A 564,767-nucleotide genomic window follows, 5' to 3' on the forward strand; every position below is an offset into this window, starting at 1 on the left:
ATTCACTTAGCTCATTTCCTTGTGTCATTACATTACCCTGGTGATGAATGTGCTTCAGTTCTGTGATCCCACACTGAACATATTTTTAAACGTTTTTTCACACTTCCTTCTGTTGATCTCATCACATAGCGAAGGTAATAGATATAAGGCAGTTTCATTTCCATATGCTCTCTGGGACACTCTGGACAGATAATTACAACGCTTATATGCTTTATTTTACCACACAACACCAGCACGTTTTCTGGTTTTCAGGTAACAGAGGTGAGAGGTCCTCAGAGAAGCGTCAAGTGAGATGTTTGCTTTTTCTTTGAGTTTTCCACCTCCTATTCTCTTTTAGGGGAAGGATGACGCTTTGGGCACCAGGGCTTCCTTTGCCCCCCCCTTACTCCACTAACCTGACCTTTCCTTGATGAACAACTTCTGAGCCTCAGTTCTTATGATGGTAATTATTGCAAATAGAGGATCTCAGGTGATAGCTGGAGTATTGCAGTGAGTTTCAAGGATCAGGGCTATCTCAGGGATTGGAAAAGGCTGGGTCTGTGCTGCTGAGGGCATTTGCTGCAGCAAGGCATAGCTGCTGGATTTCATTCAGTTTACAATGGAAAACTTCACATTTTGAAGGGGTTGGGGGGTGGTTGAGGCCACACACTGCTTGGTTTTTAAAAGACTCCAGAATGATTTTGTAAAGTTGTTGTAGTTAACTGGAAATGGGAATTGCAAAATTGAGTTACGTGCTTGGAGAAAGCACGATCTCATGTGGGAGGGATGTGATTTCTCGTATCTCAGAAGTGGTGCTGGAGGCAGACAGGTTGTCCTCAGGCTGAAGAAGGGACTGATGTTTATTTCAAAATGTGATTATTTGAGTAAGCTGATTAAATGTAGAATGTCTGAAAGAGCAGTTGGCAAAATATTGGGAGAATTGGGTGCTGGTAGCAGAAGCTGAAAGGAAAAGGGCAATCCACATCCCAGGGTCTGAGCAGTGCATCCCAATCAGGCAGCTCTCTGTGCTTTGTTGGTGTCTGGCTCTTCAGATCCTTGTTACTGAAGCTAAGTTGGCCTTACATTTAACTGCTTTTGAAACCAAACAAAAAAGCCACCTCTGTTTTAGAGAAACATGTTTAACCAGGCAAGAAAAAACCCCCAGCCATCATTCTGTTAAAACTTGCAGCTTGTCAAACCTGATTACCCTTTAAAAGTTCGGGTTAATGGCGCTGCCTTCGGTCATGCCAAAGAGGAGTTTCACTGCAGACTTTATTGGAAAGGATTGGGGAAAGTGGCAGATCGATGGGACTTGTGTCAGCCGCTGTTTCTGCTGAAGGCAATTAGAATAATCAAACGCCAAATGGTTTTCCGTGCGCGTCGGATGCCAAGTGCTGGCAGCTTAAAGATGGCGATGCCCTTAAATGGGTGCGAGGCTCCTGATCCCTCTTTCTGCCTGCAGTTGAGGTGCAGAGAGCAATAATGCTAAGCTGGATAAAAGGCATTTTGTGTTGAAAGTGACTTTCGGGATGAGAGTCCAAGCATGGAAACCTGCATCAGCTTTGTTAGGGAAGGTCGAGGCAGTGCTGCTGGAAGTGCTCAGGCCCTTCAGAATGGCAGGAGCAGTGCGTATCGCTTTTCTGAGAAGTCAGCGAAATCTCAGGTTTCTGATCCAAATCTTGGGCTGCGTCGCTGTGCATGTGGCGGAGGTGGGGTGTCATCTCATGGAGAGGGGTGAGAAAGCTCCGTGAAGCTTATTGCTTACGAACAGATAGGAGAACTTTTGGTATTGTCCTTTTTATCTCTCATACTGGTAAAGAAATGACGGGATCTATTTCAGTCCTCCAAACAATGTGAATTAATTAGCGGCAACTTGGCTTTCGCTCGTCCCTTTTCTGCCAGTGCATTTGTGCTAATAGGAAATGGATGCCTCTTGTTATTCCTGCCCCGTTTCTTGGTGTGATGAGCCGAGTCCTAAAAATCTTACCGCGAGGCTGACCCTTGTGTCTGCATTTCCCTGCTGGATGCGTCCTTTAAATTTGTAGCAGGAGTAACAGCACACCTGCGCTTTCTTCCCGCACGTCTGGAGGATCCGTGATGGCAGCTCGCCTTGGGAGCCAGCACGTCTGACGAGTGCCATGTCTCTGTGCTTCTGATTAGAAGTGAGAGGTAGCATCTGCTGCTCCTGCCCGACCCGGCGCTGCCGCAGCACACAGAGCGGCCGCAGGAGAAAGCAGGGCTTGCTGCCTCGGGCAGCTGCCTGTTGTGGCCAGCACTGCTGTGCTAATGCTTCTAATTCTGCCAGGGTAATGGTGTGCAAGTAATCGGGGAGAAAAACCCACCCCATGGATTAAATCTGCTGATTTTTATTTTATTTTATTGCTGGGTCACCCCTCCACCCCCCTTCCCCGTTTCATAATGAACTCGCCGTGCCTCCCGGCCAGAAAATCGAACTAATGTTGTTTACTTGTCTTTTTAAATACTTGTTATTGGATTTCGCCGACCTCTTTCTCTGATGGAGAGCTCTCTTGGCCTCGTGCCAGCTGAATGATTGGTCGTAATCTGGAAGCGTTGGGTTCAATTGGTTTATGTAAATGCTCAGGTCCTCCTCACCTGACTGCTGCGTGCCACAGGTGAAGCTGCCGGGTCCGCCGATGTGGTTGGGTGGGTGAGTATTGCAAAATGAGTTCCTCGAGTGGGAGAGATGTATGGCTGAAGTTATTTGGGTGAAAGTTTAACATGCTGAATACAAATCTAGGTGACTTAAGTGAGGAAAGTAAGTGGCCTCGCTTCCGTAAGATCTTGTAAGGCGTTTTTGCATTGAGGTCCGGTGGTACTGGGGAAAAAGCTGTGCAAAAAGGATGGCTTCTCTTTCTGGACCCATGTTTAACTCTCATAACTGAGGTTCTGGTATCAGAGGAAATTGTTTTTGTTTCTAGGTGGTGATGGAACACCGCTTACATCTGGTTAGCATGGAGTGCCTGTGGTTCCCGTCTCAGTTGTCCTTCTTGTAAATAAAAGGTGGCCATGCAGCCAGCTGTTACCTGAGCCAGGCTTTTCCTGGCTTGAGTGCCATCAGCATCGCGTTTCAGTTTCTTCAGATAACACACAGTTGACCTTGGTTGCATCCGGTCCCCTTCCAAGGGCACGGTGGCACTTTGCTGTGTTTGCTCAAGGCTTTGCTCATGGCTCAAGAATCCAACTTGGAGAAGATGCGCTGCGTTTTTTGCTTGGCTTTGTGGGCTCGCTTTTGGGGGCCAGGTAACAAGTTTGATGAGTAATTTAGAAATTTATGGATGCTATCTAGTTGCTGCCTGATTTAGAAGTCCTAATAAATCAGAAAGGTAAGCTCAGCAAACTTGAAGGCATGTTTTTATAAGCAGCTGTTAACTTAACAAATCTGCAATAGTCTTTTACTTACTGGTATAAGCAAATACGTATGTGACAGCCAGAGGTAGCAGTCAGTGGGTGATTTTGAAACGTTCAAAACCAAAATGTCCTCGGGGGAGCTTTGTATCCATTGCAAATTTCAAAGAGAAGCGAGATCTGCAAGGTGGAAGAGAGCTTTGTCCTGTGTTTGGCACCCCCAGAGCAGCTAACGGTACGGGATAAGCGCGATTATCCCCCGGCTGCAATTAGGACAAATGCCGCCGCCGAAGCGGCTTTGGGAGCCTCTGGGTGGTAAATGCATGAGCAGATGTCCAAGAAACCCTTCTGCAGAGCTCGCTGTGCACAGCTCCTTGTCCCCGTGGTGTTTCTGCCCAGGATGTGGGGTTATCTTCGACATTCAGATACTCTTCTCTTGCAATCTCATCTAATTTCTGAAGCCATCTGAGAATGCTTGACCTTTCGTGGTGCAGGCTGCGTGAGCCGTGTGCTCTGTTTTCCATTTGCTTTAATGCCCTTTTTAAGGATAGATCAGGTCAGGATTTCACGTTTCTGGCCGAGGATGAATCTGTTCTGTTATTGGATGGAGTGAGCTGGGGTGGAAAAGCATGTCTTCTGCTGTGGTTTTTAATGTTGCTCTATTCTAATGAAAAAAATATGCCTTCCAATGGAAAGAAGTAGTTGCTACCCTCCCACCTCCTTTGTGCCCTCTTATTCTGGATGAAAAATAGCCTTCTGAAGACCGGGACGACACGTGGAAGCTTACAACAGTCAGGCTGGGAGGAGAAAGCGAATCGTTTGTGCCGGTTTCAATTGAATACACTCAGTTCAATTTGTGCCTACTGAAGCATGGAAATCAGTCCATTGCCAACTTGTGATTGTTGCCATTTTTTGGTTTCTCTGGAGATCAAGCAACAGTTCTGCAGCTTCCGCGTGAGAGAGGGTTTGTTCAGTTGCTATTATTTTTCAGAGAACGTGGTGAGACTGGGGTCGTTACCTTGATCAGCTTTATTCTTACCTCACTGGATTTAGTGATTTTTCCAGAGCCCAGAATGTACTTCTGAGTTTTATTTATTCGATAGCTGCATTCCACTGCTGGCATCACTTCTGCTGAGCCCCAGCTTGGCCGTTTAAGGCAGACGCCGATCTCCAAGTGCAGAGATGGGCTTACGAGCTGAGCCAGGCGCTGTTTGTGGCTGTTGCCCAGAAGGAGGAGGTCCGGATGCTTTTTCTTCTTAACGTTTCTCAGTGATGTATCATTAGCAAAAGGTGTGTGAATGCCAATAAACCTCCCAGTCTGGAACAAGCCAGAGGGCTTGCATCCTAAAATACGCATTTTACGATGGCTGTGTTACAACCTTTGCTGTAGATACTTGATCATTTGTGGCTTTTTTCTTTGAGAAGGTGATTTCTATCGTGTTGCTTCACTGATGGATGCATCAGCTCCCCGGTACCAGTCCTGCTGAATTCCTGCAGCCTATCTTTTCCATCTCAGAAAGCAGTAACTTGATAACCTCGAGGAGAGGCTGAGCTGCAGCTCGATCAGGCCTCGGAGTTCCCACTGCAAGCTCCCCTCCTCGCTTGGCCGCGGGTTTGCCTTGCGGAGCTCGCAGTGTTTTGTTTGGATGCTGTGGCTGATCTCTGACAGGCCATCCGTAGCACTTCGCCTCTCAAAACAAACACCACGCACATGTAGGAATTTTTCCTTTTCCTGCTCATTTTTTTAGAATAAAGTCTTTCTCTGTGATGTTCTGATGCTTTGGTTTTAACCAAACAAATAAGCAGTGAGCCTTAGTGCTTCCTATCTTGCTGAGAGTAACAACCTAGCTAATTAAAACTCTTAATTAAGTGAGCCTTTTCTGTGGGCTCGCGGGTGGTTGGCCACATCAGGATTGTGCAGTCTCTGTGCAGATCTCCCGCTGGCCAGATGTGGATAGATGCAGGGTTGTTTTGGAGACGAGGAGAGCAGTGTGGTCAGCACTTGTTCCTGCCCGTGATCTGCAGCAGCAGCTGTGTGCAGGCTGCTCGGTGACATCCCTAGGTGTGTTGTTGATCACAAGGCTCATTTCTGTTTTCTTGTTCCCTATCAGCTTTTGCCATCTCTTAGCTTGCTGTGCCTCAGCACCAAGGAGTTCATCTGCTGTCTGCTGGCATCGCCCGGAGTGCGCACGCTTGGAGGAGCCTGTCTTCTCATGCATCAGTCTGTCACATCCACTTCTCAACAGGCAGCTGTATTTTCACTCTGTGTGTAGACAGGCAGCAGAGGTGGAAACTTTCTCAGTGCGACCATCACCTGTGTGCCTCTGTTTATTAAAGGTAGCACTAATTCCTCGGAATAGCTCCACCTCTGCAACAGGCAGATGCTATGCATTATTAAATACTTGGCTATCTCTCCCCTTTTATTCTTTCTTTAGATATTAATGTTCTCAAAGAACTCCAAAGCTTGTGTTCTGAGGTGTCTGACAATAACTATTTTTAGTGAGGCTGTCATCTATGATTCAAGGTGTTTTCAGTGCTTGTGTTGGGAGAAGGCTTTGTTTGTAGTTTTGTGTCCCAGTGCGTTCACAATGCTCATCTCCACGTTTCAAAGCCCCTCTTGTGTTATGGCACTTCAGTGACAGTTTAATTCTGAGATTGAATACATTGTTTTGTGGTTAGCTGAAATGCACCAATCTATCTGTGCCCTAGCTTGTAAATTATAACCATATGTGGGATGAGTATTTTTTTTTTTCTGAATACGGCCTTCAGAGATCTGGGGTTTTTCTTGCACTAGTTGCTGGAAGTCTGCTTTAAAATATGATTCACCCTGCTTGTTTGTTTTGAGGTAGCTGAGCAGACCTGGCAGTTTAATATTCCTTCTCCTGGTGGCATGTTTCTGAATGCTTTACAATAGGCAGTGCTTCTAAAACTTCTGCGTTTTGGTGGTGGTGAGGAAGGAGGAGGACTTGAAGGACCTCGTTCGACGTCCCACTCTTTAAAGTGTGCTCTGCTTTGTTTGGTCAACGATCATGGTAACGTTAAGAAGTAGCAAGTGATTTTCCTCTTGGTTCTTACGCTGCAGCTGCTGGCTGCCATGCACTGAGCTGCTGGGCTCCAAATGGGACGGATGTGTTGGGACAACGCGCGGTGCTGTCTCTCGCGTAATGCAAACTTTCAGTCCAGCCAGGAGCAGCTGGTTGTCTTCTGGCCAGGCTGCGGTTACTGCTGCTGAGGGCTGACTTTCATTTGCTGCAGAAGAGATTATTGTCTTTTGGGAAATGATTTCATCGGCAGATTGCAGACGGGAAGGTGGAACGAGCAGAAGTGGCAAACAGGAAGGCAGAGCGCAGGCGCTCAGCTGGGGGCTGCCTGCATTCGTAGTGCTATGGAAATGCACTGGAGGATCTGGAAAGAACCTGGATGGATGGTGTCCAAGCCTTGTTGATTTGTATTTCGGAAGTGAAAGTTAGAGCAGAAGAAACTGCTGCTTGGAAATGACATTTGCAAGAGTGCTTGGAGAGGAGGGAAAGTAAATGCGGCGGCAGCCTCTGGGATTTGCTGATGGCTTAAGCTGAAGGTCTTTGGTGCCTCTGAGCGCCCACGGCTCAAATCAGAGACAGATGGAGCAGGAAAGGGTTGTGGGTTTTTTTTTTTTTAAGCTCTAGATGTTTAAACTTCCATTTATTGAAAGGTATGTTTTACCTAAGATGTTTAAAAAAAAAGCAAGTGGCTTAAACTCCATGAGAGTTGCACTTTATCTTTGGTTCTAATCTTGGAGTAGGCATTAGCAAGATGTTTTCTATCAGTAGGAGAGTTGGAAATGTCTCCTTTACAGAAGAGCAAGCTCTTTTTTGAGGAGTCTCTGGGATCAGATGGGTAGTAATTTTTGTGCAGCGTAGTAAAATAAGGTTGATAGATAAAAGTTTTCTGTGAAGAAGCTGTAAAACCATCCCTTTTTCACCGCTGGTTGCCGTCCTTCACGCTCTGCAACATAAGGGGTGAGACCATCAGTCATGAAGTTACAGCTTCTCCAGCCCTACTGCACTTCAGCTTGGCCCTGCGCTCAGGTTGTGTTACCTTCTGCCAGATGACATCAACGTCCTTAAGATCTGTTGGGGAAAAAAACAAACATCCCAAGCCTCAAGTTATCACGATGATGCTGTTCAAGAATGGTAAATTACTTCTTGAAACTAGCATACAGCAATCTGTAGGTTCTTTTCCCCCTACTATTTGATTCAGTTACCTTGTGAAATGTTCTAATGCAGCGTTGCAGTGACATTTAGCTACTACTGTAATGCATTTGTATGAGATTTATAGCTCCTGGACAGGCATGCCTCATCTTTGCCCAGCTCTTAGTTCGGGTATTTGTTCTGGGTGAAGTGTGCAGCCTCCTCTGCTGAAGCTGTGGTTGAATCCCTCAGCCAGTTTCTCCTGACACTGGTGCCTGCAGGGCTGGTGAGGAGATGCAGGTTTCATCATTTCCCAGGCTTTTTTTTTTCTTGGGTTCTTCTAGGATAGAAGCATCTTGTACTCAATGCCTTTGTAATCCCTGAGCTGTGCAAAAGGTATTCTCTGGGACTGTTTTGGGGCTGGTGAGCATCCTCAGCATGATGCTTGGCAGTGTCTCTGTGCTCCAGCACTTCTTATCCTTCATTTTTAGCAGGTTCCATAAGACTTTTAGTGTAAATGCTGTTTTCTTCACGTTCACAATCTGAACACTGTGGCTGCTAACAAAAATATGTGTAATACAGGCACGCTTCCTGAGATGACAGAATGATAGAATCCTTGGAGTTGAAAGGGACCCTTAAAGGTCATCCAGCCCAACTCCCTTGCAAGGAACAGGGATGTCTGCATGTTGATTGGGTGCTCAGAGCCCTGCCTGGCGTGGCCTTCAGTGTCCCCAGGGATGGGGGAAGGAATAGGAACGTGCTGTGTTTGAGTTCATAGTTCTTCAGCAAATAATTCTGGGATCTATGATGGCTGTGTTAAAGGGGAGCATCGGCACACTTCTTTTGATTTTATCCTTTATTTTTTCTTGGCTGCACTTTCCAGCCCTTGTGGTCCTTTGGGTTTTTGGCTTCTGAAGACCCAAACCCACTCTGTCTTTTCATCTGTGGTCACTCTGATTTAAAGTTAGAAGATGAACTGTAGCATTACACGGATAACCTTCTATTTCTCAGACTTCTGACTTTCATAAGCTAGGGAGCACTGCAGAAGAAAGGACCCAGGGAGCAGCTGGAGAGCAGGGTGCCCAGTGCCAGAACAGAGCTTTTAGTGGTGATGCTCACATGCTAAGTACTCAGCATCGGTGTCCTTGCTCGCTCTGATGTGATTTCATAGATGAAGTAGAGGGAGGGGCCATGGTGAGTATCAGCCGGGAAATGCTAACTGCTGGGTGTGTGCCATGAGAAAGCAGGCTATTTTAGTGCGTGGAGTTTCAGGAGAACTGTAGCATTTCCAGGAACCAGGCTGCAGTGACTGAGTTTGGGATCCGAAGAAAGAGGAACATCCGTGGCCGTCGGTGACTTGCTTTGTTTGCACCACACTTCTCGCCTCCCAGCATCATGCAGAAAGCCTGTGACGGAAGTAGAGATGGAAATCACTTCTCCCATTCAGTTTCCTCCATCACAAGACCTCAGCATGCCTTCCTGCGGGCCCTTTTTGCTCCGTGTTAGAGAGCCTTCATCTATGCCTACTGCAGCTTCTCCAGCGAGCGAGGCAGGAACCCTGCAGACAAGAGCTTCATTCACAGCGTGGCTGTGATTAATTCCTTGAACACTGATTCATTCTCTGCACAGAAGGTGCTTTGACCTTAAGGGGAAGAGTAAGCGATTGTGATATTATTCATGCCTTAAGTCAGCTCCCTGTTCGTAGGAACCATTTTCAACGGCCTCTAGGAACTGTTTTGCAACAGTTTTTCCTGTGATTTTTTTTTTTTTCCTTTCCATTTTGTCTTAGAAAAAAGGTCTGCTACAGCCCAGCAGATTTCCACGCAGTACATCAGCAAGAGGATGGTTAAGGGGTGGCAGTGTCCTGGCTCTGCTTGGAGCTGCTAGGAGAAAGGCTGTTGAGTGGCATTCATAGCTCTTGGACCACATGGGAATAGCAAAACCTCAAAATGTTGGGTAATTCTGGGATTTGAAATCATCTGCTGAGGTATTCTGTGTATCCACAGGCCTCTTAAATAGGAAGAATTGTAAGATTCAAGCATGGCAAACAGGGTGCACCTCAGGAAGAGAAGAAAGACCTGCATTGCACAGCAGGGCAAGTGCTGCTGTCGTGGAGAAGCTTCCATGCGGCAAGCTGAAGTGTGGGTCTCTGTTTAGGACAGAGGTGAATAATCAAGTTGCTGAAAGAAGTGATGAACAAAAAAATAAAAATAAGGGAAAACAAGGCTGAGATGACATCTCTCAATTTTCAAGTCAGTGGAAAAGCTGGCGAGCTTAGGGACAGCTTATGAAGGGTTCTCATCCTATGTCAGGTTGCACTCAGTAAGGGCAACCACGAGTCTTTGGGAACCGTTGACATGGTTTTAGCTGTGTATCCACAGCTGCTTCTTTCATATTCTGGGCATCTTACTGAGGGGCTCTGTGTACTCCTGACCCCCAAGGCGTGGTGGTGGGGCTGACCTCTGCTTGCAGAGATACTTTCACTGCCTTCCCCTCCTCCCTTACCAGGGATGGTGCTTAGTGCTGGCTGAGCATGATTTCTTCTCTTGTTATGACAATATCAGCCACAGAAACAGCTTGTGATGTTTATGAGTCTGCCCTGGGTTGCAGGGATCGAGGGGTTATTTACAGAATTGTTTGGGTTTGCTGTGGGGTGGGGAGTGAAGGGTCAGCACTTTTGTTTGGTGTCTCTGGCGTTGTGTTGCGTTGGTTCTTGCTTGACATCTGTCAGTCCAGGTATGCTCCTCTGGAATTTGTACATGAGGGCTTTTCTATGTATACAGAGAATCCTGGAGTGCTGATTTCTTTGCTGTCCATGTTTGTTCTTCCTTCTGAACTCCATTTGAGCTGCGATTGCAAGCCAGCACTGAAACACTCAGAAATCTCACTTTTCCCAATTGCAAACCCCAAAAGAATTAAGCTAATTCTTTTGGATGAAGCTCTCTTATGGAAACCCTGCCGCAATTCTACTGCAAGGCAGTCCCCTGTACTCCTGCTGTCCTCCCCCACCAATACCCAGGTACAGACGTGGTACTTTCAGGTGGCAATGCCCATGTACCTACAACCTGAGGTTCTTTGGGCTGTTCCGAGGTAGATGATTAAGTTACAATATTCATTTTTCTATCATGAGAAGAGGAAAACCTTCCTCTTCTCATGATAGAAGAGGATAAGCAAAGAACAGAAAGGCTGTTAAAAGAGGAGGATTAGCATTGTACTGATGTCTGAATGAACTGGTTTGTGGAACTGCACACTAGATGACTGAAACATTGCATGTTTTTATAGATCTTTTTGTTCATAAATTAAGGAAACTACCCTTGTCTTTCTCTTCCCTGTGCAAGGAGACATTTGGCATCATGGCGGGCTTTTCTGCCTTTCCTGGATGCCATAGTTTTGATGGCATCAGCTGTGACAGATGTGCCAGTCCGGTACCAGCTCACTGTTGAGGGTTGCTCTGTCTGCCTTCTGTTGCTGCCAAAGAGAAATTCAGAGAGTTCATATGCCAGTGAATTCAGATTAAGCAGTGCAGCACGTTTCAGTGTTCAGTCTCAGATTAAGTTATCTGCTTGAGGAGTTTCTGCTGCACACGGTGTGCATCCTGGTGCAGGGATGCGACTCGAGCAGCCGAGGCTTTGCAGTTGTCTGAGGATTAGGAAAGGGAAGCAAGTTTCTCTATTTTTGTAGTTACTCCTCGCTGTTACTGTAAATGAACTTTGCTTCCAGAACTGCCCCTCTAGCAGCCTCAGCTCTGACACTGCTCTCTTTTCTTTCCAGTCCTCCAGTATTTGGCAAGCCCTGGCCATCATTTCAAGCTTTAGCTGTCTCGGATTATTTATAGCGGGTACTGATGCTTCCAGTGGACAGCTTATTTTGGCTTGTTGCCACGTGCTGCTTACATTGTCCCTGAAAAGGAAAATACTGAGATATGTCTTTCTGAGCAGAAAAGCAGGAAATAGCACAACTGAAAGCCTGCACTTGTGCTCTTTGTGGTGATACATAATCACAGAGGCTCCAGACTCCTTTCTCCCTACTTTTTTGGACTTTCCCAAAGGTAACGCAGCCATTCTCACTCATGTGATGTTGCTTAGAGTATAAAACTTGCTTCAGAATGCACTCCCTAATACAAAAGCACTCCCAATATACTACTGCATATATATTTTCTTTAAGAAAGCATGTTTGCTACCAGCGTTTAACTGCCTGAAACTTTAACCACGTTGTGATTGCCTGCAGTGTAGATGTACACCACCACTTACATCTCAGCGTATACTCGAGGCCAAGCTGACCATCATAAGACGTGTTTTCTTTCAGCCAGCTGGTCAGCACGTTATCGTTGTGACTTTTACGTGGGATCCTCTGCTCCTAAATATCTGTAAATATGAATCTGCTTTGTAATGCAGGAGGGTACGAGGCTTAGTTTGCAGCCTCGCACTTGGGAGATAATGCTTTGTATGTTGTAAAACTCACTGCCCATGTGAGCTGTGTCAGATGCTGAGCAGAGCCAGGCTCCTGTCCATCGGTGGCCGCAGGCAATTACCTTCATTAACATTTCTGTGACCCGGCGTAATGCCCCAAGACGTGTTTAATGTCATTAAGAGTAAATCACGTAGGGAGCCTTGTGGGGATTTATGGGGCTCAAATTAACACCTCTCCACTTTCTCACCTCGCCAAATTTCGTTGTGCCGGATGGAAGCGCAGGGCGTTGGGTGCTGCGGGAGGCTGGTGCTTGGCTCTGCCTTCTGGCAGGCTCAGAGCTGTTTGGGTGCAGGTGATTTTTGCTGTGCTGCTGGGGCCATGGGGATTCAGCTCCTATGGGGAAGAAAAAAAAAATCCTGGGCAGAGGGGCAGGCTGCTTTACCGAGCTTGTGAGTGTGCAGGGCAAGGAGGAGGCAGCGTGGAAGGAGGTTTTGCTCAGTGATAGACTTAAAGCATTGTTTGCAGCTCTCACGTGAATCAGCAGCCTTTGATAGGCTCAGATAACTTGAATAAAAATAGCTGACCGTCTGGTGTTAAGCTTTGAAGGAAAGTCTCGATGAGGAATTACTGAGCTTAAGTGTTTTTTCCTCCTTAAAGAGAAGCTGATACCGGAGGCTCAGAGCTGGACAAAGAAAGCCCAACGCAGCGCAGAGCTGACATCATCCCTGCTGCATCTGTGCCTATCCTAAACCTATAGGAGAGCAGCTGGAGTGCTTCCCAGTGCATAATATATGTCCTGCTACCAAGCAGTGCGCTGTGTAGCCATGCCTGATGTATTTCACTGTGACATATTAATTTCTCTGCTTCGCATAGCGTGTGGCTAGGGATAATATACTTCATGAAATATGGGAGTGAGAAACAATGCAATGGTAGAACGTAGAATAATGCTTTTCATTTGGGGATATTGGAAATGTGTGCGAGGAATTAAATATCCCAGTCTCCAGCGGTGTGGTTCTGAGTACTGATGGTAGTGTTGGGACACAAGGACAGGGGGAGTGTTTGAAAGGAGTACCAATGCCCAGTTCCAAATACCTGGAGCTCAGGAGCATCCCAGACCCAGTGTGGGTTCTGACACTTCTTTTAACCACACTGAGCATCTTCTTGATGCTCAATGAAAAGCTCAGCATGAGCCTGGACATCATGCAAACCTTCATCTATATGAAATTTCACCTCTCTTCTGTCTCGATAGTGGAATTACATGAAGATCTTTGAGGGGAATTTTGAGCTCGTTGTGACTTGCTGGGGCGCTGAGGATCTCTGGCTCTGGAATGGCATTTATTTGGGGCTGACGGTGGGGTGTCTCGTCTTCTTGGGGATGAAGTCCGAGAAGTTTCCTATATTTGATGTTTCAGCGCCAGAGGTTTGAGTTTTGTGGGTTGTAGGCAGTATGAGAGAAATAAAAATGCATGAGCGAGTGCGCTGTGATGTGTCATACCTGCTGTAAGTGTGGACACGTTGGGAGAAGGTGGACTTGGGGGATGCAGAAGTGCCACTGTTAGAGCCCTGATGGGTTGGGAGAAAAAGGTTATATCCACTGCTGTGGGGTTATGGCTCTGGGGCAGGGAAGAGGCTCCCAGGAGAGATGAGTGGTCGTTTTGTCTTAATGCAAAGCAGCTGAGATTTGAGAGTGTCAGGCACCCTAACAGTACGCAGTAATTTGGTGATTTGTATCACAGGCTGGATTTCAGAGCAGCGGTAGGGGTGGGTAAAAGAAACCAGTGCGAGATCCTCCTTCTGTTAGTGCTGCAGCAAAGCTTATCAGCAGTTTCGATTCTTGAACTGGTGAAGGAATTAAATCTATTTCCAGTGTGAGACAACTTGAACCTCATGAGAGCTGAGTCACGGGCGGTTTTTGAACTTGTGACTAGGCAAATAAATCGTTGTTTCAAGAGTCATTTTAACTGCTTGTCAGAAGGGCCTTTGAATTGACAGGGAAAGTGTTTTCTGCTTGGCTGGGACGTGCCCTTAAGGTGGCTCACTAAAGCTGCTTAAGCTGGCATTTTAAATTTAACGTAGGATGGGTTCTCTTAGAGGCTCTAGAAAATCCATAGTTTATGTGCAAAGGGAAGTCAGTGTTGGGAGAACCAAAGTTTTCCAAGGTCATGTTTGGATGATGCTTGCCTTAGGTTTGCATGAAACTTGTAAACGTAGAAATAGAGGCACTAGCTAACTCTCATATGAGCTATTTGGTAGTGAAATTTGATGAAACTGAAGCACCTTTTGGCGTGAGCACTGTGTCACTGCTGGTTCAGCGTGCTGTCTGGTGTGTTGTTCCCAAAGGAATGCTTTTTGTGTTGATTTTATTCTTAGTAAAAATGAGAATGCATGGAATACCAGGGGGGCTGCTTGCATCTTTGATGCCTCAGGGCCAGGGAAAAACTTGCAAAAGGTTGAGGTGATGTGGGTGGCTCTGTCTGAGTAGTGGTGAGCCTGAATCATAGAATCACAGAATGGCCTGGGTTGAAAAGGAGCACAGTGTTCATCCAGTTCCAACCCCCCACTGTGTGCAGGTCGCCAACCAGCAGCCCAGGCTGCCCAGAGCCACATCCAGCCTGGCCTTGAATGCCTGCAGGGATGGGGCATCACAGCCTCCTTGGGCAGCCTGTTTCAGTGCCTCACCACCCTCTGGGGGGAAAAACTTCCTCCTAACATCCAACCTAAACCTCCCCTGTGTCAGCTTAAGACTGTTCCCTCTTGTCCTATCACTCTCCACCCTTGTAAGCAGTTGTTCCCCTTCCTATTTATATGCCTGAAGTGGGCAGCATTTGAGCTTAACCTCTTTCTTTTTCTCCGTTTTCGGTGTTGATAGCATGATGACCTGACAACGTCCAGGCCCGTCCCAACTATGCAGTGCAGGTACTGATGGGAAAGGATCCAATATGAGTGTGAATGATGTTGGAGGCAGACGACGCTTTGAAGACAGCGAGTACACCTTGCACATCTACCCCGGGAGCATCGCCGAAGGGACCATCTATTGCCCCATCACCGCCCGGAAAACCTCCACTGCTGCCGAGGTGATCGATTCGCTCATCAATAAACTCCAGCTCGAGAAAACAAAATGCTACGTCCTCGCGGAAGTGAAGGAGTTCGGTGGGGAGGAATGGATCCTCAACCCCACCGACTGCCCGGTCCAGCGCATGATGCTGTGGCCTCGCATGGCTCTCGAGAACCGGACGAGCGGCGAGGATTACCGCTTCCTCCTGCGGGAGAAGAACCTCGATGGTTCCATCCACTATGGCAGCCTGCAGTCCTGGCTGCGGGTGACGGAGGAGCGCCGCAGGATGGTGGAGCGGGGCTTCCTGCCCCAGCCACAGCAGAAGGACTACGATGACTTGTGCGGCCTGCCTGACTTGAACGAGAAAACGCTCCTGGAGAACCTCCGGAACCGCTTTAAGCAAGAGAAAATCTACACCTACGTAGGCAGCATCCTCATAGTTATCAACCCGTTCAAGTTTCTACCTATTTATAACCCCAAGTATGTAAAAATGTACGATAACCATCAGCTGGGCAAGCTGGAGCCCCACATTTACGCCGTGGCAGATGTGGCCTACCACGCCATGCTTCAGCGCAGGAAGAACCAGTGCATCGTGATTTCAGGGGAGAGCGGCTCGGGGAAGACGCAGAGCACAAATTTTCTGATTCATCACCTCACTGCCCTCAGCCAGAAAGGATTTGCTAGCGGAGTCGAGCAGATTATTCTTGGAGCTGGACCAGTGCTTGAGGTAAGATGGAAATGATAGCAGTGTGGAAAGTTTCTCATGGTGTAAAAAACCCAAGTAGTTGCGGTTTTATTACGAGGCTGCCTGGTAAACGCTGATAATAAAGTGAGTTACAACAGGATGAGCAGTAACGGGAGGTTGCTTTTCAGCCTGGAGAATACTACATGATTCAGGAAAGGGAAAAGAATCACAGCAAATGGCTTCGGCAAGTTCATTAGTGCGTTTGTTTTCGCCTTTCATACCCTTTCATGAATTTCCAGTAGCCTTTATTTTGTACGTTGCAGACTGAATTTGTGGCATTGTAGCATGTAGGTATTTTTTTTTTCTATGTGCTTCACTGAGCTGGGGGATAGTTCAAGAGGAATTTTAATAGCCAACAGTTTATTTTCTGGTCATCAGTACCTAGCTTATCTTGTATGTTATTTTCTGAGGTCTTTTCTGGTAAGGAAATGAAGTAGAACGAACCGCAACGTTACCTTTACAGATATGGTAGTCTAAAGGTGGGATACAGTAGTTCATTCTTTGATTTGCTTTGAGCCTGTTGTGTAATTCGTTGAAATAGTTTTCGTTAGAGTTGTCATTTTTTGTTATTTCTGAGTGAACTCTCATCTGTTTGTTTGGGAGTATCCTAATTCCTGGCTGGTGCCTCGGAATATGTTGGCCATACTTCCTGCAGCACTGCAAGTGTTCTGGCAGCTGCAGGCAGTGATAGCAGCTCTCCCTGTCTGCATACCACTGGTGAGCCCGAGGACGTGGGCTCCGGGCACTGTGGGTTTGGGGAATCCTGGCTGCTGCTCCTTTTGCTTTTGGGGCAGAACTCTGCATTCCTTCGTTCTGGCAGCTGCGCTTCTCTTGTTGCACTTCAGCTGCTTTCAGGTCGCTCCGAGGTTGGGTTAATCCAGAATTTCTTCTGGTCTGCCAGTTCTATTCAACGCAGTCACAAATCAAGTAGCCTTACAGATAAGATGTGCATACCTCTGTTTTTCCTTCACTTCCTAGAACTGCCTTAAAAAGAGATCTGCAGAGAGGATTGGCTCTGAGGGCTTGTTACCTTGAGAACAGTTTGCAGGTTGACCTCTTGATTCCTAGTGTTTGTGGTGGCTGCTGAACATCTGTATCATTTTTCCTCTTTCTTCATTCTTTTCCCTTCCTTTAGAACCCTTCTTGGATCCTCTTTTTCTTCTGTTTATCGAAAACAAAATTGCATTTATCTCAGGCTTGCCTTTTAAGAGGCAAGTGCACAGCGATGGACCTGTTGGTGCTTCAACTCTGGATTTTAAGACCAGAGCACAGCAAATAAGAGGAGCTCATTCCAATTTAGTACCCTGCCTGCTTGCAAAACACTTGCAAGAGCACAGCCTGTTCCTGGGAATCGCTCTGCAGCCACGCTCGCAGGGAGGGAGCGGAAGCGTAGCGAGCGCAAGGTTTGCTGCAGCTTTGCTATTTTCCTGCTTTACCTTTTGGAATAGCCCAAGGCTATTGTTTTGGAGCTCTTTTCTTGCAGAAGTCATTACAAGATTCCGGTGAGCTCTGTCCAAGCTGTGCTTTCCAAGGCAAGCTGTTACTGTCATCTGAATGCTGTGGTGTTGTCCAGGAGCTGGGTGTAGGGGTGCCTCCTTCTGATGCACATCTGACATAAGCCTGAAGTCTCTTCCCTTTTCCTAATAGATTCAGTGGGCAGACTTGCTTTGGAGCAGTGCTTTTCAGAGTGGCTGTGCAGGGCTGTTTCACTCTGCTGGCTGACCTCAGTCAAATCCCATCACTTGTGCCTAGTTCTGGCATCTGTGAAATGATGTAATTCTCTGTTCATTTCATGATAAATGATATTACCTAAATACCACTTGTTTTTTTTTAATAAAGACAAGGTTTGAATTGGTTTGAATAGGTGATTTTCTTTGCATTTTTCTGAATTGTTTCCCATTTCCTTATGTAGCCTGTTTACCTATGGAAGATGGCATTTTCAGCAGGGTAGCAGTAGAGCTGGATTGCCAGAGAGCAGAACTCCTGCCGTAGTTAGTTCCAACACTGAGCTTCTCAGATTCAGATGTTCTACATAGATATCAGAGGAACAACTGCCCGTGTAGTTCTGTTTCCAGTACACTTCATGCCATGCCTTAGGTGAAAATTTCATTGTGCTCAGCTTGATGCTCCATCAGGGATGTGGAGTGCATAGCTTCACTGCTTAATTACCATATGGATTGTTGCTTTTCATTTAGATGCCAGCCCTGATGTTATTTAAGAAGGCATCGATGAAGTGTGCCAGGCGTTTTGCACGTGTGGTTTGTGTGTATGTCCTTCATTGAAACACTCCAACAGTTGGACATTTTTTTTAGAGAGAGAAATAGGCAACATATAGAAGAGGAAATGTTTTCGCTTTCATTCTCATTCCAAAGGAGGTTTGCTCTCCAAAAGTGTTGTTATTGCAGGACTTCCAGTTACTGGTATGTCTCTCCTGTAGTGACTCCAGGGCTCCTGTGAAATAGTTGAACTCTGTGGAATAAGCACCATCTGCCAGTGACTCTCCTCTCTTTATACTGCACTGCAAATTGCAGATGTTTTGTGTGTGTTCAGTGGTCCTTTACTGGTGGCCACCAGTTTTGTAGCAGTTACCTCCAACTTACACATCTGTTCGTATCACAGAATCACAGAATGGCCTGGGTTGAGAAGGACCAAATAATCATCCAGTTCCAACCCCCTGCTGTGTGCAGGTCACCAACCAGCAGCCCAGACTGCCCAGAGCCACATCCAGCCTGGCCCTGAATGCCTGCACGGATGGGGCATCCACAGCCTCATGTTCAAACCACTTTGTGTTCTGTCCCCAGTCAGATGCAGGGATGGGTTTCTGGTTTTTCTGTGCAGTGTTCCTGGTCCTCATACATTCAGCTTCCTGAGCATTCAACCCCTCTTGGTGGCATCATTCACTGCCTTAGTTCACTATACCCAAATATGCACAGCTTCCAGTCCAGGTGCAATGGTCAGAAAGGTCAGAACTGCCTGGCCAGAACCATTTAAGCCTGGCATAAGGAGCTGCATGTGAAGCATTCCTTCAGCACCCACCAATTCTGAGTGCTTGGGGAACAAGTTGCTCTGGCTTCCCAGCTCTGAACCAGCAAACTGAGCTCCAAAGGTCATGCTTCTATCCAAAGGAAGATTTTTAATGGTGCATTATCTCAGCAGTGGGAAAGTTGGTGGGGAGAAGTTACGGGACCCACTTGGATTCCCAGGTGCTTGAGGTGGAATATTTAGCTACGGCTCAATCATATAAAAGCATGAGCTTGTCCTGGATTAGCTCTCTCTCTGTTCCATCCAAATAAGAGATGAAAATACCAACCTGAAGACGGGATGGGATGTGAGGTACGAAGGTGAAGTTAACGTTTCAGGTAAGCGCTGATAGTTCAGGTGCTTATTACACCTGATGAGGGATGGACATTTTTCTTGTAAAGGAGCCCTTATGACCTTCTGTGCTGGGGAAAAACCAGGAAACCTGGGTCTCCCATCTTCCTTTTTGAACTCCTAACGTAAGGAACGTGGTGCACGCTGTGACCCACCATGCTATGTTTTTTTAGGCAGGTCTTGGTTGTGTATTGAGGCATCCGTGGGTCTTTAAACTTTTGGGGGTATATCTGTGCAAACTGATGCAAAATAGCTTTGTAAACAATGCATGTGTGTTTTTACAAAGCATTTAATGGACAAATGCAAGCTTAGACTCTTTGTGAGATGGCAGTAAATCGGCTCTCAGCGTGAAGGTAACAGTGCTAGAAATCCCAGAAAAGCTAACAGTGTTTGAAATCTCGTGTACGGAGTAATGCAGGAGCATTCTCTCACTAGCTCTCATTTTGCTCTGACTAGTATCAGTTTTCGGGACTTGTTTATGACAATTGTTTAAATACTGTTTTCTCTTTAATTAAAGGAACTAAAAGCCTCAAGATGAGCTTGATATTTTATTGATATTTTCATGGTTTTACACCTTTCAGCAGAGGAGAGTTCCTGTGTTGCCCCCAGCCACCGGGACCACCAGGTGCTCTCCTCCACCCACAGAGGGGCCAGCCGTGTGTCAGCACTGCTGGAAAGGAGTGATGCAACTCAATCTATTAAATCAATACATCATTTTCTTAACTTTCAGCATAAACAGAGAAGCAGCAGGTTTCCACACATGCCTGGGAGGTAATGGATGTGCCCAGGTCTTTAGGAGTTGGCACTGGGTTGTTAGGTAACCCGTAGCGATCCCAGCATCTTGAGGTCTCGTTTGTCACGAGAAGTACTGCGTTGCAAGCTGCAAAAGCCAGACACGTTTTCTAAGCAGCTGTTTGTATGCATCTTCTGAATGTCCCAGCAGGGATTTCTCAATTGTTTAAAAATAATAACAAAAAAATGTTTCAGCCATAGGCCAGTGAACATTGCTGGCTGTGCATAGGAGCTGTTGCTGTCATTCATCCCTGATAGCCAGTGGCAAAAAAAGAGAGGAAGAATGATGGCTTGAGTTGCTTTTGTAAAAGAGCATTCAGTTTTTTGTAGAGGTGCAGGGCTGTGTGCCTTCCCAGTAGGTGTGGATTTGTGTTGGAATCTTAGGAACAGCACTGCAGTCATCTCTTTAATTGAAATTTGATTTTATTTTAAACTTCTGGAGCCGTGTTATTACACCACCAGTCCCAGGTGTGCGTGGAAGCTACAGCTTCACTCTTGCAGCCTGGAAGTCTAACAGCCTTCCTTTTTTGTTCTCGTTGAATTGTTGGAGGCATATGTAAGCAGCAATTAAAAGCTATTTAATTCGAGTGTATGAAGCTTGGCTTCAGCTAGAAGCAAGCAGCTCCCCTCCTTGCCTGAGCTGGGAGCTGCCGGCAGCAGCTGGCCACAGCTAGGTGCAACACTGCTCCCCTGCCAGAGCTGCAGGCTGTGCTTCCAAACGTGTCCAGAGCTGAACAAAGAGCTATTGAGCGGAGAAAAACATCCATTAACTCCAAGAGCTGGGCACGGCCGGACCTGCAGTGCTGGATGTGGAGGAGCTGCTGTCACCACGAGCCACCAATGCAAAGCTGGGTGAGGAGCATCCTGAGCTGCTCCTCCAGTGCTTTGTAGAGCAGCATCAGTGCTCTGTCAGCAGCATCTTTTCTGTCAGAATAGAAGAAATGAGATCATCTAGTGTAGTACCCCAGGTCCAGTTTTCAGTGTGCTGTTTTTAAGTTACGAGGTTGTACCACATGCCCTGCAGTTTTCCTATCTTAAAAATGGCTCTGTACGAATGGGAGAGGCAGTGTTGTCTCGTTGCTCACTTCTTACTGTTTTTAACCCAGCATGCGCCCAGCTACTATTGCTCCTGTGTGCTGTGAGTCAGGCAGTGGGTTCTTCACGTTCTCCTCTTCCCATGCACGGAGCAGCTTGAGGGGGCCTGGCACAGATCACCCTGATGGTGTCTAAGATGAGAAGAATTTGTGCGGCCTCCAGCAGCAGCAGCACAAAGGAGGCACACAGCGGTGCCCCTGCACCGAATGCTTCCCACCAGTGCTTCCCAAATGTGGTATTTTGCAGTTTATGCCTCTGTATCAGTGTGACGTTCATCTGCTTCAGCAGTTTTGAATCACTCAGTGTTTTTTCTGTACAGTCTGTGGAATATCCAGATCGACTGCATCGATGATGGAATTCGACTTTTTTTTTTCCCTGCATTATTTGTCATTTTTAAGTCATCAAATATTTCATTACCCCCCCAAATCTGAAAGTCCATTCTATTACATTTCACTGACAGAGATGGTTATTTCTGACCTGAAATGATGGCAGGAAAAGGGACTCGTTATTCAAGCAGGCTTATGAGAAACCCCTTTTTCTCCACTTTTAAGAATGGGCAACGATTTTGTTTCCCCAGTGTGGCTGACAAGCAGAGCTCTGCCTCTGCTGGAAGAAGTGCTGTTTGTTGACCCCTATCTCATCTTTCCCTTCCTCCTGTGCTTCTTACCCCCTTGCCACGTATATTGGGGTAATTGCTTTGTTTTTACCATTCATTCTCAGTCTTCGTCTTCCATGTTTATCTTCATTTTTCTTTCATTCTTTCAGCGTTTCACCTTTTTCCTCCAGTGCCATAAGTAACGCTGAGTGTCCCCAGCAGGGACTGTGCTTGTGCTTGTGTGCAACCACAGTGAATCCAGACAGCTTTCAAGATCAGAACTCTTACTCACTGCCACCCTCTGCGTTACTTTGCAGTGATGTTTTGGGGTGTGATGGGCACGCTGTAGGAAGGGAGGCACGCTGCTTGCTTTTGGCTTACAGCTGCATGGCTCCCAGCTAAGCTGAGCCAGAAGGGGGTCCTACTTTCAGGTTTTCAGCAATTTCATAAAAAGAAGAGTGAGTTTCAATTTCCAAGAGTCCAAACCCTAATGACAACCATGGGTAAAGGAAGAATAGAGAAAGAGATTTGCAGTATCGCTCAAGAATTGAAATTATATTCAAAAGTGAGCATCATACAAACCAAAGCAGGATGGATTGCAGTTACAGCGAGCCATTATTATGAAGAAAGGAAGAGGGAACTGGGCTTGTTTAGCTTGGAGAAGAGAAGGCTCCAGGGAGACCTCATTGTGGCCTTCCAGTGCTTGAAGGGAGCAAATAAACAGGAGGGGGAACAGCTGTGTGTGAGGGTGGATGGTGATGGGACAAGGGGGAATGGTTTTAAAGTGAGACAGGGGAGGTTTAGGTTGGATATGAGGAGGAAGTTTTTCAGCCAGAGGGTGATGAGGCACTGGAACAGGCTGCCCAAGGAGGCTGTGATGCCCCATCCCTGCAGGCATTCAGGGCCAGGCTGGATGTGGCTCTGGGCAGCCTGGGCTGCTGGTTGGTGACCTGCACACAGCAGGGGGCTGGGACTGGATGATTATTTGGTCCTTTTCAACCCAGGCCATTCTGTGATTCTGTGATTATTTAAAGTGCATCAGTTGGCTTCATTACAAAGGGTACCAGGAAGCCAAATAATCCACAAGCACTAGTAAATGAAATAGGAATTTGGGTAATTGTAATCAATTCTTTTTTTTTTTTTTTTTTTTTTTTTTTAAGTAATATTGAATGTACTTAGTTTAAAATCAGTGATTTCTGGTCAAGATAAAAACAAGAAAACCTGATTATTTTTTGCCAGTGTTTTCTAGATCCGTAGTATGTTTGGTGGAAGGGAGCAGGAACAGAGAAATGGGATTCCTGTGCAGCACTTGTGTTAGGGATCACAGAGCTGCAGGTGGCCACAGAGTAGGCAGGTGTACTTAGTTTGTATAACCTTGGGGAAGACTTGTGTGAGTGATGTCGAATGAGAAGGAAAGCAGGTGAATGAAAATGCTCATGTGTGAGATGAGGGCAAAACGTTGGAGCCTCCATCTGCCTCATAGTCGAGGGCTGGCTTAGAAATGTTTCTGGGAATGTTTGAGGAAGGGGTGATGCTGTGTGCTGGGTGGGATAGTGAGGGCAGGGCTGTGGTCCAGCCTCTCGCTTCCAAAATAATTGAATTTAACAGTGACTCTTGCAATGTCAGTGGTGCCACGGTGTGTCCTGTAAAGCTTCACCAAAATTGAAGAAAAAGATAAAATGTTGGTGGCATCTTTTTGGTTATTATGTTTTTTTGGCAATGCTGATTCACAGCTGTTCAGCAGCACCACTGCATCCCTCTGGTTCCCTCTGCTCAAGGATGAGATTGAACTGATTTTACTTGAATACAAAATTAGTTTCTCTTTGAAAGAATTACTGCTTCCTTCATACTTAAGAGTTAGGAAATGCAGGCTGGCAGGGGCAGATACAGGGGCAGGTAGAAGGGGTAATGCTGTGTCCCTGCTTGCTGAACAGTGGGGGTCATCTGTGGGTTTTCTTCCTAAAGCTTTCAAATTTCACTGTGAAACTGCTGATTTATGTGTTGCATTTATATATTTTAGTGGAAGCGATCTTGGCGCCCCAGAAAACCATTCTGAAGAGCAGAAATTGTTGTTTCCAGATATAGATGAAAATGAGAAAAAGCATCTGTTGCATCCCAGTGGCAGGTAGTTAGTGACAGGTAGCAGATATAACAAGGCATTTCCTCCACCTCTGGATAAGCCTCGTTTCATTGAAAGGCTTGTGCTTACTGAGTGCTGCATCCCAGGGCCTCTGCTTCTCTCTGCCCTTTGCACGCGCTGCAAGCTTTGCATTCCCAGTTCCCAGTCTGTACAAAACCTCCTCTGGACTGCAAATGCTCCTCACCCTGCAGATCAGAAGGGCTCTGAAATGAGCACAATGAGGCTTCTTAGAAGGCATTGTTCAAGGCAGAGATAGGAATCAGCTGCTGGTAGGTGGAGTGGGCTGTCTGGTGAAGCTAGGGAAGATTTGCCTGCCTCCCTAGAGCAGGAAATTAGATGTCCCTCTGTGCGAGGCTCGTATCCACTCCTTAATTGAAAATAAACTTTGTGAAATAGCATTTTGCAGTTTAGTTTAAGGCTCTGAAAAAGTGGGGGTGTGTTCTGGAGAGTAGTGTCCTTAGTAGTGAAGTAGGTTGTTTGCAGAGCCACAGAATAGCACTGCTGGTGTCTGAGCCCAGCTGTGCTGCAGCAGCAGTGTGCATGAGAGCGAGCCCTGCAGTCGCTGCTGCCGGCAGGGAGCGATGGCCATGTGATGCATGGCGTGGGTATTTACCTCCTGCCGATTGATCCAACTTCGTATTTCACTGGCATGTCTTTTCGTTCTCACTGCACTTTATTTCCTCATTGCCTCAGCTCCAGCTCCAGCGATGCTAACAGAGGAATGTAGCTGAATTATCTGCCTGAACTCTGCATTTGTGGGCCAGAGTTTTCTTGGTATTTGGAGGCCTTTGGGATGGAGGTAAACTTGCCAGCAGTTCATAAATTTTAGCCAGGCTTTTTACCTTAGTCAGGAAATTCATGTTTGAACTTTATTAAGGGGCTTAAGCTGGGATTCGCAGTGATCTAATCCCAGCGTGCTGCCAAATGCAACGTGCAGCTTTTGCATTTGGTTGCTCTTTTTGTTTGAGCAGCGGTGCCTCGGCTCCCTCCCGTCTCCATCCTGTCCTTCCCAGAGCTCTCAGTCAGCGATGGATCAGCCCCACAAAACACAATGCACCGATGTGCAGCAAAGCCGGCCTTCCAGGGAAAAGTAAAACACAGAAATGTTTCTCCTCCCTCTGCATCTGAGCTCCAGGGTGTTGATATTTCACATGTATCAAGGGATTGGGCTGCTGAACACGACTCTGCTTTGGAGGTGTCATGCAGGAGGCCAAAGCGATTAATCAAGTAAAACCCAGCGTAGTTTGCTGGGTTGCGGTTTGGCATCCTCCTCCTGAAAAGCATGATGTGAACTTAACTCTCAGGCTTCAGAGGAATGCATACAATAGCAAAAAAAACCCCTTTACTCATGTTATGAAAAAGCTCGTCCGTCTGTGTCAGATACCAGAAATATTTTGGAGAGTCATTAGCAATGAAATTTTGTCTGCTATTGCAACTCTTGCGTCTGTTAATGGGAAGGTGAGGTGTTGCTGCTTGCTTGCCTTGGTCCTGGTGAATGCCTGAGTGTGTTTGTGGGTTCATGGCTTACGATGGGGAGTGGAACTGGACATCAACAGCAGCTTAATGTTGGGAGAATTTTAAGTGTTACATCTGTTTGGAAGAAATCCATCCCTGGAGGCATTCGAGGCCAGGCTGGACGTGGCTCTGGGCAGCCTGGTCTGCTGGTTGGCGATCCTGCACATAGCAGGGGGTTGGAACCAGATGATCATTGTGGTCTTTTTCAACCCAGGCCATTCTGTGATTCTGTAAAGTAAGTGAATGGCCCACAATGAGAGCTCCATGTTTGCTTGGCAGCTGCAATTGCTGTTGTGGTTCTGAGTGTTGCTGGCTGTGTTATGTGTTGCCTGTATGCAAACAGGGTCTGATGATTGATTTCTGTGCAGCTAATCTAGCATGACAAGGCTCATTTCCCCATTGGCTTTTCTTTTTCTGCAAATTGAAGAAGCTGGGCCTGTGCTCTGAATTGCAGCTTCTATAACGGCTATCATAGAGTTGATTAAAGTTCAAGAGCTCTACTGCCAGAAGCATTGGATGAGAAGACCCTGAGCAAAGACATTGACAAAGCTTGCAGAAGAGTTAGAAAACAGTGCTTTTCTTGAGAATTATGCCTGAAAATCATGGAATCATGGAAGGCCAGGGTTGAAAAGGATCACAATGACCATCTGGTTCCAACCCCCTGCTGTGTGCAGGTCACCAACCAGCAGCCCAGGCTGCCCAGAGCCACATCCAGCCTGGCCTTGAATGCCTGCAGGGATGGGGCATCCACAGCCTCCTTGGGCAGCCTGTTCCAGTGTGACAGCAAAAATCCAGTGAGGTCAGGTCACCTACCATTTTGCCCTTGTGTATAGCAGAAACTTTGCAAATCACTCTTCATTTCGTCTCACTCCTGGCTTTTTACATCATACAGCTCCATTCCTGATGCAAATGGTGTGGATAAAACTAATATTCCCAGGAGTGTGCTTGGGGTGATACTTCCCAAATCGCCTCGTGTGCATAGACTCCTTTTTTCATGTTGGAAGTACGGCAAGTGGGCATCCAAGAGCCAGTAAGCCTGCATTAATACTGGGCTTGGTCTGCTTCAGAAGGGATTACAGACCATAATATTGGCATTAATCTGAGCGAGGCTTTTGAAAGTGCTTATGCAGCACAAAGGAACTTTGCTGGAACCGTTCAAGTCGCGTGCTGCTTTCTCCTTTCCTCAGCTACGGAGGAGAAAATTGAGGTTTCCAGAATTACATCACGATTACGATATTTGTAATAATAGAGATGCAATATAAATAGCCTTATGGCTTGAGTGAAATACGGGGGTAATGAATGGGTGGGCCCTGCTCGTTGCTGCCTTGGTTTTTCCTTCTGGCTCGTGCAGCCGCTCCCTCTGTGGGACATCTGGTTTTCATCTGGTACAGGAAAGCTAAATAATTTCAATGAAGCTGAGGGAAAACATATTGATTTTTTTGGGGGGGGAAGGGTTCCTATTGATGTTTGCCTGTTTTTCAAGCGGGGCTATTAATTAAACTTATCAGGCTGTGTTATTGACAGGGCGGACGCGTACTTGGATGGGTGAGCGTGTGTGCTGACGGAGCGCACGATTCCAGCACAAGGAGGTCACAGCTCTGGGGTTTTCTGATATTGGCACACGCGAGGGTGTGAATGGAGTAATAACCAGAGCTGGGATTGTGCTGAGCTTTGGGAAACCACCAGTGGTCAGTCCAGCCGAGCGCTCACACGCAGTCACCGTGCCGTGTGGCACAGCGGCGTTATTGCGCTGGCAGCGTCCACTCTTCTCAAAGAACGACCCACTCAATGCTGAGATAACATACATCAGCGTCTGCTTAATCTCCACAGCATTAGCAGACCCCTCTGACAAAGTTTTCCAATTGCGCTTTATTGATCACTGGGCTTTTAAAGGGCCCTGAGAGCTGTGCTGTGTGCAAATGGAGTCTCTGTGCTGCCCTTGTGCACTCTAGGAATCTGTAGTCTTTTTTTTCCCCCCTATTTAGGCTGCAAATCTCTTGTAGATCGATGGGATCAGCTGTTTCTGCCCTTGCTGTTTCTTGTTGCTGGGCAAGCTTCATTAAGATAGATTCACGAATAAGCAGAATCGCTTGTATTCAAATATAAACAAACTATTTCAAGTTTTGTGCATTAATTCTGTCTGTCTGTAGGAAAATGGCACATGGTTAGCTGAGATGGCTGTTGAGAGAACAGCTGGCTGTTTGTGCTCCGGCAGCGTGTGAAGCTTTCGGAGAAATGAGGCTGCCCTGACTGTCAGCTCTGAAGGCAGAAGGGGTCCATGGGAGCTGTGCTGAAGTCTGCAGGAGTCATCAGTCTGCATTTGGACTTCAGTGGATGTAATTTTTAAATTGCTTTGTGGTAACGATGTTGAAGGATCTTAAGCAGTAATTTTTCCTGAGAGTTTAATTAAGTCGGTAGCTTTCAATTGGAAATTCAAGTAGTAAAATAGGCTTTAATTTAGAACTAAGTTGTGTACACTGGGAGAAAACACTGCATTTCTACTCTAAGATTTGCTTTGACTTCATGTAGAGTTAGCCAGCTCCACACGTCGTTCTGCTCATGTGCTACCAAAAGCAGTGCTTCTGCAGGAAGGGGCTTGTGGTCGGCTGGGTGCTGGCAACCACTGGTGCTTTATTCACAATTAAATGTTTGCTTCTTGGGTTTGCTTTTGTTCCTTTCGGCTGAATTGAGCAGTGGCCCAATCCCTTTCTGTTTTGGGATGGGTTGGGAGGTTGTGGGGAGTTTGCACTTGGCTGGGTTGGTAGAGATGTCAGTGTCTGCTTCTGCCTCTTAGAGGAGATGATGTTGATGCATTTGTTTTTTGGTGCTCCCCAACCCACTTAAGTATGCAGTAGCTTATAAATGCACTTATAAATGTGATCTCCTATATAGAGAGCTTCTTTTTACTTTTGGCAGGGGTTCCCTAGTGCACTGAGGAAACACACAGCGTGGGGTTTTGTTTGTGTGGGTTCTCCTACCTGGCCGTCACGTCTCAAGCAAAGGGCTTTCTGAGCAGAGATGGCTGTGTTTGGTGGTTTGGAAATGACAGAGGCAAATAGAATGGGGAAAAGATTAAAATAAAAAAAAAGAGGAAGCAAAGCAATGACTCTGAAACACGGCATGTTACTGCATCTCTCACGTTGGAGAAGAATATTGGGGTGTATTTGGTGTCGTCATGTGCTTGGCAGTGTTACTGCTGAGAGCTCTTGGTTCCCCGCTGGCACTCCTCATCTTGTGGTGGCATGGTGTGACCATTTTAGGCTTCAGAGCATTGGATTTGATGCTTCTTCATTTTCTGTAGTGTGTTTACGTGTGCTTTGCTTTCAGGCCCATTTGGGATTTCAGTCCCATGCAGAACATGTCTCCAGGTGCCGGGCGCAGCAGTGCTGGGATTCTCTTACGGTGATGCTATTGCTCAGCACTTATCTTCACACAGCAGTTTGAGCTACATGCAGCCCTCCAGCATTCATTCTGTCCTTTTCCCCCTTTTTGGTCCCATTTGTGGGAATTTTTCCATGCCTTGTTTCAATTTCCACCTTGGTTTTAATTATTACGGCGACGTCAGTCTAGACAGCTGATGAATTGTCAGTAGATCCTGCGTGCATGGATGGCATTCAAAGGGTCAGACGGGGAAGAAACAGCAGAAAAGGGACTGGCAGAGTAAAAGCCTTGTGGATCTGATGCCAGGGGCCGAACAACCAAAGCATTCCTGAAGCTGAAACCAGGCCAGCACGAGGTAGGACAGTCGTGCTGTGTTCTGCCCGGTGGGCATAAACAAGAGGAGGAAGGCTGAGCCGTGCCCGCTTAACTGAAAGAAAGGTTTCTTTCTGTGCTTTTCCTTTCTGTCATTTTTTAGCTTCCTTTGCCATTCCTCTTCCTCTCCAACTGCAGGCAGAACTGTGCCGAGGAGAAACCCTGTTTTTGCACGAGTTTAATTGTTTAATGTAGTATTTTGCTTGCTGATTAAAATCAATAAAGAAATGCTTTTAATACACTGTCTTCAAAGACAAAAGATGCAAGCCAAGCCCCCATTAGCTCCCACTAATGGTGTCTTTGTTTTGTAAAGCTGAAGCAGCGTTCCCATGGAGTGCCATCCTCTCCTTTCCTTGCAAATGCCGGTTTGTAGTTCATTTTTCACCAAGTAAGCATAATTAACTGCGGCCCACTCTTTATTTCGATGTGGTATGTACGTGCTATGTAGCTGCCCACTTCCAAATAACAGAGGAAAATGTGGTGTTATGCAGGGTGTAAATTGCACGATTGGAGCTCTGCACAGGGAGTGCTGAGTTTTGCCATTCCTGTGCTGTGCTGGCCGAGGTCCTTTTCTCCAGTTGGGTTCCACAGGTGTTTCTCTTGCTACACAGAGGAAAAAATACTTTGCGTGTGCACAGGAGCTTTGAGGTTTGCTGCAGGCTGGCAGAATGCACACATACCCAACAGCCTACTCAGTTTTCCTGCTATTCTAATGGCAGGCAATGGTATTTTTACCTATTGGCCTCACCTCTATCTTACCTCATCTCAGCTACTGCAGCAGTGATATCAGGCTGTGATTTCCCTCACTTTCCATAGGCTTTGCTACAGAAGAATTGCTGCAGAGCTTCAGCACATGGTAGTGGTTCTTCAGGGCCTGAACAAAGAAAGGCGTCGCTGTGTGTTGGGCGTGCAGAGCTTGCAGGTTCCTGCAGGGTGAGCGAGTTGTGTGGGCTGGAGGTTTGTGAATCACACAGATGGAGACCTTCAGGTGTCTTTTGGATGGGAAGCAAGCTGGGTTTGTCAGGCAGCGTGATGGCAGTTAAACAAAGTGGATTACACAAACTCTGCAAGCAGCATCGGCCTGCTGGAAGCCACAGCTCAGCAAGGACGGAGAGGATTTGGTGAATGCATCCCCAAGTGAAGTCTCTGTAATGGCATTGCTTATTTGCACAGAATTGTTTGGTAGACAAGATCTGCCGGGACTGTTGGTCACTGATAAAGACAAGCAGCATCCCCATGAATTTCCCAGTGCATCTTCCTCTTTTCTTGTGCTGTCAGGCAGTGCTGCAGCAGAGTTCAACTGCATGGCTCCCGGTGCAGCAAGCAGTGGCATCACTCACCCTGAGCGAGTCGTGGTCTGGCTGTCCCTAACACAGCTGGTTTTTCTGAGGATCTCGTGTTCCCCAATATGAGTAAAAGCCATTCTGTATGAAGACTTGAGATTGCAAACATACGTGCTATTAACTGCCTTTGGAGACTTCATTTACACTGCAGATTTTAGGCATCCTTGAGGACACGGTGTCTCCTCCCAGCTCCCTGCAGATGGGGATTGTTTAATTTGTGCAGTAATAGGAGCTTGGGAGCATCTTCCTTTACTGCACAATTTAGGAAATGTTTCCAACCCAAAAGGAGGGTCAGGGGCTCACAAATCCGGTTCTAAATCACGAGACCACGCTGCTTTACCTTTGGTTGGCTCCTGTAACTGTAGGCTTGGAGTCTGGAGTGTTGGAAGTGGTGTTCAAACACTCAGCTTTTAGCAAAGGCTAGCTAAGAAAACAGTGGGTGACAGAAAAATATCAGCACTATTTTTGCATTTGTTGCATGCCACAAAGCTGGAGTGCAGAATCTCACCACGTTTCCTTTAGGTTGATTCATTCAGGGCTCTCTTTTTTTCAGCTGATTATTTTTTTTTTAAACTCAAAAATACTGGCACTGTGTTGGAAGCACTGTGCAGTGAGAGCTGCTGCTCCATTTTGAGGCACTGTGGACTGCAGCCTGTCCTGCAGCACGCCCCGGGGCAGCGGCTGCTCCGCACTGCGCCGTGCCTGATCCTGCCTGTGCAGATCATGAGTGCTGTGGGGTCACACGTACCCCACGCTCACCAACTTGTCCTTCTTATAGAAAATATCTCCATCACAGCCTCAAAAATGCTCCAGCTGGAAAATGGAAAATAGGATTTTGCTGTACTTAACACATAAAAATATGTTTTTAAGTAGTTGCGTGCTCTGGTCAGACAAACAAGCTGTCCAGCTTTGGTCAATAAAAACATATTGATCTCTGAGCTTCCCTCTTGCTGCCTGCCAGCAGCCAGCGCCAGCCTTGGTTTTCCAGCTGCTTATCAAATAAATACTCCTGCTGCAGATGAGCCAATTATAATTCTCTGCGACACGTTAGAGAAAAGGTCTTCGTCCATTGTGGGTGCTGCAGGAGGAGAAAAGGTGCTTTTGCTGCTGGCTGGGTGTTGGGAGCTGCCTCCAACCCACAGGATGTTGGAAGCACAGCCCCCCCAGCTGCTGCCGTGTGAGCAAGCCGTCCTCCTGGGCATGGTGCACCAAATTCATGGCACAAACACTCTTGAAATATTGGCATCTCCTTGAGGAGTTGCAGCTTATTTCTGTAGCCCATCAGAAGATCAGGGAAGAGGTGAAGTCTTGCACCTCCGTGCTCCACCTCATCTTTCCTCACGCAGTAGGATTTTATGTGGCACAGTGTGATTTTTTTTTTTTTGACCGTGCCAACTCAACAGAAGAGCTCTGACAGTTTTCTGTTGTATTATGTGTACTGTTTTGGTCTGAGCTAGCAGAGAGTAGCCGGGATCCAGAAGGAAGGATAACACGCGCAGAAGCCAGGCTGCGTTTCAGATTACAGTGGTATGTTTTTGTTGCTGCTAACGTGTTTGTGTTTTTATTCATTACACATATTTCTCCTGGGAAAATCACGAAAATATGTGTGTAAAATATACATCGTGACCCCGTGGCTCTGCTAAGAGCTTCCAGATGGGAGGCTCGACACTGGGGATGCTTTCTCAGTTTGTGGCACCGATTTTGGTGACAAACTGCAGGAAAACTTTTTGTCAGGGATGGAGCAGGGGAGTGCTTCAGTTTGCAGTGCTGTCACGGCTGTCCAAGCATGCAGTGTGAAGCTGAAACTGGCTTCTAAATGTTTATGTCCCTCGTGGAATCGTTACAAAAAACAAAAACATAGGGGAAAATGTGGAGAGGCCGCCCTGGGGCTGGCGGGTGGCCATGGGGCGCGTGCATGGCCACGGCCACTCCTGACGGTAGGGGCTGCGGATGGGGAGAAGTGGATGGGGCTCTGGCTTGCATGAAAGTAATTGTGAGGTTCAGGACTTGTGAGTGTTTCCATTCTTGTGTAACTCCACCAGCAATAGTGGCTTCGGCACCGCATGTGTCATCCTGCCCTCAGCCCAGGGAAGCGAGCGCTGCGTTACGTGCAGCGAGGCCTCATTGGCCTGCATAAAAGAAACCAGCTGCCATCCTGACACACACTGCTGCTGCCTCTTGTCACTGTAGAGAAGCTTCAGATGTAGAGTCAGCTGTTTGTGGTGCTTAAGCTTGGTTTGTGAAGAAGATTTTGCAAAGTGGGGAAATCACGGTGTGGCTGATGGTGCCATCCGTAACACAGGCTGCTGGACAGTCACTTTAAGTTCATACTAAGTGTTTGTGTTTTCTGGCTTGCTGCTTTGTTTATTCTGCTATTCCTATTTATTATTATGGTTGGACTTGGTGGTCTGAGAGGTCTTTCCAATCTGAATGATTCAGTGATTCTAATTGGGATACTCACATTGCATGGAGAGAGGGGAAAGTCTCCTCTGAACAACGTGACTCGTATTTGCTGTGTTTGTTTTCTACTTCCATCCACGTTACAAAGTCCTGTGAAGCTCACATTGAAGTCATTTTGTTGCATCGTAGTGGTAGTTTCTTGGTCCTTTTCCCAAGTGCATACCTGGAAAAGAAAGAGTATGCTGCCAAAGTTGGAGCATTTGCCAGTAATGATGCCACTAATGGCATTAAATCCAATTTCTCATGTAGCCCCTGCATCAGCAGAACTTGAAATCTCCCCTCAAACTGTGCATTGAAATGACTCCTGTTTAGAACATCTTGCTGTGCTCAGTGGTTTTCTTGAAAGCTCCTTCACACACACTGGAACTTCTTTTATTCAATTACACTGATGCCAAAACGTTCTCCAAGAGAGTGCTTTCATTACATTTTAAGTAATCTTCCTTTATTTTAATTCAGGAACGTGGATTCCAGGACCATACGTATCAGTGGCCATATCCCAGCAGCCCTGTCTCCTCACAGGGCCCTCGGAGCCCAAAACTGAGTACAGATCTGGTGCCTTTAAGTTCACAGGCTCCTGTGCTGAGGAAGGAACCGGCCCCCTCCTCGTGGTACAGAGCTGCATTTCCATGCTGGATCCGATGGCTGGCACTGAGCAGATGGCTTCTGCAGGGCTGGCAGGGAGTTGTGCTCTTCGTTTCTTCTTCCTGCAGCAGTCTGCTTGCGTGGCAAGGAGGGAAGATGTATTTTCTCATTATAGACGAAGCTGCTGCAGCACCTCTGGGGTTTGAAGCAGAGGTGCAGCAGATCTGAGCTGGTGGCTCTGCTCCGTGCTGCAGGTCTGTTCTTTGCAAAAGCTGCCCAGGCATCGCAGCACATGCACTATAAATATCTGGTGGTTTGTGCTGTTACTGTAAAAAGCATAAATGGTTTCATTAGTCCTCATGAAACATCGAGCCACCGTGCGAAGAATTAGAGTGAGGTGTCAGTGCCTGACCTGGTGTTTCACTGCTGCAAACCAGACGTGTGGAGCTGTTGTTGGCCATGCAGAACGGCACCTTGCAAGGTGGACGTATCATAAATGCAGATCCTATTGTACGTTGCAGAAATGCAAATTGTGGCTCATACTTGTCGGTGCTTTTTTAAGCACCCTGCCCTACTGCATGCAGGTTATGGAAGATGAATTTGGGGAGGTTTGGCGGGGGTGGAGGGTCTGTGCTCTGCAGCCAGGTATGGTCAGGAGGAGATAGAGCCTCACATGGCAAGGTTAGTGAGAAGGAATTTAGGGAAGCTCTAACTCCTGACCTCCAGGTGCATTTTAGGTGATGAAATGATCACGTTCTGGTCATGATTCAGTGCATTTTTTAAAAAAGGTAGGTTCCTGACAGGTTGAATGCTGTGAAATTAGTTGCAGGTGGAACAAAACCCAGCAAAATTCATCTCTGACATCCACCTCGTGTTTCAAGATGCAGTCTAGGAGTTCTTAACTGCATGGACCAGCTTAAAAAGCCCACGATGCTCTGTGTGGAGATCACAGAAAGACCTGAACATTACCAGCAGGATGAAATGTGAAGGTGCTGTTGTTTTCCTATGGGCTGTACTTTCCTGCCTGGAAGAAAAACATGTTTGGCTTTAAAAAGGGAACTTTCTGCTATTAATCATTTTCTGTGGCGATGTGCTTGTTTTGTTGTGCTCAATAGCCGTTGTCACAGGTCAGCAAGCTCAATATTAATCATTATTTTTAATTGTAGGCGGAGTCTTTGTCCTGTCAGGATTTTTAATTAGGTTTTATGGATGCAAATTCAGGACCTCTTTGGAGTGTGTGTCCCTAGTGTTACGCTGGTTGTGTCCTGTCCTTCCTTCTGGCCCTGGCCTTTGTTGCGGCTTTCTGATGGCAAATAGACTTGTGCAAGTTCATCTTTTTGTTCCTCTTTATTTGTGAATTCCTGTCCCAGTCTCTCAGGAGTTGCTGCATTGCATGAGTTCCCAGCAGCCCACAGAACACGGCAATCTTTGGCTGCTGAGACATTTCTCCTCCTTGGCCTGAATGCAGGTGACTTCAACCTCTGGGCTTGCTGCCAGCCCCAGGGTGGCATTTTCCTAGATGCAAGGATTAGAAAATGAATTTATTTGAGGGAAGTCGTGGAGATGATCCTCACAGCAGTTGTAATAGCCATTCCAGATTGCGCTGATATTGAATCCAGAATGAAGAGACCAAAGTGCTGGCCTCATCAGGAGAGGAGGAAGGCGAGCTCTTCAGCCGCAAGCACACTCGCTTTTGTTTTTCCTGCCTCCTGGGCCCCACAAATGAGCATGAAGCGAGCATTCCTGCAGGCGATGGAGCAGATGATGGCTGAACTGAAGGTGTTGAGATTCAGTCGAAGGAAGCTGCACAGTTTTGGGAACACGGCTCATTTCTGAGCACTGTTGCTGTTGGTATCACCTGGCAAATTCAGTTGCGGTGCAAACGCTCGGCTCCCACGATAGGCATCTCTTTGTGCAGAAGTGCTGTAGGAGGCTCCAGGTCCGGGTCTGCCTGTGCCGAGCCGTTGGATGGGCAGGCGGGTGCTCCGCTCGCACACAGGAGCGCATTGAGCTCGTTTCCTTCCAAGCCTTGAGCCCCAGCCAGTACAAGCTTTGGTCTCCCCAAGAATTTCAGGAATGCTGTTACTGAGTTTTTCCGCTCGGCGCTGGAATCAACGGCTTCGAGAAGTGGAGTGATGCGAACAGAGCGTAATTTCAGCGCAGCAGTTGTAACTCATTCTGTGGTTTCCTAAGCTGAAGTAGAATATTCTGCCCTGCCGTTGCAGATATGTAGATTAGACATGCATAAATCGAATTAATAGCACTTTTTTTTTAATATAGCCTGATAGTTCTGTTAAAGGAACGTGGCGAGCCAAACAAAAATGCATGAGGTTGTGTCAAATTAAACACCAGACATGCCTTCACGTACTTCTGGCCCTTCGCCGGCATGCCTGCGCCATAGAGAAAGCAGCTTTCACAAGGCAGAGAGCTTTCTCATTTATGTGAGCAATAAAGAAAACGACTGAAAGAGTGATATTACAGGCTGTGAGTTCTGTGGGCGTTCGTACTGCAGCGTGTAGCGTGGTCTGACACATGGATGGACAAGAAGTCACAGAGCTCGTTCCTCATAATGGGGATAATGGGGAGATAAACAAGGAGGACTGGTGCAGTTCCCCACACCACATTCAAAATGTTTCACCCTGCACAAAGAGAAACAGGTGAAACCTTCCTGCTGGGATGCAAGGGGTCAGGGAATGTGTTGATGTCCAACATGACTTTAGAAGGGTTTTGTGGTTCGGCTGCTCGTGCAGCACCTCAGGAAGGAGGCAGGCGCTCGCTGGGCTGCTTGGGTGAAACAGCTAGAAGGGGACAGGTGGTTCTTCTGGTAATGCTGAAATAGTACTATCATGTGAAAATGCTTGTTTGGGGAAAGTGAATGCCTGGGATTTAAGCACCGGGCTGTGGTTTTGTTCACAAAGAGCTGGGCACAGGGAGGGCTTCAGGGTGACGGTGAGGATGCTGGGGAAAAGCTCCTGTGCGCACAGGTGATTTTTGGGGAAAAGGCAGAAAACTTAAGTGTGTGTAACCTGCAAAGCTTGGAAGCCCACGTATGGGAAGGCTTATTAGTTTCCTGTGTGGAATCAGCCTCTCTGCAAGCCTGAGCATCAGCTGCTCGTTTGGCAGGTTTCTGCCGTTGCAGAACTTGTTTTAGTCAACTGGTGGAAATTCATATGCAACAGCTTGAGCCAAAACAAATCCGTGCCTTCAAAGAAGGGGGAAATTCCATCGTTTGTTAGCAAGCCTTCGGTTTGGGATGTAACACCGCGTGTGATGAGGGATGCTTGAGACCTGGCTGCTCCATGGGCCCACGCTGTGCTGCATCCCACTGGTGGGAAGGCTGGGTGCTCATCTGGCTGCTGGGAACGGGAGCATTGCGTGGATGCAGGGCTGATGGCATCAAGTGCCTTTCAGAAGGATTTCCTCTCACTTGGCCTATTTTTGGGGGTTTTAGTTGCAAAGTAAAACCTGCAAAGGTCATTTGAGAAGTCGGGGATTATAGATGTAAAGCCCTTTTAATCTTTTCCAATAAATAGCTGAGTGGGAAATAAATCTGTTGGGAGCTCTGGGCTGAACCCTAATATTGAGCCTTAGCACAAAATGTATTTGTAATTGTGATTCAACGTACAGACACAGCTCCTAGAAATTACCCTGTGTATAATTGCCTTAAGTACGTTTGGCTTAGAAGTAAAGGGGAGCAATTACCAAAACAGGTGTAATAAATGAAGCATTAATTGTACCTGGCAGCTGGGATGTTTCAGTCACCATGAGCCAGACTACTGAAGTGATTTAGGCACAGTTGCAAACACCAGTTTTCAATTAAGCTGCTTTGAGATGCAGCTCTTAAAGGTTCCCAGTGGTGATTGTGCTCAGGGATGGCTCTCTGCATTAGATGCCTCGGTAAGGTGGAGTTTTAATGAAAGCTTTGTGTCGTAAAGCATTAAAGCATTTAGATTTGGGAAAGCATCAGCGACAAATTGAACCGATGGTGTCTGAAACACTGAAGATCCTGTGGGTTATGTCTGCACGATGCGTGACGTTGTCTAAAACCTGGGTAGCCTTCAAAGTGTTTTTCCCCTAATTCCATATGTAATTAAAAAGCAGCTAGCTCATTAGAAGTTAGTCTTGTTGGAGCAGTATACTTTTATATCCATTTAAATAATAAAGTGTAGCCTTAACGCAGAATGTAAGAACGTCAAATATTAAATTTCTTGTGTAGCTGACGCTTCACTTTTCAACAGTGTTTGTCTAACCTTTCTGAATCCTAAACTGAAAGTGAACGTGGTCCCCAGAAGCTCATCCTGTTATTCTGTAGCTCGTTCAACTCCCTGTGTTTTTTATTAATTTCTTACTGTATTACAGCAGTAGCAAAACCCTGGAGGTGCGTTGGTAGTGATGTGCACGTCCATAAGGAAAAGTGGCAGCTTTTCAGATGCAGTGATGCTGTCTCATTCTCTTCACAGGCTTTTGGAAATGCAAAGACAGCGCATAACAACAACTCGAGTCGTTTTGGCAAGTTTATCCAAGTGAACTACCAGGAGACGGGCACTGTGCGAGGGTGAGTGGCAGTGGGATCCACAGCCTGCCTTTTTTCTGTATGTAAATGTTATGCAAAGGTTGGTTTATCTGCGCTGCACATCAAAGCATGGATACACCTGAGAATGGATTTAAGCCAGTTCAGTTCTCATTAATCATAACGTCAACTTTATAATTAAGCCAAAATGTAGTTTTTTCCTCTTAAGAGAGCAAGCAAGGGCAATGTTTTAGGGCCGTGAGGATGGGTCACGGGGCCAGAGTTTGTGATGGGCACAGAGGCCTGCAGGCTGGCTTTGCTCAGACTCAGAAATAGAAAGCCAAAGGGGATTTAATTTTGCAGATGCCTGGTAGCTGTTACAGAGAAGATGGAGCCAGATGATTTAGCACTGCTGTCTGATTCCTCATACGCTTCCATCCATACCCTGAAGTGTCTCTTGAAGCCAGCCCTTGACCACTTAGGGCACCCTGTGCCCCAGGCTGCTGTTAGGAGGTGCTTGTCTCCGCTGTGCTGCCACAGGGTCTGTTTCCAGCCTCACTGCCTGCTTCCACAGCTCCCGGTGAGCTCCTCCTGGTGATGGCCACAGCTGGGTGAAGGCTTCTGGGGGACACATCTGGACCTGGATTTCTCTTGGGATTCTTCAGATGACATCATGCCATAGCCCAGTGTCTCACACCAGCCCGAAGGGAGCAGGGCTACCTTAACCCTGCTTTTTGGCTGGGTAATTAGCTCAGCTGGAAAAGCGGAGAGTAGAGTGGCATTCCAGGGGCTTATAATTTCTGCAGCTAGCTAAGAGATCTCTTGCTGGGACTTTGTTAATTTAGAGAGTTGCTTTTACATTTTTCCTTCCCTATTTTCCACCAGAACAGTATTGCACAAATGGGTGCCATTAATTTTTCAAATGAGCCTGGGTACTCTGTGTTCTTTGCAGTCAGGCAGCTGTTTTTTCATCCAACTTTTATCTGCTGCTCTTTTTTTTTTTTTCCCCTTCTATTATTAATTCTGGTGAATAGTTCTCTTAAAAGGATAAGCTTCTCTTCTTTTTTCATACCTACTTAAACACAGGGTGATAGAATCCAGCAGATGCCCTAACAACCTGTTACCTTGACGTGCTGGCCAGCTCTGTGATAGTGCCTTTTATGGTTTATTGGCACTTACCTGCAAATAACGTTGCATTTGTGTGCAGTGGTTCTGAAAATGAGAGAAATTTTTCTTTAACAAACTCATTTCTTTGGTCTTCGTTACGTGATGGGACGAGAGTGTGCACGGCCCCAACCACAGTGAGAAGACATTACAAAAATAACTCAGCTGTTCCCTGCATACCAGAGTGAGGTTTTATTCTCCATTGTCTTACAAGGAAGATCACAAGTTCTGCGATTTTTCTTCTTAATTTTTATTTTTACATTTAGCGTAGCTTTTAAGCACACTTTTTTTTTTTTTTTTTTTTTTTTTTTTTAAGCCCATTCAAATCGGTTACGTCCCCATTTTGTGCATATGATTTTCTTGGTTAATGTGAAGTATAATTTGCAGGCTCGGATCAGAATTTTGCTCCGTTTGTGGGCTGAAAATAGCAGTTGGGTATTTGGTTACCGACTGTATGCAGATAATGACCCAAACTCAAAGCGAATTTCAGCTTAAGAGGTGTAATAGCCAAGAGATTTAGGAGCAGCCAACCCCACCCCACGAAATGAAGGCTTTGAAGATATGTTGGAAATCAGTGGAGTATGAGCAAAGGCTTCATTTAAGTGCATTCCCATAAGGCTTTATGAATTTATTATGTCCTGTTCAGAGATAAGTGAGCAGTGGAGGAAGGGCTTTGCAACACGTTGAGTCCTCCTAAGATGATCAAAAGCTTCCACATCTTACGTGCTCCTTAAAATTGCAGAAGAGCCAGATGGGAGAGATTTTAATTAAAAGCAACAGTGCACTGCCATAATGTTAAATTTGTGCAGCAGCACGGGGCTGCGTCGCAGGTACTGTGAGGATGGTGGGTATTTTGCATGGTGGGATTTGTATGTGAAATCCATGCTCAAGGTTTTGATGATATTAGTTGGTATACCAGGGACAGGTTCTGTAGCATGATTAAGTGAGTACTTTGCATGAGGTACTCTCAACATTTCTTTACTGTTAAGACTGTGGGTAATAATAAGGTAGTTTCTACATAATTGACACCAGTAAATAGAAAGAGAACATTTGGGGGTGTTTACTTTTTTATATTTCAATTTGTTTTCCTTTTCACTGTCCTATTAGAACAGGGAACATACTTGTATTCATTTATCACCTTCTCACTAAGCAAAGAACATCCTGCTAGAGCAGCATTCTCCTTACATCTACCCTGCTCTAAGTAGTGGGTTGGGCCAGATGACCTCCAGAGGACCTTTCCAACCTAAATTATTGCATGCAACTGAGTTTTTTGAGTCTATAATAAGAGCAGAAATCACAGGGGAAGGGATTATGTGTCAAGCGTGGTCGACTAGATCTAGGTTGTCCTGCAGCTGTGTGCCAAGCTGCTGCCCAGTGCTGTGCCGGGACCCAGGCCGTGCTGGTGCCTCGCTCACTGCCCCGTCTCTTCATTGAGTCTTCAGGGAGCTTCGTGCCTTGGCTTGGGAAGTTGGTAAAACAGGAACTTAAGGTTAGACAGAGAGGAATATCCATAGCTGTCCTCAGCTTCCTCACAGGGAATAAATAAAAGAACTTCCTGGTGCACATCTCGTGCCGGGATAATGGTGCTTGCTGCAGCCCACCTGCCTTTCTTTACTCCTCCTGTGCAGCAGGGGAGTCTTGAGGTGTGTGGATGTGCCGGTTCCTGCAGCCTCTCCTAAGCACTGCCCCAAAAGTCAGCCCAAAACCCCGCAGGCACGGCCAGGTTGGTTATTTTTTGGTGAAGGTAGAGGAGAATCGCTGAGAATTGCCCCAGGAGAATTGCTCCTGGATAATGCCTGGCTCTGTCTGCCATCTGAGGGTTATGCTGGGCACCGTGCTGTCCCATCACATCCAGAGCTCCTTGGGGGTGCAGCTCGCACGTGGCTGCTGTCGGTGCCACATCACTGTGGGTCGGTGGCTGGAAAAGCCCAGCCTCTGCCTCTGTGTGTCAAGTTACATCATCAACATTGGCAATTATAGCTCTAGCTTCCACGTCCCTATCATTACTGGTTAGCACTGAATGGAGAGAGAAAAAAAAAAAAAAAAAAAACAAAAAAAAAAAACAACAGCAACAAACATGTCAAAGCTTGTTTTAGCTAGTGAAGTTATTAATATATATATGAAATTAACTCGTCAGGGAGGCTGTTAGGATAAAATGTCAACGCCAGTAAGAAACTTCTGCAGTTCTCTGGGTTTTGACCATATCCACAAGTTAATAACCCAAAGCTTTTGTAGCAAAGTGGCTGCTGGAGAAGAGGGGGTGATAATTTGGGCATGGAATCCATGGCTAAATCTTAGCTTGCAAACTTGTGCACCCAGATGCGTTTCTGGTTGAAGGAGGGTTTGTGCACAAATCTCAGTCTGCAAGCAATTTTATTTTGCTGGGTTTGAATTAAATAGGTATCAGAGATTCTTAGTTTCTGTCAAAATTCCCCCCTGCACTCCCTGCCCATAGGCTAACTCATCTGAGATCATGTTTTTCATATCCAAGTTAGTTTTGGCTTTGTATCAAACCAAAAAACCTCAAAAGCCAAACATAATATTGGGCTTGTTCTGCCTAGGAAGAAATTTATATAACTAAGTGAAACAAGGCTGAAGCTTTTTTGGTGTAGTAAAACTGCAAAGTCCCAGTAAAGCTGTGTTCATTTAAGTTGAATATTGGGTCAATGAATAATGCTTTTATTTCTTCTTCCAGAGCTTATGTTGAAAAGTATCTGCTGGAAAAGTCCAGGCTCGTCTACCAGGAGCACAACGAACGGTAGGTGCCTGTGTTTCACTGGGTTCTGCCTCCCGGATGTGCTGATAGTGCAGCACAGATGGCTCCAGTCCCTGCCTGGGCTGGCAGGGGGATGGGGATTTTCGTGCTTCTGACTGCGTGCTTCACAGATAAAGCCTGTATTTACGTTGTGTGCCATGTTGGCTTGGAGGGGAAAACAGAAACTCTGACAGCTTTGCTTGGATGCGCTGCACCAGCAAGCAAGCATGCAGGGTGCTCTGCTGATGGGCTGCGAGGCTCCACCTGTGGGATGTTCTGCATTTCAATGTTGTGTGGACTTAAAGGGTAGAAGCAGTCCTCGTATCACAGAATCACAGAATGATTGAGGCTGGAAGGGACTCCTGGGGGCCGTATGATCCGACCCCTGCTCGAGCAGGGACTCCTCAAGTGTTGCCCAGGTCTGTGCCCAGATGGATTTTAACATCTCCATGATTGGAGATTCCACACCCAAAAAAGGAGTCCTGATCACATCAAATGTTTAACTTTTGCCTGTAACAAATCAAAATCATACAAACCCACAACAAGACCTGCATTGAATCTTCACCAAACTCTCCTGGTTTGGTCATCTGTGGGAACTTGATACTCCTTTATGACCAGGAGATGGAGGAGGCTGCACCTGGGTTAGTTGGTAGCACACTGGGTGATGGGGAAGGTGCATCAGAAGCTGCAGGCTCCAAAACAAAATGTTCCTCATTGCACTTCTTACTGTTACTACTTTTATTATTTTTTTATTATATAGAATTTTATGTATTTCATTCATAATTTTGTACTGAAGTCTCTCTAACTTCAGATTTTATTTCTTAAGACACTGCCTGGCTATAGAAGCCTGTTTTTGCCATCTTGCTGCCTGTTTAGGGAGGAATGTAGTGCCCAGGGAAAAGAGAAGTCATTATTTTATTAACAGTCCTTGACTTACATTTTCCACTGTCTATATGATTAATGCCATACCATTTGTATTCTTACACAGCTTGTCAACTACTTAGTATCTAATTTGGGAAAGAATATGGTATTTTAATTCTATTTTACAGCTCTTGAAAACATCAGAAGGGCTTTTAGAAAAAGCTAAGATTATACAGACGACAAATTTAAGCAAACTGTTGCTTCCTAATATTAGTTGTTATTTCCTCTAAAATGGTAACTATTCTGAGTGCAACAAATTGGCTGCTTCTAACTTTCCATCACCTGTTGTATTTCAATTTCTGGCACTTTTGCGTTTCTCTTTTGGGAATAGATGCTGTGTGAGAAGTTTTCTCTAATGTTGATGGAGCGTTCCCAAAGTTAGATGGCACAGACTGCCTCAGTCTTGGCAAATACACTGTTAGGTGCTGTGATAATTAAGCTTGGTTCCTCTTGAAATCAACCACAGTTCTGGTTTTAGAAATACTGCTATGCTGTTAGTATGAAACCCATGTCATGGTTGTTTTGAAGCAAAACAGATGAGTATTGCATGGAATAGTTTTGTTATTCAAGTATTTGGAATATTTGAGCAGAAGTAAAAAATTGAAGGTTTTCCATGGAGTTGCAGAACCATAGAATGGCTTCTGTTGGAAGGGGCCTTAAAGCCCTTCCAGCTCCAACCCTCCTGCTGTGGGCTGGTTGGTTGCCCTCAGCAGATCAGGCTGCCCAGGGCCCCATCCAGCCTGCTGGTGAGAGCCTCCAGGGATGGGGCACCCACAGCCCTGCGCAACCTGAGTAAGGAATTTACACCTAATAGCTGACCTAGATCTCCCCTCTATTAGTTTAAAACAGTTCCCCCTTGTCTTATCACTACCAGACCATGTAAAGTCAGTGTTCCTCCAGCTTATAAGCTCCCCTCAAGTCCTGGAAGGCCTCACTGAGGTCTCCTCGCAGCCTTCTCTTGCCCAGGCTGAACACCCCCAGCTCCTCAGCCGTCTCCATAGCAGAGGTGCTGCAGCCCTGGCAGCATCTCCGTGCCTCCTCTGCCCCGCTCCAGCAGCTCCGCACCCTTCCTGCGCTGGGGGCCCCAGGCCTGGGCGCAGCACCGCAGCTGGGGCCTCACGAGGGCAGAGCAGAGGGGACGGTCCCCTCCCTGCCGCTGCCACCCCTCTGTTGGTGCGGCCCAGGATGCCGGTGGCTTTCCGGCCCCCAATGGACGCTGCTGCCTCGTCTGTGGCTTTCATCCACCAGAGCCCCCGAGTCCTTCTCCGCAGCGCTGCTCTCGTGAGACCTTCTCACAGCTGGGATTGTGAAGAACCCCTCACCAAGTTCAGTTCCATCTGCGCTCTGGCTTTCCCTGATCACAGCAGCATCCCTGTACTCTTTCCAGACCAGCCATCCCTGCTTGCACTGCCTGTATATTTCCTTCCTGTCCCTCAGCCTGACCGGCAGGTCCTTGTTCAGCCATGTTGGTAATGATCTTCTCTGTGAGCACCAGGTCTGGTATCACTTCTCTGGTCGGTCTGTCTAATGCCTGAACCAGGAGTTTATTGTCGATGGACTCCAGAAGTCCCCTGGAGCAGCTCACTGTGTTGCCTTCCCAGCAGATCCCCAGGTGGCTGAAAGTCCCCATCAGGATGAGAGCCTGCGACTGTGACTATTGCTGCAGCTGAAGCAGGGAAGCCTTGTCAGCAGGCTCCTCTTGTTCTGACAGTCTGTGTAGACTCTGAACACCAGATGTTCTTTATTGATCTGGTCCATAATTTCAACCCGTAAGCTCTCAAACTGATGATGGCCATTTTCAGAGGCAGCTCATTGCTGTCCATCCACTTTTTAACATTGAGAGCAGCTCCCCTGCCCCTCCTCCCCTTCCTATCTCTTCTGCAAAGCTTGCAGCTCTCTATCGTAGTATTCCAGTTGCACGATTTGTCTCACCATGTTTCCTTGATAGCACTTAGGTCATAGTTTCCTAATTGCAGCATGGCTTTCATCTTCTCCTGCTTGTTTCCCATGCATGCATTGGTATGGAGGCACTTCAGCTGGGCTATCAGCTGCATTATCCTGGAGGGGCTGTTTTTCTATTCTGTCACACAGAACTGCAGCTGCCAATGTATTACTTATTTTAGTGGCAATGAATTATTTTTAAAAAGTAAACAATCCTGCACTGCAAATGAGCTTTCTAATTAGTATATAGGCCTTGCATGTGTTTCTGAAGGAAAACACAACGATGTCAGCCAGGAGTTCCTGAAATCCCTTCCTGGAGGTGTGCATCCATGGATAAAGAGGATCTAGCTTTCCGTTACTTGGTTTAAGCTCTTGCATCACTGCAAAGTGCTCTCAGGCCATATCTATACCACTCTCAGTATTAAGCACTCTAGTTGTTGCACAAGGCCCTAATTTTTATTTATGTGATGAATCTACAAAAAACTTCGTAAATCAGGGCGTCTTCATCTCCTGCATCAGTGTGAGATCAGACCGATACAGAACAGTGACAGACCGAGCTGTCTCTCACTCAGAAGGCTTTGGTGACACAGGACTCAGTGACTCTTTTCCAGATTCGTGTCCTTTTTAGCTTCATATTTTGTTGTTTCATCCCCTGGAATTCTAACTGCATTCAAAGTTGCCCTAATAGCTAAAAACCATGGGACCATGGAAAGAGAACAAACCCAGAAGTGGACGTGATAAACCCTGTTCATGTGCTGAAAGTGTACGTGCAGGTTTGAGCTGGGAAGCTGGAATGTGAAGCTACGAGACTTCTATGTGTTTCTCTACTCAATGCTGCAGTCTGTTTTCAAGTTTAACATCCTTTTCTTTGTCACCAGGAACTACCATGTATTTTATTACCTCCTGGCAGGAGCGAGCGAGGAAGAGAGATCAGCATTTCATCTTAAGCAGCCTGAGGAGTACCATTACCTCAACCAGGTGGGATTACTCTACTGGTGGCACTGGCAACATCTTGCCTTTTCCACCACTGATAAGCATCAGCGTGTGCAGTGATAAATGTGGGTCATTTCAGTGCTCTATAGGCAGCAGTCCGTCACTGTAAATTAGTCTGCATTGGCAACCTGAACACTTCTTAGTATGAAAAAAAATCAGTGTTGCCCATTTTCTGTCCCCTAAGTGGAGTTATGTTGGATAGACAACAGAAGCCACAAGCCAAACAAGGGAGAAACAGTAGTGATCTACCTTTGTATGAATGTTGAGGCATTAACGTGTGGCTGCTGAGAAGAAGAAAAGAAAAATGTGTGATGCCATTCAGGATGTAGTCCTAATTGTGTCTCTTTATGGCTGGCTGTCAGCACGAGCCTTTACATTTAACAATAAAAAAGTTTAATGTAAATGAAAACACGGAAACCACTGAAAATGTGGGGATTCAGAACGTGTGAGATACCATCAGTGCCAATTCAGTTCATACTTCAGGAGATCTAATTTGCTCCATGCTTAAGATGCAGCTGTGTGTTGATACTTGTAAACAGAGAATTTACAGGTTTTTGCTCAAAAAAATAAAATCAGTGGAGTAGGATGAGATGGAGCATAGTTCTATGTTGATTTTAACTGCAATTGCAATTTTCTTGGCCTGAAATGCCAAAAGCCATAAAGAGAAATTTAACATGCGAGTTGGAGAGCAGCTCACATGCACTGTGCAGCACAAACAGCCTTTGGTCTTTGTAGAAATATAATTTAACTCTGTAATATTCTGTAAATCACGTGGGGCTCTTTAAAGATGTTTAAAGTGGGCTTTCAAAGCCAAAATATGGCGTGCTATTAATGACTGCCACCCACTTGGAGCAGGACTGGGAAATTGGCACAAGTGAGGAGCATGCTAGGAACTTCAGCTCTGTTTAGCTTCTGCTCTTTTGGTGCCTCCTGCATCCGTGAGCAGCACAGAGGTTGCAGAACGTGCTGTGCTCCCTCCCACCATCTGTGCTGCAGTTCTGCAGCTCCAGAGCGCCAGCATGATTTGAATGGAATGTTTTGTCAAGCACAGATTTTGTTGGGCAATCTGATAGTTCTCTGTTAGCCTCAAACATTGCCTTTAATTACAGTCTTTCCTTTTACTTAATAGTATCTTAGCGCTTCGGGTCATTGATATTTAAATTAAATAATGAAACTATGCTGCTGTAGGCAAGTAGGCCACAGAAGGATGCAGAGGTTCATCTAGTGGGTGATGGAAGCAGACTCTGGGCTCACCTGACCACAGTGTATGGAGAGCAATGACATCTCAGCGTTCTGATTATAATCATTTCTCTGCGCTTAGTGTTTGTGGTAGGCCAGTGAGTGCTGACAGCTATGGAATAGTGGCTCCTTGAGGTGATTGCCTGGCTTCCTAACAGTGCAGCAACAGCCGTGTCCTGTAGGCAAAGGACAAAAGGGAAAATGAGGAGGAAGAAGAAGAAAGTCGTAGTGGAGGAATGGGGAAAGAAACTGTGAGCATAGAAGGGGAAAGCACTAAATTGAGGCTTGAGCATTCACAGTAACTTCTTCAGTGCATCCCAGAGAAATCTCAGCCTTTTAAAATGGAAAGAGAACAAACCCAGAAGTGAATATAAATATCTAACTAGAATTAAACACTAAAATTTAAAAGCTATGCAATACTGAGCCAGGCCCCATCACTGACCCACTGGGTCCTTGAGTTATTTTGTTTCTCCCAGGTTCCTCAATTCACATTGTTATGCAAAATAAAAGTGTATTTTGCATTGCAGATGAGGAATAATCTATTCAGGTACTTCAACAAAATGCTCTGTTGATTGTAAGTGCAGGGAGAAGGTTGGGAAAAAAAAAACAGTTTCTTTCTAAAAGCTAATTTTCTTAAAATATCTGCTAGGCATTTTTAGAACATCCCCCTCCCATCAGTGACTGGAGTCATCGAGCAACTCGCTGAATGATTTCTGTGCTGTACATTCATATTTATCCATGCTGAAGTTAGTAATTTGCAGGATCAGATCCTTGTTTTAATGGAATCCACATCCCCAGTGCCACCTCTGTGTTCCTTGCAGGAGCTCTGAGTCCTGAGCCTGGATGAGTCCTCTCAAGTCTTCACTGTCTGACTGGAAAATGACAGGAACTCAGGAGAAGCTGGTGCTTTTTAGTGAAACAATCACACTTTTGCAGCATGTGTGTGTGTGTCCAGAGCAAAAGTTGAGAGCAGAAACAGAAATCAGTGCAACTCTGCATAAATAGCTCTTTGGCTGTAGGTAAAGCAAAGGTTTTTCCAACCAATTCGCTTCAATTCATTTAGCTCAGAGCTTGGGAAACCTCCACTTGAAAACACTACAGAGAAATCAGAGCATCACAGATGTGAAATAGTTATAAATCTAACTTCCTGTTGATAAAATAGATCAGGAATGACTATGCAGAATAATAGTTCTTTTATCTGGGAGGTCAGTATCACCTCCCTTTCTGAAGAGCTGGTGGTGGGAGTCGTGTTGGGTCTGAATGCTACTTACCTGGGTCTGCCTTGCTTTCAGATGACAAAGAAACCCCTCAGACAGAGCTGGGATGAGTATTGCTATGACTCTGAGCCGGTCAGTACGAGTGCCTGCGTCCTCGGGGCTGTGCAGGGCTGCTCCTCTTGCTGCCTTTTTGGCGAGGCACGCTGGGACATGGGCAGAGATGAATGTTAAGCTGTTGCTGATCCTCTCCCCTGCCCTGCATTGGTGTTGCTTGTGTGTTAGCTGGTGGCAATACAGATACCCTTTCTGTTATCCTTTTTTGCTTATTTCTGTCTGGAAAGCTTCAGCAGTTTGGTTTGGATATGGTCATCTAGTTTTTTGCAAATAGTAGCTCCTTGATATACAATACAGATTGTTTTGTGTGAATTGGCTGCTGCGGAGTGATTTGTGAGGCAGCAGCTTTGTGGAAATTGAAATGGCTGCCTGATAAAACTGCAAATCAGGATCTGGAAGCACTAAGAGCTGGCTCGTTTCACATCAGCTCGCTGTGGTTGTAGCAGTGTATCTGCCGTCCAACTTCCAGGAAAAAAGAAGACAAAACCAAACCTGCCCCATCAGCCATCTGTGAGACAATCAGATCCTCCTATTGCTCAGAATGCAAACAGTTCCTCCTCTGAAAATAGTTCTGCTGTCCTTTCCAAATGGAGCTATCCAAGAAAGAGATCGTGCTGCTTCGCCCCTTCCCCAGCTCCTTTGCAAGCAAGACAGGGGCTGTGGCTTTGGTCAGTGGTGTGCTTCGTGTTGGTGTGGCTTGCAGATGTGTCCCTGTGATGGTCTGTGTTGGTTTGTCTTGCACCACAAAGCATGTTTCCAGCCAGCTGCATGTTGTCCCAGCTAATTCTGCCATGCATGTAATGGTTGCTGCACCCAGCTAAGAGATTTGGAGGATGAGGTGATGTGGAAAGGAGCTGTTGTTCTCTGTGGCCATATAGGCATCGTGTTAACAAGGTTTCAGCTGCAAACCCATGTTACAAGAGGAGAAGAAGGAGGGAGTTTAGCCTCCCAGAGTTCAGAAGCCTCAGATATTGTACTGGCATCCTCATGAGGTCCTGTGAGAACATAGGGCTGCTTCCCTGTGTGCCTCACGATACCAAAACGAGTTGCAAAGACTTGAATTGCTTTAGGAGTGGGTTAGGAAGATCAACTGGAGAAATGCCAGGAAAACCAAACCCTGCTTCGTTTCCTTATTTTGAGTGGGAAAACCATATGTCCTTACAATTGGGCTGGCTGTATTTTTACTCTGCTCAGGGTTGTTTTCCGTGCTGCTCATGGTAGATCACATCCTGGCTTTCGGGATGATTTACTCTTAAGCATCCTCTGGCCCTTTTCCTCCGTGAGATGACAACAGAGGCTTTGGGCTGCACCTTACGCACACTTCCAGCTTATAATGAAACCCCATTATAACTTCTTTGAGCTTTTCCCAGAAATCCATGGATTGCTGAAGTTGGCCAGTAGTAAGCAGGGGACTCATTGCTCTAAAATCAGTGGAACTTTTTGAAATATATATGTATATACACTCCTTAAAATACATATTATTTATACATAAATGCTTTAAAAATACATATGTATGTATGCATATAAAATCCATTAGGAAACAATACCTAGCACAGAACTGAAACACTATGGAGCGCATCTGCTTTTAAGTAGATAATTTGCAAAAAGCTTTTCCATGTGGACTAATGACTTTGACGATTGTTATGTAAATTGTTCATTAAATGGCTTTGGCACGGATTGCAGTATTTGTGAGTCAGCTGTGGTATTTCGCTGTTGCCTTGTGAATTATTTTGGGTGAACAATGCCACCAAACGAAATGGGTTCCTGGAATGTGGATGGCCAGTAAAAGTGGCATTTGTCGTCCCTTCAAAAAGTTCTTCAAAAAGCTTGTTTGTAGAATTTGTGGATGCGTTTTTTGGTTCTGCAGGACTCCAGGTCCTGCCTTAGTGGGTGTGAAAACTCCTGAAATTACCCACAGCATATTTGTGATGGCTGGGGATGCCAGTCAGCCCACATTTGGGTTGTGCTACTATTTAATAGTAGCTAATAGTGCAGTGGACTAGCTTGTAGAAAGTCTCCATTTAAGTGTTAGTAAATATTTTGAGGTTTAAGACAGCATTTATATCGTAGGACAGGCAACAACATAATTCTGAATTGGAGGCTGGGGATTTTTTAAGGAAAAAGTATAAAATCTGAGCTATGAATAATCCGTAGGGGCCCCAAAGTCAGTCAAAGCATGCACGAGGTCCTTGGCTTTAGTAGTTTATTTACTCGTTTAAGGAGGATTAGTTTAACTCTGCGCCCTAAGTATTGGGAAGAGTCTGGCTAACTAAATCATTCAGCTGTGACACGTTAACTGCTGGGAGATAGAGGTAGGAGTGGGTTCAAATTCCCTGTAAAAACATACTGATATTTGGAATAAAGCTCACGAAAACGATGTGAAACTTTCCCTTTCTTATGCAGCATTTCATTCACTGATGACATAGAATTACATTTTATTTTGAAGTATTTTAGAACAGAATTCTTCCTATTTACTTCAAGGAGCTCCTAACCAGGCCAGGGCCAGGACTTAATGTGGAATGAACTGCCTGGAAACGAGCACACTGTTGCTACTTCACGGCCTTTCTGCATGCTTGTTCTCCACAATTCTGGCCAAATAGTTATCATATTTAAAACTGCACTTTGGTTTGCTTGTAGGCAGACTGTTGAAAAGCTGGTTTTCCTAGGCAGCTTCAGTTTGTGCACTCTTTCCAGTGTTGACGAAGAAAAAGTCTGCCTTGCCTCTAGAGCTAATCGTGGATTGTTATTGCATTGCTTGTGCACTTCTTGCTCTGTCTGCTGTGGTGCTGTGCATTCCCTCTTGCTCTGGAGCAGGGTTCAGAGCAGTATCCAAGGGGCTGGGTGTCAGGGTCAATTAACCACTGTTATTCTGCATCCGCATTAGCGAGGCCTCCTACGTATCTCGTTTCCCAGTGCCAGATTGGAAATGTTCTAGTTGCCGATAAAAGCGTGGAGATCCTGGGATGATATTTATGAAGTGCTGACTTGGCCATCTGGACCTGTTCTGGCCTCAGTTGCAGGACTTAATTTTTCCCTTTGAACCCAGCAGGATTGCTTTTCCGTTGAAGGGGAGGACTTGAAGCACGACTTTGAGCGCCTACAGCTAGCCATGGAGATGGTGGGCTTCCTTCCCAAGACTCGCAGACAGTGAGTTTATTTTCTGTGTTAACAGATTGTATTACTGAATTGTATTAATACCAAGTACGTTGTACATTTATAATAGTAATATAAAACATAAAAATGATCCCTGTAATCAGTGAGACAAGCTAACGTAAATGAATAACTTTTTGGTGTTGTGAGAAGGGTTGATGACACACTGACTGCTCGTACAATAAGGGAATAATCACGATGGCAAGATATAAGCAAAATGTGCCCTTCGTTACTGTTATCAAGCTGTCTGTGCATATTGGCAAAAAGCTGGCATCTGGATGTGAACTATTCAGAATAGTCATACTGTGCGTGTAATGAATCCAGATCCTAGTTTAATCAGAAAGCCAGGCATCAAATCTAATCCTTCTCCACGCAGTTGCCAGTTTTTAGACTCGCTTCCAGCAGCCCTTCATTCAGTGCAAATGCTGGTTGAAAACTTGGGCTTCTCGGTTGGATCGCAGCGCTGCCTTTTGCCAATGGCGAGGAATTGTGTGCTTTACATCCTGCACTAAACCACAGAGTAATTCCTGCACTGACTGGCTCCATTGTTCCAGAGGTTTGAGTAGGTCTGAACGAACTTGACAAATATGTTGCTAAGATTAGAAACAGGCTCAGAAAAAATATGTATTGATAAGCGATCTTCGGGGGAGCATTGTTTTTGACATCATAAGCATTGCTGAAGGGCAAATCAGTAGCTGGAACGCAGTGAGAAAGCTGGTGCTTTTCTGAGTAAAATTGTTCAGACAACAATTTAATGAACCAGGTTCCTTTTTCTGAGATTCAGGAGGTTTATGTAGGAACAGGGAATTTTTGCTTTGTGCTAATGGCACTTGAAACCCTACTCATCGCCTAGAGGAGATGACATTTAAGCTACATCTACGATTACCTCCTGCTCTTTTAAGCATGAATTTTCTTTCTTCTTAACAAGTTTCTGTGCCAGCCAGCAGTTAGGAATCCTTTACAGTGAGGCATCATTTTGCTTTCTGCTCCAGTAAGAACTTGTTTCACCTACCTGAGAATCTTCTTCATAAGCTCATACTTTATCCCAAGCATTAACAAATGGTGAAATCAATGCTGCTTTCTCTCTGTGCTTTCCACACATATAGATAAACTCAAGTGTGCACACTTTTACCGTCACTCTGTATACATCAGCATACACCCTTCTTTTTCCCATCTGTCTGTTTCACGTCAAGAGCACGCTGACATTGTCCTGACAGCATCATGGTGCATCGCTGCTCCCTGAACTGATGCCACTGCATGCACTCGAGACAGATGCTGCAGCAGTGAGGAGGGCAGCACAGAACTAAATTGCTTCCCATGTTCTGCCCTGGGCGACTCATTACACAGCAGGAATCGAGTTGCAGTGACAGGTTTTCTAAAGCCTGTGTGCAGCGCAGGGTTGCTTACAGTGAGGTAATTCAGTTGGCAGAGGAAAGCAGTGGGTAAGTGTCTGAGCAGAGTAGGATATCCGTGTAAATTCAGGATTTTGATTTACTGCATGATAACTGTTATTTTTCCCCCCAGAGGGTGGTGAGGCACTGGAACAGGCTTCCCAATGAGGCTGTGATGCCCCATCCCTGCAGGCATTCAAGGCCAGGCTGGATGTGGCTCTGGGCAGCCTGGGCTGCTGGTTGGCGACCTGCACACAGTGGGGGGTTGGAACTGGATGAGCATTGTGTCCTTTTCAACCCAGACCATACTATAACGCTATGATAATGTAGGACAGGCTCAGAGGGGTGATGCTGCATTGTCCAGACAGGCTGGTGGTGTGGTGAGGAATCAAATGCAATTTCAATGATTGTTAGGTCCCCAGAAGGACAAGTAAAGTACATAGCTGAAGGCAGCTGTGATTTATCCTGAACTTCATTTTTTTTCTTGTTATATGGCCTGCCGTTTTGTAACCATGGGTTTGGTTATGTTGAACTTCAGGCTGGGAATCAGGTGACCTGAGTTATTTTTTCGAGTCCAAGAAAACCAGAATGGAATTCTTTTCAAAAAGGCTGAATCACTGCAAGTTTGGTACTTGACTAAATAAAAAAACAAAAAACAAAAAACAACAAAGCCAATTAAGTGAGTGCTTGCTTTAAGCCTAATTTTTGAGAAAGTGTTGGCCTAAGGGAGAAGACTAGAAGATTAGAGGAATAAGTCGAATAGAAAGGTAGCACTTGGATGTCTAGAGGTCGAGGGGGCTGTGGAAAGGGTGGGATATGAAGTTGTGTAAGGCATGTACTGAGAACAGTGTTTGAATGAGTTTTTATCACCTGTCAGAGTTCATGGTGATGGGATCCCGCTCAATACCTGACAAAGATTTGCAGCCAGGTTTCACACTGAGCGTGTTGTTTGCTTTCTCAGTGGATTTAAGGAAAAACAGACAAAACCAACAAAGTGAAAATGAGATCTGTCTCTCTCCTTTAGAATTTTCTCTCTCCTGTCTGCAATACTACATCTGGGTAACATCCGATACAAGAAGAAGACCTATCGGGATGACTCCATCGATATCTGTAACCCCGAAATACTGCCCATCGTGTCGGACCTGCTGGAGGTAAGCCTCTGCTTTCAGTCACTTAGCTTTGACAGCTAATGAGCTTTATTTGTATTTCTAGTTTCACTGAAGGGCAGATTGTCTTACATTAATGTAGCCTGTTCGTGTTTTCCACTAAGGAGTTAGGAAGACTTTTTTTATGAGGCCTTAATGTAAAGTTTTTTCTAGCTGGCCATCAGTTCCTGTATAATTGACTGAAAATAGCATTTCTGAGATTACAACTAGAAAGATTGCAAGCAAGTTCTGGATGGGTCTAAAACCTGCCGTTCCTCATGGTGTTTTCTTCAATTGCTCAGCAATTCAAGAGCTCCCTCACCAGAATTCTCCAATGCTGAAATTGGTTGCAGTAATTGTATAAGAAACTACTGAAGGAACTGTAAGTCCATCAGCCCACTCTGCTGCTCCAGGTAGTGGCAGTAGGGGGTTCTGAATGAAGTCACTGTGTTTTGTTGCCTGATGTCCCTCTGCCAGCATCTGCAGAGGTGGTGGTGGATATGCTGCAGGTGCATTTCACTCTGTCTCTTTGGTGCTCAGTTACGGACTTGCATTTATCTAGTTCTGGTTTGAACCTGTTGATGCCATCTGCTGTTTTACTGTGTAAGAGCCTGTACAGAGGGTGCTTTGTCCTCCCTGGATGACCGCTGTACCAGTGTCACCTGGGACAGGTGTCTGTGAGTTGGCACATCTCACCTGACCGATTCCCATCGCATCCAATCTTGCTGAAACAGAGGAGTGTGCTCCATGAGCCCAGCTGCCTTAGATTTCCTACATCCCTCTGAAAAGTCTCTGGATAGTGTAGAAGGTTCACTTCTCCTATTTTCCTGCCAGAAGGTAATTTGTTGTCCTTCTGTGCACACGTGGTGCTCTCCCATTCCTTCCCTCGGGCAGCTGTTGTGCTGTCTTACTCCTTGAATTCAGGGGTTGGCGCACAGATTTTCATAGCACTTCATCAATGCTCTGAATGTAGGGAGAGGAAAGCTTCTGTAAAATATGGGTATAAGCAGCTGGATGCTCTTTGCGTCTTGGACTTGCAGACTGCAGAAATAAACAGAAGGAAAATGTGAGTTTGGATAGAATGTCATTGATCTGACCCTGTTAAAAATGGCTGCGTTGGTCGCAGCAGGAATGCCAGGTCATTTAAGAAGTAATCACTTTTTGAGAAAGCTTTGAATAAGAGAGTGACTTGAAGATCTGAAAAAGTTCCAGGCTTTGGGTCGTTGCCCTAGCTTTCTTCTGCAAACAAATTCTTCTGCAACATCTGTGTGCTGGAAGGTATTGGGGTGTTATTTGCACAGGCACGTGTGAAATCAAGCATCAGTTGAGCCAGATGGACCCGACGGTGGCTTTGTGCCATGCACTGGGACAGCACCAGCATGGGTACCATGTTCACTTGTAGGTATGTAGAATTTATAGAGGAAAAAGAACAAATAAATGAATGCATATTTTAACTTCTTGAAAGAACGCTTAGAAGCTGGTGTAACTGAGCAAAACAGAACTGCTGTTGCTTTCAGTAAGTCCTTTGTGAGCTGACTGATCAAACACAGCACCAAAACTTCTTCATCAGGCACCAGCGTTGCAGATGTCAGGCAGGATTTGTAGGAGGTGCTGCTGTGTTTTTTTGTAAGTGGTGCTGCTAGTTCTTAAACCTGCATCTCTTTGGTTCTTTCCCTGTGGAAGTGCAGATGTTGCCCACAAGTGTAAACTTTCTGATGGACCCACGCCCCAGTCAGCTGAAACAGAGCAAGTACATTTTCAGGAGAAGCTTGGTCTCTGTGTCTGAAATGTTCGACCTCTGCAGACTTGAATTGCTCTTTTGCCATGTTGATTCAGTTCTGACCAAGGGGAGAACTGAAGGGTTCAGACAGATGCATCTTTGTTGCGGGGCAGCCATTGCACTTACCTACTGAGCACTTTCCAGATTGAGTGGAATCTTGTTATCCAGAGACCAAAAATCTCAGTTGAAGCAATTTGATATTTTGCATTTTGTCTCACTTGGATAATTATTTTTTTACTCTTTTTTTGTGTGTGTGTGTGATCACTGTAAATACACAGTTACTCTTCTCATGCCAGTGTTGCTGAAAAGATTTAAAAATTTGCTAATTCCTTCTCTACATCTTGGCATTACTTACCAAGGCTGAAAAAATCATCTCAATGAAACTAGGACTGGCTGACAAATACTTGAATTTCTTTCCATGCAGCCATTGGCTGCTCAGCAGGGCAGTGTGGAGTGTAGAAGAGGATGCAGCTATCCTTCCTGTGATCTGATACTTACAGGCAAGAAATCTGGGGCTGTGGTGGTTTGTTTTTGTTTTGTTTTTTTTTTCTTTGAAGTCTTGCTGGATTTGTTCATTCAGGGATTTGACTCGGAAAAGAGAAGGAAAAAATCCTCTTGGGTTTGGAAGAAGGGCAGCTGAATGGGGTGCATCTGAGAGCTGCCGAGAAGAAGGGATCCAGGGACCCAGAAGTGCAGCACCAAGGGAGTGGTTGCCTTCCTGGGGAAAGGAACAGCCAGCCTGGCTGACGTGAAGAAACTGAGCAAAATTAGGCACGTTTTCCCCCTCCAAAGGGGACGTCTGGCCCAAAGTATCACGAGCTTGCTGCTTTTCATTGCGAAGTGGAGCCTTTGAGCCTCTGAGGACAAATCTGGGGGAGTTTCAGTAGTCAGTGCAAGAGCACCGAGTACCTTTTTCTTCCACTGAGATACTTAGCCATCGTTTGCATGGAGAGATTTGTCTCCCTGTGAAATGAAGCTGACGCGCGGATTTCTGAAGAAATCAGGGAGGAGATGATGACCTGAGATGGATTTTATTTTTCTTCAATGCTGAACAGCCCCTTCTAATACTCTTTGAGTTTATTAAAACATCCAGACTGGCGTTTGTTGAAAAAGCAAACTGCAGTGTAGGATTTTGGCCAGCCTCTGTGGATCATTGTTTCATTTACAGTAAGACCTCGATTCCTTTTCTCAGGCACAGACGTAGCGTGTGGATTATGTGAGGCTTTTGGCAGGTTTTTCTCGGCCTTTGTTTAAACTCTGCTGAAATATCAGCGCTGAGGCGTGATGTCAGTGCTGCCTGATGGATCGAGCAGACCTGGAAGGCTCCACAGGCAGCGAAATTATGGCAGGCAGAGGGAGAGATCCTCCTCAGAAACCAAGGATTGTGTAAAAACCCTCCTGGGGAAAAACCTGGAAGCGCTCCTTTGTGGGTTTATTGGTATCCATCTCTTCTCTGCGGTCCAAACCGGAAAGTCCTCCCGCCCCTCCACGTGGCCGTGGGACTGCAGGGTTTTGTGTGTGGATGTGGAGCTCATCCCTGAGCCTGTTTCAGCTCGAGGAGCTGTTTGTTCAGAGCTCGAAGCTGAGCTGAAGCTTTGCAGGTCAGCAGGGATCGTGCCTTTATTAAATGCAGTGGTACGTTTGTGACTTCCTAAGCATGATTAACAGAAATGATCTCCTAGAAATTATCTGCTGCCAGCTCACCATAAAGGAGACTATTTTTTCCCTTAGAAGAGCAAGAATACTTGTGTGTGTGTTTACTAGTGACGGAAATTATTTCCATGGCAAGCATCCAGTAGGGAAGGCAAGTTTTGTCTTTAGTTTTACATCCAGTTGTTGGGCTTAGATAACCAGCCTCAGTGCAGACAGTGGTAAATAAAAGTTATTTACCAAAGTAAGTTTTGCCATGTCTCTTTTGCACTGACCACGTTGGCTCTCGCAGCCAGCTTCCACAGGAAACTGCTAAAGCTTATTTTCTACCAAAAAATGATCTGTGTCAGCTCAGAAAAATCCCTCAGACAGCGTGCTCCTTGTGTGATGAGCATCTCAGCAAGCACTAGCTGGGGTGAAAAGGAGCTCCAGCCTTCCTTTCTGCATTTACTCTCAGTCAGGTAACTTAGTTTGCTTCAAAGAAAGCTAGAATCAAAAGTTCCGCTCTTGCTCAAGAAGGAAGCCCATCCTGTCAGTGACTAAATTTAATTTCTCTGACTCCACACCAAGCAGCTTTTCAATAAGCTCTAAACATCACAATTCAGTTCTCAAAGACAGAAGCAGCTAGTCTCCTGTGGACATGGCGAGCCCTCCATGCTGTGACCTTCAGTTAAAACTTGAATAGCTCAGCTGTGCTCATCGTCAAGCGTTGGCTTTCAGCAGTGGTGCAGCAAGCAAACCATGCTCTGCTGGGCGTTAGCTGTGGGCAGGTCTGCAGGATTTGTCTTCTGGAGCTGAACGGCCCATCCTTGCCAAGAGTGTTTTTGTATGGGAGACCCCTGCAGGTGTGTGCACAGCAGGCATGGGGCGGAGGAAGCGCATGTGCAGATCTTGTCCAGCAAGAGAGCATGGGGAAGAGAAAGCTGTGGAGAGCAGGCAGGTGGGCAGGGGGAAGGTACGGGTAGCTGTGCAAACCATTCAAAACTGTTTGCTGACAAATGCAGGACTCAGAAGTGTTTAGGCTGTTTAGTCTGGGCACCAAGAGTTTTGCATCGGCCTGTTTTGATTCCTAACCACCTGAATACACTTTTGCCTACTGCTTTTTTCTTTAGTTTAAAAACCACCAGCCTGCAGGCTCAGGGTTTGCAGCAGTCCTGCCTCGCTCCTACTTCAGCCCATTTGGACAGGGCAAAACTCACTTTTGTTCCAGGCTTTGCAATTGAGGGGTGTCAGCTGATGTCCTGCACTTGTGAGCTGCTGAAAAAATTGTCCACATGTGGCTTTTGGCTGCTTGAGCCAGCAAATGACCCCACTGCGTTTGCTGGGAGCATGAAGAGGGATTATTTTTTCCCCCCACACACGATTTGGAAAAGCAGGCTGGAAGCTCAAGAGTATTACTGAAGACAAGTGAGGTTCTCGAGGTGCTGATGTTTGATTTCTTACGATATGGGAGCTGTTGGTAGATGAGGGCTGCATACAGGTGAGATGGTGTTCGTTGCTGCTCACGCTAGGGTGAGATGTTCTTGTTGCTGGGAGTTGCAGGAAAGGCCAGCTGTGTAAAAATGCATTGGAGTGTATGGGGGAAACTCCCATGGCAGCAATTCTGGTGGAAGGAAATGAAAAGTTTTGTTCAGAGTTGTGTCGTTATTGCAGTGTTTTTTGAGATTTGGCTCAACTGGCTTATTTGCATTGCTTTCAGTTATAAATATTGGGTTAAACAAAGAAGTCAAAGTACATAAACTTCTAAACTTCCCATCATCCATCTAAAATCATAAACGGATGTACTAGAGACTAAGAGAGTAAAATATGGCCTAGAATGATTTCAGAAGCATGGATTTGGTGCTCCTAGCCTGCAGCAGAGATGCTTTGAACAGGGACGGGTGCTGTAGCTGTTGGGTTATTGCGAGCAGCTTGTGTGCCCTGTGCTGTGTCTGCAAGTCAAAGCCCTAAATCCTGCCTCAAAGATCTTCACCAAGGCAAAGAACTCCTTGTTTGACATTGAAATGTCGCAAAGAGGAGTAAATGTCTCCAAGTGTTTAGGTCTTACTCATGTATGAGCATAACATCTTCTATTTTGGTAGAGAGGGAACGCTTTGGGATTTCTCCAAAGAAGATGAAAATAACAGGGACTGGAATCTTGCTGGACGGAGGCTTTCTCCTGATGGTTGGAGGCAGGGACTCTTTAATTTGCTAGCCCTGCTCACCTATTTGCCCTCTTTGTGTTTATGCAACAGCTGATCTCTGCAAAGGGCTGATGAGCAAATGGTTGTCACCTGGTTGGGGGCTGATTTCTTCAGGGAGTTCAGTATCAGGTGTGAATATCAGAGCAAATATCTGGTGCTTTTCTTGTCAGGTTTCAATTCTCCTCCTAAGCTCCCCCCTTCTCTCAAATCGGAGTGGAAAAAAAGCACACACAAAAGCAACAAACCCAACCCCACCCAGATACCTCTCTTAAACCACTGACACCATTTTGCTTGTTTGTAGAGTAATTTGTATGATAACACCAGAAAGTTGAGAGGTTGTTTTTTTTTGCTAACAGAGGTGAAAAAAGTGTGAGAGGGAGGAGCTAGAGTGGGAACAAAGGCGAGCAATGGGAACTTGCTGGAACTGAGATGGCTGAATGCAGAAAATCAGGTTCTCTTGAATGCTCTGTTGTTTTGTGATGCTGGATGTAGGGGCTGAATTGTCTTCTCCGAATATCTAGCTCATTGTTATGCACTGAGCATTAACTTTGTAAGGGCTGGCAAAGCAAAGTGGATTTTTAAAAAAAATTAGTCTTGGAATAATTGTTAATATCAATGCTTTTTTTGTTTTAGGTGAAAGAAGAAATGCTGTTTGAGGCCTTGGTTACCAGAAAGACAGTGACAGTAGGAGAAAAGCTGATCTTACCCTACAAACTGGCAGAGGTCTGTATGCTGTGTTTAGTTCTAAGAGAAACTCTTGGCTTGGCTTTCGGTGTTCTGAAATGAGACTGAAATGCACACTTAACCCTGGTGGAGTTGCTTTTAGCTTTCATTTATTTGCGTGAAACTAAACAAATGTAGGAGAAACTGATGTGCGTGAAGCTGGAAAACGGTTGGCTTTACCTTCTGCTCTTGAAAAGCAGGTTTGCATGTTACTCTGTGATGGTGTTTGAATATTTTAATGGCTTAACAGTTGTTAAATGTTGTGCAGAGTGCAACCATGCATCACTGAACGCATGTGATGCACGTTAAGTAGCAGTCTCCACACATGCCTACGCTGTAGCACTGATTCATCCCACAACAGAGTGGTGATCTAAGAGCTCCAGGAAGTTTTTGGCGTGGTTCTGAAGTGCCCCTGTTAGTCATGGTTCCTGTATGGGAGGAGCTGGAGGTCTTCTGTAGAAAACTCCTGTTTCAGTTCCTGGGCCCTTGCAGGATGCTTCGGAGACTGCATGGCTCTGTCAGCATCTCAGCTTGTCCTGAGTGCTTTCCGTGTTGCTGCTGGCCTTGGGGATGGCACTGCATGAACTGCAAATTCTTTATTATGGTCTGTCTGAGGTTACAATGTCAGCAAACATGTGTTTTCCCCTGAACATGTGGTTTCCAGGAATTCTGAATTACATTCTGTGGTTGTTAAATAGAAATACCTCTGTTTTCTTCTCAAATGTTCCCAAGTATGTAAATGCTGCTCTGCTGCAAAACATATTTTGGATGTTTCTGGGTCTCCTGTTGTATTCCTCCATTTAAGAGCACAGAGCATGCTTGATGAGAATGCACAGCATCTTGAGCAACGTCCCCCAGAGCAGTCAGCTGTGTTGCAAATAGAAACAAAGTGCTGTCATTAGAATGGACTGTAGATATTTTTTTCTTTTCTTTCTTCCCAGCATAAAATGCACATTTTCCATTTTTGAGTTTGTGTGCTCAAGTTCAGTAACTGAAATAAAACTTTCATCTTCAAAGTCTTTGAACGAGACTTGAATCTCTCCCAGCAAAGGGCAGTGTGCTTCAGTCACACCTTTGTGATGAGTGTGCAGTGGAGGTGATGTCTGCACTTTTTTCTGATGTTTTATGCACAGACTGAGGAAATTGCTAGAATAGTTTAAAGCATTTCTATTCCTTCCCTTTTGCTGGAGCTTTTTTCCCACCAGCAGTGCTGATGGAGCAAACTCTTTCAACCACTTCACTGCCAAACTTGGCAAGTTGGATTAAACAGTTCCTTCTAATATGTTAAACTGTCTAAAGTCTGATCGATGTGCTCTGTTGCTACCAGAGATAGCTGAGTGTGAACTGCTGAAAAGCTTTCCAGAATGTTCTTGGTGATGTTGCTGCTTGTAGATCTCAGATGTGTTCGCTGGTAAAGGTTTGTCACTAATATCTGGTAAAAGAAATGAAGAATCAGGGTGTGGTGAGGGGAAGCCAGAGGAGCATCAGACTGCAGTGGCTCACTGTGTGATCATGCACTCTGATGTAAGCTCCATGACCTAATCATTCTGTAAGGAGCTGCAAATTGAGTCAGGAAAAGTGGGCATTTTCTATCTGCTGTTCTTACAGTGTTAGAATCATAGAATCACAGAATGGCCTGGGTTGAAAAGGACCACAGTGCTCATCCAGTTTCAACCCCCTGCTGTGTGCAGGGTCACCAGCCATCAGCCCAGGCTGCCCAGAGCCACATCCAGCCTGGCCTTGAATGTGACTGCTGGATTTTATTTGACAGGGATTCATGGAGGGAATCAGGGGGTTGGTTATTTTTAGGTGTTTTACAAATTGGATCCAAGGAATTGGAGGTTTTAAGGGTTTGCAGACACGACTGCCCCACCACAACTCATAGCTGCCCTTCCCGATAAGGGAATGATGTGTATGGCAGCTACTTGATTTTCCAGATGCTAAAATGCTCGATGCCTTTTTCAGGTTGTTGATAGACCGAAAGTTTCAGTGGAATTTGTCTGGAAAAGGCCATGCTCCAGTGGCTCTCTTAAGAGGATTGTAAAAACTTTAGTTTGGCGTAGATTTGCTCTTTTACACCATCAAGAAGAGCAGCTTGCATCTACCAAGTGCCTTTGCAAGGCTTTGAGCAATTTTATGCACGCAGCCTGCACCCAGATGTCTGGGCAGCGCGTCAGTTACTAAAAGAAGTGCAAAAATTGAGCAAAAACTAGGCTGAAAAAGGGGCTCTCAGGCCTACAAGCTCATTTCTTAAACGTTTTGTCTAAACCGTGAGTGGGAATAGTGAAGTTTGGGGGTCTGCAGGTAGCATTGTGGATTGTCAGTGGTGAGATTGCTTGGCAGAGCAAGAGAGCCTGCACTGTGGACACGGCACCTGAGAGACTTCATGTTCTTGACGGGCTTCTGGTTATTGGAGAGGAGTTGCAAGGAGGAGCTGTAATCTGATATAAGCACTTTTCAGACACAGCCTCGAGATCTTAAGTTTTGAATGGGTTCCTTTCTCAAAATGAGCTTTGATGAGGTTCCCACTTGCATCCCTTCCAGGTGCAGGAATTGCTTCTCTTGGAGCTCTGCACGGGGGCTGTTTTCTGTCCTCTTTCATCAAACAACATTGGAATATATATGGGTGGGAACTCAGCATGGGAGATAGCTCAGGTGAAATGGCAAATGCTCTCTGTGTGTTCACAGCCTGGCTGCTGCAAGGTCCATAATCTTGTGGTCCTGCCACAGCAATTTCTGCCCTTCCTTTCTTTAGAAGTTTGGAAGTATCAGAGCTGAGATTGGACTTCGTTGCACCAAGTGAAGGCTTTTCTCTTCAGTTTTCCTGAGCTGTAGCCCTACAAGTACACAGAGAGGATGCCTGTGTTGGATTTGCAGCAATACTGCATTCCTCTCCATCTGCATGCTTGTTGGCTGCGCTGTTATTGTACGCTGATTAGAAACATTGTTGTGTGGTTTGGGGCTTTTTTGGGAACTGTGGTTTGAGCACTTGGCAGTTCCTTGTTTGAAACGTTCTCCTTCATAATTGTTCTAAATTTAAGTCAGGCTCTTCTTGTGTATCTGTTCATCTCTGCAATGGTTGAAGTCAGAGGAGATACTTTATTCTGGCATCTCTTGGTGCTTGGGTGAAACGTATTGCAAAATGTCCTTGAGCAGCACTAGTGATGACAACTCATCCCTGCAGCCTGAAGCTCGTGGTGTTGAGGATGACAGCTGCAACTGCTTGTGTTTATTCACATTGTCCTTCTGTATTACAACACTTCTTGCTGGCTTCGTTCCGCTTTCCAGTTTGGGCAGAAATGCTGGCTTTGTCAAACTCTGCTTCTTTCGGTACGGTGGGTGGCTTTGGGTGGTCTCAATCAGGTTAACATACAGCTGTTGAGCTCCAGTAGGAAGGTAAGACTCAGCCAAACAGCAGGAGCACTGCCTCCTGCGTCCCAGCAGCTGCTGATGCTGTCACCTTCTGCTGATCAAGTTCTTCCCAACGCACAGAGGTTGCATTTGATGTGTTTTACTTATTTCACCCACGCAGACAGAAGATATGAGGTAGCAGCGTGGGCTCTTGCAGGGCTGCAGTCAGGAGCAGACACTCGTGAGCAGAGTTCCCAGCTCAAGGTGCAGCTTGTTGCTTCATTTGTAATCACTGCCTGTCCTCAGGGTATTACAATGAAAAATCGACACTGCTTTGTAGTTGCAATTCTTTTTTTGATGGCAATCGTGGGCTCGATTGCACGCCCTGTGTGAGAGTTGCCTGTACACACTGAGTCTGCTTTTCAGATGGCTGCTGAAATTCAAATGAGCGAGGACACCGCAGCCATAAATAATGCTTGTATTTACCTCTGGCAGCTGCCTCTTATCTTCAGACCCACACTGGCTTGTCTGCCATGGAGTTGCCTCCTGGAACCGCTCATTTTTCCCTTTATAGCAGCTGGATGGTATTTTAATGCAGTGTTTGAAACGGCTGCGTAATTTGGTGTAGCGCTAAGGTTCAGAGGCTTTGTGCTGCAGATCAACTCGGGGAAAGCTGCGCAGACATGAAAGGCTGCAGTTCTGTTCAGAGGTCAAGATTCATTGCCCAGAGCAGCCGTGAGTGTCTTTGTGAGGAGCACGGCTGTGTATTAAGGTAACCAGCAGCAGTTAATGGATTTCCAGAGAAATCACGATGTGTCTGCGTGGTGTGAGTGCTGTCTGATAACAGGGAGCCAGCCAGTTCCACTTCAGTGAGCAAACAGCGTGCAGCAATGAGGATCCTTTGGAAGGAGAAGATTTGGCCTCAGGAACAGGAGAGCAGTCGGTGATTTCTCAGCTGATTGGAGTATTTTGCTTCGTGTCTGCCTTGCACGTGGGCATTCCTGCAGCCAGTGTTCTCCTGCCTAGCTTGGTGAACTGTGACAGGCACATAAACGAGATAAAGAAAAATGGGGTTTTAATGGTAGAAGAATCTTCTGAGTGTTCCTGCACTCCTCAGCTCCACCTTTTATTGTTATATGCATTTGTGCAGTCTTCCCTGAGAGGTCAGAAAGCATTTGTAGGCTTCATTTCAGGTACCCAAACAAAACCAACCACCAGACCTATTGAGTGCTGAGCAGCTTGGGTAGTATGTGGTAGGAAACATGTGGCAGGAGCAGAGCACTTTAATCAAAGCTTTGTGGACAACTCAGGGGCTGTTAACTACAAACAAAATCTTTGTTTTTCCTTAGATATGTAATCTGAGCATCATCTTAAGCTTAATCTGGACAAGGCACTGCCTTTCTGGGCCACATCTGTCTCCCTGCTTCTGTCTAAATAATGCAGAGAATTCAGATTTTTTCCATTGCTGCTTACTGCAGGGCCCTCCCTGAGCATTACTGTACACCCTAAGATAACCATTTACCTCTCTGAAGTCCATCTCAACTGATGCTTCTCTCTCCAATTGACCTTTGCATTGCTCAGCTTGTTCCCCTGCACATGGCAGCAGAGCTGAGCCCTGGGTCAAGCACATCACCCATCCACACCTGGTTTCTGTCCTGTTTGTTCTGCTTATCCAGCTGCTGTCTGTCACCTGCTTTGTTTTTCACCAGGGCCTCTGTGTTTTTCCCTGTTCTCCATCAGATGCAGAAAGAAACTCATTATCCAAGTAAAACATCTGTTAGCAAATCCTCTTTCACATCCTTCCAGAAAGCAGATTTTTCTTTTCCATGATGCATTCCATTCATTTGGTTCCATTGGCATTACTTAAGCCAATGACTTTGCAGAAAGGCTCGTTTTAGCAGACCTCTCTAATTTTCAGCTGTTTGCAACCCAGAGGTTTTATCCCTCAGGATGAGTTAATGAATGAATTCACACTTTCTGAAGAAGTCTGATGTGTAGACAGCCAAGAGAAGGAAAATGAAAGATGTGAGAGAATTTCTTGGGCAGCGAGTAACCTGATTGTGCCACTCCTTCAAGTCTGGAAAGCTGTTAGGAGCTGCTTGTTTGATGGGTGTCACAGTGAATGCTGTGTAGGGAACTCAGTGTGTATCCATAGGGGAAAATCACTATCTTAAAAGCCAGGGGAGGGCTGGAGTGCTGTGGCCAGAGCAGCCCTGCAGGCACAAGGAGGGCGTGCTGCTTCCTCTCCTCTCCTTGTTATCACTCCTTTATATGTTTATAGCAAAACCTGGGGTGCAAATATTTTTCAGTCCTACTGCATGACCATAAGTCATTTTAAGTCAATGAGTCAAATTCTGCTAATGCTCTGTAACAAGGAGTTACTTTGAACTTTTTATTTCAAAGCTCCTATAAGACATAAAGTGCTGTCATCTCTTTGCTTCAATGGCTGCGTGCCTGCGATTTAGCCAGTGGCTCTTACATGCAGGCAGTTACTTGGCCATGAGAGCATGCTGCAAGCATCCTATGATGGCATGCTGGATGCCTGCATTGCAGTTATCAGTCTGTGCTGTGCATTTTATTCTGTGTAAATAAATGCAGATGTAGGTCCATGTGAAATCAGTTGATGGTGGCTTAGAAAAATTGCTTAAGGTTTGCTAACAGAAATGGTCTCTTGAAAGCCTGCTACCCAGAGAAAGAAGCGGGGTGCTGAGCACTGAAGCTGCGTTCTCTGGTACCAAAGGGGCCATGGGGTGCGTGTGCCTTTTCTTAGCCTGGTTGCTTCAGTAAAAGTCCAGCAAAATGTTTATTTCGGACTGTTTGTGAGCTGAGCCGGGGAGAACAGTTCATTTTCAGCGAGGTAACAGTTAATTGGCAGTGACACAAGATAGCAAAGCCTTAACGAGAGGAAAAAAATATTTCATCGCAGCAAAGAGCTGAGAGATGTTTCACTGGCTCATGTACTTGTGGTGGTACTGTCTGATGCCTTTTTCAGATCATTATAAAGAGAAAAGGAATGGAGTTTCAGGGCCAAGTTTACAAATGGCACGGCATTATCTAAGATAATAAAAGAAATAAAGTTTAAAAAAAACACACAAGGGAAAAGATTATAGTTGCAGCTGATGGTGAGCACCTTGCAGACTGAAAATAATAGGGGAAAAGTGGGTAGGAGACAAAATAATAGTGTGCAGAAATTGGGATGTGCGCTCTCAGTCTTGAAGTATTAGGACACTCAATAGAGTAGAAAGATGTAAAACTGCTGGAAGCACCTACTTATGCCAGAGCCCATTAGATATGAGACTCATTGTCACCACAGGTCATTAACGTTAAGGGCTTAGCAGGATTCCTTTGAAGACTTCCTACACTGATGAGCGTATTCAGAATTGCAGAAAAGTATTACTTGAATAAGCCAGAAATCCCACAAAGCTTCTAAGAGACCTGCAAGCGTCTCTGCTTCAGGATACGAAGGTGACCTGACGATGCAGAGCTTCAGAAGAAATCTTCTCATGGGACTAAATTTCTTATTTTTCCTCCAGAATACCAGGAGCAGCAGTGCTTGGGGGCAGGACGTGCACTTGGATGAGGCTCTTTTTCTGGGATTGCTGGGCTTCACCCTGAGTTGCAGCATCCTTTGCTAGGAAGACGGAGCCCGTAAACGTTGGGTCTTTGTTTTCAATCTGCCTGGGTTCTTTTACTGTGTGCCCTGAAGGTGTGTGTGGCAGAGGTTGCAGCAGGGGAGCCGGTGTCTGCAGGAATTACCCAAAGCTGTGCAACTTCATGGTAACGATGCACATCTGATCATCAGGGGAACCCAGAGGTCATGCACAAAGGCTGTTACCTTCGCTCTTCACTGCCCTTGCATCTTGTGTCAGCAATGTTTGGGGAAAAAGAAGAATCTCAGCTTTCAAAAATTCTGAGCAGTCATCAAAATAAGGGTTTTTAGGAAGGGAAATGGCGATTTTTCTATGCCTGCTATCAGTTTCTTCACTCCAGGTTCACTTTCTCTCATCAGATCCATTCCAGGCTCTTTGAAAGATTGTTTTAACTACATCTGGTTAATGAAAACTGCAATTTCAGAATCTTTAGTAAATTCAGTCTAAAGTCATGTGAAGAGCTTTGTCAGAATGGGAACAACCCATTTGCAAGTCAGCTTTTCTCATGCAGTATGTAATTTGTTACTGTTGGTTGGAGTACGGGATTTTCCATATAATCTCAAACTGAGTAAATCTAAATTGACTTTTGACAGCTAATGACTGTCCATCAACACTTGATGGGAGGTGCAGAAGCTCTGTGGGGTGAGACTGTGCTGCACGATCCTAGGCTCCGTGGTGGAGCAGTTTGAGGAGTGATGAGGAATCCTTTCCCATTGAGGAGGCTTGCCAAAAAAAAGCTTGCAGTGAGACAACATAGACTGGCAAAACAAGTTTTTCTACAAGTGTTTTTGCTTGGGAAGGGCAGGATTTGGCTGTTAACAGCTCAAGTGCTATTTTTGGCCAGGTGCTGTGCTTTGCAGTAGGAATGCAGGTACTTTGTGCCCGTGAACTTGGGAGCAAATTTCCCTAAATGTAGCCTGGGGATTCGAGCTGGGGTCAGGTCACACACCCTGCTCTTGTGTCACTGAGCAACCTCCTGATTTATTTATGTACAGTGCCATTGTGAAAACACGGACAAAGGGCCTGGACAAAGGGCCTGGTAGTCTGAATGGGATCTCAGCTGTTTGTTTCAATAGGCTCAGGGTGAACGCAGGTGGAGGGAAACTCTTGTTTTCTTTTCCCTTCAAATTTGGCTGCCTGCAGCTTTCCATGAGAGCCCCTTCAGCAGGACATCTCTTCTTGCATCCTTTCCTCCATGGGAAGAAGTAGAAGAACACACTTGTTTTCTGGAAGTTTTATTTCAGAAAGAGGGAATCTTTTTGTACTTTTTTTAATAGGTTGCAGATCCCATTTTCTAACTGTACCACACAGATCTGAAGGCTTTGGCTGAAATCTTTCTGGGAAGATGACTTTACAACCACACGGCTCCAGAGCGCAGAAATTGAGGAAAACACTGAAGCATCATTGCTGATTTAGTTTGGTTCTAAGTGTATGCTGGGTGCTTTTTCTGAAGAGCGTGGCCACAGCACATTACAGATACTCAGTCCAGTGTGACAGTATTAAAGGTGGGGGCTTGCAAAACAGCTCTAAAAATAAAGAGCAGCAGTTGGTGATGGGAATGATGGGTCCTCCATCTGTCCTCATCCGAGCCCTGCCTACCACCTGCTGGGATTCACTTCACACCCACAGGAGCTGTTGTTCTTGTTTCAGATTTTCCACTTCATTTTCCCTGTGCAGTGTTGGGGATGAGTGAGGAGGGGAGGGCTGGAGAGCAGTTCTGCCGTGTGTGCTGTTCCTTGGAGTTGTGCTAGCACAGGAATGGCAGTGTCAGTGGGAACATACCTGAGAATAGGGGGCGGTGCAGGGTTGAACAGGTTAACACACGATGAGTACGAAGTCCTTGTGGTAGTGCAGGGCTTTGGAGGGCTTTTGGGGATGTGTTATTTGCAGGCATATTCATGGAAATGAAACGCAAAGGTGAACCCTTATAGGAAAGTTTGGAGCACTTCTGAGCAAGCTTTTCCTTCTTTGTACTTCATACTCCCTCTCTTTTTCCTCTCATCTGTCTAAAGACCTTTCTCGTGCTTAATCAATGCAAACAAAAATCATAAAAAATCTCTTCCAAAGTCAAGGCAGCACGATGCATTAACAATGTGAGGTCTCCTAGGAGAAGCAAGCTGGAGGATGACAGGATTTTAATATGATGCGAAGATAAAATATGGGTATGGAAAATTACATCATAGTTGCTCAGCCCCTGTATGATATAATACTCCTTGATGCCAAGATAGGGATTAAGCTAGAGTCTGATATCCTGCAAGAGTACTTTCCTCTGGGTGCTAAGCCTCTGTTTATAAAAAAAAAAAAAAAAAAAAAAAAAAAGCTAAGCCTGCCTGTCTCAGCCCATGTCCTGTGGCCCAGGGGGAGCACAAAAGCTGCTTAATCTACCTCTCACCGTGGGATGCAGCAGTGAATGTAAACCAGGCACGAAATGCTTTAGGTAATACATAGAAAGCGAGCGAAGCAGCAGGGATCCGTAATTCTGTGTGCACACATGTATGGCCCAGGACCTGCTCAGTAGGCTCAGCCCCATGTCGGAGAAGAGTTAGTCACCAAAACCTGCATTCAGGCAAAAGGAGAAACTTAGACCTTGTCTAATTCCAGCAGCTCAGTGCTTTTGCATCTGTTTTACAAATCCAGAAGAGCGATGGCGTGCTGTCCGTGTTTCACTGAACTGCAGAGGGCATCTGATGTGCAGCCAGGTTTGAGTGCAGTGCTGCTGCCCTCCACCACCAGCCTTACAGCTACACTGCTCGCCCTGCCTTCTCTGCTGCTGCAGTTCAGAATGGGAGCAGCAGACCCAGTAAGCGTGCCTCAGCAGCTCTCTGCCTGTATGAGTACCAAAATAAGCCCAATCCATCCTGTAAGTGTTTAATTTCCAGCACTCGCAGAGCAGTGGCAGCATCAGAGATGAAAAGGTAATTCTGGTATTATTACTGTTCTCATGCAGCACTGACACGCTCTGTGCATACACACAGTGGTCTTGTTAGAGCTGCGGCCTTTGAGCCTCGTTTAAGTGAAACTAAGCTTAATGCCTGCCTTATGTGCTCTTGTAATTCACAACAGCTGCAGATACTGTAATCACTAAGGTGCCTACGTGGGCTGGATGGTCAGAGCTATAGGGAAGGAATGCGTGGCTTCTGCTCCTGTTCGTTGGGCTCCTTTAGGAGATGTAAAGCAGGTGTACTGTGAAAGCTTGAATCGCTCTTGTTTCTGTTGCTTCTGATCTCAGTCATGTCCATATCCATTGGTTAAACGTTGCTAATATTAAAATACATACATAAGTTCTTTAAGAGCAGGAACTGATCTGTTCCATCATTTGCTCAAACACGCAGCGTAACTCCGAATAGGTACTTCCACTCAAAGATAGATAAATATACTTCTGTCCTGTTCTTTTCCCACTTCTTCAAAGTGATTGACTTCTGCTATCTGTGAGATAATGAAAAGATCTCACATCCCACAACCTGCCCTTAGGGATGCCCCATCCCTGGAGGTGTTCAAGGCCAGGTTGGATGGGGCCCTAGGCAGCCTGGTCTGGTATTGGATATGGAGATTGGCAACTCTGCAAGCAGCAGGGGAGTTGGAGCTGATGATCCTTGAGGTCCTTTCCAACCCAAGCCATTCTGTGATTATATATAGTGCTTAAATCCACTGCAGCTATTGAAGGAAGCATCAGCAGAAAGCATTAGTTAAGACCAAGAGTGAAATTCAGTAGGTATTAAAATGTGTTTTATTTTCCTCTCAGGCATTTTGGAATAAAGCATTGACGTGAGAATAAGTACGAGTGTAATTATGAAGCTGAATTTCACCTTGGAGATTAAATGGGGGAAAATGGGAATGGCTGATAAGGATTTTGAAACAAACATTGGATTGTAACATCAAACCAAATCGTGTGTGTGATCAGCAGATCACGGGGGTTTTTTGTGTGCTATCCCAGGTTCCTGGGGCTTACTGCTAGCTCCCTACGAGCAGAACTAGGATTGATTCTTCGGGTAATGCACAGCAAATGTATTCCATGTATCAAAAGAAAAACAGACAAAACCCCATAGAACCACTATAAATAGGTATGCAGATTGGATTTTTAAGGGATTTCCTGGAGGGGAAGAATCCTGGAGTTGCTTTTTCTTTTTTTTTTTATTTTCCTGAATATTTCATTGGAAGCACCTTTCATCCTTGTATAGAAATTATAGGAAGTCTATCAAAGGCCCTAAGGAAGAACGGGATATTTCCTCTCTTCCTGCATTCATATCTTATTTCCTGAAGAGAACAGTAATCTCCATTTCTGTTGTACACAAGCAGAAGATGTCAAGCGTTCTACAGGGAGTGGATTTACTGAGCGCATTATCTCATGTCTTGATCACCTTCTGCATAAACTCCTACAGATGTCACGTCCGTTGCAAAGAGATGCTTCTTGTCCTCTTGGAACTGCTCTGGTTGGTTTTGTATTTGATAACGTTGGTCTGAAAGGGGAGCAAGCGCTGCTTGTTTTCTTCCTAGAGGGCAGGAAACACACACACACGTGTGCTTGTAACTCCATGAGCTCCGGAAGATTTACCGCTTTACTGGGAGGGCAGAGTTCATCAGTAGTGTTGAGAGCGTCCGTATTCCAACCAGTTGGATTTTGGAGATTGTTATTGGGAAGATCACAGCAAGCTTTACTGCTACAGACTTTTTGGTAATTTTGGTGGTAATTTGATAGGTGGTAATTTTGCATTTGTAGAACCTGTGGGCTGACTGTGGTCAGTGCGAGTAAGTAACACGCACAAGGAAATGCAAAAAACCAGGAGGAACCTTGACACACCACGCTCAGTTCTGAAGCATCTCCTCTTACAGACCCAGTGAGTTTTCCAGATTTTTGCTGAGAAACGGCTTTTAAACATCCTGTTTTCAAGTACTGGTGGCTTTTAGCAATTCTGCAGTGGGCGCATTGACCTTGCACCCGTCTGCGTTGTCCCCGATGAAAAATTGGGAGAGGATGTAATAACATGAAGTTGACCCAGAATTGCTGATTTATGAACGTCGTGTTGACCAACAACATGTTTGTGGATGTTACATTGGTTTGCTTAATGCTGGAGAAGTGGGACAAGGGTTGCCCACTGTTAAACTCTATGGGGTTTTATTCCTCACCAGATCTTTCATTGAATTTGGTGCTTACACTTGCTTTCCAGTTCTGCTTTTTGATTTCACTTCTGAGAATCTGAGCCTGCACTCAGTAACTGGGGTCAAAAAACACAGCATTTGTACATTAGTGACCCAAAAGCTGCACTGATAGTTTGCTGCTGACTGTGATTTTTTTCTGCACAAAATGCTCTCTGGGTTTCTCTGCAGGAGCACGCAATGCTTCCTGTGCTTGCTAGGAAGCAGTGATGGAGTAAATCAGACTACATCCCTGTAAAGCAAACTCGGAGGCTGTTGAGATCTAATATATATATAATTTCATATAATCTGGCCTTAAGATCTGTCTGCACCCAAGTTTCCATCACCCAGTGATCTTAAGCAACAGCAGAAGCGATGAGCTTTGCTTTGTTTCTGTTGCCGTCTCCTAATTTTTGGAGTCTCCATGTCGAGTGATGCACAGCCCAGAAGTGGTTATTTATTTTGTGCAGGCTTTTTTAAGCAAAAACGTTGGTGGAAGTGTTTATACTGATTACAAGAGGCCTTTATGCTGTGTTTTTGTTTGGGTCAAAGTGTTTCAAGTTGGACGTTGAAGGCCAGTTGCTGTTAGGGATACGGGCTGTGGTTTGTTTGGTTTGGACAGGTCGGTGAGGAGAGGATTTTGAGTTTGTCTCTCTCTCTGTATCTCAGTGGAGTTGGTGGGGTCTGCGATCCAGAAAACGCTCAGCTTGGCACAGGGAGCATCTGATGAAAAACATATTGCTAGAATTGCAATCATGCTCGCTCACACATTAGCAAACCTTGGTGTGCCGTGACCAAGGGCTCTGTCAGCACGAGGGCGTCTCAGCCGTGTGTCCCAAAGCCATCAGTGCCTGCAGGGCAGCTGAAGACCCCAAAGCAAGGCATGGCTTAGAGATCTGAGAACTTTTCCTCTTCTCACTGGGCTCTGTCAACAGCATGACAGTGAGTGATGGTTGGTAAGGTTGCCTTGGGTTCACTGGGCAAAAACATGCCCAGCTCTATAAATAAATAACGAGTGGAGTGAGCTCAGCTCCGGCGTGATGGGCCGCTTTGCTGGCAGTCTGTGCTGGGTTCCAGGTGTACTTTGGAGTATCAGATTTCCCTTTAGATTGCACGTAGAGATGTATCCGAAGTGCCGGTGCTGCCCCCACAGCTTGTGCCTTCCTTGAGTACTGCACTGGGCTCAAAGAGATGAGCTGCAGAATTGAGCTCCAGAACCAGGGCCAGCTGGTAATTTTTTTTTTAAACAAAAGTTGTGGTGGGATGAGCAAAGAGCTGCTGTTTTAACCAAGGTTTTAGGAGGCCAAAAGGATGCTTTACACTAGGTTTAAACTGCCTCTGAACTGCTGCAGTGTCTGACCATGCAGCAAGGTGAAAGAACCCATTCTGGCATTTATTAACAGCCTGAATTCTTCTTGTACAGCTCTGCCCATCCCGCCCGCAGTGCAGGCTTTGGCAGCTCCGAGCAGAAGAGGGTATGCTGAAACACCAGCTCTTATGTCCATCATCACAAATACCCTTTTCTGGCTTTTGCTCTGAGTCATTGCAGCTGAGCAGGGCAGTAGGAATGCGAGCGCCTGGCACCGGAGCGATGGTGCTGGAGGTGGCAGATATGGCATCTTGTACACGTCAGGAGGCTTTGTCATCTTAAGAATTAACCTGAATGTCTCCCAGCGTGTTTTGCAGAGGCTTTTAATTTGAGCAAATCTGGTTTTCTGAGATTATATCTTTCTCCATCTCCAAACATAGGCTGGCGCTCCCGAGACTTGAAGTCTGCTCCAAAACACTTCAAAGAGTGATTGCAGTTCTTCAGCCTGTTGCCCCTTGTTCATTTTGGCAGAAGATGCTTCCAAAAGTGCATCTGTTTTTAAGTCAGCGTGAATCTAATGGCCATCATGAAAAGTCATGGGCCAGTTGCTTTGGCAGTGCAATGTTAGGGACAAACCCAAATATTGTAGCACATGTTGGCCAGCCCTAGCAAGTGTCATCTCTGACATCTAAGCATCGGTGCCTCTAATCAGATATTCTTCTTGTTAGTCCTAAATGCAGGAAACTTATTGATTAAAACCTTGCCTGAAGTTTATTTCCTGCATCACTGTGTTCAAATGCGTTTGATCTGTTTTGGTTTTGAATCAGTAAGCGATATTTCCGTGTGTGTGCAAGATGTTGTGCTTGCTTTGATCCCACAGAGATTTTTTTTGGCATCGCATGAGCTATTTTTGTTTGGCTTTGTGTGAGAATTTTATGAGTGCCACAGCGTCGGGGATCTGCCAGAACGGTCACATAAGGAGACGTGCAGGAGATGAGAAGCTGGAGATGACAGCAGCTGCTTGAAAATACTGAGCTGGAGCTTTGAGGTAGACCATTCCCTGGAGGAACCTTGTGAGAGCACTTACCTTGCTGAATGCAAAGACCAAAGAAAGTGGCGGAGCAGCCTGCAGAGCTTCCGTGTGTCACTGCATAGCTGAGAGTTTGCTGCAAGCCTTTGCTTTTTAGGGAGTTTAACAATCTAAGTAAAATCACAAGGTAGTGATTCCAGGGGAATTAGATTATAAGTGAGAAGGAAAAGAAAGGCTGCCTGGACACAGAACGCACGTCATACATGCCATGTGTTTCAAAGGGCATCTCCAGTTAGCATAGGCATGAGCTAAGAGCTGTGTTTTGCCTTCAGCAGGCCGTGTGTGTTCGTCTCTTCTTCTAATAAAGTACAAAATGCTGCAGCTGCGATGCTTCCACATCATGAGCGTGCTGCCACCACTTACTTCTGAGCACCTGTGCTTGGGAGGGAAGCAAATTCCACTGCTGAGTCTATCAGGAAAATGTTAATCTGTGTGGTGACTGTGCAAGATGAGGGCCTCAAATGAAGGAGAGAAAAGCTGGAAGAGTTGTTTCCCAAGTGTGCTCACCCTGCCGTTCCAGGGAGGGGGGGATGGCGTGCCCTTGAAGTTGCAGTAGCTTCTTAAATTTGAGAAGAAGCAATATCCCCTTGCTATGCAGTTTGGTATGTACTTATGATGCTGGAGGACTTTATCTGTAAGGTATCATCGTGCAGGATCTGAAGAATGAAGGAAGGAAGCATGAATACTCTATTGAAGTGGGGAAAAAAGTAAAAAGCTGGAGTTCTATACAGCAGATAATGTCTGTGTAAGTGTCTTGTAATGATTCTCATGCAGGGTGTGAAGGTCTGCTCTCTGCTTTGCGGTGAGCCCAAAGGGTGGCACAGCTGCAAGAGAAGAAATGGACTTATAAGGAGTCAGCACGTTTGCAAATGAGATCCATGTGTACAAGCACATCCTTTGCCTCTCATGCTTTGTGAAATTGCTTTTGCCAGCTCTTTAGCTACAGCCGTAGTGTCTTAAAATAACTATTGGAAATGGGAGATCAGGGCAATTTGTTGTGCAGGGTTTCCTGGGTCTGGAGCAGAACAGGGAGAGCAGCTCTCCTGGGGATCGCTGTCGTAGAAGGGGGCAAAAACCTCAAAGTATTGTAAGATCTGTAAGCATATGGAGGGAACAGTACCGTTCTTCATTGGCTTCATATAGAAATGGCTCTTGGTTTTAACTGCATGCATGCAGTCGCGTTCAGAGATGTTGTCCCAAAATATTCAGGGGGAAGGAGGGAGCTTTTGGTGAGAGATAAATGATGCTCCATGACTTCACTCTTGCTGCAGGTTGGGGCCATGGGACCACGCAGCTCATGTATGTTGGTGGGAACGTTGGTGAGGAGGTTTTGACTGTGGTGTATACAAAGTCACTGGTGTGTGTCCAAGGCTTTGTTGAAATAGTTCTGTATGAGCACACAGTTGCTGCCTTGTTTTTTCTTATAAAACCAACCCAAGTGTAACTTGATGGTTGCTGCTGATACTGTAAGCTTTTTGGGTTATCAGTGTGTGCAGAAGCAACTCAAGGCAAGAAACCAAAGAGCCATGTGCAGAGATAGCCCTGAAGTATAAATCGTTCCTTTCTGATCCGGTGTGTAGCTCCCTGTGCAAAGCTGATGCATTGTGGATACACACAGCAAAAAATCTCAGATGTACTGCTTGCCTCAGCACATGCTTGCCCATCAACTTGCTGGTTGCCACGCAGTATCCATCCTCCTCTTGCCTTCCCCCTGGAAGGAGAAGTAAACTCCACAGCGATCTCGGTGAAGTTAAATCCATGTAAATTTTTTCCTTTTGCTTTTGGTCATGGGATTTATTGCTTGATCTCATGCGTCATCCACTTGAGTGCATCACAGTGAGTCAAGCCAAAGTCCAGGGGCACAGCTCGTGGCCTGGCCTGGCAGAGCAGCGTGGTGACTGCTGGGAGCCCCTGGTGGCTGGGGGATGTAAAGTAGAACAGCAGGCAGAGGCTTTAGCAAGGGCAAAATACGACCATTGGACGTGGCTGCTTAAGAGGTGAAGCACGTTTCAGTGCAGAGCATGAATCATTTCCAATTCCTTTTTCTTTTTTCCTTTCAGGCTGTGACTGTGCGGAACTCCATGGCTAAATCATTGTACAGCGCCCTCTTTGACTGGATAGTTTTCAGAATTAACCACGCGCTCCTGAACTCAAAGGATATGGAGGAAAGCACCAAGGTAATGCCTTGCCAGCTATTTTGGCTGCACACTTCTGATTTAAAATGGGTAACTATGGGATAAAACATTACCTACATTGCTCGGCATAAAGTTAACGTCTCCTCGTGGAACATTGCTGTTAATATTTCAGACCAAGTACTTTGTTATTTTAAGTGGTGTTTGCTGAGCCAGGAAAGTGAAGCACCTCCAGTAACGTATCCTCCAAGTGGCTGGGGAAAAGGTTTGCTTCAGTCACAAATCCTGGGCCCACACCCCTCCAGGAGCAGTGCCAAATCCTTCTTCCTCCTCATGTAAGACCGTAGGGCAGCGCGTATTTGAGGGAAAAGCTGGAAATCCCACTGTATGGAAATGTTTTGATGAGGTCGTTCAGTGAAGTTACTCTGAAAAAGTGAGAAACGTGTTGTGGTAGGAGATATGGGGATAACAGGGCTCAGAGGAGCAGGGTTGGAAAAGCACTGCGACGGGAAGAGTGAAGTCAGCGCGGTGCCTCGCCGGCTTCCCAAAGAACTGATGGCAGGGATTGCAGGACGCTTCCTGCGATAGCAGGGGCTGCACACGGTGATCCAGGACATCCTTTCTGAGCCCTTGTCCCAGAACCTGTGCTGTGCTCAGGGCAGGGCTGACCCCTGGCTGCTCTCCATGCATACGTGTACGAACGTGGCCACGCATGCACGTGCCTGCAGCTCGCCAGCTACGCCGGGCTTGGAAATACTGGGTGCAGGCCAGCAGCGTTTTATTTTCTTATCATTTCTTTTCTGGATCGTGCAACCAGAGTGAAGCTGCCAAGAGGCTGATTGCATTGCTAAGCATTGCATTTGAATTACACTGGGGGACTGAGGGAAGTCGCAGTGGTTTGTAGCATAGCTGCTCCTATAGTTAACTGCACAGAAATGCTTGTGGTGATTAGAGGAGCGTGATTATAGGCTATAAATAAAGGCATTTTGTAAAGCTTGTTCTAAATAGGTGGTTGGTGACACTACTGACAAGATGAGTTTGGTGACATACGGTGTGCCTCCTGCCTGCACACACTGTGTACTATTTTACAGAACACGTTACCTGATTTTTGGTATGTCATCAAAGTTTTGTCTGAGCTGTCAGGGAAAAAGCCACTTGTGTTCTTGGTGAGACACAAACAGTGGACTTCTTTTCACAAGGAGATGCATCTCAAACGCTGCTTATTTTTTTAATAACCCACAATAGATGTTTTATTTATTTGTTTTTAAATAGTGTGTGCTCCGTAACATTTACAGACTAAATCAGTCTAGGACACTGCCACTTGCTTGAGCTCTGTGTGGCAGCAGGGCACAACTGTAGATACCTGTGAGCTTGATCTCAACCTCAGGTAGGACTCAGGCTGAAAAACTGCATTAGGATGTAGCACTTCTTACTCCCATATGTGTTCCTGGGGTTTGGCTGCAGTATATGAGATCTCCAGCCCATGGAAAGAGCTGTCAGTGCAGGCAAGATGTCAGTGCTCACATGTCAGCATTGCTTTGGATATGTACAGGTATGTGCCTGTATCCCAAAAATACACATTTAATCTCTGGTTTTGGAAGAAAAATGTAATCTTGCACTTTTCCCTGAAAGGCTGCTGCCTCCTGAGTTGGCAGTGGGTGATGTACCCTTCATGCTGCAGCAAGTGCACTGGCTTTATCCCAGCCCATGCTTGTCACCAGTGTTAATTTGACTTTTAAGATAAACTGTCAAATAATCCTGCAGCTTGTGAAGGTTTGGAAGGTTGTCAGGTGATGGGTTTTTGGCAGAGATCTGTCTTTTGTGGCACTTAGTCTTGTGCAGAGGTAAAATAACTGAGAGCGCAAGTTGAGAGCAGACCTGTGCCTAAAGTTGGTGTCAAAAGTGAAGGTGCAAATTGTGATTGTCAGCATAAATTCTGATTTCAGTCCTATAAAAACACCTGATTTGAGCTTGCATGGGCTTTGCAGGGGCTTGCTTAACATTCTGCCTGGTTCTGTAGCTCAGGGCTTTGACAATGAAGGACGGAGGTTGGAGGAGGCAAATATTCCAAATGCACACCTGTAAATCGGGTATGCACCTGAGATCCTGCTTTATTCTGCTCTGTGTGCTGTAAAAACCATCTCTGCATCCAGCAAAGCCTTCTTGCTGTGCAAATGGTGTTGCAGAGCTACTTGGGCAGGACTTGGCCAAAACCTGGTAGATGTGGGCCTTCCTTGGGGCGAGCTGCGTTTGCTGCAGGGTTTGATTGGTGTGATTTAAGCCAGGCTGAATTCTGATGGACTGCTTTGTTGATAAGCTGGAAGAAGACACAGGTCCTAACAGTGTCTATGGCCTCAGGAGAACTTGGGGCAATGGGAACAGAGAGATTTTTCATATCCAAATACGTGTGTTTATTTGATAACAGCAGTGAGGAGAAGATCAAAAGACAAAGCTAGGTAAAGCAAACAACTCCTTGGTTGCCATTCTTCCACTGTTTTTCAAGCTAGTATTTGGAAGATGTAAATCAGACCTTTGATATCCGTGCATAGTTAATGTACAGTGAATTATTTTGGGAAAGCACAGTGGGACTTGGCTTATCTCGCTCACTGACAGGATTCACAGCACGTTGTTTCTGAGCTGAGTTTGGGATAGTGATTTGATAGGAGTTGTTTCATGCTTCCAGCAGTGCTGCTGTGTGTGGGTTTTGCTGTGAGTTGCTGCTGGTGTGTTCTCCATTTCTCATGGTCGTCTCTGTTGAGCTTTTGGTTTCTGTTCTGATAACGGCTCTTCTTGTGATACCGTACAACTGTCTGAAATCTGACCTTTATTAATGAGGTCGGAGATGTTTCCTCCTCGTGAGAACTCGATTACTAAACCTCAGAGAGTCCTTTATTTAATTTCCCCTCCTTATATTAGGTTAGGGATTGTTAGAAGTCCGTCTTGCTGCTTAAAATGATGATGCAGTGCAGATGATGTTTGAAGGAAAGAAATTTCTTTCAAGGGTGTTTTTAAGCTTTTCCCACGTGGTTTTTGTGAAGCATCTTCCTTTTCTGCTGAATAACCCTGTTGTAACAGAGGTGTTCTTAAGTGTTTGTCGTGGTCAGTGTGAATTCACGGCCTCTAAATAATTTAATTCATCAACTAAGATTATTCTTGGCTATCTGACCTGAAAGAGAGGAAGAACTGCTGAACACTTCACTGGGCTTCGTGCACATCTGTTCGTCATTTTCATGTCCCAGATTCAGAATCTGTAGCAAATTCCCACCTCCCACTTTGTGTCAGACGTCACCATGGACGTTGTGGTGATATAGATTGGAATAATCCTTTAAGATTTATTGGTGATGATGTTCTTTATATTCACAGCATTGGCTTGGTTTGGAATATCATTTCGTTTTTTTTTTCCCCCCCAGAATCTGAAACAAACCCTTTTGCGATTGCCAAAGTGTGCCTCAGTGGTGGGATGACATCACCAACATGCGTTGGGGTGCTATAAGTCAGCTCTGACAGCCCATGTTTATGGGCACTGTGGGAGTTGCAGAGCAGGCAAGCTTTGAGACCCTCATTTGCTGAGTGCCCTGAAGACCCCTGCGTGACATTTAACTCCCTGATTCATGGCTGTGGCATTTTAGGAAAGTGTGAGGCTGCTTTTTCCCTCAAATACTCTCTGATTCCTAACCTGAGGCTCAACAAACTTCAACATCTTCGTTGATGTATGTTTTTAAATAGAAAGAATGGATTGCTAAAGGGCTGGGGCACCTCTTCTATGAAGAAAGGTTGAGGGAGCCGGGCTTGTTTAGCTTGCAAAAGAGAAGGCTCTGGGGAAACCTCATTGTGGCCTTCTGGTATTTGAAGGGAGTGTATAAACAGGAGGGGGAACTGCTCTTTGTGAGGGTGTATAGTGATAGGACAAGGGGAATGGTTTTAAACTGACACGGGGGAGGTTTAGGTTGGATATGAGGAGGAAGTTTTTCACACAGGGTGGTGAGGCACTGGAACAGGTTGCCCAAGGAGGCTGTGATGCCCCATCCCTGCAGGCATTCAGGGCCAGGCTGGATGTGGCTCTGGGCAGCCTGGGCTGCTGGTTGGTGACCTGCACACAGCAGGGGGTTGGAACAGGATGAGCACTGTGCTCCTTTGCAACCATTCTGTGATTCTAAAGATGCTGCACTAATAACTTGCGTGATCCTGCAGCAAGCTGACACTTGCTGGCTTGTCACTGCTGCACACTTGTCTTTAAATATTGGTTTGGGTATAGGAGCAACATTAAGACGTAAGCTGTACACAGGTTCATTAAATGTAGTTCATCCTACATCTTGTCGTTGTTTCCAGGTGGCATTCATTCAAAGCCTGAATTAAAAACCGAAGCGTTGAAGATTTCTAAGCATTGGTATTTGATTACTTTCAGTACATACTGTGCTGTAAACTTCATCCTATAGCCGGCCGGATTGCATGCAGCTTAACAGAATAATTTCACTTACACATAACTCAACAGACGTATTTTTTTTCCTGGTAGAAGGCTTGAGCTGCTTTATGATGGCAAAGCCAGTAGGACCCTTTTATGAGAGGTACAGTGAGATTTTTTGAAGGCCAGCAGGTCGGGAGGCAGAGAAACAGCCGTAAAAATCTGAGTTTCTTTTCTTAAGAGTCTGATGGACTCCAACACGTTGACCTCTTTCTCTCCCTCGTTCAGTGCATCCAAAAGCACATTGCAAGATTTTGCTTTCTGGAGGCGGAGTTGGGCACAATGGAAGTGAGATGAGAAGGGGGAACTGCTGAGAAATGACCCGTGCAGAATTATCCCTGCTCGTCTCACAGAACTGCAGTGATGTTGTTAGGTGCTGAGTTTTTGGAGTTCTGTGCCTCTTGCCTCTGAGCCTGCTTTTTGTGATCCATTAAAATGTATTTCAGTAGTGGTTTTGGCACAGTAACTGCTAGCATTGGAAATGGGGAAGTTGGTTGTACTCAGCTGTGTCGTGTTCTGTTGTGGCAGTCTGTGTGCTTAGTTTGAAGCATTCACCCCTGGAAGGAAGGGGCTTTGCAATGCCAGCATGGTGCTTCTGATTAGGGTTAGGTCACTCTCTGGTGTTTCTGTTACCATCTTCATACGTCCCATAGATAAAGTGAGTGAGCCGATAGTTTTAATGAAGGTATTAAAAATAAAAGCATGAAACCAATGGTTTTTACTTCTCAGTCTGGGATTTAATGAACGGCTTTGTGAACAGATCATTGGGATGCCCAGGGAGATTGCTCTGCCAGGCTCTGTCCTTGCTCCAGGAGCTTCCAGTTCCACCTCCCGTCCAACAGCTGTTGTTCAGGGCTTGCCAGGTGATGCAAACTGCTGGGAAGCTGCCCAAGGGCTCTCAGCTGTCATCCTTATAGCAGGTACAGCCATCTGGTGCCGGAATAGAGAGGAAAACCCAAACATCAGGCAAGAGGAGGAGAAAGTGGCCAGTGACCTTTTGGAAAAACAGGCTCGCAGCACTTGGTGTGCCTCTCACTGTGCTTTTTGGGTTGTACTTCTGCTTGTATGACTGCCAGCGTTGCCAGAATCCCTCTCATACAAAGATTGCAGCAGCAGCAGCTCTTTCAGATTTGGATAGCCCTCTGCCTATGGGCCAAGCACAGAAGGAAGGCTTTACTGCCATGATAATGTGAAAATGTTCCAGTTGCAGCACAGACAACACTATGGTAATCTGGTTTGTGCTTCTGGTAGCAGAGTTGTGATAGCCTTAAGAAGGTGGTTTGATAAAATCCTTGTTAGACCAGTGCAATTAAAACCCGGTGCCCAGCAGCTCACTATGTTCCTATGGATGGAGCAGAGGGGTATTTCCCCTCCTTGCCTGAGCTTTGGGTCATCTGGCTAGCTCTGATGCTGTTACCTCGTGTGCTGTTTGGTGTAGTTGGGATGTATGAACAGAGCTCTTCACCTAAGTGGGATGTTGGTGAGATGTGGAAGCCTGAGCTGGTGGAGGGCCCTGTGCGCGCATCCTGGCCAGAGACTTGCTAGATGGACATGGGCTGAGCTTTATTTGTAGCTGATGATTAATTACTTGTTTGACAGAGCAGGCCTGGTTGTTGCAGCAGGAATTGTACCTATGTCAGGTCCTTTTTACCCTGTTGGATGCTGGGAGACACCATCCCACCACGAGCGTGGTCTGGGCCACACTTCTCACTATGGGATGTTTTTTCTGTCCATATTTAGGTTCTGATACTCTTCAACTGCTGACCTGCTGTATTTTCCTTCCCTGCGATGCTTTGTTTCTGTTCAACCTCCTGCCATGCAGGTGTTGCACTGGGAGGCTTACAGCTGGACTGAGTTTGCTTTGCTTGTATCTGCTTTCTACAAGTGTTTCAGTGTTTTGTTTTTGTGATGCTAGCTTCTTTTCCAGCCCTACCCTTGTTTTTCCCCCAGACTGCTATATTAGGCCCAATGGAATAACTTGGAGCTGGGTTCAGATTTCTTCGAAGATGGCAATTTCTCTATAAATAATAAAAATAGCCAAAATACTCTGAGAGGACTTTTATTTAGAAAAAGGCCATCTGTCCAGACGTCTGAAGTTACATTTCATCCCTCTGAAGTAGGTGAAGCCTTCCAGATGGCATAATATTAACAGTCCCAGTAAAAATGAAATCCCAATATTAAGTGTATTTAATTCTGTTTGTTTGCTTTTGATTGTACTCAGCATAGAAATAATCCACTGGCTTTTTATTTTTATGCTAATCTGCATTCTCACTTTTCTTGCAGACTTTATCCATCGGAGTACTCGATATTTTTGGGTTTGAGGACTATGAAAACAACAGTTTTGAACAGTTCTGCATTAACTTTGCCAATGAACGCTTACAGCACTACTTCAACCAACACATCTTTAAGCTGGAACAGGTGGGCCTGTAAATATTTGCTATCGTACGATGAGTGTGCTCATGGATTTGTGGGACTGATGGACCCAGAGTTCTTCAAATGTCCCCTTAATTCCTTTGTGCTAAAAAATGTACCTGGAATTATTCATATTTACTTTCTATTTGTCATTGCTACTTACTGCTGTTACTGCTGCCAATAAGATAAAATGCAGACTTGCTGTTCTGAAATAACTCTTGCTTTCCAAGCCCCTTGTTGAATTGGAGATACAGATATCCTCAGGCATCACCAAGACCTTAACTGTTGTCCCCTTAACATATGCTCTGAGGATTCATCAGCGTCCAATTTCTGTCTTGCATTTCTCTGGACTCACTGCTATGTGGTTCAATACCATGTATGTTATTTTTCTGATTCTCTTGAAAGTGGAACACATTCTGGAAGGTTCAGCTTGGTCCTTGTGACTTGTGATAGCAGAGACATGTTAGGAGGGTTGAACTTTAAGCTTTGTTTTAGGTTTGTTAAGACTGGGTGTTGCCTTCCGGCCTCCAATTGATGTGCTGTAAGAGAGATGGCACAAGTACAGGCTATAATTTAACAGGTAACGTGCTACAGAATGGCATGGTTTCTTCACAGAGTGGGAGGAGGCTTTGCCAAACATCATTTATTGTGTAATAACAAGCAGGACACATCAACTGCTGAAGTACGTGCCTTGTTGTGAATGCACGGTGTGCAATTGGGCTGCATTAAAGGCTGTCTGTTTCCCATGGTTCCCCATCTATGACAGGGACTGACAGTGAATGCCTATGAAAGAATTAAAAATATCTATATATAAGTATGTAAAGGTAAATTTAAATATGCTCTGGACCTTCAAAATGCCTTTTTTTTTTTCTATGCCAGTCTGCATGCCCTGATTCTGTGAAATCCTTCTTTGGGTGAGGTCGATGGAATCCTCCTTATCGTTAGTTTCCGTCGGGCTGGTATTTGATGAGCTGCACTCTGCAGCCTGAGTCCAGCTGAGATCAGAACATTAAACTGGCCCTGCCCAGAAACTCTGATAGCTTTGGTTTGGGCCTCTCTGTTATCTATCAGTACTTACTAGCTAACTGTTAGTAAGTACTGCGAGAGATCGGAAAAGGGGTGGGCACAAAGGATGGGCAAAAATAAGCAGTGTAGCCCTGATGGAACATTTGCAGGGTGTTTGCTGCACTTTGACCCTCCTCTCTTTGCTGTCCACATCAAGGAGATGGTGCTGAGCTGCTGAATGCTTTATTTCTGTTTTGTAACTGGTTCTTTGTATTCTGATGCACCCTTCAATAGATGCTGTAAGAAATTAGTGGGGAAAAACAAGGCTGTATTTCTGGGAAATAGGGTGGTTTTGCAGTTATCCGCAACAAAAGGACAAACTGGAAGACTACTGTCGAACCAGTATAGCTCTTTTTTTCCTCTAAAGGTAGCTGATAGACTTTGTAGAGGGGTTTTTGGGGGGGCGTGGGGGAAGATGGCACCTGGGTGAGATGTCATCATCCCAAAGGGAATTCTGTGCTGGGCTGAGGCTTCTTGGCAGGTCGGTGCTCCTGCTTGGGTCTGAAATGTTCCATCAGAGCTCCTGATGGAGGCAGTTTGATGAAAGGAATGTGCTGTAATTCTCCATGGGCCAGCTTATAACCAATGACCTAATTAGGTTGCTGCTATAAACCTGTCAAGTGCATGAAGTCATTCGCATCTATGTTTTCTGTATGGATAAGAAGAGCAGTTTTGGAGGCATCTGATTCCAAAGTGCTCAATTCCAATTCTTAATGCTTGAACACATCATCAAGGCAGAAAATATTTGTTTGCAGTCTCAGCCAGTGGGAATACACTCTTCTCTTCATATTTTGTTTTCTGCAAGTGTAAGTAAATACCCTACAAGTACTAACTCTTGATTGACTTGCACAGTCTAATCATTTTCTCTTGTTCTCCTTATCTGCTGCAAGTAGGAGAATGATTTGATTTGATGAGAAGACAGCTGGTGATGCACATGCAGATTTTGGACATTAAGAATGTCCTTCATTCCTAGTTGGCCCAATCTGCTTTTTAATAATCGTTGCCAGTCTGCAGATGGACACTGGGTAGTACATGTTGTGTTTCAGGGCAGCAAAATAGTTGCATTACTTTGAGTGGCAAATACCTGAGCTTGTTTTGGTGTCTTCCTGTGCTGAGAAACAAATGGGGTTGTTGGTGATGTGCTGATGTTCTCTGCTTCCAGAGATGGACTTCTCAGATTCTCAGGAAGGCAGCAGACAGCATCGCTGAGCTATTTGGAAATTTCTGCTAGAAGGAAGGACAAATTCAAGTTGGCACCAAGGATTTTCTATGAGTCGTAGTAGAATTTGTGTGCAGGAATGGCATTTAGCACTGATGTAATTGTTGCTATGACATACTGCTTATGTTATGGAAACCAGAGACCCTACCACAGAGTGGTCTAGCACAGGCACAGGATTGTTTTAACCGTATTTTCTTTGTCTTCCATGACTCCTAGTGATTTCTAATGCACTTCACAAAAAAACCTTTCTATCTAAAGACAATGCTATTTCCAGCTGTTTGCAAACAGCCACGGTCTGTCTGCCTGCAGCCTGGTGCCTCCCAAAAACACAGCTGCTCTGCTGCTGTGTGCTGAGGCAGATGCAAAGATCTCTGCAGCACACAGCTCCTTATTCTCAAGACGACCTTGTGAGTGAGGATAACACATCTCTGCATACTGTTTGTAGTAAAACAGGAGGAGAAGGCAAAAAAAAAAAAGGTACGTGTTGGAGTTGTATCTTGAATGAAGACAGTTATTAATGTTCCTTTCCTACATTTTTTTTTTTAATAAACCACCCATTCTGGATAGCTGAGGAAGGCTCAGTGATGATCTGTGGTGCATGGGAATGTGCTTCAGCAGATGAAGGAAGATGCAAGAGAGACCAACACTAACTGGGTGAAGCCCAGCCTCATAAATCCTGGTATATTTGTGTAGGCAAACGCTTGTGTTCAGAAGGATAATGATTCACAGGTGTAAAGGTTGTCATTGCAGCATTGAGCCAGAGTGGTTTTCTGCTTCCCATGTGTCCCACGAGAGGGGGTCAGCTGGGACGCGGGGCTGTAGCCCTGCTGCTGGTGGCTCTGGGGCTGCTCCTGCAGGCCTTACCACTCCTGCTCTATGTGGCAGGAGGATGAATTCTGCTTTCCCAAGGTCCTTGCACAGTGAAGGTATGATTAGCTCTTCCACAAAGCGTGGTCTCATCCCTCCAGCTGACATGACCCCAGTGTAAGGCAAGGTGTGCGCATATCCCCTGGTGTTGGAGCAGCTCTCCTCTGCTATTCAGATTTCTGGCAGTTGTCCTGATGGATGGGCAGCCTCCTGATTCTCGTTGTTTTGGCTCACCCCCACCCTCCTCTTCCTGTTTTCAGCCAATACTTTGCAAAGTTTGACAGGTCCTATAGCCTGCCATCCCGCAGGCATTGCCGCTTCAGGTTCTGCCTCGTTTTCTACATTGCAGCAGCCAAATTTCAATTTTGAGGACATCCTTTTATTGTTTTAAAAATTGATGGGGAACTGAGGTTGAAATAAAAGAAAAAAGAGGCTTGGAGCGCAGTCAACTGGCTTGTGCTCAGGTGTTGAGCAAAGTCTGTTTTCTGGCATGGTCCCTGGTGAGTTTCATGTCCCAGCCAACTCACATAGGAAAACTTAATTTCATAAAGATAACACATCCTGCAAAATGTTTGCTCAGTCATCCAGAGCTCTGCAAGTATTTCTAGAGGTAGATAGGTTTTTACACACTGGAACAGGCTGCCCAAGGAGGCTGTGGATGCCCCATCCCTGCAGGCATTCAAGGCCAGGCTGGATGTGGCTCTGGGCAGCCTGGGCTGCTGGTTGGTGACCTGCACACAGCAGGGGGTTTGGAACGGGATGAGCATTACAGACCATTTCAATCCAGGCCATTCTGAACTCCTCGTGGAAAGTCCTGGCTGAATCGTGGATGCTGTAGCAGTTTGTTCATTGCAGTGGGAGTGAATTAAAAAAACAGAAACCAACAAAGCACCACCAAAAAACCAAGGATCCATGAATTTGATGCAGGATGTGGTGACACAGTTAATTTGCCCTGTGAAATGACTGTAGCCATGCTTAGCACCTGCAGTATTTTAAAGCATCTTGGACACTCGGGATTTCTGTGCACTGCTTCAAATCCCAGCAGTGTCACATAGGGAAAACAGAGCAGAAGCACCTAATAAAAAAGGGACTTTCTGATACAGCATGGAGCTCTCATTGTCTCCCCTGCAGTGTTTCCTCACTCCTTGTGGGCACAAACGTGGCCTCCACGTATTCCATCCTTACCATGGCTGGAGATGAGCGGTGACCACGAGCGATGCGTCGGGTGCTGGGAGCTCGCGTCAGATTTCTGTTTTCCTTGGAAAAGGGTTGGCTGCAAAATGCTGTGCTCAGCTCTATTCCCCGTGACATGCGGAGGAATAACAGGCTGCAGAAGTTACTGATTTATGATTTGGAAACGTGCCATCGTACATAACTCATACGTGGGGAGAAGAAAGAATACTTTGAGTTGCTTAAGCGTTATCTTCAGAAGAAAATGGGGCTGTGCTCACCATCAGCCCCTGGAATGTTTGCTGTGCACGATCTCCTTGGGATGAGAGAAGAGCTTTGGGGTAATGGCAGCGTGAAAACAGATGGAAAAACAAATTTTAATTGTATTAAATCTGCGTGGCAGCACTCTAGGTAGGCAAATTGGAAAACGTTCTCAGAAAATGATCTGGAAAGCTATTCTGCTGTGATGTATAGACTCGAGGACTTGTTGTGTTATTTCTGTGCTAGATTTAGCTGTCCATAGGAAGCAGTTTGGATTAGTGTTTTTTGATTCCTTGAGTCTTTCTTAAAGCCCAGTGGGGAAGCACGGTGTATGTAAGTCCACTGATGATTGAGTCTTTGTGAACACAGCACCACAATTTGCACTAATATACTGATACTGCATACATTAGGTAACAGACAAAAATGCAAATTAAAAAACAGAGATGAAGATGAAATAAGCAGTATTTTGTAATAGTTATTTTTGAATGGTACAGACATGTTTAATTTCTGTGCCCCAGTGAATTGCCCCGTGCACCCTGCTGTGCTGAGTGCTGATATTGATGCTTGGGACCAACTGTTTGAATATAGATAACAGAGAAGGACAAGAGGAAATGGTTTTAAGTTGAGGGGGGAAAGATTTCAGTTGGATGTCAGGGGGAAGATCTAGGAGAGCAGTGAGGAGCTGGAACAGCTGCCCAGAGAGGCTGTGGATGCCCCGTCCATCCCTGGAGGTGTGCAAGGCCAGGTTGGATGGGGCCCTGGGCAGGTATTAGATATGGAGGTTGGTGGCCCTGCCTGCAAAAGGGGGGCTGGAGCTTCGTGATCCCTGTGGTCCCTGCCAACCCAAGTCATTCTATGATTCTGTGATTTGAGTCCCAGTCTTTGACCAGAGCTGTGGTTGTAGGGAAATTTTTGCACATTCCCAAACCTTCGGGCTACAGCAGGCAAGGGTTTAATGAAATACTAGCAAGTGTTTGTGAACGGCGGTTTGTCTGAAAGCAGTGCTGGTGGGTTTCCCTGAGTCTGGTGTGAGCAAGATGAGGAACAAGGCATCACTGGAAGCAGAAAGCCCCTAAAATATTTCAGCTCATCTGAAATGCTGCGTGGTTGAGGCAGGAGTGGCTGGCCCAGAACGTGTGAGATTCCTGCCCGGACAGCTGGCTTGGCATCATAGCAGGGTTTTTTGGGGGCAATATGGGATGAGCCCTCGCAAGGAGAGCTGTGAACCTGCTGAGGGTATGGATGGGTGGGAGGAGAAACAAAGCGCGTGCATTTATTGACACAAGGGTAAAGCAGGATTGAGCCAAGGTTTCCTTTATGTTGTCCAAGCCTGGTACGTGTAGTAAAAAACATTGAGACATAATTCCTTTCCCCTTTGATTTCAGTAGCAATTACCTGCAGGTTGCAGGTCATCCTTAGGCTTGTGTGTCACTGGCTGTAGGGCCAGAGTTGGGCAAAAGGACTGGAGGAGTAAGCGGGGCCATGGCTGGGTGTGTTGTGCTAGATGAATGTCACAAACATGATTTTCCATCTTTTGAGATCAGAACCCACCAAACCCCACCGCTGCCACTGAAGCGTAGGGAGCTCATTTGGGATGGGGATCTGCAGAGCCCATGAGCACAGAGCCGTGCCTTTGGATCATGCACTAAATAACAGCAATCCTGGGGGCATCGACCTGTGCGTGTTGGCCACTGTCAGTACTGCTGGCTGGAAAATGAGGCGTCATCCAGCGAGAGCTGCATGCAGTGCCTTGCAATTATTTCTCCATGATTTTCTAATTGTGATTTAATGACGACTCAATGTTCATCTCACGTGTCTCGAACCAAAATAGGAATTCACTATTTTGTTTTTTTATAGATAGTGTATTTATATGGCATGTGGATGCATATTTATACATGCTGGCTGTGGGCGCTTTTTAAGAAAAAGCTGTGTGTGTAAATTCCTTTTTTACTTAGCTTGGGAACAAACAGAAAGTATTTGGCAAGCTCCTAAATGGAGCATGGGCACGGTTGGCTTTGGCACCCGTCTGGAGGGGTGTCAGGAACTTGAGGCATCTCTGTCATCCACAGCCTGTGGACACAGGTCTCACTCATTCAGGAACTCTTGGAATGAGGTTCTCCCATCTGGAAGGTTGGCAGCATTGGGGTCCCTTCAATGAGCACGTTGTATTTGGGCAGTTCTGCTTTGCTTGCTCGGAAGATGGATTCAGGAGCTGTAGATTCCTTGGCTTGCCCTTCACTAGGACAGCTTCTGACTCTTCTGATTTGCTCCGTTATCTGCAGAGAAATAACTAGTTTTAAATGCCTGCAAAAACTGCAGGGCTGATCAGGAGCAACAGCATTTAGAACCATAATCCATTTCCCCTTTGAAGTGCAGCCTGCTGGTATTAGTGACAGTAAATAAGACTTTTCATGGATCCTTACTTGCTTAGAGGAGAGAAAAACCTTTTAGCTGCAAAGATCAAAGTTTCCTTTAAAAAGCGTGGCATTGCCAGGGATCAGAGGGGAGTTTCTTTTGCCGTGGTTTCTTTTTCCTCAATAGCTTTTGCTGTGGCTGGTCCTTCCAAGTCCTTTCTCCTTGGACACGGCCACAAAAGCAGCAGCACAAATCCATGGAGAAATTCCAGACCAACATATCCAGAAAGCTCCAAAGAGGAGCTCTTACAGAGCCTTGGAGAAGCTTCAGCCTGCTCAGCGGATCACGTGATGATGACCTCTTTTAATGTTGCTGTTAGAGAACCAACGTTATGTTCTCTCCCAGACAGTTTTCCATATAGAATGAAAAATAAGGATTCTGTTCTGGTTTTTCAGCTGTGCTCTTTCAGCTTATTAGTATGTTTTATCCCTCTGAATCTGCGTGTCTGGTGGTCTGCTATTAGGACAGCAATCAAGAGGAACAGTTCATACACTTGGGTTTGCTGGCTGTAGGCTTATATTTGCAAAAGCTTGTATTTCTTTGGGCGTTGAATCCACTTGTGATGTTTTGTAAGTAAGCTGGGGCCGTCGGCAAGGAGCACAGTGAGGTGTGGAAGCGGTTTGATTCCTGCATTCTCACTTTGTACGCGCTGTCTCAAAGCTCAGCAGATGGTGTTGGAGCCGAGTGGGGAGGAATTTCACACCCTTCTGTTCAACTGTGAATTTCTGGGAAAAATGTGTTTGTGGAGATCCCGAAGCGATGGGTGGCACGGGAGTGGGTCATGGGATGCTGCTCACGAGCAGTTGGTGATGATGGCACTGAGAGTTCCTACATGGAGCTGCTCTGGAAGAAGGTGGTTTCCCACTTAATTCTGTGAATAGCCGTGTGGGAGTAAGGCTTACGTGTGCCTCAGTAAGGAAGGTCATCGGATCAGCTCTGCCAGATGCACTCTGGCCACTTATCTGGCTCCATCTGGTCAGGTTTTCCTCTGCTTTTGGGGTTTATCCCAGCATTACAAGTGTTCTCATGCTTTTGGGAAGCACAGTGTGCTGTGTGCACAATCCCATGCAAATATCTGATCACTCTGCTTTACATTTCCTTGTTAGTCCATTCTGATTTTACAGTTGGACTCACTGCATGCTGGACCGTTTCCCCCTGCATTTCACCCCTCTTTTCTCCTTCAGCCTTGCCCACGTAAAGGAAGGAGAGAACGTCCTGCCTGATGGTTACGTGCTGCAGGGAGATGAAGCCTGAGGTCTGAGGACCTTTCACACATTTCCCTGCTTTCTAAACCTGCTTTGATTGCTTTTATATCTGGCTATCAGGAAGGGCTTTGGGTCACAAAGCTCTGCAAGCTCGAGTGATACTCTCACAGTGAACATGGGCTGTCTGATGGAACAAAACCATCTCGCCAGCAACAAGGCTGCCCACCTTCTCTGTGGGCTTTAAATGTTAATTTTGGGGCTGCTCCCCAGCTTCCACTGCAGCCTGTTGCTATTGCAGTACTGTATGAGATGATCGCCTCCTGGGCACTGAAGTGCTGAGATATTTTGTGGCTTGCAGGCTGGGCAATGGATGCCTACCAAGCCCCAGGTCATGCCAGTTGTTTGACTTTTGGTATCCAGCAATAGGGCAACAAAGTCCATACATCGGGGGAAAAAACCTCAGTCTTTGTGTTCAGCCCTTATTTTTTGCTGCCCTTTGATTATTCCCTGTATTTCATCCTCTAAGACAGATGGGAAACTTCTGTTTATTATGTTTTCTCCATGCTGCTCTCTGTTTTGCACTTACATCACGTCTCTCATGTTCTCCTCCAACATACACGGTCTCATGCTGTCTTTGTGTTCTCCAGGCTCCAGACCACTCCCTCTGGCCATCTCTTCATTCTGCCATGTGGTTTTGGGGAGCAGTGCCCCTGGGAGTGCAGTACTTTAGATGGCTGTGAGCATTGCAATTTTCTCCCTTTTTGATTCTACTTTTTAGCATCTGCTGCCCCTTGCTGCTGCCCATAGCTGCATGTGGAGCAATTCAGAGTAGCTGAAAGACTGAGATTATAAATGTGTGTTTTTTCCCCTCAGAGTAAATGAATTTAGTTCCAGTGCTGGATGCAAAAGTGAAAATCCTAAGCATCATCTTCTTTCACTCTCATCCTGGAAGTAACACCAGAGAGAGAGGATTAATGCAGACATTAATGAAAATATTTATTTTTCCTTTTCTCCCCGCTCGTCTGTTGGATGATTCTACTCAGGATTAATATTAAGTTGTTCGCTTTTAGCTTGCATGCAGTGAAGGCTTAGTGCTGTGTTTCTGTGTATTTATTTCACATGCAGGGAGTGCAGAACGAGAGAAGCACAGGCACAGAGGAAGGCGCAGTCACATGAGTGAAGGCAGCGGATTCTGTGCTCGGTGTTTCCTGCACCTCACCTCCCTGCTCCGAGCACATGTGGATGTGCAGAAATACATTCCAGTGCCTCCAAAATGAATCACAGAATGGCCTGGGTTGCAAAGGACCAAATAATCATCCGGTTCCAACCCACTGCTGTGTGCAGGTCACCAACCAGCAGCCCAGGCTGCCCAGAGCCACATCCAGCCTGGCCTTGAATGCCTGCAGGGATGGGGCATCCACAGCCTCCTTGGGCAACCTGTGCCAGTGCCTCACCACCCTCTGGGGGAAAAACTTCCTCCTAACATCCACCCTAAACCTCCCCTGTGTCAGTTTAAAACCATTTCCCCTTGTCCTACCACCATCCACCCTTGCAAACAGCCATTCCCCCTCCTTTCATGTATTGGAAGGCCACAATGAGGTCTCCCCAGAGCCTTCTCTTTTGCAAGCTAAATAATCCCAGTTCCCTCAACCTTTCTTCATAGGAGAGGTGCTCCAAGCTTCTGTCAGGGCTGGATGCTGTCAGCTTGTGGGTACTTTCTGTCAGTCAGTATATGCGGAGTTTTAATCTCGCTGTGGATTAGAGAGCGTTTGGTTTAGCATCAAAATAAAGTCTTGATAACAGAGCTGATCTGCCCTTCTGTAGGCATAACAGTGCTTCTTACTCTGCACATCAGCTATAAAACCCCAGCTCTCTATGGTTCTGAGCAGCAGGCTTCCCTCAAGCCCTTATCCCAGCTGGGAATATTCTGCTGTTCAGCACACGTGTTCCAGTACCAGCTCTTACTCTGCATCCCTCTATGGGACGAGCAGTCCTTCCAGTGTCTGCAGCCTGTGGTCAGTAGTAGACAGGCATTTTTCTTTTAATAGTGCTCAGCTGTCTGCTTACTACAGTTGCTCTAATTTTCACATAACAATATTGGAAATACTTCCACATTCTGCTAATTTGGTACCACAGATTTTACAAGCTAATGTTCCTCAAATAACGTCATGTGAATTTCAGTAGAGAATGCTCACATTCCAGGTATGTGCTTTGCAGCGCCTGGACCCCCATTTTCCTTCTATGTTTGAACATCACAAATAGTTTTGAGGCATGGCATTCAGATCAGTCTGAGCATTTTAAGCTCTCAAAAACGCCTTGCAAGCAAGAAGAGCTCAAGGAGCCAGCTCTTTGCTTAGCCACATCTTTCTGAATATTGAATGCAGTTATGAAGCGCATACATAAATACTTTTTTCCTTAGTGAGAGGTGAGTTGAAGCCAATGACCCCCTTCTCCCCCAGGCTTTGTCTAATGCAATTGCTGACCAGGCTGTTAGCAAGCAACTGATGGTGCTATGGCAACAAAACTCTGCTCTGTCACTTCAGGCTGTGTCAGTTGGGAGGTTATTGTGCTCATGCCAGCAGAACAAGTGTCTTTGTTGGTATGCAGTGTGTGTCCCTATGGATGCCACATCACTGTGCCAGTATGATCACGACAGCTGAGATGCAAGGTTGGAAGGTATTTGTCTACCTATGGATGCTCTAGAGGAGAGCAGTCGGTAATTTCTCACCTGATAGAGTTAAATATTGAGCTGCTAGACTCTGAAAAACCTGACTCTGTGTGCTTTTGGCTCATTTCTCAGTTCTTTTTGCCGAGTTTTATGTCTGGGAGCCAAAACCCTGTGCTCCTCTCCAGCAAACTTGCATTGTTCCTTCCAGCAGAGCGGGTCTCAGTGAGCTGGGGCTGCAGAGAGTGAGGCTGTGCATTTAAGAGAGGGTGACAAAAAATAGGAATCTGTGGGCTTCGCTGCACCAGCACGTTCTGCAAATACTGGAAATTTGTGGTTTGATTCCTGGTAACACCAACACAGTCAGGGATCCGTGTTTTAAGTGCGAGTCCCACAGAGTTGGTGTTGCGAGGGCATTTTACCTGCAGAACCGATACGGTCAGCGCTGGCAAAAGAGCTGAAACCTGTTCTTTCATCCAGGATCTGAAAGACAACAAACCCTTTGCAGTGTGTGTGGTTTGTCAGGCTGCAAACACTTCTGGAAATGCCAAGATTCACCTTTTAGTGGCGTATCTTCCAGGACCAAGTACTGTGATGGATGATCTGTCACTCCCACTTGCTGGATTAGGTTGGAGAGTTGCAGATGTTGTGATCCCCAGGGGTCTGAGCATACCCCATGTGTTGTCCACTTGCTTCTAATAGCACAAAAATTGGGGAATTTCCGCTCTGAAGTTAACCTCTCCCCAGCCATTGGCAGGCAGGACTCTGATCCCACCATCAGGAAAGGTTTGGTGTATGCATTGCAGACAGCAGGGATCTTCCCCTGAAGCTGCTCCTTTTATTTGCAGGGGTTGCATGGTGTTCTGCAAGCCAGCTAAGATCTGGTAGATCACAAAGTCACAGTTAGTCCTCTCGGACTGTGACTCTTTCTAAAGACAACCAAACCAAGAACTGGAAACATGCTGGGAAAAAATGGACTAAGGGAAACTTCTTTCCATTTGTGCTTTGGAACAAGTGCTCTGGTGTTTGCTGTGTACGTGTCTGTCCCGAAATGAGAGCTTGCATCCGAGCTGTTATGGAAAAGGTTATTACTTGAGGAGTGTAATCCCAATTCATATTTGGCCATCGCAGCCAGAAGTTGAATTGGGGATGGAAGAGAGGGAGCGACGGATGGACGGATGGGGGGAATAAATCCACAGCTTGAGAGGGATGGGGAAAAAACTAGCCAAGGAGAACTCTTTTTTTAGCCAAAATCCTGGGACTGAGGAAACAGGCCAGGAGGGACGTGGTGTTTGGCCTCGGATCGCACACGTGCTGTGAGCTGAAGAGGAACCTGAATAAGTGAGTCCTAGTGTGTTAATCATTAACTAGTTTTCCCCGTCTAGTAATAGCAATAAGCAACTTGGAAGTGCCAATAAACTGGTAAACCAATTGAAACTGAATTATTTTCTGAGGTCTGTTTAGGAAAACCAGCTAGCGTTACTAGTTTCTTTGTACCAAATTTGTATTATCAGAACTTTTTAGGAAGGCTTTGACAGCGACATCAAGTGTGCAGCTGCTGATCCTCCCATGCAGGACAATGAGTGTCAGCTTCAGTGGCTTTCAGGAGAACTGGCAGCCTGGTCTGGTGGCTGGCAGCCCTGCACACAGCAGGGGGGTTGAAATGATCATTGTGGTCCTTTGCAGCCCAGGCTATTCTGATTCTGTGACTGGACTGGAACATGTGGAGCAGAGAGGTGGTATGTTCCCAGGGTCGGTGTAGGGAGGCTTAAAGCTCTAGGTGATTTCTGGGGGGTAAAAAGTATGTAGAGCTCCAGAGCAAGAGAAAGAATAATAATGGCTAATAGGGGTGTTTTTGCTGTTGGGTTGTGTAATTAAAGCCAGCAGCTGCAGCAGTAACTGGTGAAAACCCACAGTTGCTCAGCTGGGTGTCTGTCTGCAATATTCAGCGGCCTGGCTTTGTGCTCAATACCAAAATCAGGGTTGTATGGCTTAGGTCTTCAGGCTCAAGAAACTAAAGGGCTTTTGGGCGCTGAGGAGCACGCTGAGGGCTTGTTTGTGCTCGGTTGATCCCAGCAAGGTTTATTGCTGTCTTAGTGCTCAGTGCTGCGGTAAGGACCGGTCCCAAGCAGGACTAATGGCCCCTGCATGCCATTAAGCAGCTGTCAGGAGCAGGCTGCTGATGGATGATGCTGCCTCCTATTACCAGCGCATGCATCACCGGCTCTCCACTGAATCGCTCAGGAAGAGCTCGTGCTTGCTCAAGCAATAGGCATTCTTCTACAGTTGGCAGGGTTTCCATCTAGAAACTTTTCTTCCTGGTTTGCTCTAAAAATGCAACAAATCTTTGTCAAGTACGTCTGTTTTTTCAGCATCCTGGTTGTGCTGCAGAGATCCAAGATGCAAAAGCAAATAGAAAATGAATAATGCAGAGCTGTTCCTTATTATCAGGAATTTGTTCCAGCGGGATGCGTGCTGTTCTGAGCACTGAGGGCTTTGTGCTCCACACTTCACCACGAGTGCTAAGGGAAGCTGTTCTGGTTGCTGTGTCAACACAGAATGGATAGAAGGGCTTAGTGGGCTGACAGCCTTCCAGAAGAGTATCTTTACTGTCAAACTGGTTGCTCAAAATTGGGAATGATTTGTGGGAGCGCATCATCTCCTGGGTTTTTGCTTTCCAAACAAAATAGCAGTTTCCTTTTTCAGCTCTGCCATGTTTAGAGTTGTTGCACACTCACACACCTACACACACAGCGGGTGCTCTTGGAGTGATGCTGTGTGAAGCCCCAGGTGTTGAATTTGGCATCCAGCTTGGGGTGAATGCTTAGAGAATTTTGGTTCCTGAGACGTTTTGGAGAAGTTTTTATTAATGGTAATGGGAAATCCACCTCCACCTGCATGTGTTGGTGCAACGTTTGTGAAAAGAACGGATTTTGGTGGGCGAGGTGTGTATGTGTGTCTGAAATTAGTGCTGTGGAGCACTTTCTACTTAAAGAAAACTGCAAAAGCTCACTCTTTTGAAGTTCAGGTAAGTAATAATAGAAAGGCGAGTCTCGCTCCAGAGCATCATTATATGACATATAATATTGAAAACCACTGATCGTGTTGATATATCTTGTATTTTTTTAACAAAAATTTCATCATGGGTTGTCCCAAAGGTCTCTAGTTCTTTGAAATAATACATGAAGGGTTCATGCTAATATATTGGATAGCTAGAAGAGCATTCTTATTTTTTAAAGGTTTGCACTCAGCAGTAAAAGCAGAAAGAACAGTAAAACCGAATTGGGTTGGCCTATGTGTGTATCATTGCTGCAGCTGAGGAGGTCTGTCTTAATTTTTTTTTCTCCAACTCTCAAAGTGTTTTACAATAGAAAAGTAAAATCACAGCTTGGAATGGTGCTGCTTCTTCCAGCATCTGGAGTAACACTTCCAATATCGCTCTTCTGAGAGTGAGTCACAAGTTGTTACGTAAAAGCATATGATAAAGATTAGGATTTTTATGAGCAGAACAGCTCTACTTTCTTCCAGATGCACTAAAATAATTTCTCCAGAAGACTTTTCTAGATAACGCAGTTGCAGATGCGCCTCAGAGGAGATGGCCCTTTCCAGAAGAGTGAGGATCGCAGCTGTCTGGTGGAAAACAAACGGCTTGCTTTGGGTACAGCAGGATGAATGTGGGGACAGATCCCCATTCCTACTCTGCTGACACCTACTCTGGTGATGTGTGCCCCTGGGGACTGCCAGCACTTACAGCACGACCATAGATGCTGTTGGGCACAGAAGTGAGCACAGGAGGTCCAGCGAGGAACGGGGAGTTTTACTGCTTTTTCTGTGTAATTGAATGAGTGTGTTGCACCACTGTTTTCTTTTAATAGCTTTACGTGTGCTTAAACTGTGTGTTTCTTGAAGGCCCAGTCTGCAGCATAGCTAACTTACTGCCTAGGAGAAAGCAGGCAAAATTAGCATTGTTTTTTTTTACTGCACATTAATAAAATGTGGGGTGCATTTGATGATTCGTTCCCAAAGTGCTACCACTGCTGTCCATGAAGCAGTTTTCAAGGTTGCTATGCCTGAAGTTGTCAAATGCCACATGGTTCTACGTAACACAAGTCATACAGATGTCCCTGTCTTCTTTTCTTCTGCATCAGAAACGTTTGTTGGCACCGTGGTGGAAGAGCTGCTTGGTTTGATAAATGATGCATCCGTTTCTTTGGAACCCTTTGGCCTTTTGATTTCCTTTTGCTTACAGCCAGTATCGTTGTAACCTCTAATTGTGCTTTTTCTTGTAGGAGGAATACAGAGCAGAAGGGATTAGCTGGCACAACATCGACTACATTGACAACTCTGGCTGCATAAATCTCATCAGCAAGAAGCCAACCGGCCTGCTCCATCTGCTGGATGAGGAGAGCAAGTAAGTGAGAGCCATGAGGGGTGCTGAGCCTGCCCTCTGAGCTGGGGCTGTGAGCAGGAAAAGATAAGTGCTTTGCCTCTGTGGGTAAATGGGGAACATCTGGAAGTGCTATTTCAGCTAATGGTGTTTGATCTGTGCTTAGGAAGCGTTCGTCCCCAAATCTTAGCTCTTCCTGTAATTTTTCTGAGTGATTTTTCCTAGAAAGATGCTCATAGCTCTCGAGGCTGACTGGTTTTGTTTCCAAGGTGGTAATGAAAGCACTTGGAGAATCAGCAAGCTAAGCAAAAAGCCCTGACCAAACAATACCTATGGTTCTATTTCAGTAATTTCCTCTGTTAGAGGGAAGGGCAGTAGTTCCATTTGCTTTGCTTCTGTCTGTGTCTCGGGCTAATAACATGAAGATGCTTGAAATTAAACAGGCAGTGCAGTTGCTGTTATCCAGCCATAAGGTGGCTTAGTCAATTTACTCCTAAAATTAATCCCAGGAGAACCAGGGACACTTGCACACAAGGGCTGCCTTCTGTCGGGTTTAATGGCCTCAGATGCAGCTGAGATTTGCATGCTCAGGTATTTGCTGTGAGATGTCCCCCCCATGTTGTGGGTTTCCTTGAGGTTTGAGGGTGAAGAACTGGCTTGTTGCTACCAACAGACAGGGTTAATGTACTCTGACTTCTTTCCTTCCTCTTTCCTAGGCCAGGATCAGTTGGGGAACTGCTGTAATTTAAGTTAACGTTTGTAGGTAAGCTAGCTCAGGATTTCCTAGGTGCACAAATACCACCGTAGATGTAAGACTGAGTGTTCAAAGCCTCAAAACCAGTCCCAAAAACTCTGAGTTTCACATAAATGCCCCTAATTTGAATGATTGACACGCACTGGGCATACAGTGCAGTGTTCTTAATGAATATATGCCTTCTATAACTGGTTTCAAATCACTATTGAATCAGCAAAGAGTTCGTCAGGCAGCACGTGTATCTTGTTTTTGTTTGTTGACAGCATACAGAAGTGCACTTGGTGGTATATGCAGTCATTGAAGTGGAAGCTCAGAATACTTCTATTTTACTGTTTTTGATCAAGCAAGAGGTGAAGTTTTTATACTCCATTTCCGTTCTTTCCAACCAGTTTTCCTCAAGCCACCAACCAGACCCTGCTGGACAAGTTCAAGCGTCAACACGAAGGGAACTCCTACATTGAATTTCCAGCAGTGATGGAGCCAGCTTTCATCATCAAACACTACGCAGGCAAAGTCAAGTATGGAGTGAAGGTCTGTCACCCAGCTGCTCCCCAGCAGTTGCTTTCGCTTAAAGCATCTTGTTAGGCTTTGCAGAGATGTTTTGAAGAGGGCTTGGCTGGAGAAAAGAAGCGAGCTTGGAGAGGGAAGTGCTTGGTGAAAAGCTCGGCTACAGCATGCGAGGAGAAGGTGGCGGTGGGGATGATCTTCCTGTTCTCTGCCCTGTCGCTACTCTTGGTATTTGGGGAAGAATTGAAGACGTGCACTGAGGCTCCTGCTGCACCCCAAACTTTAATTTGATATTTCTGGGGTTGGTTCATTGAGAAAACCGACTGTCTTTTATTGATCCATCATTAGAGTGTACAGGCTACATGAGCACAGGTCTCAGCATTTCACTGGTGCAGGTCCTCTGAAATCCCATGTGAGAGATTTCTACATTTACCCCACTTGCACACGTAAGTTATTAGCAGAAGGATTTTTGTGAAGATGAGCTTTTGCATCAGACTATACTGGTGCTTACAGGTCCGCAGATCTGTAATGCAATGATTACACATGAGAAACTTAAATGCCTTCTCTTTCATGCTTCAGAGAGCAGTGCATTTGTTTTCTGGAGGTAAAGAGGTGTCTAATATGAGAGGAGAAGTAAGGTAGAAGCATGACTTGAGTTGCTCTGCAGCGCATCTCGTGGAGATTCCTTATTTTGCTCCTTTCTCCCCAGGATTTCCGTGAGAAGAACACAGACCACATGCGCCCAGACATTGTGGCTCTCCTGCGAAGCAGCAAAAATGCCTTCATCTGTGGGATGATCGGCATCGACCCGGTGGCAGTGTTCCGCTGGGCCGTGCTCCGGGCGTTTTTCAGGGCAATGGTTGCTTTTAGGGAGGCTGGGAAACGATACGTTGAGAAGAAAACTGGTAAGTGGGCCGGTTTCCTAACTCTGCTTTTTGCTTTTCACAGGCAGCATGAGTTTGTTTTGTTACTACGGTATTTTAAATAGCCAGCCTGGTTCATTAGGAGCTAATGGTCTGTTAAAAAGCTGAGTAACAGAAATGTATAGATAGCTGATACCCCAAAGTTATGCTGGTGGGTATGTTTGCAGTAGGATGTTAATGCTCTAAGACCTTCATTTTACCCTTGCTTCACTTCTTCCTGCGTGCCTGCGTAGGAAGTCCTGAATGATTCAAACAGAAATACAAAAATCAGGCAGTAAATTCTTTTTAGCTAGGGTTTCTTTAGCAGTTAGGGTTACATCTGCAAAAAAATGGGGATTAATTCCTCCTTAGAGTTTTTCAAGCTGTTCACCCTTCAAGCTGAAAGAGAGCATGCCCCTGGTCTAGCAAAATTCATTGCTTCACAGTCATGCAGAACCACTGAGCTGTCCTCATGCGGAACACAGGGGCATTAAATTAAATGAGAGTAATGGTGCATCATCATGCTGTGGCAGGCAATACTTGGCTGTGCTTTTAGAACGTTTCTCTGCATTAAAGCAATTTTGGGAAGACGGGTACAAACTATTACTATTAATTTCCGGGCACAAGAGGGCTTGAAATTCATGATGAAATCAGAGCATCAGCAGGGAAAACGTCAGCTGAGTTAAATTAAGCACGGAGCTGCCCCATTTGTTTTCAGTTGGAAACGTGGTGAGGTGTGCATCAGGGGAGCCAGGGGACAAGGCACATTGATAGGGAAGCCATGCAAGCAGAAAGAATAATTGTCTTGTTGGGGGAGAATAATACCAGCCTTTGGTCAGATCCCAGGAAATGCAGGAGACAAAACCAGCTTTCAGCTGTTGAGGCCCTGAGCTGCTCCACAGGGGCTGAGAGAAAGGGCATCGCTGAGGAACCTGTGTCTGCCTGGCACATCAAGGCAGCACTTAGACCTCAGTGCTTTGCAGTGCCAAGTGGAGGATGGGGGGATGTTCCACGTGTGCAGCCTCCCTGCATGAAGGAGCTTTCCTGAAATGTGACTCTTTGGCACTGGGAGAAACGTCACCCCAAATACCTGACCTTGGAAAATCTCAATTTGCGTTTTCCTAGCGTTGCCTCTTCACCTTTCATAAATCCCACAAAGCTGAGCTACAGCAAGCTGTTCAAGGGAAGGACAAAGAAGTTAAGGCTCTGAAAGTAAGAGCTCCTGCCCTGCTGGTTTCAAGCCCTGCTTTGCTTCCTTTGCCTCTTGGGAGCAGTCGTGACTGCTGTGCTCATCTCTGCCTTCCCTTGTGCTGTGCCTTGCTTATATCTATGCATAGACATAAAACAGTCAGGAGGTTTTCAGGCAGTTTTGGAAGACTCAGTTCTTGTACCACTTTCTGTGGCAAAGCCAACCAGTATTCAGCATAGGCTGAGACAGACTTTTCTGGCACTCAGTATACAATACAATACAATATACCACTGTATACATATACAGTGCCCACTTTTTTCTTCAAAACTTTTTTTTTTTTTTTTCCCTAAGGAAAGAGAAAAAAACAAAAACCAGGAACCCTCAAAATACAGGATAGCTAAAGATTGTCCTAAACCTCCCAACATTCCCCAGTGAGTTTATATGCTGAATTTCTGCCTACCTGCATTTTCATAGTGTTACTGAATAATTACTGAACTGGGAGAGTCTTGAGAATTGACCATTATGAAGGCAGAACTAAGGGAGCAGTTTACCTAAAGTTAATTCCTGTAATGAGGTAAACCTTTTCTGCTGGAGAGCATTCCTGGCTTCCCCTCCAAGTGAGAGCTGTGCAGTGACATTGCACAGAACCCAGCAGAAGACACGGTGCAAAATCCCATGTCTTGCAAAATATCCCAAAGCAAAGGGTTATGGAGGAGGTGCAGCAAAGCAGGAGGCTCAGATGGTCTCAAGAACATCCAGTATTGACCCTCCTGCTGCACAAAATAAAAGCCACAGCTTTGCACAGTGCATCATATGGCAGAAGGCATTTGTGAATTATTGAAGAGCCACTTGGCACTAAAATCACCTGGTAATTGTTCTGGAAAGCGCAGACAACTGAAGGCAGCATATGTTTTAGGTTTATTTTGCTTTTTTACCAAACTTTGCTGGCTTTAATTAGCATCATTTGAATGCCTCAGTGCATGTGGATGAGGAGCTTTTGATGACATTACAGTGGGTTAGCAGAGAAAAACCTCACACAAAGAAGAGCCGTGTGCATTCACACGCGTGCTGCATGTGTCATAATTTAACGTGATTTTTAAGAAGGCCTGCTGCCCAGCTCTCTGTCTGCTGCTGCTGCTGCACCCTGGCAGTGGCTGTAACCAGTGAGCAGTGACAAGTCTGAGGCATGATGCTTTTTTCAAGCCTCTTTTTATTCTTTTGTCTTCACCCCAAACTGATCTGAACTGCTTCTACCTGGCTGCAGGCCTGGCTGAGTCCCACTTGCAATGTCCAGCGGGAATTTCATGAGAAAACCTGCAGCCTGTGCATATAAGCAGCTTTGCAAAACGTGCTCTGCTTTCTTTGTCTGCCAGCCTTGCAGTTATCTTCTCTGTGCCAGCAGTGCCACGCAGTGCTGTGAGCTCCACGCTCTGCTTTAGAAGTGCTGCAGTGGTGTCACCCTTTCCTCCTGCAGTGTTTTGGGGGTCTTCCTTTTTCTCCTGGTGTTCTCATAGCACAGCTTTTAGCGACTGTTGTTCCCTTTAACTTGGAGGCCCACGGCAGCAAAGCAGCACAGCTGCAAACTTGTGCCCAAGAGATGCTCCCATGGTGCTGCTCACCCTCCTCAAATGGGGCACTAATTAGCTGAAGGGTGGACTCTTTCAGTAATTTGGTTTAATTGTTGCTATTATTGAATGTATCAGGGAGAATTAAGATAGTTTGGAAGAACTACACGTTAGAACTAGATTTGGTTTAAATGAACTTTGAGGAAAGGAACATTATCAAGATTTTAAGAAAAAAATTTGGCTGATTGACGCTTCTTGCAGTCTGCTGTATCAGTGGTGTGAATGTATTATGCAAGAAAACCAGAGTATTTTGCTAGGGAAGACTTAGAAGGGTTGGTGCTGGTCTTACAAATCAGGCTGTTGGGACTCTGAGCTTTCCCATCTGCTTTTTGCTGGATGTGAAGCAAAGTCCTTGCTCTGAGATAGGCTTGGTGTGGCTCTGTGTTCCCATTCAGCCAGCAAGGGCTGCTCCCAGATTAAATGGCACGTACCCCTATCTCACAAACATGGGCAGAGCTGAACCCTGCTGGGTTCTGCTGAGTTCTTCCCAAAGCCAGGCACCAAGTTAAATTAATAAAAACTGCAAAGAAGTAATTATTGGCCAAATAAGAGTAGCTGCCAGCAATGATCCCGGAGGTGCCACTGAGCAGCGTGAAGTGGTGCTGATGGGGAGTGATGACCCTTGACAGCGTTCCTCTATAAAGTTCAGTCCCTTCTGACGATGTGACGTGTTGGTACAAATGCTTCTGTATGTGCTGACACAAGGTAACCCCTCAGTGACCCCACCACACAGGAGTGTGACATCTCAGGCTTCCCATTGCCTCGATCCGTTCATCCACAGAGGGGTGCTGCCTGCTTGCAGAGTGCCACCTGTGTCACCTCTCCTCCTCCCCGTGGTTGGAGCTGGACCACAACATCCTCCCAGGGATGGCTTCTTCCACCTCGACCCATTCCCAGTTCTGATCCTTGCTTACGAACGATCCCATCCCAGTCCAATCTCAGTCCTCTGCCCTCAAGGAAGACTAAATCCTTGTCGATACGAGTGACTTCTGCTTCTGTTAAGTGGTTGCTGCCTGAGCAAGGTGCAGCACTGGGATGAGCTGGGAGTTTGAGGTGGCCATGCCTCCAGGTGCCTCTCCAGGAAACTGCAGCCTACAGCTGGCAGAGGCACGGAAGGAGTTTTGAATGAACGATAACACAAGATTTGTGTAATCATTTACTGTATGTCCAAATAATCTTGAGGCAATTATGGCATTTCTGTGCCCTGGCCAATATGGCAGTGCAGCTGGGATACCAGCCAGCCCCACCATCCCGCTGCCGTGTCCACTGCCTGCTTGTGGGGTGGCTGAGGTCCCGCTGTGTCCCTGCTGCTTGTGGGCAGAACTGCTACGATGTAGGCAAGCTCTGAGCTGAGCAGCAGAGCTCTGACATCCTTCAGGCAGCTGGCAGCCTTGTTCTTCACTCTTTCCTGGTTTCTGCTTATGTAATCTTTCTCTTCTCTCCATTTTTTTTGTTTTGTTTTTATTTTACTTCCCAAGGGCATGATGATGCAGTGCCATGTGCGGTTTTGAAAAGTGTGGATAGTTTTAGCTTTCTCCATCACCCAGTTCACCAGAGGAGCTTAGAGATCCTGCAGAGATGCAAGGAGGAGAAGTACAGTAAGGCTCCAATCCCGCCCTTCTCTCTGATGCCGCACTCACACGGGGGAAATGGAGATCAGGTGCATTCGGCATAGGAAGGGTGGAATCACCCAGCAGCCCTCCGGGCCGTCCTGCTGGCTGCCAAAAGGTGTTTGGATCCCATCTGAAATCAATAGGAGAGCGAAAACAAAGGCAGATCCGCGTCTCTTGAGACGTTGGGTGGTTCTGCTGAGTCTTCCCCTAAGACTTGCATGGTCTCCATGGGCTATACTCACAAAGCATTTGGCAATATTTTAACAGAGCAAGCAGGCAAAGATGCACTTGGTCTCCGTTTCTTCCCCCTCACTCCTTTGTCACGTGATAAACTAGTTCTGCATGACAACACGGATATCCTGCCCGTGCTACTAATTCCCAGGGCTGTGCTGTGTGGTGGGAGGAGAAGGGAGGCTGCAGGGAGCGTGCAAGGCTGCCAGCAGTGCTGTATGCAGCGTCACCCAAGGGGTCACTGCCAGCTGCACGCCCTGCAGCGGTCGGTCACAGCCTTAGGAATGGCCTCACTGCTTTCAGGGAGTGATGCAGAGCCTGCAGGTGAACCTTCAGAAGGGTCTGCATACGCTTATACATTTCATGCTCGCAGCTTGAGATGTGTCATTCCACACCATTGTTCTCTTCCTTCATTTTGCATAACAAAGCTTACAGAAATAGAGCATGACTCTATGCAGCCAAGGGCACATTTGCTGCCCCAGCTGCTAACGCTGCCCTCATGCAACTTAGGCAGAAGTGCAAAATGCTGGGATTTGTTTCTGCAGAAACGGGCATGGTAAGTACAGCACTTGGATGGTAACTCCACAAATACGCATTTCCTGCTAGGAACCTCAGATCAGATTTCTGCTTCCTGCAGCGTAGCACTGGGGGAGCAGAGGAAGTGCTTTAATTCTTATTTTAGACTTCTGTCTACCTACATTATTTTTGCTGCAGCTTCCCACTGTTACTTTTATTACTGCAAGGAAACACAATGCAGTGACACAAACACTGAAGTGTTAAGTGACCTTAGTGAAGACAATTCAGGTTGCAGGTAAAGATGTGTAGGTTAACTCAGCAATGTGGGAAGTTTGGGGGGTTCTAATTTGCAGTTTGCTTAGGAATGAGGACAGAATTCGTAGAGCTGCTTTGAAACACAGCCTTAATTTAGTGTCAGGCAGGGAGGTTCCATGTATAAGGCTGCTGAGCTCAATGCTTTGAAGCCTGGCTTATTATGGCCTGATCTCTTCCCATGGGGCATGCTTCCGTAAGCTGTTCTCCAGGTTTCATGAGGCAGCTTAAGCTAGGATTGAAGCACATACAACATTTTGATGTTGAATTGAGCACATCTGTGGGCAGGTGATCGGCCTGGGGTTGGTGTTCCTCTGTGGTGTTCCAAAGTGTGGAGGTGAACATCTCAGCTCAACCCCATGCCTGTGCTGGCTGATGTTCATGGGCAAAGCGGGCACTGTCTGAAGTTCTTTGCTGTGGAAACATGTGGTAAGCGTAATCATTCTTTGTGAAACCACAGCTGAAGAAGAGGAAATAGATTTGGGAGATGGGAATAAAATCATTTCCGAAATATAAAATTCATCAGCCTGCAGCTGAGCTGGGTGCAGGGAACAAGTGGCTTCTTCTTGCACCGCTGTGTTTTGGCATTCAGTGTATGAGTGCGTGCAGTTTCTTAATCCATGCTTCTTATACAAAATTCTCTAGGCTGTCCACAAAGTGGTTAAATCTGGAACTTTTTGCCATTTGTGCATAAAAAGCCCTCTCTGTTCCATAGAAAAGGGGCTACATCACTATGGCACCTTTTATTTGGCTTTGGCATGTATGAATGTCTCCTTTTAAGAGCCAAGTGATGGTATGATGCAGTCTTCTTGGTATTCCTGAAGCAGTCCTCCTTAACTCAGCTTCTGTCCTTGTGCACTGTAACTTATGTTCATCAAAAAGTCACTCAGGATGTGAAAGTGGCAGAGTTGCAGTGCAGTTGTAATGCAGCTGTTATTTGGGAGCCTGAAATAGACGTTTCCTTTTCCTGATCGAAGCAAGGTGAGGTTGCAGTGATTTTGAACAATCTTGTCTTCACAGTTTCACTCTGACCTGTTCCATTGGATGGGGCTTTGGGAGGCAAGGATAGAAGGAAAATCTGAGCAATACCCATGAAAGTCCATTGTTCATCATCGCCTGTTTACACGGGTGGATGGTGATAGGCCAAGGGGTTTTAAACTGAGACAGAGGAGGTTTAGGTTGGATCTTAGGAGGAAGTTTTTCCCCCAGAGGGTGGTGAGGCACTGGAACAGGTTGCCCAAGGAGGCTGTGAATGCCCCATCCCTGCAGGCATTCAAAACAGGCTGGATGTGGCTCTGGGCAGCCTGGGCTGCTGGTTGGTGACCTGCACACAGCAGGGGGTTGGAGCTGGATGAGCACTGTGCTCCTTTTCAACCCAGGCCATTCCATGATTCTATGACTGGAACTGGTCATTAAACACTCTAGAGTGCTGTAAGTTAGAGAAATTTTTTGCATGTGTACATGCAAGCATCCAAGCATGGGTAAAAATAAATAAATAAATAAAGAAAAAATAAAGAAAGAGGGAGGAGAATGTTTCTCTGATGAGAAATGCAACCCCAAAAATGACTTTGATGGCAACAATGGAGATTTTAAAGAGAGTTTTAAACTCTAGGCATAGCTAAGCACTAAAATGGATTATCTGGCTCTCTACTAGAACATCATCGGAAGTAGAGATTGCAAAACCTCCTGAGCAGGAATTGTTTCATCTTGAGCAAAAATGACAAACATGTGCAGGGAATCTACTATTGCTTCTTCCTATTCAGTTACAAGCTATCTCTTAGGCTTCTTCCTTTTCATTTTTTTTTTCCAGTTTTATTCTGCTACAGAAATGTCAGAGTGAGGGGGCATACAGTTCCCATGTTTAAGTCAGCACTGCGATGTTTCCTGTCTCACAGCAGACATGTCAACACATTTTAAAATTGCATGACTGTTTTCTTGTCAAATTGAGACTTGCTGGGTCTAAGTAGCTGTATTTTAGAGGCTTGAAAGCTATTTTGTTTCCTACAAAAATTGCCTTCTGTCTTCTTAAATGCTTGGTTACAAAACATTTCCACTTTGGGGATGACTTCCTTGGCTATCTATTATTCATGGTCCTCTAGATCTGCACATCTCGAAGGATGCAGCTTCAGTAACAGCTCCCTGTGCAGTGCACGTCCACATCCCTTAGTCTGCAAGAAGGGAGGAAGCATGGAAGGCATAAGTTCCCCTGTCTCCAAGCACCTTGTTCAGACCCAGGTGCTGTGCGTGCCCCATGAGGTGCAGCGCATACCTTCTGGTTAGGAATATTTTGGACATGCAGGAAGCAATCCCCAGCGTCACAGCAGTTCTTCCCTTGTAGCTTTTGCTTACAAGCTGGGACACCGTGTCCCTAACACAGCGTGAGAGCGTGGGAGGGAAAGCAACACGCTGAGCAAACAGTGTTACTCACAGGGCTATGACTCGAGGGCAGAGAGGCACGACGTCGACGACGATGGGTACGTTGGCATCCTTGGCACCCTTGTTTGTATGGGCAGCATGTGCCGTGACATGTACATCCTCCTCCTCACCATAGTCAACACTAAGCTATGGCTCTGCTAATTGCCTGCTGGTGAGAAGCCAGGTAGAAACTCCCCTCTCCATGTGCTGCTGTAGGTATTACTCGGAAAAGCCCGCGGACGCCGCTCTCGGATCTCCAGGGAGTCAATACCATCAACGAGAGGAGCCAGCGGTAAGTGTCCTGCTTCCACATTGTCATGGCAAGGAAGTGTTGGATGGGAGAGTGCTATCTGCTGCTGTTAATGACTGCGTTAATGGTTTTCCCAGTGTGCTTCTTAATTTTGTCTTCTCTTAGTTCTTTCGCTGCCGGTGATGATATCTAAATATCTTAACTTACAGTAGGCACAGAAAGCAGCTTTACTCAGCCCCAAGGCAGTGGTTGTAGGTGGTGCGATGTGCAAAGTGGTCAGAAGCATGCAAAAAAAAAAAAAAAAGAAGAATGAATGTGCCAATATCATGGGGAAAAAAACCCAGACATTTTTCTGAGGCAAAAGTAGAGATGATGTGTTTGTGTGCAAGCAGTGTGATTGATGGCTGCGGGTGCTGCTGGCTGTTCAGGACCAGGGAAGGTCTGAAATTGCAACTGAGCAACTGTTTGCTGCTTGTCAGGGGAAAATCAGGGGACGTCTGGTGACTAGAATGTCTCTTAGAGCACAGGAGATCTTAGTTCCAAAGTAATGTTACAGCGTGTGAACTTTGAAGGAGATTCAACTCATGTGGTTATAGATACAGTTCTATTTTTTATCCCTTCTTGAGGGTTGTGGGCATTCAAGCACCTAATTCAATTTTGCTGGTAGAGAGTCGGTTCTGTGCTTTCTGGCACAGATCTGTGCCTCTTTGGCCAAAGTTTTTCCAGATCTGCATCAGAATTAAGCTTCTGGTGAAGCAAAGTGTCTTCATTTCAGTGGGGACTGTGGGTGCAGATACTCACCTTTTGTCCAGCTACTCTTGTACTGCCCTTCTGCAGATGCCAGAAATTCTGATTATTCAGATAGCATCTCTTGGGAGGTATGGTGCTTCCCTGCTTCCCTCTGAGCATACATATTTGGACACTGGGAAATACATGATCAGTGTACCTTCAGCTCCCAAAGTTATTGCTTGGAGCTGCAGATATCCAGCTGCAATTTCATGGCTGCTCTGATTTCCATGAGAAGCCCAGAACAAGTCGAGGGGATGCTCACCGAACACCGTGATGCCTGCATCTCACTGTTGGGTTTTTTGTGCATGTGATGCAAAATATTCTCTAAGTACATTATTAAATCTCTGATTTAGTGGCCTTAAGTCAAATGTGCAAGATTGAAATTAGATTAAAAAAAAAATAAAAGGAGCAATATGTAGGGGAACAAAAAGCCACAGATGTCATCTGTGCCCCTTCCTTTCCGAAAGAGGCAGACAAGGTTGGTGCCTCCAGAAGTGACTCTTCCTCACTTCTCTGGTTGCGCAGGTTTCCCTAAAAGTGATGTAACATGAAACTTTGTCCCTGCGAAGATCTTGCTGGGTAGATAAGAGGTGTTGTGCAGTTTCTCCAACTGCCATCTCTCAGCAGTCCAAAGGAGGATGCTTATTGAAAGAAAGCCTTCAGATGGGGTGGTGGTGCTTGGAGAACATCAGTGAAGTGAGATGGCATTTTTCTGGTTGCATAGCTCCGACTTTGGGGCATGCCAGTAGGGCAGGTTGGGCTGCCAGTATTTTCATAGCCCAAAACATTTTAATTATCTGGAGTCGTTGATAGTACGTCTTGTAAAGGCAAGGAAACTCCTACTGTCTCACAGAACACAGAAGATGAATGTGTTTATTCCTTTCTGTCAAGGTTCAGCCTGTGGTCAGCTGTATTTATTTGGCTTAAAACAAATCAGGACATCACACAAATTCCCATAAACAGCCAGCATCAAGGGTAGCGTCTGCTGTGTCTTCTTCATCCTCAGCAGTTGTATCCTAAAAATACTCAGGACAGACCTCTATTTCTGCTGCACCTCTGCTGTAACTGGCACAAATGTGGTTTTGAGAGTGCTCTCCCTGTGTTTGTCTTGGTGTGGTGGCTCAGTAGCATCTCTAATCTTGGCATCATTGAGCAGTGCAACCTTGGGCATCACTGGGGACTGGTCCCCACGTGTCCTCTGTGCCCCTGCCTTCTGAAAGCCCAAACCACAGTGTGAGCTCTCATGTCTTTAAATTCCAGAAGGCACTTTTGGAGTAGGCGTGTGATTTTTAATACCTTTCACTGTGAATAATTTTGATCTGAAGAGTCATTAATCATGCTTTCTAAATGTAGGTTTTGCTTTTAAGTTGTGCTTGTCAAAAAAAAAAAAAAAAAAAAAAAGAAGAGGGATCTGCAGAGATAAGGATAACACCTATAGGAAAGAGGTTTGCTGTAACAGCCCTGTGGTTGAATTGTCCCTCAGTTCAGAAGTGTCGAGCCAACAGATAGGCTGGTGAGTGATTTACAGAGCTAAATGAAACGGAGGAATTCTCTTTTCAAGCCATCTCATCATCATGTGGTGGCTGATAAGTCTGTGTTGTACAACTCCCAGGATAGCCCGGGGCTCTCTTCAAAAAGCAAATTTCAGGCATGACATCATGCAGGAAGGCATGGGGAGGGCCCAGCGAGCTTCTGATCTCAGAAGAAAGTGATCGTGTGGTTCCCACATGCTGGGATGGCAGCTGGAGGAAACCAGACTTCAGCAGAGCGTCGGGAAGCCAGCACGCCTCGGAACTGCCTTCAGCAGCCACCGAGTAATGAAAGCCATGCCACTGCTAACCAGAACCGCTTGGGCTGTCTGCTTTCATGCAGCAGAAACTGTTTTATGTTCCTTGATGTTGGCGCAGCGTGCAGGGAAGCAGGTGTTGATCAGTCTGTCTTGAAGCAGTTGGTTTTGCATGGTGAGATGATTGACTTCCAAGTACCACAACAGCTGTGTCCATCACTGTGTGCACATATCCATCCTCGAGTGTCTGTAATAAACAGAGGTGGTTGGTCTTTTTAAACCTGCACGAGAACGTATAGGGTTTTCTCTTCTTTAGTCTCATTCAGAGCCCGTATCACCACTTTCTTATTCAATTCTGAGTTACAGTCAGCTGAATTAGTGATGGGCTGTGGGTCCTGAGGGTGGCCATTGAGGGTTAGTGGAAGTGGTTCAGACAGGGTTTTATTTCCCCTGCAAGCAGGAGGCTTTGGGATCTTAGCTGTGAAGGTGGCCTGCAGACATCACTGAAATTCAAGCTTCTCTGTGGCCTTCCTTGGATCAAATGGGCTGCTTAAAAAAAGAGAGATCCGGAGGCACTCATCAAGGGTTTGCTTTGCTGTATTCATCCTTTCTTTTAATAGCAGTACGCGTCAAAATACAGATTTAATGGAACTAGGAATGAATTTTAAAAGCATTGCAGCAAGGCAGTGAGGAGACTTGAATCTTTATGCAGTTTTACTCCGAAGATTTGTCTATGAGCTTTGAACTGCTTGCATTAACAACTCTTTTTGCTTAGCATTTTCTTTCCATTGTGGCACTTGATCTTTCACTTCTTCCAAAGCATAAACCACTGTGTTCTTTGGCATCTTCAAGGCCAGAAGACTGATGCTGCCATACTGGTGCCCTCCATGAGCCGGGTCTCTTCCTACCCTTTTCCCATCTTTCTGAAATATCTCTGAGGTTTTGCAGACCCCACATCTCTCCTTAGACCAGTTCACAGTATTATTTTGTAAGACAGTTTCTGCAAGGGTGGCTGAACCATACAGAAGTATTGCATGACCCCAGGCACTGGGAGGAGGCTCCTCCAGCCCTGGAGGGGATCTTGCCTTGATGTGAAGCTTTGTGGAAGCTTTTCCTTCCTGTAAGGGAGGACTTTGGTTCCTCTCTTCGTCCTCCTGTAAGCCAGGGCTGTAGGGGAGCCGCATTCCTGGGTACCAGCACAGCTGTGCTCCGTGGCAGAAGGGAACAAACTGGGGAAGTGATTCTGATCTTCCACCTTAGAAGATGTCAGTGGTTATTAAGTAAATCGTCTCAACGCTTTATTCTGTCGTAGAACCATCTTTTGTGTCTATTCCATATGTCCTTAAGTGTGTCTGACTGCCCTGTTTGGGTTTCAGGGATGCCTTTGCTGTTGGCTGGAATGGCCGGATGGGGATGCGGCACAGCAGGCTCGCCAGCCCCAGCTCCTTCCTGGACAAGGATGGGATATTTGTGAACACAACTAACAGCAAGCTGCTGGAAAGGGCCCACGGCATCCTCATGTCAGTACAAAAGGAGGGGATTTTGGCTTCATTCCTGGCATATAATGAGCAATATGGGTAATAAGAGGAATGTAAATAGCCAAAACAAGCAAAAAAAAGATCAGTTTCAAGTGGGCTTGGACACAATTGGGTCAAAACGACCCCGGTATGTTTTATATACCTGAGTTATTCATCCCTTATCATTCATTTGTAATGACAGACACAGTAAAGTGGTACGGGGAAGTGAGAGAAGGAATGAGTCTCCTGGTCAAACCAGTCTAAAGAGATGACAGTGATGTTATGCAGTAACATTTTTTAACATGATATCAAAGTTTCCATTACAAATTAGATGTGGAAATGATGCGGGTGAATCACATTGCAGCCTGATGTGGAGTTTCAGAGAGCATCACCCAGGTGGTGTGAGAAAGCAGGATGGTCCCTGCGCTGCCCAAATTAGCCCTTCATTTCTGATGTAAGAATGCACTGTGATTGAGTACCTCCCTCTCAGCTGAATCTGTACAAGTCGGCAGCATGCAGAGGGAGCCTCATTTCAGGTCAGGTTGTAGGAAGGAGTTGCTAAAGGGAATTTTGCAGGGCTTGGTTCATAACCTCCAGTGTTTTTGGACCTTACTGTTTGTGCTGTGTTGCAGTAAAGAAAAAAGAATGATGTTTCTTAATGGCAGAACTGTTCTGTTGTAGTGTAACAGACAAACTATTCTGCAGTTACACAGGTGGGTTAATCTGAGCCATTTGTTGTCTCCCCAGGCGAAATAAGAACTGCAAAGCCAAACCCAGTCTCCCGAAGGTGAGAAGCAGCGTTTTGACCTTGCTGGTCCCACGTTAAGGCTGTGGGTGCAGTGCTGAAATGCTGATGTGTGTGTAAGAAAGATGGCTGGGGTTGTTCTGGGGCTGCTGTCATCTCTGCTCTGTTTGGGGCTCGTTAGTGTCTGTAAAACCAAGGATTTCAGCCCTGGTTTGTGCTGGGGGAGGTCTGTGTGAGCACTCGCATCCTCCTTTTCAGACCTGCTTGGACCCTTTCTTTCCTCCTCCTGGGGAGGGGAGTGTGTACGTGCTAGGGAAATATGATAACTGAATCTCTAAAAAGAGCAAGTAGTTATGCAGAATGGCTGTCACCTCATAAGCAAAGCAATTTTCATGATGCCTGCACAGTTTGGTCTTAAAAACAATCTTAACAATTGATCATTTCTGCCATACCTACAGCATGGCTGTGTTCTGTGTGTGTCCTGCAGTCCCTGTATCTTCCAATGGCAGTAAATTAACTCTTCATTAATAGTGGATGTGCTGTGTGTGACGAAGTGAGCATTTCGTAGCAGTTAGAAGGAAGGAGGTTTTCAGTAGGTTTTGTGGACTGATGCCTCTTTTGGCCTTGTCAGTGCTGGCTCAACTGAAAGAAATTCTACACTGGATTTTGCACTGTCAGTGTGCCAGTCCTCCCTGGGACTTTCCCATACTCCCCATCCTTATTCAAAGAGGAGATTCCCGTCTTTGGAGGTGTTCAAGGCCAGGTTGGATGGGTCCTGGGCAGCCTGGTTTAGCATTAAACGTGGAGGTTGGTGGCCCTGCATGTGGCAGGGGGGTTGGAGATTCATGGTCCTTGAGGTCCCTTCCAACCCTGGCCATTCTGTGATTCTGAGGTCCTGCTGGCAAGCACGTGGTTTCCATCTACAGTTTCCTGTTCACAGGAATGAAGCCCCTGGACTTGCTAATTATGGCTGATGGCTCGTTTTCTATATGCACATGATGAATTATTTGCAGCAGTCACAATTCAAGTTTGTTGTTAAAATGCCATGGAAATAATAGACAAATGGTCGACTTTCCAGCGATATTTATGTTTGTCTGCAACCCCACTTTAGTGTGTCAGAGAGACAAACTTCCCATGGTCAAAGAAGCCTTTGGCAAGAACTAGGAGGCCAAGCAGGTCATATGTTTCAAGCCATTCCCTGATGTTTTCCATGGAAATGAAATAGGGTGGTTACTGTAAGGAAGCTCTGCAGGGCATGTAAATGATTATAGCGTGGCACTAAGTTCCAGTTACGTTTATAGAGAATGAAATCTGTCTTCCACAGCACATGCTGGATGTGAAGTCCCTCAAGCACCTGACCAACCTGACACTTCACGACCACATTACAAAATCCCTTCTCCATCTCCACAAGAAGAAGAAACCACCCAGCATCAGCGCCCAGTTCCAGGTAACGCAGCACTCTGTTTGCCTTGGTACAGATTGGTGATAAGCCTGTACTGAATGGAAAGTAAATATGTTCCAGCTTCACCACTGTTTGTTCAGGATGTGAGCTCAGCTCAAGATGATGCTCCAAGACAGCAGAGGGGGGGACGTGAGGGTGAGCTGCAGGACAGAGAGACAGAGATCGTCACTTGCTGCAGAAAGGGGTGGGAAGAAAGGCAGTTATGTCAGGGTAAAACCAGTGGGCAAGGCATCAGGGAGAGCCTTGTGCTGGGGGGGGTTGGTGCTGGTCTCTTTTGTGCTGTGATTTTTCGCAGTGAGGCACCTCATCAAACATTTACGTAGTGTGCAGCTGTGTGTGTGTGCATGGCCTGTTTTCTGGCTCCTTGCTTTCAAGGCAATCACATCATCTTGTTTTCTCTGCTGAATCCAGAAATCTAGTCAAATTCTGCTATAGGATTTTAAAGTGTTTTTTTTGCTTAGGTTCAACATTTACAATTCAGTCTGTTTTCAAGTCAGGTGGAATGTGAATTTTAATAGGTGCAGAAAGGTCAAAACATTGCTGCATTATCTCAAGGCATGCAGGGGAACTCAGAGGAGGATCAATACAGCATCTGTTATGATGGCAGCACTGTGTGCCAGCCAAGCTTCCCTGGGAATAGCCACAGCTAAAGTAATGCTCAGATGTGTGCATCAGGGCTTGGGAATCGGTGCCAGTCACATGCACTGCCATGCGGTAGTATTAGGATGCAGCATTTCACTTAACAAAAATGCTTTTCTGGGGAAGTTTGACTTGGTTTTTACTTTTGATTTTTGAGATGTTGGTTATTTTTAGAGAGACTTCGTGCGTGGATGTGATCAAGTAATTTTATGTATATACATGTGTACACACACATATAGAACACCGTATATATAAAATGAAGAATGCGTGTGTATGTATATATTTAAAGCTCAGTCTGGATTAATTGTACACTGATTAAAATAAATGTCTGCAGAGTATAATTCATAAGTAATTTATACATCTGGGGGGGCTGAACTGAGGATGTTTTCCTGACACCCATCTGTCCTTTAGACGTAATGTGGAGGAGTGCAGAGCTGAGGTTCCTGTACAAGTCCCAGCAGCAGAGCTTGGGGTGCTGTGAAGATCCCCCCCATGCAGCAAAGCAGAGCCTTCACACTGCTCCTGTGCTTTCTGACACTGCAGCACTGACCTGGCAGCATCAGAGCAGTGCATACAGCTCATCCTCTTTTATTTAAATGAATGAAAGCATATTGCAGTGTGCTGGCTCCTGGTGCTCCTGCTTGCTCCTCTTCTAGAAGAATGCTGGGCACTCCAGCCCTGATTTCATTTAGCACTCATAAGGGTGAAGAGTTTTCTCCAGGGAAAAACACTTGGTGCTGGCTGCAAGATGGCTTTTTATCAAGAGCAAGCTAATAAAATTGCAGAGCGTGGAACTGGGTCAGCGACAGGAAATACAAATGTTTCCCATCACGGGGTTTGTGCATTGCTGTGTTTTTCAGATAAATGCTGCCTTGTGGCCGATGCCTGCACAGGGAGCTCGCAGCTGCTGCATCTCGTATTGATTTTAGCTGTGCTTGAAGTTCTGCTGCAAAATAGCTCTGAGTCATGGCTGCCCGGATTAGGGGATGCTGCAAGAGCGGCGATGGCTCTTGCTTCAAAACTCAGGGCAGATTTATTACCAGCTCCCCTCCCAGCCGGCTCTCCGTGCTGGGATGTTGGGTCGCAACCAGCAGGGCTGGCCCTGGGGAAGAGGCGTATGAGCTGGAGGTGGGCAGCAGAGCGGGGCAGGCAGTTAATCCAGGGGCCTTGCAGTGCTCGGGGCAGGCCAGATGGCAGTGGGAGGCACGTGGAAGGTGGACCATCTGCTGTGGAGAGCAGAGATCTGAGCTCAAAATCCCCCCTGTCCCTTTGCCTTCCTGTGCTGCGTGATTGACTGTGCCCACCAGCTGGGCTCTGCCCCATCAGAGCCCCCCACGGCTGCTCCGTGTGCAGCTGCACCACACGTGGGTGCCTCGTCAGCCCCTCTTCCCCAGGTCCTGCGTGTAGGCAGACATTGATTAACATAAAAGGCTTCCCCTAAGGATGGCTTCAAAAGGATCGGGAGGTGTTCTGCGAGCCAATCTTCAGATGAACTACATCATTCTAACATTATGCACTTGTGCACACAGGTTTATGAGCATGCATATCCATAAATCCATAGCTGTATGCAGTATATGTGCAACAGAATATCTTTTAAGTAACGGAGTTCTGGCGCTATTAAAATCAGGTCATTGCCACGAGTAATCGGCTCTGGAGCACGTTATTAATACCATGTCAGTCATGTGCTCTGCAATCAGAGACATCCAAAGCACTTAGAGGGCACATAAAAGAAATAGATACAGTGCAGAGTGCAGCACAGGCATCAGTTCAGCCGCAGTGACTCAGGGACAGTGACTAGGCTCTGCTCTAAAGCAGTCAGCGTGTTATTTCCCAGAGCTTGTGCTTTGCTGCAGTGTTTGCAGGTTGGAGGCACTCATCAGGCATCCCATAGAGTGGTTGGATGTGGCAGTGATTCCAACACCGGGTCACTTCTGTAATCTACACTTGTAATAGTAGCACAGAAATGAAGGGAAATGGAAAAGCAGTGAAAATTCTGTGTCAGAAATGTGGCAGAGCCTTGATTCTCAGTGACCACTATTGTGCCTTTCAGCAGACAGGTATGACCAGAGATAGGCCATCTTTGGGACGACCTTCGTCCATTGCGGTTGGACTTGATGGTCTTTAGGCCTTTTCCAGTCTGAGCAATTCTGTGATTCAGAACAGCCTGTGAAATGTTCAGGCTTTAAAAATCTGTAAATTCAATGATTTGACATAATGGGAGTTCACTCAGCAAGACAGACAGGCAAACTGTGCAAAGCAGTTATTGGAGAAAGCTGTCAGGTCTTCCTTTTGCATCATCGAGAATTCCCTTCTGTGCCGGTAACGGTGATCTCAGACTTAGAAAGCGGAATGATTTCTGACAGATGAAAATGTTTGTGTTTCAGACACATTGGCAGTTGGGTGCACAGGGAGCAGGTCGTTGGCTCCCGCTCCGTGCCTGTGCGTGGCTCATTGGGGTGCAGCAGGGGGGGCTTTGGGATCTGCTGGTTGATTTGGGAAGGCTGAAGCAGGGGTCTTGAGGAGCAGCGGGAGTGTTGTTGTGGTTTCTGCAGAGGCCTTGAACAAACAGACTTGCTTGTCTCCGTAGCCATTTAGTTGGGTGTGAAGATGGAAGCAGCCAAGTTGTATCAGTGTGAGATGCTCATTTCGGGGAGGTTTCCCATCTGCCTGGTTTACTCACCATTTGTTCAAAGTTTTGTTTTGTGGCCTCAGTGCATGTTTTCTCCTTGTTCTTCATGCTGTTTCCCAACTGGAGATGTATTCTCCCTTGCAGGCATCACTCAACAAGCTGATGGAGACTCTTGGCCAGGCAGAACCTTATTTTGTCAAGTGCATTCGATCCAATGCCGAGAAGGTAAACCCTGTCCTGTGAGATCAATGCTGCTAATGGTGTGATTGCAAAACCCATGTTCTCTCGTGCAGAACTCGTTCTTTATCTCTCTCTCAGTCAGCCTGCTGGAAACCTTTAGAGTGTCGAGGTTTTGGAAACAGATCCTCCTAGAGCACAGCCACAAGGTGGGGAAGGAAGTAGTGAAGTGGACTAGAATTGGGTTTTAGTTCCTGATTTTCTGCTTAAAATCATCTTGGAAATACTTTGTAAATATGTAATTTTTAATTTTTTTTTAAATAGAAACCCAAAGCCAAGTTGGGGTTATAAGACATTTGTACCTTCTTCCAGAGTAAGCCACGTTAATCAGACTGATTCAGTGATAAAGGCAAATTCAAGAAATACGATGTAAGGATTGGTTTGTCTGCTGGGCTAGAGATCTTCAGTTTAAAAAGAAGGTTATAGGAATATTTTTTTCATATATTAATCCTTCGCAGTCTTACCCAGATGGTTAAGAATACAAAGTGGGGCATCATTGCTCCATCTCACCCTGCTCAGTGGCTGTGCTGTTGATGGGGCTTTCTTAGTCAGCTCAGAGGATCCAAAAACCCCTTCTGTGTAGCTTTCTGTCTAGTTAGATGTATGAAACTCTCCATCTGACGGCTCTGTAGGAGCAAACAGGATTCAACCCTGCTGCCATGAGCATGGTTTCTGGGGCCCCACGTTGCCCCTCGTCATCGTTGCCAGTGTGCATGTCCTGCTGATGTGCTACACGTGCTGAGCCCGTTGACCCACCCACGTGCTTAGAAGTCTCCTCAGGTGCTCGGAGCTCAAGGAAATAGTTGCTCATGGTTGGCCTCCTTTTCCCTTCCAGCTGCCCCTGAGGTTCAGCGACAGCCTGGTGCTCCGGCAGCTGCGGTACACAGGCATGCTGGAGACTGTTCGCATCCGCCAGTCGGGATACAGCTGCAAATACTCTTTCCAGGTTAGCTCAAGTATTTTCAGTCTTTCAGCACTTTCCTCATCGTTATTGCAGTTGTCTGAATGTTGCTAGCTTGCAAGTGCAGTTGTGTTTTTACTAAACAACGAATAGATGACATGTAATGATGACATCAGGAAGGGAGTACTGGTGGGCGGTTTTGCTAAGCTGAACCAGACCAAAGACTACAAGTCCCTCTGCAGTCATCATTATGGTTTTGGAAAAAAAAAAAAAAAAAAAGCTTTATTTTTTCACAATACACACAGTGTATTTTCATAACACATGCAAAATCACTTCTACAAATCTATATCCCTTCATAGTGATAAAGGGAAGTTCAGACTGATGATGGCTGGTCCCTGTTGGAGCTTTAACAGACCGAGTCAACAAGGTGTGAGAGATACAGTTTGGGTTCCCTGTTAAAAGCATTATAAATATATTTTGGAGATTCCTCCATGGTGTGACCCACCAAAGTAACAAAGATCCTTCTCCTGTGTCTAACACCATAGGGCACTGAGCAGCTTTTGTTTCCTCAGGAGCGGCATTTTCCCCATTCTTTCAGCAGTGGCTGCATCCCATCATAAGGCTGACTGGAATGCTTTAAGTCCAACTTGTTGTATTTTCTGCTTTTCCATACTTTTGCCAGCTTTAGTGCACGTGTCAGTTCTTTCATGATTTGCTGTTGCTAGTTTGTTTCCTGCTGGCAGCTGCTTTTGGCCAGATGTCATGTCCTGTGCAGCAGCTGTTCAGAAAGGAGGACTGCTCAGGGTCTTTTTGCCATGAGGATGAATCCTGGCATTACTTGGGAGGATCATTCCTGATACCTCTGCTCTGAGTCCTCACAGCAGCAACCCTTGGAGCAGTCTCTTGCCCGTGATGCTTTGCAGATTCTGGTTGCTCCCTTTTGTAGTGGCCATTTCTGAGGATCTGCAGCATTTTTACTCGAAGTGAGCTTGCACATTGTGCAGAATCCCTCCTCCCACGCTGGGAGATGTTTGAATGTCCCTGGGCCACTGCTTTGATGTGCTTCCTGTGCAGTTTTAAACCACAAATGATGGAGGAAACTCATTACTTTGCAGTCCGTAACATTCCATCTGTCCTTCTGCACCCGGACAGGTCCCTTTTGTGTGGCCAGCGGGGGAAAACCCAGTTACTTACGCAGATGACACAGCAGTACCCACTTAACCCAGTCTTAGTGTTTGTTTTTTTGCCTTCTCAGGACTTTGTGAACCATTTCCACGTCCTTCTGCCACAAGGAATCAGCCCATCTAAGCACAATGTCCATGATTTCTTCAGGAAAATAAAACTCAATCCAGACAATTACCAAGTTGGAAGAACCATGGTAAATGTTTATCTGCTTAAGATAAAGATATGCCAGCATTTGTGCGTAGTTATCTTAGCACCTTTGTATATGTTTATAACTAATGAAAGTTAGTTCATCTGTTCATCAGAAGCTAGTGGTTTAAAGGACGCTTTTAATGTTGTTAATACAAAATAGAGAGGAACGTTGGTGTCTTCTTTTGACCAGGTCACGGGGATCAGGTTATAGGAAGGTAGCCTTCAAAACCCACGTGTGTGCAGGCAGCTCGCTGTCTCCCTAGAAGGAAGGCAAAGGCTCTGTGATTCATGCCTGGTGCTTTTATTCCCCAGGTTTTTGTGAAGGAGCGCGAGCGGCAGCTTCTGCAGGACCTGCTCCATCAGGAGGTGCTGCGCAGGATCATGCTGCTGCAGCGCTGGTTCCGCAGTATGCTCTGCAGAAGGCAGTTCCTGAACATGAGGCAGGCAGCAGTGATCATACAGGTAGGTGGCAATGCCTGGCTTCGTCACAAGTACTTCCATGACTCCTATGGATACAGCTCTGGCTGCAGCTGGAGCATCTGATGCATAAAATCAGTTCCCGTCTCCTAGGAAAGAACTTGCGATCAGAAGAGCAGTAGTTTGGGTGTGGGAGAGATGGAAAAATGGCATAAAGGCAGGTGCTATCCAGTTCCTAAACCATTCCCATTTCAAGAAGCTGTTTTTGCTCTGCTCGCTATGTTTGCAGAGATTCTGGCGTAGCTACCAGAGCCGAAAGCAAGGCAAGCCATCACCAGACCCGCTCATGCTCAGCAAAGCTGCACTTGTGCTCCAAACCCACTGGCGAGGCTTCGTGGAGAGGAGGAGGTTTCTGCAGATGCAGTTTGCGGCCCACCTCATCCAGAGCTGCTGGAGGGAGCACCTGAAGCGGAGGCACGAGGCGGCTGCCAGCATCCAGGCAGCCTGGCGGGGGCACCGCGCTCAGCAGCGGTACAGAGCCAGCAGGCGTGGGGTGCTGTGTTTGCAAGCAGCATGCAGAGGATATTTAGCACGACAAAGGTAATGTTGGTCTTTGAATAAATCAGTAAAGAAAGAAATGCTTTCTGATAGCTCCCAGTAGGGGAAGAGTGAATTCTGGCACCGCTGAGACCAAAGCGACGTACACACGGTGGTGTCCCTTCATGGCATTGCTGGTGCTGCTCCGCTCTTCCCTGATCCTTCCTTTGTCTGCACTTTCTAACAGGAGTTCAGTTAGCTGCCTGCCTTACTCCTAGACTAAGCAGAGCCTATTTCAGGTTAGAGCACGTAGGCAGTGGAAAGCTGAGGACATAAATACTTGGAAGGGTTTTTTTCTTGGCAACAGCACCGCTCTAAGTAGCCTATTTTTAACTCAGATTGGCTGGCCGATCTGCTTGCTGCACCATCTCACAGTGGATCAGTCAGCAAGTCAGGAGCAGGGGCAGCGGTTACTCACGCCAGGTGCTACAAGGAGAAAAGCATTCACAACCATGCCTCAGCTCGCTGGCCGCAGGGCAGGTCTTGATTTGTGCTTGGGGGGCACTGCCTACAAGGTGTGGAGTGACTGACAGAGAGCTGGGAGCTGGAAATAGCTCTTAGCATGGAGGATGAGTGCCTGTTTGCTGTGCCAGAGGCATCCCAGACAGGATGAGGGAGATGACAAAGATAAGCTGATGCAATGTGTTACGATTTTCTGGCTTATAAGCAAGCTACACCAGGGATGAAGGCTGGAGCTGCTGTCATCAGCACAGGAGAAGCTCACAGGTGCATGCATCGGTGCAAATCCTGAGTAGGTGAGATGGCAAAAGAGAAGACTGGAAATGCAGTCTGTGCACAGAACATGAACATGCATCAGATTGTACCTGCCTTGCAAGGAGAGTTACTTGAGATGCCGACAGTGGTGAGATGAAGGGAATGTCTGTGGTGACAAGATGCCACCAGTGCAGTGGGCACAGCGTTACAATGTGCTGCTTTTCTGCTTTCTTGCAGGTTTAGAGCCTTGAAAGAGCAGAGGTTAAAAGAGATGCAGCTGGAGAATGGCCTGTCTATTAGAGAAGAGGATGGACTGGAGGAAGATGGGGCTTTGGAAATTAAGGGCTCTGACCCATCCAAGTGGGAGGATGGCTCATTTGAAGAAAGAGTGAGAGCTATAGAGGAGCACAAGGCGCTGATGGAGAATAATCGGGTGAATCACTTGGACCTCCTGGACACTTCTGCAACCTCGTCGTACAAGAGGCACGAGAGAGCCAGCAGCCAGAGCGGGATGGACACCGAAGAGGAAGTCATTGTACGAGAGAGACCCAAGTCACTGGAGGATCTGAATCAGAAGAAAGTCGTTCGTGCAAAAAGAGAAAGCCGGAGAATGCGTGAGCTGGAACAGGCGAAATTCAGCTTGGAGCTGCTTAAGGTCCGGTCCACTGGTGGGCTGTCACCCTCAGAAGAGCGGCAGTGGTCTACCGAGCTGGTATCTGAGGCGCTTCATTCCCCTCAGGGAACCCCAGAGAGCGAGAGCTCTCAAGGGAGCTTGGAGATGTTAAGCTGCGAAGATACCCCGAGTAAACCCGTTCCCCTGGTTTTAGATGTTCAGCTGCTTCCCACTGAGAGCCGGGACTCTTTGCCTAGCAGTCCTCAGCCTCACCTGCAGGACAAGTCTTTCTGCGCAGCGGATGTGAACAGCAATTTATCCATTTGCAGAAGGATGCTTTCGGACTCTGAGCTGCCCGATAACCGTGCTGCAAAGGAGCACGTGGTCTGTGACCCCCAGAATATCTGCAAGATGCATCCAAGAGAAACTTTCCTTTCTAGTAATCTACCTACTTTCTACGTTCCACCACAGGACAACATGAAGGTAAAGCAGTCACAGGTGGAGAATAACTTGAAGAACAAGGCGGTGGAAAGAGAGGAGAAAACAGCTATGTTCTCTGAGATGAGGAAGGACTCTGAGCAAGAGCAGGGCAAAGTTTTGGGAGGGGAGGAAGGGGAGAAGTCTTCTGCCAAGAGAGAGGAACGTGGGACGGCCGCTGCAACGCAGACCCACTCTCCAGACTCTGTCATCAAGAGACTGGAGAAGCTCAACGTGGAGAAGGAAGAGCGACAAAAGCAGCTCCAGTTGCAGAATGAGAGAGAGATGATGGAGCAGATCCGGCAGCAGAAGGAAATTTTAGAGAGGCAGCGCAAAGCTTTCGAGCAGCTGGAGAAGCAAGGCAAGGTGGAGGCTTTACAGCGGGCCGAACTGAGCAGAATGAAGGACCCTACTCTGAAACCATCCAAGAAACCCGACAGCCGGCCTCAGTCTGTCCTCATCCTGCACACCCAGAACAGAGCGGAGCACGGCGTGGCCCCGGGCGGAGCTCCAGCCTCATCAGTGGACATCAAAGGTCTCACCGTCGGGAGCAGGGGCGGCTCTCCGGCCCACGCTGCCCCCAAGGACAGACCGGTCAGCATGTTCATGGAGCGAAGGGAAGGCCCTGCGCTGGAATCACGGGGCAACCCCCGGCTGGCTGCAGACCCCAGGGACGCCCCGGGCAGCCCTTTCTCTAGGAATGAGCGCCTCCGGCAGCCCCGGGTGCCCAGCCAGCCTGGCGAGGAGATGCGGGCAGGCGCCATGTTCTTCACACCCAGAGACAATCCCTTCGGGCTCCAGTGAGTACAAAGATGGTGTGCTTGCTTTGGAGGCTTTAGAGTCATAGAATCATAGAATGGCCTGGGTTGAAAAGGCCCACAAAGCTCATCCAGTTCCAACCCCCTGCTGTGTGCAGGGTGGCCAGCCACCAGACCAGGCTGCCCAGAACCACATCCAGCCTGGATCTTCCCCACATACTCCCTTCAGTTTTATTTCCTAGTTGGCTAATGCACCAAGCAAGCAACAGGAAATGGAAAATTACATTTTAAAATGCCTACTTTTTGTCTGCCTGAAATTTAAACATCTTTATGCTGTGACAAAGCAATGGCATTTCAAAATACAGAATTGGGAAGATACCATCTGTAACCACTGAGCAGGGTACAGAGCAGCTTGGCGTGTAGAAATTCACACCTTCTTGTTCTTCAGCATTAAGTCAAACCCTAAAGAATTCTGAAAATCTGTGACCTCCAACTGCGATTTTGCTTGGGCTGTGTCCGTCTGCGTTGCTGAGAGCTGTGCTGGCACGGGGGGAAGGCTTTTAGGAAAGAATGAAACGTCTCTGTTTTGTTGCCTTTCAGCAGGGAAGCAAGCCATCAATGCCTCCCCAAGGGTGAGCTGGCTCGGAAGCCATTTAAGATGCCTGGGTCTGGCCGAGGAGAGGTGAGCTGCTGCTTTCTTATTTTCTCTTATGGTTGAAAAAGGGGAAGAAAACTCCCAAACCCTTATTTTGCCAATTTTCCCTCAAATGTAAAGCACAGAGACTGCTGTACTTGGGGGTGGGGATGTCACACAAAGGCAACTTTCACACTTTCTCTTGGCAAAAAGCCCCCATAGCGTTAAGTGTAGCAGCTCTGAATTGCTCTGGATGACAAGGATCTCGCAGTCCTGATGGCAAACACTGTAGCACGCAGTCTTGTCTTGTTTGGTTTATTGTCCATTTAAGTAACATCCATTATTGTCCCAGTTCCTCTGTGCTGTCTTGGCTTTTGTTTTTGCTGGTCGTTTTTGCACTACGTGTAGTAACGTGTGTCCTCCGTGGAGTGCAGTGTTCCTCAGACCGTACTTGAGCTGCGCTGCGTTGCCAGGCTTCAGTAGAATCTCCTTTTTTATTTTTACATTTTCATTTTACAAACTTTTATTTCTGTTGTTATGTTTTATCATTTGGTCAAGCAGGTTCCCAGACCGACCCATAAAAAGAAAGCCCGCATGGCGCGGACGCGCTCCGATTTCTTGACTAGAGGTACTTTTGCTGATGGGGAGGGGGATACGGAGGAAGATGATTACGATGGCAATTTTGAGTTCCTCCTCTCCTCTGACCTACCTCCTCACCCTGAGGCAGGGCCTGCGGCCCGGCTCGGCCAGGCCTGTTACAGTGACTCCGAAATGGTAATTTTACAACTTGCTGGGGAATAGGAGAAAAGAGGGAGCGAGATCTGCGGGAGCGTTTCTTTGCTAACCTTGGCTGCACGGATCCTACGCTGCTTCTTCTCCCACTCACACGGACGTTGTAGATGGGTAAACTCAGAGAACACAGCAGAAACGCATACGAAACAGAAGGGGATATTATTTCATTCTCTCTCCACCATGGTGATGTTTGCTGGCTTGGTTGGAGAGCGGCTTTACCTTTTGTTTGTTCATTGCTTCGCCAGGATTCCCTCCATTACGAAGTGCCTGGGATCCCACTGGCTCTAGCAAAGCGTATGCATAGAAAAAGAGCAAGGCAAACATTGGCCAGAAAAGCAAGAGACAATGAGGAAAAAAATATAAACCTTGCACTTTTGATTTGGTATCCTTAGTTGGGTTATCGAGGGTTGTCCAGTCCTCAATTATTGGGCAAATGTCAGCCGAGAGTATCTTAGAGAAAGTAAAAACCTGTGAATTGGGCAATAAAAACACAGCGTGTTTAAAAACACCTTAGTGACTCTGTCCAGGAGGGGTGGCAGTGACTGAGAGGTTTGGGGGGTGCAAGAGGACAGCCCCTTGCTACTCTGCCCACTTTTCCTGTGGCTTGAGGTGCCTGTGCTGCCCACGTAGACGTTGGATGAGCACAAGGCAGTGACCATCTCATGTGTAAGTGCTCACATGGCTTCACTCGTATGCTCCAACTCCAGGGATGGATGTGGGATAGAGCATAAAAACAAAACTACAAGCAGGATTGGCTTTTCATTTTGTGCCCATTTTGTGGTGTTGCCACAGCAAATATCTCGTGTGATCTTAAAATCTGCCTTTGTCAGGAAAGCTAAGGAGGGCTTTTTTGACTTCTCTGTTAGCAGCTTTTATTATACACGTTTTTTTTCCCCAGGATAATTTCCTAACCAGGAAGGGTGAAAAATTCAAATTGTCCTGATAAAATCTTGTCTTTTGAGGCAGGAATACCTCTAGTGCTGTCAGGCAGGAACGTGATGGAAAGGCACAACTCTTCAAACCGAACTCACTCAGCTGCCCCTTAGTCCATCTCCCTGCTTTTGTAACAGGAAAGGGAGAATTTTACATAGGACTTGTGTCAGAACCAGTTTTTTCCCCCTCATTTGGTGAGAAGTCAGCTGAAGTAAGCATGCCCCTGCAGATGCAGTGCCTCCATCCTGCCCCCTTGCTTTCACTCAAACTGTGGATTTGAAGACACGATGAGAAAGGGAGGGTGAGAAGATACTAACTTGAAAGAATCAAAGATCCTTTAAATGGGGAGAAAATAGGAACAAGAAGCCAAACTGGGAGGTGCAGGTCTGAAACCATCTGAGGAGCCCAGGAAAGCTATGTTGCCTGAAGGCTGTCCCAGATGCTCAATGCGTGCTGATGTGCTTTTGTCCAAGGGAGTCTTGGTAAGGTGAAGGCAACAGAATTCTCCAAGGTGAAGTTAAATGCCAGCATTTCCCTCTGGATTTCCTTCTGCCACAGTCTTGTTGGCTGCTCAGATGGCAGTGGACCAGGTCCTTGGAAATGCTGGAAGCAGCAGCTCAAAGCATGGCGAGGGTCTGGGTCAAGTGTCCTGCTGTGTTCCTGGAGGCTACCCTGTTACAAAGCTTTGTTTTTTAGCTGTAGAAGTCTTTCCCACTGGCAGTCTCTGCTGAGCAAGGTACTTGGAAAACTCCATCCCTGGGAGGGAGCTGGCTCACGTAGAGGTGCTGCTGGGACTCTGCTTACCTGGGTTAACAGCTCTCACTGCATGCAAGTAGCAGTAGTGCCAGCTGTGTCTCATCTCTCCTCCTGTATCTCTTTTCTCTGTGCTCTGTCCCTGGCTCTAACTGTGGGTCAGACAGCAGTTCTACATTGCGGGGTTGAGTTCTGCTTTCTAGCAAACCCTACTCGTAAAGCTGTGTGTGCAGTGTATCCTGTGTCTGTGTGTCCTGGCCCCACGTACGGTGTTTCCGTCTGTATTCTGTATTGCAGGTTTGGCACCAGCTCTTTGGCTTCTCTGTGTCAGGATCACCACACCATTAAGGGAGAGCTCTTGAAAGCAGCAAAATTTAGGGACTGCTTATTTGTATTTATAAGTAGAGCCCAGCTGGGTGTTGCAGATGATGAAGCAGCCTAAAATAGAGCAGAGTGGTGCACCTTGGGTTCAAGCAGGGGATATGCATGTGGCCATATCTATTGTGCCTTGTGATACTCACATGAAGGCGCGTCCAGCCGTCTCCATATGCAGTCTAGTTGTTGTTCTGGTAAATGGCTTATTCATACAGATCCTGCCCCTGGCTGCAGCTTTCCCAAAGGCCTCTTTTGATGTGCTGCTTGGTGTCTGAGCACGTGTAACCTTGCACAGCTGAGCACAGGGTGACTCTGCACTAGCACTCTACTGGCACTGTGTTACCCCTTGTTTTTTTGGGGCAGTGGTGGCTCACCAGGCACTGATGCTCCAGGCCTAAATCCAAGGGCAGCGAAGACCATGAGCATCATCAGCCAGGGCCACAGCCCGAGGTGCACCAGTATATTAGGTGGCTGCTTAAGGTACTGCTGACTGCAGGGAGCCCAAGTGCCTTTTAGATTGAAGCAGTGATGTATTTTGCTCCAACTTCCATCCTAAAGCCACAAATTGACAAACAGCAGCCTGATACCCACTGATCCTGAAGAGCCAGCTGTGACAGAAGAGCTCTTGTCCCAAGATTTAGGAAGCCCTTCAGTGCAGCATGCAGCACTGCTGCCTGCTGGGACAAATCATCTCATTTGCAAAATGGCAAGCAAAATAGAGGTTGTGCTTTTGGAGGAAAAAATGGGGTTCCCTCTTCCTCCACAGGATGATTGCAGACTCCTGGCTTCATGCTTTGTGGTGCACCCAGGGTGAGGAATGTTTCCCAGGCAAGGATCTGGCCCTTCTGCTGGAGGAGTCCCTCAGACAAAAGGATCAGTGTCAAAAATGCCTTCAGTCCTCTCTCAGAGCCTTGCAGTGCTAGCTGAGGAAACACTTAGCTGAAACAGACCAAAAATAGAGGCAGAGCAGGGAGATACATGGTGGTACTGGTGAGATTACAGGTAGGGACCATCTCCCTATGAAAGCTTTGCAGGGAAGCATGCGGTCCCAGAGGTGCCTAGGTGTGACAAAAGAAAGGCCACAAAGTCACTGTGAGCCTTAGCAGTGAGGCTGTGTGCCTCTTCCACCCGTGCCCTCATAGGCACCGATGCCAGGGAGCATTTCTTCCCCACACGGTTTTGTTCCATGCTGGTAAAGGTGAGGATCATTTCCAGGCCCCATCTATTAGCATCCAGCAGGCAGTGATGACCCTGCTGTGTTTTGCTTCATAGAAAGACCTTTTAGCAGAATTTAACAGAGAACTTTCTCTCTGTCCTGACGTGTCTAATCCATTCCGTGGATTGTGAGGTCTTTTTTTGCCTTATATCTCTACACCACTACATGGGATCATCACTGAGATGGTATCACTCACAAGAGGAACAAGAATGGCAGTTTTGCCTTGTGTGCTGCCATCTCCTGGCTGGCAAGGAGGTTAGTGCAGGGTGAGGAATGAACTGGAGATTGGTGAGGCCCACGTATTGCAGAATTTTATATGAGTGTTTTTAATAGGAAAAAAAAAGGGGGGGGAATGCTTAAAAACACAATGCATCCAGCTGGGAATCCAGGTTAAGGGAAAGCTAAAGAAGATACCTCCAAGTCACGTCACAGCCTGATTCCCTGCTTCCCAGAAGTCCCCCCTCCAGTCACAGCTGCCATGGAAAATAAGTGCAAAAGTTGCTGTTTTTATAAACGTGGTCAGAATGTTTCTGGGCCACACTGCCTTTTAGGTGGCTTCCTCCTCTGTGCTGGGCAAACCAAAGGGAGATCTCAGGAATGCTTCCCAAGACAAATGGTGTGGCTCACATAACAGTGGGGAAAGCCTTGTGAGCACATGAAAAGAGAGATAGGAAAGTAACATCTCTGTTTGTTCTGCCTCTTGGGACACGATTTTTGGATAGCAACTGCAGGTCATTAAGCATCTCAGCTCAGGCCTCTCCCAGGGAGAGGAGGAAATGCACCATCTCTTGCCCTGTCTCTTCCCAGGCACAAGACAATAGAAATAGTGCAAAATCACTGTACAGTGTGAAATAATAATTTGTAATTTATTGTTTGTGGAATTCCGTTAATTATTGCAAATTCACTTTGCCCTTAGGAAATTATCCCATGACTCTTGAAGTGGTGATGAAAGCAGGGATCTTTCATATCAAAGCTGTTTAATGTTTCTAAAGGATCCATCTTAATGTGTCCTTGGCACAAAGTCTTTGGATTCCTATTTTTGTTCCCTTCTGCAAAGTCTTGTATGGGAGCTGAAGGCAGGCTCTGCTGGGAGGGATCCATGCGGGAGGTTTGGGAGCACCACAAATCAGCTTGGGTTGGCTAACGATCGTGCTAATGGGCTCTAATTGAATGCAGAGCTGCCCAGCTCTGTGCTGGTGACAAACCTGTGGCCTGGGGCACACTGGCTTTCTGCATTTGTTACTAAAGAGAAGGTAGACCTCAAAGCAGGAATGAAGAACTGTACTGCTTTAGAAATCCTTATATACTTCAGTAGTTGCAGTTGTAGCTAGGACTATAGCAGATAAAAATAAAGGTGTGTTTTTCAGTCATTACAGATAAAATCTTCAACTTTTGCTTTAAGAAAAAGCATTATCTGGCATTCCGAGAGCGGTGTCATTTCCTAATAGTTCACCCTTGGATCATTACAGACAGTTCAGCGGTTCTCCTCGGGGGATGGCCAACCAAAGCTTCACAAAACCATGTCTCAGGGGGAGATTGGGAAGCTGGCAGCCACACAGAAGCCCCTTGCCCCTGATGGGAGGTAAGGAACATGGGACAAGCCTGTCCCGGGCCCTTCTGCATCCCTGAACCCTGCTGGTCCTCAGCTCAGTGGTTTTGATTCAACCAGCCGTAATCACCGATTGCATGTTTTGTACATGACCATGAGCTTGCAATCGTGCAGATTTGCCAAGGGGCTATCATATAAATTTAACTCCTAAAGGGACGTGAAGGTCTGGGAGGCGTTGGGTAATTTTGAGCCGAAGGACACTTCCCTAGTTAAGGCAGTTCCTCTTCCCGCAAATTGTTTGCAGGTCTCAACGAGCCAAGATGAGATTTTGGGTGAAGGGAAAGCAGGGGGAGAAGAAGACCCCCCGGGAGAAGCTTGCCACGCAGTCTGAACTGCTGGAGCTGTATGCTGAGCAGGAGGTGCCCAGCAGAGAGGTGGCTGCTGGCCTGCAGCTTGGCGAAGGTGAGTGGTGGGTGAGCAGGCAGCAGTGTGTTGTAGTGGCACAGATACTGCTTTTGCTGTCATAGCAGAGGTGAAAGCTGTAGCTGTTGGGAGTCTGGATTTACGTAGCCATTAAGGTAACCCAGTTCATGGTGATGTGGGTAAAGACGTAGAAGGGAAGGATGTGGAGCTCTTGGAGCGGGTCCAGAGGAGGACCACTAAGATGATCAGAAGGCTGGAGTACCTCTCCTATGAGGAAACGTTGAGGGAACTGGGATTGTTCAGCTTGGAGAAGAGAAGGCTCCGAGGAGACCTCATTGTGGCCTTCCAGTGCTTGAAGGGAGCAAATAAACAGGAGGGGGAACGGCTGTTTGTGAGGGTGGATGGTGTTAGGACAAGGGGAATGGTTTTAAACTGACACAGGGGAGGTTTAGGTTGGATATGAGGAGGAATTTTTTCAGCCAGAGGGTGGTGATGGAACAGGCTGCCCAAGGAGGCTGTGATGCCCCATCCCTGCAGGCATTCAGGGCCAGGCTGGATGTGGCTCTGGGCAGCCTGGGCTGCTGGTTGGCGACCTGCACACAGCAGGGGGTTGGAACTGGATGAGCACTGTGCTCCTTTTCAACCCAGGCCATCCTGTGATTCTATGATAAATATGTTTGTCTGTAGGCCTGAAGTATCTGTAAATTGGAGTTTCAGACATGATTGTGTGATCTGTGTGAGGCTGCTGTAGGGAAATGAATTGGGAAATGGCACAGATGGGAGGGACATGCTGCTTTGCTTCTGTTGACTTCAGGAGTTACATCAACCCTGTGGCAGGAAAGGTAGAAACTGGGATCCAGAACAGATCTGGAGGGATTCGGAAAGCACTCAAAAGAGATACTGTGCAATACGATCCAAAGCAGATGTTATTTCTTTCACAATTTCTGTGTAGCTTTAGAAGTAGGAATTGTCTCTTCAGTCTGGGAGGCAGAGGACAAGGGCAGAGGACAAACCTCTCTCCCCAAGCCCCAAAGCCAGCTGTGTGCCGTCACCAGCAGCTCCATCTCCTGCCCTGGAGCTAATCCTCTCGGCAGCCGTCTGGACAGTGACAGATGTTTTCCCTCTTGACAGAGGAAGTAACCAATGGAGAAGTGACATTTAATCTTCCTACAAGCACCACACAGTACTTTTCTCCTCCTGTCTCCTTATTTTGGTGACAGAACTGTTTTCCCTTTGTGTTACCTTGGCTGTCGGTACAGCTCTGGGAAACGATGCATCATTTTTCACTTACTGAGAGTTCATCAGCTGCCACAGGTTTTTATTACTGCCTGAAACAAGCCCTGCTTCTCTTTCAGGTCCTACATAAAACACAGGAAGAAGCATTTTTATTGATTCATGCTTCATCTCACCTAATTCAGGAGATGCAGAAAAACAAAACGCACTGCAGAACTCCAGTGGAGTCAAATACCAAACAAATACTGCCGCAGCATTGCCGGCCAGGCAGAGAGCATGTCAGCTAACCTGTGCTTTTTTCTGTCTCTCCTTTTCTAATTATTACCCCTAGAGTTGGGTCCTCACCATCTGACGCCGCCGCGGAGCCCTGAGCTGTCAGGAATCTACCGAAAGGAATTTAAGGAGAACAAAGAGCCTTCTCCCAAAGTGAAACGCAAACGTAGCGTCAAAATCAGCAGCGTGGCTCTGGAGCCTGTGCAGTGGCAGAACGACTCGCTGCAGATCATAACCAGCGCGAGCGACCTGAAGAGCATGGATGAGTTTCTCCTGAAAAAGGTAACGCCTGCCGTTGGTGCTCCAGTTAAATCATCAGAGAGCTCTGAGAGCAGGCGGCGGCGGCAGAGCGATGTTATCGTGGAAGCAGCAGTAGCAATGCTAATAATCCATCTAGGGGAAAGCTTTAGTTGCATTCCCAAAGCTGCTAAGAGTGCACAGCATGTGCCAGGGCCAGCCTGGGACAAAGGGCAGGCACACTGTGCACATATGGCATGGTCATCTCACATGAGCACAGCAGCTCTGGCGCTTCCACTGCTTTGAGCTGCCCCTAACGGCATCAGAAATGGGAGACTCGGGAGGGCAAGAGTTGAAGGCTCCAGGGAAGCACTCGTGTTTCCACATTCTGAGTTTGTGTGCAGGAGAAACTGCCTTGCAGCCGCATGTTGTCATCATCTGCTGGTGGTGGGGCAGCTGCTCGTTAGCGGCGCTCCGTCTTACGTAGTGCCACAGCAAAAGTCACGTTGGTGCATAACGCCCTTTGGTTTCCCAGATGAATGAGCTGGATAATGAGGACAGCAAGAAGGACACTCTGGTGGATGTTGTGTTCAAGAAAGCACTGAAGGAATTCCGGCAAAACATCTTCAGCTTTTACTCCTCAGCGTTAGCGGTGAGTGAGCGGGCAGCACGTGGCAGCATCTCCAGGAGATGCTTTGAGTTCTGCTGGTAGGGATGTCACCAGGCCTTCGATTCCTGATCTGCTTGTCCTAAAGGGAAGATGCTCTTCATTTATGTTCAGTCCCACGAAGCTGTAAATTTGGAATTGCCCTTCCTCCTTAACTCAGCGTACTTCAGGTGAAGATTTCAGGTCCACTGGAAAGTAGAATGGGTTTCAGCTGAATGGGAAATGACAATAAGTCAGTAAACAGCTCTCTGCCACCCAAGTGGTCTGGAAACCTGTGTGTTAAAGTTGTGAGTTGTGAACATCTGAGAAATGCAGTGAGTTAAAAGCCATTTGGACTGAAATAATTGCCTGGAGCAGAGAAGGCAGCTTAATATGAATAAAAATTTCTTTTTTTTCCCCTTCTGTTTCTGTAACAGATGGATGATGGGAAAAGCATCCGCTATAAGGACCTGTATGCCTTATTTGAGCAGATTCTTGAGAAGACCATGAGGCTTGAACAGAGGGACTGGAGCGAGTCTCCAGTTAAAGTCTGGGTCAATACATTCAAAGTCTTCCTGGATGAATATATGATAGAGTACAAACCCCTGGACTACACTGCAGTGAAGGTACTCAGCATTTTCTGGAGCTATCTTTCTGCAGAGTCACACTCAGACACCTGGTCTGTTGTCTTCTCTTGTGTTGTGAGCTGAGGTGGGCCATGTAAGCAGGCACACAAGGCTTGATTCACTGGTGTTGTTTTATTGGGCTCAGCAAACCCAGGTTCTTATCTGGGATGAACTAGGCCTTCTCCACTGCCAGCATGTGGACCTTGTCTCCAGGGCCAATCCTCAGCTATCTATGGGTGGGAAGGCAGCTCAGATCTTTGAGAGATGAGTAAAGACAATGTGCTGTTTTCTCTTGGGCTTTCCTAGGCTCTTTGAGCACCAGTGACCACATGCATCACTCTTGGTCTGGCTTTGGGAGCAGGGTATGTGGGTAGTGACCTCAGGGGCTGAGTTCAGGCAGTCAGTGTTCCTCCACAAACCTGACCTCCTCGCTTTCTCCTCCCTTTTGTCTGCAAGGACCATCCCGGGGTCTTGGAAGATGGTGTTTCTTGCGCATCAAGGAGAGCAGATGTCCCATCTTTGATCTGCTCTGAGTCCTCAGGCTCTCCGCATAGGATTTCTTCCAGGGCTCTGGCTGCAGTGCTGTGCCCTTGGGTGTCTTACTTGGGATCGAATGCTTTAGGTCACAGGTGCTGGACATGGAGCCAGAGTAGCAGCTCATCCCAGCTCTGAGATGAAGATGGTGACAGTTGGCTAGGGGATTTCTGAAAGTAGGGTGGTCCCTTGCAGGAGTGCTCCTTGGAGTGCAGGGCAGGACGGGGCTGGAAAGAGGTGGAAAAAGTCACGTGTAAGAGCTGTGCATGCTTTCCTTGTGGGGATCATCCATTAACATGCTCAAATCTCTTTTAATACCAGGTGCCAAAAACGGAACGAAAAAAGAGAAGGAAAAAAGAAGCGGATGTGGTGAGTTGAGCACCCTGGGCCTGTGTGTAAGAACCAGTCCTTGTGGCCAGAGCTGCATCTGATAAGATTGCTGCTAATGATATGTGCTGTGGTGAGATCCCAGTGTCTCATCTAGTGAGCGTGCACCCTCGAAAAGGTGCTAGGGAGATGGACAAGGTGAATTTGGTTTGCCTGTGAACGGCTGTAGGTTAAAACAGCAGGCTGTAAAGCAGCACTGCTCTTCAGATCAAGGACTGCTGTAGGTTGTTCTATGAGAACACGTCCCGCGTTAGTCAAGACCAGATGTGTATCTGACAGAGCTCTTGTCTTGAAGGATGTAATGGCACTGGGAAAGACGTAAAGGAAAAAGGGCCATAGAAGCATAGAAGAGCTCCTCAAAATGGAGAGCTTGACGAGTTGAATGCAGCTGGTTTCTAAACTGCTTGATGAAGATTTGTTTCCATACAGGCTGGATTTCTGAGCTGCTGCAGGGTTATTGGTCCAAAAAGAAAAGAGAAATAGCACAGTGGTTCTATGTAGGAGCCCATGCTGGAGAGCTGCCCCCATTGGGTTCCCCATTCTGAAGTCTCCAGTCTTTTTCTCACTACCAAGTCAAATCTTTCTCGTCGCAGGTCGAAGAGCACAATGGGCACATTTTCAAAGCAACTCAGTACAGCATCCCCACCTACTGTGAATATTGTTCCTCCTTGATCTGGATAATGGACAGAGCTTCTGTTTGTAAATGTAAGTGTGCTCTATTTGACTTTTTTATTTGCTTACATTGCTTAATTATCTTAATTAAAATATAATTAAGATTATATTAATATGCTTATATTACAGTCACGGGGTTTGGGGCTCTGAAAGGGTTTTTCAATTGTTTTGGACAACCCCACTGTCAAATGTTTGGGGTTTTTCACATTAGAATAGGTTATGAGACAAACCTTAAGGATTTCTGAAGTCACCCGGTGAGTTCATCCTGCCATTCCTTCCAGAATATACAGTGGTGTTGTGCTTGGGAGCTTTATTTAACAAGTCATAATTCATGATTTGAAACCATTCAAACCACCTGTAAGTACTTTAAGAAGGGATGGTAAGGTTCTGTGACAGGTATGGCACACATGCCCTACAACTGCACTCTGTGGGATGAATGCCTGAGAGTCTTGTGGCCATCATTGGGCTTGGAGAATTTGACCTGCAGGCACTTGGACTTTGGGGTAAATCAGGAGAGTGGAGATGAAGAAACAGGCAAGGTTGAGATCTTATTTTGTTGGTTTTTTTTCCATTGATTCTTCAATTAGGTTAGAAATAGCCACCCTGTGGTGCTTCAGGCTGGTATCCAGTGCAGGAAGAATACAAATTAGGTGCTATTTCCAGTCTCTGAGTATATCCATGTCTGATAGCTCAGAGTGACTCATGGATTGTTTTCTGAGTTGATCTGTCAGGTTTTTTTAATGCTTCAGGGACTTAAATATAGAGCCTTTAAAATGAAAGGCTTAATTTTTTTTTTATCATTGGAGTGAATCTAATACAGAATTGACCCCTAAAAATGCAAATTTGCCTTGCCTTTGACCTCCCAGCCCTAAGAAGAATTACTTAATTCACATTTCTGCAGAGGTCTGAAGTTTTGGATTATTGAGTGCAATTTTTTCTTTGCTGCAGTATGTAAATACGCTTGTCACAAGAAGTGCTGTCTCAAAACCACGACCAAGTGCTCCAAAAAGGTAAGCTCCTCTCATTCCTTTTTTCTCATTGAATACCTTTCTACTTGTGATCCCAGTCTCGTACAGCCCCTTTTTTTAATGAACACTTATGGGCACGGAACTGAGCACTGAGCTGGCAGTAACCCTTTGCTGAGCTGAAGGTTGGACTGGGGCTCCCTGGAGGTCACTCCATTCACTGCTTCTGTGGCTGCACATATTTCACTAGTAATACAGTGATGCATCAATATATATCTGCCCAGTCATGCAGCACCTCCTCCAGTGATGTTCCCTGGCTTGTAGCCATGCTGAACGATAGAAATCTGCCTCATTTTATAGTTTTCAAGGACTTCAAAATGTGGCTGCTATCAATAAATAACATTTTTTAATAGTCAGTGTTATTTGAAAGAGAACTTGCAAAACCCAGTGTCTGTCACAGTGGTACTTCGGTTTTGACTTCCGTGGCTTTATGTTTGTTTTCAGAAGGTCAGGATGCTTCCAGTGGCGTTCTTGCAGCCCACAGCCAGAAGCAGGACCCACTGCAGCACCTCCAGCCTTGGTTTCTCGAGGCTGATGCCTTTGTTCCCAGTACAAAAGGCAAAAATACAGGTTGTTCTTCACCCCGCTGCTTTGATAGGGCTCAGTCCCCAAAAAGCTGCAGCCCTACAGCTGAGCTGTGGCACGAGGACGGGGATAGCAAGAGGTGAAGGGTGGGCGGATGATGCTGAAGCACTTGCTGTGCTCATTAGAGGTGAATTAAATACTGCTGGTCGTGTTGGAGGATATGATTGACAGTGAATGAATGCAGTGGGTCACACCAGTGAACAATGAGTCATCAGGCTTTTTTTCTTTGTTGTTGCTTTGGATAGTTTATTTCGTGCTGCTTATGCCCCCAAAAAATGATAATGCAGCCAGGATAATAATGTGTGCAAAGCTTTATGAGCCCTCAGGAGGCTTTGCAGGTGTACAGCCTCCACAAAGTGTAATTACATTTTCCCCAAGAAATAATCTGAATATGTATACATGTATTTAAATGTGTTTGCTTTGATATGGCGTTTCTTCTGCACTTTCTGGCAGTCCATCTTTGCAAATTGGGAATGCAAATTGGGTTCTATGAGGTTCTGCTCTACAGATCTGGGAAGCTTCATGAAATCACTGATTTTTTTCAAAGAATATGGCAGTGTCTTCCATACTTGCAGACCTTTTGCACCTGTGACGTGAGATCTGAGCAACAGAGCCTCCTCTTTACAGGGAGACCTTCAGGCTTTGATAGATGCTACTGTTCTATGGGGCAGAAGAAGAAGCTGCTCCTTGTGCCAGTGCTTCAGTGACACTCACCAGGAATGCAGCAAACAGGAAGAGTTGAGGCTGTTAACATTTCGCAGGACAATAGGAGAACTGCCTGCAGTGGGTTCATTAGTTAAATGTCACAAAGGAGGTACTGATGTGTTCATCTCAGTTGATCTTTTAGTCCTTTTTTGTTCCTTTATTGAAAAACAAAACTTAAAAATAAAACAGCTCTCAGTGGTTGCTCAAAGATGCTTAGAGTCTTCTCATGCTATGTTGTTTCTCTGCATCAGTTTTTATGAGCTGACAATGAAATGATAGGGTCTCCACTTGGATGGTTCCAGGTCTTCCTGTAGGAAGGCTCTGGCTTGCCTGTGCTTGGTGGATCCCTGTTTTTGGGGTTGCTTTCAGCAGCGAGCTGTGCATTATTGGTGGAAGGATGGCGTGAGTAGGGAAAGAAAAGATGTAGGAGTTGTAAGAGGAGCTGTGACCTGTTTCAGAGCCTGCACTGCATTGTGTGCTGTCTTGATTCCCTGTGCTGGGACTGGGCACTTGTGTCCAGATGCTGTTAGGTCTTTGGCCAGGAGCGCCATAACCATGGTTGTTGAACAAAGAAAACCCCGTGGTTATGACTTTGGGTCCTGGCACATCGCTTTCTGCAGTTCGTTTCAGCCCTTTCCCATTTTTCTCTTCCCCATCAGTACGATCCTGAGCTCTCGTCCCGGCAGTTCGGAGTGGAGCTCGCCCGGCTGACCAGCGAGGAGCGAGCTGTGCCGCTGCTGGTGGAGAAGCTGATCAACTACATAGAAATGCACGGGCTGTACACAGAGGGCATCTACAGAAAATCAGGGTCCACCAACAAGATCAAGGAGCTGCGGCAAGGGCTCGATACAGGTAAAAGGGGAAACAAAGCACAGGAAGAAAAATCTCTGCAACAGCAAGAGTTGGTGTAAGCAAGCGCTGCTTCTGCATTTCCAACCAAATGCCCATTCCAAAATCTGGTTTTGCTTACAGCTTAATATTGATCGTTATTTCTTCTATTTATGCCTTCTTCTCAACGCTCTGCTGGACCTCACCGAGCAGACATAGATAATGTGAATTTAGATGACTACAACATCCACGTCATTGCCAGCGTCTTCAAGCAGTGGCTCCGAGATCTGCCCAACCCTCTCATGACTTTCGAGCTGTACGAGGAGTTTCTGCGGGCGATGGGTAAGCGATGGTCCTTTCCCACTGCTACAGGGTGGGTTGAGATTGGATATAAGGAAGAAAGTTTAAAATCTGAGAGTGGTGAGGCCTAGGAGCAGGTTGCCTAGAGAAGCTGTGGATGCCCCATCATTGGAGGTGTTCACAGCCAGGCTGAATGGGACTCTGTGCAGCTTGGTCTATGAAAGTGTCTGTGTCCATGGCAGGGGAGTTGAAATTGGATGCTCTTTATGATCCTTTCCAAACCAAACCATTTTGTGATTTCAGTTCCCAGGCTGAGGGAAATGAGAGCTACTTGAAGTACCTAATTCTGTATTTACATTTGGGGCCCAAATCATCTTACTTTGCCCAGTCTTATTTGCCCAGAGTCTGACGTTCTGCTGTGAGTTTGTTTACACAAAGCCACAGGCAGGTCAGCATTGTGCTCGGTAGCGTGACTTTTCATTGCTGTGCAGCACATTTAAGCCCAACCTGTTCGCCAGCTACGTCTTTTTAAGTAGTGCAAATAGGCACGAAGAATGCGTCGTTTTAAACAGTGAACAGAGGTGGAATGCAGCAGTGCCCCTAACAAGGCTGGTGTGTTCTCTGCAGGCCTGCAGGAGAGGAGGGAGACGGTGCGAGGAGTTTACTCGGTCATTGACCAGCTCTCACGCACCCATCTCAGCACCTTGGAGCGCCTCATCTTCCACCTGGTCAGGTACACAGGGCAGGCAGGGCAGCTGTGGGTCATTGTCGGCAGTGGCAGAGGTGAAGGAGCTGCCTTCACCCCTGGATTCTGTAGTAATCTTTTTTTTCCTTCAGGATTGCTCTCCAAGAAGAGACCAACCGAATGTCAGCTAACGCCTTGGCCATCGTCTTTGCTCCCTGTATCCTCCGCTGCCCCGACACGACGGACCCCCTGCAGAGCGTTCAGGACATCAGTAAAACAACCACGTAAGAAAAGCTTTAGTGTGGAAATGATAAAACCTCTACAGCTGTGCCTGTTAACTGCATCTCAGTGAAGTATTTCGTGTTCTCTCAGTAGTCAGTGGGGTTAAGAAAGGGAGGATCCGCCAAAGCAGACCAGGGGTTTAAAACAAGTTCTCTGCATCCTTAATGACCAGCAGATCGTAGCAGAAACAAGTGGAGCTTGTGCTGATGTGTTAATCCCATTCATGACAGCCAGATCTTTGTTCTGTTGTTGGAGACCCATTTGTTAGGACCCATATAGCACTGCCCATTTGTGTGTGATAATCATGTGGAATGTTTCTGTGCTTGCTGCAGTTTGGGTTAAGCTTGGCCGTAACTTCATAGAATCATTAAGGTTGGGAAAGATCTAAAGAGATCATCTAGTCCAACTTTTAACCCATCCCCACCATGCCCACTAACCATGTGTCTCAGATCTGCTGTTTTCTGTAACAGCACCTCCAGGGATGGTGACTCTGCCACCTCCATGGGCAGCCTCCACCAACACATTACCACTGTTTCTGAGAATAAATTTTTCCTAATCATTTCCACACTGCTGGCTGATTTTCAGCTGGCTGTCAACTTATACCCAGAAGTGCTTTTCCTCTGCACAGCTTCCAGCCTTGCTGCCCCAAGCCTGTAGCAATGCTTGGGTTGTTATGGTCAAACACAGGACCCAACCCCTGGTCTTGTAGCTCATCCCGTTGGCCTCAGCCCATCGATGCAGCCTGTCCAGATCCCTCTGTAGGGCCTGCCTGCCCCCAGACAGATCATCACTTCCTCCCAACTTGATGTCATCGGTGAATTTATTGAGGGTGATTCAATCCCCTCACCCAGATTACTGATAAAAATATCAAACGGCCAGCTGCAATACTGACCTATGGAAACTTTTTTCCATGGAAACAAATAGGAGAGATTACTTTTGGAACTGTGTATTCTGTCGCTCTTCTTAGGGAATTTCCTTGGTCTTTTTCTTCGCATCCTTGCATGCTGAAGCTCTCAAGCAGAGCAGATCTTTACACCAGGCGGAGACAGCTGTAATAAAAACCTTTCTGATTCCAGTTTTGTCTTTTCTTTGCCTCCCAGCTGTGTAGAACTCATTGTCATCGAGCAGATGAACAAATACAAGGCTCGCCTCAAGGACATCAACAGCCTGGAGTTTGCTGAGAACAAAGCCAAGAGCCGCCTGTCCTTGATCCGCAGGTCAATGGTGAGATGCTGCACCAGCCCCTGCTGCTCACAGACTCGTGTCCCTTTCCTTTTACAAGGGAATTTGCACCAAGGCAGATATCAGGTGTTCCCGTGGTGCATCCATCATAGCCACAGAGAACATCTGTCTTGCTGCAGAGAAAGTCAGACTGCTTTCTGGCTCTGACACAGTCACCTCTCTTCTCTCCTGTCCTCTCCTTTCACTTGAAGCAATCCTGCCTTACCTCTCCTTGCTTATTCCAGGCTCCCCACCCCCTTGCACCTCCCAAACCATCCCACCCCAGGCAGCACATCTCCCAGCCCCATGGCAGCTCGCCATGATTTCAGGGAATTAGGCAAAAACAAAAACCCAGCAAAGGCGATGGGAAAGAAGCCTGAGAGAGGGCTCGATGGAAATGCAGTCACTCGAGCTCAGAGGCTCCTGTTTACATTTCAGGCTTTATCTTGCACATTCGAGCAATTTGTGTTGAATCCAGGCTCTGCTTACCTTGCTGTCACCCCATGCACAAACGCAAGGGAGACCTGGACTGAAGCAGCCCACAACCACTGGCTCTGTCCTCCTTGTGCTGCTGATGAGCTCAGTAACATCACCTGAATCCAAACTGAGCTCCCTGAGGCTCCCCAACCATCTCATTGAGCTTCCATGCTTTGGGGTGAGCGATGGCTTGCTCTGGCTCCTGCTCGCCCCAGCGCACCGGTGGGCTGCTGATGCTACATGTGGCTTTTTGGCTGTGGGATCAGGAGATGCCTGATCCAGACCCATGCTGTGGGGCTGAGCTGCCTGCAGCGGCCCTCAGGGCAGGTCTGACCCAACTCTGGGGGTCATTTTGCCAAGCTTGGGGCTCGGCCATGTGCTGGCACTGATACCGCAGAGAGCCGCCTCGCTCGTCCTGGTTTAAAACAAGACAGAAGCGAAGAAAAAACAGTTCTTTTGGAGGGACGATGGCATGTGCACTCTAACCTTCTGCTTTCCTTTTCATGTCCTCTCTAATCCAGAAACCCGTACTAATTGCAGTTAGATTTATGAGCATAACCCGCAGTTCAATCCCGGTATGTATTCACTGCACGGCGCTCTGTGCCAGCCGCGTCCCTCCGTTCTGTGTGACCGCCGCTCATTCCAGCCCCGTGCCACCGGCCATCGTCTGTGACATTGCCCGTCTTGTCCCCCTGCAGGTGGCTCTCTGGGACCCCCAGGAGCAGCAGCAGCCAAACTGTGCCGGGCTTGTGCCTTTGCCCCTGCATGCAGCTCTGTGAGAAGTGGCTTTCACCATCACTTCTGCATTTTCTTTTTCCGTTCTGTGCCCTCCTCACTTTTGCTTTCCTTGATTCATTGCTCCCATCCACGATTCCTGCTGGGGTTGCGTTTAGGCACTGTGAAGCCGTTGCTTTGACTGCGGTGGGTGAATCCCGTAGTGATCATATGGCATCTACTGAAGGGCTCTGGGCAGCCTGGCTGCTGTACCCTGATGGACAGGGCAGCTCAGGATGGATGTGGGCACCCAGCAGCCCTGCAGCAGCACAATGCCCAGTGAGACCAAACATAGGACCATGAAAGCTCCTTCTTTTAGAGCAAACCCTGCTCTTACCATCAGAAAGTGTTGTCGCCCTGCTCGTTCCAGCCAGCATTGGACACGCAAGCACTGTGAGCAAACCCACATCTGACCCACCGGGGAATTTTCCGCTTGCAGCAGCTGGGAGAGGAGAGGGCTTTGCTGAAAGCCCACGTGGATGTCGTCACTGCAGCATCCGCTTGCTGAGCGCCCCATAGGCAGGGAGAGCAGTACACGAGGCACAGGGGATCTTTGGGAGCTCAGGGCTTTTTGCTAATAGGATTCAGGTGGCTGTGCCTCGGCTCAGCAGCCTCGTGATGCCATCAGAAGAACGTTGCTGCGTTGCGCGGAAGCTCCTTTGTGAAAGATCTCCCAGGTGCGACAGCAGGAGATGAAAGGGTAAAATGGAGCAAATCTCACGTCTCAGTGCTGAGCAGCAGCGTTTGTCCGGGCTGGAGGATTTAACAAGCCTTGCAGGAGGAAGCAGTGCTCAGTGTTGCCTCCCACTTGGGCCGTGTCCCATTGATGCCAGCATAGGTTTGCTTTGCCATTTGAGGAAAGATCCCTGCTTGCATTCCTGATAGCTTTTTGCTTTCAAAGTGAAAAAGGGAGGCTTTTCTCCCGTGTTCTGGGTATGTGGGTTATGAGGAAGACCAAGAGGTACCTCAGCTACAGTGTTGAAGTAGCCCCGTGGGAAGAAAAGCTGTTTGTGAGCTGATGAATGAGGCAAAGTGCAGCAGGAAGGGGATTCAGTTTCACCAAGAAACACAATGATTGTTTGAAAGAAGAGGGCAGCCTGTAGGTGGAGCAAAGGCAAGTGCTGGGTTTTCCGTGTTGCACTTTGTGTTGATCCACTCGTCTTTCACTCTCTGACCAGTTCAGGATCCTGACTTCAGGAGATGAGTTGTGTTCCGTTACAGCAACAGTTAGAATAAAAGCTTTTTAATGGCCATGGCGTGCCCACAAAACACACTACTCCTCAGCATCCTTTGTGTCCAAAAATCAGTATTTCTCTTCCACCCTGTGGAAGGTAAAGCAGAGGCCATTTGCACTCACAATATTTCTCCATCTATGATACTCCCATCTAAGACCTTTTTCATAATCAGAAGTTTTAATACTACTAAACGTGCAGGACTCTTCTATTTGACCATTAGCTATTTTTTTGCTGTCCCCCAGCTATTCCTCACCTGTTTTTTTTGCAGCGCTTTCCCCCACCTGCTTAGCAGACCCTCCTCCTCTCAAACCTGCCGTTGTGTCGCATCATCCCATTGCATCCCTTTGTGCCAGGGAGGAGGAGTCCCCCAAAAATGGGCTGTGCAAAATAATCCTTGCTTGACTCTGATGTTTCTCTTCAGGGCAAAGGCCGCGTGCGGCGCGGCACCTTCCCCAGCCCTACATCCCCTGTGGCCGTGCGCCTGCCCTCGGTGTCTGACGTCCCCGAGGAGACCGTGAGCAGCGAGGAGGCCATGGAGCTGGATGTGACAGAGCAGCAGCAAGCAGCCATGCAGCAGGAGGAGAGGGTGCTGACCGAGCAGATCGAAAGCCTGCAGAAGGAGAAGTGAGTTTGCCCTTGAATTCAAGCTTGGCTCACTTCCACACCTTGCATCTAGAAGTTCAACTTGGGGATGGCGTGATGGCAGTTGGTTCTGGGATGGATGTGCTGCTCGTGGGTTGAACTGGAGGACTCTGTGCATCCCTCTTGCTTTCCTCCCCTCTTTTTGGGTCCTGTTGGGTCACAGAGTTGGGTTTTGCAGGGAGGAGCTGACATTCGAGATGCTGACGCTGGAGCCTCGTGCCTCTGATGATGAAACACTCGAGTCAGAAGCCTCCATCGGCACTGCTGACAGCTCAGAAAACCTGAACTTTGACTCCGAAGGAGCCATCTCTGATCGGTCAGGTGAGTCAGTAGAACCTGCAATCAGGCAGCTTTCAATGCAGTTGTTCCACAGCAAAGCTCTGCGTAGAGCAATGTAGTTGGATTAATGAGATTGGTGTTAATTAATGATTAAAACACCCAGGGTCTGTAGATCATGCTGCCTCTTGAATGGCTGAGGAGGTGTGCGCTTCTCTGGGCACGGCGTCCCAGGTGCTCAGGTTGTTGTTCCCACTGCCAGGACACGGGATGTCTTTGCGAGCGATGCGGCGGAGGTGGGATCATCTCACCTGTGTCGGGTCGGGTTCTCTCCCTGCTTTATATGTCCCTGCTGAGACGGGGAGCCCAGATGCTTCCGAGGACCGCATTACTGACCTGCTGCCTCCCTGTCCTGCAGAGCGAAGTGTAGCACTTAGCTCCCTGCGCCCCAACAAGGCGGAGGGGCCGGGCCGGCTGCGGCGGCACCCCAGGACGCGGCCAGACGTGGCGGACACGCCGAATCCATCCCTCGTCTCCTCCTCCTCATCCTCCTCTTCCTCCCAGTCGTCCACCTCCTGCCTGCCCCACCTGCCTCGCAAGCGCTTCCAGATGTACTCCAAGTCGCCCTTCTACCGAGCGGGGGCCCTGGGCGAGCCCCCCGAGCCCCACTGCGACGAGCGGCCGCAGTTCACCACGCGCGGGACCTTCAACCCCGAGAAGGGGAAGCAGAAACTGAAGAGCGTGAAGAACTCCCCCCCGAAAACCAAAGAGGCGCCAGAAGGGGGGCTGGGCCGCAAAAGGAACCCCGATGCTGACCGCAGCGCCGGCCAGCAGCTTGTCCTGCTGGGGAGCAACGAGTTCATGGTGTGAGACGCCAGGGTGATGACGTCCCCATTGCCATCATCGTCACTGTCATCCCCCGACCGCTCGGGCTCCAAAATGAGCGCTCCATGCGGAAGCTGCTGGGGACGGGTTCGGCGGTGGCCTCAATGGTGTGGGGTTGGGACGGCCGGCACGGGGACAGAGGGACAGACAGAGGGACGTCGGGGAAGGAGCCGCCGTGCCGGGTCCTCTGTGCTGGAGGAGGAGGAGGAGGCAGTGGGAAGCAGAACGCCGGAACGCACCGTGGTGTGCATGAGCTGCAGGGCGCGTGGAACGGTGAGAAGGAGATCTGCCAACAGGACTCAGCTCTGGTTGTTCTTTCCTATTTCCAATGTGCCCTCCTCTCGTGGTAGTTTTTTTTTATTTTATTTTTATTTCTTTTTCAGACCATCAGTATTAAAATAATAATAATCAAGGACTTACTTGAAGCTCTGTTTATATTCTGGTTTACTGGAGTTTATTGTAAATACTTTTTTTTATTGGTTGTGTTTTGTTGTTGTTTTTTTTTTTTAAATATTTTGCCCCAAAAAGGACTTTGTGCCAGGGCGAGGGGTCAGTGGGCAGCACGGGTCCCGGCCATCACTGCGTCTTCCACCACTGCTCCATCGGGCTGTAATTAGCAGGGCTCAGAAGCACTGCCTGCAGTAGCACTGATGAGTGGCGCTCGCTAATGATGGGGGCTGCTGGCTCCTGCTGCAGCCGGGGGGCTGCCTGTCTGTAGGATGGGAGAGACTGGGAGCCTGGGGGCGCTGATGGGATCCATAGGTGCTGCGTCTGCCCCTTTCTGCTTGGCGTTCTGGGCAGGCTGGGCTCCACGCCTTTCCCTGAACACCTCCAGAAAGATGGAGAGCACCAATAACTTGAGTCTTCCTGCATGTTTTCTGTTGGTTTTACTGGGACTGGGGACACGGTGATGCAGCCCCCCGCTCCCAGCCCCCAGTGCCTGTGATTTCAAGGGGTGTTTTATTTATTTGCCTTTTTATTATTTTAATCTTTGTTCTTGGTGGTTGTTTTTGTTTTCCCTTTGGATTTAAGCCACGCGGTGATGTGGGGAGCGCATCATCCCCACGCAGCCCCCCGCGTTGGGACGAGCCACTTCTCCCCCTCGCTTAGTGGAAAGGCCTTGTTATTTAAAGAAATCCCACCAAAACAATCCTTCGAAGCTCAGTCTATAGGACGAGGTCTCCTCCAATAGAGCACCGTCCCATCCCACACCCACCTCCCCCCGGCACCACGAGAGTAGCAGGGCCGGCGCATCCAGCTGACGCATCACCTTCCTCTATGTATGTAATAATATATATATATATAAAATTTTGTATATATCCCTCTCACTGGCAGGATCTAAACTAGCAATGAGCGATGAGCCCCCAGAAATTGGGGTGGTTTTAGCAGGTCCCCACCCAGCACAAAGCCGGCACCCTGCTGCTCCCCGTGCCCACACGCGGCCGTTCTGGGGCACAGTGTTGGTTTTGGATGACGATCCGCTCCTCGTACCAAGTGAATGTACTTACTACTGGAAAGGACGTGGGCTGCGTGTTGTTAATTATTATTTTTAATGGAAATTTTTTTAAAGTAATTTATAAGAATGCCGAGTGTAAGTTAAAAAGGAAAAAAACAAACAAACAAAAAAAAAAAAAACAAAACCAAACCCACGGAAGTATGTATTGTAAGAGGATATATTATCCTGTGTCACCTCTATGAATTTTACCTGTTTAAAAAAAAAAAAATTTAAAAAGTTAAAAAAAAAAAAAAGTGTAATTATATAAAGGAGAATGATTTATCTCTGCCCAGCGCCACGGGCAGCCGTCGAGCTGTCGCGTCGCGTCTGTGCGTTCTCATTAATTTGTTAATTAATGTTGCTCCCTTCCTTCCTGCAACGAGGCCGTTGTTCTGTATAAAGTGCAATTCTGTGTAATATTTCTCCGGCGTGTTCCGTGTGGCTGTACGAAGCGGCCGAGTGAAGCCCTTGCTTATTAAAGAGCTGTAAGAGGAGCGCTGGGTGATGTCTTTGGGGGCACGTGGGGGGTTGCGCCTTGGGGACGCGCCACCAAGGGGGATAATATCACCTCTGGGTTTTGGGTCTGCAGGTGGCTGTTGCTTCTTGGCTCTCTTTTTGGAGCTGGAGATCTGATTTTCAGCTGGCTATTCTGGCCCCATGTCCCCAGTGTCCCCAGTGCCAGAATGTGAGAGAAGGGCAAGAGGAGGCTGTCTGCAAAAGCCCTCTTTATTTGGAGTACAAAACGGGGCTGGCTGCAAGCCCCCAGGGATGGGATGACACAGCTGTGTCCCCTCATGTCCCCCACCAGTGCCACCCCCAGGCTGGTGTCATGTCCCTGGGTTGGGGTGCTGCTGACACCATGTCCAGGCAGTGCTCAGGGTTGGGTTGGGGACAGCAGCACCCATCGAGGTGCCCATCTCGTGAGGTCCTCCTGGTGCCACCCTGGAGATGCCGCCCTGGAGATGTCCCCCTGCCACCCAGGCTCCTGCACCACTTGGGAGAACCCCAAGGACTTGGCTGCTGGCCTGGGGACATCCACACCCTGAGGAGAGCCGGGGGTGACAGAGTGCCAGCACAGAGGGACAAACAGCTGGGGGTATCCCAGAAGACACCGAGCAGCAGCCAGGTGACAACAGGGAGGGTCAGTTCTTGAACATGTCGCAGAGCAGCTTCTCCATGGGGGTGTTGCCGATGGTACGGCGGAAGAAGAGCAGCTCGACGCGCTCAGAGGAGAGGAAGCGCAGCGCCGGCAGGAGCAGCAGCAGCTTCCCAAACCTGGAGGATGGAGCGGTGTCACAGAGCCCGCTGTCAACGGCACCTCTGGGGTTGGGGCTGGCTGTACCTGACAGGCTGCCCAGGGTAGTGGGAGCGGTTGTGCTGGCCCAGCATCACCTGCGACTGGTCCTGCAGGTTCTCCACTTGCTCAGGGTCCTTCAGGCCGCGGGTCTCTGCCAGGACAGCGGGTGTTGGGGTGACACGGGGACAGGCAGCGGAGGACCCGGGTGTGCGCTCTCACCTGGCTTGAAGAGCACCACGGCCTTCATGCAGGCAAATTCGGTGGGATCGACCGCCAATGCTTTGAAGCGCCCCAGGGTCTCCTGCAGCGCCCGCACGTCCACAGCAGCTGGCAGCAGTTTGCCGGGGGATGGCTCGGGGACGGCCAGCAGCGGGCAGCTCTCCAGGGGCATGGACCACTGGATGGCACAGAGCAGGAACAGCTCGCTCCACGCCTCCTCCAGCAGGATCACCTGGGGGCAGCCATAACCCATCAGCCCACCTGGCTGGGCAGAGGAACATCACCCACAGCTCAGCCTGTGGCCAGAAATTGGCATCCTGGGGACACCCCAAGGTTCGGTCTGTGGTCACGGAGAGGCTATCCCCATCCCAACCCCACCCCAATCTAAGGCTTTTGGGGTCCCTACCTGGTCCCGGAAGGGAAGATTGGAGAAGACAGGCAGGTTCTTTGCCCACTTGACAGCCATGAAGAGGAGACGTGCCGAGGTCTCGTAGACATTTTCAGGACCAGCTGCTGGGTACGGGGCCACCTGGTACTCACCGCCCGCCCGCTCAGGCTCGCCACCCGTCACATCTACTGTCTCATCAACTGCAGGGATGGGGACACAACATCACCCCATTGCCCCCCGTACCTCCCCACCGCCGGCGATCACCCACCATCTTCAGGCTCCAGCTTGGCACAGGTCTCGGCCGTCATCAGGCTGGCCATGAAGCGGTGGTTGGTGGGTGGTGTGGGCGTGCGGGGGACGGCAGCAGTGGCAGCAGTAGCCCCGGGGCCACGGGGGGCCGGGCAGGGAACCGGGGGGACATCACGCGTGGCAGCCACGTGCTCTGGGGGCAGCTCGGCATCCAGCTCAATGCTGTCTAGCCGGACCTGGGCTGTGCTCCGGGGCTGGCGTTCATTCTGCACAGCTGTGGTAACAAGGTGACATCAACTGTAGCCAACGCACTCTGCCACCTCCCTCCCCAGCGCATCTGCCCTGCTCACCATCCTTGTTCATGCCAGCTTGCAGGCACTTCTTGAGCCGGCATGCCTGGCACTGGTTGCGGTGTGCCTTGTCCACTGGGCACAGCCCTGTCCCTGCCTGGCACCTGCAGGGAAAGGTGGTACCTGGCTGCACCCACAGGGATGGCCCTCTTCCCCTGGGTGTCCCATGGCCCATGGATGCCCCATGCTAGGGAGGCTTTGTCCCTGCTGGGTGGCCTTCAGCCAGAGGGTGCCCTGCCCCAGTAAATATCCTGTCCCTAATGGGTGCCTTGTCTCCATGGGTCCATTGCCACATGAGTGTCCTGCGCCAACAAATGCCTTGTTTGCCCCAGGGATGTTCTGTCCCCTGCAGATGCACATCCCCTCCGGGTGCCCTCATCCCCTATAGGTGCCTTGTCCCATACAGGTGCTGTGTCCCAGTGAATACCCTCCCTTGATGGGTGTCCTGCCCCACTGAATGCCATGTCCTCCCCTGTACCCACAGCCTTTGTCCCACCCAGTGTCCATTCCCTGGGTCCCCACCAGCTGGCTATTCCCCATCCCCACCTGTAGATGAGCTTCCTGCGGACGCTGCGCTTGAAGAAGCCACTGCAGCCGTTGCAGGCATAGATGCCATAGTGCTTCCCACTGCTGGTGTCCCCGCACACTTTGCACAGCAGCACGGGACTCAGCGCCTTGCCAGGGGCTGGGCTCAGTCCTGCGGGAGCAGAGCCAAAACATACAGGGTGAGCAGAGACACCCCAGAGTCCCCATCCCCCTCCATCAGTGCCCTCACTCAGACGATGGGCACTGCCACCTCCATGGGTCCGGCCCAGGGGGACCTCAGATATCCCAGGGGACATGGATGAGGAGTCCAAGAGGTGCACACAGGGTTCAGCATCAGCCCACACCCCAGGGATGCCATGGAATGAACTCTCATGGGACTTTTAAATGGGATAAAATGGTGTTCCTGGGGCTGGGGACACTGGGTGTCCCAGTGGGGGGAGAGCATGCATGATGACAAAGAGCCACAAGTGGGGACCACAGGTGTCCTGGAGAAGGGCCATGGCTGGGGACACATTACCCCAGATAGGGGCTGTGATTGTGACCATGGCCCCATAGGAGAGTCTCAGCAGGGGACCACAGCATCCTTGGGGGAAGAGCAGAGACCATAGACATCTAGAAGAGGGTCTGTAGGTATCATAGGTATCATAGAGAAGGAGCAGAGCTGGAGACCCCAAGTAGCCAGGAGAAGGATGCTGATGGGGGTCCCCAGGCATGGTGGAAAAGGTCCACAATGAGGACCATGGGCACCATGGGGAGGGGTCATGGCTGGGAAACCCGTGTGTCTTGGATGGGACAACAGGGGACCCTAAGCATCCTGCAGAAGGAAGGTGGTGGTGGACACTAAGCATCCTGGAGAAGGTGTACAATGGCAACCCCAAATATCCTGGGGAAGAAGATGATGATGGAGAAGCCATGCATCCTGGAAAAGAGCCACAATGAGAATTCCCAAGGATCTCAGAGGACTGTGACTAAGAGCATCCTAGAGAAGGACTGTAGTAGGGACCCAAGATATCCTGGAGAAGAGCCATGATGGGGACTCCAAATATTCTAGAGGAGAACCGTGATGAGGGACCCCAAACATACTAGGAAACAACTGTGATAAGGATCCAAATATCTTGGAGACAGCTCACGATGGGGGACCCTGAGAATTCCTGAGAAAGACCACGATGGAGGACCCTGAGCATCCCGGAGAAGGACCGCAATGGAAGACCCCGAGCATCCCAAAGGACCACGTTTGGACCCCACGGATTCCTGAAGAAGGACACCGGTGGGGACCCGAGCATCCCGCAGAAGGACCCACTGGGGACAGACCTGTGCAGCAGGATGTGGCTCTTACCCGAGGGGCTGTCCTCCAGCCCGGCGCTCACCACCGACCCCTCCGGCGACGCAGCCATGCTGGGCTGTCCCTGTCCCCGCTCTGCAGGATGGGGCTGTGGCTGTGCTCTCTTCAAGGCAGATTAGCGCGGGCGCTGTGTAAGCAGCCGCCTGTTTGTCACCGTCTTAATCTTTAGTGTCTGTGCGGGGGGGGATCAATCAGCCACGCGATGAAGAATTAAAAAGGTGCTGAGCCCCGGCATGGCTGCCTCCCTGTAACCCTAAACCCTGCGACACCAAAGCCACCAAAGCCACCAAAGCCACCCGCAGTGGGGACACGGGGGTCACAGAGACGCTGGCCCTGGGAAGCAGAGGGCTGGGATTGTGGAGGAGTGTTGGGGTGCAGGGGTGACCCCTATGTCCCCCCGTGCTGCGCCCACCAGGCCCTGTAAGCACATAAGCCCCTTGTTAAGGAGTTTAGAGAGGAATAACGAAAAGTGGTAATTACGGGGTGGGGGGACGGCACAAGCCCCCCTTCCCTGTCCCCAGGCAATTAATTACAAGCTCCAATTGAGGGGGATAATTGATGGGGGTCCCCCAAAGAGGATTAGTGCTGGGTCAGGGGTATCGTGTGTCCCCCTGGGGCCAGCAGCCTCAGTGTCCCTTTGGGGGCTTTGGGCCGTGGCTGCTGACGCAGCAGCATGGGGCCAGGTGGCCCAAGGGTTACGCAACGAAGGCTAAACCCTCGCTGTGACAGGGCAGCACAATTTGAGATTTGAGGGCTTTAGGCACTAAACCCCCCCGCGGCCGTCCGGGGTGGGCTGTGAGGCCAGTGGAGACAGGGACAGGGAGGGGGATGGAGTCTTGAGGCTGAGGTTGGGGTGGATCTCTCGCAAGGGTTCTGCTGAGGACCAGAGGTGGTGACACGAGGGGATATGGGGGATGAGGCTCCATCCATCTCAGTCCTCACCTGCAGCTTCACTCCATCACCTCTACATGCAGCATCAGCCCACCCATCTCAACTGCAGCATCCTCCATCCCACTGCCACCATCACCCCATCCCAAATGCAGCATCCTTCCACCCTATCAGCAGCATCCTCCATCCCAACATCTCATTCCCGTGTCCCAGTCCATGGCTCCATCTTGTTCCTACCACAAGCAACACCACAAAGGTGCCGGGCTGATGCAGTGGGAACTGGGTACCCTGCATACCCACAGGTCTCCTTGGCCACTGCCCATGGGGCAGACACTGGATACCCCATGGTAATGGGACGCAGTGGCTTTTGGCCCCCAGGGATGGTGATGAGCACTGACTCGGCTAATTTGCCACCCAGCCATGTTTCCCTCCACACCGCCGGTAAAAAGCCAGCTCTGGAGCTGGGATTTGGGAAGGGGATTAGCCCCAGCAGCCATCTGCCACCAGCCAATAATCATTGCACCGAGGAAATCCAATAATTACAAAAATATTGTTCCCACCCCATTTTGCTCTTGCACCCGGCCACGTGGCCCCAGTGGAACATCCAGAGGTGCCCCCAACGCTGCGTCTCTGCCAGCAGCCCAAAGGGGCACTCAAGCACAGTGGGGACCAGACAGCACCCAATGCCACTGCTGAGGGGCTCAGCCCCGAGGTCCCCATATGAAGGAGCAAACGTTAAAGCCCGTGACCCAGCTCTGTGACAGATGCTTGGGATTACCCAGCCTAAAACCTTGGGATCGGCTCCCTCCCTCCTTCCCAGCATTTAATTACTAATTTACTAATTACCCCAAGATGCTGCTGGCAGTCTTGAGACTGTCGCTGGGTTCTGGCTGCACTAATCCCACCAGCCACGGGGAGCAAATGGATGTGCTGCAGTCAGGGGACAGCATGGCTGGGGACAAGAAGAAGGTTGTAGGAACCAGGAGGGGACCAGGTGGGGAGGGTGGAGTTTGGGAACTGGTTGGGGCAACTAGGAGATGACGACAAAGATCAGGAGAGCGTAATGGGGATCACGAGGAGACGTTGGAGCCCAGGAGGTCCCACTGGGGACCAGGAGGGAGTGGAAGGCACCAGGAAGGTGCTATGGGGACCAGGAGAAGATGGCAGAGACCAATAGGGGACAAGCATCAGGAGGGAGTGATAGAGGGGACCAGAAAGGTTTGATGGGGACTGGAATGGGACCATAGGATAGGGAGATGATCTGATAATGACCAGCAGAAGATGACGGAGCCCAAAAAAGATTGGTGGGGACCAGGAGGATGCAATGGGAATTAGGAAGGTAACAAGGATTGGGAGGGAGCAGTGAGGAGCAATAGGGGTGGTAGGGATGATGAGAGGATGGTGGGGACCACAATGGGATGATGGGGACCAGGAGTTGGTGAAAGGGATCAAGAGAGTTCAAAAGCAACCAGGAGATACAAGGCTCTGGAAGGAAACAAGAGCAATGTGGGACTTCAGGCAGCCCCTGCTGGCACCAGAGGTGACTGCGATGGGTTAACACCACCACTGGCGCTCAGCCATGTCAGGGCCTGGCTCTGGTTTCATCCGTCATCAGCTCTCCTTTACCAGAGCTCTTTTTCCCTTTGTGTTCCCGCTGTGACAAATGATGCCGAGTGGCTGCGGGCAGCAGGTGGTGACAGCTCCCAGGTCACCTGCTCCATGCCCTGCCAAAGCCTCTGCTGACCCCAGATGAAACTTTAATGGGGCTCCAGGGCTGACCTAGCCATGAAACCCACCCTCAAGGGCAAGCATCTTCCCGGGGACATCCCGGTGGCCGTTCCATAGGCACAGCCCTATGATAGCGGAGGTGGCACCATGCTGGTGGTCACAGGCTCAGGTCCATTGTGCGCTTTGTGACAACCTTTTTGTCATCAAGGGGTTACTGGAGGAAATGTCCCAGCAGGTGGAGACTGTTCCCCCTGGGAGGGACCCATGTCACCTGGACAGGGCGGGCTCAGTGGCAGTGGTGGGGCCGGTCAGGACAGTCTGGGCACATTCCTGGGTGCTGGCACTGCCAGCGACTTGGGGCCCTGCAGCCTGGGGATCACAGCACAACAAGGGGACATCGAAGGAGTCTCTAAGGTGAGGGTGGAGAGGAGTGCTCAGGCATGTCCTCAGGGATAGTGTGGTGACTGAGGCCATAGATTGGTGTTTGGTGATGTGATCCTGCCAAGGACTTGGGGACACCGAGATCCCCAAGCCAGGGTGGCACAGCTCTGTGGATGCCATGTCTTTCATTCCAGATGGACCTCCTGGAGCAGGTAGCTGGGGAGCCACCAGGGAGGCCATCCTACCCCCTTCCTCTTTTTCCACCCTGGGGCCGTGGCACCTGCATTGTTTGTGCTGAGTGTGAGGGAAAGGGGACGTGGGTGAATGGAGAGGGTGTTGGGGGTGAAGTGGGTGCCACCAGGGTTGGTGACAGCAGGTGTGGGTGCCACCAGGGTGGGTGACAGCAGGTGTGGGTGCCACCAGGCTGGTTCTGGCTTCGCTGACCCCCAGGTGAGCTCCTTGCTGCTGACCCTGCAGGACAAGGTCCCACCATTCCTCCAGCTCCGGTACTGGCTGCGCTCCTGGATGTGGCAGGTTTGGATGGAACAGATCAAGGCAGCACAGGTGACACCAAGGGACACACCTTGGTGACGCTGCCCCAAAACTGTCTGCAGCTGGGGCCTGGGGTGAGGTGGGTCCCAGTTCTACCAGCGTGACCAATGGGTATTTGTCCTTCCAGGTGAGCAGCTCCAAGCAGGTAAGTGCCAGCATCCACAGCTGCACCCCACACTACCCATCCTACCACCTATAGGGCAAACCTGCTTTTGCTCAATGCCCATGGTTGCTCTGGACTCAAGCTGTCCACCTGAGTTGACTGGAGATGACCTCCCAGATCTCTTCCCTGGTCCATGGAGATCCAAACCTCTGCAGGACAGGGACAAACCTGCAGGGTGGCACCTGGCTGGAGGTGACATGTGGTGGTGTCCCCAGGCAGTGGCAGGAGCGGCAAGCACAGCGGCATTCTTCCTCTGTGAGGGGCTGCTGGGTCAGCACTTTGATGTGGTGCCCAACGGGGCAGCTGAGCCCCAGCCTGGGGACCTCTTCCTCTTCCCACTGGCATCGAGGGGACCCGGCTGGTGGGGTGCCCACGCTGGTGTCTATTGCGGTGATGGGGAGATCATCCACCTGGAAGGTGAGCAGTGGGAGGAAACTCCACACGGGGGACATGAGGCAAAGCAGCTCATGCTTGGGGACCACAACGATCCTTGGGCACCCTGACCTTATTTGGGGATCCAACACCTCAGGTCACCCCCAAACCTCCTTGATAATCTGTCTTCCTTGGAGATCTCAACTCAATTTGGGAAACAAATGCCCCAGGTTACTGGGAACTCATCAAGGGATGACCCCAACTCTTTTTGGGCACCTCAACCCTATTTGGGGACCCAACACTTCCGGTGATTCCAACTCCCTAACCTTCTTGATGACCCCAACACTCCTTGAGCACTTCAAACCTATTTGGACACCTCTACCCTATTTGGGGACCCAGCTCCTCCTTCTGACCCTCAACCTTCATTGAACGCCATCTCCTCTACGCCACAGGCACCTCAGGAACATCCCCAACAGGGATTGTGGCCAAGCACGGTAAGAGCCACCTCCTGAGGACACGAGGCCCTGCCAAGGTGCTGCGGATGAAGGGGGGACTGGATGCGACTGCCCTGCAGTGGCGGATCCGGGCAGCCATGGACATGGTGCTGGACTATGATGCTGTCACCTGTAACTGCATCCACTTCGCCCTTGCCCTGTTGGGGCTGGGCCAGCTCACTGGGGACATGGTGAGTGTCTTTGCCCTCAGGTGTGGGGGGATTATGATACTCGCCTCGACCAGAGCTGTTTCCTCTCCTAGACGTTCCCAGCACTGCAGTGAAGGAGGTGGTGACGCGACCTGGGGAGCACGTAGGTCTGGAGCACCCTTCCTGGGCTACCTGTGGGATGAAGGATACAAGATAAAGGATTTGGGAATAAGAATGTGGGGCTGTCACCCCCAAATGGATGAGGGTCATTGGGGTGTTGAAGTTCCCTCGGGTTAAATTAAAATGAAATGACACCAAACAATTGGCTGAATGTTTGTGTAGTCGTTTTTTTTGTTTGTTTGTTTGTTTTTGTATCCCATTAAACTATTTAGCACAAGATGCAGAGTATACATCTGTATCTTACTGGCAATAAGGGTGACATACAGGGTAAATATATTCCCTAATATCAGAGATGTTTTCATCTCCCATGTGTATCCCACATCCAGTTGGAAAATCCATGTACACTATATAAAGCATTTAGCAGAATTATTAAAATTTAGCAAAAATTGGACTTGTCACTTTCTTTTCTTACTGTACACCACCACAACCAGTGCTCTCTACACAGCCTTCCTCAACAGAACAAACCTGCTGTCATGTGTTAAATAATATCTACAAAACAATGACAGAAAGAATAATTCACACACAATGAATCTGTTCTCATTCCTGTTAAAGGCATGCTCCTTTCATTCCAAAGATGTACACTTAGATAAGCTAACTTCATGTATGTGTAAGAAAATTGAACAGATCCTGGTACAAAGAAGAACCGAGTGGAATGCATCAGCTGCATATGGCACCAGCCCAGAGCGTCAACCACAGGAAGCACAACTGACCCATCCATCTTCCTCAGCCTCTCCCCATAACACTTGTGATCCAGACCCCTCACTGCTCCATTGCCCTTCTCTGGACATGCTGCAGACCCTCAATGTCTGGTTTGCAGTGAGGGACCCGACACTGAACACGGCACTGGAGATGCTGCCTCACCAGTGCTGAGTTAAGAGGGACGATCACCTCCTGACACAAACCAGGATGCCATTGGCCTTTTTGCTCCCTTGGGCACCCCGCTGGCTCATGTTCATGTGGCTGGCTGTTGACTAACAACCCCAAATCCTCTTCCTCTGCACAGCTTCCAGCCACTCTTCTTCTCCCCTTCTTTATGAGGTTATCCTTGGGCCAGACTCTACAAAAGGGATTCCTGAAGGCCATCAGTCCAACCACTGTGCAATGAACAGTGACACTCACAGCTTCAACAGGTGTTCAGAGCTCCCCAGCCTGATCTTGAAAGTCCTGAGTTGGAAGGGATCCTCGGGGATCATCAAATCCAACGCTCAGCTCCGCGCAGGAACACACAAAATCAAACCTCACACATCACAGCACTGTTCAAACACTTCTTGAACTCCAGTCTTGTTGCTGTTGCTCATGCAGCATGTTCCATGGCACCACACTCCAGCGCAGAACACTTCCCTGACCTCCAGCTGACCTGCCCATAGCACAGACTTACTTCAGCTGTGCCTTCCTGTTTGCACTGCTTTGTAGCCTGATTGAATGTTTGAAATCAGTGCCCAGCCAAAAACCCACAACTTTCCGTTATCTGCCAAAGGTGAAAACACCCTGAGTTATCTGCAGAGAAAAGCTACTTGTTAGCACTGATACTAACCAGAGAAAATTAAAACTAACACTCTGAGAAGCAGAAAAAGAAAGCTGTTGGGGATCTTCCTGCCTCCTTTTACTTTTGGTTTCACTTGACGAAGCAGCATCCCGCTCAACACTGGTGTCTGCACGGAGCAGAGCGCTGCGTGTGCCGGCCCCAGCACCACGCTGCCTGCCCACACCTCTGCCCACCAGCACAGCACTGTAAGGACGCTGCCAGCCCCACGCGGGGGACGGACCAGCATCAGGAGAGCAGGGGGGACAGGAGACTTCCAGTGAGGTAAGATGGTTGTGCTTGTGCTGACATTTCCTTTCTCTCCTTGCAGATGGCAAACATAAGCAGCAGTTGTTCGGTGAGTAGAAGGGCTGTGAATCACTGTTCTCCCCAGCTCTCCGTGTGCTGCCCCAGAGTTTTGGGGTGATGTGGCTGCTTCTGTGTTGAAGCTGCTTCTCACCATTCCCTCCCAAGGAAAAAGCAAGAGAGACGAGAGATTTCCTCCTACAAGATTTCCTTCCTAGTTATAAGAACATCCTTATGGAAGTATCAGAGAACAGCATTGAGGCTGGGGACATAGTGCTTTTCAACATGCAGTCCAGCAGCAATGCTACGCTCAGCTTCAAGCACGCGGTTGTCTATTGTGGGGACGGGGAGGTCATCCACTTCCAGAGTAAGTGCACGTGCCCTGCCTTCATGTCATGGCAGCCCACAGAGCGACAGGGTGATGGCCAACTCTTCACTTTTCAGGTATCGGATATTCAAGTGCAGGGCAAATAAGCAAGGAAGGGTTCCAGGTTATGAGGCAGCAGAGGGGGAAAGGCAAGGTTCTCAGGAAAAAGGAGGGGATCAACCTTGAGACCTTCAAGAGAAAAGTCAGGGAGCTGATGGACAGCACAGCCAAGTACAATTTATTCGAGAACAACTGCATCAACTTTGCTCTCTATCTGCTGGATCTGGGGAATTTCAGCTTTCAGTCTGTAAGTATGGAGCCAGGTTGGGGCATTTGCAGTGGGGCCACACAAGTCCCAGGACAAAACATATTCTTTTCCTGCAGACACAGAGCCTTGAAGAGGAACTTGAAAGTTTGACTGTGAGTACATTTGGTGTCACTGCGCCCCGTGTGCTTGTGTCCCCAAGAAGGGTTATGGATCCACAAGATCCGGGTTCCCAGAAGAGGGTTGGGTCACCAGGGGACCTGGATGCCTGACGAGGGTTGAGTTCCCCTGTGACGGTTCGGTCCCCAAGAGGTCTGGGTTCCACAAGGCAAGCAGGATCCTTGGAAGAGTTGGGTTCCCAAAAGAGGGCTGTTTTCCCCACTGATGGTCCAGTCCCCAAGAATGGTTGGGTTCCCCAGTGAGGGTTCAGCTCCCATCAGGTTTGGGTTTCCAAGGAGGGCTGCATCCTCAGCAGTTGTTCAGGTCCCCCAGAATGATTGTGTTCTCCAAGAACGTTTGGAGGCTTTGGGTGCTATCTCCCAACTCTCCCAGGCACAGCACAATGCGATCGTCTGAGAGGATTCCAGAGTCTCATTCGCCAGCACAGACCCCTGGCAGAGCTTTGTCTCCACCATTCGTCTTTCCACATGTCCACTTCCTTCAAAAGATGACCATTCTGTAGGCGTTCCTTTCCATCTTATTGTGCTGGATCATTTCACAGTTGGAGCTCAGCACCCCATGCACAGGGGTAGAAATACTAATAAGCTGCTTTCTTGCTGCCTTACTATGTTTGCCTTCTTCAAATAATCAATGCATTCAGAGTATTTTGCAAATAGAATTACTTGTTAATAATAGTGCCTCTCTGAGTATAACAATTCTTTTCAGCAACTTCTTGTACTGCTAATATCAAATAATAGTAGCCAAGGTAATGGTATCTTAAGTAATTATAACGAAAAATTTAATCCTTCTTATACTACTCAATCTATATCCAAACCATAGCGTCCCATGTAATAGTATGTCACATAATCGCAATAAAAATAATATCCCAAATAATACCTGGAGATTCCCTTGTCTTTGTGGGTGCCTGCAACCTCCCAGATGTTCGCTGGGACCATCACACAGAGTTCAGGAAATTCCTGATGCCTCCTGAAGATAACGTGTTGGTACAGGACCCAACTCCTTGGTTATCCTGTACAGAACAAAGAGCCGATCCCAGTGGGCCCCTTGCACCCCGTGCCATCTTACAGGTCTGTGTCAGATGGGACCAGAGCCGGGACAGAGCCCTGGGAGTGACCGCGTCCAGCCACAGCTTGTGCCACCACCCCTCCCATCCAGATTTCCACCACAGAAGTGTGTTTTGGTGCTGAGAACCAAGCTCCAGCAGGCTCCAGGAGGGGACAGCACACACCGCGTCCCCAGCCTGGTATGGATGACCTGCTCGGTCATGGTCTCACCCATCACCTGTCTCTGGGGTCCCTGCCTGCTTACAGTCCCCATCGTCACCACAGTAGGCACACTGCTGTGCTGTCTCACGCTCCAGCAGGGAGAGGTGCGGGCCCAGACTTCTTTCTGCTGCAGGTGGCAGTGCTGGAGGGCAGGGGAAGTAATGGTGGCCTGTGAGTATCCCTGCTGCCTCTTCTCCCCACTGCGTGGAGTCTCCAAGGAGCGCTGGGTCCCCAGGAAGGGCTGTGTCCCCAAGGAGGGCTGTGTCCCCAAGGAGGGTTGGGTCCCCAAGGTGGGTGCAGCCACCTCCCTTCATCCTCATGCTTCACAGTTTCAAAGACACATTTCCCGTACGAAATACAGATTTAATTGTGTTTTTTTTTCTACTTTCTTGGGCTGCATCATTTCACAGGAGGTCAGTCTGGGGAAGATGGCAGCGCCAAGGGGGAGAGGGCAGAAATGAGCTGAGAGACATGAAGTCAGCTGCAGAAATAGGATGCTCAGCCACACCACTAGCAGCCGAGTCCAAAGGAGGACAGAGGCCAAGGCACTCTCAATGATATTTGAGTAGTTGTGGTGGTCAGGTGAAGTCATAGAATCATAGAATTATGGAATCGCTCAGGTGGGAAAAAACCTTAAAGACTATCAAGTCTGTCCACAACCTTGCCACACACCCTAACAGCCCTCTGCTAAATCACGTCCCTGAGCACCACATCCAAATGGTTTTTAAACACATCCAGGGATGGTGACTGAGCCGTCTCCCTGAGGAGCCCATTCCAGCACTTCACAACCCTTTCTGTAAAGAAGTGTCTCCTGATATCCAACCCAATCTTACCCTGGCACATTTCCCCTCATCCTGTCACCTGTGAGAAGAGACCAAGCCCGCTCTGCTGCAATCATCCTTTCATCTATTGGAAGAGAGCAATCAGGTCTCCCCTCAGCCTCCTCTTCCCCAAACTAAACACTCCCAGTTCCTCACAGGTCATGTTCTCCAAGCCCTTCACCAGCCTTTTTGTCCTTCTTCGGACCTGCTCCAGCACCTCCACGTCCTTTCTGTACTGAGTTGCCCAAAACACAACACAGTATTTGAGGTGAGGCCTCACCAGTGCAGCGCAGGGCAGGATGACTTCCCTGGTCCTGCTCACCACACCATTCCTGATACAACCAGGATGCTACTGGCCTTCTTGGCCACCTGTGCACACTGCTGGCTCATCTTCAGCTGACTGTCCATCAGTACCCAAAGTCCCTTTCCATCAGGCAGCTTTCCAGCCACTTCCCCCCAAGCCTGTAGGGTTGCCTGGGCTTGTTGTGACCAAAATGCAGGAGCTGACACTTGGCCCTATTGAAACTCATACAGTTAACCTTGGCCATTGTTTATATGCTCCTTCAAGTACTGGAAGGCTGCAATGAGGTCTCCTGGACCCTTCTCTTCTCCAAGCTAAACAAGCCTTCTGATCATCTTAGTGGCCCTCCTCTAGACCCATCCAAAGAGCCCTGCATCTTGTGCTGGGAGCCCCAGGCCTGGACGCAGCGCTGCAGACGGGGCCTCACAAGAGCTGAGCAGAGGGGGACGATCACCTCCCTGTCCCTGCTGGCCGCCCCTTTTTCATGCAGCCCAGAACACAGTTGCCCTTCCGGGCTGCAGGTGCACACTGCTGCCTCATGTTTGGCTTCTCATCTCCCAGGAACCCCAGTGTGCTTCTCCGCAGGGCTGCTCTCAAGGAGCTCTTCCCCCAGTCTGTGTAAATACCTGGGATTGCCCCGATCCAATGCAGCCCCCTGCACTGGCCTTGTTGAACCTCATTAGGTTCCCATGGGCCCACTTCTCCATCCTATCCAGATCCCTCTGGAGGCTTCCCTTCCTTCCAGTGCATCGACTGCACCGCTCAGCTTGGTGTCATCTGCAGACTTGCTGAGGCTGCACTCGACGCCATCGTCTGTCATTGATGAAGATGCTGAAGAGCACCGAGCCCAAGACCAACCCCTGAGGGACACCACTTGTGACCGGTCTCCACCCTGACACAGAACCATTGATCAGAACCCTTTGTCTGCGACCAACCAACCTATTCCTAATCCATCCAACAGTCCATCCTTCAAATCCACACCTCTCCAATTTAGAGAGAAGGATGTGGTGAGGGACCATGTCAAAGGCCTTGCAGAAGTCCAGGTAGATGACATCACCGCCTTTCCCCATCCACTGGAGCCGTCACGCCATCACAGAAGGCCTCCAGATTGGTCAGGCAAGATCTGCCCTTGCTGAAGCCATGCTGACTGTCTCAGATCACCTCTTTGTCTTGTATGTGCCTTAACATGGTAACCAGGAGGATCTGCTCCATGATCTTCCCAAGCACAGAGATGAGGCTCACTGGCCTGTACTTCCCTGGGTCATTCTTTCTTCCTTTTTTAAAATGGGAATAATGTTTTCCTTTTTCCAGTCACCAGGGACTTCACCAGACAGCCATGATTTTTCAGACATGATGGAGAGCAGCTCGGCAAACACATCAGCCATCTCTTTCAGAACCCTAGGATGGATATCATCCGGCCTCGCGGACTTATGTACACTTAGATTCATGAGGAGGACTTGGACTTGTTCCACTGTTACAGTGGGACAGAATCTGCCCCTCTCACCCACACTTAGATGTTCAGGGTCCTGATAGACGTGGAGGATCCTGACCACCAGTGAAGATTGAGGAAAAGTACTTACAGAGCACAGCAGCTTTTTCTGTGTCTGAGGAAGCCAGCTCTCCGTTCTCATTTATCAGAGGGAGAACACTCCTTCTGTCTGTCTCCTCCTGCCTATGTACCTGAAGAACTGCTTCTTGTTATTTTTCACATCCCTTGCCAAGTTCAAATCCATCTGTCCCTTGTCTTGAAAGTGCAGTGGAAGACAGTTAAAGCTTTTCTGAAGTTCGGGTACACTTACATTCACAGCTTTTCCCTCACCTACGAGGCGGGTCAACTGTTCACAGAAGGAGATGATGTTGGCCAACCTCCCTGGCTATTCTTGATCCCTTGGTTGTCCTCTAGGGTCTGGTCCCACTCTCAAGATGATCTGCTCCATGACATTCCCCACACTAAGGTCAGGCTGACAGGCCTGGAGATTCCCAGATCTTCTTTCCAACCCCTCTTGCACATGAGTGTCACACTTATGTACGCAGGCCGTCTCCTGTCTTCTGAGACCTCCTCTGTTGATCAAGACTGCTGATAGAGTCATAGAATTGCTCAGGTTCGAAAAGACCTTAAAGACCATCAAGTCCAACTGCAATCTAACCATACTACCCTCACTCTAACAGCCCACCACGAAATCATGTCCCTGAGCACCACATCCAAATGGTTTTTAAACACATCCAGGGATGGTGACTCAACCACCTCCCTGAGGAGCCCATTCCAGTGCTTCACAACCCTGTCTGTAAAGAAGTTTTTCCTGATGTCCAACCTAATCTTACCCTGGTGAAAGATAGTGGAAAGCAGCTTGATGAGCACTTCTGACCCACATTCAACTTGCTGCTGATCAAGACCCCCAAATCTTTTTCAGCAGGGCTGCTCTTCAGCATCTCAATCCCCAGGTGCAGAATCTCAGGCTGTTGGTGATTGATGGACTTCTGTACTTCCAGGTGGAGCAAGAAATCCCAAACAAGTTCAGGGTTGGCTGGGAACTGATTGTTAGTGCACTCACTGTCCTTCAACTCCAGGCACCTGAGGTGCCAGAGCCCAACATCACTGCGGAAGACAGAGGCAAAGAAGGCATTAAATATGTCTGCTTTGTCCATGTCCCTGTTGGTAAGGCAGCCATTCTCATCAAGTAACAAACAAATGTTCTCTCTGGTTCTCCTTTTGTTGTTAAGATATAAAAAAAATGGTTTTATTGTTTCCCACACTACTGGCCAGTTTCAACTCTAACTGAGCTATGACTACATTTCTCCCTGCAGAAGTGAGCAGTAGTCTTCCCGTGTTTCCTAATCTTGCAGCCATACACGACGGGGACACGACAGCTGTAGGAAGCCTGACTGAGGCAAAGAACTCACTGAGTACCTCTCTTAGCTTCAGCAGAAGCAGGTAGATCTGATCTGGCTACATAAGAGTGAATTATTTCTAGCTCAGTGGGCCCATGACACTCCAGGCCACCAAGGAAGAGATGCAACCCATAGATGTGCTTTGCGATTGAGGGGTGGATGTGATCATGGATGCTATTTCACGGTTTATCCATGAATGTGAAATATGCGTTGTAATTAATCAAAACAAGCAAATAAAGCCCCTTTGTATGTAGGACGATGGCTGAAATATAAATATGGGTGGCCTGGCTGGTGGATTGTATCACACTCCCACATAATTTGCCATGGCAAAGGCCATGTGCGTACAACAGTGGAAGCAACCCGATGGCTGGAAACGCATCCCGTGCACCATGTTCCTGCCCAAAATACTATCCTGGCTCCAGAAAAGCAAGTCTTGTGGCAACATGGAGCCCCAGAAAGAATTGAGTCAGACAAAGGGATTCATTTCCAAAACAACCTTATAAGCACTTGGGCCAAGGAGCGTGGCACTAAGTGGTTATATCGCATCCCCTGCCACGCACACCCACCAAAATCAAATGGTACAGTGGACTGTTCAAGACTGCACTGAGAGCAATGGGTGCTGGGACATGCAAACAGTGAGACACGCATCTAGCAAAAGCCTCCTGGTTAGTCCACTTTTGGGGATCTGCCAATGAAGCTCGTCCTGCCCAGTCAAACCTCTTGTGTACCATAAAAGGGGATGAAGTCCTGGTGGTGCACGTAAAGAACACGTACCCAAAGGCAGTTTGGGTTACTCCTGCCTTAGGAAAAGGCAAGCCTATTCATGGGATTACTTCTGCTCAGGGACCTGGGTGCACGTGGTGGGTAATGAGGAAGGATGGGGATGTCGTGTACCTCACGGTGATCCGATGCTGGATGAGAACAGCCAAGAACTTGAATAGCATGTTGCATTGCTACATAATACTGTATGTCACCACTGTTATGGTTGTTGTATGTCTTGCTAACAGTATTACAGTAAGAAGTACCCAGGTTAAAGAAGAACAAACTGATGGAACCAGAACTAGCTTCTGCATGCAGTAACCCAACTGTGCCGAAGGACTGTTATGACAGGTAGAGCTCACAGTTATGGACTAAATGAACTCCGTGGACAATTTACACTCTATCCCAGCCCACAGTGACCATTGCACATGATTATTATATGTACCATTATTATTAAATAATTATAACCATTTTGGACAGTTGGACAAGATGTTCTCAGAGGTCTTTTCCAAACTTAATGATTCCCTGATTCTGTGATAAGGCTCATGCACAAATAGTGCTACTATCTGTGAATAACAACCACAATGGAAGTGATATTAGTAATAATATTACTGCTATTAGTAATGGTAGTAATGACAGGGATAGTAATAGTAGAGGATAATAATAGTAAATTATAATCATAGTATATATTACATAGTATACATCCCCTACAATACTAGTAAATAATAACAGTGATGGTGATAAGAATAAAAAGAATAAAAAGAATAACAGCATCCTGAACAACAGCATCCCAAATAATCACATCCCAAACGCCGATACCTCAAACAACGGCATCCCAGATTAAATAATAATGACACACACCCCGAATAACAAGACCCCCAGGCGACGCTTTGCCCCTAAGCTCCTCAACTCCCTCTGCAGGGCTGCAGACCCCAGTGTTTCGGGAGAGGAAATCCTCCTCCTCCATCCTTTCTTTGTGGGGGGAGGAGGGGTGGTGGGGGGGTGAGCCACGTGGGTGCATCGCCCTGAAACCCGGCGGCCGAGCATCCCCCAGGCCGCGCGGTTCCGCGGGCGCCGCGCTCCCCGGTGCCTTTAAGCGGTGGCGGTGGCCGTTCTCGCACGCCGCTGACATCAGTGCGGCGTCCCCAGGCTGCGCATCCCGGCCTGCGCCAGCAGCGCCATGGCGGCCAGCCCGGCCTACGGCGAGGAGAAGGGGGGGTCCTCCAGCCTGGGGGAGCCCGAGTACGGCCACGACCCCGCCAGCGGCGGCATCTTCGCCTCCGACTACAAGAGGTGGGGACGCGGGGACGCGGGTGGCACATGCGCGCGCACACACACACCCCACGGGGACAATGGCTGCGGGCTGGCGGTGACCCCACCTCGGGATGGGGACACGGATGGAGATGCGGCATCTTTCTCAAAAGGAGAAAGCTGCGTTTTGGAGTACGGGGTGTGGGGAGCGGTAGGGATGGGAAGCAGCCTCCTCGCTGTCCCCAGAGGGGGACGTGGCCTCCAGATACGGACCCGGCTCCCTCAGCTGGGATCCGCTGGGGCACGGGGCGGCGGGGCTGCAGGGTCTCTATGCCCCGTGCCGGGCATGCAGTGCCCAATGGCACGGGGGTGGCAGGTGCCACCTGCGGCCAGCAGGCTTTGTGGGGCACGGGGATATGGGGCAGTGTGAAGGGGGGGGGGGGGGGGGGGGGGAAAGCAGGGTTCCCCCCCACTCTCCTGGCAATGTTCCCCAGCCTGGCATGGTACCCAGTCCGTTACCCACTGGCAGTACTCCCCTTGCTAGCACTGTCCCCAATCACTGATCCTCACAAAATGTCCCCCACTTTGTCACTGACCCCCTTCAATTCAGCACTGTCCCTCAGGCTGGCAGTGTCCCCTACCCCAACCCCTTGCGTATGTCCTCCATGCTGGCACTGTCCCCTCACCCCCTGGCAATGTTCCCCATCCTGACACTATCCCCCACCCTCCCCATGCTGTGTCTCCCACTCTGTCACTGTCCCCCATCTCAGCCCTCCCAGCAGTTTCCCCAGTTCCTGACCTCATCTGGCAGTGTCACCCATCCCTGATCCCCTGACAGTGTCCCCCACTCTGACCATCTGCCATTGTCCCCTCACCTGCAGGCAATGTCCCCCACTCTGTCACTGTCTCCCACCTTTGCTCTATGCAGTGTCCCCTACTCTGTTGCAGTCCCCCCTCTCTGACCTCCTGGCGGATTCACCAATTCTTGACCCCTTGGCAAAGTCCCCCACCCTAGCAATATCCCCCATCCCTGACCCCTGGCAGTGGCTCCATCACCCACATGCTGCTCCATCTCTCTGTGGCCACATGGGATCTGTTGCTGTTCCCATGAGTCCCAGGTGCCACCTGTCACTCTACTGGAACACCCACAGCTGTCCCATCCCTTCAGGGATGTCCCCAGAAAAGACTGAGCCACTCAGAGTCCCCAGAGGAGCATCTCCGTGCCACGGTCCCACATCCTGGCTGCAGGATGGGTGGCACTTGGGACCTCAGAGCACCTTGGTGACCTTGTTGGGTTGTCACTGCAACCCAACCCGAAGCCCAGCATCAGGTTTCAGGAGGAGGAGCGGAGCCACAGCCCTGCCACCATCCCTGCTGTCCCCAGGACCACCCCCAGCTGCAGCAATGCTCTCACTGCCACCTGTGCAGAAGCTGCTGCGGCCAAAATCGGTGGCAGGCAGTGATGTGGCTGAGGAGGTGACTAGCCCAGTGCTGGCCACTGAGGCCGGGCCGCCCACCTGCTACAGCGCGCTGCGTGCCGACGAGTTGCGGCCACTGGCAGCCCCCAAGGATGAGGTGGCTGCCAGCACCGGGCAGCCACCGCGGTAAGACCTCCCCAGGGAGCCCCCAGGGATAGTGACAGCGGTGGCCGGGGATGAGCATTGTTCTAGGAGGTCCTGGGATGTCGTGTGCCCCAGAAGACTCACCAAGCAGTGGAGTTGTTTTGGTGCAGATCTGTCCTGGTTTGGAAAAATTGCCATTTTGTGGTGAAGATGGGGCTGTTGTGGGTAGATGCAGACTTGCAAGTCCCTCCTGGTTTGGTGGGGACAGATATGTCTTATAAAAGGGGACATTGTTGGCAGTCAGCCTGATAAGAGTTGATAGCGGTGACAGGTGCTGGATGTGCCCACACCAAGAAGAGCACGGGGGAAAGGTTCTTTGTTGGGGTGCATGCACACCAGAGTGCCCAGGAGGGGACAAGAGACATCCAGCCGATGACCAGGAGGGAGACAGGGTTGGTGGCCAGTCACTCCAGCTCCTTTTGCATGCAGCTGTAACCCAACTCCTGCCCCATCAATATTGCACAGCCCCAGGGGGTCAGGTTGCAGGCATCTCTCACCATGGGAAAGGGCTAAAAAGGGGGCTAAAAAGGGCTAAAAGTGGCCAGCAGCACTTTCCACCCTGATGTGGTGCAGGCATGATGACCTCAAGGAGATGCTGGACAGCAACAAGGACTCACTCAAGCTGGAGGCTATGAAGAGGATCGTGGCGGTGGGTTGCGCTGCGTGCAGTGCTTTGTGTGCCACGCCGGGCTGTGCTGTGCCATGATGTGCCACACCAGCCACCCCGAGTCACACCACTCCTTCCTTCCCTAGATGATCGCCCGGGGCAAAAATGCCTCCGACCTCTTTCCAGCCGTGGTGAAGAATGTTGCCTGCAAGAACATTGAGGTGAGGTTGTTCCTGGGGTTTGGGGTGCTCCCTGTTTGGGAGGGATTTGGGAGTGTTTGGTCTCCATCTCGCAGGTGAAGAAGCTGGTGTATGTGTACCTGGTGCGCTATGCAGAGGAGCAGCAGGATCTAGCCCTGCTCTCCATCTCCACCTTCCAGCGGGGCCTCAAGGTGGGAATCCTTCCTGCCCCTTTCTGGGGCTGGCAAGAAGGCCGTAAGGCTGTCCTGGCTCGTTGCAGCAATGCATATATCCCAGTAGGACCCCAACCAGCTGATCCGTGCCAGTGCTCTGCGCGTCCTCTCCAGCATCCGTGTGCCCATCATCGTGCCCATCATGATGCTGGCCATCAAAGAAGCTGCATCAGACATGTCCCCATATGTGCGGAAGACAGCTGCCCATGCCATCCCAAAGCTCTATAGGTAATAGGATGGCTGCTGAGAATGAGAAAAACACACTGAAAGCTCTGCGCATCTTCTTGTTGCTAAATTTTGGGGCGCAGATCTTGGTGGTGGGGTCTCAGCTGCTTGGTGCCATGGTGCCCACCCGCACCAAGCCCACTCTTCTCTTGCAGTCTTGACTCAGACCAGAAGGATCAGCTCATCGAAGTCATTGAGAAGCTGCTGGCAGACAAGACCACGGTGAGCTCTGGTTCTCCCCTATCCCCAGATATGAAGATGCTGTTGTCCCTGCTGAGCCAGCATCCTCCTGGGGGTGCCACCATCTCTGCAGTGCCAGCATCCTTGCTAGGATGTCACCATCCCACTGATCTAGCATCTTCACAGGAATGCAGCCGTACCCACAGAGATGGCATCCTACAAAGATGCCACCGTCCCTATCAAACCATCATCCTTGTGGGGAAGTCCCCTTCCCCACAAAACCAGCATCCTCTGGGAGATGCCACCATCCCAGTGAGCCACCCCAACTTTCCCTCCACAGCTGGTGGCTGGCAGCGTGGTGATGGCATTTGAGGAGGTCTGCCCGGAGCGCATCGACCTCATTCACAAGAACTACCGCAAGCTCTGCAACCTGCTCATTGATGTGGAGGAATGGGGCCAGGTGGTGATCATCAACATGCTGACCCGCTATGCACGCACCCAGTTCCTCAGTCCCAACCAGAACGTGAGTTTGAGAACCTTAGGGCGTCCTGTCCGTCTTGGAGTGTCCCCAGCCACCTTGACACCAGGGATGCTCCAGTGCCCTACTGCTGTGGTTAGGGTTGTAGAGTGAAAGTGGGTATTGCTGGCAGGAATCCCTACTAGAGGAGAGTGCAGAGAAGGCTTTTTACGGCTCCGAGGAAGAGGATACCAAGGATGCCAAGGCAGAGGCAGCCTCGTTGGCCAAGCGCAAACCCTACGTCATGGACCCCGACCACCGCCTGCTGCTGCGCAACACCAAACCCCTTCTGCAGAGCCGCAATGCTGCAGTGAGCCCAATTCTAACCCTTCTTGTCCCCCGTGCCATCAGCAGTGTTCCTCAGCCTTGGGCTCACGATATGCCCACTGGGCAAGAACCCACCAGGATGCTGGGAATGTCTTGAGAGGTCTCCATGGTGGCATTCCCCAGGGTTCAGCTTCCTCCGTGTGCTACTGGGAGGGACACTAGGGGACACAGCAATCTTCCATGAACCACTGGGGACAGGCATGTGTCTCCCTGCAGGTGGTGATGGCTGTGGCACAGCTCTACTTCCACCTGGCACCTAAGGCAGAGGTTGGCGTCATTGCCAAGGCACTGGTGCGGCTCCTGCGGAGTCACAGGTATGTGGCACATGGGTTTTGGTGGTTCTCCACCCTAAAGCACGTGGCCAGTGAGACCCACGGAGAGGCTCAGACGTCCCAGATAAGGGGTGGAGGCATTGTGGTAGCACTACCTTGATGGTGAGTCTACTCCTGACGGTAGTCCGCTCTCTGTTCCGACAGTGAGGTGCAGTATGTTGTGCTGCAGAATGTGGCCACCATGTCCATCAAACGGCGGGTGAGTCTGCGTGCTGGTGCTGGAGGAGTCAGCCTTGTTAACTCTGGAGTGGAATGAGGACTGTCTGGCAGCCAGTCACCAGGGCAACCTGCCCATGGGTGAGCATGGTAGAGACAATGATGGTACTAACAGCTCTGGCTCTCTGCGCAGGGAATGTTTGAGCCTTACCTCAAGAGCTTCTACATCCGCTCCACGGACCCCACACAGATCAAGATCCTCAAGGTGAGCTGGAAACACCTGGCAGGGCCCAGGACTGGGGACTCTGGGGCACCTTGGAGCTCTGCAACATGGAGCAGCCATCCTCCATGCTAGAGGGACAGGTGGGCACCACGGGCTCAGTGTCCTCAGGTCATGTCCTCAAGCAGACTCTTTTCCTTCTTCCTGCAGCTGGAGGTGCTCACCAACCTGGCCAATGAGACCAACATCTCCACCATCCTGAGGGAGTTTCAGGTATGTCATGGCCACAGGCAGATTTAGGCAACATGTTGCCACTGTGGCATGGCTCTAGGTGCCAAAATGCCACTGTGGGGGGGCAGAGGAGAGCCCCAGTGGGAGGAGAGAGCTGAAGCTGTGCCAACCCCATGGATGGCTCCAGAAAACCCCCATGCGAGGCCACCACATGGTGGGGATACCCAGTGCTGGCACACAAGTGACATGCTCTGCCTGTGCAGACCTATATCCGCAGCATGGACAAGGATTTTGTGGCAGCCACCATCCAAGCCATTGGGCGCTGTGCCACCAACATCGGCAAGGTGCGGGACACCTGCCTCAATGGTCTGGTCCAGCTCCTCTCCAACCGGGATGGTGAGCACACAAGGTGGGGGTGAAATACGGGCTCCTTGCCCCTCAGGAAGGATCCCCCTGAGGCTGAGTCTCTACCCACAGAGCTGGTGGTGGCTGAGTCCGTGGTTGTCATCAAGAAGCTGCTGCAGATGCAGCCAGCTCAGCACAGTGAGATCATCAAGCACATGGCCAAGCTCACCGATAACATCCAGGTGGGTCAAAGGCATGTGTGTCCTTCTCTGGAGCGGAGAGGGTGGCAGCGATGCCACATGCCTGGGATTCTTTTGCAGGTGCCGATGGCGCGGGCAAGCATCCTGTGGCTGATCGGCGAGTACTGTGAGCACGTGCCCAAGATCGCACCTGATGTGCTGCGCAAGATGGCTAAATCTTTCACTAATGAGGAAGACATCGTTAAGCTGCAGGTCATCAACCTTGCGGCCAAGCTTTATCTGACCAACTCCAAACAGGTACACTGGGACACGGCCCCATGGCCTGCCTCAGTTTCCTTAGCCCAGAGACTGGCCCTAAGCATGTCCCTCTGTGCAGAGCAAGCTGCTGACCCAGTACGTGCTCAACTTGGCCAAGTACGATCAAAATTACGACATCCGTGACCGTGCTCGCTTCATCCGCCAGCTCATTGTGCCCACCGAGAAGAGTGGGGCCCTCAACAAATATGCCAAGAAGCTCTTCCTGGCTCAGAAACCCGCTCCCATCCTGGAGTCTTCTTTCAAAGGTACCCAATCTGCTTGCAGGGTGTGGGGACATGGGGTGAGCTGTTCCTGAGCTGCAATCACTTCTCATTCTGCCGTAGACCGGGACCATTTCCAGCTGGGATCCCTGTCCCATCTGCTCAATGCCAAGGCTGTTGGGTACCAGGAGCTGCCAGACTGGCCAGATGAGGCTCCAGACCCCTCTGTGAGGAATGTGGAGGTGTGTGGGGCACCCCAGTGTACATGGGATATACTAAGGTCAGGACATCTTGCTGAGGTTTTGGGAGAACTCAGAAGGTGCCACAAATCCCCTCCCTGGTGACCACACAGCCACTTTGGGTGAGAACCCTAACAAGCCTTGTGTCAGCAGGTTCCTGAGTGGACCAAGTGCACCAGCCGGGAGAAAAGGAAGGAGAAGGTGGAAAAACCTTTCTACTCTGACTCAGAGGGGGAGTCGGGGCCCACAGAATCAGCAGATAGTGGTGAGGACCCGGTGGAGCCATCATGGTGGGGCATCAAGCAGAAGACATCATGGCCGGGGTCACCACGCTGGGGACATCCCATCGCACAGGGGAAGCTGGGATGTGATGGGGGATGCGGGGGTGCTGTAGGATGCCATGAGCAGCTCTGGGGACATGGGATGCAGTGGGACACTGTGGGGTATGGTGGAGATGTAGGGACAGAGCAGTGGGACTGAACCATGTCCCCTGCAGAACCCGAGTCTGACAGTGAGGAGAGCGGCAGCAGCAGCAGCTCTGGCACCTCCAGCTCCAGCAGCGACGAGGAGGATGAGGAGGAGGAGGAGGAGGAAGAGGAAGGCAGCGGGGAGCAGTCAGAGGACAAGGAAGGGGAGGAGGAGGAGGAGAAGAGGAAGAAGAGGAAGGAGAAGGGAGGCCCCTGGAAGGCATCCCCAGGGAGCGTGGGCAGGTAACCCGGGGAGGCTGGATCCCTCCCAGCCAAGCTGGTGGCATGGCTCCCCTAAAGCTTCCCTCTCCCTGCTGCTCCAGTGAGGAGGAGGAGGAGGCTGAGGGGAAAAAGGTGAAAAAGGCTGCAAGGCCACAGGGGAAGAAAAGTCATGCTGAGACCTCATCAGAGGAGGCCAGCGCCTCTGAGAGCAGCTCCTCGGGATCAGACTCTGGCACTGAGGCACCAACCGTGGTGGAGGCCAAGAGGAGGAAGACGGTGAGGACTGGGCCAGGAGGAGGTTGGGAGGATCCCTGCCCTCTGCTCACCCCATGTCTCTGATGCCTTGTAGGTCCCTAGCAGCAAGGCCGGCCCCAAGGAGATTTCCCTGCTCGACCTGGATGATTGTGAGTGGCTGAATGGGATGGCCACGGTGGTGGCTCTGGGGAAACTGAGGCATGAGTGTGTGTAGGGGAATGCAGGGATGTGTGGGGTCTTTGGATGAGCAGGAATGGGGACAGAGATTGTGGGATAGACAGCTCCTGTCTCTTGAGGCCGGTTGTGAGGAAGGTGACTGTGCCACCAGGATGTCCCCTGCTGCATTCCCCCTGGGGTGGTGCCTGAGGGACTTCCCCCTTGTGACTGTGCCACCAGGGTTGTCCCCATGTAGCTGTCCCCATGTGATTGGTGTCCCTCTGCTGTTTCCTCACGGGACTACACCACTGAAGCTGTCCCTGCGCGGTGTCCCTCTACTGTTGTCCTCATGGGGATACACCACTGAGGCTGTCCTCATGTGGTTGGTGTCCCTCTGCTGTTGTCTCCATGTAGCTGTTTCCATGTGCCTGTGCCACTGACATTGTCCCCATGTGGTATCCCTATAGGACTGTCCCCATAGGACTGTGGCTGATTGGAGCTTTCTTAACCCTTTCCTCCCCCCACAGTCACCCCCCCACCTCCCCAGCCTGTCCCCTCTAGCAGCATCATCTCCACCAGCCTGGTGACTGACCTGGAGGGCCTCACACTTACCGACACCTCCTTGGCACCTGCCGTAAGTGTCCTCTATGTTCCTCCCGTGGGCTACACAGACCCCTGTCACCCAGGGGATGGGCTTGGTGGCCCACATTGTCCCGTGGTCCCTGGCAGCTGCTGAGCCCAGCGTTTGGTGCGGTGAGGACATATGAGCTGCTGCACCGCATGGCGGGCGAGGGGCTCTCAGTCGAGTATTGCTTCAGCCGCCGTCCCTTCCCGGGAGACCCGCACATGGTGGCTGTCCAGATCCAGATCTCCAATAACACCGACGCCGAGGTGAAGAGCCTGCGGGTCAGCGAGCCCAAGCTGCTTGCGGGCATGCGGATCCAGGAGTTCCCTGAGATTGGTATGGTGTAGCACAGCACCAGTGCTTTGGGGGTGCAAGGGAGCAGTGGCGGAGGGGAGGTGGGACACAGTGGCAGCGCTGTGCTTTCAGAGAGCCTGGCACCCGGGGACACAGCCAGCGTGGTGATGGGCATTGACTTCTGTGACTCCACCCAGACAGCCAACTTCCAGCTGTGGTGAGTGACTGGGCAGGAGGGGACAGGAGGGGTGTCTCAGGGGTTGGGGACAGTGGGATGGGTAGCAACATCTCTCCAGTGGACACAGGGCTGCAGGGGACAATAGATAGCAGGACAAGACTTTGGCTACACCAATGGTTGGGAGACAGCAGGACAGGGTACGAAGGAGCCCAAGGGACAAGGAATGGCAAGACAGGGCTTCAGGGGCAGCTAGATGGGCATTAGGGGACAAGGGATACCAGCACAGAGCACTGGAGTACCCCAGACACAGCAGGACAGGGTATGGTGAACTCCAGCAGACAGTGGGGCAGGCACAGTCTCTCCAGGGGATGGGGACACCAGGATGGGCCCCAGGGTCCTTCCAGGGGAAGAGGAAAATGGCATGGACACGGGGTGCTCCAGAGGACAGTGGGACAGGCACTAGGATACAAGGATGTGGAAGCAGTCCAATCTGATGGAATCTCCTATTCCCCAGCCATTTTGTGCCTCAGTTTCCCTCCAGTCATTGTCCTGCTTGTGATGGCTTAGGGCTAGGATCAGGGCAGGAGGAAGTAAAGTCTTCTCATGCATTCCCTCTCACCTGCCTGTGTCCCCAGCACCCACACGCGCCACTTCTACGTCTCCATTCAGCCACCGGTTGGGGAGCTGATGGCCCCTGTCTTCATGAGCGAGAACGAGTTCAGGAAGGAGCAGGGTGAGTGGCGACCAGGGCCAGGCTGGGGGGTCACCCACCATCCCCACGGTGGCACTCACTGCATGCTTTGTCCCCCTGCCACTTGTGCCGTGGCCCAGAGCACCTTGCGCGGCGGGGTGAGGGTAAGTGGCTCTAGAGTAGCTCCCTTTGTTCCCCTCTGGCACCAGAGTAGCCCTGTGGGGTAGCAGGACATCTCAAGATCCTGTCCACGGGTCTTCACAGGGTCCCTATACCCCTTCCCGTTTGGCACAGGAACATCATGTCACTTCGTGGTAAGTGACAGGGACGCCCTGGCCCTGTGCCACCACACTGTAAGAGATGTGTGAGCTGGAGATGCCAGGTTATGGTGGGTGCTCAGTGCCTGTGGAACCTGGCTCCATCACTTTGCACTGCTGGTGCCTGGAGGAGCCCATCCCTAGAGACATGGGACATGGCCACAGGCTACTACCACCAGGCAGGGTGACAGGAACAAACCTGCAAAGGATCATGGAGGAAAGGTTTTCCCAAATCCAGCTCTGCCAAGCTAAAGAGGAGCAACCGGGACAGGGAGTCAGGACCTCACTGAGGATCCAGAGGTGTCCTGGGACAGAGCTGAGCTGGAATGGGAGAGGACAGGACTGAGGGCTTGGCTTGAGGACAGCAAAATGGGTCCTGGTGGGGACATGGCCACTTCTAGTAGTGGCCAGAGATGGGCAGGGCATCTGCTGCCTGCTCCAGGGAAGCTGACGGGCATGAGTGAGATCACAGAGAAGCTGACACTGCCTGAGAAGTGCCGGAGCGACCATGCCATCGTCCAGCAAGTGACCTCGGCTGCCAACGTGGGACGTGTGCCCTGTGGAGCTGACAACGAGTACAGGTAGCCAGACACCTTGTAGCATCTCAGCTTCCCTGGGAGTGGGACCCACTGCATGGACAAAGTTGGGGTCTGGACACACACGGTTCTCTCTGCAGCCCTACCCAAGTGAAATCAGCTCCCTTATGCAGCTTCCTATAGGACAAGGGGCCCGCGTGATCCCTCACACAAACCCCCTATGGCAGTGGCTGCGGGTGGCAGACACCTCCCCGCTCCCCATCCCAGGGACAGGGGCAGGGTGGCGGTGCAGGGCTCAGCTCTCCCTGACACCTCATGTCTGCTGGCGGACAGGTTTGCGGCCAAGACGGTGACCAGCGGGAGCCTGGTGCTCATCACCCTGGAGTGGCGGGAGGGAGCGGCGGCCCAGCTGACCGTCAACAGTGAGAAGATGGTCATCGGCACCATGCTGGTGAAGGACATCATCCAGGCCCTGGCGCAGTGACGGCCGGCCCCTCTGCACTCCTCCGCCCCTCTGCCCCGCGTCGCTGTCCCCAGATCCTCTTGTCCCTATTACAGGGTTATTCCCTGCCCCAGCCTCCATGGAGCGGGTCAGGATGACGTCCCTCAGTGGAGATGCAGTGGCTCCTACCACCCGTCTCTCTCCAGTCACCCCGTGTAACTCTATTTATTATGGCCAATAAAGCTCTCCTCCAGCCCGCAGCCTTCTCCTCCACTGCGTGTGTGCAGGGATTGGGGCAGTCCCAGCGGGTGCCCTCAGCATCGGGGACAGAGCCCTCATGGGGAGACCTCGCCTCCTGTACTTGCAGGGCATATGCATGAGCAGGAATGACTTTGTACGCTGTCCGATAACGATAGAAACGGGATAACGGCTTTAAATAACAGAGAGGACCCTGAGGTGAGGTGTGAGGAGAACACTGCGGGCACAGAGGCGGCGAGGCGCTGGCACTGCTGCCCAGAGCTGCGGGTGCCCCATCCCTGGAGGCGACCAGGACATGGGCGGCCCCGGGCAGCCCGCGGCAGGGCTGCAGCTCCGCGATCCGTACGGTCCCTCCCAAGCCGAGCCGCACTTGCTCAGTGTGGGCAGGGAGCCTGGGAGGCCGCCAGGTGTTACTGCACGCCAGGCTGAGCGCACAGCTGCGCGCGCCGCACCTCCCCAGCGGGCGCGGGGCAACGGCCCGAGGGGGCGCGAGGCGGTGCCAGGCGCATGCGCGCCGGCCCATAAAAGCCCGGCGGGGCGGAGGGGCGCCGCCTGTAGCCGCTCCCTCGAGACTCGCCCCCCTTCGGCAGCGCTCATGGCGTTCGCGCCGGTGAGGGAAAGAGCGAGCATGCGCGGTGCTGGGGGGAAGGGTGGGAGGAGGAGGAAAAAAGGAAGGGGGAGAGCTCGCCGCCGTCACGTGACTTCGCACGTGGGCGGTGGGGTGAGCGCTGGGCGGGAGCGGGGCGCTGAGGAGATTGGGCGGGAAAGCGGTTGCTGAGGAGAGTTTCGGGGGTGGCCCCGCGGGCGGGGGGTCCACCGCTGTGCCCGGCGCCCTGTCCATGCGACTGCCCACGGATAATGGGAAACTTGTTCCTAAACCTGGATGGTGAAGTGACCTAAAGCTAATAGGGGTTTTAAAAGCAGGCTACTACTCACTGCCCTGCTTGCCACTGATGCTCCTTCTCTTTCCAGAAGGAAGACAGAGGGAGGAGCATAAAGGACTGCTGGGACAGCCCAGATGCCCCTGCCCTTTCCACTTGCAGCAATGCAGATATATTCCGCAGGATAAATGCCATGTTGGACAACTCTTTGGACTTCAGTGGTGTCTGCACCACTCCCATCACAAAAAGCAAGCGTGAAGCCTTGCCAGGTGACGTAGCTGTGGAAGTAGTGCGGCAGGCCCTGCTTCCTGCAGGCTGGGGGCAGTGGGAGCGCTCTGCTGTGCACTTGATTTGCCTCAGAACAGGAGGCTGTGTGCCAAAGTGAGGAGTGCTGGGCCCAGACTTCAGTGTAATTGAAGGATGTGCTCTTGACCCTTTAGAGTGGGTGAGGTCTGTCAGAAAATGTACTTGCCCACAGCCTGGTGTCTGGGTGCTGGATAGAGGTTGCTGTTCCTGCCTCTGAGTTATGGGGTCAGTAAGTGCTCCGGCCATTACTGGAAGCAAACTGGTGCTCTGGATGTGTCCTGAAGCAAAATGGGAAGTAAAGGGAAGACCTCACCAATTGTAACCTTGTAGGCAGACAGGATTCACTTGCAGCTGCTATTGGTGGCAGGCTTTCTTAACTGAGTGTGAAACTGGTGTCTGGTGGCTGCTTGCATAGCACAGTTTTGTTCTGAACTTGCACAGTGACTGCTACCAGGTAACTTGCATTGCAGCTTAATCTCCTGAGTATTGTTAGCTCCGTTCACCAAGGGCTGATCTGACCATGTGGTTTGCAGTGGCACTGCAGAAATGCCAGAGGAAGTGTGGATTGTTCTCTTCTAGGTAGGGATCTATGCCTGGCATGGCTAGTGAAACAGCTCTGGAGATATGCTGTCAGTTTCTGAGTGGTTACGTAGTGAGCATTAACTCATTCAGGTCAGTAGTATAGTTATTAATTCTTTCGTAGAGGCTGGTGTTGTACTGGTCAGACTCTTCTGTCCCCTGTAGCTATCAGTATTGCATCTGGCCTTGATGTGCTGGAAGGGTAAGGGAGTAATAAACCTATGATGCTGCTGGGATGTGGTGCCTCTGTTGGGGACTGAGTAAAGTTTCTTGGAAGGGATGTGCTCCAGCAGGGGAAATCCTTGCACTTCAAATCTATTTGTAGTCCTCAAGCTTCTCAGTTGTTTCCTCAGGTCAAACTAAATTTATCCTGGATTGGATGTGTTTAAGCAATGCCATTCAACAGTAAGAGGATTATACATGGTGAAGGAGGGACTGCAGGAGTTCATGGCCTTTTGCTAATATGGAGTCAAGGTGTGTGGGTCAGAATGACATCAGACTGAGTAACATATGGCAAAAGCCTGATTGGTGCTTTTATTTCTGACACATTTGGAAAGTTATCCAGCTCTGGGCAGAACTAAACAGCAGAGGGACTGCTGCTGGAGACTTACTTGGGCATACCTAATGTTAAAGGTAACTTTGCAGTTGATGATATTCCTTGGTTAACTTAATTGCCTTGTCAAAATGATCGGACTTTCAGGCCCTGACTGCTGTGTGGTTCTTATGGGTGCTTCCTTCTGGAGCTTCCCAAACATAAGGTTCAGGTCAGGCTGGTGCTGGCAAGTGTGGCAGTGTGATTGTGGAACTTGTCTGGTGGCTTTGAAGACAGGATTGCTTCCAAAGACCTGCTTCTCTCCAGAGAACCAGCCTGAAAGGCAGTGCTTCCTCACTGTGGTGGCATGTGTGCTCAGCCCAGTCTGGGTAGGGAGGTGAGCAAAGCCAATCTTTAGGTAGCTCTTGTTGCACAGCTTTTTCAAGTGGATTTATTTGCCAGACTTGAAAGCAGGTGTTGCTGGGTGGAAACTTTTGGAAATTACTTTGGAAATTGCCAGCCTGTTCTGAAGGCACAGTGTCCAGCTTAAGTAGAACAGTGAGTAAAGTTCCTTCTCTTTAGCCTTTGTTTGCTCACCTGGCTAAACTGAGTGGAGTTTCAACTAAAGTGAGCAGGCTTAAGATGGCTAACAAATGCTCCAAATATAGCCATTATTTTGTTGTAAATCGACTGTCCATTGTGCAGGGGATTGAGAGATGCTTAAACTGTTTTCCATGGGTGGGAGTGGCCTGAGGTGCCAAGGTGTGGCCCATCAGCCCTTAATGATTCCAAGTATCTGCTTTACCTGAGAAAAACTAAAGGACAAATGCAAACAGACTAAATCTGCTTCCTGCCCACTCTCAATTGCAGTTAGCTAATGGCATCTCTTGTTGAGCCGCCCACAAAGTACTTCATGGTACTACAGTGTGAGTGCTTGTGTTCTTCAAGCTGCAGCCCCCAGCATACATGCCAAGAGCACTGGATGTGTGGCACCTGGAATGAGGGGACAAAATGCTGTAAATGGTCATCTGGAATGTGGCCCCCCCCTTACTTGAGATCAGCAGGGTGTCATCTACAGCAAAGCTGCTATCAGGTTGTATCTGCTTTCCCCAAATAAATGCTGTATACGTGGTATGCAGAGCTGGGATAACTAAACTTGGTACATGTGTGCCCTGAAAGAGGCAATGCCTACTGCCTTTGACATATATGTATCCCATGTGCTGGAGATCCAGCAGGTTTCCTGACCTGCTGTGCTGGCGAGGTGCTCAGTCATTCAAGTCTTGATGCAGTTGTCCTACAGCAGTCCCTTGCTTGTTGAGGTAGGTGAAGCAGCAGATCAGTTGCAGCCCTGTGTAGCTTCCTAAATTGTTGGCTGCTATCTGCTCAGGTGCTTGTGGTTACCGAAATAAGGCAGATGCCTTCAAAGAGATGGTTCGTGTGGCACCAAATTTCCCTACTTAGAGTATTCCAGATTACAGGGAAGATGCTTAGTTGTGCAATTAGTAGGTTTATGCCTAACAAGAGCTTTCCTAAGCCCCCACTGATCCCTAGTTGTACCTGAGAAGTACCATTGGCTCATCCTCTAAAGGCTTTTGCTGAAGATTTGTTTTAGTCTTGTGTGCAAATCATATTTGAGAAGCTTAATTTTTAGGGATGCAACTCCTAGCCTTTGAAACCGTAGGGATAAAAGATACAAAAGGGTGCTTCTGCTGTGATCAGTTGGGCTTAGAAATGCTCACTTTACCTCCGACTTTGCTGGATTGGATTTAAAAGGTCAGTCTTGGGCAATGCTGCTGCACAGCAAGATGTTTTGGGGTGTCAGAGCCTTCCTATCTGCTTTGCAGCCTGGTTGTGTATGTATGCCCTACTCTCAAGGGCCTTGTTTGTGGAAACCTCTATCAGTGCTCTGCTAGAAATGAGTGGGAGGGCAGGGAGACCTCCATGTGGCTGCAGCCTGTGCTTAATGCAGGTGTGCTTAATCATTCTACTTCCTCCTCTTCCTCGCATTTCAAGCTCAGTGCCTTGTTTTCTCCATGCAGGCTTAGTTGTAATTTCCTAAGTACTTTCCTATTTCAGATGCCTGGCTGGTGCAGCCACACTGCGTACCAGACTGGGGAAAGGAGCCAGGCTAAAACTAACTCCTGGTGGCATGGCTTTAACTACATGGGTTCCCTAGCCCAGCTGGGGATCTATCTAGGCTGGACTGAGTGGGAAGTGCAGGGCTGGGGGACAGGTGGCTGCAGCTTGTGTAAGCCAGCTGGTGGGGCTGAACCTAAGGGCTGACCTGTGCTGAGATGCAGCTTGTTAAGAGGTCTTGTGCTAAGAGCCCCAGAATGCTACTGAAACAAAACCCATCTGGCTTAGGCACAAGCCCAGTGCAGCAATGCAATTCCCTCTGCCGGTGTGGCTGGGTTCCAGTGGCAGCTCCATGGAGAAGTCCAGGTTGCAATGATTGAAGCTGGCTGTGTGGCTTGGAAAAGGCTGCAGCAAAGCGTTGGACTGGGCTGTATTGGGTTGCAAAGTGAAACTAATATTTGGTAGGCATGTACTCGCATCTGACTTGAGGTTGCGATTGTTTGGGCCAAATTTCTGTAGGAAATGAATCCCTTCTGCCCCATGTCCTGCTTGCCAGAATATTGTGTGATGGGGGCTGATCTTGAAGATGGTAGAGAACCTGGTGATGAGATCCCACTGACCACAGGGAGGGAGGGTTGCCTGCTCCTGCCAGGGCCGCGAGCAGAGCGCTGTGCGCTGCCGTAATAGCAGGAATGCTGCATATTCATATGGGTGAGTTGTGGTTGCTGTGGGAACTGAGTTGTCTAAGCAATGTGCTTTTGTCCTCTTCTCCCTACAGCTGGGTTGCTAATGCTTTTAGGGCCTGTCCAAAAGTGAAAACTGTACTAGAGGAACTAATGCAGTAAAACACCCAGCTGAAGATGCAGTGTGATACTGTCAGAAAAATACTCAGTGCTGTTACGGGTGCTTGGTTGAAATGTGGCTGAGTTGGTGTTGCAGCTTGCCCTGGTAATGCTAGGGGAGCAGGAGAACCTGTGGATGCTGTCCTAGCCAAGTCCTGTGCTGTTTTACCCTGTCATGTCCTGACCATGGAGCTTGGGCTCCTGAAACCACCTTAGGATGAAAGTGAGGGCCTCACCTTGGTGCTGGGTGAGTGGAAGAGGACACTGGGGTGTCTTAGATGGCACGTGAGGGATAACATGATAGGCTGGAGCTGCGAGTGGCATGCACAGGTTGTGCATATGATGGCACGGTGGGAGGGAAGGGGGCAGGGGGAGGAGGAGACAGCTGCCACTACCAAGGAGCCAGCTTATAAATACCCTCTGACTCAGATTTTTGGAGCATCGTGTGGTTTCATCAGCCCCCAGATCCCACACTAAGCTGGAATTTGCAGGCTATGAACCTGCTGTGTTTCCTTAGGCTGTTGGCACAGGCTTAAACTGAGGCAGGAGCCTGCTGTCTCCTGTACCGTAGGCTTGTGCAGGGAGGGGAGGGATGGGGGAGACCAGCGGGTGGAAGGGAAATAGGCCGTGGAAAATCCCGTTGGGAAGTGGGATTGGTGTGCTGCACTCATAAGGACTGGAGCAGGATAATGTGCTTCCCTCTCAGTAGTTTGGGGGAGGTGGGGGGGTTTGAAGGTTATCCTTGTTACTCAGTGGTAAACAATGCAGAGTCAGGGTGACAGAGTGGCAGAGCTGAGCCGAACAGATGATGCTAGCAGAATTGTGAAGCTTTGCGTTGGGCTCTGAATTGGAGCCAGCAGCTGGAGGCTGTCCAGGACTAAAGTGTTTTTTGGGTTTTGTGGGTGGAAGGGAGGCGGGGACGGGAGAGCTGGGTAGCACTCAAACTAACTGTCTGCTTTGTCGTTGCTGGGGGGATTGCTGTCTGCTGTGCTGTGGAGCTCTGCTTTGTGCTGCCTGGCTTACCGGAGCTGTGCCCCTTCCCTCCTCCTGCCTGCTGCCTTCTCTTTTGGGGGAATCCATCCTTTCTTCTTACCTCTATCTTGTAAGAGCTGATGCGGTTCTGTTGCATGGCTGAGTGACGTCACTGTCAGCACAGTAAGCATCAGCAGCCTGGTCACATGCTGACCCAGTCAGTAATGCAGGCGGGATAGGAAGGTGGAGGGGCTGAGGGGGGTGGGGGGGCTAGATCCTGGACATATGGTGGCCCTCCCTTTTGGGGTGCGACTGCTGGCTGTGGTGGCAGCAGCTTCAGAGCAGCACGAGACCTGCTGTGGGGCTTAACGCTTTGGAAAACTCCTTCTGAAAGAAAAAAACAGCCCTGAACTCTCCAGCTTCTGTTTGTTCTCCATCTGAGCAGACTTCCAGGACTCTGACGAAGCAGTGGCGAGCAGGATGCTTTTCCCCACATCCACGCAAGAGTCTTCCCGTGGCCTCCCTGACACCGACGACCTGTGCCTTGGCCTGCAGTCCCTTAACCTTACAGGGTGGGACAGACCTTGGAGCACCCAGGACTCTGATGCTGCAGCACAAACCAGCCCACAATCTGGTGAGTCTGCTGATACATGCTGCAACAGTTGTGGGATTAATTTGCATTATTTTTTGCCCATTTTAAGCTAATGCTGAGTGTAATAGGTTCTGGTAGCTACCGGTGGGGGCTTATCAACCTCTAGTGCTTGTGTAATGTGGTGAGGACAGGGTTGAGTTGGGAAGCTGTGCCACAGCCCCTTTTGCTCTGCTGTCTGTTCACTGCATGCAGAAGTGCCTGGGCTGGCAGAGGAATAATGCAACAGAGCAGGAACATTCTCCCTGGGTGGGTTGGGGGTGTGGTGCCTTAAGAGCTGAGCATGCCAGCTGTGAGCAGAGCTCAACTTTACAGCCAGCAAAAATCCCTGGTGATTGGCAGGGTGTGTGCTTGCAGAGGGACCCCCTTGCCATGGCAGCACCTGGCTGTGCCTCTGGGGCCCAGCTGCCTGCAGCACTTGGAGAGACCCTTTCCTGCTTCCTCTAAATGACTGCTCCGAGGAGACACAGCAGAATGGCTTGTTGTTTTAACTCCTGTGGTCCAGTGCAAACCTGTGTGATCAGCTGTCTGTGAGATAGTGGCCTTGCTATTGCCTTGCCCTTCCCTCAGTCCTGCCCAGTCTGCTCTCTTCATTCTGGTGGGGTAGGGAGCTCTTGGGAGTACCCAGCACCATGCAGGAGTCAGAACTCTTGCAGAAGCACCAGCCCTCTGTAAAGCTGTGTGTGTGCAGGAGGAGAAAGGGGTGTTGTGTGCACAAACTTGGTTGTGGGGTGCTGGCTGTGATAGCGAGTGATTAATTTATTTTCCAGCCCCCCAGGGCTGTAAAGAGCAGCTCTGCAAGCACTGCTGTGCTTTTTCAAGTATCAGTCCGTGGAAAGATCTAGTGCTTTGGCAGAGTTTGTACAAGTTCAGCCTGGTTGCTACAGAAACTCATCCCTTTATAGCAGTGTTCTGCTGCTTTGTTAAAAGGGCAGTGCATCTCTGCACAGATCGGGGTGACACAGGAGGCTCCAGGCATGAAGTTGCTGCTGTTAGGAATGTAGATAGCTCCAGGACTACCCACAGCCAATTTCTGGAAGGCAGGGCATGCAAGCTGGAGTGTGAGCCCTAGCACAGGTGCTCAGGTTTGTTACAGTCAAGCTGCAGCAGCTCTAGCCTTGCTCTGCTGTAGCACATGGTCCTCAGGGCTTCCCCTAATGAGCAAGAGAATACCATGCTCTTGCTACGTATTCTTCAGTCATTGCCTGCTGAAACATGGGATAATGGGGAGCTCTGTGCACCGCTTGTCCTGAGGCACCTGCACCAATAACTTCAGTTTCCATCATTTATTACTTCTAGTATTCCCTTAGAACAAGAGGTGGGGATGGCTGGGGTGTAAACCAGCTCAAATGCAACTGTGCTCCTTCCCCCAGAGGAGTCTCGGGCTGTGTGGCAAAAGCTGCTATGCTCTTGAGATGGCGTTTGCCTTCGGGATGTGTGGTAGTGAGGCCAGAAGTGCTTGTTGGCCTGTCTATGTGTTCATTTCCTGCTTCAAGAACTGTAGGAAAGTGAAATGCTGGTATCTGTGCATGGCTGCTATGTTGCTCAAGCCTGCCCACACCTCCCACGTCTGCGGAGCCAGAGCTTCTGCTCTCTGAAGGCCCTGGAGTAGCAACACAGAGCTACAGAGCTCCTTGGGAGGTGGTGTAGCTTGGGAGCCTCCCCAGAAAGGCTGCGGAGCTCCTGTCTCTGAAAGCCATACAGGTCACAGCAGCTGATGTTTACAGGTGGCCTAGCTGTGCTGTGGCTGGAAGGGGGAGGATGTAAGCAGGATGCTGCCATGTCTGGTGCTCCTGATGCCTGGCCTTGCAGCCTGGGCATCTCCATTGGGGTGTCCTGCAGGGAAGCAAGGATGTCAACAGTGAGCTGTGTCTAGGGGCCGGGGAAGGATGGTGTTGCTGTGCTGCTGGCATCCAACCATTGGAAGGTTTCAGCAGTGACTCAGCTGTACAGACCCATAGGGAGGTGGCTAGAAGTGTAGAAGTGTTGTTTTTTTTTTTTTAAATGTAAAAACCTAACAATCAGGCTAAAAATACTGCTAATGTGATCCCCTGCAGCGCCTGTGCTTGAGTACTGATGAGCTGGTACCTCCTCTGCTGGGAGTGCAGAGCTCTGAGCCAAAGGGAAGGACCTGCTGGCTGCAGACCTTCTGCGTGTCACCTTGTGCACCTTGAGCAACACCACGATGCAGGACTGGGTGCCATGACAAGGCGTAGCAAGGGTGGTTTGTATGCTCTTGTCCCCCTTGCCACAAGGATGCTGAAATGCCCGTTGTGCAGACAAGGCTGTTTGCAGCATGCCTTCCTTCTGGGTGCAGTGCTGTAATGCGCTGAGGATGTGTCCTTAGCCCTTGAGAGCGTGCCAGCTGCACTGCCAGTCCCTGAAGCTGGTGTCTGAGAGCTCTTTGGGAGGCGGCAGCTGCTGCAGGCTGAAGCTGTTTGCATTTATTGGCTGTAGGAGTGAACTGCTGTCTCATAGCAGAGAAGGCACATCAAGCCCACTGCTGCCACTAGATCTGTCAGGCTGGAGGTACTTCATCCAGCCACAGACAGCGGCTCTGTGGCCTAGGGAGGGGCTTTTGCAGGAAACAGGCCTCAAGTGCTTCCAGTCCTGGGATCCCAGCTGCATTTCTTGAGGCAGCATTTCCCCTTCTTTCAAGTATATCCCACATCAGGCAGCGAGGCATCGAGTCCTGTATTTACAGAGGCCAGTGATGTGGGACAGCCCTTGATGGTACCCTTTATTTCCCCTGTTCCTACAGGAGCACAAGCAAATGCAGTGTCATTTCAGTTCCTGCCCCAAGAACTGGTGACAGCAGCATCTAAGCATGAATGAACGAGCAGCGCGTATGAATTTCTTGTCTCCCTGGACAGTGTTTGCTGGCAGCTTGGGCTGGCTTGCCTGGTCCATCCTGCATAGGGTTAATTTCGGTTTGTGTGGGACAGGCAGGCTTACCTACTGGGAAAGTATCCTAGAACCAGTCTGTTAAAGTGGGGCTTAGCAGTTAGCAAGTGCACGAGAGGAATTTTCTGTGCTGTTCCCCTGAGCTTGGTCTGGGTCTCTGTCCTGTTGATAACTGTATTGCATCTGGTTACTGCCTGACAGGTTCTGGCCCAGATGCGAGCAGTGCTTCTGGTCAGTTTTAGCCTTTTGTTTCCTTCCCGTCGTCGTAAACAGAAGGAGCTTGTTCCTTTAGCCTCCCCTAGGAGATCTCCAGCCTCTGAGACAGCACTGCATGCTGCCACCAGTGCTCTGGGAAATTGTTGGTGATGGCTTTGCCTACCCGAACACCCTTTTTGGGTATGGATGACCTGAACAGATAAGCAGTTCCTAAATGTCACCAAATTCCTAAGCATCACCCTGGTGGAGCAGCAGATTTCACCTTAATCTTAAATCTGCTTTGGAGGCTGCAGCTCCAACTGCATAGATACCCTCTACTGCCATCTCATCCTGCAAGGTTACAGCTCCAGTGCTGGGAAATGAGCTGAGGTAGTTCTTCTCAATCCTCAATTTTTCTGCTTCCTACAGTGCAGCAACTTTTTTCTTCAGCAAAAATGAATGTACTGATTATCTGTGGCTGCTTGAACTCTTCTGGGCTGGAGATGCAGGCAAGCTGTTGTGCATTGCCTGGAAGAGAGCTGAAGCCTCTGCTTGGAGTCTGCCAGGCAGAACCCCATCTCCTGGAGGAAGATGTCTCTTGAAAGGCAAAAACTGTTGCACAGGAAGAAGCACAGCTATTTCCATGGATTCGTGACTTAATGTGTTGTAAGCAGTGAGGGACACTTGTGAGCTGCTCCCTCAGGACAGGACTGGCTGCTTTCAAACTGTTCCTAGAATACCATATACATGGCAGCAGGCAACTGAGAAATCCTATTCTCCAGCTCTGGTTAGCTTTGGCAGAAGGAAGCAGGAAGCACCCAGCTTTTTGTGGGGTAGTACTAACTCTGTAGCTGTGGCACAGACCAGGATTGAGGTCGGTGAGCATTGCTGATGAGTCTAGCGTGGCTGCTGCTAGTGAGCCCAATGCAGCAGTCACTGTCCTTAGAGGGCTGGAGCTGCTTGCTCCTCTCTTAATGCAGCACAGAACACAGTTGCCGTTCGGGCTGCAGGCACACACTGCTGGCTCATGTCCGGCTTCTCATCTCCAGGATCCCCAAGTCCTTCTCCGCAGGGCTGCTCTCAAGGAGCTCTTCCCCCAGTCTGTGTAAATACCTGGGATTGCCCCGACCCAATGCAGTCCCCTGCACTGGCCTTGTTGAACCTCATTAGGTTCACATGGGCCCACTTCTCCATCCCGTCCAGGTCCGTGTGGATGTTTCCCTTCCTTACAGCGTATCGACTGCACCGCTCAGCTTGGTGTCATCTGCAGCCTTGCGGAGTGGAGTGCAAACAGTTGCATTACTTTATATTTGAGGATATCTAGAGCTCAAAGCTGGGAGCTGGCTTGGCTTTTGTGGTCTCCTCTATGGCGGTTGCACTTGAGCGGTATGTATGCAGTGCCCTTACTTAAAGCCTGCCCCACACCTCTGTAGCTTTTGTAGGGCTTGTTGGAGAACACAGTCGGTGAGGATGCTCAGTGTACACTTCTTGCTGAAATATCCTCTGGACTTCATGGGCTGATTTCCCAGCTGCTGGCCATGCTCTGGAATAAAAGGCCCAGAGCACTTGACAAATGCAGGCTGTTCCTGTAGCAGCAGTATTTGATCCTTAGCAGAATAAAGTATGTATCAAATAATTAAAAGAAGTATCAAAATGTTGAGTCTGCAATTGGTTTCTAGTGGAAGTTGCTCTTAATCTAGCTCTTAGAGCTTCCATTTGAGCAGCTTCTTCCAAACAGGCTTGTTTTTACTTGTGCTGATGCTGTGAAAGAGAAAGCAAGTAGATGAGCAACTTACCAGAAACGTAACCAAAATCTCTGCTTAGATCCAGCAAGAGTTGAAGTGAATCAGGGCTCTTGTCTTGCGCTGGAGGCAGCATGCAGGAGGAGGGATGCACCAACAAGAGTCTCTTTCCTTCTGGAGGGAAGGATGTCTTGCAATCCTCAGAGTATCCTGAGGAGCTCTTGCTGCTGCCTAGCTGTTGGAGGTAACAGATGAGTGCAAGGTTAATATTCATCCCCAAAATTGTGCAAAATAAGGCAGGTAAGTCTTTTTCCAACCTGTGTGCCACTGGATGTCTGAGCAGTGGAAGAGATGCTTGCTGGGCAGAGGTGTGAGAGGCTTGGTCTGCTGCCACCTTTGGCTCTAGTTTGTGGATGATTCTTGTTTGTTGCTGCTGAGGCACTGGGGACATAGGCGAGCCAGCAGGGAGTCTTTGGTCAGTTTGTGGCAGTTGAAATCCCTCCAAGCTGACTTCTTGTGCTGTTGCTGTAAGAGGGGGCCAGTTGATCCCTCTGCAGTGCTCTTGGCTGGTCGTCTCCAAGTTTTTTGGGGTAAGTCAGGTTGGAAGGGACTTCTGGAAGTTCTCATCCATGCTGCAGCTGTCCAGAGCAGAGAGAAAGCTATTGGAGCGTGGCTGCTCTGACCCTGCTTGGCCACAGGCTTGAGGTAAATCACCAGAGTCTCACTGAGCTGGCTTGGAAATATCTGCTCCCAAAAAGCACGGTGGTTCTGGAGCTGTGACCACAGCACACGAACTAATGGGACTCAGTAAGCAGGACGGGGACGGTGCCCTGCTGCTGCACACAGCCCCTCCAGCCAGTGCCGTGTCTCTGCCCTGTTGCCTGCCTCCTCCGGAGCTCCTCTGTTCCATGTGCTCCCTTAGATGCTGGCAAAACCGCTGAATCACAGGTGATGGCTGTGCTGCTGCCAGCTCAGGCTTGTGACTGGGACCGCAGCCTGCCTTGAGTTGCTCTTCCTTTGCTGCAGCCTGCTGCCTCACCCAGACATCCTCTGAGGAACTTTTTTGAAGGCTGCTGTCCCGATTGACTTGACACCCCCACAAACTGTGATGCAGCTGAGCAATGAAAATGAGTCAGCCTCAGCCTTGTTATCACAGAAGCTAACACATGCTGCAGAATTTGCACCCTGGATGCTGCAGCAGATAATTCAGAGGAGTTTAGTGCTTAAATATAGAAGTGTTTGTTCTCGAGGCTTGTGAATCTGAGGCTTGTTGTGTGGTGTTTGACCTGAATATGCTGACTTTTAAATTTCTCTGGGATTGATACATGTTAGACCTTGCTGTATTTCAGTGTTCTGTTCTCTTTAAAGACACAGTTGTGGCAGCCTGCTTAATGAGTCTTGCCTGCACACTTGTAAAATCCTGAATTGTATTTACCGTTCTTACTGATTTTAAATCTACCCTAAGCATCTGTTTTCTCCTCCCAGAAATATCATACTAAATTCCCTGCCTGAAGAAGCAGTCAAGCTTGTTGTCAGCCAGGTCCTGCTCGCTCAGAGCAGGAGGAGGACCTGTGCTCACAGACATTAATAAGCAATAGGCAAAAGGCAATAGGCCTCTGTTTCTGCTTCTGCTGCTGTTTCCATTTCTCAGGGCCTGCTGGGGAAGTGACTTAGCACGTTGGTGCCAGAACCAAGAATAGACCTCAGGTGTCCTAACTCTAATTCTGTGGTTCAGCTGTGGGATCATGCTGCATTTTTTTTTTTATTCCCCTGCCTCATTTGTCGCAAACCAGAAATAGCTGCCTGAATATCCTTGGTTCTTCTTTGTCCCAAATGAAGAATCTGTCAGAGCAGAGGTTCCTCTTCTGTAGATCAGAAACAAAAAGGGCTGTGTGATAGTTACTAATTAGATGTCGTTGGCTGCAGACAGATCACATCTGCAGATCTGGACACTGCTTTCCTTGGATGTTGGCATTTGGTGTGAGATGACTGAGACTTCTGTTGTGATGTTACAGTCTGACTTCAGGTGACTCTTCCCATAATAGCAGTGATTTTTCTCAATTTGGAGTCATGGGAGCATAAAGAAATGAAGAGGATTTGAGCCAGTCCTCTGAGCAGGAGGTATCCAAGCTCAGATCAGTGGTGCTGGGTCTGGCTCTGGTGAGCTCTGAACATGCAGGACTGCAAAATCCCCTTCCACCTCCATGTCCTCTGGCTGCTGGCTTGTGAGGAAGGGTTTTTTGTTGTTAGCATTTGTCTGCTGCAGATTTTGCCCGTTTCTGTTTTCTGTGGCTGCAGGTGTTCTGGCTCCCCCAGGCAGTGTGAGGCTCAGTGAATGCAGGCAAGAAGTGCTAAAACTTGGCTTTGGGTTGGTCTGCAGCGTGGATTGCTCCATCCCCGTGGTGAGCAGGCTAGTGTGGTGGAAGGGGGAGAACTGGCTCTGGCAGCCTGTTTGGCTGCATCGCTGCTGTGACTACAGAGGCTGTAGCTGTAGGAGGTGGTTAAGGTGCCCGTTTGCCTTTCAGACATGCAAATGTTTCTCATGCCATGAAGCTGCTTAGTGTCTGTAGGAGGTGCTGCTTTTTGGCTGACTAAAACATTCAGCCTTTTCCCATCCCACCAGGGTAGAGTCTGGCTGGGCAGTAAAAACTGCAGACGAGCTGTTTTTCTGGAACTGCAGCAGGCTATTGTTTGGGACATCAGCCTTTTTTTCCCCTGTACAGGCTTATTTGACAAATGACAAAGAAACTGCACTGTGTTCAGCGTCCAGGGCCTTGATCACACTGCTTCCCTCCTCTGCCACTGTCCCTCAAACGTGTGCGTGGTTCTGCAACCCCTGGGCACAGCAGGTGTCAGCAATAGAAGCATGGTGGTTCTGAAAGCCACCTCTTCTGCCCTGCTTGTCCTCTTCAGCTCTTTACCCCTGTGTCCACAAGGAGGCTAGGACAGTGGGGCAGGCTTGCAGTGTGAGTAGTATCTGGAGACCAAAATGACCCTTTCTTTAACCTTGCTGGTGCTGTCAGCCTGCAGAAGCAACCATATGAAGGGCTTGGTGTTGCTGACCTGCTCATGCAAGTTCTGGTCCCTCCTAAATAGGCTTTCTCCTACCCTGCAGCAAGCTTTCAAAGGCTGCAATATGTATTCAGAGCATGACTTCAAATAGTGGGTGCCTGTGCTCATCTAGTGCTTGGTGCCACTGCCAAAAGCACTGTCTCATGCACACACATCAAGAAATGTCTGGCACCTGCATGCTTGTGATGCGGAGATCCTGAGCCTGGCATACTGCTGGGCTCAGCAGGAGTGTCTTGTATGTACCCACGGTTACCTGTGCTTGTGGGAGGGCTGAGAGTAGCGTTTCTGTTGGGAAGATCTTGAGTAGAAGGACACTAGTGTGATGTGAGTGCTATTGCACTGGGCGGGCTCATTTTCTCGGTGACTTGTCTGGAACTGATGCACTGTGCAGCAGAGGTGCTGCTGTGCTTGTTCTGCTGTGTGGTCTCTTGAGCCTGAAGCAGAGGCAGGGGCCATTGGTGGGAGTACAGCTCAATGGTGACAGAGCTTCTTATTGCCTGGAAGAATTCAATCACCAGTGCTTATCTTAAGGTGTTGTTTGTTATCAGTATGGTGGTAATATTTTTATTAGCCCAGAGTCCTTCCCTAAATTGCTAGCAGTAGTAAGCCTGGCTACGTGGGGCTCATCTTTACGTCTGCTTCTTATAAAATGTACTTGGTCTAAACTACCAGGAAGGTCTAATCCTGAAGTGGCTGTAAATCGTAGTGTGCAGGGAAGAAAGCCATATGTCTTTAATGCCAAGTACATTACTTTGCAAATATAGCTGGAGTATGCAAGAGTAAAAAGTGAGATGGCTGTGTTGGCTATCGGATGTCTTGCTGTTGGGGTTCCTTTCCCAGGGGGTGTGCCACCAACTGCAGCCTGCTCTGGTGGAGCTTGAGGCAGGATAAGTTCACATTAAATGTGGCAGCTCAGTGGCTGATGAGCAGAGTTAAGGGGTGAGTTGGGGTCTACAGGACAGAATTAGCTGGAAAAAGCTGAGCCTGTGGCTGTATGCTCCTGCTGTGAAACATGTGGCTCGTACTTCTTGGGTGTGATGGATTCAAGATGTTTGTGGCTCAGATCCCCAAGATGATGCAGGAGTGAAGAGGGCACACTGCACCAGTGCTGCTCTGATGGCATTTGCGAGGAGAAGCTCCAGCAAGGAACAGGACTAGATCCTCTGATGCTCATTCTCTAGAGAGTGACCTGAGCACCTGCTGTATGGAATGGTGCCACACTGGTGTCAAGACTGCTTTTAAATCTGTCAGTGTTTGGCTGATGCGCTCTGAGATGGAGCACGCTGGCTCCGGATTCAGTCATTAGAGCTGCAGCAGTGAGTCGAAAGTCAGAGCGGAGTTTCTATTAAAAGCTATTGGTTTTGCTGTCCCCTGCAAAGGAGGGTTGGCATGTGCCTCTCTTGCAGCTCTGAGCAGAGATCTGAAAAGTTCCAGAAGGTTTCTGTGACACGCTGTGCTCCAGATGCTGGTGCTGCTGCGGATGGGAATCATGTTGACCCTCAGACTGAAATTTCCAGCATAAGTGTGAAAAATATTTAGTTGCTTGCACTTCACTGCTCAGACTATGTGGGGGGATGGGGGAGGGGGAAGTGTTATCTGTCTGCTGTTCCACTTCAGGATCTCCAGGGATGCTCTTGATACCAGAAATTGCTGATACATCTTGCTTATGTTCTAAAGATGGTTCAAGATTCCTTTTCTGCAGGAGGGAGGGAGGGACGGACAAGGCAATGTCCCGGAAAGAATGGTGTTTTTATTGAGTGGCCCAAATTATCTGAGTGCAGGGAGCTAGAGCTGGCTGCGTTTGGGTACTCTGGGGCAGCGGAGATGTGCAGAGGGAAACGAGATCTGGTCTCTAGTGCCAGTGTTTCCTAGGCTACCTGCAGAGGCTGGCTCCAGGGGATGCAACCTGATTGCTTGACAAATGCAGAAGAGCAAGCGCTGAGCCTGGTTTGCAGCTCTTCCTCTTCATGTCCCTGAGGGTTGCTGTGTTCTGCCAAGCCCTTGGACCATCTGGGGTCTTGTGGATTCTCCCAGAAGCTCAGCATGCAGAGCTGGTAGGAAGCTTCTGGAGTAAATAAAATCCATCTGTATTAACAGCAGGATGCCAGTGCTTTCAGAACCAGACATTGGTTGTAGCCAACTTGGTGGTAGGTGTTGAACTCAGCTGCCCCGTGCTTCTCACATGCCAGAGTACTTGACCCCTTCAAAGGCCAGCAGTCCCGCTGCTCTCAGGAACTCCCTCTGCTCCTACTGTTTTCCTAGCTGCAGTGACTTCCCAGCAATCCTGGGAGCAAATGGGAAGCAGAGGCTTTAGCAAGTCAGTGTGATGGCATGAATGGGGGTGAAACTACTGATCTCCCCAGAACAATTGGGCAGCTTCTGCTGTGCCCCTGAACCCTTGCTGCTACAACCTGGTTGGGGTGCTGCTCTTGTGACTTCAAAGGTAGTGCTGTAACCAGGAGTGGAGTTGCAGGACTGTGTTGCCTGCTGGGAGGAGGGCATCAACGCTGCAGTGTTTGCCAGCCTTGAGGCTTGGGTCATGGGATCGGCTGCTTCGCTCTGACTCTTGTAGTGTTTAGTGACTAATCGAATTTTTGAGCCTGCTTAACAAATTCAGCTGTCTCCCTTGAACAATATGCTGGCTGTATTTTTAAATGCAATCACGTGGCTTCAGAGAAGTCGGCGAACCAGCGTAGCACAGCTTGCCTGGGCTGGGAGATGCTCTGCCCTGCTCTGTGCTGTGACAAGGAGGGAGCAGCCTCCTCCCAGCCGTAAGCTGCCTGCAGCAGCTCTCAGTTTGCTGCTGCTCCACTTGAGCTCTGCTGACTGTAAGTACTGCTGAGGCTTTCTGTGGCTGGGGTTTGCTCTGATAGTTGCTGGTTTGGGTGTGAGTTCTGCTGCAGGGGGGAGTTGAGCGGATATTCAAAAAGCTCCCTGTTACTTTACCATGCAGACGGTCTGTTTCCAAGTACCTTTTTGGCACAGTGCTTAGTCTAGCCCTGTGCTGTGGCTGAAGTGTGGAAGGGGAGGGGCTGGTGCCTCTGCTAGGGTAAGTTTAAGGGATGAAGCCCTACAACGTGCGGGGGAATGCTGTAGATCAAGCAGTGAGCTCCTGTGGACCAGTTCTGTCTTGAGTAATTTTCTTGGGAACCTGACTGTGCCAGACTGGGTTTTCTGTTGATGTTTTGAGATTCCTTTATTGCGTAGCATGAGACTGGAGATGCCAGCTTCCAGCAGGTATGGAGATTGGGGCAGGTGTGTCCCCACTTCTTGCTTTGGGCAGCTTCCCCTGACTCTGGAATGATGCTGGTGTCTACTGACTGTAGTGTACCTCAGTATGATAGTGTATTTCTGTTACTTACCTGATGTGGGGACTGTGTTAAACTGTTACTCCTTCTGTACAAGAGCTCCTGAAAACCTGGGTTAAGAGATTAGGTAGTTCAGAGGCTCTCAAATGGATCCCAAACTCTTTTCCCTGAAAACTGAAAGCTTCAGGGCAGCCTGCCTTGTTTTGCAGCCTGCCTTGTTTTGCAGCCTGCCTTGTTTTGCAGCCTCTGAATAATTAAAACCATTTCTGAATGCTTTGCTCATTTTGTTGGGTTTGGGGACATGCTCAGCTTGCTGAGACTTGCTCCTCTTGAATAGAGCTGGCTGGGGCCGTGCCCCCATGGGATACTGTATGGCCAAGTGCATGTTGCCTTCCCTCTCATGCTGGCCTGCAGAGCAGGGTGCTGGGAGCTGAGCACCCCTGGATGTTCCAGCGCTCTGCTGGCTTCATAGCAAGGCATTTTCTTACCTTTTTCCACCACAGCAGAAGAGAAGCCCTACTGTGTGGGGAAGCAGTCTGTTGTATACTTGTCTGTTGGCCCCTGTACGTAAGTCTGACCTCAAAAACACGGGCTGTTTGTCTCTTGCAGTTCTCAGCATGCTGAGTAGCCCTCTGGGGAACGTCCTGGGGAAGCCCCCACTGGGTTTCCTGCCCCTAGACCCCATTGGCTCAGACATATCAGAGAAGTTTTCCGCGCCGGCACTGAGGAATTCCCGCCTGGATTCCCGCTCCCTCCTGGACTCGCGTTCCAGCAGCCCTTCTGACTCGGACACCAGCGGGTTCAGCTCGGGCTCTGACCACCTCTCAGACTTGATTGTAAGTTTGGGTCCTGTGTCTGCTCTCTGCAGCCTGGCTCTCTGGTTTGTGGCATCTCTCCACACTTCTGGAGAGTGCAGGTGTGCAGGACTACAGTATCAGTGGGTGCGGCTGCCTCCAGCCTGGGCTCCTCTTGAGTTCCATTCTGTGCCTTTTACTGCCCTTCTGTTTTGACTGCACCCCTCTGTAGGCCCACTTTTTCTAGAGTAAATTGGGTCTAGCCTGCTCAAGCTCCCTGAAGTGCAGCTAAATTTGGAAGCCAGCAAGCAAGGCGAGTGTCTGTCTCGCTGACCCAATCTGTGTGCTCCTGTGTCCTGCTTGGAAGATTGGCTCTTATGTGGGCTTTTTCTTGCAGTCGAGCCTTCGCATCTCCCCACCTCTGCCCTTTCTGCCCCTCAGTGGGGTGTCAAGAGACCCCCTCAAGATGGGAGTGGGATCACGGATGGATCAAGATCAAGCTGCCTTGGCTACAGTCACTTCCCCTCCAGCCAGTGCATCGAAAAGATGGCCTGGAGCTTCTGCGTGGCCTTCCTGGGATCTCCTGGACTCTCCAGAAGATCCCTTCAGTATTGAAAGAGAAGCCAGGCTGCACAGGCAAGCAGCAGGTAATTCAAATAGTGGGTCTTAGCTGGCTTCAGTAGCTGTGGGTGTTTGCTTGGAGTGGGAGATGTGTGCTCCTGTTCTGAGCTCTGCTTGTGTTTGTCCAAGCTGTGAATGAAGCGACCTGCACCTGGAGTGGGCAGCTGCCCCCAAGAAACTACAAGAACCCTGTCTACTCCTGCAAAGTGTTCCTGGGGGGAGTTCCGTGGGACATCACAGAAGGTGAGCAACCTGCATCCACGTGCTCTGGCCTTGGCTGCATGTCAGGTGGGCTTCTATTCTCCCTGGGGTGCTGCTGCCAGCCCCTGCAGCTTGTGGGGGAGGCAGGGAGCTGAAGCAATACAGGGGCGTTGCTGTCTGTAAGGACACTGACTTCTCTCCTCCTATATGCAGTTGGACTGATCAACACCTTCCGTGCATTTGGCTCACTGAGTGTGCAGTGGCCTGGTAAGGATGGCAAACACCCACGCTGCCCTCCCAAAGGTAATATGCCTAAAGGTAATAGCGACACGGTAGGGTTACTTTTTTCCCATGCTATGTTACAGCACAGATGCTGGGATGGTATGGCTGCATGCTGGTGACTGGATGGTACAGAGCACCTTGGGGTAAACGTCTCACTCTCACTTGAGTCAGCACCAGGGCTGCAGAGCACTCTCACTTCTGGCCTGTCCCTAGCAGGGATGGGTTGAAGCACTGGGCTGCAAAACACCTGTTGGTGCTTCTGGAGCCCACTGTGGGATCGTTCTGCTCTGGTGGTGGCTGCTATTCTCTGCCAGTGCAAGCACTCAAGACATGCGCGCCCTCGGCATAAAGTGTGTGCGGTAAATGCAAAAGTTTGCAGAAGGCTGTGGGTACCAGTGAGTTGAACAGTCTTGTGGCTAAATCCTGAAGCTGTTGGGTTGATGTGTACGCAGTAGGGAGCTACAGCATAACGAACATAGTGACTGGTTTATAGGCTGGCAGTATCTAATGGCCTTGCTTGATCACCAGAGTGATGCGAGGTGCAGGGTGCTGGCACTGACAGTAAAGTTCTGCATTGAAGTTCTTGGGCTTAGACGTCTGATGTGTGGAGCCAAACCTACTCTGCTGCAGCCTGTGCTGTGGCTAGGCCCATTGTAGCCCCTTGTCACATCTAGATGTGGCTGTGCACGTAAGGAGTCTGTGACACAGATGACCTTGAGCACAGGTATCTTCTGATGGAGAGGTAGGCTTTTCTTCAGCTCTTTGTATCACTATGGATCTTGCCTGTGGTACTTGAGCAGCAGCCTCCTGCAAGAAGGGGTTGGACAGAGCGACAGAGATGCGGTGCAGATGCTGAAAGTACTGAGAGCGGTTCTGAAGGAATCTGCAAAGTGAGGTGATCCTCTTTGTCCTTCACCACAGTCCTAATGCTATTTTCCTACCTTTACTTCCGAAGGATACGTTTACCTGGTGTTTGAATCGGAGAAGTCCGTGCGTGCTCTGCTGCAGGCGTGCTCGCAGGACCTGCTGAGCCCCGACGGGCTCAGTGAGTACTATTTCAAGATGTCCAGCCGCAGGATGCGCTGCAAAGAGGTGAGCAGGCCCATCACTTCTGCTTGCCCTTGCTTTGCCCAGATGCTTACCGTGCTCTGATCTTTATTAAACCCTACCTGCTTGCAGAAGGGATTATTTTGGATGATTTTGCAGGTGGATACTTTAGATCCCACAGCTGCTGCCCTGTGCAGGAGCGAGGCCTTAAATGTAGATCAGGTACTGCTCACAAGTTTGTAGACTTAAAGAATCAAGATTCAAACTCTCACCTAGACAGGCGCAAACTAATTGCACTCCAGACAGCTCTTCTGTTGTCTGGCTATTGGCAGCACTTCTGTGCCTGGTGATTTAGCTCTGCCAGAAGCCGCTCCTCTTCAGAGCCCTGTATCAGCTGTCTAGCAGATGGAAGCTCCTGGTGGAGTTGGCAGTGGGTGGTTTTGTCAATCCCTTTCAACAGTAGGCTTCTGAGCTAGGAACATAGGTGCGGGCAGTAGGTGAAATTGGTTATGCATGGGTTGTTCCCTGGCTGCCAGCCCCAGTGGCCTGGTGTTTTGGATTCCACTTTGTCTGAAAGCAGAGCAGGGTGGTGGTGTGTGTGCTCTCCTCGCAGCTGGAGCTCCAGAGCTGCTGTGCCCTGGATGTGGACCCTGAACAGCAATAATGAAAGAGGCATTTGCAAACTGGGGGTTGAGTCTTGAAGGCCTGGGCTGGTTCCTGCTGGCTGGCTGACCTGCTTGCGCATCATTTCAGGTGCAGGTGATCCCGTGGGTGCTGGCAGACAGTAACTTTGTGCGCAGCCCCTCCCAGCGGCTGGATCCCAGCAAAACGGTGTTTGTGGGGGCTCTGCATGGGATGCTGAATGCAGAGGCCCTGGCAGCTGTCATGTGTGACCTGTTTGGAGGGGTGATCTACGCTGGCATCGACACGGACAAGCACAAGTACCCCATTGGTGAGTGCTTACCCCACTGTGGTGCACTTGGAGATGCTCAGGCTGCAGCAGTGCCTGCCGCTTGGTCCCTTGATGAGCTCTGGGGAGCAAGCAGCCAGCAGGACAGGCAGCCATCCCTGGGAGTGGATGTCCCACAAGGATGTAGGGATACAAGTCAAGCCTCGGGTGTGCTGACAGAGCCTGGCAACAGGAAGGTTCTGGGTTATTCTCCAGTGGCTTGAGATTTTTGACTCCTCTTCAGGCACTGCTGAAGGGCTTTGTGCCCTGGTTCAGTGCTGCGCACAGCCAGTCAACTGCCAATTGATCCTGAGGTGCTGTGCAGCGCTGTCCTTACACAGCTTGCAGACTTCTGGTCAAGGTTTGTGCCCAAGGCTTGGGTTTAGGATATGCTTGTGGTACTAGATGTTGAAGTGGCTTTTGGGGGATAGTGGGGAATGGAGGTCGGAGACTTTAAGCAAGCTCTGAGTTCCCTTAAGACTGTGGATGAAATCTTGAAGCCTTGCCCAACAAGCTGTTTTGTGCTGGTAAAGTGAGGGCCTAGAGCACAACCTTGAAGTCTCCTTGTGCTGAGCTCAGGTTGCTCCCTACAGTGAGAGAAATCTCTGGCTCTGAACAGCAGATCTGTGCTTCAGCCTTCAGCAGAACTAGGGCTGTGTAGCAATGTGAGATCAGCAAATGAACTGTGCTTTCACTTGGTTTAAGGCTGGCTGAAATCTGTGCTGAGACACTGCCCCAGACTCCCCTAACTATCTCTGGATTGGCAGCAAGCTCATTAGGGCAGCAACCTGCCTCATGCTGAGTGCTCTCAAGCAGGGGATGATCCCTCTGGAGGCAGGCTGTGTGATAAATCAGTGCCTGACTGTGGTCATGAGGAGTTTCAGGAGGGGCCGTAAGCCCTCTGAGTCAGAAGAGTGCCACTGCCTGGGTGGCTTTTAGGGTCCCACTGGGTGTGCATGACCTTCTTAGGGAGAAGAATCCCCAGAGCCCAGCTGTGATTCTTATGTACAGCCTAATGCCCGGAGCAACCCCTGGCATCCACCCAGCACTGCAGGACAGGCTGGGGGGCCTGGATAGGGCATAACCATATTCTGAGTAATGTCTTCAGCTCCAGCTGCCAGCACACAGGGCGTTGTGTCAGTCAGAGCTCCTTTAGGCTAACAAAGAGAACTTGTAGGTAAGCATGGCTTGGTTTTTCTGCAGTGTAATAAAACTTGGCTGGAAACAAGTGGTGCAGGAGTACTGCTGACTGCCAGTGAGGATGCAAAATGCAAGACTATGGGATGAGTGGGAGGCTTAAAATAAAAGCTGCTGAGCTGTCTCAGCACCAGCTTATTTCAGGTGCAGGCGTGGAGCTTGCTGTTGCTCCTGGGAGCACTGTCGCATTCTACCCAGCCACTCAGTGCTTCCTGCCCTCTGGTTCCCAGCCCTGGTTGCTGGCTTGGACTAACACTTGTGCTCTGGCTTCTCCCAGGGTCTGGCCGCGTCACCTTCAACAACCAGCGCAGCTACCTGAAGGCAGTGACTGCTGCGTTTGTAGAAATCAAAACGACCAAGTTTACTAAAAAGGTGAGAGGAGCGGGGCAGCTGGAGGGCTGAACGTGCAGGTGATGGCTGGTGCTGCTGGTAGCACCCTGACCGGCGTGGCCCCGCGTCCCTCTGGGCTGCTCCGGGTGGTCCTGCTGGCCTGCCCTGTGATTTGTGCTGACTGCCCAGTTTCTGGTGCAGGTTCAGATCGACCCGTACCTGGAAGACTCCATGTGCCAAGTCTGCAGTGCTCAGCCTGGCCCTTTCTTCTGCAGGGACCAGGTAAGGCTGGCGGTGCCGCGTGGCTGCGCAGGCTCTGCTCCTCACAGCTGAGGTCCTCGGGGTTGCGTGTTGTCCTTGCTGAGGACGGGCTGCTGAAGCGGGAGCCCCGTGCTTCGGAGCTCTCCAGTGCCGGCTGTGGGAGCGCCCAGGGGGCTCTCAGCCCATCCCGACCGGCGTTTTTTTCTTTTCCCTTCTCTCCCTGCAGATCTGCTTCAAGTACTTCTGCCGCTCCTGCTGGCACTGGCAGCACTCCATGGAGGTCCTGCGTCACCACCGCCCGCTGATGCGCAACCAGAAGAACGGGGACTCCAGCTAAAGCGGCGGTCGGGGCGCGGGCGCGGGGGAAAGTCCTTTTGTTAACCTGCCAAGTGGAGAGCGCACGAGCGTGCCTGCTGGTGCCAGACCCAGGCTGGGAACGCGCTTCCTGAGGACTAATGGGAAAATCTTACATTCACGTTTGCACTTGCTGGTCTTTTTGTTTCTGCACTAATGCACAGTGAATTTTGTCGGGTTTTGTTTGGGGTTTTTGAGGGGGGGAAGTGCCCCCTCGAGCGATTCTGCAGTTCCCAGACTTTGGTTCCTAGTTTGACGAGAAGCAAAAAGGGCCGCGTGTTGAGAAGGTGTTTATGCAGATGCCTTCACCTAGGTTTTTTATTTATTAAAGGCGCTTTTTTACATTCCTTGCAATACTGATGGTAATAATGCAGGTCTCATTGGCTCCATTTTTTTGCAGTTGCCATACAGTGCCTTTCCATTCATTTAACCCCCATCTGAACGGCATAAACTGAATGTTCAGCTGGCGTTTTTTACTGTAACAACAAGGAGACTTTGCTCTTCATTTAAACCAAATCATATTTCATATTTTACGCTCAAGGGTTTTTACCAGTTCCTTTTTACACTCTTAAACAGTTTTTAAGTCGTTTGAAATGAGAGATTTTTCTTTCCTGGCAGCTTTTAACATTATTGCAATTTGTGTCTGGGGGCTGCTGGTGGGAAGTTGTAAATCGAGGCGTTTGCAACAGAAACAGGACAGGATTTCTGGATTTGAAACTGGACCGGATAAATGATCTCTGAGCTGCTGTATATAGTTTTAAATAGTTTGTTGCACTTAAGGGGGGTTGATAGAGGTTTTTAATCACAAAGTCACAGGACTTACTTTCCTTTTGTAACTAGCTAAAAAAGGGCTGCGTTTCGGCGGACGGATGGAGGTTCATAGGAGCCCTTTCTCTTAGAGGGGACAAGTACTCTTCCTTTTGTTTCAGAAATGTATGAAGTAATGGTGCAGTCGACTGAAATGCTGCTGGGATTTGAGATTTTTTTTTTTTTTTACTTTCCCCTCTATCAGAAGCTGTGTGCCAAAGAACCAGTGTCATAATTTCTCCCTCTCCTGCTGAGCTGATGTTGCATTGTTGCATATCCCAGCTGCTCTTTGTGGGGTTTTCGTGAAGCTGTGTGTGAAGTCTCTACCTCATTGTAGTATATGCAGGCAAGACTGCACTCTCCTACAGACGCGTGGAGTAAGCTGTGGTGTAGTTTTTGGCACATAATAAACACGTTGCAGCAAAAAGCCCTCTGTGCTCCTTTCTTTCTACCCATGTGCAGTGGGGGGATGGGCTCCCTGCTCCCGGGTTAAAGCTGTTGTCATCATCTCTCCATGGAGATGAGGTGACTCTGGTACTGGGGGTGATGCAGATACTGGGAGCTGCACTTCCAGGCCCTGGGCCTGAGGCTCCAGCTGGAGCTTGCTTCTCACTGAGGCTGATGTGCTCGGTGTGTTGAAGGGCTGAGACCAGCCCCACATGCTGCACAGGGCCTCCCAGGTTTCTGATATGAGGGTGGCCAGTGCCCCTTGGGTGCGGGGGGCCATGGTTCCCTACACGTGTCTCTCCTTCCCTTCTCATGCTTGGCTTTAGGGGGCTGGTTCCCCTTTGCCCCGTAGCGGTGGCAGGCAGTGGCTAAGGGCGCCCATTAGCCCGGCTGCGCCTCTGGGCTGCACGGCGAGCTGGGAGCCCTGTGGCTGCTGGGGCTGGGGCCGCGTCGCAGCCCGTAGCGCCCAAACGGGGCCTCGGGGCCGCTGGGCTCAGCGGCGAGGCCGCGCCGGCCGCCTTCACGCAGCACGGCCTCCGGGGGCCGCTGTCGGTGCTCGACGGGGGCACGGCGAGGCACCGGGCCGCGCCCCCTCCGGGCCTCTACGGCAGCGCGGTCCTCCTGCCCGCCAGGGGGCGCTGTGCGCTGCGCGCGCTTCCGGCGTCCACTCCCGCTTCCGGCCCTCCTTTGCGTTCTCTTTCTCTGCGGCAGCCGCAGCCATGGTGAGTCCCGGCCGCCGCCATCCGCCGCCATCGGCCGCCGGGGCGGCTCATCGCGGGGCTCCGGAGCGCGGGGCGGGTTGCTGGGGGGCGGCGGGCCGTAGGGGCGGAGGGCGGCTGGCGAGCGGCGGTGCGTGTCCCCGCAGGGACGCGTGAGGACGAAGACGGTGAAGAAGGCGGCGCGGGTGATCATCGAGAAGTACTACACCCGGCTGGGCAACGACTTCCACACCAACAAGCGCGTGTGCGAGGAGATCGCCATCATCCCCAGCAAGAAGCTGCGCAACAAGATCGCGGGGTGAGGCCCGGGGGGAGCGGAACCCTGCCGTGCTCGGGCCCCGGGGCTCAGCCCGGCTGTGTGTGCGTGTGTGTGTGTGTGTCTGTCTGCCACCCCGTCACGCCGCCTGTCCCGCAGGTATGTCACCCACCTGATGAAGCGCATCCAGCGGGGCCCCGTCCGGGGCATCTCCATCAAGCTGCAGGAGGAGGAGAGGGAGCGCCGGGACAACTACGTGCCCGAGGTGCGGCCGGCCGCGCTCACGTGGGCTGGGGGCTCGGGCTGCGGCACGGGGCTGTTTCCTGAGAGCGGTGCTTTCAGGGCGCCGGGCTGCGGAGCGCGTCCCCGAGGGGACCGGGCACGGGGCAGAGGTGGGACGCACCGTAGCCCAGCACGGCGTTCCCTCGGGCGCTGCCGCCTTCGTTTAGTCGGCACCGTTGCAGGCCGGAGGGCGCTGCCCTTCCTTTCCCTAGCTGAAAATAAGCTCGATATCAGCTCGGCGCACAGCACGGCCCGAAGCCGCCGTGCAGCAGATGTCGCTGAAGGGCAGCCGTGGTTCGGTGCCACAGCGCTGAGCCGGTCCCACAGCACAGCCACCCCGCGGGGACCCCCCGAACCTGCATTCGAAAGTGATCGTGGTCTGCTGCGTGGCCCGGTCATTGATAGTGCAGGGAGAGGAACCCGAAAGCATTTCCCGTGTTTGGTTGGGTCCGTGCCATCCCTCCCAAACCCTGTAGCGTTCGGACATCGGCTTTGTGCCCCTCTTCCTGATCTCCTGTAATGCTGTTAGCTGCCGTCTGCTTATTTGTGCTCTTCAGTTCTCCTAGTTTGCTGGTGCTTGGTTTGCTTATTTTAAATCTGGGAAAGCAGATAGCTTTGTAGGCCGGGATGGGATGATGAGCCCGGCACCTGGGCTTGGTGTGATTCCTCACTCGTGATGTCTGGAAGGGAGCAGCACTGTGCAGCTGCTCTCAGAGCCCTTGGGTGTCAGCTGTGTCTGCTGCAGGGGGCTGCGCTCAGCTGCAGATGGGACAGGTCACAGCTGCTGAGCGGGGAAGGAGCTGCAGGATGAACCTACTTGTTTCTTACTGGTGTGGTGTAGCCTATAATGGAAGGGAGCGCACAGAGGTTGAGGTCTGGAGAGGGGAATTGCGAGGTGTTTTGATCGGGTTCCTCCTGGCTCACTCCGGTGGGGGCAATGGATCGGCTCTCCCCAAGGCACAGCCAAACCTTTGCTGTCTCTCTTCTGTCCCCAGGTCTCTGCTCTCGATCAGGAGATCATTGAAGTGGACCCGGACACCAAGGAAATGCTGAAGCTCCTGGTGAGTAGCTCAGGCCACCCTGCGGCCTGGTGCAACCCAGCCCAGGTGGTGACCGTGTCCCCAGCAGTGCTCCTGGGGCTACTGACAGCCTGGAACGTTCTGTCCCCGTGGCCGGGAGGGCTCCGCCTCCTCCCTCGGTGGGTCTGGGCACACCACTGACCCCAGGCTCTTTTTCAGGACTTCGGCAGCCTGTCCAACCTGCAGGTCACGCAGCCCACCGTGGGGATGAACTTCAAAACGCCGCGAGGCGCGCTCTGAGCCGCTCGCTGTGTTGCTTTTACAATAAATGTGGGAAACCAACTCGGCCTGCTCGTTCTTTCAAAGCCCACGGCGGGGCGGAGCGGAGGGCCTCCCTGGGTGCTGCATCCGAGGTGTCGCAGTGCGAGGAGGACTTGATACCTTCCTGGTTGTTTGGGGCGAGAGTGCAGAGCTGTTGCTTGGCAGTGTCCTTACTGATGTCGGGGTAGTGGCGCGCGGTTGGGAGAAGGCAAACATGGAGCGACCTCAGAGCCTCCCAGCTTTGAGTGGGAAGCTCGCAAGGTCGTGTTGTGCCAGAATAAAAGCTGTCTTTCTGACCGTATCTCTCAGTGCTTAGATGGAAGAGGAAAAGTCTCTGTGTTTATTTCTACAAGGGGAGCGAACTGAGCTGAGCAACGTGCTGTCTGAGAGGAAGCCCATACGGAGACAGGCCCTGGAGCTCCCAGGAGGACCCCCAGGAGATGGGTCTCCTACCACTGTCCCCAGAGAGGGCTGCATTCACCCCACAACTCCCATCCTGCTGTGCTGAGAACCTACCGGTCCCTGCCATTCTCCCGGGCTCCTCCAGCAGATAAGGGTTCTCAGCCTGTTTCCTTCCCTACCTTTTCCACGATTAGTGTCTGCGCTTGTGTTCAAGCCTGTGGTTTACATGGGTTTTGGTAAGGAGAACATCGGGGCCTGTGCTCAGAACCCACTCAACCCACAGTGCTCCCTGGAGGCCCTGAGCCAAAGGCTCTCCTGACCATTGGCAGCTACGGGACACACGTTCAGTACCCCATACAAATGAAAAGGCAGAGGGTTTGCTCTCTGGGGGAAACACCTGTATTTATGTTTGCTGTGGAATTTGCTTTCAATAGTTAGGAAAAAAAACGTTTACAACAAATACAGGCAGGTATGTAAAGTGTACTGAGCTGTCACGAGGACAAACCAAACACAGATAGCTTAGAGCTCCCTCAAGCACCGCAGGGATTTGGAATTTGCAGCTCAGTGTCACCAATCTCTTCACTGTAACTAAAATGCAGTGATAACAAAGGCTGCACACTGGAATAACGGTCAATCTGCAAGAAGGCAGGGAAGGCAGCGTTACTTGCAGCAACCACAGGATGCTGGTAAACAGAACTGGACTGCCATAGCTGGCTGATGGTGTCGGGCAGCACTCAATTAAGGTTTTGCTGAGAACAGCTGCCTGTTACTTAGAATTTTTTTAGGCTGATTTCATGATGAACCCAGTAGGCGGTGCAACCTGCGGTGCCAGGAGTGAAGTCGTGTAGCTCTCCAGTGTACTTCCTCATGTCACGGGCAGAGGTGTAGCCTAGGGATGGAAAGTGCTGCTCTAAAGCCCAGCGTTACTCTGTTGGGTGAAATGGGAGCTGTGGAACGTGGGAGGTGTTCAGGTGCAATCCCAGCTGTACCCTCAGGAGTTTGTAACAACTGGGAATAAGCATCAGCATCGAGGGGCAACCTGGGACGGTGGACCTCCATACCTGCATGATTCTGTACCAGGGATTGCACACTGCAAATGGGAACAATGAGCAACGAGCAGTGCAGAACCATCAGGAACAGCAGCGTCAATAAAACCCAAGACAATCTTCTGGGTGAATTTTAGCAGTCTTGGGGTCTGGCAGGTAGGTAGAGAGCAATCCCTGGGGGTGGCCCTGACTCCACCAGCATCTGTGGCCATTTCCAAGCTGTCTTCCACTTAAAGGCCTACCCAAGCTGCACATTACCTGTCACCATGTTATTTATCGGGTATTCCTGGAGTGCATGGCATGGAACTTCCTCCTGACTGGATGCTCTTGAGCCCCTTTTTCCTTCACTGCTGTGTTGGGAGGAATCGTGTGTTACTCTGTGCTGGGTATTTTCTAACAGATGAGGACACCTCCAAGTCCCCTTGCCATGGCCAGAAATACCTTTCAGGTAGGTTCTGTGCATCCTCCCCAGCTCCTTGCTCGCACTCCTTGCTCACTGTCTCTGGTTCATCAGACAGATTTTCTTCAGGCTGTGATTATCAGTGCAGAATTCATTTAAAATGGTGCACCATTCACAAGAAAGTTTTCAATCCAGCAATACTTTTTGCTTCAAACGTACTGAGGAATGACCTCAAGAGGACAGCGTGCAGTGGGAGCTGAGTGATTTGCAAAGAAAGCCAGAGTCCCAGACTCTTAGAATTGGAAGGCCCCCCCCCAACCCCCCCCCTGCATTGAGCTGCCTGCCCCCAGCCCAGGCTGCCCACCCCTGGCCTTGTCACCTCCGGGGATGGGGCACCCACAGCTGTGGGCAGCAGCACTAGAGGCTGACACAAATCGTTATAGCACCTACGTGGGGTGTTTCTCACGCACCTGTTCCACAAGGGAATCATCCATCCGCTCCCAAGGAAATCTACCTATTTTTCTCCTGATTTCTGCCGTGAGCAAAAAAAATAAATGAGTGTAACAGCAGCCCAGTGAGCAGCGCTGCGCCCTGAGCAGTGGGGCACCGATTCCTCAGCCCTGCGGAGGAGGCATCGCTCCCAGCAGAAGGAAATCAGCCCTCGGAGCAAGGGGATGGGGCACAGCCCCTCACCTTCCTGCAGGCAGGCAGGGGGCAGCACGAAGTGCCCCAGAGCCACGGGCTGCTGCTTGGCAGTGCTGCTGTTCAGCCACGCTGAGAGGTAACAGGGATGGAACACTGTAGCTCTGCCATCCAGGTACTGCAGGCTCTCGTGTATGCTGGGAAAGAAAAGGGGTGGTTTCTAAAGGTAAGCACAACTACGAGCCAAACGGAAGAAGCTTTAGCTCTAGTCGGTCTGGAATCAGCACTTGTGTTCTGTTACCTCCTGCTTGTTTCAGTTTTGTTTTGTTTTGTTTTGTTTTGTTTTGTTTTTGCCTGTAGTTACTTCCCTGTTTGCCCCATAAGCCCTGGGGTGGTGCCAACTTTATTTCAGACCCCAAGCTTTCGTAGCAGGTCAGCCCCATTGCCTCCATTTACCCAGCTACAGGTATCAGCTGGTTCTGCACACAGGTCTTGCACAGCACTAAGTCCAGGCGGGTTTTATTTCTGCTGGTGTGAATGCAGGTGGATCAGCTCCCGCCTTGCTCTGCTCTGCCACAAAAAGCCATGTCAGCAGCCTCACAACGCCATCCCCACCACTGGGGAACATCAGCGTCAATGCAAGCATTCCCATCAGCTGCACTTCACTGCCTTTTGCCCCCCACAAAACAGCAGAGCCCCTCCAGCACGCCATCAGCGAGCAACGGCCAACCCCAAACGGGACCTTCCCAGGTGTGTGCTGGGCACCGGGGGTGGCGCTCAGGGGGGACAGAGCCAACCTGCGGGTATCGGGGTGAGCAGCATCGCTGCTGAAGAGATAGTCGGCGTCCTGCCAGCGGGTGAGCAGCCCTCCGCCAGCCACTGCGGGAGGAAGAGCAGGGTGAGGACGAAGGCGAACCCCCGTGCGTCACACAGCCCGCTGCGTCCCCACACGGCGCAGACACCAGCAGTGTCCCCAGCCCTTAATGCACCCCCCCCCAAGCTGTCCCAGGTGAGCCCAACACCACGCGCCCTCGTGCCGCGCTGTCAGCGCAGCCCAGCTCACTCCCTCACGCACCCCAACGCATTTCCTACACTCTGCTGCGAATCCCCCGCCCCGTTCCGTGCTCCCCCCGCCCCAGCGTGTCCCCACACACCCCAAGACAGCCCCACAACCACCCCAGGGCTCACCCCACAGCTGCCGGGGGCCGGGCTGGACGCTGTGGGAGAACCAGGCCTGGCAGCCCTTAAACATGGCGGCGGGAAGCTGAGGGGCAGCGGCGGGAAACGCTGAGGGGTGGGGTTGGGGGGGGGAGTGAGCCAAGGCTGGGAGCGCAGCTTCCCTGCCAGGAATGTTCAGACCAAACCCTGCTTTCAGGTATTTTAATCTGAGGTGAGGAGCTCGTCAGCAAACGATGCGTCCTTGAGTAAAGCGTGGAGCAAAGCAGAAAGGCAGAGGTTTGCACACATCTCATTGCTCAGCATAGGCAGCACAAATGCAACAGAGCGGTCTACAAAACAAGCCGGAACTGCGTCAACCTCGAGCAACACAATCTTCATCCATAAAAGCACTGCGATAACTCAGCCCAGCCCAGAGCTGAGATCTGCACCCACCACGTCCAGCTGGACCCAGCAGCACGACGTCACCACAGCAGCCCCCCAGGAGCCACAGCAGCGCTCAGGTTGGGTAATGCCTCCCCACGCAGCTCCCTGCGCCCTGAAAATCATCATTTTGTCTTTTCTGGTTTTATTGGGTAAAACTTGTGTACAATTCAGACCGGTGAAGAGCTCCAGTGGCAGTGCAGATACTGAGAGCTACGTGCTCAGATAAGTCAAGATAGAACGCTGCTCCAAGTCAAAGGTATTTTAACACAAGCTCCAGCAATTGTTTATGGAGAACAGCTGTTAGAGAGCAGGCTTTACTGATTTATTGCTATTAATTCTGTTCCTTTCCTGGGGAACACACAAGTTTCAGAGTTGTGAATTTGCACAGTTATGCACAAGTTTCAAAGGCATGAATTTGCATTATAAATTTTCACAATTCCAATCCCAATCAGCTTGCTTTGCATCTTCCTTCATCCTAAGCAACAGGTCAGGGTACCTTCAACAGCATCTCCGTATTTGCAAACAATCTGCCACATGCCTGAAGGCTGCAAGGCAGCACCCCCCTCCCCATTCCCTTCCCCTCCCCTCCATACCTTCCCCCCCCCCCCCCCATGCTTTTCCAGGAGCACAGATTTCAGAGCACTGCTGCTAACCCTAGGAGAGCATCCTAAAGGAAGGAATTTCATGATGAAGATGCTTGCTCTTTGCCATCCTACCCAGAAGTGTGATGCAAAAAAGGACAGAAGCTCAAGCTCATTTCCACTTGAAATGCAGAATTCTTCAGACCTGCATGGGAGAGAGGAGATTGATATCAATTGCTCTGTGCACTGCTTCAACTGCTTCATTATTTTTTAAGAACCTGTTCTTCCAATGCAACCATTTTTTAGCTTTTGAGACTTTCCAGCCTCTCAGTATTGCAGGTTTTTGTGCTGCTAATTAAGAGTACCCTCTTCCTCCCCTGTTCACCTCACCCCTATTTTCTCCCGTTCCTGAATACCAGCACCCCTCCCAGCCTTTGCAGGAAGAGCTCAAAAGCATTTTGGAAAACAGAGGCAGGTAAAGCACTGTGATCCTTCTACACCTCGAGAAGTTAAGCCCAAGAGTTCCTTTCCTGCTCCATCTTAAAGTTCACGTGACTCATGACCCATGAGTCAGCCTAAAAACCTTTGTTTCCCGAGCTAGCTGGGAGGGAACTTCCCTGGAAAAGGCTCAGCTCCCACTGTCAATATTCAACCAGCCTCAAACAGAGATCTCAGCAAAGGAGTTTCAGTTTCAAGCTGTACTGCAGTTCTTTCATCCATGATGCAGTTTTCTCCATCATGGGTTGGGCTTGCTAGTCACACCAAGCTGACTCTGCCATGCCCACCGCAGGCTAACCATCCTGCCTTCCTTGAGGTGCAGGGGATTTCCAAGCAGGGGAACTTCCAGACCCTGTGATGCCATTCTCCTGGCTGGTGGGGAGGAAAAGCACTGAAATGGGCAGTGACAGCTCGTATTGGCGGCCGGCAGATGTGCCAAAGAGCTTTGCTCCAAGCGACTGCTCTCTTCTGGGAGGAAAAGCAGGGCTCCTAGGCTGGGTGTGGGTGAGCACCGGTTGTAATATTAAGCAGAAAGAGCTTCAGAACAGCCCTGCTAGCTGTCAGTGGGAACACAGGGGATCTTGTGATCGTTCGTCCTGCTTGTTGGCTCTGTGGGCTATTTAGGGGGCCTCCCTTTACCCGCAGGACATCACTCACCGTGCTCATCCCGGGCACAGCTCAGAACTCGGGATCTAAGGAGGGAAAGAAGCGATGTCAGGGCCCAGAACGATGGGGCTCAGGGCCACTGGGGCTCAGGGCCACGGGCGCTCACGGCCACGGGGCCGGCAGCATAGGGAAGAGGAGGAGGCGGCCATACCCCACTTGTAGACCTGCGGCTCTTTCAGGGTCTCGTGCTCCACCTTGCACGTGTAGACGGCGTCGCTGCTGGGCGTGAAGTCGGCGTACACCAGGCGCTGGAAGCTCCAGTCGTCGTTGAAGGACATGTCGGAGTACTGCGCGCCCTCCATGGGCACGCCGTCCTTCATCAGCGTGATGGAGATCTTGGGCGGGTGGAAGCCGGAGGCGAAGCAGTTGAGGACGTTCTTGGTGCCCGCGGAGGCGGGGAAGCGGGAGTACACCTGTACCTTGGGCGTCACTGCGGGGACGGAGGGGTGCTGAGCGGGGGGAGCCCCGCACGGGGAGCGACCCCAAAGGAGGGGTCAGCACCCCGCGCCCGCGCTCCCGCCCGGCCCCGGCACTCACGATCGGCCTGCGCCAGCCCGAGCAGGGCCACCAGGGCCACCAGCATCACCGCCGCCTTCCCCATGGCTCCGCCGTCCGCTCCGTTCCGCGCTTCTCGGGGAATGGCCCCGCCCGCCGCTCGCTTGCGCCCGCCTGGACTGCAGCCAATGGCGGCGCGGAAAGCCCGCCGCGTCACCTGTCTCCGGGCCGAGCGGCGGTGTAGAGGTTACGGAGCCGGAGCGGCGCGGCCCAGGGCGCCTGCGCACGGCAGGAGCACCGCTTTCGCTTTCGCTTTCTCTTTCCGGAAAGCGGGTGGGCGTGGCCTAACGTGGGGGGGGGGCTGCGCAGGCGCACTGAGTCGACGGGCGGTGCCGTGCGGCACGGCGCGTGCGCGACAGCGGCAGCGCGGGAAACCGTAAAAGGCGGCGGGCGGGGCAGCGCGGCCCCGTAGAGGGCGGCGGGGGTGCCGGGGCCGCGTCATGGCGGAGGGCGGCGAGCCCGTGGTGAGTGCCCGCCCTGCCCTGACGCGGGGCTGTGCTGTCGCTGCTTTCGCTCTGAAGCCTTACCGGTGTCCCCGCTGCCGCCCCTTTCTTCCCCCAGATCCTCGAGGACTACCTGCTGGTGGAAGATGCTCCTCTGCTGGAGGAGATGGCCGAGGAAGATGAAGAGCTCGACCTGTACAATGAGATGACGTTTGGGCTGGGTAAGGTCAGAAGGAGCCCGGATTTGGGCTGACCACCAGCACCTGTAGGACTGCGGATGGAAGGGGCGGTGAGGAAGGTGGTCCTGAGCAGGGGCTGAGCTGGGGGGTGGGGGTGTCTGTTTGCCCTCAGTGTGCTCTGCTTCTTCCTTCAAGACCGTGACTCCACTGAGGAGGATGCCACCAAAACCCCGGTGCCTCCAGAGAGGAGCCCTGAGCTGTTGGAGCCTGAGGAACAGCCCCGAGTGGTGGAGGGGCAGCCACTGACAGAGGAGCAGGGAGAGCTCCAGGGCCAAGGTGGGGCAGAGGCTGAGCAGGTGGGCTCTGAGGAGGAGGAGGAAGAAGAGGAGGAAGAGCAGGGAGTTGAGGAACAGGAGGATGAGGAGGAACCCAACGACTTGGGAGACCCAGCAGTGATGAGAGCTGTACAGAGCAAGCCCACGCTGGAGGTGATGCCTGGTTGGGGTGGGATGGGACCCTGAGTGAAATCCCTGGGGTCCCCCGGTGCCCAAGCAGAGTCGGTGGTGTGGCCCTGCTGCTCCTTTCTCCATCTTTGTACTGTGGACTGTGTCCCATGGGGGACCACACGGTGGTTCTGGGAGGTAACAAGGTCGTGCCCGTGGTGCTTTTGCAAAGTGTACATCACTAACTGTTCTCTTTGCTCTCAGAGCCAGGACTCAGCGGTGCTGGACAGCAGGATTGGCTCTGACTGGGCAGAATTTGGCCAAGAGGACATGGTAAAAACATCCCCTCCACACTAGTAACAGAGACTGAGTGTCTCTTGCCTCTCCTCTCCCCGTGCTGATCTCTGTTTGTCTTCCAGCTGGCAATGGACCCCATGGCATGGGGCTCTTGCCCCAGCAGCATTCCACCCCACCACATGCTAGAGGTGTGTCCTTGGGGCTCTCCCTGTGTGTCCCTTATGGTGCTGAGCAGTCAAGGCTCCATTTCCTTCATCTGCCACCTCCTCCCACAGGACAAAGCCATCCTGCAGGTCCTGGAGAGGCCGCCTACTGCCACCAACATGGCCCTCGACTTCCTCGGCTCCCCTGTGCAGAGGGGGTATGTGGGTTCCCCACGGCACAAGCGCCCTGACTTCAGAGGGATGTCCCCCAAGTCTTTCCCCCAGCACTTCCTCCAGCAGGTACAGGTTTTCAGAGACTCTTGTTTTGCTCCTCTGCCTTCCCTGCTCCAGAAGCTGTCCCAAGCTCTGAGATGCTTCTATGTTGTATGGGACCTATTATGAGGCTGGGATTTGTGGCTGTGCCTTGCTGATCCCAGTAACATCTTACTCCTGCAGCAACCTCTGATACCATGCTCCACATCCTCCCCTCGGCCCTTCCCACCACCCCGCAGAGCCTCTTCTTTCTTTACTTCCAACCAGGTAATGGAGCGAGCTGTTGGCCACTAATCCCACAGATGGTGCTATGTCCTGGAAGATGCTTCTGAGCATGTCTCAGCATCTCTCCCAAGTGGCAGCCTTTGCAGCTCAGTCTCATCCTGGGCACTCTTCTTTATCTTTGATGGGGATGGTTATAGCTGTTGCTTCTTAAATACATTTATCCTGATGTTCCTGCACTGGGCCTGTTTGGTAGCACGTTGGAGCACCTTTGATGGACCTGGGCTGCACCAGCATAACACTAGAGTACCCTTGCCTTGCCCAGATATGGGAGCACAGAATGTGGCTTTGGTAGAGCCCAGCCATCCCTCCAGGTGCCCCTGGACAGCAGGGTGCCCTGCCACCTGACCACTTTTCCCTTCCTTTCCAGTCTGCAGGGTACATCTCTCCAGGCCCTTTCAGTCCCCTGTCGCCCAACATTGGCACTCCACCACGGTCTCTCGCCATGCACTTTGGCCCAATGTCTCATTCTCTGGATCCTTCTGTCTTCTTCAGCCCCTCCACCAGTGGCCAGCTCAACCTCAGGTAGCAGGGATGGCGAGTGGGGTGCCTGCCTGGGGGCAGGGGAGGGATGCTGCAGCCCTCATAGAAGCTGGTAGCTCTGTGGGGGTGGCTCAAGTGTGGGAGATGAGCTGTGGTTGTGATAGTGAGGAGGCATCTGGTCTGGGTGAGGTCAGGATGGACAGCATGCCATGGGCACGTCACCATCTGTTGTCTGAAGGTCAAGGGAGCTGGTGGCCCTTGTGGCACTCAGCCAAGACCTGAGATGCGTCCTGAACGCATCAGAGATGCGTTGGAGCTGCTGTATTGTCTTCAGTCCTCATTGTCCTTTTGCAGCGTGCCCAGCCACCTCACTCAGCTGCACCCGCAGCACCAGCGCATCCTGACCCAGCGGCAGCAGCAGGGTGGGACATTGCAGAGGTATGGGGTTTACAGGGGGGGCTTAGGGGTGCCTCAGGGGGGATCTGAGTGCTCACAGTAGGCTGTGGTCTTCCCTGTGACAGCGTCTCCCCCAAGAAGCTGTGGTCCCCTAAAGCTGACCCTTGTGCTGGGCTGATGACCTGCAAGGAGAAGGACTGGGTTGTCAAGGTGGAAATGATCCAGCTGCAGAGTGAGAACTTGGATGATGATTATTACTACCAGGTGAGCTGCTTCTGTGGGGTCTTGTGGTCACCCAGCTCCTTGGAGCTACGCATTCACACCTGAGGAAGCTGGAAGATGCAGGGGCTTGAGGTGCTGAGTCCTGTGCAGGAATGGGACAGGATGGTCCTATGTTGTCCTTCTGGCTGCCTGCAGACCTACTACCACCGGCTGGAGCGCAAGCAGGCAGAGGAAGAGCTGCTGGGTGGGCGCAACAAGCAGGAGCCCCCCAAACTGGTGACACCGTTCATCCAGAAAGTGGAGACCTACAATTCCGGTGAGGGGCTGTTGCTGAGGTTGGGATATGGGGCATGGGACACACTCTTACCACGCTCCCGCTCTCTTCCAGTGGTGCGCATTGCCGGCTCGCTGGGCCAGGTCGCTGTATCCACCTGCTACAGCCCCCGGCGGGCCATCGATGCTGTGCACCATGCCCTGGTGGAGGAGGTAGGTGAAGGGGGACACCGGGCTCCAAGCTTCCTTCCATGTCTTGGAGAAGTTTAGGAGGAGTGATAGGAGCTACCCTGGCTCTGGGTGTCGGATGGGGCATGCAGTAGGGCTGCGTGTCACTTTTATGGCATCAGCAGGGTGGGATGGGACAGCCGGTGGTGGCTGTGGCCGCTGTGCAGGGTTGGTCTTTGTCCTGAAGCCACTTTGATCCCCAGGGAGCAGCTGGCCCAGAGCTGTGCTGGCAGCGGTGTCTGGTGCTGGCTGTAACTGTGCCTTCCTTTCTCCCCTCCTGAAGGCTGCGGGGAGCCACCGGCTTCGAGCGCTGCACAGGATTGAGAGGGTGAGTGGCGGTGGCCCCGCTTTGCGGCATGCTGGGATGGAGCAGAGGCTTGTCCAAGGAGCTCTGTGGGGGAGGTCTGCCTGGATGTGGGGGGTTTTGAACATTCAGCAAATGCTCCAAGCTGGCCACTTATCTCTTGGCATTTCTTTAGCTGTTCCTGCAACTGCTGGAGGTGGAAGAGATGCAGCGGAAGATGTCCTTAGCCACAGAAGAGCAGGAGCACAAGACCCAGGAAGTGGGACGGATCTATCAGGCCCTGAATATCAGAGCCTGCAGCAGTGAGGAGTAAGATATGCTGTGGTGAAGTAGGGGTGGACAGCATGCCCTGATCCTAGCTGTGTTCCCTGTAATCATGTGTAATGGGATTCTGTCCTCTGCGCGTCACCCTAATTTGTGGTGCCCCTATCTACAAGCCTTGTCTTCCACTGAAGATGCATGGGAGTGAGGGAGATGTCAGTTCATCTCCTAGATGGGCAGAAGGGCTTCGGGTCTCTCAGGGTTTGTGCCAATGGGAGCCTTCATCCCCAGGGAGGCAGAGGATGAGTTCCTGCAGGTCCTGTGTGTTCGGAAAGGCAAGAAACTCACAGCACGGCTGCTGCCCCACCTGGCCCCAGAGCAAGCAGAGAAGATCCTGCTGACCATCACCCACCACCTGCCCTTCCTCATGAAGAAGGATGTGCCAGATGAGGCGAGCTCCTCCAGCCTGGGGCAGGGGGTGCTGGGTTGCTTTCTTCTATCCCTTTTCCTGGAACTGGCTATCTTGCTGGGTCTCAGCTAGGCTGGGTGGATGGTTGGGTTGATGTGGGAAAATGGCCTATGAAGGGTAGGCTCAGAGCTTTGCTTCCTCTGTTGAAGTAGAGAAGAAGGAAGGTTGCCAGGAGGTGTTAGGATACTTCTGGTGGATGTGTATCCCTAGGATGTGTGGGGGTCCCTGAATGTGGGATGCAGGCATTTGGGCTAGGACTCAAGGATGGGGATGGGACTGCTGTGGGTCAAGCAGTCTCAGATCCCTGCTCTCCCCTCTGCCCTGCCCAGTCTCTCCCCCTGCTCTACAGCCCTTTGAATGAGGTGGTGGGCAAGATGACCTTCAGCAGGCTCATTGAGGTCCTGCAGGAGATGACCAGGACCCTGCCTGAGTCTGCTGAGCTCCCACTCACTATGGCCTTGAAGAACCAGGTATGTTGGTATCCCCACTATCCAAAAGGCACCGCAGATGAACAGGCAGCCATGATACAATTCCTGGTGCATCCCCACAGTTTGGCATCTCCTTGCTCTACTCCCTGCTGAGCCGTGGCGAGGGACTGTTGTCCTCTGAGACACCACTGGAGCCACACATTGGGGACTTTGAGACATGGTGAGGAGATGGGACCTCAAACGTGGCTGGGGCTGGCTGACCAACGCAATACTCATGGTCTCCTTGGTGTCCCCAGGACAGACACTGTATTCCTGGTTGCTCGGGAGCTGTCACAAGTGCCCAAGGCTTTGCTGGTAGAGCCACTTTTTTTGCCCAGCAATCTCCTCTCGCTCTTCTGCCGCTACCTGGACAAGCAGACTGTCCACCACCTGGAGGCCAAGATGGAGTGAGTACTGCCTGGTGCTGCCCTGTAGAGAAAGGGGATCTGCTGGGACCAGATCTTTGGGAAGAGAAGTGGTAGATATGCAAGTCTGCAGACCCCCATTGTGCTGGAGGACACGAGCCCACACAGAGCAAGCGGTTTGCCCCCCTGCTGGTCCCTAGTGCCATGAAGCTTGCAGTGCTTGCTTTGACTTGAGCAGATCTGGTGTGCTCTGTGTGCATCTTTCTGGGATGAATAAAAGTGGGGGCAGAAAACTGGGGAATCCCTACTGCAGTCTGGCTGGGCAAGCTCTAGGTGGTGGCTGGGCAGGTAGGCTCCTGGTGGCTGCCACCAGTGTGGTGTGACAAACCTGATACTTCAACCTTGCTCCTTCTGCATAGGTGCTCCCCACTGCCGTCGGAGGCTCCCATGCTATGCTAGGTCCTGAGAGTGAGACAGAGCCAATGCAAGGACTTTGAGTTTTGAAGCAACTGCAACTCGGGTGCTGGGCACTTTGGGTGAGCCGTGTGCTGGCTGGGGACGTGGGTAACTTATTTTGGCCTCACACCCTGCAGCAGCGCTTGGCAGGTGCTGAGGCCACTCTGCACTGGGGCGCTGGGAGCACCTGCAGGGGGTGAGTTTGTGTATAGCACTTGAAATAAAATAAAAAGGTGATTAACAAGCGCTTGCAGCTCCTGTGGGTGGCCTCTGCTGTGTGCGAGTAACCTGGATCTGATAGAGGCATTGCTGGAGCATGGGCCTGGAGACACAGGTTGGGGATAGAGAGCATCCAAGAGTGCAGAAAAAAACAGAAGACCCAGAAGGAAGTTAAAGAGAATTGTAGGAAAAGGCAGTGATGAAAGTGGATGTGGAAGTGTTGGAGGGTCACGGCTTGCTTGGATCTGAGTGGCAGGGAGAAGATGAGCAGAAAAAGGAAAGGTCTGCACACAGGAGGGGACACAGTGGGGTATCTGTGTGCACAGGAAGAGTGGTCTGAACACATGGCTGAGGACAAAGCCCCCCTTATGCTGAGGGCTTGGAGGTGTCATGATGGAACACTTTGGAGTTACAGTGTCATCTTTCCGTTATTTAAATATGGCTATGACTGTCACAGCTTACCCCCAGGTCTGCCTCTAGGACCGAGGGGTGCCTAGATATAATACTTAGGGTTTAGATATCTTGGTGGTGGCTGCCTGACTTCTAGCCTGTACAGTGGCATTCCTCCTAATCCTATGGGGGGACATCATAGAATCGCAGACTTCCTGGGCTGTGAGAGCACACTGCTGGCTCATTGCCTGCTCCCCTCCGCAGGTCCTTTTTGGCAGGGCTGTGCTCCATCCTTACACCTCCAGCTTGTGCTGATAGCAGCTGTTCCATGTCCCAGATGCACACCTTGCACTTGGCTTTGCTGGACCCAGTGAGGTTCTCCTGAGCCCATTGCTCAGCCTGCCTGGGTTCCTCTGGAGGGCATCTGTCTCGTGCACTTGGATGACTGGCACGTCAAAAATAGTTCAGGATGCCTGTATTGAAGCATCTGGCTTTAGCGCGTAGAGAGGTTGAAACTGAACACCCAAAAGCAGCTTCAGAGCTCTGATAGTCTTTGCCTCGCGGCAGAAAGGAGGACGGCAGCAAGGCTTTCGAGGTGAGGACAGGCAATGTGCTGTTCTCTATTCCCTGCAGAGTGCAGCCCGATGGGGATGGGGGAGATAAGGAGGCACAGGGGCAGCTTGCAGCCACCATGGCACTTCTCCCACGAAGGCCGTGCTCGGGCCAGGGCTCTTTTTGCCCTTCGGCTGTGATTTTCAGTATCCCAGCAGGGGCGCCGGGCTGCAAGACGGCAGATAATGGCACGCACGTCGGCGGGTCCGCCGAGCCTCCCGGAGCCGCTCATTGGCTCCCCCTGCTGGCCGACAGCTGGCTATGCCCAATCGCGAGGCTCCGCCCGTCCCTAAGCTCCGCCCCCCACGCTTTAAGTAGTGGCGGGGACTTCCGGTCTCGCCTGTCGCGGGCGGAAGCGGCGGCGCGGAGATGGCGTCGGGCGGTGCCGGCGGCTCCCGCTCCCCCTCCCCGGGGCCGCACTTGCCCCCGCCCTTCCCACCGTCCTCCGCCGATGGCGACGCCGCCGACAGCGACACGGAGGGGGAGGACATCTTCGCTAGCACCGTGAGTCTGGAGGGGGAAACACCGGGGCGCGGTGGGGCTTCCCGGGCCCGCTTTGCTCCGCGCTCAGGAATGTTTGGGGCCTGCCGAGCCGGAGGGCCGCAGGCCTTGGTGCGAATCGCGCCTCCCCGAGCAGGAAACAGCGCTGCTCGGCTAAAGCCGCTTATCGGGCGCTTAACGCGGTTGTTAGAGCAGCTGTCATAACTAACGCTCGGTGCGCTCCTCTTGAGCACAGCGCTCCTGTGCGGGTAGAGCTGTCAGCTCGGCGTCCGCCCCTGTGCTGAGTGCCGGGCTGGGGGCCTGAGGAGCCACAGTGGCCCCGATGGTTCGTGTGCCGGAGGTGCTGGGCACTGTTATGGGCTGCTCTGAAGGAGGCTGCGGTTCTCTTATAGCAAGAAGTGGAGAGCGGGGTGTGGTACTTCTGTGTTCTTAGAAACTAAGGCAAACTGAAAGCCAAGGGTAGATAGCTCTCTTCAGCATTTGAGGCTCATCAAGGAAACTTCAGCACCCACCTTGCCTTGTCTGCGGAGAGCTTCTTGCTGTCTTGGGAGCTTTTCCACAGCTCCTGTGTGGGAGCAGAGGGTCTGAATGACCCTGCGCACAGAGCTTCTGTTAGCTGGGCTGTGAGACGGAGGATTGGGTGCCACTTGAAAAGCAAATTGCCATAGGCCTGCACCACCAGCAGCAAAATCTTGACTTTTACAAGGGGTTTTGTGTTGGCATGCTCACCCAAGGCTCACTGGTGCTGCTTGCTTGGCCTGAGTGGTGCTGCTGCCAGTGTGCAAACAGAAGGGCTGGGTCTCCCAGGGCTGCTGAGAGCTGTTGCAATCTGTGTACTCAACCTGGATTATGAAGGGTGCTGGAAGGGAAGCAGCCTCTGGCCGTTGTGCGTGCTGGGTTTGTAGTGGTGACCCTGCGTGGCAGCGTCTGGACCTCCTCAGCATTAATGACTGCTTGTGTCCTTTTAATTGTTTTAAAGAGCAAACCCCCGGCACCAAAAAGGGAATTGCTTCTTCCTGTGAACAACAGCTCCAAAGAGAATGGAGTTCGTGTAGAGCAAGATGATCAGGACCTGTTTGCAGGTGAGTCTGCATCTCTGAGCCCTTACTGGTGCTTTCTGAACTGTAAGCTTAGAGTCATCTGTGTTCTAGCCATGATTTGCCTGTGCTTAGGCTGCTTGCTCTGGGCTATCACAACTCCTTATCTCTCAAGCTTGTGCTGTGCTCTGGGAGTGCTGAGTACTTGTGGCGTGTTTGGGAAGGTCCTGTAGCCTCCTCCAGGTCTCTCCCTTAATCATGCGGCAGGATTAACTGCCTGCAAGCTGAAGAGGCCTAAAAATGGGCTTTTATTGAACTGCAAGGCAGTGGGTTCTTCTACACCTGGAAGGCCTTTGCTCTCTAACTTTTCCTCCCTCTGCGCAGATAGAGGAAGCGTGTCTAGCAGGGATCTGGTGTTCCCCAGGAACAGGGAATGTAACACCCCTCTGTGGGGGGAAGCAAGGAGGGTTGGACCTTACCCAGCAATCCTGTTCCTTATCTGAGCATGACACCTCTGGCACAGGCATCTGAAAGTCAGTTTTGGACATATCTGGTAACAGGTAGAAGCTTTGACTTCCTCTGGTGGATGAGTGTCCTGGGAAGGAGTCAGTCTAGGTGCAGTGTTAAAATTCAGTTTGTCTGTAGCTTTTTGTAGTGTGCAGCTGCTGGTAGCACACAGCAAGGAACTCCTGACCGCCTCTCTAGAGTAAGTTTCCATTAACAAAACGTTCAGCTGCGTTGATCAAATGCCCTTACTGCAGCGAAGCTGTGTGAGGTTGTGCTCTTCCCAGTACATACAGATGTCTTCCCTGTGTTTCTTGAATGCTGATTAAGACTGTTGTTGCTGCCTAGGTCCCGTGAGCCTCTCTGAAAATGCTGACGTTTTTAGAAACCCAAAGTAGAGAGGCTGACTCTTGCCAACTTCTTTTGACAGATGCCACTGTAGAATTGTCTCTAGACAGCACGCAGAACAACCAGAAGAAGGAACTGGCCAAAGCATCCAATCCTGCCCCCTCATTAGAAGTAGCTGCAAGCTCTTCTTCCAGAAACCCTCCAAAGAGCTATGAGGAGGTGAGAACAGCTCTCAGCTTTCCAACTTGCCCTGCTGGTTTGGGACCTGGAGTTGGCAGGAACCTGTCTGTTTACTTAGATGGGAACCTGCATCTAACAATGTAATTAATGTAATTGGCTCATTGGATGCCCTGGCTTTATCTCGGTCTGTCAGTCTGGGGCTTGAAGTGGGGCTCAGGTGAGCCTTGCTCTTGTGGAAGCGTGGTGATGCAGGCTGCTTCCAGTGCTGAGCGAGCGGCTGAGCTGAGGGTCTGAGCTCTGATTGAGAGTTCCAGCTCCCTCTGTTGCCACAGATGGGGCTACGTGGTGGAACTGCTCTCATGTGGATATAAAAAAGTCTCCTGGGTGACTTGGGAGCTCAGATTTCTTAAGTGGAACTTGTGGTCTGGTTGCCAAGCTCAGTTAGGCGGAGCTCTGCCTAATTCTGTGTCCTCTTCCTGTTGAGAAATGAGTACTATTTTGGTGACGAGCAGAGAGCTCCTGTTCTGCCCCTCAAGAAGCCTGAAATCACAAGGACTCTGCAGTACTGTCATTGTTGCAGGCTGGCTTCAGGCTGGCTCAAGCAAAGCAACTCAGAACCTGGGCAGAATGCTGGGCTGATTGGTGAACCGAGAAGCTCTCATCTTCAGGTTCTTAAACAAGAGGCTGTGTGGGGCAGATGCTTTACCTTCACCTTGCTAATGAGGAGCTGTAATGCTTTTCAAGCAAGCCTGAAGCCTCAGTGGCCTGTCAGAGGCAGTACTGTTGTTTTTGCTGCCTCTGACCTTCAGGGTTCAGGCTGGGTCTGCCAGTTGCTGTCACAGTTCTCCATCCCTGTGTGCCTGCACACTGTAGTTTGCCTCCTGCATAGCTTCGGTATCTTCACCTGTTTTGGGTGAGAATTGAAATTATGTAAAAGAGCCCAGAGGAAATTATTTTGTGCAGAGCTGGGCTGAGGTTGGGCTTGGCAGAGTTCTGCCTCAGTGGTGAGCAGTTTGTGCGTTAGTCTGTGCAGATAGCATTGCTGTAGAGACAAATCCAATCCAGGATGGTTGGAACGTGCAGCCTCAACACAAGTGTGGAGCCCAGGGGCTTCATAGCATTGCCTTGACCAGACTGAAATGCCAACGATGCCTTGGCAGGGTGACAGCGCTCTGTAGCATATGGGACTTTGTGTATGGAAGCCTGGATTTCTAGTTCTAATTTGCTGTCCTTATGTGCTTGCTTCAAACAGCTGGAAGAAGAGGAACAGGAGGACAAATTTGAGCTGACTGTAGGAGTGAGTGACCCGGAGAAAGTTGGTGAGTTGTGTATGGCTGGCAGGGGAGAGCTGAAACTGCCTTACCCTGAAATCAAATATGCTGTCCCAAGCTTTGGCACCTTCACTGGCAGCTGCGGAGCAATGAGAAGCACGAAGCTTTCTCTCTGTTGGAAGCGGGGACGAGAGCAGCTCAGCCAGCCAAAGGCAGCCCACAGGGAGCCCCTCTGATCCCAGCCAGCTCACAGCTTCTGGAGCTGGGGGTGCGCCGGCTTCTAATCAGCGCACTTCTGAGGGGCACTGGGGCAGAGTCTGACCTGTGAGGATGCCCTTTGCTTCAGCTACGAGGCGTAACCCCTCCTCTCCCCACACGAGCAGCTTCTGTGTTAGCTGGAGAAAAGGCTGGCTGTGACGTCCCAGAGCCAAACCAGAGGCAGCCTGTCTGACTTGCGTCCTGTGAAAGCGCTGCTTCGTGTGCCGCACAGCCGCAGGCTGCAGCAGGGCGAGCAGTGTGTGGTGTGCATGGAGTTACGCCTGTGCTGTCAGCATAACGAGCAACCGACCGTCGGTGTTGGCTGCCTTGGGAAAGGCTGAGCAGCCAGGCTGGGGAAATGCGTGGTGGGCAGGGCTCCAGGCTTCTGCAGAAAGGTCTGAAGTCTGCATGCGGACTCGGGGCTCAGATCAGAATCACCATCCTCTCTCCGTGGCGTGCGAAGCTCAGGGGATTGCTGGAGCCACCAAAGCCTCCGGGTGATGGTGCAAAAGGCCAACCTTGTGCTAATGCCTTGGTTTTGCTTTCCGCAGGGGATGGCATGAATGCATACGTAGCCTACAAAGTATCAACACAGGTATGTCAAACTCATCGTTTTTTTTCCCAGTCTAAGGCAGCTGGGCTGGCCTTTCCTTTTCATGTCAAGCCAGTGGTGACCTAAATAGATGAGAGGCCTGAATCTGCAAGGCTTCATGAGTTATAATCCAGCCTTAGAGATCAGAGGATGAGCCTAGCTCTGAAACACGTTTGCATCTATTTGGAAGAAGACCTTTTCAGCTGATATCTGCTCAGCATTGGAATGAGCAGCAGGAATGTCACCTGCTATGGAGAGCCCCAGGTGCTGGCACTGTTCCTGGTGGTTCTGTGCTGGCAGTTCTTTCAGATTAAGCTCACCTGCACGCAACTCTTTCCAGCAAGTCTCTTGCCAGGGCCTGTTCTCTGGGGCTAGTCACAAGACATCAAGCTTTCTGCAGCTGCTTCCCTGCTTTGGGACCGATCTCTGTGCTCTCTGAAAAGCCCTTCCTAGCTGTCTGTCCAGCAGCTGTTGGGCTGCAGGCACTGCATCTTGCAGCGCCAAGCTGTGGGTGTGTGGCGGGGACTGGGAGGCTTGTTAGCTGCCAGCTTTGCTCTGCAGACACAGTCAAAAGCTGCTGATGGCCCCTGCAGCCTGGTGTGTGACCTGACAGCAGTGCCTGTTCCTGTGGGGAGCGGGGATGGTGGGATTAGGCAACAGGCAGGGCTTAGCAGGCAGCCCGCAGGCACAGCAGCTGCTATGTCACTGGTATTAATGCTGCTGTTCAGCCCTAGGAGAGCTGCTGGGAGGAGATTTGCTGAAAACCTGGGCCAAGTCTTGCTCAGTTTTTGGCCTGGCGTGTTCCTCAAATCCCACAGAGCCCAGGATGTCCTATTGCCACCCCCAGAAGTGACGGTGCACCGTGTGTGCGTGGGCAAGCTTCCCTGGGTGAGTTTGATGTGAGTCTCATCTCTTCCCCCAGACGAGCATGCCGATGTTCAGGAGCAAGCAGTTCTCAGTGAAAAGGAGGTTCAGTGACTTTCTGGGTCTCTATGAGAAGTTGTTGGAGAAGCATGCCCAAAATGGGTTCATCGTGCCTCCACCGCCTGAGAAGAGTCTCATAGGTGAGTGGTGGAGGTGCAGAGTGCTGCTCTAGGTCTGGTCCTTCTGGTTTGAGCTTTGTGCCCAAAAGATGGGTCTGCCTGCAACCTCCAAGCTGAGAGGGAAGCTGCAGAGCAGTAAGAGAAAGTAGGTGCATAAAATAATCTGAGTTCTGTGACACAACTGAACTCTGTTGGCTCCCTGCTTGGAAGCTCTGGGCATTAAGCCTTGTTAGAGTTGATGAGTGGCTCTGCATCCTCTTGGAGAAGAGTGAAATTGTTGCACTGTCACTGAATTGCTCTGTTTGCTTGAGTCCAGACCTCGTTCCGGTCTCGCTTGGCATTGCAGTGCCTCGTTTCTGGATGTAGATTTCTGCTAGATGTAGATGTAAGCAGATGTTAATTTTCCAAGTAGCTCTTCTGATGCAAGGTCAGATTTCTCTCTCGTCACCCTGATAGCCCGTATGCTTTGTGACAGACCTTGCTACCTTGTGCATTCAGTTTGGGGCCACTCTTTAATTGCACCTACCTTCTGTGCTAGGAATGACCAAAGTGAAAGTTGGGAAAGAAGACTCCTCCTCTGCAGAGTTCCTAGAAAAGAGACGGGCTGCTCTAGAGAGGTACAGATCCCAACAGCTATCCCCTCATGCCTGAACCAAGCAAGGGACCTCAGAAAGGTCAGACTGGCTGCAGTCTTCTCCCCGTGTGAGAAAAGCAGTCTGCTTCCAGGCTTAGAGGGAACCTGGAGGTCACTGTCTTCAGCTGCAAGAGTTGACTCTAAAAGTATCTTCTGCTTCAAAAACTCTTGCTGGTGTTCATCCAAATCTGGCTGAACTCTGACAAGGCAGGGAGAAAACTGATCTGTCTCAGGAGCCCAAAAATCTGGATGCTAAGTAGTGGTACAAACAGTGCAGATCAGGTGAGAAACAATTGCGTCTCTTTAACTGGCACCTTTAACTATGCAGACACCAGTGGCCTTCGCTCTGCCACCCCTGCTAACTGCTGTAGTTGGCACCAGTATGCCAATAACTTCCAGCTTCAGCCTCTGAAGCGTCATCACAGAGGAATGTAAGACTGAATCTTCATCAGTTACTGTATCAAGTAACCTTGGTGTGTAGTGAGTATCGGTGCAGGTGCAAACTTGTCTCACTGGAGTCCCCAGGGAGGGAGAACTCTTGGTGGGAGGATGAGAACATCTGGCTGGGTCTGACTTCAGCTGCTGCTTCTGAGCAAACAAGTGTGTCGCAGCTGACTCGTGTGTGCTGCAGCTCACCAAGGTGGCTTGGAGCCAGGCTTCAGCAGAGGTAACTTGTACTGTGTGTTCTTCTCCCCAGGTACCTACAGAGAGTTGTCAGCCATCCAACCATGTTGCAGGACCCGGATGTTAGGGAGTTCTTGGAAAAGGAGGAGGTCAGTAGGGTGGACTGAGGTGGCTGTGAGTCCCTGGGGGTGCAGAGGAAGTTAAGGGGGCATGGTGCTTCAGAGCTTGCTGAGATGCTCTTGGTGCATATCTAAGCACTGTGTGCTGGTAACGAGCTGTGGCCAAGCTTGCTGACACCACAGTGGGGGCACACATTTCGAGCAGGGGTTGTGTTTATTCTGAAATCCATGATGAGAGTGCAGCCTGCTGTCTGGAGGTAAGGGGGGGACCGGAGCCCGATGCCCAAATGATACAGAAGTGCTGACTCTCTGCCTGCCTGTGTGGCCAGTGTGGTCCCTGCACCTGCGAGGAGAATGTGACGGTGCAAATCTTAGCATCTGCCTAATGCTGTGCCGGAAGGCTTTGCTGTAGGAACAGACTTCGTGGAAGCACACCAGGACACTGGTGTTATCAACACTGCTCTCACAGCGACTCTTATCTCCTGGCAAAACAAACTTTTCTGTCTCTCTATAGCTGCCAAGAGCAATAGGCACCCAGGCCCTGAGTGGAGCAGGAATACTGAAGATGTTCAACAAAGCAACCGACGCTGTCAGCAAAATGACCATTAAGATGAATGAATCAGACATCGTAAGTGTGCGGGTGTCTCCGGGCCGTCCTTGTCCTTGCTGCGCCTTCCCACCAGCTCACGTTTTTGGGGAGGGGTGCATGGGCAGCTCTGCAGCTGTGCAGATAATGTAGGAAGCAACTCTGGGTCTGTCCATTTCAGTGGTTCGAGGAGAAGCTGCAGGAGGTGGAGTGTGAGGAGCAGCGGCTGCGGAAGCTGCATGCTGTTGTAGAAACGCTAGTGAACCACAGGAAAGGTAACGGGCTGGGTTCTGCTTGCTTGGACTGTAAGAGTTAAGCCTTGTGAGAAGATACAGCAGTGCTTTCTTGCTCTTTGCTTCTTTGTCCTGGGAGACAGAAGAAAAATGATAATGCCACAGTTTCTGTCCGGTGGTACAGACTTAGGATGTGAGCCTGGCGGCTGAAAGCTGCTGTAATGAACCAGACCAGAGCTGATCTTGTTACTAATGCTACGCTGTCCTCTGCCAGGGAGCAGGAATGTTTCCCTTTGCATGTTTTGGCTGACATCTGCAAACTTGTGCCTGTCCTCCCACTGCTGTTTCCCTCTTCCTGGCGGGGGTTCTCCGTGTCTCATAGAAGCCACCAGCTCTCAGGTGGCATTGGCTCTGCTAGCTGATGTCTCTTGGGGCTACAGAAAAGCAGCTCCCGGGGCTGAACTGTAGGCCAGGGCTTTCTTTGTGTAGCACCCGGTGTAGCAGAGCCCACAGCTGACTCTCTTATTCCATTCACTAGAGCTAGCATTGAATACAGCACAGTTTGCAAAGAGTCTGGCCATGCTGGGGAGCTCTGAGGACAACACGGCCCTGTCCCGAGCACTGTCCCAACTGGCTGAGGTGGAAGAGAAGATTGAACAGCTGCACCAGGAACAGGCTAACAATGACTTCTTCGTCCTGGCTGAGCTCCTGGGAGACTACATCCGCCTCCTCTCAGTTGTAAGGGTAAGCACTCCTCTAGGGCAATCCTCAGAGCCAACCTCTAGGGCAGAACCACTGGTCTTAGCATAGATCTTGTGCTGAGGTGTGCCAGGAGGTAGCTGGTCCTGTGAGTGCAAGCAGAGAGAATGGCATCACTGGTCTTTCTGAGCAGAAAGCAAACTTGCTGCTGGATCAGGAACATAGGGTAGGTGAGATCTGGCTGAGCTCTTGTTCTCCAGAGGGAATATGGGTCAAGTTCATGGCTTATAGGTGGTCTCAGCCCCTCCAGGGGAGAAGGCTGCAGCTGCTGCAGAGGTTGTAAGCTGGTAACTTCTCATCTGTGTTGTAAGTAGACTGGGTCTTGAAGTCTGCCTGCCTGATACGCAGGCTTCTGTGCCAGAGGCTGGATAAAACAAGTTCCAGGTGACTTCCCAGTTGGGCAGGCTGACTTGTTCCTGCCCTAGTTGGAGACTACAGAGGCCAAAATGCAGCCTGCTTGGCATGGGGAGATATGATGGGTGCTGCAGAGGACCAAGACCACTGATAGTGCTGGAGGTAGGCATGTTCTTGGGAGAAGCTATAATGTTGCCTCGGCCTTTGCCTGCCTCTCGGCTGCTCTGCCCTTCTGGCCAGGCTGCCACATCTGCTTTCTGCTCTTCTAGCTCTTCCCCACTATCTGGCTGGATGCATTCAGAAGTGTGATAGCTCTTCCTTGCTGGGGCTGGTGGCTCACAAAAATACTGTCTGGCAGGTGTTGGAGTGCTTTGCTGTGACTTGTGGTCACTGCTGTGCAAGAGAGGCAGTGTGGAGCTAGCAAAGGTGTTTCCTTGCAATGGCTGTTCTTGATGGAAGGAATAAACTGAGCCCTGTACTGAGGGAGGCCTCAGAGCTGCCCTTTCCCTGGTAGAGCAGCGGGCAAGACGCTCCATATTCTGGCTTGTGCTGCCACTGTGGTTCCCTCATGTGGCCTCAGGTGCAGCCATCAGCGAGGTGGCAGAGGGCGCAGCCCCATGCTTGTCACACTGCAATGTGTCAGCCCAGCCTCTGCTTCTTCCTTTCAGGGAGCTTTTGACCAACGTATGAAGACCTGGCAGCGGTGGCAGGATGCCCAGACCATGCTGCAGAAGAAGAGGGAGATGGAGGCCAGGCTGCTGTGGGCCAACAAACCTGACAAGCTGCAGCAGGCCAAGGAGGAGATCTCAGAGGTGAGGCGTGCTGTGGCCCCTTGAGTTTGAGCAGTCGGGTTTGCGAAACCACTCAGACAATGAGCAAAAAGCTTTGCAGCCCTGGAAACTGCACGCTTCCTCTTTCTGCAGTGGGAGTCTCGTGTGACGCAGTATGAAAGGGACTTTGAACGGATTTCTGCTGTGATCCGCAAGGAAGTGATACGGTTTGAGGTAGGTCAGCCCCAGCCATCAGCAGGCAGCTCTCCCAGCAGTTGGTGATATTTGCAAATGCGGAAGTGTTCGAATGGGGCATCGGCGCTGCAGAGCAGCCCGTTTTGGCTGAAGGGGGGTTTTCTGCTCAAAGCACGCAGGCCTGCAGCGATCCTCCAAACCATCATCAGGATCTAGCCTGTGTTTAGGCCTCCCCACGAAGACGTGAGGGTTTTAGTGGTTGCTGCAGCTTTGTGCTCACTTCTGCAACCGTGTCTTGCAGAAAGAGAAATCCAAGGACTTCAGAAACCATGTGACAAAGTACCTGGAGACGTTACTGAACTCTCAGCAGCAGGTGAGTGCCCTCTGCCAGCCCTCCTACGCATCCTGGAGCTCAGCCTGAGTCCACAGTGGGGGAGTGCTGCTAATGAGTGAGCTGCTAGTTAAGCGTTGTACCCCAGGGGATGCCTCGGCAGAGCTGTGTGTGTGTTGGAAGAGGCAAAAGCTCCTCCTCCCTCCCTAAAAACCCTTTTGAGTCTGCTGAATTTAAAGCTCATTCACGATGCACTTGAGCTGTGCTGGCTCCTGACTCTTTTCTCCTCCTCTCCACAGCTGGTGAAGTACTGGGAAGCATTCTTACCTGAAGCCAAGGCCATTTCTTAACTGGACCAAGCCAGCAAGCATACCTGAACTTTGCCTTTTTATACACTATACCTCTTTTACACGTGAACGAACCCTAGTTAAACACTTGAGCGCTGGTAGAGGTTTAACCCCCAAACGAGCAGCTTACAAGCCAGTAACTCTTCTAACTGTATATTTTTCATTTAGCAACATATATTTTCTTACTGAAGAGAAATGAGTTTCCTGCTTTCCAGCCAGCCCTGAGTAGGTGAAGAGCAAAGGGGGTTAACGACACTATAATGTATATTTTTCAGGCTGGGTTTTAAGGCTCTTACGACTATCTTACTCCTGCAGTGCCATTACGACTATGTAATAAAACTTGTATCAGGGCAGCCAGGCGTGTAGTGTTGGGGGAGAGGGCAGGGAGGGGCCGGGGCTGCTGGGAAGAGGCTGCAGGGATGCGAGGGAGGTGGTGCTGCCTCCGGCTTTGTGCTTTGTGACCATGGGCCCCGTGACCTTGGCACAACCCAGCCACCTGTCCCGGCTGTTGATTAAGCCCTGACTCTCACCAGGGCCCGGCTGCTGTTTTTAGGCTCTGAGCTCAGCCCGGGGCTGGAGCTGCTCTGCAGGAGGCTGCGATGCTCCCCCGTCTCTGTGATAACAGGCTGCCTCAGCGCTGGCTCTGGGGCTGCAGCAGCGCTGATCAAAACTGATACTGAGTCTTACAGGCGACGGAAAGAAAAGGGAAAAGCGTGCTTGTGCTGACTTCCCACTTTCCTTTCCTCTTATCCCTGTGCTACCTTCGGGCTGCAGAGCACCAAGGCTCTCCCAGTCCCCAGCAGCTGGGGCAGGACTGGGTGGCCATCCGGTGCTGGCAGCGGTGGCGGGCGATGATCGTCGTCTCCATCCCTGCGGCGGAGCCAGAGGTGACGGCGCGCAGCCCTGAGAAGGCACACACGGTGAGGGGCGTTGGGGGGGGTCCCTGTCTGCCCTGGGGTGGTGCCTGTCCCCAAGGGTCTCCACCTATTCCTGGGGACAGCAGTCCCTTTTTGCCCCGTGTGGTGGTCGTGGTGGTCCCACATTCTCCAGGGGCTTTGCTGACCCTGATGAAGGGGCGGGGGGGGGGCGGGGGGAGGGGGGAGGGGCAACGTGTTGGTCCCTGCAACCCCCTGTCTCCCGCCCTGCCCTGGGGGCCCCTGCATGCCCATGGGGCAGTTTGGGGCTCCTGCCCCGGGAGGATGAGGGTGAGGATGAGGAGGTGCAGGTGTTCCTGGTGGAGGTGCTGTGCAATGGCCGGCGGCACACGGTGGCGAAGCGTTACAGCGAGTTCCAGGCGCTGCACAAGCGGGTGAGGACCTGGTGCCAGCAGGGGGAGGGGTCTGCAGCCAGGGACCTTCCCTGGGGACCCACAGTGGCAGCCAAGGCACCCACACCCCCTGCTCTGCCCCAGATCAAGAAGAGCTGCAAGGTGCCCGACTTCCCCCCGCGGCGAGTCCCCAACTGGGTGCCCAAGGTGCTGGAGCAGCGCCGGCAGGGCCTGGAGCTCTACATCCAGGTGAGACACAGGGGGCTGGCGGTGGCATCTGTGCCCCAGCTGTGCCCACACCCCACCCGTCCCAACTCCAGGGCGTCCTGTGCCACAATGAGGAACTGCCCCAGGATGTGCTGGACTTCCTGAAGGTGCGGCGCTGCCAGCAGGAGCCCAAGGGCTGCAGCCCTGTGTGAGTCTGCAGGGTTCCCCAGGGGTTGGGAGCCAAACAGGGGCTGCTGGGCACTGACATCCCTCTCCTGCCATAGTGTCAGCCACTTGCCCCCCCAGCGGCCCGTCCTTGGCTTCCACACTGACCCCTACACATGGCCACCAGCCATGGGTAAGGAGCGGGATGTGAGTGGCCCTGCAGTCCCCCTGTGCATTGCCCTCTGAGCTGCTGGGCTTCACAAAGCTGCACTCGCGCCTCTCCCTGCAGATGTGCTCCCAAACACCGTGCTGAGCGGGGTGCTGCATGGCTTCTATACCCCAGGGCACTGCCCACCCTGCACAGCTGTGCCCCAGGGGCAACTGGGCTCCTGAGCAGCCCCACCACCTCCAGCAGTGGTGTCACACCAAGGATCCTGGCAGTAAAACCTTCCACGGGAGGGGGCAAAGCCCTGCTGGGAGCTGCGGTGGCATTCTCTAACACCACATGCCTTGGTTTGGAGAGCTGGAGCTCTGCCAGCCACCGCCCTGCAATGGCATTACTGTAGGAGTCCCTGCAGGCAGAACCCTAACTGGAAAAAAAACCCTCGGTGTTTGGGCTTTGGAACAATAAACCACTGTGGCTGTGCTGCCCAAAGCTGGCTCTGTGTTTCTGCCAAGAAAACGTAGGGCTAGCATGGAGGCTGATCTGAGACAGGGGCGAGGAGGGCTGACCCCTCAAAAGAGCAGAGCACAGGCAAGTTTATAAAAAACACATTGGTCACATTTATTGGTGCATGTGCTTCTTACAAAAGTGTTGGACAGTGGAGCAGGGCTCCATCTTACCCCAGGGAGGTGGCAGGGGCTGGGAATGGGGCCTCAGTAACCACACCCCGGAATGCCACTGGGGATGGTGGGGAATGCACATGGGGCAGAAGGGCAGCCTGCAGCCCGTGGAGGCCGGTCTCTGCGGCACGGGGCCCCCTGCAGCTCCAGCCCGCTGGGACGGGTCACTCCTTGGCGATGGCGAAGGGCTTCTCCACCTCGATGGTGCCACAGTCAGCAATGGTGACATCCTTCAGGGGTTTGTCCCGGCTGTCTGTCTTAGTGTTCTCCACCTTCCTCACCACATCCTGGGGAAAGCAGCCGTGTGACAGGGACAACAGTGGCCGCATGCAGCTCCACCCCTGGTTTCCCACGCCCTTACCATGCCCTCCAGCACTTTGCCAAACACCACGTGTTTGCCATCCAGCCACGGCGTCTTCACCGTGGTGATGAAGAACTGGGAGCCGTTGGTGTCCTTGCCGGCGTTGGCCATGCTCACCCAGCCGGGGCCGTAATGCTTCAGCTTGAAGTTCTCGTCAGGGAAGCGGTCCCCGTAGATGCTCTTCCCTGAAGGGAAAAGGAAAAGGAGGGAAGCGGGCTGCGCGGCGCTCCCGGGAATTCATCGGGGCCGGCGCTGGGGGGACCGGAGCCACGTGAGCAGCGCGGGGCTGCGGCGGCCGCGAGGGAGCCGGGCCGTGCGCCGGGAGCGCCGCGTGCTGCCGTACCTCCGGTGCCGTCCCCGCGGGTGAAATCCCCTCCCTGGATCATGAAGTCCTTGATGACGCGGTGGAACTTGCTGCCCTTGAAGCCGAACCCTTTCTGCAGAGAACCGGGCGGTCACCCGCACGGAGAGCTGCGGACCCGCGCGGCGGCCCGGCCCGGCCCGGCCCTCACCTCCCCGGTGGCCAAAGCCACGAAGTTCTCCACCGTTTTGGGCACCGTCTTGCCGAAGAGCCCGATGACGACGCGGCCCGCATCCTCCTCACCCACGCGGAGGTCGAAGAACACCTTGGGGGGGGGGAGGGCCGTCAGCCGGGGCTCACCCGTTCACAGAGGCCCGGCCTTCCCCCCCGGCTCGCCGGTTACCGAGGCCCGGCCCGGCCCGACCCCCGGCCGCCCGCACCGACCTTGGCCGTGACCTTGGGGCCCTTCTTGCGCTCGTCGGCCCTCGAGGCGGCGGGCAGCAGTAGCAGGAGCGCCGCGCCCAGCGCCGCCGCCGCCACCAAAGCCTTCATCCTCCGCCGCTCGCAGCCCGGCCGCAGCGCCCGCCGCGCCGCCTGCATCCGGCCCCTCCCCGCCGCCCCCCCCCCGGCAGAGGTGGTGCGATCCCGGCCCCTCCGCGCTCAACGCCCGGGCGCGACCAACGGCAGCGGGAGGCGGGGGGCGCTGCGGAGCCGTAGGGCGGCCGCCACGTCGCCTGGCGGAGGCGCAGCCAATAGGCAGCGGGCACGGGGCGCGGCGGCCGCGAGGCGGGGGGGCGGGCTCGGGGCAGCTACGGCCAATGGGAGCGGGCGGAAGCCGGGCGGGGGGCGGGCTCGGGGCGGGCACGGCCAATGGGAGCGGGCGGAAGTCGGGGTGGGATCCCCGGGTGGCCGGCGCCGTTCTGCTCTCGGCTGCCCTCGGCGCTCAGTGCGCGGAGCCGCGGCCCCGGAACGGCGTTACTTAGCGGGGTCGCGCTGCGTGCCCCGACCCGGGCGTTTGTCACCAGAAACAACGGCTGACGGAAACGCCTGGTGGCGGCCTGCTGCCCGGCTAGGGAAGGAAGCGTTGCAGTCCCAGCACGGCGGGATGGGAGGGCCTTCACAGCCGCATGGCTCCAGCCCTGCCGCGGGCTGCCCGGGCCCGCCCGTGTCCTGGTCGCCTCCAGGGATGGGGCACCCGCAGCTCTGGGCAGCAGTGCCAGCGCCTCACTGTGCTCTTCACATCTCACCTCAGTGTCCTCTGTTAGTTTAAAGCCGTTCCCGCTCGTCCCATCTGTTGCTGTCTGCCATGCGCACAAAGCCGCTCTCCCTCCTGTTTTGAGCTCCCCTCAAGTCCTGGAAGGCCGCACTGAGGTCTCCCCGCAGCCTTCTCTTGCCCAGGCTGAACACCCCCAGCTCCTCAGCCGTCTCCATAGCAGAGGTGCTGCAGCCCTGGCAGCATCTCCGTGCCTCCTCTGCCCCGCTCCAGCAGCTCCGCACCCTTCCTGCGCTGGGGGCCCCAGGCCTGGGCGCAGCACCGCAGCTGGGGCCTCACGAGGGCAGAGCAGAGGGGACGGTCCCCTCCCTGCCGCTGCCACCCCTCTGTTGGTGCGGCCCAGGATGCCGGTGGCTTTCCGGCCCCCAATGGACGCTGCTGCCTCATCTGTGGCTTTCATCCACCAGAGCCCCCGAGTCCTTCTCCGCAGCGCTGCTCTCGTGAGACCTTCTCCCATTTGTGCTCACAGCTGGGATTGCCACGACCCAAGTGTGGCACCCTGACTTGGCCTTGTTGAACCTCCCTGGGTTCACGTGGTCCCGCTCTGTGAGCCGGCCCAGCTCCCTTCCTCCTGTCGTATCCAGCGCAGCGCTTGGCTCAGTGCCATCCGCAAACTGATGAGGGTGCAGCCATCATCTGTGTCACTGATGAGGATGTACAAGAGTGCCAGTCCCAAGATGGATCCCTGTCTAAGGTGGGAAAGTAGGGGCACAGAGAGAAAAGAAATGGGTGCCACCACTGCTGTGGGACTGAGCTGCCCGTGGCTTTGAAGCACAAAGCATTAGGAAGGTCCAGTGAGAAGGGAGGGTTATCAAGAGAGCCCAAGAGAAGCAGAGGGAAAGGAAACATTATCTAAGCAAGCAGTGTTTTTGGTGAGGGGGAAATAAGCACATCTGTTCATGGAGAACAATGCAGCAGTGCAATGTTTTATTGAAAAAAAAACAAAAAAAGTCTCACTTGACGCCTCAGAAGACTGCATCGCACTGTTGGCAGGGCACTGCCCGGCACCCCCCGCCCGGCTCTCCCAGCAGGGCCGCAGCTCTCCCTGCTGGCTGCACTGCCTGCTGCCCGGCACGCAGCAGCTGGCTCGGCCCGGCTCAGCTCTCTTCACCTCCCATCTCTGGGATGGCGGATCTTCACGCACAGGACTTGCTGTTAACCTGCTTTCTTTCCTTTTTTTTTAAAAAACAAAACAAAACAAACCACCACCTTTGCCCTGTCGAAGAGTCCAACATACGATTATAGTGCAAGAGGGCTTGGTACAAGTGAGCATTACCAGCATGCCGTGGGGGGACCGTCCTCCCCTACAAACACATCATCATAGGATTAAAAGAACATCGTATCTCCAGAGATAAGCAGAGCGGGTCGTGGTGAAACAGCTTTCCAACCAACCCATTTAAAAACAAGGTCAGGAAAGTTTCTAAACAATCAAATACATTCACTTTAAAAACAAAACAAAAAAAAAAACCAGAAACAAAAAACCAAATAAGTAACAACAGGAAAAAAAAAAAAAACATTTAAGAACAGAAACTGTTGAGATGGCCCCTTCTCCCCCAGCCCTCCCTCACCCTGCAAACACTTACAGATGCTGCAACTACAAACTGCTCCTGGGGCGGACGCAGCAAGGAATGACCAAACACGGCAGGAGATGCAGAAGGAATCGAGTTCTGGTGACAGGCACTTAGTGGGGCTTGGGAGGGCAGCAACAGAAGTGTCTCGAGGCCCGGCTCCATCTGCAGCACGCATGGCTGCTCCTGGGGAGCACCTGTGCCCCTTTCCCCCCGCAAGATGCCAAACCATGGTTTCCTACAGCAGAGAGGGGAATGCCTGTGCCAGAGACACGGAACTGCAGGGAGGCAGCAGAGGTCGGAACGGGGAGGGTGGAACATGGCTGATCCCTGTCCTCCCTCCAGCAAGAGGGGAAGAGAGACAAAGTGCCTGTTCTGGCTCTTGCGTGCAGGTGATTGAAGGTCCATTCCTGCCCCAGCCTGCGATGTGCCCCGAGGAAAGCACTTTGCAGAGCGAGAATGAGGGTGTGTGCAGCTCCCAGAGGACGTGCAAGCAAAGAGTGAGCCAGGCTGCAGCGTGAGGGGCCGCTGAGGACAGGAGGAGCGGCCATGCTCAGAGCTGCGCTCCAGCAGGTAAGGCATCAAGAGGCAAAGATGGCTAAGGATGGCCCGGAGGGATCCTGGCACAGAAGCAATGCCTTCCTGTGCTGACCTCACACCTGCTTCGAGGAAGCACGAGGAGCAACGCCCGGCCCGGCTGCCGAGGAAGGGAGCTGCAGCTCCTGAGGTGCCACGCCACAAGCCCCAGCCCACAGCTCATCACTCACAACAGGCTGTGAGGTCTCGTCTCTCTCTCCTCCCTCTGTACTCCCCAGGGAGCACAAGCCCATGTTTACAGCTAGTGAAATCCCTCAAGCGAACAGCTGCAGTGCAGTCAGATGGCACACATGGAAACACAAAGCACGAGCATCTATTTATTCACAAACTCCCCCAAAACTGCCTGAGCTCTTCCACAGCCCTGCCATGTCCAGGAGCAGCCTCAGCCTCCTCCTGTTTGGGAAGCGTGGCAGCAGGACACAAGCCATCATGTCGCAGGTGCCCTGCTAGCCGCTAGCTGTGTGTTTGGCCTGCACGCGAACCGTGGCTCCCCGTGGGCTGGAAGCTCACAGGGAGGACGTCAAGGCTGTTTTAGTCAATGCCATCCGACCATCTGGAGATGAAATCAGTATTAAGGCAGTGAAGGATTGCCACTTTGCCTGGGAAGCTTTGCTCCTCACACTTCCCCAGGGAAGGTGCGTGTTCACAACCACCCTACCGGAAGGCTGGGGAGGGCCGCGTGCTTGCCTGGCCCCGCACTGAGATGCCTGCGGTCTGGGAAGCACCAGCTCCCAGTTATGTTAACCCTGATCTGCCTCTCTGCTGCCAACATGTCTGTGGGCTGCTTGGGTCAGGCATGGTGTAGGAAACCATGGTGGGGACATTCACTGGCAGCTGGAAAGGGTGATTGAAAATTCAAGTATGCTTTCCTCAGCGCACGGCACAGGGTGGGCTCCGGGAACCCCAAACTGGCACAAGGGTTGTGTGGATGTCATCAACATCCCCACTCGAGGGCACTCTCTGCACCCCAACGTTCCCAGCTGAATGTCTGTCTGCGCTTGCACCACTGGTCCACGCAGAAATCCACAGATACAATGTGCATCTGTAATGCTAAAAATAATAAAAAGTGCAACGACGTCAGTTTCTTTAAAACAATCCACATTGCTCTGTTACCGTCAGAGGAGGGAGGTGTCAAGGGGAGCCAGGAAACCTAACTGGAACAGTAGATTGCAAATTTCTCACAGCTTGCACATTACAGTGTAACTGTTCCCAAGGAGCCTAAAAGGGAACCTGTGTCGTACTGCTGCAGCAGTCAGGCCCTTCTCCCACGCAACTCTCGCGCCCCGACCACATCCTCCTGCCCTCTCGAGAGCCAATTGAGCCTACGGTGCTTCGTTTCTTAATTAAGGAGGGAGGAGGGCGGAGGAGCAGAGAGCGCAGGGGAGGGAGGGGGGTAAAGTGAGCAGGAACTAAGCACAGTCCTCAGGTTTGCATGAACGATGCCTTCGCCGTAAACAACGGGAAGGAGGGTCAGCCAGCCAGCCCCCCTCCCGGGGCGACCAAGACCTGAGCCAGCCACAGTCCTGGTCCCAAAAGGAGCATCAGGCTTGGAGTGAACGAGGGAGACCATTCAGCAGATCCACCCGAGAGTGGTTTGTTTTGGAACGTTTTCTTCTCTTTTTGGTTTAAAATGTCACTTGTTTGTGTTTTTTTTTTCTCTTCCTCCTATGCCTCCTCCTCCCCCTAAAGAGAAGCCCCTTCCAGTTAGCCAGGGCAGGAGCCGCAGGTGCACGTGGTGTTCCTGCAAGGCCCAGGAGGCACTGGTCACTTGTGACGCTGAGCCGTCTTCTTCCGTTTCCTCTTAAAGAAGCAGCAGCACCTGGAGCACAAAGAACAAGGCCAGTCAGCCCCGCGCAGCCCCACTGCCGTCCCCCCACATGCACCGGCTGCTCCGTGCGCCCGGCACCAGCCCGGGGACCTGCCCACAAGGTCGGCAGCGGCTGGCGCGTGGATGGCCGCCGTGCCCAGACCATGGGCCGGGGGTCGGGCGCTGCCAGCGGACGGCTGGGCATGGCCCTTCCCTCCTCTAGAGGCTCGACCAGCACAGGAACGCCAGGAGCCACGTGGGGAGCAATGGGACAAGGAGCCAGATGGCCAGACCTTGGGGGAGGTCCAGAGGGCACGAGGACAGCTCTGGCTGTGCTCCCCGGCTACAAGACACACGGGTTCAACACCGCCCACTAAAAAGACAGGTGCCAAAGAGATCTCGGATCAGGGACCAGGTTCCTTTACTGAACCTTTCACGATACCCAGAGCTTCCACCTTTGATAAAGTGTTACTTGGTGCAGAACACCTGCTTCTCCCCTCTGCTAAGGCGAGGGAGGTGCGCAGCGCCCAGGGATTAGGAGAAGCAAAAGGATGGAGAGTGGAGACTGAGGTGGAGGGAAGAACGCTCAGCACAGCTGAACCTCCAGCAGAGGTGGTTTCACTGGTGGCATCGCACCGAATCCAGGCTTCCTAGCCCTGCTGCCTTCCTACAGAGGGACTGGGCATTAGAGGTGCGTCTGCCTTCCCACCCTCAGCCTGTTCCTCACCAGGAACCCCTCTGCACAGAGGAAACGTGTTACTTCTGTGCAAGTTCTGCTCCTGAGCTACGGATCTTTCTGCCATTTACAGCCATCTCTGGAGAGACGTGGAAAGCCCACCTCTCCAGGCTGCAGAACAGGCGTGAAGCTAAGCAGCACAAGTATGCAAACACCATTTTTTCCTACAAGCTTCTTTAACCAATGGCTAGACCCAAATCCTTCGAAAACACTGTGACAGCACTTCCGCATTGCTTTCGGTGGGGTCCACCGCAGCTCCGAGATGTCAGCACTGTGCTCCTCTGGGGGAACAGATTCACGCTCTCCTTCACCCCAGGAGGAGCCTATCCCTTACCTCGGGGCGCAGAAGCCACGGTGGCCGACACCACCGCATAAGCCAGCACTGACTGTCTGCTGGGAGACTGCAGCCCTGTGACACACGGAGCTCAAAGCCACAGCGGCGGGAGGGCAACTGCCCATGGCACGCTCCTGCAGGGACGTGTTACCACGGGAAGTGCAATGTCACGATCTGGCTCTGGGTTCCTCTCAGGCGCTCATAGCAGGCCCAGTGTGGAGGCGAGCCGAGAAAAACCATGACACGCTTGTCCTTCCAGGAACACAGGCCCAGAGCAACCTGTCAGCTGGGAGCACTCCATCCCCAGGACCCCCTGTGACACTCACAGCATGCTCTGAAGCTTCCTGCACCCAGCACAGGCTCCTGCACGCTACCGGCACTCTCACCCCCTGCTCCAAGACTGGTGGTGCATTTTATTGCCCCAGTCCTTCTGCTGCCCTCTCTGGGTTTAACCTACAGCAGTATTTCCCTCCCGTGGCAGCCACCTTCCTTCATGACATGGGTGATGGTAAGTAAGGGAGGGGATGGTTATGGGGAGAGATGATGACAATGCACGAGTTATGATTTCACATGCAGATGGTGAAGAAGGAGAGAAGAGGGCTGAGAAGCGCTCATTTCCTTGGGCACTGTACAGAGGGAGCTGGCTGACTGGCTGTGGTCCCTTGAGACTCACGTCTTTTTAGGGTGTTACTCAGAGGTCCAGGGAAGGGTTCAGGAAAGGAAGTCCTGGCAGGTCAGACAGGCAGAGGCAGAACACCAAAACGAAAGGATAAGGCAGGCCGACAACTACAGAATGTGATCTCTGTGCATGCAGACAATGCCCAAGAGAACAGCCCCAGACTACGACATACAGAAAAGCCAGAGATGCCAGAGGTATCGGAGGCAATGCCTATGGAGAGCAGGGCAGAGGCGGGTCAGTCTCTCATCAAGCAAGGACATTCCTGACCCACAGAGGCATCATCTTGTTCTGCAAGGTTCCCACCCACCCCAGAGTGCCGCCTGGGCCTCAAGGAGATGCTGGAGGCACATCGCTGCCCCGGCCACAGAGGGGACGGGAGGGAGGGAGCGCATCACAGCCTCCTTGGGGCCAGGACTGCAGCTTCGGGAGCCTGATGAACGGTACGTACAAAGGAGCTGGGCCCAGAGTGATGCTGATCCCAAACCAGAGGGTTGGATGGGCTCTCCCCGAGAGCCAGCTCAGCTGCGGTGCTCCCCCAGTCCTCAGCCTGCTGCTGGGAAAGCGGCCATCTCCTGAAGACTGCGGCTCTGTCATTAGTGCCTTCACTAATGTCACTAATGAATGCCACTGCTTTATACCCCCTCTATCACTGCGGGCCCTGGCTGTGCTTCTCTGTAGGAACTCTCTCAGGAAGCAACTGCTCCCTCCCCTCCACACCAGAGCAGGGCTTTCCATTCATATCTGTGCGAGGAAGTCCTGCAAGATATTAGGCGAGCCTGCTCCCGAGTCTGCCCAGCTCCATTAGGCATCATCTGCTCACGGACACTACAGTTTGGTGGAGATGGGAAGCCGAATAGAAAAGGATGAGAATTTGTCTTTTGCACGGATCGGTTCAGCCATCCGTCTGATTGCTGGGCCTCACGCGGCCCTCAGACTCGGCCCGCACCCTCCCCAAGAAGCGCTCAGCAGGGTCCTAAACCCAAACTGCCCTGGGTTGGCATTGAGCTTGTGCCTGTTTATGGATTGGTTGGTTGGATTTTGCCAACCCCAGTCTAGTCTGGTCCGCTCCCCCTTGCATGTGGACTGGAGAGAGGGACTCACCACAAGTTGAGCATTTTCAGGCAGCTACAGAGAGTGTAGAGAAAAAACACAGAAAGGAAGAAAGAGCAATTAGTTCACAGAGGTGGGATGAAAGCATGTCACTGCAGCCATGCAAACATGCAGTGCAGACTGGCAGACACACACCATGCCTGCCCCCACCCGCCCCAGCCCTCATACCACCTCGCCACGGTGCCGCTGAGAATCACCAGTGTTCAGTGCCATGAGACCTCAGACAAACTCTGCACCTTCTCCCCACAGTCACAGGCCCTGGAAGGCCCTTTCTGGGGCCTGGGATCACACAGGAGCTCCAAGCCACCACACAGGAGACTGCTCTATCCCTTGCAGCTCCAACAGCAGAAGAACCAGCTCGTGGGCCTGTGGGTCTGTGAGCTGCTGTTCAGCGTGTCCTCAGGGGACCCCAAAGCAGGAGCATGTGCACAGCTCCTCTGCTGGCCAGAAGCTCCAGGGAAAGAACTTTCCACTGTTGCATCTCCCCTCAAAACACAGAGCTCCAAATTCAGCTGGTTCTAACCCTTTCTGGACTGCTACACAGCAAATCAATCTTTTGAGTCTAAAAATCCTTTGCTCTCCTCATAATTGAGGGAATTTATGATCACAGATGCAAGGAAAGATGAAGACAGCCCTCCTTGAAGCAAGAGGAATGAAACAAGGAGCTGGGGAGCTACAGCAAGAGCCCCCAGACCTGTTGGTGCAGAGCAGCCTCTGCTCTGCTTCACAGTGACCGCTGAAACCCTCCAAAACCAATTCTGAACCACGCAAACAGAGTCTGGGAGGGACAGAACAAATGACCAGGCACAGCTTGGGCAGCACGGCTCACGCAATGCTTCTTCTCACCTATCTTGATACTCCCCTATGTAAGAGCTGCTGGGTGGTCGTCTGCCCCAAAGCATGTACCTGGGAAGCCCCACTTCAGTCCTGACCAAGACACAGCCTGTGACACCGAACCTGTGGCCTCTGCAGGCCCCACTACCCAAATTTAAGAGGAATATTGCCCACTCTCCAAGTAGCACCTCAAGACCTGCCCTCCCCACCATGCTCTAGGAGAAGCCTGTGCCAAAATCATGGCTCACTCCTTTGGCTGGGAGGAGAAAGCACATCCACTGCTTGCTCAAATAGCTGCCAGGATCATGCACAGCTCCCACCAAGGAAGATCACAGAAGTGCTTTCTGAAGGACAGGCAGCAAAGGACCTTCAGCACAATAGTGACAAGGTGGAATGGTGACAAGAAGGCTCCAGCCTGATGGATAGTTTTCAGAGCCATTTCCATCCTTTCTCATACCTCCCTGTTTTCCTTCTTACCCTTCCATGAATCATTCCTAGCAGAGGGCTGAGCCAAGCCACACCAGCACCACCAAGACTGCCCAAGGCAGGCACTGGAGCAATGTCACAGCACTGACCAGTCTGGGGGCAGCTCCAGGCCCACTTCCCCTTGTATGGGGAAGTTGGGATTACCTGCTGGGGTCCTGCTCTAGTTCAGGGGCAGCAAGAAGGTCCCGTGCTGAGGGTCATGCAAAAGGTGACATGATGGTGCCAGGTGCAGCACGTGTGCAATGGAGGCCAAAATGGTCAAAGCAGCAACTATGTATCGCTTCTCACTCTTTGCCACACGCTACAGAGGAGAGGTCTGCTCAAAGCAAGCACAAGGCTCCCCATCAGCAGAAGGGCTGTTACTGGTTTCTCTCTCAGCACTGGACTGGGAGAATTCACAGAGAAAACCCCAAGTCCCTGAAAGGATTACTGTCATACCACTCTGGATACCTGGCATTACTTATTGCAGCCACAGATGAAGTGTGAACTCAGACCAACAATTTCTTCACTGAGTTGTGCTCAAGCTACTCCTACACTCAGCATGAGCATACAGAGCGTTCTCCCTTTGGAGGCTCCTGCAATCTATTCATGTTACTTTGGTACTTGTGCTACCATCTATTTTGCAACACATGCTCTGAGTAAGAGTTACGTTCTCCAGCCACAACAAGTTTAAAAAGCAGCAGCAGCACTGAAGGCACCATGCACAAAAGCAGCAATATGCAGGAAAAGGGCATGGGACACGAGCATCGAGTACTTCCCCGTGGGTAGATACCCCCACTCGTTTCACAGGAGGAAGATTAATGACCACACCAGTGGAAAGCCTGTTTGTAAAGCCAACGTACTTAGCTTCCTCCACCACTTCCACCTCTGCCTGTGCTGTTATAGGTGCATTGGAGTGTGCCCCCGTCGGGTCGTCCACGTTCAGCTCCCCGTTGGTCGAGCTAACCACCTGAAACACAAGACATTCCCCATTAACAAAGCTCCCCCCACAGCACGGTTCCACGTGATGCATCTCCACCCATCTCAACAAGGCATACTGGAGGAACGGGAAGCCTGTGAAATAATTTCTGTCTGTTCTTGTCTCCTGTTGGTTCCTGGGAAGCCTTTACATCACACTCCCTGTCTACAGCAGCCACCTGGCTTTTCCCAAGCATTTGGCCTCGCAGTGGCAGGTATAACTGCAATTCAGTGACGCACAGATTCTGACACGGAGGAGCAGGTACCTGCACTGATCCTCCGTGCCGATCCGCAGCCAGATGAGATGTCAGGTACGAGGTATTGGTCTGCCGGCTGGGCTGGATCTCCCACTCTCCTCGGCGATCAGATGACGCCTGCTCGAAGTCCAGAAGCAGGAGAGAAGCAGAAGAGAGGGCAAAAGGTGAATGAGGCGAAGAAATGAGAGGATGGCTGTTAGTGAGTTAGTCCATTTTGTTTCTCTGTAGGTTTTTCTTGCAAAACAGCAAGGCAATTTAGACAGCTAGGCTACAGCTTAACTTTACCAAGTATTAACCATACATTCCTTCAGCTTTACCCACTGCAGGAGTGCATTCCTTCTGCAGGTGATAAACAACAAGAAAGCTCACATCTATCCAAGAAGTTATTTCTATGCACAGCGTTGCCTGCATGTGTTTCAGCACAGCAACAACCATGCTGGCAGCATGTTTCACCCTGTCTGCTAGGGCCCACATCAGAGACCTGGACATGGCAGCAAGTTGAGATACCCAAGACTGACCTCCCTAAAATACTCATTTTTTTACTCAAAAGTGCAGTAAACAAGAAACTTCCGCTGACTTCATCTCCAGCAGATGCAAACTGTATACAAGGAAATTATTAGAATTTGATTTGTTTTATTAGAAGAACCACTTTGCACTTGCACACGAGGCTGCTAACAGGTTATCCAGCACCGATGACAACACACCCAGTGTTCATCTGAGGGCAATGAGCATCTCTGTGCAGCCAAACCAACAATCAGCTGAAGGAACTTATTGCCAAGGCTGGAAGCACAGGACAGGGAGGCAGACAGATGTGTGTCAGATCTCACGCCAATGGCACAGAATGGAGTCCAGCACGACGTTACTAAGGCCATGGCTGCGTTGCTGGATGCAGTCGTTCCCTGCAGCCACACGAATGAGCCTGAGCCCTGGTCAGAGCCAGAGAGGAGCTGCTGTGTGGCCAGGAAAAGAGGGAGGGGCTGCCAGCAATTCATAGAATCATAGAATCATAGAATCACTAAGGTTGGAAAAGACCTAAAAGATCACCCAGTCCAACCGTTCACCTATTCCCAATAGCTCCTACTAAACCATGTCCCTCAACACAACATCCAGCCTTTCCTTGAACACCCCCAGGCTCGGTGACTCCACCACCTCCCTGGGCAGTCCATTCCAGTGCCTGACCACCCTTTCTGAAAAGTAATACTTCCTCATGTCCAGCCTGAATTTCCCCTGGCGTAGCTTGAAACCATTCCCCCTGGTCCTATCACTAATGACACGAGAGAAGAGGCCGACCCCCAGCTCACTACAACCTCCCTTCAGGAAGTTATAGAGGGCAATAAGGTCTCCCCTGAGCCTCCTCTTCTCCAGGCTGAACATTCCCAGCTCCTTCAGCCTCTCCTCATATGGCCTGTGTTCCAGACCCCTCACCAGCTTTGTTGCCCTTCTTTGAACACGTTCCAGGGCCTCAATATCTTTCTTGCAGTGAGGGGCCCAAAACTGGACACAGTACTCGAGGTGCGGCCTGACGAGTGCTGAATATAGGGGAACAATCACCTCTCTGCTCCTGCTTGCAACACTGTTTCTGATGCAAGCCAGGATGCCATTGGCATTCTTGGCCACCTGGGCACACTGTCAGCTCATGTTCAGCCGAGCATCAATCAATACCCCCAGGTCCATTTCCTCTACGCAGTCCTCCAGCCACACCGCCCCAAGCCTGTAGCGTCGCCTGGGGTTGTTGTGGCCGAAGTGCAGGACCCGGCATTTGGCCTTGTTGAAACTCATCCCATTGGCTCCAGCCCAGCTCTCCAGCCTGTCCAGATCCCTCTGTAGGGCGTCGCTACCCCCAGGCAGATCCACGCTTCCAGCCAATTTGGTGTCATCTGCGAATTTACTGAGGGTGCACTCGATGCCCTCATCGAGGTCATCTATAAAGATATTGAAGAGGACAGGCCCCAGCACCGACCCCTGCGGAACACCACTCACGACCGGTCGCCAGCTGGATTTGACTCCATTCACCACCACTCTCTGCGCCCGGCCCTCCAGCCAGCTCCTTACCCAGCCAAGAGTGTACCCATCCAAGCCTCTGACTGCCAGCTTCTGCAGGAGAATGCTGTGGGAGACAGTGTCAAAGGCTTTGCTGAAGTCTAGGTAGACCACATCAACAGCCTTTCCTTCATCCACCAGATGGGTCACTAGATCATAGAAGGAGATCAGGTTGGTCAAAAAAATTCCACGCAGGATGACTCCAGAAACCTTCCTGTGCACTTGTACAATGCTAACTGGCCACCAAACTGGAACGAGAGCGTTTGCAAAAGGAAGCAGAACAGAAAAGCACTCTGCTTGCATGCCATAAAACAAGCATCATCATTTCCTCTGTGAGCGACCTCTGGGTCTGTCCCTGAGCGACCCGCAGTGCAGCTCCTCCTGAGCAGTCAACAAACCCACTTCACAGGGAGCGTTTCCCTAGAGATGCCTTCATGCAGGCCTGTAAATCTTTTTGTTAAATGCTTGTTCTGTCAGCCCGAGACACTGCTTATCCTTTTCTATTGGTATCATTCAAAGGAGTTACTGGAGAAGCACTTCCCTTGAAATTCTTCTTCAGTTGCTGCAGGTCACAAGATTAAGAACAACTGGAGAATTTAAATGGAGTTTTAGAAGTTGGTGAAGTACATATCTTGAGTGCTGCTTTCTACAAAACACTGCACTGCCAGTTTCCTTGGCCAGGTCAGCTGATGAAGCTGTATGTCTGTCAGCACAGAGAGCATGGCCTGGGAGCCTGGAGGCACTCTGCAGGAAAGGCGTGAGATGAAACCAGGGCCAGATTTCTGTCTTAAGGTTCTACACCCAAATACCTGATAAAAAATCTATGGTGTGGGAGAGAGAAGAAGGTATCTGTGACTTCCACAGCAGCTCTGTGCTGAGGGGCACTGAGACGCCCATCTGCTGCCCAGATAAGCTCTCTAGAGAGGTCTGATATGTGCTGGGTGCCTGCATTTGGGACAGGAGGAAGACCCTGGGGAGGATAAAGCTGGAGGATTACTATCCCCACCTGGTCCTTCAAGCTGGGTTGCCTGAGGCTGCAACCAGGGAAGGAAAAAAATGTCAAGGAATCTTTATGTGCCTTGGGAAGATGCTAAAAGGATTGGGAATGCAGGTGGTGCTTTCCTCAGTCCTCCTGGTTGGAGACCGAGGTCTGGAAGAGGAGAACGGACCAGCTGAATGACAGGGTGCATGGGTGGTGTCACACTCAGGTCTTTGGCTTCTATGATCCACGACATACCTTCAGTGAACCATGGGATGGGACACAACTGACAGGGAGGAGCAGCAAGCTGGTTGGGCTCACTGTGAGAGATTTAAACTGGAGCTGCTGGGGGGGTTGGTGTAGTGCTGAGGAACAGAGAAGAGCCAGGGAATGCTGTCAGCTCAGATCTGTCCCTGAGGTTTGTGGGAAGGCTCCTCTAGGAAGGCAGTGTGTCTGAAAGCTCAACTGGAGTGCCTCTATACCAATGCATGCAGCATGGGGAATAAGAGGGAGGAGTTGGAGACTGTGGTCACTTGGGAAACTTTGATCTTCTTGCCATCACAGACACGTGGTGGGATGATTCACATAATTGGAATACCACAGTGGAGGGCTATGAGCTTTATAGAAAGGGCAGGCAAGGTAGAGGGGGTGGAGGTGATGGCCTCTGTGTTAAGAAGTGGATGGACTGCAAGGAGCTGCCTCCGAGGAGCAGTCAGGAGCAGGTGGAGGGCCAGTGGGTTAAGGCTGGGGGTGGGACCAGGCTGTGCATGCCCCATCCCTGAGGTGATCAAGGCCAAGGTGGATGGAGCCCTGGGCAACCTGATCCACTACTTGATTGTGCGACTGGCAGCCCTGCCTGCAGCAGGGGGGCTAAATGACAGTGATCCTTGAGGTCCCTGCCAACCCAAGCCATTCTGTGATTGATTCTATTCAATAACTGAACATCCTCAGTAATGTTTAGGAGAAAAAAAAAGACAAAAGGTGCCTTGGAATTGCATCAGGGGGGATTGAGGTTGCATGTTAGGAAGTCAAGAGTGGTCAGGCACTGGAATGGGCTGCCAGGTGGTGTCAGTGTCCCTGGAGGTGTTAAAAAACCTTAGATGTTGTATAGAGGGATATGGTTTAGTGGGATATATTGGTGGTTGGCGGATGATTGGACCGGATGATCTTAGAGGTCTTTTCCAATCTTGGTGATTCTATGATTAAGACTGAAAGGCTTAGAAGAACAAAAACTGAATGCTGCCCAAATAATATTTTGGGAATAAGACAGCTGTCTTTGTGCTATCTACTAGCATTTGTGAACTAATATGCTTGAAAATGAAGCCAGGCGTCATTGTCCATCAAAGAGAACGAGATGCCTTGATTGTACACAGCATGAAGATCTGTTGTCAGAGCAGACAACTACAAACTGCCACCCAAAACAGAGTTAATGCATTCATCAGGCAATATAATAAAGCACATTATTTTACTACTACTGTCAACCCAGTCCACACTAATAAGCATGCATAAGTACTGCACACATGCTTCAAACAGTGCAGCCTCCTACAAGCAACACTTCTAATGGGGAATATTCATCCTGATTGTAGCTGAAAGCTTTAGATGCAGTCTGTATTAGGTGTTCTATCACTCCAAGCACAGCTGCATGGAACAAGGAGAGTTGAGCCCAGACAGGTTATTGCATCTCACACTCAATTCTGTGCCCACAAGGCCCAGCTCGCGTGAGCTGTGTGGGTGCAGGAATCACAGACACAGCCAGAACAGCACGCAGCAGTAAGAGGAGCAGAGCGAGCCCAGAACCACTCACTGGGAAGCAAGAGCACCAACAGCTCCAGCCAGGAGCCGGCAGCTGGAGATCTACTCAACTTCTGAGCACCTTTGCTAATAAAGAAAATCCAGACTCTCAACACCAATATTACCACTAGAAAGAAAAAAGGGGGAAATTCATAAACCTGCAGTTTATCTGGACCACAACGCCCAGCCTCCCCAAAGGACCCTGCGCCAGCAGTCCTTTCTGCTGTGCAGCACAGTGCCACTGACAGGGCACCCTGAGCCGGATGCCGTGCATGTCCATGGAACACACACATCTTACTCCACCCCACTTGTTCACAATCTGGAGGAATTCCACCACTCTTTCAGCCATTCGTTGCTTTGAGAAAAGTTTGCTCAGACCAAAGTCTTCCTAAATTAAGCAAGAAACACGCTTGCCACAAAGGCAAGAATCGGCCCCAGCTACCCCAACCAGCAGGGCTTCTGTTCTGCAGACCAAGGGGAATTCAGAAGGATGCCAAGCGAGGCAGTGCTGCCAACACACCTGATTGCGCAGGGCCTGCTGTGACGGCCGGTCCCGATGGACGTGGCTGTCTCTCGTTATTGCAGACGTCCCGGAATCTACGTGAACAGATCCCACCGGAGTAGGCTGGAAAACAAGGTGTTTGTTAGGACACAAGTCAGGTCGGCTCCCATCATGCACAAACAGCGCAGGAAGACGTCAAAACGCTGCCCAAAGGTCCTGGCAGCAACGGGCATAATTATAGCAAGAGCCATGGGACGCCTGTGATGTGACTGCTTGCTGGATACCGGCATCAAACACCTTGCAGGAAAGTGAACTAAAAAGATACATCTGAATCTCTTCCAGTGTCAGATCGCAGCGCACTTGTCGCAAATGCAACTGCAAAACAACAGGCTTGTTTTCCTCAGCTCATTGTCTTGTTGCTTTTAAAAACCATCCTTGCATAGAAACAGGACGTGTTAAAATTAAGGCTTCATCTGCTCTATTCTCACCAAAGTCACAATCCTTGCTCACAACATCAAAATCTCCATAGCAACCACTGCAGTTGTCAGCAATAGCAAGCTTGTCTTACAAGGTGCTTTTTATCAATTGTCTGTAATCAAACAAAAATGAGAGCAAAAATCATGATTCACAAAGGGAATGATTTCTTACTAAAACGAAGTGCTCTGCGCACAGAAAACATTGGTAATGCTAAACACAGATGGATGGAAGTCACTGGCAGCGGTACCAGGTTCAGCTCTGAAGGCACCAGTGACACATTTGATCCGGCACCAGTGACAATTAATTTCCAGCTGCCTTTGCCACTGGTGGTGCACAGTGACTGGCTGTTAGCAGGAAGGCTGTCAGCGGAGCGGCACCAAACGACGGGCTGCAGCACAGGCACGGATCAGATGGGCAGCCAAGGGAAGAGCTTCAGACGTTTCACCAGGTTTCCCAGTGACACACCTCTTAGCGAAGGCCTTCCTGAATACAAACGCTTTTGACTATTGGAGTAATGGACTGAGATCACAGTTATGTTCCATCTGGTGCTAAGTGCAGCTTGGATACTCCCACGTTGCCCTGCCATATGTAGAGCTGGCTCAGCCCCTGGAGCAGGGCAAGCCCAGGGATCTTTAGAGATCACGATGGGTTTTCCTTTTATTGTTTTCTGAGCACCTGTCAGAGCCCTGCCCACATTTCCCGTACTGCTCTGTGACAACTCAGCTGCTATGCTGGGTGCTGAGGAAGCAAGTATGGGTTCCAGCAGTAAGATGGATGTCTTCAGATATGGATGACGAAAGGTTTCAAATCATGTGCTAGGATAGAGGAAATTAAGTCCAGTCCTGCTCGTGGCTGCAAGGGAGGAAGTCAGCACTGAACATGCCACACCAAGGCGAACCCAAATTGGTGGCAAGGGGCCATCTGCCCCTCAGGATAACTCATGGCACCACAAGAACCCCCTAACACAGCACCAGGACTTCTCTCTGCACTGAGCCTGTACTTGCTGGCTCCAGAAAAGAAGGGAGCGGTTTGATCCTGATTCACTGGCACTAACTGGCAGTACTGGAACAAACCGAGAGCAGCAAGGCCCTGCATTCTGCAGGAGGGACTTACAATTGGCCTGCCGACCCAGTCATAGGCGTAGTCAAAGGTGTAGCCTTTCTTCTCAAACAGCTCTGTGAAGATGGTTCGTAAGTAGTCGTAGTCTGGTCTCTCAAAGAAATCTAATCGCCGAACGTAACGGAGGTATGTGGCCATCTCCTCTGTTGGAGAAGGGGAGAAGGAAGCAGTGTCAGCTCTGCCCACTCGTCGCTCCATCACTTACAAGCCTCTCAGCGCACAGCACGCGATACAAACACACGCTGGAAAGGTGCTTTTCAATGAACTCTAACAAGGCCCTTCCACGGCACAGAGCATGACAGTTCCCCCAGCCGGACCAGGGGCAGACCCCAGAGCTGCCCAGGCTCTGCCACGTTCAGCCAGGCGGATCGATGGGAGCTGAGGAGAGCCTGCAGGCCTTCACCCCCCGTGACCTACCCAGCCTCCTGCTGCTTGATGAACCTCACTCAGCTCTCTAGAGCCCTCTGGCCCTGCCCAAAGCCTAATAATAGCTTGCTTTCATTCTGAATCTTTTGAATGAGCTGCTATAAAGCAAGGCCTGTGTTGCAGCACTGAGCATCACGTAGGGAGAATTGTCTGGGCTGCTGCTGCTAACCTTGGCTTTCCTTTAAAAACTACTGCTTTAGAAGCAGCCCACAATGCAAATCGATACAAATGCATCTCTAACAATGTTGGAGTCCCACACCTGCTGCAGAGGGCTGCTGCTCTACCTCCAGCAAGTTCCACAGCAAGCTTCACTCTATACCCTTGTATAAAAACAAACACTAAAATGCACTCACAACACAGGACAGCTCTCTGAGCCTGCCTACAGGATGCTCACGCATACGTCAGCTCACAGACATTTAAAATAGACACAGGGATTTCTATACCAGGACAGGACTGTTGTTCTGAGCAGAGCTCAACACGAGGAATGAGACTGGGTACTGCAGGAAGAAGCTCAGTTTTTGCCTTTAACTGACAAAAATAAAAGCAGCTCTGCTTGGTGATGGTTAGCTACGCCTATGGTTGGCTGCTTGTCTGTCACACTGAGGCAAAAGAAGAAGAAAGGTCATTTCCTCCTCCTGCTGTTGTCTTTGAAAGATGGAGGATCAACGGGATTCAGGCAAGTGCGGGAAAGAAGTTGTCTCATCTCCCTTCAGCCGAGACCTGCATGTGTGACAGAGCTCTGAGGAAGGAGCACAGGGAAGGGAAGGAATGGGGAAAAGAGCAAAAATGACAACAGCCAACCTGATGTCTTTCTGCTTGGAGCTTGGTGGATTTGGGATGGAAACATGTCTGGGAAATAAGAATGACCTGAACAACAATTCCTTCCAGACTTGCTGCTCCTTGTGCTGGTAAAGAGCCACGGACACGAATTAGTGGGCATGGTGAGATGGGTTGATGGTTGGACTAAATGATCTTAGAGGTTTTTTCCAACCGTAATGATTCTGTGAGTCTATGAGAACGGCTCCAACAGGAATGGGGCAGACTGTGAGGACCTGGGTGCTCTCCCTGTTGTCCAGTTTCTCACCTCGTAGACAAAATACTGAAAGCACTGCACGGAGGCTGCACTGCACCCCGGGAGGGCTTTCACTTCATATTCTGCTCTCCCAGCTCTGCAACGGACTTCTGCTGAACTGGAGAAAAGCTGCCAAACTTTGCTAGGAGTGCACCCTTAATAAAGCTCTCCTTGAAGCTGTTGTTAGAAGGTGGAATTCAGTGACATCGTCCCATCTTCTAAGCTGGCCACCTAAAATTTTAGCACCTGTAAGTCTTTTCAACTGGAAACAAATCAACTGAGTACAGCCAACACAGGCACTTGAGAGAGGGAAGACAACAAGGTCCTCTGCAGGAAGGAAGAAGAGCAGGGACATGGGGCACTCGGGCACTGCCCAGCTTGCAGAGTGGGAAGAGTTATGCTTGTAGCAAGCCACAGTCACAAGCTCCCAGCCCTGCTAATTCCTAGCAGCAGCCCCAGTTGTTTTCCTGCTTGAGGAACGACATAACACGTCTACATCACTGAAATCCTCTCTGCCAGAGCTGCTCAGAACTATCATATTGAACAAGGTATGTCTGTCTCCAGTGACCCCATCAGCACTTTACCTGGAAAGTTCTCACAGAGAACTTCAACCGGAGTGTTTCGCTTTGTGTCCCCGATCTTCTGATACCTCTCTTTCAAGGTGTCAGCCTGCAGTGCACAAAGACAAAACAGTTGTGGGGAAAGAGTTCAACCGTTTGAGAAACGCCATGCTGTCTGGGAAGAAAAACAAGGTGTTTAATGCTGATCCTGGGTGGTAGCAGGCGATGTCACTCGGAGCTGAACTGCATCCTAGATTACAGTATGTTATCCTGCTGTTATCTTCACTGTGTGCTTTACATGCAGTCAGCACAGAACATCCAGAGAGGCATTCAGGATGCCTTCAGTACTTGAAAGGAAGCACGCTGGTTGTGCTCACAGGGCACATTTCTTACCAGCCCAGTCCTGGTATAGGGAAGCTTTTCTGGGGCAAGAAATTAAAGCTGCATGTACTTCAATTGCACATCAGTATCCTGACACTCCAGCAAAGAGCAGTCCTAGGCTGAGAGCCATCTGCAAGCATGACAGCTTCATAAGCAACTGCAAAAGCAGTTAAACTGTGACAGCAATTTTGACACGTCATGTTTTTACTGTGCATAACAGAATGCCACCACAGAGTCAAGCAACCAGATTATATCAGTCACACTTCTCCCAAACCCCGTGCTACTTCTTTTACCCCCAAGTGCCTGTCACTTAGCACTGATTAAGCAGCTGGTCATCCAGAAAAATGACATACATTTCAGTTTGTTTTCCCACCTGAATCGCTCCTGAAGCAGAGCACTCTGCTCCAGTTGGCACCCTACAAACAGGTTTCACTGCCTCCATTTCAAAATATGCCAATTAGACCTGCCAGCAATACAATTAGCATCGTAAGATGTCCTCTTAAGACCTCAGCATTGACAGTAGAGACCAGAAGTGTAGGCTAAGGAAACCTACAAGCGTGAAGATGCCACGTTTTCAGGCTGAAGAATTTGGGTGTGCTCTGAAGCTAAAGAAATGCAAGACTTCAAGGGGCAAACAAGTAATTCTCACTAACTCAGCACTGATCCAAAGAAAATTTTGCAGTCCTGTCTAAACCTGGAATTATTTTAGAGTAGTTTATAGGATTGATTTAAAGCAGTAAAGTTCAAACTAAAGAAATAAAATATGTAATAGAATAACACTGATAGATTTACCATTGGAAGTGCACCTATTGCCAGAGAGGTTCTGAGCCCTTTCAGGATCATTTCAGTGCTTGAAAATCCCTTCTGTGTTTTCTGCATTGCTGCTGACACTTCTGACACGTGTTGATAAGGCAAAGCTGAGGTTAACTCTGGATAGATGGTGACAAAGCAGCTTAGCAGGTTCTATCATGCCATCGGCCACAGCAGCACTCCGCTGAAGACGGTGAGCCCAAAAGCTCATCTGTTTTTTCACAGCATGCCAACAGGCCTAAAAGGAGTCGCTGTCTTCACTAAAAACCTCCTAAGCTGGTCACCCTCATCCCTTCACTCAGTGCAGCTCCAGAGGTGAACATGTAGCTGCACGATCAGGAAGGTGGTGGAGAAGAGAAGATGAAGCCAGCAGCAGCTGGGAGCCAGCACATGGCATTCTGCTGATGGATGTCAGCTGCGGCTGTTGTAACTCAATTGCTCGCAGCCCTCGGCACTGTAGATGACATTTCATAAACTTACAATCCAGAACTGAGCACTGAATGTCTGCTGTCCCTGGAGAGAAGCCAAGCTCCATACTTCTGCCAGAAAAGCAGCTTTTCAGGCTAAAGTCTCTCGGCAAGTCTAAAACCATCAGACTGCTCCTGTTACAAACACGACCCTGGATGCAGCTGGGGCACTGTGTGCCATCACCGGAATTTCATAAACAACCATTGTGCTCTGGGCAGGTGCACATTACAGCTAAGCTGCTCCAACTGCTCAGCAGCCCCACTGCTGCCCTCCCTGTCCCAGCTGCTCCTTTGCTCGCACCTTCCCTGCAGAGCTGCACCGACTCAGTGATGCTAACACTAATCTGCAGTGACAGGTAATGTACTTCAGGCCTGGCATCTTCTCTGCAGGTAAATCTAACACCTTAGTATTCAACTTCACAGACATACAGGACTGCTATGCCCTGATTTTCCATATGTTCCCCTGACAGATTCACTTCTGGGCAGAAAAGTGAGTTTCAATGGGCAAAACCTAAGACTCAAACCTACCTTCAGTCCTTGCCAGGGCAGACTGCCTCGGAGGAAATACATAAACATGTGGCCAAGGGCTTCCAAGTCGTCTCGACGACTTTGCTCTGCAACAGAAGAGATGACAAATTATTGCTGCGGCTGCAGAAATGGATCTGGCCAGTAGGAAAAGGGATTTCAGGCAGAAAGCTATAGCAGGAATGCTCACTTGAATCATACGATCATTAAGGTTGGAAAAGATGATCTAGTCCAACCATCCACCTACTGCCAATATTGCCCACTAACCCATGTCCCTCAGTGCCAAATCTACATATTTCTCAAACGTGCAATCTCAGGGCTTGTGCAAAAGAACTTGGAACTCGTTACAAGGAACATGAAACACACGGATCAACTAGAAGATAGGAGCTGGGAGCCAACGTGCCCAGCACTGTGTGCAAAGGATGTGCTGGATTACTTCCTCTGAGCCCCGCAGCAGCGGGCAGGGGACACTTGCAGCCAGCTGTGGGAACTGACATGCACACAGTGCCAGCCATCTCCTGCTGCTTCTGGAGCTCAGTGCATCACAGAGGGTTAAAAATAGCTCCTTTTAGCACTGCTTTTGCTCGTGAAACACTCGCTGCTGTTGCCATGCAGATGTTATGATTATAGATGAGGTAAAAAAAACATAAAAAGGAGGCCTCGAGCCAAGGGCAAGGCATCCTTTAAAATAATCTACCGAAACGTGGCCCACACTGCCAACAAGCCACAGGATACAAGGGAGAACAAAGGCAACCTGAGCAGCAGGAGGCTGTCCTGTTGGCATCACTGCTTGCTGGACGAATGGTCCCAGAGCTCCCCAGCAGCGCGGGGCCCCCAGCACTGCTCACCAACTGTCTCTGCCTCCCAGCGGCAGCGACCTGCTCTCCGCCAGGCTCCCCCGCACACAGAACACGGAGCACACGGAGCCTGGAGGCCAGCTGGCCGGTAGGTGGTGGCAGAGCAGTGCCCTGCGGTGCTCCCATCTGCAGCCGCTCACTTCCTCCATCTCTTCCCCAGTCTCCTCAGAAACAGAAATTGCACCCATCTCTTCTCACTCCCCAAAACGAGAGGCTCTCTGACCCGTCCCTGTGCCACCGCCGTACCACTCTCATGAGTTTAAACGAGTATAAACATTTAACAAGGGCTTCTGCCTTTCAGCCACGGAGATGTAATTTTCCAAGAAGGATACAAGGCAGTGAGTGAGGAGACAGAAGATGGGTTTAAAATTAGTTCTATCATTAAGGAAAGCCATTATTCATTTTCTCCAACCGGTTATTAGGTCAGGGAACAGCAACTGAAACTGAAAGGCACTGGTGTGGGGCTGTGCTATAAAGATCTCCTTGGTCGCCACTAAGTGTGGCAATTACTGCCTGCCCACTTGCTTTTATCAGAGCAGGACTGCTACCTTTATTGTTTTGCTCCTAACAAAAACCATAATTACAAGGCTTCCAGTTCCAACACTTTCAGCTGTCTCAACTGCTCAAAAAAAAACCAACCAACAAACCCCCAAAAGCCTCACGGCATCGCCATGCTGTGTTAGCAAAGGTATGAAGGGCACGGAGCCATAAGCTGAGCTACCATCAGGGCTGCCCAGCACCAGCACAGCTCGTGCTGAACGTACAGACCTTTGCCAAGATGTGTGTTGATGGACATGTATCTTGCCGTTCCAGTTAAGCTCTTGTGTTCCCTGTAAGGTATGTGTTTTTTGGTTTCTGGGTCAATGTACTCCTTTGCCAATCCAAAGTCTATGATGTGAATGACGTGGTCTTTCTTATTGCCTTGCCGGCCAATAAGGAAGTTTTCTGGCTTGACATCTCTGTAGATGAGGTTCTTCGAATGCACGTATTCCATTCGAGAGATCTGCAAAAGGATGAAGCAAACATTACTCTCAGGCAGCCCAGCTGCTCTCCTGCAAACAGAGCAGCCAGGTTTTGCAGCCCACCACGAAGCCTCGTCAAGCCACCCGCTGCCACCTGCACACACAGGCACTGTGCAAGTGGCACCAACAGAGCAGAATGAGGCACCGGTGACTGCCTGAGCAGTGGCACAGCTGGAAGAGGAATTTGCCATCCCCACCTTTCTCCCTGTGCTCCCTGACTTCATCTGAAAAGGAATGGGACCCTTTCTTCTGTAATGCTACCACCAGCACAGCGTTCTTGGAAGGATTCCATGGAGAATTGCAGCAGCCTTTTTGTATTGATTTTAAACACGCTAAGCCGGCTACCAGGAGCTCCTCCCTTACCCACAGCCCTCCCTTGTTGCTCTGTGCCTCACCACCTCCCTCCCTCAACCCATATGCTGTCTTAGACATGCCAAATTCTCCCTGGAGGGGGGATCTGGGCAGGCGGAAGCCTTACGCTCCTCAACGCCAACTAAAAAGAATAATTAATCTCACCAGTCATCAAGCAGAATTGGTTGGAGTATTTTTCAGCTTTTGACTATCTGTGTTCTGCCACCGAGGAGCAAGCAAAGGACCAGACGCCTGGCTCCAAGGGAAGAAGGGCCACCTCAGCTATCGCAACACACCTCACTCAGTGTGCATTGCTAATTCTGCTTCAGAAAACGCCTAAATGATGTGTAACGATGTTCGAGCAGGCCTGCAAGCAGCTCTCCTTTGTGTTGCTAACTCTGTGTTACCACTCCTCTCCCCTCTCGTTTTAAGCAGTGATTTATTTCAATGCGCTGAGAAAATGGATTGCACAGCTCCCAGCCATTACTGCTCATCATTTCCAGGACGCTGCAGATGCTCTGCACTTCAGCCATTCTTCACGTCTTGAGTCAGCTCCGTGACACAGCAGCAGGTTTGGAGACAGAAAGGTATGTCAGGAGACAGCTCAAATTAAACTGCAACCCTTAAAATGGGAACAAAGGGTTTCCTGACCCCTCCGTGCAGAACAGGTTTTCAAGCAGAGCCTGACTGCCTCATTTTGTACATCTCTGCCACCAAAGAAGCCCAGTTGTTGCAACAGCCAATGGCAATGACAGCAATTTGGACAAAAACCCGGACAGTGAGGATGCTGTGGAACAACGCACTCCAGCAGCACTCTGAGCTATTGGTGAACCTGCTCTTTGTGCTTCTGCCGCAGACAGGCGCAGGCGGGTTTCCTTCCACCTGCCTGCACACCTTCTGCTGTGCTGCTGGGGACGGCTGGAAGAGGCTCTTCCCCATCAGAAAGATGTCCTGCTGCAGCGGTGCGCCTTATGCCCTGTGACAGGATGCCTGCCCCGCTTCTGTCTGCAGGAGCAGGGAGCTGATGGCTGTCAGCCCTGCGCAGCCAAGGCATGACTTCTGATTTATGTGCCTCAGTGACCGCCTGCTTTATTTCCCTGCGTTGCACAGCTCAGGGACGTTGGCCGCTCCGTCTGTTCAGCTGCACGCAGAGGTTGGAGGAAGTGGTTCCAACGCGATGCTCCCAGCCGAGCAACGTGAGGCATCAGAAATGCACACACTGTGGAGTAGCAGCGCCCAAAAGCTCCCATCAGCCAGAGGAGTCCTCCTGCAGCACGTGTGCGAAAACAACCACAGAGAACCTTTCCTTCCCCCCTCCAGCAGGGACTTGAGGCAGCGAGGTGCTCCTCCCTGCTGTCTGGGTGGCAGCAGGCTGCTCACGCGGTGGGAAGTCTGCCTGTGTGTTGGGCATCCTTACCAGGCATCTCAAACACCAGAGCAGAGTGGCACTGCTTGTGCGATGCGCTGCATTCTGGCAGTGAAGTTTCACGTTTCCTCACGACCGAGATTAGAATTACAGCAGCTTAAGCAGCCTTGGCTGCTCAAAAAACAACAGCAAAACAATTTATGGAGGCAAAACCACCACTGAACGTCACAGCTCAGCTCCTCTTCTTGTACGTCTCTCTCACACTGGAGTGTGACACAGCAATGGTAATGATTTAGTATAGGAATTAGCAGAAATCCAAGACAACATTCCCCAAAGGGCTTCTGTCCCAGTGGAGCAGGAAGCGCCAGCCCCTTCAGAAAGCACTTTGGAGACAGCCGAGCCCTCCTCCCAGAAACCCTTCTGGCAAAGGAGATGGAGCACCTGTGAAGATGCTAAATCTGTCTCCTTAAGCACATGCGTCCACGCTGGTATCTCATGACCTCTTCCTGAAAAGATTGGTAAGGTCCTCAAACATCTCCCCAAGGAAAAAGGAGAAGTGTTGCCTACAGAGAACCCCAGTTCCATGTGGGATTGCTTTTCCTGTCCCCATGATTCACTCTGAGCCCCCTTTTTCCACGCTGGTCCTGGTGTCTCGGTGAGCAGGCAGGCCAGGCCAGGTCACAGGATGGGCAGCTGGTGCCAATGGAGATCCTCCCAGTACAGAACTGATCTGCCACCCCAGTGCTTGGCACATGGCAGGACCTTGCTGTGTTAGGCTTCATTTCCCCAGCAGTCTCATTGCAATAAAATCACTCCTGTAAGTACTACATGTCTCTAACACTACTGTAAGAAATGTAAGTCAGTCAAATTCAACTTGATGCATGTTGTTTCAACCCAAATTTTGCCTTATGTTACATGCACATACTGAAAAACATATCCAACATTGCTACTCTGTTCTCACCGCTTATGAGACCAACGATGATTTTTTTGAACACTGAAGAGTTGCCCGAAACGGTAATACTGTTTCTGGAGTGCAATGAAAAGGGATACAAACTGTATGCAAGGCTTTGCCATCTGATTTAATCAAAAAGACTATAAACTGGTTTTACAATGATGCAGGAGCACTCAAACAAAACCAGGCTGCTTGGCCACAGGAGCACAATGTTGTGCACCCAAAACCATGTCAGTGTGGATCAACACCGTGCATCTGTGACCTCAATTTTCCACTTGAGGTTCTGTTCTGGCGAAGCCAAGCTAATTTAGAACTGGCTGGCTAAGAGAGCTGACACAAACGCTTTACTCACCAGCTGGATGGCTATCATTAATACCGTTTTCAGAGTGAACGTCCTGTCGCAGAGGTCAAACAAATCTTCCAAGCTAGGACCAAGCAGCTCCAGTACCATGGCGTTGTACTTTCCGCACGGTCCAAAATAATAAACCTGGGGAAGCCCTTCAGCTGGAAGAATATGAAAAGGATTGGAATCAGTCACTGGGACAACATGGACACCCTTTCTCCTGGGTGCAAATCTTTTGCTGTGCAAAGCCTTGGTTTTCACATCTCGAGCATCCTTTCTGATCTTACACGGCAAGCAGATTAGTTTCAGCATGTACTGTGAATGAACCAAAGGCCAAATGAGTGCAGGCTTTGCTCGGCTACACCCTTGATTAGACAAATGGATTTCAAAGCAATAATGTGACCACATGAAAGCGCCTGGCCCTGGAAGCACAAAGGCTTGGCCTCAGCATAACCAACTCAGTGCTCCCTGCGTCGCACTGAGCAGCAGGCAGAGCCACGGGCTGGCGCTCGTCTGAGCAGCCAGGAACACAAAGCCCTTGCAGAAAACGAGGTATGTTTGAAAAAGGGCTGCAGTCAAACCAAGCGAATCCCCAGCTGGGGTTACACAGCACGGTCACACAAAGCTTGCCTGCACTATATTCGTAAGAAAGAGCAGAGATTGATGTTTTCATCCATCACCACGAAGAAACAATCAGGGTCCATCCAGGGCAGAACGCAGCGCAGAGCTAACTGCTCCTCTCGCTAATCATCGGCCACCAGAACTGGGCTGCTGGTGCAGCTGTGTACCCGGCTCTGGCTGTGTATCTGCCCCGACGTGCCCAGGCAGCCGAGCCCAGCGTAGGTAAAGGCAGAGAACGCCAGAACCGGAGCGTGTCAGAAGCAGAGCAGCTTCACCTACAGGTTCAGGAAAGCTCGTTAATCTGCCCAACGGCACTAATCAACTTGCCAACAATACAATAAATGAGGCACTGAGATTACCAGAGCTTAAATATTGCAGATTTTATACTCCCGTGAATTACATGAAAAGAACAAAATACAGCTAGACAAAGATTACTGAGGGATGGCTTTAATCTCGTTAAATCACATGCTCAGGGGATCATGTTAGGCATCAGTCGTCAGGACGCATTAGTGAGATATTATGGAGTATTGCAGGCATTCCCAGCCCAACCCGAGTTCGTGTCCCACATCCAGCATCTGCCCAGCACCGCCAACCTGAGCCTGGGAGGCTATTGCCCTTTGCTTTATGCTGTAGTGAGCATGAACAGCAGCAGCATCCTCTGAGAAAGCAGGGCTGTCTGACATGGAAGCGATTCCAAAAGCAACGGTGGAACCTGACCGAGGCAGCCCTGAGCATTTTCCAAAATCCCCAAATAAACACAAATGGCAATTGAATGCCATCAGCCCTGTGCTGAAGGCTTGACAAGCTTAAAACAGAGACTTCTAAATTCAAGCTCTCTGCACAATATTTGCACCGCGATTTCTATGTCATGATAACAGTCCTGAAAAGTGCAAACCGGAAGGAAACCAGTCAGGCAAGGAGCGTGCTAATTATGGAGTACTGGAGAACAAATTTGCCGACAGGCTCTTAAGGAAGGCTAAGAATCTCATTCCCAGAGCAAGGGAAAAGGAATACATTTACATCCTTACTTGGTAAAGAGAGCCCGCTGCAATTAAAGTTGAATTCCTACTGGACACGAGAACCAGGAAGATAAATGGCAGCCAGGCTCCAACGACAGGGGTTTCACGTGGGAAAGGAAGCACGGCAAGCCTGAGCGCTCCCTGGGGCCCAGCCCCTGCAGTTAGCTCTGCCATCAGCTCCAAGTGCTCCGAGCCAAGAGCTTGGAGTGCCCTTCTCACTTTCACAGTGGGATTAAGCCTCGGGAAGGCTCTGCTCTAGGCAGGAGCTCCCACAAGGTGAAGCTGTAGCTAAGAACATTAAAAAAAAGCATCCTAAGTGGCAGCCTGCAGAGGACGTTATTTTAGTTTCAGGCATATTTTTAGGGTTCGATTTTCTCCGAGGGTTTTCAGCCGTGCTGCTGCCAGCTGTGCCTGTGGTCAAGAATGTACATCTTGCCTTTGCTAGAATAAAAACGCTGTCAAACATCTCATTTTCAGAGGGCATCTGGAGGAACGTGACCGAGGCCGCATGGTGACCAGCCCTTCAGAGCCTCCCAGCCCTACACCATCAGCACAGTGAAGCTGGGAGGAACGCACTCTCAACTCACTAAAATTCAAGTCCATACTCAGTATTTCTTTGGGAAAGGACAAAGCTGGAAACAGGAGCTTTAACACTAGCAGTACCTGCTTCCTGCAGGATCCAAGCAGGCAGATAAGGCTACATAATTCCAGGGTGCGTATCTGAGATGTAGGTTTCCCTGAGCCACTTCTCCCTACAAGCCTCAGAAAATCTACATAATAACTTGTTCAGAGCCCAGCTGCTCTGGATGCCCATCATTCAGAATGCAGCCCGACTATTTCTGCAACAAGCAACAAGCACTGTGTCCTGGTCCCACCAAGTCCACTGTCACAGTGAGCCACAGGAGCTTCAAAAATACCACCCACAAATCCCTAAATACTTAAGAAGGATATTTCCAACAAAGGAGATCGATTGCTGATGAAGGAAAAGGTATCTTTTGCCTAGGCAGTCAAACTTGAGGTTTTTAATGCAAAGCCGTTGTGTTGGCCGAGGGTTGGAAAGGTCAAAGGAAGACACTGCTGTGCAGCTGTCCTAGGGGAGGTTTGCAGTCAGATGGAAAGCCAAAAAGAGCACAGGGCTCATCCCAAGGACTGAATGATACAACTCAACACTTCAAATACAAACCTTGACCAGTTAATCTCAACTAACACACAGAATAACATCCAAACAAGGATCTTCTCCATGGCACTAAATATTAACACAAGAAAATACATATGACACACACAGGATCTTCTTCGGAAAGAAAAGCAGCACCCTGCAGTGCACTCTGCTTAATGGCTTCCATTGTGCTGCTGAGTGATTTGGCTTGACTCTATGTAAGAGGTCCTGCTCCACCCTTACTCTTGTGGAAAGTTTATCAACCCAATAAACAGAGACTGATCACTGCACTGGAATCCATGGACAAATTCTGCTATTTCAGCAGTGCAGCGTCTTGGAAGAAATTCAAGCTGAGCACAGCGAAAACCCAGCACAGCGCTTTGGAGATTAAAGCATCACTGCCGGAATGAGACAAACGCAGACATCAAAGCCAAAACCCAGACTGCTACCACCAGGCTCCAGTGACTCCAACCCCAGGTTTCCCAAAGCGCTGAAACTGCGCAGCTCCTGGGGCTGCCACCAAAGGGATCCCAGCCTCACACCGCCCTGCTGGCCTCACGTGGCCAGGAGAATGGCTGACCAAAGAAGCTTGGTGTTTGCTTGAGCTTGGACACGTGGAAGGGAACAGCAACAAACAGCAATCCTCTTGGAGAGAGCTGCAGCTGAACTGGATGAACACCACAAAAGTACGCCTCCTAGCAAGTTTCAGTCCAAGGGTCAGAAGAGCATCGTGGTCAGTTCAGGTTGTGCTGTCTTTCTGCCACATGCTTTGTGGCACGATGAGCAGCTCTAACAACCCACTGGACATTCTGTGTGCTCTAACCAGCCATGCAGTCAGGTGTCAGCCGTGTGAGCTACACAGCCCATCCACAACTGCTTCCAGGGCCAATTACCAACTAGCAAAAGGCAGGCAGATACCAATCGAAGGGTATGCCCAAGGGAAACATTGTGTAGCAACTGCCCTACGTGGCAGGAACAAAGTGGAAACTGTCTGCAGGGGCAAATATGCCCTGATGCGAGAGCTTAGGAATAAACCTAGTACAACAGCACAACCCAAAATACACCCAAAGAAGACGTGAGGGAGCAAGTACAGAAAGCTATGCGTGACATCCGTGGAGGTGCAAGAACAGAGTCCTTGTACATCAATTCAACAAGAAACAACCACAAGTTGTAACAGGTGAACTGTTAGCTTCCAAATCACCATTTCTTTGCTCCCATTGGAAACTGGTTTATGTAGCCCTTAGATGTCACGCAGGCAAATGAGGAGCCGAGGTCTTCAATTTCAAGAAAGAATTAAAGTTTGATTGTTTTCTTAAGACCCGTGCAGGTTTCAAAGCTGGGAACTATTATAGAGGGAGACACATCTAAGAAAGCCCAAATGAGACACCCAAAGACAGAGGGAAGGGGAGCACTCTGACATCAGGGAACCGGCTGATGCAGGATGCAGGAAGCATGCTATGAGCAGCACAAACAAGTCCTCTTAAAACTCATCCAGAGCCTCGGCAGTGCCTCTGGAGCATGAATGCACAAAAAGTTCTGTGAGATATTAAAGCAGCACTGATGAATAGGATACAGGCTGTCACAAGATTCTCTTCCAGAGCAAAAAGGTTTATTTTTACAAATCACTGAATCAAAATTACACGATAAACAGCATAAATAGCAACTGTGTGAGAGCTGAACATTTATAGCTAAAATTGAACATGTTTCAAACAAATTAAACAAATTGCTTTAGAGTAGTCAACCCACTTAAGCTGATTACACTAATGAGGATCTACCCTTCTCTTAATTTCAAATCAGGATAAAATCCTAGCTGAAACAGAAACTTTGCCATCAACATCGACTGGGCCAACAACTCATCTGCTAACCTCTTCAAGCACCCCAGGGCAGCAGGTTTCACTCCACCTCTGCTGGTTAACAGGTTACCCCCCAAGCCATGTTCTGTAGGCTGAAATAACAAAGGCTCATTCTGACCTTCAGGTTTCTGAAGTATCGACTTGAAAAATAATAGTGGAGAAAAATTAAGATCAATTTGTTACTTGGAATAAAGTTACCTTAAAGGTCTTTCAAATATTTGATTGCATACATTTCAGCTTCAGGACTGAAATAAAACTTTAAGTAAAACAATTAGCACACATTGCTTCTCCTTAGCACGTCTGAGTGCAACTGGGGCAACTCCTACCAACAGTGGGTGAAGCTGAGCTGAATGCTCTCACTCCCTGCAGTCAGTAGCAGGTACTTTGCCGTGCCCATGACAACACGCTGATGAAAATTTTGGAGTACTCTCAAAGCTGGCTGCATGACACTCAGTGGAGCTGCACTGATTTTGTGCTCGATTTCCATTCACAGGTTCTGGGATGCCCATGACTGCAGATCAGGCTGACCTTGGGGATGCAGCTGAAAACCAGTCCCTCAAACAGGCTCTCATGTGGCAGCCCCTACCTGGACCTGCAGAGACAGCTCTGAGTAATGTGACAGTGTAAAATGAAATACATATCGTGTACAGCTTTCTGCTAAGACCACTTTGGACTACTGATATTTGAAAGAAAAATGTCCAAACTCATCTAGTGGCCATCCTCTCTTCTGCCAGTCTCCAAAATCCCTCTACCAGAGAGAACCAGGGAACATTTTTGCTGTGCAGGTTTCAAAGCCCAGGAATAAAGCTAAAAGCCATAAACTAACTAACCATCGAGAATAAGGCATGGCTTTTGGATGAAAACAACTTGAACCTTCCAGGCTTTCAGTAATGAGCAGGCTGCACTGAGAGCTCCTTACAGCCTAACGCCCTTCAAGCTTTTATTTCATTTCGTTTTCTCTCAAAATCACTTCTTTCCAGTACGGTTATTTATTCGTTGTGGTTCACTCTGGGTTCAAATGATTAAGAGTAAATTTGTAACTGAACTGAGAACAGGCACTCTTTTAATCCAAACCGCTGCAGCAGAGAATCGTTAACAGTAAGGGCTGAAAGACACCCAGGTCTGGGAGCCCAGGGAACGGAAGCCAACATACTGCTCCAAAAATACCCTATTTTTTAACCTGGTCATACGCAATTCAGCTGAAAGACTGCAGTAGTTCAGGCTTAGCCCAGGAGCCCAGCACTGCACAAGTCTTCCAGAAGGACGCGGCCCTATGAGCCTTCTTACGCAGATGCTGCTACGTTCCCTAACGCTGCTGTTGACTGCGTAATGCCATTTCTTTGCTGGAAGGTCCAGATCCAGGGCTGTGTGGCACTGCATTAAGAACCAGATTGTAGAACTAGTGAAACTGACATGTGAAACTGAACCATTCCAACCAAAGAGCCTGGGTGATGAGGACAACCCAGTCACCTCCAAGATCCCACCGCTCAGATCCAGACGTGAAGAGCATCTTCCACTCACGACGAGTCCTTAGAAGAAGTAATGAAGAGCTTGATCCACCACCAGCTGTCACCAGGCACTCAACACAAGCTCAACCAAGTGCTCTTCACCTCTTCAGGAAATTTAAAATGCTGTGTTTCAATTAAGCTTTTTGTTTTGCCAACGTCTTCATGCTCCTGAGGTACATCCTTACGGACGTGCAGAGCACTCTCCTCCTGCTGTCCTGATGGAGGTCGCAGAGGTGACCATCCTTGCTGGGTAATCACAGCTTTGTGTGCCTCCTCACAGCTGGCCTTGGTGCTGGCACTCTCTGCTCTCAGCCCCACTGATTCTGGACATTTCCATACTGCAGAGCTCCAGCCACTCGCCCTGCTACAGATGGCAGCTCTGCAGCCCTTTCACAGCATCATCACAAGCTCCTCTTATCCTTGCAGCTCCCAACATCCTTGTTACCATTTGCTCTGACTGCTGCCAGACACTCAGCTCTCTGCCACCAGAATTCTGCAACATCTTTTTCCTGCTTCAGTTGCACTGTGGATCATCCCTTTTCCAGCAAATGCTAAGTAGTTTCATGTTACTGCCCAGCAGGACTCACTGCTTCACTGCAGCAAAGAGCCCATCAGCATCCCCAGAGACTCTGGGGGAAAAAGCAAGAGGAAGCATCCCAAATTTGTACAATGACCAATTCCCTTCCCCCGATGCTTGCCCAGCAGCTGAGCTTTGGAGGAGAAGAGATGCCACCCTGCACACAGCTGTGTGCCTGCAGACAGGGCTACTTTGTCTCCAATGCGTGTCTACAGCAGACTTCCAAGACTTCAAATTCATTCCAGAAAGTGAGCAGATTTTGTGCCTTCTCAAGCCATACAGGATGTATTGAACCCCTGCTGTGCTGCGAGTAGCTTGTGTCTGTATCTACCAAAAAAAAAAAAGGTACAGGAAAAGGAACAGAAGAAAAACAGACGTAGTGAGGACAGAAGGAAGAACATATTTGTTCTCGCTGCTGGTAAAAATCCAAACGATTTTACTTCAGTTACAGAAAAACAATTTTCCCAATTGTTGTGTTATCAAAAGGGGCGGCGTTTCATTCTCCTGGAGTTGCACAAGCTGGTTTCCTGATAACATGGCTGGACTCCATTAGACAACTCTTCACACAGATGAAGAAAGAAGCAATTTCAGGGTGCCCAGAGGACGCCCACATTGATACTCACAAAAACCAAATCCAGCTGCGCAGATTTTGGGAAACTGATTTCTGTATTTCATCTCTTTCACTCCAGTCTCTGCACAACTGCTGCATTTGAGGTTGGTAAAGCCTGTGCACATTCTGCTGTTCCAGCACTGGGTGCAGCTGGCACACAAGGCACCAGCTTAGCAGGAGAATCAAAACACTGCAGAACATTAGAACAGTTATTTTAAACCACCTCCAAAAGTTCCAGCTGAAGTTAACCATCTGCCTTTTCCCACGTACCTGCGCACAGGGACACGGATGGGAGAATAAATCAAAAGGCTTAACACGGTGTAATTATTCCTCTAACCTCATGGTCCCGTCTGCTTTGCTTTTGGGCTTTCTTTGTGTACTCAGCAGAGGCTGTGTCTCTGCTGCAAGGCGTGGGAAGCTGCAGTGCCGCAGCTTTTGAACTGTGTGCAGGTTAAGTGCAGGGTCACAGCAGCCCACTGACAGCAATGAGATTTGCACAGAAAGCTCTTGAGCAATTAAAACACAGCCACAGTGTGAGGCAGCTTCACGAGCTGCTCTGGAGCTCCTGTACAGCAGGAACAGGTCACAGCCATCTAAATGAGCAGCTCTAGCCCCTGAAGGGGAATTAAGCAGCAGGTTTGGGGTCCTTCATTTTTTAAGAGGAATGAGGATGACCGAGGGTATTTTACCTGAATATGCTTCATTATGCCTCATATACAACCTACAGGATACTTAAGGAAAACTAACAGCACTTCCAGGCTGCAAGAGAACACCCAGCTGCACACAGATCTGACAGAAGCACTGGCAGAAGACGCTGCTTGACTCCAGGGAGATGAAAATTGCTAAGAAAGCAGCAATAATGAGAGCCGTGTACTGAACCACTTCTGCCATGTGGAGGAACACTTTGGTTCGACTGCACCAACACCCAGGTGGCCACTGCCCCTCATCAGCTCATCTCCCTTGCTGACTCCTGCCAGCACTGATGCCCAGCCTACCCACGTCCCAGTGATGTACAGTGCAGTTCAGTGGCACTTGAAGCTTACAGCGTGCCGGCCAGCTGCAAAGCGAAGTGACACTGCTGCTGCTTCACAATGGGAACACAGAAGAAATTTGACAGCTGACGTTACAGCTCAGCTACGGCCCACATCTCTGTGCAGAGACCAAGAGGTGCCCCAGCCCCATTGCTACAGCAACACACTGCCCTGCGCAAGGAGTGGCAGCAGCTGATCCAACTGCATTTGCTTCTTTGATGACAAACCAGAGCAGTCTAATTTATTTGGATAAAGCCTATCAGGCACACAGCCCCAGCTTCAAGTGACCAGGAGATAACCCAGACCTGAGCCACGCAGACCTGCCCACACTGATGCTGCATCAGAGCTGCTTTATCACAGAGCCCAACACAATGCCTGCTAAAAACCCATGAGATCACCATTGGCTCCTGCAGAAGTGTCAAACTAGTAGGTGATGGATGCTGAGTCAAACACACGTGTGCTGTCCACAGCAACTCAGGAGGCTGGCATTCATCAGCCCTACTACACAAACCGTCAGAGCGTTTGAAGGATTTGTCAGCTCTGTAGGTAATTGTTACCCAAATAGTCCTTGCAGCCTGATGGAAACCTCCCATCCTCTTCTATTACAGAAAAATCTCCTGGAAAACAAAGTTCAGATGCTTTACAGGACCATCAGCCTCCCCCAGGGACAGCCCATGCTGAGCAGCACTGCTCCATCCCATGTGGAGGCAGTGGCTCATCTCCTTGAGACAGGAGGAAGAGGAGGGCGTTGTGAACAGCAGGCAGGGCAGAGCTTGGAGAACACAAACCACACCTATCAACTATCAGCTGTTCTGAGAGGCAGGCAGCCCCCTACCCTTTGCACTCCATGCTCACCTGTGTGCAACCTCCCTGGCACAGTTTTCTCTTTCTGCCCTGCCACAAACAGAGGATGCTCCTGGGGCTTTGTGACTGCTGCCACAAATACCAGAAGAGCAGGAGACAGAAGACGACTTCTTGAAATATAAAAAGGAAGCTGCTCATATTCAAATATTAATGGGCCTTGCTTTAATAACATCTGATAGCTTTCAATTGGCAAAGCCTAAATTTAGCCCAAGGAAGTTTTCTGATGTTAAAAGAGCTGTTAAAGTGTACATGTTCAGTAAGCCCTTCCAAGCAAGGGAACCACCACACTTTCAGATAGTGAAGCATTGCCCCTCATTGCTTCACAGCAAGCCTGCTTTCAAAGGCAGGCTGGAGCTGGGGGGGCTGCAATTCTCCACTGTGTTTCATTCTGTAAATCACGAGCTCTGAACTCACAGACCCCACCAGCTCCACATCTCATCAGATGACACAGAAATGCTTGGAGCCGTCCACCACATTCTTCAAGAGCACAGCTAACTCTGTTATGGCCTCCCATGTGTTGCGATTTTGTTGCAAAAAATCATTTTTTTATTTGAACGAAACCTTACCTGTCACCACTCCTTGCTGAGGCACCTCAGACCTATCTTCAGTGGCAAGTTTCTTCACAACACCTTGCAAGATTTGAGAATGAAGGTAAAGAGCTTTTGCTTGCTGTTAGAAAACGAACCGACAGCTTAAAAGGAATGCGAGCGTCTGCGCCAGGGATTGAAGCAGGGAACTGTTCAAACATGGGACTGGGATCCAAAGAAGCAAGTTGCTTTTGGTGCAAATGGATGTCAATTTGGTATTACCAGGCAATCTTGCATTAGGCCTCACTTACACAGCCCTGCACTGCTGCAGCTCCTGCGGGGAAAAGCATTGCAGGCAGGGAGCTCCCCATGAAGCAGCAGGCACGGCAGCACGCTCCTCCACAGCACCTTGTTTACTCCCATCTGCACAAGTCGCTCTGTAATGACCCCTGCCTAATTGCTGCTGAATGGCAGCGTTGTGAAACCGGCACGGAAAGAATTTCTCTCCCGAGACTGGTACACAGGGAGCGTGCAGCAGGACATGGGCAGCGCAAGAGCAACACGGGAAGAGAGAAATGCGCACAATGTAGGCAGTCCTGAAGAGCAACTCAGGATGCAGAACGGAGCGGCAGGCAGCTACACTGAAAAATAGACATGCAAATATTGACTGAAAGGCTCAGTTATTTACACCACCTTCATTTTTCTTGATCCCGCTTCCTGACAAGTAAACAGACTGCTTCACTCCTGCAAGTTGTGCAACAGAAAGAGGTCCAAAAGTAAACACACAGACTCAGTATTTCATTAGAGGTGAATTTGTTTACAGAGCAAGAACTACAACAAAACTACAGAACCCTTCCACGTTCTATATGTACCAGCACTTCCCTCCCTGGCTCAGTATATTCTGCTGTGACTCATGTGCCGCGTGGGCCGGGAACGCAGCAGAGATGTTCTCTGTTTCCTGGGATTCTCCTGTGTACGACTCCTCTCCAACGCAGCGCTGTGGAGCCGATTCGTGTGCGATCCCCCCGGCCAGCGGCTCCCACCGCCGGGGAGCAGCACGGCTGGTGTGTGAAAGCAGGAGCGCGTGCTGCAATGAATCACATGTGCCAAGGTGGGACTGCGAGGGCGCGGGGACGGCGTGACTCATCTGCCAGCTGAGAGGGAGCACAGTTACCGCTGAAGCCAAGCGCTGCGCCTCCCTGCGCACCGCGCGCAGGCAGAAGCTGTCACTATGCAGGAACCTGGGGGCAGAAGGAACCTCCCAAACGTGGGGCTCGTGGGGCAGGCGCAGCTCACATCCCTGATCACCACATGGAGCCACAGACGCTCTGAGGAAAGCTCAGCCCTGCACCGCTGCTGGTCACTGCCGGAAGGCAGCACTTCCTGGCCTCGGTGAATTATTCAGTTGCATAGAAGCAAGAGACCAAAAAGTGGTTTCCTGAGTGCTTGGAGATGTTTTTCAGCCACGATCACATCCTCGGAGAGAGGAATGGGGCTAAGAGCAACACGGGAACGTCACGCAGCAGCGGGCTCCCCACCCCCAAGGAAAGCTGGCTGCACAAACCGACGGGGCTTTAGGGAAACAACAGCTCAGGCTTTGCAATGATACATCCATGCACATATCTCAATGACGTTTGCCCCAGCTACTCAGCACAGCAAGGTTTAGAGGAGGAGATAAATCTTGTTGCCCTCCAACCAGAGCTGGACAGCAACAAAGCTTTTGGACAACGCTTGCCTCAAGGGCTGAGCCTTTGGCTTCCATTTCAGGTGAGCTGCATTGCAAACAATGGCAGCAGGACCAGGAGAGACCTCAGCTCCGCGGCTGCACAGGAACACGGCAGAGCTTCAGACACCTCTGCAGCACATCAAGCCACATGGAATGGCTTCGAGCTGTGTCTCCAGGAGAAATACAGAGGTTCCAGACTCCCCCCGGTCTATAATTCCCTCTGAAGTAATGACTGGTGTTTAAAGATGTCCTAAGACATCTCTATGTCCACTTGTATCAGCCCATCAGCTCCCAGCAACTTAACTACAGCAGGAAACACAGCAGTGTTTTAACTTTTCAAATTCAAAGCACATTTAAAGCACTTTCTAGCAGTGATGAGATCAGGAGGATCCACCTTCCAATACAGCAGGCTTGAGCAGTGCCACATACCCCATCACCATCCCAGATTGTGATCAGAGCAGTCAGTAAACAGGAGAGTCCAGTATCTCCACACCCAGCTGGCTGGAACTGCCAGCAGATACAAAGGAGGAGCTGCTACAGATTGCTGCCAAAATCCAAGCGATGGGACAGAGATAAAAACATGGCCACATTCTCCTGCCCTAATATCCACGTTACACATAGGAAAGAGCAGCTCAATCAAAAGGCTGAAGACTGAGTAAGACTGGGAAATAGAGGCACTATTTTGTTGATTACAAAAAAAAAAAAAAAAAAAAAAAAAAAAGAATTCCCAGTAAAAACTTTGGAGAAGTTAGTCTCCCTGGTAAGTCTGTAGGAGTTTAACCTGAAGGAAAGGTGAGAATGTGGAATTGACCTGAAATAAGACTGAAAAGAACCCTGGGATGCTGCTGTGTGAGCAGGGGGCAGCTGGAGCAGAGCAAATGCTTTGTCCGGAGAGCTGTGATGACCACATCCCCAGAGGTGCCCAAGGCCACAAGAAGGCCCTGTGCAGCCTGAGCTGGTGGGAGGCAGCCAGCCCAGGGTAGTGCTGGGGGGCTTTAAGGTCCCTTCCAACCCAACTCATTCTGGGATTCTATAATATGATTCTTTTATGCCTCCTGGTAAACAGCACAGGAAACACAACCATCTTAAGGAGCTCAGAGCTGCATCTATTCGGCCATGGTGAAAGTAGCCCCATCCTGCTCTGCCAACACCAGCCTTCTCCACCCCAGTACTTACAGAGAATCAGACACATCAGCCTGCAAGGAGATGATGCTCCTCCATGCATCATCTTACAAGTAGAAGGGCCTGATGATTCCCTGCAGGCATAGCAGAGGCAACAGGAGACACAGCAGCACCCTGTCAGGTCAGAGGTGAGCTCGCCTTGTGCCCGAGGTGTGGAAGAAGCAGACCTCGCTGGCTGTACCAGAGCTGAGTTTTGGGAATACCCATCATGCTTGGATGTACGTGGACAGCTGTGCCATTCACATTAATTCACAGGTAGCTGCTATCCAGCACGAAAAAAATAAAATGAAATCAGGGCTGACACAGGCATCCTTGGCACCAGCAGAAGGAGACATGCAGCAGGCGGCCCTGGCCAGAGGCTGGGCAGCAGGACGTCCATGCACATTCATCTGCAGTGTACAACAAAGAACCACTCTGAAAGAGTTTTTTGTTGGCTTGTTTGTTGTTTTTTCCCTTGTTTCACTGCCTACGTTAAGGTATAGCAGTCATACACTATTTTAGGCTGTTAAATATTTAATTCCACAGTGAGACAGAAGAAACAAGCAGATGGTCTCTGCGCAGCAGGTCCCCGCCTCTTCATTCAGGGGCAGGAAAGTTAACTGAATAACCAGGAAGAACACATCTTTATTTCCAACAGCTGCCATGTAAACCCCGGCGCTGTGCCAGAGGGTAGAAAAAGAGCTGAGGTCAAATAGAGCAGCTCTTGGACACTGGCTGCCTCTGCATCCCCACTGGTAAATCAGCTTCTTGTGAACACATCCTAATTATACACACCAGAGACGAACTGTATCATTATAGACACTCCACAAGAATGTTCCAATCTGATCCGTGGCAAGCTGGTCCCTTCCACACTAACTTCTATGATTTAGCAGTAATGCACTTCAGAAGAGTTGAAGCTTTTGAAGCAAGGACCTTTCCAGGGAGTGTGGCATTAAAAGCATTGCCGAGATCAATCCAACTATTTCTCTAAAGTCAGCACACATGCAGCACCAGCTTGTTTTTGCAGAGGATCTTCCCCGAATTCTCAGCTTGGTGTGCAGACATCAAGAGAAGACTCCGTGATCCTGGCAGTCTGGCTCCACTAAAATTTGTTTAGTTAAGCTTCCAGATTTTGCGGAGACAGAGATACGGCTCACATCCTCCACCCTGAACTCCTGGCCTGTTTGCACCTGTTTCAGCAAAACACAAGAGCTTCTAATGGCATCCAACAGGTTGGCGGAGCAGAGTTGTGATCCTGTGGGACCACACAGAGGAAGAAAGAGAAGTCATGTCCTTCAGGAGTTCTCCTAACACACTCTTGGCAATAAAAACAAAACTTGAGATGGCAGTTATCCCCCCATGGAACGATGAGAACAGATCCTAAAGGCAAGATTCCCATGTCTGTTCCACCAGCATGCAAAGGACCAGGCAAGGCAGAAATCTGGGTGAATGTTGTAGGATGAAGGTTTAAATTCATAAGATTGTTTTCTCCTGCTTGACAGGAGATGAACTATGGTAAAACAAACAAAACACCTTCATGTAACCACAGTAAAGCCCCCTACATTCCATCGGTTTACAAATTTCTCAGTAATATCTTTAAAGAGAGGTAGAAAGCTGGCAAGTGGAGAAAAAGCATATTGGGATTTGAGCCCACCAAGAGAGTCACTCACTGGGGTATGCTGATGCAAGCATCAACAAAACTCAACCGGGAAGGAAAGGTGGAGTTAGATGTCTCACCGTGTGAACCTGTGTTTGACATATTCACTTACAAAGGCCACAGCAGAAATGCACTAAGTCTCAAAAGCACAGCGAACTGGAGTTAAGTGCTGATGGCATTAACCTATCAGCTTTGTGTGCAACAGGATGCAAATACCAGAATACAAAGTGCACAGACAAGAGCACCGTATTTCAGTGATAAGTTCTGTTTAAAAAAAATAAAACCAAAACAACAAGAAACAAAACATCACTTCAGTATTTCCAATAGTAATAGCTCACGTTGCTCCTACTACCAGAATTTGCATGCTAAAAGAGAAATAAAGTCATTAAAAAGTGCAATAGCATCTCAGCCACCAGAGGACAAAATTCAGGAAACTAATTAGAAGAACTAACTCAACAAGCAAAATAAAGCTGCGTGATGACTGCTCAGGTCCCACGTAGCATGAACTCAGAGCAGGTCTTCCACTTTCTTCAACTTGGTATTTTGTTGGCGGTGTGAGAGCATATCCTCTGCAAGAGGAAGCTGTGCCATCCAGGCAAAACGGCACAAAAAATCAGGAGTGTAAGAAAAACAACAATCCTCACTAACACAGTAATCATTTTACTAATGAGAGATTCTAGGTCTGAACGATTATCCAATTATTACCGCGATATTCTGACCAAAACTTCTCCAAAAGCACGTGTGGGAATAAAATAATCTGCCCCAATCCCACAGAATCGCAGGGTTTGGAAAGGATCTCAAGAGATCATTGAATCCAAGCCCCTGCTAAAGCAGCTCCTACAACAGGTCACACAGGTCGGTGCCCAGATGGATCTTGAATATGTCCACGGAAGGAAACTGCACCACCTCTCTGGGCAGCCCGTTCCAGCGCTCCACTACCCTTACCATAAAGCAGTTCTTCTGCATGGCACTGCAGAGCTCCCTGCATTCAAGCTCTAGGCTGCTGCTCCTTGTCCTATCACTGCACACAGCCAAGAAGAGCCTGCCCTCACCCATTTGCCTCCCACCTCCCTTCACATATTTACAAATATTTATCAGATCCCCTCTCAGTTTTCTTTCCCCCATGCTGAACAGACCCAGGTCACTCCACCTTTCCTCATTAGGGAGATGCTCCATGCCCTTCAGCATCAGGAAATCAGGAAATTCTTGTCAGAGATGCACAACACACACGATGGTAAAGTTTGACTGCATAAAGAAATTACAAACCTCCTATAAGCTTAAGGCAGCTTTACTTACCTGCACTTCCAAGCTGTTTGTAAAATCTGTATTCTAAATGGAGTTGTGGTGCACGTGATTTTATTGGTTCCTAGAAGAGAAGAAAAAAATGCCACCTGAAATATTTTGACTGAAAAAAGTACTTAAAGTTCTGTGACCATAAAGACTGCTTCACGTTTTAAGATAAAACGCCTCAGGAGTCTAACAATAGACTTCATCATTAGACATCATTTAAATAAACAGAGAACAGAAAGTAAAAGCAGGAAGACTTGCAGTATGCACTCTGGAGGAACTTTGCTGGAAGCGCAATAACTTCCTTGTTAAAGAGAAACTAAAAACAGAGCTCATTCATGGAAGTGACATTCAAAACTCGTCCATCGAAGCTGCTGATCCTTGCAGGACGATGCTGACCAGGCAGGACAGAGGCAGGAAAGTCATGGCTGAGAAAGGTTAAGCCACAAGTTGAGCCTATGGACTTACGTCTGCCCACAGTGCTGTTGGACACTAGCCTGCATTTCTGTGACACAGTGAGTCATATGCCGTGCCTGGAGTTGCATAAAGGCGTAGCACAGCAGCAAGCTCAGCAGAGATCTGATAGAAACATGGGAACAAGGCTCCTCCTTCACTGGCAGGTGCCATTCAAACATTCTAAAGCACTCAAGAATATTCTGTTTTTACACACAGGATAAAAAAAATGGATAAGCCTGCAATGCACCCAAACCAGCACATCTCTCAACTGCCACTTCACGCACAAAACTTAACGCCTACGATCTATAATGCATTAACATGCATGATTACAGAGCTTCTAAAAAATATGAGCTTAACACGGAGAGGATTAAGAGACTTCAGTAATTACATTTTCCCTAGAACTGCACCTGGGGTAGCCAATGATGCGGACTGTTCCAGCCTCAGCTTATGCTGTTGTTCTCTTCTGTACGAGAAGACAAATGCTGCGTGCATAAACCACATGAAATCCATCCAATGGCATCAGCACCAGTCTGAATCTCAAACACTTGCTGAAAAGCCCCAAAGCGCTGCTACACATCAGCTCCAGAGTTACAGGAGGATGCTCAACGGAGTCAGGAGCTTGTGCTGGCACCTTCAGCACGCTCAGCTGGCTCTTCAGCCTGCACAGGAGACTTGAAGCTTCAGCAGATCCCTGTCTTATTTCGTTTAAGATTAATGCCCACGTTTGCTACAAATTTCACCTTAAAGACTTATCTTCAAGTCAAAGAGCCATTTTTGTACAGGAATTCAGCCAAGAGGCCTTCCAGCCAAGCTGTTCAGCACTTGTTCAAGTTATCCCCTCTGTAGCCAGCAAGGGGAATATCACTCCTGACTGCTTCTCGACTATGCCATTTACAAGGTTCAGCAGTGCAATACAGCCAACTACTTAAAAAACACTTCAAAAACCTTCACTGAAGGCAAATACAAAGAAACACAAAGCCCATTGCTACACAAGCCACAGTTAAGTGAAAATAACTGCCAATGTCAGTTTAAGACTTCAGAGAACTCCACAGCAAAGGGATTTAGGGCAACAGGAACTCAGGTCTATTCAGTGTGCAGTTCATCTGTTCCAGCAGGCAGAGGGACTAATGTGTGAGGACATGAGGCTGCTTGTGACAAGCAGGGCAAGACATGCCTGAGCCTCTCTGCATCAGGAGCAGCTCTGGACACTAGCCCACCACGGCAGCTTCCAAGCAGATCGCAGCACAGCAGATGGTTGTTCTGCAGGCCAAGGGCTTAGGGGTGCTGGCAGATGCTGCATTTGTGCTGAAAAGCAGGGAATTGCTGCTGCCTAGCATATAAAACCCACGGCTCAAAATGACAGGCAGCAGCAGCAGCTTGGTAGAAACTCCTGCCATGTGCAAGTCAGCATTAAAAGCCCTCAATAGTTTAAGCCAACAAACACAAACGCACGGTACGTCAGCTCCAAAAGACCTCCAGCTGAGAGCAGGAGCTGCACGGGGACCCATGGTGTCAGAGCACAGGCAGTGCTCCCCGCTCACCGAGATGCAGCACACCTCAGAAATCCGCACCCCAAAGACAAACCAACAGAGGTTAGCACAGAATGTCACAGCATCTTCTGATCAACTCGTTGGCATCTGCAGAGTAATTCTCTAATTTGCCCTCCATTCATCTTCAACAAGAGGAACAAAACGCTGAGACAGCAGGGCTGCAGTGCAGGAGAATCTCAAGCAGCTCAAAGGATTTGAAGTAGAGTTTTGAGTTGGAAAAAGTAGGAAATGTTGCCTTCAGCGCAGCAAACTCAGACACTAGTCTGCAGATTACCTGAAGGATAAAGAATATCTTTGGAAATTTATCAAGTTGCTACAAAAAAGTTAAAAACAAGAAGAAAAATGCAGGTATTCCCAAGGGAGGAAAGCAGAACTATTTACAACAGTTCTTAGTCTCAAGCTTCCCTGGCTTTTTCGTCCCCCAAGAAAATTACATGATTTAATCTATCTTGGTAAACGCAATATAATTTAGAAAAACATTTGAAAAACTGGAAGATTTCTTTTGTCCAAGTCTCAGAAAGGCACACAGACAACAGCGCTAAGTCAATTTGTTCATTAATTCCTTGCATGACATTATCCGGAGCTGAAGTAGGGCAGCCTCAAAGATCTGCCTGCCGAAAGAAGCACTTCTTCCCTTTGTATCTTTGAAAGCAAAATCAAATTAGAAGCATTATCGATTCAATGGCACAGCCAGTCTGCTCGCACAAGTGCATTTTCTGTTGTCAGATCTGCCCACAAAGAAAGCTACACAACAAGCGCCGGCCCTTCCTCCCGGTCTGGCTGCATCCCCAAACATCCCGCAGCTGTTATTCAGTTTTTTTAGGGAATATCTTCTGATATTTGCCAGCATGCTTCAAAACGAGTCCCTCCTGCAACGTGCTAATTATTTTTCCATCTACTCTGCACCATGTAAAGGGAACACCAGAGATGTAGGATCTGCCGGCATCTGAACACGAATCAGAATTAATGCACCAAGTCCATCTTCATCTTCTGTAACACCAATAACTCCTGTCATTTTGCCAGACACGGGCTGGGAAAACAGGCACGCTTGCTGCTCATGTCAAATCAGCATTACAACTTTAACTTCAAATTCTAGGGTTTGGATCTGTGATTAAAGAGCATAGAGATGAGAAAAGAGCACTGGGTATTTTCAGCAAAACCCCAAGCAACTAATGAAAGTTTTAGTTTACAGGCAGAAAAAGCGAAGGCACTGACTCCTGGGGTGACTTTAGAAATCTGGCAGAGAGTTAGAGAGCTTCCCCGTGCCCAGGACTCCTGCTAACAAAGGTTGTGGCTGCGTGTCCTTGGACGTCTGAGTCCATGAGGGAAAGGCCTGACCTTGGCTGGATTGGAGCTCGCTTTGCTTGTTGCATTCACATGGTCACAACCTGGAGAATCAAACGGGAATCCAGAGCAGAACAGCTCAGCCCTGGGGCTCATTACTCCACTCCACTTATTCAGTTCTTCATTACTCCACTTCCTCCAGCCCTGGGGCTTGGAAGGGGTGACAGACCTCCACCAGGGCCTCAGGAAGGAGGTGATCACAGCTTCTGACAGACCAGAAACACGCAGCAGGAGAAGGGCTGGAGCTGCTCTTTTTCAGAGCTCTGCAAGAACTTCTCTGTTCATCTCCGTTCACCTGGCTGGGATTGAGCACGCCAAGTGGGGAAGCTGCTTTTTCCTCTCAGTTTCTAGCACTAGGTACAATGCATTTCAAAACACCCAAAGCTTCCACTTACCAGTTTGATCGCTACATATTCATTGGTGTAGAGATTTTTGCCTGTGAAGAAAGAAAGACATCTTTTAGTTGCACAATAGAGACAACGCTGAGGAGTGCCATCAGCTGCAGAGATCTGGCTTCTCAACTACCCTCTCAAATTCAAATTCATGCCTCCAACACAGTGCAAATGTCAAAACCAGGGCAGGCGCTACCTTTCATTCAGCATAAGGTAACTGTTTTATGGCAGCACCTCTGTTCGGTACATCTGAGGAGATATCCCAGGCACACTTGTTCTCTGCATTATCATTAAAAAAAAAAAAAAAAAAAAGGGGGGGGGAAAGAGTTGATTCTGCTGGACAAAAAGCAACTTCATGCTGCGATCTATAGGGAGTTTCACCAGCGTAGTTGTGCAGCGTGTCAAAGAGATTGCTACAAGGAGGCAAAGAAAAGAACTTGTGTACCAACAGAGCTTTCATTTCTTCCTCTACAAACAGGCAGGCAGTGTATGCAAAACGCCTTCTTCGGGGCAGCAGCACAAAGGCAGTCCTCCTCATGGAATAATGCCCTCAGCGCGGGAGCAGCGGAGCACACGGCTGCTCCCAGGAGTAACACAGCACTGAGAACAAAAGTCATTCCTGAGACCCCCAGCATGCAGCAGTGCTTGGTCTGACACAGCCCTGGGGAGGAGGAACGCCAAGCACTAGGATGGGTTTAACCAGGCCAGCACGCTGCCTTACCCTCACCTTTACAACACTTTTTTTTTGTTGTTGTTTGTCCCCATTTCTTTAGATCTGTCATTAAAAGCTGGTGAAAGTCAGCTATGCAGATGCATGGGGAACGTGCAAACACTGGGAGGTGGCACAGCCTGGAGGAGCCTGGGGACAGAAGCAGCAGACAAGCAGGTGGCAGGATAAAGGGCAGCACCTTCCCAGATGGTAAGGACCCTGGCCTGATGCTACCCAAGGGCTAGCAGGGGGAAATCCACTCAGGCATTAAGAGAAGGCAGCCTAAATACACTTGGTTATCTGCTCCCTGCTAGCAACCAGAAATGAGTCACATCAGCAGCTCCAGCTGTAGCTCGCCCACAGACATTTCTCCCTCCCCCCTCCCACGGGATTGAACTCACACTGAGAAGCACGATTTGAGGACGCTGGGCCATAACAGGGGAAGCTCCAGCCCAAGTAATGAGAAAGTCATGTGCTTTAAACTGCAAGACAGTTTTGATAAGGCCGTTCCTAGCTAATGCAATCAAGATGATCCAACTAACTTTTGTGGTAACAAAAGCCCCTCAAGTTCAGGCAAAGCTTTTGATGGGGCAGCAATAAAGTCCATGCCTCAGTTTTGAGCCGTTCCACAGCCAATGAAGATCTACACATCCTAATGAGGAGCGACTTGTTAAGTCACCAGCGCTCACACAGGAAGCCTTGCAGTGCGTGTTTCGCTAGCAAAAAAATGGCTCAGAGTGTGGATCCGACCTCTAAGCCACTCTTACCTACCCCACAGCTGAGATTCCAGGCTGGATGTGGCTCTGGGCAGCCTGCTCTGGTGGTTGGCAACATAGCAGGGGGGTTGGAACTAGATGGTCGTTGTGGTCCCTTTCAACCCAGGCCGTTCTATGATGCTACGATCTTTGGCCAACCCAAGCACATCTCAGACCAACCCCTGACTTCAGAACACTATGCAACTTCTCCACGTACGACCCTTCTCTTTGGTGCAGTAGCTTATTGAGGGGATAGAACCAGCAGACAGGGACAACTCCCCAAACATTGTTTTAGTCTTCCCTCAAACCAGGAAAAAAGCTGCTTTCACTTTTTTAATGTAGAGTTTTGGAAGTGCCAGGTTATGTTTGCACTGGAGCAAAAAGATCTGGGCTCCACTCTTTCCATGGTTCAGATGTTAAGTAAATACAGATGTGATAGCCAGTGCACTGAACCTGCCTATGGTTGTAAAACCTCACAGGTTTTTCCAGTGAAGATGGCAAAAATCCAGTTGGTTACTCCGTGAGTCAGCCTGAGTTCAGCCCCAGAGCCTGTGCAGCCTGTCCAAGGAACAGCCATAGGATAACATCATTTCAGCTCACTGTGGTCCAGGTGCTGATGTTTGTGCACATCTCCTTCTCATCTCAGCCTGCCATCCCACTGCTCTGCTCCCATGTGACAAACAGCTTCAAAAAAGTAACATCCCTGGGGCTATCTCTATTTGCAGCAAGAGATCAACGCTGAGCAGCTAACCTGACACTCACAGAACAGCTTCCCTCCCCCAAACCAAGCAAAAAGAAGAGGGCATGTCATTCATCTTTGCAGGACAAAGCTGTTATCAGAGACTTGTTTGCTCATATTGTGGAAAAGCTGCTTCGCCTTTCCCACAGCACAACCCAGCAATAATTATCATCACATCTGTGTGATAGGAAGATCCAATAATTAACCAAAGAGGAGTTCTTAAAGCTATAGTGGCTGCAAAAAGTAGTAAGTTTTACAAAATGCAGAACTTCTACGCAGACTTCATGCCTAATTGCCATTATCTGCATCTATTTGTGTCTGTTACCCAAACGCAGCTGCTACAGCACACTTGGTTAATGCAGATCAACAAAACAGCGCACCAAAAATACCTCTACCCCCAGTGAAAATCAACAAAACAAGGAGCACTTGATTAACAGGTGTTGCTTTTTCCCTGGTTGAAACTGAATTTCTGTGTAAACTGATGTTTTCAGAAGCGAAATCTCTTGTCAGAGATCCAGTCAGAAATCCAGTGCCTCCTGGAACAAAACACGACAAAACAGGACTGCGAAGACGAAAAAAATCAGACTTTGGGCTCCAGCTGAACAAAAGCAGGAAGCGTTTACCTGGGGATCCTATAAAGCTGCTGAGCACCCGGTGCTGTTTGGATTACAAAGCAATTCTACGGCTCTTCCCACAGGGCCATTTGCTACTGGGAGTTGGTTGGAAACGCAACGCCGCTATGCAAGCTGTGTTACTATAAGGATCCAGACTGCACTACCATCTGCTGACTGCACTACCTTCTGCTGCCAGCAATGCTCATTCACATTCAGGAAGTTGGGAAGTTCTGTCCCTCCTACCATTTCTTTCTGCCTTTGGAGCACCATCTCGGCTCTTGCAAATCAATAAAACTGATGCAGCGCTGAAACCAAGCCTACCCATTTACCAAGGCAGATCGTAAATTAGTTAGCCTTCATCCTGGAAGAAGTGGCACGTCTTACGGATGCCACAAACCATGCAGTGAAAGATGAATCACACACAGATTCAGAACAGGAATCTACACAGAGGCTCTCAGCAGTTAAGTATTCTTGAAGCAACAACCTCAGTTTATCTATGGTCCCTCCTACCTCACGTGCAGACTATTTCAATTCTAAACGCATACCGAGTTTTGGGCAAATGGTATTTGTGTCAGACAGCCTGCTTTCAGCACCTTCCAGTTTATTACCACTGCAAACCACCTTGTTCAGCAAAAATAAGAGAAATGCAGCTGTTCTATGTCAAGACCACTGCAAGCTGCTGCTTCTGATCTGAAAAAGCCACTCCAAAACCACACACTGGGAGCTCAGAAGCATGTAATTAAAAACACCGTCTGCTTCCCCCACCTCATTTCAGACCCAACCAAATACATCTTTTGTCTGAGATGACTTACGAGCCCAATGCACTGCACTCCGCAAGGCCATCTGTCTGGGCGACCAGCTGCAAGGCATGCAGTTAGCAGACCAGTGGACCAAGGGAAAAAAACAAACAACCAAGGGCTGCTGGGTTGGTTCAGCTGCCACAATGCAGCAGCCATATGGCCGCTCCACTCATCGCCGGGGAGTCAAACGCAGTGAGACAGATCAGGGAGCGGGAGAAGGGGCAGAAACTGGGGCGCTGTGACTAGTGAGGGTCATGGAGCAGGGAGGATGCAGCTGAATGCTGGAAAGGAGGGCACACTGACGCTTGGTAGGGCATCCTAACTTAAGGAGGAGAGACTGAGAGCAAGATTTAGCAATCCAGACAGTTAGGAATATTTTTCACCTTAGGCAAGACATTCAGTGTTGAGAACGGTCTTCGTTGTTGGGATTGTTCAGAATTTGCATCTTTGGCCTCTCCAATGTATTCCCTTTGACTTTATGCAAATCAGAATAACGCAAATAAGAACAACGCGTTACATCTTCTGAGTCACAAGCTTCAGGTAAGGTAGCTCGGCACTTGGCAAACAAGGACAAGCGCTTGCTTTTCTCAAGCCAGGGTAAGCTTTTACATATTTATATTCCAGTGGTGAAATGCTAATCTGAGTAATGCAGGCCAATAAAACTGTTACTCCTTACCTAGTCTGAGCTCGCCAAAGTTCCCACACCCAATCTTCTTGCCCACTCTGAAGTTGGGTCCCACCATAAGAACACCAGAAGACGCAGATGAGCTCGGCCGAGAGCCGTGACTGCTCCTCCCTGGCATCCCTTTCGTCGTCCGCTGCCTTTCATCCTTTTCCCTATTGGGATGGTCCATGATCTTAGTAAAGCACCTCTGCCAGCAAGCTGGCAGAAAGGGAGGTGAGCGTGCACTCTTCTCCTTGGAACAGAAATCTATATATAATCCAAAAGTATCTCAGTCAGGATCCAAGAGTATCGTGGAAATGCATGGAGTTCTTTTGGCACCGTATCCAGTTTCTTAATGCATCGTTATGAAGTACCAACCAGTCGATTGTGATCTTGAGGACTCAAGGCAAACTGCTTTTGGTTTCTCACCTGGGGAAAAGAAAAAGGATAAGTAACATAAAAATCATTATTTTAAAACAGAAAGCAAAAGTGCACAACATGGCAAACCTCCAGCATCTTCTGGAGCTATTTAGCTCTTGAGGAAATTAACAGCTCCGTAGGAACTTTATCATTTCTTAACAATTTCTGATTAAGAACATCACGATAAGTGCTGCCCGTCCACCGCTTGCTATTGGAGTTAGCAGGACTGGCACCACATATTTAAAGTTATTTCCAGGTGGAAGCTGCATGGTAATCGTGCCTTATCTTTCAGGCCACTGGGAAGCGTAAAGTACAAAGCAAGAGAAATCAAACATCTGCAAACTATCACACAAGCAATATAAAGAACAGAAAGCAGCAAAGGTGCCAAGAGAAAAATACCCTTACGTGCTTATAGCTACAGGCATCTACCACACTGAAGAGTCAAATTCTACTTTATAACTCTTAAAGATAACCCCCAATATATTTGCTGATTGAAACCAGCATATTTGAGAGATGACCAAAGAGTGGATCGAGGCAACATTATTTAAAAAAAGCTACAAATTTGCCAAGAGCTGTCTGAGCATACAGACCATTGTTGTAACATATTCACGGAAAGAATAATTCTCTTCTGTGGTCAGATGAAACTCCTACCTCTCAAAAGGCAAACCCTAAAGTCTCTGCAGCACAGCACCAGCAGTGGTGGGCAACCCCAGACGCTCAGCAGGACGAGCAGAAGCAGCATGCTGGGGGGTTGTAGTGCAGTTCTTAAACAAGAAATTGCTACTACAATGAGCACACCTGGAAATGTCCTCCACCTCACAGGACCTACACACACACACACACACACACACACACACACACACACACACACACACACACACACACACACACAGAGGTTGAGCTCCTTTACAAGACACCAGTGAACTGCAAGTTCTCCAGACGTGACACCTGAATGACTTTGGAAACAAGGCCTGTGCCCTACCTTCTGTGCACATGGTAAAGTTCCAGAGTTTGTATGAAGGCTGGGAAACACCACCAAGGTGAGCAGAGACACTGCATGAAACCAGCCAGCAAGAGTCATAGTGGGAGCACATCAGCAATAGAACGCTGCCAGGTACACCCAATAATCCAACAGTATTTATGAGGGTTCAAAAGTCACTAAGGAAACAGGCTCAGTCCTCCTGCAGTAATAATACCTTGGTTGCTCTAAGAGTAATGTCTTCTATTTACTTCAGTAGAATCACAGACTCATGGCCTGGGTTGAAAAGGACACAATGCTCATGTAGTTCCAACCCCTGCTGTGTGCAGGTCACCAACCAGCAGCCCAGGCTGCCCAGAGCCACATCCAGCCTGGCCCTGAATACCTGCAGGGATGGGGCATCACAGCCTCCTTGGGCAGCCTGTTCAGATGTGCAGCTCCAGGAACTACAGCAGATATAAAGAGCACAATAACACAGCTTTCCAACACTCTCAGCCATTAGCTGTGCATTTTTGGCAGCACTGAATGAGAACCCGCACACCCTACTTGTAAAAGCCCGCACCAGCAGAGGTGGCCCACTGTTTCACAGCTGCTGTGACAGTATCATTACCAGGAAAATGCTGCCCACACAGCCCATTCTGAACAGATGGAAGTCAGAATGCACCAAGTCCAGACTATACGGTGGGGGCGGTAGGACAGTCCAGCCAAGATCAGCAACGCATTCACAGTCTTTAAACTGGATTGAGGCCTGGTGCCATCATGCTGCAAGAGAAAGCTCGACTTCTCCTCTGCCTCCTCCAGCAAGTCTGAGCCTTCAGCTCAGTCAGTCCCCTGACACTGAGATCAGAGTTGATACTTTGTCCAGGCTGCAGGAAATCCAGAAGGGTCACCCCTTTTCCAGAAGACAGGGCATGGAGGAATTCAATTCCACCCTTTGCTCCATCTGCACTTCCATGTCAGACACCATTCTGTCAGTGCCCCTCTGCAGACACCTGTCACAGCAACAACACGTGATGGAAAAATGGTGAGAAGGCTCAGCCTCTACTGCCACAGCACCCACGTCAGCCTCTGACATCATGGGCCAGCATCACCAAATAAGAGGCATAACTTTCAGAGCAGCCCTCATACATCAGAAGGCTATTTTTCAGAGAATTTTCAGTGTTTTTCTTGGCTGTTTCATGAGATGAAGCCAACCCACCTACTTCCAGCCCTCCAACACTAAAAGACAGGAGTTATTACCCATTCACAGAGCAGTGGAGCAGAACAAAAGCATTAACTCCTTTGAAATATGAGTACATTCTCCCTAACCTTCAATTGTAGTATGCATTTGTTTCTTGAAACTCTTGTTTTGATCTGAGGCATCTGTACACAAGGCAGAAGTCACTCACGAGAGATGCAGAGCACGTGGGCAGCAAGCTAACAGTTGGTAATCCCAGCTTCTGAACACTGAACTAGTCTTTAGCACAACCCCAACCTTCTCTGTTGCCATTAGCAGTTCTACAGGATGGCAGAAAAGAAAGCACAGCTCTCCAGAGTGTGAGCTCCTTCCCTAGATCTGAAAAGTTTCTGCAAAAGAGCCAAGACTAAATCAAGTTGACATGCAACTTGAACAACACTTTGTAATTACCCCACACTGCTTTTGTCCTTGTGTTGCTGGGGGGCTCCTATACAGACAGGAGGTTTGCAGGACCTTTAGGAAGACAAGCCTTCCTAAGATGCTGGTTCCTCCACAGTGCATTTGAAAACCTCCAAGACTGAAGAGGAGCCAGTAAGAGCAAACACCCATCCACACAGATCTGCTTCATGCAGGATGAGTGCCACAAATACACCCATCTTTCATTGTGATTTTGCTAACGCTAAGGGCCTTGTTCAGGTTGCGCAGGTTACAACCCACAGGATGTTGCAGGTAGCCGTGACTCAGCGGCCTGTGAAAACAGGATGAACTCTCACCATCTCCTTGTTCAAAAGTGCATTGCTGCAGAAAACACCAGGCAGCATGTCTGCAGCAAGCACAGCAGGTATGAAAATCATCGGGTCATCCGAGAACAGTGGCAGCGTGGCCATTCTACATCAAGCAGCACCTAGGAGGACCCCGTGAGTGGGGTTCAAACAGCCCATCACCATCAGCACCACTGGATCGTTAGGAGAGAAGAGCTGGAAATGTTCACCTACAAGAACTGCAATGCTCAGCATTACCAGGCCTTACCTCTACCTCCAATACACATAATTCAAGCTTTAATGCTTAAAACCAAACATGAATTACCAGGAAGCATTTGACGGAGGCAAGCAGAATGAGACACTTCTTCATCACATATCCCCAGCACTGTCAAGCAGCAGCGTTTATTTTGACGACGTGAGTTATCACCATGTCTCAAATCCGCCTGCCTGGGTACGAGGAGTTTTATTTGCTTTGTGACATCAGCTTCCAGAAGCAGGACGACGCTCTCGTATCAGCAGAGCGCAGCAACCAGACCCCACCCCAAGGTGTCCCAGGAAAAGATTTGCTCCAAAAAGCAACACACAAAGCAATGGATGGTCACTGAAACTCAGGAAGTTTATTTACTTCTGAAAAGAACTCAAATGTGCGAGGATGAAGGTGTGCTTTGAAGGCTAAACCAGAGATCAGAAAGATGAGTAAAACGGAAATCCCATGAATGAAAAGAGGAAAATGCAGTGGATGCTGTCAAACTCAGAAAGCACTGCTCTCCTGCAGGCAGAACCATAACTCGCTGAGGTTAGAAAACGCATGGACAGCAGCTGCAGATTTCACAAAAGGGTATCAAAAAGAAGTATCCAAACAAGAGCTACCTTCCCATTTCACAGATAGAAAACAAACAAAACCAATGCCCAGCATTTGAGAGACATGAAAGGCAGCACAGATTTGTAAACTGGGAAGATCACAGAATGGCCAGGGTTGAAAGGGACCTCAAGGATCGCAAATCTCCACCCCCCTGCCACACGCAGGGCCACCAACCTCCACATTTCACAGCAGCCCAGGCAGCCCAGGGCCCCATCCAACCTGGCCTTGAACACCTCCAGGGATGGACGGGGCACCACAGCCTCTCTGGGCAGCTGTTCCAGCACCTCCCCCTCTCATAACAAAGAACTTCCCGACATCCAACCTCAATCTCCTCTCCCTCAACTTCAAACCATTTCCCCTTGTCCTGCTGTCATCTCCCCTTTCCAAGAGTTGATTCCCCTCCTGTTTGTAGGCTCCCTTTAGGTACTGAAGGCTGCACTGAGGTCACCCCGCAGCCTTCTTCTCTCCAGGCTGAACAAGCCCAGCTCCTTCAGCCTGTCCTCGTAGGGGAGGTGCTCCAGTCCCCTGATCATCTTCATGCCCTCCTCTGGACCCTCTCCAACAGCTCCGTCTTTTTTGTACTGGGGGCTCCACACTGGGACGCAGTGCTGCAGAGGGGGCCTCACAAGAGCAGAGTAGAGGGGGATAGAGATATTATTAAGAAGTGGGGTAAAAGACTTGGAAAGGAAAAGGCAAAATCCGCAGGGTGGGAGCAGGTTACAGTGAAGGAAAGAAATTTTGGTAACATCACAAGTTAATCTTCTTTAAAGACTTCCACATTCACCTAAGGGTTACATAGGCAGTAAGAAGAATACAGAGTCAGAATAGGCTTGAAATCAGCTGAAAGGACTTCACAACTGCGGCAAACATCAGATGGCCTGGGCTGCCCAAGAACATGTTCCAGGTCATCATATTTTGCTGCTGAATACCAGAAAGTATTTAAGCTTCATTCTGCCCTCTCCAGCACAGAGCATCATCGACTGCCTACCCACAGAGCTCTGCATCCCGATTCTGGGGCAGCTCTGCAGCAGAACCTGATGCCTTGGCACAGATCTTTGCCAAGTGCTTGGCTACCTGCTGGCAAAAGTAGCAACAATGCAAAACAGCATTTCACCAGTAAAGTGGAGCTGAAAGCCACCAAAAGGCAAAGAGACACAGCTCACCACGTTTCAAACAGCTAATAATTGAGTTGGCTTCCACTTCCATCTGCTGCTCAGTCATGGCTATGGGACACAGGACTGTGGTTCCTGTGACTCTGCGAGCCCTCCTGCCTTGCCCCACAGCCTTCCCTTCTTGCAGACTGAAGCCTGGATTCATTCAAGTTCTGCATCCAACCAGAGGCACGTGCTGCTGTGTTTGAAGCTCACACGGAGCTGCTGGCTGCCCCTCAGGTAGCTGTGCTCCTCTCAGGCACATGAAGCACACACAGCCCCACCGTGCACTTCCAGGCTTGTGAAATAAGATTTTAACCTTACAAGCTCCTATGCCCCCATTCTCCCTCACTTAATTGTATGAGGTCTCCCCCAAGGGCAAGGATGGGAAGGTCATGGCTGGCAGGCTGCAAGCACCAAGCATCCTCTTTCTCAGCCCAAAGCCTCCTGCAAACAGGAATCCAGAGCCAGTGAATAAGAAAATTGTTCCCCTATATTCAGCACTCGTCAGGCCGCACCTCGAGTACTGTGTCCAGTTTTGGGCCCCTCACTGCAAGAAAGATATTGAGGCCCTGGAGCGTGTTCAAAGAAGGGCAACAAAGCTGGTGAGGGGTCTGGAGCACAGGCCATATGAGGAGAGGCTGAAGGAGCTGGGAATGTTCAGCCTGGAGAAGAGGAGGCTCAGGGGAGACCTTATTGCCCTCTATAACTTCCTGAAGGGAGGTTGTAGTGAGCTGGGGGTCGGCCTCTTCTCTCGTGTCATTAGTGATAGGACCAGGGGGAATGGTTTCAAGCTACGCCAGGGGAAATTCAGGCTGGACATGAGGAAGTATTACTTTTCAGAAAGGGTGGTCAGGCACTGGAATGGACTGCCCAGGGAGGTGGTGGAGTCACCGAGCCTGGGGGTGTTCAAGGAAAGGCTGGATGTTGTGTTGAGGGACATGGTTTAGTAGGAGCTATTGGGAATAGGTGAACGGTTGGACTGGGTGATCTTTTAGGTCTTTTCCAACCTTAGTGATTCTATGATTCTATGATTCTATGAAAAGGGGCCGATAACCTCTTTATTATGGCTCACCTGAACCAGCTGTCAGTACACCCAACTGCACAGAGATCTTTCACTACTGCCACTACACACTAAAAGCAGCTGTTGTAAACCTGGCCTCAAACACGGCTTTTGAGGACTAGCAAAGTAAAAGCACTCGGTTTTGGAGGAGGAGTGGCAGAAGAATGAAGGCTAGACCTGAAGTCTTGTGAAGTCGGCACCATTAAAATTTAAAGACTACTCGGAACACCAGCACGATTTCCTGCCACAACTCAAACTTTTTCATAACGATTTTCCTTCCTACCTTTCCACCCACTCAGCAAGATTGCTCCTGAAAGTTACTTGCATTTAAACAAATGCTGCATGAACACATTTGCCTAATGGTGACTCAGTTCAATTCCAGTATTCATTTCACTACAATGTACTCAGAGACAAGGGAACAGTTATTTCATAAAAGATACAGGGCTGAGAGGAAATTACTTAAAGCACAGTTAGCTAAATAAAGAAGCCAGCTTAGTATCCTACACACTTCCAAGTGCTTAGAACTCGAGATCTCAGTCACTGCACCAATAAAACCACGGGGTTAGAGCTACAAACCAGCTTCTAGGTGGAGTTGAAGGCAGCTGCCATTCACACTCAGATCAGACCCAGCACAAAGAAAGGCTTACTGCTCGCCGAGCACATCACAACTCTGCTTTGGTCCAGAGACATTGCTGGGAGCAATCCTGTTTCCACTGTGAAGCTCTTAAGTTTAAAAGCAGCAGCAGCAACGGACAGTGCAAAAAAGGCACTGTGCAAACAAGTCAGAGCATCTTTACTTCTGCCATCCGAAGGCACAACTTGCTTGCCACACTGAAAATTTCCCTGACCTACTTCAGGAACTCTGGAGACTTCTCCAAGATAAGAACGAGAGCTGATCTGCTTCGTGGCACAAATTCAGAAAATACCTGTCCAAACTGATTCTGCAGGTGCATTCGCCTTTTCTCGAATCGAACCAAGCAGGCTTGATGCAGATTTGTGGGCATTTCTGATTGGCCAGGGATACAAAAACGCACTGGTCTGCAAACACTTGCTCGGCTGGTAATCTGTTCACCAAGCGAAAGCAGTTCACTTCGACCCTTTTTCCTCTCATGAAGCCCAGATTCTGAAGAAAGCTCCGTGTTCTGCTGGAGTTCCTGTTCTCACACAGAGCGGGACGAGCTCAGCCATCCCATTTCTCAAAGCAGCACTGCAGCTCCTGCTTTAGGACAGGCACATGTGCTTCCTTGCTGCAACGTCTGCCCTATGCACACATGCAGCACTTTTGGTAAATCTCTTGATCTGAAGAATGTTTTCCAGACAAGATCTACTTTTTCTACATGACTTCAAAGACTAAAATCCTCCAGGGCTCTCAACTGTCACGTTATAAACAGACATCACCAGCTTCCAGGCTCATACTGTGCAAAATCTAGAGCCTTCAGCAAATGGCCCAAGAATAACTCCTTTTTCCAAAGCCACCTTATCACTCACTTTAGAATCACAGAATGGCTTGGGTTGGAAGGGAACCTGAAGATCCAGCCCCTCTGCCATGGGCACAGTTGAACTACTCTATTTCTGCTAGAGTCTCTGTGCTACTGACGAGGGGGAAAAATAAAATAAAATAAAATAAAAAGAAGATGGTAATTTGCGCCATTCTTAAGGGTAAAATTAACAGCCAACCTAATATCCCACATTGGCTTGACCTAAAGGAGGATCCTGCTGTGGTGCTTGGCTGTTGGCACAAGCAAGTAGGAAAGGAAGGCGCGGAAGGTGAACTACAGAATCACAGCATCTTAGAATGGCTTGGGTTGGAAGGAACCTCCAGGATCATGTAGTTCCAGATCCTGCTGCTGCAGGCAGGGCTGCCAGCCACTAGATCAAATACTAGATCAGGCTGCCCACGCCCATCCACTCTGGCCTTAATGCTCAGTCTTCACTCCTGACAGTCATGAAAAATATGCCCTCTTTTTTGCTCGTCTGCTTCCTGCCCTCCAGAGCTTTCTGGTTTTCCTACACCTGCTAGGAGATACTGATTCCCTCAGCAAGGTTCCTACCAGGAATGCATTTCAAGTACCCAGCTGCGTCCAAACTCCCATCACAGAACAAATCGGCATTCCCAAACAGCACTGGAGTAACCTGGTTCAGCATCATCTCATGTGAAAAACAATAGAAAAAAAATGGAAAAGGGAGGTAAGAATTCTCAGCTGCAGTTTAAACTGGTAAGTGCACGCTGTGTCCCACGTCCCACACTGGGCAGTTCTGTCCAAGCTGGAAGGTTGCAGATGCCTTCTAAACAGCACGAGTCACTTCTGTTCAATCATTTGGCCAAATGACTTCATGTTCAGCTTATGCAGTTTTGTTCATAGACCAGATCACAGAATCACAGAATTGGAGGGGTTGGAAGGGATCTCCAGAGATCATCAAGTCCAACCCCCTGCCAAAGCAGGTTCCCTACACCAGGTCGCACAGGTCGGCATCCAGGCAGGTCTTGAACATCTCCAGAGAAGGAGACTCCACCACCTCCCTGGGCAGCCTGTTCCAGTGCTCCGTCACCTCACTGTAAAGAAGTTCTTGCACACATTGGTGCAGAACTTCCTATGCTGCAGTTTCCGGCCGTTTCCCCTTGTCCTGTCTCCACTCACCACTGAAAACAGTCTGGCCTCGCCATTCTGCCCCCCACACCGTAGATATTTATAGACCTGGATCAGGTCCCCTCTCAGTCTTCTCTTCTCAAGGCTGAACAGACCCAGTTCACTCAGTCTTTCTTCATAGGAGAGATGCTCCAGGCCCTTCACCATCTTTGTGCCCCTCCGCTGGACTCTTTCCAAGAGATCCCTGTCTTTTTTGTACTGGGGAGCCCAGAACTGGATGCAGTGCTCCAATAAAAAGATAAAAATGATGAGGTGTACAGATAAAAAGATGAGGTGTACAAATAGTATTTAAGTCTAAATTGTTGGGAAGGGAGAAGGACAGATAACGCAGATCGCCATCTCCACTCCTTACACTCGAACGCACAGCGCTGCAGCTCCAGTCTTCACAGAGGGATGAACCCAAATGAACTCTTAATACCTCAGAAGTGAATTCACTTGAAGTCTTATCCATGAAGTTTTCTCCTTGAAGATCCTTGCTAAAAAACATCGGTCACATCATCCTCAAACAAATATGCTGGCAAGTTATTTGTTGTAAGCAAGCCTTGGGCTGGTTGTTGATCATCTCACCAAGAGCAGCCCTGGCATCCCCTACATTCAGTCAGTCCAAATTTTGTTCTCAGAAGCTTTTATATGCCATTGTAAGCCTTCAACATGAAAGGCAGGAATGTTATGCTGGAAAAAGAAGTAATTAGTTATTCCACACGCAGAGTCTTGAAATATGAAATGGACCATTTGCAGAGAAGTGGTTTGTGTGGTGCAAGCTGGGTGCATCACCAGCTTCCCCACTCAAGCTGTAGCTATGCAGCATCCACACATGCATATTCATACATAAGTGCTACAAACCAGGATCTGCCAGAAAGTGAGTTAATGCACTTCATCAAGAGTTGCACAATGCTAGAACTGCTGAATTACTAAAAAAAAAAAAAAAAAAAAAAAAAAAACCAAGAGAAAAAATCCCCATATGAAACTTGAGGCTCTTTTTGTTGTTACTTCAGCTGGGAAGAGGGAGAAAAGAGCAAAGACAAGCGCCCAGCTACCTGCTGAGGCTGGCTGCAGGAATCAGACCTGCAGCCCTCTGCACAACGGCCTGACAGACTGCCAGATCCCCGCTCCTAAGCAACAAGCACCTCTGCGCAGCGCAGGTGTTCAGCCCACACACAGCTGCACGCTGCAGCCCTACCAGGAATCCTGCACACAGACACTGCTTCAGAGAGCTGCACCTTGAGATTACAGCAGCTTACCCAGCCTTTGTACGGCCCTCAAAGGCCAGCAAAAGCCCAACGCCTGAGATACCGTGCGCTTGCAAAAACAGATCGGGCAAGATCGGGTTCCAGGAAACAGATAATTACGAGGATGCTATAGAGGAAATGAGAAAAAAATTGGCAGTGGTGAAAGGTTTACAGTAGAGCCAGGGCAGATGAGAACTGAGCAGACATTCTCTCCTCTGATATCTGAGCACCCCGCACACCCCTGTTTTTTTTCCAGGTTACCTAAGAGCAAAATGAAAGGCACATCTACACCACTTGCTTCCCTTCAGGTAACAGTTTTGAAGAAGAAAGGGTCAAGCCTACCAGGGCCACTTCGAGGCCACCTGCATCTTCAAGAGCCCACATCAGGCAAATTTAAGTGCTCTGATGGAGAATAGCAGCTGATGGGTATAACTGTGTAATTCACACTTACTGATACCAGCAAGAAGCAAAGTCCTCGATGAGACCACTCAGCAGCTTCAGCTCTGGAGCAAGCTGGGATCAGACTGGCAGCAGAACTTAAGACAGATGCACCTTGATAGCCTGTGACTGTTTCATCTGCCTGGCAAGGAGAAGCAGCCTGGAGGGTGAATTGCAGAAGTGCTGGGGAAGCTTGAGAAGACTGGTGATTTGGCAGCTACATGAAAAAAACCAAACCAAAACAAGAACAGCCCTCCTTTGCACCATCCAAACCATTAAATGCTTTCTTCTGCTCTCAGAGAAAAAAATGGAAGCGTTAAGCTCAGAGCCAACAGTTTTCATGGGAAGTGGCTCAGCAGAAGGAAAGTCCTCATGAACTTGAACAGAGAGGATCATGGAAAAGCAACAATCCCTTAATAACAAGGGGCAAGCAGGAGTCATGCTAACTAAACACTCGAGCTGAAAGACAGCCCTGACTAAACCAGAGAGTGCTGGGAAGCTCATTCTGACCTGGCTGTGCACCAGGATTAAGGCTAGCACTCATCAGGTACATGCATCTTCTCTAGAAGAACAAATTCAAACACCCTCAGTATATAAGCATTATTAAATAGTAAAGAGGTGGGATACAGCTAAAGGCTGTTCCCACATGTAAGAGAAAGTTCTCCCACCTCCCGAGGTCTCTGGCTGCCCCAGAGAAGTTGGTTGCCTTTACTCTGATCCACCAAAATGCACAACAGCGTCTCAAAAGATGAGTGCAAATGAGCAGAACAGTCTTCTCTTGGTTGCCTTGGATTAGAAAGATACAAACCTCTGCCAAGGCTCACATCTCTCAAAAAGTTTCAGATGCTGCTGGTCAAAGCAGAGACCTGGGAAGATGCCTGCCAGCAGTCTGAAGCAGCATCATCCCCCAGTGATATCCAGCAGCGTATGAACAGAACCACATCCAGAACACAGCCACAAACATCAGCAGGCTTCCAGATGGGGAAAACATCCGTGATATGGCACCTGGTAGCTCCACAGATATGGGAAGCCAGTCTGGAACTGAAACCTAAATATGTATGGGTGTAATGGTGTGCCATCCCAAAAGCAGCACTGTCACCAACGATCTGGGTGAGGATCTCTCCACCACCGCACAAAGCAGCAAAACCTTCCAGAAGAAATCACCTCCATGCACAAGGCATGAAATTAGCTAAGTGCATCAAAAGGAGGCCCCTTCAGAGGGAACTTCATGCTAGTATCCAACTGTGTGATGATTTAGGTGCTGAGAAAACACACACCAATAAGCCAGGCAGATTAATCCTGCCTAGATGTGCTCTACAGGGATGAATACCAAAAATCAGTCCAAATAAACATGGCTGTAAGAGGGACCGTGTGCCTTCATTGCTGTGTGGGGCACTGTTTGGCCAAGGACTGTCAAAACTGCTCCTCAGCATCATGCAGCCCGCGTGCTGAGGGGACACTGCCTGCCTGTCACCTGAAATGCCTCACAAGAGCTGGTAACAGAAAGGCAACAACACAGGGAAGTAAGGGATGGTTAGCTCTTAAGAAGTGCAAGAGTGATGCCAACAGGGGACACAAATAGTGTAGTAAAAGGGAACATAAGATAATTCAATATTGAGTGATTTAGCATGGGTCACCTTTTCATTTTCAAGCCCAAACTCCGCGCTCTCCTCCCTTGCAGGCACTGCCTTTTCCAGCAGTCGCAGGGCTGTGCTGCTGCTTTGTATCACTAGATCAGGAACCTGGCAGGAACCCAACCAGCATTTTCTACATATCTGGTTTGCAGCTAAGCTGCTTTTCAAGAAGGAAACCACGTACCTGAGAGCAGGCAGAGGGAAAGCTCCCCTGGCGTGTAGCACACTGCTGGAAGCAAACAGGGGACAAGCCCCGTGTGTAGGTGGGAGAGCACCAGGCAGCTTGGGAGGAAAAGAAGCAGTGCTCCCAGTTATGAAACTGCTCACTGAGGGCTGAGGAATATGTTGCAAGAGCACAAGCAAACAGATCTGAGAGCTGCGTTCAGGCAGGGGCAGCAGCTCCTGCACCTCACCCTCCCCTGCTCGTCCCCTCCGTCTCTGTAGGGTCACACGCAGCTCACTTTGTCGAAAAGAGATTTTGTAGAACTAAGCAAGCGAGCACAGCTGTTGAGTAAAAGCATCTGTGGTGCCTTCCTCAGGCCTCGCAAACCCTAGGAACAGTTTGTAAGACAGAGCTCCGCACAGAAGGCACTGCTGCAGCAGGCATCGGGCTCCAAGTCTGACCATTTGTCCTCCCTTACCATTCTGGAATTACAAAAACTCCATGAAGTCTTCACCGCAGCTGTGCTACAGTCTCAGAACAAGCACAAAAAAACCCAAGAGCACCCATCCAACAGGGCAGCACCCTTGTGGGCCATCAAAAATAGCCTCCTCCTTTCTCACTGAAATTTGACTTCCTTTTTTTCCAGGCTCCCAACTGTGTATGCTTATGAAGCAGTTTAGCTGTCAGAAGAGATTGATTTTGACAGTCTATGCGATTGAGAGGTTGCCAAGAACGACACGCAGACAAAGCAAAATACCTGCTGGAGACGTGCAGCCCCTTGCAGGGGGGCTGAGAGATGCCTGGCAGCTCTGTGACAGCTCTGAGGAACAGCCCAGCCTCCTGCTTCACACAAAGCAAAGGTCACTCCTGCAGCATGGCTCTGAGTGCCTCCTCCCAGTGCAAGGTACAGGCCTGGTTACTGGTTTCCTTCTGTGCCTGCCAGCAATGAGATGGGCTGCACCTACACGAGCTCCGTAACACCCTGTGCTTCCTCAGCAGAGCAGTCGGTCTTGATACACAGTCATATGCATATGTGCATACGTTCCCAGAGTGATGCCAGTACCTCATTACTCCTCAGGAGGGCTAGGAAGCAGCCAGGATCATAGGGAACACCTGCTGACAGGGGGCAGAAAGCTTTCAGGTGCTGGAAGGATGCTTTGGCTCTTCAGGATGCATCAACAATCCCCATACCACACCTGACACTTCTACCTGTGCCACTTCTCCAGGATATGGATATCACTCACAGATGTTTGTGCGCTGCGTGGGGCCAGGTAACACTGGGGAGACACACTGCAGGCTGGCAGGCCCGCTGTCAAGCTGCTCACAGTGTTTGGGTGGCATGGAGAAAGCACCATGTAGCAGCAAGTAATCTCCAGTTTCTCACAAAGATAAGCTCTGCAGGTTGTTTTTTCTTTTGTTTGTACCCATCTGGCTGACACCATTTGCATTCACACACTATCAAGCTCCTTGAGTTTTCTCCTTTTCTTAAGTACACAGTAATTGCATAAATTTAGATTTGCAGAGGAGCAGCCCAGCTACGAGACACTCTACCTTCCTGAATGTGGGTTCATAAAGAAGAGTTGCCAGATATCCCACTGCGCTGCTGCTGATAAAAGGGGAGGTGCCCAGTGGGAGTTAATTTCCAAGAGATGCAGCACAAGGTGTTAAGAGTGGGCAAAGACAGCTGGCAGAACCCCTGCACAGCAAGGCAAAGCATCCCTGCCACGCACACACCCATGGTGAGAGGCACAGGGAGGGAATGGCTCTGCTACCCACACCCCAGCACCGTGCAATGCTTGTTTCCAGGATCAATAAACAGTTCTAACAGCACAAGAAACCTCAGCTACTTTAACACGTAGGCCTGGGTGGTTCAGCTACTTCTACCAGGAGCTCCACTGCCCGGGGCCGGAGGGGATCACCAGAGGTTATGGGATGTGGCAAACAAGCCTTACCGCCGGGTACCTCATGTTCCTCTGTCCCAAAGGAGCACTCCCACATGTTGCATCAGAACTGACAGGACTGGATGCCCACCTACAGCACGCTCGGTTTCGAGCAACGACCGTGAGCAGCAGGAACAAGCAGCACTGGCAAAAGCTTTCAGATCTCCACGCATTGGATGTAGCAACATCAGCTTAAAGAAACTTGCAGGTGAGCAGGAGGCAGGAGCAGAAGAGATTTCTCGGTTTTGGAGAGGTGATTTACAAGCCATCTTCTCCTTCATTTCTTTTCCTGATGCTAAGGACTTTGCACAGCTTGCAGTCTGGCTCCTCTGTCTGCTGTAAACCTGACACATGCCCATGGAAAGCAAATGTTATGCCACAACAAACAAACCTATCTGCTTACGGTCCGGCAATCCGTTCGGAAGGAAAGGCAAGGCACATACTATAAATGCCAACTAGTGTGAATAAGAGCGAAGTCAAGGCTTGCTGTCAGCAGAAGGAAACATTTTGCTAAAGCAATTAGATTTACGTGTTGGCCTTAGATGTGTCAGTTTTCCTGTTTGGCAAGCTTCTGAACCCATTCATGCATTGACATCTATGTTAAATGGCATTGAAAAATCCTTCAATTTCTGCAGCTGTTCTGACAAAGCCAAGGAGAGAGATCCACATGCTCCCTCACCCAAGGAAATAACAAAGCACGAGCCCAATTATGTGGTGAAACACAAAGGAGAGGAGTTGTCCACAGCCACAATAAAGGCCTCACAGCTCGGGCCTTACCAGATACTGCGTTACCCAAGGGCTGACAGCACTCTTCCTGAGCTGCTGTTTCCAGTCATGCAGTCCTTCTGTTACGGATCAGCACGGGAGTAAGCTGCTGATGGATTTCCCTGCCCTATTCGTCTGGGAAGTCCCAAGGTGAAAGCCAGGGGAATAAGCCGCGTGTTTTAGGGCCAGAGGCCAACAAACACCACAATTTGAGGACTGAGACTGCATGAACAGAATGTTTGAGCAGCCAACTCCAGAGCTACTCCTTAGGACCAGGACTGCCAAGGAACAAGTGAGCAGGGCTGGATCTTCAAGGAAAGCTGAGAAGTATTTTGATGCTCAAATTGAAGCAGTACGGTCTTGTGCTAAGAGAGGCTGTACGATATTTTGATATCCAAACTGGATTACAAGGAAATTTCAAGCACAGTAAGAAGAGCGCCATGATTCTCTATTTCCCATCCTGGGATGGCTTAAAAAATTAGCAACGCTGTCAAGAGAAACCCAAAGATTTCTCAAGAACCGAAACGAGTCCCTGTGATAAGATTAGGGCATGAGTTTGGTATAAAGAGTTGCAACCCTACAGCTTCCCCTGGATTAGAGACGGGTAGAAAACAAAGCCAACACCCAAAGTAATAAACAACACACAGGAACAACAAGCACAAGTCACCTATTTCTGATGAACCTGGAGAAAATATGAAAATATGAAGCACACCTGAACTGACTTTTAAACTGGAAACTAGAGTAGATGAACACTTTCCCCTTCCCATGTCACCCACTGACAGCATTAGCCTCAAGGAATTCCTGCCAGTTTGACATTTTGCAGCTCCAAGTTCCGCAATAACCTTGTGATAACCTGCAGCTTTCCATACTGCTATGGATAGGAAAGCAAAAAGGCTCTTGAAAGCTTTCTATTCTGCCCTTTCAAACTTCACTCTTAAATCTAGATGGGTGCACCTTTTAGAATTAAGAGGAGATGCAGAACGTGTGCTTGTGGAGATTTGTAACCACACAACACACATCCTGACGAGCATGTGCTGCTTTGCCTTTGACTAGTTGCAGATAGCTTTCTTCACATGGACCTTCAGCATTCATTTCACAAGCATCAATCTCGTGGAGCACAGACAACACCTTATTCCACCTTATTTTAATATCAAGCTCTGAGTAGACTTATCTTCCCTTCCCAAAGTGAAGTGCAGTGAAATGACTCTTCAGGCTGCCAAAAAAAAAAAAAAAAAAAAAAAAAAAAGCAAAGTTGGGAACATTAAGGTACTTAATGCTCGAGAGCAACTCCTAAGGCCATCGCTCCATGTGTTTCAATATCTGGAGGCCAAAGTCTTCCAAAGGGAGCCCAAGGCTTTCTCGGACAAACTGATGGAGCTATGAACAACAAGAGCATGTAAGGCTAAAACAAGCGGTTTGTTTCTTTACCCTTGTTTCATGCAGACCTGCCTCCTAGCCAACAAGGGAAGTCAAAGTGCTTGGGCTACCAAGGGTCTCTGTCCTCTGAATGGCACAAAGCCCCCATCCAAACCCTTTTCCACCACCAAACCTTCAGGGAAATAAAGAAACGGTTGAGCCTCTAAGGCTGCAAAGCTTGCCTCCCACAGCCACAGATCGCCATAATACGAAGCATCAGCTTTAAACTGCATTCCCAAGATGAATTACTTCTCTACAGTGTCTGCTCCATTCCACGCAAACTCTGTGACTTTGAGAAAGCTAAACAAACAAGTCCAACTCTTCAGCTTGCAAAGCACTTCTTCTGCACGGGAAGAAGTAAAACTACAACATACTCCTGAGGAGAAGGGCAGCATCTCCTGATAGTATCTAAACAACATGCCCAGCATTTGGCTGTACATCACTCACGTGTCAGAAGTCAACTTCTGTGCTGTGAATCCTGGAAATGATTTCATATTCAGCTAGAAATATCCCTGTGAGTCACTCACTGTATACGAAAGAAAAATCAAGTCATCGCCAGTAATCAGAGCATGAGAAACCAGACCACGGGTCCACCTGGTGCCACCTTAGATGGACAGCAGCATATCTGACCAAGGCTGCAGGAGCATGGAAAACACAGCAATTCTCTGTATCGGAGCTAAAGACTCGTGCATGACCTAAAGCAATATATTACAGCAAGGGTGGGCTTCTTCCCTCCCTTTGAGTAAACCTGTCCCACTTCTTCCTGGATTTATGTAGCTTTTGGGGACCTGCAGCTCTCAGTGTCATGCTCTACAGCTTAGATCAAGCAAGATCTCCATCACTTTTCCTCTTTCCCAAAGCAGAGAAAGCCTACCTACATATATTCAAATCCCTTCAGGGAGGAATCACTGCCTGACTGTGCCTAAGAAGCCCTGTGCAGATGTCAAACACCACAAGCTACAGTAGCTTCCCAACCTGCACTTATAACAGCAATGAACTACAAGGCTGTAAGCTTCTGCTGGATAAAAAGCAGGCAAGAGCAACTGTGTTTACCTTTAGAAATTGCTTAGCATTTCCAGGAAGAAAGTAGGATAATCCCTGTCTGTCCTATCCCTTGCTGTTCTTCCACAGCACACACGTTCAGATGCAGCAGAGGTCAACTCAGGACCATTTTGCCAAAGGGTGCCTGTCCCAGGAGCAGAAGCAAATCCATGCTCTTTAGTGGGGCTGTTCACCACTGACTTGACTGCAAGGACCTGACCCGACTGCTGCAAGGGTTCCCCTGGTTTCTCTCAAAATGGTACCAAATATAGGTGACGTGACGCCTGCATCTCTTCTGACCTCCCTTACACTCCTTATTGCAATAGGATTACAATTTTACAGCCTCTGAAGGGAATCATTTCCTGGATTACGGTGGTAGCTGCATGTTAATGCTAGGCTCTGGGCTGTTTTTAGGAAAAGATCAGTTACTGCATGGCAATTTTTTCAATTCAAGTGTTTGCAGGAAAGCAGCTTATACCTAATCCATCTGGTGAGCAGATACATATTGTATCAGTTAATTAGCTTCACTTTTCCTGGTGGTTTTTCCCCCTCCCCAACATAAGCAAAATCAGCAAGACCAAGTATCCCTGCACCGTCTGAAAACAGCTTTCACAGATCTATTTATGCCAGCACAACTACGGAGTTTGGGTGCGAGTCAAAGCTCCATATGCACTGTTTTTGGTTTTGTTCTTATAGTAGCTCAGATACACGGTGACACGTTTAATATTCAGCAAGCTGCGAGCGCTGAGGCACAGTGAGAAGGTTCAAGGTGATGAGAAAAACTTCAGAAGCCTTCCAAGTGAAATAATGAAGCATTTACCTCCAGGTTTCTCACAACCTGAGGGAAGTGCACAAACCGCTCTCAGACAGCCATCAGTTTATCTCCATAACGTTTTCTGTTTCATGCTGTTCCTAGTGGCTAACTGTAGGTGAACCCCGAGCAGCTCCCCAAAACCTCTGAAGTCTGAAATGCTGCTCCAAATCACAGCATCTCCAGAGTGCTCCACTCCATCCACACGCCGCAGCCCTGCAACAACCTTAGCAATTTAGCAGCAAAGGGAGAAGCTGAAATTAAGCAGAAGGCAGCAAGTCCAGCCCTGAGCAGCCACAGGTCGGGGTCAGGACCCTTCAATTAGAAGCTGAGCTGCAACACCCTGCCCACAAGCAGGGCAGGCTGACGGGAAGCACCGAGGGCCAGCGCTTCCAAGTCTGGCGGTGGCTTTCCATCAGGTTCCTGGCTGAACCCCACTGAGAAGATAACAAGAAACAAAAAAAGGAGAGTTGCAGGGGGATGCTATCATCATTTCCAGCAAGCTGTCAGACTGCTGTTCCACTAAATGAACGGTTGGGAAGCTTGCAGACAATTGGACATTATGATTCTTCGAACAACTCAAAATAAATGCATGTTCTCGAGGAGGTTTGCTTCCCCTGTTTGGTAATTTTCAGCAGCTCTCTTTGTATCCTGTATAATAGCAGCATGCCAAGAACATAAAGGCTTTCATTTGTGTTAACTGCAGCAGCAATAGCTCTTGCTGAAGCTGCAGCCACATCTCCCACCCTCACATGTTTTTGAAACACCGGGCTGTAGCACAGCCTCCCTCCCCTTCCCACCAGGATAGGAAATGCTCAACTTCAATTATTTAGTTGATATTTCAATTCAGCATAGTTTTCCAATTATGAAAGCCTCAGTTAGTAAGCAAGATAATTCAATAACACTTCAAAAAGGAGCTATCGAGGATAAAGCTAAAGGAGAAACAAATGCAGCTCGTTGTGCCAAGATGACAACAGCAGGTGACCGCAGTAAAACCCAGCAAGGAGCCCAAGAGCACCTCACTCACAAGCTCACTCCAGCAAAGCCTTACCGTGTCATCATGCATTAGCTTTGAAAATGACTGAATACACAAACCTGATGCAGGCGCCAGCCTCATATCCTGCTAGAAGAAATGGAGATTCAAGTCACCACCTCCTGAAATTGTGTGATAATTCTGTGGGAGGCATCCAGGATTTCAGAACAAGCACCAAAACAAAGGCTGGAATTCCTACATGAATGAGCAGAGCACCTGCACTGCGCCCTGAAGAACCACTGGGAATAAACCACTCTCATTTCCAGCAGAGGAATCTCTAACTCACTCAGCTGACACCGGGGTGCTGAATGCCTGCAGGGATGGGGAGCGTAGTCCTGGGCAGCACTGCCAGGGCCTCACCACCCTCTTAATGAAGGATTTCTTCCTCACACCTAATCTAAACACATCCTTTTTAATATCAAGCCATCACCCCTTGTCCTTCCTTTATCACCCATAAAACACCAGGGCGTTCTCTTCATCCACCAAAGGAAGCGAGGCAGGATTTGGTTTCCATACAGATGGATCTGCCTCCTGCCGGGTTGACCACAGGCAGTACAAAGTCCAGCTGACAACTGACACTCATAGCAGGATCAGCACAGCAGCAGATCAACCAGACTCAGCCCACACGGTGCTTATTGCCCAAGTGATGTTCATCTTCATTAGATAGCTTGATTCCCCTCCCCCAGCCTCAAAACAGCACAGTTATGGAAGCATTAACAACCACGGGAAGGGCCTCGCAGCACAGCACAAAGAAGAAGGATCCATCCTTGCTCAAACGAAACGGCAAGGCTCGCAGGGTTCTCAGTGCGTAAATGGAAACCATGCCGACACACAATTGTTCCACCCCCACGTTCGCCTTCACACATTTCTTACAGGTCAATTTTAAAGAATTAAGTCTTGTTCAGCTAAACATCTGGTGGCTGTTGCTACAGGAAACAGACTATCTGCAACACTTGAGCAAAAATAATGAGTTACGTAAAAGCCAGGCTGCACAAGCAAGAGCAAGTGTTTTGCCAGCTTATGAATTTCAAACGTTACACAAAGCAGTGCTTAATTCTTGGGTTAGAATGCAGTGAAGTTACCCGGTATGCATTACAGCACAAAAATTCAAAAGCAACAAAATCCTTTAGTAGAAGTTTTTACTAAGTTGATGGAAATACAATCGTGCTGCAATTCACCTTCTAGTTAGCGGCTGTCCCAGAGATGTTCCATGAACAGCACTGCTAGGAACAGCTGAACTGTGGCTCAAGAGAGGACCAGTTCAGCTCCAGGCGTTTCAAGACTCAGATCAAGTCTGATTAAGTAGATCCCAGAAGAGTTAAAAATAAAGGTAGTTTTGGTCATTAAAAATTTAAGATAGGCTGCCTCCGTACGTAGCAGAACACTCCACCTGCACCACGTCTTTTTGGTCACTGCTCCTTTTTCCTCCAGGTTTATCAGCTTCTGCACCCAGCACCCAACAGCTCAACTGCACACTGCTCAACTGCTGGCTCACAGCTGAGAAGGACCCCTAATGCACTATTCGAGTGCCCAAGACCAACCCGAAGCCTTCCACAATTCCAGACCTTTGGTACGGACCTCACAGATCACAAAGTCCCACAGCAGGAGATGCAACATTCCTGAGAACATCTCGAGCAGCGTAACACTCATATACTGGAATTGCACTTCACACGATGTACCTTTCTACAAATAGACACTGCTGTTCTTTGAGGAAAGCTGCACCACTTAAATAATCCAGAAGCTTGATGGATGACTAATGCAACTAGAAAGCTGCTTGTACAGAAGGATATTTTAGCTACCACACATCATCAGGACCACTCCATGTGCAGCCACAGATCAGCAGAGGCACCCACAACTTTCACTGCCACCACCCAATCTTGACATCAAGGGTAAGATTTTGGATTCAGATGGATTTTTGCATGGAGATGTGTGCTCTGCAATCCCCGCCAATGCTCAGACAGCACAGTGTGTCCAGCACCGCTCCATCACATCCCAGCACGTGCTGGATCTGCTGCTATGCAGAAAAGCACTCACTGAGTAGAGCAGAGATTAAACATTCACAACCCTTTAATCCAGGAACTTCACCATTAACTCAGCTTCTGCTGCTCTTATTCATCCATGCCATCCAGGAAAGTGCTTCTGAAGCCAAACTTCCCAATGGGACGTGGCAGGTTTGCTGAGCACAGTGGGGGAAAGCATGGCAGATTCAGTGGCTGCCCCCTTGGATGGGCTTCATAGCATAACTGAGCAAGCAGAAGAGCCTGGCACAGGTTCTGCAGGAAGTGGGAAGAAGTCAGGATGCTTCAGGATCCTGAAACAGATCTTACAGATGAAGACACAAGTGTGGTGCTGGCTTGCAGAGGAGCACAGGGGAACGGAGTGAAATGGGAAATCTGGAGCTGGTTTAAATGTTGAAGTACACAAAAAGACAAGACAGGATGCGGGAAAGGGACATAATTGTAGGCAGCTTGGGAGCAAGATCGTGGCTGAGGCAAGCAGCACCTCTCAATGTCTTGGAATTGATAAGGCATCAGTTGGAGATGGGGGGGCTGGAGCTTGATGATCCTTGAGGTCCCTTCTAACCCAAGTCATTCTGCGATTCTATGATAAGGAATTTCAGTAATGCATCCTCAACAACTAAAAAACATGCACTTGGGTCATCTCGTGATTTAGCATTCCCATTGCCTAGCAGTCTGTGCTAGAAATCTACATCTCTGTGCCAGTGGTGAAGCAGAAAGCAAGAAAGGGAGGAAAAAGTTAAGCACTGTGAGCAGGGCAGAAGCTTCTCTTAAGTGGAAAAGCACACTATGATCCCAAAGCCACGGAAACAGTTTCATCTGATAGAAACCTTCCCAGATCCCAGACTTCATACAGGCAGAGAAGAAGAAAAACAAGGCAGTGACTTGGCAGCAACCTTCCACAACACCACATCAACTAAGCAGGCTGCTTCAGACTCCAGGGGCTTATCTTTAAGACAAAACAATACAAAAAAAGTGAAGCAGAGTTAGATGCCTACAGTCTTCTGTTGCACTCATATTAAGAGGTTAAAAGCATCAGTCTGAACTGCTCCAATGAAACACTTTTCACACTATCAACAGCATTCTTACAACTGGCACCAAAAAAACCCCATAAATTACCTTCAAGGAGCAAAACTGCAAAATTACTGGACATACCATATCAAGCAAAATTGAAAACCAATTTCTCCTCCAGTCTGGAAGCTACCAACAGTATCAAACTGCCATCCTTGCATTTGTCTCCTCCACTCTCCTGCTGAAATTACCAGAAGTCAAACGCTTATGAGGCTGCATACAAAATTTAAAATGCAAATTACAATTTAGGGCATTTGTTTTCTGAAGTCATTCTGTCCAGAAGTAGAAACAGCACTCCGAAAGGATGAGACACAATTAAAACCCTACACAGAAGCGAATCTGGTACCAGCCCTGCAGTACTCCTTACCAACACCCCCAGGAAACGTGTGCCAAGCAGAGAGACCTGCGCTGCTGTCTCCAAGTCATTGCCTTCATCCACCCAATGCACTTGCCTCTTTGTTTGGCTTATTTTCATCATTAATGGCTAATGAAAGCGAGGCATCTGTCCATGCCAAGGCCAAACACACACCTTTGCTCTCCCTTCTCTCTTCAGGAGAGGAAAATTCGCAACAGCTCCAGTTTTGAGTTTTCTGCTTGTCCCAGAGGCGAGCACTACCAGAACAGGCAACCCAGCCCATATTCTAGTTGCCATACTGGAACAAATCTCATTTACAGAGCACATCAGCCTGGTACCTCATTACCAAAGTTAAAACACATTTTGAGAAGCTTCATCTCCTCACAAAAGCTCTGGGACTTATCCTGCCCAGTTTCCTTGCTGCAGACACTCACACTTGGCAGGCAGCATGGCAATTACCCAGTTTTTCAGCTCAACGCTCATGCTTCTAAAAATGAAGCTAGGGAAAGTAGATCAGAGATGCAAGCTCACAGATACTTCAGGTAAAAAAAAAAAAAAAAAAGCTGGCAAAACTGAGAGAATATATTAAAACAGAAACAAGAACGGAACAACTTGCATTTGGTCTCCTGGCATCTCTCCATAGACTCTCCAGATACTTTTTATGAGCAAAGATAAGGATAGCATGCTGGTACACCCCCGAATCCAAAGCCCCAGGTACTCACCACACGTTTTGTGAGTCACTTCTTGTGTTTGTTATCTGAAATCACAGGGCAGTGAGTGCCAGGGCATGGAGCAGCACAGCAGCTAGCCAGTCATCTCTGTAGGGAAACTGGAAGACAAGAGAAAGTTGAAATGTAACACCGAAACTAAACGTAACAGCTAAAACTAGAACACCAGCTTCCAAGCACGCCGGCAGACAAATCACTTGCAGAAAACCACTACTATTTCTACTTACTCCCCGTCTCAGCAAACAAACAGCTTTCTGTGCTATGAATGTACTTCAGCAACAGGGTTTTCTTCAACTACAGATGTTTTTTGTCTCTCTGGGAAACAGCATTTCCCCACCTTGGAAAACAGGTTCCCAAATCACGAGGCAGCACCCCTGGGCTGGCTGTGTGTCCTGCCATGCCTCAGGTGCTGTGGTCAGAAGGAAGCACATAGGGTTTGTTTTGTTTGCGCCTTTTTCCTCACGCAACACCCTTCAGAGCACACAGCCTCTGCGACAGGGATATGAAGGATGAACTAAAATGAAACTGTTTCACAGCATTTCTTGAAAGCTCTGCTCTGAACGAGCAGATACGGGCTGTTCTGTCCTGCACACAAAGCAGAGGCATCTAGCTTCCTTAGCAGAAAAGGCATGGACTGTTCCCACAAAAGTCATTAAAAAAAAAAAAATAACTTCAAGTTGTGAAAAAGCAGACAGCCATGTACAAGAGGGGTTCCCAGATGTGCTGCTTTGCACTGGGCTACGAGCAACCAGCTCCCAAATGCACAGGGGTGTGCAGAGCTTGCACTTCTAGCTGCGTTTTCGCAGCTACTAAAGCAGGGGTAGAAGATTAAGGGTCCATACTCTCTCCAATAGCTTGTTCTGTAACTACTGACCCCTCTATGCTGGCCACAGCAGAAGATGCCCATCACTTGCCCCAGCACATCAGCCAGGAGAGCATTTTTGCTGTCTCCAGTGTGAAGAACAAATACACCAAAGCCATTGCTGAGCGTCCAAGAGGCACTGCTTCGACTCCAGCACACAGGATTTCACTCTGCCTGTACTCCTATAAACTTCTTGTCAGCCCAGCCCAAGTCATACACACGTTCTTCCAGTGTCATTCCTCAATTGTGTACAAGAAGCTATGAGGATTGCTCAGTGGCATTGCACGAGACTTCAAAAGTCTCACAGCAGGCACCATTATTAATCCTCACCACAATTACCTGTACCCACTGTGAATGAAGCCAGGCACCTGCTCCACAGCTTCAGCACTCAGCCTTTCCATTCTTCTAATACGAAAAGGCATTGGGTTGAGTGTGCTAATATGCTTATTAGGAAGCACTTAAGGCAAACTTCAGTTCTACCCTGTGCTCAAGTTTTAAGTGTTTTGACCGGGTCAAACATCACAGCAAGGAAGAACTGGCCAAACTTGTCCCAACCCAAGCCCTACAAGAACTAGAAAATTGTCAATTCTCTTTGTGCAGCAAGAAGGGATTGCAGCTTCATTGGGTCACCTGGGCAAAGGGTAGCAGCATCCCATTCATGAAGCAGTCCCTGTATTTCAATACTGAGCACAATGGGAAGCTTGCTCTTCTGCCACCTTGAACATGCTCTAGTTACACTTCAGAGGAAGGCAGGAACACACACACGAATTCCTATCAGGGATCCCTGACCAAAGACTGACTTGGCATCTTCAATTTCATACCAACTTTCATTAAGAACTGGCACCTCCCAACAAGGAAGCTGGGCTATTCCTAGAGTAAACAGATTATTTCACGCTCTGCTAAGCTAGAGGTTAGCTATTATTCATGTTCTGCTGGAAGAACAACATTGGCAAGAACGGAGGAGTCAAAGTGTCACACAAGAAAATCCCCAGTGTATCTACGCAACTTCCTGCTGGCAAAGGCCAATCCCAAAAACCCATCCTCACCTCACGCGGGCCATTTGCAATCAGACCTTTCAACCTTCAGCTCAGCAAACACCGCTGCTCCCAGCCCCACGTAGCAGCGCCTCACAGACGCACTCAGCCTCAAGAGCAACCCGAGCTCACAAGGCAGAGCCGTTGTCCGACCCAGCAGCACGCTGATGGTGCTGGGCTGCTCACCCAGAAACCCCATCTGGCAGCAAGATTGCTCCGGCAAAGCAGAGAAACTCGAAGTAAGGGGAGGACCCTGCATGATTCAGCACGTGGCAGATCTGGACTAGACGCCAGGAGCTGTGTTTGGCATGGCATGAAATAGCCATCTCTATAGCAATGGTCACAAGTGAGAATATGTGGTCAGCCCGGTTGGAGCACAAGTTATTGTGGTAGCCATGTTCAGAAAGCCTCAAATTATGCAGAACACAGTGCAGCGCACCTCTTCCGCTACTGAAAGAAGGAATGAGGATGAAAGAGGCTGTCCTAAGCCACAAGACAGCCCCCTTCCAGCTTCTGACAGGCAATTAAGCCTTTGTGTGTTTAATTAGTACCTCCAGACGCTTGGCAAGCTTCCTGTGACATCTCCTCGATGGCACTCGCTGGGCCTGGAGATGTACATGCCAAACGCCAAGCCTTGGGCTTACAGGAGCACGCAGGGGGAGCCAGTCCATGAGAATGCCTCAGTTCCCGCTGTGCCATCCTCCTCAGGAATATCTCTACTTTAGGGTGCCAGAAATGGAAGGACGGGAATACAGAAGCTTTCAGCCTTGCAAGGTTTTCTTCCCCATTACTTTCCAAGAGAAGTGCAGCTGAGAAGGCAACTTTCCTGTTTTATGTTCCCAGGCAACATCCCCGAAGGCACCTCAACAATGGACATCTGTATCTTAACGCACAGCCAGATCCTTCCTTTCCTCACTTCGTCTTGGGGACCTGCAGCAGTGGGAGCCAAGAGAGATGATTTCAAGAGCCTAGCACTAAAAAAATTCAGGGCGTTCTACAGATGCTGCTCAGCTCCCAGAGGACACTGCTTCCATCACAGCATAAAGTGATGCTACAAAACCCTTCCTCACAGGGCTCACAGGTGGTATGCACACAGTTTTGGGATCTTTGTTCTTCACCTCATTATCATTTTATTGACGTTTAGCAGCACGAACCTTAATGCACAGGAGCAATATTACAATTCCAACCTAATGGATGCTACCCCACTTTGAAGTCTTTGCACCAGCCAGCACTGAAAGAGGGGTCAAAAAGCTGCCACTGGTATTAGATGATGGAACAAACCTTAAGAGCAAGGACAACACATCAGGTTTCAATGGTGAGAAACTGGACTGGTGGCATACAGAGCCATACTTGAGAAATCCCCCATCAGACCTGGAGCAATGCACGTTTGGGTCAGCACATTTTCATTCAAAGTGCGTCACACCCACATGGAAAAATGAGGTCTCTGCAGATCATTTCTGGTGTGCAGGAAAGTCTTTTCAGGAGACATCAACACTAGTGAGCAGCTCTGGCATAGAAGCCTGCAACACTTCTATTCCAAGTCCAGCATGTCAGCATTCACAAGTTTTGTCCAGAGAAAAGCTTGCCCTCCCTCCTAGGAGGCAACGTGTTTCAACCAACAGATACACATAAGCGATCTTGAGGAACACACCATGCTCTGGTTGGATTTTTTGCTTGTTTTTAAATCACCACTCAGGACTTCATTTTCTCCCACCGCAGGCCTTTAACCAAAGCTATCGAGACAACTAAGAGCAGTAAAGACAAACTCTCTGAACACAAGGAGTTTCAAAACTCCAGGGTGGTCACGTTCCTAACCTTCAGCAACCAGAGGAGAGCTAGCAGCAGATGCCCAGGAAAGGGAAAGAAAAGGAAAAGAAGAGGAAAAGCAGATGTAGCTCCTTCGGCTTTTATTCCTGGATCTTCCCAAGCCAGTGTGGGCTTTTGGCCATTCAGCAGTGCTCAGCACAGCCTTCTCACGGGCTTGCCCAGCTTCTCTGACCTTGCAGAAGCCTTTGGTGGCCCCAGCAGCCCTACTCCACCTCAACAGCTCTGCTCCTGATCCCGCCTGCAGTTAGCTCCAGCTGAAGCTCCCTCCTCCCACCTCCAGCCCTGAGCGCCTCACTGCCGCAAGCTGAGCTAAGCCAGCACTGCCCTTTAAGCTGAGTAAAGATAACCAGTTCTTGTCAGAAGGGAAACCAAAGGACTCAATTTGATTGCAGAGAACAAATAAGTAAGAATCAAGGAATAAACATGCACTGCTATGTGCTAGTTACCAGTAGATATTAAAGCTATGCCTCGTAGCTGTAACAGCAGAAGAGACCCAGACTACGCACTGAGGCTGTCTGCCCTTGAAACACAGAAAGCAGCTGCACCAGAAAGAAAAGCCTTACCTTGCCAGGTAATTCGCAAGTTTTTCACCGGGAACAAATACTTACCAGCGATACCTGGAGGAGAGCTGGGCACACAGCTCAATGCCTTCACGACTGTGCTTGCAGAAGAGCTCCCCTGTGCATTCAGTAATTTGCAAATTCCTCTCTGAATACACCCCAAAGCTGACATCTACATTTATTCTGCTCAACTGGAGAATAAAAACTCAGCTTTTATTCTGCACTGTATACTCGGGCAGCACTCAGAACAGTATTTATCGTCTGACACCTATGTAAAAGTAAGTAAAAAAACCCACACTGCTGCTTGCAGAGCTTTGTAAAAACCCTTTAACATCTTTCAATTCCCTTAACTCACACGAGTAGCCCACACACTGCACATGTGGCAGAGTACAGCAAGTGGGTCTCCATTGCAGCCTTCCCTTTACAAAAACAGAAGAGCAACCAGAACTTTGTGCTCTACACAGAGCCTGCAGAAAGCGAAGCCTGCACACCTTCCTACCAGCCTGTGCAAAAGGAAACCAATGTTTAGCTAGCAGCAAAGTGCTGAAGGCTCCAAAACCAACGCCAACAGTCTTTGCAACGAAAGGGAACGTAACGATGCCTTGAATGAGACGACCCAAAAACCTAGAGAAAACACGTGGACACATTCAGATAGTCCTACTTATGGCACACAAATACAACAAAATAAAATTCTTCAAACCCTGAATCATTCAGAACAGCCCTGCTTCTCCTGAGTTTCATTAGGCAAGGTTTTCACCACACGTGCCCACAGGGTGTTCTCAAAAGGAGCCAGGCTGCACGTTTTCAGGGGTAATGAATCACCTGGTGCTTCAAGGACACCTCAGCCCAAGCGGACGACGGCATCACAGCCTCGCTGAGGATGCTCAAACATAATTGTGTTTTATCCTTCGCAAAACTTAACCTGCTCAATATAGCCTCCAAAGCTGGAAGACCAAAGTGGGAAAACTCACCCCAGCAGTAGCTGACTTCTCCCTTCCAGAGCACTTAGCCTTTTCCCCCACAGTTGCAGACACCACGCAAGCAACAGAAGTGCAAGACACCGCATGGCTCGGAGGAGAAAGAGGCACACACCCTAATGCAAAACGCCTGCTTTTTAGCTGGTGCAGAGGCTGCTACAGACACAGCCCTGTTCTGATAACAGAAATACTAGAGCAACAGGTGAGAAGGTAGAACAGGGCCACCCTCATTGTATGTAAGGATGCAAAACAAGCACACCACCTCCTGCTTTGCTTCCTCTGAGGAAGAACGGAGCTCCCCAGAGCAACCATGCTGACTACTGTTCTGGTGCAAGGCAAGTCAGTGAGAAGGGCTGGAACCCAGCACACATCTGGACTGTATCAATGCTGGGTTATGTTCGTTAGTGGGATTTTAAATTAGAGATATCAAATCAGGCACTCAGGAACACTGCAGCGATCTCTCAGATGCCTCTACTCACCATACCCATGTGAAACACCCAGTACCAGATCACGTCCTACACTGCACCATCGTCACCGTGCACTTTGCTCATCTTTTGGGTCTCCTCCTCTCCAAAGGGTCCCTTTACGGTTTACACCATGAGACTTAAGGAGTTGATAGGCATTTGTACAAGGAACATTTCCACTCCTAGTGTTCTCTGGAAGAGGCAAACCCCTCTGAAGACTGAAAGAAGTTATCCCAAAAGGGATTTGAAGCACACTTTAAAAAAAAAAAAAATTATAAATATCCATCTCATTCAAGGAGTTTCCTTGCAAGATGCCTTTAATAGGCATCTGACCATGAGTTTCTTTAGTTCACGCATTCTGTGAAAGAAATGTAACCACCCGTCAGAGAACTTACTGCTGTGATGATTTGCTCAGCAGTCTCACTCTCGACACACCATCTCACCGACTCCTTAATACTCCAGATGCTATCAGCATAGAAATGCCTTGAGCTGAGCACCAGTCAGTAACCCACACAGCTATTCGGGGTCTGCTCTGCCTATCTGACAGGTCCGGGCTGTGAACTCTGCAGAGCAGAAAGCCCATACACACATCTGATGCAGATGGCCCTCCTTCTAGAAGCCTCCACCCGTCAGCACCTTAGCTGCTCCTCAAGAGCTTCCTTTCAGCAGACTTCAGCTGCTCTGCAGCTTCTCTTTATCCCTCCTTGTTCTCTTCCTCCACGTGTCACAACCTTCTAGAAGATGCTAATAAGCTGGTTAACAATAACTAACCAGAAAGGTTTTATTATTAACATACGCACACACATTAAACACAGTTATCTCCTGCAACAGTCGTAGTAGTTGAAAGAAAACTACCTGAGAACGTTAAGAGTCTAGGAAAATCAATACATATGCACTCTAGAAGATGGGAGATGCTTGCAGACTGAACTTGCAGAAGGATGAAATGAGGTCTTCCAAGAAAACCCAGACCACGTTGTCCATGAAACTCAGCAATCGCAAGCAGGAACTCCTGCTGGCTTGTTTCCCTTATCAGCCTCATTTGTGAGAAAGTCTACCTCATTATAGCAACAGGAGAAAACCACCTGACAATACCTGGAGAGCTTAGTGCTGGGTCAGAGACAGAGCAGCTCACAAACAGGTTTGACAGGCGGCAGGAGCAGGGCACAGAAAGGCAGCACCCAGACATCCCCTTCTGGGCAGGGCACTTCCAACCGCAGCCTGCCAAGTGCTCAACACTTCACTGTGGGATATCACTACTAAGAAAGGATCAAGCTCCTAGCTTTTGTGTTTAGGTGCGAAACATCAACGGCCGCTAGCACGTGCTAAAAAGCCCTCTTCATGTTTTGACAGGGAAATGCGTGGCTTGATAGACCAATCTCCGATTAAATCAGATTAAGATTTTTAGCAGGCATGGTTCAGCAAGCTAAGAGCCTACCAAAGCAATTCTCAGTTTGTCAGCCATGCCATAAACACACCCAAAGCCAGCACTGCTGATGCCCTGCTGACCTCATGTAATCAGTATGGCAGAGCAGGACATTCATAGGCGCACGCCTTACTCGTCATTGTGACGGCCCAACTCCGGCCTATTAGCAGATCAGCGCCTGCAGAGGAACTGCTGCTCACCATCCCACACAAGGAGAGCTGAAGGGAAGCATTATCATCACCTCCTCCCACTTTCTACATAGAAAGGGGGAATACAAGCAGTTTTCCCCTTTAAAGTGGCTGAACTTCGTGTTCAATTACCTTATTTGTCCCCTATTTCTATTTTTTTTCCTATTATTTGTTTCAATTTGCCTGGTTTCGGTTTCTACCCACCCCATCTTGAAACGCCTTTACACATTAACCACAGAATGTTGTGTGACAAATCTCCTCTGACTGCACGTGGCACGGCAGAGCTGGAGCTGTGTGCAGCATGCTGAGCCCTCCCTTCCAGGTATCCACAAACCAAGCAGCCCCAGCTCAATTTAGGAAATCCCATCTCTTCCATATTTCCAGAAGAAGGGGCTCATGAAGATGGAATACATGAATACCCGCATCACAAAATCCTCTGCTGGTATCTTGCCACCATTCATAACGATTGCAGATGCCATAAGAACAGCTCCAGCATCTGGAACCACTGGATTAAGGATGTTAGCACAGACACGCCTGCCACAGCCTAAGAGCATTTGTTACGCAGACCTGCTGACCGCAGCCTTCTCTGACCGCTTACTGAAACTCACTCAGCATTACCCAGTGACTGCAGTACTTCATCAGACTGATGCTTCAGCCCCCAAAGAATTCAAGCAACCACATGTGTTACCTGTAGCAAGCGAGAGACCACCAGCAATGACTGAATTATTGGGAGTACAGGTCAGCACTGCAACCCCAGTCAGCAAGCCGTGCCCATGCCACACAATAAGGGGTGGCCCACTCACCTGCAAAGAGTTTATTCCACAAGCTAAAAAGCCACCCCATTCACTACACTCTAAACACAAGAAAGCACAGCAGACACCCAAAAGTCCTGCTCTACTTCCCAGCTTTCCCCATTCAGCTGCCAGCACACTGCCAGCTGCAGGAAAGTTTGGCACTTCTGGCAGATGGCAGACAAACTCTAACAGCTTGATTACACATTAAAGGCGTAAGCCATAGGCTCTAGGACCCAGTGAAGGTTCCTCAATACACTCACAGGACAAATTGTGTCTTTAATTAGACACAAAAAGCAAGCGACCATGTAGGTCAAGGCAAACAGCGCTGAGCCGTACAGCCCTGGCACACGTTTTGTTGCATGGATTTACCTCCTTGTGCGCCCTGATGGCTTCTGTACAGGGCAGAGTTCTTCTCTAGCTTCTAGGAGATGAATTTAGCCTCCCCTTGAAGAGGACTGTTGCCATTCGCACACTTAAGAAATCACACCCGCACAAAGAAGCTTTGCTTCAGCTTCCACTTTCAACCTGCAGGCTTCAGCGCAGCAGCCACCGAGCCGCGCTCACCGCCCACAAGGCCAGCTGCCTACCAGGTCAGCTCCTGCCGAAGCCCAGCGCCAAGCGCCGCCGCGTGCAGCAGGTCGCTGCTGGGCCTGCGGAGCTGCGGCCGGGCCGGGAATTACTGCCAGCACAGCACTGAAAGCGTCAGCCGATTATCCGACACACAAAGCCTTCCAGCGTCACTGATCCCCCAAAGCTCTGCCCATCCCAGAAATGCAGCCTTTACATTCTGATTTAGATATCTGGAGATGAGCAGCAGAAGCCCTTGTAACACAAGGTCATACCTGGCTTGCTGGAAGACTAAATTTAGCCCTCTGTGCCTCAGGAGATTCTATTAGCTATGGAAAGAAAGGACAGTGGTGTTGAGCATTGGTCCAAGGGTAAATCCCTTGGAAGAGTTGACTCCATTTAGTTCCAAATGATCTCAAAGCTATTAGCAGGGTACCCCAGCTCCACTCATCAGAAGAGGGACAGTTAAATACTACACAAAATCAGTGTGGGGCTCCGCCGCTCTGTTTAAGGTAGGCTTGCTCAAGTGGTGTAAACTATTACTATGTTCAGTTTTAGACTGTAAGACAGGAGATCAAGAAGGTTTAACAGATGGGGTTTCAGCACAAATGTATTTTGGAACACCTCCTTAGCAAGCATATTTCCTACTCTAACGCTACAACTACAACGCACCGTGGAAAAGCTGATCTGCCAGAACACGAGGATTACTCAAACTTTTGTCAGCGTTACCAGAGACTGACTGAACAGTTTGCAAAGACAGGCTCCAGTTTACCGAAAGGTGTCACAGAGAACAGCTCTGTGACAGTTACCGATTTTCAAAGCCATAAAGATGGGGATGATTCAGATTCTCCAGCACAAGGTGTGCGTTGGGTCCTGGGATCAGAATCAGTACTGCAGCACTCAGCTGAGGTTCAAAGTCCAGGATTGCTGCAAGCATTCAAGAGAATCTATGTGTGAGAAAGAGAATTTGGTTTGAAGATAGCCCTGGGGAACATCTACACTCCCTGTGTCAGCCCTGCCACCTTCACACACCTTGCAGGACATCCAGGTAGGTTCTGTGTTTTGGAGCATTAGCTCAATGGCACTTAACAACAAAAGCAGGATGACTGAGATCACACCGAAACGAGTGCAGGGCTTCCTGCAGTAGATGCAGAGGGTCCATGGTCCAACTCCATACCTACAAATCATTTTCAACCCGAAGGCTCTAAAAGCAGCTGGCAGCACAGGGGTTGCCCAAGCACCCAGCCCTCCTCCCAGCACCGCTCCTCACACCTGAGCCAGTCCCTGCAGCACGCTGGCCAGCAAGGATCCCCACAACCAGCCCTAGCTCACATTGTTCCCTTTCTGTGAAAGCCCTGTATCTGCACAGACCAGAAGGAACAGAACAAGTGCTTCCAGAACAACACGCCCCAAGTCATAGATCTTGACGAGTGAAGGCACTCTGGCACGTGTAGTAACTGCTAGCATTGAGAAATGATTGAGAAAAACAACCAACAGAGCACCAGGGCTATATCCAGTAAGTCTAGACAAAGGACTGCATATTGGTTTGGAGCCTAAAACCAGTTTTGGATCGCAACCACTGAATAATATAAATCTCAGCACAGATACTCTTGCTGCAACAGCAGAACACAGCCTAACAATGATTTACCATCACTGGTGCTGCATCTATCACGAGTAAAACTGGAGCCTTAGTGCCGCCAACACTGCACAGAGCTTTTTCAGAATTAGAAACCTGTCAAAACCTTTCCAAACAGAGGACGGCTGGGAAGCAGTATCAGATGCCTGAGTGGCTGCAGGCCTGGTCTCAGCTGCAGGATGATCACCCGGGGAAGCCGAGGACCTCGAAATCATCCAACCTGCTGCTGATGCCCTGCCAGCAGCTACACCAGCCAAGGTAATCCAAAATGAGACTGCAAACAGGCAACAAGCGCTTGGCGTGGTGAAGAACCTGGTGGAAGCACACAGAGCATTTTGGAAGGCACTTCAAAAGCATCCAGGCTCCTTAGGGCAAGAGCTGCCACAACCCCTCCCTCCCGAAGCACACGGGCATGGGGTTACCTGCAGCTTCAGCTCTGCCAAGAGCACTCTGCTGAAAAGCAACAGCAGGAACAAGCCTCCATCAGCATCCCGAAGGTGAGACCTTTGAAGTCTAACAGCCTTGAAAAGAGACAGCTACAAAGCGTGCGGTCTCTGCCTCATTAAAATAAGATGTTACAGGTTAATAAGTTTTCATTTGTTCACTCAAGCTTGCTCTTTCAAGATCTAGGAAATAAAACAAAGCTGTAGAAGCCAGCCTCGTGCATCACAAGGACAGTTAGAAGGTACCTGAGGACAGCCAGAGCCGCTCCACCAGGGCTGCTGCAGCACTTGGGATGAAGCACCTGGAAATGTTCACGAGCACAGTTGTTTCAGTTTATTTGCCAGAACTGTCTCTTGCAGTGGAACAACTTCATAAGCCATATTGCACAGGACTTCCTCTCATTTGTTGTTTTTCACTGACCTAAATAAGAAGTCAAGCCTATACAAGGAATTTTGACTCACAAGGAACCAAACTTGAAGACCCAGCAAGCCTGAGACCCCACAACTGCTATGCTCTAGAAACTCACCTAAAAAAACCCGTCACAAGAAAACAACTCCATTCATATCCCTCTCCTTGCCATGAGCAAGACTAGACAGATGCAAACAGATTTCCTTATTCCCCCCTTCCTGCAGTATGGTCTCTACTAACATGAAAGAAAAAAAAAAGACTGGTTATGAATCAACCCTCTGATTTATACTCAGAAATGAACGTGCAGCAGCTAGCAAACAAGCAGAGCTCGGGTTGTTATTTCTGCAAACAAGATGTTACCTTAATTACAGGTGTAACAAAGATTAGTGCTTAAGTGGAAACTCACACAATTTTCAGTCTCATAAGCTGGGAAGATTTATTGCTGCCTAAGATGATTTAAAACATGAACTGAGCTCCACAGCAAGTTGCTAAGATGGAGGCTATTGTGTTTTGTGAAATGAATAGATGAAGAAGCATGCTTCAGGCTGGTTGGCTTCGCAGAACTCAAAAGCAGGTTTCTCCTACCACTTCCTTAGCCTAGCTGTGGCACTAGAAATTATAATTCCTTGTGAAATGGGTGGGGGACTCAAAGGGGACTCTATAGAAAGCTGCTATTCCAGAGTTTTCTTAGCATTATTCAAGCCTCAAACTCATCAAGCTTTATCAATACACATTAAAAGACATATATGGGACAGCAAGAACTCAAGATAGTTAACAAGCTGTGGGCTGCTCTCTACCATAGCACGTGCTACATGGCCAGCTCACCCTGCGAGACGACAGAGACGTGACAGCCTCAGAGAAAGGACAGCGGGTTCAGGACCGCAAAGAAAAGTTCATTTCTTTGTAAACAGCTGCAGTTTTCCCGGTCTAAAGGAATGTCATAACATAATCTAAGAGGGAAAAAAAGAGCAGCAGGATAGCAGAGGCAGACAGAAAGCAGTTTCTGTATTCCGTTGTGAGATATCTCCAATTCCCGCATTGGGAACGAGACCATTCAGTTGCCTCCACAAAGCGCAAACTGTCAGCCTAATCTGGGTAGGATGGCTGTCAGTTCTTCAGGCTATTAAGTTATTATCCAGAAGGGATTTGCTCACAGACGAGCAAACCAAAACAGAAGACTCAGACAGGTAAGAGACACCTATCCATTGGGAACATGAGCTGCTCTAAATAGGCTTTAAAGGAGTAACATAGGAAACGCCAAGAGAAAATGGAGATGACCTCACAGCGATCTGTGCTTCCGTGCCAGTCGTGCCAACTGCTTTATTTGCATGAGCGGTCTGGTTTTCTGAACCAGAAATTGAAGAGACATCTAGCAAAGACTCAGAATACCTCCTCCATCTTTAGAAGATAGGGATTTAGTGTGGAACATAATGATTAAGGAAGCACAAGTCTAAGGTGTTTACCTTTCCATACCTATCCTACAACCTGTGCTTTCTGCACCTCAAAGCCCTCCGTTTTCTCAGCCCTCCGCAGCTCAAGCTGCCTGCTGCCATCACTTCCCCACAGCCACCAACCTCGCCCAGCTCCAGAGGCTGCTCAACCCCCCCCTCCTTCTGTAAGGACGCACTCCGAAACAACACTGGAAGGAGCTGCTGGCTGCGGTCTGTGTGAGCGCTGCTGACAGATGAGGGGAAGTTTCTGGGGGCTGAGAATGAGGAGCCGATGACCAACAGCTCCGTGACAGCATTTCAAAGAACTGCTCCCACACTCGGGCTCCGACTCATTAGGAACTGAGGTTTCTGAACAACTGGAAGCCTGTACAAGAACGAGGGGTCTGATTCAATCAAAACAGCACTCGGAACGGGCACCAGGAATAGAGATTAAAGACTTCTCTGACACTTCAGCATAAGAGCAGAGAGGGGAACATGTATCCCAGGATCACGTGGCTTTCGGGGGAAGAGAAGCTGATTCATAAAATCTCATCTTACAGGGGGGCAAGGGGCAGCCATATGGAAATCAAAGCTAGAAAAATGAAAATTAGTACAAGTGAAATAGGATAGAAAGCCAAAACTGAGGCGTGTGTGTGTTCCTCCATCAACACTGGAAGTTAAGATGATGGAGAAACTCTTTAAGCACCTGCTTTCTAAGCGACAATGCACACATTGAAACCACAGGGAAGGGCAGAGGGGTCAACAGGACACTCGGTGTCCAAGCACTGAACCTCTGCAAGATCCAAGCTCAACACGTCATGAAGAAGGGAATCAGAAATCCAAGCTCAAAGCAGAACAGCATGGCTTCAGCCGCACCAGCAGCGACAGCAGCAGAGCTGTGCTCACCGGGGGGTTGGACAAGCAGGAAGCACAGAATTAAACTGAGCCTCCACACAAACCACTGAGCGTTGTGTCAACATGCAACACCAGGACCAGTTCTTAAACATCATAAAGCAACTCCTCCCCAGCAACACGCAGGAAGGGTGGCGGTGCCTCATTTTATCTCCAACAGCAAGAAGCTGAGTATGAGCCACCACAATGAGATCGGACCATGCTGTGGGACAGGAGAATCCGAGGCCCCGTATCGTGCCAGAGCAGGATGGGGACGTTCCCTGCATAGCTTCTTGCTCAAAGCTGTGCTGGGTACCTGAATCCTTCACCAAAAGTCTGCAGGGAGCAAAGCTGTCACGAGATAAAAGGAAAAATTCTTCAAAAACTTAAGTAACCGGTTAAAAAAATCCACGTAAGAACCAGGGAAGGGCATCATCTTTGTAGCAGAGGGACTCACAGCTGCTTTCTGCTCTGCTCCACTCTACTGAACGGTGCAAGGAAGGCAATACTGAGATGACAACATTTGCCACTCTGAATAATTTAACATTATCAGTAAATAAGGGCAGTGACTCTAAGGAATTGCAGCAAAACCTCAAGACACAAGTAGGTGATAGAATCAAAGCACAGGACATCAGAAATGATGAACTCCAAAGAAAATCACCAGAAAGAGCTGAAGCCAGCGCTTCAGGAACAGGACTTCAGCAGTGTATTCCCCCAGAAAGGAGTCTCCTGAAATTATCAATACCACGGAAAGAGTGAAGAAGCAATTTGTTCTAGATCTACTACTTGCTATTTTTTTTTCTTTTGACATCCCTGTTGTTTTCTGTCCCTTCCCTGTATGTGGGCTACACAAGAAGCAGTCTCCAGGCTTAGTGTCCTCTGAGCACCACAATGATTCAAGTGAGTGGGCAGATCCCCGGCAGGGCACAAGATTTAACTCTTATTAAGCCCAGCTCAGGAAGGTCACAGAACATTGGAATGAGAAAAACAGAGCAATATTTCCTCAAAACTGCCATATTTGTGTGCTCCTATCCCTGGCACCTGCTGCTGCTTACCAGTAAGCAGAATTCTGGGCCAGATGGATCACCTGAAGGCCCTCTGTATGGCATTATAGAGGAGTTCACATGCAACCTGAAACACGTGGCAGTTGGTTGCTTCCGAAGAAGTGGCAATTTAAGAGACATCCACCAAAAAAAGGGCAATGAGTCTAAGACAGCCACAGGTTATGCTGCCCTCAGCCTCACCAGCTAACGGCTCCCCTTGTAATGCTCTCTGAACCCATCATCTGGATCAGCCTTACCAGAACACTTTCCAGCAGCAACTTCAGCTTGAAAAGTTGAATTGGTGGCAGTACAGAGAATTGGAGCAGCACAGAAACTCCCACGGAAGAGAAATACAGGTGGGATGGAGCAAGGCAAGGCCACGCGCTTCAGGCTCCTCAAAAAGCTGTCTGAATAGCTGGAAGGTCTTTAATGCAATGGAACAAGAGATTGGATATTAGCTTTCTGCTGCGACCTGCAAGCCACCACCCTGATGGAGTGGTGAAAGACAACGGCACAAAGGAACTCTGTGTGACACCGTGGGGCATCCCCAGGAGACCTGCTTGGGTCAGTCACATTTGGGGGTTCGTTTAAGCAAACATGTGCACGGCAGAGATAGGCAGCTAACCTGGAAAACAGCAACCGTGGGGCTTGGGAAGAAGAAGCCAAGAGCAAAGCACACTCTGAAAGCACCAGAGAAGAGAAGAGGTGGTGTTGGCACAAAAACAGATGGGTTCATGCTGGCTGCAAGTAAGGTTGCGATAAGAACCTGAAGCAAGTTCTCACCCATCAGTGTAACAGTAGCTTTCCAGGCAGAGCAGCATGGCAAGCAACCCCAAACAGTCTAAAGCAGCGTGGATTTCAGGCAAGCAGCTGGAAATACACTTCTAGGGATTCCTATTGAGCTTCTGCAGGCCTTCACAACCCAGCAGCTCCTCCCCAGAAAAAAGAGCAACAGGAAAAGGCAGTAAAGGACGCTTCAATGAGTCCAGAAAATGGAATTTCATGGCAGACAGCACTGGAAGAAACATTTGTATCTGAACGGAGAAAAGCTACTTATGCAAGGCATAAGTGGAAGGCAGCGATTTTATCGAGCCCATAGTTTAGTATTTCACTGGAGTCAGCAGGATTTTTGCCAAAAGCTTTCTGTATCACCCATACCAGGGTACCACTACACCGCTAGCAGCGACTTCACCAAGAACAGACATCCCTGGCTATTTCTCACCAGCCAAGCTTTCTAAGCACACTTTGTTTTTATGAGCTTTGCTAAGACAGAATGACCTTTTCTAAGCACAACACATTTGAGATCTTTTGCCAACAGGTTGCACCTTTCCTGGGGTCACCCCTCCTGCACAACACTGCTTGACAATACTTATAATTAGTAGCATTTCTAGAGGACCCCCAGCTATTTGCATGCAGGACACCACAGCAAATCCATCCACAACACCCAGACCCTCAGAACAACATCAGTGTTCCGCTCCCAGGAGAGCCTTGCCGCCAAAACACCACATCCAGCGAGGACCCCTCTGCACGAAGGCGATCTCTCCCTGCTCACCACTCAAAGCAGCTCTTTGTATTTTCGGAATGTTTCTGTGGGAAAGTGCCGCTAATATTTGATAAGAGCTGCTAAATGGGAACAAAGCTCCCTCTTCTCCGCTCGCCCACCAGCCTCGGCAGGCAGCCGGGGGTACCGACAGGGGATTACAATAAAAAAAGCAACTACGGCCGCTACAAAGATGGGAGATCGATGCAAATCGAAGGCAGCAGCTGGGGCACCGAGCGCTGAAGGACTCGGGGAGTGGCAGCCGGCTGCCCGTACGCGATAGGTCACCGATAACAAAATAAATCAGGCCCGAGCGCACACCGGCAGCACCGGAGGACCGGTGGGAAGCCGAGGACGAGGACGGTGCTCCTGGAGCGGAGAGCAGCGCTACGGCCAGGCGCCGGGCCGCGCGCCCGCAAAGCCCACCGCCTCCCGGGGAAGAGGAGACAGGAGCTCGGCGCTGCGGGGCCCGGGTGGGAGCCGGCCCGCCGGCCAGCCCCGCGTCCAAACCGCGCCGAGCACGGCCGATTCCCCGGGCACCGGGGGACACAAAGGAGCCGGAGCCCCGCACGCAGCCCGGGCACGGCTCGGGACGCCGCTCCGCCGGGAAACGCGGCACGGCCCCACCCGCGACAAGCCCTCGTCACAACGGAGCCCCGGGGGCAGCCGCTCGCGGGCCCCGCACCCGGTGAGGCGGCTCCGGGTACGGACGCTCGCTCCCGCCCGCGCTCAGGGCGGCTCCGCGAACGAGCCCTCGTTCGCGAAGAGGCCGGGTGCGGCACGGCCGAGCCCCGAGGCCCCGAACCCCCCGGCCCCGGGCCCTACCTGGCTGCGCCGGGCTGAGCTGGGCTGGGCCGGCCAGGCCCCGCCGCTGCTCCTCCCTCCGCCGCGCTCGACGGGGAGAGCGCCGACCCGGAAGCGCTCGGGGAAGCCCCGCCCCTCCCCAGGCACCGCCCTATGGTGAGGAAGCGGCGGCGCCGCCCCGCAGCACTTCCGGGTGGCGGCGGGCTCGCCCTAGCAACCGCGTTCGGTTGCCATGCGGAAGAGGAGCCGGTGTCGGGGCGGCGCGTGGGCGGGGAGGACGAAACGGCCGCGGAACGGCACAAACTAACCATACAACAAAGCCGGCAGCGCGCTTTCACCACGTTAACATTCACCGTTTGCTTTTTTAAAGTACGAGGCCCCCAGGGCCGCCTGTGCCGGGGCTCCCCGCCCTCGCAGCGAACAACTTCGCAGTTCTCACCCCGTACCTCCCTTTCCAGTTTACAGCCGCTCCCCGTCCCGCACTGTCCTGCCCGTGTCACGGCCCGCCCCAGCCTCCCGCAGCCGCTCTGGGCAGCGCCGGGCTGCTGCGCGGCCCCGCTGTGGGGCACTTGTCACAGCGCGGCTGCCGCCGGGGGCGCGGCGGCCCCATTCCACACACCGGCTGTGACAATGCGGCTTTGTGCAGCGCGCAGCGCACAATCGTGCCGCTGTCGGGCGGCGCTCAGCGCCGCGCCAGGAGCCGCCACCCGAAGGGCCTCACGGGTCGCCAGCCCCAGTCAGCGTGGGGCAAGTGGGCAACGACGAGGAGCGGAGAGGCGTCCTGCAGGCTGTGCGCTAATCGCCAGCTCCTCACGCACCGCTGGCACTCAGCAGGAGGCTGCGTCCCGTCCTCCTTTCTCCTGCTGGAAGCAGCCTCAGCATCGGCTCGGTGTGCAGCAGCAATGTGCAGGCCAACCAGCTTCAGATGGACAGAAATGGGTACGTTTGTTCCTCAGAAATGAGCTTGTTTTTTTAAAGGAAAGCAGAAAAACACCAGGAAAGGGGGTATGCAGAGAGCTTGGCCGCAACGGTCCTTACCCAGGGCCCCAGCACCATCAAATCCCCACTATCACATATTCCCTACCTATCACCTCTATGAATGCTGCTTTGCTACGTGCCCCAAAACCTCTTCACAGCACCGACACCTTTCTGATGTAAAAAAAAAAAAAAAAAAAAAAAAAAAAGGGCAAAACGTGCACTGCCGGGTTACCGGCACAGCCCAGCCCTTGGTAGCTGGAAGTGCTGCTGACATCTATTGTCAGCGTAGGGAATTTCTTCTTTTCGTCTTTGTGGATGTTTGCAAGAGCTCTAACGAACTGAGACAAATAAATTAGGCAATGCTGCCACGGCAGTTGGTTTAACTTCTGTTAGCAGTTCTCTGCTTGTTCCTATTTTATTAAAAACATTTTAAAATCTACTTACAGAGAGCACTCAAGACCACTGGGTTTTGGGTTTCCTTCTTCGCCCCCCACAATTAAAGAAGCTGCAGTGTTCACACGGGCCTCACCGAGGGTATTATCATCAAATCACCAGACTTACAAGAAATGAGAGGGGGCCTCAGGAACCTGGAACTCCAAAGCAGAACACTACGTTAAGGTTGCCGTAGCAATAATAACAGAGGTGAAGTTCTCCAGAATGCACTGCTCACTCTGTGCCCACAAGTCTCAGGGCACGGGGAACTCCGTGACACGGTGTGCTATCACTGTGCTTCAGAAACGTCTTAGTTTCACCCCAGTTTTACCACAGCTTCCCCCACAGCCTCTCAAACGTCTACTTTTAGTCCTGCTCAAAAGCTGAACTGAAGCCCAGTTTTTTTAAGATCACGCCCGCTGTTTTCCATGCGATGAGCTGTGTTCCGCAGGGCAGCGGGCAAGAAAGGACTCAGCGAGACTGTGAGAGCAAACAGATCTCCTGCAGGAAAGCGACCTGAGGACCTCAGCTAGCCCCGTGCTGCCTTTTCTTGCCCTGCCCGCTGCTCCCTGCAGCTTCTCAGTCGGGATCGCAGTTCTGCTGCGGCCGCAGGAACTCCTCGATGCCCTCCTGCCAGGCGGGAACGGGCCTCACACACACCGGGTTTCCCCCGATGCGCCGAGCGGGCCGCGTTGAGCCTGCCTGAGCTGAGCACCTTCCGTGGTGCGCGGCCGGCCAACACTGCGGTGAGCGACAGACGGTGAGCGACGGGCCCTGACGCAAGTCCCCACCTCGGCCCTCACCTTTACGGTACACGCCGCCAACACCGCTCCCTTTCATGCGCGCCATCCCGTGCCAGCAGCACTACCGACATACGTCCACCAATGGGAGCGCGAGTTACCTCAGCGCCGACCCACCAACCCGCCAATGGGAGAGCGAGTTACCTCAGCGCTCGCTCCTCCCCTCACCGAGTTTCGCCTCAGCCCCGCGCCCAGGGGCCGCTCAGCCGCAGCCTGGAGCCGGTAACCGCCCGGACCGCGCTTGTAGCTGACGGTCGCTCTCCTGCCCAACTCCGCGTCCCCCTCCTCGGAATCTCGTGCAGTTTCCCGTCTCTTATCGCAGCTTCCCGCGGCCGGTCGCTCGGCCCCCTCGCCCTCTGTGATGGCCGGGGTCGTGCAGCCCTCATCCTGCTGCTGCTCGGCTCCTCGCGGTCCTCGTAGCGCGGCCGTATCGGAGGCGGCACCAGGCTTTCCTGCTCTGCCAGCTTTTTCTCCGTCACTTAGTATTAAAAAAGGATGCGTGTATGCGATGTTTGTGTATAGGGTAGGTGCGTACAGGCTGCGTTTTTCGTAACAAAGCCCTGAGAGGGTGACCTGTCCCAGAGCCCGGCTGAGGCAAAACGCGATAAGCTCTCCGAGGAGAACGCCGCTCGGTTCTCCGACCCGCGGAACGGGAGCGCCGGGGCCGCGTTTCCGGGGGACGGCGGTGCGCCGCCATTTCCCGTCCCCACGCGAAGATGGCGGTGCCCGGCGCGTTGCTGGGCTGGTGCGTGCGGCGCCTGCGCGGCGACTTCGGGCTGGACGTGGGCGAGGAGGTCGTGCGGTGAGCCTGCCCGCCGCCACGGGCCGCCCTGCATCGCGCTGCCGCTGGGCTCCCCCGTTCCGCTCCCGTTTCCCCAACCCGGTCCCTCGGTCCTCCTCACGTCCTCCCCGTGCCTCGTACCTCCTGAGGGTTCTCCTTCCCCTCACGGCCCTCCCCAGGTCCCCCGCCTGTCCTTCGGTTCTCCTCGACTCCTGGTTCGCATCCTCTACATGAGCAAATGGGAAATCCTTCTTTCGGACCTGTCTGTTACCCAGCACGACAGCTGCCGTTAGGAAGCTGTTTAGGGAACCCAGCAGCTGTCCCCTTTCTCTGGCTTTGGGGGACTTGCTCTCCAAATGGCTCCGTGGCACCTCTGTGCCTTGGATTGCCCTTGATTTTGGCACTGAGAGGGGTGTGCGTTTAGCTGTGGGCTCTGTGTGGTTAAGCAGGAGCTTCTCATTGTCTTAGGTTTAGGCTTTTTTACTTTATGTGAGCGCAAACAACAACCCACTGATTATTTATTATTATTATGGGGCAATGGGAATGTCGCTTAGCCCAGAATGGAGGAAGAAAGGCAGTTTGTTTTCCTTTATTATTAATTTAACTGAAAAAGCCACAAGACTTTTCCCAATGCATCTGTTTAAGCATTTATCTTAGAAAACCTCCTTTCCCTTCCTATAAACTCCACAAAAACCTGGTATGAAGAGGGGAGATGAGTTCTGCTAGTTCCTTGTGTGTGTGATCGGGCCGTTGGAGTCCTGATAACAAAAGCCCCCATACCCACTTCTCTCCATCCCACCGTCCTGCAGCTACATCCTGTCGATAACAAACGAGGATGAGATCCGTGAGTACGTGGTTGATCTCCTCCAAGGCACCGAGGGGAAGAAGGGGAGGTTTGTGGAAGAGCTGCTGTCGCGCTGGCAGCAGTCCTCGCAGTCACCTGCTGAGCCCTTACCGGCCTATCGGAAAAAGGATGGTGAGTGGTACGGGGAGGGAGGAGTCGAAGTGTTAAGTATCTTGATTATTCTGATTATAGTCTTGGTTATTCTGCTTGTAGAAAATCATTTACCATTAATGCCTATGGGTGGTCCTATTTCTGTACGTTGCGACGTAGCCAATTTCCATTCCCTAAGTGGATGCAGGAGTTGAGGGGCGTCCCATTGCCACTTGCTCTGAGCCTTTGTGCTTACGTGTTCTTGCAGAGACGTCAGAGGCACCTCGGGCTGGAGACCAAGCAAAGAAGGGGAAACGCAAAGGAAGGAATAAACAGGAAACACCTGCATATGTGGAGCCCAGCACACATGTGGAGGAAGTAAAAACCCCCCTCGACCTAGCCAAGGTGGGTGCATCTGATACATGAACACTGACTGCATGGCTGTCTGTCGTGGTGGCCGTTTCTGTGTTGCCACTCCTTTTGAAGCTGAATGCAGGTTTGAGCAGGCAGTACTCGCTCTGTCTGTATATAGGAGTCTTTTCCTGCCATGGGGCGAATAATATTCTTGGGAATGGTGGGAGTGAAGTTTTGAAGCTTGTGGCGTTAAGGAATGTGTGCAAAATGTTGCTTCTTGCTATGTTTGAAACTTGGTGATCACAATGAATAAAGCCTTCATGGAAAACTGGAATATTTCAGGCTCATGTTGCTCCAGAGAGGAGGCCTTCAATGTTAGAGCTCTACTGAAAGAAGCTGCAGAATATGAGAATAGAAACACTAAAAACCAGGATATCCCGTCTCAAAGCAGCACAAGGCCAGCAAGCATTCATTACCTTTCTTTCTGATAGCTAATTAATACATTTTGTAGCAGACTTGTTTTCCATTCAATAGAACTGTTTGTCAAATTTGATGACCTGTGCTATCAAATATTGTTGTAGTTACCCAGACTGAATTTCTGAATTTTATTTCTGCTGAGTGTGCTATGCAGGACAAGTGTGTGGAAGTGTGCTGCACTTAACTGGCGTTGTTAGATCTGCAATGGATTCCTTTGTGCTACAAACATTGAGCATGGTGCACATCCCCAGAGCTAATTTCTGTGATTTGTCCACGTGTCACCTTGTGAAGCCGTGGAGGATCATACGAATCTTAAAAGTTAGGGCTGCACCTGAATAAATGGTGGAACTTAATTATGTTTTTAAACTGAGGGTTCTGTAGTAGGGAAAGTGCAAACGCTTAAAATGTTTGTAAGGATTTACAAAACAAACATTTTTGGAACTATGGGGTGGATGATGTTCCATTGCCTGGCTTGGATCAGGAATGGTGTGGTGAGCAGGACCAGGGAAGTCATCCTGCCCTGCACTGCACTGGTGAGGCCTCACCTTGGCTTCTGTTTTGTTTTGGGCACCTCAGTACAGAAAGGATGTGGAGGTGCTGCAGCAGGTCCAAAGAAGGGCAACAGGGCTGGTGAAGGGCTTGGAGAATATGGCCTGTGAGGAGAAGGAACTGGGGCTGTTTGGTCTGGGGAAGAGGAGGCTGAGGGGAGACCTTATTGCTCTCTTCCAGTAGCTGAAAGGTGATTGCAGCAGAGCAGGGTTGGTTTCTTCTCACTGATGACAGGTGACAGGACGTGGGGAAATGGCCTCGAGTTGTACCAAGGTAAGATTAGGTTGGATATCAGGAAACACTTCTTTGCAGACAGGGTTGTGAAGCACTGGAATGGGCTCCAGAGGGAGGCAGCTGAGTCACCATCCCTGGATGTGTTTAAAAACCATTTGGATGTGGTGCTCAGGGACTGTGATTTAGGTGATTTAGCAGAGGGCTGTTAGTTAGGGTGTGTGGTCAGGTCGTGGTTGGACTCTATGATCTTTAAGGTCTTGTCCAACCTGAGTGATTCTATGGTTCTATGATTTCCTTCTAGTTCTCTCTCAACCTATTGGAAATACTGAGAAACTTCTGCCGAGGTGTTGGGATCACTGTATCTGTTTTTGTTTCTGCTGAACAGTGGAGTTTGAATCTGGTAGTGGCAGCGAAGCCAATTGGGCAGAGCTGAGAGGACTAGAAATGCTTTATCTTCTCATTGTGAAGCTATGTGGCTTGGTTTACGTAGCTAGTATGTAGCTAGTAGCTTGGTTTAGAGCAGAGCACAGGGTAAGCTGGTGAAAGCAGCCAAGCAAGAGGTATGCTGCAGTGTGTCACTACTGCTGGGAAACCCAGTGTGTGAGCTACGTGTCCATCCTTGAGCATGCAGCAGCTGGAGAGGCAAGTTGTTGCTCAATAGTGAATTAAAACAGGCCTTGTGGGGAATGGTTTCCTCTTTTCTACCGGTCAGGGAAGCTTCTGCAGAGAAGAGGCAAAGAGATGCTGTTCTTGAGCTGCAAGAGGAGTGTTAAGCGTCACGATTATGGCAAGCCCAGAGTGTGTTTATATATGTGAATGATGCTTGCTGACATCAAGATATTAAGTCCTACCTTTTCTTGGTCATGGCTAGTGTGCAGTTCTTACTTGAAACCAGTCTCACCCAGTGTCATGAGATGGGTTTGTGTCTGGAGTCTGTTGTGCTTACGTGAATGTGCAGAACATGGAAAACCTCTGCACACGTGCAGGACTGACAGCACATCTGCCATCTAGACCAAGTGATTTCAGCTTGCAGAGGCAGCAAAGAGATCAAATGGGCCTGCAGCATCCTCATGTCCTTGCTCTGGTGAGATGCCTCGGATTGTTTCTGGTAGGCCTAAGGTTCTCCTTCAGTTGTCTTGGTTTGGACCTGGGGAAATTTCATTCTGATTAGGCAGAATAGAGATTATCTGAATCTTCTCAGCCTGGTCAAGTATCAGTGCTTTCTCTTTGCTGCTAGTATTACAGTGTGAACAGTTTCTTTATTTTTCTTCTCAGGCGCAGGAGAACAGCACTGCAAGCAGCAGCAATTCCTGTAAGAGAAAGACCAAATATGTCAGCCTGTACACCAAAGAAGGGCAAGACAGGCTGGCTGTCCTGATCCCTGGCCGTCACACCTGCGAGTGCCTGGGCCAGAAACACAGGCTCATCAACAACTGCTTGATCTGCGGGCGCATTGTGTGTGAGCAGGAAGGCTCTGGACCCTGCTTGTTTTGTGGTTCACTGGTTAGTAATGAGGTGGTTTTTTTTATTTGCCATTCTTATGTAGAATCATATTTTGCTCAGGGCTTTAAATGTGCTGATTTAGCTTCTTGTCTTGGATCAAAGCTCCCTAAGCAAAATGCCCCAAGAGCCAGAGCTGTGCAGGAAAGAGCCTGTGGCATCTGCTGCCAGGGGAAGAACTTTACTGGCTTCAAGTCACTTTTGTGTTTTTATGAAGAGAGCAGAGAAGTTTCCCTTGTAATTTGCATCGCTTTGGAGCTTACCTGATTTATGAGCAACTCTTAGGGCTGTCCCTGCATTGCACCAGTGTCCAAAACATGTGCCAGGCTTCAGCCTTTTCCTGGCACAGCCCAGCTTGGCCTGTAAGTGGGAGGAGAGAAGCCAGGGCCAGCATCATTTGGGATCTCCATTATGTCCTGCATTTGGTTGAAAGGGCACCTTTTGGAGAAAGGGGCAAGCTAAAGAGTGTAGATTCAGTGAAGTTAACCTCAGCAGAGAGAGGATATTGGTTGGGTGTAGACAAGGTTTGGAATCAGGTTGGCTGCAGTTTTCAAAGACTTCTTTATCTCCATATGATCAACCCAGAAAAGGAATGTGAGTTAAGCCTTGTTCATCTGTTCAGGAAGCTTCTGAGTGTGTCTTGTCCTCTGAGAGCACTCAGCCGTGTGTCTGCCCGCAGAACCAGGCTGTACAACTTGCACAGGTGGTTGTTAGTTAAGAGCAAGCTGTCAGGGTTCTCCCTATGTAAACAGCACAGAAGGAGTAAAGGCGTGGGCTATCGTGGCCATTTTAAGCAGCTGGCCTTGAGCTGTTGTCCCAAGCTCTGAAGCTGGTTGACCACACGATGTCCTTCTCAGCCTTTGTTTCACTTAGGTGTGCACTAAGGAAGAGCAGCACATTCTTCAGCGGGACTCAAACAAGAGCCAGAAGCTGCTGAAGAAGCTCATGGCAGGTTAGTATCATCTCATATCTTAAAGTAATAAACCCAACCCATTTTCTTTGCCTCACTGTGTGCTTGCTTTGTAGAAGCAAGATGTGTGTGCATATCTGTATATGTTGTTTAAATCATAATTATGACGAATTGTTGGCGAAGTCAAAGGGAAACTCTTTCTTATGAGCTGGCGCCTGAACATTTCTCTGAGATGCAAACTGCCAGGGCAGTTTATGAATTGCTGTAGCTTCAAATTTCCCTGTGACACTTGCCCTCATTTCTGCATGGTGTCTGTGTGGTGGGCATTACAGGGGTGGCTGGGAAGCCAGCATGCTGTATGCCCTCAGCAAGCGTTTCTGGACATGGGGTGGTGATAAGTGCGAGTGTCAAATGGCAGCGTGCGATGTCCTGTCCTCACCCAGAGGCCCTGGGGCTGCTTGTCAGGCATTCCTGAATCGATTCTGAACTGGATCAGCACAGCAGTCCTTGAAAATCGGGTTAAGTGCTGGGTGGAATGTGTGCTGTGGAAGATGGAGTGCTGCTATCTGATTTACCGGGGCGAGAGAGGTGTTGGTTAAAGTTTTCTAATGGCTTCTCTCATCTAACACTTATCTTGGGAGCTAAAAATAAGAACGGAGACAAGGAAAGTGCAAGGAAATAATAGCCAGCCTCCCAGTGAAGACCTCTGCATTATGGGGATGTTTGTCTGAGTTGAGTTGAAATGTAGCCAAGGTCACGGTGTTCTTGGTTGGAAAATAAACTTTGCTGAGGAACCGGGGAAGTATTTACTGTGGGTCTTGGTGTCAACATCTGATTAGAGCTGCTGATGTGCAGGAGGTCCTGCAAGTCGTCAGGAACAATAGCTGGTCAGAGTCAGCCTGTTTATAATCTTCCTGTAGAGATCCTGTTGTACTTCAGGATCCCCTTTTCTTACCCGTTTTGTTGGGCTTCACTTCTGTCTCTGCTGGGTCTCCCTTTGTGTATCGTCTGTGTAGGTGAAGGCTGAAATGTGGATGGCTGTTTGTCTCAGGAGGGGAAAAAATGTGGATTGGCTGCTACAGGGAAATAAAGGCTTTTTTGTTTCCCTGAAATAAAGGCATTATGCTGTGTGTTGTCCTCTGTGAAATACATTGGCCCGTTCCATTGTTGCTGTGAGGCAAACATTTTCTCCTTTTGTTTGGTTGGTTGGGTTTTGGCCTCTAGCCAGAAATGGTAAGAAATAAGAGATTATTGCTGAGAATATATTTCTGTTTCTCTCTCTCTCTCTCTAACAACAGCTGGTCTCACAAACCTGCTGAGGTGTGTTGTGGGAAGATTTCGTTTGTGAGAAGCTTGTAGAGCAGCAGGCACAAGGCTTGCTCTGTGCATAACTAGCAAATGTTGTCCGTGTATTGTGACTGGAGGCTCTCTGTAGTGCTAACAGCGCTTAGGAGATAATTTGGCTTTTAGGAGGACCCTGGAGGCCTGCACTGACAATGGGTTTGGATTGCTCAAGCGATTGCAAAAGCCCAAGGAAAATCAAAGACCAAGACTTTGTCTCTTAAACACTGCCTAGACATTGTCACTCAGTTTTAAATGCTTTCTCGGACTGGGAGGGGGAGCTTTGCAAAAGAGGCTGGAGGAAAGGTCAGAAGTTGGTTTAGACAGATGGTGATGTTGATGCAAGGTATTTCTTTTCACTTCATGAATGGCATTTATTTCAGGGGCATCTCTGCAGCCAGCCCCACTGAGACTGGCCTTTAAACAGCCAGGCTTTCCCTGAAGCTGTGATTTATTTTCTATCTCAGGTGCTGAAAGTTCAGGGAATTTGGATGCCGTAAACAAAGACCTACTGCCTCGGCAAGAAGCTAGACTGAAAGCAGGCCTGGAGATGGCCGTGAGACACAAAGACAAGTTGTTGGAGTTTGACAGGACCAGGTAAGTCCCAGCTGTGAGCACTGAAGTTTGGTGTTCTCGTTCACTAGCACAAGAACGAACTCCTCCAGTGTTCTGTTGGGATGTCTTTGCTTTGTGTCTGAGAGCAGAAGGGAGCAGGAAGAGAGGCAGGTTTGGGGCACACGGTGCTGCTCTGGGCCGATCTTTTACCACTGTGGTCCTTTGTCACCAGCGTGCGTCGCACCCAGGTCATTGACGACGAGTCGGATTATTTTGCGACGGACTCCAACCAGTGGCTCTCCAAGCAAGAGAGGGAGGCCCTACAGAAGAGAGAGCAGGAGCTGCAGGAGCTGCGCCATGCCTCCCGCCTTGCCAAAAAAGTCACCATCGACTTTGCTGGAAGGCAGATCCTGGAGGAGGACAGTGGGATGGCTGAGTACCACAGCAAGTAAGTGAGGGCAGGGAGGTGAAAATGCTGCTGGTGAAGAGTAGCTACTGAAAGAGTAAGTGTGAGGAAAGCTGTGCAAACCATTCTCTTGAAGGGCACCTCAGTTTGTAGGATGCAGTTCCACATCCTTTCCTTCCTTCAGGGTCTTTTTGGCTTGTGGCATATAATCTTTCAGCACAGACCTGCTGAGATCGCTGCCTAAGCCTGACCGCGTGAGACTTGCAGAGCTAACACATCTTTTAGACATAAATCTTCCCTGCAAAGTTGTTGCAGAAGGACTATCTCACCAGAACCAATTAATCTCGGCTTCCAACCTGGAAGAGTTTCTGTGGTAGATAAGAATAACCATTGAAATTAAAGCAAAGAAATCCTCTAGTTTAGGGAAAGTGGTTAAAAAAACAGACTCGAGTTAGAGGTGTTTTTGCAGGGATTTTGCCAGGGGGAAGGAGGGAATTCTCATTCCTCTCATTTGTCCTTGCAGACTGGATGAAACTATTGAAGCCATTAATTGTGGCACACTGAACAAGCCAGCTGCCAACCCAGAAGCAAAGATAACTCCGGGTTCTGGTGTGTTAGTGAATCCCCATCTTCTTCAGCCTGCTCCTTTGGTCAGTATGGGTTGAATTTTGTTGAATGAGTTGAACTCATTTAGAGCAGAATTCTGGCTAACTGTGGGAGAGCCGTGCTTAAGAATTGTGAATTCTAGTGTCCCTGTAGGAGTGCCTCATTCCTCCCCTGTCTCAGAGATTCTCGTTTGCCATCTGAGTTAGAGAAGATTTGCCAGTTCCCTGCTCTCGGCCCTGCTCTCAGGAGCTTTGGTTTATTTGGGTTGCAGTCTCCTGCCACCTCTTCAGGAATTTGGAAGAATTTCTGAGAGTCAGCCTAAGGCTGTGTTGTTTTTCAGCTCTATTAATGAAGCCTTTCTGCCAGCTTTCCTGATCTCGATGGGCGTAATCTCCAGCGTCTAATTCTACTTTAATCATGATACGACTGGTGTGTGCTGAGCATTCTGGAAGCAGGATGATTACCAGTTTTGAGTGTTGACAGCTGTGAACATGCTTTGAAAATTATATTTCCCTATGAATACTTTAAAACACCAGCCTGCAGTTTTATTCTTTAAATCTGTAGTTTAGCTGTGATGCACAGAAAGGAAGCGCTACGCAGAGTGGATCCGCTCTGCCTTCCCTGCTGCCGGCACACGGTGTGCAAGTGCAGCGTTCTCTTTGCAGGGAAGGAGGAATGATTCCAGCAAGAGTAACGTAACGCTATCTTTAAGTGAAGGAAAGCTTCAAGTAGGATTTACATTTATATATATTGCTACTAGAGAAGTGCTAACCCTTTTCTTGTTTCTTTTGAATGCTGAAGTGGGTGGACCAAACTGGCTTGCTCCCACACAGGGGAGCCACCCCTTCCATGGGTGCTGGAGAGGAGCTTGGCTCAGAGCGGAACAGACTGCGGATTCAGGACCGGGAGTTACAGGAGATCTCAGATGATGGTTGGTGCCTCAGCATGCACCAGCCTTGGGCTTCCTTGCTCGTAAGAGGAATCAAAAGGTAAAGAGTAAAATGTTGGAGAAGCCCAGTGAATCCGTCTCTCATGAAAATAGCTAAGTGGAAGGTTCAAGCTATGGAGAGATGCTGACATTTCTGCAGTGCAGTCAGGGCGTACCTTTCTGGAACACGAAAGGTAAATGGGCTGAAAATGTTCTTCTGTTTTTTTTGGTCTGTGATAAAGAAGCCAATAGCGGTCGCAGACTTTGTTTAAACTAAGCCAAACCAAAAAACACCCACCCCATACCTTGCACACACCTTTCCCCTCTGGCCTAGGAATTGGGTTCCAAAGAGAAGCTGCTTCAGCCCAGCACCCCTGGCATGTTAATTCATCTTTCCTGCCGTTAATATAGAACAAGGAATCATCTTTAGCCTTTATTCTTTCCTTCAAAGAATGCTTCATGTTAGAGAGCAAAGCTTTCTCTTCTCCCAGTCTGAAGATGCCGTAAATCTCAGCGTTCCCTGATTCTGCATTCTGATTTGCCTCTGATTCTGCATTGAGGTGATCTGGGCTGCTTTGGTACAGGTGCAGCATTGGTGCTTGGTGCCCGCACTGAGGTCCATGGCCGAGGACTGCCCTGTGCAGCTGTCTGGTCATTTGTTACTCTCTAGATCGCATGCTCAACTTTGGAGCTTATGAGTGAATTATTCAGGCAGATTGTCCTGCACACTTCCAACATACCGTTGTTTTCACAGGAGATTGATGTCCTTTTGTGCTGTTACTCTGTAGGAGTGAGGACATGCTTTGCTTGTGGCATTATTTCTTGCCCTTCTCAGCTTTTCTCTAGTTCTGACATGCTGCTTGAGGTTTATGTAGTCAGGGCAAAGTTTAGTGACAGGAATTACCTAGCAAAACGTTAGATTGAAAGTCTGTCTGTGTGGGAATTCTCTTGAAATCTAAGTCCTAAATTCTCCGTTGTTCTCCTAGGGTGGAGGGCAGGACCTGGTACACATCTCATAGAGGGCGGCTGTGGATTGCAGCTACTGCCAAAAGACCTTCTCCTCAGGAGATCTCTGAACTGGAGACCACCTATAGAATGCTGCTTCACAAAGGTGAGCTTCTCTCCTTGGATCTTTGTGTGTTGAGCCACATAATGAGCAGTGTCAGAAAGCCCTTTCTGCTGAGCAGTTATTACTGCTTCACTTTTTTACTTTCTGTTCTTGAAATTCTCTTCATCCTTTGTGCATTTCATCAGCTGAATTGGTATGGTGGCAGGCTTTCACTCTGTCCTTAGGCTGCTCAGATACTCCAAGCACAAACACAAGAGAATTGTGCCTGACTTCCCTGATCAGTTTTGATAGCAAGGGACTTCATTTTATTCTGGGCTCAAGCAACAAGATAGCAAGTGTGTGTGTGTGTGTGTGTGTGTGTGTGTGTGTGTGTGTGTGTGTGTGTGTGAGAAGCTGCTTGTGCTGCTGTCTGTTCACAGGGATGTTAAAGGCTTTTTGTGTATTCTGACCTTGTGGGAATCAAGAAGGAAAACGTGCAGTTTGCCACACAAATGTTCTCTCATGTGGGCAGGTGAATGCTAGTGGCTGCACTACGCACACATCTGTGCAGTGTTTCTGCACGCCACTCAGCTGAAATGGCACGTGCAGGAATGTCATGCAGGTGAGGATGTGTGGGGAGAGCAATGCACAACCTTTACCATTTTCAGCATGCACACAGTTTATGCCAGTGTGCTCTTTCCCTACCGAACGTGGAAAAAAAGAACTTCAGAATGTTAAACTCGCTTGATGTTTTCTTCTGCCTTAAAAAGTGCAGGTGTGTCGAGGGAGGGAGGGGTACCTGGGGATTGAGAGATCCCAGCAATGTGTGTGGAGTTGTGTGCCCCTTAAAATATATTTCTTTTGATGCAGATGTGGCATTCCCAAATGATTATCCCTCAGGGTGCCTCCTGGGCTGTGTGGACGTAACTGATTGTTTATCACAAGAGCAATTAAATGAGCAGGTGAGTGCAGTAAAACCTTTATAAGCCTCTGTTTCTGGAAAGCTTTTTCCAAGTGGTGTAACTCACTTTTCTGACATGCTCTTGAAAAGATGGTGAATGAAAAAATTCAAGTGTGATGAGAGGAGGCACTTCTACCATGCAGTTCTGTATGGCTAAGCAAGATAGTATGTTTCATCAGTGGTGGGCTGTAAGGATTCAGTCTAAGGTCAGCCTCTCTGGCACTGTTGAAACTAGTTTCTCATATACCATGAAACTCTTTTCAGTGAGGACTCGTAGCTGCGCAATTAAACTATCACAGGCTTGAAAGATCATGCTGACATGGCTCCAGGCAGCTGTTGCTTTCCCTGTGTGGACCAATGTGCAACAGAACATTGTGGGTGTTGTATTTCTGGCTTTTGTCCTCATTTGGCAAACTCAGGGACTTAATCTCACCTGAATATGACTTATTCTAAAGCACTGATTGTTTCTCTTAAACACAAGATGCTGACAGAATTGCTCAATGTTGTGCCCAGCCAGGCAGTACGCCTACACTGGTCTTTCCATCTCAGAGAGGACTTTACCTAGAGTAAAGCATTCTTGACTAATCTGATAGCCTTCTATGATCAAGTGGTCAGAGCCTTTCATTCAGCAGGGCTGTCACTGGAGCCTCCTGCAGTGTGTGTGTGTCCAAAACATGTCTGTGTGGAGCTGGTGGGGCTGAAAACGGGCGGGACTGTTGCACCCAAAATGGAATGGGAACGGTTGGCCATCGTCTCTCTGGAGACTGAATGCAGGTGTTGGTGCTCAAGATTTTTTCCTCAAACTTCTCCTATTTAATGAGGTTGGACTAGAGACCTCCTGAAGTCTGATTCTGTTCAGCGATGCTGTGTCAGACTCCGTGCCCCAGATGTGGAGCAGCTGCTTTTCTCAGGGTGTGTTTTATTGATCTACCAAGCATGCACTTAGTGCTAAGCACAGTAGGCTCGTCCTCAGTGTTGTCTGTTCATTCCACTGCCCCATGTACGGCCGGGTTTGGTCGAATGGGAGCTGGCAGACCCCAACATGTTCACTTGATGGTGAGCAAGACAGAGACTTTCGAGACAGAGGACAAGAATGCAGCAGACTGATGAGTGCCTTCTAGCCACAAAGAGTTGGAGAGGCATCAGTGGCTGATGGCAGTTTCTCATAAAGTGTTTTTCTGGCCTTCCCACACCCCTGAGGTTTTCAGCAAGCAGAAGTTACGAGAGAGATGTCTGGAAACCACAGATAAAGAGAGTGCCTCTGCTTATTTTCAGTCAGGGTCAGTCCTCTCAGGAAGGGGAAAAGGTTAGACTGTGAGCAGCAGAGGGAGCTTTGGGACAAGAATACAGCAGTCTGCAGGCACTTTTGGCCTTTGTGTAGGAGCAAACCTTGGCAGAGAGAAGAGGAAGAAATTCTGGGGTCAGTGTAGGATTTTTTTTTCTCTATCATCATCATCCACAATTTCTCCTCTTCCACTGTGGGCATGTTCTTTAGGTGCTGGTAAAATGGCTGCAACAGCTTCTTAAAATCTTGAAATCAAGATGCTGGTAACTAGTATTTTTAATCTTTCCACAGAGAAAGTAGTAAAGAATAGTCTCTGTAAATTCCTCTCAGTTTGCTGACACCACTTGGCTGGAGAAACACCAGGAAGAGAGTAGCATATTCCAGGAATGCTGTTATCATACCTATAGGCAAGAGATTTTCTTCTCAAAAGCCATAGCAGATATGGGCTTATATCTTTCCGGCTTTTGCTGCTCCCACATCACAAAATTGTTACAATTCCTTATTTGTTATCTTCTTACAGTGTTTTTCTCAGTCTTTTTACCCAGGCTCAGTGTATGCAGTGTTCGTTTCTCTAGCTTGTAAGATTGAACTTGGAGATCTGAGCATCCTTCTGAAGTTGGTTGATGAGAAAATGTGTGTGGTTTTGGACTAGAATGAGCTGCAAGTGCATCTGGAAGAAGCTGAGATTAATTTAATTGCAAATGCTAGCAAGACAAAAACGTGTGTAGCGCCAGCTCAGAAATCCAACTTGGATCTCGCTGGGAGCAGGAAATCCCTGTTGATCGCACTGGTGATTCAGCCCGGGTTTATCAGCAAGCAGCCCCAAAGCCACTTGTCAGCAGTGTAATCCAGGCGATTACTTGGTGTACAAGGTCTCCTCCTAGCTTCAGGGGGAGCAGGAAAGGCCGATGTTATTATCTCCCCACTTAAAGCACGCAGAAAGCACTGGCAATTTTCTGAAGAGCTGCAGTGTGTTACCAGGTGAGGCAACGCGATGCTGCCGCAGAGACCTCGGGGATGAAAGCACTGCTGGGCTCCTCAGGCACTGTGCTCAGGCTCGCGCCTCTCCTCTTCCCCAACTTTTATTGGAAGCTTCTGTGTTTTCCACAAGAAGTAATTCCACAAGCACAGAGCATGCTGTGTCTGTGGGTTGTCCCCACCAGCTGAAGATGAAATAGTTCCCTGTGGTGCTCACTGCTGTTTGATGCTGATCCTGCCTTTTCCAGCAGCCACAGGAGTTGGTTTTGACTCTTGTGACCATCCTTTCCACTAGACAAGGGAAGCTCTTGCTGATCCATCCGTCCTGAGCATATATATTTATATATATATATATATATATATATATATTTTCCATCTGTGCAAGTGCTTGCCTTATTGTTTGGGACTGGTTACTTACTCATGTTATTACTGGGCACGCAGGTCTGGCCTTGCATAACCCCTTCACAGGGGTCAGCCCTGCAGTGTTCAGTGTTTGAAGGTGGCTTGGTTTGCTGAAGTGGTTTGCAGGTCTGCAGGGCTGTGCAAGAAGTGATGACAGGACAAGATCTTGCATGCAGTAGCTGGCAGAGAGCAGAGGAGGATGTTTGCTGAGGAGAGATGTCCTTGTGATTAAAGTCAGCGTCACGTCAGATGACATCGCCCTAATCCCAGCTATGCTGCTCGTGGTATGGACTAGTTCAGTAAGTTCCTCTGGGTCTCTTTCCCACGCAGGAAATAAGGCAGCACTTGCCTCTCGGAGATGATGTATACTAATTTCATTGCTATGCTCTTTCGATAGAAGCCGCTCAAGGAGCTGCATTACTGTCGGGTAGGAAAGTCCACCCGAGGCACTTGGTGTAGCTTGCTTTGCTCCCAGGGGAGTGAGGCAAAAGCTGCTTTCTGAATTCAGCCCGCTGCCTAGAGCTGGTGCCAGCAGATCCCTCTGTGTGGCTCTTACATCTCAGTATTTCTAGCGGCGCTTCAGGCATCCTGCGCCTCCTTGGAGTGCCTTCTGGACTCATTTCCTCCTGCTGATGGCAGCCACCCAAAAAGCACTGGTTCGGATCAGAATGATTCCTTTGTTATGTTTTTCGGTGCTAGAGGTGACCTGGAAACTTTTCCCCTGTCAAGATCTGAGTGTTGATGACTGCTTTTCCTTGCTGCGGGCTGACGTCACCGACACCTCGAGCAGAGCAAGGAGCTGCCTTTCTTTTCCTGCATTAGGTGTTGGTGACTTCAGCACTGGTAACTGAGGAAACGTGGGATGGTGCAGGCAGGGCTTGGCAGGAGCCTAAAGCAAGCAGAGAACTATTTACATTTATGCTGTTTTAATGTGTTCTGAAGTCCATGTTCATTTTGCTAATGACTTTGATCAGAGAGACTGTTACTTTAACTGGAAAAGGAACATTTCCGCTGCTGCTATTTTGGTAGTTGATAGGTGTGTTTGGACTTATTTTAAATGCAAGCACACACAGATACTGATACCTAGCAGTAGCTATAATCTTGGATTGAAATATCAGATAATTATGTTTGACGGGAGTAAAGTGTTTATTTTTCATTTCTAGGTGATCGCTTGGTGTCCTAAATCTGCATGAGGGAACGTGTCTAAGCTATTTCTGTGCCACGAGATTGCAGCTATCATTTAAATAGGTTTCTTTTTTCCCCCTCAGGAAATTTACGTTTAATCTCTTGTCCTCCTCTTTCCTCCCCAGTGGAAATAACAGCAAAAAAAAAAAAGAGAATTGGGCGCTAAGCATACAAGACGTGATTTAATTTATCCTGTAGGAATGAAGGAGGGAGGTAGAAAATTTGCGTTTAGAATCCAGAGAGCCTTTTCAGGTTATCTGCAAGGAAAGGAACAATAACACGCGAGTGGTATTTTCCCAAGAAATAACGTAATGAAAGGGAGGAACATAAACACATATGTTGAAATGTACTTTGAAGAACATTATGAACATACAGACATTTAAGTATGACTTTCCATGAGGACCTCCATAAAGGTTTCCTAGCACAAGCTGCAGGTGAGGCAAAAGCTCTTTTTTGCAGTGGCGTGGCTGTCTGGTGCACGTAGCCAGGAGACTCCTCTGTTCACTCCCACCAAAGAGATGCTTCTGGTTCCCAAGGCTTGGTTATCACACCTCTACAGATGGATGAATTTAGCAAGGTTTCGGGTTTTGGGGACTAGATCAGATTAGTGCAAAAGGAAAGATGTCTAGGTGGCTGTTAGTGACTGCAACCAACAGGAAGGCCTTTGAACTTTACGGGTCTCTGAGTTCTCCTAAGCTGAATTTGTTATTCACACGGAGCCTGATGCAAGATCCAATGGCCTGAGGTGTTAGTCTGGTCTGCAGGGACCTACAGGTGATGCGTGTCTTTATTCAGTTCCTCGCTGTACTTCCTCTAGACACAAAGCACCTCTGGTTCTTGGTTGTAGAAGCAGAGTAGGCACGCAGCTGGTTTGGATTATCGACGGTCAGCAATGGGGGAGTTTTTCTGTATGTGAAGTGCTTTGGTTTTCATCAGAAGCTGTTCTAATGCTCCAGCTGCCTTGCATAAGCCAGCAGGTTTACCGAGGCCACTGCTCACTGTTAAGATGAAGGAGCGATTGTCACTTGATGATGATTAATTTAGGAATGCATTAACATGCCAAAGAAATCGAATGATAGAGGCTAGCTTGCCCTGTCTTCTGGTTTCATAGACCCTAGGGAAAAAACGAAGCCAAGGCTGAAGTATATGACTTAATTAATGATGACTGTGGACTTAGCCTCTGCTACCATTTCAACAAACTAGTCAGTGATCTGGGAATTTGTTTCTTTCCGATGCGGTCACTGTTACTTGCCTTCTTCTTGGCGCTTGGGTTTTATTAATCCTGAAACTGAGGGTTAGGTAACACCGACCTCAAGCCAGGTGCCCTGGTTTCCCAGCTGTGGCTCAGCTGGGTTGAGCCATGGCCATGCCTTTGGGTGGTGATCCTAAACAGTGGGGGCACTGGCAGCTACAGAATGCAGCTGAGGGCCCAAAGACTTGACTTGCTTCAGCTTTCAGCGGCACGGCATCGATTTCACAGCCCCGAACAGGCCGGCCACTCAGCTGCAAATCCTGGCTTTGAGAAATAGCCTGATGCCTCAGTGACCAGATCAATAGTGCCAGCAGCCCGCCGGCCGTGTCGTGCCTCTCGGGGAGCAGCAGCGAGGGTCACAGCAGGGAGTGGTGGCTGCTGGAAGAAAGCAGGGCAGGGATGTGGGCGTCTGATCTGCATCAGCTGCATTCACCAAAGTTAGGTTTAATCTTCCTCACGTGCTGAGCTCGGCTGCACCAGTCTTTAAATCAGAGTTTCAAAGGAAGAAGCAAGGACATTATGGAGCTGATTGAAAATGCCTGGCTGCGTCTAGCAGGGTGCAGGTGCTCTGAGCAGAAGCAGGTGCCCTGTTTTCTCCTCATCCCCTCGTTGCCTCTCTCCTCCCCACTGCCGTGCTTCCTCCTGACAGCTCAAGCAGTGGGGCTGCATTGCAGCTGAGGTTAGCCCTGCCTCCACGCTCCCTTGGCACTGGAGTATGAGATGGTTCTTTCAGCTGAGCCTTTTATACTACTGAGTATTTTTCCAAGTCCACCCAGTTTCCCCTGATGCTTGTCAGGCATTCTGTAAACATCTCAGGTCCTTCTCATGCTGCTTGTAGGTTTACCAGGGGTGGGATCTGAGCCACAGAAGGGTGTTGGTGCCTGTGGGTCCTGTGTCACAGGCTGGTTGTGGGAGAGAAGAGGGGACGTGACGTGCCCTGCCTCCACTGCCATGGTTCAGTGATTCAAAATCAAGTGCACCAGAATGAACTTAAGTATTACACCTACATTTCAAAGTCCTGTTGTTGCTTACTACATTTAATTGCTCCCCCTGCCCCTTGAGTCAAAGTACAGCTCGTGGTGCAGAACCACAGCTTGAGGCACGGAACGCCCATGGAGGACTCAGACCGTCCAGGGAAGATCCCGTGGTGATACCAGCCCGCTGCCTGTGTGTCTGGTTGCCTGCTGCCAAGCAAGTGAGGGGCAGAACAGGCAACAACTGGCAGGCATGATTGTGGGAAGAAGGGGAAAGGAAGGCAGGCTGGCTAGCAAAATTCCTTGTGCATTCTCATAGAAGGAGCCAATGCCAGCACATTATCTGCCAGCAGCAGATGTAAGCTCTCAAAAACAGCAGGGAGGATGTTGACTGCAACAATGCATCAAGGCTGCGGTTTGTAACCTCAATAGTAAGGCAGTTAACTTTTTTTTTTAACAAAGACATTTTGATTGCCAAATCCATAACCATTAGCAGCTGTGGTTTTGAGCTGTTCCTTCCTCACACGTTGCAGTCTAGACCTGACAGGCTTTCAAACAAAAGTTTGGCTGATGGCTTTTGTTTTTGTTTTTTGCCAAACTGCTTTTTTCTTTTGCCTCTTGTGTCGATTCGCATTGAGCGTGGCTGCGGATTTCTTTTCTAAGCCAGCCTTCCTGGAGCGGCTCCTCTGTTCCGACGACGTGGTGGTCTTTGACTGAGGGCTGCAAGTAGAGTTTCTTGGTTGCCTGTTCACTGCAGCACTGGATGTTTCTGCCTCAGGCTAGAAAATTTGGCATTTCTAGAACTTTGGATCTGCTTTGGGATTTCTGTTTAGGAAAATGTTTGTCATGAGCCAGAAGCCTGTTTGGCCTGTGCTGAGGGGCAGGGAATGGGTCCTTAAAAGAAGGCTAAACACTTGCTCAGAGTTGGAAGCATGATGTGAGACCATGTCGGGTGGGAGATCAAGACTCAGTGTGAAGCACTTGGTGTTCTGTGAGCACTTTGTGAGGCCAGCAGCCAAGAAGAGATCACACAGCAGCCCAAACCTGCGTTGCCTGGCTCAGGCGATTGCTCCCGTTGCCAGTCGGTGCCGTCTTTGCTGTGCAAACGTGCCCTGGAGCACTTCAGAACGAAGGCTGGGCTGGGAAGATTGGCTTGATAATCCCCAAAAGCAAACGTCCGTGTAACGAGGCAGTGGAGACTACTGCTGTCAGAACAACAGATGGGGAAAAGATGCTTCAGCATGCCCGTCCTTGGAAAAGCAGTGAGGAAGGAAGGGCACTACTTGGGCACGGAGGCTGTCTGACTGAAGCCTCATCCTGCATGCAGCGAGAAAGAAGGGATTTTTCTTGCTTTTGACTAACTCCTACCTGCTGGACCATCACAGAACCATTAGCTGGTCCTTTTTGTCTGCGGTTATACCTGAGCCTCTCTTTTGCAGGAGCAGGAGCCTGGGTTATTGCCAGCGGTGTGCAGACTGCATTTGGTGGCCTGGCAGTGGCACGGCCTGCTCTGCGTCTTCACCCTCATTTTAGAGAGCTCCATTTCTCCTGAATCCCACGTGCACATGGGACTGGTGTCTGCACTGCAAGTGCTGCCATGGACGTCCCCATTTGGCTGCTGCAGCCCCATTGGTTGCCAGAAACTACTGACTTTCTTTTCTCTTTTTGCAAACCGCTAAAGAAACATTTTCTAGCTGGATGGTGAGCAATTTCCCTCAGGAGAGGAGGAGAAAATGGCTGTTTAGTAGTTAATTACCTGTTATGTTAGTCTGACAGCTATGAAGCTTATGAGGCATGAAAGAAGAGCGGATCTGCCTTTCCCACAAATCACAAGGAAAACCGAAGGAAGTAAGTTGTGTGGAGGCCAGACACGCTCACGAGCCTCCCCACGCCTTCCCCTCTCCCAGGCGCACTGTCCTGGGCAGCACTTCACCTCCTTTGCCTCCCGCTTCCCTTGCTTGCCTGCAGCCAGGCTGCTGCTCCCAGCTCTTGGAGCCTGGTGCATGTTTCTGCCTGCTGGGGACGGCTGATTTATGGGCCTGCTTACAGCAGCCCCGCTCTTTCAGAGGGACACCATCTCTGCCAAGACTTTTTTTTTTTCCTGAATGTGTTTTACGGTGAGGAATAACTGAGTGCTTTTGCCAACACATGGGCTCTGCTTGCTTTTATTCTTTCCAGACAGCTTTGCTTTCCAGAGCTGCCTCTTTTATTTTGAAGCTCTTCGAGAGCAGCGGGGAGGTGAAGGCCGAGCTGCGAGCCGGTGTCCTGGTCCAGTGCTGGGCTCCGAGGAGGCACACTAGGAAAATGATCCAACCCTTTCCATCGCTGACCCCACACAACGCCTCCCCCCCAGCACGACCTCCGCGCAGAGCTCTGGCTGGATTCCCCGCCCCGAGGCCCCCGGCAGCCCTAAGATGGAGCGGACGGCGGCCGCCCCGGCGGGACTACAGGTTCCAGCGTGCAATTCTCTGCTGAAGCTGGGCTGCCTGCGGGGACGAGTGGAGGAGAGCGGGCTGCATTGCAGGGCTCTGGGTTTGAGGCAGGCAGGGGAAAAAGGGAAAACAAACGCCGGGGCAATTTCCACTCGGTATTTTTAGCCTTCGATCTCTTGTTTATTTCCTCCAGCTTGTGTGTCTGGAGGCCTTAATAAGACTGCAAGAGGAGCTTGAAAGGTCACCAGCAAAGCTGCTGGGGAATGATTTTGCTCTGTGCTTTGTGCCGCACAGAACCTGTGCTCCATGGCACACGGCCTTTGTTCCTCCACTTGGTCCTCCAGAGCACAGCTCATCTACTTAGCGACGGTTTTGCACTTTTTCCTTTGGTTGTTTCTGTACCCTTTGGTTCAAGCAGGTGCATCTCGTTGCTGAGGGGTGAAGGGCTGGCCCAAGGGCAGCGCTGGTGGTTCCCAAGGAAACAGTGCCCGTCCCGCTTCGCTCATTGTTTGCCGTGGGAGCCCCGGGAGGGACAGGAATGAGGAGAAAGCAGGGATATCACCTGCAAGGAAAACCAGCCAGCAGTGCCTGAGCAAGCCTGCGTGGCCTCCGCATCCAGCCCCAGGCTTTACCTCAATTAAGGAAAAAATAGTTCCCTTGGCAGATTGGTGGGGGAAAAACACTGCAGAGGGTTTTCTTAATGTCGGAGAGGATGGGATTGTTTCCGTGCTGACTCCGAGCTCCTGCTTCGCTCTTGGCTGTGGGCTGTGGAGCAGAGAGGCTCGGCAGGCCTGCTACTATTTTTGGCCGTGACAAGCTGGTGATGGGAGATGAGGGACGGTGAAAGCAAAGTGTAGGGAACATTCATTAGCAATTATCCCTGCCTGCAGCCTGATTGGGGTAACTGCTGGGGACATCTGATAGCCACTTAATGTGTGTTCAAAGCACCAGCTCCAGAGAGAGGGCGGGTGCTGGCGAATTGGTGGCTGGCCTTTGCAGGAGCCCAGCGCGGCTCCCTCTTCCAGCTTGTGCTCAGATGCTCCATTTAACCTCCAGCTCTCTGCGTTAAGCTGCCTGGAGACCTGCTTTTTTTCTTTTTTTTTTTTTCTTCCCTTCTCCCTGCTAATCTCTTCACAGCTAGGCTCTTACAAACCTGTTAGCAGCAAATTGAAGCCTGGCCAGCGTGCTTGCAGGGACGATGGGAGCTTACATCTGCTTGTGGCTGGGCTGAGCGAGGAGGGGAGGGCGGTGGTTGCGCTGACGCAGCCATGCGCAGAGCATACGTGGGGTTTTGAAGCAGCAGTTGGCAAACTGTTTGCAGCCCACGGTGCCCACTGCCTTCCGAACAGCCATCTTGCAAGCCTGGTATGAGGTGGCAGAAGGGCTGGAAGGAGACCAAATTGGTTTTTTTTCACTGCAGTTATATTGTGCAACCCCTTTCTTCAGAGCTTTCTGGCTCGTCTGTGGTCTTGGGAGTGGGTTTTTCCCTTCTCGAGGGACAGCCTGGCTTCCAGACTTACTTAGAGCTCGTTCCAGCCACCTTCTCTTACATGCTGAATCGATTCCTAACAGAGGCAGCGCTAAAGCCCCAGAGTAGTAAGTCCCATCTTATTTATACCCCCAAGATTGGAACGATGAGTGCAGTTGGAACTGGGAGGGAACATTCCCCCATCAGGCTCCCAGTTGGGTTGGATTTTTGGTCTCTGGCATTGAAGAAGTGTGCTTTGCCCTCTCTCTTCACTGTGGAGATTTATTTAAAGAACGCAAAAAAAAAAAGAAAAAAAAAAAAAGCTGTTGCAGGCCCTTTTTACCGGTCTCTCTGCTCTCTCTGGCACACTAGACCTGGTCTTTGGCCTTTTCCTACACTCTTGCATTTGCTGAAGTGCTGAAGGGCAGTGGTCGCAGTCTGTGGGGTATAGTAGTTGGGAGCAAATTTTTTCTCAGCATCATCAACTTATTGATTGTAGAGCGACTCGGCTGACCTCTTGCAGTCCAGAGCAGAAGCACTGACCCTTCTGTTGCTGGTCTAGAAAAGCTGCAGACAGTCGATAAAAACAGTGGGATGGAAATGCCATTGCCTTAGGGAAGCATTTTAGGGAGAGGTTATTGTTTGAGGAGGAAATTGGGTGGGAAGAATTGCATACAGCTGAACAGAAGGAGAACTTTCTCAGAGCGGCCAAGGATCGTAAATGTCATTAAAAGCCTTCCAAAGTGCCAATGGCACTTTGAGAAACGGGTTTTTTACTCATTAGGCACTTGGGCAACTGTGGAAAATTGAACAGAGACAAATGTGCTTCACGTCTTGATGCCTGTGTCTGTGATCAGAACATAAGTCAAGCAGTCGCTGCTGATAGGAGAGGCGTCTTTGGAGTGTGGCAGGTAGGAACTGGGCTCCTAGTGCTGAGCTAAGCTGCAGGAATAGCTGTGCTGTTCTCCCTCAGTGCTTTTCCTCAATCCTGTTGATGTCTGGACAGCAGTGGCAGCGTGTTGTTGTGTGTGGATATGTAGGTGGGGATCTGCAGCTCTGTTACGTTGCTCAGCCCCAGCGTGGTGATGGCACGCGATGTTATGACAGGGTGCTGGTAAGGGAGCTAAGTAGCAACAGCAGCTGGGAAATGCTAACTCCTCTGGTGATCTCTGTGAATGAAGTCTGCTGAGGTAGTTCATATCCACTGCCTACAAGTGCACCAGGGAGAGGCTGTGCGCTTGGTCCTGGTGATGTATCTTCTGGCAAAAGATTATTTGACTGTAGCAGCCAGGAATGTTCTGCCTTGTCGCTCACCAGGATGGTGTGGGAGAATTTGGGGGTGGGTACAATAGAAAACCCAAAATAGTGTCTTGGTGGGGGGCTCCTGCCTAGCATTCTGGGCTGAGATGCCAGAGGAGGGACTGAAGCTTTTAAAATGCAGGGCACAGACACTGCACAGATTTGGCAAGTGTACAGAAATGTACCCTGGGAGAGGAGATGAAAGGCTGTGGTGTGGAAACGTAAGCCCAAGCCACAGCTGTGGCCTCCATCTCGGCCTTGGGATTGGGTTAAGCTTTTCGAGCTGAAGATTTGATCCTGGCTTTGGGTGAGATCTGTCAGTGGAGGAACAAGCTCGGCTGCTCTTAATGCCTGGATGCCTGTTAGGGGATATTTCCCGTTGTGGGGGCCTGTGAGATGTGTGAGAGGAGCGCTGTGGTGTTCAGATCCACCTAGGAGAGGTTTGTGAGGACCTCTGTGGTCTTGGACACACAACCTGAATGAGCGGAGGCCAAACCACGTGTCATAAACAGGGACACATCACTTCTGTCACCAGGCGGTTAGGATGGTGGCTTCGGCCCCGCAGCTCTATGCTGTGGTCTTCAGAGGCCCCGCTAGTGCGAGAGCTGCTGGGGAAGTCCAGTGCCTGGCTGTGGAAAGCCAAGCAGTCACCCGTGCGATAGCGAGAGCAATAAAGCCGGGCCAGCACTTCGCACTCACCAGGCGTTGGCTTGGGATATTCGTACTGGGGCTTTGTAACCTTCCAAGATCCTCCCTCCCTGCAGATGGGAAATGAAAATCCTTGGCATCAGCACAAAGCGGTAGAAGCAAGTCCAGTAACGTGGCTTAGGAGAAAAAAAATAAAAGGAAGAAACTTGTCCAGCACCAGATCAGTGCAGCAGGGCATCTGCGGGCCTTGCAGATGAGCGTGGCTCTTCCTCTCCCAGCACAGGTGTTGCACAGCGCAGCTAAGCGCATGTACATCTCTCGCTCGGAAAACGTGGCCCGTGCTGTTGTAAAATGAGGGGGCTGGAAACGCTTTCCAGTTGATCCACTCCTTGTGTCAGGCTTCTGTAAATCTCCCCTAACTGCCGGCAGCGCTGCCAAACCCTGCTGCGATGCAGGAAAAGTGGGTTGCTCCCTGCTCTGCTCTCCGTGCCCAGCTGTTCAGGACACATCCAAACCCATCTTGGCAGACCGGCAAGAGAGGGAGAGCTTTTCAAACATTCCGCCTAGAAGTCATTTGTTAGGAACAAATGGGGGATTTGCCAGGACACACTGCTCCATCTGGTCTGGCATCCTGTCCCATGCATACAGCAGCCTCTCTGGATCTGCTTGAGGAAAGCAAGGGGGGGAAAAAAAAGGCATTTTTCCCGCAGAAGAGAAACCGCTTCCGCTGTGAGCTTGAACAGGCTTTCCTGGGCTCGAGCTCCTGTGCTGCCCTGTTCCTCCACTCTGCACATACCTGCCGGCACTAGGCCTGCAGCGAAGGATCTGAAGGGACAGTTGCTATTTACGCTTTTTTTTATTATAGTTCTGCATTTCACTTTTGCACAGCAGTGAGGGTGAGCTGCATCCAGGCAGCGTTTCCATGTGCTTCCCACCCTGGGCATTATTTCTTTCCTTTTCACTGTGGTTAATGAGAGAAGTAAAGTCTGTTTACACTCTACCTGTAAAATTCCCTGGTGCTTTCACCACAGTGAAATCTCTCAGTAGACTTTGAGTTCCTGTCCCAGGGTGCCTGGCCCAGAGGAGCAGCCAACTACTTCAAGCTATCAACCTCACTTGATGCAAGCTGTGTAAGGGCACTTTACTGAGGCAGAGCTGTTTCTGTAAAACCCTGTTTTACACCTTTTCAGTAATGGTTTGCCTGGAAGCGTTTCCTTTAGTGCTGCTCCTCACTGTAGAGATCTTTTCACACCCACTGCAGTTTGTCTGACTGTTTTGTGCATGTGTCTGTGTTTCACAGTATCCGGATTTGAGCCAGGAATCTGGGTCTCCATTTGTCTTTATCTGCACTAATCCCCAGGAGATGGTTGTGAAGTTTCCCATCAAAGGAAAGCCCAAAATCTGTAAGTAGTAAAGTTTCCACAGATGCCCTCCTTGGCCTTTCTTGCCTGCTCTCCTCACCACCTCTGCTTGCCTTTGCCATATGAGTTCACAACCTTTGCCCTGCGCTCTTTGATCTGTAGGTGTTTGTTTAATGATTCAAATACATCTGTAATATTTTTGTCTTTGGTTCCCCTTTCCCCAGATGTTGCTTCCTTCCAAATACATGCCTCTTCCTGCCTCTGCAAACACTTGGGAATCATGGTGCTCATGTGCTCTGAGGAAACGCATGCCTGCAGCTGATCTGCTTCTGGCACGAGTGCTTGCAGGCTGGTTTGGGATGTGAGGCAGGAATAGTAGAATTGCAGAATGGCCCGGCTTGGAAGGGACCATAAAGCTCACCCAGTTATAACCCTCTGCTGTGAGCTGGCTGCCCAGGGCCCCAGCCAGCCTGGTCTTGAGCACCTCCAGGGATGGGGTCTCTTGGCATCAGTGCTGGTGCTTCACTGCCCTCTGAGTAAAAAAATTTCCTCCTAAATCTCCCCTCTTTTTGTTTAAAGCCATTCTCCTTTTCTGTCGCTCTCTGCTTGTGTAAATATCGCTCTCCCTCCTGTTTTGAGCTCCCCTCAAGTCCTGGAAGGCCGCACTGAGGTCTCCCCGCAGCCTTCTCTTGCCCAGGCTGAACACCCCCAGCTCCCCAGCCGTCTCCATAGCAGAGGTGCTGCAGCCCTGGCAGCATCTCCGTGCCTCCTCTGCCCCGCTCCACCAGCTCCGCACCCTTCCTGCGCTGGGGGCCCCAGGCCTGGGCGCAGCACCGCAGCTGGGGCCTCACGAGGGCAGAGCAGAGGGGACGGTCCCCTCCCTGCCGCTGCCACCCCTCTGTTGGTGCGGCCCAGGATGCCGGTGGCTTTCCGGCCCCCAATGGACGCTGCTGCCTCGTCTGTGGCTTTCATCCACCAGAGCCCCCGAGTCCTTCTCCGCAGCGCTGCTCTCATGAGACCTTCTCCCATCTGTGCTCACAGCTGGGATTGCCCCGACCCAAGTGCGGCACCCTGGCTTGGCCTTGTTGAACCTCCCTGGGTTCACGTGGTCCCGCTCTGTGAGCCCGCCCAGCTCCCTTCCTCCTGTCGTATCCAGCGCAGCGCTCGGCTCAGTGCCATCCGCAAACTGATGAGGGTGCACTCGGTGCCACTGTCAAAGTTTGTCCTCACAAGATGAGCAGGTTGCGATGGCGCTCAGGATGGCCCGTGCTGAGTGCTTGCTTTCCTTTTGGCAGGAGTGGCCTGAAGCAGCTAGGGCCGTAGGTCCAGATGGACGTGTGACTGCGGGCCAGTGGGGATGGGATGTCCTGGCAGAGCTGGCGGTGAAGCGCTGCAGCATCTGTCTGCACTCCGCTTGCCAGCGTTGTTCGTCCCTTTTATGAGCCACCAGCCCTCCACAGGCTGCCAGTTATTCCTGCCCACTGCTGTAAAAAGAATGGAGGATGGATGCAGCAGCTGGGGAGTCTGCAGTCAGCTCTGTCCTTATTAGCAACCTCCTCACCACACAGCCTGGGGAAGGCACTGAACATGCTTTCAGGGGATGTGAAAAATTAATTTGACAGGCTAAAAGCAGCATAAGCAGAAATAGTCTTGGCTGTTTGTTTAGCAGAGCTCATGGCTGGCTTTCCTTTCTCATTTGCAGCATGCTTCTCTGGGAGTAGTTATCTAGCGGCGCAGGAGCGGCAGGGTTTCTCAGGACCGCTTTATAAGGCCTTTTGAAGCCCAGCATGGGTTTTTGTATTGTTTTTGAGGGTTTTCTCCCCCCTTCTCTGCTCAAGTTCTCCTATGGCTGTGCTCGCTCCCTGGGCATTTGGCAAATACTCGTAGTGTGCTGAGCAGGTCGAGGGGTAAAGTGATGTGGTTTGTCATCCAGCTTTTATAGCGGCATCCTGGAGGAGTGTTCAGCCAGTGGCAGCCAACAGTGCTTGCTGATCTGCAGAGCTCGTGCGAGGTCTTGGATCTTGCTGGTGGCACTGTCCTTCCACCAGGGACAGGTCTTTTCCAGCGTGCTGCTGAGCACTCAGGGCCGTGTCCTCCTTTTTGTACATTTTTTTTTTAGCCTCTTTCTGCTCTTGTTCAGTCTCCCTGGTGCCATCGTGTCCTGTCCCTGTCACATCTGCCTCCACTGAGCCTCGGCTGGGGCACCGCCTGCCCCCCCCTCTGTCACATAGTCTCCTTTGTGTTGTGACAGTTTCCTGCTTGGAGCAGGATCAGTCTAACAGCCTGGAAGGAAGCTGGCTGCGCTGGCGGCTGCTCACTCCCGCTGCTGGCCTTGCCTTCCCTGCCCTCCTCCCCACCAGCTCTGCCATGAGAGCGCAGGAGCTGCAGTGGCAGGGATCGTGGAGCTGTGTGTCCCCTCCAGGGTGTGTGCCGGCATGCTGAGTCGCTCATAGGAGGCTTGTGATGGATGGGGAAGGAGCAGGGAAGCCATCACCCACTTGTCGTGGCGGCACGCTATTTTAGGAGGAGCTGGCTCTGCATCTGATGCAGTCTGAAGTGTGGCTCACATCCCCACCTGAGCTCATCTTGAAGCCTGGATCGGCCGTGACAAAATGCCAGTTTGTCTTGTTGGGAAGCCGAGCCAGTGCAGCTTTTCTTGCCAGATAACAGCATGGACCTCACCGCAATGACATCTGAATGATTCTCCATTGCAAATGAGTCGTTTCTAGCAGCCCGGGGAAGGAAAAAAAGAAACAGAGCTCAATTTGCTGCCAGGGTTATTGTTTGCATGGAAAGGATGGGCATAGTGTTTGTGTCACATTTGTGACCATGGCTTTCCCCAGACATGTCCCTGCTTAGTGTCAGTGCGTGAGGACAAAGCTCAGCTGTGGCTCTTGTGGGAGATCTCCTTGCATCTGGGCACAGCTTCCCAAAGCCGCCATTGAGCAGCACGGAGGTGTGGGGAGGTGAGAAGGGGGGAGAGGGGACGCATCGCGGTGCTGCCGGTGAGATGAGAGTCCTTAAATCATTGAGCGTAAAGAGAAGGAGACCCTGGGGCCGTTGCCTTATTTTTAGCCTTTTCTTAAAGGTTACCCATGTGACGTTTTATCTTTGCCAGCTGATAGAGCAGAGGAGCCCGCTGATCACTTCTGGGGCCTGGAAGGAGCAGGCAGTCACGCTAAGGGTAAAGCTAACAGCCCATGATGTGGCTGAGCCTCGGCAGTGGGAGACCAGAGCACGGAGCGAGTGTGAAATCAACGCTTTTCTCCTGCCAAATCCCCTCGGTTTGGTGACTCGGAGGGCTGGCACATCGCTTCCGGCCGGTCTGGCTTGGCCCATAGGTGCCCAGTCTGCTGCTGTACGTTTGTGGCAGCAGCACAGAGGAGCTGTGCCGATGGCCCATGTCCTGGGAGTTGCCCTGAGACACCACTGGAGTCTTGTCCCTGCTCCCAGTTTGAACCCCATGCATGAGCCCTTGCTCGTGTGCTTTTTTTTTTGCACGTTTTTTGGTTTCTGTACCCAGCTGAGAGCAAGGCTGACCCAAAAGATGGAGGGAGACAGAGCAAGGCTGACAGTTTCAGGGAAGTCGCTGTGGTGGAACAAGCGGTTTTGTAGTCTGCTGCTTTTGGAAAAAGCACTGTTGGAGTCCTCTTTGAGCTGAAATGAGAAATGTGCTCAGTTTGGTGCAAGTTGACGGTGGGAGCAGCTCAGAGCCCGGTGCATCGCATCCCCAGGAATGCCCCCGACCACACTGCAGCTGGGCTTGGGTATGGGCAGGGAGGCAGGGTTAGGGTGAGGCAGCATGACACCCGCCTCTTGGCTTTCCTGCCCCCCAAGTGCAATGTCTTGAGCTCTGTGCTACGATTGCTCCCCAGCAGCGGTGCTGGATGACAATTTGCTCTCCTCCGCACGGGAGCCCCCCCGCAGCCCCCGGCTCGGTGTGGTGCCCGCACAGGGAAGCCACGGCGGCTGGGAACGCCTGGCTCCTCGAGCACGATAATTGAATGTGACAGCAACACACTAACGAGGAGACCTCGCTGCCTCCAGCTGATTTGCATTGCAAATAGCATTTAAAAATAAAGAGTGATGAGGGTTGCTTGTTTTTTTTTTTTTCCCCTCTCTTTACAGGGAAGCTGGATTCGAAGATCCATCAGGGAGCGAAGAAGGGGTTAATGAAGCAGAAAGCGGCGGCGTGAGCGGGCCCGGCGGAGCGAGCGGGCAGCGGCGGGCGCGAGGCGGGCAGCAGGCGGTGCGGCGCGGACACGGCCTCGGCGCGCGGTGCCGCGTCTGTCCTCGGGCGGCATTAAAAGGAGCGCTGTTCCCAGCCTGCATCTCTGCTGCGTGTTGCCAAAGAGCGGGCCGCGGTCACGCGCCCTGTCTGCCTGTGGAGAAGATGGATCTCCCCGTCTTTGCCCCCAGCCACTCCCCGCGGCCGTGCGCGGGCCCTGCGTGGCTCCCTGTCCGGCTGCCCGCCGCGCTCAGCGCGACGAACTTCTGCCCGATTCCGTTCCCCCCTCGTAGTCCGGAGCCGTTCCGGCGCTCCGGCCCCGCGTTTTCCCCTCCGCCGCCGCCCTCCGCTCCGGACTCCGCGCTCCGCCTTTTGCCTGGCGCCGGCTCCGGGCTGCCGCGTCCCCGCGGAGCCGAGCGCGTCCGAGCGGAGCCGAGCGGAGCCGAGCGGCCGTGCCCCGCGCCGCCCGCCCCGCCCCGCCCCGCCCCGCCCCGCCAGGCGGACACCGGCGCGGCCTGCGCGAGCGGCCCAGGCGGCATGGCGGGCCCGGCGGGCGGGCCTTAGCTGCCCGCGGCCCACCCGGCCCCATGGAGGAGACCTAGGGCCGCCGGGGCGCGAGAGAGCGGGTGAGTGCGGGGGGAGCGCTGAGCGGCGCGGCGGGTACGGCGGGGGGGGCCGAGCTTCGGGGCCCCCCGTGCGGGCACCGGGTCGGGGCCCTCGTTCCTCCCGGCGGAGCCCGTTGGGGCCGACCCCCACCCCCCCCCTTTTCCGCCCCCCGCGGTGCCCCCCGGGCCGCTCCCCCCTCCTCCCCTCCCCCTCTCGAGCGTTAAGGCCGGGACCCCCGCGCCCCCCGCGGCCGTTGTGGCCCCGAACCGCCCCTCGGCGGCCGTTGGTGCCGGGACCCTTACGCCGCCCCCCGTCCCGACCCCGTCCCCAACGGCTCCCGGCCCCCCGCCGCCCCCCCGCGTGACCCCGCGTTCCCCGCGGCCGCCGTCCGGCCCCCGGTTGCGGGACGGTTCTGCCCGGGCCGGGGGTCGCTGCCCGGTTCGGTCCCGCGTTTCCCCGCCGGCCGGAGCGCCGCATCGAGCCGCTCCCGCGGCGCTGCCCGCTCCCTCCATTGTGTACACGGGAAGGTCACCGGTTCGGGCCCCGTCTGTCACGCCGCCCCCCCGCGCCTCTCCCCGCGGGGCCGTGTCGCGGCGGGCGGTGCTCGCGGCCTTCCTCCCCCCCTCCCCCCGTTCCCCCCGTGGTGCGGGGCCCGCGGGGCCGCTCCGCGCTTTGTGCGTGGCTCCGCCGTAGGACTGCGCCGCGCATTTCTGCTCTTTGTTGGCAGCGCACGGCCGCGCGCGGCGCTGGGAGAGCCGCTCGGCTCCCATTGATCCGCGCCGGGAGTTCGGCCGTGGGGGGGCTGCGGACGGAGCGCCGTCCCCTTCGCGCCCCGCTCCCGTAGAGGCTCCTTCGGCCCCGTCCGCCCGCGGCGCGATGCGGTGCTTCGGCAGAAGCGGCCCCGCGTCGGGGCCGGCCGGGAGGAGGTCGCTGATGGAGCGAGGTGCCGTGACCTGTAATGGAGCGTGGCCGCGGCTTTTGGGCTCGGCCTCTGCCCCCGGACCGCTCAGCTTTCTGAAACGCGTTTAGTCGTGAAGAAACGGCTCGCTGAGCAGAAGAGCGGCCGACAGACGCGCACTGCGTTGGTGCCGGTAGCGTCCCGGGGCTCAGCGGTGGCGTCGGCAGCTCCTTCCAATTGCCTGGGGACTTTCCCCCGCGAGCGGGACCCGTCCCCCGAGCGGGGCCTTTCCTTGCTTTCCCATGGCGGCGGTAGGAAGATCCGCTCCGCATCGCATTGCTCTCGGCCTCGGGCAGGCGTTCCCACGCGCGGCCGCACTCTGATTCGGATTAAAGCGCTGCTGATGCAACGCGGGTGCCAGATGTAAGGCGGTAAGCCTCTTTGTCCCTTTTATCCAGAGCCTTATGTAAAGAGGATGGTATTTATGGTCCCACGTACATCGTTTTGGGGATGCGTGGCGGCACATGCTCGGATGCTCTTATGCAGTGCGTAAGGGAAACGTGGGCTTTGGGGTCTGCGAGGTGTGGGGCAGTTCCCTGCTGAGCTCCGGGTGAGGTCGGTGCTCGGTTGCACAGCAAAGCCATCTCCTGACTTTGGGTTGGGAGGGAGATGGGGCTGCCCACAGCCCGGCCCCGCTGGCTGCCGGTGGGATGGCTTGGAGCCGTTTGGGTACGTGCCTTCCCAAAGCCCAGGGTGGTGGCCCGTGCGAGTTGTTCTCCCGTGGCGCCCTTATTGGGATGCTCCACAGGCACCCTGTGCGGTGGTCCGTCTCCCTGTGGCGCCGTGCTTCCGTCGGGCGGCTGTAGCGGTGGGCTCCGCTGGTCCCGTGGTTAGAACAGGATGGAAGCTCACCCCGTGACTTCAGCTCTCCTGGGGTGTTTTTGTGCATTTCTTTTTGAAGGAAATGTCCATCTCGCTTCTGGCAAAAAATCTGTTTGCTAATTGCAGCCAAGGTGTTGTTTTGTTTTTGCTGCACTGAGCATCCCTCACGTGCTAAGAAAGTCGGCCTCACCTGAGCGCCAGGTGTGTGGGCAGGCAGGAGAGCTGTGGGTCAGCTCAGGAAAATCTTACGGTGTTAATTAAACTCCTGACTTCTGCAGTTTGTTTCCTACTTTCTGGAGTGGGAAACAAAAAGGAGAGGAGAGAGTATGTTGTGCTTTTACACAGTGGGCACGGGCAGGCTTTGCAGCATGGGATTTCCGTTGAGCTGCCGTGGGCCGCTTGGCCTCGTGGCAGCCCGAGGATGACGTCTGCGTGCCGCGCTCCGTCGGGTGTGACGCTATGCACCAGGACGGCGATGTATCGGTACAAAACAAGGTGATTTGGGGACCATTTCCATAAACATGGTGTGCCCTTCCTCGGGGCTGATGGAATGGAACCTCTCTGGAAGGAGCCGACGTGCTGCTGGCACAGCGATGGGAGCCGGGGCTCTCCAGCTTCCTGCAGAACGGTGCCTCTGCAGACAGGCTCTGCGGCGGGACTCCTCGTCCTGGAGATTTCCTCTGTATTCTTCTGGTTTCGACATTCTTTCTCTTTGTGCCCATTGCCACAAGTAATTAAAACTGGACTACAGCTCGAAAATAGGCTGAGTACACTTTGATGCATGATTCTAGCTTTTTTTTATTGTGTTCCATTACATGCTGGCTAATTCACAAAACTCGGTCATTTGCAATGGGCCATTAGTGTGAATTGGCAACTTTCTGATATATATCATAGCATTGCAAATGGGCTTTATTAATCTGCGAAACACACCTATTTATTATCTTTCCCATAAGAAGGAGAAAGGAAGGGGGGGGGGAGGTAGAAAAAAAAGTGCTGTTGGGATTTCTTGCTCCGATCCTCAGTGTGCCGCGTTTGTCACTGCTTGCATGTCTCCTCCCGCGCTTTGCAGCCTGGCTGGCTTTTCCCAAAGCGTTCCCAGGCTGGTGCCTTGACAGCAAGAGGGATTGCAGCTGCACCTCCGGTCTTCTGCTGCAAATGAAGCCTCTGCTCGTCTCGCCAAGGTGCCCTAATTGCTTATTGAGTGAGGGGAATTAAAGGCGTTAATAGGAGAAGTGGCAGCTCCTTCATTTTTGGAGTGGCAGAGAGGTGTTCTTTGTCCTCCGAAGGCTGAGGTGTGTAAGCCCTGGGGTAGCTCCAGGCGCTCTGCAGTGGGTGAGGACAGGCTGCCCGTTGTACGTGGGGCTTTGCAAGGGTGTAGCCAGACCGGTTTGCAATCTGCACAGCTGCCTTGGTTCCAGTTTCCCGATGGAGAGGGAGAACCAACCCCCAGATTTGTCCCGTATGTCCCTGTGGGAAGCGTCACAATGCGCTGCTCAGTGCCAGGCTTTGCTCAGATGTCCCTTCTCCAGTGTCTGATGGTATTTTTGGCATTCGGCAGGAGCAAACTGTGGGGCGCGAGGAGAGCACCTGCGCCAGGTCCAGAGCATTCCCAAGCTCATCCTGGCTGCACGTTGCTTGCAGGGGTGCAGATTTTGGGTGAGGACGGTGCTGTGATTCTTGATGGTTTTGAACCACCACATTGAGGCTGCCCGGAGCTGTGTGTGCCCCATTCCCCAGAAGTGACACGGCTATGGATGGGCCCTGAGCAGTCTGAGCTGGGGGTGGACGGCCCACGGCAGGGCTGGGAGCTGAGCTCCATGGTCTCTGTGGTCCCTTCCAACCTGAGCCATTTTGTGATTCTGTCCCTGGTTCTGGACAGATGGGAGAGCTGAGCTCCTGGGAAGGGAGCTGCTCCCTTGTTCCCCTGCTTGTTCCTCATGGCAAGGTTTCTCAGCTCCTCTTTCCCAATACAGCCACGTGTTGGGAGCACTGGGCGCTGCATGGATGTGGACCTGTGGATCTGGGTGAAGCTCTTGGATGTGTTCAGCTCTCAGATTTTGAGTTCTGTGAGGCCGTACCTGCGGCAGGACCTTGAGACAGCGATTTTGGCCATGGGGTTGCATCCATCCATCCCCACACTGCGGGGAGGGAGGGCGAGAAGAACATTTTTCTGTTGTCCTATATGGGAGGGAGAGGAGGTGATGCTAGGTGCCTTCACGTGGCTCTGCAGGCATCAGTGTACCTTCCATTGACAGTGTCATGTCCCAGACATGGGTTTGTGCTCTTAAAGTAGGAAGTTCTTGGATTTCCCTGCGTGTTGGTAGAGAAAACCTGAGAGGTGTTTGATTCGGTGTGGGGTAGGCAGCTGGGAAACAATGCCATGGCTGCCAAGCACCGGAACAAAGTAATTGTGAATCTGGAGGTGTGCGTGCTCGGGGCGAACGAAAAACGGTGACTTTGGTGCTGACACTTCCAAAAGCCATTTGAGGATGAAAGAAGAGTTGTTCCCGTTTCTCCCATCTCAAGACACTAGAGAAGGCCTGAGACGTTTCGTCCCTTTCCTTTCCCCCTCTCTGTGTGCCTCACACCGGTGACGTCGCTGCCGGTGACGCCGTGCTGTTGGGGCTGAGGGGCACGCGGTGCTCCGGGCTCTGGCTTTGCTCGGTGCCTCCTTTGGGAGCGCTGGGCTTTGTCAGCCACCCACTGGGCTCCTCCTGAGCCGTGCTGCGTGCTGGAGCGGAGTAAGCATCAGAGGGGAGAAGAGTTTTGGCTAACACAGCAAAACCTGCTCTTCAGATCTCATGCCGTGTGCCCGTATCTCGTCGTATCTATGGATTCCTTGTAGTAATTTACGTTCCACCTTGCTGCAGGGTTGTGTTTTGGGGTTACCAGCAGGCTGGGTAGGGGTGGATGCGAGCTTGAGTTCTGGTCTGAACCACAGCTTTTGCCTGCTGGTGTGCGTTACGTTGGCGTGCAGTGTGTGTTTGGAAGTGGGTGGGTGTCACAGCAGATAGATCTGCTAAACTCTGCTCTGCAGCCCTCCTGCCCCCCCACACCGCTCTGCTCTCGCAGCTCCCTGCTTTTGCACTGCCCACGTTCGGCTTTCCTCAGGAACACCAGCACATGACTCAGCCGCTGGCGCTGCCCCGTGTCAGGTTCATCCCCGGTGTCACAGCTCCGCCGGCGGAAACTTGGAGTCCCGGCGTAAGTTTCTGGAGCGCTCGCTGGGCTGCGGTGCATGCTGGAAGATGTAGTCTCGCCGGGGTGCACCTCCATATTAAACGAGGAGGCTTTGGCTCCATTTTATTCAAATGGGGCTCAGCCTGCTGGCTTCTGGCAGCGTGCCCGCGCCATCCCGCTCCAGCCGGGAGCCGCCGGAGTTGTGCCGGTGCCTGGTGGGAGCGCGGCTCCTCCGCGTCGCTGGGTGCGCCTGGCGACGGCGCGGGGCGAGCGTGGAGCCCTGCTGCCCTGGGTGGCACTCGAGGAGGGTGTCATGGCCAGGCGCCTTTGTCTGCTGCGCCTCGAGTGATGCACGGGGGAGAGCAAGCCCTCCTCCCTGCTGGATTTCTGGAGCTGAAAGCAGCAAGTGAGTGAGGAAGCTCCTTTGTGCAGATTTCTCCGTCTCCTCTTGTGTGTGCCAGCTGGCTCTCATTCAACATTTCTCTTTTTTTTTTTTCTTTTTTTTTTTTTTTTTTTTTTTCCCTCCTTTTTCCCTCCCCCATCTCTAGAGAGAGGGGGCGGGGAAAAAGGGAACATCTTAAAAAGAGATCTGCAGAAAAAGACATGGGAGTTTCTTCACAAAGATCCAACCCAAACAAGCCCGGCCAGGGGATTATGAGTGAGCACAGCGGCCCTGAGAAGGGGAATGCGTCCCCTCGGAGCTCATTTTGCTCGTAAAAGGAAACAAAAAGGGATCTGGTGCTGGGACGGCATGCGGGGAGAAGGGGCTGGGGGCATGCCTTGTGGCCAGGCCCCTCGGGCCCCCGGCTTTCTGTCCCCTTCACCTCTTCTCGCTTCCTGAAAGTTACGCAGGGTGAAAAGTAGCAGTCAGTCGTGTCTGGGAGCCACCAGAGGCTGCTCCTGGACGGGGATGAGCCAGCCCTTCTCCGTTGGGGCAGGAGCAGCACTTCCTCCAGCATCCCACCACCCCTCCCTGGGTTCCAGTACCACGGTGCAGGGCTCGGCCAGACCCGGCGTGCTGGAGCACTAAGGGCTGGGGCTTGTGCAGCTTCCCGGCTCTCTGCTGGGTGCTTTTTGAAGTGCTCTGTTTGAATAGTTTCCTCTAGGTGTGTTTGCAGTTGGCTGCTTGCTCCCAGAGTGAACTTTCAGGTTTGTCTCTAATACTCTGGCTCCTTCCCAGCACGGAGAGGTGGATTGGAGAGGTCTCGGCACCTAATGGAGCTGAATTATTCATGTCTGGTGCTGCGTGTGCGCAGCATTCCCAAGCAGAAAGCTGTCTCCTTGTTGGATCTGTGCACCAGGACTGCTCTTAAAATGCTGTGCTGGCAAGGCTCCAGCCAACAAGTGAGCACACGCTGCTCGTGGTGCATGGGGATCCATCCGGCAATGGCGGGAGGTGAGTGGCAGTGTGAGGCGTGGGGACCTGGACAACGTTTGGGGCTGTGGGAACCACTTTACCTCCTCGTGTGTGGGTTAGCTTGCAGGGACCCACCCCGCATTGCAGTTTGGGGTCGCGGGCTGGGACGCGCCGCTTCTTCCCCATTCCTCTTTGTGGTGCCTTCAGAGCCCAGCCCGTTCCAGTTGGTCCTGTTTGAGCTCTTCCCTTCTTGGCAGGGCCTGGGCAGCCTCCTCTGTCGGGTGCTCGTGTTCTCCCCGTTTGCTGAACCTGTTTGCTCCTGGCTCTCTGAGGAGCCGGCTGACTTTTGAGCTCCTTCCGCCTTTTTTTGTGGGAGGTATCAGCAGCCGTGGTCGCCCACCGCTGCCGTTTGCACAGCTTCAGACCTAAGTCCTCGTCTGCTGCCTGTGTTCTCAATATTTCACCTTGGCATGGAGCATTGGGGCACTGCGGGGCCGGCTGTGCTGCCGTGCCCCTCTGTCTGCACACAGGGCAAGGGGCCACGGCTCCAGCATGGGAAAGGAAGGGCCTGGGTGCAGGGTGCAGAGCGGGATGCTCCAGCCGTGTGTGCAGGAAGGTGGGCAGGAGGAGGAGAAAGGTGAGAGCAGCGCGCGGGGAGGCTTGGTGCGGCCGTCAGCACACACAGAGCTCCTGATTCGGCACTTTCTGCCGCTGAAATGAGAGGTCAGTGCTTTTCATTTCCAGCCTGCATGCTCGCCCCTGGCTCCTGGGGTTGAAGCTCTCCGTAATGACCTGTCAGAGAGTGGATTATTGGCTGCGCGGAGCCAGGGATGCTGTGGGGAGCAGATGGAAAATGGTCTGGCTGCGGCAGCCTGTCTGATGAAAGAATCCTTGGCATTTTTACAGTGTTTGCATCTCTGGAAACGCACCATGAAGCTGCTTTCCAGGCTCCTGCTTGCTGGAGTTTGAAGAAATCTGTGTGCGTGTTGTTTTTTGTTTTTTGTTTTTTGTTTTTTTTCCCCTTGTTTCTCTTGAAGTCACCTGTTTTTGAAGTGCTGCTCATCAATAGCAGCAGGCCTCAGGCACAGCAGAGCTGGAGGGGGGGCCTCATCCAGATGGGGCTCAGGGCTTCCTCCCAGCTCTGCAGCTGCATGGCCGGGTGCGGTGCTGTGGCCCTGCACAGCGCTCCTGCCCCGCTCCGTGCCGCCCTGCTCCCCGCCGTCTCTGTGCCGTCCTCCGTGGCCATGTGCCCCAGGGCTGGGATTTATTTCCCAGGGAGGCACTGAGCCCCGTGCCTGGCAACGGAGCAGCCCCCCCAGGCAGCCTGGCCGTGGGTGGCATCGGCAGGAGAGGAATCAATCCTCCATCCCAGGGCCGCGCTCAATAATTCAGAGGGAAATGGCGAGCAGGGAATGTGTGAGTAATGTCTTGTTGGAGCCGGGAGCTGTGACCTGCCAGGGCCTCGCATCGATCGAGGGACCGCTGCCAGATGGCTCCTGCTGCTGCAGGGACGTGAGGACGGTCGAGGGGACTCGCACCCTGTCGCCGGCTGGGGCGCGCGGTGGCGGTGGGGCAAGAGCTGGGTGCGGCTGCCCCTCTGTGCCATCCTCCACATGTAACTCCTCTCTCTGCTCTCCCTTCCAGCAGCGATGCCGTCACCTGGGCAGACCCCGAGCGCCGGCAGCCCGAGGACGTCGTAGCGCTGCGGACCCCGGGCAGGAGGCAGGGAAGAGCCTTGAACCGTGAGGGGCCGTTAACTCTAAGATGTCCTTGAGCAGCGGAGCTTCCGGAGGGAAAGGAATCGATGCGAACCCGGTAGAGACGTACGACAGCGGGGATGAATGGGACATTGGCGTAGGGAATCTCATCATTGATCTGGACGCTGATTTGGAGAAGGATCAGCAGAAGTTGGAAATGTCGGGCTCCAAGGAGGTGGGGCTCCCGGCGCCCAACGCGGTGGCGACCCTACCTGACAACATCAAGTTTGTGAGCCCGGTGCCGGGCCCGCAAGGCAAGGAGGGCAAATCCAAGTCGAAAAGGAGCAAGAGCGGCAAGGACAGTGGCAAACCGGCCCCGGGCAGCTCCTTGTTCACGGCCGGTGAGGGATCTGGGGGCAAGAAGGAGGCTCAAGGACGCTCTGGGGATGGCGCGAACTCGGGGGGTTTGGGGCCTGCCGTCACCCCCAAGGGCTCAGAGAAGTCGGCCAAGGCATCTCGCAGCGTGGCCGGCTCCAAGAAGGACAAGGAGGGCGGTTCGTCCAAAAGCAAGAAGGAAAGGAGTGAGGGTGCGGGGGCTCCGACGGAGAAGGAGCCTGGTGTGCTGCAGCCCCTGGCCCTGGCTGTGAGGGTGGGACAGTACGATGGTGGCCAGGGGACGGAGCCTGCTGCTGCCACCGAGCAGCTTGGGAGTATAGCTATTGACACAGGAGCTGCGCTCAACCCCTTGGGAGTTAAGTCAGAGCTGGAGGATGGGGAAGGAGAGTGCCGGCAGCTGAAAAAGGTCAAATCGGAGAAGGTAAGGAAGGTTCAGGCTGCGAAGGAGCGGTGGCAGTGCCAGAGGTTGTTGCGCTCTGCAACGTGCTGCTGCGTGTGGTGAAGGAGCAGGAGTGGCTCCTGTGAACTTCCCTGGTCCCTACGGCCCAGCAGGAGGAGCCCGGAGGGATGCGTAGCTCTGTGCCTCCTCCGGCTCCTGGCACAGTGGGCACTGTGGGCTTCCAGCCTGTTGTCAGCCACAGCGGCCTTGCTGTGTGTGTCAGAGCTGCCTGTGGTTCCCCAAGAACTTCTTTTTTCCCTTGCATCGTTTGCTGATGAGGAGACCTTCGTGTGCTGGTAAATGTGGGATCTGCACAGGTGCGTGGGGTGTGGGCTTTGCCCAGCTTGCAGCAACAGTCAGCCTGTGGCCACTGCCCTGCTGTGGGTGGTTCTCGTGCATTTCTCCTCTGCTGCTGCGTGGCACTGGTGCTGTGGCTGGGCAGGAGCAGCATATGGGCACACCCTGCAATTCAATTCCAGGAGCCCTGTGGGTTGCAGTGGCAGAGTGTGCCTGATCTGTCTGAGAGCCTGAGCAGTGGTCTGGGTGCCCTCGGATGCACAGCTCTGTGTGCTCATGCCTACCGAAGCCCCTTTGTGCCGGTGGCGCCGTGTTCCTGCACTGGGGAGGTGTGCAGGATTGGATTTGTGGTTGGCGATGTGGAAGCTGATGTGTTTCCTCTCTGGTTCTGACTTGCAGATTTTGGACACCGGGGGGGGGAGAATGGGGAGAGCTGCTGATGTCTGCAAGAATGGGGAAATGTCTGCGAAAGTAGAGCATAGAGCTATGAAAATACAGGCAGAAGGCTGGGGGAGAGAACAGGGAATGGAGTGAGTGGCTCTAGGGTCAGTCAGGAAAACAGGCCTGTGGGGCCATCAGCTGAAGCTTGTGAAATTAAGGAGTGGTGTGGAGAAGGTGTGCTATTTCATGTCCCTCCCAGCACCGAAACCCAGGTGAATGATGCTGGGAAGAGGAGCAGATGCTCTTTTGCATGATGGATTCGAATGGCTGCAAGTTGGGCTTGTGGAGGAGAAGCCCATTGGGCACTTGTGTGGGGCAACCTCTTCAGCTTGAGGAGGCTCTGAGGCCGATTCCCATCTGGGGAGGAAGAGAGGGGGAAAAACGAGGGGTAGGGATCCCCCTGCATGCAGCCACCTCTTGCCGAGCTCCCCTGCCCTCCTTTAACTTGGTCTGTGAGTCCCTGCTGCATCCTCAGCAGAGATGTGGGGGACAGGAAGGGGGCTCAGTTCCTGCATGGAGCCTTGTGCTGAGCCTTGCACGTGGCCCAGCTGCTGAGGTGCAGCATTTGGGGGGAGCAGCGGTGCTGGCCAGCCAGGGGATGTTAAGCATTAAACAAAAGAGCCTCCCAGCTCTTGGCTGCTGCTGCGGCTTTGTTTTGATTGAGAGCTTGTTCAGCAGGAGGAGGTGGTTTTTTTCTTTCTTTTTTTTTCTTTCCCTGATGATTGTCCAGATGTGACGCTGCTGCAAACAAGGAAAAGGCAAACAGGAGCTGCTGGAGGCTTGGTTCTGCACAAAACCTTCTCTGCATCACGTGCGCTGCAGTTTTGGGCAGAAGGCCTTGTTTGTTCCCCTGCGGATGCCATTGCTGCGTTTTCATCCCATGTTCTCTCTCCTGAAGTCAGTGTAGCTTTGCTCTGAGCGTGCTGGTGCTGATCTGAGGGTGAGGGGACATGGTAAGGGGATCCAAACTGTGCCTCTGCTCTGTCTCATCTCCGCCCTGGCACTCATCTTCTTGTTTGTCTTCTTTGCTAGTGGATAGCACAGCAGGTTCACAGTGCTTGGAACTTCCAGCTCCATGCACCATTTCAGGTTTTGGTATTTCCTCCTGTGTGGGCAGCTCTTTTGCCGTGATGCAGAACTACCTGGGCAGCTTCTCTGCCTGAAGCTTGGAGGAGCCCTTGGAGCCCTTGTGCCCATCTGTACCCCACTGAGGTCTTGGTGCATGTCCCCCTGGCAGTAGGAGCTGGAGTCCCACCAGTTCCACTCTTGCAAAAAAAAAAAAAAAAAAAAAAAAAAAAAAGCCCAGAGTGGCCTTCTTACCTAAAAATTATTGTTTTTCTTGGCTCACTGCTGCACCATGCGGGGGTTCAGCAAAGCCCAGGCTGCTTTGTGGTGAGGATGAATGGGCTCGAGATGGTGGATTTGCAAGCAGATATGGCCAAGCAGGGATGAGGCATTGTGTGCCCAGCCCCAGCCTCGTGCTTCAGCATCAGATTCCGACCCCAGTGCCACGGGGGTGGTGATGGGCAGCGCCCATTGTGGCTTTGCTCTTCTCAGGGCTGAAGCAAAGGACACCCCTAGAAGGAAATGGCCAGGTGCTTTACAGGCGCTGCGGAGCGGTCTGTGTCCATCCCCTCTCTCCTTTTTCACCGTGGTTTTAGGGCACGCAGGGCGTCCAAACCCAACACTCCGAGGTGCTCATGGCTGAGGCTTCCCACCCTTGCTCCAGCTCTTTCCAGGGATCGGCAGCTTGGCAGCCCCAGCCGGGGCCGAGCCAAGGGCAGCCAGGGAGCGCACGGCGCAGCTGCCGCCTCTTCTCGCCGCGGTTTCCTTTCTCCAGCCATGCTCGAGTAAGCCGCCTCCGGAGCTGCTGACAGGGCTGCCTTTGGAGGCCTTGGAAATTACACTGCTCATTTCCTTATCGTCCCCTGACCCGCAGTGCAGAGCCTTCTGCTGCAGGAACAAGGCGAGGAGGGGGCACGCAGCCAACATGTGTCAAGAGCTACAAAGGAGGAAATTGGACTTGTTCACTTAAAACCATGGGGTTAGGCTCTGAGTTTTGGCTCCTGCTGAGAGGTTATTTATATGTGTGTGCTTTTTGTTTTTTTTTCTTTCTGAAGGCTGCTAGCAGTCTGGGAGCTTCAGCTGATCCCACTTCGCAAGGCATTGTAGCAGAGCAGGGGAAATCGTGTCTCCTCCTGCTGGGTTTCCCACAGGGCACAGCTGAAGGACCGGTTAGGGGCTGCGTTAGCTTCCATGCACAGCTCCTTTGCATCACCGGCTCCAATTTAAGAGCTGATTCGCAGGGCAGCCCCGTCTCCATCTCACGGTGCAATTCCCCAGTGCTCTGGAAGCCGAGGCCAGCGGCTCCCTGTCAAGGACACGGCGGCACAAGCACCGCCGAGCAACCCGCTCCTGTTTGCCAAGCACGAGAGTGGAATGACAATGCAGGAACGAGGAGTGTGCGGGAGGGGGAACTGCTCCCCGTTGAGGGACTTTGCACCGGGCTCACGGCGCTTCCTTGGCTGGGAGAAGCCATAAATGCGTGGTGTTGTGCGCTCCGTGTCTCCCCAGCCTCACAGTGGCCAGAGATGTGGCCGCCACGTGCCCCTGCGTGCTCACCCACCTGCCCGGCTTCTCCACCAAAGGAGACTCCTTGGCAGATGGTGGCTGCTTTAGATGGGTCAGATGGTGAGGCTAACTGGCTTTGGTGGATTCTCTTGTGTCTGTTGCCTTGCTTCCAGGCTGACAGTGGCTGCCTATTAGCCTAATGACCCCTGCTACACAGCACCATTTATCTGGCTGAGCGAGATTTCTTTAAAGGAAGATTCGCCGACGTCTCCAGCGCCTTGCAGCCTCGAAGGCTTCAAAACCGTGAGCTGCTCTTACAGCCCTTCTGGGGAGCTGATGCACGGGGAGTGTGCCAGAAATAATCCACTAATGAGCAAATCTGCCACTCCACCTGGCAGCCCACCATGCCCAGCACTCTGCTGGCCCTCCCTGTGCCTTTCCAGGCTGCCTTGGTGCGCAGGATTGCTCGTCCTCTTTGTGGTCACCGTGCTCTGCTGTGGGCACTTAGGGCTGGAGCTGGAGCCCTTCCATAAGTACAGCTTCAGAGCATCCCTGTAACGCCACGGGCATGCACTGGCTGGCTGGCTGGGCTTTGAAAGGACAGAGAGGTGTCTGCAGCCTGCTGATGTGCTGTTTCTGATGGCAGTGTCTGCTGGAGGTATTGCTGTCCCTGTTACTTGGCCCTGCCTGGGGCTGTGCAGGGAGCTGAGGGGTGGCAATAAACACACCTGGGGCTTTTGAGGGTGACACTGGGTTGTGTGTGGGCGTGCTGGTGGGAGAGGAATGGCATGCCACCAAATGCGGCGGGATGCACGCCTGGTGCCAGCAGGTGCTGCAGGTGGAGTCGCAGCTACAAATGGTGGTTAGGCTTTTTGTGTCTGTGTGTGTTTCTCCTTTTTTTTCTTTTTTTTATTTTTCTTCCCTTCCCTGTGCCAGAAAGCAATCTTGTTCCAGGAAGCTTGCTCCCCCAATTAGCGATGTAAATGCCGTGCTGTGATTTTTCCCAGGTGCTATGCAAACGAGCACAGTCCCGCTCGCCTCCATCTCCGCTTCCAGCTGGGAGCAGCCCTGCTCATCCCCCTCACCCCGGTGAGCTGAGCCCAGAGCGGGGCTTGGCAGAAGGGAACGAGGGCAGGGCGGAGGATTGAGGCTGGGCAGGTTGCTTCTGAGGGCTGGAAAGGATCCAGTGAGGGGAGCGTGGCGAGGTGCCAGCGAGCTCTTTGAGGTGGAAACGAAGTGATCAGCCAGAGCTGGCGGATGCCATCCTGGTGCAGGGAGACCTGCACGTCTGTAGGATGCCTTGTAGGGAGAGCGGCGTTGCAGAGCTTCGAGTGCTGTTTGCTCTTCTGTGGCTTGGAAGGGAGGAAAGCAAGCGTGTGTATATATATCACAGCCGTTTGCTAACAGGAAGGCTGCTTTTTTTCTTTTTTTGCTTAGCTTACATTTCAAGGCACAGGAACTCTTCAGATATTTGGTGTTTTATGGTCTTTCAGGCCGGCTATTAATACTACACTTTGTGTATGAGGGTGAAGGGAGCTGTTAGGGCGGACCTGTGCAAGAAGGCCTCTGTGTGTCCCTTTGGAGGAAAAAACACTACAGCCATGAGCAGAGCATTCTGTAACTGCTGGGAGATGAGCCGCAGGCCTGGCATGAGGAAAGCTGCATGTGGAGCTGCCCTCCAGTGTGCCCACGTGTGCCCATGGTCTGCGTGGGGTTGGTGGATCCCAGCACAGGACTCACAGCCTCCACTCCTCTTAGCTCTGCCCTGCAACCAGAGAAGGGAGGTCTTCCCTGATGGAGAACCTGATGGGTGGGGGCTCAGACCCACATGTGGGTGAGCCTTCCCACAGGTGGATTCAGTGGTCTCCAAGGGTACTTGCGGAATTGAAAATGGGGTTTGGGGACTGATGGCAGTAGTGCCTCTCCCTGTGGGGCCCTTCAGGTGTGGAGGACAGGGTGGAGAGGGCAGGTGCTGGATTTTCTGGTTTGAGTGAAGTGTTCTGGGGTTCCCATTGCAATTGCCTCCATAGGCAGTGTGCAGGAGCCCTCGGGTCGAGGGAGAAGAGGACGGAGAAAGGCGTTGTCCATCGGCGTTTCAAACTCAGCACTGAAGCGATAGCCACAGCGGTGGTGCAGCGTGAAACATGCCCACACTGACAGCGATCCGAGCGTGGTACGAGCAGGGCTATTAAAACCCAACCTCCTCTGGGAGCTGGTGGTCTGATAGGGGAGATGGGAAGAGAATTGCTTTCAATTTCCCATTGATCCTAACGAGCCTGCGTGGGAGACCGAGATGGCCCGGCTGCGTCGGCGGCTATTAACGCTGGCACTCAGTGCCGTGCTCAGGACTGCTTTACTTCTCGGTTCTAGGAAATGGAATCAAGAGAAAACCACTTAGAAGGATTTTAATCAGAACTTGGCAGAAGAATTTAAGGAAAGCGGAGAAATTTGACGAACCCGTGTTGCGCTGAGGCTGCCGATGAATGGAAAGGGCAGAAATGGGGGAGAAGTGTGGGTGGGTTGGGTTTCATGTGGCCCGTTTAATCGGATCGTGTTAGTGCTTCTGGGTGAGGAGAACAAGAAAATAAGCCTGCTTCAAAGCGCTGGAGGCTTGCTGGCAGCTGCAGTCCTCTGGGAGCAGCTGATGAAAGTTGTCCCAGATCTACTGGAGATGGCCAGCGCCGGCCTGGGAGGAGAAGATTGCTTAATTTACAGTAATCGCTGCTGTAGGGGTTGCACAGATTGGATTTGTTTGGGAATCTGTTGGTAGCAGTGGGAAACGTTGTGCGATTCAGAGTGTTGGAGGATCGCTTTGGGTGATGGGTTTTGGAGCAGCCTAAGAGGTGACCCCTTGCTCAGAGCAGTGCTTTGCTGGGATGGGAGGTTCATCTCCACCCCGTAACTTTGAGTTCCCCATAACTTCCCTCTTTTCAGCTCGAGCTTCTCATTTCGGGCTCTGACTGTGCTGCTGTTGCTTCTGTGTGTTTTCGTTGTGTGTTTTTATCATGGGTTGTGTTGTACCATTTCTTTTTGTTTCACTGGTGCTCCAACATCTGGACTGTTCTAAGCACGCTCTTATCCAAGAGGTTAAGGGAGCAAGAACTGTTCTGATAAGCCTGCCAAAAATAATCTTTGCTTGGGACAAAGTTCTGCTCTCAGGAATTCCTTGCGTAGCAGAGTTGTGGGTGAGTGAGGCGGGCAGCTGTAGGAAGGCTCTCGAGCTCCCAGGGCTTACAGGGCCATGGGTCCCCAGGGAGTTTGTCTCTGCTTGGTGGGTGCCGAGGAGGCAGCGGGATGCAGCTCATCCTTGAAGTGTGGAGTGAAAAGCCATCTGAGCAGTAGGTGGGCTCTTGGCACCTGGGAGGAAGAGCGTAAAGCTGAGCGCAGCAGCCTCAATTCTGCCCCCTTTGTTGTGTTCCTTCTGGCAGTGTTTCCCCTACACATCACACGTCCCTGTGCTGTGACTTTGACAACTCCTGCGCAGTGACAAGGAGCTCTGCTCCTTCCCTGATGAGACATGTAGGTGATACACGGCGTGTGTGCTCCCAAATTGTGCACCCGGGAAGCAAAATATGTTTGTGATGCCATATGCTTCATGGGGACGGAGCTGGCTCTGCTGGAAGAAGCACAACGCACTCTCCTGACATGTGCTGACGTTGCACCACGCTCTGCTTCTCCTGATGGACACCTCTTCACTTCTATTTGCAGTCATCCAAAGCAATCCATTTTTAAGGTGCTGTGGAGAAAAGGATACTTGTAGGACTTAACTCTGAACCCCTTGGCTGGAGGTACTCGTGTCCCATCAAACCTTAGGGTCCGTGATTTGCACCTGGGGTTATTCCTGGTGGGAATAGCCCATCTGTCCCGTTTTTGGCTGGAATACTCTCACTGATTCTGTGGTTATCGACCCCATGGGCAGTTTTGTGGGATGGGGAGCCTGGCCCAGTAGGGTCACTGGGGGACCCAGCTGGCATTCGGCCCAGCAGGGCTGGAGGGAGGGAGCTGCTTTTTGGTCCGGGCCAAGAATTTGTAGGGCTGATGGATCTGTCCTGGCGCCGGGCTGCAGCACAGCTCCATCCCAGATTTATTGCTGTTGGCACGCACCCGGCAAGCTTCTGCAGCTCGTGCCTTCCTGGGCGGGGGGACAAACGCTGTTTGTTTTTTCTGGACTGAAATGGAAATCTCGATGTTATGTTGCTCATTTGTTTTGTTTTGTTTTTTCCCCTATTCTTTTTTCTAAAGTCCAGTCATGCAGGTCTTGATGGTCTTGTAGCCTGGCGGTGTTTTGCTGGGAGGAAGACAGCTGCTCTAGCAGAGCTTGCAGTGGAGCTGCTTTTTTGCAGTGCTGGGTGACAAGGGCACTGCTTTTGGCTCGTGTGTGCAACCCAGGGAAGTTCAGCTTTGCTCTGGAAAGTCACGCAGGGTTCTTTCCCTCACATCTCAGACTTTTTGCAAAGACCTTTGGATGGGCACCAGCTGATGCTGAAGATGGTGCTCAGTGCAGCGGCACTGCAATGGAGATTGTGTGGTAAGGGAAGCAGCCCAGTTGGAACGCTCCTTTACCGCTTGTCGGTAGGTCTCCCACTGTAGCCACACACATGAAAGCAGCTATGTTAGAATGCAGGCATCTATTTGAAAATGGGAAACTTCTCTTTGCAGCTCGGGTGCGGGAGCTGTTCGATGTGGCCATCGGCGTTTGCAGGAGGCGTCCTGGTGCATCCTCCCACACTGATGCTGGAGGGTTTGTGCAGCCATGTGGGGAACTGGGTCAGGGAGTGATCCAATTAAAAGCTACGCCGAGCAGCAAGAAAAAAGCTGGTTTTAAGCAGGCGGCCTCCCTAGGCTGCCCAAATGTGTTGGTAAGAGAGCTTTGGGCTAGGGAAGGGATGGTGGATGGATGGGTGGGATGGTTTCTCGCAGCAGTGATGCCACCAGTTCCATGTTGGTAGGCAACCTCGGGGAGAACAAAACGATGCCTGCCGGTGTTCCAGAGCTTTCCTCTGCCTCCTGGAGAGCCCAGCCTGGCTCCCTGCACTGCTCTTGCAAGGTTCCTCGCCACATTTTGGGAGGCTGCTTCCCTGAGGGCTGTGGGCGCAGGAGGGGAATGCGAGCACCGCACCCATGCCCAGCCTCACCGCCTGGGGCCGGAGGGGGGGTTGCCTTCGGTAATCCTGCCTAATCCTTTAATCTGTATCAACACTGATAGGTATTAAAGCAGCAGATAAGATTCAGCCTGTGGCTTGGAGCTCAGCGATCTCCCCACCCTCTTGCGGCTAAATCTGTGCTGGCGATGCCTTCTTTTAAGGGGGCCGTGCCTGTTTGCCTGGCGGCCGCGATGGCTCAAGCGCCTGGATTAGCCGGAGCACGTCCTTGGCTCTGGGCTCCAGCCTGCCAGACAAGCCCATCGATCGGCTGCATCTGTTTGAGCCCTGTGGTGCTCAGTGACGGACATCTTGTGCTGGAAGGAAGCCCTCCAGTTGCATGTCCCACTGCCTGGAGCAGATCTGCCTCCTGCCGTTATCTCTTGTGGGTCCTGCTGAGTGTGAGCTTGATTTGTCTGTAAATGCTTGCCGTTTGGGCACCTGAACGAGCTGGGCTCTATCCCAGCATGTAGGTGAGACCCTGGGCCTGGCTCTCCTTAGGCTTTCCCTGTATCTTCTGGCACCAGATGAAGGTTGTTAACGCTGGGAAGAGTGGCTCCCAGTTGAGCTTACTGCACAAAGCAGTCCGGCCCTGTGGTTCGGCTCATCCCCCTTTCCCCATCCTCCTCCAGCTTCTCCCCATGTGCATGGGATTGCTCCGAGTTTGCCACTGCTTCTCTCATCAGCAAAGCCATGGTTAATCCTTCCCTCAAATCCTTTAAGCTGTCAGCAAACAAACCCCTTCTTAAACTTCTAGCACGCAAGCCCTGCTGGGACAAAGCCCGGCTCCCAAAGCCAAGCTTTTATTTCTCTTCCCACATCCTCGAGCTCCTGCTCCCATTTTCTTCCAGTGCCAGGCCTGATGCCGTGGGTGGCTCGACTGCAGCATGACCTGCGGTGCTGGATCTTGGGTGTAAAAATTCAGGTTCCTAATTACCTAATGGCAGGTTCCCGGCGTGCCGTGTCGTTTGAAGTCGCAGGTGAAGATTTGTTATTTAGATGGAGGTCAGCTGAGGCTGCAGCCTTTCCAGGAGCCTTACGGAGCTTTTGTTGGCATTGCTTCTGCTCTGCCTGTGCCGGACAGTGTGGGCTGGAACTCTGGGATAAAGCTTTTGCCTTGGGCGTGCTTGGCTGTCTGTACACAAACCCTCGACTCTTTCCTCAGTGGCTTTGCTCTGAATGACAGTGATGATGGCGCGTTGACCATTTGGGTCCTCCAGCCTATTGATGCAATCCAAACCCAGGGTGACGCTGTTCTTTCAGTCCGTATTTCCGTAGGTGACCAGGATGGATGTGTGGGTTACGATATGCCTTCGTTTGAGCAGCTCTGAACATCCACCCTTGGAAAATGGGCGTCCTCTAAGGCACTTGCAGAACCCAAGGGAGCAAAAACCAGTGAGCTCTTCTGAAACCTGCAGCCTTCATTCCTTGACTTTCTGTTCCATGTAATTTGGTTTCTCTCTTTTCAAACTCCAGATGAAATACGCTTTGCAAGCACTAAGATTTGCATTACGCTTGCTCGCCGGGGTTGTCAAACAAGCACCACAAACCTTTTTCCCCACTTCTGATCCCAAGAGGCAGAAAGGCTCTGGTGCTCCCTTGCAGGACACAAAATGGCACCGTGTGCCGAGGGTTCGCATCTGAGGATTCCGCAGCAGAAGAGAAGCAAGAAGAAGGGTTAACAGAGCGTTGGCTCCCAGGAAAGCTCACGTCCTTCCCTCTGGAAGCGCTCCTGCTCACTGCTCTCCATCGCTCTTTGAGGAGCACGAGGGAGGATCAGCCTGCAGGCATTGCGTGCTTTAACACAGCCTGCTGTGCTCGCTCACCTTCCAGGGCAAGTGAAGGCTTGAACAAAAGCTGGCTGCCTGCATCCGAGGGTTTGTATTTTCTTATTACAAACAAGCTGGGTGATCTCGGCCGGGCTGCTGGCACTGCGTCTTGCAGCATATGACAGATAATCGGGCTGGCTCGCCGCCCACGAGGAGGCACGGCTCCTGTCGATATGTGACCTGGAATGGCACATCGTCCACATCAATCACCGCTTCCCGCCTCTCCTTCACTGCAGCCTTCTGCACAGCTCGGCGTGCCGTGACCCGGCACAATCTCCGAGGCGCCCCGATCCCCGTAAGCTGGGACTGCTGGGTGAAAGGGGCCCATGGTCAGCTTGGCCGCGCTGCTGAAGTGTTTGCATCTGGTTAGAAGTGGTCGGGGCGGCTTCTGGCATCCGGGCTGCGCTTCCCAGGACAGTGGTTGGCTCCTGCTTGTCCATCCCTGAGCCAGTGTTCTGCAGTGACCGCTTTGGGAGGGCGGCGAGCCGCTTCTACTCCCTGGGTATGGCACAAGAGGTGCTCTGGGAGCAGGGCGCAGTGGATGTAAACGGTGCTGCTCTCCTCAGAGAAAGAGCAAATTGTTTCTCCCTACTTGCTGTGTGCCTTTCTGTCTCCTGCTGCCCTGCTCCTCCTACTCCCTGCCATTAATTGCTTAGTGATTGCTGATGCAATTAAAACAAGATGTGGCTGCAGCCTCCGTGCTCCAGAGCATTCTCCAGCCTCGTAGCTCTCTCTCTTCTTGCCCCCGTACAAAAACACGGTGATGCTCTGGCAGGCACTGTGGCCTCTCCTCCTGCATCTGCTAGACAAAAGCTAACCCCAGCCACCCTGCCCACCCACAGGGCATCCTGCTGACCCGCTGATCCTGGCCAGCACCCCACTTCCCAGCCCCAGTCCCCACTATAGGCAAGAACCCCATCCACGCAGCCTTCCCTGCATTTCCTGCCTCTGATAGCTGGAACCTCTACCAGTGGATCCAGCTACACGTTTCTGGATGGCTGAAGTTGGCAGGGTGGGGGTACACATGCTGTCTCTGTGTTTTCAGGGAGAGGAGCTGGAGGTTAGGTGGGTTTTCTGCAGGAATTTGGAGGCAGAAATGTTTATTTTTTCCTCTGCAGACCAGAGTCTATCCTCTAAATAATGGGGAATCCTCTCTTTGGGAATCTCTTCGTGCCATTCTCAGGAGGGTATCTGCTGTCCCAGTTCTCTTGGCCTTTTATTTCTGGTTCCCTCATCCAGAGAAGCCAAATTTGCAACAAAATCCCAGTTTAGGAGCCAAAGGCTGTGATGCAAGCACGTAGGACCCTGGGGCCACGGTGCCATAGGGTCCCTACATTGTAAGGGCAGAAGTGACAAGGGTTGAATTGAACAACATGGGATGCCCAACCTGCACACTAAGCACTGAACCTGTAGTGTTTCTTTGGGAGGAACTGTCCCTTGCAGCTCAGTGTGTGGCATGGAGAGCCCTGGGGAATAAAGCAGATGCTTTCTCTAACAGCGCATTTGCTTTATTTTAGGGATGCTAGCTATGAAATTTGCTCAAGCATAACCCAGGCTGCTGTTTTGCCCTGAGCACTGGGCTTTGTTCCACGGCTAGCTAGCCAAGATTTGGTGACATCTATCTCTGTGTGCAGGCTGAGAACTGCAAGGTCAGAGTGTAGGACCCTTCCTGGGGTTGGAGGAAAGCCCCGGGGCTGGGTGGTGTCGCCGTCCCCCTGTTCCCACCCCTGGGGATTTCAGATTCCTCTTGGATCTCAGCTCTAAGCTTGCTGCGGTCCAGAGGAGCTCATGGAGCAGCACTCAAGGATGCTTTTCTGCATTGCTTGGAAGTGCAGTGGGGGCAGCTCTGCAGCAGGGAACGTGTTGGTCCCCTCCCCGATGCAGGTTATGTGGGGTGCTGTCTTCCTGCCTGCCCTGCTGGCACGTACCATGCTGCTCTTTGGCTGGCTCCTCGCTGCCTCCCCGCCTGCAATCTCCCCATCAGCCGTCAGACAGAGCTGGCTTTGTGACTGCAAACCACGAGCATCTCTCCTGGCAACTCGAGCAAAACCTACAAAGAAGAGGAGATAAGAGCCAAGCGGGCAGCTTCCTAAACGTGCAGCCTGCGAGGGCTAAGACGTGGAAATCATACCAAAACAGGTCTTTAATATTAAAGAGATGGAAGGAAGATGTCTTCTCTTGCCTGAGGGATAAATAGATCTGAAACTCCTTCTAGACTTTGCTGCTTATCGCATCTGAAATACGTCTCTCTCACCCTGGAATGGAGCCTCTCCAGGAGCCCTGAACACCCGGCTATGCTGAGCATGTGCAGCACTCCTGTTTTCTGCGTCTCTGCACCCGCCAGATGGGTTTGCTGCATTTCTCCTACATCCGTGGCTGGGGCACCCTGGGACTGAGGCAAGTGAGGGCACTGGGTGCGCTGAGCCATTCCTGTTCATCCTCCTGCACCCAGGAGCCAGGTGCCTGGCTTTTGCAGTCATCCTACACCGACGCCGTTCCCAAATCCCGAGCTCTGCCTCCACTGGCTGTCCTATAAATGCCACAGCTTTCCAAAGAGAACTTTGAATGTGCAGGACTTTGTGCTCGCAGGAGCATCATTAATTAATCAAGTGACTTAATAATTAATGCTCCCAGCTCGCATGCCACTCTGTGTGCTGCGTGGCCGTGCCATGGTGCGAGCTGCTGGGGGCTGAGCATGGGATCAGGATTTAGGCTGGAAAATTCAGGAGAAAGATGAAAGAAAGGCAAAGGAAGCACACAGAGCCGTGCTGTCTTCCAGCTGAGTGCCTGCCCCCGGCACCTCGTGTCAGCCGTGCGCTGTGGTTGGTGGGTGCTCATCCTGATGGAGGTGTATGGGAAACAGTTGGGTTCTCCCCACCTCCAAAGGATGATGTAGGATCAGCGTGTCCTCCTGACCTCCCTGAAGCAGCAGAGCTCAGAAGTCTCCCTCCGAGAAGGATGGGCCCTGCAGGAGTTCTCAGCCAGTTTGTCCCACATGCATTGAGGGTGTGTGGATTTGGGTTTTGGGGCGGGCTCTGGCACGGCTGCCTGGAGTCCTGTGTCCTTCAGCTGGGTTTTGTGGTGTCTGTTGGCACGCCTTCAAGGAGCTGCAGCATTGAGGTCTTTTGGACTTGCATCTCCCCATCAGGAGATCGATGTCTGGGATTTCTCTTTCCCCGTTCCTCCTCACACTCCCATCCCCTGTCTTTGCTCTATGCTGCCCCTCTCCAATAGAAAACACCTTTTTTTTTGCTTGCTTTCTTTTGCTAGAGCTGCTCTGATAATCCTGTAAATGGCTGGAGCGGGTGACTGGGTGCCACGTCTGTCCTGGGCACTGTCCCTGCTTTGATCAAAGGCACGCTGATCCCCAAGTGCTGCCAGCACTGAGATAAGCCCCACCGCCCTCTGGCATGATGTCAGCCAGCGCTGAGCAGGGCACCTGGGGGCTGTGCTGTCGGGCTTGGAGGCACCCACTGAAGCTGCCAGCTGGAGCTGCACATGTTTATCCCACCCCAGGGAGGTGGCATTCAGTGTGTGCCATGGGATGGTGACATGGTGACGGAGCTGGGCGCTATCAGAGCTCCCAAACACAAGGCTTTTGCACCTGTTGGCTTTCATCGCTCAGAATTTCACGCCCGGATGACTTAGATTATTGGGAACGAGTGAGAAAATTCATAACTGCTGGTCCTGGCGCAACTCTGCCCGAAGCAAGGTGCTTTAGAGGTTGGCATCGGGCAGAGCAGCAATACTGACGTGCCGCCCTCTCCTCCCTTAGCGTCCCCATGCTGACAGTGTGATGGCAGAGCTGCTGTTCCCAGGCGCTGCCGCTGCTCACCAGCCTTGGCTGCGTTCCACCTCTGTCCTCGGCGGCGGCGGGCGCACGTTCCTCGTGATGGGAAAACCTCCGCGCGGACACAAAGGGCTTTCAGTAGGGAGCTCGCTGCAGGGGCAGCGGCATGGGAAACGTCGTCCTGCCCAGCTCCTGCTAGAGGGCACGCACGCTGCCTCTGCATACCCCAGCTAATGGCAAGCAGCAGAATTAAATGATCTTATGCCGCCATGGGAGCTTGGGTCCCACATCTCCCACGGCAGCAGCAGCTGGCCCCATAGGGCAGGGCACGGCAGCATCAGGGCCTCGCTGTGCGTGGGATGGGAGCACTGCGTGCCGTTATTTCACACAGCAGGCCTCACAGGGGCCTGATTCTGTGCCACCCCACGCTGGTCCCACGCTGGTCCCTCGGCCTCAGCAGGCACATCTCTTCACCCCAGTGAAGCAGAAGGAGGGAAGGCTGCAGCACCAGGAGATAAGAGATGTGCAGCAGGGGGAATTCAGGGGCCGATCTGACCTCTTCTTCTTCCAGCTCAGCCATATCCCCATACCCAGCTCCCCACGCCAGGTCACATCCCCATGCCCACCTCCCCACGCTCCTTTTTGCTCCCGAGCTCTTGGTGGGAGCAGACAAGCGCCCCTTTTCCTGATGGCTGATAAATGAGGCTGTGTTTGTTCCAGTGCAGGGTGAAATATGAAATCCCATAAAGCCTCCTCGCTTATTAGAGAGATCGCAGTGAGCTGCTTATTATGCACTGTGGCGTAATGCAGATTACAAATGTGACCGAGCGATAATTAGCAGAGCTGGAACTGTAATTAAACGCTCCTGTGCTGCACTGTGGTTTCTGTTGCAAAGTGGAAGGAAGCCGAACAGTTTCAAAACCCACAGGTGCCCTTCCTCTCCCCTGCATGCACAAACAAGCAGCCCAAAGCCAAGCATCCCTCCTGTTCCTTGCCATGGCTTTTCTTGCAGGGGACTTGCTCAGATTCGGAACACTTGGTGTGTGGTTTGAGTTTGCTTCCTTGAGCCCCGCCAGGACCCTGCTGCCTCCTTGGAGCATCTCATCCCTGCAGTCACTGAGAGTGCAGGCTGGGCTTAGGGGACTGAGGTGTCTGCTGGTGAGGTCCCTATAGCCAAAACCTCCTGGCATCCCACAGGACACATGCTGATGGGATGCCGGATGCTTTGTCAGATGCTTTGCATTGCTGAGGATTTGGAGAGGCTTTGCAGCTCACTGCAAACATCCTTGTTTGGGTGCATGGGATGCACCGATGTGCAGTAGTGTGTGGGACAGGGAGTTGTGTGGTGTGAGCTCCTGGTGCAAGGAGTCTCTGGGCTGGATGCTCCAGAGACCCTCAGCTGATTGAAACCGAAACGTAGGGCAGCACTCGGTGATAATTCTCAGCCTGCTTCTGTTTTGAGTCTGCTTGGTGCCTTATCAAGATCATAAAATACTGTGCGAGAGGAGACGAGCAGGGGATGAGCAGCCAGCCCCAAAGCACTGCAGATCTGTGTGGCAGTTACGCCTGGCGTGTCCAAGCCCAACTCTGCCTGTGACATGAAGGAGGAGGGCAGAATGGTTGGTGTTTGGGATCTGATTTTTGCCTGGAGAAGGGGGATATGGTCTGGACGTGTGTCTTGGGATGGTCACGGGGTGGATGTGGGAGGAGGAGGATGTTGGCTTTCATGGGACCGCACGGAGCCCGCTGCTCGTTGGGCCTGTCCTGCCAGTCGAGCAGAAGCCTGTCGTTTTTTTCTAATGAGCCATCGGGTCCAAAGCCATCGAGTGCCTGCGCATCAGAGCAGCAGCCCAGAGCCGTGCTGACCGGGCCAGATGGCACCAGCAGAAGCGGTTAGGGAAGGAACTTGGCACCCGCTTCTGCAGATCTCTCCTGCAGAAGGACCCACCCCCCTCCAAAGCTTTTGAGGGTTTCGTGGGTACGGGCGTGCCGGGGTGGGAGAGACCGACAAGGTCCTGTCCTCTGTTGGGCACTGGAAGCTTCCGAGGCTCTCCAAAGCACGGCTGCCTGTTGGTGCTTGTTGTGATCAACACGCTTCTCCTTCCCCACAGATGGAATCTCCGGTCTCCACGCCCGCTGTGCTGCCCTTGCACCTCCTCGTCCCCGTGGTCAACAACGACATCTCGTCGCCGTGTGAGCAGATCATGGTGCGCACCCGCTCCGTCGGTGTCAACACCTGCGACGTGGCGCTGGCCACCGAGCCCGAGTGCCTGGGGCCCTGCGAGCCCGGCACCAGCGTCAACCTGGAGGGCATCGTCTGGCAGGAGACGGAGGACGGTAAGTGGCGGCTTTCTGCTCTCCGGCATTCCCGTTCAAAGAGCTGTGGTGATCCTTTTCTTCCTCTGTCCCCGTGCCTTGGCGCTTCCAGGGCGTTGTGCTGCAATTTGGGTGGTCGGGACAGAGGAGCTGTGTGGGAGCAGCTCGCGGGCTGTGCGGCGGAGGGAATGGCAGGCCAAAACTTGCGTCAGCCTGTGAGCTGCGTTAGCCCGTCGCCCAGACAGTGGGCGAAAATCTCAGCTGCCATTTCCCTGCCTTTCTGCAAGAGCTGACTTGCTCCTGGAGGTGCCAGAGGAGAGGCCACGCCAGCCCGAACGGGAACTCGACAGAGTTGACTTCATTTCTGCTTGGCAACCTGCAGGTCTGTCACAAAAGCGCTCAAACCCTGGGAGGCAGCAGCAATCTCCTGCTGGATTAAAAAACCCCGGCGGAGCTTTCAAAATAGACTCGACAGGAGATCAGGCTCTCGTCTCTTCTGCCAAGCCAATCGAACCTTTTTCCGCTGGAGCTCGTCTCATCTGCACACAGCTTGCTTTGCTTTCCCAGCCCCTTTGATGGGTTTGAGTTGCTTTTGGGGCTCTGCCAAGAAACACAAGGATGAATAGGTGGCTCAGCGGAGCACAGCGAGCGCTGGAACCCGGCCTTCCCTCCAGCCTCTTCGGGGACATGGGAGGGTTCTGCTTCTGGAGGCCTGAGGTGAACTCCTCGCGGTTGTGTCTGGCTTCAGCTGAGCCCGGGAGGGCAGAGGTGGCAGAGGATGGGGCACCCAGAGCTGGGTGGGACCTCCCACCCTCCTGTGTTCCCTTCTGCTTGCTGTGGAAAAACCCATCTGAATGTAGCTAGCAGGGAGCTGAGCGTGTGCTTTCTGCTGCTCCCAAGGCAGGAGAATGCCACGTGCTGTAAAATCGGGCCCAGGGGACCCTTGTCTTGGCTGGTAGGGATACAGCCGTGTGCATCAACACTTGGGAAGCAGCTGCTGCTCTGCTTGCCCCAGGGCTGTACCAGGAAGCCAGCAGGGAGAGCGCTGCATGGCGGTAGCACCACCGGGGTCTGGGGTCCTGCGTGACTCCCTTGGCCACAGGCTGCAGTCTATAATACCCCAGGGCTCTGGTTTCTGTCAAACCCCCAGGGGCGGTGGTGATGAGAGATGGACCTTCCGTTAATTTTTTGAAGGATGGGCATCAGAAGAGGTGCGTGCTGCACGTGCAAGGAGGATCAAACACCCCGACGGGAGGCAGAGGAGCAAACAGACCCCTTGCTTAGCCAGGAGGGGTCGAAGCGCAAGCAGTGCACTCTGCTCGCTCACAGGGTGGCTGAGCGCTGAGCACTGTGTGGGGCTCCAGTCCTCTGAGGAAGCAGCTCTGCTGCTGCTTTCCCACGTTGTTCCAGCCAAGCTCCGCAGCCTGTCCGCCTGTCTGTCCGCATCACCCCTTGGTGTGCAGCCCTGTCTTCAGCCCCTGCCTCAGAGGCGCGCTGCCTTTCCTGTGGCTCGCCTATTTTTAGTCTGCAGTAATTCAATGAACTTGTGTGGAGATCCTTCTCTGCCTGCCTCCGCTGCCTGCCGCTTGGCTCCTGCTGTCAGGAGCGATGGCTTTTACAGCGAGCCCTGCACTCCTGTCACGCAGAATACAAATCTCACCATTTCCCCTGGTTGCTTCCAGTCCGCCACATCTGTCGGCCCCTGTAGGAGCAGCACACCGCCTGCTCAGCTCTGTGCACCTGGAAGCTCAGGGTGAAAGCGGCTCTCTGGTGTCCTGCCTGGTGTCTTGCTCCCGGGGCAGTGGTGCTGGGTTGGGGGCCATGCTGGAGCATGGCTGGAGCCTGTCCCCAGGCCTAGAGCAGAGGGATATTTGGATTCATCCCCTTCCAGTGGGTTTGCCTTGCGACTGAGGATGCAGAGCCTTGCTTGGAAGGGCTTGGTTATGCAGAGGAAGGCAGTGTGGCTCCCTTTTTGTAGAAAATGGTCTCAGGGTTGTCCTCATGGCCAGGAAATCAGGGTGAAGGCGTCACAAAGCCAAGGCCCACCAGTAATCCTGCATCCTGAGAAGGACAAGGAAAGCCATCCCAACTGCGATGGTGCTCCCACGAGTCTCTTGATGTTCTTCTGCCTTGACCGACACGTCCCACAGTCACACCCAGCTTCCTCCTCTGTCCCCAGCAGTGGCCCCTGCTTCTGTGTGCTGTCCCACTGCCACAATGGTGACACCTCAATTCCCCTTCACCGAGCCCATCTTGCGCAGGGAACGTGCGTTGTTAAATGCCTTTCTCAGGAGCAGCTGCCTTGGCAGTTTCCCTAATTCTGTTAGGTGTGATTTCGATCTGCAGGAACTATTAACTGATCTAATTATACTAGAGAGCATCACTCCACTTGCTGCCTCATTAGCTCCCGGCTCTCCTCCATCCTGCTCGCCAGTGTCACCAGCAGGGTGTCACGTCCTTGCTGCGCTCACCCAGAGCAGTGACCAGACCCAAACCACACAACGGTGCTGTTTGCAGCCCCAACAAGCCAGCGTTTGGGATTCAAAGCTTCGGAGCATCGAGCAACATGGCACAGCATGACAGAAACCACCGGGCAAGGGACATCCCCTCTTGGGTGCTGCTGTCCTGATGCGCCCCAGCTGGGGAAGCAGCAGCCCTGGGAGCGAAGCAGCTGCTCACACTCTAGCAGAGAGGAGAGGGGCTTTATCATGCATAATTTCCTGGTACTCCCGCAGCGTGGCTGCTTCAGATCTAATATTGGCTGGCAGGATGCTTGACAGTGCAGGGAGGCAGGGAGGCAGGGAGCTCGAGCAGAGCTAATGCACTGCTTATCACTCTCAAAGCACTGTTTATTTCAGCATCTGTCAGCTTTGTATGAAGGCAGTTTTATCAACAGGTGAGCAATATTCTGCTCCAGACAGGACTGTTGCTGGTGTCGAGCTGCCTGAGGCGTGTACGTCGCTGCCCTAGGTGATAGCAGCTGGGCTCCCGCCCTCACCGCCTTGCCTGGATTAAAGGGCTTGTTTACAAGGAGGCTCTTGAGCTGCAATCTGCTGTGCCACGCTTTGTGGGAGCGCGCTTGGTGTTGGTTTCTCTGCCTCCCTTCTCCAGGAGGACGCATTGAGCCGAAGAATCCCATCCCATGGTTTGTGGCAGACTGTTCCTCATGGTGAGAATGCACCTGGGTGTAGTCCTGTTGCCTTGCAGAAGGCTCCTGCACCTGCAGGTTAACAGCGAGGTAGCAGAGCTCTCCACAGCTGTTCTGTCTAGCATGGGAGCTTCTGGATGGCAGCGTCTCAGTGGGATGGGGATGCTCTGCGTGCGATGGAGCCGCTTGTTCAGCCCTTGAACATCAGAGGCAGAAGGAGTTGAAGCTGCCTGTGTCCGTAGGGGAGAGCCAGCAGGGCTGGGAGCTGAGCACTGCTCTAATTAGGGAGCTGATGTGCTGGCTGTGCTGGAAATTAAACCTTCCTCGCACGCAAAGCTTCAGCCTGGATCTGTCCCAGCAAACAGATACCCCACTGCAGTGCCCAGCTCCTGTCTCCTCAGACTGATTTCTGGAGGAAGGCAGCCCAGCTGCTCCAAAACAGGAGCTTGGCCAGCAGGGTGCTCTGCACCGCCACGCTCACCTCTTTGTCTGCACGCACTCTTGCAGGGTTTCCTCACTGTGCAGCACTTTGCATCCAAACCACTGCCGCCTTCCTTGGGAGCAGCCTGGCAGTGTCACCCTCCATTCATCCCCCTCTCTGCGCCCTGCTGCAGTGACATCAGCACGTGGTACTTCCCCATGAAAGCAGGTGGGGTTGGCTGCACAGTGCTGCAGCTCCAGCCCTCCCAAGGAGCGCAGAAAGCACTGTGCTCGGCTGCTTGGTGCAGAGCTCATCACCTCCAAGGGCTTTTCCAGCCAAGGACGGAGGCTAAGGGACTGCTGGGACATCGGTGACACATTACCCTCCAATGCTGAGCGCAGGGCATTGCTGCCTGCCCTCGCGTCCCAGAGCACCCGCAGGGGACAGCGGGTGAAAAAAGCTGCTTAGCATCCATCCTTGTGCTTTAAATTGTCCTGGGTTATTGGCGGCGGATTAGGAGGGGATTTGGGATGATTGGTTGCAGCAGGTTAAATATAGGCTGGAGCATGGCAGAGGGCTTGCTGCTGTGCAGGGAGGAAGGAACAGCCCGTGCCAGCACTCTGTCTTTCATCTCTCGGGGGCCACAGCTGCGTGAGCACCTCTCCATTTCTGACGTTGTCCTTCCAAAGCCTGCAGCTGGCTGCTGGCACCTTCTGAGCGAGGCCACGGCCCGAGATTTACAAATGTGCTTCAGGCACAGCTGTTGTGGGCTCCCTGGGCTCCATTCATCTTCCAGGGCTGTGCGGCCGTATATCTAGATGCACTGGTCTGCCCTTCTAAATGAGATTTCTATCTTCCAAGTTTTACCTTGCTCAGATAAATGTACTCAGCACAATGGACTCTGCTCCTGGTCAAATTAGTTATGCAGTAATCAGAGCAGTCCATTGCTGGGAGGAAATACCCACTTGAGTTTCACTCTGCTAACGGCCTCAGAATATGCAGTGCAGTCACTTGCTTATCTGCTCTTGCAGCTTGCAGAAGGTGCTAGCATCGGGTGGGCTCGCCGGCTAGATGCACACTGGGCCTTCCCTGCTTGCAGCAATGGGAAGAGCCGTGGGATGCTGCAGAAGACCCCGAGAAAGAAGCACAGGAGCCAGGCAAAGCAGCAGATGAATCTTTCACCAAAGAAAGCCCCAGTTCCCATCACCACCCTGAGCCCACATGGCGGTGATGCCGGGCTCAGCTTGCCATCTAGTGGCAGTCACGCCCCCTCCTTGGGGACATGGGGTTTGCAGCCACAGCAGGGCCTTGTGGTAGTTACTCTGTGCAGGTTGCTTCCCCCACTGCAGGCTCTTGAGATGCACTGGGAGCCCTCTGTCCCCCCCAGAGCGTGAGACATAAACGCCCCTTCCCCTGTTGCCCAGTGTCCAGGGAAGGGAGAGCGGTGACCCTGTCCCCTTGCCTTGCAGGTATGCTGGTGGTCAACGTGACCTGGAGGAACAAGACGTACGTGGGGACGCTGCTGGACTGCACGCAACACGACTGGGCACCTCCCCGGTAAGCACAGGGCTGGGTTGAGCAGCTCCCGGCCCGCCTCGCCCGGGCACAGGGATCAAACCCACACGTGGAAGCATGGTGGGGCCGTGGCACAGTAACCCCCCGTCCTTCTCTCTGCAGGTTCTGTGACTCTCCCACCAGCGACCTGGAGATGCGCAACGGCCGGGGCCGAGGCAAGCGCATGCGTCCCAATAGCAACACACCTGTGAACGAGACGGCCGCCGCCTCGGACAGCAAAGGGACCAGCAACAGCAGCAAGACCCGGGCAGGAGCGAACAGCAAAGGGCGCCGCGGGAGCCAGAACTCCTCGGACCACCGCACACCGCCCAGCGGCACGGCGGAAGACGTGAAGGCCAGCCCCTCGTCCGTCACTAAGCGGAAGAGCAAACCCCTCTCCGACATGGAGCTCAACTCCAGCTCGGAGGACTCCAAGGGCAGCAAACGCATCCGCACGAACTCGATGGGCTCGGCAGCTGTGCCCCCCACCACGGTCAAGGTGGAGCCAGCTGTCCTCGACCGCAACTGCCCCTCTCCCATCCTCATCGACTGTCCCCACCCCAACTGCAACAAGAAGTACAAGCACATCAATGGACTGAAGTATCACCAGGCCCATGCGCACACGGACGATGACAGCAAGCTGGAGGCCGACGTGGACAGCGAGTACGGCGAGGAGCCCTCCCTGCACGCCGACGTCGGGAGCTGCAACGGTGCCTCCGTGTCACAGAAGGGCTCGCTTTCGCCTGCGCGCTCGGCCACCCCCAAGGTCCGCTTGATGGAGCCCCACAGTCCCTCCCCATCCAGCAAGTTCAGCGCCAAGGTCCCCAGCAAGAAGAAGCTGGCAGGGGAAGGAGACACTGACCCCGGTGCCCTGTCTAACGACGGCTCCGAGGATGGTCCCTCGGTGGCCGATGAGACGAGCAACGACGGCTTCGACACGCTGGAGAAGAGGTGCGTGGATAAAGACAAGTCCAAGAAGGCATCTGGTGCTAAGCAGGAGAAGATGCCTTCCAAAAGCTTGAAGTCTGCCAGACCCATTGCCCCTGCCATTCCCCCGCAGCCTATTTACACCTTCCAGACGGCCACCCTCACCGCAGCCAGCCCCGGGTCCTCCACGGGCCTCACCACCACAGTGGTTCAGACCATGCCGAGCAGCCCCCAGCTCAAACCCATCCAGCCCAAACCTACGGTGATGGGAGAGCCCTTCACGGTCAACCCTGCCCTCACCCCTTCCAAGGAGAAGAAAAAGAAAGATAAGAAGAAGAAGGAGCCCAAGGAGGTAGAAAACCCTCTGACTCCTGGCAAGGTGTGTAGGGCGGAGGAAGGGAAGAGCCCGTTCCGGGGGGAAACGAGCGACCTCGGGACGAAAAGCGAGGGACTGCTGAACGGCTCCTCCGACCCCCACCAGAGTCGGCTTGCTAGCATCAAGGCTGAGGCGGATAAAATCTACAGCTTCACCGACAATGCCCCAAGCCCCTCCATCGGTGGTGCCAGCAGGCTGGAGAACGCCAACCCTGCCCAGCCCATGACCCCGCTGCACGTCGTCACCCAGAATGGGGCGGAAGCAAGCTCAGTAAAAACCAACAGCCCGGCCTACTCGGACATCTCTGATGCCGGGGAAGACGGCGAGGGCAAGCTGGAGAGTGTGAAGGCAAAGGATCCAGAGCAGCTTGTCAAGGATGGAGCCAAAAAAGCTCTTTTCCCCCCACAACCTCAGAGCAAAGAGTCTCCCTATTACCAAGGCTTCGAAACCTACTATTCCCCTGGCTACCCTCAGGCAAGCCCGGGGCCCTTGAACCCCAGCAGCCAGGCTGCGGCCGAGACACAAGCCTTGAAGCTGAAGAAGGACGAGGAGCAGGAGAGCCCAGAGGTGAAGGTGAAGAGCGAGGGCGTTGAAGAGAAAAAGGCAGAGCTGGGCAGCTCCAGCCAGCAGCCCTCTGTCATCCAGCAGCGTCCCAACATGTACATGCAGTCCCTCTACTACAACCAGTACGCCTACGTGCCGCCCTATGGCTACAACGAGCAGGGCTACCACGCTCACCTGCTGAGCACCAACCCTGCCTACCGGCAGCAGTATGAAGAGCAGCAGAAGCAGAGGCAGAGCCTGGAGCAGCAGCAGCAGAGAGGGCTGGAGAAGAAGGCAGAGCTCGGCATGAAGGAGCGGGAGGCGGCTCTCAAGGAGGAGTGGAAGCAAAAGCCGCCCATGCCCCCGACGCTCACCAAGGCCCCCAGCCTCACCGACCTTGTCAAGTCAGGGCTGAGCAAGGCCAAGGAGCAGGGAGGTGCTGACATGGCCAAATCCGTCATCATCCCCAAGCTGGAGGACTCGTCCAAGCTGTCAGGCAGCCAAGTGGCCGAGGGGCTGAAGGTGAAGCTGAGCGAGGCCGGCCACCTTGGCAAGGAGACCGCAGAGACAAAGGGAGGCTCTGAGTGCGGTCGGCAGGCAGAGGTGGACCCTGTGCTCTGGTACAGACAGGTAATGTCAGCCCACTGCCCATTTGGTGGGCTTTCCCCGTGTGTTTTCCAGGGCTGTCACTGCAGAAAACGCGCGTTGTCCTCTGGTCCAGGGCTTGTTCCCATCGTGAAGGGACTCCATGATTTTCCATGGCTGGGGGCCACCGAGGGGAACATGGAGAACCTGGGGAAGGGGTGATTGCTGTGCTGCTCTCTTCCCAGTGCCCAGTGGTATGGGGACACACGGGGCTGGGGGGGGAGGGAGGCAGCTGCCCTGACCTGGGTGTGGTTCTTGCAGGAAGCAGAGCCCCGGATGTGGACCTACGTTTACCCAGCAAAGTACTCGGACATCAAGACGGAGGATGAGCGATGGAAGGAGGAGCGGGACAGAAAGTTGAAGGAGGAAAGAAATCGAAGCAAAGAAGTGGTGTCCAAGGAGGATGGGAAGGAGAGCACGAGCTCCGAGTGCAAACTGACCCCCACTGAGGAAGCTCGCATGGTGGGGAAGGACCCCAGGCCCAGTGTCCACGTCCCTGTGTCTTCCCCCCTCACGCAGCACCAGTCCTACATCCCCTACATGCACGGCTACTCCTACAGCCAGTCGTACGACCCCAACCACCCCAGCTACCGGGCCATGCCCACCGTCATGATGCAGAACTACCCAGGTAGGAAGCCACGGCCATCTCAGGGGCAGCCGTGCCTGTGTCCCGGCCCAGACCCGTGGTGATATTGGTGACCACGCTCCAGGAGCCAGCGGGTGGGGCACAGGGGAGTGATGTCTGGGGTCTCTGTTTCACTCACTGGAATGTGGGCACAGCTCGGTACAGAGCAGCACACCTCTCCTCCCCGTGCCCTGACTGCTGCCTTTCCCCCGCAGGCTCGTACCTTCCCTCCAGCTATTCCTTCTCGCCCTACGGGAGCAAGGCATCTGGGAGTGATGACAGCGACAAGTCTCGCGCCAGCCCCAGTGTCAGCTGTAAGTCCAGCTCTGAGTCCAAGGCCCTGGACATCCTGCAGCAACATGCCAGCCACTACAAGAGCAAATCACCCACGGTGAGAGTCTGCAGCTTTGCCTAGCTCGCAGGAGCTTCCGGAAGGTGCCTGCAGCCTGGAGGAGCTCCTGCTGTAGGAAGTCTGGGGCTGTAGGGTAATCCCACAACCCAGAACTTTTTGGAGTGGATGAGCCAAACCTTCATGCAGGGCTGCTCCAGGGAGGGACTCAGCTCTGCAGCTGGTGGGTGGAGGGGCAGAATGCAAGGGCTGTTCACGTCCTGCAGCAATGTAGGGCCACCAGGCAGCTCCTCTCTGAGTGGGGAACAGGGGGCCTCTGAGGCAGCCCCTGCTCTGGGGCAGGGAGGAGCTGCTGGGCTGAGACCTGCTGGTGACTCTCACCATCCTTCCCCTCACTCTGCTCAGTGCTGAGTGCACCCTGTGAGCGAGGGAGATGGGGATGCTGTGCCATCAGGGCAGCCCTGGTAGAGGGAAGCCCTGCATACCCCCATCCCTCAGCGCCCGCTGCTTTCTCCCCCACAGATAAGCGAGAAGACAGCTCAGGAGAGGGACCGCAGCGGCTGCGGGGTGGTAGGGGGCAGCGGGAGCTGCAGCAGCATTGGAGGAGCCGGCGGTGGGGAGAGGAGCGCAGAGCGGCCCCGGACCTCACCATCTCAGCGCCTGCTCTCCACGCACCACCACCACCACCACCTCGGGTACTCGCTGCTGCCGGCGCAGTACAACCTGCCCTATGCAACAGGTGAGAGCCCTGCGGGTCCCGGGAAGTGCTGGGCGGTGTGAACCCCGCTCCTGGCCTGGCCGCTTACCCCCCCTCTCCCCGCAGGTCTGTCCTCCACGGCCATCGTGGCCAGCCAGCAGGGCTCCGCGCCCTCCCTCTACCCGCCGCCCCGCAGGTGAGGACGGTAAGGCTGCCGTGGGGCGCTGGGCTTGGCCCCTGGGCGCGGGCTGAGCCCTTGGCTCCGGCAGGACGTGACGCCGGGACTGGGCTGTGCAGCAGGCATGTGACAGGCTCACATGGGGATGCGCCGGAGACTCCTGTAGACATCAGTTGAATGGTGTTGATTGTCTGCCGTCGTCTGAGGCAGACTCTGTCCTCTCCCCCGTCGGACACACACTGAGCCCCACAGCCCTTTGGTGAGCGGCGAGCTGGCACCTGCGGAAGTATTTATTCTCCTGGGCTCCGGTGCTCGGGATGGGAGCAGATCGCCCACCTGGTGCATATGAAGAGGAAACGGAAGCACTGAGGTCTCTGGATGAATTTGCGGCCTCGCCGTGGGGCTGAGCAGCGTGGGGCACGAGGCGGTGGGGCTGGGACGCTGCCTCCCGCCTCCGCGGGGCCACGGCCGGGCCGAGCCCTGTGCTACAGCAGTCTCAGGGAGCTGTGGGAGGTGAGCAGCGGGGCGGCCGCAGCCGTAGCCGTGGGGTCAGGCGGCCTCGGTGCCCCCGTCGGCCGCAGCCGCCCCGTACACCTCTCACAGCCCCTCGCCCCGGGCTGGGCAGCGGGACCCCCACCACCTGCCCTGCTGCCGGGGTCTCTCCCCAGTGCCTTGCGTGGCCCGGCCCCACGGCTTCCCCCTGGGCTCCGAGCTGTGCCCCCCGGGGTGCCGCTCCCCTCGCACCCTCCCCTCTCCCATCGGCTTCCCCGGGCTGCGGGCAGAGCTCAGCGAGGAACAAGCACACTTAGGCTCTGCCCAGAGGCACGAGGTCGCTGCTGCCGCTCCCTGCACCCGAGGACAGGGGCTTTCTGGTCCTCTGCCCGCCCGCCGCCCCCCGGCCAGCGCTACCTCGGCCCCACCGTCTCCCCCCGGGCCGGGGCCGCAGTGCCGTCTCCGCTGTGCGTGCGCGAGGCACCCCGGCCCCAGAGCCGCTGTACCGGGATGCTCTGTACATACTGTAAAAAGCAATTGTTTGAAAGCTGTTGTTTTTGGGTTTTGTTTTCTTCCCGTCCCCCCGCTCTCCCACCTTTCCCAGCCCGAGGGATGCCTGGCAGCACGGCGCTCCCCGATGCCTCCCAGGTTGGCTCGTCGCTCTTCCAGCGGTCGCCCCAGAGGCAGCGGGGCCGGGGTGCTGCAGGATCACCCCAGGGCCAGGGCCGCCCCGGTAGGGCCAGCGACCGCAGGCGGAGCAGAGCGGGGCTGAGCCGTTGGTGTTGATAGCTCTCGTTTCCATTGGAGTTGCTGTGTTGGGTTTCATTTCAGTCTTCCTGATTCTGCCCTTCTGTAAAGTGTACATTATTACCAAGTTCCTTGTTTTTTATATATATATATATATAAATATATATATATACAAACTGTACTCTTCTTGCCTTTGTACATTCGGGCAAGGAGAGAGAATAAATCTTTTTAAGAGACAATCACAAACCTGTGAGGGTGGCTTCTTCTTCCCATCCCCGCTCCCCTGCGCTGCGGGATCCACAGGCAGCCCCTGGTGCCCAACACGGCGCAGGGACCCAGCCCAGGGCTGAGACCCATCCCTACACCACTTAAAGCCTGGAAATGCACTACTTAAAGGGATAACTGATCAGGGACTCCAGGAAGGTCAGCTGCTGAGAGGCAACAGGCATAATTAAGGCTTTAATGGGCAGCAATTACATAAAGGGATGGGTGTGTTGGAAGCAAGGCAGCACTGAGCTCAGGAGCCAGTCCTCACCCCGCTGCCTGGCCTGTGGGGAGGGAGCACAGCCATTCCCCAGACAGCCATCAGTTCCACTAAGGGACTTGGAAAGGGATGGCAGCCCCCTGTGCCGTGCCCCTCGAACCCACATCTGCCCTGCTTCCACCACAGTGGAAGGGAAGGAGGGCAAAGAGATGACTTGTTCACACCAGCTCGTATCCCTGCTCCACCTCTCTCCCCTTTTAGAAAATACTGAGCCCGATTACAGAACGGCTCAGCTTCTGCTCTGACGAAATCCTTTGCAGGATAGCAGGAGTGAGAACGGCCCCACAGCCAACCATGGGCTGAGACCCACCACCACTGGTTGCAGGTGATGTTCCCACCACTCCTCCACCCCACGGGAACCGCTGCAGTACAAGGAAGGCTCCGCTCTTGCAAAAAAGCAGCCCCAGCTGGGTGAAGTTAATCTGAATGCCCCTTTTATTGAACGCGGTGATAGTGCAGCGGTAACATTGGACAGAGTAAGACTGCTTAAACAAAAGCTGGAAGAGGAAAGAAAGTTGGGCCTTTTTTCTTTTAAAAAAAAAAAAAAAAAAAAAAAAAAAAAAAGTTAGACCAGTTAAAACAGCATTGGTTGCCCCAAAGCAGAGACGCAGAGGGGTTTTAATGTAGTGTTAAAGGTTAACTCACGCCTCCTCCACGTGTCTAACCCCCAAACATGCCTTACTTTTAAGAGTCTGAGTGAAAACCAAGAGGTGTTCGGTCAGATGAGCGCACGCCACACATCAGGTGATGGGGACAGACCAACAGCCAGGAGAGAAGTCGGGCTGACGATGCTGCATCTACCGCTGTGCTCCCTGCGCGGCCCAGCGAGGCCTCGAGGCCAGCATGGCACACAGCCGCAGGGCAGGAGCTCCTATGCCAGTTGATAAACATCTTCCATTTACTATTTGGTGATTACATGTGTGTATATATATAGTTCTCTAGGCAACACGTTTCAATGAGATAGTCAACTCTGAGGATACACAGGCCAATCTAACAATGAGAAATGCAGTTTCAGTTCAACAAAAGCTCGTTTTCCCTTTCCTCAAGAAAGGAGATGTAACCCTCTCTCCCCTCAAAAGGTTTCCAGGTCACGCTCGGGTCCCCCGCCGCAGCTATTCTTCATCAGAGGAAGAGTTCTGGTCCAGGGGATACACCATGAACATCACGTCTGGCCGCGAGGGGACAGAGGGGTGACCAGGCCTCACGATCTCAAAGCCCAAGAAGCTGAAGGTCTTCAGGAGCGGCGCTACCAAAGAGAAGGAAACGTGTTACACCAGGAGCCTCCTCTGCAGCTGCCTCGCCCCGCGAACCACGAACTCTCCTCCTAACCGCAGCGGGGATCTGCAGCCATCCTGCAACACACCGATGCTTTTCACTCTGCATTTAGTTGGGGGCCGCAGCTCTGCTCAGAACAGCCATCCCAGCTCAGGGCACCGCTGGCCATCAGCTTCCAGGCACAGCCAGGTTTAAGAGCAACACCCCATGCCTTATAATTAAAAAACGAGCAGAACCCAGCATCGCGTGTCTCCTCCACTACAGAGGTCACCCACGCAGCCAATGCTGGCGAAACACAAGAACTCGTTCAGCTGAATATTATTTTTGGCATCCTAACATGGAGTGACATCTTCCTGGGCTCAGTGCGGCTTAGCTGCAATAGCAGGCACTGCTTTGGGGAGCGCAGCGCAGCTTGTGATGTAGCAGAGTAAAATTAGAATTAAGGCTGGAATTACTCCTGCCATGGCGATTTGCTCCGTTATGAGCCCGCACCGAGTGAGACCCGAAGCGACACATCCACAGCTCTGTACCTCACCACAAATCTCCTCCAACTTCCGTGCTCTAATCGCTCACCCAACACATCTATCTTTAGGTCCTAAAGCAGCCCCCTTAAGCCATAAGCATCTCCCATTGAGGCAGGATTACCTGCAGGCCTAGGAAGGGCAAAAGTGCTGGGAGATCTTTAAAAAGCAGAAGGGCAACGAGCTACCAGGGTTCACGTCCTGGGTATTAAGCTCTCCAAACCACAGAGGCTGGTGCCAAATACCATTCCTCCCCCAAGGAGGAGGCTGAACTTTCTGGACAAGGAAACGCTCCAAATAAAAAAAAAAAAGCAGCACATGTAAGGATTCCTGCAGGAAAAAGCACCCCCTGAAGCCCCGGGACACACCAGGTTTCTGCACGGGTTCAGCAGCACTGCTTTAGATCTGAGGGCTAAATCTGACAGCAGGGCCGAGCTCTCACCTCTATCTTCTCTGCTTTTTCTGAAGCAAATAAAGACATAGCTGACTTTCATTTTTTCTTCAGCAAATTCCAGCAGTGCTGATAACCTGCCAAGGAGCAAGGAGAAGACAAAAGAACATCAGCAATAGGAAGTCCTGTCCCGAGGAAGCCACCGAGCACCATCCGTGGCTTGGATGCTGTCAGGCAGAACGATGACTTGTTTACAGATTGTCCCAGTGAACAATGGGTGCCAAAACAATGGGCTTCCTGCCTTCGTGTCCAAGCCTGAATCCGAGTCCCCAGCACCCACCAACACACAGCAGTGCTGCACCAAAGCCTTCGGAGCTGGGGAGCTGGACACGGCAGCCGTGTGCATTCATTCCCTCCGCTGGCAACACACACGACCCGTGGTGCACTAAGCTGTTCCTGCACACATCACCCGGCTGGCAGAGCCGAGGAGCCGCACGGCAGAGCCCAGCTTCCTTCCTCTCCCCAGGCACGGGCCCCTCCTGTGGGCACGGAGCACCACGGAGCCCCGCCGCCATTTGCGACGCGGGCTGTGAGCACGCTGACAAACAGGGCTGGAATCGAGATCTAATTAAACAGCAGTCAGCGAGCTCGCAGCACGCTGAGGGAGATTGAATTTGCCAGGATTTCGTTAATATGGTAATGAACTACTTTAATTATAGCCTCCACTCAGCTGTTTTACCCAGCTAAAAATAAGCCTGCAGCATCGTGCTTCATGTCATGAGTGGGGCTGGTGAAGGCCCCCAAGAACCAGGGGCACACGTGGGGCCAAGCGCAGGGAGCACAGTCAGCCAGCCTCAGAGCACAGGGACCAGCACGAGGCAGCAGGAACAGCACGGGCTGAAGGTATCCAAGGAGCCTTTGTTGTGATGAGCAGGAGCTGGTCACACGTGCTGATGAAGCCCGTCTTGAAGTTTAGAAGGGCTTCAGGGGGCTCTGCGCAGGAATCCAGCAAAGCCACGGCGCTCCTCTCCTCAGATCTCCAACAGTGTGCTTGGCTGGGAGTAGCTGCTCTGGAAGCTGCGCTTACACAAACTTCCCAGAGCAGAGCTGTCTGGACAAAACACAGCCCTGTTCTGCCAGCAGAGAAAAATCTGAGGCTCTGGCAGAGCTGGCAGCCTGCATGGCAGCAGCCCAACAGCAGAACCACCTACTGATGAGAAGGAGCACAGCAATATAATGGAGCTTTTCCCCCCTGGAAGAGAGGAAAATACTTGCCAAAAGCAGCTTGCCAATTGGCCAGTGGGATAAAATGTTCCACAAAGTATGCAAAGAATCGCTCCACTCATTTCTTGAGTATTTTTCATTAGCACAGGGCCTCTGAAAACAGTAACCCATCCTGAATGGCCACCAAGGGGAAGAAAATATCCTCATGCTAGTCTCCCATACATACATCTCTGAGGACAAGGTGTTAAGGCCATCCTTTAGGTGTAAAACCAGGGAACAGAGCTGTTGTATGTGCAGCTCACCTCCCCATACACACCACATCACAAACGTAAGCGAAAGGCCACAGGCACAGCTCTGGGACCCCAGACTTACCCTTCTTTGCTTCCATCAGCTAATAACCCATCAGGAATTTCCACAAAGAGGCTCTGATTCGAAAGCACTGCATCCCAGGAGGAAGTCTTCACCTCTGTGACCTTGTACTGGAAGTGGACAACATGAGGCTTCCCTTCGTGCACCGGGACATCTTGGCTAACAGTGATCTTCTCATCCTGCACAGGGAGGGAGCAGAGCTCATGACATGCACTGCAGGGTGCAGACACACCACGATGAGCATTCAGGCCTTACAGCAGGGCTCAAAATGCGTTTTCCTGCTCACGTGAGTGCAGTTCTGCATGTTGGCCCTACACTCAAACCCTGGGCAGCAAGGGACCATTCAGATCTTGGAGGGCAGTTTGTCGGCAACTCCTGGAGCCTGAACCAACATGCTAGAACAGCTTCTGCCGCTGCAGCCTGACCACTTCTGTCACCCTGCTCCTCAGCACAGTCTTTTTGTTTAAGGAACGACCACAAGCTGCTTCCCCAGACCTTACAGCCAGCTGGTACAGCAGTGGATTAAGGGAGGAAAAGGCAGCACAGAGAGAATCCCAAACCAGACAGAAGCTACACGGATTGAAGGCTGTGGCAAGGTCTTTTCCAGAGACCACAGATGCACACATGCCCCCCTAACACAGCTCCAAGCAGGATGCCAAGCAGGCAGCCCGCCTCAAATTCAGTGAGCAGTTCCTAGAAAACAATTTTGTGGTTAAATGCCATTCCTTCTCCTGACAGTTTTCGTAGGCAGCAGGCTTGCCCAATAATAACTTCCACATTTAGCTGTGAAAAGCCCCAGTGAAACGACCGGAGAAATTCATCAGGCCCCAGAGTAACACTGTCAGCTCCAGCTGAATTGTTGTATCAGGGCAACGGAGCCAGCTTATGAGCTCTGAGATGCAGAAAGAGCACCTCAGCTTCTTATCTTTAATTAATATATTCCACCTACGCAGCCCTGACCACAATGCCCACACCTGAGAAAAGGCAGCTCGGTTTGGATCCATGGTATTCCTCCTCACAACCAGGAGGGCAGGGGACATTTCCTCAGCTGTGCAAGCACTGCAGAAACAAGTGGTTCAGCAGGAAGACTTCTGAGAGGGTTTCCAGGCTCCTCCACCTCACTTCCCACTGTTTTACCCCCTATCACCACACAAGCAAGCAGTCAAACCCCCCTGGTTTTGCTGCTGTGCCAAGAAAGAAGCTGCTGAGCAAGTTAACACTGGTGACATCGGCTCTGCATGTAAATCAGGAACTGCCTGCTGCTGGTCACCAAAGCAGAGGAAGCTGCTGTTTGTTTCAAGTGCACAAAGCTGCGTGCTGAAAAACAAGTTTACACTTGGTCAGAATAAATATCCTGCAGGAAATAAACCTATTGGCTGAGCTTGAAACAAGTCTGTGGGGTTTGTGATGGTTTTCAGCCAAGTGCACCCAGAAGCCTACCTACCAAGTGCTGCAGCTGGAAAGGGGACATCTGACCATGGCACAACAGAGCCAGTGGCAAGAGTCAGAGCACCACAGAGGTGCATTTAAAAACAGCACAACAAAGGGATTATGCACACCTTTCACGGGAGCCTTCTGCAGTTTTTCCTGTGCGCAGAAAGTCCCTTCATTGAGGAAGGGATCTCTCAAGCATGAGAAGCTTACAGCTGCTTTTCTCATACTTCACAAAAACAAGAAGAGAAGGAAGTTGAGAAAAGCAGGGGAGGGGTGGCACATGCACTGGTTTGTGGGAAGGTCTGCAAAGCCTGCAGCAGCAGGGAAGGGTTCCCAGAGCTTCCCAGCCCTTCTGCAAGCAGAAGCCAATCACTTTCAAAGTTTTCTCCAAGCTCTGAACCTAGCAAGGTTTCCCATTTACATGGATTAACAGAACCAGTTCCCCTGGCTCTGTGGGAATTGCATTTATGCAGCCCATCTCAGGCAAGTGGAATTTTATTCCTGTCAAAATAGTGACATCCCGAGGACAGAAGCTGTTCCTGTGAAACAGTAGCCCAGAATTCTTTGGAACATGCTCACAGCAAAATCCTGTTTGTGCAACAAGCATCCAGTTTTCGCTCACTCACCCCTGCAGAATGTCCCCGCCACTCTGTCTTTTATCCCAGCTGCCTGCTCTGCAACCCCAGGCTCCTTTCTGGCAGCTCAGAGCCACAAGGACCAGCTCCCATTTGCTTATACTTCACCGAGTGCAAAATTTTCCATCCCAGTTGCACTCCTCAAACATCCCAAGCAGGACAGGGGGAAAGCCCTGGGTGCTGGCAGAACAGGGAAGAAGGATGTTAGGATCTTTCTGTGTTAAGACTCTGAATGCAAGAACACCAACAGCTATAGGGAGCCATGCTGCTTAATTTGTAATGCTGTTGTGTGCAGGCACTGTGCTGCAGACTCGGGAAGAAGGCAGGCTCATTCAGAAAGGTCATGCCTTCAGCTAGAACAGCTGATACAGCTGGAAAAAGGGCTTAAGCTTTTGGGTCCAGACGCCTTTCCATGTCACGCTGCAGCACCACTGACTTGAGCAGGCAGCAGAGAGGGGCTCCCAGTGACCCACAACTGGAGTGGAACTTGAAATTGCTCTGAACGGTTTAAAAACACAACCTGCTCCACTCTGGGATGAGCTCTGTTAAGGAAGGGGTCAGTTCTCAAAGACTCTGGTAACAAACTGGGTTTTATCAGGAAAACAGTGACCATTTCCTCATGAATTTCCAGAGGAGACTGTGTAGCTGTGACCTGGAAGGGCCTGCATCATTTCGTCATACGAATTCTGCTTGCCTCCCACAGGGTAAATAAAATCAAGACTAACACCTATGACAACACTGCTGTCTGAGCTGCTGAATTTGCAAGCTTAGCATGAATTTAGGCAACTTCATCCAATAGCACTTCACAGCCTGGTCTGTGGAAAACAGCCCTCGTCCCAGAAGGCAGGGATGGAGGTCCCAGCACCACCTCGGCACCCACGCAGGGGAGGACATGTTCCTCAGCCACGGCCGCAGCCCTGCAGCTAACCAAGTCCTCAAGTACATGAGAAACAATGTTTTATTTAAAAATTGGATGCCAGAAAGAGAGAGAGAGGGAAAAAAAAAAAAAGAATAAAATAAAGTGGAGACATGCACCACTGTAACACAACAGAGGAGATGCACAAGCACCAGTTGCTGCACTAAAGAGTCAACCCAGGTGGAAGCCAAAAAGATCCCTTACAGCACAGGTGGCCACAGAATGAGGGGGACACAGCACTCCTAAGCAACTCTGCAGAAACTGTGATCCCGTCCCTCCCTGCACGCAGGAACGCTGCAGTGTGAGAGCAGCCTGCTGCTGCCACAAAGTTCAGGTGGCTCCCAGGCCTGGACAACGTTACCTCCTGGAGCAGAGCACAGGGAGGAGCTTACCAACCCTCACCCTCTGCATCTCACCTTTCTGCTTCCCATTCCCTCTCTTTGCACAATGTTTGAGAAGTTGCTTCATGGCTCTGCAGCTGGAACAGCCTCTGGGAACAGGGCTCACCAGCTCTGGCTGCACACCTCCAAGAAAAGTCTATTAAGAAACCAGCAGTACTTAAGCAAGACAGCTGCCGGCAGAGCTGCTGGAAGAAAACGAGCTGTTTCCCCACATATTATCGAAGAGTTATTTGTGTTTGTTCCCAGAAGGAAGCAAGCAGAGCTGTAACGCAGATACGGGTCATTATATGGACATCAGATGTTGCTCACCTTATAAATCAGAGCTGAAAGAGAAGGATCCCTGCTACCCCCTCGCCCACCGGGGATCTTCGACAGTGGGTGAGGGGCATCAGGAGCACCACAGAGGCCCCGGAACGATGTGCCTGCAGCACTGCAGCTGGGGACAGTTACTCAAAGGTAAAATACTACTGCAAGAGAAAGAGAGGACAGCAGTTAGCAGGAATCAGGTTTCCAACACTCCAGCTCAACCCCAAGCCGCTCGTATTGCTGCTTCCCCAAGACACGGGAGGGCACCCACAGACCTTCCACGCCTGCAGGTCTGCACGAAGCCACCTGGCTGCCCAGACTGTGAGAACAGCAGAGCTTTGCTGGAGGCAGAAGGGCTCTGGTAGCCACAAACCCAGAGAGCGTGCTGAGCCACCCCTTGCTAATAAGGGACGGCTGGGAGCCTGCCAGGAGCAGATGGCTGAAACGCATGACCAGATGAGCACACATTTTCTACAGACAAATATCTACAAATAGATCAACAGGGCTCAGAAGGAGGAGGTTTAAAGTTTCACGTTTTTGAAACAGGGAGGAGTGAGAGGGCTGGTTCTTCAGACGCCTCCAACACACTGCCCAACATCCCAGCTGGCATTTCCACACACGCGTGAATTATCACACAGCTCCCTCAGCCCGATCCTATCATTACAAGCTCACCCCACAGACTTCGTCCTGAAATTGTTTTTTATCAGCTTAATACAAGTGAAAGAAGCTCCCCTTGCAATCTCAAAGATCCCTCAGGATCACTCTGTGCTTTACAGGCTTTACCACTACCCTAGCTTTCAGCACGTTCACAAAGGCAAGTTATTTTGCTTCTGGAGCATTATGTCCTTCACCAGCACCAAAAAAGCCCTTTCTCGAGGCACAGGGCAGCAGCAGCATTCCTGTAACCAAGCCTGCAAAGCCAACACAAAGAAAGCAGCCCTTGCCCAGCAGTGCCGTGATGCAGCACACCAGCACAGAGCTGTATGACCACCACCCTGTCACAGCTTCCCGAAAAACAGAGCGAGGCTGTAAAGGACAGGCTCCATGCAGGCATCTACAGCTGGCTGGCTGTGCTGAAGCTTCTCAGGTGAGTCGTTGCTCTGCACTCCAGCCCTGCTCCGTGAGCTCAGCACCCAGGGAGCCACATCACCTGAATGGCTTGAGCAGCGTGCAGGGAACGGAATGCACACCAGCAGGTTGAAAACAACCAAAACGCTTGTGGGTGCCAAAAACAACTTGCAAACGCAGTTACGACACAGGCTAGAGTCCTGGCTATCTACCCCACACCAAAACAATCTCTCTGCAGAAAATACAAATATCCCTCCCTCAGCTTTGCTAGACAGAGCTCTTCTGCAGTGTTTCCATGTGGCCACGACCAGATGCTGCTTGCAGAACAGGCTGCTGAACCCTCCAGAAGAGCCATGAGGAACTCACGCTGGAGATGGCTGAGGGCAGAATCCCTCCTGCACGCCCGGCTGCACTCTGCGTTAATACACTCCTTCGGCACACTGTGACTGAGGCCATCAATGGACCAGTGTGTATTCAGTAGTAGTGGATGTGGAGAGGCATGACAAAGCACTTTGCTGTGCCATTCCCCACCCCCAGAAAGCTGCTGGCAGCTTTGTTTTTCCCTTCCCTCCTCCCTCACCCCTAGTTAACAATGTACTATTGATAGCTCTTTCCAACTTGCGGCCAATGCATCGAGAAGCTGGATAATGAAGTGCAGTCGTGGGGGAAAAAAAAAATAAATAAGAAGAGAGAGAGGCAGCGGTTCTCATGCAAAGCAGCTCCAGCCACTTCCCAGTTTTGCTTCCTCCGGCACATGCAGGAGGCAGAACATAAGTTGCCTTCTTCAAGTGCTCGGCCTCCGGGCCCGGCCTCACCAGCCGGCACGCTGCCTCACCTCCCACCAAGCGGCCCTAACAGCAGCACGGGGCGCCAATCGAAGGACTTTTCCCTCTCTCCCACGCAGAGGTCCCACGAAGAACTTCACACCACAGCCCGACAAAACCTCCTCCTCGACACAACCGACGCAGAGCACAAACTGCACAGCGCTGCCATCCGCGGCCTCTTCGTGTTCGCCGTAGCAAAGGCGCTGAGCCCCCCGGGCTCCTCCGGCCGATCAACGCGCAGAGCTCCGCGCCCACGCCGTCGGGTGTCACTTCGCAGCGGACACCCGCTCACCTTCCAGCCGCACACCTGCAGCCCTGCACCTCCGGGCCCCGCCGCGACGAGTCGGGCCGCTTCCTTCTGTCGCGCTGAAGAGCGGTGCCGGGTGCCGTCCCCACGCAGCCCCACCGCCGGCCCCGTGCCGACCTCCCGGTGCCGAGGACGCAGGGACGGCCCCGCTAACCGCAGGACGGCCGAGCGCCGGGCCCTACAGCGCGGGCCGCCCGGCCGCCGCCTCCCGCCCACCTCAGCGAGGGAAGGCCGCAGCCCGCCGAGGCCCACCCCGCCGGAGCTCCTCGGGCCCAACGCCCTTCTCCGTCAGCCTACGGCTCCCCGAAGAGCGCGCAGAGGCTCGGCGGGGCCGCGCACCTGTCCTGGGTGTTTATCATCCTCGGCTGCCTCCGGCTAGGCTCGGCTCCGCTCGGCTCCGCACCTCCTCCCTCCTCCGCCGCCGCGCTCCGACTGACCCCGCCGCGCGCCGCGCCCCGCCCCCTTCCCCCGAGCGCTTGACCACGCCCTCTTCCATCGGTCACGCCCATGTGACCACGCCCCCTCTCGTTGACCCCGCCCCCTCCAGCGCGCGCCGGGCAGGCCGGGAAGATCCACCGCCCCAAACAAAGGCGGCGCGCGCCCCTGCCGCGCATGCGTGGTGCGCTCCTCCCCTCAGCCCTGCGCTTCGCGGGGGTTGGGCCGCGGGGAGCCGAGGCGGGTCCGGCTGTCGTGGGTCCGGCGGTGTGCGGGTCCGTGGGTCGGTGTGATGCTTGACAGCCTGCCTGGTTCGTGGTAATCGAACTTCAGAGGTGGCCTGGGGACCTGCTGACCCATAGCCTGGATGAGTAGGAGCCAGAGGGACGTAGAGACCCGTAGCTCAGGTGCATAGAAACCCCAAGGATGTAGAGACCACAGTTCAGATGAGTAGGAGCCAAAAAGAGCTACAGACCCGTAGCCTGGATGTATAGAAACCAGAAGGACCTGCAGAGCCATAGCCTGGATGTATAGAAACCAGAAGGACCTGCAGACCCATAGCCCAGATGTGTAGGAGCCAGGAGGACAAGAGAAATGGGAACGTGGCCATCAGCATGCACAGCTGCTTGTTGCAGGGCTCTGCACGCTCTTGTGATGAGCAGGGGGACGCAGAGCCTGCAGAGCCGGGCAGTGCGAGCAAGCTGTGGGCTGTGATGGGTTCAGCCTGCTGGAACAGAAGTTCCTCAGGCCCCTGGGAGCTGAGCCGGAGCACATCTGGGGAAGCCTCATACCTACTCGCCCTCTCTCACGCTATCTGTCCCGGTCTGTGGGCTCGCAGCTCCTTGCTGCTTCTAGGCTCCCTGGTTCCCAGCGCTGCAGCGTTGCGTTGCTTTGGCAGGAAGTGACCAGCTGTTGTGCAGAAGGCTGGCCTCCAGCCAGAGCCTGAGTTCAAACACGGCCCAGAAAATGGCCTTTCCCCCTTCCTCCATGTTTAAAGCCTTGCTCACAGCCGTAATTCTATTTATAATACCCAGGAAAAGCAAGCTGAGACTTTCCCACAGTGGCTGCCTTGCAGGCGATTGTTGTTCGGGAAGCTGGAATGTACACGATATTATTTTTGAATCCCCCGGGAAGGGTTTTATTGCGCGTCCCTTCGTGTCCCCATCTGTGCCACGGAACGTTTTGCTGAGCGCGAGGTCTCTTGCTGCTGCTTGCGGCTCTGAGAAGCTTTGCTGAGATGCTTTGGGTGTCTCTGCGCCGTGGGATGTGTGTGTCCGCCATCCCCAATGCCTCTGGGTACTTTGCAGATGTGCTGCTAGGATGGTGATTCCACCCGTCTGCCCGTTTCCAAGGCACTTCTCACTGCCAGTGAGGTCTGTGGCACTTGTGGTTTTTCCATTTACCAGCACTGCAAACCAGTGAGCTGCTGTTGTTCTTAGGGCATTCCTCTGTCCCCTGCTTGCTGTCCTTGCTGTGCAGCAGTGAGGCATTTCTGGTCACTGTCATCCTTCTGCCTAGCAAACTGTCCTCTTTTCTCTGTTCTTTTTTTCTCACAGGCCATTTGCAAGCAGCTTCCCAGCTCCCAAAGCTTTGTGCGTTGTTTTAGCATGGCATTCCACATGCAGTCCAGCAGAGCATGTTCCTTTCCTGGCCTGGGAACACTTCTTGTGCTGCAACCACCGCGAGGTAGGACTGGCACCTTAGAGCAGCTCTGCTGTTCATTGTGCCAGTTTTAGGATTCATCATCCCAAATTCCAGGTGATGATGTCTGCAGGCCTTGGTGTTTAAGAGCCTGGCAGCCTCATGGTGCTGCCTAGGGTGGAAGATGCTAGGTGGAAACAAGTGAGGAGATGACAGGAGGACAGCTGTTTGTCACAGCCTTCCTGAACGTGGGACTGACAGCAAAGATGCTACCCAGATGTTCAAGGCTGAGAAGGACAGCAGGGTCCCTGTGGGAAGGGAGCATCTCTCGAACATTTGCTCTGCATTCTTCCTTGTCATCAGTCCTGGCCATGAGTTTGTGTGAGAAATGGCCATAAGCCCGTTCACCCCTCTGACTGGCTCCATGGCAATGCAGTCACAGGCTGACCTCACAGCCACAACCTCTCAGATAAGGAAACCCGTGCTGCTGGTTGTACTAGGGAAGCTGTAGCCTTTCCCTCTGCCTGCTCCCAAAGTGAGTACCGCATGCTTTTCCCTTGGCTGTGCCCTCATCACTGCGACCAGAACCTCAGAGCCCACAGTGCCACATAGCTGGCTGTGTCAGAGGCGTGCTGCCTCATGGAAAACATTTAGGATCAGAACTTTGAAATTAAAGATAGAAAAAGATCGGTAGCTCTCCAAGTAATTAATGCCCTTTAGTTATTTAAAATCATCTTTAGGAATGTGCCATTCGGAACTTTCTAGGGCTGAGAACATATCTGGGAATGCAGTTATGTCTTCAGCTGCAGCCTTTTCACCCTGCTTTTGTGACTGCTCGTTTTCTATGTTAGGATCTTGTTTTTCTAGGGGGAAAAAAAAAATACAAAACAGAATGCTGCCAAGAAATTTTGTTTTCATACCTTGATCCTCCCAGGCTGCCAGTTTGGCCTTCCTGTGCTGACATGTATTGCATTACCAGCGCTGCAGCACCAGCAGCGTTCCTGGGTTTTGGCTTCCCGTGTTTCTGGGTGAGCCATGGATGTGCTCAGGGGAGTCGGTCAGCCTGCAGGGCTGTGAGGCTGGAATCGTGTCTCAGAGTTCTCATGTGATTGTCCACCTCAGGGTTGTGTTTTAATGGTTGAAGCAAGCCATGCTGATGCAGTTTTCTGCTGCTCCTTCATATTCCCGTCATAGTGAGTTGATTCCCTGGCAGACCTGCCTGGAGCTGGGGGTCAAAGCTGAGGCACGCTGCTGCCATCCATGCCTCTCTGTGTTTTAATGAGCTCTGTCAGAATTCGTTACTTAGCCATTAAGTGGTGTCAGCGCAGAGTTCATGCATGAGCTAAGTTGAAAATCTGCTAGGTGTGAATTAGTGATGAGAGAAAAGCAGGTCAAGGAACACGTTGTTTCAGAGCACGCTGAGCTTCAAGCTTAGCAGAGGCGATACTGGTGCATCCAAGGTCTTGAGCAGGCAGACAAAAGAACATAGGCAGGGGATGAGAGCTGGTGACAAGACGTGGTAGCCCATCCATCAGCCCGCCATGGTTCTGCGTGTCACCAACGAGCAGTGTGCTCTGAAGATGCTCTGGGCCAGCCCCCAAGCCTTTACAGGCATCGGAGAGGGCTCTGCTTGCATCAGTGGGGTGGTCATGGGGTGAGGTGCTGCTGTGAGAGACATGTGAGCTCCCAGCAAGCCTGCACAGTGGCAGGATGGGTTGCCCTGCAGGGACAGGCAGGGTTTTACTTCACATACTGGAAAAAGACACTTCCTCCGTCTGTGATCACTTGGCATAGCACAACCTGGAAATGAGGTGTGATGGAAAAAATAAGCCACGAAGAACAAAGCCTACAGCAAAGGCAGGAACGTGTAAGTGAGAGGTTGGGGCATGTGGCTCCCAGCTTGTGGCTGTGTCAGCTCGCTTCCCTTGGTTAAAAAAAGGCGTCTGTGTTTCTCTGCCCCTGTTTGCTGTGATGGGAGGATGCTCACAGCTGCTTTTCTGCGTCATCTTGGCCTCCCTGTTCCTCTGTGCCCGGAGCCTTTTTCTTTGGCTGCCTGTGGAGTCCATTCGTGCTGTAGGATACATCCAAGACCTCCTGGTGCAGGCTCTGCTGGGTGGCACCAAGTGCCAAAAATGAGCCCTGGAGAAATATCTGAGGACGGATTGCTAACGAAGAGAGAGGAGTGCTTTGCTGGAGGGACCTGCCTGGGGAAAAGGAGGCCTTTGGGAAGAACAATATTGTGTTTAAAACAGGAACATGCTTCCTAGTGTGCAGACAAGTGTCATGCAAGCTGCCTTGTTTTGTGGCACACTGATGGGTGCAAAGGAAATGCTATGGCTGATAGCAAAAGGGCTGGTGGATGTGACATGGAAAACAGACGGGCTGTGAGGAAGTGTCTTGCTCTGACACACTGCACATCTGAATCCAGCTAGCTCTTTGTATTGATTTTTGTAAAAGCCCTTTCAATTACTTTTGCAATGAGCTCATTCTTTCTGGCACATCTCCTCTCCCTTGTTCACTTAACACGGGCTTCCTCACACCTCTCTTCAGCCCTCTGCATGTGAGCTGGGAACAAGCAGCTCTGTTGTTGTCCTCAGGGAAAAACAGGCACCTTTGGGGCATCTCATCCTGGCTCCTTTTCGGCGCCGTGTGGCGGTGTGTTGAATGGAGCCAGAGGTGTTTCTGATAGAGCTGTCTGAAGTCAGCCGAAATCTGTCTGGCGTGCTCCGCACCGGCACAGCAAGGCTCACTCAGAAGCTGCCTTTCTTTCTGCTTTGGTGTTTGGGTTTCAGGCATGTTGTGAAGCGATGCTGGAGGCTTTGCCTTGGCTGTTGGCTGGGCAGCCTGGTGGTCCAGGAGCGCGGATTCGCTCTGGGCTGCAAAGCGCCTGCTTGCTGAAGCTGCTGGGAACAAAGAGCTGAGGAGCTCACGGACCTGTCCAGGCAAAAAACCTCCTCTGTTTGCTCTGATAATACTGCTTTTCTCAATTCTACACCCCCATAATGATGTGTCTGGGCCTGTTTTAACCCACTGGATCACTCGGAGGCTGCAGCTGAGGTCTGGTACCCAGATGTTTCCTGAACCTGATCTTGCCTCCGTCCCATCCTGTGGACTGCTGGAAGAGGTAGCACCATTCCTCTTTCCCTTGCTCTGTGCACACGTGGGCTTGGGATTGCTCTCTACAAACCCCAAACCCTCATGCTCCTATTTGGCTGTCCCATGGTTATTTCTGCACGTGCAAGGGCTTCTGCTCGGTGCCTTTCCATTCCCATGTGGTCAGATTCATAAAGCTGATATTTCTGTGGCCCCACAGGAATTTTCAGGCTCAGTGAAACCACCGCTGAGGCTGGTTGTGTCTTCAGCCTCTGGATTGCTTGGGAACGGAGGCGAAGAGAAGAACATTGTCCTGAAAAGCCACGTGCCTCGCTTGCAGCTGGGAGCTGAGGCACGGCTTCTGACTTTGCTCTGCAGCCTCTCAGCCCCTCTCAACCACAACCCAGGACACTGATCAACCTGAAACTGCTGGTTTTCTTGTGATGGGCTCCTGTATGTATTCCAAATGCTGTTGAGACTGCTCTGTGGGTATTTTTAGTGTGAATGAGTATAAATAGGTGTGGATACTTGTCTTCTACAATTTTCTTCTTTAAGGTTTAATGGATATTTTGCCAAGAGATGAAGGTAGATTGTTTATTCATGACACGGGTTGCTAAATTGCTTGATGCAGTATGAATGTGCAACCCTTTCCATTGGCTGTCTCAAAACCACCAATTTCACTTTGGTAGTGTTTCAAAGTTGCTGCATTCTGTGGGTTTTTTTTTTTTTTAGGCGTTATTTAAATTACTTGTATAAAATTGCATTCTTTATTTGAAACAGCCCCAGAAATCTCTGTCGGGCATGCAGAGAGTAAGAAACCTCTTGTATTCCGGAGGGATAAAGTCTGCATTTCTTAGGTAGGCTCCTTTTAAGGTGGATGATGAGCAGCTCTGGATTTTCATCTTGCAGAGAAGACCACAGACCCTTTCTGGGGCTGTCAGCGTGCAGAGCAAGTTGTAGTGAGTGTAATGCTGTGGGAGGCAGGAAAGGGTTTGGGGGAAGACCTCCACCTGCTGACAGCGCTCTGCCCAATGCAGCCCAGGACACCACTCACCACTTTGTCCCAAGGGCACATCACTGCCTCACGGTCACCTCGGTGTCCCCAGCACCCTGCGGCCATTTCTGCTTCCAGCTGGGTGCCCCAGCACGGCTTTGGAGTTGTTCCTTCCCAGCTGCAGGACTTCCCGTTGTTCTTTGGTGAACTCTGTGATGTTACTGTTGCCCATTTCTCCATGTTTTGCCTTGTAGAGATGTCTGGGATGGTGCTGGCAGCTCCCCTGCCCGTGCGGCTCCTGCCCCGCTGTGTGTGAGCGCTCTCCCTGGCGGGTTCTCTGCAGGGGTGTGTGCTGCACATTGTTTTCCAGCATTGTTAGGAGAGCAATGGGAATCTGGTGTGGATTTCTTAGCTTGGAACACATTCAGATGCCAAAACGTTTCATGCTGATTACCTAGCAGTTCTCCTTGTTCCGGGGAAGTGTTGTTTGAACAAAGCTTTGCACTGAAGAATGGAGAAAGGAAATGAAAGGAGGGGGAAGGAGGAAAAAGGCCTCCCAGGCTCTGTACAGCTTTGCTCTCAATCCAAACTCAAACACCTTTGCCGTGCAGGTGCATCAGGCACCAATGAGGAAACCAAAAGACTCTTCTTCAAGAGCCACATCTGCAGTTATTTCCGGTGCTCTTGTCCTCCCGAGCATCCTGCAGTCCTTGGTGCTCCGACCGCAGGCACTGAGAAAAGCCAAGCTTAGGAAAAATCAAGGAAGAACGTCAGGAAATACCCATCAAACAGCTGAGCAGGGGATTCCTGAGCAGGTTTCCTGTGCTTCTTTGAAATGCTGATAAAAAGCTTTGTGAGATACCTGCACGGAGGAATTTCCCAAACAGGGCACTGGAAGCTTCACACCACAGTGCACACATGATGCTGGAGCTCCCACACGTGCTTGGCGTTTGGATAGTGATGTGAGACCTGCTGGGAGCTGCCTGATGAAGACCTTATGGACGGCTAGCTGGTAGAAGGGCACGGTGTGCTGTTGAAAGGACTCGTGAAGCTGCTCCAAGGGGCAGTTGTCACTTGGATCCTTTGGATCCCAGCTCACGTTTGCCTCTGCACGTCCTCAGCGTGCAAACAGGGCTGAGGGAGAGCACCCTGCCTCCTCCTGTCCTGGATGCAGGCTGCCGTGACCCCGGGACGTGGCTTTGGGACAGAGCCAACATGCAGCCAGGCACCCCTGAGATGCAGCAGGGCCATGGGATCCAGCCCTGGTGGTGGCAGCGTGCAATCCTGCACATCTTCACTGAAATTTGGGTGCCCGGCCATCATTGCAGCACCTGTACACATCTGAGCTGCCAGTTGAAGGGGCGGGTTCTTAGGGACTGGCAAAATATCCCGTGTGCCTTTCAGTGTTTTCCTCTTTCTTTTTTTTTTTTTTTTTTTTAATTACACTTGGAGCCTTTTCTGAGCACTAAAACCTAAAAAATATTTGGGAAAATATTAAAGTGCCACTTGTGGACCTGCCAGACTTTGTTTGCCTTGTTTTTGAGGGAAGCTATTTACAAAGCCCTCCTTTTGGGTCCTTCCTTCCCCAGATCTCTGCTGGGAAGTGCTGGTGCCCCATCCCACCACGGAAGCCGCGGGCTGGGAACACAGCAGTGCCTGCCGCTGGGGAGGTAACGCCACGAACCAGCCTGTGCATCTCGCAGCCTTTTAAAACATTTCCAAACCTCCTAACACAAACCCAGATCCCTTTCCAAACCAGCCCCTTGCAACCCTTCCTGTCTCACAAAACCGCACCGATCTCCAGCCAGAGGAGCCTTGGGGCTGCCCTGCTTCACCCACCCCGTCGCTTTTGTCCCTGCCTCGCATCTCCCCGCAGCGGGCTTCAGACGCCTCGCCTCGCTCCCGCAGGCTGAGAGCAGCGTGGATTTCCTTCCAGCGTGACGGTTGGGGTCACTCTTTCCCAACGAGCGCTTCCCTGCCGCTACGATCAGCTCAGCATCGCGTCCCGCTGACGCCCAACCGGGATTTCGAGCTTTTGGGACTGCCTTCCCTGGAAAAAAAATTAGCTACGTCTTTGATTTTAAATAGAAGTGTGCGGGAATACGCTTCTTCGTGTGGGTTGAGAAGTTTGCTGAAACATTCTATGCGCTGCCTGGATTTCTCCGAGCCTGGATCCAGCGAGGGAGCTGGAATCTGTTCACTGTGCAGCACTGTGCAGCTCACAGTGGCTGGATCCATCCCTTGCCTCCCACTGTGGCCTTTGTCACTGTCCCCTCCTGGGCACGCCAGGAGCCCAGTTAACCTGAGTTAGTCTTGTAACCATAGTGCTTGACTGAATATTGCTTGAGGCCACGAACCTTAAAGCCAGGGGAGAGCTGCCTGCCACCTCCCTACCTCTCTCCCCATCCTTTTGCTCTTCTCAGCCCCTTCCACTGTGCCCTCCACCCCATAACACCTCCCTGCTGCAGCCCAGCCCAGCCGGGGAGAGGATTTGGTGCTGCTGCACTATCAGCTCAGCCTTGGGGTCACCCTGAGACCAGGCTTGATCCCATCCCTGGCAGGCGAGGGGACGGAGTCTGTGGGTCAGAGCATCCTTGGGGGTCTGGCTACACTGTTATCCCATGTGAAAGCCACCACAGGGCAGGCAAAACCACATGGGAACTTCCTGACCCCACGGAGGAGGTGGAGGGGAAGTGGGGAGATGCTGGCAATGGGAACTGATGGCAGGAGAAGGGGTCTGTGTGAAGCCCAATGTATTTTCCTGTGCCACATGTCATGTCAGACCTGGGGATCCCATCCTCTGCGTGCTGAGAAAAGCTACCTGCTCTCATTTCCCTCACCAGGTGAAGAGTTGCAGTGTTATCCATTAACCCGAGTTAGTCTTGTAACCATAGTGCTTGACTGAATATTGCTTGAGGCCACGACCCTTAGCCTCGGGTCCCACTTTCCTGCAGCATTTTGGGGGCAAGCAGGACTGCGTGAGTCCTGGATGGATTCCTAGGGGCGACTGAGCCCCAATGTGAGGGCTTGGGGGCTGCACTGTCATTGATTTGGGACGTGGGACTGCTTCGGTGCTGAATGCTGTTGGCTTTTGGGGATATAGCAGCACAACCTGGAGGAGCTCATAGTGCAGGGGACACACGAACATCCCGTTGTCCCCACTTCGCCCTACCTGCTGCTGGCAAAGCTGCCCTTCCTTCTGCCTGGCCGAGCGGCCCAAACCAGACCCCGTTTAATTCAGCAAGTCATGAATTCGTAATGCTTATTTACCACGCAGGGCCATGAATATTTGATGGCTCACGGAGGAAAAGCAGAGGGGCTGGCACGGAGCGTGGCTGTACCGAAACAGGGATGGAAGGATGCAGCATCCCCCAGCTAAGCCCTGCAAAGCTGGGCAGGCAGGGGCTGCAGTGCCGGGCCAGCAGCTGGAAGATGTCAGCTCGAGGGAGCCGGGCGCGGAGGGGGAACCACAGGCTGGGAGGGATGGAGGGGAATTCGGAGAGCGTGGGGGCTCGGGCATCTCCAAGCTGTTGCAGCTGGCTGAGCCTGATGGGATGTGACGGCTCCAGCCGGGCGTGTGGCCACACTTGGGCTTGTCCTCGGCGTCCTCGTCCCCATCGTGGGTGACGTGGCCCAAGGATGCTCCTGCAGCCCCCACCATGTCGATAAGGCAGCCCTAAGCCAGCAGGGCTGAGATGGCACCCACTCCTTGAGTGACGTGTGGCTCCTCCCGCAATGCTAACACAAGCCAGGCCAGCCCAAGTGACAGGACAACCCTTTTAGGGTAGCAAGGACCCTGCTGGCTGGTGCTTTTATCTGTCCCTGGGGAATGCAGTGGCTGCACTGACAGCCATGCTGCCTGCCCTAGATTTTGCTGCTGGGGCCCCAAACCCAGGCCTGTGGTCTCAGGGATCACACCAGACCTGGAAGAGAAGCTGCAGAGATGTTCCCTAAGGGGGTGACCTGATGGACTTACAGCCCCTTTTTGGCTATGGGAATGGGGACAGCACAGAGCTGATTGGACCACAGCAGGAATTAAAGCCATTCTGGGGAGCAGAGAGAACATTCCATGCTGTCTGAGGAACATCAGGGTGCCAGCCCGTGTTGGGGTGCAGCATCTCAGTGCCCACAGCCCTTTGCATGCCCTCTTCACTTTTCACTGGGGACGTGACTCTGCTCGCACTGGTGGGGCTGCTATCGGGGCTGCAGCTTAGGGGATTTGGGAGCACGGCAGGCTCAAGCAGCTCTGCTGTGATTTACGACTGCAAACGCTGAGGAGCCTCCTGCAAAGGCCCACGCACTCCTGGTGCAATGAGGACAGAGCAGATCGAGCCCATGCTCAGTGGGGTGACAGTGTAGGAACAGAGGGACAGAGGTCAGATGGGGCTGGTTTCAGTCCTCACCACAGAGCTCTGAGCTCCCCAAATCAGGTGCATGCAGCACCAGGATTTATCCCAGTGTCTGCCTGCACACTGGTGCTGTTTCCCCTCACCCCCTCTCCTCAACTGCAGTATTTCAGAAGGAGCAAGGATTTGGGGATCAGCAAAGGGCACAACGGCAGCTTTGGCTTCTCCTGTTCCAGTGTAGTGCCGCTTGTTATTCTGATCGATTGATCAGCAGTTTTGACCAAATAAGTCAAGGGCATGGAAAGATCTCTGAGCAGCATCTTGCCCCTCACTGCCTTGCTTGGGCCAGGGATGAGAGCCTTTCCCATCTGTTCTGCACTGAGGATGGGGACAAAGGAGGACATGCCCAGCAGTACCCTTGCCTTGCCCCACTGCTCTGGGTGCTCTTCCTCCACCTCCTTGCTCCAGGAGTTAAAACCTTCCCTCCAGCCTGGCGCTGCAGATGGAAAGTTTATATTTAGCCTTTTGTTTTTGCCAGCATCCCCCTTGAGTTTAAATATCTCTGCCCCGTCCCTGGTGGTGACCCCGGATGTATTTATAGAGAGCTATCGTGTCCGTGCTCTGCGCCGAGCAAACCCAGCTCGTGCCATGCTCTCACAGCAGCGGCCTTTGTGAGGAGACCTCGAGGGCAGGGGGGAAGCAGCAGGGGGTCATTGCTTGGGGGCTGCTAGCTGGAGCAGTGCCAGGCTGCAGGGCTTCCTTGGGGGTGGGCACAGAGGGGCTGCTCCGGCGTAATCTGCTGTGTGAATTGCCATCGTTAGGTTTCAGGCTGCGCACTGCCAGCTGCATTTCTCTCAGGGCTGCCGTTTCATGTGTCCCCCTCTCTCCTTGTGAGTCATGCAGGGGAAACGTGCCACGGGTGTGAGCAGCACCCAAGGGTTAACCAGGAGCCCGCTGCCACCTCTCTCCCCCCGGCTCCCCCGCGGTGCCCGGCTCCGCTCTCACCCCGGAGGTCTGCACCGCTGCCGGCCTCCCTCCCATCTCGGCTCTTGACTATTTAAGGCAAATCTCCTCGCCGGACTTTAAACAAAACCCGGCTCCTCTCGCTCTCCTCGTTTTAAATAACTCGCCTGGCGTAAACATAACGAGGCACGAGCCTATAAATCAGCTGTTCCCAGGGCTCGCCTGGCAGGGCGCGTGCGTGCAGGGGGCTCGCTGGACCCCTGAGCTCTGGGTCTTGACCAGGAGTTTTTAGGGTTCCTTGGGGTGTAGGAAGAGAGATAACGGGGCTGCAGGGTGAGGTGGCGGCCATGTGGAAGCCGATGAGTTTATGGGGTTGCCAGCATTAGGGTAGAAAAACAAAGGTTGCAAAACAGTTTCCATCATAGCCCCTTACTTATGCCGAGGCTGGAATTTTCCAGGCCATATTCCCTTCCTGAAGATGGATTGTTCCTGGGAAGTTGGCATGTAAACACTTTTGGGTGGGAAGAAGGGGAAATGGCAAGGTTGGAGCTGATGGGGAGCCGTGGATTGGGAGCAACCAGAGGGGTGGTGGGGATCTGTTACAATTACAGCTCTTGGGAGTGCTCACAGCATCCGTGATCAGTGATGCAGTGGGTGTTTGCAGGAATGTGGGATGTGGGGAAATGCCTGGAGCGCAGGCACCAGCACAGCATGCAGCACAGGGTCAGTCCCATCGGCTGAAGCGATCGGTGCTCAGTGTTTATGTGCTGTGGTCAAAGCAGAGCAGAAGTAATTGCAGCTCATCTAGGAATCATCCCATGATACAACTCTTTGTTTTCTGCGGTTTCCAAGCTGTGCCAAGCATTAATCGTGAGCTGAGCTCCTTCGTGCTGGGTGTCCAACGTACCGACACGAGCAGCTTCATCCAAACAGTCCAGTTTAAACAAGTCTGGCATTTCTGGGATGAAGGATTGGAAAGATGGATGGCTTTGGTTTGCTGCCAAAGCTTGAAACACTGAGGGGAGAGACTTGGGGTGCCCTGGGGACAGAGATGGGGATGTTCCCTGATCTTGTTGGGAACACCCTGGCTTTGGCCAAGCCATGGAGCCCTCAAAAGTAGGCTGGCAAAGCTGTGGTGAGCATCTTCTGCACAGGGATGGTAATGGCACTGGTGGGAAGGTGCTGCCGTAGCGTTGCCTTTCCTGACTCCGGGAGGCCACCCACTCCAGCAAGATTGATAGAGCAGCTTCTTCTGAGGTGGTCATGCTTCATTTAGCTCTCATCCTCCCCTGACTCACTAATCCCTTGTTATCCACATGACAGAGGAGCAGCAAATAGCCCTTGGATGGAAGCGTTGGCTCCAAGAGGAGGACAAGGTTCTGCACGGGGAATGGGAGGCTGGAGCTGTGAGGTCAAATCCACCAGGAGCTCTGAATGTTCTTGGTGGGGTAATTTTTCCCCCAGGATGGGGCGTAGAAAGTAGAGTCTGGTTATTGAAGAGTCCTCAGTGATGCTCAGCATCCCCAAGACCAACAGGACCTTACAGAACAGCAGCAAGGAGGAACAAAGCTGCGAGGAGGCTCCTCCCCTACCCTGGGGGCCACCAGGGGCATGTGCACTGAGTTCAGGGATCCCATAGGAGCACCAAGAATCCTAAGGAAGGACATAATAAACAGAAAAGAGCTGATGAAGGGCTTTTCCAGGCCAGTGCTGCTGAGAAAGCACTGCATCCAGGCTGGAGCAGCAGCCATCCTGCATGTCCCATCCCATGAACCACAGAGCACTGTGGTGCCTGGGGAGCCGAGCGATGCCGCGTGCGCTGGGGCTGCTCGCTTGGGTTTTTGGCCATGTTTTGCAAGTCAGAAGGTCGTGTGTACATTGGCTGTGTTGCCAAGGTTTCATCCACAACAAGTCCTTTTGTTTTGTTTTCCAAGGTCTTCAGCACATAAAAGGGCTGGACGTTAATTCCCTGCATGAACATGGGCTCTCTTTTTTTCTTGGTTGTGCTTTCTGGGATGGCCAGGGAATGTATTGCACGGCCTTCTTGACTTGTAGCTGCTTAATGGCAAATTTTGGGAGCGCTTCAGCCTTCTGTATGCTCCATGTATGCTCTTTTGGTTAGGGGTGAAGGTGATGTAAGAGGATGCAGGACTGGAACTGATGGTCGGAGTTGGACCTGCTGCTGGGACATGCCCCATCTGCTGCCATCCCAAGGGCACGGAGGGATCCTGATGCTGGCATTCGAAGGTCCCAGCATGGTGACACCCAGCATGCTCCAACACACGAGGACAGCGTGACACGGTGACACCTCCCAGTGGCTCAGCTTGAGCCCTGTCCTGTCCCTCTGCTCCACGTGAGCTGGAAGTGGCACAAGTGCCAGGGCTGGGCACAGGGAGGGCTGTCTCTGGGACCTTTCATAAGTAACCACAGAAAAGATTCCCGCTGCTTTATTCGCCCATAATTGATATGACAGTGCAGGCAATACATTATTAAACTAACAGGATAGCAGTGCTGTTACTGCGCTGCACAAGCTCGGAAGTACGCCAATTTTTTTGTGTGTGTATTTCATCTTCAAGGCAAAAAAAAAGAAAAAGAAGAGCTCTGGGGCAGACTAAAGCCAGGTGAATTTCTTAGGTGAATAAACTGCAAAAGCCATGCAGTGTTTTGCAACGGGGGACTGCAGGCATACTGCATCTGCAGTCCGTCAGGGAAAAGCCTGCGGGCTCGTTGTTTGTGCTCCTGGCTCCGAGAAGGCACTTCTGTTTGGTGCATTTTTTATTCAGATTTCCTAAACTCGAGCTCTCCTCACCCCTTTTTGGTCCGAAGCCCGCTGGGCGGCTTTGGGACGTCACGGGGCGCGGCGAGCAGGGAACGGCCCCGGCTCTCAGCTCCGGCAGCGCTGCCAGGAGCCGCTCCGAAATGCCCATAAAAGCCGCTCTGCAGCGATCTGGTGCGTCTGAGCAAGCATTTGCACACACCTCCGAGCCCCTGTCTGTCTCAGTTAGCTTCAGCACGTCTCATGGGGCAAGGCAGAGCCGGAGAAGACGGGCGATGACGTGCGGGAAGGAATTAAAGTTTGAAAGCGCTCGGAGTAGCTGCTGCAGGCATGTGATGTCAGACGAGCCCTGGTGTCTCCCCATTGTGCTTTATGGGACACCCCAAATCCTGCGCTGTTAGAGCTGTCTGCATCCCATCTTTTGGTACCCAGCTCCCCTCCTCCCTTGGTGCTGATTTTCCTCTTTAGTAGTGCCCCAGAGTCACTGGGACGCTGCAGAGAGGAGCGCAATACCTGCACCTCGCTGACACCAAGCACCCTGAGCGCTGCCTTTGCTCATCTTTCTGTTGCTCTGGAGCCTTTGTGTCACGTACAACGACCTTGAATGCAACAGGATTTGGGTCTCCAAAGGGGCAAGGCACTTTTGCTTATTGGTTTCGTGATGCTGGGTGCTCTGAGCCTCAGTTTTTCCATCTCAAAATGGTGTCACCATGACACGTACATAATTTTTAAAGTTCTAGCTTAGGAAAGGAGATTCAGGGTTAACAGACCTGAAGAGCCCTCAGGAATGGAACTTCTGGCATTCTCACAAACCCAGCTGCAGATGTGAAATGCCCATGTGAGGTTTACGCATCGGTGTGTCAATACCTACGACGTGGAGAACTTGCGGGAGTGGTGTGGCCACATGGTGCTCAGACCAAGCTGTGCAGAGAGCCTGGAGCTGCTCTTCAGCTTTGTCACCACTGCCTGGGGACAGAGAGGTGGAAAGGGCTGTGGGACTGGGTTGAATGCTGTGAGATGAAAATGGGAACGAGGGGTGGAGAAACTGCAAGAGGGTCACCAAGAACCTGTGCCGGGGTAGTTTGGCCAAACAGAGGTCCAAGGAGTCCATTAGCACTTACAGCTCCTAGACAAGAAGAAAGATAGCAGAGCTACGTGTCCTTCGGTAGGGGCAGATGATATAAAGTGGGATTGTGGCCACAGATGGTGGCTTGGCATGGCTGGGCTGGGTTCCCTGCAGGAAGGTGGGAACCTGGAGAGGTGGTGGGGCTCCACGCCTGGCGGTTCTCGAGCCAGGACTGGCCTCATCCATCACTGGTGACAGTCTTACTGTGAGCAAGATGTTGGATGGAAGGCTCTGGAGGTCCCTGCCCGCTAACACCACGTAACGCTATAATGGGTCTCCAGATGTTTGGATGCTGATCCATACTGAAAACAGCACTTCAACCCCAAAGTGTCCTGCAGCTGCTGGCCAGAAAGATCTCTGAGAGCTGATGTGAAGTCCTGTAAACTGCCATTGGTGACTCCAGCAGTGCTTGCTCAGTGGTTTTGGAGATGTGAGACTTCCCAGACAAGAGTGGGAGGAGGAGAAATCGGTGTTGGCGGTGAGCAGAGGAAAACCCATGTTGTGCCTGGAGGATGCACACTTTCCCATCACCGTCCCTCAAACACTTTGGAAATGACACGGGAACGTCCTCCCTGCTCTGGGACAAGTGCCAAGGCTCAGCTTCCAGATAAGCAGTGAGAAACAGCAAAACAGTACAGCACCTCCTCCAAAGTGCAGCCTGTATGGGCTTGGGGCTAGCAGGGATGCAAGGCAGCCCCTGCGACAGCCCTACGATCCCCCAAAGGAAACTCTGCCTCCTTGCAGGCAGGTGGCTCTGTGTTTTGTCTGGCAGACCCTTTTGGGTGCTGTCAGTGCTTGCAGCAAGTCAAGTCAGGTTCGCACTCACACAGGACATGGGAACGCGGATAAAAAGGTTTGGGGAGAGAACCTCCACCTGCTAAACGTGCTCTGCCCAATGCAGCCCAGGACACCACTCACTACTTTGTCCCAAGGGCACACTGCTGGCCCAAAGTCACCTCGGTGTCCCCAGGCCCCTGCGGCCATTTCCCCCAGGGGTGCTGGGGGGGTTGTTCCTCCCCAGCTGCAGGACTGTGTGCTTCTTGCTGAACTCCATCACATTTCACCTTGATTTCTCAGCTGATTGCAACCTGTTTTTCACTGAGGTACTTAAGAAATACATCCCAGGACTTGCTCAGTGGTTATGAACACTGACAGCCTTCACTCCCAAAACAGGATGCAGAGGAGGACACTGTTGGATGGGAGATGCTTTGGGGTGAAGAGCGCTTCTATGAAAACATATTGCATGGAGAAACTTGGTTTGAACCAGGGTCACCTTCTCAGATGCTGCAGCTAAAGCCACTCACTTCCATGTGGAAGCAGGGACTGCAAAACAACCCAACGAAAAGCCCTCACCCTGAATTGATGATGCCCCTGCAAGCATCACATTTTCACAGTTCTCTCCTGTTTCTTCTCTGACTCCCACCTCACTGTGTCCTCTGCTTGCCATGGGCTCCATGTCTTCCTGACGCCCTCTTACTGCTTTGCTGGTGGCTGGAGAAAGCCCTGTCCCACTGTGGCCCTGGTGCTGGGGTCAGGCTGGAGGCTCTTCTCTGAGTTTGCCAGGGCTGAGGTATCCCTGGTGTGAAACATCTCCAGAAAAACAAACCACCCCCACCCCCGTAAAACAACATTTAAAACAAGTATTTGGTTTCTTAGCTAAAAAGTGCTTTTTCTTTTTCCCTTCCCAGAGGACAACAACCTGGCAGGGATTGGGCTCTCTGGCTTAGCAGCTCGTTATGCAGCCTTAGAAAAACAGCTGCCTTGCCACCATCCGTATGAGAACCCAATGTGCAAATCCTCCGTGCTGCGCACACACAGCTGCAGCTGCTGCAGCCCCAACCTAGAAAGCAAGGTAATGCAATGCCAGTGCTCCCCTCACATTGTGCCTCCTCATGTGAAGACATGGTCAAGCTTTGCTTAATTTTGGGATCCACCTTCGTGCTGGTGCTGGATCCACAGCTCTTTGGTCATGCGGGGGTGGCTGAGTTCAGGGCAGTTTGTTCCCTGTATGAGCAGGTGGAGAAGCAGATTGGGATAGGGCTTGAGTAGGGCACCAAACCCAGGTGTGAGAGAAGGAACCAGCTGTGATCACACCCAGCCTCGCTCACTTCATGACATACATGTGTGAAAAATGTCCCTGACCTGCAGCTGATGTCCTGCTCATGGACTGAGTTCCATTTCGAAGAGAAGTTCAGCTCTGTTGGGACAGCATGGTCTGAAGAGGAAGGAATGGAGTTGTGTTGGGGAGATGGCCATGGGGGACGGGTCAAGGAGGAGATGTGCGTGACTCACAGCATCCCCATAAAGGCAGTCCCTGAGCTGGAGAGGGAAGGGAGTTGATGGCCATCAAAGACCCGCAGGGTGATCAAGGGACAGAAGCAGCTTCCCTATGAGGAGAAGCTGAGATCTGGGACTTCAGCCTGGGAAGGAGGAAGCGAAGGACTGGGGGCACACATTGCCTTTCCAGCTTGGGGTGCCAGTAGGACCAGGAGGCTAATGTAGAACTGATGTTTTCCCTCTCTCACCCAACCTTGGGGCTGAGCAGGCAGACAGCACTGAGTACGATATCAGCTCAGATCCCCCTGCCTATTTCATTGGGATGGGGCCAGTCCACGGACCCGTGTGGACATGGAGAAGAGCAGAAAGTGGACACAGGGCTGCTCTCCCAGGGAATGAGGGGCTGCTGCTCTGAAGAATGCAGGGATGCGATTTTGAGGGATATGGGGATGCTGCTCAGAAAGATATGGGGAAAACATTCCAGGGGATGAAGGGATACTGTTCTGGAGGATATGGGGATAACGTTTTGGGGGATGAAGGGATGCTTTTCTGGGGGATTTGGGGCTGCTGCCCTGGGACGGAGCCCACATCCTGAGCCCCAAGGGCTGAGGTGCAGCTTTCAGCGGGGGGTTTCGGCATTGCTGCCGCAGGACTGTCGGGCTGCAGCCCTGAGGTTCCTGGAGCCCTCGAGGGAGCCCACAGGAATCGCCCCCTGCTCTGTGGCCGCCGGTCCCTTTAAGAAAGTTGAAGCCCGAAAGTTCACCAAAGTTGAGAAAGTTTTTCGTGGAAAGGGAGAGAAGAAAGGAAGAAAAAAAAAAACCACAAAAAAAAGCACACACAACCCCCCCCCAAACCCACACGCATTAAAAAAAAATAAAAGCCAACCCCACATCCCCCTGCCCCCCCGCGGGGGCGGGCCGGGCCGGGATTGGCGGCGGGCGGCCCGGGGGCGGCTCCGGGCGGGGGGGGGCGGGGGCGGGCGGGTCCCGGCCCCGCTGCTCCGTGCGCGGCGGCGGCGGCACCGGGAGCGGCACCGGGAGCGGCGGGGGCCCCGCAGCTGCGGCTCGTTGCGCTCCGCTCCGCCCGGTTCTTAACGGTGGAGCCGAACCCCCCTCCCGGGACACCGCATGTGAGCCGGGAGGGCAGCTCCGCACCGCGCACCGGCACCGCACGGCACCCGCTCCCCGCTCGGAGCTGCTGTTTCACTCGCCTTCACACCACCACCCCCCTCGGCCCCCCACCATGAGTAACCTCAATAAGGACACCGAGCACACCAACGGCGGAGGAAACGTCGAGGAGGAGGTGGGAGCTAGTGGGACGCGTTGGGGAACACGTTTTGGAGCACCGAGAGCCGGGCGTCGGGGCTGGAGCACCGGGAGTGCTGCACGTCGGGGCTTCGGGGTCCCGGGAGCAGGGACCTGGAGCACTGAGGACCCTGCGTCCAGGGAACCGGGGCTGTTGGGGCTCTGGAGTACCGGGGACCCACCGGCATCAAGGCTCAGGAGCCCTAAGAACAGGGATGCAGAGCACTGCGGACCCGAGGGTTCCAGAGTCCTGAGAGCTGCAGCATTGAAGGCTCACAGTGTTGAGGCTCTGAAGCTGTGGGAGTGGTGACCCAAGGCACCGGGGCACCAGGGAGTTGGGACTTCTGAGGCTCTGGAGCTCTGTTAGTGGGGACCCGGAGCAGTGGAGACTCGAGGCAGTGGGGCTGAGGAGCACTGAGGGTTTGGCTCCTTGGGATTTGGAGCCCCAGCTGTGACCTGGGATATCTGGGCTTCAGAGCATAGGTGATCAAGGGTGTGAAGGCTGCAGCACTGGAGACACAGTGTAAGTGAACGGTGTTGGGATGCTGATGCATCTTTGGTTTGCAGAGCTGAGGTCCAGCTGTAAGAACTGGAGGGCTGGGACGTCGGGGGTCCAGCACTGCAGCGCAGTGTGTGTTGGCTTTATCCAAGGCTGGAAGTATGACTACTGGCTGCAGTGTGGTGAGCCCTGGGTGATCTTGTATTCTCCTGGGTCAAGGACCTCATTCCCTTGGAGATGGAGTGGCCAAGCTCTGACATCCAGATGCCAATATAGGTGACAGGGACAAATTTAAACTGTAGTGATGGCAGCTGCACCAACAACCTAGCTGGGGCTGGTGGGGCTGTGTGCCACCCTAGCCACTATCCCCATCCTTTAGATGGTCATCATGAGACAGACCACATGATGGGAGGGCTCCTGAGCGTCCCTGTGCAGCGGCCCACGGAACCATCCCACAACCCTTGGGGTGGTGGTGGTGCAGCAGGGTCACCCGCCCTCCTCCATCTTGGAGGAAAATGCAACGTTTTGCTGCAGTCCTCCACGCCTGGCCCTGGGGAGCAGGAGATGCTCAGCCCCCTCCCCTCGCCCTCCTCCAGCACGCCGTGCGCTCACATCGCCGCAACATGGCGCCCGGGCTGGCTGCCCGCCGCCCACCGGGGCCCTTTGGTCCCTGCGCACCAGCTGCCTCGGGGCCAGCGTGTCCTCCGTTCTGGGGACCTGGCTAATGGGGTGGAATGGGCGCGCAGGTGTTGGCTGCGGTGTTCCTTCCGCTGTGCTGAGCGAAGCTGAGGTGACGCGATGTCGCACCGCTGGGGACGTGTCCCACCTCGGTGGGTGGCACTGGGGGGACAGCGTGTGCTGTTTTCTGGGTGTGGGGAGGCTTGGCACCGGGGGGTTCCGTGGGCTGTGTGTGCGGGGCTGCGGCTGTGCGCTCCAATTATCTGCTGGCTGCGGTGGTGCTGCACCCTTACGGTGTTTGGGCAGTTTGGAGAGTGCGTCACTTCCAGTGTGATGCTTGCTACCTGGAAAATGGGGCTCAAGGTCTGTGCTGTGGAGCGCCGGACTGGCTGAGTGGCAAGTGTCCCCTGCTCTGCGCTGCAGGCAGGGAGAGGGATGGCCCAGCCTATCCTCTTAGATGTGCTGGGGATGCTTGGAGGTGATTCTGGGACTGGTGGGATGTCCCCATCCTGACTGCTTGGGTTCCGTGGTGGTCCTCTGCAGGACTCCCCCACAGGGCTGCTTTACCCAGCTGAGCGGGAGCTGCGCTTCTCTGCTGAAGATCCTGATGGTGGTGGGGGGACCGGGAATGACCTCACGTTCAGGCGACTTCGCTACATCCAAGCCAACCCAAATTCAAACTCTCATCCAGAGCTCCCATTGCTGCGTGTCAATTCACTCCCCATTAGCAATAATTACGTTTAATTACTGAACTGAACCGTTCAACCCCAATGCAAGCAGGAAGGGGTATGGCGCTGGGGTATCTTCCTAAGCTGCGCAGAGAATAGCACCAGATCCTGGAGCTGTAAACACCTTTTCTGCTTTTCACCTTCCTCCATGAGCCTACTTTGCTGCTTCCCTGAAGGGCACTGCGTGCCCCAGATATGGTGATGCAAAGCTCCCAAATTGAGCCTTTCCCTTTATCTAATCTTCAAGCCCCCACATCTCGCAGCCCCTTCCTGCCCGGTGACATGCTGAGCACAGGAATGCCTCTTACTCCTCTCTGGGTCGCTAATGGGAATGTTAAACAAACAGGGCCGACTGTCAGCCCCTGCTGTTCCTCACCAGACACCTCCCCAAAGCCGATCCCTCCCCACTTCTGCTATCTTCTGTTTAGTTTTCCAGGCAGCCGCCGATCTGCGCGACAGCACCCATCCTGAGGGGCACTGCTGGGTGCTGTGCGCTCTCCTTGCGTTCTCCAGCAGCCCAAGGAGCTTGCTTGCTTACCATGCATCTTGTTGTTCCGTCCCATTGATGCAGAGGTGTTGCTCCTGCTCTGGTTGGGATTTGGAAGCCTGATGTTAAACCTTCCTCCCCCAGGAGGACAGTGGAAAGGTCCTGGGAACTGCTGTGTTCCCAGGCTTCCTCTATCAATGGGGCTGCTCTTACCAGGGGGATGGGATGTGGGAGTCTGTCTCCTGGTGGCCCTTGGAAGCCTATGGAATGGCTTCCTTCTCCTTCCTCGCTTATTCAAATCTACGTTTCTTAGACTCCAATCTGAATTGCTTTGAGCATCAGTATTCCAGCTGGTCTCCATGACATGAAAACTGTTATTCCTTCTGCCTGCTGATCTAGTAAACAAGACGTGGCTTCGGAACTGAGTTTCTTTCCTTTGCTAGCCACAGGAGCTATAGAACAGAGCTTTCCGTGATGGAAAATGGTTTTAAGTGGTGCATGGTAAAGCTCTGAAAGGCCCAAATCTAAGGCTTCCTTGCCAAGATAGGCGAAATAGGAAGGATGCTCCTAGAGCATCTGGAATGCAGCTCTGAGAGCTCCCGGCATTGCTAGGGGAATTGGCATTGCATGAAGCCAAGTGTGACTCTTTGGATCTGGTAGAGAAAGCTTTTGGAGCAAGAAGATATTTTTGGGATTGTAGGTCTTGGCCATGTTAGACTTTGGGTCATGAAGATTGAGTGGTGAGATGACAGAACTTCTGCCTGTCCTGGCCCTGAGTGCCCAGAATAAAGGCTTCAGCTCAAAGCCTTATCAGGGTGTGAGAGTGCTCGGCACCTTTTCTGCAGGAGCACTGTGCCCTGACTGGGAGCAAGGAGCCTTTCCCTGTCTGGGAATTGACCTCTGCTGCGTGCCCTGTAGGCGCAGATGCTGTCACTGTGATCACAGAGGCATGGTGTAGGTGTGAGACCTTAGCTTGCCTTTGTGGGTCAAAGTTCTGGGAGCTTGGCTCCCCATGCTCTCCTTGGGAGGATGATGGGCTTGCATCTGCCCTGCCCCTATCCTCTGGGCTGTATTGTGTGCATGGGGTCTTGTGGGGAAGAGCCCTGTGTGGTGCAGAGGGGAATCAGGACTTGGTGCTGCTTAAAGTTGGCGTTTAGGGTCTGTTTTCTGTGTAGCACTGTGCTGTAGTTCTGTCTTGCCAGGAACTGGTCTAATGCAATGGTGGTTCAGTCTTGCGGTTGCCTTGGCATCCTACCAGCATCCCCAAAGGTGTGATTTGAAGTGACACTCGTAACTAGTGTTACAGCAGAGAACTGCTGCAAACTTTCAGCTTGCTGTTGCCTGGCTCGTGACCTTGGATGCAGATGAGGACCCAAGAGGATGGCATACCTGGGGAGGGTTCTGCAGCCAAACCCACATCCTGTGCTCAGGGCAGAAATGGTAGGTGGGAGCTCATCTCCCACCAGAGCAACTGCTGTGAAGCTGCCCCCCTGGGATAAAAACTAGCAGAGCTTCCTCTGCTCCAACCACGTCCTATTCTTGGGTGCTGCCCTGTTGTGCCAGGGCTTATCGGCACCCATGTGCTTCCTGCTGCTCCAGGCAGCTGCTGCTACCTCGCCCTCCTCCCCCCCTTTGCTCGAGCTCCTTCCTGCCCCGACCACAGGAGCAAAAGCCCTGTAGGCCATCTGGAGTGGCCCCGTTGGGTTTTTTAGCTCTGGCAGTGGCATTCCCGAGCCTTTCCTTCTCTGCAGCCACATTTTGCACGCTTGGCTCCCCGCCTTTCCCATCCATGCCTTATAAGTCCTGGCTCCCGGGGCTGCCTGCAGCCTTGCTGCATTCCAGCAGCCTCGTGTCAAGTGGCTGCATCCCGAGAGCTCCAATCTTTGGGGTGCCCAAGCAGAGCATCGGTGGGATGTGTTCCTGTGGGGGCTGCGGCGTGGTGGGACCCTTCGGGGACGGGTAGCGAACCTGGCTGTGTGGAGCAGGGACTGCCTTTGGGACCTGACTGACTCTATGGGGTCTCAGCTTTGTGAGAACAGGGGAGTAGGAAATGGATGTCAAAGCTGCGTCCTACAGAAGGGGAGGCTGTGCCTTGCTCACTTGTGGGAGGATTCAGAGTAGACAGATTTTGTCTCTCTTGACGAAAGCCTGGAGACCTCCCAGAGCAGCCTTGCAGGAGATGTGTGCTTGTGCCTTTGCATTTTTGACATAACTTGACCCTTGCTGGGCTGCAGGGCAGTATCTACGTGTTCTTAAGACTCCCCTTCAAGCTTATACGAAACAAATGTGACCAGGAGATGTGGACCTGAAGCTTTAGTGCTGAGAACCTGGCTGTGCTCACAGCAGATATCTCTTCTGGGGCACGCAGCAGTGTAAGAAAGGCTTCAGAGCCACTGAGGATCTCAGCACTAATGGCTTCGTCCTTGTCCCTCCCTGCTTCTGCGTGGGAAGCTATGCTGGGATCCTCCCTCTTCAAGCGATGGCCTAGACGGTCCTGTCCGTCCTGGCACAAATCCTGTTTTCCATGGCTCTCCTCCATCTCTGCCGGGTGTTTGCACCAGGGACATCCCCAGAGGGGGCTGGGACAGGGAAGGGAATACATACATCTATATACCTTTTTTTCCTTGTCTTGTGGCTTTTCTAGCTGCCTCTGTGGGGAAGCTGAATGTTGAAGTGGATCCGATGCTGAGTGGCAGAGAATTGAAGTGGGGCAAATTGACGAAGGCAGAAAGGTGGAGGTCCTGGTGGCCTCTTGAAGGGTTTAAGGTTCTTGGAGAGCCCTGTGGAAGTTACCCCACTGGAAGATGCTTTTCCAGACCCCTTACTGTTTCTCATCTGTAATTGCACTTTTTGTATGTAGGAGGTTGGCCTAAGGTCCCACCTCCTCCCCTTACAAGGTCTTCTGAGCCAGGACCTTCCTTAGTCTCTCGTGATCCTTGGGCACATACAGTTTGGAGATTCTGGCTGGTGGCACTGGGGATTGCCCAGGCTTTCTTGGGGTGATGCCCATCCTTGCCAGCTGCTGTGGGTTGTCTGGAATCCCCATTTCTCAATCTGTGTGTTGTGACAAACTGTGCCTGGAGGCCAAGGGGAGCTTTTAAGATTTGGAATAATGTATCCTGTTCCTGTCCAGATGAGGACAGCATTAGGGACTTGTTCCCTCTGACAAAGAGCTTTCCTGGGCACCTGCACTGCTCTGATCAGGCTGTTGTAAGGGCTTTGGGTAGCCGACTTTCTCCCTCCCCAAGCAATGGCATGTCCTCCATTCTGTCATGCCTGTCGCAAGGACTTACTGAGCTGCACATCACGGGACCACTTAGAGACCCAACAGGGATGCAGATTTCTATCTGCTTGGAAGAAACATCCATTTCTGGGGCCTGAGCGCACTCAAATCCTGAAATATTGAAAAGGGATGGTGCTTTCACGTGGCTCAGGCACATGTGCCATTGCACTCCATGCAACATTTCCCTGCAAGAAATGGCCGTGTGTCTTCTGGGAATGCACAGCAGCCGCTTCGTATAGCCCATGTAGAAGCCTGAAGTTGTCAAGGTGCTTCTGGCTGCCACTGCTCGCTCAGCTCGGGCATAAGATGGTTCTGGAGTGGTGGGCTGTGGCACCAAATGAGTTGCTGGGCTTGGTGGGGAGGACGTGAGGAGAGAATAAGGATGCTCAGTGGTTGTATCCCATATACGCTGGCCTAGAGAAGGGCTCTGCATCCTAAAGGGGGTGGCAGCAGCCCACTGTGGTGGTGCCTGCTGAGTGCTGGCGGCCCTTGATCCCCCCTCATGAAGGGAATGAGGGGCAGAGCATCCAAGAATTTGTGATTTATGCCCATCCTATAGGGTTTAAGGTACCCCCTGAGCTGATGTGAAAAATCTCTCTGAACTGAGAGAGGGACTTGAGGGAGCACACATTCCCTATTGGAAAGCAACAGAAACATTGCGTTTCTTCTCACTTGAGTGGGAAGAGAGCTTTAAAGAGGCGTCAGGTGCAGCCCGCTTCTTCTGAGGAAGGGGAGATGCCCAGGCAAGGCAAGTGTGGGTTCAGAATGCTTATGCCATGGAAGTGTGATAGGGATGTAAACTCCAGGCTGGAAGTAGGCCAGGAGATGGGCTCTGTGCTCCTGGTCCTGCTGGGTGTCCTTCCTAGATGTCTGTCTGTATGTAGTGTCTGGTATGATTTGGTGCCAGCGGGCATTTGGGTGTTCGTGCTGTCCTTCTCTACTTCCAGTGTTCCACAGGCATGTTTGGGATTGCTTCAGTGGGAGGCATGCCCAGGTGACTTGAAAGCAATGAACAAAGATTTCCATCTTGTTTCTAGAGCCTTTTTTTCTGTCTTGCCATGCTTCTCACTCTGGTGAAGCTGAGCTCGTTTTCTCCCAGTCCTTTTCAATGATGACTAGTGCCTTGGTGACCTCTGTAGCACATAACTTCCCATTCTAGCTCTATGCTGACTTACAGGAAATCTTGGCAGTTTCATCACTCTGCTTCCTATGGAAATAGGCTGGCAGCCAGCATCTCCCAGTGCAGGGAGAAGGTGGCTGTGATGGCCTTGCTGCTCAGCAGCGTTCTTCCCAGCCTTTAGCACTGGTCCATATTCCTGGCTATTTATGTGCATTCTACCACTGTCTGTTGAAGTCATCTTCTGTTGTGTTTGTGCTTCTACAAAGGCATTTGGATTTGTTTTTATGAGTTCTACAGCTTGGAAGAGCAGTTGCATCCTTGGACTTGATGTAGTGTGGTTTGAGAGTGACTTCCAAAGAGTGCTGGGGAAGGAGCTGGGCTGGACCCCAAATTATTCTCCTGGGGCTTCTGAAGTCAAAGATACTTGTGTAGTTATGAGGCGGCACTGAAAGTTGAGGGCTTTCTTTTGATTTAGTGGCTGAATTGAGGCACCAGGATGGGCTAGGGGTAAGACATCTAGTGATCAAGCACTTGATATCTCTAGAAGGAGTTAGAGAGACAGCTGAGGTTGTTTCTTCTGGAACTGTGATGTGTCAAACTTTCCTGTAGTGCTTTTGACAGCATATGGTCGTCTAGCAGACCTCAAGCCTTTGGCATCGAGGTCTGTTAAAAGACTGTGGGGCTGCTGTCCATACCCTATTCAACCCAAGATCTTCTCCTGGAGCCTGAATCTTTTGTGAAGGTCTAAATCCCACTGTGGGAAGTAGAAAAGGCCTGCCTGCACCTTGCCCAGGACAGTGCTGCTCTAACACAGGGAAGTGTTAGTGCCTGCAAGGCCACCATTGGTGCAGGATGTCCTAATCCCATTGCACCTTGCTTCTGAACTGCGCTCTGTGTTCCTCCTGCAGTACTACATATCTCCTTTCAGTAGACCTCGTTGACCTCTTTCCTAGGTACGGACACTGTTTGTCAGTGGCCTTCCTGTGGACATCAAACCCAGAGAGCTCTACCTACTCTTCCGACCATTCAAGGTAAGGAAGTCTTCATGTTTTGTCTTTAGTGGAAAGGATGCTATCTTGTGGCAGGAAGCAAGAATGAAGTGAGGAGCTAAGCCTTCTGTTAAAGCTTTGGGGAACCATGGAGGTCTGGTCCTAAATGTCCTGGAAGTCTTTCTGTGGTCTGCAGCATGTGTTGAGAGGAGGCTGGCTTAGGTAAGCTCGATGTACCTCGATGGCTGGCTAGGACACACGTACTGATCAAATAATGTGGTACACATAAGTCAACCTGCTGTTGCTTCCATCTAGCCGTGGTGTAGAAAGAGGGTATGGGTGGCTCATCAAAATGAGCCTCTTCCCAGGAGCCCTTGTGTTCCCCACTGGAGCAGGATGCTCATCTTTTAATAGCTTGGCCAAGAGCTGGATTTCTTCCCAGAGAGGCAGAATAGGCTAGTTGAGATGAGATGCCTTCTCTGCTTTGTGACTGTCTTCTCTTTCGGTGGGAAAGAGTGAACTGGCACCCTTGGAGATGGGTTAATAGATCTCCCTCTGCAAAGCCTGTCTTGTGTAGGATTTGGTGCTGCAGGAGCTCCTGGAGCTGTTGCATCATGGCCAAGTTTTAGCTTGGCTCCTTCAGGAACCTGACGCTGTCTTGCTTTCTTCTCTTCTCTAGGGTTATGAAGGGTCACTGATCAAGCTAACATCGAAGCAGGTACCTCCTTTTCCTAGAGTTTGGGTATTTATCTCTTCTGCTTGATGGGAATTGGGGACAGATGCCATTTCACTGTGTGTGGCATCACGTAGGCAGCTGGGTTCTGCTCATTGTCCCTGTCCTGGTGGCTGGAAGCTCTCAGTGTATGCTGGATGTCTCCTTGTTTCCCGAGACTGGCCGGGGGTCATGGGTGCTGGATGAGAACATGTCCTTCAGCCCTGCACCAGGGGTCCCTAGTCTAGCAGCAGCTCTGCTTGAGGGCGAGCAGCAGCTTTGCCAGAGGCTGCCAGGGTGAGAAGTGCCCGCTGTGTAGGGATGAGAAAACTTTGTGCTGGGAGAGGACAGAGCAGGAGTTAACGATCCAAGGCCCTTCAAGCTCTGCTTCGAAGGCTCAATACAACTTTGCTTGGCCTCTTCTGCTTGCTGTGAGCTATCTGGGATAGAAAGGGTGGCAGGGTAGGTAGTGGATCTGAAAGATATTTCCAAACTGAAATCAGTGTTATTTCTTGTAGCCGGTTGGTTTTGTGACCTTTGACAGCCGAGCTGGTGCTGAAGCAGCAAAGAATGCCTTAAATGTGAGTACTGGATGTACTGGGAGGGCTGGGGGCCGTACACACTGCTGTCACTTGGTCTGGAGCACGAGTGATACTTGGCTTGTCCCTAGCATAGGAAGAGCCAAGGAGTCCCAGCTGTGCCCTCAAATGTGGTAGTTAACTGGTCATGCAATTTCCCAGAAGCCAAGCGGGAGAGCTGGTCATATTTAAGGGTGCCATTACTCTGGGTAAGTCCTTGTCCTGGCCTCTGACCTGCTAGGAGCTCTGCTTTCAGATGGAACCTGCTCCAGGATGGTGCAATGTAGGGGAAGCAGCCTTCCCATGCTGCTGCTTCTGTGCCCAGAGCTGTCTGGTACAGGCAACAGAATACATCTGCAGCTCTTCTGATCTGCTGCAGAGCTCGCCTTGAGTCTCAAGGTGTGTGCTTATCCAACCCAGGCTGGTACAGGTATAGAAGCACCACAGATAGGAAGCTCCAGAGCAGACAGGGCATCTTAGCTCCAGCAGGTGGATATTTCCTGACTACTGCCAATAGCTGTCAGTGCTTTGCTGGCTGGGGAACTGCACATAAAGAGCAAAGCTATGTCCCTTAACGTGGAAGCAGTGGGTCCTAGGTCAGCTAAGTAGGGAAATGCAAGCATGAGGTGACAAACTGGGTATGTGACTGCAGGGTGATGGCCCTTGTTCCGCTGTTGGGCACTGTTACACGAATAGCTGCAGGCAGTGCAGTGGGGCAGGAAACCTCTCTGAGAGACTCCTTTGCTTTCTTCTGTCACAGGGCATCCGCTTTGACCCAGAGAACCCTCAGACCTTGCGGTTAGAGTTTGCTAAAGCCAACACAAAGATGGCCAAGAGCAAGCTGATGGCCACACCAAACCCCACCAATATCCACCCTGCCCTGGGCGCACACTTCATTGCACGGGACCCCTGTGAGTATGCTGGGATGCAGCTTGAGGGCCAGCCTGGGAGGTACCTGGCACTGGGAATGCTGGTGGCAGGGCTTGGTGCAGCTGAGCCTACAGCCAGGGTGGGAAGGAGAGCTGTGTCTTCTGGCTGATATCTGCCAGCGGGTTGGGGTTGCAGGAGAACAGCAGGCATCTGCTAAGGCTTCTGACCAACTCTGGAAGTGCTGAGGAGGTGGAGTGGTACCACCAAGGGCTTTAAATCATCTCTAGATGCAAAGCAAGAAGGAGCAGTGCTGTGCCGTGCAGCCTTGGCATGCTTTGGTGGTGTTCATCTTAAGCCTCAGAGTTTTAACTTGGAGTGGGAAATGCAGAGCCCGTCCCTGAAAGCAGGCAGTTGGTCCAGCTCTGAGCTGGCTGTCCCCTTGTCTCTTTGTCCAGATGACCTGACTGGAGCGGCTCTAATCCCGGCATCCCCAGAAGCATGGGCTCCCTACCCACTGTACACCACGGAGCTCACCCCTGCCATCCCCCATGCCGCCTTCACGTACCCAGCGGCTGCTGCTGCGGCCGCTGCTCTTCACGCTCAGGTGAGTCTCTCCCTTTGGCCCCTGCCGAGAGAGAGCCGCTCTCTCCTTCCCCTGGTGCTTCTTCCCTCGGGTCTCTGCTCTGCTGGTTCTCCCCTGGCCTCTGCACCTTGCTCCTGGCAGAGCTCTTCCTGCTGCTCCAGGCCCTGCACGGGCTGCAGGGCGAGTGGTGGAGCTGCTGAGTATGGAATAAATGGGAGACATGGATGCAATTAGAGCTCTGCTGCTCCCCCACTCTGCAGGCCCAGCTTTTCTCTTGGGCTGGGGGAAGGGAAGGGTTGGGGTGAGCGCTCAGTTTTTGTCTGGCGTTGGTCCCCATTGCCAGAGAAGCTTCTTGTGTGTCTGCGGGGAGGATGTGCTATGTGCCAGCAAGTATAACTATGAAACATCCTCCTTGAAGCAAAGGTGTGGGACCCTGTGGGTGCAGTGCAGCCACTTGCCATAGGCTATGGAGGTGCTGGTGATGCATACTGCTGCCTGCTGTCGCAGGGGCTGTGCTCCCTGACAGCTGGAGGCATAAGGATACCTCTGCTCATCTGATACTGGAATCATAGTACATGAAAGCATGATTTTCTTCTGAGGCCACCCACCCCTGCTAAGCATAACCACCTCCAAAATGGCAGAAATGCAAAAAGAAAGCTAAGTACAGGTTAGGCCTGAATTCCATGTGAAGGTGCTTGTTTTGGAGCACTTGTGTAGGAGAACCTACCCTGCTTGATGTCACCAAGGGCTCTGCCTGTTTCAGTCTCTGTTCCCATAGTAGTGCTGGGGGCCAGTGCAGTGGGGCTCTGGGCTTTGTTCCCAGAGCATCAGGACTTAACTGCTTGGCTCTGCTTTTCCCTGCTTAGCCTGGGAGGAAGAAGAGCAATGTCCCATCGCCTTACCCACCTGGCTGACAGCTGAGTTGGCCCTTCAGCCTCTTCTTGCTCCTGCAAGTGTTTTGACCATAGCTGAATGGCTTCAAGCCAAGCTTGTGTCCAGATGCAGTGTGGAGGAGACGCAAGCTCCTCGCCTGCACAGACTTGCCCTCTGCTGCTTTTGTCCTGCTGGTGACCTAGCATTGGGCTGATGCTCCTGCAGGGTAGGCAAGAGGCATGTGGGGCTCAGGACAGGCTCAGCCTGGTGTTCTAGATATGCTGACCCTTCACTGGGTTACTTCCAGTTTGGGAGTTGTGTGATGTTCTCCAGGAGTGCCCACAGCTATAGGAGCATCTGACTGTGCGCCTGGGCAGCCCAGGAGGGCAGATTCTGTCCTTCCCTTGCGTAGGGTGGTGGAGCCAAGGGCTGTTGCTGCCCCTAGTAGTAAGAACCAGGAATGCCCTCTCCATCCTGGCTGGGACTGCTGAGGAGTGTGGAACCATTACTACTGTGGTTCCTTCAAGGGTGATCATCAGTGACTGTACAGGGACCCAGAGCAGCAGGGTCAGACACCAGGACTTTATGTTGTGTAGGGTGGACAGAGGAAAAATTGCTCTCCCAGAATAAAGGAAGCCTTCAGTCAGATTCTCTCCATCTGGGTTTTTAGTTTAAACCTTCCAGCTGGCAAACTACTTGTGCTGGACAGGCAGCTTAACTCTCAGAGGACTCGAATCCTGGAGAGAAACTCTGGCTCCAGGGAGATACTGGGAGGACATGGGATGCCCTGCCCAAGCAAGTCCCTAATGGATGATGTTCCCATAAGGCCTGGGGAGTCAGTGTGTCCCTTCTGAGCTGTGGCTCTGATGAAGAAGAGTGGCTGGGCTGGCTGAGCAGTTACAGCTGCTCCTTGCTGCACTGTGCTTGAGGTTGGCGGTGATCTCACAGAGGGACATTCTGGTGCAGCATACATCACCAATAAAGTTTTATGGGGTTAAACATTACTTAAGTTGGCTGCTTGGAGCTGCCTGATCTCTAGGCTGGAGCCCTTTTCCTTGCAGAGCTGAGGCAGGGTGGAGTTAAGGCAGTGTGAGGTGACTTTTGCTCTCAAACTGGGCTAAAAGCTGTAACCTTGGTTTTGGTGTGCTGAGCCCTCGTTCTCACTGGTAGGGCTTGGCAGTGGTGGACACGCGAGCTGTTCTCTAGGACAGCGGTAGCTCCTCCTCCTGGGATTCCTCTTGGCTGGAGGATGTTTATGGGGATGGCTGGAGCAGCTCCACGAGCCATCAGCACTGCAGGGAGCACGTAGTTGGAGGCAGTAGCTGAACAGAGAGCTTGGTGCAAAAAGTTAAAACTTGAAGCACTCGTAGTCTCACAGCTCTGTGTTCAAGCCTGGTAGAAAGTAGGTGAGTAGGTGTCTGTCGTGCCAGAGGGCTGGCAGGAGATGGCAGGAGGCTGGTCTGGCCTCTGCTCATTTGCCAGGAGCTCTCAGTGAGCCGCTTGCAGAAGAGCAGGATGACTGCTGTTCCGGCACTGCTGAGCTGCTGTGCCATGGAGATGGGGTCCCTCCAGGCACCAGGCTGCCATAGGTGTGACTGTGACCTGAGCCGGCACTGCTAAAAGCCTCTACGTGTGGGGATTCCACTGACTTTAAGACTGTCCCATGTGCCTTCCCTCCCTCCCACCCTCTCTCAAATCCCTCCTTTGATGTCCCTAGTGAACTCCAGCCATGATGCCAGCGCAGGCTAGCCCTGAAGCTCAGAGCTGTCCCTGGAGATGGGACACCCTAGTGATGCCTTATTGCAGCTAGTGGAGTGGCTGTGCTACAGCTCCATTCCTAGAAGTGTTAAGCATGACGGCAGCCCCGTTTGGAAAGACTGGTAAGGTAACCATCTATCCTCCAAGATGCACCATGGGATTTGCAAGCTTCTGCCCATCTCTGTAGCCCATATTTCCTTGCCCACCCAGTGCATGGGCCTCACGCTACCCACCCACCAGAGCCTGGGGAATGAGATACCAGGCTTTCTTTCTAACCCACATCTCCAACTTGGCAGCACATGACATGGCGCACACAGCATGGCACCATCTTACATCAACTCCTCCCAGCTGAGCCAGGCTTGGCCAGGTCCTGCTGGTGGGAGGGGAGCAGCCCGGTTGAGCTGGGGCAGGGATGACCCTGCCACTTGGTGTGACAGAAACCTGGTTTCTCCCCATCCACAACCTTTTAAGGGCGACCAGAGATACACCTTGACCTCACTCCTAGCACACAATGGGGGAGGTGAGTGACGTGATAGCGATAGCACACAACTAAATTCTACCGGGCACCTTTAGACAACAGCACTTGGCGGTCACTTTATTCCAGAATTGCATATCGGGACAGACCCTGCCCTTAGTTGTGGGTCTAAACTCACCTCTTTCTCTCCAGTTACTGGAAATGGAGCAAGTTCCTGCCTGGAGCTTGTCTTCTCTTTGCGGCCTGAAACCACAGCCAGGCTGCGGCTCTTGTGAGCTGTACAGAAGGGCATCTGACTGGGGATGGAAGGGAGCAGTGTAGGAGACCGGGAGGATGGGAAAAGGGAATGTGGGAGAATGGTTGCTATGTTTAGCTCTAAGTGAAGGAATTGAGTCCAGGATCGCTGCTTCTTGTGGTGGGTAGTGATACTGGGGAGAGCAGTCATCCAAGATGGGGGCCCAGGTCTGCCTTTGTCCTTGGAAGACTCTGGGGTGCACAGATGTGCTGAGTTGGGAAGAGGGGGAATTGGTACAGAGATGGAAACCAGGATGCAGTTTGTCTTGAGCCCTTTAGACCCAATGAAATGTTTCAGCTAGCATCTGTGTGATTGTGTTGGACTGCACTGTGCTTCTGCTGTGAAACCATGTGTTCTGGAGCATCTCTAAGCCAGGCTTTGGGTGTGCTGTAGGAGACAATGGGGCTCCTATCATGCTATCAGTGCACCTCTGTAAAGAGATGCTTCCAAGATGCCTCTGCAACCCTGAAGGCTGGACTTTCTTTGGGAATTGGGTAGAGGAGTGGATGAAACTGGTGGTAGTCACTATATGGTACATGGAGGAGACCAGGCTGAGTAGCCAGGACCTAGAAGGCTGTGGCTGATGCTCCCAAGGCAGGGAGCAGATCATGGAATGGAAGCTTCCAGCTGCCCATCTTGGTGGGTTGGCTGCCCAGGGTGCCCCCACAGTCTCCAGGCTGTTGCCAGCAGTAGAAACATAGTTTGGAGGAGCATCCTTCGGTGGGGGTGGTGAGGGCAGGATTCTGAATCTGGGATCAGCCCAAGGGAGTGGAAGGAGCAATCAAGCTCTGCTTCATGGCAAAGGCCAGCAGGACTGAAAGGCTTCCCAACACCAAGCTGAGGCAGAGCCCATCGATGGAAGGGGAGGTCAGTGCTCTGCCTAATTCTCCAATTTCTCTTTTCCTTCTGGTAAGCTGCGTGAGCTTGTTTGAGACAGGCTGGATGTCTTTGAGCTGTGGAGTGGCTGGGCATAAGGCTGGTGCCTACAGCTGTGACCTGCTGCTGGCCCTAAATAACTGGGAGTCCAGGGTGAGCTCAGATGCTATGTTCCTCTTCAAGACCCTGCCTCCTGTTGGGATGCTGCTGTTTGCTGGGGTGGGATCATCTGGGTGCCACTAACCTGGTAATCTTGGAGCAGTGGACAGCCCAATGACCTGTAGGGCCATGAGGATCTTGCTTCGGTGTAGCACTGAGTTTTGGCACAGCCTTGGGGTCCCCTCTGCAAGATCTCCTGCACTTCACATTGTGGTGGCTGATGGACCTTCCTGGGGTGGGTGGCTGGAAACAGCAGAAAACAGCAGAAACGGCTGGAAACAGTGTGTGTTGTTTTGTAACTTGTTGCCTGTTCACTGGGGCTGTCACATAGGACTCATCAGGATTATTTTTTCAGGGCATATGTCCTTAAAAGTGTGAAGCATTCTCCAAGACTTCCATGGCTGTGGTGTTCGCCCAAGCTACAGTGGCTTAGTGCTGGCACAGGCTGACCAAGGCAGGCTCTCCCCGAGCGAGCTATTTCTTTTTAGCAGAAAAAAACAGATGTGAGATGCTCTCTGTTCCTTGGGAGCACCCATTCTCCCAGCATCACTGGATGAGTGGCTTGGATCAAGATGCCATCAGCAGTGACTTCCCAACCTGCAAGCTGAGGTCTGTGAGCTGCCTCGAAGCTGAGTGGTTCAAGGCACTGGATGCTTCCCGAAGTCCTCCTTCTGAGCAATAGGAATGGATCCTATCTTCTTCTGCATGCTTACAGCATAGGATGTGCTGCTTTCTAGCTGGCTAGGGAGTGCTTGCTTCAACTCCACTAAGATTTCCTTGGTGCTGGGCTGAGCTAATTAGGTCTTGCACATTGTGCAAGGGTTTGCCTGTTTGCCTCCTCAGCTCAGGGCCCTGGAAGCAGGAGGTGTGAGTGAGATGCCTGCTGCTGGGACTGGGAACAGGTATCTGGAGAGTGCTGCTGGGCAATGGTAGTGCTTGTGGTGTGCCTTCCTGACTGACCTTTCCTGCTGTGGGTCAGCTGCCATCTGCTGTGTTTCCAGCTTTGGAACATGCTGCTGGGGTCTTACCGGCTCCCAGAAACACAAGGAAGGGCTGATTTGTCCTGTCCTGTGTAGGGAGGGCTTTCTGACAGCGGGGAGGTGGCAGGACTTCCATAGAGAAGGCAAGCAAGAGAAATGCAAGTTGACATCAGACTCCTTTCCAGCTGTGAGCTAATAGAGCTCCAGAAGCAATGGTGTGTCTTCCAGTAAAAGCCTCTCTTGCTCTGCTTTCCCATCCCAGTTTTGGATAGCCCCATCCACTCTTTCTCAGCTCCCATCCTTGATGGCTGTATTGGCAGGACCTGCTGCCTTGAGGCCCACTGGAGACAGCCCTGCAGATCCTCTTGCCTAGCTGCATTCCTTCCAGGCAGCTCCAAGAGCAATCTGCTTCCAGTGCCTGGGAAAAGCAAGGCATTTTGAGGGATGTTAAGATAATAATAGAAACTGGCACTGTCAAAGGCTCTGTTTTCTTAAAGAGCATGTCATCTTGGCTAGATGATCCCATTCTTCAGAAGGAGGATGGGATTTCTGTTGGCTAACAAAGGTGCTAGAAGCTTTGGAGTGCACATCTGGGGCAGGAGGTGGCTCCTGAGGAAAGCAGAGATGAGCCTGCAGGTTTGGGGACATGGCTGGAGGCTGGGCTGGGTGCACGTGCCCCACTGCCTTGCTGCTCATGCCGAGGGCCGGGTGCGTGGGATGGCGGCCGCTGCTGGGTTAAGTGCGTGGCCTTGTGAAGGAAGGGGGAGTTTCCTGTTGCTTCAGGGCAGGAGGAAACTGCTTCCAGCTGTCGAGGGGAGGAGTGCTGGATGGGGAGATGTGGCTGTGCTGAGCAAGCACCTCCCAGCTGTAGGGTCTGGATAGCTGGGATCCAGCAGCTCTGCATAGCTGATGGAACTGGCAGGGCTCTCCCTTGGGAAGCATCACAAGAAGGATCTCTGCTCTCCCGCTCTGCCTTGGGGCTGTTCAGTTTCTGGCTTCCCAGGTCTTGTGCTGGTGGAAGGAGGATGCGGCTGTCACAGGCAGCTGTGCTTTCTGGGAGGTGTGACCTTGGTGTCCTTTCCTGGCAGGAGGCTGCTGTCTCAAGGTCCTGGCACTTGCTGTCTGTGTTTTCATTATGAAGCCTCTGGCCTTTCTATCAGGTGACAGACCTCTCCTTCTTCCAGGGGCAGAGGAAGTAGGGTTAGAACAGGGATGTGTCTAGCTTGGAGTACAGTGCTGAGGCCATCGCTGGCTCTCAGTAAATGAGTCTTCAGCTCTGTCTCCTCTGAAGACCTGTGGATGTCCTGTGGAGATCTCGTGCACGAGTACAGGACTGCTGGATGACTTTGCAGCAGGACTGCTGCTGCACGACCCAGTGTACTATAGAGCAGTGTGAAGGTGCTTAGAGAACAGCCGTCCATTGTTCCCTGGCATTGCCAGTTGCTATCTTAACCCAGAGTGGCTTTCCTGGTGGCTTAAATTTGAAGGGACCAGAGAGTTCCAGCACTCTTCCATCACTGCTGTGGGCCTGCAGCCTTCTCTTGCCCAGGCTGAACACCCCCAGCTCCTCAGCTGTCTCCATAGCAGAGGTGCTGCAGCCCTGGCAGCATCTCCGTGCCTCCTCTGCCCCGCTCCACCAGCTCCGCACCCTTCCTGCGCTGGGGGCCCCAGGCCTGGGCGCAGCACCGCAGCTGGGGCCTCACGAGGGCAGAGCAGAGGGGACGGTCCCCTCCCTGCCGCTGCCACCCCTCTGTTGGTGCGGCCCAGGATGCCGGTGGCTTTCCGGCCCCCAATGGACGCTGCTGCCTCATCTGTGGCTTTCATCCACCAGAGCCACCGAGTCCTTCTCTGCAGTGCTGCTCTCGTGAGGCCTTCTCCCATCTGTGCTCACAGCTGGGATTGCCCCGACCCAAGTGCGGCACCCCGGCTTGGCCTTGCTGAACCTCCCTGGGTTCACGTGGTCCCACTCTGTGAGCCCGCCCAGCTCCCTGTGGATGGCATCCCTTCCTCCTGTCGTATCCAGCGCAGCGCTCGGCTCAGTGCCGTCAGCAAACTCAATGCCATCATCTGTGTTGCTGATGAAGATGTGAACAGCAGCAGTTCTGAGACAGACCCCTGGGGGACACGGCTCGTCACTAACTGGCTGCAACCATCCAACTTATTCCTTATCTGTTAAATAGGCTAGCCATCAAATCCATCTCTCTCCAACTTAGAGATGAGGACATGGAGCAGGACCATGCCTAATGCCATGCACAAGTCTAGATAGATGGCATCCATTGCCTTCCCCTTATCCACCAATGATGTCTTGCCATCACAGAAGGCCGCCATCTGGGTCAGGTTTGACCTGCCCTTAGTGAAGCCTTGCTGGCTGTGTGGGATCACCTATTCTGCTTGCGTGTGCCTTAACATTTCTTCCAGAAGGATTTGTTCCTTGACTTTCCTTGGCACAGAGGTAAAGCTCACTGGCATGTAGTTCCCCAGATCTTTCTTCCTTCCTCCCTTTCTTATAACTGGGAGTGATACTCTTTTTCACTGGGGACTTCACCTGACGGCAGCAACTTCTCAGATAAGATGGAGAGCAACCTGGCACGTCTACTGCCTGCTTACAGCCTGTGGCAATGCCAGATGCTGATCATCGATCAATACTACATGACAGTAGTAGATAGCCACCTCCAAGTTGGATGAACCATGAAGCCTCTACTACCAAAGCATTCATTTTAGCAGCTGTGGCATTCTTCACTCCAGATGGGGCTCGCATTCAAAAAGACCTTGCCCACTGTCCCTATATAGGGCTTGCTTTGGTTATTGTTCCTACGTCTGCTTGTTGGTTCCTTCCTTGTTGCAGAGCAGCACTGGGCGGTAGAGGTGCTTGGGGAAGCCTCCAAGTCCTGCTGGCTCATAGCTCTGCCATTTGTCTCCATTGCATAGTTTGCCCAGAATCTCTTCTGATGGTTGTGTTAGTTTTTAAAAAAGCTCTTTGGGTCTTTTCTGTGTTGAAAGAGGTAGGTTTTACTTGAGTCAAGTGGAAGAGTTCTGGTTTAAGTGTGTTGGCTTGTGACATCTCTCTTGTTGGCCAAGGGCAGACTGGTCACCATCTAGCAGTGATGGCTGCCTGGTGTGAGCCTCCTCTGCCCTGTCTGAGCCTGAATGGAGGAAAAGCTGTAAATATGGAATGTTCAGGAGAGTGTGAGTGTGACTGGGGGATCAGTCCCTTTGTGCACACCTCCAAAGTGACAAGCTTCACAAACAGCCTGGATGGTGTTGCTCAATGTATTGTAGTGAGCTGGGTGTGAATTTTGATGCTGTCTGCTGGTTATGGAACGGTACTTGGGATGTTGAGACAAGCCCTGGGATGGGGAGCTAGCTCCCTTCAGGTGTGTGGGATCCTTTTGCCCTTCTTAAGGGAGGACCTGTCCTGGTGCCTGGTGAGCCTTAATCTGTCCGTGCACCAGCCACCAGCGCAGGGCTGGGTGGTGCCAGCACTTAGAGCACTACTTTGGGGTACATCCTGGTGCCTCCTTTCCAGTACTGGAGCCATCTCTGCTCACAGGTGGCCTAAAGGAGCTGGGCTCTGGTTGAAATAATCCTGGATCACGGACCTCTGGCGTGGCTTTCTTTTTTTCCAGATGCGCTGGTATCCTCCTTCTGAAGCTACCCAGCAAGGATGGAAGTCTCGTCAGTTTTGTTAGTTTGTTAGTAAGTAACTAATTACTCCTGGAGCCTTGTCTTGTCTGTCCTTGGGCTCCCTGAGCTCCTGCGGGGGGGCAGGACGGGATGTTACCCACCCCATACACCTCATGTAGGATAAAGTTGGCTTTGCTTGATGGGCAGTGGGATCAGATCCACCTCGGCGGGCACAGGGAGAGCGGGGCGGGCCACAGATCCTACCAGCCCTGCTCACTGTCCTCTTTTCCACAGCATCTCTCCTGGGCTCCTGTTCCTCCTCCCTGCCTCTCCATGGAGGGACGTGCCAGGGATGATGGCTCCCACCTCTTGCTTTGGTTTGCGGCCAGCGGACGAAGCGCCCGGCCCCGGCGCGTCCCCCTCCGGACTGTGAAGCCGCCGCACGCCGCCTCCATCCCTCCGTCCCTCCATCCATCTGTCCATGCTGAGCTTCACCACCGGGCTGCGCCGACACCCGGCGAGGGCTCGGTCCCGAGCTCGGCTGAAGGAAACGAAAGGCAAATCGGGTTTTGCATGTTTTCTGGCATGAATTAAAACACTTAACTTGTGTATGTGTGAGTGTAAGTTTGTTTGTTCTAGCGTTTGTGTAACCGTTAGCAACAGGTCCTACGGACTGATCCATCGAGGTTTTCATCTTGCGTCGGTGAAGACTTGGCTCTGAGAAACACGAACTGTCCTTGCCTCACCCCTTCCCCACCTCCGCCCTCCCCCTTCCCAGTACGACCAGAAGAATTTGAAAAATGTTTTTTTTTTTTTTTCCTTTTTTTTTTTTTTTTTTTTCCCCTTTCCTCCAAGTACGATGCACTGGGTTTCTGTTCTCATCCATCCTCCGGTTTTAAAATCAGGGTTATTATATTATTATTTTTTTTTTTTTTTCAGACTTCTATATATAGAAAGGCTGTAAGCTATCTAACCTCTTTTATTTTTCTTCCCCTCTTTTTCCACATCCTTCTGATTGGAGAGCATCCAGTCCTGCCAAATAATCAGCCGTCCTTATGGGAATACCGAACAAAAAAAAAAAAGTACGAGTATTTTTGTACCATGTGTAATAAGGAAATATTTATGCATCATAAAGAATTTCTTGTGTGTTTGTGTGCAATTAATTATTATTATTATTATTATTATTAAAAGAGAAATTGTAATCCTGTAAGATAAGTTAATGTTTAGTTAAAAGCTTGAAAAGAGAAGGGTTGTCTTCTGTACTAATGATTCAGTTAGGCATCGTAAATGAGAAATTGTGCAATTTTTGTTTTAGCATCTTATTGCTTGGTATTGAAGTGCTTTAAGTATTATATGACCATGGCTGTCTCGCTTGTATTAAAAGATTTGAGAATAAGTTGCTCTATACTTGCTGATCCTATGAGAATGTGAAACTGGATAATATATGAAATGCAACAAAAGAAAAAAATATATATACCCAGAGGCTGCTGTGACTCTGCTGCTGTGTGCTGTGTTCTTGTGGGGCTGGGGGAGGCGCGGGGCACCCCCCTGAGGAGGACATGGGGCTCTTTGCCAGGAAGGCTCTCTGCTTTTGGGTGTTTTTCTTCCCTCCCCCCGCCTCCCCTGGGCCTGGGGTGGCCTCACATCCGTGCCAGCACTGCTCCTTGTGCAGCAGAGATGTCCATAGAAGGCAAAACGTGCTGGAGCTGCGACGTGGCCCAGCTCCTTCATGACTGTGTGAGCAAGCGGCTGCTCTGCCCTCATCTCTGCCTGCCTTTCCACCCCAGTGCTGGGCCCTTGGGTGCTGCGTGTCCCATGGGGGTGGTGGTCTGGGCACAGCCAAGGGTGTGGGGTCTCCCTGTCTTCCCTGTGGTGCAGGATGAGAGCTGGCATAGGGTGCAGCGGTGGGGCTGTGGGTCTCCTCCTGCTTCCTGCCTGCTGTTCACTGGAGCAGAAGCGCCTCTGAGAGCATCCCCAGTGACAGGAGCGTGTGAGGCTTTAAATTATGGAGGAGACTTTTTTTGTCGTTAAAAAAAGAAAACAAAAAAAAAAAACAACAAAAAAGAGGCCTTTAGCACATGCATTAACATGGCCAGGTGATGAATAATTGATGCTCGGCTCTATTAAGCTTTTACACCGGGAGCGGGCGCAGCGGAGCTGAAGTAGGTCACGGCTGCGCTGAGGGTCCCTGCAGTTCCCCCAACCCAGTGCCACTGTGGGCAGCTGTAGTGTAAGGGGTGCAGAGCCACGGTCCTGCTTTGACACTGACTGCCTCCCAGGGCTGATCGTCACCATGCAAAGGGGCTCCTGGGGCAGGGAATGGCTGTGGGTGAGGTTCCTATGTATCCATACGTCTGTATTAAACATATATCTATCCACTCATCCATATCTATCAATAGATCTGTGTGTCTCTGTCTGTATATATGTATATCTCTCCTTGTAGGTGTCTGTAGATACATCTATTTCTAGAGGTACATCTGTTACTATATAGGTATCTATGTACACGTCTATGTCTATACATAGATGTCTGTAGATCTGTAGACAGATATGGATCCCAGCCCCTGTTTGGACAGGTTGGGCACGCAGCAAACAAGGCAAGCCAGCAGGAAACCCAGAGGCCAAACTCAGTCCCTGCTTGAAATGGGAGCTGAAGGCCAGGAGACCAAGTGCTTAATGTCTGTCTTTGTCCAGGACCAGCTGGAGCACGGAGCTCAGAGATCAGGGCATCCCGTGGAGGTGAGTCTCTTTTGGTCCCACCAGGACCTCTGCAGGATCTGGGACCTTCATCCTATGCTTGTTTATGAAAGCAATCCAGACAACTTCTGCAGATGATTAAAATGGCTCCTGCAAAGCCCAGCAGCTTCCATCTGCTGGTCTGCAGCGGCAGCGCAGGCAGAAGGGCCTCTACTATGGCCCTCCCTCCCCAGAGCATCCCTTCTCTCTCAGGCTGAGGTCTTCCATGGTTGAAGACGTGACCTCAGGCTGGAGGACAATTGTGCATCTGTGAGGAGAGGACAGGTGGCTCCAACTTGAGCTCTGTGTTGCTTTTCCCAGTCCTGCTGGTGACCTCCTTTCCTTTGCAGAAAGGCCCTACCCAGGTGGCTGCCCGCAAAGCTGAACTCCGTAGGAGTTTATACTGATCAGACCTCAGCAAATCCCTCTGATTTGCTATCACTCCCAGCTTCTGAAATGATTCCCCAAATCCCCCTTCAGGCACTTGGAATCAGCAATCAAATATTCCAAAGAGGGAGCAGAAAAAGACACAGGTGACATACAAAAGACACAGGTGTGCTCCAAGTGTGTAGGAACAATTGCGCCCTGCACAACAGCTGGAAGTCATCATATGGGGGAACTACCTCAGGTCAGAGCCTCAGGAAACAGAGGCTGCTCTGAACGAGGAAGGCTCGTTGCAGCGTGCTTTGAGATGGGCTGCACAGTACAGTGGGAAAGCCAGGAGGTGGCATCCAAGACCCGAGCACACAGATCCAGAATGGTTTCCCAAGCAGCAGCTTAGGAGGAGGTTACAGCCGGTAATAGCAGATGAAACACATCTGGATTTTGCTCTGCACCTTTCTCTTCACGTTGGGATGGGCAAAGTGTAGGCACTTCAGACAAAGTCATTCTGTGTTAAGTTACCAGAGGGAGATCCCATTTTTTCATCAGCTATAGCATGCCCACAGAAAGACCCCGCTGAACCCCAATGGGCTTGCTGGGAGGGTCTGGGCTTCCAGGATGAGGAGTGTGATGCTAACCATCCTAATATGGTGCGGATGAGGAAGACACCAGCCTACAACAGAGTAGGGATGAGGCAGCAGATGGCACTAGGAGACCAGCTCAGGAAGATCTGAGCAAGTCAGGATGCCTGGAGGGAGATGAAGCTATCTCTGGAATAGTAGAATTAGAGAAATCATTAGGTTTGGAAAAGACCTCTAAGATCATCTAGTCCAACCATCCACCCACCACCAACTCTGCCCACTAACCATGTCCCTCAGTGCCACATCTACACATTTCTTGAACACTTGCAGGGATCGTGACTCCACCACCTCCTTGGGCAGCCTGTGCAAATATCAGTCCAGTACAGACCCTAGAGCCACTGGGCAAGAGACCCACTATTTCCTACACTCTCTGGGCACAGAAGACTGACTCTACAGCTTTATCTGGTGGGCTTCATGCCACCCAGATAGACACACTCCTTACAGCATCCTCTGGCTCCCAGGAGGGAGTGGAAACCTACTGGGAACCAAATCTCCCTGCCACTTGCCCAAGAAAGAGAAAAAGTGGAAGGGAATGAGTAAGCTTAGAGGGTTCGGGGTAGAAACATCTTGCGAATGGCCAGGCAGGGGTCACTCAGCCTACACCTGGCACTGTTGGAAGATGCCAGCTGACTGACCTTGCTCTGGGAACAGGGTCTGGTGCTGCAGTTCTAAGCACCACTGTTAGCCAGAATCAACAACAAGCAGCACTGCTTCCACGTGCTTGGCTCGATAAGGCATCTGATGGTTTGATAGACAGCCTGATCAGCACATCACTGCCTTCACCTACAAATGGAACAAAGTTGTTCCTCAAGAAATAATGTATTTCTCACCTCACCACCACCACCCTGCACCCCACAGCTGAGTCTTTCTGGGGATGTTAATGAACGAGAGTATCTCCAATCCCAAGAGCTCATTTCTGCAAGGAAAACATCCCCAAGTAAATCACTGGACACAGGTCACGACTATCCCATTCTGAGTCAATCCTTGTGTTTGTGTCCCATGCACATCAAAATGCAGACAAGGATAAAAGGGGAAAATCTTATCAGTTTCATTGCCATATTTTTAGCTTACCCCTCTGTAATCTTACCCATCAGTAATGGAATACTGATTTTCCATGGAAATTACTAGTTGTAAGAACATCCTCTCTTTTATAAGTGTGGTTTTGGGGCAGCCTGGAGGAACTAGAGCAAACCATTTCTCTCGTGCAGACCAGCCTCAATGTGGTGGCATCTTTCTGAAATGCAACCTCTGTATTTTTCAACAGCTGCATCTTAAAATGGCCATCTCTTGCCTTGAGCCGAGTGCTGTGACATGGACATCTTGTGCCTCTAAAAAAGGCTTACTTGGAAATCCCAGGGACCACTGTCCTTGTTGTCTAAAAATATATTTGCCGTGGTTGAAGAATGATAGACACCTCGGGAGGAAGCACGGAGTTCCCATGACGGATTTAGTTTTATTAAACAGACACAGGAAAACCTATATCTTAAAAAAAAAAACCTGGTCCCTTGAAAACTAATCCCTCTTGAGAAAGGGGGGAATTTCCAGTTGGATACAAGTGAAAAAGACGACACTGAGGTGCTGGACGGGGGGCAAAGTAGTAGAGTGGGATTTCTAACCTTCAAGACTTTCAGGGCATGGCTGGAGAAGCCCTTGGGCACCCCACCTTAGCTTGGAGCAGGAGGGTGGGCCGAGCCTTTCAGCCCTCACACTTTCTCTGATTCTTGCAATTCATGTGGACGTTGAATAGAAGAAGGGATATGTCTGGTTAAGAAGTTCACTCTGGCCACATTTAATAGGAAGCCATTTATCACTTAATGCAAATGGATAAATTTCTTTTTAACAGATCTCATTTCTCAGTGTTTGCTTCTCATCACGTGCACACCTAAGAAAGCACTGTGCAAATGAAAAATGGAACAGCTTTTCAAACTGTTTGTGTTCTTAAAAAAGATCATTACACATGCACACACCAACCCAAAGCCAGCAAGTAGCTTGGGTGTCCAAGGAAAATATTCTGTGGTTAAGAGAAAGGTGATCTCCTGCAGATATTTGTTGTCTATTGGATCAGAGTAAAGCTGCGATGCACGTGAGGATCCTGATGTCATCCCAGTAGAATCTTTTTGCATGGACAATAGTGTACGTCATTTCTGGTCCTTATTAAAATGTGTTTTAACTCCCTGTGGGGAAAAAAAATGATGCCAGCTGTTTTAAATCATTCTGATAATATTCTTTCAGGAAATCGTTAACACAGAGTTTATATCAGCACTGACGCTTTTGTGACCAAGATTGCTGGGAGCAAAGCCTGGGCTAAACAACAAATCAGAGCTGTTGTGCAGGAAAACAGGTAGAGAAATGCTACATGGCCAATCTGCTGCTAAATAAGTCCATTAAACTAATCCTGTAAAAAGACAAATATAGAAAAGTAAAAGCAAAAGCACAGAATGCATTTTTTTCATTATGTGATGAAATCAAATTTCTCCTAGTAATTGCACCAGGATCTCAAGCAGAGAGAAGCTGAACTGGTTGCTGTGGCATGTTGTGCCGGACCCAGGTCACACTCAACACACAGAAGTGGCTGCTACGGATATCTTTCAGTGGAAAGCCCCATGAAACTGAAGGACTGGGTTTCCTTTGGCCCAGAGGAGCGCTCTGAGCGTTGCAGGTGATTCAGCTTGTTCCTGTGTAGCGTTGCCCGGCAGGTGGCCCAGAACAACTTTTCATTTTCAATCCAACAAAAACAAGAGGCAACTCAGTCCGGCTTGAAGTAACACAAAGAAAATAAACCGCAAAGAAAACAAAATCTCTGCTCCTGTCTTGGAGAGAAGCACCTCCTCCACCCATGGAGCCACACCGTGCCTTTCCCTTTGAGTCATATTTGCCCACAGCAAGACTTGAATCCTCCTGTCTTCCTCAGCTGAAGTCTTTTGTACTATTCCAGCAGTGGAGAGGGCCCTAGGCTGATTCATGGCTCTGAGATCTCATTTTCTTCCAACACAGCAGCTCATTTGCACTCTGAGATCCTTCCTGGCTTTGCCCCTTGCTCCTCCAGAAGCGCACGGTTCCCCTTCCCCATCAGCGGCTTCCCAGCTGAGAAGCACAGCCCTGGATATGTCTCTGTCAACCTGTTTAGGCAAGAAGCATCAGCTTATGAAGTCTTGAACAGAAAACAGGGATTGTCCTATGGCATTCCAGGTCCTATCATTTGTGAAATCCTTTTTTAATGCCCTGTTGCAACCTTCTTCCATCCCTCAGATGGTGAACGGTATGCGGGGATCCAAATCCTCAAGTGGGGGTTTAGGGAGTGGAATCCTTCCCAGTGTCAGAGAAATGCAAGATCGAGACCTTCTGATGAGGCTGAATGGGTACAAGTCTGTGAAGCTGGAAAATGTGAAGGAACTGATGTGGTCGTCAGGCCGCTCTCCATCATATCTGAAAAGTCATGGCTGTCAGGAGAAGCCCCCAGTGACTGGAAAAAGGGAAATATTACTCCCATTTACAAGAGAGAGTGAAAGAAAGATTTAGGGAACTACAGATCAGTGACACTACCTCTGTGCCTGGGAAGATCATGGAACAGGTCCTCCTGGAAGACATGTTAAGGCTCATGTGAGAAGAACAGGTGATTCCACTCAACCAGCACAGCTTCACCAAGGGAACGTTGTGCCTTACCCAATCGGTGTCCTTCTGTGATGGAGCGATGGCATCAGTGGAGAAAGGGAGGGCAACTGATGTGGTCTACCTGGACTTGTGCAAATCCATATCCACACACCACAACCTCATCTACAAACTGGAAAGATATGAACTGTTCAGTGGGTAAGGAATTGGTTGGATGGTTGCAGCCAGAATGCTGGGGTCAACGGATCAATGTCCGGCTGGAGGCGGTGATGAGCAGCGTCCCCCAGGGGTCCATGTCATTATCAGCACTCCTCAGCATCTTCATCAGTGACACAGATGATGGGATTGAGGGCACCCAAAGCAATTTGCTGATGGCACCAACCAGAGCGGTGCAGTGGACACAACGCGAGGAAGGGACACCATCTAGAGGGACCTGGACAGGCTTGAAAAGGGGTCACACATAAACCTAATGAGGTTCAACAAGGCCATGTGCTACACTTGGGTCATGGGTCCCCAGCGCAAGAAAGATGTGGAACTGCTGGACTGTGTTCAGAGAAGTGCCACCAAGAGGTGCATCTCTCCTATGAAGAAAGGCTGAGGGAGTTGGGGTGTTCAGCCTGGAGAAGAGAAGGCTCCAGGAAGACCTCATTGTGGCCTTCCCATACTTAAAAGCAGCTTATAATTAGAATTTTTACACATTCTGGTAATGATTAAGGGGAAATGGTTGTAAACTAAAAGAGGGGAGATTTAGATTTGATGTTAGGAGGAAATTTTTCACTCAGAGAGTAGAGAGGCACTGGAACAGGTTGCTCGGAGCTGTGGATGCCCCATCCCTGAAGATATTCAAGGCCAGGTTGGCTGGGGCCCTGGGCAGCTTGGTCTGGTGCCTGATTTAGTGGGTGGCAGAGCAGCTGGAACTAGATGACCTATAATGTTCCTTCCAACTCAAGCCATTCTATGATTCTGTGAAATCCAAGTGGATTCCTGGCAGGGAAATTAGAAAACATTTTTCTACACTAGAAAAAAATAAACATATCTCAAGTTACAATTTCTTCAGAGGCTCACTGCAGGTTTTTAAAGCCAATTGCCAAAAGCGCTGTGCAGCAGGAGCCACTGGCAGTGTCATGAAGAATCCAAAGCAGGATAGCTGAATCTAGACGTGCTCATTTTGGCTGAGATTTTTAGTCCTACTGTACTCAAGTCTAAAACTACATTTTCTCTATCACCAATATTCATCCCAGATAACATGAAAGTGCACTTTTAATCAGTGCTATAAAAAAAAAAACAACAGACAACATAATGTCAAAATGTCAGAAAAATACATTTCCCCCCAGATTATGGTCAGAGTTTTCTTCCCCTCCTGCATGGCTAATGTTGTGAGAGTGCAGAAATGAGCAGGTCTAGCAAAGGAGTTGCATGGCCATGTCAAAATGGGTTGGCAGTGCAAATTGTTAGTGATGATTAGCTTTTTAACGGCTGTGTCCATCAGTATGCTTGTGAGAAAGAGGTAATGATTGCTAGTTTGCTAGTTACAGTTGTGGTGGTGATAAGCAGAGGTGGACTCTGTCACGATGGCCCATAGCCTTGCAAAAAGACGTGCCCAGCATTTAATTAGGAAACAGCGGCAACTTCCAACTCAGTCACTGCTTTAGAAGACAAGGAAATACACAGGTGAGCCAATTCTGTAATCTTCTAACGTGTAAGCTATTTTGGAAGGATGAAGGGAACAAACAGGTCATGTGTGGCATCCTAAAGCCTAACCAGTTACAGACAGCCTGCAAGTTAGGACCAGATCTTCCTGGCCTCTTTCCATCTTTGCATCCAGGGATGTAAAAGTTCGCCATCTGCCAAGGGTTAAAAGAGCAGTTTCCATCCTGTGTCATCAATCCGTCACACAAGTTCTTTGCTGGGTTTTCTTGAACATCACCCTATTTCTTTCTAGGCCCTGGGCTTCTACTTCTTGCCAAGACATGCTGAAGTTCTGAGTCAACTAAACTGCTCAGGTGGATTTCAGACTTCCCAGCATCCCATGAGCATGCCTATGGGTATAACCGAGATCACTGTCCAGCTAAAGGGAACCAAAGTAGCAAGGCTGGAACTGAAAAAGGACATGATGTGAAAAACGAGAACAAGCAAATCACACAGTGCTCTGTGCTGTCTGGGGGAACCCTTGCAGATGTATGCTGTTGGATTGACCTCCAGGGCAAGGTTGGGAGAAGGATGCATCACCCTGCTCGTGTAGGAGCTCAGCTATGCAGCAGCAGAGGAGTCATAACCTATGGGAGGAATTTGGTAGCCCACACACTGCAAAAAGCTGAGCGTTCATCAGCTAGAGTCTCACTTGCTTTCGGATGTGTGCAGAAGGACTACCTTGTATTCCTGCTTGCAGTCCCATATCCTCTCTGGCTCTCTGCACTGGGGACCTTTAATGTCCTCGCATGCTTGGCTTTTCCTTCCCTGCTCAACTCAAGCTGGTTTTCCTACGCTCAGCCTCCTCCTCCAGAAGCTGCTTTTTCCATTGCACTCCTGAGAAATGCTATTTGTACATGGACCATGAACTTGTTCTTCCAGCCACACCCAACTTTCAGTTGTTTGGCCCAAAAATGATGCTCCAGATCATGCCAGATTCTCATGGTATCCAGGTGAATATGCAAGTCCTACATACCTTTCATGAAAGTAATGTGTAGCCTCTGACTGGAGCATAGGTTACTACCATTGCAGCCCACCCTAACCGTTCCTGTAGCATTTGGTTAATCTTTTTCCTCCCTGGGAGAAGAGCAGAGAACCACAAGAATGTCTTTCTCCCGAAATTAACACCTGAAATTAACGGGTTGGAAAACCTCCCTGGCAACCTTACTTCGCTGCTGGGCTCTCCACGTTTCCTGGGACACTGCTGAAAAGGGAGTTGTCGTGCTGCCTGGATGTGGGAAAGGATGAAGAGGTAGAAGTGCCAGAACTCACAGGTTGAGTTAAAGACAGTTTACCAGATGAATCAAAGCCATGTTGTGCAAGCAAAGGAATTCATACGCCACTTCCATTGGTTGGCAGGTGCTCAGACCCAACGCTGGGCAGCATCCAGCTTCCTGCTCCTGGGGATGTTCACTGCACAGGCCACTTAGATTCACCTCATCTGCTCACACTGCAGAGCTTAATTTCTTTCCTTATCATCGTTTTGCTAGACATTTACCCAAGTATACTCTGAATTTGTTTTGTTGATGTCTCAACCTATTTTGCCCACATGGCCAAAATACGGGTGTTCCACTGGGGCCAATACTTACTGTCCTGTTCATACTGGTCTCAGAACATGGGTCCCAGTGACAGATTAGAAAGAAGAGCTTCACCTCTTGAGAAGAGGAAGTTATTCAGTCTCCTGTGAGATCCAGAATTCATTTCTAGCCCTGGGTGGCTGAATTTATTGCACGTAGGTCACTTTGTTTAAGAAGATGTGATGTCAACACATTAAAAAAAACTTCCCAGACAAATCTTGAGAGGCAGGGCAATAAACTGGTACTAGCTTCCGTGATGCGCTTGGTGTTTTTATTTCCCTCTGTTCCCTCATCTATGTGGTTTGCAACTAATTCCACAGAACTTTGTTATATGAGATGTGTTTAAATATGTGATTTTCTTTTTAAATAGATTTTCTTTGTAACGGTATCAGACTTCACCATGAATGGGGAAGGCATAGATTAGATGTGACTACAAACCAAAGCAAACAACTGTCCCCAGCCTGGGGCCACTGGTGCTAAGGCCAGGTTCTTGCAGGGAGACGCTGTGATGAATGGCCCAGAATGAGGAAGATACAACATGCAAAATCTGCTCCCACACACAGCCTATCTTGAAGCACTGATCCCTGACGACAAATATCGTGACTTTTTGTGTAGCCTGGATCCCCAACTTCCTGATGCATTATCCACTTACTATCTTCAGCACGGGGTTTGCTCCTTGTCTTCAAAGCCTCCTTGTAGCTACTCCCTCTCTGAGTACCACTCTGCATCTCTCATCAAGCCATGCTTCTTTGGTAGTCTCATGTCCCGTACCTCTGCTCCACTTGCTTGGAGCTGTCTGCTCCACCAGCCAGTCCTCCAGAAATGAAAGCACTCACCCTAAAACCAGCCTCAACTCTCCTGCATGGATCATACCCAGCTGCCTATGAAGACTTAATGATGATTTCAGAAAGGTTGTGCCATGAGGATGGGAAAAGCTCTGAAAAGCATACAGGCAGCTTCTGCATCCTTCCACCATCACAAGTCCTTTCTTAGGCAAAAAAGATGGTGACACAAACAGCCCAAAACGTAGGCCGTTGACTGTACCTCCAAGCCTGTGCCAAGCTGTTTCTCTATGGGTACCTCCAAGTACCACGTGGTGAGTCTCAAAGCATCCGGGTGTCAATGGTATAAGAAAAGAAGTAGAAGATACTGAGGAAAGGTGCACAGTAATAATGCTTATAGAGACACGTAGCTTCAGGGTGGTACACAAAGAAAGAGATGCACAAGAGAAGGGAAGGAATGTTATTGACTGCTTGGTTTTGGCTGTGCTCACAGAAGCAGGACTTGGAGTAAATCCTTCCAGAGGACAATGGACAGGCTGGTCAACTGCAAAGTTCAGCAGAGGGTCACCAACATGGTTAAGGCTAGAGAACATGGCATGTGAAGACATGCTGAAGCAGCTGGGCTTGCTTCACCTGGAAAAGAGAAGGTTTCTGGGGAGTGTTATTGCTGCCTTCAGTAGAGACTGAATATAGAGAAGATAGAACCAGACTCTTCTCATCTCAGAGGTGCCCATAGAAAACAACAAGCAATTATTTGCTCAAACTGTACTAGAGACACACCAGTTGGACTTGAGGAATGAAGTCTCCATGCTCAGTGTAGCCATGGGACAGGCACAAAGATATGTTAAGGGATCGTCAGCCACAAGGACATCACCGACCAGACTAGATAAGGCTTTGATCAACCTGATGAGGTTAACTCCACAGTTAACCCTAACTTAGGCAGGAGCTGGACAGAAGAACCATGGTTGGCCCCTCCAGGTTACATCTGTCGGTCAGTCAATGTATGATGCTAACTTTCGATGCTGGCACTTCTTTGCCCCACTTCATCTTAATTCAGTGAACAAGACTCAGAAAGTTGTTATTCTGATGCATTGCAGAGGAGGATCTGGGCAGAGGCCACTAGGTTCAGAGGGCACGAACAACTTGACTGCTCAACTTTGCAGGGTTAATATCAGAATTGAATTCATGCAGGAATTTCAGCAGGGGATTGTGTGGCCGTAGCATGTGAGGGATCATGGATTAAACATTACCAATTAATCCAGGTGACTCTTCTGGATTAAGAGACTTGCAGCCCTAGAGTCACATTCTGAACAAGGCTCCCACCCTTAGCTCCCACACATGGTATCGAGGTGGGGGGTCAACGGCTAGAGGAGATTTGGCATTTTCCTGTGTGAAAAAAATGACTGTGAAGTCAGTAAAACTGTACTTCAGGAAGGAGGTGGGAGCAGTGGGTCACATACCTACCCATGTTGTTGCATGGGATTGATGTGACAACGTCAGGGCAAGGAAAGAAGCGGTGCAAGAGTCTTTGAAATGCACTAGCGAACAGATCACGCTGTTTGGAAAGCTGTTGCGTAACTGCAGATGCCCCAGGAACATTTTGTTATTCCAAGGCACTGAGAGCAGAGCTTGGGGTTTAAACCCCTACTTACATGTACCTGAGCCAGTGCTTCAAGCACCAGGCACTGACGTAAACGTAGACAGATTTGCCACCACCCAACAACTCAGGAAATCTGGGTGAAGAGAGGTGTTTCTGCATACATGACGCGGGAGCTAGCTGTGGAGTAAAGCAGAGCTTCTCTGGGTAGCAGCCCTGCCTTGGACCCTTACATGTCACCAAATTACCTTGAGTGACTTCTGGGCAGTTTGGCCCCTGAGTCACTCACACTACTGCGTACTACAGGCTTGGAGTACTCCAGGCAATGGCACAAAAAGGGTGGACAAACACCCCAGCTGGACAAAAGTCACTGCCAACAGAGGTTGGTGGTAAGTTCTGTATTTCTCAGACCAAACATGGAAACAAGGGACAGGATAGCCGCAGTGAGCGACACAAAAGGAACAGGCACCCCTCCCTGGACAGGAGGAAGTGCATGCCTCCACGCATGATAAAAGATATCACAAGCGGACTGTGAATGATTAGCTAAGCATCACTGCTGTGGGGAAAATTAAATAAAATACAAATTGACGGGAGGACCCAAAGCGTGATACCCTTTAAGCATGAACAAGGAAGTGAGCAGCTGAGGATTGAAGAAACCATAAGTGTAAGCTATGCAAATAGCCACCAGTTTAGGAGATTTCATATTAACTGAATTATGGAATTGATGGAGAAGGCAGAGTGAGTGGTGGCACGTAGGCACAGGGACAGACGAATGTCCTGACTCAGAACAGAATGATGCAAAACCTGATAACCTGCAACCACAAAGTCTCCCAGAGCCTTGAAGCAGTGAGATAAAACTACCCAAGGTCTTGATTATGACCTTATGGCTGAGATGTTGTCACGGAAATCCCTTTCTCCAGGATGGAGGACAAGTATTTTCACGCTTTTTTAAAAGACTTCTTTTTTGAAATGCTGTCAAAGATACTGGTGGATCTGAACAAGTGTTTTAGCATTTTCTGCTCTGGTTAGACAGAAATAGAATTGTTAGGCTGAAATGTGCAGGAAGCTTCAGAGAAATCCTGTTGAGCATGACTGCACTTCCCAGGGAAACATGGAGACCTCTTCTGGGGTAAATAATAAGGGAAATGAAAGAAACTGCATTGAGTGTAAAACTGCTTGAGTTGAAATGGTCCAGAGGGGTGTTTCAGAACTTGCAAAGAAGAAAAATGCATGCTGAGATTGCCTGATGGAAGTAAACTGATTTACGGTCGTGTCAGCAAGGCACCTATCCTCTCATCTACTAAGGGAACAACAACCCTGATCATCGACTTGTTAGGTAAACACATTTTTGTTGAGCTGATGTGAAGCTGCTCTGGCAATACAGACTGTTTTGCACTATAAACTGACGATTATGACATGACCTTCATAGTACTGCTACTGCCATGCTTGAGGGAAATGCATACCTTTCGTGGTCAGAAGTCGTCGATGCCTACCAGCTTTCAAAAAAAAAAAAAAAAAGAAACAAAAAAAGAAACAACCAAGTCCTCAGCAGTTTTAATTTGGAGCTTTCTTTGGCTGGTGGTCAAAAGAGTTTGCCAGGTAGCACAGAAGGGCAAACAACAAGAAACAGACCACGACATGAGCTTCAAAGCTTCTTTTAAACCAGGATCTCAGAGGAACTTCATAGCAGCTGGCCAAGACCTTGTGATATTTAAGGATTAGACCCACACTGGACATCAAGTACTGTCAGGGAAAATACAGATGGAAAACATGAAGTGGAATAAGAAGAAAAGCTGAAAAGAGGAGAGGAAATTGAAGCTGGAGTGCTGACAGCCATGGCAGGGAGGGGTGGAAGAGCTGAAGGGACCGGTTCTGCTTCAACAAAAAGCTGTTTGTCTGCACCAGTGCTGCCAAGGAACTGCCTTCCTTCACATCCTGCAATGGGGCAGGGAGCAGAAGATGTCCAGCCACGTGGCTGTGCTGGCAAAGGGCATCGCTGCACCTTGAGAAGAGCCAGCACCACCAGTTCCTGCTGGAAGAACAAACTTTCAGTCTGCTGGGTTATTCAAAGCACAGCTTAGGCTGCATGGGAATCATTAGCATCCCCAGACGTGCTTAATTCTGGGCAACTCTGCTTACTCAGGGTTTTCCTTGAAAATCAGTGGGTAGGATCACAGAATCTCCAAAGTTGGAAAATATCTCCAAGATCATCCAGGCCAGCTGTCCACCTACCACCCGTATTTCCCCACTAACCCACGTCCTTCAGTACAACATCTAAACATTTCTTGAACACACCACGGCCTGTCCTGGAGCATAGCTTGAAGGCTGGCTGCAACATGCCCCAAAAAGGAGCCACAAGCAGGTGCCTCCAGCAAACAGGAACATTTAGGAGGAGCCAGCCACTCACTGTGTTTCTGCAGTTTGCGGAAGTGTAAACACTGGGGCTTCATCAAGGGAGGTGTAGTGCTGTATAAACACTGAGTAACGCGTCCTGTCACAGCTTCCCTTGCACATGCTCCTTCCCCTGCCCTTGTAACCACAGGTCAGCTCCACTAATTCCACCCTGCCTCTGACAAACATCACTGGGAACAAGAGATACAGCTGGCCCCGATGCGGAAACGTGTCAGCCCTCGCTTGCCTGCAAGGTAAAAAAAAAAGGAAAGGAAGTTCAGAGGTACTGCCATTCATGCAAGCAAACAAATGCAGCAGGAAGAAGTAACAACATGAGCAGTTGAGGCTATTTTTAAATGGTTCTGGCACCGCTGCACAACATATCCCGAGTGGTTTGTTTTGTTTTTCAAAGGCAGAGTTTTTAAATGCAGCCCAAGTTTGAAAACTCTCACCTTCGGGCTGCTCGAGGAACACCGGGGTGAACGATCTGGAGATCGCAGCCTGCAAACGATGTCACACAGAACGCTCCCCGCCTCCTCCAGGGCCTGAAATCTCGAGCTTCTCCCCGCAGCCCATCGCCCCGCGGGGAAACGGCGCGCAGACGCCGTGTGGCCGCAAGGCCCCAGGCCTGCCGCCCGCTGCCCGCACCGCGCGGGAGACGGCGCCGCGTTTACGCCGCGCTGAGCGAAGAGCGGGGACGGGGCCCGGAAAGAGGACGGGCCCGCAGCCCCCAGCCGGCCGTCCCCGACTCCGCGGCACCGCGAGGCCGGAGCGGGGCTGCCCGGAGCTGGGCCAGGCCGCGGCGGGGCCAGGGGGAGCGGGGCGGCGCCGGGCCGGTCGGGGGCAGAGGGCGGCCCCGCGGCGGGGGGAGGCTCCGCCGTCGGCCCTTGGACCCGAGAGCCGAGCCGAGCCATGGCGGCGCCGGGGCAGAACCTGGCCGTGGTAGTGCACCGAGCCGGGGACCTGCGGCTGGTACGGGCCGGGGGGAGCGGGGAGAACGGGAGGCAGACGGGAGAGCCGCGCCGCCGGCGGGGATCGCCCAGAAAAAGCGTTCCCGGAAAGCGGCGGGTGCGGCCGGCCAGTCGCTTAACGGCTGGGACGGAGCGCGGAGAGGAGCCGGCCGGGCCACGTGCGTCTGTCGGCGTGCCGCCGCAGGTGCCGGCTTTCGAGCGGCGCTTCAAACCCGGCCGTGCCGGCCTCGCGCCAGGCGGCTGTCCGCGCTAACGGGACCGGCGGGAGAGCCGGCATCTCGGGCGGGCGTCGGACCTGCGGGATGTGCCGGGCTGCGATCGCGGCGGCGGTGCGGGCCGTTCCCGCGGGGCGCCGAAGGCCGAGCGGCGCTCACCTTGTGGCGCCTCCTGCGCGGCTCCCCTCCAGCTCGGCCCCGGGGCGGCCATCGCCACGAGCCCTGGCTGCCGCCCCACGGGAACGGCCCCGGTGAGGAGCAGGCCGCTCCCTCCGGTTCAGAAGCACGTTCCCGGGTCCTGTCGTTCAGAAAAAGCGCACGAGGCTCGGGACAGCGGGTGCCGGCTCATCCCGTTTGTGTCGCCGGTCTCTAATCCCACAGGCCGAAAGGGACCGGGGGGTCCTGGTGGATGGCAGCTGGATGGAAGCCAGCGCTGTGCCCTCACAGCCCAGGAAGCCAACTCTGTCTTGGCTGCATCTGAAGCAGCACAGCCAGCAGGGCGAGCGGATCTGCCCCTCTGCTGTGTGCTGTCAGACCTCACCTGAGTGCCACATCCAGATGGGGAGTCCTCAGCACAAGAGAGAGATGGGGCTGTTGGAGAGCAACAGAAATGCTCCAAGGGGTGGAACACCTCCATACAATGACAGGCTGAGAGCTGGGGCTGTGCAGCATGGAGAAGGGTAGGCTGCAAGGTGACCTGATAGTGGCCTTCAGTACCTAAAGGGGCTGTCGGGAAGAAAGGGACAGACTCTTTAGCAGAGTCTGTTGTGATAGGATGGGGGGAAATGGTTTCAAACTGCAAGAGAGGAGATGTAGGTTGGATGTAAAGAGAAAGTGTTTTACAGTAAGGATAATGAGGTGCTGGAACAGGTTGCCCCATGTAGGAGGTGGTGCATGCTCTGTCCCAGCAGATATTCAAGGTCAGGCTGGACGGGGCTCTGAGTCCCTGATCTGGCTGTTCATTGCAGGTGGGTTGGGCTTCTGTATTTCTTTGCCCCAGTGGTCTCGTTGCAGTGCCCCACTGGTCTCATTAAGAGTTTGAGCAGGAAACTCTGATCTTTTGTGTGCATTATTGATGGGTGAAGTTAGGTGAGGTAATTCCCATGATAACCACAACCGTATGAACCTGTCTGCCATAGGGAGAGTCACTGTGAATTCAGATTCTATGTTACGTGAGAATTTATTGGCATATTTTTGTTAATTCTTCTTCAAATCTTGTACAGTAAGAACAGCCTCCCATTTTCTGCCACTTTGAGGTAAACTGGTTTGTATCCTTCCTCTCTTAATATATCTTCTTTCACAGAAGAAAATGCTGCATTTGCTTCACAGCCTCAGTCAGACCTATTGCTGTCTCTGGACTTCAGCAGTGGACAGAACATTCGTCTAGAAATGTGGAGTCTTGGATCATTATGTTTTTAACAAATCAGGCTGGAGGATTAGTTTTCCATTAAAGCATTTGTCATTTGACACAGCTGTTACTGAAAAGAAAAAGAAAAAAAAAAGGTGTTTTTCTTTGGACTGAGGAATCCCACCTACACAGTTTCAGCTGAAAGTTGGCTTTGTTTTTATCTGTAGCCATTGACTAGAGACTGCCTGATCCCTTTGGGATAGCTGAGGCAGTCCGTACCTCTGATGTGTTACCAGACTGCATTTCTTACATCAGGCCTTATGTCTAGATCAACTTCTTTAAGAACAGATGTTCTGTACTGTGTCCTTGGTGGGACAGAGCTGCTTCCCTCCCAAAATAAGTGCCTTGCATTGACAGTTTCAGTCAATGGACTTACACCACACTTCGCATTGCACTGTGACACTGGTTATTTGGTAGGTATTTCTTTTAAGAAAGCTGTGCTGTGGGAGATGTGTGCCTGGGTCAACTTCTATCCTGCTTGCCTTTGCCTCGCCCCACTGCATGTCCCCCAGCTCCCAGTTGTGATGCAGTACCCCTGTAATCAGCCTACGGGTTTGCGGCCAGGTTTGTGTACAGATGAGCTTCAGGATTTCCATATCTGTTTTTGCACTCATTAAATTTCATTTTGCTGCTGGAATTTTCTAGAAAATTTCCTTTTCTAAATTGAATTTGGAGATCTTTCATTGCTAACTAGATACTGAAGGCACTCTTGCAAAAAGATACAGCCAGAGGTAAGCACTGCAAGGGGCAAACACCAGCTGTGGGCTCACTGGTCTCTGATGTCCATCAGATGTTTCCTAGTAGCTGCTGTATTGAAACAGGAGCTCTGGGAACAGGAGGTCTGCTCAGAGGACTCATGCCCAGTCTTGGCCTGTGGGCAAAGGGCTCTGGTGCATGAACGTTTGAGCAGCAGAGAGCAAGGTTAGCACAGACACCTTTGGTGAGGACTTCCTTAGAAGTGTGATTCTAGGGGTGGGCTTTAGGTGAATTTCTTATTGTTAATAGGAAAACAAATGTAACCTTCTCCCCTTTACTTTCTGAACACTGAGAAGAAATCTATGGCAGATCTTTAGAGGTGGGACATTCGTGTGCCCTTGACCCCAAACCTCAGAGATGTTTGGAAGCACAGTGTGCAGTGGAGCAACATTGCATCATTCCATCTCAATGTTGTAAGACCCAACAGAGTTTGTCTTTTGGAGTATCTGGGGGAGATCGGTGAAGGCAGAAAGCTTGCAGACCATTTGGGAGGAAGGATGGCCTGTGGCCAACAGCCAGCACCCTGTGATGACTTTCAGAAGCCTGCACTTATTAGTCATAGCATAAAGAGGAGTTCATGCCAATTCCGAGAAGAGGATGTGACTTCAAACATGGTTTACAGTGGCATTTACAAGTGATTTATACATTTAGTTATTGCTCTGTAGTAAGAATATTTTCTTTATAGTATGATCATAGAATCATAAAATCCTTGGCATTGGAAGGGACCTTTAACGGTCATCTGGTCCAACTCCCTAAGGTGAACAGGGACATCCACAGCTCCATCCCTTGCTCAGAGCCCTGTCTTGCGTGACCTTGAGTGTCTCCAGGGCATGCTCCACATCTCTGGGCAACAAGCACCTGAGTCCCTCTTGTCTTTTTCTGTTTGTTCACAGGAAGACCGTCCGATCCCAGAACCGGGTCCCAATGGTAGGTCTGGAGAGGGCTGGTTCTGCCTGCCTCCTTTGCTGCTCTGTTTTCTTTTCTCATTCTCTTTTGTCACTCCATGATACTACAAATACTGTGTGTATGCTATGCAGCTGAGAAAGTACAAAATAATCTAAAAAAAGAATCTGCAGCTGAAATGGATAATGCTGTGTTTCCCTTTGAGAAGAAGAGCTGGAGCAGTCACAGAAGTATCCGAGTATCTGGCGCTTTTTTGCATCCTATTTCATGTATTTCACGTTACACTGCCATTGGGACAGGCCAGAAGGTCTTAGCAAAGGGCTGAATAGTAACAGGCTGGGTGTATGGGCTCATGGGAATTTGATTCACTGCTCTCCCCAGGGCTGAAATTATACCTTAGGCAGAAGGAGAAATTAAATGTTCTTGCTCTTCTGTGTTTGCTCCAGGAGTCGGCATGCCCCTCTTAGCTTGTATTAGCTTTCATTGACAGGGATCTCGCCCTCTTTTAAGCTTTCCTGAAATGAAAATCCTTGTGTAGTTTTGCATTTCAGCACGTCTCGTGAATGTGCCATCTGTCCCTAACGAGGGTTCTGGCGCATTTATTTAATTCCAATAAATCTGAATATTTCAGAGCTGGTTTGACTGTGGTCATGGGACACGGAGACAATGATTGTGTCTCTTCCAGTGACAGAGAAGGTAAGTTTTTCTGCATGGAACCTTTCGTCCCTTTCTGGCAGAGGTCCTCCTGCGGATGCATTCTGTTGGGATCTGTGGTTCTGACGTTCACTACTGGCAGCATGGTCGAATTGGAGATTTTGTCGTGAAGGACCCCATGGTGTTGGGGCACGAAGCTTCCGGGACCGTCGTCAAAGTGGGAGCAGGAGTGACACATCTGAAACCAGGTGATCAGAATGGAGTCTGTCCATTGAGTTTTTTGTTTTCCTGAGGGTGCATTGATATCAGGCTGTGCTTTTCCATTGCAGTAATGCATCTGCTTTTATGAGCTGTGGGTCACCCTCCTCTAAAAGTGCCACAGTGCTGTGTATCACCCAACTTGACTGCGGTGGTTTTCCTTAGGAAAGGTGCCTTGTGTTACCTTGATCTGCTCTGATTGTGTTTTAGTGCAGGTTATAATGCATGCTGATAAGAGGTATCTTTAGAGGAAGCTGGAGAAAGCTTCAGAAACTACACGCATTATTCTTGCCAACAACCTGTTGTTAATGTTTCTTCAATGTGTGTGTACTTGAAGGAGCAAGTGGCCTCCTGCAGTGGAGAGGGCCATTGGAGCAACTGTACGAGGTCCCATGTTGTGACCTCAGCAGTTTGCTGAAATGTCCTAGAAAATGGACCTAGCAGCAGACTTTGCCCTTTGCTGATGACTGGGAGATAAGCAGAGTGGAGAGGACAAGAGGGAGGTAGCAGGGTGCCTGGGTGATGGGATGCAGATGAAATTCAGTGCAGATGAAGGAGGAAGAGAAATTGCTGTGGGCTGCGAAATGCAGAGAAACCACATGCAGCCTGGTTATCCCCAAAACTGAAGGTAATGGGAGAATTCAGCATGTCCTGCCCCTTTCTCCCCTGGGCATTCCCTGCGTGCCGTATCACAGACATCACAGCGAGCTAGAACAGACCTTGGCTGTAATCCTTCCCTTTGTTAGTCACTGTACCTGATTAAGAGCCTTTTGGTGGAGAGCTGAGAGAAGTTAGCACCGACTGGCTTTCTCTGCCAAATAAAAGGAACTGTCTTCTGTCCCTTCTGTACTTGTAACACGGTCCCACTGTTTTTTTCCCTTAGTCCATCCTGCCTTGTAAGTATATTTAAGTCATATTTCTTTGTTCTGCAGCACGTGTCTGTCCAGCCACCCATTCTACGCTATCATTACCATCAAGCTATCTCTGAGATATCAGAGAAGATACGTCCTGCCTCAGTCCTGGTTGTCACCTCTGCATCTTGAATTACTTTCCGGCTTGATGACCAGCAGAGCTCTCCTGCTTTGTCTTAATTATTTCTTACTCTGATTGCTACAGATTTTGAATGAGATCTGATCAGTGTGGGACTGCTTAGGCTGAGGGCTGTCTTTTCACCTATTGAGGCTGAATGCAGCTGGAGAGAGGTTCATATGTGACTGAGCCTCCATCTGCTCTGGGGCTGTGCCTCTGAAACACCAGCTCTTTTCATCTAACTGTGAAGGTCTTGGTGAGGAGGCCTCTGTAGAGGAACTGTTGGGAACTTGGCTGCTGTGAGCAGCATGATCTTTTTCAGCTAACAGATGTCCCTCGTGCTTCTCCTGTGCCAGGGTTTCATGCTGTTCTGAGCTGTGTGCCCACCTTTCCCTCTGAGTAACACTCTGCTTTCACCCTGGCAGGTGATCGTGTGGCCATCGAGCCTGGTGTCCCGAGAGAAACAGATGAGTTCTGCAAAGCTGGCCGCTACAACCTGTCTCCAACCATCTTCTTCTGTGCAACACCTCCTGACGATGGGAACCTGTGCCGCTACTACAAGCACAGCGCCAGCTTCTGCTACAAGTCAGTCCTGCGCCCTCTGCAGAGGAACTTATACTCCCTGTAGGGAGGTGAAGCCTAATCACTTTTGGCCCTTTTGAGTCTCACAGTGAGCGCTCTTTACTTGAACACAACAGGTCTTGTTGCTTTCTGATCCATGAATAGCATGTAAAGGCTGGGACAGCAAGCTGCTTTGCAAAGGGTTTATCAGGCAGGTGTAGCTGTCCCCTCTGGCGCCAGACATCAACAGACGTTTCCTGCATATTTCCTACAATATCTCTGCTGTTGTACCCTGTAATTATTTCCTTTTCCCGCTTGCTCCCTGCTCTTGGAGCCTTTTCTATTGTCCTTTTATATCCTTGCCTTCTTACAACTGTGCCTGCAGGTCTTTGATTCCAGTATTATTGCTGCTTTTCAGGAAGCACCACATCAATTGCTGACACTTCGCTATGGCATTTGAAACAAAGCCACCCCAGTTACAGCAGAACAGGAAGAGAAAACGGCGTCCCTGCTAAGCTGTTTTTTTTAATGTGGCACTGAGTGGCCCCACTGAGCTGCCAGTGTTACACACCTGTTTTCATCTCCATTTGACTGCGCTCTTAATTGTGGCAGGATTGACATGTTTGCTTACAATCAAACTGTGCTTAAGTACTCCAGCAAATTACTATGCTAAAAATTGCGTTAAAAAAAAATTATACCCATGTAAGAACGTTTACACAGGAAGGAAAAAATAGGGTAAGATGCTGGTTCCTTGAGACAGGTCTCTATCTGGAGCGTTTCTTTCTCAATCTGTGTGAAGCAAGGAGTTCCCCAGAGTTGATCTTTGGTGTCTGCAGAGGCAGCATTCAGGATAAATCATTCTGAAGGAGGCATCTGAATGCTTTTACTTCTCATGATCATCCTCAGGCAGGAAGGTCCTTTCAAACTGGATCCTGAGCAGCTGCTAGCAGAATGAGACGCAGCTCTGTATGGGCCTAACTTCTTGCTGTACAGACCTACTCTCTTTGATTTTCCCTGTTTCATTAAAATAACATTTCCTGACGATAAGTTCTTGCTGGGGAGGAATTGGCTGTTTTTTTTGTATCTGTCTTATGTTAGGGAGAGGTCTGCTGTTTCCCCCAGTTTGAATATCTGGGGATGTTGCTTTGATAATTGATTTTTTTTGCTTAAACTATGAAACACAGCCTGGTTCTCCTGGGTTCAGATCAGCAGTGCCATGGCTGTGTGATGCAGAGGAGGTTCCCTGGCATGAAGTTGCTCTGTCAGCACAGATTTGGCAAGAAAAGCTGGTGGCAGAGCTCAGTGGGCATTTGCACATTTGGGCAAGTGTTGTCTGTCTTTCTGCAGGATGTGATGCCAAACTTTCAGGCATCCAAACTCTTGGAGTCAGCCCTTTGATGCCTCCTGGAGATAAGAGACAGCCATCTTACAGCTACCTTCCCACAACTGTCATTTCTGTTGCTTTTCTTCGTGGTGGCCTGGCTGAACTCTGACCTTGAGCTTCCCAATGCTGTCCCAGCACCTGCTGCGTGAGAGGCCACACTGGTGGCTTTCTGAAAGTCTAGGTTTTGTTTCTGTCAGCAGCACAGAAGGGATTCACCCTCCTTCTGCTTTTTTGTTCCAACAGTTTTGCTATCTGCCCTACACTTCTGTTTCTGTCCAAAAGGTGTTCGATACCCTCTGCACACATCTCTGCTGTCTTCAGGGACCAGTCCACTTTGTGCATCTCATCCAGGGCATGATAAGGAGACCTGCTTCTGGCTGCCTTTGCTTTATGTGGAATCCCCCTTGGCTTGTGCTAGGTAGCAAGGTGCTTCCTGAAGCATGGAGGAGCTGGACTAGATGATCTTTAAAGTTCCTTATCATCTCAAAAGATTCCATGATTCTGTGGAGCTATGTGACTTGACCTAGATGATGGGTCTGGGACTTCACTGCTGGGTCCCAGGTGTAAGGAACCTACAGGTGGTGTGGAGAAGTTTGTGTTGGGTACTTTGGCAATACAGCCCCTTGAAATGCTTTTCAGTTCCGCATTTCTCATTTGAGAATGTATTTTGCAGTGGTTAATTAGACCCATGTTTAATCTGCCAGTATCGCCTGAAGTATCGCTTTCCTCATCACTCTCATAAACATCCTTGGTTACCGTTGCCCTGTGTCTGACTCTTGCAGGCTTCCAGATAATGTCACCTTTGAAGAAGGGGCCCTTATCGAGCCACTTTCGGTGGGAATCCACGCCTGCAGAAGGGCAGGAGTCACTCTGGGAAGCAAAGTCTTTGTAAGTGGCTCAGGTATGGTAGAACATCCTCAGTCCCTGGGTTCTCTGCCAACAGTGGCACAGAGGGGGATGGGCAGGGTTCAGGCTATGCTTCTAGATTCAGATGTAAGTGTGGGTCATGGGAGAGTTCTGGCAGTGCCAGGGGGGACCTTGAGGCTGTGCTTGCCATGCTGCACTGCAGAGCTGCACTCTGAGAAGCCAGAATGCAAAGTGCAAGGCACACTGTGCCAGCCAGCTCAAGGGAGCAGAGGACTGGGGAATGTTTTCATTGCAGAGTCCCTTGTGTAGCAGTAGCTGGGCTCCAGATCTGCTCTTGCTGTGCTGAAATTGTGGCGCAGTGATCTGAGATCTGCCCACCTGGTAGCACAGACAGAGCCCAGCTCTGGGCACACTCAAATCCCACAGCTGGTGCTGACAGTTGTAAATGTATTTTTTCTGCCCTTTGTACCTAGGACCAATTGGCCTTGTTAATGTGATTATAGCCAAGGTGATGGGTGCAGCAACAGTTATAGTTACAGGTAAGTCTTTTCAGTCCTTAGAAGCATGCTTTTTTCACGTGATGCAACAAAAAATGTCTACTTCCTTGCTGTAACTTCAAGGTCACTGCTTGGACACCTCGTGCCTGTCCCTGAATGCACCAGTAGAGTGCCTTTTTGGAGGGAATCCTAATAAGTATCTTATTCTCCAGGACAGACAGGCTGGATCGCTGGGCTGAAGCCAGTGGAATGAGGTTCAACAGGACCAAGTGCCAGGTCCTGCACTTCGGCCACAGCAGCTCCAGGCAACACTACAGGCTTGGGGCAGAGTGGCTGGAAGACTGTGTAGAGGAAGCAGACCTGGGTGTTTTGGTCGGTGTTTGGCTGAACACGAGCCAGTAGTGTGCCCAGGTGGCCAAGAAGGCCAATGGCATCCTGGCTTGGTCAGAAAATGTTGCCAGCAGGAGCAGGGAAGTGATTGTCCCTCTGCACTCGGCTCTGGTGAGGCTGCACCTTGAGTGCTGCAATCAGTGTTGGGCACCTTGCTGCAAAAGAGATGCTGAGGCCCTGCAGTGTGTCCAGAGAAGGGCAACAGGGCTGTGAGGGGTTTGGTGCACAAGTGTTATGGGAGTGGCTGAGGGAGCTGGGGTGGCTCATTGTGAACAAGGAGGCTCAGGGCAGGCCTTAGCACTGTAACTACATGAAGAGAGATGTAGTGAGCTGGGGATCAGCCTCTTCTCTTGTGTAAGTAGTGATAAGACAAATGGGAACGGCCTCAAGTTGTGCCAGGGGAGATTCAGGCTGGATGTTAGGAAATACTGCTGCTCCAAAAGAGTGGTCAGGTGCTGGAATGGGCTGCCAGGAAGGTGGTGGAGTCACTGACCCTGGGGGTGTTTGAGGAATGTTTGGACACTGTGTTGAGGGACGTGGTTCAGTGAGGACTGTTGGTGATAGGTGCATGGTTGGACTGGATGATCTTGTAGGTCTTTTCCACCTTGGTGATTCTGTGATTCTATGAATATTCTCTGCCCTAATTGGAATCTATAGAGCATATAGGTTGCAACTGGTGCTTCTCTGCGAGGTTATCTGACCAGGCTAATTACACCTGCTTCCTAGCAGAGATAGATTGTGGAAGTGGGCTAGCTGCATTGCTGCAAGGGAATAAACTAGAGGCTAATGAGTGATTATTGGATCAAGCCCTAGAAGCTTCCATTGGAATTTGAGCAGGTCTCTTGAGAAGAGGCCGTTCATCTGCATTACGAGTGTTATAGTTGCAGATGTTCTTTTTGCTTCTGCTGCCTCTGTTCGCTGTTTGTTTTCTTTTTGTTTCTGTTTTGAGCTCTTCTGACCTCAGCTTTCAGGTTTTGGTTCATGTTGTGCCTTTGACTCACAGAACAAGGTGTCTTGATTATCAGATTTTCTTTTCCCTATAATGCTTATAAACATTGATTGTGTCTGCTTCTAATCATTACCTTGATGGCAGGCAAACTCAATGTATTTTATTTCCTCCTTGGTGGTTTTCTTGGAGCTTTGCTCCAAGCAAACTGTTCTCCTTCCTCTTGTAGTTCTAGATGGTGGCCTGGGCAAATTATTCTTATGGTCATTATGTGTCCAGCCACAGTGTCCCTCTACAGTCTGTCTTGCTGCTTTTCTGCTAGGGAGTGCATTTTCCACTAATTACTGTTAGTGACCAAAATGGACTTTTCAGGAACCTGCATTTCAGAAATCCTTGCCTAACTGCATCCTGGAGAAATACAATCCAACATGTTTTTGTTTGGGTCTGAAAAACCTGAGCATGGAGATCCCACCAAGCAGCAAGCAGAGGTTGCTGAAGCATTCTAGACCAAAGCCCCAGCATGGTTCTTTCAGAAGGTTGTTGCTCCATCTCCCCACTTTGGACCAGGTTCTTTTGACTTCTTGGTTACTGTTTCTCAGTCTTCAAGTTGAGAGATAAAATTATGGTTCCACCCTTTTGCTTTTCCAGAAGGATCCTTCAGTACTGGCGTGCGTCAAAAGCAAAGGCTGCTTATTGCCTTCCCCTCCCAAAATGCTCATACTGCCAAGTCAGGGGCCTTTTTTGCTCTGCTGGCCCCACCCTGCAGGGTGTGCTGAGTGGATGTAATCAATTTCAGGCCTTAGGTTTTGCTAAGTGTTGTCATCCAAGGATGATGGTTGCCGTAACAGGAAGATCAGCTTGATCTCTTGTATCACACCCTTGCTGCAGAGCTGAGCTACAGCAGAGGTTGGTGGGTGACCCGGTCCATGGGTGGGGAAGAGACTGATGAGCTGGCAGGAATTGGTGGGGCTGAGGCTGATGGGTCACCCCAGTGCCCCAGCCCTGGTTCTGCTCCTATGTGGTCTTCTCTGTAGCTCAGGGAGCTGCTGTCTGTGAACTAGAGGTCTGTACAGCATGTGCTCCAAGTGACCCCAGGGAATTCTTGTTATCCACTTTGTAGGGTGAGCGAGGTCTGAGTAACAATCCTGCCCTATAGGTATCTCCACATCCCACACCTGGGGCTGAAACACTCAGAGACACCCATGCAGGTGCCGCCTGTAGTCAAATGTTTGTGCATGACACGAGCTGAGAAAAGGGTTCTGTTTGCTGTTTTTGTCTCTGGGGATTTTGCTGTGCTTTTGGTGTCAGCTTTAGGAACCGATACCTGTGAGGTGACCGATCAACAAGGCCCTTCTGTCGTCTGCCACCAAACTCTTTGAGTTCATCTCACGTAATTTTTGTGATGTCTATGAAGAACTTTGTCTGCTCAGCACACTGAGAGCTCATTGCTTTAAATGTTTCTTTTGGAAAACTGTGCACAGATGTGTAACTCACTAACAGAGCTTTCCCCGAGCGTGGGGAGAACTCACCTCCTATGGCTGCTGTCACAGCTGGAGCCAGCGGATGTTGGAAAACTTCTGCAGGAGCTCCAGCACTGTAGCTAGAGGCTGACACTCAGCTCTACCCTTCCCAAAAGCTTATGTGCACCAGAACTCGGCTTTCCTACCAGCTATGACAGCTTACCTGATACAGAATATTGCTGCTTTTGATAACCTTCTGTCCTTAAAGACACGTAGAAGAGCATCCTTATACCCCAAGCAAGTGAAGCAGTGGTTGGATATTTCTATAAGAGTGTCTTGCCTTTTTCTGTCACTTAAAATACACTTGGTATTCACTACCTAAGGGCCATTACTTCCCTTGTGCTGTTTAAATCTCAAGTCCTGAGTGCTGGTGCCTCTGGAAACCCTGGAATTCAGTGTCAGGGAGGATGAATAACTAGACCAAGCTCAGCTCCTTTGTGAAGGTTGATCAACATAAAACATGTGAGAGCTTCAAGAACATTTCCCAGTTAAACTGGCTTATAAGAAGCTTAAGTGTGATCTGATAACTTCTGTGGGATTAGAAATGCAAGGTCGGTTACTTAGAGTGGCAGTGAGAACACTGATTATCTCTGCCTGGGAAGTGAAAATTAATTTCTGCCTGAAGGCAAGATGTGGCCCTGTCGTTCTTTAAGTGAGAATTTACTCCCAAGAGTTATGTGTGGTTCAGCCAAACTGAGGTTTAAAATCTAAATGGCTTGGTCCTGCATAGTCACAAGTACTGGACAATCCAGTGGCCTTCTGATTGGAGAACCTGCAAATCTGGCAGCTTCAGTAAATGTCTAAGAGTGATTCACACAAGCCAAGTGCTCCAAGACGTTACCAGAGGCATGTCTGACTCTGATGGTATTGCTTCTCTTGCTGCGTTCCTCTCCTGTGCAAGGACTTCCTTTGATGAGCAGATCAGGAAGCTGACGCCAGCTGCAGGAGAAGCGTGTGGTTTTCTCCTTGGGTTTTGCTCCCGTGCACTGAGGTTTGAGAGACATGCCAGGCAGAAGTGCTGCTTAGCTCTCAAAGTGCCTGAAAACTTTTGTTGTTTGAGAAGTCCCTGAATGCAGTTTGGTGCCAAATGTGATTGTACATCTGCCCAAGGTGCTCTGAGCTTTGGAAGAATAGAGGTGACTCATGTCTCCTACAGTCTCACCTTTTCGGGTTTCCAGGGTGTTGCACTGAGTTTCCAGCCTTGGCTTTTCCTCCTTTGGCAGCATTTTATGACCCTGCTCATCCTGGGTGTGCCTGCACCTGGCCGTGAGCCCTCCTGCTGCCGGCAGGGACGTGTCCATCACCTGCCCTGGCAGTAATGCCACGTTCCCTGCATGATGGGCAGGCCCTCTGGCCTCGCGTCTTTCCAGCACTGGGGCTGACTCACAGCAGCTCACATCAGAGCAGTGGACTCACCAGTCCTCTCTCCTGTTCTCTGCCTTTGATCCAGACTTCTTTCCCAATGCAGACACGCAGGCCCCTGCAGATCACTGCTTTCAGGCAAAGAGATGATTTCTACCTGGAAATCGTAGAATTGATGAGGTTGGACAAGACCTTCAAAATCACCGAGTCCAACCACACTGCCTTCTAGTTCATGTGCTTCTATCTCTTTCTTACTGCAGTTAAAAGTGTCCAGCTCCTCCTCTCTGGAGATGTCCCTGTCCTCAGTGGGGTTTGGTGTCACGTGGAAGAGAGAACACTCAGTGTCCAAATACATATCATGGACCAGAAACACCTCTAGGTTCTGTCCGTAGCAGGGTGATTGGTGGGCCATCAGGTTGCAAATCAAAGCCTCAGTATGCAAGTGCCTTTGAAAGATACCACTGGGGGTGTCAGCAATAGCCAGGCACCTTAACTAGCCCTAACCCACGGAAGGAGAAAACAGAAGAAGTGTTGGGATTTTGTCTTACTGTAGGCTTCCTTTTGCCTTTTTCTTCACAGGTTCCTTTGCTTATTCTTCATTGCCTCCCCTAAAAATGAGTGCGTTTCTTCCCTACCTCCTCTCTGAAGCCCGTGCGAATTTGAGGGAGGGGATGCAAACCCTTTCCTGGCTGCGTGCAGTGAGCCCATATTCAGGCCCCAACAACATGTGCTTCCATCAGCCTCCTTAATGGCAGTCATCTGCTCGCATCAAGGCTGGGCAACCTTTTGGCCTGGGTGGGCTGCAGAAATTCATGGGACTCATCTAGAGGTAGCTGACAGCTGGGCACCAAACAAGGTGGTTCTGCTTGTCAGATAGGGGCAGGAAGCAGGCTGCAGGCTCAGGGTCTTGCTTCCTCTCAGGTTTGTATGTTGAGCCGTTGTTGACATGTTTTGTCCCTCCACAGATTTATCTGCCTCTCGCCTGCAGGCTGCCAAGGAGATGGGGGCAGATTTCACCATTCAGATAAAGAATGAGACCCCACAGGAGGTGGCTGCCAAAGTGAAAAGTCTGCTTGGCTGCATGCCTGAGATAACTGTGGAGTGCACCGGAGTCCAGGCCTGCATCCAGGCCAGCATTTATGTGAGTACCAGTTGTCCCTGGGGTAGAGCAGTACTGATTTTTGCTTTCCCTTTCTGGGACTTGGTGGTGGATGACAGTTCTTTCAGGACCATTCCCTCAGTTTCAGCAGGCTGAGAACAGGAGAGAGATGATGTCTGTAAAACCACAAACTAGGGAAAGATTGTGCACTGAGGGATGATTAAAAGTTAGTCTTTGCAGACAACACTGAAATAATTGTCTGCTTTGATGCGAGGAGCACTTACCACACAGACTGCAGGAGCACCGGGAGACCCAGGCGTGGCGACCCAGCAGTGTCAGGGAGCCGGTAGAGCATAGAACAGCATCTTTCATTAAGTCCCAGTAAAGAGAATAATTAAGAAAATTAATTCCAGCAGGTGAAAAAAAGCGGCTGTGGAGAGGATATTTTGCTCTTGTGAACTGTGTAATAGTAGGATGTGGAGAAGACACTTCCCTGAGGTTTGCAGTGAAATTCCAGGGGAGCATCAGTCTCGTAGATGTTTTAAACGTTTTCTACTGAGATCCAAAAGTAACTCTTGTACTCCTAGTCGTTTTTCAGAATGAGATTTAGATGACAAAATCCCTCAGAGAATTTCTAAATACTGCTTTTCAAGCCTTGTTTATCACGTGTTCCACACTTAGGGTCTCCTGGAAGCATCCTGCCTCTCCCAACTCCTCCACCATGCCCCAGGCAATCCGTCACAGCCACAGAGAGCACCTTTATTTTTAGGCAGATGGCAAAATACGACATACCTGTGTGTCTTTTCTCCAGGCCACTCGTTCCGGAGGGACCCTGGTGCTGGTGGGGCTGGGCCCTGAGATGGTGACGGTGCCCATTGTGAACGCTGCGGTGCGGGAGGTGGATATCCGCGGGATATTCCGCTACTGCAGCACGTGAGTCTCACTGCTGATGGGGTCTCCGTGCCTTTCATCCCTGACATCCTTGAGAAGGCCTTTATTTGCTCTCGGCCCTTTGTGTTGGGAGATGCTAAGCAGCAGCTTTGGCCCTCCACACTGCTGTGTGAGAAGCTGGCTGCTTCTGCCTTCCTAACGTGGTCTGTTTTGAGACAAAGGATTAGGGGAATCTTAATGCGCACCCAGCCTTGCTGATGGTGCCTTTTCATCTCGTCATGGAAGGAAACCTCATCGTTGTTCTTGTTGGAGGCCTATGCTTGCAAGGATTAGCAAGAGCTGTGCTTAGTTTTTGTATTTTGCCGGAGCTGAGGGTGTACCAGTAACCCATTTGAAGGCATATGTGCTTTCTGTGTAGGACTGAACTGCACAGTGTGCAGAAAAGCAGGTCTGCAAATGTTCTGAGAGCTGTCCTGGCCCTGAAGGCAGGAGAATCTCAGCTGTCCTCTTTGGTCTTGTTCTCTGGAAGATTGTGGGCAAAAGTGCCTTGCTTGCCTGGGCTGAAGAAATTACTGTAATGAAGCCAGGTCCCTCTTTGCCCTTTCCTTGAGGCTCCAAGTTCTCACTTCCTGCTGTTTCCCTTGCAGGTGGCCTGTGGCCATTTCCTTGCTTGCATCCAAGCGGATCGACATCAAGCCCTTGGTTACGCACCGCTTCCCCCTGGAAAGGGCTCTTGAGGCATTTGAGGTCACAAAGAGGGGCGAAGGGATAAAAGTCATGCTGAAATGTGACCCCACTGACCAGAACCCCTGAGATGCTGTGGTGCCCGGCCCTCTCCCCATTGCACCGCCTGCCTGAGATGCAAAGCATGAAGCCACGAGAGGCCGATGTATGGCTGTTACATGTTTACACAGTCACCTCATGCAGGCAGTGTTTTGTAATAGAGCTAAGAAATCAAACGATAATGAGGGTGAATGGCACTGAGGGATACGTGATTTTGCACATCCCCCTGGCGATGCTCAGGGACTGTGGCAGCCTGTGGAACAAAACCTGTCTGGGGAGCATCTGAACATTCAGATTGTTCACCCCATGCTCTTCACAAACAGCAAACTGCAGGTCCTGAAAGCCCAGGGATTTTTTGGTGAAGCTGGGGTTGGAGGCTAGCTGGGACCATAGCTTCTGTGTCATCCTCCCCCCAGTAGCTCCTGGTGGGGCAGAAAGGACTGCTGCAGAGCAGGCTGGAGCGTGTTGGAAGGAAGCTGCCCTGCCTCTGGCTGGGAAAGCAGATCCTGGTCTTTACCTGGCTCCTGAGGGTGGGCTGCTGGTGGGGGGCACAGCTTGCTTTTAGCGTGGGGGGAAGCACAGCAGGGGAGCAGCATCGCTAAGATAATACCACTGTGAATGAACTGTAACTTCTCTGGGATATCAGCCCTTCCTGCTGAATTAGTGAGCCATGAAACGAGGTACTTGCCAAGGAGCAGGTTGCAGATAAAATCTAATCTTAGATTACAATTGTGTTGATTTTAATACTAGGAGATCACTCTGAGATCCATTTCTTGGGCCGGTACTGGACTTCCCACAATAAATGCTACCTTCCTGGTGTCTCTGTGTCCTCTGAGCTGTGCGGTGGATGGTTTGAAGGGGTCTGTGACTATTGGGCTGTGCTGTCCTCTGGGCTTTTGTGCTGCTGGCCCTCACCAGGCTGTGGCAGAGCTCAGTTACCCAAATGAAACTTTTCCCCAAGGTTCAGCCTCTGTGGGCACCTCCTAGACAAAGTCAGGGCAGCATTGGCACTGCAGGGTACAGGTTAGGGGGCTGTGCCTCAGGTCCTTGGCCCTCCTGTCCTCGCCCTGCTGTATGACGAGTGCAGGGGAAACTCACTCCTGTTGAATGTACTTCCAGGTGGGATGGTGCAGATACTCTAATGGGAGCAACACCAGCATGATGCTACAAGTACTGCAAGTCTGCAGGTGACTAAGACTCAGCACAGAAAGCAATAAAATGATTTAATACTTCAATCAGCTTTATTTAAGCAAAGATGAAATCCTGTCGCTCATTCATAGCCCAGGAGAGCCGCAGCCCAGCGATGCATAGCCAGGCATTAATTAAACAGGCATAAATAATCCTTGATCAGAGGATGGTGATGCTGCTGAAAGAAGCCAGTGCAAACACAGGCCCTAAGCAGACCTGGGGGAGGCTCAGATCACTCATGAGCAGGCACAAATGAGTGCATTAGGGAAGCCGAGCCTGTTTGCAGGAGAAGAGAGCTCGCTGCCTCCTCGTGACCTGATTCCTGGGTCTGTAGGCAAAGTGCTGTGAATTTGGGTTCTGCCAACATTCCAAAAGTTGTTCAGAGCCAACCTCTGATTGCAGGATTAAGGTGGCAGAGCCAGGTTTGAATCCAGCACTGGGTTTCCTGCACAGGACGTACCGGGAAGGCGGTGCTGTCTGCTGGGCTCACCGTCACAGGCGCATTTCTTCTAGGAATAGCAGCAGGTGGGAGCATGGGACCACGACCACCCAAGGCCTGGCTTGCGTGGATGCTGAGGTCAAACACACCTTTTCCACAAAGACTGCAGCACACAGGAGTAAAACGGCAGGGGAGCAGGGTCAGAAATTCTCATAGTGATGTGCAAAGTAGGCCTGGTCCTTCTTGTTCAGCTGCTGACAAGCCTTTTCCACGCTCTTCGTCATCCCAGGCGGGCCACAGCTGAACACCCCGATCTTGTGCACCTGGGGATGAGGGGCCAAAAGGGTCAGCGGCAGTTTTCCCCCGGCCCACCTGCTCGTGGGTTATCACCTCCCTGAGCAGCTACAGCAGCATGGGGGTTGATGCCCCTCCTGCCCTCCTCTTACACCACCGAGGTCTCCAGGGCCTTGGGGAAAGGCTGGGACTGGGGACATCATAGTCCCTTCTGCCTGCAGGTGGGTGCCCCCATCCCATCCCCAAGCAGCTCGGTGGACTGACCTCGGGATGCACCTCCTGCAGTGAGTCGAAGAAGGGTACGAATGGGGGGCGGCCGAAATGGGTGATGGAGCGCAGCCCCGTGAACAGACTCTTGTTCAGCACCTTCTGGAAGTGCCGCTCACAGATGTACTGCAAGAGAGACCCATGCATGTCAGACAGGCCACCAAAGCATGGTGTCCGCTCCACAGCTGCTCCCGGCATGGGACTCACCAGCATGGTGGTGCGCAGGTCGAACTTCTCAGCCAGCTGTGTGATGTAGATGTGCACAGACACCAGCTCGTTCCTGTCTGCCTCCTCCACCTCGCGGATGATGTCCGCCAGCCACTCAAACTGCCGCTGCGTGCGCGTCACCCAGATGAAATAGATCTGTGGAAGTCAGGGGTGAGGCTCAGCTTGGGACTAGGACCTCTCACACATGCATGGGGCACTACCCTGTAAGGCTGTAGGGGATTTGACTGCCAAAGATGCCAACACCAGGTGAAGGTATCTCAGGAGGGCTCTTGCCCTCCAGGTGTTTCATCTTACCTTCTTACACATCAGCTTGGAGTTGATGGATGACTTGAAGACCAGGTCTTTGAGGATGGATGCAAAAGGTGTCACCCCAATGCCTCCTCCCACCAGCACCGACACCTCAAACTTGTGCCACTCCTGGTGGCCCTCCCCGAAGGGTCCATCCAGATAGAGCTAGAAAGGAGCCAGCAATCGGTACAGCGTCTACATCCTCCACTTGCCCAGGGATTGGTCACCCTCAGGGCTCACAGAATCACAGAATATGCCCACGTGGAAGGGATCCACAGGATCATTAAGCCTTACTTCTGGCTCCGCACAGGACCACCCAAAACCCTAAGCTTATGTCATTGCCCAAATGCTTTCGGAGCTCCAGCAGCTCAGGGCCATGTCTCTGCCCTGGGCAGCCCATTCTAAGCCCACCACCCTTTGGTGCAGAACCTTTCCCTAACATCCACAGTAACTCTCCCCTGCCAGCACTGTGAATCCCATCCCTGGAGGGACACCTCACCTTGGGCAGCTTGCCAAGGACGGCCAGGCTCTCAGGGGAGTAGAGCTCCCGCAGGCGGGTGGTCCAGGGCCCCACGGCACGGATGTGCAGGCTCAGCGTGTCCTCGTGTGGGGCTGAGGTCAGTGTGAAGGGGTGGTACTCAGTGGTGCCCAGGGCCATGCAGGCAATGCGCACCCACTGCCCAGACTTGTAGTCAAAGTCCTGTGGCCGCTGGAAGCGGAGGTGAGTGACACCTGAGGAGGGGAAGGGGACCGGCTCTGAGCACCTGATGGAGCTATAGGTGTCTCTGTTCAGTGCAGTGACTTGGACTGATGGCCTTCAAGGGACCCTTCCACCTCAAACAAGTCTATCATTCTATGACTTCATTTTTCCCTTTGTCGATTGGTAGAAAGGCTTAAGGAAAGAGCATTCAAACTCTGCTGATGGTGGGTGGGACAGCTTGAGAGCACACTGGAGAGGCTGGGGTATGGGTGGGATGGCCTGAGCTCTTTGCTTCAGTTTCCCTAGTTGTGAGGGAAGCACAGTGCAGTGCTTGCAATGGGACATGGCTCCCTGTTGGAGGTACTAGAGCCACCAGCAAGCCAATTTCTGGGGCCACAGGTACCTGTGTAGCACCGGGATTGTAAACTGCCACCATGGAATAGTCCATAAAACCCAGCCCTCGCAGAGATGTTTTTCCTCCACCCCTGCAGCCTCCATCCTCTTGTAAAGGGCCTGAGTTGACCTGGCACGGCACAGCCAGAGGGAAGCAGTACCTGATGGCAGGAGCTCGGCTTTCACCACGCTGATCTCCACCTTCTTTCTGCTCAGGCTGAGCAGCTTGTCTGCACCATAGATGAGAGCTGGGATGATGAAATAGATGTGGAAGCGGGGCTGCTGGACCAGAGCGTAACTGCCATGGATGACAACCTGGACAAGGAAAGGGGATGGCCACCATCAGCACGGCACTCGGTGCTGCCATTACTGGGTTGGTGGCAGCTCAGCAGCAGCAGGGAGCTGGAACTGAGGCCACCAGGTCCCTAGGGACCTCTCACGTGGTTGCAGTCCACAGGCATCATCCCCCTCTCCCGTCCCATGACCTCTACCAGCACATAGAGCAGCACATAGAGATGGTGGGTGATCCAGAAGGCCTGGAAGCTGACACGGCGGAAATGGTGGGTGGCAAAGATGTACATCACGGCCAGAATGATGAGCAGCAGCACTCCTGTCATGCCTGCGAAAGGAAGGATTGGGAGGCGATCAGGGCTGCCCCATTGGGGCTCCATTGGGGCTGGGCCCTGCTGCGTGTTCTCACCTGGAATGGTCTGGAAGAACCACCAGTAATACTTCTGAGGGAGCTGTGATCTAGAGGGACAAGAAATTGCCCCATGGCATTGCCAGCCCTGGGAGAAACCAAACTCCTGGCTTGCATTTCCATTCCCTTCTATGTCCAGGATGGTCTCCCTTGACTGCACTTTAAATTTCACCTACCCATCATTCATAAAGACACTGGAAAAGAGGCAGGACAACACACTAAGAGGCGTGACTGAAAAGATGTAGACGTTCACTATGTGACCTGCAGTGTGGAGCACTATAAGGAGAGAAAAAGGGAGAGAACAGCATTACCACTGCTGTGGATGGAGATGTGACAGACCTCTTATGTGACCAAGGACGTGGTGATTCCTCATCTTCTCTGGTGTCTTCAAGCTTCTCACCTTCTCCTGCCATGCCATGGTTGTCTGATCCTCTTGCCCCACACCCCAGCAGCCCACCTACCTGAGAAAATCAGGGCTGCCATGGCAATCCAGCGGTGGAAATCCACAGCAGCATCGAAGGGGATGTAGCAGTTGAGGAATGTCTCCCGTAGGATGGTGATGAGGTTGCGGCACATGGTGAGCAGGATGTAGGAGTACAGGAAGGAGATGCAGGCAGCCGATCCTCGTGAGATGATGATCCCCACAAAGGTGGTCTGTGCAATTCCAGTGCTGGGGGATGCAAAGGCGTAGTCTGGTAGGGGAAGAAAGCAGAGCGGATGTCACGATGGGCCTAGTGATGGAGACAGTGCCCCTTTCTGCTCCACAGGGACAGCCACTTGTGTTTGTAACCAAGGAAATGTCATCCAGATGGGCTTGCATGGGAACAGAGGCATGATTTGCTGTGTCAGACCCTGGTATGCTGCTACTGGGTGACAGGGTGTCCTTGGAACTCCAGGGAGGCGTTTGCTCTCTGTTGGGCATTTTGAATCTGCACCTTATGTCCAAAGTTGGACATCTCAGTGTAAGAGGTATCAACAAACTAGAGCAAGCCCAGAAAAGTCCACCAGGACGGGTGGGAGTTGGGATACGTTATGTAGGGGAGAGGGTGAAGGAAATGGTCAGGCTGGAAGATGGTAGGAAGGGGCGGGACCTTGTTGCTATCTGAAACCTTTTGGTGGGTTTTACAGATGAGACAAAGCCAAATTCTTTTTCAGAGCTGCATAGTGAAAGGATGAGTAGCAACTGCATGAGTTTCACAAAAGGAAATTCAAGTTAGACATAAAACAAGAATACAGGGAAGATGATCACAAACATTGGCCCACACGCAGTGAGGTGGTGACATCCCCAACTTCAGAGCTCCTCAGGCTTCCTCCAGACAAGAGACCTTTAGCTTTGAAATTGCCTTTGCTCTGACCCTCCACAGGTCTCATCTGACCCCAGTAATTCTACAGTTATTCCTTGCGAGGACCAGCGCCATCGCCCAAAGACCTTTTGCAGCACGCCCTGTGCAACAGGCAGCTCCTCCAAAGGAGCACGTGGGGCTGCAGGGCCACTCACAGTATGCTCTCTCTACAAACAAGCCGGCAGTGATGGCAGAGAACAGGACCACGCAGACGATGTGACGCCGGTAATTTTCAATGAAACGCTTGAACTCCTGGATCTTCTGCTGAACTTTGTTCTGCTGGTACTTCTTCCGTTGTGCTTCAGTGTATAGATGCAGCTGGTACTGATTCGCCCTTGTGAAGAACAAGAACAATAGATATAATCAACAGGGTCCTCTTGGTCTGTGTAGCATGCTGCAGTGCCTAGATTTGGGTCTTTGTCCCTGCAACCAACTCTGCACACCCGTTGCTGCAGTGACCCACAGGACACGGGGTCAGTGGGTGACCTCAGGTCACTGGTTGGTCTACTTGAAAGACAACAGCAGCAGCTCAGCAGGTTGTGTGACTCACAAATGAAAATGTAGATAGGGACTGTAAAAGATAATTTGCATTTTTATATTCAAACCTCCATAAACATTACAGAATAGCGAAAGTCCTTGACATTGTTAAGGCAAACCGGACTATTATGAAAAATATATTACTCCTGGCCATAAAAACCAGCCATTTAACTGCTGCCTTGTGGAAGTATTTGCCACAGCAGTGAGGACTGCAGCCTCTCTGGCAACGCCTGCAGGCAGCCCATGTGTGAATCAGCACAGTTCCAAGGGACTGCAGTGCTCCTCTCTGTGGGTGAGGCATAGGTTATGTATCCTGTATGTATCTTTATGTATCCTTATGTACCACTGTCATGGTCTCCAAAGTTGTCCACTTCTTTATTTATTTATTTTCAGAGAGATATTCCCACACCCCCGGCAGTAGAAGGAAAGCAGCCAGACCTGCACTGTCCTCACTGGAGGTGCTCAGCAAGGGCTTGGTTTGCCTGCTGGGGCTGAGCATCTCCAGCAGATCTGCTCCTGCATCCCCTCCCCAATGCAATACTCTTCCCAGCAGCATCACTTGACCTATGTGCTACACAGAGATGTGAGAAACCCAACAAGGGGATGAGCTTACTTTCTGCCTGGTCTCTTCCTCAGCTCATGCACTTCTCGATCCATGCAGTGGGCCACCATGCCCTGGTTTGGGTCCTCCCTGTCTGAGGTGGTTCTGCCAGAAAGAGGGAGAGACATACTGACTGAAGCTGTCCTTGTGGGTCAGTCAGCAGCAAGTTTGGCCTTTCCAAAATTTTCCCCATTGCTGCCCCATGGATGCTTTCCATCTCAGACTCAGCTGAGAAGCCATCCCACTCCTCCCTGCTTGCATGAACTCTAGCTGCTTGATACAGTGGATGGATTCACTCCAAAAGCAAAGCATTTCAGGAGCATTTGCTGGAGAAGCTGAGGTGAAGGATGGATGTGCCCAGTGGCAGAAACAGAAGTGGCAGCAGGACCAGTGAAAGCACTTACCCTCTGGGCTCTTTCTTGATGAAGGAGACACGGTTGTGTACGTTTTGCTTGAACACCTCAGGGACGCCTTTCAGAAGCCAAAAGAACAAAATGGCCATTTACAGCGTAAGAGATGCAGTGGTTGTTAGTTGGAGAGATTGATTTGGGATGGGACAAGATTTGGGAGCTATGAGTTAGATGCTACCCATCCCCTCCAAGCCAACAGAGGTGACCCAGAGCTCTCATCCACTCCCCCACTGACCTCTGATGCAGAGCTGGGTGAGACGAAGTTCGTTGTCATGGTCCCGTAGCATGTAGTGGAAGTCCTCCCATGTCAGCTCATCCCTGTCCTGAAACCCCGAGGCCTGGAACATGGACTCTGTCACCTGCTCCGCCTGCTCTCTGGACAAGCAGTTGTTGGATATCTCAATGAAGGACCTGGAGCAAGGAGGAGAGATGAGACCATAGTTTGAGTCCTTGCAATAACATGGGGCAGAGCCCCAGTCAAATCTCACAGTAGAAATGGGCTCCTGGTTGCGAGTGTTGAGCCCACAGGCTCTCATGTAGCTTCCTTGGGGACTGAAGCTCTGAAGCTGTGAGCTGCTTGTGCAGACGCCTGTAACTGCAGACATCATGAAAATCACTACTGAGCTGAGGAGAAGTACCTGAGCATCCTCAGAAATTCCTCCTTGGAGAGAAACCCATTCTCATCAATGTCATACATCCTGAACATCAACTTGGACTTCTCCTCTGAGGACCCTGGTGGCACAGAAGAGAAAGTAAGAGCAAGATCCTGCTTTCACCAGCACACTTGCTTTCAGACATTGTCTTCAAGAGTCCGGACATGCACCAGTGAAGTCTCATCCAGCCCTGAAGAGAGTAAAATCACTCTGCTGCTCAGTCTGAATGGTAACTGAACTCATCTTCAGACCCTTGTGTTGCACTCCTGCTTGACTTTCTCAAGAGTGCAGTGAAGAAATGGGTATCTATGCATTCTTTGTTGTGCATTATTGTGCAAACCCAGAACATGCTTTTTCAAGCCAAGATTTTTTTCTGGGAGCTGCAGTGACTGAATCTGGCATTCACCACCTCCACCTGCAAATCCCTTTTTTCCTTGGTCGTTTAGGGAGATGGAGCAGAGTTGTGTATTGGAGGTGACAGTTCAGCAAATTGCTGCTCTAAGATAGCTCCCCTCATGAACAGTCTCACAGAAAATATCACTACATCGTCACTGCCTCACAACTCAAGCTGAGCTGTCAAAAGCGAAAAGAATTTTAATTGTGTCTACAGGTTGACCAGTTGGATGGATCTTGTTTTTCACCCCGAGTCCAGAAACAGGACTTCAGGCAACAGGTGAAGACACCAACCACCAGCTCCCACCTTTCATGAAGACCACCAAGATGTCCAGGAACTCCCTGAAGGAGATGTAGCCGTTGCCATCCTTGTCAGCCAGGGAGAACATGGAGTCCACAAACATGGAGTTGGCTTTGAGCCCAAGGGCCTCGGCAAACTCAGCCCTGCTCAGCTCACATGTCAGGGACTCCTTTGCTTTCTGTGAAGACTCAAAGTTGAGCTCTCCAGCATCAGTCTTGTTGATGTCCAGCATCTGCAGGTTGTGTCCCACAAAAGAAAACTTGTGAGCGTTTCTGGGACAGAAGGCTGGTGCTCACCTGCTCGACCTTTTGCACAGAGATGTTGGCTCTTGGCACGGGACACCCCATGCTTCTCCTCCACATGATGGAAACCACAGTTCCATCATCCAAACATCTCTTCGCAACTCTAAACATTCACGTCACCACTACAAACTTCCTTTGTTTTCTACAAGGGAAAAAGTCCCTTGGTCCTCAAATTATTGGCAGCTTCCTTGTGTGTGGCTTGCCGTTGGCTACGGAGGCCAACAGCAGCATCATTCATTGCTCAGTCAATACAGAAATACTTTCTGCAATGCATCAGAGCCTGCCACACTTCTGCATACCTGAGCAAACAGGTGCCTGAAGAAAGTCTCCAGAATTTGTTTCCTCTGCTCCTGGGTGACTGCTCGTTTCAGCAGGCTTTGCTCCTTCATCTCAGACACGTGCAGCTCAAGGCAGCTCGTTTTCAAGTAATCTTGGAGCTTTCCAAGGAAGCTGCTTCTCTCTGCCTCCTCGCTGAACAACAGCACCTGCAGAAGATCCCAACAAATGGCTGTGGGTGGCAGAGGCTCCAAATGGTGCAGTGCGTATGCAAGGATGGTGGAGGGCCCAGAGGAGGCTCTCTCCAGGCATCGTGGCACTCACCAGGTCATACTCCTTGGGGCTCTTTAGCAGCAGAGCTTTGTTCCCTTTGTTGCTGGAGAGGATCACCTCCACCCTTTGCTGGGCTTTAAGGTTGACACTCCGGAGCAGCAACCCTCTCCCATCCAGCACTTTGAGCACTTTGTCAGCTTGGAGCTGGATGTGGACAAGGGAGCTCTCTGTCTTGGGACCGTGCCACTCCATGGCTGATGGGAAATAGCACAGCATTCAGTTAGAAACATGTTCTCGTGCTTCTAATCAACCTAGCACCTCCTTCACCCCTTCACTGGAGTGACTGCATTGGGTTTGCAAGAAGGGATGGAAAGCCTTCATTATTTCCTGTCAATGCTGCACATAGCAGACAGGGAACAGAAAATACACTACAGGACACCTTAAGTTCTCTATTGCATAGCCTGACTTTGCTGCAATAACTGCCATCACTGGTGCCATGGTGCAAGCGTGCCTGAGTCTGAGCTGTGCCAGAGTTAAGCTCTCCCTCTCTCATCCAATTTTTGAAATTCATTCTAGTCTTGCATTTTATTTGGGCTTGATGATATTCCCTAACTGCTGGCAGCGCATCTGCTGAGAGACCAAACATACAAAGGGAAGAATGATCTCCCAGCCACAGAGCTCAAGATATGCAAGAATACAGACATGGAACTCAATGTGTGCTGACTTCAGCAGCATCACCAGGCACCACCAAAGGATCGGAAATGCTGCTTCACCGTGTAACGCCTCGCCGGTCACCTCCCTCCGCACGCTGGCCTTCTTCTTCTGCAGCTTCTTGAAATCTCTCTTACGGAGAATGGCAATGATCCAAGCAACAAAGAGACTCACTGGGGAAACATGGGAGAGAGAGGCATGAGGTACCACAAAGTTCCTTTCCTGTGCTTTCTTTGGTAGAAGAGGAGATAGGTAAAGAATTGGAGAGGCAAACCTAAAGGCAAGCAGCACAGGACAACGATGATGATGCCAAAGCCTGCACCACTGCCTTCAAAGTAATCCAACACGGTCATGGGTGTGCAGTTGGCCAGGAGTTGAGCTGTCAGCTGCTGGGGCTGGGGGCACGGGTCTCCTGCATCGGGGAAGACAGGCTGTGAGAGTCACGGGGCTTTTACCTTTCCAACCTCCATCATCTGCATGAACCTCCAGCTGAGATGCTGCTTGGAGTTCATTGCCAAGTAACCCAGGGAGCAATGCAAAACTGGAATGCTTGCGATCTTGAGGGACAAGGTTTGTTTTCAAGGCTGAACCTTGGCACATCACATCAGACCATGTGCAGAACTGGTCTCGTGCTCTGGGGAGCTCAACACCACCACCTCTCCCATGGGATGGGCTGAGAAAGAACCCTTTGCAAACCGAGGTTTGTAGCCTCTGCTTGTCTAGCCTGTACAACCCAGGGAGCAATTGCAAGAAGTGCATGTCAGAAGAACCAAAACGTCTTGCAAGGGCTGGAGTGTGTGCCAGATAAAATGCTTTTAGGTCCTTCACATTTATTGTACTGACCTGTGTGCTCATGCATATAAAAGAGATAAAGAACATGCCAGTAAGGAGAGTGACACAATGTAGGGTAGGCAGAGACCAAGCCTTAACCCCAGAACATTTCAGGGCATCAAGAGCATTTTTGGGACCTGGGAATCCTTGCAGGAGTCATGCAGCGCTCGTGCCTGGGCTTCAGCCCACTTTCAACATCAGTGCTGCTGGCCTTGTTTACAAACAGCCATTGCATTTCACATGTTCTGCATCCCTGTCCTGTGTCCCAGCTCAGTGCAGGATGGAGCACTCACCCTCGCTCCAGACAAACACATTGCTCTGCAGCTCTGCCTGCTGTGAGTAGGTGACTGCAGCCAGGACATCACGGAACGTGGTGTTACGGATCTCCTCGGCCTCCTTCGCCGTGAACAGCCTGGTGAAATGATGTGGAGCCAAGTGGTGGTCCTGGGGTGCCACTGCTTAACCCCACAAACATGACCAGTAGCAGCCGGGGCTTGTTCCCTACAGTTTTATGAGCTAAGGGAGATGGAGGATGGCTTCTCCATCTCTGCTGTGTGTTATGAGGGGGAAGAGGCATTTACCCATTTTTTGTGTTCTCAAACCAGAACCTGTCACCATCACGCAGGCGCACAAACTGGTCCAGGATGATGGCACTGAAGAGGGGACTGTCACCTTCCAACATGCCTCCAGGGAGCAGCTCCAGCCGGGCCGTGTCGTTAGCGTACAGGGCAGCAACCTCCAGGACCTGAGCAGAAAATCCTAGTGAGCCCCAGGAGGAGCAAGGAATGTGGATTTCCCAGACGTCCCATGCCCATGGGCTGGGAGGGAGCTCAGCAAGGTGCTATGACCCCTTTCCCACACTGCTAGAGAAGCCACCCACTGCTTGGACGGCCCCAAGGTTCTCCAACACACAACATGCTTTCTGCACCCAAACCAGCTTCCCAGTACCTTTTGCTGAGAGTGTGGGGCAAAGTTTGCCCAGTCCTGCAGAGGCTCCAACCCGAATCGCTCCAGAGCCTGGTTGTAGGTGGGCAGGCCGAGGTCCCGGCCGCGCTGCAGCCAGCTGGCCACGTAGTCGGTGCGGGAGTACTTCAGAGGTCCATACCAGTAATCTAGAGGTGGAATCAAATCACTGAGATGCAATGGCAGAGCTAACATGGCAACCTCAACAGCCCTGGGTGCCTGGCGGGCCTCGTCTCTCTGCCACAGGCCATGCTGAACATGGGGGCCAGCGCCACACTCTTGTGATGAAAGCCCCAGGGCTGTAATCAGTATGCCCTGCATGGGGCTGCATGTGCTCTGAGTGCCGACCTTGGAGATCTTCCACCACGATGCTGTCTTCCCGTTCCGCAATCTGCGAGCTCATCCCCAGCAGGAGATCATCCACATCTTCCTGCTGCATCCCAGTGCTCTGAGGGAAGATGAGGTGGTTCCTCACAGACTGAAGGATGTAAGGAGGTCCCAACGCCCTGAACCCAGCACCCAAAGGACAAAGCGGACCTATGGCTCTTCCAGGTTCATCTCCTCTGTGTCACCTCAACCTCGAGGTCTGAGCCTGCTGAGCCTAAAGAAGGCATCTGGTATGTCTGGATGAGGAGGATCTCACTCTCCTTGCTTACTTTGTGCCCAATTATCCTTTCACCCCCTGTCCAGTCCTCCACAATATAAAGCGCTGAATGAAGCCCAGGCAGGGTAAGTCCACCACCAACCCAAGCAACCAGTGGATTTTTCTGGTCATGGCACATGTGTCCTCCTGCGGAGCCTTGGGGCACAAGACCAGAAGCTGTTAGCATGAAAGTGATCCTGCTGCCACCACCAGAGCTGAACAGGATCCAATATGGATCAAGCTAGAAAATGACCCCAAAGAAGGGGATAAGAGGCAGAGCAGCTCCAGTCCAACAGTCCCACAGCAGTAACTGCTCTGCAGATTGCTTTGACTCTGTGCGCAGAACAGACTGTCCTCACATCCCCGACCTCATCAGCTGAAGGTACAGTGGGTCCCTTCCCTTTGTGGGAAACGACTCCTCCCAAGGAAAAGACAGTCCACGGGGAAACAGAACTTCTACCACATGCTTGGAATCCTTCTCCATACCTCTCTGCTCCAGTAGCTGTTGCAGAGCCGCACTGCTGGGAATGGATCACTGGAGCTGGACACATTTCGTAAATGGCAGCTGGGGTCCCTAAGACATCAGAGAAGGGCTGGGCACTTAGTCCCTGGCCAGGGATGTCCCCAGGCTGGGGCCAAGCAGGGATTATCCCCAGCCATGTCTCAAGATTGGGTGTCCCCTTTCTGGGCATCATGATCCTCCTACCTCTTGTAGACACCTGGTGGCACCATGGTGGCAAGGAACATCCTTGCTACTGCCACAAACTCTGGTGAGAGGCTGGGGTCCAGGTGCTGCTGGTAACCTGCAGGGAGGCAGTAATGGCTGGATCCAGCACCCAGGATGGAGGAAAAGGAGGCCCTCACCCCAAACTCCCTCACCCCATTGCCCATTGTGACTCTCACCTGCGTATGTTTGAACAGGTGTCCCCAGCAGGGCCGGCAGCCACTCGTACAGCACAATGCTCTGCAGCACAGGGAGCCAGGTCAGGGACAAGATCGGGGAGAACACTGGGGACCACAAGGTCCCGTCCCTCACCTGGAAGGTGGCAATGACCCTCTTGCGAGCGTGCTGGAAGATATCCTCATCAGACCAGCTAGGGTGATCCTTGGCCAGCTCTGCAGCCAGGTAGTTGTGGTATCGAAACCAAGCGATGCTTATGGCCTGCAGGAAGCGGTTCTCATTCCCCCAGGCATTCCCCAGGTCTGCAAGAGCCACCAGAGATATCAGAGGGGGATGGAGGCACCCATGCCTTCCCTTCCTCCTCTCATCCACGAGCTTGGCATGTCTGTGGTTAAGTCCCCAGCCCCATTGGTTGAACCCCAGCCTTTCTTGCCCCCTGCTCTTTTCTCCTCACTGTTTCTCACTGTGGATGTGAGCAAACAGGCAGCACAGGCCCAAAGCACAGAGCAGGGGTCGGGCAAGTAAGGAATTCAAAGCAAGCTGAGCCGGTTCTTATTGTCTGTATCCCCTTTCCCAACAGGAGATTGCCTCGAATCTGAGGCATGAGTACTTGCCAACCTCTGGGAAATGACCCAGTGCCTTCTGGGGACAAAGTACCTTCAGTTCACAGCACATCTTCCTCTCTCTCAGGCCAGGATGCTACCTTGTCTCCCACAGCTGGGGTGGCCATGAGACAACCACTAAGGAAGCTGCAGATTGCCCCTTACCATAGATCCCACGAGGGCCGCCCTGTCCGGTGGATGGATCCAGAGCTTTCCACATGGGGACCTTCCCATCTGTCTCCCTGGGGACGTGCCCTCCAGGTCCTGCTGCCAGCTGTCCCTTTGAGAAGGTCCGCAGGGCATCACTCCAGGAATGCGAAGGGCCATAGATGGAACTGCCATCCAGCCAGCCTGTCACCTCGTTGGTCTAGGGTGAGCACAATGGGTGTCAAAAGGTGCAAGACATCTGAAAAGTCGCATCCTGACCTGTCTGATCTTACAAGCCGTCCCATCCCCTATTTTAGCAAGAATTACCAGGGTGCAAATACAATCACAGCCAATCCCCATGCAATCTGATGGACTAATTCCTGCAGGAATGCTTTATCTTTTGAAAGCATGCTGGAGTTTTCATTCTTCTGAGGCTTGAAACTGCTGAAAACGTGACCTGCTGATCTGGTCTCATCATGCTTTGTCATGTGAAAGGTTTAGGGCAGGGCGGTTTTGCTTCAGCAATTTTGGTTGGGAAATACTCCAGAATGAAAAAAAAAATAAACCCACGGCACATTGACTTTGGAATGCATCCAGCGCTGCAGAACATGGAGACTTCTGCGGAAATCCAGAAGCTTTGCAGCCTTATGACAGAACCAGCTCATTTTTGTGACACATTATTAAAGAGTTGCCTAAATTACATGTCTTAATTACTGATCACCTAGAGTGGACTGAGTGTAGAAATCTAGTACTGAAACTCTTTACTCTCTCATTAAAAGGTTCTGGTTGTATTTATTTCAGCAGCCAGAGACTGCTCTTCTCCAATACCAGCAAGGCTTATCTATGCTAATTTTGATGCAATAAAAACTCCAACAGCCAAGGAAGATTGAAAATTTCTCCTTTGCACTTTCTCTTCTGCTCTCTTTAAAGCATACAAGACACTCAAATGCGCATTAAAATTAGGCGGATCTAGAGTAACCAAGTTTTCTTCTGGCCAAAAACATCATCAATCTTGAGCAACCAGTTATCGCTTCATGAAAACCAGTACCCTGCATGCTGTGCTTTGGGTTCATTTGCACTTTGTTCCTGCAGGCACCTGAAAAAGTGCTGCACTTTTCTTTGGAAATGCCATAAACCCGAACTCCAGATGAAGATGAATTTAGCTGAAAGTAAAGGAAATGCAATCTCCTACCTGTTCTCGGGGGCTATTGGGGCTCTGCCCTGTCTCCAGTGCCCAGTGGATACGCTGGAAGGGCAGGACAATATCTCCAGTGCCTGCAGGGTCAAACACAGGGTCCCCCTCCGGGATGCGGATGTTCAGGAACTCAGCAGGACAGCCAGGTTTCTCTGTCCCCAGGATGTCTGAGAGCACGTGGAAACCTGCCAGAGAGCCAAGCATGGGCAGTCGTTGGGATGACTGTGACCAGCACCTGGAATAGATGATGCTCCAGGCACTCCTGGTTGGACCTCATGAGTGAGGAAAGGGTATTCAGGGACCAGGGTGGAGAAACTCAGCCAGCAGTTCAAAGACCATCTGCAGGCCACTATTTTACCTGGAGTAGGGCTCAGCCATTACTTCCCTGAACTCCCCCTTGCTGATGGCCTTCAAGACCAATAGTTGCTGCTGAGGTTGAGCTCAGTGACTCTTGGCCTGTTTGAGTTCTAGTGGGATGGGAAAATCTGGCTCCAGAGAGAAGCTGAATGGTACCACACCAACGTCTACCCCTCCAATGGCTCATCTCAGCACTGAGCACCCTCATTAAGCCATCTGGAGACCTGTGAGAACCTTGAGCTGCATGAAACTAATTTGTCTCTATTTCTTTGACAAGTTCAACCTGCTTCCTCAGTGAGCCAGCAGCTCCCAGGGACTCCAGACCCGTCTGGAGCAACAAAAGAAACTGCTCTGAAGTGCTTGTAGCACTTCTGCCCAGCAACCACTCACCATGCAGCTCTTATCAGCTCTGTCAGTTGTTCTACCATCAGATAACTCTACTGCTAAAACAAACGAGGAAGTTTCTAAGTGACAAATATCAGTATTTGTCAAAGGTCACCAAAAATTCATGCCTAGCTCATATGACAGATGGACAGCATTCTGGTAGGACAATAAGGAAGGTTCTATCTTTAGGATGTGGGCTCGCTCTGAAGCGGTGGGTGTGAAGAGAGCTTTGATGTGCCATCAAGGGGCATGAAAAACAAATGTCTTCCCCCCCCTTGGCAGTTTCCAGCTCTTACCAAAGAATACAGCCAGCACAGTTGTGTTCCTCTGGGAGGGCAGCCCAGAAGGTCCCCGTGCCACTGCGTTGCTGAGTTGGCGAGTGTTGGGTACATGGGGCTCCTGCAGGGCCTGGTAGACACCGTCTGCGTAGTTGGCTGGCAGGAGACGCAGCAACCGGGAACCTGTGACACCAGAGCGTGGGTCCAACGGCACCCAGCAGCAGGGAACAGCCATGGCGTGGAGGCACAAGAAGAAAGAGACAGGAGGACGCAGGCACTTTTGGTACCAAGGCCGACTCCCAGCATTGCTTGCAACACTGGGATCAGTCCTTATAAAATGAAGAGGGATCCTGTGTGGGCATGTTCCCTTCCTGTTGTCCTTCCCTTCTCCCTCTGCAATGCCTTTGCTTTATTGGGAGCCCAGCGGTGTGCTGCATGTGGTAACTGGAGTGATATCAAGCTGCCTGCATTGAATGTGCAATCATGTGTTGTAAGTACGGGACTGCTCGCACTGCAGGAAGCGGGAGGGAACAGCCAGAGGGGCACAGAGACAAAGGATAAGATGAGAAACACCCTGACTTTGCACCCGACGTTGGTTTCAAAAGGCCCTCCACCAGCATGGTGGTATTCATTTGCTGGAGAATCCTAAACGTGGGAGAAATCCTGAATTTGCTGGTTTCGCTTTGGGCTAATTTTCTACAGGTCTGTCTCCAAAGATGTCTTTTTCCCAGCCCTGGGATCCCTGATCATCAGCTGCGAACAGCCGTGTCCCCCAGCCTCAGACATTTTGAACAGCCCCACGCTGCACAGCTCCGCTCTGCCCTGATCCAGCCCCGCGTGGCTGCCAGGTGCATCTAGTGATCTACCTGGGCTCAAGCTCGAGTGGGAAAGGCTTTCTCTCTCAGTCCCCTTGTCAAAGCATCACCTGCCCCCACCCTCCACTGCCATCCCAGCCCTGACACGCACCCACGGAGCCACGGCTGTGATGCTGCAGGTTGTTGTACCAGCCATCATAGCGCTGCACCTCCCAGCTGATGTTCTTCTGGGCTCCTGGAAGAGACGAACCCACATGGTAAGCAGCAAAATAATGCATGGAAAGAGCGTTTCCACTATAAAATTATATCATGCTGTTCTGTTTTCCCCACGATCTGTCTGAAACCTTCTGTACAAACAGGTATTTTGAGGAGTTCTGCCCTCTTTTGAGGAATAATCTATGTGTGAAGTAGAAATTAATGCTTGGGATCCTGATGTTTCTAAATCAATGCATATGATTTCTGGCTCCCACCAGTCTGCTCTCAAGTGATTTTCATTTTCTTCTCTCTGTGACAAAAGTCCTCCCTTCCTTCTCACCACCTGGGGTTATGCTCTCCTCTTTGCACTGTGCATTAACAATCCACCTATACCAATAAGCATGCACCTTGTTTTACCTCTGTTAATGTTCATCACCCTAGGAAGAAGCTCCACTTCCTGGTTACAAGCTGTGCACTCAGAGCAATAGAGGAGTCTCCAAGACTGCGGACTCCACAGACTCAGGACCTTGCTCCATTTTCTTATCTCCTCACAAAATGAATCATCTTGCCTCTGATAAACTACCCCATGAAACTCCGTTGGATCCAGGCTCTGCCCTTGGACACCTTCCCCAGAAACTGCTCTTACCACCCAAGCTCCACGACATCAGTAGAAGCACCGTCAGACACGATGTCATCTCTGTGTGCTGCATTTGCCCCTGGGTCCTTGGAAGAAGCAGTCTGCAACTAGAAAGGATGAGGAATGAGCTGGAGCTGGCTGCTCGAGGAGGCACCGTCCTCGGAAGAATTTAAAAGGTGCACAGACATCGTGCTCAGGAACGAGGTTTAGTGGCAGACTCGGCAGTGCTGAATTAATGGATGGACTTGATCGCCTTAGAGGTCTTATCCAAACTAAATAATTCTGCGATCCTATGATCTACAGACCATACTGTCAGCTCCCTCTTGTGGTGTCTACTGCTGCCATCCGTCAGCAGTATTTGAGTACAGACTTCAGGCTGTGGGAAGGAAATGGGGTCCGTATGGGAGCCCATCACTGGCCAAGCTCTGTCAGGAGATACCTCCTGGCCTGACACGGCCCTTCTGCTGAAGCAGAACCAGGTAGCCCCAACTGTAGGTTCACCATTCATCATCTGCAGCACAAAGACCTTAAGCTCTGTCAACTCAGTTAATAGGAATAAGCTCATCCTTACAGAAACATTTAAACCAGTCGCTTCTCTGCACTCACATTGTCCTATCCAAACAAAACCGAGCATTGGACACAAGGGGAACATCCACAGTATGCAGGCAGATGCCCCAAATGTGCTAAATTTGCATTTAAAGATCTCTCTGTCACTTCTCGGTTTATGTCCTTGCAAATGCTTGATGACCTCCTTGGAACCAGTCTTTCTTGTGATGCCATACCATGTCACTTTATGCAAAGACCCTGAATGCAGAGCAAATGTCATCGATGGGATGTGAACCTTCAAATCCTCAGCCAACACCTGACTGAACAGAGGGATTCCCAGCCATAAACAGCATAGGTTATATTTGTTTTAAATCACAAATGATATAACGCTGCCACTGGCTTTCCATGCACAGGAATACCAAACTTGGATATGACTCCAAAATAGGGTTTTCCACTAAATAGGGTCTTTGCCCACTTGGTCCAGCATTATGGGTGACTAACAGCATTGTGGGTGAGTATCTAAAGGCTAACGTCATTTTGGATGAGCTGCATTACCAAGAAATATGGGGGTACACAGATCTCCCAGATATTCCTACACTGCACCATGACAATTCAGCAAGTCCCTTTTACCTTGTTTTTTTTGGGGGGGGTGGAAGAAGGGGCAGGGAGGGGGTTGCTGTGGTTTTGTTTGGTTTGGTTATTTTTTTCCCCAATTGTTTGAAGCAAGCCTTGAGAAACATCGGTTTCAGGAAGGCTGACACACTGTCAGCAGTTCTGTGGGTTTTATTTTTTACTTTCTGCTAATTGCAGCGGGGGGTTTTCACTGATTATCATCAGTGGCACAGTTATAATGCCTATGTCAGTAAGCGTATTATCCACGCGCCTAATGAAGTGAGCTGAGATTTACCATCTGTGGTCACAGTTCGTTGCACTTGTGAAGCTGGATACCTATAGCCAGGTCGTGAACGCAGCACAGGAACCTGGATGAACGCACTTCCATCAGAGATTTCTGGAGAGCCAGCAGTGGCAGAGCCCATTCACCATCACCACGTGGCTGGTCTCCTGCTGGATTTCTCTCCTGCTCACCCACAATGTACCAACAGCTGAGGGTTTCACCTTCAGGTGAAAACTTAGCAATGTCAGAATGTGTGGCATGAAGCCACAACCCAAAGCACAGCTCCGTGGGCACAGCATAGCACCTGTGCCCCTTACCCTTTCTTGTTCTCACTGGGTGTCAGCAGAAAGTAATTTTGAGAATTTCTTCTGTCATTGAGCACATCTCCCATTTTATCAGCTAAGGGAATTACTCTTGATTCAGACAAGAGACACAAGCTAGTTCTCATGCGCTTCTCATCTCTTATTGCCCAGTCCATCCCAGACTGTAGGGAGATCTTCCAGACCTGGGCACACCGAGTCAAGCCAGCGTGACACAATCAGTATGGCTGCCTTGCTCCAAGCAGTAGTTGGTCGATAGGATCCTGGACCATGCACTGTTTTCCAACAGTGTGAAACTTCCCTTTCATGCCTTTCCATTACCTCTACGCTTTCCTGTGAATTATTATCATATCTGCAGTGCGTTTCCCAACCGCTCCTCAAGCGCAATCTCTCTTTCCCAAGAGCACTTCTTAATGGCAGAACTTGGGCTGTGTGGGCATGGGAGGCACTGACACATCTCCCATCTGTCAGACTTTCTCCAGCCATTGCTGGGAACTCCTTCAAAGGCAAGGCTGAGAGATATCAATCCTTACAGGATATCCTCAAGAAGGGCAAGATGCGCATCTAGGCTTGGGACCCCACGTCCAAAGAAGATGGATCTCCCAAGAGCAGTACTCAGCTGTCCCCATCAACTCCTTTCCCCACTCTTTCCTGGTATGGTCTCCATGAGTTGAGAATCAGTTCTCTGGCTTCTCCAGAAAAAGACTCCTCTTTTCACACGTGCCTCCAAGCCTCCCAAACTCCTCAGTGGTTTCCCTGACGTAACGAAATTGAGATCAGCCTTGGAAGCCCATGGAGCAGCTTGTTGATTGGAAGATTTCCAGGTTTGGTTCCAAAGACTTGTAAAATGTACCAGAAAGTTTTTAAGATCTGATGAGCCCTCCGGGCTTTGCTGTTCCACAGATTCCCTGAGCCACCTTGGGAAAACCACTTCCTCCATCTGTACCTAGTGGAAGCAAAGAGCAGCTTCCTCAGTCCCGTCTTTTCCCATCAGAGAGAAAACCTGTGGCCTAAAACTGAACTTTTACATCCCTCTGAGAATGTTGAAACCCCGATGCAGATAGCACAACCACGTGGCTTCCCCCCACAGCTAGGAATCCAGCTCCACCTGATCTCAGCAGATTTGGCTCCCCCAGAGTCAGATATTCATCCCCTAAACATCCCCAGAGCCCTTTCCAGAGCCAGGGCTGTGAGCCCCGTCAGCATCTTGGAGAAGTGGCAGCCCTGTGGCAGGGCAAAGTGTTACCATGTAGGTAAAGAAGAGCAAATTCAAGGCACCTGTGAAGCCTGGAGCCTGACCCCTATGGTCTCAGTTAGTCACAGACTCTTTTCTGGTTTTCCTCCTGTGCAGGTGGGGCAGACTGAGGGACTGACGCTTTCCCAGCTAGCCAGCCAGCACTGGGGTTTGGGATCAGGCTGCATCTCTCCAGCCTTGCATGTTATCCAGAAAACAACAAAGCTGGGAACACATCGTGGATGACATTCACACAGGGATTGGCCCCACCTGAGAACACTCTTGGGACCAGACGCCCCGTGCCAACACAGTGCACATGAGACATTCCCCCCTCAGGTGGGACATAAATCCCTTGGGGTTCCTACCTGCCCACCTACTGCCCTGTGCTCACACAAGATACGGACACATGCAACCCAAACTCCACGTCCTGTGGCTGCAAAGCCTCACGTATGGGGATACGTGTGGCTCCACTGCACCACGCAGGAGGGAAACGTGTCTGACCTCATCCCACTCTGCCCTCACACAGACAGGGACCCCCGTGACCCTGCCATCCCAAGTCCTCCATGCAGGCAGGGACACGAGCAGTCCCAACCTCCCCACGCAGGTGAGTGCTCCAAGCAGAACAGGGCAGTAGCCCTAACCCCTTGGTTCTCCCATATGGAAAGGGCCACGCAGCCCCACCTCACCATTCCCCAAGAAGGAAAGGGTGTTCCTGGAGTTCAAGGAGGTGGGGACCCACGGCCCCATCCCACCCTGTCCATCAAGCCGGCACAGAACGTGTGGCCCAACCCTTCCCATGCACCACACAAGCGGGGACACGCACAGTCCCCATCACGCAGCACCCTCAATGCAAGAAGAGACAGGAGCAGCACAACCCCTTGACCCCGCCACACCCCGCAGGCAGCCGCAAGCCTCGGCTCCCCCCGTGCAGAGGGGACAGGAGTATCCCGGCTCACGGATCAGCAGAGCTCCGATCCCCGCACCGCACACGCGTGTTCCTCCCCGGTTCCGCCACCACCGCAGCCCCCACGCAGGCGCGTCACGCGTAGAACCGATCCGCAGCCCTCCGCGCAGGCAGCGACCACCAGCACCCCCCGGTCCCCCGCGCAGGGGACGACAGGAGCGCGGCACTCACCCGCCCGGCGGTGCGGAGGGCAGTGCTGCGGGGCGGGCCGTGCCGGCATTTACATAGGGCTCGGCGCCCGCCGCCGCCTATAAGAGCGGGGCGCGGGCCGGTGCCTCCCGAGAGCCGCCGCCGCCGCCGCCAGCAGGTAGGTTGCTGGAAAGCCACGCCGCCCCGCCCCGCCCGAGCCCCGCTGCCCGCCGGGGAGCCCCGATGCGGCCCCGGCCCTTCTCGAGCTCCGAGGAGCCGGCGCTCCCCGCGCGGCTGTGTGGGTCCCGCCTTGGTGAGCGTGAGGAGGAAAGGGCGAATCGCCGTCCTAAATTTAGTTCTTATCTCGTTTTGACCCTCTTCCGAAGGTGGCAAAATAAAGAATGTCTCCACCCCCGAGCTGCAGCGCTAATTGCTCGGTGTCCGAAGGTGAGGGATGGCCCTCGGAAGTTTTAGTGGGAAATACCGATTTGCAGCCCTCAGCAGCCCGATCTAGGATTGCTGCTGACTGCCGCGAGGTTTGGGCTGGACTTCCAGCCTTACACGTTCTATGGCAGGAAAATGTGATTTCTGTCCCTGGAAAGTGCTAAGGTTTCAACATCCTGCCTCCCTAGCGCTTCTCCCTTGCCAGTACAGAATATTTTAAAAACAGATAAACGTGTTTTCTAAATGTTAATTTCTTCTGAATAACTGAACTCTTCCTTGAGGACGTCTTTCAACTTCTTGTCTCTGTACACAGACAGAGGAAATGATGGGGGCTCTGGGGCTGCATGCGTGCTTCTGCATTGGAGGATGCTTTCCAAAGTGCAGCAGCTTCTGTTTCTTCTGCCCTGAGCTGCAGGTCCCAGTTTTCCACTTTCAAGCTGTGAAAATGACAAGTAATTTGTCTCCTGTGCAGGGATTCAAGCAGGAATTGAGGTTGGGCTGGCAGCAATAGAAAGCACTGTTTCCCTGAGAACTCCCCCAAAAACTACTCTTACAAGCGTAGAGGAAATGCAGGAATCCTTTGATACTGCGTGAAGGTTAAAAATGGATTAAAATGGAAACATTTTTCATGTTACTGGAGTTTTAGTTCTTACTTGCTGCTTGTAGTCTGATCATTTTAATTTGCAAAGGGTTGCGTTTTGGTGGATGCGGTCAGGGAAAGCATTCCTTTCCTCCAGACACCTTTTGGGGTCAGGTCAAAGACAATGGGGAGAGTGACATTCAAGCAATCAAGACTTGACTAAATTAGTCTAAATGAGTTGTTTATTCCTGCTCTTACAGCCTCTTGGACCGTCTGTGGGCACTTTGCTGCAACCCTGCGACTGGACTTGAACCTAATATTGGAACTCAGTTACAGCTCCTCCTTGTCAGGTAATCCTAGTGCAATGGTGCTGCAAGGCTGGCCATCTCTATGCTTAGCTGTCCAGGGAAATATGTTGGAATAGTTACAGCGAAACAACGCAAGCTGAGCTTTATAAGTGTGCTTGATGGCTTTGTTACGCTGGAACTGAGCGTCCAGATGAGAGCTGGAGCGGTCGTGCTGCAGGCAATCTCCCTGCAAAACCAAGTGTCTGTTAAATTGCTTGCTGTAATGGTCTCTGTTTCTTGACAGAGAGGAAACAAAATGTTGCTTTTATGGATTAAGAAATGAATTCAGCTGCCCCCAAGAAATTGATTTAAGATCTTTACTGTAATTTCCTTCCACTTCTGGGGATTTCAGACTCACACTTCAGTGGCTGAATTGCTTTGAGTTGGATCTTACCTAAAAATGTGATAATTATTGTTTTCAGAAAATAAGAAAAAAATCAACTCTCCCAATGCAAGGACAGGATGAAATTATATTTGATCATGAGTCATATTAGCTCTGGCATTCCCTGACTTCTGAAGACTTCCCGGGGTAGTTACATACAGAGATGATATTAAATAAGGGAAATGAAGGGACGAAGCATGTAATCGGTTTTGGTAGAAAAGATCTAATCCAGAAATGGGGGAAGTTCTGTAATTGCTAGGACTGAAGCGTTAATGGGAGTCGAAAGTAATCAATGGGAATCGCACAGATCCTCTGCTCTTGGTCTCATGTAGCTCAGTCTGCTACACCCTGAGGTTCCTGATGCTTACATGCTCCAGAGCCTTGTGTTCTTGGACCCATAGCCCAGGAGCGTACTTTGCAGTTCCTGGGAAAAGCCTCTGAGGAGAGGGGGTGGAAATGGAGGTGGTGGTTTGCTCTGCTTGGTGTTTGGTGCTGGGATAATTCTGCTTCTGTGAAGTCAACATTCTTGGTGAATCCTCGTCATTTTGGAGGAAGGCTGCACATGCCAGTGCAGAGGAGCAGTGCCTGCTGGCTTGCAGGCTTCCTAGAAGGGCACATAGCAAAGCTGAACGTCCTGGCTGCATCAGCTGGAGGGAAAGACCCAGCTCTGCCTGGGGAGAAGCTGCTCAGCAGGTTTCTGGGCTTGGGCTGCTCCCCACAGACAGCAGTTGTGGTTCCTCACACTGCCACAAACCCCTTGGGCTGGCTAAGCGCTGAGCCAGGCACCTCCTCTCCACCGCTGAGGGCTTTGGGTGCTCCTCTGCCAGGCAGTATTTCACTGGGCTTATTTCCTTGCAGTGTCACACTTCCTTGTCCCTCCGGAACAAGGAATTGAAGCCACCCTTCTGCAGCTGGTGCTTCTGGAACTGAGCTGGAACTGGTGACGACAGACTGGAGAAGCCAACGAGGCAGCCTGGGCCTGTGCTACGACCACCTCTCTCACCATCTCCTGGAGGTGCAGAATGACTCTCTTTGATGGCGTCTACCCCTTCTACCCGCAGCAGAGGAAGAGCTTTGTGTTCGATGTCAGCACCATCATTGTGGTTATCGTCTTCCTGACGCTGGCTTCCACCTTCCTGCTCATCATCCCGGGCATCCGTGGACGGGCGGTGCGTGATCCTTCTCCCAGGGATAAGCATCCATTCTCCGTATTCTGGATGCCAGGGTGACCCCGGCTGGCTCAGGGTGAGGCAGGAGGAAAGCCTGGGGCTGTTCTCTGTGCCTGACATCCCATCTCTCTCCACACAGAGACTGTACTGGATGGTCCGTGTTCTCTTCAGCTTGATGGTGGGAGTAGTGATTGTTGGTAAGTGCTGTAGCCCCTCCAAGGGCAGTTCTGAGAGTAAGATATGGCCCTGGGGCAGGGTCTGGGTCCAGTATGAGTGATGGCTTGGCAGGAGCTGGTTCCCCTACCCCTGCTATGCAAAGCAGCAATGCAGCTCTCAGGTGGGCTCCCTTACCATTTGAACCATATTATCATAAAATCATTACGGTTGGAAAAATCACTAGGCTCATCTAGTCCAACCATCAACCCATCCCCACCATGCCCCCTAACCATGTCACATCTTCATGGTTCCTGAACACTTCCAGGGATGGTGACTCCACCGCCTCCCTGGACAGCATGTTCCAGTGCAGTACCACTCTTTCAGAGAAGAAATTTTTCCCAATATCCAACCTGAACCTCCCCTGGTGCAATGTGAGACCATCAGCTCTCATTCCATCACTGTTACCTGGGAGAAGAGGCTGACCAACACTTCACCACAACCTCCTTTCAGGGAGTTGTGGGGAGCGATATGGTCTCCCCTGAGCCATCCCAGCTCCCTCAGCTGCTCCCCATAACACTTGTGCTCCAAAGCCTTCACAACTCTGGGGGTTGAGGGTCCCAACACTGAGCATAGCACTGGAGGTGCAGCCTCACCAGTGCTGGCTACAGGGGGATGATCGCCTTCCTGCTCCTGCTGGCTGCACTATTTCTGACGCAAGCCAGAATGCTGTTGACCTTCTTGGCCACCTGGGCACACTGCTGGCTCATGTTCAGCTGAGGGTCAAACAACAGCCTCAGATCCTTTCCTCTACACGGCTTGCCAGTCACTTTGCCCCAAGCCTGTAGCAATACCTGGGGTCATTATGGCCAAACACAGGACCCGACCTTTGGTCTTGTAGCTCATTCCATTGGCCTCAGCCCATCGATGCAGCCTGTCCAGATCCCTCTGTAGGGCCTGCCTGCACCTAGGCAGATCTACAGTTTCTCCCAGCTTGGTGTCATCTGCAAACTTACTGAGGGTACACTCAGTCCCCTCACCCAGGTCACTAATAAAGATATTAAACAAGGTTGACCCCGATACTGATCCCAACACAAGGGCTGTGAGCACTTGATGTGCCCATGTGCACTTCTGAGTATTTGCCTGTTCTAATGGCACTGAGGAGCCCCACGTTTCTCCAGCTGCACAGCCCAATGCCAAGGGAGCATGGATAAGGAGCTTGGACAGCAGCCAGACAAATTTAGAGCCTTGCAGTGATGGAGAGAGAGTAAGACAAAACAAAATATAGTCAGCATGGAAGTAGGGGGTAGAGACTTTCCAAGGCGGGAGACGAAGGAGGGAATTTGATTGGGCAGAGAGCAGGAAATCTTCTGAAATTAATGGGACTAATACTTGGAAACAGCAAGGTCCAGACTGTGGGCATCTCAAATTTGGACAGAGCTGCAGGGTGTACGAGTAGCAGTTGCAGGGAGAGGAGGAAAGATGATGGGCGGGGAGAGCAACCAGTCCTGACCCTAAATCAAGGAAACTCTCCAGGAGCCCTCCAAGGGAAGGTTTTAAAGGCCAGGGCAGATAACAAACAAAAAGCCACTTGGAGCAAGATGGTGAGGCGCAACCTAAATGACGACCACTAGGTCAACTCGAGGATAGAAGTACATAGCCAGACTGTGACTGGCCACAGCACTCTGCTGCCTGACGCATGGCTTGCAGGGCCTGGTCTGACTGCAGTGGTCACCCTCTGCTCAGAAATATCCAGGCACTGGGTGATGCTACCAGAAGTGCCAGGCTGCAGCTGATGGAAGGGTGGGGACAGCAGCTTGCTCCACAGCCTGAGCCAGTTCAGCCCTTGCTCAGCCCTGGAGAACCATCCAGCACTGCTCTCTGGACAAGGATGCAGCCAAGTGCTGCTTGGATACACAAGAGGAATTGATTGTTTTAAAGCCAGCGTCAGGATTTCTGTCCAGAGGCAGAAGGGCACACAGTGCTGCAGCCAGGAAATGTCCCCGTGAAGCTGCTGCCGGATCAGTGCTCTCACAAGTTGACCCAGCTTACCTTCAGGCAGATTTGAAAGGTCTTGTTCAGCCTGAGGTTCAGTCCTCACCTTTAATTTCAGCTCACATAATTGCCAGAAAATTGAGTCCATCACAAAGTGAAAGTGTTTCAGAAAAGAAACTTTTTTTTTCATAAAAACATATAGCAGAAAGGATTCCAATTCTTCCTTCTCTCCCACTGACCATCCTGCTCCACCATTTCTATTTGACAAAAAATCCAGTGAATTTTTATTATTCACTAACAGTGTGATCAGCTGCTTAACAGGGAGCTTAACAATGGCAATGAAACTCACCCTGCTGCTGAAGCTGAGGAATGGGCTCATTTCTGAGCCTGGTCCCCCAGGGCCGCGGTGCTTGCCATGGTGGGGAGCGCGTGGGGAAGCGCTGAAGAGGATGGCCGGAACGGATTCAGGCTGTGGGGATCGGAGCTCCCCGCCTGCGGGACCAAGGGAGTGGATGCTGAGCAAGAGGAGGAGAAGAGCTGTGCCAGGGCGTGGGGCTGGTTGTGGCACGTCTTTGTGGCTGAGTCATCTCTCCTGCCCTTCTTACATTCCCTGGTGGTGTCGCAGTGGGAATGCAGCAGCTCGTGCTTGCCCCGGGTCCACCCTGAGCTCAGTAAAGCCCTGGAGCAACCCCTCTTTAACCCTAATCAAACTTTCTCTGGCAGTTGTCCAGTTCACGGGGGACTGGGAGAGCGGCTGGGTGACAGCCAACACCTCCTACAAATCCTTCAGCCTCGCCGTGGTGAACGCGGACATCGGGCTGCACGTCGGCCTGGCAGGGGTGAACATCACACTGGTGGGTGAGTGCCATGTCCCTTTCTCTTCAGCCCCAGCTCTGCAGAGACCATGGCTGTAGGGGGTCTCCAAGAGCTTTTTCGATGGCCTTGTTTTTACTGGAGGCTTCTGAACAGCCTCTTGTCGTCAAGATGCTCCTGGCTGTCAGAGCCCATTCTATTGGGACGCAGCAGGACCTTAGTCCTCTTCCTCTGGCAGGAAACCCAGTGAATCAGGTCAACGAGACCATCAACTACAACGAGCACTTTGCCTGGAGCTTCGATGCAGACTACGACCACAGCTACAGCGAAGGCCTGGAGAAGGGGCTGCCCAGCCCCATCCTCTACGTGGCGGAGAAGTTCACCACACACAGCCCCTGCAACGTGCACAGGCAGTACCGCATCTCCAGCCACTACGCATCGGCCAGTCTCTGGTGAGGCCTTGGGTTGAGGTGGTGAGCGGTGGGTGGCGATTGCAAGTTGCTATAAGGAGAGCCATGTGTGTGGAGGGGGCTCTCTGAGGTCCGCTTTCAGACCGCTGTCCCTGTGCACGGAGCAAGAGCTCCTGGACCACAGCTGAAGGCCTCCCTTGTAACCTGGCTCCTGAGGCAAGTTCAGAGCTACTTCAAACAGCTTGAATCTACTTCTACAGGTGTCTCGGTCCCATGTGCTGCTCTCTGTGGTCTGCCCTGCACCACACTTAGGTGGGCAGGGCGCTGAGATGGTGTAGATGTGCAATCTGTGCTTTTGCTTTCTGGACATAGCAGTATGAGCGTTGCACATCTCCCTGCTTAGCCTGGGAGACCAGGGATCACTCCAGCCTGCCCACAGAGTTTTTTAACCTCATGCAGTGCAACCAAGAGCCCAGATCTCTCTTCCCACCTGGAAATCCTCATGTAGAGCATCCTAGTCAGTGGCACTTGCACATCTTGTCCATTGGTCTTCTCTTGTCTCTAGGGTGGCCTTTTGCACTTGGCTCATCTCCAACATGCTCTTCTCCATGCCTGTCTTAGTCTATGGAGGGTACATGATCCTGATCACAGGGGCCTTCATGATCTTCTCACTGCTCTCCTTCTCCACTGTGAGGAACTCCCTGGTGTGCCCAATCCAGTTTGGGACCACATCCCTGCAGATAGGCTATGGGGGATCTTTCTGGCTCACACTAGCAGTTGGTAAGTACATCAAGCTACTTTAGGTCCACCGCTATGACCCCTGGGTGTGCAAGAGCCCCAGGGCTTTCTCTTCACCACTGGAGGTGAGGAGCTTGGGACTGCAGCCCTGTTTAGGCTTACCCTGTGTCTTGACACAGCGGCTCCCAGCAGAGATACAGAGAGGGCTGGCAGAACTGGGAGAAGCATCACTGTCTTGAGGGTGATGGAGAGATTTTTAGCTCCTGAGTTGCAGCAGAAGAATTGGGGATCAATTGGCTGAGTTTTAAGACCTGTTCTTGGATTTTATGGTGGTCGACACAGCAGCTGAAACCACCTCATAGAGTAGAAGGCCATCTTCTGTAAGAGAGGGTGTCCCTTGGTTCGAGGCCATTGGAGTATGGATATGGGGTGGGAAATGTGCTGACATTTACAGGATTGCTCACGGAGAGCATGTTGTTTTCCAGGCTTGCTCTGTTTTGTGGCTGGGATCACTGTTGTTGCACTGCACTACTTCAACTCTGACCTACTGAAAACTTTCTTTGATCTCCATGTGGACAAAGCAGAGGACTATCGAGAGATGACTGAAGTGTATGTCAACCTTCGGTTCATGAACAGTACTCTGTCTCCTCCTCAACCCTCCAAACTTACCCCTGATGACATCTAGAAGAAAAGTTTTCCTACTCCTTACCTGAAGGCGGGCCTAAGAACACAGAGCACAGACCCTTCCTGATGTCTCTTGAGACTCGTCTATCCATCTAGGGGACTTTGAAGAGTGCATAAGTCCACGTTAGGATGAGAACTTGCTCAGAACTGCCTTTGCCATCCCTGATTGTCCTCTCTAGGACAAGGACAACTTTGCAGTGAGCCAGCAGGCTGCAGGCAGTATAGCTCAGACCTCCAGCAACCTGAGCTGCACACTCACCTGGCTGAGGAGTAACCCCCACTCCTGCTCTATGCCCTGCCACAGCTTGGTGCAGGGGGTTTCTGATGGCCAGTTCCCATACCAGTGGGTGAGATTTCCCATAGTGATTTCTCTTTGAGGATGCTCACTACTCCAATAGCCAGCAATCAAACACGCTTAGTCTTTCTTTTCCCAAGCACTGACGTCTAGTGTAGACCTTCAGATGTTCCTAGGAAAGCCAGGCACAGACCCAAACTCCCTCAGGCTGGATGCTGTGTGAGCCAGAGTAAAAAAGATGGCTACAGAATTAAAGATTAAGTAAACATACTGAGGAGCTTGCCAGGGGGAATGTGGTGATGTGATTATTTTCACTTTCAGACTTGGGTTTTATTCGATAAGAATTGTAGCCTAACACGGGCCAAAAAGATGTCATGGGAAAGACGGGAGAGAGAAGAGTGCAATTACACCCGTTCTCTTGGATGGGCTCTATTCAAGTGGAGCACACTTGGGCTGGCTGTGCTTGTCACAAAATGCAGCCTTGAGTCCCACCAGTGGCATCCTTCCATGGGGTGGCTGCCCTGACGGAGGCACCCCCAGAAAGGATCAGATTCAGCATGAATAAATGATGCCTTTGAGAAACTTTGGGGTTGTGTGGCCCCTGGGCTGTACTGCTGCAGGTCCTGCCTCTTCCACCCATTGCTGAACCCGGTTTCCCGGCTGAGCCAAGATGCTGTTGGACAGTGAGACACAAAGTAATTGCCAGCAAAGCCTTGGCTCTCAGCCCAGTCTTTCTGATCCCATGCTACGCAGACCTGGCCTGTTGGACAGAGGGAATCTGGCCAGACAGCCTGTGCCAGTAAACTGAGCAAGCACCACAAAATGTGCCTGGGGCTCTGCGAGGATCATGGTCCTCATGCCCAAAGGCACACAGTACCCCGGGACATGTGGCCACTGCACCACTTGGCAGGCACCAGAGCTGCCCACTGACCTGCTGCCAGGATGGGCTGCAAATGGGGACACAGCGGGAAAGGCAGAGATTTACGAGGGCTGAATTTTCGTTCAATGGATAGAAGGCTTCTGTTTCACCTTGGATCTTTAGGCTGAAGCATCTCCTAGTAGCTGCCATAGGGCATCTACTTCCTAGCTGAAGTTTTGAAAACTCAAGGAGTTCCATTCTGACATATTTCTAAATGCCTTAAGGTCCTTGTTGAAGTGCTTTCCGTCTGGAGAGGGATGGGATGAGTTACCGTGCCTGAGCACCCCTTCCCTGAGGGTGCTGCACAATGGTCTTCCCTCTGCTGGTCTGGGGATTCTCTCATCAAGACCTCCTCATGTCCAGGGCCACTCCAACCTTCCCATATCCTGGTTGATTATTTGCTTGGAGATTCTCTGATACTCTACTTACCATTTGCCCCTACTGCCTCGAGCTAATTAGCCACTGTCAGATGTCCTGTGAGGCCACAACAACGCTGTCACTTCTTCCCTTTCCTATGATCATCATGTCAAAGGATCAGCATATCCCCAGCCTATCAGCACTCAGAGGGATTCTTTTAATGACACGCAAGAGAAAGATCAGGTCCAGCTTTCTTTATTGAGACAGAAGGGACAGTAAGTGAGTATAAAACAGAAAAATGTTGTTGCAAAGCCTGCACAGATTTAAAGGGATGCAAACCTGAAATACACACCCTGCATGACCAAGGTACCTGCTAGCCACCAGCAGCCAGGAGGAGTTGGCCGCATCCACTGTGGGTCTGTAGGATTACATATTTGCATGCTCCGTAACAAGTGGGCAGCTAAGCAGCATGAAACCAGGTACTTCTAGGTACTCTCCTCCTGCAAACTGTTTACAGACAGTGACGGGGGAACCGGGGCATGCACTTCCATCCCCTCTTCCTCCTCTCCTTCCCACCCACCAAAACATTTTATCTTCCTTTCAGAAGGCCACAAGAGTCTTGGTAAGTCACATTTTGTGATCTTCAACTGACGTTTTTGCCTTTGACATCTGGTATGTATCTTTCACATCCCGGGAGCCTCCAAGGTTTAGTATCTCTGATATCTGGGAGGTCCCTAGGTATCTCTGGTCTCATAGGTTTGGTATCTCTGACATGCAAGAATTCTGCAAGACTTGGTGCCTCCAACATTTAGGATGCCTCCAAGGTTTGGTACTTCCAACACTGAAGAAATCTCCAAGGTTTGGTACAACCAACATCCCGCTAATACGTGGGATTCCTTGCCAATCCATCCTTCACTCCATACCAAGAGCAGGTGCTGAACACAGGGTACTTTAGTGCCCACAGCTCTGCTTTCTTCTCCACTGTTGTTGGGAAGAGCATTGTTGGGCAGAGTGGGCTTCTGGCGGACCTTTTGGGGTAAGTGTTCTACTGAGCGTGTAGGGGTTGCTTCTCCTTTGGTTCATACTTATGTGTTTATTATATATATTTGATTTCTCTCCAGTTTCTTTTGGTTTGGCTTCCACATCAAGGAGATCTCCAAGACCATGTTGCTTTTGCCTCACAGGTTGGTGGCTGTCACCTCACAGAGCTCACCCAAGGACACCATCAGTATGTCCTGCTCAGAGGAGCTGGACTCGGCTGGCAGGTGGGACTTGTCCCACCCATCTACTTCTCTCTTTCCCTCGTCCAGGTTGAAAACAAGCTTCAGTTTCTGCGGGCGCACAGAGTTGAGAACAATCACACCCAGCCCCAGCAGCAGGCAGAACAGCCCTGAAACACACAGCATGGAGAGATGCATTGTCCCCAAATGCACTCCAGGCCCATCCAGCCACAAACCTAGGGATGGGGACCAGAGGGGTTAGAAGCCAGTGGGATATGGCATCACATGGGAGGTCAAGGGAAGGGATTATTTCTGTTCCCAGTTTCCTACAGCAGCTCTACAACTGGGCTCTCCAGTACAAAAAGAAGTTAATAAGCTGCGGCAGAGGGCTAGACCGTTAGGTCTAAAGCCCACCATGTATGGGGAATGGTTGGAGGAGGTAGGTTTGTTTAGCCAGGAAAGGAGAAGCCTTCAGGGGGACCTAATTGCCACCTTCTTCCAATGAGTGGAATAGCCGTGGGACATCCCCAAGGGGCGGAAAGGACCATTCATGGTCCTGAAAGGCAAAGGGTTGATGCATGGGTACATCAACTAGAAGCCTGAACAAGGCCCTGGACAACCTGATGAGGCTTTGACATTAATACTGCTGCATGAGAGATCCCAGAAAGTCCTTCCAAACCAAGTCTCTCCCTGATTTTATGACTCGAGACACAGATGATTTTGGTCACTCATATGAGAGCGGATGAAGTACTGCTGAGGTATTATTGCTGCAGGAATGGAGACCAAAAGCCCCAGCTAAGCACTCACCTGTTGTTAATGTCAGCCAAAAAGATCTGCCGTAATCTGTTTCCAGGGAGGCTGGCCCAAACTGGATGGGACACTTTGGGATGTTCCTCACCGTGACGAAAAAGAGCAGTGAGAAAAGCATCAGCACGGCAGTGAGCAGGAGCATGTAGCCGCCATAAAGGAGGACGGTCATGGAGAAGAGCAGGATAGAAATGAGCCAGGTGCATAAGGCCATCCTACGAAAGGATCACAAAACTGAGCTGAAAGCCCTGTACGTGGGCATGTCAGTTCCTGCAGTGGTGAAGAGGGCTCTTCATACCTGGGGACATTCAGCACCAAACTACTTGAGACTCTGATATGTTTACTCTGCACAGCGGGCTCAAGTGGAGACCTCCAAAGGGCCCCTTTCAAATTGTACCTTTCTCTGGCCCTGTAGTCCTTTGTAACTGGCCAGCCCCAGGTGTTTCCTATCTATTCAAAGGGAAAAGGGCAGCCAAGGAGACTTCTGTTGGAAGAATCACACCATGAGCCCTGCCCGCATCTGATTCAGCAGCTGCAGTGAGCACAGCTCTCAGCCTTGCCCTGTGCATAGGGCTTGGGTTTAGCTTACCGGGGAGGTGAGTCTAAGAAATTGTTCTGAATCCAAGAACAATAAGGCAGAATCACTTGAAATCAACGTCCTTGCCTTGAGATAACCAGTTCTCAATGACAGGGAGGTTTGGGCACAGCCTGTTATTTTTCTCGATCATGAAGAAAGAGACAAGGACTGGGCCTGGCTGCTGACACACCTGTGAGGAATGCCAAACCACTCTTCTCCGCAGCATCTTTCTCACAACCTCTGAGACATGTGGAGATGCTCTCAGACCTTTCTACCTACAGCTGAGCAGAAGAACTTACCCCTTGTTCCGCCTTACCACAGCGTAATGGATGCGTAGCGGCTGGAGATGCGGTACTGCCTGTGCACGTTGCAGGGGCTGTGTGTGGTGAACTTCTCCGCCACGTAGAGGATGGGGCTGGGCAGCCCCTTCTCCAGGCCTTCGCTGTAGCTGTGGTCGTAGTCTGCATCGAAGCTCCAGGCAAAGTGCTCGTTGTAGTTGATGGTCTCGTTGACCTGATTCACTGGGTTTCCTGCCAGAGGAAGAGAACTAAGGTCTTCTCCCAGCCTTGGAGGCAACTCCAAGAGTTCCCAGTATGCATGCCCACTACCTGGGTGGACAGTGGCCAAACTTGTGTCCAATTTCTTTGTGTTGTGATACACACTCACCCACCAGTGTGATGTTCACTCCTGCCAGGCCGATGTGCAGCCCAATATCCACATTCACCACGGCATGGCTGAAGGATTTGTAGGAGGTGTTGGCTGTCACCCAGCCGCTCTCCCAGTCCCTGGTGAACTGTATGGCTGTGAAGATAATGGGTTAGCTATGTCCTGGTGAGCAGACCTCTTAGGGACAATGTATGCTGGAAGGACATACTGTGAGTGTCACCAAACAGCATTCCAAAGGCAAGGCCTGGTTTATAAGCAGGATTTTGAGCAGAGAAGCATGGTCCATGCATGTACCTCCCCCAGCACCTACCTACTTCCACAGGAGCCCCATTGGGGATTGTTTCTCCCCATGCTCAGCTCAGTTCCCAGTCCTAGAGGCAATGGGGCTTGTGAACACCATCCAGGCACTGATCTTCTTCTAACTACAGCCAGTTTGTCTGGGTCTCCTGGCAGATAGGAAACCAGTAGTGGTCCACCAACTTTTGGAGAGGAGGTTTCTGAGTGTCTGTGCTTCCTATCATTGCTAATCCAAGAAGCCTTCAGACATAAGATTTGAATTTCAGGTAGTTCTGTGTGGAGCCAAGAGTTGGACTAGATGACCCTTGTGGGTCCCTTCCACCCTGGGATATTTTATGGTTGTCTTGCTGGGCTCAGATCCTGGGCACTGAAGTGGGTTGATCTTCCCTGTGTGCTCATCTTGCAAGATGGACTCAGCTGTTCTGTTCATCCTCCCACCTTGCTCCTCCTTGCTCTCCTTGTCTGTCCTTGCACTCCTTATCCCCACCTGTCTCTGAACACACTGAGACCCCCATACTCACTGAGGACCACTGCTCCAATGAAGAGGCTTGTCACCACCCGCAGGAGCCAGAAGAGCCGCTGCAAGTGGAAAACAGAGTTGGGGATACACTCAGCTTTTGTGACATGGAGCTCAGCTTTGATTAAGTCCCACCAGAAATAGACCCCTCTCTCACTTGGGGAGCAACCCCATGGGCTCCACAGGTGAGTAGGACAGGGGAAGGACCCATGGCTTGGGCATCCCTTCCATGTCATGGGCAGCATGGAGGCTGAGGCAGAGCAAGAAGGTCAGATCATCCCATTCGGGAAAACCGTGCCCATCCCCTTTCCGGGAAGGATATAGACACTCCCTTTAATAGTCCTGAGTTGAAGTTTCCACACTTATCCAAGCCTTATGTGCTTCCATGTGTTGGAAGCTGGCCACAGTTGGAGACAAAAGCAGTTTGGAGGTTTGCTGGGTGGGAAATGCCTTTCCAGCAGGCTCCTGGCAAGCACGAGTGGTGGTGTAGGGCTAGGTAAGTTTGCCAGGCATCCCCAGGGGGCTCAGTAAGTGGTGCTGAGGCATGCACACTGCACACCCTCAGTTTTTTTGGAGATTCAGGAAGGTGGAGCAAGCCCTTTGTGCCTCACCCAGTGAAATCATTCAGGCTAATCTAGCTAGGAGCTTGCCAAGCTCAGATCTGAGCCGATTATAAATTTGGGGTGGTGAAGTCTGGCCTCTCCAGCATGGGAGCTGAGCTGGAGCTCATCGCTGTATCTGAGATCCCTCAGACCCAGAAATCAGCAGGTTCCTGCCCCATAGGCACATTAGCTCCCCAGGCCTGCCGTAAATGCAGGGAAGGAGGTGGCACTCAGGCTCTACCCAACACAGGGCTGAGTTCCCCTAGCCCTCCACTTACCCCTTTGCCCCGGATGCCTGGCAGGATGATGATGGAAGTGACCAGTGCAGAGAGGAAGACGGAGGCAATGATGGCCCAGGTGGTGTCGAAGGGGAAGAAAGCGTTGGTGCCAGGGTAGAAGGGGAAGGAGCCATCCCATAGAGTCATCCTGTTGCTTCAGGGGTGGAAATCAGCACTGAGAGCCTCCAGGAGCACACCACTGATGGATACGTCATCTGCCCATACTTCCTCTGACCCAGTCTGCCCACAGAACCATCTCCTGCTCCTGTCCCAGGGTGTTGGGCACCACCACCAGTGCACATCTCCACGGAAGGTGGAGGTTCTATGGCTTGTGCCAGTCCTTCTGAATGGCCATCCCTCCCTCTTTGGCTCTGTACAGGGGCAAGCACCTCAATCCCTCTCTATGAGCATGACCACCGCAAGCTGAAAGGCCGCTGGGAGCCCTCCCTTCTCCCCAGAGAACATCCAGACTGCAGGGATCTCTGTTACAACGCCTGGATACGCCCTCAGCTTTGATTTGGCCAAGATGCTGCCCAACAACACCCCTATCCGTAAGACACCAGTCAAGCAGAAACCCCTGCACCCCATGCAGTGCCTACCTCTGCTGTGGCCAATGCCGGAGCACCCACTGATCCTCTGGGCCAGCGGCTGCTCTGAGCTGCTGCCTTCACCTTCCCACGCTGCCTCTGGGGCTGTGGGCAAGAAGCCAGCCTGGCATGTTTCTTCCCGAATTTGTATGCTGCGTCCCGCCTCCTCCAACACTGCTGCCAAACCCCAGGACAGGCAGGATGCAAGGAGCGAAGGGATGGCGTGGCATTTTGTGGAGCTGCAGAAGTGAGCAGTCCTGAGGGGCTTTGCCTTTTTTTCCTCCGTTTTTCCCATTAAAAATCCAGCTTTTTTTTTTTTTTTTTTTTGTATGGCAAGAAGACACCAGGGCCGCCAAGCTCCTTGGGAAAGCAGCAAAGGCTTTCAAAGCCCCCATAAATGCCACTGTCCCCATAAAATACATTATCCAGCAGTGCATCCTGGCTGGGGATGGCTACCACCACTGAACATGGACCAGACTCCATCTCCAGGGGAATTTTCCCAGTAAGGTCCCATCCAAACCTTCGGTTACTAGGCAAGGTGACAGTGACACAAAAGTTGGACAGGGGATCAGAAGAGCCCAGAAGATCTCCAGTAGGGATTTATGCCCATCCCCTTGGTGCAGTTAGTGTCCAGGAGTCTCTCTGCCCCATTGGTTGTCTCCATTGCCCCTCAGTGCTGTTCTTGAGCATAGATACTTCATCTGGCATCAAGCTAGGGCTCTGTTAAGGTGGAGACAACCAAAGTCTCCCCACCCAACATCCTGTCATTGGAAGAGGTCTGGGTGGCGGAGGGAAAGACTTCCCATTGTCCAACCCATGTGAAACCCTAATGAGATTTTTCCATCACAGGGTGCCCACCAGATGAGAAAAGATGCATCTCATCTGCTACAGGGCACTGAAGTTGATGGGGATCCAAAGATGGGGGAAAAGACCTGACATCTCAGCACGTGAGACCTGTAAAACAAGTTTGAGTGAGAGGACAGAGCACAGCATGACTTCTCTCCCCTCCCTGTGACTGCTGCCTAGCTCAGGTCCTGACTGGCCTCCATCCTCAGCAGATTCATCCTAGCACTGTCCAGTAGCCTGGTTTGGGGAACAGAGTGATCACACCTCCAACTAGCATCACCCTACAGGTCATATCCCTGCCCACCCACTTCCTGAGGAGTAATCCTGAAGACATAGGGAGCAGCTCTGACCAAACACCCACCTCTTCCACCCCTCCCAGCTCCCGCCAGGTGCACCTACTGCCTGGCCTTACTGGGTTGGGTACTGTCATTGACCAGGGAGAGGAGAAATGCCTCAAATAAATACATCTTAAGGCTTCACTTTCTCTATCTCTCTGATTACATTCCACATTCAGAAGTCTGATAAACTAGGCTCGTTTCCTACTGGCCCCATGAGCTGGGGATGCCCAGTATGTATACAGTAAAGCAAGCCAGCTTGGGTTGCTTCATTGTTCATCTTAGTGCAAAACTCTGGAAACAAGAGCACGATCCTGTGCAGGGCCAGAAGCAGAGCAGGTACAAATGCTCAGACGCACGTCCTTGCCCTGGGAAAAGTCAACCACTGCACCAAGATCTTCCTGAGCAATTATTTTGCTCTGAGAAGCACTAAGCACGAATTGAGGAAAGTGTCAAGGTTAGCAAGTTGGGTGAGGGATGGGGTCAGGAGAAGGCTGTCAGCAAGTGGGATTGCCATAGGGTGCAGCCATCCTCCTAGTGAGAACTGACACAGGAGGGACTTTAACTACGCTGTCAGGAATACTTCATCCAGTAATTGTGTTGAGTATCCAGCATCCTGCTCCTTCCAAGAGCCATCAAAACACTGTAGGAAAGGAATGTGTCACCAATGGAACCTCCAGAGGTGCATGTCAGAAAGTCCATCATGCTTGGGGCTGCCTGATCATCCAAGGCCCAGCCCCATTCAGGCTCTCAGCATGTGCTCTTGGAGCTCCAGATCACAGAAACCTGGTTACTTTCCTTAATATCTCCATCCTTACCCAGAGAATCTATGTCTTACCCCATGGGAACTGCAAACAGTGCTCATATTGAGTAAGGCGTTGCCTTGAAGTAGATTTTACTGTCTCAGCTTGGAGAATCCCTTCCAGGGGTTCAGTCTGATGTCAGAAGAGGGAGTTGACCCTTCTCAAGCTTTTCTAGGTCTTGTTAATGATGTACAGCATGATAATTAGCATTTTCATCCCAGGCTGCAATTTAGAGATAAGCTTTCTCTCTTAATCCCTGTTTTCAGAAGCCTGATTAAAGCAATACCCGTTTTTTCCATTGATGTCCTGTGTCTAACACCTCCACACCATCCTTGAAATTAATGCACAGCACTGTGCTACCCAAACTTGGATGAAGGTCTCTGAAGGTCTCTCTTCTGCTGAAGGCCAATAGCATGCTGTGTAATAGGAAAATATGAATCTCTCTCTCCAAAGCAGTGGAAAGTGCTGAGGGCTGCTCCACTAGGAGCTTTGTTTGTCCTTATTAAGAGAAAGGAACATCCTAAATTCACTTTCAGGAGGGAATCTTGCTCTACAAGCCTCTGCCCGTCACATGAGGAAGAGGCAATTCTGAACTATTGCTTTGATTGGCTTCCCACACTGGCAAAATGTCTCATTCTTGTAGAAGTGACCTAAATACATCTTATAAAAAGCATCAACTATGCAGTAACTTGGCCAGCTCTGCAGCTCCAGTAAGGGCTCAGTACTGGGTGGTGAAGTCAGTAGCAGCTGAGTGAAGGCACTGGTAGAGCAGCTCCCAGAAAGCAGTGATCATCTGCTACGTCATGTTTATCCTACTCATGGTGCTCTATAAACACCAATTTGTCCCTGAATATTTTATTTCCCTTCTTGGTTCTTACCACCACATGTAGGTTAAGTGCGGAATAAATACATAAAAACTGGAAGTGACGTTATGTCAGACCTCTCCTCTCTGTACATCATCACCCTGATGATTTTTGGGTCTGATGCAGGGTCCAGTTGCAGGAAGGCTCTTACCTAGCTCTCTGGGGCTGGTTTTGTCCCTGTCGTTCTAGATCCCTTTCCATCCATTGAAGCCTGAAAGCTCAGGAACAAACGCTGCAAGTGCAGCCCATAGAAAGGTTTCGTGGGTCTGTAGATGGGTGGTTTGTCTTTTATCCTCTCTAGCCTAGAGCAGCAGCACCAGGCACACATACAGCAGGGTCACAGATGGACACAGATGGACCCACATTGCCACCAGGCCATATCAGCATGAGAGGAGGAGCTCTGGAGAAGCATGGGGGATGGCAAAGGTATTTAGGAGCCTAACTTTTTTTTTCCTGACAGCAAGCTGATTTCCTTTCTGCTTCCTTCTCCCCCTACTTCACTGCCCCCCCCCCCCCCCCCCCCCCTTTTTTTTTTTTTTTAAATCTCCCATGCGAGAGATGGCACAAAACAACGCAGAGGAAGGAGCACAGCAACCTGAGGCCCTGGCACTTTTGCTGAGGGTGTAGGAGAGTCAGTCCTATCCAACCAACGGAGCGTGGCTGGGAGCGCTTCACTAACCCTGAACACTAATGACACCAAGTGGTAGCAGTGGACCTTCAACCGTATCAATCTGAGTCTGCTTCTCACCAGGCCGTCCCACAGCTGAAAGGAAACAAATGTCAGCAGAGGACGTGGTTTATCTCCCTCTTATCTTGCTTTGCTTCCTTTTCCCATCTCTGCAGTCATGCCATGGCCACAGGGAAGTCCAGGAGACCTGCCACGGTCACCATGAAGCCATCCATGTTCCGAACTGATGCTGCTGCTGACAGTCTGTGCAGGTTGAGGGCACCCCAGCAACCTCTCAAGTCAGTGACCCCAATTGCAGATCTGCTCATGGCATGCAGAAGCAGCTGGCAGGTTCTGGAGAATGTTGAGTCATGAGAGAGAGCTCCATACAGGAGCATGGGGCAACAAGGGGACAAGTGCAAAGCTGGAAAAAAAAAAAAAAAAAAAAAACCTCAACAGTTTACCAGTTTGTAATTTAAATTGAAGAGGGACTCGAGGCTTCAGCTTGAGTGGCTGCTTGTCAGAATGGGAGAAAGAATGAAACAGCCCAGTGATGGAGCTGCAGGTGCAGCACCAGGCTGTGCAGTCTTCAGCCCCAGAGGTTAAGACTCAGATGGATAAATCCCTGAGTTGACCCTGCTTTGAGCAGGTGGGTAGACTACAAACACGCTCAGACCCAGCAAAACCATGGTCATGGAGACGTGGCAGAGGTCTGTTTAAGCTCTAAAAGCACTAAAGTACATGGTTTTCTCCAGTCTTACACATGACCAGTCTTACACATAGCAGGGATGCATCATCACCATCTCCATCTTTACTCTGAGCCTGCTCAGCACCTGAATCAGTACTCAAACATTTATATTAATAAATTAATTAAGTTAAACTCCCCAAATTGAGTTTGTTTTGCCTGTGACAGCAATTCCTAAATGATCTACTTATCTTTATCTCAGGGACTGGGGGAGATGGGGGCAGACAGGCAAGATGAGCATTTCTTGCTAGGTGGGTTAAGTAAGAAGGATCTCACTCAGGTGCTGCATGGCAGATTCCTGCTGTAACATCCGGAAATCTGTCTGCCTTCCCTCAAGCCTCCCTGGGCAAGATGTAAGCTGGCAGTCCCACAACATGGCATGTCATAAGACAGCTGAGCATCAGGTCAGAAATCCCATACAGCTGCCATTCCATCACAACTGCCAGCTCTCAGGCATCTGGTCTGCTCCAGCATCAAATATGATAGGCTGAGCCATTATTTTTCTTGCTTATTATTAGTTTATAAGCCAAGGCTTTGCTACAGCTAATAGAAGGCAGACTGGGGGCTGCTCATCTCCCAGCACACAGCAACAAGTGTGTGGAGAAAATAAGTTTAAGAGAGGCACCTTCCTGAAAAACTTCCCCTTGGCTTGGTCCTACTCCCCTGAAGTGGGGAGGATCCTAGCACTGATCCAGGCATGGATCATGCCTTGGTATAACATGGCCTGCGTGCACTTGAGAGAACGGCTCTCCTCCCAGCAGGAGCTCAGAGCAGCCCCCTGCAGAGGTCGAGGCTGAATGCATTATGAGAAGGATGCAGGGGAGAGCTTACAGCTTCCCTTAAGTCACCTAGTGTTAGAGTTAGCTCTGCTTGAGGATGTGCCCAGGGTAGCTGGGGGACAGTATATGAACAGCACTTTGCGAAGGTACAGAAACTTATTCTGTAATCTCTGCTTGTTTTCCAGCCTTCTGCATCTCTGAAGACAGTACACTTGCTGTTCTAAACACATCAATAAAAACAAGTTAATAAAAAGACAACCTGCCTTCTTCAGCTGTTCCAGAGGACCCTGGGGCCACACACAAGAGCTTAGCCATGGGCATGCATTGCAAGCACACCACACAGTCATCCTAAAGCAAGTACACTCCAACAAGGAGAACTTATGGAATCATAGAATCACACAGGTGGAAAAAACCTTAAAGATCATTGAGTCCAACCACAACCTGACCATGCACCTTAACTCTAACAACCCACCACTAAATCATGTCCCTGAGCACCACATCCAAGTGGTTTTTAAACATATCCAGGGATGCTGACTCAGCCGCCTCCTTGAGGAGCCCATTCCAGTGCTTCACAGCCCTTTCTGTAAATAAGTGTCTCCTGATATCCAACCTAATCTTACCCTGGTACAACATGAGGCCATTTCCCCTCCTGTCACCTGTGAGAAGAGACCAACCCTGCTCTTGCTCTAAGCACCTTTCAGCTATTGGAAGAGAGCAATAAGGTCTCCCCTCAGCCTCCTCTTCCCATCTAACAGCCCCAGTTCCTTCTCCTCACAGGCCATATTCTCCAATCCCTTCACCAGCCTTGTTGCCCTTCTTTGGACCTGCTCAGCACCTCCACATCCTTTCTGTACTGAGGTGCCCAAAACAAAACACAGTACTTGAGGTGAGGCCTCACCAGTGCAGTGCAGGGCAGGATGACTTCCCTGGTCCTGCTCACCACAGCATTCCTGATACAACCAGGATGCCACTGGCCTTCTTGTCCACCTGTGCACACTGCTGGCTCACATTTAGCTGACTGTCCATCAGTACCCAAAGTCCCTTTCCATCAGGCAGCTTTCCAGCCACTCCCCCTCAAGCCTGTAGGGTTGCCTGGGGTTGTTGTGAGGAAAATGCAGGAACCGACACTTGGCCCTGCTGAAACTCACAGTTAACCTTGTTAACTCTGTAGTGCCTTTCTCCCCTCTGGCAGATCAACACTCCCTCCCAGCTTGGTGGTGTCTGCAAACTTACTGAGGGTGCACTCAACCCCCTCGTCAAGACCATTAATAAAGCTGATGAATAGAAGCAGCCCCAGCACTGAGCCCTGGGGCACACCACTCGTGACTGGTTGCCAACTGAATTTAACTCCACTGACCACAACTCTTTGGGCCCAGCCATCCAGCCAGTGTTTCACCCAGCAGAGCATACATCCATCCAAACTGTGGGCAGCCATTTTCTCCATGAGAATGCTGGGGGGACAGTGTCAAAGGCTTTACTGAAGTCCAGGTTGACCACATCGACAGCTTTACCTTCATCCATTAAGCGAGTCACCTTGTCATAGAATGAAATCAGGTTTGTCAGACAGGATCTATCATTGGTAAGCCCATGCTGACTGGGCCTGGTCCCCTGGTTGACCCTTAACCAGTCCACGATGGCTCCCGAGATTATCCATTCCATAACCTCCCCTGGCACCGAGGTGAGACTGAAAGGTCTGTAGCTACCAGGATCATCTTTCCGGCCCTTTTTGAAGATGGGTGTCACATTTGCCAGTCTCCAGTCCACTGGGACATCCCCGGTAGCCAGGACTGTCAAAGAATGATGAAGCATTATAGAGGATTGCTGCAGTAGCAAGTGCTGTAACAACTTACCCAAGTTTGTAATTTTGTTTTAGATCAATAAGCGGGGCTGCAGGGAGCATAGCCTATCACCTCCTGGTGATGAGAAGCAGGAGCCTCCTTCCATTCTGCATTCTTCCTGCACAAGCCATGGGATCTGCCTTTCCACTCTCAAGAAAAAGTCTGAGCTAGCATCTGCAAAGAGCTGGTTTTATTCACAGGGGCACATCAGACAACAAGGAAGCAGAAAACATACAGGAAATATACAGGGAGGATCTGCTTTTCATACAAGCAATCACTATTAACAGTATTACAGAAAGAATAAATGTGATGTTGCTACAGTAACCCACAAGGATGATGCTCTCCTCCATTTGCCATGCACAGCTTAGCCTGCCGACCTCATCCTTCACTGCCGCGCTTCTTCAGTTTGAGAAATACTTCTCCAGCACCTTTGTTAAAAGCCCAGTCTCCTACAAGAAAAAGCACAATGGTGAGCCACAACTCCCCTGTGCCACCTCAGCTGATATCACATGCACAGGCACAGTCCTGGGGTGGCACTGTGAAACCCCAGCACACTGAGAGCCAAGCCCTGCTACTGCATGTGGTTAAAAAGATGAGTAATCCCCATTTGCAGCCCTCTCCTGTTCTGTGAGACTTCTGCTATGATTTGCATGGAATGGTGTGTGGGATCCTGCTTCGTGGAGGGACATTTTGAGACCAATCCCACCAGCAGCAGGCAGGACCAGCCCACGTGAAGCAAAGGATTTGTTTAATGTTTACAGGAGCCCACAGGAAGGGAGAACCAGTTTATGAATGATCAGTGATACTGCCTCAGTGTAAAAGGTCTGCTCAGTTTTTGAACAGTAGTGTGCATTCCCAACAGTTACCCTGCAGCACAGCACAGCTTTTGTGCTGAAGCACCAGAACAGCACTTGCATGTTAGTTCTTGCCCCGCTGAGAAACAGGAAGGGAGAAGCATCTCTGCTTTTCTAAACTGCTTCAGGATGGAAGTGACAGACCCTGAGAAGAGGGTGTACAGAGTTTCACAGCACAAAGCTGCTAAGCAGCTTCTTAGGCAGGTGGCAAACGCAGCACACACACCAGCTCAAGCACAGGCTGGCTGCTGACCCCAGGTGTCCAACAACAGCTACAGGAAGGGAGAAAGCAGGAACAGCAGGAGGAATTTATGCTGCTGTCATGTCACCCCAACAAGAGCAAAAAAAGTCCCACAGAAACGTATAACGACAGCGCTCAAAATCATCATGGAGAATTAATGTCAACCAGCAGCTCAGAAGCACAGATGGCCAAGGGGGTGAGTGTTAGGAAAAAAAGGAACAGGAAGGCAGAAGCCAGTCCAGAGGTGCTCAGGGTACCTGAAGGACAGAAACAGATCTAAGACCCAGCTGGGAGTACGTGCAGATTGAGGCAGGAGAGCTGTGAGGTTCTGGAAGGAACTGGTATGAGGTAGGAGCCAACTGCCTGCCAGACACCCAGAATGGGGTGCAACCTCACATCCAGGCACCAGATGGGCACTGGGCAGCCCACATACCAAAGGCTGATGTCCAGCACTGGGTTCTAGCTCTGGCTCCATCTCCAGCTGTATCTTCTGTCCCAAGGGGATTAGTTTGCTAGCAGATCCTCAGTTTACCTAAATCTGATGAAATTGAATCAGGGAGGTCCTTGAGCATCAGCACCACTCAGGCTCACATCCCTGCAGCTCCACTCCACCTGTGCCTATCCCAAAAAGCAAACAGGAGCAAGCACTGCCTAATGAGCGCTTCTAGATGACAGAAGCAGCTTTACCTGTGTTCAGCTACTGAATGGCTCCTCAAGCATGGCAGCTCAGTGGGAGCACACACAGGACACACCCATGAGGATTTCATCTCTTCTAGGCTCTCCATTACTTTCTGCTGTGAACAGAAAGTACAAGACACCAAGGAAACACACAAGAGGCAGCAAACGGGCAGAAACACAGCCCAAGCAACTCCATCTCCACCTCCTGCGTGAGGATCTGTGCATGCTTTGCTCCCAGGGGCTAACTTCCCACTAGGAGCTGGGAAAGCCCCCAGGGAAAAGCCACACCAAGGAGCTAAAAAGAAGGTGAAGATCTGCTGATGTGGTACAGGAATCCCTGCTGTAGATGGGGCATGCGACTGTTCCTAAAGACCTGTTCTGCAGGGAAATAACACACACCTCACCTCTCTGCAGGCCAAACTAACAACACACGTCCCCCGCACCCTAACCACAGCAAAACAGCCCCAGAAAGGGGAATTAGAAGACTAAAACCTTTTTGCAGGACAGACTCTTCTTCCTGCACATACAGAGCAGTGTCTCTCTTGACCTTTCTCTGCAAGGAGAGAAGAGGCAGGATTTGCACTCCTTGTCTTCACCACAGCTGGATAAAGGGACACACGTGGCAGCCACAGCAGCCAGCTACCCTCATCTGCATCAGAGGAGATGCTCCTTAACAACCCCTGGCCTGGAGATCACCTCATCCCCTGCTCAGCTCTCCAGTCATGAGGACAAAAAGCCCCTGTCGTTCAGCCGAACACAATCCTAGAAAGAGCCGAACCTCCAGCAGCAGCGCAGGTGCTTCCATCTCCACCACCTCCCTGCTCCGGGCATCTCCCTGCCAATACCAATACCAGCCAATATTCACCTGGTCAGCGAGATCGTATTTTCTTTGGTTCTGATCCAAAAGTCTTTCTTGCAAGAGGATTTTCAGGAGCTCCCGGGTAAGCAGTTCCACCACGTCCTCTAGCAAAGCTCTGAGCGAGGGGCCGAAAGACATGGGCGCCGCCGGCTGCCGCAGTTCATCCATTCGCGGGGTGCCCGGCACGCTCTTCTTCCCCATGAAGTGACCTGCAACACAGCGCGCTCGTGTGCCTCGCGCCCGGCAGCGGGGCGGGGATCTCCGAGAGCCAGGCTGCGACCCGCACCGCACGCCGACAACCCGCAGCCAGCGAACCGAACGCCTAGAAGAGCCCAGCAGCCCCGGGGCCTCGCTCGGGGAGCCCTCCTCCTCCGATGGCATCTCTACGGCCATAGGACCGGCGGCTCGGCGCCGAGAGCCGTGCCCCTCACCTCCGCCCGCAGGACCGCCGGGCACAGCCGGGGCGTCACGGCTCCCAGAGCGGCCATCCGTGCTCCGAAGGAACTGCGAGCTCCGTTCGCGAAAGGAGACCTCAGGAGACGGCGTGACCGCAGCCCGCCCCAACCGCCCCTCACGGGACCGCCGCGCCAATCCCGGCCCAGTAGCATCGAGCACCGACCCTCGCCCCGGCCGCTCTGCCCCGCGGGCCCCCGGTACCTGTGGCCCACAGGTTGCCGCGGGGGTTGACCTTGATCTTGGCCGCCTGGCTGCGGTGCTCGGCGAAGTCGAGGTGCACGGCGCGCCCCAACACAGCACCGCACAGCAGCAGCAGAAGGCAGCGCACCGCCACCATGGCCGCCCCGGCGGGACACGCTCCCGCTTAGAGCTGCCGCCGCCGCCGCTTCCATTTATACTGAGCGGGGGGGCGGGGACTCTTCAAGCCACGCCCCCTCCTCGAGCCCTGGCCTGGAAATCACCTCATCCCCTGCTCAGCTCTCCAGTCATGAGGACAAAAAGCCCCTGTCGTTCAGCCGAACACAATCCTAGAAAGAGCCGAACCTCCAGCAGCAGCGCAGGTGCTTCCATCTCCACCACCTCCCTGCTCCGGGCATCTCCCTGCCAATACCAATACCAGCCAATATTCACCTGGTCAGCGAGATCGTATTTTCTTTGGTTCTGATCCAAAAGTCTTTCTTGCAAGAGGATTTGGTTCCTGCCCGCTGCTTTCCCGCCCTCCGCGTCCACTCAGGGCATCGCGCGGAGTCACAGAGCGTCGCGGTGCGGCGGGACACGGAGCGCCAGGGCCGCCTCACCGCCAGCCACTGCTCTTTTATCTACACTGTCACCCCAAAAGAGCCCACAGTACAGCCTAAAATGGCACCAAAGTAGCCCCCAAAAGGCCCAAATGATGTCCGAACTGCCCGCATACAGTCTAGCTCCAAATGGCACCAAAATGACTCTGAAACAATCCCAAAACGGCACTAAAAAATCCCAAAATAACCTCAAAACAACCTGAAGTGGCGCCGAACCCAAAGCTCTGCTTTACCAGGAGGTCGAGGTCGTGGGGAGGAGAGCTTCCCTGGGAATAGGCACAGGGAAGACTGCTAGCATTGCGCTTCTCAGGGTTTATTGCTGCTGGAGAGAAAAGATCTCGGGGCAATTCACTGCTCCCTCAGCCTGGGGTACAGTCTGAACTGCAAACACAGCTTTAGTGTTACAAGAGGAAAAAAAAAAAAAAAAAAAAAAAAAAGAGTATAAAGCCTCATGTGCTCCCAGGGTCCTCACAAATACTGCAGGAAGGTTTCACCCACGTCAGATGACACGATGCCTAAGTCACGCTCCTGCCTGGCCCTACAATGCTCCTACCAGAGGAGAAGGCAGCTACCAGGACTGTCACCTTCCAAGCAGCGAGAGCCAACACAGCATTTAAAGCAGGTCAAAGTCTTTTGTTCTGATCTGATTGTAACTGGAAACACAACCAACCCGACGCAGATCTTTCTTCTTTTTCAGCTGGCAGCTGCAGCTGTTTCTCTCTTCCAGGCTGTGATGAGGGATGGCAAGCCAGGCTGGGAACAGGTAAGTGGGGAGCTTTTCTGTCACAGCCTTGTAACAAACACTCAGAAGCTGATGGCACACTGCTTTAATTGCTTGACACAGAGGCTTAGCTGGACAAGGTGCAGGGAGATTTGATTAACAAGGGCTCACAACCCTGGTTTCAAGCTGGGGAAAAGCAACACAATAGCTGCTCAGGGACATGGCGCAGGCTGGAAGTGGACATGATTCTGGGCAGCCAGCAGGGTTTTTTGGAAAACAGGGAAATAGACCCAAGCCCACTGCTTGCTGAGCAGCACAGTTGATGCTAAAGGAAGCTGTACAGGCAAGGTTTGAGAATACTAATTTCGTCCCCTGCCGTGGTCTTGTTAAAATTGAGTTCCCAACACCAAAACACAGAGCGCAAACCCGAAGCTTAGCACAGCTCGCCCTCTTAAGTGGCATAATTACAGTCAAGGGCAATTTCTAGTTGTATAATCAATGAATGTACAGATATTACAATTATGAATTATACCAGAGAGTTTGGCAAAGCAGTTGTTATACCAAAAGAGAATAGATAGAATGCTTACCCATATCCTGGGCTCACTATAAAATTCCAGAGGAGAGATCTCCAGAAGAGATCCTTCCCCACTGGTAGCCAGCTCTTAAATGGGTCTGGGAGAGGTGCAGCCAGGCTCCACCCCTTCCAGCAGCACAGGTGAACTGCCTTCACTGTGCTCCCCTGGCTGACTCAGTGCTCACGTCAGGTGATCGATCAGGCCATGATTCAGCAGTTCCCGTGCACTAGTGAACGTTGTACAGGTGCTAAGCAGCCCCTGGACAGGATGCTCAACAGACTGGGACCACCCAAAACGTGTTTTACCACACCTGGGAATAACAACTGCAGCGGTGATCACACTGCAGCCAAGCTGTTCCCTTCCTGAGCAGGCAAGAGTGCTGCTTCTTCCACTGTCACCCTGAGAATGAACAAACATGGCTTGAAAGGTGGCTGCAGTGCAAGTGACCTTGCTTACAAATGGAGACCAAATTTCCACTGGATTTTTTCATCTGTATCTCCATTGCAAAAACATGATATTTGTAATTCAGGAAAAACAGTTGGCACCCACACTTGAAGTCTCCTGCTTGGGAGAGGTTCAATGACCCAAGTTCCAGCACCTGGGGCAGAAACTGTCACTACAGTGCTCCTCTACAGCTTGCTCTCTGCAGCTCAGAAGTTCACCTTACCAACTGCTATTTGCCACCAAAGGAATCTCCCCAGTTAATATATTTTACAAAAGACGTTACAAATTCCATTTTAGAAATTGATTTCTGCCAGCAAAGGTCACAACATTGGTTTCTGCAGGTGGTACAGGAGAGTCGCCTGTCAGCCACCGAGAGCCTTGCAATGGAGCTGGGGAAGGACGGAGGTGACTCAGCACAGGCTGGACTTCTGATAGATGGCTTTGCCCTCGAGGCAGTGTGCATCTGTGCAGAGCCCACCGTCCCCTTTCCTGCTGGGATTAACCACTGGAGCTGGGCCAGAGCAGCCTGCAGCCGCCTTTCTGCAGCTGGATCCGTTCCTTCCCACCTACAGGAACCATTCCTTCTCACCCAAGGCAGCCTGAAGGACCTCGGGATCTTTCAGCTTGAGCTGCTGGTTTTCCCTGATGCCTCTGGTTGGAGGAAACTGCCGTGGTATGTTCTACTCTCTATTTTTCCCTATTAATTCTCACTTGCAATTTATTTTCTCGATGACTACTGACCACTGAAATGACATTTTCATAGCACAATCTGTTACAACCCCAGTGTTCCAGATGGTAACACTTAACTCGGAACCCATTGTTTTATAAATAGAGTTAAAATTGTTTTTTTCCCCCGTGCACAATTTTGTATGTATGTACATTTGAATTTCATCATTTTTATTGCCCATTCTCTTTTCACAGTTGGCCTTCATCCACACCAACCCTGAAAAACTTAATATCAACACCAAACTTCAGCATTTGCCTTCTTTTGCAGATCATTTTTGAATGTGCTGAACTCAATCTCTGCACAGTACCCTGGTGTTTTCTGCTACGGAAACTGTTTCCTTCTACCTTTTAGCAAAAGATTTCTCCCAGTAAGGGCCTCCTCTTGTATTCCAGGTCTCCTTCCTCTCCTTAGGAGCATTCTCTGAGGGCCCTTGCCAACTACCTTTGGGAAATGCAGCTGGATGATCCCAGCAGGATCACCTTGCCCGCACACCTCCTGATTCCTTCAGCGAGCTCCAATTTTCTTGTAGATTAGGTCCTACTCCTTTCCGGCCTGCTGATCTGGTTTATAGCCTGCAGATCCCCACATTCCCAGCTCACCAGGAATCCCTTGGTACTTCTAGTGAGTGTTGCAGGGCAGGCAAATAGCTCAATGCTTTCCGTGTCCCACAGCATCTCCATCCAGGCCCCAGGGTTTGTCGTTGTCCTTTCCTTCACTGGTTTCTTCTGTGAGTTCTCATACCGATGTTTCCCAGAGCCCACGGCACCACAGGACACCTGGGATGCCTCCTTCCTTATCAGTCAGCAACTCCAGCCTGCGCAGAGCTGATGAGGGTACTGACAGACCCGTGAAACTATCAACAAATCCAAACGTACCTAAAAGTGAAGCAGAACAGATTTTCCTCTAGCTCTGCAGAATAAACGTATCATAGTCTGCACAGAGGGCCTTGCTAATGCTGAGCTAAGAGCACGCAAAGTTAACGGAGCAATCTGGAAATGCCGTGGTTCAGAGGGCTTAAAACAAGGTCCATTTTATTTCCTCGCTGTTGATTTATGCTTTGATACCTTGCCATTGACGGATGCATCTCCCAGGCAGCCTGGGAGGGACTCTGAGCTGCAGAGCCCCAGAAACACAGCGTGCATGTTTCTAGCCCTGCAATATCCACTGGGCAGGAAAATGCATGCTCAAAACCAATGGCTCTAATAAAAAACACACACGAAGAGCGAAGGCCTCAAAGCCCCTGTGCGTCTCTTTCACAGAGCTCCTGGTGCCAATAAAACTCTTAGCAGCAGATAAGTTGCTTCAGCTTCTCCTTCACTGTTCCTCCAAAGCCAGGTCAAACTTAAAGCCCTGTCATACGCCCCAGGCTCTGTTTTGACGCATTTGCCTCTTGTTTACAAAGTTTGAATCCCTCTGTTACATTCATTCTTCTACAGGCAGCAGTGGTTGTTGATAAAAGATAAAATTTGAAATCTCACACATCTTGTTTTTCAATTTTCATTTAAGCAGTAAATGAGTTGTGGTTTTCCCTGAGGTTTCCTACTCACTCCACACCCGCTGGACACAGTACAAATAACAGCTTTGTAACAAGACTTAGAGAAAAAAGTCGTGTTTACTTGCAGGCAAATCCATGCCTAGATCAGAAGTGTCCCAACCAGAATTACGTGGCAGAAGACTGATGTCCCTCTTTGAATGAATTGAGGCTTAGAAAAATTAAACTGAAATTCATTTTCTCCACATTATTTTTACTTCTGCCTCTCTGGAAACTGAAACCCTGCAAGACTGGTTCTATAGGAGAAAGAGAAATTGGAGAGCAGAGGCGATAGCAAGATACTCAGCAGAGAGTGCTCCAAGAAGTGCTCTTAAATTATTAAAGAGAACTAGCAGGAAAGTCAAGAGATGTGGGGGCAGGCAGAGAGAGCGGGAGCAAGAGAGCATGTTTGCACCATCCTGGATCACAGGGTGCATTTCTAATCTGTCCCTAATTAGACAGATCTCTGTGCAGTTTTGATTTCCACCATGGCCTGGGGAACTTTGCTAGATCAAACATTCAAAAGACCTATTAGAATTGAACACGTGTATGGACAGCCCCGTGAGCAGAAAGGGATGGAAGCGCTGCAAGGGAGAGCAGAAGGCAAAAGAGGCAGGAAATTGCCTTACGACGCAATATAGGTGCTGCTTCCCCAGAGCTAAGGTGGACCAGTCATCTTCAGGGCATGGAGCAGTGCCAGGAGCTGCTGGCACGGATGGGAACCGAAGGTTGTGGTTGCCTGGCATCACCAGGGTGTACCTGGCAGTCAGAGGTCCGGAACCAGGACACCCCCTCCTCTGATTCAGCCCCTGAGTCACCCACACTGCTGGCCTTCAGCCGGGGTGCTCTGTTTCTCCTGCTGCAGCAGAGGAGAGTCTCTGCCTAAGCCACCTCTCCTCCCTTGGCATCCCTGTTCAGCTCGTCCTGGGAGCTGTACGCTGGGTTTGCCATCATGTGTTTCCCCAGCAAGAAGCAGTCTTCTATCCAAGGATAACGCTTTGCTTTACAGCTTCTCCTTGGAAAACATGAGGTTGACGTGTTCTGATTATAAAGGCAGTAAAAGCACCATGAGATCATCCAGTTTTATTAAGGAAAGCACGAGCCAATTGTCTTACAAACGCAGTCCTTAGAAACTCCCTGCTTAAGCAGTATGCAGCGGCAGAGGAGAACAGGTAATGCTCACTGCTGTTTGGCTGATGATGTGCATTCAGGCATCATAAACACACAAACAAAGACAGCCTTCGTTTCAAAGAGCTTCAATTTTCAGCACGTTACTTCTCACAGCTCACCGCCCATCCATCATACTTGCCTGTCTGCCTTTGATGTGAAAAAAGTCAGCCATCAGAACTGTAGCAATGATCAGAGACACCCAGCACTGCTTTGCTCTGAGGCGGCTCCTGCCCCTGCCGGGATCTGTGCACTGCAGAGCTGCGCCCCGGACTGCAGATGTCATCGAGCAGTAATTAGGCAATGACATTGTCTACCAGAAAATCTGCTGTGTTTGGCTGTAACCACAACAGAGCCCGTGGCAGTCTTAGCCCAGGCTGGTTTTTTTTTTCCCTTTTTTTTTTTCTTTATAAACCAGACCTTTCAGCACCCACATCCTTTACAAATAAATCCCGTTCCTGTTGTGACACAAAGGTCTCCATGTTTCCTAAGCCACCCTGAGATCCTTAAGCCTCAAAGGCTTTCCTGCAGCAGCCTCACCTTTAAAAAAAGAACAAACCTGAAATAAAACACAAAGCCTCAGCCCATCTAAACAGCAAAACCCCTGGCTCTGTGGGAGCATGGCAGCACTCGCCAGACCTTTCAGCATTAGCAACCAGCTGAACCAGAGATCCTGCACGCTCCATAGCTTTTCTGCTCCGCAAAGCAGAATAAGAGTTGGGGAATGGAGCCAGCAGCAGCTCTTTGTCATCCTGCCCCCACGCTCCCAGTTTGCAGCCTCTGCAGCCTCATCCCCAGCATCTTCCCTTCCCGCAGTGGCAGAAGAGGTGTTGGAGGGATGCAGAAGGTGATGTGGGAGGTAGCATAGGAGCTGGTGGGTGTTGGAGCTGCAAATGGATTTGCGGCATGAATCCTCACTCTTATGAGAGCCAACACCTCATTTCATGGCTGCAGATAACACAGATCCACGTTCTGAGCTACACTGAGCTTTGAAGAGGCGGAAGATGGCCTGTGGAGGTCATTTCCCAAATCACACCATGGCTCCAATAATCACTAAACCTGGGCTGGAACTACCCCACACTTTACCCAAAAACATCCTTCATTTTTCAAACTCTTCCTGCTCATTTGCGGGTCACCATGCAAGAGCAAAGCTGGGAAAGACCTTCCTGCACCCAAATCTGCAGTCCTCAGCCGCACTGACTGCTGACACCTGCTGCCAGCAGCCGGCATCGCCAGCCTGGGGGCCGTGCTGCAGGCAGGACAGGGACTTTGCTATTTCCAGACATCTGAAAGGACCGTTTCTCATCTCAGGTGCTTGTGGAGAGCTAATTCCTACACCCCTCACAATCGGAATCCCTTTGTGCTTTGCCCCCCCTTTTTTTTTAATTTTAATTAGCTCGGTGACAGTAACACAACTGCCACTGCGAGGTGTGAAAGCTAGAGAACCCAGAGAACAGCACCTGCAGCAATTCCAGCAAGTTTTCACTGAGACGTGTTGATTAGCAGACTTCAGAAGAGCTTGACTCAGCCCCTTATATCATCCCACGTTAAAATAAATTTAAATTAATGCACAGAACAACTCAAGACAAAGGCAAAGCAGGGAACGCAGACCCTGCATCAGTGCTACTTGGAAATACAGAAATGTTGCTCCAGGTCCTTGGGAAGGTGCTCCATGTTGGCAGTAGCCCTCACTGAGATTTTCTGCTGTCTCACTGCTGCCTGGGTTTGGCTGTGACAAAACATCCCATCCCTCACTCCAGTATTTTCACAAACTGAATCCAAATTCTCTTCTCCAGTGCTCCAACAAAAGAGGCAAATGGCAGATACAAATTTTTATTACTGTTTTGTCTTACTAATTGAGGATTACTCAAAGAGCTGCAGGCCCAAGGCTGTCAGCAGCTGGACCTGTTTGTAGACTGTTTGCAAGTACATTTGTTTTGCTTCACCTCACAACATCTTTCTCTCCAAATTGGAAAGATATGGATTTGATGGGTGAACTGTTCAGTGGCTGCAGGATCAAGTCCAAAAAGTAGTGGTCAATGGTTCAATGTCTGGATGGAGATTGATGAGTGGTGTCCCCCAGGGGTCAGTGTCGGTACTGGTACCCTAATATCTTCATCAATGGCATTGACAGGGAGGTCTGAGTGCACCCTCAGCAAGTTTGCTGATGACACCAAGCTGTGGGAGTGGTGACACACCAGAGGGACAGGATGCCATCCAGAGGGATTCAGACAGGCTGAGCAGTGGGCCTGGGAGAACCTCATGACGTTCAACAGATCCAAGTGCAAGGTCTGCACCTGGGTTGAGGCAACCCGCACCAACAAAACAAGCTGGGGATTAAAGGATGGAGTGCAGCTCTGCCAAAAAAGACCCGAGGGTCCTGGTGGATGGCAGCTGGACATGAGCCAACACTGTGCCCTCGCAGCCCAGAAAGTAACCGTATCCTGGGCTGTATCAAAAGAAGCCTGGCCAGCAGGGTGAGGGAGGTGGTCTTGTGCCTCTGCTCTGCACTGTGAGGCCTCAACTGGAGCACTGCATCCAGATGGGGAATCCTCAGTACAGGAGAGACATGGACCTGCTGGAGTGCCTCCAGAGGAGGACCACAAAAATGCTCCAAGGGACAGAGCACCTCCATATGAGGACAGGCTGAGAGCTGGGGCTGTGCAGCATGGAGAAGAGGCGATCTGATAGCAGCCTGTCAGTATCCAAAGGGGAGACACAGGAAAGAAGGGGAGACTCTTAAGAAGGGTTTGTGGTGATAAAACAAGGGGAAATGGCTTCAAGCTCAGAGGGAAGATTTAGGTTAGATATAAGGAAAAAATCTTTTACAGTGAGGGTGGTGAGGCACTGGAACAGGTTGCCCAGTGTTGTGGTTGACGCCCCATCCCTGGAGACTTTCAAGGTGAGGCCAGATCAGGCCCGAGGCAACCTGATCTAGCTGTGATCCCTGTGCATTGCAGGGGAGTTCGATTAGATGGCCCTCAGAAGTCCCTTCTCAACGGGAACAGATCCAAGGATTCTACGATGCTCCTCAGGCAACAAACCATGCAGTTAAACCAATTGGCTCTGTTCAGGTAGGGATACTGCAGGTCAGCGCAGCTGCTGAGTGTTAAAGAAAACGGCCTCATGGACACAGCACCTCTATAGATTGCACAAGTCTAACAAGGTACATATGCAAGAAGCCAAAAATACAACATAAGTGAGGTTTTGTCCTTGCCCTTCCGGACTGCTTTACCCTACACAAGCTGAGTGTGCGACAGCAGTAATCATCTTCAATAATCCCTGTTGCTGGGCAATCTGGGAGCAGTCATGAAGAAGAGGGAATAAAAGATGCAGTGAAATGCAACTGAAGTAACACACGTCAAGTGGCCTTGAACTGCTGGTAGGTTTTGCAAGATCAAGAGGAAAGTTGTCAATCCTGGGACAGCACAGGCAGGGATAACTTGGCTCCTGCTGCCAAGCAACACAACCAGAGATAACTGCACAAGAAGGGTCAGGCAGCCTCAGGTGGAGGCAGCAAAGGCACCATGACCCCAGTGCCTGTTCTTGTGAAGATCTGCCCTAACAAAGGGGAGGTAAAATCTTTCCATTAGTCAGCACAGACAGCATGGATGTAAGTTACAGTGGTCACACAATCAGTGTAGAGGCAGATGCTCCAGAGCTTCTGCCTTGTGTCTTAAATTCTCCTCCGACACCACTTCTACACAAACAAGATCACTAACAAGAAGCTCACAAAACAAGCTGTTGCATGTGGTGATGAGAGGCAGCTTCTTTAAAACCACTGGGCAGCGGTGGTTTGGACAAAGAGTAGCTTCCACATGAGCAAGATGTGGCCAGCTAGGGGCACTCTGATCCTTTTTCCAAAATGACAACCCAAAAAACCTAACACTATTGCATCCTACTAAATCATCCTCGCCAAACAGCTGTGGGTGTTTCCCATCTCAAATCTTCTATTACCTAGGGCTGGACTGAATGTTTGTGTTCAAAGTAATCCTTTGCTATCTTCTGCCCAAAACACCTTGCAGCCCTGAAGCAGATTATTTCAGTGTGATTTACATGAACATAACAATACTGAATGGATCTACAGCTCGGGACTGCTTACTCTTCAGAAAGAAAGGACAGGAGCAGCTGCTACTCTGTAAGTAGAGGATGTCAATTCACTGGGCTCTAGGAGCCCACTTGCAATGACAAGGCCTACCCCCTCCCTGGGCAACAAAACTGGGCAACGAGGCTGGGCAATAATGAAGAATTGTGGCAAGATGCTGGGCAAGATGTAAAATCTTTATTCCAGTTCTAAATTGGAAAAAAACCATCACCTCCACAGATCACCATTCGACAGTTCAGTCAGCATGGGGAGAGGTCACATTTGCCCAGCAGAGGCACAGGCTTAAAGGACACAGTCCTGTAGGCACTTGGAGAGGAAGCTCAGCTTCAAAGTACAAACACTGAACAGTTTGGCTTAAAGTTTTAATATAAAAAACCTCACTAAAAATGCTAAAATGTGACAAACCATTGGAAATACTGTGACAAACATTCACCCTTAGGCAGTAAAAAACAAAACAAACCCAAACTGGCAAGAAGCTTTGAAATGTACGTTTTCTTCTTCCTCCCGGCACATCGGACCATCATCTTCTACTTAAAACGTTCACCTACACAACCCATGGAATCTTCACTGCGTTCTTCAGTGCAGCAGGCTACTCTCGATGGACCAGCACAAACAAACCCAGTAGAAAGAGGACTGCATACTGTAAGACAAAGCAGAAGAGACAAAGAGTGCACACTCACCTCTAAAGATGCAGCAACGGGATCGGAAGTACTGGGCAAACAGTTCTGCCTGAGTATGCAAAGTTCTCATAAGGGAATTTTAGCTGGTGGGGGAGAAAATGAAAGAACTCTTACCTTAAATTTTGGGTAATCATTCATTAAGATGGTCACTATTCCAATGTAGGGCACAAACCTACAAGAGTAAAAAAAAAAAACTACAAGAAGAGTATTCAAGGGTGCACACAACCTCTACTGGTGTAACTGGTGATTTTTTCCTATGTCAGCCTTCTAGGTTCTTGGTGCTCAAAGCCCAATGGTGCTTTGTGGCAATCTGACCCAATTCAGCAGTGCTAGGAAAAGATGATCTGCTTCAGCCAGTGCCTGCATCTCCAACCAGGCTGGCTTTCCTGAGGGCCACTGCAGCAGGAGTAGAGGCCTGTCCAAAAGGCATGTTCCTCTGCATCAAACAGGGAGAGTCAAATCTCTCGTTATGCACGGCGTGCTGCAAGGGAATTCAACCAAATTAAACTGCCACCACCCGCAGCTTGTTGCTTATCCTGCTTTTCCCAGCTTCTTTCAGCACAGAGAACCTCCAGCCAGGTGCCAGCACGTTTCTAGCAGTAGCCACTGGGAATAAAACATTGGTGTAATACCAGCTTATTCTCTTGAGAGGAAGGAAGGGGCAATCAGCACCCAGTTTGCAATTCAGTTTAAAATAAGTGAACGGCCGTGGAGCTTCCTTGGGATAGACAAAATCAGCACAGAAGCAGTGTAGCTTGTAGGGTCCTTAGAAACTGCTATGGAGCAGAGCAAAATCTAAACAAGCCAAGAGTCAGCTGTCTACTTCCAATTATTCTAACACTCTTCATGGTTAATTAAAGTGACACTCTTATGCGTGATTTGGAATACAAAAAAATGCTTCATGGTGAGATTTTGTGTGCGTGTGTGTGATTATCAGGAAGATGAAGCTTAGATTACATTTGGGTACTTGAGCTGTCCTGTCTAATCGAAAGAAGATCCTCAGGAAGGACAACTTCAACAAAAAGGAATTAGGCAAGCTGTGGAGATTGGACACTGGTAGTTGTTTCCTCCCATGACGAAGGAATCATTGAGCAAGTAGGCTCTCAGGCCTCTAACAGCTCTGATGATAACCCACACTGCTTAAGAGCCTTATTGTGAACACAGGGGTTCCACATTAGAAACTCAGATCTCTCTTGCTGGAAGGACTGTGACTCGCAAAAATAATTTTGACACATATTCTCATCATGCCTTAATGCCAGAGCAGGCACTGCCTTTGCACTGCTGTCTGTTCAGCATCAAAATCTCACGATGCAGCTCACAGCTTGATGCCTTCACTTGGGCCAAGCTCAGAACACAACCACATTTGTCTTTTAACCCCCCATGGTACCACTTGAAATACTTCCATGCAGGTCACAAAAGCCCAGTGGGGAGCTCACTGGGAAAGGGGGATTAACAGGCAGCAGTGGGAAGCAATACAAAAAGCTCCACTTACCCTCTTGCTCGTCCTACTACATCCTTTTTCTCCAGCCAGTGCTGCCCTCGTTTGTACAGCCCTCTGTCATCCACAGCATTGTTGTCTCCCTTTGTCAAAAATTTGATGTCACCGTTTTGCCTGGCAAAGATAAATCAGAAAGAGAAGTCTAAGAACTTCTTAAAAGCCGTCCTAGAATTAGCGTGTTGAGACTGACACAAATGGCTAGAAGCAAACACGTCCGAGATGTTCGAGCAGGATGAAAGAGGGAAACTGTTGAATGCAGAGGAAGGAACACTGTGTTTGGGGGAAAAAATGCAAACAGAAGAATGAATTCTGGCCCCAGGCAAGCTTTCCTGCAGAGTTTAAGAACAGAACCAGCCATTTCCAGTGAAGGTTCAGCTACTGTGACTATGCATTTGAATTCTCTTCTGTCAATGCTCATCTTGCATTATATTGAGTTCTGGGGTCTGTACTGCCATCCAAAACGGAGCGGGGCAGAGGAGGCACAGAGATGCTGCCAGGGCTGCAGCACCTCTGCTATGGAGACGGCTGAGGAGCTGGGGGTGTTCAGCCTGGGCAAGAGAAGGCTGTGGGGAGACCTCAGTGCGGCCTTCCAGGACTTGAGGGGAGCTCAAAACAGGAAGGGGACTGACTTTATATGGTCTGACTGTGAAAGGGCAAGGAGTGCCTTTAAACACAGGAGATTTAGGTGAGATGTCAGGAAGAAATCTTCACTCAGAGGGTGCTGAGGCACTGGAACAGATTACCCAGAGAGGCTGTGAATGTCCATTCCTGGAGGCATTCAAGGCCAGGTTGGATGGGATCCTGGGCAGCCTGATCTAGTGGCTGGCAACCCTGTCCATGGCAGAGGGGTTGGAACTAGGTGATCTTTAAAGTCCTCTCCAACTTAAGCCATTCTGTGATTCTATGAAAATGAGGCTCTGGGGTTAAAGCACACAGTTCTACTCAGTAGTGGTCAGGAACAAGCTGACACACAGAAATTATCAGGAAAGAGGGACAAACCAGAACAAACAATCCCTTTATGACATGACATGAACTCAGGATGTGCCTACATCTTGAAGGCTTTGTATGGCTCTGAACCCTCTACGTCCTTTTTGGAGAGAAGACCTGGCCAAGGTTCAGAAATGGTGAATAAGGTCCGGAGCCACTTCTGTACAAAGAAGAGACCAAGGCTCTTCAGCCTGGAAACAACAGAACTGACAGGAGATGTGACAGCAGCTCCATGTAAGTGACACAAAAACAGCTTTTCACTGCCTCTTCCCATACAACACCCAGATGCCACCAAGCAAAACCAGAGGTAACAGGTACAAACTGAACTATGTCTCAATGACAGAGTATTTTGGATGGCAAAGAATGACATCAGTAAGTGAGCAGATACCCACATCAAAATGAAAACGGGGCTATTAATACAGAATATCACTTATTGCTTGAAACCATTATTTACTGAAAGCAGGGAAATTATCGCTGTACATTCTCTTTAATCTTTAATCCTTTCATTCTCTTTAATTTCTTCTAATTTAATCCTTCCTTCAACTAATTCTTCCTCAGTTAGCTCATCAGAACCAGCACCCAGGAGCAGCAGAACTGCTGCTCTGACCTAGAAGCAGCGCTGTCCTACTCTGGCCTTACACACAGTGTTTTGCTCTCTTCTCCCTTCTCCAGGCATTCCCACCTGGCTGGATGGACAACCAGCAATGCTTGTTTCAAAGCAGTGGTCTGTGCCACTGCCTGGGGACCCCGCTGCCTCCCTGTGGTATCTGGAGAACTGCTGCTGGTTCTGTTGGCTTCCTCAGAGAAACAACAGGTCCAGCATGGTATGGGAAAGCACGCGGATCCTCACAGCCCCTGCTGTTGTCATCACAGCCAAACAACAATCTGTGTTACACGAAAGGAGAGCCTTGGAAGGGAAAAGGAGGGAAAAAAATAGAACAGATCTCTCTTCAAAGCACATCTAGCTCACAGTATGGAAATGGCAACAACCCAGCAGCTTACTTACAGAGTCCAGGAAAAGACAGAGATACCCAAAGGCACAGGTAAAGGCGTTTCATTCTGAAGACTGACGGTGTGAGGAGCACACCATCATACCAAACTGTTTCCATGCTGCATCATAAACCTGTGTGAGAAGCACACAGCAGAGCTGCTCTGCTGTTTAAAAGGTGAAAGGAAAGCCAGCCTGGCTCTCCTGCACAGCCACTGCGCCACTCTGGATGGCAGACTGTTCTGTAATACAGAGCAAACTCAATTTCATTCTGAACAACGAAAAAGAAGCTAGCAAGTAGAAAAAGCTTTTCTCCTTGAAACAATACTGCTGTGAACTGGAGCCCCAGTTGCTACGAAACTGTGGACAACGGAGTATTCTGCTTCTCTTCATTCTCACATTCCTGTCAGCTTTCACGATTTTCGTTCTCAGCCTGTAACTACAGAAGCAAACTGGACTCCGGCCATCCAGAGGAAATTCCTGAATTCAGAACCACCACCAGAAAAATAGTCTTCAACTAACGAGAGAAGCAACTGATACCTCAAAGTATGAGCTGCTTCCAGTGCTCAGCTTTGGGTCTTTCATCTTTACTAACATAAGGATCAAGTTTGGCTTGTCTTTTTTTTTTTTTAATGCAAATAAAAAATACTGGAGAACGGCTTGACTTCACTTCAGAATCTGGGATCGGTGCTATGGTTCCATTAAAACAAAAAAAAAGCACTGGATACCTAGTGTTGAGATAAAGCCAGGCAAAAAAAATAGGGTGAAGAATGTCTGGAGACAAATTGTTACACTGAGAGCACGTTTCCGCTCCTCCTTCCCAAAAACTGGCTGAAAGCAGACAGAGAACACCCTGACTTTTCTTACCTCTTCAATCACCAGTCCGAGCAGCAGCACTGGAGCCCAGATGAGACTTTTGCATGCAACAGGGGAGAAGGAAAGTAGTGTTTCACTTAAAAGAGTTCCCAAGACATCTCAAAAAGCATGTGCGCAGTGTTTGATAGCAGATTTACTGCCTATACCAACCTCCTTTTTGAAACTAAAGCTACCAAGAACCAACACTTTGAAAAACAACTAACCCACGACAGGTTCTGGGTGTAGAATCAATCTGTACAGCAAACAATCTGCTATGCCTACAGCATCCTTGCAGTCAGGATTTCAGCTGAACTATTTATGTGCATGAAGCCGGCTGAGCTCGAGTTGGGCCAGGAGGGCAGTCAAGACGTTCCAACAGCTGTAGCTGCCACAAAAGCTTGAGAGAGAACCTCTGTCCCTTCAACCTCATCGGTTGACAGCAACCCAGAGCAGTTGGATGTCCCTGGAGGTGTTAAAGGCCAGGCTGGATGTGGCCCTGGGCAGCCAGGCCTACTATTAGATATGGAAGTTGACCAACTTGCCTGTGGCAGGGGGGTTGGAGCTTGTGATCTTTGAGGTCCTTTCCAACCCAAGCCATTCTATTCTTTGATAACTCTTGAATGCCACCTTTACATATAATGCAAGTGATTCATTAAATCTAGAAATGGATCTCTGAGCCTTGGTAGAGCTCCAGTTCATTCCTAATTTACTCAGCAAAAAGATGCCGGGACCACATTCAAATGGGGTTACCCACTCAGCTCTCTTCTCAGCATGCCAGCTCTTCTGGCATGAAGAAACAGGGATTCAGTTCAAGGTTCAGCTTTGACTCACATCCCTCACAGGGCCGGCTCTTATCCCCACCAACTGCTGGCTTTGAGCAGTCCCAATTGCTTCAGAACAGACAAATAAGAAGGCTCACAACTGAAGAGAAAGTCTTGCTTGGAAAACCAAACCCTGTTCAGTAATCAAACCAGAATGACTGCTTTTTTCACTTCTTCTGATGCACACTCTGCTCAACATTTTGAATACAAATGGTACAGGGACAGTGCAGCCCATCTGGACACTGAGTATAATGATGCTATAATGATTCCTACAGAGAAGAAAACCATACAAAGAAACCCTTCCCCTGGTTAGGTCCCTCAAAGTTTAAAACAGTGCATGCTGTGCTGAAAACACTCTTCACGCATAAAGTTCTACTTCAGAGGTTACTTAACACACCCATTCCTAGAGGAGACAAAGCAGCAAAGTTATGAGGCAATTTGGGATGGAAATGACAGGAGATGCTACGTGACAGAGTGAGTTCAGGATACCGGGACAGACTCCCCAGCTTGGGAACTCTGCAGCTGATCCTCACAAGGGAACCAAAGCGGATAGATCTGCACTGCTGGAAACTCTGACATTACTTCCTGCAGCACTTGGACATCTCTTAAATGAAGTTCCACCCATTACTTAACCAAGGAGATGAGGAAAAAGACAATTAATTCAACAATTGCAATAGAAGCCCCCCAAATTCTTAACATACTTCTCATGAATTTTCAGAACACGATGGACTATAGGAATTTCCCTTCCTTCTATCCTAAAGACCACAATTTCTCCCACTCTGATTGGATCTTCAATGCGGTTTGTTAGGAACAGGAGATCTCCTCTGTGAAATGCAGGCTCCATGCTTCCACTGAAAAAGAGAAGAGGAGCAATTAAGCAATATTTAAACACTGAGAATCAGGCTTCACCAGTTATAGCCTTTTAAGAGAAAGCTTGCTGTGTCTTTAAAGAATGCCTAAGATAATGGCACAGGCCTGGAGGACTGGCACGTGTCTGACCCCTGCTCCATCTGGGTTTTCTATCACTATGCTAGCAGCAATTAAGATCAGTGCTAGCGGGGAGGGTTAAAACCATACCAAGGGAAAGTCATTATGCTCTCTCCCTCGTAACAGGGCTGGCAACCAGCAGCACCTTCTCTACGAGCACTGAATTCATTGTGCTATGCTGGCAGTGCTGCAGTGGTGGGCAGGCAGCTTTTGCGTTTTGTTTTTTCACAGGTAGATGGACGGCCCTTGAGAACGCAGTGCTGAAAACACACGAGCTCTTATGCTCCCATCTGGAACAAACAGATGGGCGTGCTGAAAATTTGTTATTGTGATTCATCACTTTGCTTAACTATCTCATTTCAGGCACTGCTATTCAAGTTGTTTTTCCCCTGTCCTGTAAATGACGACTGTTATCAAATACCTAACCTTCCTGCTTTCAAATCAATAATGCGATACAGCAGGAAACAATGAACTTTCACTATTTTATCTCAAGACAGTAGAGAAGCTGCTATTTCGGAGATAAGAAGAGAGGATGTGACCCAAAGGCCCACGTCTGACTCACTGGGAAGAGCAGCGCAAAGCATCTCCCCTGAACTTCAAGGGATCCATCAGGAGTGCCACTTGCTTCTAAGTCTTTTCTTTTTGAGCCTTGTTAAATGGCATGAGGTAATTAACACCGATGTAAAAATGCACTGAAAGGCCAAAGCAGCCACAGAACAGGACACGTGTGGTACCCACGCAGCACCTGGCCGTGCCTGCACCCAGTCAATGTCCAAGAACTCCACCAGGAGGAACTTGTCCCAGAAAGAAGGAGGACGCAAGCAGGGCACACCATCAGTGGCACCCATGGCATCATGCTTTTGTGAGGCTACGCAGCATCTGAAACATATCCAGTTATGGTGATATCCCTTATTTTCTGCCTGTAGGGGAACTGCTGGATCACAGCCTGATTGACCACCTGAGGGGAGCACCGAGTCAGCCGGGAGCACAGGTGAAGGCGATTCAGCTGCGTGATCAGAAGGGGTGCAGCCTGGTTCCACCTCTCCTAATCCCATTGAAGGGCTGACTGCCATTCAGGAAGGATCTCTCTCTGGAGATTGCTTCTTGTGGAGTTTCCTGTGAGCCTACAACACTGGTGAGCACTTTCCATTTATCTCTGATTATCTTTTCCAATGTCATAATCTCACCAGCCTAACCTTCTCTGTATACCTATTGATCATCCAATACTTTACAACATTTGTACACTTATTTCTCTTACACAGTCACACATGTACCAGGTATGGCTGCAGCTCCCTTTCTCCTAGCTCACTAGAAGATCGGGGAAAAAAATAAGTAGCTGTGAAAAACATAATGGAGACCAGTGAGGATGCAACATAACGTCAGTAACGCTCATTGGTAGTGGCAAGCCCGGTCCTATTTAAAAAAAACTCTTCCCTGTAAGAATTTATTTGCTAGCATCTCAAAGACATCAACCTCTTTGTTCATTAATTGAGACTTGTTGCATTCTTCAACCACTCACACAGCAGCAGCAACAAGAGAGGCGAACAGGAGGCGACTGTGCTGCAATGCCCTGCTGCTATGGCCTCTACAGCAGGATGTGCTGCAACCTCAGTGACAAGGCGAGCCCTGCCACAAGCACTGCTTTCATGCAGCAGTGTGTGTCCCCCAAACCACTGGTGCCAGGCCTCCTGCTTCAAGGCCTTCCTTTCCCATGGGTTTTTCCAGGAGATCTGATAGAACTCGAAAGCGCTTGGATTGAGCTCTTTGATGTTCTCTAGTTTCTTCTCTGTCCCTCCTCCAGGACCACCCCTGTCACGTATGTATTTGACAGCTGACAGAAACAGAAGATGCTATTTCTACACAGGGTGATAAGTTTCGCATTCCTGCTTCACAGAACCATCAAAAAGCTGAGGTTGGAGGGGAGCCGTGGGTCCATCTGGCCCAGTCCTGCCCGGCACGGAGCAAAGTGCTCACATCCAGGTGGCTTCTGAACGTCCCCACAGACAGAGGCTCCTCAGCCCCTCCGGGCAGCCTGTGCCGGCGCTCCATCACCCGCACTGTGCTGGCTGACGGTCAGTCAGAACCTCCTGCTCTGTGCCCGGCACCGCTCAGCAGCGCTCCCCTCCCTGCGGGCATTTCATCCTCTCCCCCGTCTTCCACTGACACCGGAGATCCTCAGAGAGGCTCTGCCCAACCAGGACCCGGCAGCCGGGATGGACGCAGGGCCACGTCTCTAGAGACCATCCTCCAGAGGGCCGGACGCCCAGGCACAGCCAGAACCAAACCGCGGCCGCGACCCCAACCGCACCGCGCCCACCGCCTTCACCTCAACACCACCACGATGGGGCTCTCGCTGCCCGTCACCACCATCAGCCCCTTCCAGATCATGAGGGCGGACGAGACGATCATGCCGAAGTTCAGCACCTGGTAGTAGAGCTGGGGGGGAGAAGGGGGCGGCGGGGTCAGGCTCGGCCGGGGTCTGCGCGTGCCCGCTTCCGCCCGCCCCGCCGCGCACCTGCCGCTTGTTCATGCGCCGCACATCGTCCAGAAAGTCCAGCGACAGCATCGCGGGCACCACGGCGGCGGCCCCGCACCACTTCCGCTTCCGCCCGCGCGCTCGGCCGCTTCCGGCCCCGCCCCACCCGGGAAAAGCGGGAGCGGCAGCGGAAGGGGGCGGTGGAGCGGGGACGGAACCAACGGGGGGTGGAGGTGGGGGAGGGGACCGAAGGATCATGGGATCCCGGCCCGCGTCCTGCGCGGGGCCCGCCGCGTCCGTGGGGCGCCCGCAGCTCTGGGCAGCAGCGCCAGCGCCTCACCGCTCTGTGCTTGCAGTGCGCTACTCGCACCTCACCGCAGTGTCCTCTGTTAAAGCCGTCCCATCTACCGCTACCTGCAGCCTTCTCTTCCCCAGGCTGAACACCCCCAGCTCCTCAGCCCGTCTCCTTGGCCCTCCTCCGGCCCCGCAGCCCCCCTCTGTTAAGGGTCAGAAGGGACAGATGACAGCAAGGAGACGGCAAGGAGATGCTGGCAGGAGAAGGGGACGACGGTGACAGGGCGGGGATGGCGGGCAGGAGCCCCTGGGCTGTGTCCCTACCCCTGCCGGCTGGGGTGTCCCTTCAGCTCCAGTCCCCTCCAGCCCCACGGCCTTCCCCTCGGCAAGCAAACACCGCACCAGGAGCACCGTTGGATGCTTTTATTTGAAATACTTTGAAGTAAACATTATAGCAAGGCACAAATGCCACTGCAGATTAAATAGATATGTGATGGCTTGGGAGTGCCCCCGCTATCCTTACTCTACGTAGGCTACCTTGTAAAACATTCCCTAGGCTAATGTACACAGTATCAAAAAATACAAAGAGTCCAAACTGTTTGTATCAAAACACATTGAGACAAGAAAGTGAGCAATTCATATGCAATAAGATAAATAGTTCTTAAATTATTTAAACATTGTCATAGTAAACAATAATGAGCAAGATTCTGGCTCAACATAAAAAAAAAGTATAGAAGATAATTATATTACATGAAACGTGTGTGTTGGGGGAACGATGAGGAAACGGCACGGACAGAGTCAATATGACTACGTGGACATAAACGTCTCCAAAGGAATATGGAAAACTGAGGCAATAGGACAGCGGCTTCCCGGCCCCACCAGCCTCGTGGGGACCCTCATCACCTCCCTGCCAGGACCCCACAGGCCCCGGTGAGAAGTTCTTGTTTTCAGGACTGCGATGCCCTAATGCAGAGAGAAGTGCTGTACCCACCCACCTCCCTCTCCCTGTGGTTGTGCTCTCCCAGAAAGGGGCTACAAAATTCTGTTTCGGGGTGATTAAGAATCACGATGCTTCATTAAATTACTTTTTGGAAAACGTGACTGTTATTAAAGTAGTAACTTAAATGCAAGCTTGAGTACAACTCAGGCCTGTCCCATTAAACACAGACAATCTCGGATCGGCCAGCACGGCCCTGACACACGTGCTTTGCTGAGATAGCATTATGAATTAAAATGAATGAAACAAAGGCAAAATGGGAAAAGTAAGTCATAAATAGGAGGAAGACAGAAAGGGAGATGTGGGAGGCAAGGCTGGGGCTGCGGGCAGCGGCTGAAGCAGTGCACTCAAAGGAGGAAAGCTCATCTTCAGGGAACTGCAGCTGCAGAAAGTGCTCCTTGATCCTCAGGAGCTGGACAAACTCCAGGGAGGATTCTCGCCCTGCTTTCCCTTTTCAACTCTCTGAGCTGGCAGAGAGTTAGTGCTCAGGATGCAATGGCAGGTAATTTCTTTTCCAAATTTCCCTTACAAATGGAAGTTAACGGAAAGCAACGTCTATCCCAAGAAATCAACAGAACGTTTCAATGATTTGCCCCATCCCCACCCAGTATTTTGAGTAAAAACCCCCAGAGAAAAAGCCCCAACAGAGCAAAAAGTTTCTGTTTCGCTTCTAAGTCTTAACAGACTTTGAATGATTGTTCTGAGAGGTGCTACGAGGACCCTCCACACCACACGTCTGCCTGTGCTCACAAAGAGCTGAGTCAGTTTTGCACTCTTTGCATTCCAGGCTTTCCTCTTCCGCCATAGTGTTCATCTCGCCATTATAGCCCTCGTGTCCGTTCTCATTCGTCTCCGCTCGTAGCTTCTCCCTCTCCTCCTCTCCCTCCTCCTGCTCCTCCTCATCCTCTTCTTCCTCCTCTTCCTCCTCATCTTTTACTTTGTGAACAATGAAGAGGTGTCTGTTCAGAGAGATCTGAGATGTGTAACACAAGCCGCAGAACAAGCACTGATACGTGGAGCTGTCTGTCTTGTGCTGAGGTATGTGCTCCTGGAACTCAGTACTGACGTCTGTTGCAAACCCACATTTTGCACATTTCCAGTGCGCTTTCAGTTTTTTGGCCGGCGGTGCGTCTGAACCTGCAGCGGTCCCTGCCTGCCCCACATCGTTCGTCGTCATCCTCTTTGGAGATCTTGCCTTAAAAAATAAGATTAACAAGTTACTTCATCGTTTGAGCCCACAGAAGAATAAGCGTCTTAGTTTGCTGAATCCCACACATACACGTGAAGGCACCTGAGGTGAATACACACAGGTATTCTGCCACAAACTAAACAATGGCATGCCTGGGGGCTCCCCTCGCACTGCCTTCCCTGTCGATACCCAAACACCTTGAGGTTGCAGCAATGCCTCCTCTGCCCCTTGTCACAATTTGCAGGATGTCAGCTGCTGTCCTGCAAGGCAAGATGGGAGCTCTGGGAGGAGCCGGCAAGGCAGAAAAACCACAGGAAGGAGAAGCTGAAACGTCTTCCCCTCTACTGTGCCTTTTTCCTCACGCCACCTCTCACAGCCTCATGCCCTGTACCGCACCATCCTGCAGCGCGGTCTCCTCCTACGAGGACGGCTCGACCACGTGTCCTTTGTGTCATTTTGCTATCTCCCCATCCAGCAGCACTGCACAGCCTTTGTTTTGCATACAGTTTGGCTTGTATCTGGAACAGAGCTAGAGCAGTGTGCAGCCAGCTCACAGCTGCAGAGCTCTGCACGGGGGAAGCGGCCACCAGCTCACAGAATTCCAGATTTCCCTTTCTCCCTGCCTGGGATCACAAATAGAGAAGGGTCTTGGTTGCAATCCCTCAGTGCTATGGGACCGGGGACAGATAAATAGAGACAGATTTTCCTTATTGCTTCTGTTTTTAAACTGACTGGAACAAGGAGCTCAACCTGCCAACCTTCTGCTCCAAACCAGCCCAAAATAACATCAGTTGAACGGTTACAATTGTTGGAAAAAAATGGCACAGTTCCACTGCAGAGGAATGCAGTGCTTACATGTAACAGATCTAGTAGGAGCTAAACCAGAAACCTTTGTGCAAGTAGTAACAAAAACACGAGGGAGAAAGCAGAAAAAATGTACCAGACTCCCATACCTCAAGGAAACCGTGCAGTGGCATGGGGAGAACGAGGGTAAAAACAAACCCTAATTAGTTCTGGTTGCAAAGTGGTCTGAAAAAGGCCAGTAAACACAGGGCCGTATGTTCAAAACCATCTTGAAAAATGCAAGATGCATTGCCCCAGTGCTGCTGCAGCTCAGCTGCACTTTCAGTTCAGATCACGACACTGCTAGAAACTAACTAGAAGGAATTTGGAGAACAGGAGGGAAATCTGCCATATTTCAAAGCAAGAGGGCTTCACTGCCACCAATACCACTCGTTTTCTGCCCCGTGTGGACAGCTACTTGCCAGATACATCTATTTTTGAATGAAAATGTATGAGTTACTTCTGCTGTGTCTCTCTCTGGAGCTTTTGCTTTGGCCATCTGGGATAAGTCTGGGTTTTTGATGCCGTGCATGAGGCTGATGTGATTCTCCAGCATGAACGGCTGAGGAAATGTCTGATTTTCGTCTGTGCAGTACCTTGGAAATAAATACAAAACAAAGAAAATTTATTAGAGGAAATGCCCCACTGTTCTTTCATCCAAACAGCTCTTCGTTATGCGCCAAACCAATAGGTGTCATAGGAGACAGAAGTTGTTGAGTAATGCACTATTAAATTACCAAAAGAGACAGGAAATCACCATTTTACTAATAAAATATTATCCCTGACAGAAATCCATGAAAGTTTACCGCAGTAAGGACGAGCAAGAACAAAAGTAGGGCACGTATTATTTACAGCACAGCACTTAATGAATACAGGGATGACTGGAGATGAGGCCCGCTGTGATACACGCCGCAGAAGCACTAGGTAAGTAATCAAGATGAAAAAAGAACAGGAGAAAAGCAGCTTTCAGGAGAGCAATGCACGGGGAGACCTCATTTTGTGTGCAACGAGGAGGGGCCCTGCAGGTCCCACTACCAGTGCAGTATCACATCCACAGGACCTTGTTTATCATGGCACACTTGAAATTCTTACAAAACCTCTCAACTTCCAGCCCACGTGTCAAAAGCACTCACAAATGCATCATTTATGTGGAACTAAATACATGAAAACCCAGAAGGATCTAAAAGCTGCCAGAAACGACACTGAAGCTTCAGAAGGAGATGTGAAATGGAAGAGCCAGCTACTAACTTGCCCTCTCGGATGACCAAGGTCTACTGGAAATAAGCACCAGGAATATAAACCACCCCTCTGCAGCACGGCCAGGTGCAAAGAGCACTCGGAAAGCAGTCAGGAAAGCCAAGGTTGACTTTGTACTCTTCTGCTGACCGCCAGTGTGACGTGGGGAAGCTCCACGAGCTGGGCATCAACCCAAGCGGTGAGGCAAGGAACATCGTACCTCTCTGCAATGCACAAATTGCAGCTGAAACACAGGCAGCAGGGGATGAAAAGCAGCAAATCGAGGGTGAAGCAGATCTGGGAGACAAAGGCCTTTTTTAACAGGAGAGAAAAAGGTTTCTACTGATCTTCCAGCTTCTCCACTAAATGGAAAAACAACGGTCAGTAATGATGTTAGAACACAGATGTAGTCACCGAGTATTTCTGTTGTGTTTTTTTTTTTTGAACAGGAATTGCTTAGATGATAAATCAGTATTTAATAATGATAGGATTTTTCTCCTTCAAGGAGGCAAGAGGAGGTTATTAAGTGGTATTTATAAAAAATAAACATGCTGAAAATCAAGTGTTCCAGACAGTTCGTACCTAAGACTGGGAAAATAAGAGCAAGGTCTGAGCACAAGAACCAAGTGAATCATGAAAGAAAATGCATAAAACATGAGAATGCCTTGCAGTTTGTTCTAATTTGGAATTCTTTTTGTGTGAATAGCTAAAAGATGCTTTCCTAATTACACCAGTGACAAACTTGGCAGGAGGGAGCTTAAGCAAGTCCTCCATCACTGCTTTCACCCTACAAAGTTAACGCAAGGATGAGACCCTAAGCAGGGCAGGGCAAGAAAGGGACATCACAGCTCCAAATGTTAGAAGCAAGAGAGTAACTACAAGACAGCACACCTGGAGCCACAGAAATATTGGACAATCAGTGACAGATTTTACTCATGCTTCTAATCTTCATGGGGAAATCCAGGAGCAGAGGGTGACAGCAAGTTAGGACACTGAGACTGATATTTGAGGGTCTGTTAATAGGAAGGCTCAGTAATGAGACACGCTCAGGTCACCTAGCTGAAGGGAAGACCAACCAGAAGTCCTGAGATCCAAACAAAGAGCAGCTGTTGGAGATACTGGCACAAGTGTTTTAAAGAGAAGGCTTAATGTGAAGAGTACTGTAGTGAGACTCAGTGAAATATAATGATTAAAGAGAGCACAACCACTGTCCAATTAAAACCTCATCAGCAGATTCTGAGAAGGAGCAACTACGAGCTCGAGAATTAAACACAACCACAGTTCACTGGAATTTGTTGCTCAGTTTTCTCTGCTACAAATAATGCACGCCCATGAATGCGTGGGTGAACTGCAGATCCACAGCTGCCTGCTGCTCTGAAAAGTAACAAAAAAACTGGATCCCAGGCTCTGTACAAACTAATGCACACCCCAGGGCATTATTCCTACACAAATCTTCCTTCCCTGCTATTTTGATTCTGATACACCCTGCTCTGAAACCAACTGATCCAAAGAGAAGAGGTTGGTACAACCCAGGTGCACATAACTCCAACAACCCACAAAGCGAAAGCAAAACGAAAAGTACTGGGAACCAGTGCTTCATCTCCTGCAGAGGGTGCAAGAAAAGGGAAGCTGAGAAGTTCTGGCTGAAAAACGTGTTGGGAATTTGCTTCTATCAGGCTCCAGTGGTGATGATGCCAACACTTCATCCATTTTCTCAAAGCTACCGTGGCTCACCACGTGGGCCACAGGAGCAGAGCACATTAAGGATGTACACTTCAAAACAGACCTGTAGTCATTTAAGTGCAAAAATCCATAGCACACTCCTCAGAAACACCTGCATTCATACAAAATTTCAGCTGAACCAAAAAATCCCTTAACCCACATCAGCACAAATGTCCTTTCCAACACAAACATGCTTGAATTCTGTTTTAAGAAGACGCCTCAGAATCTGAGGCAGGAACTAAGCTTGCGTGATTGTTCAGCATATGACTTATTCTGCAACAGCAGATAAGAACAGTTGCAGGGGTATTTTTGTAAGCTTTTTCCTGAACTGACACCGTATTCTCAGTGAAAATATGTTCACCAGCCAAGATTTTCATTCACTGCTGATTCATGCAGCTCCAAACCCATTCTCCTACTTTGAGGAGCAGCCTTCCAAGGAAATCCAGATTCTCTCCACTGCAGCTTGTGCAGACACTTCTGCCTGTGTAAAAGGCAGCAGGCAGATTGGTCCGGTATTTTCTCGGCTGCTCCACAAGGCTGTGCAACCTGAACGGCACCTGCAGCTCTCAAATCAAGCTTTACCCTGAGTTTCCAGAAGGGCGCTGTGCAGTCCAATGCAAGGACTTATTTTAGCCACCAAGTTGCTTACAAATTTAAAATATTTGTCTTCTCACTCTTCCTCAGACATTTCTAGCCTGATGTAGGCACGGATCTGTTACAAAGGGCTTCCAAACACAAAGGTTAGCCCATCACTGAGCACACATTCAAAAGGTGGCACACAGTACATACCAGCAAGTGTAAACTTTCTTTGCTGTGTCGTGATTGTTGCGGATGTGTCTACGCAGGCTGTTGGAGGCATTAAAAGAGCGTTCACACTGTCGGCAGGGGTATCTCTTCATAGCCTAGCAGAACAACAGAAATATCTCTCAGTAACAGAGAGACAAAAAGGCACTGACTTCCTTATTCTGACTCTCCTCTGCTGCTCATCTGGACCTTACCTCATGGGTGCAAAACAACCCTCCTCCACTGATAAAGGCAACTGAAATGTTGGGGTTTCACTTGCATTCAGCCCAGCAGTTGGCTAATGACAGCACTGGTCTTATGAAACTAGTTAAGCCACGCGCTTGCTTGCTTTTTTTAAAGATAGGAATTGCATTGGACGCTTCTGCTGTGCAGTCATTTTGCTGCAGGACTCTGCAGAAGTAACTCAGGGAAGGTCCATCCTCACCCAGGAGACGGCAGGACCCAGTGTGAAGGACAGCTTTCCTTTCCAAGCTCAGTGCAATGAAAGGGCAGCGCGCTCGAGAGCATCACACAGTGCCAGCTGTTACCCATGTGTGACCTCCTCACCAAACTCTGCCTTTCTTAGCTAACTTTCTCCTCCTGTTCTCCTTTGTACACCCTGCGTGCGCTCCATTTACAATCATCTTAAACAATGAATACATATTACGTATTGAACTGAAATATTTGCCAAATTTCCTCCTGGTACAGAACTCAAATGGGAAAATTCTGCACTCTGACCCTGCCCAAATCTCCTTGATATTTAAATGCACAACCCAGCGCTCCCCACACGAAGTTACCAGGCATGCAGGCCAAAGAACCACATTTCCACAGTGTCTGCTCATGGGACTCAAGAAGGGTGGCTCAGTGCTTCAAACAAGAAGTCCTGATGCCAAGGTACTGAGAAATCTGGCGCACACAACATCTTGGCCTGTGTTCTGCCAGCAAGTAAGGATTAACTTGACAGAACTAGGTCAAGGCAAGACCAGAGCTGAATGAAACCAAAAAAATTGAGGATTTACAGTTCCTAATAATGATAGCTCTGCGCACTCCATATGCCTCTTGTATCTACCAAATAAAGTCATTAAGAACTCTATGTCCTCCTGCAACTTTGTTTAGACCACCTGTTGCACCGGCAGCTGGTGAAGACAGGACTTTCCATCTGCTTACAGAAATGAGCAGAGGAGAAAGCCTGCCGTGAGATGCAGTGGGAGAAGGAACAACGAAACAACGGATAAGGTACATAGGTTGTAAGGCACACGACCAAGGACAGAAAGCCTGCCTTGTGCTCGTACAGAAAGCACTCTGCTTTTACTCCTCAGTGGGCTGGCAAACAGATTCTTTTTGCCTCAGATATTAATGACCACCAGATCCTTCAGCCAAAAATATCTCATCGCCCAGCTGAAACGTTTTGTGCCAGTCCTTACCCTTCCGTGACTTCTCTTCATGTGGGACACGTAGGTTTCCCGATCAGGGATCCACTGCGAACATTCCTTGCAAGTCCAACCAGTTCTTCTCAGCCTGGCCTTGGATTCGGGATTGTGTCCTTCCACCCTCATGTCTTTCCTTGGCAGAGGTGAGTGGGAAGTCCCATTGGCTACCGACAGCTCCTTTGGTGGGTTATGAACCTGGTTCCTTGACGTCTTCTCAGACTTCTGTCGAAAGTTTAAGAGCTCCTCAGGATTCTGGGGGACTCCATGAACACCCTGGAAAACAAAAATAATGGAATCGTATAACATTTATTTGTAATCTGTACTGCATGTCATACATGACCATCACATTTAAATAGATAATAAAAGCCCCCTCCAAACACCACATTAACATCTTGCCCCTGTGCATCCTCCCACTTCTTCTTGAGGCTGACCACAGCACTTCCCCAGTAAGAGATATTGCCAAGAAACACGACGCTCCTATTTATGTTTCCTGCACGACAACAGCAACTCCTCTCTGTTCAACATTCTGTGTGAGCCCCGAGCGCTCAAGTTAAAAAGGGAAGATGTAATGAGAGAGAAATGCTAACTGCCATTATTTCAAGAATCCAGGCTTTAAAAACACGATGCTTTGGAAAACGCTGAGTGAAACGTTTGCTGTTATCTTGGAGGCTCCAAAGCTGCTCGATCTTTGCTGAAGGTAAGAGAAGAGAATCTCACAGTTTCTCCAACCCTGCTTTCTTTAACTCCACAACGACTACTGCTGTTGACATTTTCAGAGTTAAAAACTTTGCTCTCGACAAATAAAAGCAAGCACAAAGCCAGAAATCAGCCTCATATGGAACATGACTTCAGGCTCTTTGCTTGTTCAACAGGCCAAAATCCCTGACCCCCAAAAAAGTTATTTTAACAAAGAAAACTGAACATAAAGAAAATAATAAGAAATGAAGAGCTGTGGGAAAGCACAAGCAAATAAAACAGCAACATACCAAAGAAACCTCAAGAAATTCCCCTAGGAACAACAACAGTTCATCCACACAAAAGGATAATTTAGAGGCTTAACTGTGCATAGTAATTAATAATGGGTAAAGTTTCAACACACGAAGGTCCCCGGGGCATTTGGAAGCCTTTCCTTTTGTTAGGCACTAAACAAACTTCAAAACACGAGGGCTGATCCAAAAAGCCTGTGCTCTGCACCTGAGCCAGCCCATGTCTGCACAGCTCCGACGCGATCACAGGGCACAGCATCGCTATGTGGGGTTAACAAACACCTCCCCTCTCTCCCCACCTGAAAATCTCAAGTGTTTTATAAGCAAAGAGTACGTTATCACCCATTACTCCATGCCTTCTGTTATTCCACCACTGGAAGGAAAGAAAAACGGAGCACAGAAAGTGAGGTGACTTTCAGACAGCACCTCCTATGAACTCCGAATGGCACAAAGCAGTGCCATCTGATGGGAACAGAGATGGGTTAATGCAATTACCACCTTGCCAGGACAAAAAGCTGCCTTCTATTACAACCTCAAAGACACACTGATGGCCAAATACGGCCCAGTGATTAAAATACAGAAGTTCTGTTGTGCCAACATCAGGCAGCCTGCTCACAAACTGCTGCAGACAAATTATTGGGGCTGGCACCTGCAAATGAGCTGCAGCAAGTTGGGTACTTCTGCTCAAGCCCAGCTATCAGCACTGGGGCTTTGAAGGTCCCAGCCTTACTCTCAACTCTGTTTTCCCCAGGAAATAATACAGGAAGATTACCAATCATCAGCTTTACAGGAGGGTTTCAAATTTTAATTCATTAATGCATCCAGAGCATTTCCAGATTTGCAAATTAAAGGTATGGAGAGAAAGAGCAAAGTAGTAGCTTTGACTTTTTCTCTTTTAGGACCGAGCTACTGAACCCTCTGGCCTTTTAGGTAAAAACGAAGAAGGCACTGATTAAAAAAATTATGTCTGCTTTTTTCTAATCAAAGAGAAATACAGTTTGCAGGTTCTTTCTTCAGAATGCAACCAGGAAACCTAAGAGGATTTTCACAGAAGTGTGGCTAGTGTGCACACTACAGAAATACACGGACTGGAACAACACAGCGTTCACACATTATGAGACCATCAGATCTGCAAGCCCACAGACACAGCCTGCCAAGAACTCCACCAAATGGGCAACAACAGGCTCTTCATATGTATCACAGAACCACAGAAAAGGTTGGGTTGGAAGGGACCCTCAAGCCCATCCATTTCCACCCCTGCCACAGGCTGGCTGCCCCCAGATTGGGCTGCCCAGGGCTCACCTGTGTCCTTGTCACCTCCAGAGATGGGGCACCCACAGCTCTGGGCAGCAGCGCCAGCGCCTCGCTGTCCTCTGAGTAAAGAATTTTCACACAATATCTAATCTAAATCTCCCCTCTTTTAGTTTTAAGCCATTCCCCCTTTGCCCTGTCACTACGCTCCCAGGGTCTCTCAATAACCCCCAGCTCTCTCAGCCCACCTTCATAGCAGAGGTGCTCCAGACCCCTGAGCATCCTCATGGCCTCCTCTGGATTTGCACCAACAGCTCCATGTCATTCTTGTGCTGGGTGTGCAAGAGTTGAACACAGTGCTGCAACAGGGTCTCAGAAGAGCAGAGCTGAGGAGAAGAATCACCTCCCTCAACTTGCCAGCTATACTTCTTCTGGGTGCAGTTGCAGATATAGTTAGTTGGCTTTCTGGGCTATGAGTGAACACTATTGAGCTTTCCCTCCACCAGGATGCCCAAGTCCTCTCTCTGTAGGGCTGCTCTGTATCAACTTACTGCTCAGCTGGCGTTTCTGCTTGGGACTGTCCTTACCCAGGTTCAGGACCTTGCACCCGGCCTTGCTGAATCTCATAAGGTTCTTGCAAGCCCATCTCTCAAGCCTGTCGAGGTCCTCTGGATGGCATCCCATCCCTCCAGGGTGCTGATGACATCACATCACATTGCTTGGTGTTGTCAGCAAACTTGCTGAGGGTGCACTCTGACCCACTGTCCGTGTCATTGACACGATGTTAAATACCACTGGTCCCACTGATGACCCAGGAGGATCACCAGTCATCACTGCTCTGCACTTAGGCATCAAGCTGGTGACCTGAGTGCTCCATCTGTCAAATGTACGACTGTTTTAGAGACTGGGATGTCACGTAAGTCACTGTCAAATGCTCTGCACACCTCCACATAGATGACATAAATTGCTCTTCCCTCCTCTAGCAATGCTGTAACCATGTAGTAGAAGGCCACATTTTCAGGCACAATTTGCCCTTAGTGAAGCCGTTCTTTTTTCCATGTATGTTATCACTCTGCAGGAGGATCTGCTCCATGATCTTGCTGGGCACAGTGTGAGACAGCCCTATAGTCCCCTGGGTCGTCCTTTTTTAAATTTTTTAGGAACAGGGTTACATTTCTCCTTTTCCAGTCACTCAGAACTTCACTGAAGTGCCACAGCTTCTCAAGTACGATGAGTAGTGGCTTAGAAACTTCACATGACAGTACAACATAGCTACCTTCTGAAGGCTGGCACCTCCAGGGCAAACCCTTCTGTCTCAGCCCTCTCCTCTAGCAATCTCCTGTAGTTCTGCAGTTAAGTTAGGGAAGCAGGTGTCAAACGCTGTGCTGCCTCTCTTGGAGGCAGCTGCTAAGGGAACAAGGAACCAAAGCCCTCCCTTTTTATGTCAGTACCCAGAAGAGGGGAGATCCAGCCTTCCTTACACAAATTCAGTAGTACTGTGGGCAGAGGACACTTCTTCTTGCCTCCCAAGCAAAGATAAAGCTCCCCCCAAAGCTTAATCACTTCCTTGGGTTTAATATAGAACAGTTAACCATCAGAAAGATTTATCTGTCTTTGTCACAAGGTTGAATCAGACAAGGAGGAGTAACCACCTGCAATGTTACCAACTAATACAAAGTGCTCAACTGGAGTTTCCAGATAATACCATAAATTTTTGCAGTCTGTTTTTCTACTAATGCATTGCTCAAGAACATTCCATTTCTTCAACCAGTGTCCTTAAATAGTCAGTGCAAACTCTCTGTGAACTCAGAAACTAGGACCTCATGTCATGAAGTGGTGGGAGTTACCTACCTTAACGTGCTGCATTAACTGCTGTTTCTGCATATACACCAGCTGACACTGCGGACACTTAAACACGCCCACAAACAACTTGCTGGTATTCTGCTGGAAGTGCTCCTGGAGCAGCTTCTTCTTGTTAAAGACAGTCTCACAAGAACATTTGTAGATCACCCTGGAACAATTTAAAAAAGAAAACTCACTCTCTCTTCATCAGTTATCTTGAGGAGTCAGTGGAAGGGGTCATCTCGGCAGCTTGGAAAAGGGATGGGCTTCTAGGAGGGCTGTGCTCTATCAGTGTATTGTCAGCATACACCCACACGGACCACTCAACTATTATCTCAACTGGGAAAAACAAGAAAATGCCCCAGGCACGTACCACAACTTGCTAAAAATAAGTTTACTTCCATGCATATGCATGACTACCTAAGTGTGTGACAGTAGGTGCAGATGGATGGGAGCAGACTCAGAGCATACTTGCTATGTATTTCTTTCAGTTCCACCTCTCCACGGTCCCTCCCTTACAGCACACGTTTTTGGCACTAGCTCGGGGCTCAGCAGGGAATGCTACAGAGTGGAAAAAACAAGAGTTTCTCTCTAGTGATTTTTTCTGGGGCAATGTGGCACAGCACAACTCTCCCCTCGCTGTGGAGTGCCAGAATCAGCAGCTACCCTGATTCTGGCACTATCAAGAGGTGCCACCCCAGCTCGACCAAACGGTGACAATTAAGATCTGTTTGCAGATGTTCCACCCTTCCCTACCCAAACTCCTCTCCTCCTAACCGAGGAGGCAGCAATTGTATCAAGGACAGCATGCCATGGTTAGGAACAGACCTCTGCCAGCAAAGGGGCAGCTCTTCTGAAATTAGGACAGAAACAAACAACAATAAAAAAAAGGAAAGAAAGAAGAATAAACAACTGAGACAGAAAGTGGAGGCAGCTGTAGAGCTATGCAGCAAAGGAGAAGAGCAGATAATAACAAAATACTTACTGAGTAGTCTTGTGAGGCTCCGCTGGGTGCTGGCTGGTCACGTGAGCCATGGTGCTGTCTGCTGATTTGAAGGCCATTGGGCAAAAAGAACACTTGTGGAAGACTTCGCAGTGCTTCTCGTGAATGTGCACTTTCAGTAATGCCAGGGTCATGAAGACAACCCCACAGTGGATGCACCTAGGGGATGCAGAAGGAAAGAGCTGAATCAGAGCTGCAATGCTGCTTCCAAGATGCATGTACCGATGGAAGGCAGCGTGGCAGGACCATGCTACTGCAGGTCCTTGTTTAGTCTCTTCAGTAACAACGCAGAGGAATCAAGGAGGAATGTGATACAGGAATTCAGCAGCTGGGCAGAACCCACAGATCAGCAAGGGAACACATCTATAAAAGAAATCTACAGAGACCGAAACGACCTGGAAAGAAGAAGGCAAGCTATGCTACACAAAAATGCTGCCTCGTACCCCTGGATGCCAATTCCATCACAGGTGCAAGTGAAGAACTGAAATAAATGTATCTGAAGAGGTGTCCAGGTAGTAACAAGCAGCAAAACAAATGTACTAATAAAAGAACATCCAGCCAGGAAATCTTCAGTAACCCTGCACCATACTACACCAAGCAACAGACAATAATGACAGCAGCAGCAAAGATACTGAAAACAGCAACAGAAAGCAATTAAGCTCAATAAAGCCAGTAAGACAGAGGTGTTGCCTGGATAGTGCTCATCTGGGGATGCTCCATGCAGAAAGATGGGAGGAAGAAGAGGTTGCAGGTGGAGCTAAAGGATTCCTCCCTGCAGCCCCAGACAAAGCCAGGGTGATCCAGCTGCTCCCTCTCTTCCCAACAGGCCTCTCCCAAGATAGCAACATCTGACTGAGGCCGTCCAATATTTAACTTGAATCCTTCTCCCAAGCACACATCCAACAGCTGAGCTCACGGGAAGCCACACACCAGCGTGGAAAGAGCAAATGAGGCTCCATTTCCTTACCAGCACTCCTCTGGCCTGGGATTGGAATAGCTGTGAACAGAGATGGTTTCCTTCAGTGAGGCTGAAGTTAAGCTTTATGACTGTTTTTCCCTTCGTTCTGACATTTGCTAGATTATCCTTCCCTCCAAACGAGCCTCCCGACAGCGCTTAGGAAACAAGTCTGCGCTTTGAAGTTGTACTTCAAAAGCTCATTAGGCAGAAGGAGCCCAGAGGAGACAAACCCTCTCCCCAAAACATGCACAGAAACGCTCCTTTCTTCATTTTCAGGAGGGAAGAAGTGACAACAGCCAGCATCATCCTTGGGAAAACATGAAAATATTCTGCCGTGCCTTGGAGCCCAATGCTCAGCCATGTCAGCTGGGGGGAGAGACTTCCATTAGGGTAGCACCAGGAACTCTGTTATCAGGAGGAATAAATCTCCAAGAATAAACGGGAGAGAAAGCCCTAATCCTGGCAGGAAGGTACAGATGGTACAACCAGGAATACTCGACAGGCTTCCCCCAGAAACACTTCTCAAATCAGCAAGAGACAGCTCTGCATTACACTCTGTTTTGGCAAGCACTGAAGACTTCATAAAGATTTAAGGGATGAAATAATTACTAACTCAGGGTCAAACGATCACAAGTTAATTTAATTTACAGTAAATGGAAGTTTAAACAAAAGCCACTTTGTAATCAAGAATCTCAGTGCCAGAAAGATGAACTTCAATAAAGTAAACTAATTAGCAGAGCAAAGTGGATGGAGGATGTCAGAGGCTTGCCATGTAATTTCTGTAAATTGTGAATTCTGCTATAATCCAAGCACGAGGGGATAATTTGCAGGAGAAGACTCTAGGAGAGCCTCAGGGCAAGGAAGGGTGCTGTATGAGTCTTGGAAAGAATCCTGCGAGGGAAGATAAGGCTACATGATGTTGTCTTAACCTCTGCATATCTCTTATCCTGCCAGCATCCAGCTCCTGAACTCTCCAAACAGCAGCAAGCAGGAAAACGTGCGCCACGTGGTCAGTGGGGAGCAGTGGGAGAGGTGGGGAGGTGACATGGGGAGGTGACACTTGGAGCCTGGCAGCACTTCGGGCAGGCTTGTTGATTTTCATGTTAAAATGCAGAAAACCCTCCTCATCTGCAATGCAATCACTAGCCGTGACCAAAACCTGAATTCAAACAATCCTACTCCAAACTTAATTGGACACGCTGGGATATCAGCGGAAAAGGAGACAGAACAAGGGCTGATCAAAAAGCAGCAAAAGGTATGCATCAGAAATCCAAGGAGAGCGGAGACATGTTGTGGAGAAGCAAGAGTTGAGCTGACCCTGGGCAGGATTTCAAAGAAACCCTTGGCTTCTCAGCACTGCAAGTAATGAAAAGGAAGGGAAAGAACAAAAGTTGCTATGTGACCATAAGACAGATGCCACGGATTATCTAGATTTGGTTCTACAACTTGAATTTATTTCTTCTGTTTTCAACGACTGCAACGATGCCAGTCTGGCAGTGGAGACAGGAAGGATGACAGGATGGCACGGCCACTGCTTCCCTATCTGCTGGGTTCAGTTGCCAAAGATGAGCACCAGCACACACCAATTAAAGAAAAGTAACTTTTGGAGAAGTTGGTAAAAGCTAATAAACCCCCCATAAGTACCATTCCTGAACTCTGCCTTGTTTCAGACATTCATTAATGCTCCCAGCACAAAAAGCAAATATTTGTTAGACATCTGCGGATGGATGGAAGCTGGCATTGCTGATAAGGATTAAGAAGGCATCATAAAGATATTATAAATCTGGAATTAATCATGCTTTAAAAAAATGCGAGGGCACACACTTAAGAAGCAGAACCGACCTCTGCTGTAGACCGAGAGCCCAACAGCTAGGAGCAGAAGAGTAAGGACTAATGGTGACAAGCAACTGCACCAAAGCCAGGGCTCATTTTCTGACATCTTCTCCCAACCCCTTTTTTCAACATTCCTCCTTCTCCAAAATTAATTCCTTTTTCAAACAGCCACAGTATCACAGCCATTTAATTTGAGACGGAATTAATTCTTTGTTGTGGGCTATGCCTCCTCTAATCAGATCCACATTAAAAAAAAAAAAAAACACCAAAAAACTATCTGCATGTAATTAAATTCAGGATCAGTTGGATATGTCTCTTTTCTCTGTGATTGAAAGAAACTGCCCTTGAAAACTTCAGTGTGATTTCAGAAGAAGCCACAGAGCGCAGGCTTCCCCAATTGGCAGACATTTTAAAAGAACAGCTCGAGCGCAGGAATCGCCCTGTTTCCTGTACACGTCGTGGTACTTAACAGCAAACAGAGAAAAAGCTGAATTCTACGGAATCCTGGAAGGTCACCCAGTCCATCGCTCATCTGCCAGGTAAATCATCTGCATCTACACACAGAAAGCAGGAAAAGCTTGTGGGGGAACGTAATGTCTTTTATTAAAGCAATCAATTTGGCTGCAGCAACGACAACGCAAGCGCACATACCACCACGTCCAGAGCCTTGGGAGCCTTCCCCCATTCCTCTCAGCTCATAGTAAGAGCCTGGAGATAAAATAACCTACAAAGTGCATCCCTCAATCCCTGACAACTGACATGCGGTCCTCCGAGAGATGTGGAGGATTAAGATCTGCAATCTTTTGGTTGTGAGCAGCAATCTTGAGGGACCACCTGTGACCAGAGGTGATGCCAGCACCTTTCAACTTAAAGCTGCCTCAAAATCACGTCTGCTCTCCGAAAGCTCCCCTTAAATCCACTGAGTCATTTCCCATTTCAAAGGCGCTTCATCCCACAGAAAACCACGCCGGTTCTGTGTTACATCCTCTTCAGTTTCTGCTTTAAGGAAGATTTCCAAAACCTTTATCCAGTTTCCCACTCCCTCCTGCCCCTTCAGCTTTAAACTCCACAAACCTGAAGCCGACTTTGCGGGAATAATGCAGGCAGTTCTCTTTGACGTGGGTTTGGAAATAGGCGGAGCGGCAGACAGCCCCGCACTCGGGGCAGCAGTACGGCGACTTGTGAGCGTGGATCCTCTGGTGGGCGCAGTAGCTGCACTGGTTGGGCAGCATCATCTGGCACACCTGGCACGTCTGAGGGAAGAAAGGTTGCAGCAGTTAGTTACTCTCTGTTTGACTCTTCCCAACCCAGGAATCTTTTGGGTTTAGAGGAGCACCCAGCTTCTTCTCCTGCCTGCCTGCTCTTTGCAGTCACTGCTTTCATTCCAGCAATGAGACATTTGAGATGGAAAGTACCCCCAGACTGCATCAAAATCACCGAAAACCAGAAGAACCTTCCTGTCCTACAACTCAAAACGCATACTGCAAAACTCAGCACAGAGCTGATGGATGGCAGCCTTCTCCCCAAAACCACGTTTCTGCCTTTCACGATATTTCTCCAAACCAGACTGAATCTCAGCTTCTGAGGAACACAAGCCACGTGTGCAGCAATGTGCAGTGAGAATTCTTGATACTCTGGCATTACAAATGATGCAAAGATGTTTTGTCTCCGTTTCAGTGTCCTTTTTTTTCCTTGTTAGAAGGGCTGCACTCAACAGCAGTACAGATTTATTTCTCGCTTACAGATTTACAGATTCACTTCCTCATTTACTTGATACGTAAAGTTTAGCACCCTGTCAGTACGCACGTGGATAGCTGTAGCAGATACCTCTGGGAGCTAAAACTCTCTTCTGTCATCAGTAAATCCATGCAAGATCACTCCACTGCTCCTAACACGACCATAAGAACGAGCTGAAGCAAGCAGCCAATGATGAGTTATCAAAGCACAAAACTGAACTGCGCAATTTCTTCTGCACTGTCCAATATACTACAAGTATCAGAAAACACCATTTATATTACAACACAAAGCTAGAACAAATCCAAGATGGTTCGCTATGAGCAGAGGACAGATTAAGAAATTAGGCTCCAGAGAAGCAGGAAACTTCAGAACTTGCCAAGCAATCCAAAAGCCACAGTCTGAGGTGTTGCAGATTGAATCTGAAGCAGGAAAGATCTCCATAGGAGAGAAAAAACCGTCAAGAAGAAACTGCTGCAGGACCACCAAGCACACCGATGGCAGGACAACGTCAGCCCTTCCCAAATGCTGGAGGAGGCCCTGATTCCAAAAGGAGCTGCAGCAACACTGAGCTATCACCTGAACCCATAAATAGGAAATTAAAGCGTCCCCGGGACCTCTAGGCAAGGAGTATTTTGAGAGTGCTTTGGTCAGCAGTTAAAGGGTGAGCTACAAGTAAGAATTAATGTTCAGGGCAGTCTGAGCTGTCATTGTCTTTTATGGCATTTTTTCCTAACTGATTTGTGCTGGGAAACGAAGCTTTTTGGCATGGTTAGAAGAGGGCTTCTCAACTTTGATCCCTCCCAGTATTTAGAGCAGACTCAGCACAAACAGGAGGAGAAGGCCACCTTTGCCCCTGTAGCAGAGCAAGAAATACTTTCTCACCAGATCCAAAAAACTGCCTCATTGAGGCTGGCTACATTTTGATTTTAGCTAGCAAGGGACATCAACACCAACTGCAAATTTCTTTAGGCTCTGCAAGAACCACACAATACGGGAATAAAGAGCAAGACACAGGGAAGATAAGGTGCAATTAATGCACTGTGTCTGAGGGTGCAGCTGGAGAAACACCTGCCCCAACACAGCGCTCCACAGGGGCATGGAACACTGAGCCTCTGTACGACAAGCAGGGGCTGCCCACTAAGAACTGCATGGAGAAGTGGCCGAGCAAAACGACAGCAGGTCATATTTACTCATCCATGGAATCCAAGCGATGCCAGAGGAAAGAGCAGCCTTCATGGCACGCACCAAGTGACAGCCTGCCCACTGAGCACTGCCACCACAGCGAGCAGGTCTGCAAGAGCAGCGCAGTGCTCAGCAACAGTCACACCAAACAAATCAGATGTCAGGAATTAATAAAATTAAGATGACACCAAACAACATCATCCTGGAGACTGAGCGGCTTTTTCTCCTTTTACAACACTCCTGCTTTGTAACTTGGTTCCAGATGTCACATTTTTATCTCTGAGTTTTCCATGACTCTTCAAAGAAGTCTGGCAGCAATTTGAGACATTCATTAGTCAGTTATTTCTAAAGCATGTTACCAGGATATGATTTGAATTGTGTAATGTCTGTGTTTCTCACATGCTCCCATAACTTATGCTTTAATCAAGAGTTATTTGCTGCAAGTTTTATATAGCTCCAGTTTGCCTGCCACACAGCACTCAGGCTTTTCTTCTTCCAGAACTCACATCCACACAGACAGGAAAACACTCAGAAGCTCTGCCACTTCAGAACACTTGATTTTATTCCCATTTCTATTTATTAGCTTCTTCAGAAGGGGGGAAAAAAGAAAAAAGCCAACAAAACCAACAGCAGCTGAAGCAAAGTGAAGCACAGAAAGCTGCATCAGCCCAAGCCTTCTGGCGTGGAAAGCACAACCCCAGAGCCACAGAGGTGTTTGTGAATCACAGTCTGGAGTTAAAGCCCAGTTTTGCTCAGGAAAATGCCTGCAAAGAGATGACACCACTGACCTTCTGCCGCCCTGAAACAACTGCAGGAAGGACTCTGAGCCACGGCAGATCCATTTACGAGTGTGCTCCCTCCCAGCCCAGCTGCGCACAGCAAGCTAGAGCAGAAAGTCAGAGCAATCTCCCTTCTCACATGCAGGCATCACCATGAAATGCCCTCAATCCATTTTCTCGCTCAGCTGAAGCCCACACCCAGCTAGGGCAGGGTCCCCATTAACACCCCACTGGAAGCTGAACCTGGGGCACAAAACACTTTGCTTTCACTTACTGCTGATGCAAACTGAAAGGGAACCAGCTTCAGCACAAGCAGAGATGATTTACACTAGTTTTAGATCCTCTTCATTGCTGTAGAGTTAAGGGATGCTGACAAAATTCACATTTAAGAGATGTCCCCAGACCACAGAAGTCCTCCTTAACACAAGCACCGCAGAGCTGCAGCAGAGAACATGGAGCTGTGCTGACAGCAAGGCATGGAATCTGGACTACAGAAGAGGAAAATCTGCAGAAGGCTAACAAAAAAAAGTAAAAAATTAATGAGAAAAAAAAAAAAAAGATGCAGAGTGAAACAAGTGGGAAACAGAAGTGATATTTTTGGAATGCAAATGTTTTAAAGAGCCCTTGTTCTTTATATATTCAAACCAAAATCCCCCACCAGAGGCATCTGCTTTAATACAGAAGGGGCACCCAAGGCATCCCAGTTACAGCACTGCAATGGAGAGTAACAGGATACTTCTGCTCTAAAAAAAAAAAAAAAAAAAAAAAAAAAAAAAAAAAAAAAAAAGAGCAAGGAATTACTACTTCAAAAGTTCACCTTTAACTCTGCACTGGCTTTCCCTTAGTGCCTCACTGGGATGAGGACCAGCAGCCTGCACCTCCAGCACGCTCAGTGCGGAGCTGGGTGACCCAGCTCTGGCAGCACAGCGTTCAGCAACACGCAGCCCCAGCACACCAGCTCTGCACCTCCTGCCCGCCATTCACTGGCATAACTCTTTGTTGGCCCATCCTACAGCCAATCAAGCCAGCCAGAGACCTGCACAGCTATTTTGGCTTGGATTATTTTGATAACCAGTGTGAGCAGAAGTGGCCAGCAGAGAATTTCTTCTGTGGGCTTCACGATAGCTAAGATATATCTCCCTTCCCAAGGCTCTCTCTAAATAGCTATGTATCATTTCACTAGCATGTTCAACTTACAGGTGAAAAAGAAAAATATATATATATAATAGAAACTTAGTTATTAGTTAAAAGAAAGATCTAGACCAAAACTGACACCTAAAACCAGTCAAGTAAGGGAACACGCATCAAGTCTGAGCCTAAGTATCCCATATATAGACAATGCTGCATCAAATAAACCTAATTCTCAACTTTCTCAGCCTATAGTCTTTTCTCCTCACAACCTCAGCCATAGTTTTAAGAATTTCAGTTTCTGTGTCATTTCTTTTGACCCACAGACTGCCCGCTGTCCCCCTTGTGTTGCAAAACCAGAACTCCCAGTTGCTAAAATAATCCCCTACTGAATGACACTGGGCTTTCAGATCCTCACTTTCCCATCACTTCTACAACCCCTAAGGTTACACAGCACGTGTCTCCTCTCCCTTCTCATGACAGCCCTCCATCAGCAGCAATGCCCATCAGTCTCTAAGCTCCGCTTCTTTTTTCTCACCCTGTACCTCCTTACACCTCACATCCTATCAAAGATAGCATCACAGCTGTCCAAATGTCACTTCTGCTAGCATCTTTATCCACTACTTTGCTTTTTCACCAACTCCCTTCATACATGACCAGTCAAGTAGTTGCTAATATCAGCAACAACACTTCAGCCCTCCCTCCAGAAGGTAGATGCACTCTTCTCCATCAAGATGATGAAAGGCATGGAGCACTTCTGCTGCGAAGAGTGGCTGAGGGAGTTGCGACTTCAGCCTGGGAGAGGAGGCTCAGGGGAGTCTCAGCCATAAATACCTGCAGGAAGGTACAGAGAAGAAAGAGCCAGGCTCCTTACCACGGTGCCAGGACAAGAGGCACTGGACACAAACTGGAGCAGAGCAGGTGCCCTCTGACCATCAGGGACCATCGCTTCTCTGCCGTGTGGGCAATGGAGCATCGGCACAGGATGCCTAATGAGGCTGTGGAGTCTCTTCATTGGAGACCTTCAAAAGCCAGGACACGGGCCTGGGCACCCTGCTCGGAGGTCCCTGCTGGGGCAGGCATGGTGAGCCGGCGGTCCCTTCCAAACCAAATGATTTGTGTCTCTTTCAAAGAGATCCTTGAAGAGGTCTGAGTCTTCTCTCCTGAAGTGCAGCAGGTTTGTCCTTCCCCCCGCCTCTGCCCTCAGGATCCTGAACTCCACCATCTCACGGATGCCACAGCCAAGGCTTCCTGCAACCTTCACATTCCCACATTATTTATGATTACGAAATCCAGAGTGTCTTTCCCCCCCAGCTCCCCTTTCTCTGAAGCCAGGGGATTTCCGCCGATGCCACCCAGAGAATTGGGTGGCTGCAGCCCCCCTTAAGGCCCTGCAGACGTGAGGCTACTTCTAACACCAGCTTGTTCTTCCCATCAGCCCGCAGTGAGGAGCCACCACCACATCACCCTTAGCAATCTCCTGTTAATCTCAACCCACCACCGGGCAGAGCTTCACGCCTTCTGGCTGCTTTCACAAAAGACAACAACTCCTTCATTTTGTCTTGCCAGCCCGTCCTTCCAAAAGGGCCCACGTCCCTCCATCGCGGGACTCCAGTCGCTGGAGGCCTTCTTTCTGTTGCCAGAAGCCATCAGCTTACAGCCTTCTCTTCTCCCCTAGCATCTCCTCATCCCAAAGCACTGCTTTGGCCTCAGGGCACCAAGTCTCACTCCTACCCTGCCATTTCATCTCTCTGCCTGCTTCCTTCCCTCAACATGCTTTCATCATAACATCCTCCAGCCCTTTGCTTCCATAAAAACCAGAGGGAAAACATCCATATAAAACAAAAATCAGTACCTAAGGATTGCATTCGTTGCCTTTGCTTTGGGAGATGAAGAAAGCACTGCTTTACAGCACCAGAGGCATTTTTATTGACTTTCAATCCTCTTGCTTTCCAAATTAAAACATGAGCATGCAGGGGAAAAAGAAAAAGAAGAAAAAAAAAACAACAGAAGAAATAGCAGAGATATGGCTGCTTTCTTACTTGCCTTTACTGCTGGGAAATTACCATTGCAGCATGTGGTTTTACTAGCTTCTGGCAGGTTTTAGCCAATAAGTTATAAAACATTGATTTAAGGGGGGGGAAGGAAGGAGAAACAAAAAAAGACAGCAATAAAATTGCTTTTAAGTAGCTCCAGTGTAGGTGATGCATAAACAGGATACATCATTACTCAGTGAAAAATTCTTACTGGACACATAAAAGACACAAAAAAAAAAAAAAAAAAAAAAGGAAAGAAGGGGAAAGAACAAAAGCACAAAGGTGAAAGAAAATTCAGAGGTCCTTAGTTCATATTCTGTACTTCATTTTGTACTTATCTTGGCTATCTCAATGGATTTTGGGTGGTGAACTCACAAAAGAAAAACAATGCATATGAAACTTCTCTGCTGTTGATGATGCTCAAGAGAATCAGAACGTACCTTGAATTTTTGCACACATTATTCTGTGATGTGAGTCTCTTCTCACATCAACATAGCCTGTAGGTTTAAAAAGCTCTACTATTTAAACATCACAGTGAATACACAGAGCAAGTGTGTGCGAAGCTGCTGTAAGGAAAAGCAAATCTATACTGAGCACATCAGGAGCTGCATGATTTCTTTTTTCTTCATCTTGAGTTTGAGCTCAGTTCTGAACAGGCTACAAGAGCTGTCTGATGCTGACAAGCCACTTCTGGTGATCCCTGCAAGTAGAGAAAGCTCTTCATTTCTGAAGATATAATTCCTGTAAGAAAATAAGTGCCACAGCCCTCACCTTAACATTATGCCCAATACGGTGCTGAAGGAGAGCCGTCGTAACTTATCATATCTTTACCAGGCTGAACTCATAAAAGTCTTCTGATTTCCCCTCATAACATCGTAATTCCAACTCCTCGGTCATTTTTCATTTATTCCAGTTTATTTCTGATAATTCAGGACCACAAATGAGGTCCTGACTGGTACTGCAGGTTAACACAAATCCCGTGCATGATCATACCACCTTGATCATCCAGAGTCTTCTTGAGACCAAACATTCTGACTCTCAATTGCTTCATCCTGTTCCTACTCTGTCTTCACGATCATCTAGGTCCTCCTGTAAAGCATTCCCAGCTTTCCACGATAGCTTCTTATCTTGTTGGTTCAGCAAATTTTATCTACACATACACCAAAAATGAATTATAGAACATATGTATGAATCAGCTTACTTTGGCATCATCTAGCATATATTTAATTATGCTTGCCTCAACAACAACAACTTGCTCTTGAACATAACGCTACAGTAGTCAGACCAAACAGCTCTGAAGTTACAAGAAACATCTGCCATCATGGTTTGAACATCTGGACCAACATAATATCTAAAGGCAGCATGACATCTGGTGAGCAAAATCCAACCTACCAAATACTCGAGATTCCATTTCTTGTCATTCTGCAAAAGAACAGCAGAACAGTAAACAGATCTCACCAAACTCATGAAAATTCCAAGTCTTACAAGTCTCCAAAAAAAGGAGAAATGACAGTGATCCACTGATATGATCCACTCAAAGACATGACGTAATTACCAACGGTCTACAATGTAACATTACGGTAAAGCTCTCCTCAATCATTCCTCTGAAGGTCTTCCCATTCCACCTTCCCAAGCATGGTCACCCTCTCTTCCTCACAGCTGCTCCTCATCTCCTCTTCCCTCTATTGTTCAGACCAAATTCATCCCCCCTCTTCCAAAAGAGCTGGGATATGTTGAAGTCATTCCCATTTTGGCCCCTCCTAGGAAACTCATTTACCCGTTATCAGTCCCATTAATATGGACTTTACCCAAGGCCATTCAGAGAGATAATGCAAAGTTTGTTCCAAACCACTGACAGGAATGAATAGTAAACTCAATCATCTTATTTCCCCTATAAACAGACAGAGGAAACACAAATATGTCCAAATAATTCACCAATTAGAAATTCCGATCAAGGTGAGAAGTCTTAAGTGTGGATAAATAGGATAAGTTTCCATGTGGAACAAAGGCCAGCTTAAGCCATTCTCCCTCTCCAATCCAATCATTCCTGCCTCTCACTGCAGCTTGCTCACCCTTTGGTCATATCACTGCAACGTGGAACAGAGTAAATGAAAATACTGTCTTAAGTACAAGATTTGTTTCTTCCAGTCAACCCTATTGGATAAGACACCTTCAAAACAAGGTGGCATCCCTGTTTTGTGCTCTCTGGAAAGCAATTAAAAAAATGAAATTATTTTTGTACGGTTTTTTGGTTTGAGATAAAAGCACCATAACTGAGTACTTCAAAGCCTGCTCACTTCCTCAGGTTTTGCTCACACTAGATGCACACATATCACAATCAGTATTAGAGATTTAGTATCATTAAAATAAAAAAAATTAACCTAGCTTATCTTTAATGGGAAAGGGGTCTCCATCTTCCAGTACAGACCGAGGAGCTGCAAATACTCCACATTTACCCCTCATTATCAGCCAACAGCGTCAGCTCTTTCCTTTCTGCTTCTAACAACCCTGCTCAAGAATCCATCTTTTTGCAATAATCCAGAACAGACATCAAAAAAGTCACCGATTATAACCTTCAGGCAACAACCCAGTGGAGATCTGCTCTGCTGCGACCAAAGTTACAGCAATTTGTTATTTTTCAAAGCACATGAGCCAAAACACAGCTTTACTTTGAATTTATCAAGATTCTCCATCTCAGGACTCAGATGCAAACTCTTCCAGTCATCTTCTAGATAATCAGTCTGTTGAGATGTGGGGAGGCAATTTGCATCTGAGGCTGTTCACAACTGTTAGTGCCA

At 50.5% G+C, this 564,767-nt stretch overlaps 22 protein-coding genes across 31 annotated transcripts in view; 12 read left to right on the plus strand and 10 right to left on the minus strand.

Moving 5' to 3' along the window:
- Nucleotides 1-14,863: 14,863 nt before the first annotated feature.
- On the plus strand, nt 14,864-146,197 carry MYO9A (myosin IXA; the record flags this gene model as incomplete). The annotated part of the gene is made up of 43 exons (XM_079540626.1): nt 14,864-15,706; nt 37,832-37,926; nt 41,741-41,803; nt 45,541-45,640; nt 48,187-48,243; nt 51,275-51,372; nt 53,791-53,917; nt 60,158-60,247; nt 76,841-76,957; nt 83,658-83,792; nt 98,943-99,064; nt 100,184-100,325; nt 101,011-101,206; nt 105,496-105,615; nt 109,321-109,396; nt 113,306-113,449; nt 114,194-114,233; nt 115,516-115,638; nt 119,066-119,146; nt 119,994-120,104; nt 121,315-121,437; nt 121,746-121,895; nt 122,140-122,450; nt 123,399-125,051; nt 125,610-125,691; nt 126,205-126,417; nt 131,182-131,294; nt 131,566-131,723; nt 133,249-133,472; nt 133,963-134,079; nt 134,511-134,699; nt 135,555-135,602; nt 136,214-136,325; nt 137,241-137,302; nt 139,267-139,459; nt 139,649-139,777; nt 140,363-140,468; nt 140,573-140,704; nt 141,803-141,926; nt 142,922-142,975; nt 144,831-145,033; nt 145,230-145,372; nt 145,746-146,197. 43 exons carry the CDS (start codon nt 14,864-14,866, stop codon nt 146,195-146,197), a joined length of 7,971 nt encoding a protein of 2,656 aa, XP_079396752.1.
- A 2,652-nt stretch (nt 146,198-148,849) lies between these two features.
- On the minus strand, nt 148,850-152,150 carry NR2E3 (nuclear receptor subfamily 2 group E member 3; the record flags this gene model as incomplete). Its single annotated transcript, XM_079540766.1, has 8 exons — nt 148,850-148,982; nt 149,050-149,155; nt 149,224-149,455; nt 149,630-149,811; nt 149,880-150,134; nt 150,211-150,314; nt 150,757-150,907; nt 152,093-152,150. 8 exons carry the CDS (start codon nt 152,148-152,150, stop codon nt 148,850-148,852), a joined length of 1,221 nt encoding a protein of 406 aa, XP_079396892.1.
- A 14,710-nt stretch (nt 152,151-166,860) lies between these two features.
- Nucleotides 166,861-177,287, plus strand: AP3B2 (adaptor related protein complex 3 subunit beta 2; the record flags this gene model as incomplete). 4 transcript variants are annotated; one of them, XM_079540835.1, is made up of 28 exons in its annotated part: nt 166,861-166,973; nt 169,127-169,202; nt 169,307-169,381; nt 169,456-169,551; nt 169,640-169,800; nt 169,953-170,019; nt 170,318-170,500; nt 170,628-170,804; nt 171,038-171,135; nt 171,298-171,352; nt 171,503-171,574; nt 171,740-171,802; nt 172,024-172,156; nt 172,238-172,347; nt 172,426-172,602; nt 172,682-172,868; nt 172,947-173,065; nt 173,216-173,327; nt 173,559-173,772; nt 173,853-174,027; nt 174,101-174,155; nt 174,690-174,796; nt 174,892-175,123; nt 175,214-175,298; nt 175,895-175,992; nt 176,091-176,114; nt 176,710-176,848; nt 177,137-177,287. In XM_079540835.1, 28 exons carry the CDS (start codon nt 166,861-166,863, stop codon nt 177,285-177,287), a joined length of 3,354 nt encoding a protein of 1,117 aa, XP_079396961.1. The 4 variants fall into 4 exon arrangements, with proteins under 4 accessions (XP_079396961.1, XP_079396962.1, XP_079396959.1 ...); XM_079540836.1 differs by lacking the exon at nt 176,091-176,114; XM_079540833.1 differs by lacking the exons at nt 166,861-166,973; nt 176,091-176,114 and adding an exon at nt 168,336-168,535.
- An 811-nt stretch (nt 177,288-178,098) lies between these two features.
- CPEB1 (cytoplasmic polyadenylation element binding protein 1) lies at nt 178,099-201,580 on the plus strand (the record flags this gene model as incomplete). Of its 3 annotated transcripts, none has more annotated exons than XM_079540649.1 (12): nt 178,099-178,113; nt 178,476-178,653; nt 184,137-184,325; nt 196,171-196,397; nt 196,753-197,002; nt 197,106-197,219; nt 197,391-197,495; nt 198,415-198,551; nt 199,260-199,458; nt 200,930-201,024; nt 201,184-201,264; nt 201,470-201,580. In XM_079540649.1, the coding sequence occupies 12 exons, from the start codon at nt 178,099-178,101 to the stop codon at nt 201,578-201,580; spliced, it is 1,701 nt and encodes a 566-aa protein (XP_079396775.1). The 3 variants fall into 3 exon arrangements, with proteins under 3 accessions (XP_079396775.1, XP_079396776.1, XP_079396777.1); XM_079540650.1 differs by having other exon boundaries at nt 197,391-197,480; XM_079540651.1 differs by lacking the exons at nt 178,099-178,113; nt 178,476-178,653 and having other exon boundaries at nt 184,172-184,325; nt 197,391-197,444.
- Nucleotides 201,581-203,063: 1,483 nt separating this feature from the next.
- On the plus strand, nt 203,064-205,468 carry RPS17 (ribosomal protein S17; the record flags this gene model as incomplete). Its single annotated transcript, XM_079540820.1, has 7 exons — nt 203,064-203,117; nt 203,308-203,491; nt 203,563-203,573; nt 203,717-203,868; nt 203,986-204,091; nt 205,104-205,169; nt 205,347-205,468. 7 exons carry the CDS (start codon nt 203,064-203,066, stop codon nt 205,425-205,427), a joined length of 654 nt encoding a protein of 217 aa, XP_079396946.1. The 3' UTR covers nt 205,428-205,468.
- A 4,691-nt stretch (nt 205,469-210,159) lies between these two features.
- B2M (beta-2-microglobulin) lies at nt 210,160-211,886 on the minus strand (the record flags this gene model as incomplete). The annotated part of the gene is made up of 4 exons (XM_079540874.1): nt 210,160-210,326; nt 211,277-211,311; nt 211,437-211,715; nt 211,823-211,886. The coding sequence occupies 3 exons, from the start codon at nt 211,884-211,886 to the stop codon at nt 211,298-211,300; spliced, it is 357 nt and encodes a 118-aa protein (XP_079397000.1). The 3' UTR covers nt 210,160-210,326; nt 211,277-211,297.
- Nucleotides 211,887-212,280: 394 nt separating this feature from the next.
- PATL2 (PAT1 homolog 2) lies at nt 212,281-217,827 on the plus strand (the record flags this gene model as incomplete). The annotated part of the gene is given in 19 exon segments (XM_079540659.1): nt 212,281-212,304; nt 212,402-212,504; nt 212,658-212,950; nt 213,170-213,238; nt 213,325-213,390; nt 213,478-213,744; nt 213,748-213,885; nt 214,271-214,425; nt 214,738-214,821; nt 214,905-215,043; nt 215,197-215,317; nt 215,390-215,487; nt 215,786-215,830; nt 215,982-216,115; nt 216,359-216,518; nt 216,866-217,006; nt 217,087-217,184; nt 217,261-217,410; nt 217,788-217,827. Coding segments are annotated over 19 exon segments (2,325 nt in total).
- Nucleotides 217,828-219,414: 1,587 nt separating this feature from the next.
- Nucleotides 219,415-229,734, plus strand: SNX1 (sorting nexin 1; the record flags this gene model as incomplete). The annotated part of the gene is made up of 15 exons (XM_079540952.1): nt 219,415-219,549; nt 220,526-220,628; nt 221,518-221,654; nt 222,868-222,934; nt 223,696-223,739; nt 224,659-224,800; nt 225,318-225,396; nt 226,111-226,186; nt 226,671-226,784; nt 226,924-227,017; nt 227,514-227,719; nt 228,757-228,900; nt 229,012-229,092; nt 229,355-229,426; nt 229,684-229,734. 15 exons carry the CDS (start codon nt 219,415-219,417, stop codon nt 229,732-229,734), a joined length of 1,545 nt encoding a protein of 514 aa, XP_079397078.1.
- Nucleotides 229,735-230,582: 848 nt separating this feature from the next.
- On the plus strand, nt 230,583-231,774 carry SNX22 (sorting nexin 22; the record flags this gene model as incomplete). The annotated part of the gene is made up of 6 exons (XM_079540953.1): nt 230,583-230,651; nt 230,957-231,040; nt 231,143-231,247; nt 231,319-231,413; nt 231,490-231,563; nt 231,660-231,774. 6 exons carry the CDS (start codon nt 230,583-230,585, stop codon nt 231,761-231,763), a joined length of 531 nt encoding a protein of 176 aa, XP_079397079.1. The 3' UTR covers nt 231,764-231,774.
- Nucleotides 231,775-232,377: 603 nt separating this feature from the next.
- PPIB (peptidylprolyl isomerase B) lies at nt 232,378-233,475 on the minus strand (the record flags this gene model as incomplete). The annotated part of the gene is made up of 5 exons (XM_079540908.1): nt 232,378-232,500; nt 232,575-232,759; nt 232,918-233,011; nt 233,087-233,200; nt 233,320-233,475. 5 exons carry the CDS (start codon nt 233,473-233,475, stop codon nt 232,378-232,380), a joined length of 672 nt encoding a protein of 223 aa, XP_079397034.1.
- Nucleotides 233,476-238,077: 4,602 nt separating this feature from the next.
- On the minus strand, nt 238,078-283,363 carry CSNK1G1 (casein kinase 1 gamma 1; the record flags this gene model as incomplete). 3 transcript variants are annotated; one of them, XM_079540845.1, is made up of 13 exons in its annotated part: nt 238,078-238,132; nt 240,971-240,994; nt 243,142-243,248; nt 243,523-243,633; nt 248,844-248,948; nt 250,416-250,564; nt 252,504-252,588; nt 254,666-254,751; nt 256,288-256,522; nt 259,563-259,714; nt 275,160-275,229; nt 278,896-278,936; nt 283,186-283,363. In XM_079540845.1, 13 exons carry the CDS (start codon nt 283,361-283,363, stop codon nt 238,078-238,080), a joined length of 1,398 nt encoding a protein of 465 aa, XP_079396971.1. The 3 variants fall into 3 exon arrangements, with proteins under 3 accessions (XP_079396971.1, XP_079396972.1, XP_079396973.1); XM_079540846.1 differs by lacking the exon at nt 240,971-240,994; XM_079540847.1 differs by lacking the exons at nt 240,971-240,994; nt 243,523-243,633.
- Nucleotides 283,364-326,694: 43,331 nt separating this feature from the next.
- On the plus strand, nt 326,695-355,042 carry TRIP4 (thyroid hormone receptor interactor 4; the record flags this gene model as incomplete). Its single annotated transcript, XM_079540656.1, has 13 exons — nt 326,695-326,780; nt 327,569-327,735; nt 327,962-328,098; nt 330,583-330,810; nt 331,681-331,759; nt 333,526-333,655; nt 333,846-334,061; nt 334,543-334,669; nt 335,427-335,614; nt 336,540-336,664; nt 337,472-337,563; nt 350,786-350,888; nt 354,975-355,042. 13 exons carry the CDS (start codon nt 326,695-326,697, stop codon nt 355,040-355,042), a joined length of 1,746 nt encoding a protein of 581 aa, XP_079396782.1.
- Nucleotides 355,043-363,761: 8,719 nt separating this feature from the next.
- ZNF609 (zinc finger protein 609) lies at nt 363,762-390,399 on the plus strand (the record flags this gene model as incomplete). Its single annotated transcript, XM_079540757.1, has 8 exons — nt 363,762-364,511; nt 380,710-380,935; nt 385,953-386,040; nt 386,161-388,513; nt 388,790-389,156; nt 389,369-389,544; nt 390,025-390,241; nt 390,326-390,399. The coding sequence occupies 8 exons, from the start codon at nt 363,762-363,764 to the stop codon at nt 390,397-390,399; spliced, it is 4,251 nt and encodes a 1,416-aa protein (XP_079396883.1).
- Nucleotides 390,400-393,272: 2,873 nt separating this feature from the next.
- Nucleotides 393,273-402,190, minus strand: OAZ2 (ornithine decarboxylase antizyme 2; the record flags this gene model as incomplete). Its single annotated transcript, XM_079540970.1, is given in 6 exon segments — nt 393,273-393,406; nt 394,399-394,484; nt 395,944-396,119; nt 399,636-399,716; nt 399,718-399,790; nt 402,171-402,190. Coding segments are annotated over 6 exon segments (570 nt in total).
- An 18,534-nt stretch (nt 402,191-420,724) lies between these two features.
- On the plus strand, nt 420,725-440,418 carry RBPMS2 (RNA binding protein, mRNA processing factor 2; the record flags this gene model as incomplete). The annotated part of the gene is made up of 7 exons (XM_079540915.1): nt 420,725-420,784; nt 428,535-428,612; nt 429,250-429,288; nt 429,801-429,863; nt 430,621-430,771; nt 431,186-431,334; nt 440,356-440,418. 7 exons carry the CDS (start codon nt 420,725-420,727, stop codon nt 440,416-440,418), a joined length of 603 nt encoding a protein of 200 aa, XP_079397041.1.
- Nucleotides 440,419-456,665: 16,247 nt separating this feature from the next.
- On the plus strand, nt 456,666-472,277 carry SORD (sorbitol dehydrogenase; the record flags this gene model as incomplete). The annotated part of the gene is made up of 9 exons (XM_079540918.1): nt 456,666-456,725; nt 459,997-460,030; nt 460,744-460,908; nt 462,373-462,532; nt 464,675-464,793; nt 465,233-465,298; nt 470,440-470,615; nt 471,385-471,506; nt 472,112-472,277. The coding sequence occupies 9 exons, from the start codon at nt 456,666-456,668 to the stop codon at nt 472,275-472,277; spliced, it is 1,068 nt and encodes a 355-aa protein (XP_079397044.1).
- Nucleotides 472,278-474,074: 1,797 nt separating this feature from the next.
- DUOX2 (dual oxidase 2) lies at nt 474,075-490,565 on the minus strand (the record flags this gene model as incomplete). Its single annotated transcript, XM_079540975.1, has 33 exons — nt 474,075-474,197; nt 474,433-474,561; nt 474,643-474,798; nt 474,958-475,116; nt 475,451-475,683; nt 476,206-476,359; nt 476,536-476,663; nt 476,745-476,794; nt 476,921-477,020; nt 477,206-477,436; nt 478,243-478,421; nt 479,238-479,330; nt 479,630-479,696; nt 479,871-480,046; nt 480,274-480,367; nt 480,989-481,214; nt 481,584-481,769; nt 481,885-482,087; nt 482,607-482,717; nt 482,819-482,956; nt 483,669-483,787; nt 483,957-484,120; nt 484,324-484,487; nt 484,687-484,786; nt 485,468-485,555; nt 485,688-485,784; nt 485,885-485,945; nt 486,018-486,184; nt 486,650-486,851; nt 487,824-488,011; nt 488,864-489,028; nt 489,812-489,895; nt 490,502-490,565. 33 exons carry the CDS (start codon nt 490,563-490,565, stop codon nt 474,075-474,077), a joined length of 4,599 nt encoding a protein of 1,532 aa, XP_079397101.1.
- A 6,790-nt stretch (nt 490,566-497,355) lies between these two features.
- Nucleotides 497,356-502,296, plus strand: DUOXA2 (dual oxidase maturation factor 2; the record flags this gene model as incomplete). The annotated part of the gene is made up of 6 exons (XM_079540977.1): nt 497,356-497,502; nt 497,642-497,699; nt 500,374-500,508; nt 500,702-500,915; nt 501,439-501,653; nt 502,097-502,296. 6 exons carry the CDS (start codon nt 497,356-497,358, stop codon nt 502,294-502,296), a joined length of 969 nt encoding a protein of 322 aa, XP_079397103.1.
- A 2,748-nt stretch (nt 502,297-505,044) lies between these two features.
- DUOXA1 (dual oxidase maturation factor 1) lies at nt 505,045-508,977 on the minus strand (the record flags this gene model as incomplete). Its single annotated transcript, XM_079540976.1, has 6 exons — nt 505,045-505,256; nt 505,894-506,108; nt 506,787-507,000; nt 507,137-507,271; nt 507,955-508,012; nt 508,831-508,977. 6 exons carry the CDS (start codon nt 508,975-508,977, stop codon nt 505,045-505,047), a joined length of 981 nt encoding a protein of 326 aa, XP_079397102.1.
- Nucleotides 508,978-516,694: 7,717 nt separating this feature from the next.
- NMB (neuromedin B) lies at nt 516,695-519,718 on the minus strand (the record flags this gene model as incomplete). The annotated part of the gene is made up of 3 exons (XM_079540995.1): nt 516,695-516,742; nt 518,932-519,134; nt 519,583-519,718. The coding sequence occupies 3 exons, from the start codon at nt 519,716-519,718 to the stop codon at nt 516,695-516,697; spliced, it is 387 nt and encodes a 128-aa protein (XP_079397121.1).
- Nucleotides 519,719-530,037: 10,319 nt separating this feature from the next.
- On the minus strand, nt 530,038-538,830 carry SEC11A (SEC11 homolog A, signal peptidase complex subunit; the record flags this gene model as incomplete). 3 transcript variants are annotated; one of them, XM_079540739.1, is made up of 6 exons in its annotated part: nt 530,038-530,088; nt 530,243-530,300; nt 531,621-531,740; nt 535,979-536,128; nt 538,591-538,700; nt 538,780-538,830. In XM_079540739.1, the coding sequence occupies 6 exons, from the start codon at nt 538,828-538,830 to the stop codon at nt 530,038-530,040; spliced, it is 540 nt and encodes a 179-aa protein (XP_079396865.1). The 3 variants fall into 3 exon arrangements, with proteins under 3 accessions (XP_079396865.1, XP_079396867.1, XP_079396866.1); XM_079540741.1 differs by lacking the exon at nt 535,979-536,128; XM_079540740.1 differs by lacking the exon at nt 531,621-531,740.
- Nucleotides 538,831-540,701: 1,871 nt separating this feature from the next.
- The window catches only part of ZNF592 (zinc finger protein 592), a gene marked incomplete at both ends in the record, with an annotated part of 28,234 nt that continues 4,168 nt past the window's right edge, over nt 540,702-564,767 (minus strand). The window contains 7 exons of the mRNA XM_079540914.1: nt 540,702-541,226; nt 542,524-542,659; nt 545,811-545,923; nt 547,229-547,507; nt 551,323-551,482; nt 552,299-552,475; nt 556,182-556,360. Coding sequence (XP_079397040.1) covers nt 540,702-541,226; nt 542,524-542,659; nt 545,811-545,923; nt 547,229-547,507; nt 551,323-551,482; nt 552,299-552,475; nt 556,182-556,360 — 1,569 coding nt within the window. The remainder of the gene's footprint in view (nt 541,227-542,523; nt 542,660-545,810; nt 545,924-547,228; nt 547,508-551,322; nt 551,483-552,298; nt 552,476-556,181; nt 556,361-564,767) is intronic.

Source organism: Tetrao urogallus, assembly GCF_951394365.1.
Source record: "Tetrao urogallus genome assembly, chromosome: 11".
Classification (NCBI taxonomy): domain Eukaryota; kingdom Metazoa; phylum Chordata; class Aves; order Galliformes; family Phasianidae; genus Tetrao; species Tetrao urogallus.